The 572,177-nt window shown below is 45.2% G+C and overlaps 18 protein-coding genes, 2 long non-coding RNA genes, 1 other non-coding gene and 5 pseudogenes across 107 annotated transcripts in view; 11 read left to right on the plus strand and 15 right to left on the minus strand.

Annotated features, from left to right (window-relative positions):
• The first annotated feature begins 6,062 nt into the window (after nucleotides 1–6,062).
• LOC103789774 (uncharacterized) lies at nucleotides 6,063–23,929 on the plus strand. The gene is made up of 4 exons (XM_054250114.2): nucleotides 6,063–6,217; nucleotides 19,275–19,401; nucleotides 19,607–19,667; nucleotides 20,215–23,929. The coding sequence occupies exons 1-4, from the start codon at nucleotides 6,215–6,217 to the stop codon at nucleotides 23,132–23,134; spliced, it is 3,111 nt and encodes a 1,036-aa protein (XP_054106089.2). The 5' UTR covers nucleotides 6,063–6,214; the 3' UTR covers nucleotides 23,135–23,929.
• Nucleotides 23,930–24,947: 1,018 nt separating this feature from the next.
• LOC118150261 (uncharacterized) lies at nucleotides 24,948–61,613 on the plus strand. Of its 2 annotated transcripts, XR_004738310.3 has the most exons (5): nucleotides 24,948–27,228; nucleotides 28,019–28,151; nucleotides 30,137–30,241; nucleotides 42,119–59,695; nucleotides 61,397–61,613. It is a non-coding gene; the product is annotated as an uncharacterized LOC118150261 (long non-coding RNA). The 2 variants fall into 2 exon arrangements; XR_013531073.1 differs by lacking the exon at nucleotides 61,397–61,613 and having other exon boundaries at nucleotides 38,369–52,415.
• On the minus strand, nucleotides 37,721–45,939 carry LOC100413539 (uncharacterized). The gene is given in 10 exon segments (XM_008987331.6): nucleotides 37,721–38,531; nucleotides 38,533–38,728; nucleotides 38,730–38,999; nucleotides 39,001–39,207; nucleotides 39,209–39,479; nucleotides 39,618–39,881; nucleotides 39,884–39,987; nucleotides 41,530–41,590; nucleotides 42,113–42,248; nucleotides 45,779–45,939. Coding segments are annotated over 10 exon segments (1,575 nt in total). The 5' UTR covers nucleotides 45,782–45,939; the 3' UTR covers nucleotides 37,721–38,468.
• Nucleotides 48,431–62,707, minus strand: LOC103789776 (uncharacterized). 16 transcript variants are annotated; one of them, XR_013531067.1, is made up of 7 exons: nucleotides 62,540–62,707; nucleotides 61,585–61,771; nucleotides 55,210–55,345; nucleotides 54,945–55,005; nucleotides 51,646–52,454; nucleotides 48,965–49,063; nucleotides 48,431–48,841 (listed from the first exon to the last, which is right to left on the minus strand). XR_013531067.1 is itself a non-coding variant. In XM_078360661.1 (6 exons), coding segments are annotated over exons 2-6 (1,041 nt in total). In that variant the 5' UTR covers nucleotides 61,618–61,776; nucleotides 62,540–62,707; the 3' UTR covers nucleotides 48,431–49,061. The 16 variants fall into 16 exon arrangements, 8 of the variants coding, with proteins under 8 accessions (XP_078216787.1, XP_078216788.1, XP_035142397.1 ...); XR_013531068.1 differs by having other exon boundaries at nucleotides 61,585–61,776; XR_013531065.1 differs by having other exon boundaries at nucleotides 50,717–52,454; nucleotides 61,585–61,776.
• A 10,746-nt stretch (nucleotides 62,708–73,453) lies between these two features.
• ZNF136 (zinc finger protein 136) lies at nucleotides 73,454–101,765 on the plus strand. The gene is made up of 4 exons (XM_008987332.5): nucleotides 73,454–73,564; nucleotides 97,512–97,638; nucleotides 97,841–97,901; nucleotides 98,482–101,765. Exons 1-4 carry the CDS (start codon nucleotides 73,562–73,564, stop codon nucleotides 99,911–99,913), a joined length of 1,623 nt encoding a protein of 540 aa, XP_008985580.1. The 5' UTR covers nucleotides 73,454–73,561; the 3' UTR covers nucleotides 99,914–101,765.
• Nucleotides 101,766–109,292: 7,527 nt separating this feature from the next.
• LOC118150262 (interferon-induced transmembrane protein 3-like) lies at nucleotides 109,293–253,521 on the plus strand (annotated as a pseudogene). Its single transcript, XR_013531071.1, has 3 exons — nucleotides 109,293–109,446; nucleotides 139,160–139,270; nucleotides 252,953–253,521. The product of XR_013531071.1 is annotated as an interferon-induced transmembrane protein 3-like (transcript).
• On the minus strand, nucleotides 113,634–219,627 carry LOC103789779 (uncharacterized). Of its 11 annotated transcripts, none has more exons than XM_054250139.2 (7): nucleotides 219,433–219,627; nucleotides 195,105–195,215; nucleotides 190,194–190,235; nucleotides 166,145–166,271; nucleotides 165,883–165,940; nucleotides 135,879–135,942; nucleotides 113,634–114,972 (listed from the first exon to the last, which is right to left on the minus strand). In XM_054250139.2, the coding sequence occupies exons 1-6, from the start codon at nucleotides 219,523–219,525 to the stop codon at nucleotides 135,891–135,893; spliced, it is 483 nt and encodes a 160-aa protein (XP_054106114.1). In that variant the 5' UTR covers nucleotides 219,526–219,627; the 3' UTR covers nucleotides 113,634–114,972; nucleotides 135,879–135,890. The 11 variants fall into 11 exon arrangements, with proteins under 11 accessions (XP_054106114.1, XP_054106115.1, XP_054106113.1 ...); XM_054250140.2 differs by lacking the exon at nucleotides 113,634–114,972 and adding an exon at nucleotides 117,537–119,241; XM_054250138.2 differs by lacking the exons at nucleotides 113,634–114,972; nucleotides 135,879–135,942 and adding an exon at nucleotides 117,537–119,241.
• On the plus strand, nucleotides 172,789–187,578 carry LOC108589475 (large ribosomal subunit protein eL28 pseudogene; annotated as a pseudogene). Its single transcript, XR_013531259.1, has 2 exons — nucleotides 172,789–172,810; nucleotides 174,768–187,578. The product of XR_013531259.1 is annotated as a large ribosomal subunit protein eL28 pseudogene (transcript).
• LOC118150337 (U6 spliceosomal RNA) lies at nucleotides 187,574–187,679 on the minus strand. Its single transcript, XR_004738450.2, has one exon. It is a non-coding gene; the product is annotated as a U6 spliceosomal RNA (small nuclear RNA).
• Nucleotides 229,087–266,398, minus strand: LOC100415337 (uncharacterized). Of its 17 annotated transcripts, XM_078360626.1 has the most exons (9): nucleotides 266,306–266,398; nucleotides 256,956–257,057; nucleotides 255,122–255,152; nucleotides 254,167–254,335; nucleotides 253,893–254,019; nucleotides 252,268–252,328; nucleotides 248,557–250,393; nucleotides 229,908–230,585; nucleotides 229,087–229,414 (listed from the first exon to the last, which is right to left on the minus strand). In XM_078360626.1, the coding sequence occupies exons 4-8, from the start codon at nucleotides 254,203–254,205 to the stop codon at nucleotides 229,911–229,913; spliced, it is 2,739 nt and encodes a 912-aa protein (XP_078216752.1). In that variant the 5' UTR covers nucleotides 254,206–254,335; nucleotides 255,122–255,152; nucleotides 256,956–257,057; nucleotides 266,306–266,398; the 3' UTR covers nucleotides 229,087–229,414; nucleotides 229,908–229,910. The 17 variants fall into 17 exon arrangements, with proteins under 17 accessions (XP_078216752.1, XP_054106097.1, XP_078216755.1 ...); XM_054250122.2 differs by having other exon boundaries at nucleotides 229,087–231,573; XM_078360629.1 differs by lacking the exon at nucleotides 254,167–254,335 and having other exon boundaries at nucleotides 229,087–230,585.
• Nucleotides 266,399–271,511: 5,113 nt separating this feature from the next.
• Nucleotides 271,512–317,985, minus strand: LOC100415695 (uncharacterized). 8 transcript variants are annotated; one of them, XM_054250130.2, is made up of 8 exons: nucleotides 317,787–317,985; nucleotides 292,316–292,425; nucleotides 285,746–291,376; nucleotides 281,877–282,076; nucleotides 280,400–280,518; nucleotides 275,139–275,265; nucleotides 274,149–274,209; nucleotides 271,512–273,448 (listed from the first exon to the last, which is right to left on the minus strand). In XM_054250130.2, exons 5-8 carry the CDS (start codon nucleotides 280,484–280,486, stop codon nucleotides 271,828–271,830), a joined length of 1,896 nt encoding a protein of 631 aa, XP_054106105.1. In that variant the 5' UTR covers nucleotides 280,487–280,518; nucleotides 281,877–282,076; nucleotides 285,746–291,376; nucleotides 292,316–292,425; nucleotides 317,787–317,985; the 3' UTR covers nucleotides 271,512–271,827. The 8 variants fall into 8 exon arrangements, with proteins under 8 accessions (XP_054106105.1, XP_054106104.1, XP_054106103.1 ...); XM_054250129.2 differs by lacking the exon at nucleotides 281,877–282,076; XM_054250128.2 differs by lacking the exon at nucleotides 281,877–282,076 and having other exon boundaries at nucleotides 280,400–280,522.
• ZNF799 (zinc finger protein 799) lies at nucleotides 290,664–337,915 on the minus strand. 15 transcript variants are annotated; one of them, XM_078360646.1, is made up of 9 exons: nucleotides 331,701–337,915; nucleotides 308,978–309,104; nucleotides 307,656–307,716; nucleotides 306,533–306,936; nucleotides 303,425–303,563; nucleotides 303,204–303,297; nucleotides 294,643–294,762; nucleotides 292,316–292,425; nucleotides 290,664–291,376 (listed from the first exon to the last, which is right to left on the minus strand). In XM_078360646.1, exons 1-6 carry the CDS (start codon nucleotides 331,791–331,793, stop codon nucleotides 303,291–303,293), a joined length of 831 nt encoding a protein of 276 aa, XP_078216772.1. In that variant the 5' UTR covers nucleotides 331,794–337,915; the 3' UTR covers nucleotides 290,664–291,376; nucleotides 292,316–292,425; nucleotides 294,643–294,762; nucleotides 303,204–303,290. The 15 variants fall into 15 exon arrangements, with proteins under 15 accessions (XP_078216772.1, XP_078216774.1, XP_078216771.1 ...); XM_078360648.1 differs by lacking the exon at nucleotides 294,643–294,762 and adding an exon at nucleotides 304,248–304,391; XM_078360645.1 differs by lacking the exon at nucleotides 294,643–294,762.
• On the plus strand, nucleotides 296,284–297,768 carry LOC108589478 (GRAM domain-containing protein 2A-like; annotated as a pseudogene).
• On the minus strand, nucleotides 334,285–390,074 carry ZNF709 (zinc finger protein 709). Of its 8 annotated transcripts, none has more exons than XM_078360653.1 (5): nucleotides 389,870–390,074; nucleotides 371,296–371,417; nucleotides 340,806–340,932; nucleotides 340,543–340,600; nucleotides 334,285–339,542 (listed from the first exon to the last, which is right to left on the minus strand). In XM_078360653.1, the coding sequence occupies exons 3-5, from the start codon at nucleotides 340,837–340,839 to the stop codon at nucleotides 337,805–337,807; spliced, it is 1,830 nt and encodes a 609-aa protein (XP_078216779.1). In that variant the 5' UTR covers nucleotides 340,840–340,932; nucleotides 371,296–371,417; nucleotides 389,870–390,074; the 3' UTR covers nucleotides 334,285–337,804. The 8 variants fall into 8 exon arrangements, with proteins under 8 accessions (XP_078216779.1, XP_078216780.1, XP_035142425.1 ...); XM_078360654.1 differs by lacking the exons at nucleotides 371,296–371,417; nucleotides 389,870–390,074 and adding exons at nucleotides 343,357–343,421; nucleotides 358,796–358,938; XM_078360655.1 differs by lacking the exons at nucleotides 371,296–371,417; nucleotides 389,870–390,074 and adding an exon at nucleotides 358,796–358,938 and having other exon boundaries at nucleotides 334,394–334,636; nucleotides 338,131–339,542; nucleotides 340,806–340,941.
• Nucleotides 382,636–383,113, plus strand: LOC144580759 (peptidyl-prolyl cis-trans isomerase A pseudogene; annotated as a pseudogene).
• An 18,470-nt stretch (nucleotides 390,075–408,544) lies between the features above and the next one.
• On the minus strand, nucleotides 408,545–431,812 carry ZNF564 (zinc finger protein 564). The gene is made up of 4 exons (XM_008987354.6): nucleotides 431,660–431,812; nucleotides 412,252–412,378; nucleotides 411,985–412,045; nucleotides 408,545–410,713 (listed from the first exon to the last, which is right to left on the minus strand). The coding sequence occupies exons 1-4, from the start codon at nucleotides 431,660–431,662 to the stop codon at nucleotides 409,255–409,257; spliced, it is 1,650 nt and encodes a 549-aa protein (XP_008985602.3). The 5' UTR covers nucleotides 431,663–431,812; the 3' UTR covers nucleotides 408,545–409,254.
• A 12,920-nt stretch (nucleotides 431,813–444,732) lies between these two features.
• Nucleotides 444,733–485,349, minus strand: ZNF490 (zinc finger protein 490). 2 transcript variants are annotated; one of them, XM_035283918.3, is made up of 5 exons: nucleotides 485,120–485,349; nucleotides 483,687–483,731; nucleotides 451,166–451,292; nucleotides 450,905–450,965; nucleotides 444,733–449,743 (listed from the first exon to the last, which is right to left on the minus strand). In XM_035283918.3, the coding sequence occupies exons 1-5, from the start codon at nucleotides 485,234–485,236 to the stop codon at nucleotides 448,507–448,509; spliced, it is 1,587 nt and encodes a 528-aa protein (XP_035139809.3). In that variant the 5' UTR covers nucleotides 485,237–485,349; the 3' UTR covers nucleotides 444,733–448,506. The 2 variants fall into 2 exon arrangements, with proteins under 2 accessions (XP_035139809.3, XP_035139810.3); XM_035283919.3 differs by lacking the exon at nucleotides 483,687–483,731.
• A 143-nt stretch (nucleotides 485,350–485,492) lies between these two features.
• Nucleotides 485,493–506,652, plus strand: ZNF791 (zinc finger protein 791). 2 transcript variants are annotated; one of them, XM_017967598.4, is made up of 5 exons: nucleotides 485,493–485,639; nucleotides 492,372–492,516; nucleotides 499,321–499,447; nucleotides 499,996–500,056; nucleotides 502,612–506,652. In XM_017967598.4, the coding sequence occupies exons 2-5, from the start codon at nucleotides 492,469–492,471 to the stop codon at nucleotides 504,149–504,151; spliced, it is 1,776 nt and encodes a 591-aa protein (XP_017823087.1). In that variant the 5' UTR covers nucleotides 485,493–485,639; nucleotides 492,372–492,468; the 3' UTR covers nucleotides 504,152–506,652. The 2 variants fall into 2 exon arrangements, with proteins under 2 accessions (XP_017823087.1, XP_008985604.1); XM_008987356.5 differs by lacking the exon at nucleotides 492,372–492,516.
• An 11,436-nt stretch (nucleotides 506,653–518,088) lies between these two features.
• Nucleotides 518,089–518,689, minus strand: LOC144580850 (multifunctional methyltransferase subunit TRM112-like protein pseudogene; annotated as a pseudogene).
• A 2,572-nt stretch (nucleotides 518,690–521,261) lies between these two features.
• On the minus strand, nucleotides 521,262–541,051 carry MAN2B1 (mannosidase alpha class 2B member 1). 8 transcript variants are annotated; one of them, XM_002761771.5, is made up of 24 exons: nucleotides 540,876–541,051; nucleotides 539,909–540,011; nucleotides 539,557–539,730; nucleotides 539,044–539,237; nucleotides 537,611–537,743; nucleotides 537,229–537,374; nucleotides 534,694–534,810; nucleotides 532,402–532,484; nucleotides 532,198–532,318; nucleotides 532,037–532,115; nucleotides 531,742–531,851; nucleotides 531,249–531,356; nucleotides 530,856–530,972; nucleotides 530,109–530,294; nucleotides 527,367–527,464; nucleotides 527,150–527,267; nucleotides 524,495–524,613; nucleotides 524,302–524,403; nucleotides 524,051–524,138; nucleotides 523,846–523,926; nucleotides 522,882–523,109; nucleotides 522,165–522,320; nucleotides 521,960–522,062; nucleotides 521,262–521,482 (listed from the first exon to the last, which is right to left on the minus strand). In XM_002761771.5, the coding sequence occupies exons 1-24, from the start codon at nucleotides 541,035–541,037 to the stop codon at nucleotides 521,370–521,372; spliced, it is 3,039 nt and encodes a 1,012-aa protein (XP_002761817.3). In that variant the 5' UTR covers nucleotides 541,038–541,051; the 3' UTR covers nucleotides 521,262–521,369. The 8 variants fall into 8 exon arrangements, with proteins under 8 accessions (XP_002761817.3, XP_035141179.3, XP_008985606.3 ...); XM_035285288.3 differs by having other exon boundaries at nucleotides 521,942–522,062; XM_008987358.4 differs by having other exon boundaries at nucleotides 532,402–532,487.
• A 3,569-nt stretch (nucleotides 541,052–544,620) lies between these two features.
• Nucleotides 544,621–545,954, minus strand: WDR83OS (WD repeat domain 83 opposite strand). Of its 2 annotated transcripts, none has more exons than XM_008987360.5 (4): nucleotides 545,874–545,954; nucleotides 545,647–545,752; nucleotides 545,067–545,164; nucleotides 544,621–544,974 (listed from the first exon to the last, which is right to left on the minus strand). In XM_008987360.5, exons 1-4 carry the CDS (start codon nucleotides 545,921–545,923, stop codon nucleotides 544,908–544,910), a joined length of 321 nt encoding a protein of 106 aa, XP_008985608.3. In that variant the 5' UTR covers nucleotides 545,924–545,954; the 3' UTR covers nucleotides 544,621–544,907. The 2 variants fall into 2 exon arrangements, with proteins under 2 accessions (XP_008985608.3, XP_078216794.1); XM_078360668.1 differs by having other exon boundaries at nucleotides 544,834–544,974; nucleotides 545,037–545,164.
• Nucleotides 545,955–546,210: 256 nt separating this feature from the next.
• On the plus strand, nucleotides 546,211–551,776 carry WDR83 (WD repeat domain 83). The gene is made up of 9 exons (XM_002761772.4): nucleotides 546,211–546,380; nucleotides 546,464–546,584; nucleotides 546,667–546,772; nucleotides 547,056–547,104; nucleotides 547,188–547,314; nucleotides 549,098–549,165; nucleotides 549,253–549,361; nucleotides 549,446–549,560; nucleotides 551,469–551,776. Exons 1-9 carry the CDS (start codon nucleotides 546,278–546,280, stop codon nucleotides 551,616–551,618), a joined length of 948 nt encoding a protein of 315 aa, XP_002761818.1. The 5' UTR covers nucleotides 546,211–546,277; the 3' UTR covers nucleotides 551,619–551,776.
• Nucleotides 551,630–557,542, minus strand: DHPS (deoxyhypusine synthase). Of its 5 annotated transcripts, none has more exons than XM_078360667.1 (9): nucleotides 557,221–557,542; nucleotides 556,451–556,615; nucleotides 556,092–556,213; nucleotides 555,914–556,010; nucleotides 555,748–555,834; nucleotides 553,187–553,292; nucleotides 553,002–553,107; nucleotides 551,957–552,016; nucleotides 551,630–551,876 (listed from the first exon to the last, which is right to left on the minus strand). In XM_078360667.1, exons 1-9 carry the CDS (start codon nucleotides 557,425–557,427, stop codon nucleotides 551,630–551,632), a joined length of 1,197 nt encoding a protein of 398 aa, XP_078216793.1. In that variant the 5' UTR covers nucleotides 557,428–557,542. The 5 variants fall into 5 exon arrangements, with proteins under 5 accessions (XP_078216793.1, XP_003735540.3, XP_035141191.3 ...); XM_003735492.6 differs by having other exon boundaries at nucleotides 551,667–551,876; nucleotides 551,957–552,082; nucleotides 553,004–553,107; XM_035285300.3 differs by lacking the exon at nucleotides 557,221–557,542 and adding an exon at nucleotides 557,027–557,056 and having other exon boundaries at nucleotides 551,667–551,876; nucleotides 551,957–552,082; nucleotides 553,004–553,107.
• Nucleotides 557,491–563,270, plus strand: GNG14 (G protein subunit gamma 14). Its single transcript, XM_017967600.4, is given in 4 exon segments — nucleotides 557,491–557,600; nucleotides 562,832–562,919; nucleotides 562,922–563,074; nucleotides 563,077–563,270. Coding segments are annotated over 3 exon segments (309 nt in total). The 5' UTR covers nucleotides 557,491–557,600; the 3' UTR covers nucleotides 563,145–563,270.
• A 416-nt stretch (nucleotides 563,271–563,686) lies between these two features.
• Nucleotides 563,687–571,133, minus strand: FBXW9 (F-box and WD repeat domain containing 9). The gene is made up of 10 exons (XM_002761775.6): nucleotides 570,680–571,133; nucleotides 569,046–569,185; nucleotides 568,840–568,968; nucleotides 566,751–566,863; nucleotides 566,576–566,667; nucleotides 564,741–564,889; nucleotides 564,540–564,653; nucleotides 564,321–564,410; nucleotides 564,170–564,235; nucleotides 563,687–564,088 (listed from the first exon to the last, which is right to left on the minus strand). The coding sequence occupies exons 1-10, from the start codon at nucleotides 571,086–571,088 to the stop codon at nucleotides 564,014–564,016; spliced, it is 1,377 nt and encodes a 458-aa protein (XP_002761821.1). The 5' UTR covers nucleotides 571,089–571,133; the 3' UTR covers nucleotides 563,687–564,013.
• A 30-nt stretch (nucleotides 571,134–571,163) lies between these two features.
• LOC118150170 (uncharacterized) overlaps nucleotides 571,164–572,177 on the plus strand; it is a 1,172-nt gene continuing 158 nt past the window's right edge. The window contains exon 1 of the long non-coding RNA XR_004738111.2: nucleotides 571,164–571,274. This is a non-coding gene — a long non-coding RNA (uncharacterized LOC118150170). The remainder of the gene's footprint in view (nucleotides 571,275–572,177) is intronic.

Raw genomic sequence — 572,177 nt, forward strand, 5'->3', positions numbered from 1 at the left:
GATACTGGGTATCTCCATTTGTCAGACTGGTCTCGAACTCTCGACATCAGGTGATCTGCCCACCTCTGCCTCCCAAAGCGCTGGGATTACAGGCCTGAGCCGCCGTGCCAGGCCTAAGGGAGAGGGGCATTCTTGTGTGGATTGGGCAGGGATCCTGGGTGCGGGTGAGGTTAAAGCTTGGCGAAGGTGGGTTCATGCCTCGGATATGACTGTCTTGGAGGGGATGAGGGTGTGGCCAGGTTTTGGAGGCTGGCCAGGGTTTCTACGTATGTTGAATGGTCCCAGGGAGACTGGGACTACTCAGGGAGTTGGGTGGGGGGCAGGTTACAGAGAAGCTTTGAAAGCAGGAGGTGTGCAAAGCCCACGAAGAGGGACTAAGGGGGCAGGGAGGCTTAGTCAGTGGGCGGTGGGTGTGTGCCCTGTCAGCCTGACATCGTTCAAAGGATCAGAATCTAGTTATGAGGAGTTTATTTATTTATTTATTTATTTTTGAGACAGTTTCACCCTTGTTGCCCAGGCTGGAGTGCAATGGCATGATCTCGGCTCACCACAGCCTCTGCCTCTGGGTTCAAGTGATTCTCCCGCCCCAGCCTCCGAAGTAACTGGGATTACAGGCATGTACCACCACGCCTGGCTAATTATATATTTTTAGTAAAGATGGGGTTTCTCCATTTTGGTCAGGCTGGTCTCAAACTCCTGACCTCAGGTGATCTGCCTGCCTCTCAGCCTCCCAAAGTGATTGGATTACAAGCATGAGCCATTGTGCCAGGCTTGTGAGTTTATTAAATTGAAAAGCAGGGGGGGCTGGGCGCGGTGGCTCACGCCTGTAATCCCAGCACTTTGGGAGGCCGAGGTGGGTGGATTACAAGGTCAATAGATCGAGACCATCTTGGTCAACATGGTGAAACCCTGTCTCTACTAAAAATACAAAAAATTAGCTGGGCATGGTGGCGCGCGCCTGTAATCCCAGCTACTCAGGAGGCGGAGGTTGCGGTGAGCCAAGATCAAGCCATTGCACTCCAGCCTGGGTAACAAGAGCGAAACTCTGTCGCAAAGAAAAAAAAAAAAGAAAGAATTCAGGCCAAATCCATAAAGTGGAAGCAAGTTTATTAAGAAAAGTAAAGGAATACGGAATGGCTACTCCATAAACAGAGCAGCCGGAGAGGTGACTGTTTAAAAGAGCATGACACCTCCTCTATCCCTTGCTCCCTCTTTTGCACATGTGACCGTGGCTCCTCTTGCCTTCCATCATGAGGAGGAACTTCCTGAGGCTTCCACCAGAAAGAAGATTCCAACACCATGTTTCTTGTACAGCCTGTAGGACCATAAGCCACAACAACATTTTTTCTGTATGAATTCTGTGTTTCTGCCTTGGCTTACACACCTGTATGTGCAGTGACAAAGTCTGTGTGTCTCTCTGTGAGGGGTGCTGCGTATACATGTCCTGTGAATCTGGAAGGCTTGTATTTTCTGACCTGGTTGGACTCGTAGTACCTCTTTGTCTTGTGGGAATTGGGAACAAGCAGTTAGTTTTATTTTTCTGTTTGTGTTTTGTGGACCCCTGGAGCCTAAGGTGGGAGATGGTGCCTCCCCACTCCTCCGCGCCGCCCCCTCACTGCCAAACGAGGTGCACAGGGACGCAGTTAGTTTTTTACCATCAAGAATGAGAGTAGTTTTGCATTTTCACGCCTATCTTATAGTAGGTTTTTCTTTGTTCTTAGTGCATCTCTCTTTTTTTCTTTTTTTTTGAGACGGAGTTTCGCTCTTGTTACCCAGGCTGGAGTGCAATGGCGCGATCTCAGCTCACCGCAACCTCCGCCTCCTGGGTTCAAGCAATTCTTCTGCCTCAGCCTCCTGAGTAGCTGGCACTACAGGCGCGCACCACCATGCCCAGCTAATTTTTTGTATTTTTAGTAGAGATGGGGTTTCGCCTTGTTGACCAGGATGGTCTCGATCTCTTGACCTTGTGATCCACCCACCTTGGTCTCCCAAAGTGCTGGGATTACAGGCATGAGCCACCGCGCCTGGCCATCTCTTGTTATCTTATAGAATATTCTCTTGTATTTCTTGTTTGAGTGTTTTTATTCATGAGGTGATGTTGAGGTTTGTCATATGCCTTTTTTGCATCTATTAGGACATTCCTTTGGTTTTTGATGTTGAGTCTATTTATGGTGTATTGACTGAATTGAAGTTCAGAGATAAAAGTGACCTTGTTTTCCTGGATTAAATCCCACCTGATCATGACGTTTATATGTTGTCATATAGTGCTAAATTTTCTTTGCAAGTATGTTGCTGGAGCTTATGTCAGACTTTAAGAGAGTTTGTTTACTACAGTATTATATCTGGTATAGTGTATCTTGTGTATATACATACATGTATACACGACATATATATGTTATATATGTGCACACATATATGTGTATTGTATGTGATTTAGTTATGGTAGGTAATTGGTAAATATATATAGCCTGCACATTATATATAACTACCACATATAAATGGTATTATAGTATATAGGGTTGAACTATTATAGCATAAATTTATATCGTTTTCTCCTCCATAGCATAGTGCATTTTATTTCCATATCAGTATGCAGAATTATTCAAATACGTCAGTCTTATATTCTCATGGGAACAAAGGAGAATCTTACTCTCTTGATGCTACAGAAAGTGAGAAAGTGCCACCCAAAAATCTTCATAATCTTGGATTTAAGGAGAAGATTCTTTTTTTCTCTTTCTTTTTTTGAGACGGAGTTTCGCTCTTGTTACCCAGGCTGGAGTGCAATGGTGCGATCTCAGCTCACCGCAACCTCTGCCTCCTGGGTTCAGGCAATTCTCTTGTCTCAGCCTCCTGAGTAGCTGGGATTACAGGCACGCGCCACCATGCCCAGCTAATTTTTGTATTTTTAGTAGAGACCGTCCTTGTTGACCAGGATGGTCTCGATCTCTTGACCTCAATCCGCCCACCTCGGCCTCCCAAAGTGCTGGGATTATAGGCATGAGCCACCACGCCCGGCCCATTTTTGTACTTTTAATAGAGACGGGGTTTCACTATATTGGCCAGGCGGCCAAGCTTCTCTTATGGCTAGAATGATCTATTCCATAAGGGAATACCATCACACTGGGCCCACAATTGGACGATCCAAGTGGGCAGGGGATCCCCAGGTAGGATGGTTTCATTTCTTTTTTTAGAAACAGGGTCTTGCTCTGTGGCCCAGGATGGGGTGCAGTGGTCTGATCATTGCTCACTGCAGCCTCTTGAGTAGCTTGGGACCACAGGCACAGGCCACATTGCCAAGCTAATTTTTCTTCTTTCTTTTTTTTTTTTTTTTTTGAGATGGAGTTTCACTCTGTTGCCAGGGTGCAGTGGTGCAATCTCAGCTCACTGCAACCTCTGCCTCCTCGGTTCAAGTGATTCTCCTGCCTCAGTCCCCTGAGTAGTTGGGACTACAGGTGTGCACCACCAAGCCCAGCTAATTTTTGTATTTTTAGTAGAGATGGGGTTTCACCATGTTGACCAGGAGGGTCTTGATCTCTTGACCTGGTGATCAGCCCACCTTGGCCTCCCAAAATGCTGGAATTACAGGTATGAGCCACTGCGCCTGGCCTTTATTTTAGATGGAGTTTCGTTCTTGTTGCCCAGGCTGGAGTGCTGTGGTGGGAGCTTGGCTCACTGTAACCTCTGCCTCCCGGGTTCAAGTGATTCTCCTGCCTCAGCCTCCTGAGTAGCTGGGATTATAGGCATGTGCTACCGCACCTGACTAATCTTGTATTTTTAGTACAGGTGAGGTTTCTCCACATTGGTCAGGCTGGTCTTGAACTCCCCACCACAGGTGATCTGCTCTCCTTGGCCTCCCAAAGTGCTGAGATTACAGGGCTGAGTCGTCATGCCTGGCCTCTTTCTGTTTTTTATAGAGATAGGTTGTCACTCTTTTGCCCAGGCTGGTCTTGCTCTGGTCTGGCTGGTCTCCAACTTCAGCTTCAAGTGACCCTCTCCCCTTCCTTTGGTCAGGCTGTCTCCAACTCCCAGCTTCAAGCGATCTGCTCCCCTTGGCCTCCGAAATTTCTGGGATTATAGATATGAGCCATGGCAACCGGCCTCCCAGGTAGTTGTTGAATGATATTTGCAACCTCTAAGAGTTCTGCAGCAGCATATTCCTTGACAATGAGGGTCTCCTGCATCCTTTCACCTCATGTTGCAGAGGTTGCTGAGCTTTCCCCTTTTGTTTGCATAGTGGGACAAGCATGTCAATGATCCTCCTCCTCTTCATAGATTACTTCTTTGTCACCAGTCTTCGTCTTCATAAATTGCGAAGGAATCCAAGTTCTCACATCTCAATCGGGCTTACTTACAGTATCAGCTATCATAAGTCTGCATCAGCTCCACAGCTCCAGGATCCATCAAGGCTGCCTCATTTTTCCTCCCCACAGTCCTGTCCCAGAAATCCCCAGTTCTGCTCGCCAGGTGCCTTAGGCTGTACAGCTGCACTGCTGCTGGGCCCAGGCAGCAGCTATCTGTCCCTGCAGTCCCTCCCGCAACCCATTCCCAGCCCTGCCCTGCCCCAGTGGTATCTTTAGTGTTCCTGGCTGCTAGTGCCGCTGTCACCGCGATTTAGAAGTCTTTTCATGCAGTTAAATTATCTTAGCTTTTTCTCTTCCACTTTATACGTACACACAGGAGGAAGGCAGTGATTCTGCTGGTGTCTTATTCACACGGTGAGATTGAAGGTGTTTGTCTCATGGAAGTGATCAATGGGGAAGAGAAGCAGGCGGATAACCTGCTTCTGTAGGGGGCAGCAGAGCCGGAGGCCGGTCTGGAGCCTGCAAAGGGCAGGAAACGGAGGTCCCCTGTGTGCCTCTGAGCAGCTCCAGAAGTGGATTCTGAGAAGCTTCAGAGCCCTGGGAAACAGGAGATCCAAGTGCAGATGCACTTGGGGCGGTGGTCGAGATGGGGGGAAGGCGGGGCGTGTTCAGTCATTAATGCAGTTGGACCTCAGGAGCCTGGGTCCATTTGAGGGGCAGTGTTTTTGGTTTTGGCATTCATCGGGTCACTGGGGTCACGCTGTGATTTGTATATATGAAGAAAATCTATGAAGGTCAGTTTGACAGAATTGTCTGGAACATCACCTGGAGAAAGTTTATGAAATTGACAGTTTATTTAGGTCAGAAGGTTAAACTGACTCCAAGGCATAGTTTCTGGAAGGAAGGAGTGTTCCTGTACTGTGAGGAGAGTTGGTAGAGGTGTGAGGAAACTTTGTCCATGCCTCATCCCCTATTCCAGTCCCCTGGAGGACATCATCTATCCTTCCTGGTCTAATCGTGCCTGGCTTGGTCTCAGTTCCTCCCCTGCTCTGAGACAAACAGATCGCCCCATTGGACACTGAGTCTGGAATTCCCTGCATACACTTGTGACCTGATGCCCCACGAAGGAGCGAGAGAGCCCATTGAGTGAAGGAGAGGTCAGTGACCTTTCTAAAGTTCAGGGAAGAGGCCAGGCATGGTGGCTCACGCCTGTAATCCCAGCACTTTCGGAGGCCGAGGAAGGCGGATCACCTGAGGTCAGGAGTTCGAGACCACCCTGACTAACAGGGTGAAACCCTTTCTATACTAAAAATACAAAAACTAGCTGGGCTTGGTGGTAGGCGCCTGTAATCCCAGCTATCCAGGAGCCTGAGGCAGGAGAATCTCTTGAACGTGGGAGTCGGAGGTGGCAGAGAGCCAAGATCGCGCCATTGCACTCCAACCTGGGCTGCAAGAGCGAAACTCCGTCTCTAAATAAATACATAAATAAATAAAAATAAGGTTTTAGGAAAGTTTGACGGAAATGCAAGTATCCAAGGATCAGGGCACAGGGAGGGAGGTGGGCTTTAAAGATGAAGTGAATAGAATCTGCCCGGCTCTGCCGGTCCCGGTTATCCCGGGCTTCTGCTGTCACTCAGGGCTCAGCGGGCGAGGCGCCCGGGGCGCACGGTCCAATCAGGAGCGCTGGGGCGGGGCACGATCCAATCAGGAGCACTGGCGCGGGACCCTCCTGTTTTTCCAGGGAAGCGGACCGCCGCCCGCGTGTTCTACCGCTGTGTCAGCGACCGTTGGAACCCACTTTCCTGCTCTGAGAAGCTCCAGGTTTCTCCGCCAGAGTTCCTGTCGCTCTGTCACCTGCGCTGTGATCCTCTCTAGTCGCGGGAGCCTTGGAGAAGACAATTGGAATCCCAGACATGGTGAGTGTGTGGGGCCAGGCGTCCTGAGGCGGCGGCGAAGGGCTGGTTAGGACCGGCTTTAAAGGGCTGTGGAAGGACCCGGGCCTCCCCGCGGCGACCCCGGGGTCTGTGGGGCTGGGCCGGCAGCGGGGACCCGGGGCGTCCTGTCCTGTCCCTGCGCAGCGACTGCAGCCCCGGCCCGGGAGCCGTCTTTGAGCAGCTCCGCGCTCCCAGCCGCGCGTCTCCTTAGATTGTGCTGAGCCATGGGACGGATCATGGGGGGAATCCCGCCTCGAGTGTGGGGTTCTTGCGACAGAAAAATGGTGGTCTTTAGGGTCCCCAGTCGTCTTGCCTTCTCTTAAAAGGTTAAAAGGGGTTTTTTTTTTGTTTGTTTGTTTTTGGGAGACGGAGTCTCGCTCTGTCACCCAGGCTGGAGTGCAGTGGCAGGATCTCCGCTCACTGCAACCTCCGCCTCCTGAGTTCAAGCGATTCTCTTTTCGGCCTCCCGAGTAGCTGGGTTTACAGGCGCCCGCCACCACGCCGGCTATTTTTTTTATTTTTAATAGAGATGGGGTTTCACCGTGTTGCCCAGGCTGGTCTCGAACTCCTGACCTCGTGATCCGCCCACCTTGGCCTCCCACGGTGCTGGGGTTACAGGCGTGAGCCACCCTGCCCGGCCATTTTTCTGGGTTTTAAGTATTACTTTTGAGGTCCCTTTCGGCCACCCTTTTTCTTGATGTCTGTAGGATTTAGTCCTGGATGAAGGATTTGGTTCGTGGTCAATTAAAGGCTGAGGTTAATTGGTGCCCTCTGCAGATACACTTTTCCTTTCCATTTGAGAATGTGGAAGAGGAAGGGTTGTAGAGAGAGCAGACTTTGATGCTCTGGGTGAGATAGGGTTTTTTGTTTTGGTTTAGCTTTTGGAAGTTGGCGTTAATTGGCCTTAGGGTGTCTGCCCCCAGACCCAGGTGTTTCCTTTTGATCCAGCTTTGGGAAGTCAGCACAAATTGGCCTTAGATTTCCTGATCCCAGACCTTGGTGTTTTTCCTTGATTCAGCTTTATGAATTCAGCACAAATTGCCCTTAAGTTCCTTGCCTCCAGACCCTGTTCTCCTGCCTCAGTTCCCCTTTGGAAACGTTTTGGGGTGATGTGTCTTCAGGAGCCCTCTCCTATCTTTCCCTGGTATTGGGTTTTAGAACTCCCTAGAGCTACCCCAACATGCCCACACTTGCCTGTCTCTAGGAGGGTTTAGAGAGTATCACCCCTGGGGCCACTTCCCACAAGTTAGCCTGTGGTATGGGGATGGGGCCTCCAAAGGGAGCCACTGAATTTTCCGGGGTAAGAGATGACTGGTACACTCTTCATCTAGTTAGCCAACTCCTTTATTTATTTAGAGATGGAATCTCCCTCTGTCACCCAGGCTGGAGTACAGTGGCATGATCTTGGCTCATTGCAACCTCTGCCTCTGGGTTCAAGTGATTCTCCTGCCTCAGCTTCCCAAGTAGCTGGGACTACTGGCACGTGCCACCACACCCGGCTATTTTTTTGTATTTTTAGTAGAGACGGGGTGTCACCATGTTAGCCAGGCTGGTCTTGATCTCCTGACCTCGTGATCCACCTGCCTTGGCCTCTCAAAGTGCTGGGATTACAGGCGTGAGCCACCGTGCCCGGCCTAGTTAGCCAACTCCTTACCACGCTCACTTTTTTCTCCTCCAACTCCAGTTTCAAATGCTTTGAAACACGTGGCTGGTCAGCCAGTTGGATGGAGTCTTGAAGGAAAAGATAAATGATTCTGGTGCTCTGGATTTTCTCAGACTAGTGAATGAGAAATGCAGTTTCACAGGACAATGAAAGCCCACCCCAACATGGTGAAGCAAATCAAAATGTATGTGGGGTACATGGTGTGCTGGGGAACGACACAATACAGTGTTGATGAGAACCCTTCATTGTGAACAGGATGGCAGTGTGGTTTGGACTACTACAAGTGTCATACACCCACCAGTCTTATTTATTTATTTATTTATTTGAGATGGAGTCTTGCTTGGTTGTCCAGGCTGGAGTGCAATGCATGATCTCAGCTCACTGCAACCTCCATCTCCTGGCTTCAAGTGATTCTCCTGCCTCAGCCTCCTGAGTAGCTGGCGTCCGCCACTGCACCCACCACCGTGCCTGGCTAATTTTGTATTTTAGGAGAGATGGGGTTTTCACCATGTTGGTCAGGCTGTTCTGGAACTCCTAACCTCAAGTGATCCACCCACCTCGGCCTCCCAGAGTGCTGGGATTACAGGCATGAATCACCACACCTGGCCTATACCCACCAGTCTATACAAAAGAGTTTCATTGCCCTAAAAATCCCTGTGCTTCATGTAATCATCATCTCCCCTTCCTCTCTTCCACTAACCTGAGACGGAGTTTCGCTCTTGTTACCTAGGCTGGAGTGCAATGGTACGATCTCGGCTCACTGCAACCTCCGCCTTCTGGGTTCAAGCAATTCTCCTGCCTCAGCCTCCCGAGTAGCTGGGACTACAGGCGTGCACCACCATGCCCAGCTAATTTTTGTATTTTTAGTAGAGACGGGGTTTCACCTTGTTGACCAGGATGGTCTCGATCTCTTGACCTTGTGATCCGCCTGCCTTGGCCTCCCAAAGTACTGGGATTATAGGCGTGAGCCACTGCGGCCGGCTAATTTTTTTTTTAGACAGGGTTTCACCATGTTGGTCAGGCTGGTCTTGAACTCCCGACCTCAGGTGATCTGCCCGCCTTGGCCTCCAAAGTGCTTGGATTACAGGGGTGAGCCACCATACCCGGCTTTTTTTTAGACTCAGTCTCGCTCCAGTCCTCCAGGCAGAAGTGCAATACTGGTGCAATCTCGGCTCACTGCAGCCTCTGCCTCCCAGATCCAAACGATTCTTTTGCTTCGGCCTCCTGAGCAGCTGGGATTACAGGCACCGGCCACCACACCCGGCTAATTTTTATATTTTTAGTAGAGATGGGGTTTTCCTATGTTGGCCAGGCTGGTGTCAAACTCCTGACCTCAGGTGATCTGCCTGCCTCTGCCTCCCAAAGTGCTGGGACTACAGGCATGAGCCTGGCCCATTTTTTTGTATTTCTTGTAGAGAGAGGGTCTAACCATGTTGCTCAGGCTGGTCTTAAACTCCTGACCTCAAGTGATCCATCCACCTTGGGCTTCTAAAGTACTGGGATTGCAAGTATGAGCCACCATACCTGGCCTCATTGTTATTTTCATTTGTACTTCTCTATTGGCATGCTTATTTTTTGAATGATTGGTTGGTTTCTTGCTGAGTTTGAGTTCTTTGTATCTTTTGAGTACTTGTCCTCATGAGATAGGTGTTTTGCATCTGTTTTGACCAAGTCTGCAACCTGTCCTTTCATTCTCTTAACAGTGTCTTTCCAAAACAAAAAGTGTTTTGTTTGTATTTTGAGGCGGAGTATCACTCTGTTGCCCAGGCTGGAATGCAGTGGCATGATCTCAGCTTATGGCTACCTCCCCCTCCCAGATTCAGCTCTCCTGCCTCAGCCTTGTAATTGCCTTCACCTTCTTTCTTTCTTTCTCTCTCTCTCTCTCTCTCTCTTTTTTTTGAGACAGAGTTTCTCTCTTGTTATCCAGGCTGGAGTGCAGTGGCGCGATCTCGGCTCACCACAACCTCCGCCTCCTGGGTTCAGGCAATTCTGTCTCAGCCTCCTGAGTAGCTGGGATTACAGGCACGCGCCACCATGCCCAGCTAATTTTTTGTATTTTTAGTAGAGACGGGGTTTCACCATGTTGACCAGGATGGTCTCAATCTCTTGACCTCGTGATCCACCCGCCTCGGCCTCCCAAAGTGGTGGGATTACAGGCTTGAGCCACTGTGCCTGGCCTGCCTGCCTGCCTTCCTTCCTTCTTTCTTTCTTTTTTGAGGTGAGTCTCCCTCTGTTGTCAGGGTAGAGTACAGTGGTGTGATCTTGGCTCGCTGCAACCTCCACCTCCCAGGTTCAAGCGATTCTCCTGCCTCAGCCTTCCAAGTAGCTGGGACTACAGGAACGTTTCACCACACCTGGCTAATTTTTATATTTTAGTAGAGATGGGGTTTCACCATGTTGGTCAGGCTGGTCTCGAACTCCTGACCTCATTATCTGTAGGGGGGAGTGCCCAGCCAGAAGCCGAAAGCTCAGCCTGTTTCCATATAAATAATGAAGAAGAAACTTATTAGAAATAAAACCATAGTAGTTATTAGCTATTCATAGGTGATCTTAGTTATTCATAGGTCATTTAATTCTTTTACTAATGCCTCTCAGGTTGGAAGCCTGAACCTGGGGCGACATTGTGAAATGAATGACCCTAAGGCAAGACACTTTAAGCCCTCTGTCATGCCCGTGTAAGAGCTGCAGGAGGATGCCTCAGCTGTGCAGCAGCGCCAGTGCTGGGAAAGGGCCTGCTGCTTAGCCAGGTAGAGGAGTCGTCCAAGATGGTCTCCTTCCCCGTAGGAGTTAGGAGAAAACTCTGCCTCCTCCAAGCTCCTGTGGTAAGGCCTGACGGCTGTCAGGTAGGCCCGGAGACATCCGAGGGCTTGTCTATGTGATGCTGTGCTTCAGTGATCACGTTCCATGTCTACTCTCATGCTCCGATTCTGCACCTGGTTCCTTTTTTCTTAGAAGAGATGTCAGCAAAAGTAATATAAATCTTAATGTCTTTGTTCTTACTTAACAAGTATGGAAAAGTGCTGACGCATTATACTCCTTACCTCATCTCAGCTACTAGAAATCCCTGAGCCCCTACCTGTATGACATGTGATGTTCTTTACCCTATCACAGCCATGCCCTATCTACCCTGCCCCCAGCTTTGTGCTCAATAAAAGTCAGAGTGTCCAGGCACTTGGGGCCACCGAGGAACTCCGTGCTTTGGTTGACAGTGGACCCCCGGGCCCAAACTCTATTTTCTCTATCTCTGTGTCTTGGTGTCTTCTATTTCTACAATTTCTCATTTCCACACAAACAGAGTGGGGCTCACAGAACCCTGTAGGGCTGGACCCTACAGTGATCACCTGCCTTGGCCTCCTAAAATGCTGGGATTACAGGCGTGAGCCACCGTGCCTAGCCACAAAAAGCTTTTTTTTTAAATTTTTTTATTTTTGAGACAGAGTTTTGGTCTTGTTGCCCAGGTTGGAGGGCAGTGGCACAGTCTTAACTCACTGCAACCACTGCCTCCCAGGTTCAAGTGTTCTCCTGCCTCAGCCTCCCAAGTAGCTGGGACTACAGGCATGCGCCACCATGCCCAGCTAATTTTTGTATTTTTAGTAGAGACGGGGTTTCACCATATTGACCAGGATGGTCTCGATCTCTCGATCTCTTGACCTTGTGATCCACCCGCCTCGGCCTCCCAAAGTGCTGGGATTATAAGCATGAGCCACTGTGCCTGGTCAAAAGTTTTAATTTGAATGAAATTCAGTGTATCAGTTTTTTCCATTCACAAATTGATTTTTGTGTTTTATGTGAAACCTTATTGCCACATCCAAGGTCTTCTTGATTTTCACATGTATTTTGTTCTAGAATTTGTGAATTTTGCATTTTTCATTAGCGTAAATGATTCATTATGAGTTATTTTAATGAAAATTGTAACTTTTCTAATGCATTTCTTTGCATCTTTGTCTGTTTGTCATCTTTAGGAGAAAACAGTCTTTCACCATAAAGAATGAAAGTAGTTCTAGGCCCAGCACGGTGGCTGATGCCTGTAATCCCAGCACTTTGGGAGGCTGAGGCTGGCGAATTACAAGGTCAGGAGTTCAAGACAAGCCTGGTTAGTATGGTGAAACCGATCTCTACTGAAAATACAAATATTAGCTGGGCATGGTGGCGGGTGCCTGTAGTCACAGCTACTCCAGAGACTGAGGCAAGAGAATTGCTTGACCATGGGAGGCAGAGGTTGCAGTGAGCCGAAGATCATGGAGTTGTACTCCAGCATAGGTGACAGAGTGAGACTCCGACTCAAAAAAAAAAAAAAAGTAGTTCTGCATTTTTTAAATACATGCATTGTAATAGATTAAGGAGGTTCTTTTGTATATCTGTTTATTGAGTTTTTTTTTTATCATGAAGGTATGCTAAAGTTTGTCCCATGTTTTTCTGTACCTGCTATGATGTTCTTGTGGTTTTTTTGCTGTGGATTCTATGCTGCTTATTGCATGAATTGATTTTCCTTTTTTTTGAGATGGAGTTTCGCTTTTGTTACCCAGGCTGGAGTGCAATGGCGCGATCTTGGCTTACCGCAACCTCCGCCTCCTGGGTTCAGGCAATTCTCCTGCCTCAGCCTCCTGAGTAGCTGGGATTATGGGCATGCGCCACCATGCCCAGCTAATTTTTTGTATTTTTAGTAGAGACAGGGTTTCACCGTATTGACCAGGATGGTCTCGATCTCTTGACCTCATGATCCACCCGCCTCGGCCTCCCAAAGTGCTGGGATTACAGACTTGAGCCACTGCACCCGGCTTCTTTTTTTTTTTTTTTTTTGAGACAGTCTCACTCTATTGCCCAGATTGGAGTGCAATGGCAGGATCTTGGCTCACTACAACCTCCACCTCCCAGGTTCTAGCGATTCTCCTACCTCAGCCTCCCGAGTAGCTCCCAAGTTCTGATTACAGATATGCATCACCATGCTCAGCTAATTTTTGTATTTTTAGTAGAGATGGAGTTTTCACCACATTGGCCAGGCTTGTCTTGAACTCCTGACCTCAAGTGATCCGCATGCCTCGCCCTCCCAAAGTGCTGGGACTAGAGGCATGAGCCACCGCACCCAGCCAGCCGGCATAAATTGATTTTCACAGGTGAAAAACACCATTGCTTTCCAGGATTAAATACTTCATCATGGGGTGTAGATATTATCTTATGTTGGTGGATTCTCTTTGCACATATGTTGGTGAGGTGTTTCCTGTGGGAAAAAAACTGCTTTTTGAGACAGTGTTACTCTGCCCCCTAGGCTGGAGTGCAGTGTCGTGATCTCACCTCACTGCAACCTTCCCTTCCCAGGCTCAAGCGATCCTCCCACCTTAGCCTCCTGAGTAGCTGGGACTTCAGGCATGCCACTATGTCTGGGTAATTTTTGTGTTTTTTGGTAGAGATGGGGTTTCACTGTGTTACCCAGGCTGGTCTCAATCTCCTGGCCTTAAGTGCTGTGCCTGCCTCGGCCTTTCAAAGTGCTGAGATTACCGGCATAAGCCACCATGCCTGGCCTCCTTTCAGAATTTAAAGGAGATATTCATGTATATATTATATTAATACTATAGTTTTACATTATCTAGGATAGGATATAGCCCTGTGTGTGTGCATATAGACATATATCCACGCACACTTGCAGTATTTGTATATAGTTTATTGTTTAGTTATGGTAGGTAATTGGTAAATATATATAAATTGGACATGATACATGACTACCACATAAATAATAACATAGCATATATCATAATACTGTTATAGTGTAAATTTATATAGTTTTAACCTCCATAGTGTAGTGGGATTCATTTGTATGTCATCCTGCAGAATCATTCAAATAAACCAGTCTCATCCTTTCATCAGAACAAAGGAAAACCTCACCCTCTTGATACTACAGAATGTGCCACCTAAAAGTCTTCATGATCGTGGATTTAGGAAGAAGATTCTATGATATAACAAGAGAAGCAGTAGACACAAAGAAGTATATCATTTAGACTATGTCAAAATTTAAAAATTTGTCATTCAAAAGACACCATAAGGAAATACAAGACTATAACAAAATTTGGTAGTTCATGCCTGTAATTCTAACACTTTGGAAGCTGAGGTGGGGAGATTTTTTAAGCCCAGGAATTCACGTCAGGCCTGGGCAACATAGTAAGACCCTGTCTTTACAAAAAATAAAAAGCCAAGTGGAGTGTCATGCTCCTGTGGTCCCAAGGACTTGAAGAACTGGGGTAGAAGAATTGCTTGAGCACTCATTGAGGCTGCAGTGAGCTGTAATCACGCCATTGCACTCCAGCCTGGGTAACAGAGACTCTTGTCTCAAAATAAGTTCTTATATAGACCAAAAGCAAAGAAATTTAACAGGATTACAGCCTTTTGTATATAAGGCTAGTTTAGGAGGTACAACAATTTAATTCGTTGCAGGTTGGTTCTGTCTTTTTTTTTTTTTGGTAGAGCTTGACTTATTTTCTTTAAAAGTGGTTTTCATTTTTTCCCCTAATTTATTATTATTATTATTATTATTTTTTTTTTTTGAGACGGAGTTTCGCTGTTGTTACCCAGGCTGGAGTGCAATGGCGCAATCCCGGCTCACCACAACCTCTGCCTCCTGGGTTCAAGCAATTCTCCTGCCTCAGCCTCCCAAGTAGCTGGGACTACAGGCACGCGCCACCATGCCCAGCTAATTTTTGCATTTTTAGTAGAGACAGGGTTTCACCTTGTTGACCAGGATGGTCTCGATCTCTTGACCTCGTGATCCGCCTGCCTCAGCCTCCCAAAGTGCTGGGATTATAGGCGTGAGCTACTGCGCCCAGCCTTATAGTAAACAGCTTAATGTAATATGCCATTATAGTATAATAAATTTATATAGTTTTAGTCTCCAGTGTATAGTGGGTTTCTTCTTTTTTTTTTGAGTCTCTTTCTGTTGCCAGGCAGAAGTGCAGTGACACGATCTCAGCTCACTGCAACCTTCACCTCGCAGGTTCAAGCGAGTCTTCTGCCTCAGCCTCCCGAGTAGCTGGGACAATGGATGCACGCCACCACACCCAGCTAATTTTTGTTTGTTTGTGTTTTTGAGATGGAGTTTTGCTCTTGTTGCCCAGGTTGGAGTGCAATGTCATGATCTTGGCTCACCACAACCTCTGCCTCCTGGGTTCAAGTGATTCTCCTGCCTCAGCTTCCCGAGTAGCTGGGATTACAGGCATGCGCCACCATGTCCGGCTAATTTTATATTTTTAGTAGAGACAGGATTTCACCATATTGGTGAGGCTGCTCTCGAACTCCCAGGTGATCTGCCTACCTCAGCCTCCCAAGGTGCTGGGATTACAGCCGTGAGCCACTGTGCCCAGCCCAATTTTTGTATTTTTTTTTTTTTGAGGCCGAGTTTCGCGCTTATTTCCCAGGCTGGAGTACAATGGTGCTATCTCTGCTCACTGCAACCTCTGCCTTCTGGGTTCAAGCGATTCTCCTGCCTCAGCCTCCTGAGTAGCTGGGATTACAGGCACCCACCACCACACCCAGCTAGTTTAGTATTTTTAGTAGAGATGGGGTTTCACCATTTTGGCTAGGATGGTGTTGATCTCTTGATCTAGTGATCTGCCCGCCTCAGCCTCCCAAAGTGTTGGGATTACATGCGTGGGCCACTGCGCCCGGCCATTGAGTTTCAATTCTATGGAGGCCTGCAGAATTATTCAAATAACTATTCTCATTCTCCCATGGGAACAAAGGATAATCTTACCTTCTTGGTGCCACAGTGTGCCACTCAAAAATATTCATGATCATAGATTCAGGAAAGATTCTATGATGGGGCCACGCGCAGTGGCTCACACCTATAATCCCAGCACTTTGGGAGACCGAGGCGGGTGGATCATGAGGTCAAGAGATCGAGACCATCCTGGTCAACAAGGTGAAACCCCGTCTCTACTAAAAATACAAAACTTAGCTGGGCATGGTGGTGTGCACCTGTAGTCCCAGCTACTCGGGAGGCTGAGGCAGGAGAATTGCTTGAACTCAGGAGGCGGAGGTTGCGGTGAGCCGAGATCGTGCCATTGCACTCCAGCCTGGGTAACAAGAGCGAAACTCAGTCTCAAAAAAAAAAAGATTCTACAATGTGACAGTACAAGCACTAGGAACAAAGAAAAAGTATTTAATTTAAACTGCATTGAAATTTTAAACTTTTGTGTTTCAAAGGACACCACACTGGTAAGACATTTAAAAGCATATGGCCATGGCAGCCTGAATGCACCTGATCTTTTTTGATCTCAGTTCCTAACCAGGATTGGGTCTGGAACTTGCATGAGGTCAATACTGGGAATACCATGTGCTGTATGCTTTCTTTTTCTCTCTCTCTCTTTTTTTTTTTGTGTGTGGATGGGATGGAGTTTCACTCTGTCTCCCAGGCTGGAGTGCAGTGGCGTGATCTTGGCTCACTGCAACCTCCACCTCCTAGGTTCAAGTGATTCTCCTGCCTGAGGCTCCTGAATAGCTGGGACTACAGGTGTGCGCCATGACACCTGGCTAATTTTCGTATGTTTTAGTAGAGACGGGGTTTCATCATATTGGTCAGACTGGTCTTGAACTCATGACCTCGTTATCCGCCCTTCCTGGCCTCCCAAAGTGCTGGAATTACAGGCGTGAGCCACTGTGCCCAGCCCCACACCCCTCTCTTTTTTTGAGATGGAGTTTTGCTCATGTTGCCCAGGCTGGAGTGCAATCGTGTGATCTTGGCTCACCGCAACCTTCGCCTCCTGGGTTTAAGCGATTCTCCTGCCTTAGCTCCTGAGTAGCTGGGATTACAGGCACCTGACACCACACCCTGCTAATTTTGTATTTTTAGTAGAGACGGGGTTTCTGCATGTTGGTCAGGCTGGTCTCGAACTCCCGAACTCAGGTGATCTGCCCACCTCAGCCTCCCAAAGTGCTGGTATTACAGGCGTGAGCCACCCCATCCAGCTGCTGTACACTTTAAGAAAAGAAAAGAGGCTGAGTGTAGTGGCTTATACCTCTAATCCCAGCACTTTGGGAGGCTGAGGTGGGTGGATTGCTTGAGCTCAGGAGTTCAAGACTTGCCTGAAGAAAATGGTGAAATCTCATCTCTACCAAAAATACAAAAAATTGCCTAAGTTTGGTGGTGCACACCTTTGGTCTCAGCTGCTCTTGAGGCTGAGGTAGGAGGGTCATTTGAGCCTGGGAGGTGGAAAATGCAGAAACCGAGGTGACGCCACTCACCCCACCATGGGCAACAGAACGAGACACTGGCTCAAAAGAGGGAAGAGAAACTTGATGAATTATCATGGATTGAGGAAATGGAACTTGATTGGATATCAAGTTTTGGGGGGATTCTCCCTGAACTCCTTTAGAAGGATTTTTTTATGAAATTGGGCTCTGCAGGAGAAGGATAAAACCTAGTTAGGAAGAGGGTTCTGAGCAGCCTGACTCATATTTGATCAAGGAAGGAAGAAGTCTGTAAGACTCCTGCTGTTGGCTCTTTTTAGGGATGACAGTCCCTAAATATTTGGTTCCCTTGCTGAATTCCAAAACACCCACTTTCCCTCTCTAAAGGACGTCTTCAATTATGCATCGACCCTGACATTTGAAAGAGCTGTGGTATTTTATTTTTATTTTCCCATAGAGCCATACATGACTGTATTTAAATTTTTATTACATTAATAATGAATACTTTTCATGAGAGGGAAACACTCAGTAACCACCCAAAATTACATTGTAAAAAGTTCACCTAGGCTGGGCATGGTGTTCGTTTCAGGCTTATAATCCCAGCACTTTGGGAGGCTGAGGTGGGTGGATCACAAAATCACAAGGCCTAGCCAAGAGACCAGCCTGGCCAACATGGTGAAACCCCATCTCTACTAAAAATACAAAAATTAACCTGGCATGGTAGCGGGTGCTACTCAGGAGGCTGAGGCAGAATTGCTTGAACCTGGGAAGCAGAGGTTGTAGTGAGCTGTGATCACGCCATTGCACTCCAGCCTGGGCCACAGAGCGAGACTCTGACTCAAAAAAATAAGTACATCTTATATTTCCTGATGTTAAGCACCTTTTAATGTGCCTTCTGGTCATTTGGATGTATCTTGGAGAAATGTTATTGGAATACAGTGAGTCTTGCTCTCTTGCCCAGGCTGGAGTGCAGTGGGACGATCTTGGTTCACTGCAATCTCCACCTCCCAAGGGGCTGGGATTACAGGTGCCTACCACCACGCCCAGCTAATTTTTGTATTTTTAGTGGAGACAGGATTTCACCATGTTGCCCAGGCTGGTCTTGAGCTCCTGGCCTGAGTAATTTGCTCGCCCCAACCTCCAAAAGTGCTGGGATCACAGACATGAGCCACTAAGCCTGACCACAAAAAAGTTTTTACGTTTGATAAGTTTGTCTTTTTGTTAAGATTGGGCGCCCTGCCTAGGTACAATGCCTCACGCCTGTAATCTCAGCACTTTGGGAGGCTGAGGTGGGCAGATCACGAGGTCAGGAGTTTGAGACCAACCAGGCCAACATGGTGAAACCCCCATCTCTCTAAAAATACAAATATTAGCTGGGCCCTGGTGGTGGGCGCCTGTAAGCCCACCTACTTGGAAGGCCGAGGCAGGAGAGGCACTTGAACCGGGGAGGTGGAGGTTGCAGTAAGCTGAGACCATGCTACTGCATTCCATCATGGGCGACAGAGTGAGACTGTCTCAAAAAAAAAAAAAAAAAAATTGGGCACCCTGGGGTTTTTACCTTTCACCCTTGTTGACGTTCAACTTTGAGCAATTCAATGACAATGTAGCTTTACTACCTAAGCAGTAATTCCCAGAATCGTTTCTTCTCATAAGTTTTTTCATTTTTGTTTTTGTCTTTTTAGTTATTTATAACTGTCTTATCAGTTAGATTGACGGGCCCCCTCATAAAATCTACTTTTTTGGTTTGTTTCTGTCACTGGAATTAGAACAAAAATCTACTTTCTAGCTATCATCAAAGTTTAAACTTTTTCTTTGTGATGCAAGGAACAGACATTTTCAAGGAAACACAGCCTCAAGACTGCTTATGTTAACTTTTCTCTGCATGTGAATTCATAGGACTTTGTTGCAGCAGTGCTACAGACCCACACTACAAGTAGACATTAGGGGCAATGCAGACAGCACAACTTTCTATATGGATTCACCAGAAATTCGCACATTTTCCTATTCTGCTGTTGCTTTACCCCATGGTTAAGTTGTAGCATCAGAATTGCTTTATGGAAGAAAGTGAGTGTAGGCACAAAGTAAGGTCTGATGACTAAGTCATGAAATCTACAGCATCGTGAGAACCTCTAAGGAATAGGATATAGATGCCCAGTGCTATCAGTCTCACCCATCCTTCTCTGTACATGTGCGATGTTTCAGGACTCGGTGGCCTTTGAGGATGTGGCTGTGAACTTCACCTCAGAAGAGTGGGCTTTGCTGGATCCTTCCCAGAAGACTCTGTACCGAGAAGTGATGCAAGAAACCTTGAGGAACCTGGCCTCTGTAGGTAAGGGTGACAATATTAGTTCCCTCAGTGAATTAGAGAACAAATGTTTCTCTTTCATCCATGCTGTTGAGTAATTTGGAATATGGACAGGCAATACTTGGATGAATAAATGAGGCATGTTGCAGTGTATCATGAACATAGAATCAAATAATTATTTCATAATTTTATACTAATTCAGGCCTATGCATCTGTGTCTGTATTTCAGGAAAGAAATGGAAAGACCAGAACATTGAAAATGAGTACAAAAATTTCAGGAGCAACCTAAGGTAATCTGTATTCATAAGACTAAGCAGTGTCTCTAGAAAATTTTAGAATGGGAGGAAATACTAAAAAGAAGGAAACAGACAAAGAAGCTGAGTTCCAATGTATTGTTCATATTTTCTCTAAAAACCTGCATTTATTTGTGATATAGGCTGGACACCATGACACATGTCTATAATCAGCCCTTTGGGGGAGGTTCAGACCAGAGGATTGCTTGAGCCCAGGAATTTGAGGCTGCACTGAGCCATGATGACATCATTGGACTATAGCCTGGGAAACAGGGCAAGAGTCTCACTCAGAAACAAAATTAAACACAAAAGAGGTTTTGTATTTGTACAGTCATTTATGGAAATAGTATTAAGCCCCACATCAGTATTTTTTGATGATAGATATGACTGGGCCATTTTGTAGAGCATTCACGTTCAAACAATTCAGACAGGGTAGAAAGCCTACACTTTGCTGGACAATGTTAAAAATGCGAGTGTAATACTTGTGAATGAATGTAAAATCACTTATAAAGTAACTGATTAAATGTGCTTTTGATTTTCACAGAAGTCTTATGGAAGAGAGACTCTTTGAAAGTGAAGGTTATCAGCGTGGAGAAATTTTGACCCAGGTTCCAGATGACATGTTGAAGAAGAAAACTCCTGGAGTAGAATCATGTGAAAGGAATGTGTGTGAGGTTGGCATGGGTTGTTTATCCCTTCATAAGCACACCAGAGCTGACACTGGACACAAGCTGTATGAGTATCAGGAATATGGACAGAAGCCATATAAATGTGCATACTGTAAGAAAGCCTTCAGTCATCTCCCCCACTTTCACAAACATTTAATTGGTCACACTGGAGAAAAACCCTATAAATGTAAAGATTCTGGGAAGCCATTTAGTTTTCCCGTTTCTTTTCATGAACATAAAAGAGCTCAGTCTGGTAAAAACCCCTATGAATGTAAACAATCTGGAAAAACATTTGGATGTGCCTCAGAACAAATGCATGGAAGAACTCCCAGTGTAGAGAAACCTTATGAATGTAAGAAATGTGAAAAAGCATTTAATAACTTACCTTCTTTTCAAATACATGAAAGAATGTACAGAGGAGGGAAGCATCATGCATGTAAGGATTCTGGGAAGACATATCGTTTATTTGGTTTCTATCATAGACATAAAATGCCTTACACTGGTAGGAAATTTTATAGATGTAAGAAATGTGAGAAAGCCTTTATTAGTTTCTGTACCTTTCGATACCATCAAAGAACTCACACTAAACAGAAACCATATGCGTGGAAACAATGTGGGAAAGCTTATATTTCTTATACTTCTTTTCAATACCATCAATTGAGTCACACTGGAGCAAGACGCTATGAGTGTAAGCAGTGTGGCAAAGGCTTCAGTTTGCCCAGTTCCATTCGATACTATGAAATGTCTCACACTGGAGAGAAACCCTATGAACGTAAGCAACGTAGGAAAGCTTTCAGATGTGCCTCAAGCCTCCGAAGACATGAAAGGACTCACACTGGGGAGAAACCCTATGAATGTAAACAATGTGGTAAAGCTTATCATTATTGGAGTGGCCTTCGAATACATGAACTAACTCATACTGGGAAAAAGCCTTATGAATGTAAGGAATGTGGGAAATCATTCTACCGTTCTGGTTCCTTTCTAAATCATAAAAGGATCCACACTAGGGAGAAGCCTTATGAATGCAAGGAATGTGGGAAAGCATTTCATAATCCCATATCCTTTCAAAAACATGAAGGGAGTCACAGAAAAGAGAAGACTTATGAATGTAAGCAATGTGGGAAGGTATTTGGTTTTTCCAGTTCCCTTCAGAGACATGAAAAGACACACATATGTGAAAAACACGATGAACATAAACAACCTGGGAAAGGATTTTTTCATAGAAGCTCTCCTGGACACATGAAGATAGACACTGGAGAGACACTTCATAAATGTAAGATATGTGGAAAAGTCTTTCATTCTCGCAGTTCATTTCAAACACATGAAAGATCTCACAGTAGAGAAAAATGCTATAAATGCAAGCAGTGTGGGAAAGTCTTTGTTTATTTCAATCCCTTTCAACGTCATCAAAGGAATCACACTGGAGAGAAGCCCTATGAGTGTAAGCAGTGTGGGAAAGTCTATATTTCTTCTACTGCTTTTCAATATCATGAATTGAGTCACAGTGGAGCAAAACGCTATAAGTGTAAGCAATGTGGCAAAGGCTTTAATTTGCCAAGTTCCATTCGATACCATGAAATGACTCACACTGGAGAGAAACCCTATAAATGTAAACAATGTGGGAGAGCTTTCAGATCTCCCTCGCATCTTCAAACACATGGAAGGACTCACACTGGGGAGAAACCCTATAAATGTAAAAAGTGTGGTAAAGTCTATCGTTACTGGAGTGGTCTTCGAATACATGAACTAACTCATATTGGAGAAAAGCCTTATGAATTTAAGGACTGTGTGAAATCATTCTATAGTTCCAATTTCTTTCTGAATCATAAAAGGGTCCACACTAGAGTCAAGACATATGAATGCAAGGAATGTGGCAAAGCATTTGATAATCCCACATCTTTTCAAAAACATGAAGGGAGTCACAGGAAAGTGAAGACTTACGAATGTAAGGAATGTGGGAAGGTATTTGTTTTTTCCAGTTCCCTTAGAAGACATGAAAGGACACACATAGGTGAAAAACGCTATAAATATAAACAACGTGGGAAAGGAGTTTCTCATCCTAGAGGCTCTCCCAGGCACACGAATATGTATACTGGAGAGAGACCCTATAAATGTAAGATATGTGGGAAGGTCTTTCATTCTCCCCATTCACTTCAAACACATGAAAAATCGCACACTGGAGAGAAATGCTATAAACCCCATAAATGCAAGCAATGTGGGAAAGCCTTTATTTATTTCAGTGCCTTTCAACGTCATCAAAGGAGTCACTCTGGAAAGAAGCCCCATGAGTGTAAGCAATGTGGGAAAGCCTATGTTTCTCTTGCTTCTTTTCGATCTCATCAGTTGAATCACGCTGGAGCGAAACTCTATGAGTGTAAGCAGTGTGGCAAAGGCTTCAATTTGCCCAGTTCCATTCGATATCATGAAATGACTCATACTGGAGAGAAACCCTATGAGTGTAAGCAATGTGGGAGAGCTTTCAGATGTGCCTCCAGCCTCCGAATACATGGAAGGATTCATACTGGGGAGAAACCCTATGAATGTAAACAGTGTGGTAAAGTCTATCGTTATTGGAGTGGCCTTCGAATACATGAACTAACTCATATTGGAAAAAAGCCTTATGAATGTAAGGAATGTGGGAAATGGTTCTACAGTTCTGGTACCTTTCTAAGTCATAAAAGGATCCACGCTAGGGAGAAGCCTTATGAATGCAAGGAATGTGGGAAGGTATTCGGTTTTTCTAGTGCCCTTCGAAGACATGAAAGGACACACACTGGTGAAAAGCACTATGAATAAACAATGTGGGAAAGGATTTTTCATATCTTCCATGGAGGTTTGAATGCATGAAAAGACACACTACAGAGAAATCCTAAATATAAGTGGTGTATGAAATCATTTAGTAATTTATCTTCCTTTTACATGGAAAGATGCACACTGGAGAGAAGGCATATGAATGTAAGAATTGTTGGAAAGCCTTCACATCTGCCAAGAGCCTTCAGAATCATGGAAGGACACACTAAAGAGAAACCATGTCAATGCAAACTGTGGCGAAGCTTTCATTTGTTCCAGTTCTTGTCAGAGACATGAAGAGACACATTCCGTTAATATACATTCAATTATCCCAATCCCTTTGAAACAGAAAAAGAGTAGGGAAAGGACCTCTGAGATAATTGATTTCTGAGTTGAGAAGAGCTGCCTCTGAAGGGACAATTAAAGTGATGTATTTAGATGGTTTTTATGCAATTCACCAATAGCCAATCTTAATGAGATTTTATTAAACAGCACCTTGAAAAATGCACTGCAAAAAAAAATGGATTTCATAGGCACAGACAAGGAAGGTATCAGTCACATATTAGAGGAACCACACAGAGCAGTGTGTGGCCACCTGCTTCAGCCCATTTTTTATCATTTTGCTAACAAATAAGAGTATTCTCCAAATCCCTTGATTTTCCTTTTCTCAGAGTTGTAGTTCTCTAGAGATATTGCCAGATGCTTCACATTAAAGGTACATTTCCAGTTGGCGTTTTAAAATTTCGTGTATTAGAAATTGGTTACCAGAGAACTAATTAAAACTGTCATGGTTGGAAATACTCTGATGCTGAACTCCCTAATCTATACATTGAGTTAAGGTCTATACTCTGTTGCAAGCATTGTTCTTTTTTTTTTTTTTTTTTTTGAGGCAGTCTTGCTGTGTTGCCAGGCACCAGGCTGGAGTGCAGTGGTGCAATCTCGGCTTACTGCGACCTCTGCTTCCTGGGTTCAAGCAATTCTCCTGCCTCAGCCTCCTGAGTAGCTGGGAATACAGGCACATGCCACCACGCCCAGCTGATTTTTTGTATTTTGGTAGAGATGGGGTTTCACCATGTTGGTCAGGATGGTCTCGGTCTCTTGACCTTGTGATCGACCTGCCTTGGCCTCCCAGAGTGCTGGGATTACAGGTGTGAGCCACCCCACCCGGCCTGCAAGCATTGTTCTGCTTGCAATGACTGTTCTCAATTCATTCTGACAGTTAACTATACTGCCCTGAAAACCAACTAGTGCTGGGGACTTGTTTCTCTCCTGCATTTTGTAGTGACTGGTGTCACCCAGGACTTTCATGTGAGGAAAAGCACCTTGCTCTTATCTGGGAATTTTGAGTGATTTTTTTTTTTTTGTAATGCCTCAGTTTATTTTTATTTATGGTTGATTATATGTGATTAAGAACACTTGCTATTTATGTCTGAACCCACAAATCAGTTGCAACAGCACCAAGTTTTATGTAAGAGGTGTAGTAATTACAAATGTGAACCTAAGTTACATTCTCTTTACATGTCTCCCTTTCTATAGGTCTCTCTTTTGTTTTTTGAGACGGAGTTTTGCTCTTGTTACCCAGGCTGGAGTGCAATGGCGAGATCTCAGCTCACCGCAACCTCTGCCTCCTGGGTTCAGGCAATTCTCCCACCTCAGCCTCCTGAGTAGCTGAAATTACAGGCACGCGCCACCATGCCCAGCTTATTTTTTGTATTAGTAGAGATGGGGTTTCACCATGTTGACCAGGATGGTCTCAATCTCTTGACCTCATGATCCACCCGCCTCGGCCTCCCAAAGTGCTGGGATTACAGAGGTGAGCCACCGCACCCGGCCTAAACCTTTTACTTAAGGCATATGTCAGACCCTGGTCAAAGTAATACAAAAAAGGTATACACAAAAATTGTTTTAACTCCAAAAGGTGGAATGTAACTCTTGGAGAACTTCTCCAGTAAGTAAACTCAGGTGTTATACAGGAAGGAAAGAACTGTTGCCACTGGTAAATTGTTCATAGCTCTCACTTTCCTCATGGGTTTTTTTTTTTTTTTTTGAGACGGAGTCTCACTCTTGTCACCCAGGCTGGAGGGTATTAGCACGATCTCTGCTCGCTGCAACCTCCACCTCCTGGGTTCAAGCAATTCTCCTGCCTCAGCCTCCCAAGTAGCTGGGACTACAGCATGCGCCACCACACGTCATTAATTTTGTATTTTTAGTGGAGACGAGGTTTCACCATGTTTGCCAGGCTAGTCATGAACTTCTGACCTCAGGTGATCCACCTGCCTCTGCCTTCCAAAGTGCTAGGATTACAGGTGTGAGCCACCATGCCTGGCCAGGATATTAATTTTTAAAGTCTCCCTCTGTCACCAAGGTTGAAGTGCAGTGGTGCAATCATAGTTAACTGTAGCCTTGAACTCTTGGGCTCCTCCAGCCTCAGACTTCTTAGTAGCTGGGGACACAAGTACTTGCCACCACACTTGGCTAATTTTTGTCTTATTGGTAGAGACGAGGTTTTGCCATGTGGCCCAGACGAGTCTTGAACTCCTGTGCTCAAACAGTCCTTGTGCCCTGGCCTCCCAAAGCGCTGGGATTATAGTTGTGAGGCATTTTGCCCGGCCCTGCCTCAGCCTCTTAAGTAGATAGAAGTTATAGGCACAGGCCACCTCAGCCAGCTAATTTTTAAAACTATTTTAAAATTTTATTTTAGTAGCTTTTTTTAAAGACAGGGTCTTACTCTGTCACGTAGGCTGGAGTGCAGTGGCAGGATCATGGCTCATTGCAGCCTCAACCTCCCTGGGCTCAGGTGATCTGATCTCACCCTTCCAAGTGGCTGGGACTACAGGCATGTGACACCACACGCAGCTAATGTTTGTAAAGACAGGGTTTTGCCTTGTTGTCCAGGACAGTCTCGAGCTCTGTGTTGCTAGCACTCCTCCCACCTTGCCATCCTGCAGTCCTGGACCACAGGCTTCAGCCGTGGTACTTGGCCTCCCAGGTAGTTGTATCCACAGTCCCTCCCTGCAGGTAACACTGCAAATAACCTGTAGGTGGCAGCAGAGGCTGAGGGCAGTGATCACTTTTAGGCCAGTATGGAAGCCTCAGAGGGAGGGAAATGGAGCTCCCTTGGGTGCTTCCTGGGTGGCCCAACCTCTTCTGCAAGTGGCCTCCAGCTGCTCAAAGCTGCTCCAGAAGCAGTATGCAGAGGCCTGGAAAGCAGGAGACTCATGTGCAGATGCCCTTGAGGGGTGCTGTCCTTTCTGTGGTTGGACTTCTGGAGCCTGGGGCCATATCTGGGGATAGTGTTTTGATTTTTGACATGCACAGGGTCCCTGGCATCAGACAGTAATCTGTATATATGAAGGAAACCTGTGAAGGTCAGGTTTACAGACAATTGTTTGGGACCTCACCTGGAAAAACCGTTTATGAAGTTGTCTGTTTAGCTCAGAAGCTTAGACTGCTACCTGTTAAGAGTTTCTGGCTGGTGAATATGAAGGTCTGGAAGGAGGGGACTGGGGGTCTGGGAGAAGGCCTTGGCCACGTCTCATCCCTGGTCGCCACTTTCTGAAGGACACCTGCCTCTCCCTCCTGATCCAATCTTGCCTGGCCTGGTCTTGGTTCCCCTCTGGCTCTGAGGTGATGAGATTGCTCCACTGCACAGAATCTGTAATTCCCACCACACACTTGAAACCCAATGCAGAACAAAGGAGCAGGAACAGCCCTTTGAATGAGGAAGATGATCATAACCTGTCAAAAAATCAGGAGCAAATTTCACTAAAATGAAAATATCCAACGACCAAGTTGTAGGGAGGGAGCTCTGCAGGTCGGGTTACCCAGGGCTTCTATTGTCACTCCAGGGTGAGGGGATGGGGCCTGGACCCCTATCCAGTCAGGAAGGCTGGGGTGGGCCCTGCCAACTGTACATCCTGGGAAGGTGGGGATGCATTCCCTCTCTCACCTTGGTGACAGTGCCCACTGAGGTTGGGATCTGGTCTTTCCAGCTGTGAGAGGGACAGGGTCCCTCTACCACAACTGTTGCCTGCGCTGTGACCTTCACTAGTCACGGGAGCCCTAGAGAGGAAGTCGGGACACCTGAAAGCTGGGAAATGGTGAGTGTTCGGGGCCAGCGACCCGAGACCAGGGAGGGGCTGGTTGGAAATGGCCAGAACTGGCAGTGGTGGGACCCCAGGCTCCCTGCATGCAACGTCAGGGTTTGGGACCCAAGTTCTCCTGGTGCAGCTTGGCCCTCAGTCCCCTTGTCTGCAGGATGGAATTGGGCCAACAGCCGCGACCCCTGGCATCCTGTCCTATCCCTGCCTGGTGACTGTGGCCCCGGAGCCTTTTCTGGGCAGCTCTGTGCCCAGATTATACCAGGGTCACATGTGACATGAGAGTCCTGTCTTGTCTGGGGGCTTGTGTGGGAGGCGCTGCAGTCCTTGGGGTCCCCAGTACATTTCATTCCTGTTAAAAAACTGAGGAGCTTCTGGGTTGCTGAACACATGGCGATGCTGAGATGGTAGGGCACCCAGAGAGAGCAGGGAGGCTCTGTATCCCCCACCCCACATCTTTTTCTATGATTTTCATCATCTGGCTGTTCATCTATATCCTTTGTAATGTCCTTTATAATATATAGGTAAAAAAAATTAAACGGGGGCAGTTAAAAATTAAAGAGTTTGAGCATATGGTGATTTATGAATGAGAATCACCCAGTCATGGTTTGTGGTTTTCAGAAAAATTTAGAATTGCATTTTAGTTGTAGTTCGGTTCCTTAGAACCCAGGTGCACTAGAAGTACTTCAGTCCAGTTGCTGCTTTTAATTTCTTCAACACTGTCCGTGGGGAGAAGCAGTATGGATGTCAACAATGTGGTAAAGCCTTCCCCCATCCCATTTCCTTTCAGGTACACAAGAAAACTCACACAGGGGAGAGGCTGTATGAATGTAACATAGGTATGGAAAGTTTTCCATAGTACCAGATCCTTTCCTAGACATGAAAAGGAGTCAAACTGGCAAGAAGCCTTATGAATTATGAAGGTAAGAAATGTGGAAAAGCTTTCATTTATTTCATTTCCTTTGAATGTCATGAAAGAATTCACAGTGGAGAGAAACTATTGAGTGTTAAGCAATGTGGTAAAGCCTTCCTTTTTTTTTTTCTTCTCTTTTGAGACAGAGTCTTGCTCTGTCTCCCAGGCTGGAGTGCAGTGGAGTGATCTTGGCTTGCTGCAATCTTCATCTCCCAGGTTCAAGCAATTCTCCTGCCTCAGCCTCTGGAGTAACTGGGAGTACAGGCGCGCGCCACCACACCCAGCTAACTTTTGTATTTTTAGTAGAGATGGGGTTTCACCATGTTGGTCAGGCTGGTCTCGAACTCCTGACCTTGTGATCTGCCCAACTTGGCCTCCCAAAGTGCTGGGATTACAGTTGTGAGCCACCACACCTGGCTCAAGCCTGCCTTTTTCAGTTTGATTCAGTATCATGAAAGGACTCACTGGAGAGAAACGTTATGAATGTAAGAAATGTGAGAAAGCCTTCCGATCTACCTCACACCTTCAAATACATGGAAGGACCCACTAGACAAAAACGCTATGAATATAAGCAACACATAGATATTGCTGACTGGCAGGTTCTGGGTCCATGTGTCACATGACACTTTTGTTTTACATTTCTTATTGCCTGGTGTTGACTTGGTACTGAGATGGTAATAAAGAGATTCTCTAGGTTGGGTGTGGTGGCTCATGCCTGTAGTCCCAGCACTTTGCACTCCAGCCTGAACAACAAGAGTGAGTCTCCGTCTCAAAAAAAAAAAAAAAAAAAGGGAGATTCTAAATGTTTCTTTTACATTACTGATTTGAACTAGCCGGGCATGGTGGCGCATGCCTGTAATCCCAGCTACTCGGGAGACTAAGGCAGGAGAATCGCTTGAACCTGGGAGGGGGAGATTGTGTTGAGCCAGGATTGCCCATTGCACTCCAGCCTGGGCAACAAAAGTGAAACTCCATTTAAAAAAAAAAAAAAGAGAGAATAAAAATGAGTTTGATTTAGAATTCCAACTGAGGACTATAGAGCAATATCCATAACCTAGGAGCAGTTTTGTCTCACTGCTCCCACACAGTATTTTAGTTCAGCTCATGTACAGAGGGTGAGGATTCATTATGTGAAAAATCACATCTAAGTTTGGGTGCAAGAGTACATCTGGACATAGTTCAGAGAGGCAAAATCACTAACACCATCAGATATTATCTTATGTGTTGTGAAATTAGCTAATTCCTCAGACCAAACCCTGGGCACAGGCATCTGGGATTACTGGCATGCATCTGCCACCATGCCCAGCTAATGTTTTTTTTTTTTTTTTTTTTTTTTTTTGAGATGGAATCTCACTCTGTCATCAGGCTGTAGTACAGTGGTGCGATCCCAGTTCACTGCAACCTCTGACTCCCAGGTTCAAACAATTCTGCCTCAGTCTCCCGAGTAGCTGAGATTTCAGGGGTGCCACCTTGTAACCTCTGACTCCCAGGTTCAAATAATTCTCCTGCCTCAGCCTCCTGAGTAGCTGAGATTACAGGGGTGCCACCATGCCCCGCTAATTTTTTGTATTTTTAGTAGAGATGGGGTTTCACTGTTGTTCAGGATGGTCTTGATCTCCTGACTTCATGATCCACCCACCTTGGCCTCCCAAAGTGCTGAGATTACAGGTGCGAGCCACTGTGCCTTACCTCATGGTTCTTTATTTTAAATAATAACTTTATAATCTTGCTTAACTATACTTTTGAGTGTTACACTTTTCTTTCCTGATCTATGTCCAAAACAGAAGTCTCAATAACATGTAAAGATGCAGTGTATTAAGCAAAAGTGGAAGATATGAGGCTATTTCAGATAGATTCATATGCTGCAATCTTGCAGTGGTGTATGGTTAACATAGGAAAATTAGGCCATTGGGGTGACTTAGCTCAGGTTGTGCTAATGAAACGCCATGGGCTGAGTTTCTCAATCAGCAGACTTTTCTTTTTACATTTCTGCAGCATGAGCTATCTAAAATCTAGCTGCCGGGCAGTATGATTCCCAGTGAGCACCAAGTTCCTGACTGGGATATAGACACCTTGCTATACCCTCACGTGGAAGAAAGAGTGAGTGTTTTCTCCCTCTTCATTGGAAATCACTAATGTCATCGTGAGAGTCCAACCTTGTGACCTTATGTAACCCAAATTATTTCCTGAAGTGCTCATCTTCAAATGCCATCATGTTGCAGTATAGATTCAAAGTATGAATTTGGTGGGGGACTAAATTCAATACACAGTAAGGGCTACAAGAAAGAAGTTCCTAGAAGAGGCTCTGGGCCCATACATGCAGATAAGGCTGTATAGACTGCCAGATGGTGAGCATGTTCAACAGAGGTATAATTTTAGAGTGCCAGAGAGAAGTCACAGATAGCTATATACTAGCATTCAGGGGCCAGCCATAGTGGCTTATGCCTGTAATCCTAGTTTTCTGGGAGGCCGAGGCGGACAGATCACTTAAGGTCAGGAGTTTGACACCAGCCTGGCCAGTATGGTGAAACCCTGTCTCTACTAAAAATACAAAAAATTAGCCAGGCATGGTGGCACATGCCTTAGTCCCACCTACTCGGAAGGATGAGACATGAGCATCTCTTGAACCCAGGAGGTGGAGGTTGCAGTAAGCCAAGATTGCATCACTACATTCCAGCCTGGGCGACAAGAGTGACACTGTCTCAGAAAAAAAGCCAGGGGCGGTGGCTTACATCTGTAATCCCAGCATTTTGGGAAGCCAAGGTGGGCAGATGACCTGAGATCGGGAGTTCCAGACCAGCCTGACCAACATGGTGAAACCCTGTCTCTACTAAAAATACAAAAGTTAGCTGGGCGTGGTGGTAGGCGTCTCTAATCGCAGCTATTCGGGAGGCTGAAGGCAGGAGAATTGCTTGAACCCAGGAGGCGGAGACTGCAGTGAGCTGACATCGTGCCATTGCATTCCAGCCTTGGCAACAAGAGTGAAACTCCATCTAAAAAAAAAGTCAAAACCAACCAAACAAAAGCATGTAGAAAATAAACTGATACCAGGCACACTACATAGAAAATAATGAGAAAGGCTGGACATGGTAGCTCATGCCTATAATCCCAGCACTTTGGGAGGCCAAGGCGGGCAGATCACCTGAGACTGGGAGTTCGAGACCAGCCTGACCAACATGGGGAAACCCCATCCCTAATAAAAATACAAAATTAGTCGGGTGTGGTGGCATAGGCCTGTAATCCCAACTACTCGCTCGGGAGGCTGAGGCAGGAGAATTGCTTGAACCCAAGAGAAGCAATTGTGGTGAGAAGAGATTGTGTCACTTCATTCCAACCTGGCGACAGAGCAAGACTCTCAAAAAAAAAGAAAAAAATAGGGCCAGGTGCGGTGGCTCACACCTGTAATCCCAACACTTTAGGAGGCCAAGGCAGGTGGATCATGAGGTCAAGAGATGGAGACTATCCTGGTCAACATGGTGAAACCCTGTCTCTACTAAAAATACAAAAATTAGCTGGGCATGGTGGCACGCGCCTGTAGTCCCAGCTACTCAGGAGGCTGAGGCAGGAGAATTGCTTGAACCCAGGAGGCGGAGGTTGCGGTGAGCTGAGATCACGCCATTGCACTCCAGCCTAGGTAATGAGCGAAACTCCGTCTCAAGAAAAAAAAAAAAATAATAATAATAATGAAAATAGGGCTGTGAGAATGGAAACAATGCTTTTTAGCAACCACAATCTCAGTGGAAGCTATGAATTAGAAATTTTTTTAATTTCTTTTTTTTAATCATCTAGCCCAAAATGTCAAAATTAGAAATTCTTAAGGCTGGGCACAGTGGTTTGCTTCTGTAATCACAACACTTTGGGAGGCCCAGGAAGCTGGATTGCTTAAGCTCAGGAGTGTTTTTTGTTTTTTTTTTTGAGATGGAGTTTCACTGTTGTTACCCAGACTGGAGTTCAATGGCACAATCTCGGTTCATCGCAACCTCCGCCTCCTGGGTTCAAGCAATTCTCCCGCCTCAGCCTCCCGAGTAGCTGGGACTACAGGCACACACCACCATGCCCAGCTAAGTTTTGTATTTTTAGTAGAGACGGGGTTTCACCTTGTTGACCAGGATGGTCTCAATCTTTTGACCTTGTGATCCACCTGCCCTGGCCTCCCAAAGTGCTGGGATTATAGGCATGAGCCACCGCACCTGGCCAAGCTCAGGAGTTTGAGACCAGCCTGGGTAACATGGTGAAACCCTGTCTCTCTACAAAAAATACAAAAATTAGCTGGGTGTGGTGGGGTGCACCTGTAGTCCCAGTTACTTAGGAGGCCAAGGTGGGAGGATGGCTTAAGCCTAGAAGGCAAAGGTTGCAGTGAGCAGAGATCACACCACTGCTCTTCAGCCTGGGCAAATTAACCAGCCTGTCTCATTTAAAAAAAAAAAAAAGTTATTTTATGATTGGAACTATGTCTTCAACATCTTTCTTGCCACACACTTTAAAAAGCTATTCAGCGAACACTGGAGAAATGAGCATGCCAAAACTTGTCATGAGACAACATCTGAGTCTGAACACACCTAGAAACTTAAGCTTATTTACCTTATGAATGAACATACCATATATATCCTTTATTCAGACATGATACCCATGAAAAAAATGGTAAGGTGCTTTGAAAACTTATGCTGGAATGGAGGCAGTGGCTGACACCTGTAATCCCAGCACTTTGGGAGGCCAAGGTGGGCAGATCACTGGAGATCAGGAGTTGGAGACCAGCCTGGCTAAAATGGTGAATGAAACACCGTCTCTACTAAAAATACAAAACAATTAGTCATGGCGCTAGACGCCTGTAATCCCAGCTACTTGGGAGGCTGAGGCAGGAGAATCGATTGAACCTGGAAGGCGGAGTTTGCAATGAGCCTGGGCGACAAGAGTGAAACCCCTTCTAAAGAAAACATAAAAACTTATGGTGGGACAAAAGTCACAATCAAGGACTGAATTTGGGAAACTAGAACATATGCTCAGATAATTTTTTTTCCTTGAGACAGAGTCTCGTCCTCTTGCACAGGCTGGAGTGCAGTGGTGCAGTCTTGGCTCACTGCAACCTGTGCCTCCCAGATTCAAGTGATTCTCCTGTCTCAGCATCCTGAGTAGCTGGGACTACAGGTATGTGTCATCACACCTGACTAATTTTTGTATTTTTAGTAGAGACAGTGTTTTGCCATGTTGGACAGGCTGATCTCAAACTCCTGATCTCTGGTGATCTGCCTGCCTTGGCCTCCCAAAGTGCTGGGATTACAGGCACGAGCCACCACAACCAGCCTGGTCAGATAATTTCTGAGACAGTTTTATACCTTTTATGAGGATAGGTAACCTTGGCACCAGGGACCAGTTTCATGGAAGAAAATTTTTTCACAGAATGGGGCAGGAAGATGGTTTTTGGATGAAACTTCCAACTGAGATCATCAGGCATTAGATTCTCATAAGGAGTATGCAACCTAGATCCTTCACATGTGCAGTTCACAACAGGGCTCTCGCCCCTATGAAAATCTAATGCCGTTGCTGCTATGACAGGAGGCAGAGTTTAGGAAATAATGTTCACTCAGCTCGGCCTACCTCCTACCAGGCTACGGGCAGGTATCCGTCTGTAGCCTGAGGTTTGGGGACACATTACTTAGTGGACACGCAGGTAGTGTTCAGTGCAGAATGGATGGCTTGTTTGCTGTGTGAGAAAATCCTCCACATACTTGGTCACAAAGGCATCGTATTATGTGAATGCACAGGAAAAGCATTTTGAGATTTTCCACTTTAGTGTGTGGATGTTAATGCCACCCTCACCATAAGAGGAAGTTTTATTGACTTTGCTTTTATCAAAGAAAATGGCTCAAAGAACTTACCCAGAGTATTTTTTTTTTTTGAGATAGGGTCTTGCTCTGTTGCCCAGGCTAGAGTCCAATGCACAGTCTCAGCTCATTTCAACCTCCACTTGCTGGGTTGAAGTGATTCTCCTGCTTCAGACTCCCAAGTAGCTGGGATTACAGGCACATGCCACCATGCCTGGCTAATTTTTATACTTTTAGTAGAGACAGTTTCACCATGTTGGACAGGCTGGTCTTGAACTCTTGACCTCAAGTAATCCGTCTGCCTTGGCCTCTGAAAGTGCTGGGATTACAGGCATGAGCCACTGTGCCTGGCCCCTGGAATATTTTTTAACATAGGGTATAACCATTGGTGAAAATAAAGGTAAAATTTTTAAAAACAAAAAATAAAGGTAACACTTAAATTTGGACTCATTTAGATGGTATAAGTTTTCTACCTTGTTAAGACAACAATCAACTCTGTGAACCTTGATTGGATTTTCCAGATTCTGACAAGCATGTTGAAACACACCAAATGAAATAGGAATAATGGGTTAGAGAGTGTGCCCTTGAATTTCAAGTTGGGGTGCAGGGGGGAAGACAGTACCCTGAGGAGGTGACATTTGTACTGAGAACCAAAATGATGTATTAGTATAGGAAGTCAGAGGAGCGGATTCTGGGAAGATGGCAGAATACGAAGTATCAAACAGAAACTGTAGGAACCCCCTCCCCCCCCTTTTTTTTTAAGACAGAGTTTCGCTCTTGTTGTCCAGGCTGGAGTGCAGTGGTGTGATCTTGGCTCACCACAACCTTTGCCTCCTGGGTTCAAGCGATTCTCCTGCCTCAGCTTCCTGAGTAGTTGGGATTTCAGGCATGCACCACCATGCCCGGCTAATTTTGTATTTCTAGTAGAAACAGGGTTTCTCCATGCTCCGGCTGGTCTCAAACTCCCAACCTCAGGTGATCCGGCCACCTTGGCCTAAAGTGTTGGGATTACAGGCATGAGCCACTGAGCCCACCCAGGAAGCCATTTTTGTGTACTGAATTCCTCTACTGGGCCCTCAGAAACCAGACCAACCCCTATCATTAGGAAATTACATCTAGACAATTGTCATTGCCCCATACATTACAAAGAATGTTCAATAAACAATGGTTTGAGAAGTGAGCACAGTCCAATCTTTGGGTAAGCCAGGTAGAGATGTAAAAAAAAAACCAACAAACGAAAACTGTCCTTAGCAAACCAAGTTTTCTTTTTCTTTTTTTTGAGATGGAGTCTTGCTCCATCACCCAGTCTGGAGCGCAATGGCGCAGTCTTGGCTCACTGCAACTGCCATCTCCCAGGTTCAAGCAATTCTCCTGCCTCAGCCTCCTGAGTAGCTGGGATTAGAGGCATCCACCAGCACGCCTGGCCAATTTTTGTATTTTCAGTAGAGACAGGGTTTCACCATGTTGGCCAGGCTGGTCTCAAACTCCTGACCTCGTGATCTGCCCACCTCACATCCCAAAGTGCTGGGATTACAGTTGTGAGCCACAGCGCCCAGCCAGCAAATCAAGTTCTGTGGTCACATGATGTTTGAGGCAGTTCTGCATATCCTAAGAAGGTCTTATTGGAGTTGTTGTGTATCTCTGCCAAGAGATTACTGCACAGCAGAGGTCATTATTCCAACTCTGTGCCATTTAATTGTTCACCAGCTGCCACAGGTCTATCTGTGTACACCTGAGTTGCTTGAGTGATTTTCAAGAAACGAATTCAACTTTCATTGCAGCGTTGAATTTTTCTATATACCTTTTATTGATTATTTTGACCATTGGCTGACCAATATCATAAGTGAAAGATTTAAAAGGCCTAGAGGAGCCAGGCATGGTGGCTCATGCCTGTGATCCCAGCACTTTGGGAGGCCGAGGCAGACAGATCACCTGAGGCCAGGAGTTTGAGACTAGTCTGGACAACATGGTGAAACCCCAATTCTACTGAAAACACAAAAATTAACTGGGCATGGTGGTGCTCGCCTATAGTCCCAGCTACTTGGGAGGTTGAGACATGAGAATGGCTTAAACCCAGGAAGAGGAGGTTGCAGTGAGCGGAGATCGTGCTACTGCAATCCAGCCTAGGCAACAGAGCGAGACTCTGTATCTAAAAAAAGGCCTATAGGAAGGAAAGTAAATGTAAATAATGTGAAAAACAATATAACTTCACATTTGAAATATATAATTTTTAGAAATAAAACTTAGCGATGCTGCAAAATAAACTGAGGACTGTAATTGTATAAATTACAAGCTTCTGAGAAAAACCACATTTTCAACCTAAATACACTGATCTTAGAGGATTTTTCCTTTGCTTTTCGACCTTGTTTTATGAAAAAGTACAAAAATAAGACATGAATAGTCAAAAGAAGAATTTCAGCTGGGCATGATGGCTCACGCTTGTAATCCCAGCACTTTAGGAGGCCAAGGCAGGTGAATCATTTGAGGTCAGGAGTTCAAAACCAGCATGATCAACATGGTGAAACCCCTCTCTACTAAAAATATAAAAATTAGCCAGGCATGGTGGCAGGCACTTGTAATCCCAGCTACTTGGGAGGCTGGGGCAGGAGAATTGCTTGAACCCAGGAGGCAGAGGTTGCAGTGAGCCAAGATCAGACCACTGCACTCCACCCTGGGTGACACAGCAAGACTCCATCTCAAAAACCAAAAAGAATTTTCGTATCTCACAAATCAAGGTATTTTCCAAGTCATCACACATAGTTAAGGTTTGGCCAGTGATTTTTCTGTGTCTGCTGGGACCTGGAGTTTTACTCTAGGGAGACTCAAATAAGCATTTGTGAAGAGGAACACCCTTGGCACCTTAAAAGAAATGGATTGGCTGAGGCGGGTGGATCACGAGGTCAAGAGATCGAGACCAACATGGTGAAACCCCGTCTCTACTAAAAATACAAAAAATTAGCTGGGCATGGTGGCATGCGCCTGTAATCCCAGCTACTCGGGAGGCTGAGGCGGGAGAATTGCCTGAACCCAAGAGGCGGAGGTTGCAGTGAGCCAAGATCGCGCCATTGCACTCCAGCCTGGGTAACAAGAGCGAAACTCTGTCTCAAAAAAAAAAAAAAGAAGTGAATGTATATATTTTAACTGAGTTGTGTTATGGTAAACAATGTCTATACATTGTAGGGAATATATCAGGATTTAGAGAATAGCATGGCAAAAACCGGTCCAGAAGTCTGATGGTTGGCTTCCCTTCACCAGAAGGCTGAGTCTTCTGCCACTGAATAGACACGTCATACACCTGCAACGGGGGATGATGCTCCTCAGTGACCATGATGGATCAATACAAAAATAACTAATTCTTTAACCATGTCTTGAAATGTGACAGAAGAAAACATTTATTTATTTTTTTCTTTTTTTGAGACAGAGTTTCGCTCTTGTTACCCAGGCTGGAGTGCAATGGCGCAATCTCTGCTCACCGCAATCTCTGCCTCCTGGGTTCAAGCAATTCTCCTGCCTCAGCCTCCTGAGTAGCTGGGATTACAGGCACGCACCACCATGGCCAGCTAATTTTTTGTATTTTTAGTAGAAATGGGGTTTCACCATGTTGACCAGGATGGTCTCGATCTCTTGACCTCGTGATCCACCCGCCTCGGCCTCCCAAAGTGCTGGGATTACAGGCTTGAGCCACCGCGCCCGGCCCAATAAACAGATTTCTAAAATACATGAACAGAAGTCTTTGTTGCCAAGAAATCACATGGTGTTTTTATTTTTATTATTTATTTATTTTAGTTACATATATTCATACAAAATTAAAAATGAAGTGAGACATCACATTCAGTAGTGAATAATATGAAACACTTGAAATTTCCTGATAAGAGCAAGGTGGCTCTTCTCACACAAAAGCCCTTGGTGAGAACAGTCACTGTACAATGCAACAGAGGAGCAAGCTTCCATCTAAGTTGGTTTAATCAAGAACAGGGTCGCTACCTGTAGAAACAACAGTGCTTGCAATACAAAGTAGACCTTAAATTGTTTAACTCAGTCTATGGAACAGTTGAGCATTCGAGAGTATTTCCAGCCATAACAGATATATTAGTTCTCTGGTAAACATTTAAAAATTTCTGAAGAAATAGCAAAGTGGGCATGTATCTTCAATGTGGAGCACGTGGGGACATCTCTGGAGACCTACAACTCTGAGGAATCGAGACAAGTGATTTGGGGGATACTCTCCATTAACAATCAGGAAAATGGGCAGGAAGCAGGTAGCCACGTACCTCTCTCCCTGTGTGGTGCCTCTAATATATGACTGATACCTTCCTCTTCTGTGCCTTTGAAATCTCAAAGATTGGCTATAGGTGAATTGTATTACAAAACCATCCAAGTCCTGGATTTTATTGTCCTTTTGCAGGTCTCTCAACTCAAAAGGCAATTATCCAGAAGTTCTTTCACCACTCTCTCTTCTCATCTTTCAAAGGAAGTAGGACAACAGAAAGCTCCCATTTCTTCCACTAATAGGATTTCTCATACATTAATGGTATGAGTTCTTTCATGTTCTCGACATTAACTGGCACGAATAAAGGCTTTGCCACATTGCTTGCATTGATAGGGTTTCTTTCCAGTGTGAGTCCTTTCATGATATCGAATGTAATTGGAAAAAAAGGCCTTACCACATTGCTTACATTCATAGGGTTTCTCTCCAGTGTGAGTCCTTTCATGATATCGAATGGAACTGGAACAAGTGAAGGCTTTGCCACATACCTTACACTCATGGCTTATCTCCAGTGTGTGTCCTTTCATGTATATGCAAGGAAGAGAAATATCTGAATGCTTTTCTGCACTGCTTACATTCATGGGGCTTCTCCCCAGTGTGCATCATTTCATGTATACGCAAGGAAGAAAAATACTTGAATGCTTTTCCACATTCCTTACATTCATGGGGTTTCTCTCCACTGTGTGTCCTTTCATGCATTTGAAGTTGTGAGGCATATCGAAAGCCTTTCCCACACTGCTTAAAACCATAGGGTTTATCTTCAGTGTGTCTTTCCATGCCGTTGAAGGTCTGAGGTACTCCTGAAGGCTTTACCATGTTGCCTACATTCATAGGGTTTCTCTCCAGTGTGACTCCTTCCATGCTTTTGAAGGTGTGAGCCACATCTAAAGGCTTTTCCACACTGCTTACATTCATAGGGTTTCTCTCCAGTGTGAGTCATTTTATGATATTGAATGGAACTGAAAGAAATGAAGACTCCCACATTGCTTACACTCATAGGGTTTTTCTCCAGTGTGAGACCTTTTATGTCTACAAATTTCACAAGGAAAACTGAATGTGTTCCCACATTTCTTACATTCGTAGGCTTTCACTCCTATGTGAGTTCTTTCATGTATTTGAAGGGTAGAGCAACGAGTAAAGGCTTTACCACATTGTTTACACTCATATGGTTTCACACCACTGTGAATTCGTTCATGGATAAGGCATAAACTGAGAAAATAGAAGGCTTTCCCACAGTAATTGCATTTATTTATTTATTTATTTTTAAATTTTTTATTGCATTTTAGGTTTTGGGGTACATGTGCAGAACATGCAAGACAGTTGCATAGGTACACACATGGCAGTGTGTTTTGCTTCCTTTCTCCCCTTCACCCATAATTACATTTATAAGGTACATCTCCACTGTGCATTCCCCTGTGTCTTTGAATGCATGAATGGGAAATGAAGGTTTCTGCACATACTTTACCATCATAGGGTTTCTCTTTAGTGCAAGCTCTATCATGTGATTGAAAGGAGTCAAGATAACTGAAGACTTGCTTACATTGCTTATTTCTTTATGGATTCTCTTCATATTCCTGATACTGATACAACTTGTGTCCAGTGTCAGCTCTGATATGCCTATTAAGAGATGAATGACCCATGCCAACTTCTCTCCAGGAAGAGTTTTCTTGTTCAGCATGTCATCTGCAACCCGGTTGAAGCTTTCTCCACAGTGATTACTGTCTTTAGTTTCAAAGAGTTTCTCTTTAATAAGAAGACTTCAGTGAAAAATGAGAAGCATATTGTTAAGGGTTTGATTAAAAGTGATTTATAGGGCCAGGCATGGTGGCTCATGACTGTAATCCCAGCACTTTGGGATGCCGCCGAGGTGGGTGGATCACCTGAGGTCAGGAATTGGACCTCATGGCCAACATGGTGAAACCTCGTCTCTACTAAAAATACAAAAATTAGCTGGGCATGGTGGTAGGTGCTTATCCCAGCTACTCGGGAAGCTGAGGTGGGAGAATTGTTTGAACCCAGGAGGTGGAGGTTGAAGTAAGCCAAGATGGTGCCATTGCACTCTAGTCTGGGTGACAAGAGCGAAACTACATCTCAAAAAAAAAGTTTTTTTTACAGTGACTTATATTGGCTGGGTATAGTGGCTCATGCCTGTAATCCCAGCACTATTGGCTGGTTATAGTGGCTCACGCCTGCAATCCCAGCACTTTGGGAGGCTGAGGCAGCCAGATCACTTGAGGCCAGGAGTTTGAGATCACCCTGCCCAACATGGCGAAATCCTGTCTCTACTAAAAAGACAAAAATTGGCTTGGTGTTATGGTGTACACCTGTAATCCCTACTACTTGGGATGCTAGGGCACTAGAATACCTTGGACCTAGGCAATGGCAGTTGCAGTAAGTTGAAACTACACCACTCCACTCAAGCCTGGGTGACAAAGTGGGACTCTTTGTCTCAAAAAAGAAGGAAAAAAGTGATTTATATTCATTAACATGTATTACACTTGCATTTTTGACACTGCCCAGCAAAGTGTCAGCTTTCTGCTCTGAATTATTTGAATATTAATGGACCATATGCTGTACAAGATGGCCTGGGTATATATATTATTTAAAAATTAATATTTCTATGGGGCTTCTTAATCCTATTTTCAAGTGAACTATTTTACAAATACTAAACATGTGCGTCTTTTTTTTTGAGTTGAGGTCTCAACTCACCCTGTCGTCCAAATTGGAGTGTAGTGGTACCATCATGGCTCACTATAGCCTCAAATTCCTGGCCTCCAGCAATCCTTTGGCCTGAACACCCCTGAAGGACTGTGATTTCAGGCATGAGCAATAGTGCCCAGCCCAACCTATCTTACATTTAAATATATGTTTTTAGGTCAATATTCTATGAATATATAAATTTGATACTGGGCCTATTTCTGTTGCTTCTTTTTTTTTTTTGAGACAGTTTTGCTTGTTGCCCAGGCTAGAGTGCAGTGGTATGATTGATCTTGGCTCACCACAACCCCCGCCTCCCAGGTTCAAGTGATTCTCCTGCCTCAGTCTCTCCAGTAGCTGGGATAACAGGCATGTGCTACCACATCCAGCTAATTTTGTATTTTTAGTAGAGACAAGGTTTCTCCATGTTGGTCAGGCTGGTCTTGAACTCCTGAGCTCAGGTGATCTGCCCACTTTGGCCTTCCAAAGAGCTGGGATTACAGGCATGAGCCGCTGTGCCCAGCTCTTTTGCTTCTTTTTAATATTTTCTCACATTTTAAGATTTTCCAGAGACATTGCTTTGTCTTACAAGAGAAAATTACCTTATATTTCTCCTGGAATTTTTGTACATACCTTTGATGTCTTGGACTTTCCATGTTTTTCCTAAAACACAGACCCGGAAGAAACACAGATCCAGAATTAGTATGAATTTATTTATTTTTATTATTATTATTTTTGAAATGGAGTTTTGCTCTTGTTACCCAGGCCGGAGTGCAGTGGCACAATCTTGGCTCACCGCAACCTCCGCCTTCTGGGTTCAAGCAATTATTCTGCCTCAGCCTCCCGAGTAGCTGGGACTACAGGCGCACACCACCATGCCCAGCTAATTTTTGTATTTTTAGTAGATATGGGGTTTCCCCATGTTGACCAGGATGGTCTCGATATCTTGACTTTGTGATCCACCCGCCTCGGCCTCCCAAAGTGCTGGGATTATAGGCGTGAGCCACCGCACCTGGCCTTGAATTTATTTAAAAATCATTAGATTCTATATTCACGGTACATGGTAGCCCTGCCTGATTTATTAATCAAAGTATTTTCTGTCCATATTCCAAATCACTGAACAGCAGTGATGAGCTATAAATATTTGTTCTTTAATTCACTGGGAAGTAATATTGTCAACCTTACCTACAGAGGCCAGGTTCTTGAAGGTTTCCTTCATCACATCCCTGTAGAGATTCTTCTTTGAAGGATTCAGCAAAGCCCATTCCTCCTGGGTGAAGCTCACAGCTACATCCTCAAAGGCCACCGAATCCTGAAACATCTCACATATGTAAAGGAGGATGGGTAAGACTAATAGCCCTGGAGGCCTATACTTTCTTCGTAAGAAGTTCCTGTGATACTGTGGACTCCAAACATTTATCCCATGACTTTGTCATCACACCTCTTACTTTCTGTCTATACTTATGTCCTCCCACAAACCAAGTCCTTTTTTGTTAAGAGACAGGGTCTTGCTCAGGCCTTAGTGTACAGATATTGTCATGTATGACTGTAGCCTTGGACTCCTTGGCTTAAGTGATCCTTCTCCCCCAGCCTCCAGAGTAGCTGAGACTACAGGTGCTCACCACCATGTGTAGCTTCTTTTTTTCTTTTTTTAGTAGAGACAAGGTCTTCCTATGTTGCCGAGGTTGGTAATGAACTCCTGGGCTGAAGCAATCCTGCTGCCTTGGCCTCCCAAAATGCTAGGATTATAGGCATGAACAACCACATCCAGACACTCAACAAATGAATTTTTTTTTTTTTTGAGACGGAGGCTCGCTCTGCCACCAGGCTGGAGTACAGTGGCACAATCTTGGCTCACTGCAACCTCCAGCTTCCAGTTCAAGCGATTCTCTTGCTTCAGCCTCCCGAGCAGCTGGGACTACAGGCACATGCCACCACGCCCAGCTACTTTTTATATTTTTAGTAGAGACGGGGTTTCACCATGTTGGCCAGGATGGTCTCAATCTCTTGACCTCGTGATCCGCCCGCCTTGGCCTTCCAAAGTGCTGGGATTAAAAGGCATGAGCCACTGTGGCTGGGCCCTGAATTCTTATAATAGAAGTGAACTATGAGGTAAAGCAACAGCAGAATAGGAAAATGTGTTTTTCTGGTGAATCTAGTAAAAACCGCGTACCGCCTGGGCTGCCCCTACTGTCTCTTTATACTGTGGGTCTATAGCATCTCTCATGACAAAGTCCTACAAATTTTATGCAGAAAAATTAGCATTAGCAGTCCTGAGCCTGGGTATCCTTAAAAATACTGTTCACAAACTAACCATTGCTGGCATCTAGAAGGTAGATTTGGTTCTGATTCAAGCAGCAGAAACCAAAACAAAAGACCAAAAAAAAAAAGACTGGATTTTGCAAGGGGTTCCACCAACTGATCTGATAAGAATCACAACTAACTGAAACAGAAACCCATGAGCAGAAGCATTTATGGGAATGAGTACTGGAGTAGGAAAACCTAAATTGTAATTGATGAATTACTGAAGGCTGATTTCAGAGAAAATTTTGAACAAAAAAAAAAAAAACAACTCCAAGAGGCCCAGTCTTAAGACAAAAGGCAAATATTTATTAAAATTAAAAATGTGTGTGGGCCAGGCACAGTGGCTCATGCCTCTAATTCCAGCACTTTGGGAGTTCGAGGCAGGTGGATCACCTGAGGTCAGGAGTTTGAGACCAGCCTGACCAACATGGTGAAACTTGGTCTCTACTAAAAAATGCAAAAAAATTAGCTGGGTGTGGTGGTGTATGCCTGTAATCTCAGCTACTCAGGAGGCTGAGGCAAGAGAATCACTTGAACCTGGAAGGCAGAGGTTGCAGTGAGCCGAGATTGTGCCATTGCAGTCCAGCCTCGGCAATATAGAGCGAGACTCCGCCTCAAAAAAAATTAGCTGGGCGTGGTGGCGCATGCCTGTAGTCCTAGCTACTGAGGAGGCTGAGGCAGAAGAATTGCTTGAATCTGGGAGGCAGTTTGCAGTGAGCTGAGAATTCACCACTGCACCAGCCTGGAGACAGAGTGAGACTCCATCTCAAAAAAAAAAAAAAAAAAAAGGAAAAACCTAAAGATATTCTGAGATGGTATCTGTGCCTTGTGAAGATAAGAAAGGAACGGGTTTTTCACTGGAGTATCAAGTGGTTATTCTCTATTTTCCTCTTATGAAATGTTCAGAAATAGAACACAAATATTTTATTTTATTATTTATCTATTTACTTATTTTGAGATGGAGTCTCAGTCTGTTGCCCAGGCTGGAGTGCAGTGGCATGATCTCAGCTCACTGCACCCTGCTCCTCCCGGGTTTAAGTGATTCTCCTGCCTCAGCCTCCTGAGTAGCTGGGACTACAGGCGCATGCTACCATGCCTGTATTTTTACTAGAAATAGGGTTTCACCTTGTTAGCCAGGATGGTCTCGATCTCCTGACCTCGTGATCTGCCTGCCTCAGCCTCCCAAAGTGCTGGAATTACAGGTGTGAGCCACCGTGCCCAGCTAGAACACAAATATTTTTTAAAAAGTCATTCATGACCCTGTGAAAAGATGATAAACCACTAAAATAGTGCATCTATGTTAAAGAAAGGATGATGAAATATACTCTACAATAAAGAGTTGATACAGGAGGCTGAGGCAGGAGAATTGCTTGAACCCGGGAGGTGGAGGATGCAGTGAGTTGAGATCATGTCATTGCATTCCAGCCTGGGCAACGAGCGAAACTGCATCTCAAAAAAAAAAAAGAAAGTTGATAATACTGTGAGTTGGAGAAGGGGAGTTAATGTTTGGAGATGTGGGAAAGAAATTGAAAATATAAGATGTTACTGCAAACCGTTGAGGAGTTAGGGTGGGGTAACAGGTCGTGGAGGATTTGAGACCCTGCATCCCATAGATTAGGAAAATGCAGGAGGAAACCAGTCTCCATAGACAGAGTGAACAAATTTAAAGCAGCAACAATTAGACTTAAGTGGGTTTATCACCATAAGGAACTACCTAAGGACACCAAAATCCAACTCAGATTGAGGCAGGATAATAGGGTCTGGAAGCAGAAAATGTAAGGCCCATTCACACTTCAGCTATGAAAGGAAATACCTTCTCCACAGGGCATAAGTCAAGTAAATAAATGACTTTGTAACTTTACTTCATCCTCTCCTTTTATATAGGGCATACCCCGAGTAACCAAGGGAACCCCCAGGGGGTAAACTCACAAAAATTCTCTAACGGTGCCTTTGAGCCCCTGTGCTCAGGCCTGCTCGCACACTGTGGAGTATTAAATCCCTTCATTCCTTGCTTGCTTTGTGCGTTTTGTCCAATTCTTTGTTCAAGACACCAAAAACCTGGACATCCTCCACTGTTAACAAAATGCTTAAAGTTTTCTGGTAACAAACCACAAATCATGACTGGGTGTTGCTCATTCATGAATGCTGTTTGCTCAAACTCTTTGATTTTTAACAGGAAGAAAGAACGTACAGAGAACCCCACACACCGCAGCTCCTCCCACACGAACCCAGCGGAATTTTTCCATGACCCTCCGGTCCCAGCAGAATCTGGGGAGACGCGGAGCTGCCCAGAGAGGGCTTTGGGGCCCGGGCCCACAGTTGCCCGCGCAGAGAAAGGGCAGGACAAGACAGGACGCCCGGGGTCCCGGCTGCCAGCCCAGCCCCACCCTGCGGCCAAGGGGACGGAGGGTCGAGCTGCGCAGGGGAGTTTGTGTCCCAGATCCGCGAGGCTCAGCAAGGAGGCCTAGGTCCCGTCACTGCCGCTTCCGGTCGGTTCCACCAAGCCCCTCCCCCGTCTAGGGACTCTGGCCCCACACACACACTCACCATCTCCGGGCTTCTGGGTGTCCCGGGGTCCTCCTAGGGCTCCAGTGAATAGAGCAGGTCACAGTGCAGCAGGCAACAGAGCGACAGAAGTTGTTGCAGAGGGACCCGGGGCCTCTTGGAGCAGGAAATCTGGGATGCCGACAACAACCTGCATAGCAACTAAAGTAGAAGCCGGAATGGGCCTCCTCCTTCCAGATGGACAGTGGGCCGCGCCCCGCCCCATCAGAACTGAGTGACGGCAGAAGCCCTGGGTAACTGGTCCTGCAGAGCCGCACTGATCAGTTCTAGCCACAGCCTCTCTAAGGGACAACTTTCCCCGAGCCCTGGTCGTTGGATATTTTCTTTTCAGTCAAATTTGCTCCAGATTTTTGGACAGGGCACTCTCTTCTTCCTCACTCAATGGGCTGTCCATACTTCATCCTGTACAGGGTCCTAAGTGTGTGCAGGGAATTCCAGACTCAGTGTCCAATGGAGCGATCTGCCGGCCTCAGAGCAGGAAGGGGAACCCAGACCAGGCCAGGTACGACTGCACCAGGAGGGAGAAGCAGTTCTCCTTCCGGGTGCTGGGATTGGGGATGAGACACGGCCAAGGCTTTCTCACACATCTCACCCCACCTCACAGCGTGGAAGCGCTCCCTCCTTCCAGACCTTCATCTTCATCAGCAGTAAACTCTGACTTGGTGATTTTAAGCTTCTGACTTAAACTGTCAACTTCATGAGGTCCCAAACAGTTCTTTCCCTGAACCTGATCTTCACAGGTTTTCTTGATATGCAAATTACATGTCAAACCCAAAACACTGCTCCTGAAAACGGCCCCGGATTCCAGATGTACAATCACAGAAAGAACAACTCCTCAAGTGCACTTGCACGTGGGTCTCCTGCTTTCCAGGGCGCTGCAGCATCTCAGAAGCCACACTCCTGGATCTGCTCTGAGCAGCTGGAAGCCGCCTGCAGGGAAGGGCGGCTGTCCAGGAACCACCCAGGAGAGATCCACTTTCCTCGGCAGAATCCATACCCGCCTCCGCGTGCGGTCTCTGGCGTCGGTCTCTGCTGCCCCCTGCAGGTTATTCACCTGCTTCTCATATCATTCAACAATTCCAAGACATCCTCAATCCCACAGTGTGAATGACACGAGCAGAGGGCCAGGTGCGGTGGCTCGCCTGTAATCCCAGCACTTTGAGTGGCCGAGGTGGGTGGATCACCTGAGGTCGGGAGTTTGAGACCAGCCTGACCAGCATGGAGAAACCCCGTCTCTACCAAAAAAAAAAAAAAAAATTACAAAATTAGCCGGTTGTGGTGACACCTGCCTGTAATCCCAGCTACTCAGGAGGCTGAGGCAGGAGACTCACTTGACCCCGGGAGGTGGAGGTTGCAGTGAGCTGATATGCCACTGCACTCCAGCCTGGGCAACAAGAGTGAAACTCCATCTCAAAAAAACAACAAAAATAGCAAGCAGAGGGCTGGGTGCAGTGGCTGATGCCTGTAACCCTAGCACTTTGGGAAGCTGAGGTGGGCAGATCACAAAGGCCAGGAGTTTGAGACCAGCCTGGCTAACATGGTGAAACCTCATCTCTACTAAAGATATAAAAAATTAGGTCTCGTAGCCCGAGTCTGCAATCCCAGCTACTTGAGATCAGGAGGCAGAGGTTGCAGTGAGCCATTACACTCCACCCTGGGCAACATGGCAAGACTCTTGTCTCAAAAAAGAAAAAAGCTGGGCATGGGGGCTCACACCTGTAATCCCAGCATTTTGGGAGGCTGACGCAGGCAGATCACCAGAGGTTGGGAGTTCAAGACCAGCCTGACCAACATAGAGAAAGGCTGTCTCTACTAAAAATACAAAATTAGCCAGGCATGGTGGTACATGACTATAACCCCAGCTACTTGGGAGGCTGAGGCAAAAGAATCATTTGAACCCAGGAGGTGGAGGATGAGGTAAGCTGATATCCTGACATTGTACTCCAGCCTGGGCTACAAGAGCGAGAGTCTCAACAATAAATGCAAACATGAGCAGAGTCCCACTTCCAGTGTGCATTATACATAACGTCGGAAGCATCTAATTTTAACTGCATGAAAGTGAAACAGGAGTCCCCAGACGCCGTGGCTCATACCTGTAATCCTAGCACTTTGGGAGGCCAACACAGGTGGATCACCTGAGATCAGGAGTTCAAGACCAGCCTGGCCAACATGGTGAAACCCCATCTCTACCAAAAATACAAAAATTAGCCAGGCGTGGTAGTGCACACGTATAAGCCCAGCTGCTTGGGAGGCTGAGGCAGAAGAATCATTTTTAGTAGAGACAGAGGTTACAGTGAGCTGAGATCACGCCACTGTACTTCAGCCTGGGCAACAGAGATGGCACCATCTCAAAACAAAAAAACATGCAAATATTTAGTCATGTTTACTTATTTCTGGTTTCCAGCCTGACTTTATAACATTCCTGACTCTGGGACTCTGCAGCTCTTCAGAAATATGCTTTGAAGAAAAACAAAGTAGAGCACAGGGCTCACATGTCTGTTTTAAACTGTGAATCAAAACATGGCATAGCAGCTCTGTCAGAACTGCTTCCAGACTATTGTCCTCAGTCACAATCCTAAATCAAACTATCTAACAATTTTTTTTCTTCAGTCCACGAGTAATCTAAAAGAAACACATAGACAGAAGAATTTATTATCTTTCTACCAAGTCAACATCAGGCATTAAAAAAATGTAAAAGAAAGTGAAAAGCATCCTTCTCTGACTTATCATAGACCCAGAATCTGCTGGTCACCAACAGCTATCTTCATTTCACCTATTAGAGCCAACTTTTATTGGAGAGCTATCATAGAGGCATACTTTATAACAGAGTATATCATTTTGTGTTTTATGAATTTTAAAGTTTTTTTTTAACTTTTATTTGCATTTTCTTTTGCTGAATTTATTTGTCTCAAGGTTTATGCTTCTTGTAGGGTATGTTTTCTTCCATGCAGTCCTCTCCTTTTCTGCTTTTGGAACAATGTTTCTTTTCACTAAGCGTCATCTGGATATCGCAGGAGTCTGGATGGGTTCATCTGCCCATGAGTTCTGTAAGTCAAGTGATACATTAATGGGTGCTTTGATCCTCCTGGTTGTGCTCAATAACCAGGGAATCTACATCTATACCCTTAAATGCAGCATAACTCTTCATTTTTAAGCAAATTCCAGTACCTCTTCCGGGCCACTGATGCCGAGTCCAGCCCCAATGTTGGTTGTCTTGGGTACAGCTACCAACTCCACCTTCTAAGGTTGCAATGGTACATATAATTTCTGTAAAAGAAAATATTTCAGATACTTGGTGGCTTTTCATTTAGTCATACCTGTGATGGCCTGAGCACCTTCACAAGAGGCCTTACAGTGAACATGAGGGTTTCATCCTTCTAACATGCATGACTTTGTGGGATTTCCTGGGTCACAGTGAATACTGTTCATAGATAACTCAGGCCACACAAGAGGAAAGGTTTTCTTTGGTCTTTAAAGGGAACTGATTAAAGATTAAAAAAAAAAAAGTGGAAGCCAGGCAGAGCAGCTGGCACATGTAGTGACAGCTACTTGGCAGGGTGAGGTAGGACTGTGAGCCCAGGTATTTGAAGTTCTAGTGCACTAAGATGACACCTATGAATGCCACTGCACTCCAGCTGGGTCCACACAGCAAGACCAAATCTCTAAAAAAATAGATAAAATAAAAAAGAAAAATATTTGTGATTAGAAAAACGGTTTTCAGGCTGGGCACAGTAACTCATGCCTGTAATCCCAGCACTTTGGGAGGCCAAGGCAGGCAGATCACCCAGTTGGGAGTTTGAGACCAGCCTGGCCAACGTGGCAAAACCCTGTCTCTACTAAAAATATAAAATTAGCCGGGCACGGTAGCGCATGCCTGCAATCCCATCTACTTGGGAGGCTGAGGCAGGAGAATCACTTGAACCTGGTAGGCCAAGGTGGCGGTAAGCCGAGTTGTACCACTGAACTCCAGCCTGGCCAACAAGAGTGAAACTCCGTCTCAAAAAAAAAAAAAGGTTTCATTTAAGACATTCATGAAAGAAAAAAGTACTTTAAAAAGAGATTAGGCCTGGTGCAGTGGCTCAGGCTTGTAATCCCACCACTTTGGGAGGCTGAGGCAGGTGTATCACTTGAGGTCAGGAGTTCGAGACCAGGCCGGCCAACATGGTGAAATCCTGTCTCTACTAAAAAATATAAAAAAATAGCCTGGAGTGGTGGTGGGCACCTGTAATCCCAGCTACCTGGGAGGCTGAGGCAGAAGTGCTTGAAGCCAGGATGTGGAAGCTGCAGTGAGCCAAGATCACACCACCACATTTCAGCCTGGGCAACAGAGTGAGACTATCTCAAAAATACAAAAAATAAAAAAAGATTAGAGGCTGGGGATGGTGGCTCATGCCTGTAAACCAGCTACTTGGGAGGCTGAGGCAGGAGAATCACTGGAACCCAGGAGGCAGAGGTTGCTGTGAGCCAAGAATGTGCCACTGCACTCCACTCTCAGTGACAGACCGAGACTCCATCTCAAAAAAAAACCAAATAAATAAAAACTCATGAGAAAGAATGGTATAAAATATGTAGTGTACTCAATAGCCAACCATTTATTAATATCCTGTAATAGGGGATAGGATATTTTAGGGATATTTATGATTAGGAACTTAGCATTTTGTTTTGATTAAAGTCTTTCTGAGGCAGTGAGTCTGACAGTGGTACCTCAATTATCCCTTTAGTGAGTTTCTTAAAGTGAAACTCTTGCTGCTTAGGTATTGGGCTCTCAATAAGAGGGAACAGACTTTTCTGTATATATACACCTGCCACTTTGCTGGGCTAACCTGGTGGTTTTTTTGTTTTTTTTTTTTGAGGTGGAGTCTCACTCTGTCACCCAGGCTGGAGTACAGTGGCACAATCAGAGCTCACTGCAACCTTTACCTCCTGAGTTCAAGCAATTCTCCTGCCTCAGCCTCCCGAGTAGCTGGGACTACTGCTGCATGTCACCACATCCGGCTAATTTTTGTATTTCTTGGTAGAGATGGGGCTTCACCAGGCTGGTCTCGAACTCCTGACCATGTGATCTGCCTGCCTTGGCCTCTCAAAGTACTGGGATTACAGGAGTGAGCCATTGTGTCCAGCTAAATCTCCTATTTTTCTTTTTTTTAATGACAGAACTGTCTTAAGGTCTTACTGGAGGCATGACTTTTTTTTTTTTTTTTTTTTTTGAGACAGAGTCTCACTCTGTCTCCCAGGCTGTAGGGCAGTGGTGTGATCTCTGCTCACTGCAACCTTTTGTATCCCAGGTTCAAGTGCTTCTCTTGCCTCAGCCTCCTGAGTAGCTGGGATTACAGGTCTGTGCCACCACACCCAGCTAATTTTTTTGTATTTTTAGTAGAGATGGGGTTTCACCATGTTGGCCAGGCTGGTCTCAAATTCCTGACCTCGTGATCCACCCACCTCAGCCTCCCCAAATACTGAGATTATAGGCATGAGCTACTGTGCCTGTTTGCACTGTGTCTCTCTTAAGAGTTATTTCCAACTCTGTGTCCTAGGTCTCAGAGTGAGGTGTCAGCTAAACTGACCCCCAAAACTTTTTGTTCTTGGGTTACTGGCATTTATTTGTGATGCTGTCAGATGACAGTGACTGCAGAAGCTTCAGAATCATTTTCTGATGGTTCCTATTATTTGAGGGAAACACATTTTTGCCGTGATTGGATTCTGTGGCTTCAAGGAATCTTATGTGAATTAAGCGATCTTCTCGCCTCGGCCTTCCAAATTGCTGGAACTACAGGGTTTTTCTCCAGTGTGAGTCCTTTCATGCATTTTAAGACTCGAGGCACATCCAAAGCTTTTCCCACATTGCTTACATGCATAAGGTTTCTCTCCAGTATGTGTCCTTCCATGTGTTCGAAGGTGTGAGGCAGATCTGAAGGCTTTCCCACATTGCTTACATTCGTAGGGTTTCTCTCCAGTGTGAGTCCTTTCATGATATCGAACGGAATTGAAAGAAACAAAGGCTTTGCCACACTGTTTACATTCATACGGCTTCTCCCCAGTGTGAGTTATTTTATGTGCATGAAGGCATGTGGAACTATGGAATGCTTTCCCACATTCACCGCATTCATAGGGCTTCTCCCCAGTGTGTGTTCTTTCATGTATTCGAAGACTACCAGAATGACTAAAGGCTTTACCACATTGTTTACATTCATATGGTTTCTCTCCAGTGTGAGTTCGTTTGTGGATAAGATACAAACTGAGGCACATCAAGGCTTTCCCACAAAAGTTACATTTATAGGGTCCATCTCCACTGTGCATTATCCTGTGTCTTCGAATGCTTGAACGGGAAATAAAGCTTTTTCCACATTCCTCACAGTCATAAGGTTTCCCTCCAGTGTGAGCCCATTCGTGTGTTCGAAAGTAGGGGAGATCACTGAAGGCTTTCTTACAGTATGTACATTTATATGGCTTCTGTCCATATTCCTGATACTCATATGGCTTGTGTCCAGTGTCAGCTCTGAGGTGCCTTCTAAGGGATGCATGACCCATGCTGACTTCTCCACGTGATTTTACTCGAAGAGGAGTTTTCTTCTTCAGCATGTCATCTGGAACCTGGGTCAAAATTTCTCCAAGCTGATGACCTGTTTTACTTTCCAAGAGTCTCTCTCCCATAAGACCTCTGTGAACAGTGAGAAGTATATCATAATGGGTTTCTTTACCACTGATTTAATATTCATTAACAAGTTATTGCACTTGGACTTTTAAACACTGTCCAGCAATATGTAGGCTTTCTGGCTTTCTGCCCTGTCTGAATGTGAAGAGATCACATGCTCTACAAGATGGCCCAGCTATACCTGTTATCAAGAAAGATAATATTGATATAGGGCTTCTCACTCTGTCATCCAGGCTGGAGTGTAGTAGTGAGATCTCAGCTCACTGCAACCTCCATCTCCCAGTCTCAAGCCATCTGCCCAGCTAATTTTTCTTTCTTTAGTACAGTGGTGTGATCTTGGCTCACTGCAACCTCCACCCCCCAGTTCAGCCTCCCGAGTAGCTGGGATTACAGGCACATACTGCCATGCCTGCTTAAATTTTTTGTATTTTAGTAGAGACGGGGTTTCACCATGTTGGCCAGGATGGTCTCCATCTCCTGACCTTGTGATCCGCCCGCCTTGGCCTCCCAAAGTGCTGGGATTACATGCATAAGCCACCAAGCCCGATCTGCACTTGCATTTTTAACACTGTCCAGCAATGTGTAGGCTTTCTGCCCTGTCTGAACATGAACAGACCACATGCTCTACAAGATGGCCCAGCTATACCTGTTATCTAGAAAAATAATATTGATATGGGGCTTCTTAGTACATTTAAAAATTTTTTTGAGATAAGGTCTCACTCTGTCATCTAAGCTGGAGTGTGGTGGTGAGATCCCAGCTCACTGCAACCTCCATCTCCCAATCTTAAGCCATCCTGCCACTTTAGCCTCCCAATTAGCTGAGACTACAAGCGTACACTATTATGCCTGGCTAATTTTTTTTTTTAAGACTGAGTCTCGCTGATGCCAGGCTGAAGTGCAGTGCTGTGAACTCGACGCACTGCAACCTCCACCTCCCAGGTTCAAACAATTCTCCTGCCTTGGCCTCCTGAGTAGCTGGGACTACAGGTGCATGCCACCATGCCCAGCTAATTTTTCTACTTTTTAGTAGAGAAGGGTTTTAGCATGTTGGCCAGGCTAGTCTCAATCTCTTGACCTTGTGATCCCCCTGCCTCAGTCTCCCAAAGTGCTGGGATTACAGGCATGAGCCAGTTCGCCCAGCCTAATTTTTGTATTTTTTGCTAAGAGATGGGGTTTTGTCACATTTCCCTGGCTGGTCTGAAATGCCTAGACTTAAGCAATCCACCTGCCACTATTAAAGTGTTAGGATTACAGTATGCACCTGGGTGCCCGGCCAATGCTGTTTTCAAGTAAACTATTTTACAAGTACTAACCGTCTTTGTCAATTTTATTGCTTCTGAGTCAGGGTTTTGCCCTTCAACCCCAGCTAGATTGTAATGGTGCTGTCATGGCCAAGTGTAGCCTCAAACTCTTCAGCTCAAGCAATCCTCTGACCTGAACTTCCCAAAGGGCAGGATTATAGGCTTCAGCCATGATATTCAGCCTATAACACACTTAAATACACGTTTTTAAAAGAAAAATTTCTTCAAATAAATACAGTGGAAGTTGGCTTATTTCTTGTTTGCTTCTTTTTAATTTTTTGTCTTTTTTTCTGTGAGACAGAGTCTCACTCTGTTGCCTAGGCTGGAGTGCAGTGGTGCAATTTTGGCTCACTACAACCTCCACCTCCCAGATTCAAGTGATTCTCCTGTCTCAGCCTCCTGGGATTTCAGGCACGCACCACTACGCCTAGCTACTTTTTGTATTTTTAGTAGAGATAGGGTTTCACCATGTTGACCAGACTGATCTCGAACTCCTCATCTCATGATGCGTCTGCCTCGGCCTCGCAAAGTGCTGGGATTACAGGCATGAGCCATTGTGTCCAGCTCTTTTTAACATTTTCTTCCTTTTTTTTTTTTGAGATAGAGTTTTGCTCTTGTTGCCCAGGCTGGAGTGCAATGGCACGATCTCAGCTCACCGCAACCTCTGCCTCCCGGATTCAAGCGATTCTCCTGCCTCAGACTTCCAAGTAGCTGGGATTACAGGCATCCACCACCATTCCCAGCTAATTTTCTATTTTTTTTGAGATGGAGTCTCACTCTGTCACCAGGCTGGAGGGCAGTGGCATGATCTCAGCTCACTACAACCTCTGCCTCCCAGGTTCAAGTGATTCTCCTATCTCAGCCTCCTGAGTAGCTGGGACTACAGGTGCCCACCACCACACCCAGCTAATTTTTGTCTTGATCCCTTGACCTCCTGATCTGACCGCCTCACCCTCTCAAAGTGCTGGGATTACAGGCAAGAGCCACTGCACCTGGCCTAATTTTGTACTTTTTAGTAGAGACAGGTTTCCACATGTTGGTCAGGCTGGTCTCGAACTCCCAACCTCAGGTGCTCCGTCCACCTCAGCCTCCCAAAGTGCTGGGATTACAGGCATGAGCCACCACACCCGGCCCATTTTCTTCCATTCTGTGATTGTCTAGAGAGACACTGCTTTCTCTTGTGAGTGCAAATTACCTTAGGTTACTCCTGGGATTTTTGTACTCATCTTCAATTTTCTGATCTTTCCATTTTTTACCTAAAATACAGATGCAGAAAAATAGTCCTGAATTAGTAAAATTATGAAAAAATTACTAGAGTCTAGGTTCATGGTACACTGCAGCCTTGCTTCATTTATTCATATTTCTATTCCCTGTCCACCCTCCAAATCACCCAACAGTACTGACAAGCTGCAAATACTTGTTCTCTAATTCACTGAGGAAAGTAATGCTGTTACTCTTACCTACAGAAGCCAGGTTCCTGAACGTCTCCTGCATTACATCTCTGTAGAGATTCTTCTGGGAAGGATCCAGCAAGGCCCACTCATCCTGGGTGAAGTTCACATCTACATCCTCAAAGGCCACTGAATCCTGAAACATCTCACATAGGTAAAGAAACATGGGTGAGACTGACAGCACTGGGTTCCTATACTGTATTCCCACAAAATTCCCATGGTGCTGTGGACTCCAAACATTTATTCCACGATTTGATCTATCAGACTTTTTTTTTTTTTTTTTTTTTGAGACGGAGTCTTGCTCTGACGCCAGACTGGGGTGCAGTGATGCAATCTCCGCTCACTGCAACCTCCGTCTCCTGGGTTCAAGCTATTCTTCCACCTCAGCCTTCCAAGTAGCTGGGACCACAGGCACATGCCACCACACCTGGCTAATTTTTTTTTGTTTTGTTTTTTGTTTTTTTGAGACAGAGTTTCGCTCTTGTTACCCAGGCTGGAGTGCAATGGCGTGATCTCGGCTTAGCGCAACCTCCGCCTCCTGGGTTCAGGCAATTCTTCTGCCTCAGCCTCCTGAGCAGCTGGGATTACAGGCACACGCCACCATGCCCAGCTAATTTTTTGTATTTTTAATAGAGACGGGGTTTCACCACGTGGACCAGATGGTCTCGATCTCTTGACCTCGTGATCCACCCACCTTGGCCTCCCAAAGTGCTGGGATTACAGGCGTGAGCCACTGTGCCCAGACTGTATTTTGTATTTTTAATATTTGTATTTCACCATGTTGGCCAGGATGGTCTCGATCTCTTGACCTCATGATCCGCCCACCCTGGTGTCCCAAAGTGCTGGGATTACAGGCGTGAGCCACCGCACCCGGCCCCATCAGACTTTTTACTCTGTCAACACTCAGTCTTTTCCATAAAGAAATTTTTTTTGAGACAGTCTCGCTGTCACCCAGGCAGCGGCATGATCTTGGCTCACTGCAAACTCCGCCTGCCAGATTCAAGCAATTCTCATGCTTTAGCCTCCCGACTAGCTGGGATTACAGGTGCCCACCACCACACCCAGCTAATTTTTGTATTGAATAGAGACAGGGTTTTACCATGTTGGCCAGGCTGGGTGATTTGCCTGCCTCGGCCTCCCAAAGTACTGAAATAACAGGCATGAGTCACCATGCCTGGCTGAGGTCCTATCAATCTGACTGATAAGAGTCATAACTAACTAAAACAAAAAATCAAGAGCAGAAACCTTTCTTGGAAACTGTGCTTGGATAGAAAAGCCTGGATTATAATTGATGAATTGCTGAAGGTTGAATGGCAACAAGACTGAGAGGCAAAAACTCCAGTGTCCAGTCTCAACAAAAAGGTAAATATTTATCAAATACAAAAACTTTTATGTGAAATGGTATGAGAGAACTCCATCAAGAGAGAAAATGAACCCCATGTGCTCTGTCCAAAGGATTGTAAATGGCTTAGCCCCTATGGAATAGTATGAGGGTACCTGAAAAAAATTAATAAAATTATCATATATTTCAGCAACCCACTTTTGTGTGTGTGTGTCTCTCTCTCTCTTTTTTTTGAGATGGAGTCTCGCTCTGTTGCCTAGACTGGAGTGCAATGGCATGATCTTGGCTCACCATAACCTCTGCCTCCTGGGCTCAAGCAATTCTGCCTCACCCTCCTGAGTAGCTGAGATTACAGGCATGTGCCACCACACCTGGTTAATTTTTGTATTTTTAGTAGAGACGGTGTTTCACCAAGTTGGTCAGGCTAGTCTCAAACTCCTGACCTTGTGATCTGCCGGCCTCGGCCTCCCACAGTGCTGGAGTTACAGGCATGAACCACTGCACCCTTCGATCATGAATATTTTTGGGTGGCACATTCTGTAACAACAAGAGGGTGAGATTCTCCTTTGTTCCCAGAGGAGGACAAGACAGGTGTATTCGATTTATGCTGCAGGCTGATATAGAAATGAAACTCACTATGCTATGAAGGATAAAAATGTACAAATTTGGCCGGGCGCAGTGGCTCAAGCCTGTAATCCCAGCACTTTGGGAGGCTGAGGCGGGTGGATCACAAGGTCAAGAGATCAAGACCATCCCGGTCAACATGGTGAAACCCCGTCTCTACTAAAAATACAAAAAATTAGCTGGGCATGGTGGCACGTGCCTGTAATCCCAGCTGCTCAGGAGGCTGAGGCAGGAGAATTGCCTGAACCCAGGAGGCGGAGATTGCGGTGAGCCGAGATCGCGCCATTGCACTCCAACCTGGGTAACAAGAGCGAAACTCCGTCTCAAAAAAAAAAAAGTACAAATTTACACTATAACAGTATAATGCTATATAGTCTAATACCATTTATATATGGCAATTATATATCATATACAAGTTACATGTAATATTTACCAATTACCTACCATAACCAATGTACTGTATATAAATGCAGCATATGTACGTGTGTGTGTATATATACACACATGCACTGTATCTGGTACTAGACAATGCCTGACTATATTATACTACTATACATTAATATCTCTCCTTTAAATTTCAACAGAGAATACATTACCAAAATATTGGAAAAGAGAATGCTGTAATATATAAGTACATCATAACCCATGATGAAGTGACATTCAATTCAGGAAAGCAATGCTGCTTTTAACTCTGAAAATCCATTCATGCAATACAGCTTAATAGTATAGGATCAACAGGAAACAACACAAGAACATTCTAAAAGATGCAGAAAAAGCATATGACAAACCTTGACATCCCTTGATGAGCAAACACTCGGCCAGGCACAGTGCCTTACGCCTGTAATCCCAGCACTTTGGGAAGCCCAGGAGGATGAATCGCCTGAGGTCATGAGTTTGAGACCAGCCTGGGCAACATGGGGAAACCCCATCTCTACTAAAAATACAAAAATTAGCCAGGTGTGGTGGCGCGTGCCTGTAATCCCAGCTACTCGGGAGGCTGAGGCAGGAGAATCGCTTGAACCCAGGAGGTGGAAGTTGCAGGGAGCTGAGATTGCAGTATTGCACTCCAGCCTGAGTAACAAGAGTGAAACTCCGTCTCAAAAAAAAAAAAAATCCACTCAATACAAAGGAACTTCCTCAACCTACTATAGGTATGTATAAAAAATGCAGAACAACCCTCATTTGTGATGGTGAAGGACTAACTACTTTCTCCCAAAGATAAGACACAGACAAGGATGTCTGCTCTCGTGCCTTCTACTCAGCTTGAGAAGGGAGATGCTACTAGGCAACCAGGTCAGAAAATAAAAGCCTCCCAGATTTATAGTAAATATACATGCACCATGGGGTTGAGGCTGCAGGGAGCCAAGACTGCACCACTGCACTACAGCCTGGGTGACAAAATGAGATCCTGTCTCAAACAATATAAATAAAAACAAACAATAAAAATAAATAAATAAAAATAACAATAAAAGAACTTTCTGTTTTTGGCAAATACACTTAACATAATGAAAGACAGAGTTGGGCTCGGTGGCTCACACCTGTAATCCCAGCACTTCAGGAGGCCAAGGTGGGTGGATCACCTGAGATCAGGAGTTGGAAACCAGCCTGACCAACATAGTGAAATCCCGTCTCCACTAAAAATACAAAAAATTAGCTAGGCGTGATGGTGGGTGCCTGTAATCCCAACTAACTGGGAGGCTGAGGCAGGAGAATCGCTTGAACCCAAGAGGTGGAGGTTGCAGTGAGCTGAGATTGTACTCCTGCCTGGGTGACAGTACTCCCATCTCAAAAAAAAAAAAAAGAAAAGACAGGCTGTAGACTGGGACAGATATTTGCAAGATACCTATCTGATGGAGGACTGACACCCAAAAGATAGAAAGAACTCCCAAAACTCAATAAGAAAACAACCAACCAATCAAAAATAGCATGCCATTAGAGAAGAGCAAATGAAAACCACGATGTATCACTGAATTGTTGCGTGGTGGAGTGGCTAAAATCCAAAAAACACTGACATCACGAAATGCTGGTGAAAATGTGAAACCTATCTTGAGGTTTAATGCAGTGTGATTGTGGGGTTGAATCATCTGACTGGCAGTCGTAACACAGCCAGCTGGAACCTTCCAGTTTCTGAATATAGATTAATTTTCTTTTGTACCTATATTCTTTTGTAAAATATTGCAAATGCCCGAACAGAGCCAGGAAGGGCCCCTTTTCTCTTTTTTTTTCTAAAACTGGGTTTTGCCATGTTGGTCAGGCTGGTCTTGAACTCCCAACCTCAGGTGATCCGCCCACCTTGGCCTTCAAAGTGCTTGGATTACATGCATGAGCCACCATGCCCGGCCGGCCCCTTTTCTTGATCTTCATTATAGATTAACTTCTCTCTCTTACCTTTCTCACACAAAGACTTCATGGCTATCACGATGTCTTAAGCTGGAATGTCAAATGTGATACTGGCTCGCTGCAGCATCAGACTCCTGACTCCAGTGATCCTCCTGCCTCAGACTGCCTGCCTTGTGGCTGGAGCTACAGGTGGGTGCCACCACGCCTGTCTAATTTTTCTATTTTTCTTTTCTAGAGATGGGTTTTGTTGTATTACCAAGGCTAGTCTCCAACCTCTGGTCTCAAGCAATCCTCCTGCCTTAGCCTCACAAAGCTAGGATTACAGGTGTGGGACACCCCACTCAGATAAGAGTTTAACTTTTTTTTTTTTTTTGAGACTGAGTCTCACTCTTTCACCAGGCTGGAGTGCAGTGGCATGATCTTGGCTCACTGCAACCTCTGCCTCCCATGTTCAAGCGATTCTCCTGCCTTGGCCTCCCCAGTAGCTGGGACTATAGGCATGTAACACTATGCCCAGCTAATTTTTTTTTTTTTTTTTTTGAGACAGCGTTTCTCTCTTGCTGCCCAGGATGGAGTGCAATGGCGCAATCTCAGCTCACTGCAACCTCTGCCTCCCAGGTTCAAAAGATTTTCCTGCCTCAGCCTTCTGAGTAGCTGGGATTATAGGCATGCACCACCACACCCAACTAATGTTTTGTATTTTTAGTAGAGACGGGATTTCTCCATGTTGGTCAGGCTGGTCAAAAACTCCTAACTTCAGGTGATCCACCAGCACTGGCCTCCCAAACTGCTGGGATTACAGGTGTGAGCCACCACACCCTGCCACCCAGCCCTGCCCAGCTAATTTTTGTATTTTTAGTAGAGACGGGGTTTCACCATGTTGGCCAGGATGGTCTCGATCTCTTGACCTTGTGATCCACCTGCCTTGGCCTCCCAAAGTGCTGGGATTACAGGCGTGAGCCACCGTGCCCGGCCAAGAGTTTAACTTTTAACTCTGGAGTTCTAAGCCCATTTCCCTAGAATCTGTATTTTCCTGAATGGCAATTCTCAGATTTTTGCTCGAACAATCTCCTTATAATGGGAATCTGATCGTTTCAATTATTTAAGGTTGAAAAGTCCAAATAAGGCGACTACATCACTGTAACCAATATGGTATTTTTTTGATTTTTATTCTAATGCACCATATGAAAGCCTATCCTTCAACCTGTAAACTAAAAATAAAAACCTAAGCTCCCCACCCCACCTCAATCAAGTCAACTGACTGGCTCTTTACCAATGGGAGGCCCCCCAAAAACCTGAAAGTTCCCAGCTATGTCAGTAAGGGAGATCAGACACTCCACTTCTGGAGTTTAGATGCAGCAACTGACTCACATTCATGTTAAAATAGATATAACTGCAAAGAGGCTGAGCGTGGTGGCTCACTATTGTAATCCGAGCACTTTGGGAGGCCGAGGTGGGTGGATCATTTAAGGTCAGGAGTTTGAGACCAGCCTGGTCAACATGGTGAAACCTTGCCTCTATTAAAAATACAAAACAATTAGCCGGGCATGGTGGCGGGCGCCTGTAATCCTAGCTACTTGGGAGGCTGAGGCAGGAGAATTGCTTGAACCTGGGAGACGGAGTTTGCAGTGAGCCAAGATCGTGTGCACTCCAGCCTGGGCTACAGAGCAAGACTCCATCTCAAAAAAAGACCTGCAAAGAGACCCTTTGTGCCAATAAAATACTAAAAAGCAAATAAGACCTAAGGCCATGCAAGGGAAGGATTAAGTCACGCCTTAGAATTCATAAAATCTAGTGAAACAGATCGGTTTTTTGATGGGGATGGAATCACATGGCAAGTAATACATCCTCTTCGCTTATGCATTCCTTCCTGCCCCTTTCAAATTTTAGACACGACTTCACACTCTCAACCAACTGCCAGCTACAGAATTCCTGAACCACCGTGTCTTCTAAGCCCCGCTTCTATGTGTCCTGCCCTTTCCGCCTTCCAAGCACTGATTTATGATTTTCCCTGCAATTCCTATCTCGCTGAAATAAATAAAACCAAACTGCCATCGAACCTCCTGGGGACCACTTACTGGAGGCTTCAGAGGGTTGTTTCCCTTGGTCATGTTCTCTCATATTCGGCGTAGAATATAGTTCAAGTTATTTTGCAGGGAGTTTTGGTTTTTCCGTTATTAAACCACAAGCCATGACTGGGTGTTTCTCATTCAGGAATCGCTGTTTGCTCAAGTGAACTCTATATATATATATTTTTTCAAACTCCTGTTCTGAGAAGGAAAACTCTTTAATTTTCAAGAGGCCTCAGTTTAGGGGGTTTTTTATTTTTGGTTGTTATTGTTCTTTTTGTTTTGTTTGAGGCCAGGTCTCGCTCTGTCGCCCAGGCTGGAGTGCAGTGGTAGGACCTCGGCTCAAGGCGGTCTCAACCTCCTCCCTCAAGCGATCCTCCCACCTCAGCGCCCCCGGGACTGAGTAGCTGGGACTACAAGTGGGCGGCATCACCCCCACCTTTAATTTATTTTTTATAGAAACGGGGGTCTCGCCATGTTGCGCAGGCAGGTTTCGAATTTCTGAGCTGAAGCAAGCCCCCCGCCTCAACCTCCCAGCCGTCAGCCACTGTGCCTGGCCTTCGGTTTAGTTTTTAAGGAAAAAAGGCGGGACAGGGGACCCCACAGCCCACTGCTCCTCCCACACGAACCCCACACCCGAGGCGGGATTCCCCCCCCCATGACCCTCCCGTGGTACCCGCACAATCTGGGGAGACGCGGAGCTGCACAGAGAGGGCTCCCGGGCCGGGGCCGGGGTCGCGGTCGCAGCGCAGGGGCCGACTGGGTGCCCGGGGTCCCAGCTACCGGCCCAACCCCACCCTACGGCCGAAGGGACTGAGGGCCGAGCTGCACCAGGGGCACTCGGGTCTGCAGACCCGAGGCCGCCGCTGGGAGGCCCAGATCCCGCCAGGGCCGGTTCCGGCCGGTTCCACACAGCCCCTCCCCCGTCTTGAGACCCCCCCCCCCCCCGGTCCCGCACACTCACCATTTCACAGCTACCAGGTGTCCTGGCCTCCTCTCCACGGATCCCTCGAACAGTCCACTCACTTCGCAGGCGACCGAGCGACAGAAGCTATGGCGGAGGCACCTGGGCCCTCTCGGGGCCGGAAAGCCGAGATCCCGACCTCCCCTCGGTGCAAGACGCCCCGGAGTCAGGAGAGGGAACGCGGCCTCCCCTTCCCCGGATGGACAGTTGGCAGGACCCCGCCCCAGCGCCCCTGATTGGATGAGCCTCCAGTCACCGTCCCCTCGGTCCTGATTGACAGCGGAAGCCCTGGGTAACGGGGCCCTGCAGAACCTACCTGACCTGTTCTAAGCACGGATTATCTAAACGAGCTACTGCGTCTTGCTGTTTGGGTATTTGCATTTCAGCCAGACTTGCTCCGAATTGCTAGAGAGGGCACCGTTGTCTTCCTCACTCAATGGACTGTCCCTGCTCCTTTGTCCTGCACAGGGAATTCCAGACTTGGAATCCAGTGGAGGTGAAGGAAATTAAAATATTTTAAATTAAAATATATTTCTTTGACAGATTTTGAAATGGCTGTCGCTCGGTGGCAAACAAAAGTGGCCTGGCAAAGCTGTCTTTGAGAAGGAAAATTAGCATCTGCAGAGAAGCTTCATTGATGAAACCATCCCCTCTCCCCCTTTATTCCTCTCCCCCCCCCCGCCTTTTTTTTTTCTTGAGACAGAGTTTTGCTCTTGTGGCCCAGCTGGAGTGCAATGGCACAATCTTGGCTCACTGCAACCTCCACCTCCCAGGTTCAAGCGATTCTCCTGCCTCAGCCTCCTGAGTAGCTGGGATTACAGGCATGTACCACTAATTTGGTATTTTTAGTAGAGACAGTTTCTCCATGTTGGTCAGGCTGGTCCCGAACTCTCGACCTCAGGTGATCTGCCCACCCTGGCCTCCCAAAGTGCTGGGATTACAGGTGTGAGCCCACTGTGCCCAGCTCTTTCTTTCCCTTTATCCAATCTAGGAGAGATTGTGACCCAAACACAGGCAGGGTGCAGTGTTTCATGCCTGTAATCCTAGCATTTCAGGGGGCCTAGACTGGAGCATCGCTTAAAACAAAGAGTTGAAGACCAACCTGGTCAACACAAAGAGACCCCCATTTTTATTATTTAAAAATCTTAACTTCTATCAATTGTATGTTCCCATATAAAAGTCTTCCAAAGGGAGCCAAACGCAATGGCTCCTGCCTATAGTCCCAACGCTTTGGGACAGCAAGGTGGAGGATCACTTAAGGCCAGGAGTTCCAGACCAGCTTAAGCAATATAGGGAGACTGTCTCTACACAAAATTTAAGGTAGCCGGGGATAGTGGCCTGTATCTGTAGTTCTAGCTATTCTGAAGGCTGAGGCAGTAGGATGGCTTGAGCCCAGAAGGTCAAGGCTGCAGTAAGCCAAGATGGCACCACTGTCCTCTAACCTCAGCAACAGAGAAGACCTCTTCTTTTTTTTTTTTTTGAGACGGAGTTTCAAAATATATTGAGCCACCGCGCCCGGCCAGAAGACCTCCTCTTAAACAAATGGGTCGGGCGCGGTGGCTCATTCCTGTAATCCCAGCACTTTGGGAGGCTGAGGCGGGTGGATCACAAGGTCAAGAGATCGAGACCATCCTGGTCAACATGGTGAAACCCCGTCTCTACTAAAAATACAAAAAGATAGCGGGGCATGGTGGCACGTGCCTGTAATCGCAGCTACTCAGGAGGCTGAGGCAGGAGAATTGCCTGAACCCAGGAGGTGGAGGTTACCGTGAGCCGAGATCACGCCATTGCACTCCAGCCTGGGTAACAAGAGCGAAACTCCATCTCAAAAAAAAAAAAAAAAAAAAGAACGAAGGAAAAAACAGAAACAGAAAAATTTTCCAGTTAGCTGTTTTGAGGCATTTTCCAGAAAAAGTTGGGGAAGCTCTCTCTGATAGTGAGCCAGCCATACGCCCTCTGTGAGTGTGGATTTCTCAGGGTTGTGCTAAGAATTCCGGTATTTACAGCAGGCGATTGTCCAGTTATAACAGTATGTTTTTCTTCAATGAGCAGGGGACAAAATAAGGAGAATAGAAGTAACTAAAGTGGATGAGGTACTTACCTGAGCTATTGAAGTCCTGGAAGACTTTTTTTTTTTTTTTGAAACAGGGTCTCACTCTATTGCCCAGGCTGGAGTGCAATGGTGTGATCACAGTTCGTTGATTTTTAGCAGGGCATGCAAGTTATAACCTTCTTTCTGAGGTTGTAACTGTGGTTGTCTTGTGGCCGTTTTCTGCAGAATGTTTTGGTTTTGTCATTGTCAACCTAAGAGGAAGAACCTAAGGCAAAATTAATGTAAGCAGAGCGTTTATTTGGGCTAGGCTTGAGGAGTGACACTCTGGAGCACAGATTCAAGTTGCAATGAATATACACTTCAATTAGCAACACTTTCAGGTGAATTTATTTACTTATTTATTTACGATGGAGTCTTGCTCTGTCACCAGGCTGGAGTGCAGCGGTGTGATCTAGGCTTATTGCAACCTCTGCCTCCTGAGTTCAGACGATTCCCCTGCCTCAGCCTCCCAAGTAGCTGGGACTACATGAGCATGCCACCATGCCTGGCTAATTTTTTGTATTTTAATAGAGACAGAGTTTCACTCTGTTGGCCAGGATGGTCTTGATCTCCTGACTTCGTGATCCACCCTACTCGGCCTCTCAAAGTACTGGGATTATAGGCCTGAGCCACTGGGCCCAGACTCAGGTGAGATTTTTTTTTTTTTTTTTTTTTGAGACCCAGTCTTGCTCTGTCGCCAGGCTGGGGTGCACTGGCTCGATCTTGGCTCACTGCAGCCTTTGCCTCCCAGGTTCAAGCAATTCCTCTGCCTCAGCCTCCCGAGTAGCTGGGACCCCAGGCTCACACCACCACGCCAGGATAATTTTTTGCATTTTAGTAGAGACAGGGTTTCTCTGTGTGGCCAGGATGGTATCAGTCTCTTGACCTTGTGATCTGCCTGCCTTGGCCTCCCAAAGTGCTAGGATCACAGGCGTAAGCCACCTCGCCTAGCCTGCTCCCTCATTTTAATGTCTCTAGGGTCCTGATAATTAAAAGAACTTTCCTCAGACAAGAATTCTCTAATTATGCAAAGAGTCACTAGAATGAAAATCTGTGAAGGTCAGACTTAGAGCAAGATCCATCTGGGAAGTCTCCTAGAGAAAAGGTTTATTAATTTAACAGTAAATTTAGCTTAAACTAACTCAAGTTGAGAGATTCCTGTTAGTGAAAATGAAGGTCTTAAAGGAGAGAATAATTTCTAAACTGAGAAGGGGACAGAAGGCCATTTTGAACTCCCAGAAAAATCCTTAATTTTCTCTGCCTCATCATCTGGTACTGATCCATCCTGGGGTGCGGGGCTCCATTTCAGCAGTCATGGTTTGACTTCCAAACTTGGGAATATAATTTACCTTCTGACAGCGGGTTTTCCTTGTGAACTATTCATGAAGCAGGCTGGTTATCTGAACTACTTTAAATGTTTGCTTTACTTTTCTTTTGATTCCTTTATAAGATATTGCTGCTGGCTGGGCACTGTGGCTCATGCCTGTAATCCCAGCACTTTGAGAGGCCTAGGTGGGTGGATCATGAGGTCAGGAGTTTGAAACCAGACTGGCCAACATGGTGAAACCCCATCTCTCCTAAAAATATAAAAATTAGCCGGGTGTGGTGGTGCGCGCCTGTAATGCCAACTACTCAGGAAGCTGAGACAGGAGACTCGCCTGAACTCAGGAGGCAGAAGTTGCAGTGAGCTGAGATCGCACCATGCACTGCAGCCTGGGAGACAGAGACAGACCCTGTCTAAAAATATATATACATATATATCTGCCACATAATTCCAGTTTTTCCATGCCCTTAGTTTTATTCAGTTGTTGGTGTGTTATCTTCTTGAGTTAAAATGATTAGATTGAGAGGTAGGTATAAAAAATCTTTGAATTTATAATCTCATCCTGAATTTGTAATCTTTGATGAAATCAGGCCCTCTCTCCTGTTCTAGCGTTGGCCTGACCAGACCTCGAGGCAAACGACCTTCCCCCACTACCCCCCACTTCCCTCAATCCCCCATTTCCAGAAAGAAGGGCTCACTGAATACAGGAAGACACCAATGTCAGCTTTGGAAAGCCTGAAGCATGTTCTCCTGAAATGCCAATATCCCCAGGGTGGGGGCCAGGCTGCAGCTCGAGGAGGAAATACAGCTGTGGCTAGAACCTTTCTTTTTTTCTTTTTTTTTGAGACAGGGTATTACTCTGTCACACAGGCTGGAGTGCAGTGCCATGATCATAGCTCACTGTAGCCTCTACCTCCAAGGTTCAAGTAATCCTTCTTCCTCAACCTCCTAAATAGCTGGGACAATAGGCGCAGGGCCACCAGGCCTGGCTAATTTTTTTTTTTTTTTTCTTTTTAAGAGATGAAGTCTTAGTACGTTGCTCAAGCTGGTCTTGAAGTCCTGACCTCAAGAGGTCCTCCCAGGCCTCCCAAAGTCCTGGGATTATATAGGTGTGAGCCACGTGTCGGACCTAGAACCTTTCTTTCTTTCCTTCCTTCCTTCCTTCCTTCCTTCCTTTCTTTCTTTCTTTCTTTTTCTTTTTTTGAGAAAGAGTCTCACTCTCTCTCCCAGCTTGGAGTGAAGTGGTGTGATCTCGGCTCACTGCAACCTCTGCCTCCTGGGTTCAGGCAAGTCTCCTGCCTTAGCCTCCTAATAGCTGGGATTACAGGGGCGTACCACCACGCCCGGCTGATTTTTGTATTTTTAGTAGAGGCGGGGTTTCACCAGGTTGGTCAGTCTGGTCTCGAACTCGTGACCTCGTGATTCGCCCTCTCCGGCCTCCCCAAATGCTGGGATTACAGGAGTCAGCCACAGCACCCGGCCAGAACCTTTCATTCAAGCTCCACTCAGGCAGGTGTTAGAGTCTTCCAGTCACTCAGCCCCCCAGAAGGTGGGGCCCTTGGCACTTTCCAATCAGGAGCAGCGTGGCGTGGCTGTGCGAATTGTCCAATCAGACACCGCTCCGGGAGGAGGGCGCGAAGCTTCACAAAACTGCGAGGCCTTCCTTTCACCTGCCCACGCGGTGGGTGTCAGTCTATGTTGCCCGGAGAAACATCAGAGGTGGCTTCGCTGCAGCTTCTTTTCGGCTGTGACCTTCAATGAATAGGAGAGTTGTAGGGAGAACCACAGATATCTCAGAAGCCGGAAAATGGTGAGTGTTGTTGAGGGGGAATGCCGGAGACTGTGGAGGAAGGTGCTGGATGGAACCCACAGGAACTTGCCGTGGCGGACCCGGGCCTGTCCGGGGTTGACTCCAGGATGTGTGGACCGGAGTCCCCCTGGGGCAGCCACCGTGCACGACTTAGGATTCTCAGTGGGTAAACTGCACATGTACATACCCTGACACAGAGCACCTGATGACAGTCATCAACTGAATGTCAGGGAGCTGCAGAAGCAGAAGAAAAAAGGGGAAAGTTTGTATTTCATTAGTGGTTTTACATAAGTTTGTTAATGTTGAAATAATAGTTTGCTGCCTTCTTCATTTTCTCAAAGGAACGATTATTTGTCAGTTTTAAAATCCACTTAAACTGTCTTGAAATTTTTCTCTTCAACTTTATGGTAAACACAGGAGGAAAGCAGGGACTGCTGGATTCTCATTCAAACACTAGGATTGAGGGTGTTTGTCTTCTGAAACTGAACAATGTGGGTGAAAAACTTGCAGAGGGCAGCATAGCCTGAGGCCAGTGACCCACACTAAGACCAGTCTGGAGCCTGCAAAGGGAGAGAAAGGGAGCTCCCCTGGGTGCTTCCTGGGCAGCCTGCCCTCTCCTGCAGATAGGACCCAGCTGCTCAGAATAGCTCTAGGAGTGTGGATTCTGAGAAGCTGCAGAGCCCTGGAAAGCAGGAACTTCAAAGGCAAATGCAGGTGCAGATTTCTGTCCTTTTTGAAGTTGTACCTCTAGTTTCCCATGGCTGTTTTCCGCAAAACATTTTTATTTCTCTCTCTCTCTTTCTTTTTTTTGCAATGGAGTCTTGCTCTGTCACCCAGGCTGGTGTGCAGTGGCATGAATTTTGGCTCACTGCAACCTCCACCTCCAGGATTCAAGCGATACTTGTGCCTCAGCCTCCCCAGCAGCTGGGATTATAGGTGCCTGCCACCACACCTGGCTAATTTTGTATTTTTAGTAGAGACAGGGTTTCGCCATGTTGACCAGCTAGTTTCGAACTGCTGACCTCAAATGATCAGCCTGCCTTGGCCTCTCAAAGTGCTGGGATTACAGGTGTGAGCCACCTCATCCAGCCGATTTTTTCTATGTATAGAGTTGCTGTAGTCAGACTGTAATTTGTATATACGAAGAAAATATGTAAAGGTGATATTTAGAGACTTAGGTAGTGTTCAGGAGAAATGGTTTATGAGTTGGAGAGGTCTGTATTTCAACAGGCTTAAACTGGCTGCAGGTGAGAATGTTCTGCTGGTGTAAATTTTAAGGTATTGAAGGAGGGAGCACTCCCACATTGTGATGATGTGACAGGAGGGTGTGTCGAGCTCCCAGAGTTAAGTCTTTAGGTGTCCTGCCTCATCACCAGGGTATTCTAATGTACGCTGTGACTCCACTTTAGCAGTCACTGGCTCTCAAGCTTGGGAATACATTTTACCTTCTGAATTCACGTTTTCCTTTTTAAATGTTCTGAAGTACCCTGCTTATCTGAGCTAGTTCAAATTTTTGCTTTACTTCCCTTTTGATTTCTTTTTTTTTTTTGGCCTTTGTCTCAATGGATATAGTAGTATGAGCCCTTTTAATTTCTTTACCGAATATTATGGAAATATAACTTGTTTTTCTATGCATTTAATTATTTTATTCCCTGTTGGGGGATTTTTTATTTTCTTGGGTGCAAATGAGTAGATTGATTTGGGAGGCAAAAGTGGGAGGATCACTTGAGGCCAGGAGTTCAAGACACCCTGTCTCTACAAGAAATTAAAGAATTTGGATTAGATCCAAGATGGCCGACCACTAACAGCTCACGATTGTAGCTCCCAGTGAAAGCTCAGAGAACGAGACGACGCCACATCATTAGACGAATTTTCGTCACTCACCGATTAGCCGATTCCCAGTGGAGGAGCCCCACGGGTCGCCAGCGCGACTCTTGTGGCTGCCGCAGCGGTTTTGCCGGCGTCTCGGCGCAGCAGCTCTTCACGCAGAGCCAACGGGACTGCTTCCCCTACTGACCGGAGTTTGGAGCTCCAGGAAGTCAGAGCCCCTTGTTGCGGACTCAAGAGGGAAGCCAGGCCAGAGATTCCCGGGCAGAAGAGCACCATCAGTCTTATCGCTGCTATTTAGGCTGCCACAGTGGGTTGCTCGGATCCCAGCACTGGGAATCAATAAGTCGGACGTCGACTCAGAAAACTAATTAGAAAGGCGGTTCATTTACAATGAAGGGAAAAAAACAGCCTAAGAAGGCCGAGTATACTCAAAATCAGAACCCATCAGCAACGGAACAAGCCCTGATGGAAAAGGACTCATCAGCAACCGAACAAGCCCTGATGGAAGAGGACTCATCAGTAACGGAACAAGCCCTGATGGAAAAGGACTGTGTTCCATTATCTGAAGTAGGCTTTAAAAGGTGGATGATAAGAAACTTCTGGGAGTTAAAGGAACTTGTTCTAACCCAATGTAAAGAAACTAAGAACTTGGAAAAAAGATTAGATGAAATGTTGAAAAGAATAGACAATATAGATATAGAGAGGAATACAAATGAACTTATGGAGTTGAAAAATACAACACGAGAACTCAGTGAAATATGTACAAGCTTAAACAGCCGAATGGATCAAGCAGAAGAAAGGGTATCAGAGGTAGAAGACCAACTTAATGAAACAAAACGACAAGACAAGAATAGAGAAAAAAGGATAAAAAGGAATGAGCAAAGTCTCCAAGCAATATGGGACTATGTGAAAAGACCTAATATACGCTTGATTGGTGTACCTGAATGTGAGGGAGAGAATGAAGTCAAGCTGGAAAATACTCTCCAGGACATTATCCAGGAAAATTTTCCTAATTTAGCAAAGCAGGACACTATTCAACCCCAGGCAATACAGAGAACACCACAAAGATATTCCTCAAGAAGACCAACCCCAAGGCACATAATCATTAGATTCACCAAGATCGAAACGAAGGAGAAAATATTAAGGGCAGCCAGAGAGAAAGATCAAGTCACCCATAAAGGTAAGCCTATTAGGCTTACAGCAGATCTCTCAACGGAAACCCTACAAGCTAGAAGAGAGTGGGGGCCAATATTCAATATACTTAATCAACAGAACTTTCAGCCCAGAATTTCATATCCTGCCAATTTAAGCTTTACATTTGAAGGAAAAATAAAATCTTTTAGGAACAAGCAAGTACTCAGAGATTTTATTACCACCAGGCCTGCTTTACAAGAACTTCTAAAAGAAGCATTATACACAGAAAGGAACAACCAGTATGACCCTTTCTAAAAATACATCAAAAAGTAAAGAGCATTAACATAAAGAAGAATTTTTATCAATGAAAGGACAAAATAGCCAGTTAACAACAAATGGCAGCAACCCTAAATTTAAATTGACCAAATCTCCTAATCAAAAGATACAGACAAAATCTAACGGTATATCCAAAGATATACATAGACTGAAAATAAAGGGTTGGAAAAAAAAAAAACAAAAACGTACCAACCAAATGGAGAGCAAAAATAAATAAATAAGAAGCAGGAGTTGCAATTTTCACATTTGACAAAATAGATTTCAAAGCTACAAGGATACAAGGGTAAAAGGATTAATGTAATAATAAGAGATCTTAACACCCAGATACATAAGACCCATAATGAGATTTAGATTCAATGAGACAACAAATTGATAATGATACCCAGGACTGGAACTAAGATCCAGAACAAATAAACTCAATAGAGCTCTCCATGTTAAACACACAAAATATATATTATCCACAAAATCTAACGATATATCTGAAGATATACAAAGACTCAAAACAAGGGGATGGAAAAAAACTCACCAACCAAATGGAGAGCAAAAATAAATAAATAAAAAGCAGGAGTTGCAATTCTCACACTTAATAAAATAGATTTCAAAGCTACAAGGATGCAAGGGTAAAAGGATTAATGTAATAATAAGAGATCTTAACACCCAGATACATAAGACACATAATGAGATTTAGATTCAACGCGACAACAAATTGATAACGATATCCAGGACTTGAACTCAGAGCCAGAACAAATAAACACAATAGAGGTCCCCATTTTAAACACATAAAATATGCATTAACCACTTTAAACACTCAAAATATTGATCGGCCATTATTGAAACCCATTTTAGGAATGAAGTAATATTCCTTTTTCCCTCTTTTTCTTTTTTTCCCCTTCTTTTTCTCTTTTTCCCAAAAAAAAAAATTTGCTGGGCTTGGTGGCACGAAAGTTCACTTGAACCCAGGAGATGGAGGCTGCATTGAGCTATGATCATGCTATCGCACTTTAACCTAGGTGACAGTGCTAGACCCTGTCTTTTTTTTTTTTTTTTTTTTTTTTGAGACGGAGTTTCGCTGTTGTTACCCAGACTGGAGTGCAATGGCACGATCTCGGCTCACTGCAACCTCTGCCTTCCGGGTTCAAGCAATTCTCCTGCCTCAGCCTCCCGAATAGCTGGGACTACAGGCGCGCACCACCATGCCCAGCTAATTTTTGTATTTTTAGTAGAGACGGGGTTTCACCTTGTTGACCAGGATGGTCTCAATCTCTTGACCTCGTGATCCACTCGCCTCGGCCTCCCAAAGTGCTGGGATTACAGGTGTGAGCCACCGAGCCCGGCCAATAAATAAAATATTAAAAGTAAAAACATAGGCCGGTCGTGGTGGCTCACGCCTGTAATCCAAGCACTTTGGAGGCCAAAGCGGGAGGATCACCTGAGGTCAGGAGTTCAAGACTAGCCTGACCAACATGGTGAAACCTCGTCTTAAAAAAAAAAAAAAGTAAAAACTTTTCTTTTTTTTTTTTAAGAGAGAAAGGGGCCGGGCGCGGTGGCTCACGCCTATAATCCCAGCACTTTGGGAGGCCGAGGCGGGTGGATCACGAGGTCAAGAGATTGAGACCATCCTGGTCAACAAGGTGAAACCCCGTCTCTACTAAAAATACAAAAATTAGCAGGGCATGGTGGTGCGCGCCTGTAGTCCCAGCTACTCGGGAGGCTGAGGCAGGAGAATTGCTTGAACCCGGAAGGCAGAGGTTGCGGTGAGCCGACATCGTGCCATTGCACTCCAGTTTGGGTAACAAGAGCGAAACTCCGTCTCGAGAGAGAGAGAGAGAGAGAGAGAGAGAGAGAGAGAGAGAGAGAGAGAGAGAGAGAGATGAGAAAGCCTTGGGCATGCTTCCATATCCTTATCTTAAATTTCCGATCCCTGAGACTATCACACCCTTTCTTCTGTTCCAGTCCCGCCTGGAACTCCCTGCGCACACCTGTGACTCCTCATGCAAGAGGTAGATAAAAAAATGACCCATTGAGTACAGGAAGTGTCTCCTTTGGCAAACCCGGATTAAGTTCTGCTAAAATGCAAATATCTCCCATCTGTCCATCCCCCGCAAACCAAGTACAGTGAAGGGGACGAGGGGAAGAAGCCCGCCCTGTGTTTGAGGGCTGGGGCCGAGACCTGCTCATTCCGGCTCCACTCATCTGGGTATCACATCTCCTGTCATTCACATCTGTCAAGATGCAAGGGGCAGAGCTCGAAGCAGTACCCAATCAGGGGCGCCGGGGCGGAGCTCTGCGATCAGTCCAATCAGGCGCGCCGCCGGGGACGCAGCTGCAGACGTTCAACCTTCTCGCGGGATTTTCATTTCTCGCGTCCGCCGTACTTGGTTTCGCTTCGCCGGTCCCAGAGGCCCGGAGTGGCTCGGCTGCACCCTGTGTGGCGCTGTTCCCTGTGCCGGCCTTGGGATCCGGAGAGAGGAAGCCGGGACACCCAGGAGCCAGGAAATGGTGAGTGTGTCGGCTCCAGCGTCCCGAAATCGGGAGGAGAGGCTGATTGGACGACCGGAACTGGCTGTGGCGGGGCCCGGGCCTTCCCGCGGGTGACTCTGGGTCTGCATACCCGAGTCCCTCTGGCGCAGCTCAGCCCTCGGTCCCCTCGGCCTCAAGGATGGGGCGGGACTGGCAGCCGGGACCCCGGGGCTCCTGTTCTGCCCTGTGCCGCTACTGCGGCCCCGGCCGCGGAGCCCCAAGTCCCCAGATTGTATAGGGGGCCACGGGAGGGTCATGGGGTGGGGAAAATCCTGACTTGTACGTGGAAGGAGCTGTGGTCTGTGAGGTCCCAGTTTCTTTTCTTTCCCCAGAGGACACCTGTTTTTCCCCTGAGTTTTCTAAGTGTATGGGATGCAGGGTCTCAAAACCTCACCCCGTCCTGCAGCTTGCTGTTTCTAGGGCTTGCAGTAAATCCCCAATTTTCCGGTTCTCTTCTCGCTTTTCCAGACGCCAACCTCTCCCCTCCAGTTCACGACAAGATTAGCAACCGTTTCTCTTTTATTCTACATTTCAAACATTGTGGTTTCATTGTTTATTTTTTCAACAAAGCAATGGATGACTCTTCCATAAAGATTTGTTTTCTGTTCGTAGTCTTGATACTCCGCTTTAAAACAAACCTTTGTGCCTCTCCTTTGATCTTCCCTAGGCACGGACACCTCATCAGAAAGTCTTTGAGTTGAGGTTCCCCTTGGGAATCTTTATAGGGTGATATGCCTTCAGCGTGCCGTCCTATTTATTTTTTTCCTGGTTTTGCGTTTCAAAACTGCCTGGGGCTGACTCGAGCTGCCCACAGCTGCCAAATCTCTTGGAGGGTCCAGTGAATATTGGTTCTTGGGTGACTCCTCCCAGAGGACAGTTGAAATAGAAGGCTGGGGCAATATTCTGAGACTAGGGGAAATCTAGCACACGCTGCTTCTAAATAGCCAACCCCTGGGGGCACTCAGATTTTCCTACCTCAGCCCCAGTTTCCACTCTTTGGAGACACATTGATGGTCAGCCAATGAGATGCTGGTATTGAGGACTGAGAAGAGAAAGGTTTTCTTTTGTTCGTTGTTGTTGTTTTTTTGAGCCGGAGTTTCGCACTTGTTGCCCAAGCTGGAATGCAGTGGCACAATCTTGGCTCACTGCAACCTCCGCCTCCTGGGTTCAAGCGATTCTCCTGCCTCACTCAGCCTCCCATGTAGCTGGGACCACAGTTTCGCACTACCACTCCTAGCTAATTTTTATATTTTTAGTACGAGGTCTCACCATGTTGGCCAGGCTGGTCTGGAACTCCTGACCTCAAGTGATCCACCTGCCTTGGCCTCCCAAGTGCTAGGACTACAGGCATGAGGCATTGCACGTGGCCTCAAGAAAATAATTTTCATTTGAAAAATGTGGTTCCTTGTGAATGAACAGTCCCATAGAGACATTCAAATGATACAGCAATCACCTTCTAAATCGCTGGAGCTATGAATTCATCTTTTGAAACTGCTGTTGCCACAAGTAGGTATAATTAATTTACTAATGCATCACGGGACCCTGGAACCCACACCCTATAGCTTAACAGTGCATAGCCATGCACTAATCAGTGTTACTTCTGTAAATCAATGAGAATTCTTGGCAACTTTGTATCAGCCCACTCCCTGTCCCCCCTTTTCAGACACTTTGGGTCATATTTTATGCTTCAGCCTTGACTTTTTAGGTTGACAAGGGAAAAGATGGAAATGATTCCTGTCCTTTGGATTCTCTCAGCCTTGTGAAGGGAGAAAAACTCTCAGCAAGATGGTGGAAGAACCTGGAAAACAAAATGCACTTCGGGTACACAGTGGGGCATAATGCAGTGTCTCCTTAGCAGATGGTCACAGGGCACTTCCATGAGCATGATGAGGTTAGAGGGATGTCCCACCTGATAGATAGGATGACCACTGGAGTCAGATGGATGTCTGTATTCCAGGTCAGCACTGCTTCTCCCTGCCTGGGTTTGTTCCCTTAACAACAAGTTCAGCTTGAGTTTTTTCATTTAGTCCAAATTGCATTTTATCTGTAGAGCTTCATAGAGAAGACAATGTATTTCCCAAGAGGTGGATTTCAGGGAAAATGGAATGATTTAGTCTCATATTCCACATTTTAAAAATTGTTTTCTTTTTTTTTTTTTTTTGAGATGGAGTCTCACTCTGCTGCCAGGCTGGAGCGCAGTGTCCTGATCTTGGTTCACTGCAACCTCCGCCTCTTGAGTTCAAGCGATTCTCCTGCCTCAGACTCCTGAGTAGCGGGGACTACAGGGGCATGCCACCACACCCAACTAATTTTTGTTTTTTTTTGAGATGGAGTTTCACTCGTTGCCCAGGCTGTAATGCAATAGCACGATCTTGGCTCACTACAACTTCGCCTCCTGGGTTCAAGCGATTCTCCTGGCAAACAAGATTAGAAGGAAGATGAGGAGGAGGAAGGCAGGATGGAGGGTGCAAAATCAGACCTAGGTCAGAGCATGTTTTATTCTGAGGTTATTCTGTTCTTAGGAAGTGTTGCCTATTTGTTCAGGCTGAGAGTGGGTCAAAGATAAGGGTCTGGAGGAAGGAGAGAAATTTGAGGAATGTTTGGTTAACGAACGTTTTGTTCCTACTGATCAGTGAAGACAAAACTGTTCAGCTAATGTTTTATGAAGCAAAGAATGGGCATTTGTAGGCCTGATTCGATGGCTCACACCTGTAATCCCATCACTGTGGGAGCCTGAGGTGGGAGGTTAGCTTGAGCTCAGCAGTTTGTGACCAGCCTAGGCAATATTGCCAGACTTTGTCTCAAATAAAAGAATGGGCATTTGTAGTCACTATCTAGTTTTGTTATTTTAAAAAAAGAGCCTTAAAATAATGGGAAGGGTATCTTTGTGTGAGTCTGCTTCTGCAGAACAGAAAGGACTGAGTGGTTAACGGGGCAGTGATTGCTATGATTATATCTATTTAACTTGATTATAGGGCTTGAGTAAAACTCAACATGATGAACAGTTAGATTTTGCTTCCACAGAATTGGTTTAACTGTAGAATAAATTGGTTTTTTTTTTTTTTTTGAGACGGAGTTTCGCTCTTGTTACTCAGGCTGGAGTGCAATGGCGCGATCTCTGCTCACCGCAACCTCTGCCTCCTGGGTTCAGGCAATTCTCCTGCCTCAGCCTCCTGAATAGCTGGGACTACAGGCGCTCGCCACCATGCCCAGCTAATTTTTGTAATTTTAGTAGAGATGGAGTTTCATCTTGTTGACCAGGATGGTTTCCATCTCTTGACCTTGTGATCCACCCATCTCGGCCTCCCAAAGTGCTGGGATTATAGGAGTGAGCCACCGCGCCTGGCCACTGTAGAATAAATTGTATAAATTGGGAAAGTCTCTGAGGGGCAGACTTAGATGCTTTTGCCTCTTGGAGGAAGGCTTTATGAATGAGTTTATTTGGATCTGTGATAGAATAAAAATATATTGGGTCTTCCTCTCTAGTCCCTCACTTAGAGATCCTAATATCCTTATATTTTCATGAGTGATAAGAGTGTCTTTTTTTTTTTTTTGAGATGGAGTTACGCTCTTGTTGCCCAGGCTAGAGTACAATGTTATGATCTTGACTTACTGCAACCTCAGCCTCCTGGGTTCAAGCTGTTCTCCTGCCTGAGCCTCCTGAGTATCTGGGATTACAGGCATGCACCACCATGCCTGGCTAATTTTGTATGTTTAGTAGAGACAAGATTTTTCCATATTGGTCAGGCTGGTCCCGAACTCCTAACCTGAGGTGATCTGCCTACCTCGGCTTCCCAGTACAAGCTTGTACTCGGCTGGGAGTACAAGCGTAAGCCACCGTGCCTGGCCCAAGAGTGTCTTTTTTATTCCTAGCAAGCTTAGTTTAATTTATGCTATCAGGTGACTCAGGGTGAAGCTCCTAGATAACTTGTGGATGTACTGGTAACCAGAAAGAGCAAACACATCATTAGAGAGTTGGAACTGTAGGATACCCCCTGTCTTTTTGTTTCTTTGTTTTTGTTTCTGTTTTGTTTTGTTTTTGAGATAGAATCTTACTCTGTCACCCAGGCTGGGGTGCAGTGGCACGATCTTGGCTCGCTGCAATTTCCACCTCCCGGGTTCAAGGGATTCTCCTGCCTCAGCCTCCCAAGTAGCTGGGATTACAGGTGTGCACCACCACACTCAGCTGATTTTTTTGCATTTTTATTAGAGATGGGCTTTCACCATGTTGCCCAGGCTGGTCTCGAACTCCAGAGCTCAGGTGATCATCCACCTCGGCCTCCCAAAGTGCTGGGATTACAGGCATGAGCCACGCCCGGCCTAAGCCCCATTTTTTTGACAACCGTAAAGGGGGAGAGCCTGGATATTGAGTTTTGTTAATATGCAAATTATTTTATTTATTTGTTTTTTTGAGACTGAGTCTTGCTCTGTCACCAGGCTGCAGTGCATTGGCACGATCTCATCTTGCTCAAACCTCCACCTCCCAGGTTCAAGCGATTCTCCTGCCTCAGCCTCCTGAGTGGCTGGGATTACAGACAACTGCCACCATGAGTGGCTAATTTTTTTTGGTGTTTATAGTAGAGACGGGGTTTTACTCTTTGGCCAGGCTGGTCTTGAATTCCTTACCTCAGGTGATCCACTCGCCTCGGCGTCTCAAAGTGCTGGGATTACAGGGGTCATCCTTTATAACAAACTGGTAAACTTGTGTTTTGCTGAGTTCTGTGAGTAGTACTAGCAAATTATTGAAAGTGAGGAGGGTTTGTTGGATTTATATGTAGTTGGTTAGAATTAAGGGTGCCTTCCCTCCTCCCTATCAGGGCTTGTGACTGGCATCTTCAGTGGGGGTTGTGTTCTGGGGTGAGCCCTGGACTTGCAGGGTCTGGGCTAATGCCAGGTAATGTCAGAACTGAATTACTGGATCCTCTGCTGGTGTTGGAGAGTTAATTGATATTGAGCAGTCTCCAAATATTTGTTGTCAGAAAAAATGACATCACAGGTCAGAACCTTACATTGACTCCGGGTGAGTGATTGCTGGGGAGAATTGAGACCCAGGAAGAGGGAGCATTTCCACACTGACAAGAGGACAGTAGAGTGAGTAGTGCTCCTAGGATTATATTTTCTGGTTACTCAGCTATTCCTTACTCATCACCTAGGAGGAGCCACTCTGGGCTACATCTCCAAATTGAGAGTGTAATAAACTTTTGAATGTGGGTAAAGGTAAATAAAAAGCCTTAGGCATTTCTGGTTTCTCTCCCTGATTTCACCCTCCTTCTGTACCTAGAGGTGACCATAGTTCAGATCCTGATTTTTTTTTTTTTTTTTGAGACAGAGTCTCACTCTTGTTGCCCAGGCTGGAGTGCAATGGCGTGATCTTGGCTCACTGCAACCTCCGGCTCCCGGGTTCAAGCGATTCTCCTGTCTCAGTCTCCCGAATAGTTAGGATTATGGGCATGTGCCACCTCACCCAACTAATTTTGTATATTTAGTAGAGACTGGATTTCTCCATATTGGTCAGGCTGGTCTTGAACTCCCGACTTCAGGTGATCTGCTTGCCTCAGCCTCCCAAAGGGCTAGGATTACAGGCGTGAGCCAATCTTGGCTCACTGCAACCTCTGCCTCCTGGGTTCAAGCAATTCTCCTGTCTCAGCCACTTGAGTAGCTGGGACTACAGGCGTACACCAGCACACCAGCTAATTTTTGTGTTTTTTAGTAGAGACAGGGTTTCACCATATTGGTCAGGCTGGTCTCAAACTCCTAACCTTAGGTAATCCACCCACCTCAGCCTCCCAAAGTGCTAGGATTACATGCTTGAGCCATTGTGCCGGGCCCTGATTCTGATTTTTAAAAAATTATTATTTATATATTTATTTTTGAGACAAGGTCTGGCTCTATTGCTCAGGCTTGAGTGCAGTGCTACAGTCTTGGCTCACTGCAACCGCTACCTTTTTGGCTCAAGCCATCCTCTCACCTCAGCCTTCTGTGACTACAGATGCGCACCCCCATGCCTGGCTTATTTTTGTATTTTTTGTACAGATGAGGTTTTGCCATGTTGCCCAGGCTGTTTTCTGACTCCTGAGCCCAAGCAATCTGCCCACCTTGGCCTCCCAAAGTGTTGGGATTACAGGTGTGAGCCACGGTGTGCTGCATCTGTTATTCTTCATAGCTTTATTGTTGCTTTGTCAGAGTTTTGCCACTTTTGAGTTTTCAGTGAGTTGACATTAACATTAATATTATGCTGAAAAGGAGTTTTTGTGGTTTCTTTGCCTCAGTCTGTTGCATACATGCTGCTGCTGTCTGAGGCTGTGGGTCACCCAGTTTACTAACCATTCCACTGCTGGATTTGAGTTGTTAGTATTTTATCTGTTGCCATTGTAATTGTTATTTTTGTCTCCAAATGCTAATGCTTCATAAATTTCTTTTTTTTTTTTTTTTGAGGCAAGTCTTCCTGTATCGCCCAGACTGAAGTGTAGTGGCTCAATTACAACTCACTGCAACCTCGGCCTCCTGGGCCATCTCACCCTCCCAAGTAGCTGGCACACACCTGACTAATGGCTATATTTTTTATAGAGATGGGGTCTCATCATATTGCCCAGGCTGATCTTGAACACTTGGGCTCAGTACTGGTATTATAGGTGTGAGCCATCGTGTCCGGCCATCCTTCGTAAATTTTTTATACATTGGGAAAAAAATCCCTGGGATGTAGCCTATAGATAAATTCAAATTGACTTGGGAACGCCAATGGAATATATGGATTAACCATTTGACCATGTATGCATGTATATTTACTCCTTATAAATAGTTTTCCTTATTTTTCCTGTGTGGCCCTTCATCTTCTGTAAAATAATTTTCAGTCATCGTGTCATCTTAAAGTCATTTCTGTGTTTATTGCTTCATTTCTTTCTTCCCTTTTTTTTTTTTTTTTGGAGATAGAGTTTCGCTCTGTCACCAGGCTGGAGTGCAGTGGCACGATCTCGGCTCACTGCAATCTCCGCCTCCTGGGTTGAAACAATTCTCTTGCCTCAGCCTCCTGAGTAGCTGGGACTAAGGTGCATGCCACCATGCCCAGCTAAATTTTTGTATTTTTAGTAGAGACAGGGTTTCACCATGTTGGCCAGGATGGTCTTGATCTCTTGACCTCGTGATCTGCCTGACTCGGCCTCCCAAAGTGCTGGGATTACAGGCGTGAGTCACTGTGCCTGGCTCCTTTTTTCTTTTTTTAACATATTCTATATACTAATTCTTTTTCATTTCTAGGGATTGCTAATACTTTGTTTCAGGAAATGATTTATCTTTTCACTCCATTCTACATTTTGATGGACTCTTTAAAATTTTTTTTTTTGTTTGCTTTTCTGGCCGTCTCCTGCATGTACTATTATCAAGAGTGGGGAGGGGTACTCTTAATTTTAATTGAGTTGACTTTGTCTCTTCCTTTGAGGCCTACTTAATTTTCTTATAAAAGAACACTCTAGGGAGTGTATATTCAGAGCAGCTTGAATCTATGCTTCCAGGTTAAATAAAGAACACTCTTCCTACTGTGAGGTTGGAAAAAAAAAGATAACATATGAAAGTTTGCTACTTTTGGGGGTGAGCTTGTTGGCTCATGCCTGTAATCCTAGCACTTTGGGAGGCTGAGGTGGGTGGATTGCCTGAGTTTAGGAGTTCCAGACCAGCCTGGGCAACATGGTGAAACCCCATCTCTGGAAAAAAAAATAAAATTTGCTACTTTTATAAAATTTAAAAATTTTTTATTCTCGCTCTCTTTTTTTTGTTTATTTGTTTGTTTTGAGACAGAGTCCCACTCTGTCACCCAGGCTGGAGTGCAGTAGCATATTGGCTCACTACATTCTCTGCCTCCCAGGTTCAAGTGATTTTCCTGCCTCAACCTCCTGAGTAGCTGAGACTACAGGCATGCGACACCACGCCTAGTTAATTTTGTATTTGTATTATTTATTTATTTGAGACAGTCTCACTCTGTCATCTAGGCTGGAGTGCAGTGGCGCAGTCTCAGCTCACTGCAACCTCTGCCTCTTGGGTTCAAGTGATTCTTCTGCCTCAGCCTCCTAAGTAGCTGGAATCACAGGTGCATGCTGCCATGTCTGGCTAATTTTTAGTATTTTTAGTAGAGAGGCTTGTAGCAAACTCCTGACCTCAGGTGATTCGCCTGCTTCGACCTCCCAAAGGGCTGGGATTAGAGGCATGAGCCACCATATGTGACCTATTTTATTTATTTATTTTTAAGATGGAGTCTTGCACTACCACCCAGGCTGGCAGGCAGTGGCATGATTTTGGCTCACTGCAACCTCCACCTCCCAGATTCAAGCAATTCTTCTGCCTCAGCCTCCCGAGTAGCTGGGATTACAGGCATGCACCACCGCACCCAGCTAATTTTGTACTTTCAGTAGAGACTGGGTTGCTCCATGTTGGTTGGGCTGGTCTCGAACTTCCGACCTCAGGTGATCCTCCCACCTTAGCCTCCCAAAGTGTTGGGATTACAGGCATGAGACACCATGCCTAGCCTTTCAATGAGTATTAATCTCCTTTTTTTGTAACAGACCTAGTGAGTGCTGCATTATACAGAGCTAAACAAAAAAATTCTATCTGCCTGAAGCTGATATTCTAGGAGACAAGAAACAAGATATAAGTAAAATGTGCAATGTGTCAGATGGTACTTAGTCCTAAGGAGAGAGAGAGAGCTGGGGAGGAGTGGAGAGGCTTGGGCTGTGTTTGTCTCTGCAAGCACCTGTTTATGTCTCTGAGGTGTTACCTTTGAGGGTTTGTATGTCTGCCTCCGTGTGTTCACGTATGTGTGCAGTGACAAAACGTGAGTGATTTTGTATGTCTACTGGGGAGGCAGAGGCTATGTTTGTATGGCCTTTAAATTCTGGAATGCTTTTATTTCATTTTCTTGTCTGATTGCCCTGGTAGTGCCTCTTTTAGCGTGTTGAATAGCTGTGTCAAAAATAGACATTCTTGTATTTGATCTTAGGGGGAAACATTCAGTGTCACTATCAGTATGATGTTATAGTGGGGTTTTCATGGATACCTTATTTCAGGTTAAGGAAGTTCCCTTCCATTTCCAGTTTACTGAGTATTTTCATGGTGCAAGAGGTATTGAAAGGATATTGTACTTTGTCAAATGTTTTTGATACTGATTATATTAATGTGATTTTCAAATATGAAAACAGTGTTGCTCTTCTGGCTAAATCCATCTTGAATATCGGATATAGGTCTTTTTTTTTTGAGATGGAGTCTTGCTCTGTAGACCAGGCTGGAGTGCGGTGGCGTGCTCAGCTCACTACACCCTCTGCCTCCTGGGTCCTAGTTCAAGCAATTCTCTTGCCTTAGTCTCCCGAGTAGCTGGGATTACAGGTGCACATCACCATGCCCAGCTAATTTTTGTATTTTCAGTAGAGATGGGGTTTCACCATGTTGGTCAGGCTAGTCTTGAGCTCCTGATCTCATGATCCGCCCAACTTGGCCTCTCAAAGTGCTGGGATTACAGGCATGAGCCACTGTGTCCAGTCTTTTTAAAAATCTTTTTGATAAGCTGGGCACGGTGGCTCACGCCTGTAATCCCAGCACTTTGGGAGGCCGAGATGGGTGGATCGCGAGGTCAAGAGATCGAGACCATCCTGGTCAACATGGTGAAACCCTGTCTCTACTAAAAATACAAAAAATTAGCTGGGCATGGTGGTGCGTGCCTATAATCCCAGCTACTCAGGAGGCTGAGGCAGGAGAATTGCCTGAACACAGGAGGCAGAGGTTGCGGTGAGCCAAGATCGTGTCATTGCACTCCAGCCTGGGTAACAAGAGTGAAACTCCGGCTCAAAAAAAAAAAAAATCTTTTTGATAACAGTCATTCTAGCAGGTGTGAAGCAATGTCTCATTGAGGTTTTAGTTTGCATTTCCCTAATGATTAGGGATGTTAAACTTTTTTTTTCCATGAATGTCTTGGCCATTTGTATGTGTTCTTTGTAGAAATGTCTGTTTAGATCCTTTGCCCATTTAAAAAATTGGAGGCCAGGCCCAGTGGCTCATGCCTGTAATCCCAGCACTTTGGGAGGCTGAGGCAGGTGGATTGCTGGAGCTCCGGAGTTTGAGACCAGCCTGGGCAACATGGCAAATCTTCATCTCTACCAAAAAATTAGCCGAGCATGGTGGCGCATACCTGTGGTCCTGGCTACTCCCAGCTGAGGTGGGAGGCTGGCTTGAACCTGGGAGGCAGAGGTTTCAGTAAGCCAAGATTGTACCACTGCACTCCATCCTGGGTGACAGAGTAAGACCCAGTCTCAAAAATAAATAAATATATAATAAAAATTTAAAATTGGGTTATTTGTTTTCTTGCTGTTGAAGAGTTCTTTATATATTTTGGATTTTATCACTGTATCAGATACGTGGTTTGCAAGTATTTTCTCACACTCTGTGTTGCCTTTCCACTCCGTTGTTTCCTTTGCTTCGCTACAGCTTTTTAGTTTCACATCTATATTCACAATGATGCTTTCAAAAACAGCTACATGGGAACTTGTTTTGTTGTAACCCAGCGAGTCAGAAGGAACATGCCACGTTGTGAGTTCCGAATTAAGGGTCCTTTATTAACTGGCGACCGAGAGTCAGCTCACACTTGAAATCTCTTGGCCCTGAGGAAGGGGCTTGATTTCTTTTTATACCTTGCTTAAGAAAGGGGAGGGGGAGTCTAGCTGAAGTGGAATTTTATAGAAGCAGAACAAGCAAGTTAGGGGAGGAGGAGGATAACTGGGAGGCAGGAGACTCCCATGACTGTTGATTAACTTAGGAGGGTATACACAAGCGGTTTCCATGATTGCTGGTTACCAAGGGGGCATTTCGGTACTTTCCATATGATCAACAAGGGGATATTCACAATAGCAAGTGGGCTTGTCAAACAGGGTATGGTTACATCGGTTATGTGCTTCTGTGGTTCTAAGCACAACATGACCCAGCACTGGAACAGGATCCAGATATGCACTCAAAGGAGAAATGGCGGGAGGGGCGAGGTGGAGGTTAAGATGGAATCTGTCTGGCTCTCAGCAGAATGGAGTCTGTCCGGCTAACACAGGGTAGGTTAGCACATTTCCCACCTGTGTTTTTGGGGAGTCAAATTGTTGACTTCTCGGTTATAACAAGGGAGTTATAGTGGGTTCTGAAATATTTAAGTTTAACAGAAGCTATGCGCTGTTTTATGAAATTGAGGAACCAACTTAGTATACAAGGTCCAAAAATTAAACCTAACAGGAGAAAAAGGAGGGAGTAATAACCACTACCCTAGTTATTAAAGTAGTTAGCCATGGACTCTGGTTCAACATCTTTTGGTACCATGGGGTGTTATTTTTTTCCATTCTGTTGGCGTCTATCTAGATTCTCTTGAACCCTTTGAAGAGTGTCTTTTATGACTTTAGACTGGTTAGCATAAAAGCAACAGCTTTCTCCAAAGCAGCACATAAACCTCCTTGAGAGAGGAATAGTAAATCTAAGCTTCGGCGGTTTTGGAGAGTAACTTCAGCTAGGGATTCTACCTGGGTGTGTAGCATATTTATGGCTGACTGGAGATTTCTTAAATCAGCATCTACTTGTTGAGATAGGGACATTAGTTCAGTTTTTTCTCAGATCAGAGCAGCAGTGATAGTTGCTGACCCAGCTATGCTAAGGCCGGCAAGAAGGGGCACAAGGAGTGGGACAGCTTGGTGAGTCCTGGAATGCAGCTCAAGGGGAGCGATGAGATGTTGTCCTTTTGGTCCGCTGTATACATTGACCTGGGGAAGCACGTGCGCTGACACGCACAGGACAGGGCCAGGTTTAGTCCCATTGATGTAGCGGGTGAGGCCTGACGTGCAGGCCAGCCAAGTATTGTTGGGTGCCTGGTAGGAGACTGAGGGGTTTACGGAAGTAAGTACACTGGTTGCAGGTAGCCTGAAAGGGAGAAGCAGATAGGTTATACCTAGGGCTAATTAGGCAGGAGGCGTTTTCTGAAACGTCTTGTAGTATAAGAGAATGAGGGAGTGTATGACAAGAAAGAGGGCCATTGTTAAGCGTGGCTTCAACTCCCAGTCCAACATAATATGGGGTTTGGCCTTTAAGCATAACCAGCAGTCTCGGGCCAGTTTAGGCTGAGTATCATTAAGCAGAGCAGAGTTACAATCAATTAAACCCCATGAGATAGAGTCTTATGGAAAGAGTTGAGTACGATGTTGGTCCTCCAGAGTAAGTGGCCAAGGTCACACAAGTCTAGTATGGGCAGAAAAATTTATAAACTCGTTGGCAGTTAGTATTGGGGTGATTTTCTGGACAAAGGTAAAAACGAACTAAAGACTCTTCTGTTTTTGTTTCACATCTGACTGCGTGGGGCACCTCCTTGGGGCTGGATCCTGTGAACAGAGCACACAAATTGACAAGAGAAACCTTATTGGAGGCATCTTCCCTCCAATACTCCAGGTGGTATTTGCATATACATGTACACAGCTGGAGTAGGCAGGTGAAAGAAATGAGTAAGAAACACTAGCTGGAGGGCTTTATACAATTCAGTCATAACTTTAAGGGGCCCAGCCCTGGCTGGGAGACCCATGTCTCTTGTTGGGTTTGGCTGGCCTTTTTGATGCCGGAGTGGTGAATTTAAGTGGAATGCCGTCAACCTTCACGGCTGTTGGGGTGGTAAGGATGACAATGTATAAGGCCGGTTTCAGGCAGGTGTGAGTTCCTTTTTTCTGGAACTTTTTGACAAACACTAGGTCACCCAAACAGAAAGAGTGGTAGGGCCCAATCTGGTCAGGAACTGCATTGAGGTGTGCTCCCGGGACACGTGGCTGGATGATGTCTTGAACCTGTTGGAGAGACTGCAGGTACTGTAACAAGTTTGCTTGGGATATTTCTGCTAAATGGGTATCTTTTAACCTGGGTAGAATAGGTGGGGCCCTTCCATACATAATTTCAAAGGGAGAGAACCCTGCCTTGTAAGGGGTGCACCTGACTCTAAGGAGGGCTAAAGGAAGGGGGTCTATCCAATTTATACCGGTTTCTAAGATCAGTTTTGTAAGAGCATTTTTTTAAGGTACAATTCATGCATTCTACCTGTCCAGAGCTCTGGGGCTGATAGGCACGATGAAGCTTTCATTGAATGTTTAATGCCTTACTAACCAATTGAGCTATGGATGAGGTGAAGGCTGGCCCATTATCAGACCCTATAGTGAATGGCAGTCCAAATCGAGGGATGATTTCATTGAGTAAAAATTTAACTACTGTGGAGGCAGTTTCGTTTCTAGTGGCAAATGCCTCAGTCCATCCAGAGAAAGTGTCTACCATCACCAGGAGATACTTATACCCAGCCCGGCGTGTGGCTTTACTTCTGTAAAGTATATTTTCCCCCTTTCTCCCAGACTGCATCCCTGGGGACGGTGGCTCAGTTCAGGTCTCGGACCTTGCTTGGCATTTACCTGTGCCCAAGCTGTACATCGGGAGGCTTCTTGGTTAGTTACATCCTGAAGGTGAGGAATTTTAAAATGGCTTCTCAAAAGCTGGGCTAGTTTTATTCCCCCTAATGGAGATGACCAACCAAGGCTTCTCCTAGGGCACGGGGCAGGAAAATTCTGGAATCTGGGAGAATTTACCAACCATCCGAGTTTTTTACTGGCCTGAAGATATGATGTTTGTTTTTCTCCTTCTGAAGAGTATGCCGGGTGGTTGGGTGACTTAGGCTGTGGAAAGGACATGGCAGGTAGTAGGGTTAAAGGTGTAACTGGGAGCCGGGCTGCCTCTCGGGCAGCAGAATTTGCCTTTTTGTTTCCCAGGGCAACAGCCATGTTTTCCTTTTGGCACCCTTTGCAGTGGATAACAGCCACCTGTAGAGGGAGCCAAACGGCCTCGAGCAGGGTTAGAATTTTTTAGTGGCCCATGCTCTTGATAGACATGTACAGTGGCAAAAGCATACTGGCTGTCAGTGTAGATGTTGATGCGTTTATCCTTACCCCACCAGAGGGCCTGAGTGAGGGCAACCGACTCAGCTTTTGTGCTGAAGTTCCGGCTGGCAGGGCCTGGGCACAGAATGTCCGTTTCCGTGGTGATCGCCGCACCAGCCTTTCGCAGTCCTTGCTTAAGGAAGTTGCTACAGTTCGTGAATATGGTAGCTTCCGCCCTTTCCAACTGAACATCCTAGAGATCAGGCCGGCCAGTTTCTGTAGCCTCTAGCAGTTTCTGGCAGTCATGGACAGGTATGGTGTAGTCTGGATCAGGAAGTAGAGTAGCTGGATTTAAATACCTTGTGGGGGAGATAGTTAAACAAGGCTGATTTAACAGCAAACTTTGGGGCCGGGCGCGGTGGCTCAAGCCTGTAATCCCAGCACTTAGGGAGACCATCCTGGTCAACATGGTGAAACCCCGTCTCTACTAAAAATACAAAAAATTAGCTGGGCATGGTGGCGCGTGCCTGTAATCCCAGCTACTCAGGAGGCTGAGGCCGGAGAATTGCCTGAACCCAGGAGGCGGAGGTTGCGGTGAGCAGAGATCGCGCCATTGCACTCCAGCCTGGGTAACAAGAGTGAAACTCCATCTCAAAAAAAAAAAAAAAAAAAAAGCCCAGCAAACTTTGGTACTGCAATATGCGGGCATTTGACATTCATTTACCACAAGTGCTGCACAGCAATGTTTTAACAGCTTGGGGAGCCCTGAGGGTTAAGTTTTGGCCCAGGGTTAGTTTATCAGCCTCCTGGACCAGACTTGAGGTTGCTGTCACGGCTCATAGACCACTCGGAATGCTTGTGTTGAACTTCTTGGAGTGCGGCCACTAAGATTTTTGCCTGCCTTTTCAGCTGCCAGAGCAGCCTGTTTCTGTTTCTCATGGTCTTGATTGTCAAAAACTTTCTGAGCTATTTCTAGGAGTTGGGTTGTATTCATCCTGGCAAATCCCTCACGTTTTTGTAACTTTCTCCAGATATCAGGAGCTGCCTGGGCCACAAATGCAAAATAATTAGCATGGCTATTTTCAGGATCCACTGGATCAAATGGGGTGTAAATTCGATAGGCCTCCTGGAGGCGTTCCAAAACACTCCAGGTGACTCATTGGGCCCCTGGACAACTTGAGTTGTCTTAGACAGATTTATGGGTTTTCGAGTGGCTCTTTTAATACCCGCAGGGAAATCGTCCAAAGATTTAATAGCCTGTGGAAATCGTCCAAAGCTCTCTTCCCCACCGCCAAGGTATTTGGGTCCCAGTCACGCCCAGTAGAAGGAAAAAACTTCTAGGAGGTCTTGGGCTCCCTCCTCCAGCATACTGGAGGAACTAGGGAAAAAACTGTCTAGCCTCCCTTCAAATACGGTCTCTTTCCTCAGATGTAAAAAGGGTTAGGAGAAGCTGTTGGCAGTCATCTCAGGTGGGCCAATCAGTCTGGTGTATGGACTCAACCAGTGAGGTTAGGTGGTGTTTCTCAGAGAAAGGTGGGTTTTTGGACCTTGCTGTTGTACAGGTTAGAAGTAGGAAAAGGGACATAGACTGAAAACGAGACAGCACACTCACTACTTTGTGGGGGTGGTGCCTCCCTTAAGGGGAGGCCTGGGGAGAGTTTTCCTCCTCCTCCGAAGAGGGCAGAACAGGAGGAATAGAGGTAGCTGAGGGTCAGAACAGAGGAGAAGTCCGGCTCAGGAGGACCTTGGATGAAGGATTATAAACAGTGCAGGATCGTAGCCAAGGAGGAGGGTCCTGGACTAAGTCCAGCCATTGATCAATATAGGGAAATTGATCAGGGTGTCTGTGTGTTCCAGAAACAAGTGGAGGGACTTGCCAAACAGCCTGGACTGTCGGGGGATTCACGGATCCCATTGAGGGCCATTTGGCCGTTCCACTTCACAGAAACCCATCTGTGAGTTATAACTCAATAAACAAAACAAATTTAAACAGACAAAACTGATGATGAAAACCGAGACTGTTCTTCAGCAGACAAGACAAACAGGAGGGAAGTTAGGACCCAACAGACAAGACAGACAGCAAACACTGAGGTAGATATGATCATGGCTGTTTCAAGGACAAACAGGGAAGGTGGGGTCCTATACTGAGATCACTCAGATGCCTGCCTGGCTGCGCCCCTTGTGGGGACTTAGGTACCTTTTGGCATAAGCGTGTTGGTATAAACCCCCGACTTGGATTGGGCCTAGCCCGATGCTGTCTTTAAGCAATATTAGGTCACCACCGAACCGCAGGTTAGGGCCCACTTGGACTCCATAGCTTTCGTCATGGAGCCGCAAACTGGATCTTTAGACACAAGCCTCTGAGGTCCCCCCACACACCTGCATACACACCCGCACTCAGAGGTTATGACAGTTTTGCATAAACTTGTAAACCAGTCAGGATCCCAGAGAAACTTCCTTTCCATTGGTAATTTCTCACAGAACCGAGGACTTTGTCCTCTAGCATCCTGGAGTGTTGACAGAGCCCTGAGGGGCACCCTCGTCAGGGCCAGTGCCCCTCCCTGTTCCAAACCCAGTGTCAGGCCTAACTTACCTTTTTCCTCGGAGCAGGACTGAGGACTCGAAGGAATCATTGGGCTGGGCGTACTGGGAGTCGATCCGCTCTCCTCTGGAAAGTGGCAGCCTACAGGGCCCTGGAACGTCTCGGGGGTGCCCCCCTATAGTCTGCCTCTTAACTCCCGTCCATGCCCAGTGGTGGTAAATCTTGCTGGGGCCTCCAAATGTTTTAACCTAGCGAGTCAGAAGAAACGTGCCATGCTCTGAGTTCCAAATTAAGAGTCCTTTATTAGCTGACAACTGAGAGTCAGCTCATGCTCAAAATCTCTCAGCCCCGAGGAAGGGGCTTAATTTCTTTTCTTTTTTGTTTTTTTTTTGAGACGGAGTTTTGCTCTTGTTACCCAGGCTGGAGTGCAATGGCGCAATCTCTGCTCATCGCAACCTCCTCCTCCTGGGTTCAGGTAATTCTCCTGCCTCAGCCTCCCGAGTAGCTGGGATTACAGGCACGCACCACCATGCCCAGCTAATTTTTTGTATTTTTAGTAGAGACGGGGTTTCACCATGTTGACCAGGATGGTCTCGATCTCTTGACCTCGTGATCCACCCATCTCGGCCTCCCAAAGGGCTGGGATTACAGGCGTGAGCCACCGCGTCGGGCTTTTTTTTTTTTGAGATGGAGTTTTGCTGTTGTTACCCAGACTGGAGTGCAATGGCACGATCTTGGCTCACCGCAACCTCCACTTCCTGGGTTCAAGCAGTTCTGCCTGAGCCTCCCGAGAGTAGCTGGGACTACAGGCGTGCACCACCATGCCCAGCTAATTTTTGTATTTTTAGTAGAAACGGGGTTTCACTTTGTTGACCAGGATGGTGTCGATCTCTTGACTTCGTGATCCACCCACCTCGGCCTCCCAAATTGCTGGGATTATAGGCGTGAGCCACCATGCCTGGCCCTAAATCAAGCTTTTAACCTTTTCCCAAAGATTATCAGGAATCATACCTCTTGTCAAAGAAGGTATTAAAAAAAAAAGTCATCATAAATATGATAGCAAACCGTAAGTGACTATCGTGTATCAGTAAGAGTGCGCTAAAAAGAATTCTTTTTTTTTAAACAAAGTCTCACTCTGTAACCCAAACAAGAGTGCAGTGGCACAATCTTGGCTTACTGCCACCTCTGCCTCTTGGGGTGAAGCAATTCTCCTGCTTCAGCCTCTCTAATAGCTGGGATTACAGGCACTTATCACTATGCCTGGCTAATTTTTGTTTTGTTTTTGAGATGGAGTCTTACTCTGTCACTCAGGCTAGAGTGCAGTGGCATGATCTTGGCTCACTGCAACCTCTGCTGCCCGGGTTTAAGCGACACTTCTGCCTCAGCCTCCCGAGTAGCTGGGATTACAGGTGCCTGCCACTGTGGCTGGCTAATTTTTGTAGTTTTAGTAGAGACATCTGGTCTTGAACCAGTCTGGTCTTGAACTGCTGACCTCGTGATCCACCCGCCTTGGCCTCCCAAAGTGCTGGGATTACAGGATGAGCCACCGTACCTGACCAATTCTTGTATTTTTTATAGAGATGGAGCTTCTCCGTGTTGGCCTGGGTGGTCTCGAACTCTTGATCTCAGGCTTTCCACCAGCCTTGGCCTCCCAAAGTGCTGGGATTACAGGCATGGGCCACCATGCTCGGCCCAAAATAATTTCTTATAGGACTTAGGCTTCCTTTAGATTTATCAGTTGCTATTCAAAGAAGCAAGAAGCTTCTCTGGATTATATACTATGAAGAGGCAAGGTTAGTTCTGGCCTTGGTTATTGTGGTAGTTCTTACCCAAAAGTAAAAAAGATGGAGTGATGCTAAATTTATTACCTCTATGCTGAAATACATCCTGTGATGAATTAGACATGGCTTCCCATAAAGTACCTCAGTTGAAATATATGGCCTCTTCAGATTAAACTATTGATAATTTTTAAAGTCTTTCTTATTAGTCAAATTAGGCTAATACTTCTGGGAAAGTTGTCAGAATATAAACCTAGCAAGGGACAGAGACATTATCATTATTCTTATCAAGCCTGTCTTGCTCAGATAATATGCTCTTGATGCTCATTTTTCAATATGCCTCATATGCCAGAACTGTAGCCTCAGAACATCCAGAATTAAGCATAAATGATGCAGGCACTCAGGGCTCTGGATATAAGGACACAAAATGAATACATTCTTGAAATCCTGGTGCTTATATTTTTGTGAGAAAGGAGAAGGATTGAGAAAATGGTAAGACTGGTTTCTAAGAAGGAAATAAGCTCTTTGAAGGAAAGTAAATGATGGCATGAGGTGATGTGGGAGCTGAGGGTGTGTGTGTTCTGTTCTTTGTGGAGGGTAGGGACATCAGTGGGTGAAGAAACATCACTGTTGGTCATTTATATTTCCACCTCTGATACATCTTCAGCACCGTTTCAGGAACTGCTTAAGTGTGTATGTGGATAGTGTGTAGTAATATGGACAGCCTTGTCTTGTTGGGGCTGACGGTAATGATTCCCCATAAAGAGACAGGTATGGCTTATTGTCATTTTTGCATTGGTTAAAAGTTTTAGTTCGTGTAATATGTGATCTTGACTTTGGACATGGGTGTCTGGAACCAGGAGGAAGGCGCACCACTGCTGATGGTGTGTGCTAGAACTGTATCTGATCCCTGTTGAAACATCTTAATGTGTTCTGCTCCTCAAGCCACGGGGGTTGGAGCCTGAAGTCATATCCAGTTAGTGATGCCAGGATGGCATCCTACTTATTGTCCAATCGGGCGCTCTCTGGAGCTCTGTCCATCCCCAACCGTACCCCACCCTGTAGGAGCTTGTGGTGAATTTTCTTTTCTTGCGCAGGCTGCATTACCTTTCTCTTCTGTCTCCTGGCTCCACACCCCTGGCTCTGTGCTCTGCGGTGGCCATGGCAGCCAAAGGGAGGACCCAGGAGACCCCGGAAGCTGGGAAATGGCGAGTGTGGGAAATGGCAAGTGTGCAGGGGCCCAGGGTCCGATGTGGCCACAGGGGCTCATCCCTGCCGTCTGTATCTGAGTCTGTATCATCTGAGTTGCCCAAATGTGTTGGAAACGTGGTATCAAATCCACCCCTACCCCCCACCAGCCTGACTTTCCTTGGCCTGGCAACAAACTCCTAAACTGTAGGTATCGTTTCTGCAGTCCCAAGCACCAACCTCTGTTCTCGAATGCACAGTATTATTTAACCTTTTTTTTTTGAGATGAAATCTCACTCTCACCCAGGCTGGGTGCAATCTCAGCTCACTGCAACCTCTGCCTCCTGAGTTCAAGTGATTTTCCTCCTGAGTAGCTGGGACTACAGGCACCTCTACCACACCTGGCTAACTTTTTTTGTATTTTTAGTAGATACAGGGTCTCACCATGTTGGCCAAGCTGGTCTAGAACTCTTCACCTCAAGTCATCCACTTACCTTGGCTTCCTAAAGTGCTGGAATTACAGGCGTGAGCCACCACACCCAGCCAACTATTTGTCCTTCGTTCTACATTAGAGACAGATGTCATATTTTATCATTTTTGCACAAAGCAGTGGATGACTCTTTTATAAAGTTTTTTTTTTTTAAATGTTTGTGACCTTTTCACCTGAGAGGTAAGCAGAGAATAACCACCTTAAACTCCATTGTGAAAAACCTTTGTGTCTCTCCTCCTTTATCTTCCCTAAGTGTGAACTCTTATCAGAATGCCTTTGTGTTGAGGTTCCTCTTTGGAAACTTGGCAGGGTTGATTTTCCTCAGCTTACCCTCTCTTTTCCTGGTCCTGGGGTTCCAAACTGACTGGGGCTTCCCCAAGAAGCCCATAACTTCCATGTCTCTTGGAGGGTCTAGTGAGCATCAGCCCATGCAGCCCCTCAGGGGAGCCGCTGGATGCCTTTGGACTGGAAGTAGTGACATGGTATACCCTTCATCTGGAAAGCTCACCCCTTGGGACACTCAGCTTGTTTTTCCCAAGCCCCAGTTTCCATTCTCTGGAGATATGTTGGTGGTCATCTAATTGGATGGCGGTATTGAGGGGAAAGACAGAAAATGATTCTTGCCCTCTGGATTCTCCCAGAGTACTTGAAGGTAGAAAAATGACCCCCAAAATGAAGGAAACCCAGGTGATGCAAGAACTGGACAAGCAAAATGCACTTAGGCATGGACTGATGGCACAGTCCACAGTCTGGGAAAGGTCAGTGAGCAACACTTCAGTGACAAGGTGGGGTTGGGGAGATGTCCCATGAGATAGGATGACCTGACTGGGCAGTTAAGTCAGATTTGTCTGTGTTCCAGGTCAGCAGGGCCCTTCCCTGGTTTTGTTACCTTAGGAAGATTTGTTGACTTATTTCATCATGTAAAATGTATTTTACCATTACAGCTTGAAAGATAGGCTAAAATATTTCCAAAGAGATGAGATGTGGATCTCAGAAAAATTAATTTCTACCCTAATATTTGTTAAAAATTTGTATTTACATCTGGGTGCAGTGGCTCACACCTGTAATCTGAGCACTTTGGGAGGCCAAGGCAGGTGGATCATGAGGTCAGGAGATGGAGACCATCCTGGCCAACATGGTGAATCCCATCTCTACAAAAATACAAAAATTAGCTGGGTGTGGTGGCTACTCAGGAGGCTGAGGCACGAGAATTGCTTGAATCCAGGAGGTGGAGGTTGCAGTGAGCTCAGATCGCACTACTGCACTCCAGCCTGGTGACAGAGCGAGGCTCCGTCTCAAGAAAAAAAAATTTGTATGTACTTTGTTCCCCTCAGAGCATATATGCAGTAAGTTTCTCAGGTTTGTTCTTTTCTGTGATTTTATTTGTTGTTGTTGTTGAGATACGGTCTGGCTCTGTCACCCAGGCTGGACTTCAGTGGCATAATCACGGCTCACTGCAACCTCTACCTCCCTGAATCAAGCAGTCCTCCCATCTCAGCCTCCTGAGTAGCTGGGACCATAGGTGCAGGCCACCATGACTGGCTAATTTTTTGTAGAGATAGGGTTTCATCATGTTTCCCAGGCTGGTCTCAAACTCCTGAGCTCAAGCGATTCTCCCACCTTGGCCTCCCAAAGTGCTGGAATTATAGGTGTGAGCTACCACACCTGGCCTTTTTTATTTTTTAATTTCAAACAGAATCCTAGAATTCAGCCTGGAGAAGGCTACAGAGAAAAGAATCGCAGAGAAATAGGGAGGATCACTCTTCATTATGGCTTAAGATAACTGAATATGTATATATGTATGTATGTATGTATGTGTGTGTGTATGTATGTATGTGTGTATGTATTTTGAGAGAGGGTCTCCCTCTTTTGCCCAAGTTGGAATGCAATGGCACCATTATAGCTTGCTGCATTCTCATACTCCCGGGCTCAAGCAGTCCTCCCACCTCAGCCTCCTGAGTAGCTGGGACTACAGGCATGTGCCACCACTGCTGGCTAATTTTTAAAACTTTTTGTAGAGACGGAGGTTCTCCCTGTGTTGCCAAAACTGGTCTCGAACTCCTGGGCTCAAATAATCCTTCTATGTCAACCTCCCAATGTGATGGTGATGGAATTACAGATGTGAACTAGGTCACCCGGCCACTGAATACATTTTGAAGAGAAAGTACGGTAGATAAATTGGTGAATTCACTAATTTATTCACCAATTTAGTGAAGATTCACCAGGCTGGGTGGGGTGGCTCACACCTATAATCCCTATAATCCGTTTAATCCCAGCACTTTGAGAGGCCGAGGCAGACAGATCACTTGAGGTCAGGAGTTTGAGACCAGACTAGCCAACATGGTGAAACCCTGTCTCTACTAAAAATACAGAAATGAGCCGGGCGTGGTGGCGCGTGCGTACTTCCAGCTCCTCGAGAGGTTGAGGCGGGAGAATTGCTTGAACTGTGCCACTGCACTCTAGCCTGGGTGACAGAGCAAGACTCCATCTTAAAAAAAAAAAAAAAAAAAAGGCCAAGCACAGTGGCTCACACCTGTAATCCCAGCACTTTGGGAGGCTGAGGCTGGGGGATCACCTGAGGTCAGGAGTTCGAGACCAACTTGACCAACATGGAGAAACACTGTCTCTACTAAAAATACAAAATCAAGCAGGCATGGTGGCGCATGCCTATAATCCCAGCTTCTTGGGAGGCTAAGGCAGGAGAATTGCTTGAACCTGGGAGGCACAGGTTGTGGTGAGCCAAGATTGTGCCATTGCACGTTAGCCTGGGCAAGAAGAGCGAAACTCTTGTCTTAAAAAAAATTGCCATTAAGATGGTAAAAAATCCTTCATTAGTCTCCTTTAGTACTTAATTATATTTGATCTGCAGGATAGGTACGACTTGAGAGTATTTTCTCTTAGTGTAATAACAGAAGATGGGCTTAATTTTCCCAGTAACCAGTTGTGAAAACACATGTAAAATACTTCCTAGAGTGTTTTGGGGGGGCTCATCAGGTAGGTACCATGCGTTGCACTTATGACAAAATCCCAAAGTCTCAGATGGAAGGCAGGAGACCAGAAATTTTCATCTTTTTTCCATAAACAGTTTAGGCTCCAGGCTACTCTTATATAGATCATTGGGCTCCTTCTCCAAATCCTTTTCCCAGATAGTAGCAATGGCTGTGATACAGGACAGGTGTGCCCTAAAATTGGGGCTTATCCCAGGATGGTTTCTGGCTTTGCCCAGGGAAAAAGTCAAGGGCAGGCCGGTGGTGTTAAACAGCAGTCTTTTATTTAATAGTGCTGGTCTTTGTGGATCTGTGCTAACTCATAGGCGGTACACCCAGAGTCAGCAACATATGGGCTCTTGGCAACTGTATTTATACCCACTTTCAATTATATGTGAATTAAGGAGCAGGTTATTTTAAACTTTCTAGAGAAGGGGTGATAACTTTCAGCTCATTGCTATGGTATTTGTAAAGGGTCTTGGCCTTGGTGGGAGTGTTTTATGCTAATGAGCAGTGAGAGCTGCTGTAGATCACAGTCCTTGACATCTGCTGGTTTTGACCACTTTATTCACTTTACCCTTCCTCTGCCAGATCCTGCTTTAGCCAGTAGGGCTGTAATCAGAAAACAAGTCCTGCTGGTCTCCCACCTCACATGAACATTGTGAGGAGTGAGGAGCCTTTTTTTAAGGGTAAACATTCTCAAGAATGCTGATATAAACTCTTCTGCACACTAGGTGGTAGGACTTTGTTATGACAGGTTCTACAGGTCCACTGTATGGGCAGACATTAGATGTGACTCAAGCAGCACATATTACTCCTTGGAACCACCACCAAGAAAGATGATGAGACACTGCTATTGCTCTACCCGTTATTTCAGTGCTAGTACGAGAATTGCTGTGTGGAAGGGAGTATGGTGACCAAACAGTGGAGTAAACGTTGGAGACTCCCGAAGCATGTGAGCGTCTCATGAATTAAGTATAGATCCCCAGCCCTGTCAGTCTCACCCACTCTCCTCTCCACATATGTGGGATTTTCAGGACTTGGTGGCCTTTGAGGATATAGATGTGAACTTCACCCAGGAGGAGTGGGCTTTGCTGGATCCTTCCCAGAAGAATCTCTACAGAGATGTGATGTGGGAAACCATGAGGAATCTGGCCTCTATAGGTAAGGATGATATACTTCCATCACTTAGTCAATAGAGAGGAAGTGTTTCTTGTGCACTGAAGCTGTTCCGTGGTTTGCATCATGGAGGGAGAATAGGTAGGGGGCTAAAATATGCATAGTCACAGGGTAACGTGAACCTAGAATCTAATAATTTTTCTATAATTTTGTACTGATTCAGAATTTTTCTGGGTCTCTGTTTTAGGGAAAAAATGGAAGGACCAGAAAATTAAAGATCACTACAAACACCAAGGGAGAAATCTAAGGTAATTTATCCTCAGAGACAACAAATTCACTTGAACGTATCTTAGCATGTCATGAAATTTTAAAACCAGGTAAACACAACTGATAAGCCAAGCTTCAAATTTATTTTTTTTAGAATATTTTCCCCAAATACATATTCTTCAGAGTAAACAGATGTTTAGTTTTTGTAAAAACATGGCCGGGCGCAGTGGCTCACACCTGTAATCCCAGCACTTTGGGAGGCCGAGGCAGGTGGATCTTCAGGTCAGGAGTTCAAGACAAGCCTGGCCAACATAGTGAAACCCTGTCTCTACTAAAAATATAAAAAATTAGCCGGGCATGGTGGTGGGCGCCTATAATCCCAGCTACTCGGGAGGCTGTAGCAGGAGAATTGCTTGAACCTGGGAGGTGGACGTTGTAGTGAGCTGAGATTGTGCCATTGCACTCTAGCCCAGAGCATTGAATCCATTCATACTCAAACAAATCAAACTTGGCATCGAGTCTGCACTTTCCCTGCTAATGTTAAAAATGCAAGTTTAATAGCTGTTAATATAAAACAAATAACAAACAAATCCTTAGTACTTTCCTTCTCATTTTTCACAGACGTCATATGGTAGAAAGGCTCTATCAAAGTAGAGACGGTGGTCAGCATGGGGGGACCTTTAGCCAGTTTGCGAATCATAATCTGAGCAAGAACATTCCTAGAGTGAAACTCTGTGAAAGCATCGTATATGGAGAGGTCAGCATGGGTCACTCATCTCTTAATAGACACATCAGAGATCATAGTGGACGTGAACCAAAGGAGTATCAGGAATATGGAGAGAAGCCAGATATACGTAACCAGTGTTGGAAACCCTTGAATTCTCACCACGCCTTTCGAACACATGAGATAATTCACACTGGAGAGAAACTCTATGATTGTAAGGAATGTGGAAAAACCTTCTTTTCTCTCAAAAGAATTAGAAGACACATAATCACACACAGTGGCTATACACCATATAAATGTAAGGTGTGTGGGAAAGCTTTTGATTATCCCAGTAGATTTCGAACACATGAAAGAAGTCACACTGGAGAGAAACCCTATGAGTGTAAGGAATGTGGGAAAGCCTTCACTTGTATCACAAGCGTTCGAAGACACATGATAAAGCACACTGGAGATGGACCTTATAAATGTAAGGTGTGTGGGAAACCCTTTCATTCCCTGAGTTCATTTCAAGTACATGAAAGAATTCACACTGGAGAGAAGCCCTTTAAATGTAAGCAGTGTGGTAAGGCCTTCAGCTGTTCCCCAACCTTACGAATTCATGAAAGAACCCATACTGGAGAGAAACCTTATGAATGTAAGCAGTGTGGGAAGGCCTTCAGCTATCTCCCCTCCCTTCGACTACATGAAAGAATTCATACTGGCGAGAAACCCTTCGTATGTAAACAATGTGGTAAAGCCTTTAGATCTGCCAGTACCTTTCAAATACATGAAAGGACTCACACTGGGGAAAAACCTTATGAATGTAAGGAATGTGGGGAAGCCTTCAGTTGTATCCCAAGTATGCGAAGACACATGATAAAGCACACTGGGGAAGGAGCTTACAAATGTAAGGTATGTGGGAAACCCTTTCATTCTCTGAGTCCATTTCGAATACATGAAAGAACTCACACTGGAGAGAAACCTTATATATGTAAACATTGTGGTAAAGCTTTCGTTTCTTCCACATCAATTCGAATACATGAAAGAACTCATACTGGAGAGAAACCCTATGAGTGTAAGCAATGTGGGAAGGCCTTCAGTTATCTCAACTCCTTTCGAACACACGAAATGATTCACACTGGTGAGAAACCCTTTGAATGTAAGCGATGTGGTAAAGCCTTTAGATCTTCTAGTTCCTTTCGACTGCATGAAAGGACTCACACTGGACAGAAACCCTATCATTGTAAGGAATGTGGGAAAGCCTATTCTTGCCGTGCAAGCTTTCAGAGACACATATTAACACACGCTGAAGATGGACCACCTTATAAATCCATGTGGGAAAGCCTTTAATGTTCTGGACTCAATGTCAGATACATTAAAGCACTCACACTGAAGAGAAGCCCTGTGAATGTAAGTGATGTGGGAAAGCATGAAGTTCTGTTGGTGCCTTTTTTAATACATGAAAGAAATAATTCTGGAGAAAAGCCATATAAATGTGAGTAACATGGGAAAGCCTTCAGTCATTTTAGTTCCTTTCAAATACATGAAAGAACTCATCATGGAGAAAAACCAAACAAATCCTTTTTTGAAAGGAACCCATATTTGAGAGAAATCCTGTGTAAAGAGTGTGGGAAAGGTTTTGTAATCACACAATCCTGTGACACATGAATGCATAGTGGAGAGAACCCTGGTACATGTAAAGAGTGTGGGAGAGCCTTTAGTTATTTCACTTCCACTTGAAGCCAGGAAAGAACACATAGAAAAGAGAAAGCTCGAATATAAGCAGTGTCCGGACGTTTTTGGTCAGCCCACATGTTTTCAGCAACATGTAAGAATGTACCCTGGCTCGAAACACTATAAATGTGAAAAACACAAGGAAGGTTTTCCTTTATAATACACTTGTAAAGTCGTTTGAGGGCTCTGTGGCTTTGTGGGTTAAAGTACTTGTCTGGCAAACAGGAGATGCTGGGTGTCATTCCCCAGCAGGGCCTCACTAGTTGAGGTATTGAATTTGAATAGACTTTTAAACTCTGGCTGGGTGTGGTGGCTCACACCTGTAATCCCAGCACTTTGGGAGGCTGAGGCAGGAGGATCACTTGAGGTCAGGAATTTGAGACCAGTGTGCACAACATAGCAAGACCTCATCTCAAAAAAAAAAAGTCATTTGAAAACTTCTAATGTAGCAAAATCCTATAAATGTAAATACTTCAAAAAGCCTCATGCATAGCAGGTCATGTAGTCTCCAGAAAATATATAACCTGATGGAAATGGAGACGTTATATGTATATTTTGTTAGTTAGTGGCTCATATTTAAAATAGTCTCCGGACTCTGGTTTCAAATGTTTAATCTCACAAAGAAATGTTAAATTGATATAATGCTGTAAGTAATTTTAAAACAATAGTGCATGAATTTCATAGGTAGCATTGTTTTAGGTCAGTAAATAAAATATTTGTCTTTCCATTTTGAAGTGTGTTTAATCCAATGAAGAATTTAAATGTGTTTCTCATATTTGGGTATGTTAAATTGTGTATGGTTGCTTAATTGTTCTGATTGAGGACCACTGAAAAATAAGTCTTGATAAATGTTGGTATGAACCTACTTGCTTCATTTAGCAGGTTCTTATTCCCTTCCCACATTATATATATTCCATCATATTTATTAGAACAACTCCTTTTTTTTTTTTTTTTTTTCTTTTTGAAACAGGGTCTCTATTCTCTGTGGCCCAAGCTGGACTACAGTGGCATGATCTCGGCTCACTGCAACCTCTGTCTTGTGGGTTCAAGTGATTCTCCCACCTCGGCCTACCAAGTAGCTGAGGCTACAGGCATGTGCCACCACACCTGGCCTATTTTTTATATTTTTAGTAGAGATGGGTTTCACCATGTTGGCCAGGCTGATCTCAAACTCCTGACCTCAAGTGATCCACCCACCTCAGCCTCCTAAAGTGCTGGGATTACAGGTGTGAGTCACCACACCTGGCCCATTTTTTTTTCTTTTTAGCTCAAAGTATTTAATTTTCCTTGTTATTAAAGAGTTGGTATTAATTCTAAGTGTAAAGTATATTACAGACTGTAGTCTCATGTGAATTATTATTTTAACCTGTTGCTCTTTACTCCTTGTTATTTATTCTGGCTGCTCTTTGTATAATTGATTTTGGGATAAGGAGAGAGCTATGATGGGATAATAAAATCTAGAATGAGAGATGCCTTTCATTGATTGTGTCATGTCAGTCTGGGTAATGGGAACTAAACCTTCAGACTTTGTTTATTTCTTCTTTTCTTTCTCACTTTCCTTTTTTTTCTTTCTTTCTGAAATAGGGTCTCACTCTGTCACCCAGGCTGGAGTGCAGTGGCATGATTGTAGCTCACTGTAACCTCAAACTCCCAAGCTCAGGTGGTCTTCTGACCTCTGCCTCCCAAATGGCTGGAACTATAGGTATGTGCCACCAAGCCCAGCTAATGTTTTTGTTTTTTGTTTTTTAATTTTTTTTGTAGGATGGTATCTTGCTATGTTGCCCAGTCTGGTCTCAAACTCCTGGCCTCAAGTGACCCTCTAGCCTCAGCCTCTTACAGCACTGGGATTATAGGCATAAAGCCACTGTACCTGGCCCAGAATGTATTTCTTTTATGGTTACATGTAGACTGCATCAATGGCCTATATTTCTGGAAGGTTAGAATGCAGAAGTGAAGAAGACATTAGTCAGATTTTGGAGGCATCATATGGGGAGAAAGATTAATACAGGCTGTTTGGATTTGGTCTTCTAGACCTGTCCAAACAGCCCGTATTAATCTTTCTGATTATTTGCCCTGCCAATCAAGAGCATCCTTAGCTATGTGCAGTGGCTAACACCTGTAATTCCAGCACTTTGGGAGGCTGAGGCAGGCTGATCACCTGAGGTCAGGAGTCCGAGACCAGCCTGACCAATATGATGAAACCCTGTCTCTATTAAAAATATAAAAATTAGCTGGGCATGGTTGCGCATGCCTGTAGTCCCAGCTGAGGCAGGAAAATCGCTTGAGCCGGGTAGGTGAAGGTTGCAGTGAGCTAAGATTGCGTCACTGCACACCAGCCTGGGTGACAGAGTGCAGACCAAGACCCTGTCTCAAAAAAAAAAAAAAAAACAGTATCCTCTAAACCACCACCAGCTACTTCACCTCCATGTTCTCAAAGTTATAGATTTCCATAGATGTTCTTACAAGCTTCATATCAAAGATTCAGCTGCTATTTTGATATTCCTGAAAGCGCTAATATATCTGCCAAGTAATGAGTTTGTATGGTCATTTTTGGGAATAGTCTGATGATCTGACTTGGTTCCTGTAAGGTCCAGTCTGTACATAAACATTTCTGTCCATTGGGATAGTGGCTGTTAGGGATGTAAGTTGAGAGCGACAGTGGCACTATCCAAAAACCAAAACCAAAACCCTACATGGAGCTTGTTCCTCTGCTGCATTATGCAGAGATGGGTCTCACCCTGCCCTTTCATGTGAAAATAAGCACTGTGTTCATTACAGAAAGATTGTGGGTGTTTCCTGTTACTCACAGCTGAATGCAGTCCCTCAGTTTATTTTGAATTATGTTTGATTATATATGATTACAATGCACCTGTCTTCCTCAAACAAAAGTTCTTTACCTGTTTCTTAGAAATAATAACTGTACGAACAACTTGCATACTATCCAATGAGTTTTGTGTTTACTGATAATATATATTAAAATATCCCATTGCAGTCATGGATCAGATAAACTTTATGAGTTAGCTGTTTGTCCAACATTGTGAGTCAATATTACTGTGAGCCTGTAACTTCAGGCCTTCTTTTCCTCATACAGATTTTCATTTTCATGCTTGATTACAACTTTTATGATGACAGTAGTTTTTCGTACGCATAACACCATGCGTCACATCACGCTGCAAGTGATTTCTTTCCAGGGACTACCAGGAACGTACGTGTTGTCAAACGGGTAATAAATTGTAGTAATAAATATTACCACAAGCTGGGTGTAGCGGCTCACTCCTGTGATCCCAGCACTTTGGGAGGCTGATGCGGGCAGATCACTTGAGGCCAGGAGTTGGAGACCAGCCTGGACAACATAGCAAAACCCTGTCTCTACTAAAAATACAAAAATAAGCCTGGCTTGGTGGCATGCACACCACCTGTGGCTAATTTTTTTTTTTTTTTTTAGGAGTCTTGCTCTGTCGCCAGACTGGAGTGCAGTGGCACCATCTTGGCTCACATCTAGGTTACCTCTGCTTCCCAGTTCAAGTGATTCTCCTGCCTCAGCCTCCCAAGTGGCTGGGACTACAGGTGCACACCACTACACCCAGCTAATTTTTGTATTTTTAGTAGAGATGGGGTTTCATCACGGGGGCCAGGATGGTCTTCATCTCTTGACCTTGTGACCCACCCACCTTGGCATTCCAAAGTGCTGGGATTACAGGCGTGAGCCACTGTGCCCAGCTTTGGCTAATTTATTAAAGTTTTTGTAGAGTCAGGGTCTCCTTATGTTGCCCAGGCTGGTCTTCAACTTCTGGTGGGCTCAAGTGATCCTCCCTCAGCTTCCCAAAGTGCTTGGATTAGAGGCATGAGACGGAGTCTTACTCTGTCACCCAGGCTGGAGTGCAGCAGCACAATTTCGGTTTACTGTAATCTCCACCTCTGGGTTCCAGTGATTCTCCTGCCTCAGCCTCCCTAGCAGCTGGGACTATGGGTGCCCACCACCACACCCAGCTAATTTTTTTTTTTTAAGTAGAGATGGAGTTTCACCATATTGGCCAGGCTGGTCGAACTCCTGACCTTGTGATCCACTGGCCTTGGCCTCCAGAAGTGCTGGGATTACAGATGAGAGCCTCTGCACCCGGCCTCCTATTAACACTATCTTTCATTGTGAAAGATATCCAAAAATGACATTGCTCAGTCACAGTGTGTGTATGTTTTTCATATTGCTCATGATTGTCTAATGTTCTTTCTTTCCTCCCTGCTTTTCCTTCCCTTTTTACTTGAGATACAATTGACAATTAACTGCTTGTATTTAAAATATGAAATTGTATGTTTTGACATGTTTAACACCCATAAAACCATCACCTCAAGAAATGTTCTAATACCCCTTTGTGTTCCTTCCCTCACCTCCTGGCCCTCTCCGTGGTCACAACTGATCTGTTTTTTGGTTCCTAGCTTTGTATTACATATTTCAGAAAAGTCATATAAACAGAATCAGAATATGTAGCCTTTTGAATTTGGCTTTTATCACTTCCTATATATGACCTACAAGTGGTGTCTTCTTCAGGCCTGGACAGAGACCTTGAGCCCCGAATGGCTTCCGGGTCCTTGGATGACAGTCCTACATTGAGTCTCATAATCCCTTAGTGGTTTCTGGATCCTGCCCCTGGTCCATCAGATTCAACCGTCTAATCTTGGACACGGTTCCCAAATCCACAAATGATTCCCTGGGACGAGGACACCAGCCTCGGACCTTGCAGTCCCCACACCAGGGAACTGGACACCACCCTAGATCTTCAAGACCCTTTTCCATGTCTGTGAGTTACCCATGATGCACAAGGTCCTCTTTGGAGCTCGAATTCCATCCCACATTCTCAAACTGCTTTGATGTCCAAAGCTCCGTGTCTTGACATGTAAGCCCCTTCATTGTATCCATGGAAACTGACTCGCCTCCCTCAACCTCCTCCCACACGCTGACCTAGGCGTGCTCTTCATATACTGGAACCTGCAGGTGCTGGTCCAGAGCTGCTTGGCCACAGTGTGGTCTCCAGGTGGAGGTGGGGGTGGTGACAGCAGAGAACAGGTCCTGCGGGCATGGATGGGTATGGCTGAGTGGGGGCAAGGCCGAATTACCCTCTCCCCGTCTCCTGTCTTCTCATCGCTGCCCTTAACTGCACATTTCAAAAGTCATGGAATTCACAGGTTTTGCCCGAGCTCTCTAGAGGAAACCTGGTCTGGGCAGACTAGGAGAGAAGGAGCACCGAGGACGGCAGCCCCTAGAGCAACCCCGAGAATTGCGAGGAGGATAGGGCTGAGCAGAGTGGGGCGAGGAGTTCTATGAAGGAAGTGGCCTGACCCAAGGACACTTGTGGGGTGTAAGTGCACCTAAGAGCCTAGCGTGGAGGAAAGACTGAGCCAGGAAAGGGCGGGACTGAGCCAGGAAAGGGCGGGGCTGAGCTGGACTGGGCGGGGCTTAGGCCAGCCCTGGGCGGGGCTCGGAGCTTGAGGGGCGGACTGACCCGCAAAGGGGATGGCAGTCAGGCGGCGAGGCTGAGCCCAGGGGCAGTAAGGGGATGAGGACAGAGCTGTTTCGTAGGCTGACGGGTGCCTAAGCGAGAGAGCCAGGATGAGTGCCAAACCGAGAAGGGCCGGCCTTGGCGGAAAGGGCGGGGCCGAGCGGGCGTCTTAGCACTCACAGACCAGGCTCTACCAGGCCAACAGTGTCTGAAACTTACCTATATAGTAGTCTGGCGCCACCCTGATGCTTGATGCAGCTGGTGGAAGACAGGCTGAGTAAGAGATGGGAGTATGGGAGAGGACGTGGTCACACAGGTGAAGGTCTGGTGGACCTCCGTGGGTGAGGTATTGGCAAGTGGCTTAGGAGAGACCAGGAAGAATTCTCTGGCATCTGAGGGTGTAAGTTGGCAAGGGAACCAGAAGGGAATAGGAGTCAGAGAAAGAAAATGCATTAAGGGCGGGCGCGGTGGCTCACACCTGGGATTCCAGCAGCTTGGGAGATCGAGGCGGGCGGATTACCTGAGGTCGGGAGTTCAAGACCATCCTGGCCAACATAGTGAAATGCCATCTCTACTAAAAAGTAGAAAAATTAGCTGCGCATGGTGGCATGCGCTTGTAGTCCCATGTACTCGGGAGGCTGAGGTAGGAGAATCGCTTGAACCCAGGAGGTGGAGGTTGCCGTGAGCCGAGATCAGGCCACTGCACTCCAGTCTAGCGACAGAGTGAGACTCTGTCTCAAAAAAAGAAAAAGGAAAAGGATCAGGACGGGGAGAAGACAAGGAGGCCGAGGGAAGAACTAGATAATGACCTGGGAAAAGGAACCGCCTCAGTAGAGAGGGTTTCAGATAAGAGGAGTTGGTACAAGGTGCTTAGTCCACACTTCTCATCCTTAGGGGTGCACCTGGTGGACAAGTCGGATGGAAGTTGGGCTTAAAGTCCAGTAAGGGGATCAGGGTGGGAACCCGCTACAGCAGTGAAGGGATCACAGGCCAGCCGGGGCCACCTGACTGAAGACAAAGATATGTCTGGGGTGGGAGGATCTGAGTGAAAACTGGGATCAGGCTGGGTGGGGTGACCTGAGGAGGAACCAGGTAAAGACTTGGTAGCAGACCTGGAATTGGATAGGGGTCTGCCTCACTCACCCTGAGCTCTATGGAGCTGTCCTTCAGGCTGCTGCAGCCCTGGGACTGTTCCTTCAGCATAGCCGGCTACATGTTCCCACCGTGTGTGTGAGAGTGTCTGGGTGAGGGACTGCCCCCCATACCTGCCCCAATTTATAGGTAGTACACAGAGGAGATGGAAGAATGGACTGTAGGATGGAAGGCACAGGACGAAGGGCTGATCCCCCATCTGGAGAATGGGAGGGGGAAACGCATGCTGGAGGTCAGGCTGGAGGTCAGGGTTAGGCTCATGTAAATGCAGCTGTTAACTGGGTTGTAGTGTCCTACCACCCGCTCAGTACGGCCCACATTGCAGGTGGTCAGTGGTGCCCTGTAGGGGAAGTGGGTGGGATAAACACAGATGACTGGAATGAGAATAATAAACAGGAAAGAAGAAATCTAAGCACATTTCCCCATATCATTAAACCATTCTCCCAACCTCGGGAATAGATCATTTAAAAAAAAACGGTTAAGACTCATTCATCTGATGGAGAGTGTTTCTCTACTCTTTTAAAATGTGTAAATTAGGCCAGGCGGGGTCGCTCACACCTGCAATCCCAGCACTTGTAATGACCTACTCTGGGCTAGTATCACTGACTCCATCTTGGCTGTAAACTCCAACCTAGCTTCCTCCCCGCTACCACAGCCCCTTTGGGTGCATTGAAGCGTGCTGTTCTAATTTTCGTATATGTGCTGCCGAAGCGAGAACTGCGTACTGTTCTTAACACTTGTAAACTTGGCATACCCCCCCTGCTGTTGTAAGAAAAAAAGTTTCCCTTTGATCATTGTGTAGAAGGAGCCTGATCACCCCCCTTCTTGGTAATTATATGGAAAACACCTGTGCTCACAGCCCTTTCCTCTAACCTGCTTTTCTGCTTCTGTAAAATTCCGCTTCAGCTAGGTACCCCCTCCCCTACCTAAATCAAGGTATAAAAGATAATCAAGCCCCTTCCTCGGGGCCGAGAGAACTTTGAACATTGGCGGTCTCTCGGTTGCTGGCTAATAAAAGGACTCTTAATTTGGAACTTTGTGTGTGGCTCATTCCTTCTAACTCACTCGGTTACTACACACTTTAGGAGGCTGAGGCAGGCGAATCACCCGAGGTCGGGAATTCAAGACCAGCCTGACCAACATGGAGAAACCCCCGTGTCTACTAAAAATACAAAATTAGCCGGGCCTGGTGGCGCATGCCTGTAATCGCAGCTACTCAGGAGGCAGAGGCAGGAGAATTACTTGAACGTGGGAGGCAGAGGTTTTGGTTAGCCGAGATCGCGCCATTGCACTCCAGCCTGGACGAGAGTGAGACTCCATGTGAAAAAACAAAACAAAACAGAAAATGTTCTATAATTGGCTGTGGTGATGACTATGCGTTTGTATCTTTGAATATACTGTACTGAATTGTACACTTAAAAGGAGTGCATTGTGTAGTATTTGTATTTTATTTTGATGTAGCTTTTCAAATACACGACTTCAAATTTTTGATCTGATCTGTTAAGCATACTAAGAGTTTCCAGATACACCCTAAACTTACATCATTTTTTTATTGTTTATTCTTGAATCAGTGAAAATAAGAATTCAATTACCTTAGGTATATCAAGTCGTTTACATTTTAAAGTTCTCTTTAAATGTGTGTGAACACAATCTGTAACCTATCTAAAATAAATTTCCCTGTAGTGTGAAATGTGCACTTCAGAGTTTAGTTGAACACATCTTGGCTTGTGGTTATTTTGATAAGCATCCTTGCATCCATACTAGGGATGTGGGGTTCAAAGAGATTGTGTGTAAAAGGCTCTGGAGGCCAAGGTGTGGGGATTGGGGAAGGGATGGATGGCGGCCTCAATGCCGTTAGCTGTCAATATCTAAGTGGAGCTAGACTCTTATCACACGCGGTGACGTCACTTTTAAGTGTCTGGGTTTGTGAACGGGGCTTACAGTTCCACGAGTGCCCTCAAGACTCAGGCCAAGTCCCTGGCCCCTGGGAGTCAGACCCTCTTGTTCCAATCTGGACTTGTCTGGGTGGCCCTCCTGCTGTGGACTTGCTCCCTAAAGGATCGCTACATCTGGTAACTAAGGCTGGAATTCGCAGCGCAGACTTGTGTCCCCGCGTTCAGAAACAGCTGCGACAGGATGCCAGGGTCCATCGAGAGGGCTGGGAACAAGTTGAGCTTCAACGCAACTGTCCCTGGCTGACTCTGGTTTCTGCCTGGACTGAAACCCGGTTACCCCAGCGGCCTTTCGCAGCTCTGTCAATCCGGGTAACAGAGGAGGTGGGGCTTCATGAACTGTCCAATCAGAGGTGCCACCTGAAGGTGGGTGGGGCAACGCGTCACAAAAGGGGTGGGCGTCGTACGTCGTTAAGCACCGCGGTTGTCAGGTGCCTCGACTATCACGTACACCGATGGCTCCCGCTATGTACGCTGTGACCAGCGCTGGGACCAACGCTGCATAGAAGAGATGAGGGAGGACGGCCAGACACCTGGAAGCCGGAAAATGGTGAGTGTGTGGGGCCTGTGTCCCGAGACCTGAGGCGGGGCAGGTTGGAACCGGTTGTGGCGGGACCCGGGGCTCCCCTCGGCGACTCCGGGGTCTGGGACCCGGGTCCCTTTGGCACAGCTGGGCCCTCGGTGCCCTGGCCGCAGAGTGGGCCTGGGCCAGCATCCGGAACCCCGGCGTCCTGTCCCGTTCCCGCGCGACGCCTGCGGCCCCGACTCTGGGCCCGGCGCCCCCTCTAGGCAGCTCCGCGTCTGCAGCCCCGAGTCTCCCCAGATTGTGAGGGAGCCACAGGAGGGTCATGGGGAGGATTCCGACTCGTGTGTGGGGTTCGTGCTTGGGAAGAGCAGAGGGCTGTGTGGTCCTCAGTCCCTCCTTTCTCCATGAAGGTCACTCATCTTCCCCTGAGCTTTCCAAATGTATGGAAAGCCGGGTGTCAAATCCATGATCCTATCCCAGCCTACCTCTTCCTAGGGTAAATGGACATTTTAACAATATTGATTCTTGCAATCCATAAGCATGATGGTCCAAAGAAACATTACTGCCCAACCTTGAGCCTGCCAAGAGCACTAATTAAAGGCCCTGTTGGTTCCTCTTGGGGAACCTCCCTGTTCATACCCATTAAGCCCTTTACACAGAAGCTACAGAGCCCCAGAAAGCTGGGGATCCCATGTTGGGTGGAGGGGTTGCTTTCTGAGGTTGTAATTGTGGTTTTCTTGGGCATGTTTTTAGACATGAGGTTTGAGTTTTGCATTCGTTATGTTGCCGCATTTAGAATATAATTCCTACATATTGATAAAGTGTGTGAAGTTCAGGAGTGCTGTCTCCAGGACACAGGCTTAACGAATTTGGGAGGTTACTTTTGGGTCAGAGCCTTAAAGTGAATCCAGCTGAGAGTTTCTTCTGCCCTGAGAATTGAAGCCTGGGAGAGGAAGTGTTTTCACACTGCCAGGGGCCAATCAGGGTGTGCGGAGCTCCCAGAGCGCATTCCTGTGGCTACTCAGGTGTCTCTCTCTCCCCTTCATCACCAGGGACTGTTCCACTGTAGAAGTTACATGCCAAAGGGAGAGTACGGACCTCCAACATGTTAAGGTGTTTAACCTCTTGGATGTGGGTTTTCCTTGTGAATTGTGGGGAAGCAGCCTGCTTATCTGAGCCGATTAGAATGTTTGTTTCCTTTGGATTATTTTATCTGCTGAGTGTTGTGGCCCTTCAACTCTGGTTTCCCTTATCATTTTATAATTTTATTCCCTGTGTCAGTGTGTAAGATTTTACTTTATTATTATTTTGTTGTTGTTGTTAATGAATGAGAGGTTCTTATGTTGCTCAGGTTGGCCTTGAACTCATAGCCTCGCCTCCTCAAGCGCCAGCACAACTGGCCTGAGCCACCGCGGCTCCCGATTTTAGTTTCTTTCACTTTGAAAATGAAGGTTGTTAGATATGGTGGGAGTAAGGCAAGAAAATTCTGGGACTAAAAATGTATGTTTCTTGAGGCCAGAGAACCTAAAGAGACAAGAGTGGGTATATTTAAGTTTTCAGGTTCTTTTTTCATTTTTAGATCGGTTTTCATATGTGAATATCCATAGAGAACTTTGAAATTTAAAAAGGTCTACAGTTCCTAAGACAAGTGAACTCCTGATTCCACTGGTAAGAGGAAAACAATTGAATTCCTGTTTTAATTGATGTGAGGAAAACTAGTTTATATAATCTTTGAAACTCCTGATATGTTTAAGGGATTAGGACCAAATCCAAATCCATGATGCATTTTATTTAGCTGTTATTTTTGTATTTTTAGTAAAGATGGGGTTCACCATGTTGGCCAGGCTGGTTTTGCACTCCTGACCTCAAATGATCTACCCACCTTGGCCAACCTAAGTGCTGGGATTACAGGCATGAGCCTCTACACCTGGCCCAGAATCCCTATTTAATAATTGCTAACAATGTAAGCCCCATCCTTCCCTTTTTCCCTTGTGACCTACATCTGGACAAGCTGATGAGTCTAAGTGCTCCCTTGCCTGTCACAGGCAAGAGATTTAAACCACGTAACCACTTGCCTGTGCAGGGACCTTGTGCCTAACTGTTCCCACCACAGTGCACACCCTGGCCAGGCTCCTTTCTTTGCTCTCTCAGGCCACTTCAGTTGTGACTGATGGGCCTGCCCTGCTCTCCCCAAGATCTCAACAATGTGAGCAATAGGACTTTTTTTTTTTAGACTGAGTCTTGTTCTGTCACCCAGGCTGGAGTGTAGTGGCACCATCTCAGCTCACTGCAACTTCCACCTCCCAGGTTCAAGCAATTCTCTTGTCTCAGCCTCCCAAGTAGCTGGGATTACAGGCGCCGGCCACCACACCCAGCTACTTTTTGTATTTTTAGTAGAGATGGGTTTCACTGTATTGGTCAGGCTGGTCTCGAACTCCTGACCTCAGGTGATCTGCCTGCCTCAGCCTCACAAAGTGCTGGGATTACAGGCGTGAGCCAGCATGCCCAGCTGCAGAAAGCCTTTTACTACCCTCTGTGAGTGCCAGACCATCCTCTGTTTCATCAGAACTACATCTCTGAAGGTGACCACAATGATTTAGTGCCCTGAGCGTGTTGTCCAGACACTGATTGCAACCTGTGATTCCTTCTTCTCTTTTTTTTTTAATTAACTTTTTTTTTTTTTTTTTTGAGACAGAGTTTTGCTCTGTCACCCAGGCTGGAGTACAGTGGTATGATCATACTTCGCTGCAAACTTCGCCTCCCAGGTTTAAGCAGTCCTCCTGCCTCAGCCTCCCAAGTAGCTGGGATTACAGGTGTGTACCACCGCACCCGGCTTATTTTTGTGGATCTTCTTTTGCTCTGACTTGCTAACACACTGTCCTGCTTGAGGGCCAACATGCATGGTGAGCTGCTGCTGGCTGGAGAGCTGGTCCTCTTAGTGTGCTGCTCCGTGTTTTATGCTGAGCCCCATAAGTATTAGTTCTGTATTCAGCTGACTGAATCTGTCTTTTAAAAAATAATTATTTGGCATTTAAGAGCAGGAATATGCTATTGGAACCCTCCTTCAATTGATGCTGGATCTATCTGTGTGTTTAGAGTGAAGCCGTGCCTGATACTGGGTTGGCCTGGTGAGCAGGGTGCGGCGGGAGGGTGGACTGTACATTGTGTACAAGGGGAGCTCCTGAAACAGTGGTCATTTAGAGGGGAGATTGAGAGAAAGGGAGGAAAGGCAGCTGTTAGGTGGCACACTGAGTCCACACTGCCAAAAGCAGAGGGCTTACCAGGACCTCAAGGCCCTCTGCTGCTGCCGCTTCAGGTGCCTTTATCACAAGTATCCTGACCCTGGGGTGTAGACGGGTCCATGACACCCCAGTGGCATAGCAGAGGGGTTAGTTTAAACCCGACATAGGCTAGAGATTCTTAAACCCTATGAAGGAACCACTGCCATGGAGGAGGCCCCTAACTCTGGTGACACTGAACTGAGCTGCTCTGGAGGAAAAAAATTTGTAGCAGTCCCATTAGCGAAAATATCCTTTTTCCTTGAAGTATATCCACTGACCAAAAAGAAAGAAAGAAAAAAGCATGGAAGGAAGGGAGGGAGAGATCTCTTGGCCTCTTACACTCAGCCTGGGGAACCTAGTGTGACCTCATGTCTGTCTGTCTCTCCCTCCCTCCCTTTTTAACAATGCTAGTAACAAGAGGGTTTAAACTTCTATGATTTTTTGATTTACTCCATTAAAGTTACTGTTTTATCATACATATCTTTCGTGTTTGTGGTGGGATACTAAATATTAGGGTGGGCATCGGTTTGTTTGTTTGTTTTTAGACAGTCTTTCTCTGTCAATCAAACTGGAGCCCAGTGGCACCATCTCAGCTCACTGCAGCCTCCGCCTCTGGGGTTCAATCAATTCACTTGCCTCATCCTCCCAAGTAGCTGGGATTACAGGCACAGGCTACCACGCCTGGCTAATTTTTGTGTATTTACTAGAGACGGGGTTTCACCATGTTGGCCAGGTTGACCTCAAGTGATCTGCCCACCTTGGCCTCACAAAGTGCTGAGATTACAGGCGTGAGCCGCTGCCCAGCATCGGTGCTGAGAGACGTCATGTGCATAGGCTCGTATCTGAGATAAACAGTGTGTTCACAGAAGATGCATATGTGAATCATATCAAAACTGTGGCAATGATAACTGAATTCATAAGAATAAAATAGTTAATAGAAGCGTTTTAATAACAAAATTGTGTATATCCCCTTTTGTTGTTGTTGTTGTGTGTGTGTGTGTGTGTGTGTGTGTGTGTGTTTTGAGATGGAGTCTTGCTCTGTTGCCCGGGCTGGAGTGCAGTAATCTCACCTTACTGCAACCTCCGAGCCTCCTGGGTTCAAGCAATTCTCTTGCCTCAGCCTTTTGGGTAGCTGGGATTACAGGTGCACACCACCAAGCACAGCTAATTTTTGTAGGTTTAGTAGTAATGGGGTTTCTCCATTTTGGTCAGGCTGGTCTCGAACTCCTGGCCTCCAGTGATCTGCTCGCCTTGGCTTCCCAAAGTGCTGGGATTTTAGGCATGAGCCACTGTGCCTGGCCAAAATTGTATATAGTTCTAGTGTGAAGATATGTAATGCTCCTAGGACAATAGTAGTAGTTAGGGCATTTATTATAATAATATTAGTGTATTCTGCTATGAAAAGCAGGGTAGTAGATGTTGAAGGCCAAGACGTCAAATGGGGCTCAGTGAGTTTCCACTAGCATTGAAATGAATCCTGCTATGGCCAGGGGTCATGATGGTAAAACTAATTGTCCAAATTCTTGTGTGATAAGAGTTGATAAAGCCAATAATCCACTTACCAAGGAAACTGATAGTAGTCTAATGGCTAAGGCACCTTCTTATAGGATTGTCTGGGCTACTGCTGGGAGTGTGCCAATTAGTGCATATTTTGAATTGGATGCTCATCCAATTCAATGGGGTAGATTCAGGAGGTGGAGGTTGCAGTGAGCTGAGGTCGTGCCACTGCACTGCAGCCTGGGTGACACAGCAAGACTCCATCTCAAAAAAATAAAAAAAGGTAGATGGCTAAACTTGATGTGGCTAGAATAAATAATACTCTTATATTTATATTAAGAAATGAGGTTTAGGGAGAGGGATTCATATGCAGGGGTTAGGGCAAGGAAGACATGATGGTACAGAGGCGGATGGATGGCATTAGTGGTTGTAGTGGTTCTTTTTTCCTCCCTCCCTTCCCTTTCTCTCTTTCTCTTTCATTTTGACATGGAGTCTTGCTCTGTCACCCAGACTGGAGTGTGGTGGCATGATCACAGCTCACTGCAGGCTTGACCTCCTGGGTTCACGTGATACTCCCACCTCAGCCTCCTGAGTAGCTGGGACCATGGGCACCCACCACCACACTCAGCTATTTGTGTGTTTTCTAGAGGTAGAGTTTTGCCATGTTCCCAGCCTGGTCTTGAAGTCTTGGGCCCAGGCCATCTGCCTGCCTCGGCCTCCCAGAGTGCTGGGATTACAGGCATGAGACACGGTGCCCAGCCAACAACTGCATCTGTTAAAAAAAAATAAATAAATGCTGAAATAAGTCCACAACTTAACCCAGTTGGAAATCTAATATACATTAAAAGGATTTACAAAACAAAAATGTTATGGTCTGCTTGGCCTTGGGGCCTGTATAAGATATATTCTGAATTAAATTTGACAACTGCTGTAATGCATTAGCTGACAGCCCTTTGTGGGATTAATCAATACTAGGACTCAAATTATAGTCATACTGGGCATCCCACTAAATTTAAGCAAGATACCCCTGATAATCTTAGTAAGTTACTGAACATTAAGTGGAGCACACGTTAGATATTCCTCACTTTAACCAACAGAATAGTTTTTTTCATGCGTAAATTCTCAGTTCCTCATTGCCATAGCACCTATTGTCCTAAAATATTCCATAGTGAGCAGAGAAGGTCTGAACCCATGAAGCATAAATTGAAATGGTCTTTTTCTTTTTTTGAGACAGAGTTTCACTCTTGTCACCCAGGCTGGAGTGCAATGGCACGATCTCAGGTCACTGTAACCTCTGCCTCCCGGGTTCAAGCGCTTTTTGGGCCTCAGCCTCTCGAGTAACTCGGATTACAGGCATGTGCCACCATGCCTGGCTAATTTTTGTATTTTTAGTAGAGATGGGGTTTCACTATGTTGGCCAGGCAGGTGTTGAACTCCTGACCTCAGGTGATTCACCCACCTTGGCCTCTCAAAGTGCTGGGATTACAGGCGTGAGCCGTGAGCCACCGTGCCCAGTCTTAAATGGTCTTTTAAATTAAACTTATTGGTTTTTATATTTTGTAGAGCCAGAATCTCACTATGTTGCCCAGGCTACTAGTTGTCATCTTCTTTTTTTTATTTTTGAGACAGTGTCTCGTTCTGTGCTCCAGACTGGAGCGCAATGGAGCGATCATGGCTCACTCCTTGATCTCCCGGGCTCGTGTTCCTCCCGTCTCAGCCTCCCGAGTAGCTGGGACTACAAGAACGCACCGCCATGCCCAACTAATTTTATATTTTTTGTAGAGACAGGGTTTTGCCATGTTGCCCAGGCTGAAAAGCAAACATTTCTTTTCTTTTTTTAAAGTTACTTTTAATTTAGGTTTGAGGGTACACTGAAGGTTTGTTACGCTGGTGAACTTGCGTCACGAGGGCTTGTTGTACAGATGATTTCATCGCCCAGGCATTAAGCCCGGCATCCAATAGTTATGTTTCTGCCCCTCCTCCTCCCACCCGCCACCCTCAAGTAGACCCCAGAGTGTGTGTTTCCTTCCTTGCGAGTTCGCATCATTTAGCTCCCACTTGTGAGAACATGCAGTATTTGGTTTTCTGTTCCTGCATGAGTTTAAGGATATGGCCTCCAGCTCCATTTATGTTTCTGCAAAAGACATGATCTCATTCTTCTTTACAGCTGCACGTATTCCATGGCGTTTACACGCCTGTCGTTTTATGAGGTCTGACTTTGTTGTTCGGGCTTGTCTCGAACTTCTGGGCTCAAGGGATCCTCCCGCCTTGGCCTTCCAGACTGCTAAGAATGCAGGTGTGAGCCACTGTGCTTGGCCTGTTTTATTCTTTTTGATGTTATTACTAATGCAATTGTTTTCTTAAGTTCCTTTTCAGATGACTCATTGTCAGCGTATTGAAATGTAATTTTAAATGTTAATTTTGTATCCTGCAGCTTTGCTGAATTCATTTATGAGTTTGGTTTTTATGTACATAAATGTGTGTGTAATCTTTAGGATTTTCTACACATACGATTATGTCATCTGCAAACATAATTTTATTTCTTCATCTTCTAAATTTTGAGAGATTGACCAAAATCTTGGGCATTGATGTCACTCTCTGTCACCATGGTAGTGGGACTTGTTTGGCCTTGGTATGGAATTCACAAGTCACAATGTTAGGTCAGTCATATATTCCTTTTCTGTTATAACATTCTTGGCCTGTAATTGCAACACTTTGGGAGGCTGAGGCGAGCAAATCACTTGAGGTCAAGAGTTCAAGATCAGCCTGGCCAACATGGTGAAACCCCGTTTCTACTAAAAGAAAAAAAAAATGGCCGGGTGCGGTGGCTCAAGCCTGTAATCCCAGCACTTTGGGAGGCCGAGGTGGGTGGATCATGAAGTCAAGAGATTGAGACCATCCAGGTCAACATGATGAAACCCCGTCTCTACTAAATATACAAAAAATTATCTGGGCATAGTAGCGCGTGCCTGTAATGCCAGCTACTCAGGAGGCTGAGGCAGGAGAATTGCCTGAACCCTGGAGGCAGAGGTTGCAGTGAGCCGAGATCACGCCATTGTACTCCAGCCTGGGTAACAAGAGCGAAAACTCCGTGTCAAAAAAAGAAAAAAAAAAAATAATTAGCCAGGCATGGTGGCATGTGTCTGTAGTCCCAGCCACTCAGGAGGCTGAGGTAGGAGAATCACTTGAACCCAGGAGGTAGAGGCTGCAGTGAGCTGAAGTCGTGCCACTGAACTCCAGCCTGGGCAACAGTGAGACTCTGTCTCAAAAAATAAATAAATAAAATCTTCAGCGTATTTGTTTCTTTAGTGTCTAAAGAAACAGTGCTATCAATCACCCTTTTTTTTTTTTTTTGAGACGGGGTTTCGCTCTTGTTACCCAGGCTGGAGTGCAATGGCGCGATCTCGGCTCACCGCAACCTCCGCCTCCTGGGTTCAGGCAATTCTCCTGCCTCAGCCTCCTGAGTAGCTGGGATTACAGGCGCGCACCACCACGCCCAGCTAATTTTTTTTTGTATTTTTAGTAGAGACGGGGTTTCACCTTGTTGACCAGGATGGTCTCAATCTCTTGACCTTGTGATCCACCTGCCTTGGCCTCCCAAAGTGCTGAAATTATAGGCGTGAGCCACCGCACCCGGCCCAGTCACCCTTTTAATTAAGCTTTTTTTGTAGCAGCAAAAATCAGGGGAAAGATAGGTACACCATTACATTTGTTTAGCGCCATGCATAAGCCCCCGACATGGGCAAGGAGATCCAGAGCTGCATGATGGTGTGTTAAGTGGTTTTGTTGAATACGTCAGTTTCCATCCACCTTTTGGAGGGTGGCTTCTATCTATCTGAAAACTTGGGGGTCTGGTTGACCAGAAAATCTAGGATTTTCCCCAAATTACTGATTTAGTTTCTTTTTCATTTTTAGAGACAGTCTCTGTCACCCAGGCTGGAATGCAGTGGTATGATCTCTGCTCACTGCAACCTCCGCCTCCCAGGTTCGAGCCATTCTCCTGTCTTAGCCTCCAAGTTGCTGGGATTATAGGCGTGTGCCACTTCGCCCGGGTCTTTTTTGTATTTTTAGTAGAGTCAAGGTTTCACCATGTTGGCCAGGCTGGTCGACCTCCTGACCTTAGGTAATCACCCTGCCTCAGCCTCTCAAAGTGCTGGGATTACAGGCATGAGCGACTGCGCCCAGCCTGATTTAGTGTGAAATTCCATACAACTGGCACCCACTAAGCATGAACCCTCAGGAACCCCATCGCCCCTCAGTGGAACATAGTTCAGCTTTATCTATTTCAAGGTTGGTGCTCATTTCCAGTTGTTGGCCATTTTGTCACAGACCATCAAATGTGTCTACCCATAACTGAATATAACTCCAGCCACTTCAGACGCTGATCCCGATTTGAGAGTCAGGGTCTGAAGTGGCTGGAGTTATGTTGCTATAATCAGTTCACAGAGCTCCTGAAAAGGTCCAGTAGGAAACAGAGTCTTCTGTACAGCAGTTAGGTTAATTGGAAGGGTCGGTGTGTCGCTTTCAGCAAGTGCAGGAAAGTAAGCGGCAGTGACGTTTAGAATGTCACGGGTAACTTTCCACTCTGGGGTTTCAGGATAGCTCTCACTGGAAATATGACATTAGTGGAATTGTTTTCTGACTTTTAGGCATCCGCCCACAAATCCAAGAATTGCTTTTTTTTTGGCTAGAGCTTAAGCCTTAGCTAAAGCCATCCACAGATTATGGTCCCGAGGATTTTTCTGTGAGGAAAGGGAAAGAATTAGGATAGCTACTGGCTCGAATTGCAGGCTCTATAATATCATGTTTTCCTCCATGTTCTGGGTAAGAACTCTTAATGCCTGATGGTTACATTCATGAACAAACAAGATCAAAGGTTTAGTTTAATTTGGATGTCCTAAAGTTGGGGCTGTTGTAGGGCCAATTTCATTTGGTTCGTGACTGTCTTCCCACAGTACAGACTCCGGTGCAGAGTTCCTGGTGAGCTCACTCAGTGGTGAGGCCAGTACGGAGACACCTGGGACCCGGGATCTGCACTATCCTGTAAATCCAAAAAGAAAAATCTCAGTTGTCTGGTTGTGGCTGAAAAAAACTTGGAATAGTTTTTGTTTCAGGTGAGAGGAAAATTCCTTCAGCAGTCAAATCATGTCTAAATCATGGGCTTTTTCTCTTGGAAACTTTTCCCCTCAAAACCTTGTGACTTTTTTTTTTTTTTTAGAAGGAGTCTTGCTCTGTTGCCCAGGCTGGAGTGCAGTGGCACAATCTCGGCTTGCTGCAACCTTGTTTCTTCTTACAGTTTTTGTCTTGAAATCTATTTTGTCATATACTGTTCTTTTTTGGTTTCCATTAGTATAGAATATCTTTTCCATCCCTTTATTTTCAGTCTGTGTGTGTCTTTATAGGTGAAGTGTATTTCTTGTAGGCAGGAGATGCAATGGTTTCTTTTTTTAATTTAATTTTTTTTTAAGACAGGGTTTCACCATGTTGGCCAGGCTGATCTTGAACTCCTGACCTCAGGTGATCTGCACGCTTCCGCCTCCCAAAGTGCTGAGATTACAGGCGTGAGCCACCACACCCGGCCGGGTTTTGTTTTTTCATCCATTCAGCCAGTCCGTGTCCTCTGACTGGAGAGTTTAGTCCATTTACATTCATCATCATTATTGACAAATAAGGACTTACTTGTGCCATTTTGTTACTTGCTTTCTGGTTGTTTAGTGGTCTTCTCTTCCTCTTTTCTTTTCTTCCTCTAGTGAAGGTGATTTTCTCTGGTGATAAGACTTAGTGTCTATTTTTTTTGTATCCGTTTTTTTTTTTGGTTTAAGGTTACCATGAAGCTTGTAAATACTATCTTATAACCCATTATTTTGAACTGATAATTCCATTTGCATAAATAAGCAAAAAGAAAATTGAAACTCTACAACCCACTTTTTAACTTTTAGTTGTTTCTATTTATATCTTACTGTACTATGTCTTGAAAAATTATGTTTATTATTTTTGAGTGGTTCACTCAAAAATATTGAATGAAAAATGAAAAATGTTGAGTCTTTGTACTTGGGATAAGACTAGTTTATGGGCCGGGCGCGGTGGTTCACGCCTGTAATCCCAGCACTTTGGGAGGCCAAGGCGGGTGGATCACGAGGTCAAGAGATCGAGACCATCCTGGTCAACAAGGTGAAACCCCGTCTCTACTAAAAATACAAAAATTAGCTGGGCATGGTGGTGCATGCCTGTAATCCCAGCTACTCAGGAGGCTGAGGCAGGAGAATCGCTTGAACCAGGGAGTCAGAGGTTGCGGTGAGCTGAGATTGCGCCACTGCACTCCAGCCTGGCAACAAAGTGAGACTCCGTCTTAAAGAAAAAAAGTAGTTTACACACCACAGTTACAAATGTTATAATAATCCGTATTTTCCTCTTTACTGTTACTAGTGAATTTTGAACCTTCAGGTAGTTATTTATTGCTCATTAATGTCCTTTTCTTTCTTATTGAAGTTTCCCTTTAGCATATCTTGTAGGACTGGTCTGGTATTGATGAAATCCCTCAGCTTTTGTTTTTCTGGGAAAGCCTTTAATTTTCCTTCATGTTTGAAGGACATTTTCACTGGATATACTATTCTAGGGTAAAAGTATTTTCCTTCAGCACTTTAAATATGTATTGCCACTCTCTCCTGGCCTCCAGATTTCCCCTGAGAAGTCTGCGGTCAGATGTACTGGAGCTCCATTGTATGTTACTTGTCTCTCTCATCTTGCTGCTTTAGGATCCTCTTTATCCCTGAATGCCTTGAGGTCGTCTTTGGGTTAAGTCTGCTTGGTGTCCTACAACCTTCTTGTACTTGGATACTGATCTCTCTCTGGTTTGGGAAGTTCTCTATTATCACTTTGAATAAATTTTCTACTACCTTTTTTTTTTAACCTCCTCTTTAAGGCCAATAACTCTTAGATTTGTCCTTTTGAGGCTATCTTCTAGATCCTGTGGGTGTGTACGTTTCTTATTCTTTTTTCTTTAGTCTCCTGACTCTGTATTTCCAAAGAGCCTGTCTTCAAGCTCACTAATTCGTTCTTGTTTATCAGTTCTGCTGTTAGAGGAGTCTGCTGCATTCTTCAATAAGCCAGTGGCATTTTTCAGCTCCAGAATTTCTGCTTGATTTTTAATTATTTCAATCTCTATGTTAAATTTATCTGACAGAATTCTGAATTCCTTTTCTGTGTTATCTTGAATTTCTTTTAGTTTCCTCACAACATCTATTTTGAATTCTGTCTGAAAGGTCACATACCTGTTTCCCCAGGATTGGTCCCTGGTGCCTTATTTAGTTCATTTGGTGAGGTCATGTTTTCCTGGGTGGTGTTGATGCTCGTAGATGTTCTTTGGTGCCTGGGCATTGAAGGGTTGGGTATTTATTGTAGTCTTCGCTGTCCTGGCTTATTTGTAGCTGTCCTCCTTAGGGAAGGCTTTCCAGATATCTAAGCTATATCTGCTTTAGGGGGCACTCCAAACTCAGTAATGCTGTGGTTCCTGCACACGCATAAAAGCACTGCCTTGATGGTCTTGGACAAAATCTGGGAGAATTCTCTGGATTACCAGGTAGATACTATTGATCTCTTTATTTATCATCTCCCAAACATAGTTTTTTTCTCTCTCTCTGTTCTGAGTCACTCAAGGCTGAAGGTGGAATGACACCAGCACCCCTGTGGCCGCCATCATGATGACTGCACTGGGTCAGACCTGAAGCCAGCACTGGGTCTTGCCAAAGGCCTGCTATAACCACTCCTTGGCTACTGCCTATTTCAATCACCACCTCTGGGGCTCTACAATCAGATGGCAAAGCCAGCCAGGCCTGTGTCCTTCCTTTCAGGGTGGCAAGGTCCCTCAAGCCCCAGGTGAGTTCAGAAGTGCTGTCTGGTAGTCAGGGATTACAGTAAAAAAAAAAAAAACAAAAAAACCTTAGAAGGGGCCGGGCGCGGTGGCTCAAGCCTGTAATCCCAGCACTTTGGGAGGCCGAGGCGGGTGGATCATGAGGTCAAGAGATCGAGACCATCCTGATCAACATGGTGAAACCCCGTCTCTACTAAAAATACAAAAAATTAGCTGGGCATAGTGGCGCGTGCCTGTAATCCCAGCTACTCGGGAGGCTGAGGCAGGAGAATTGCCTGAACCCCGGAGGTGGAGGTTGTGGTGAGCCGAGATGGCGCCATTGCACTCCAGCCTGGGTAACAAGAGTGAAACTCCGTCTCTAAAAAAAACCAAAACCCTTAGAAGTCTACCTTGTATCCTATTGTATTGTGGCTTGGCTGAGCTGGCGCTCAAACCATACAAGTTCTTCCCTTGAAAGGCACAGGAACCTCCCCCCACCCTAAGCCACAAGGAGTTCTGTCAGAGTACTGCTGATGTTCCCTTAGGGCCAAATGTCTCTTAAGTCAGCTTGTCATGAATGCTGCCTCTTCAGGGAAGTGGGCTCCCCTGTAGCCCAGGACAGGTCCAGAAATGCCATCAGAGTCAAGTTCTAGAATCAGGGGCCCCAGGAGCTTGCTTGTTGCTCTGTCTCCCTGTGGCCATGCTGCTGCCTAAGGTGCAAGACAGAGTCTCCTTACTTTTCCCTCTGCTTTTCTCAAGCAGGAGTTTTGCTCTGTAGCCATTATAGCTGGTCATGTGCTGAGTCTCACCTGAAGCCAGCAAGTCTCAGAGGCCCACCCAAGGCCCTTGATGTAGTAGTACCTGGATATTGCTGCTGGTTATTAAGGGTCCAAGGGCTCTTCAGTTAACAGATGATGGATGCTGGCAGGACTGGGTCCTTTCCCTTCAAGGCAGCAGATTCCCTTCTGGCCCAAGGTGTGTCTAGAAATGTCTGGGAGCTAGGCCCTGTAACAGGAGCCTTCTGATTCTGACCAGTGCCATATCCTGCTATGGCTGGGCTGGTATCCAAGATGTAAGCCACAGCCCACCCTGATTCTGGGTCCTACCTCAAGTGGAAGTGCTCTCTTTTGGAGGGGACAGCTGTGCAGCCTGGGGTTGAGGGCGGGCTGATGCCATATGTCACTGCTCCTCCCTGCCCCCTGTCAGTTCACTGTCTCTGGGCCTAATTCAGCACTAGGACTAGCCTAAGAGTTGCAGTCCTTACGGCCTAGATGGCCTTTCAACTTGACTTAGAGAGTCAGAAGCTGCAGCCCTCAGCAATGAGGTTCAGACCACTGGGATCAGCAGTTCCCCTCTGGCTGAGGCTGGTTTAAATGCTCCCTCCGCGGGCAGGTATCAGCTGAAATTGGTCTGGTTTTCTTTCCTTTCTGCTCTAATAGGACAGCACTGAGTTGAGTGCCTCACAATTGCTGTGTTCTCCCTCCTACAGCACCTAGAGGTGCTCTCTGCATTGTGCCGCTGCCACTGAGGGTGGGAGAGGGGACTGTCGGCAATTCAGGACTGTGTTTTAAATCACTTCAGTGCCTCTTTCAGCGATATGAAGTTAAAACCAGGTACTATGTGAGTGCTTACCCGATTTTTGGTTTGTATGAAAGTGTTGGTTGTTTTTTTTCCTGTGTAGATAGTTGTTAATTTGGTGTCTTTGCAGGGGGATGATCGGGGAGCCTTCTATTCTGCCATCTTGCTCTGCTCTCTCTCTATAGTTTAAAATATCTGAGGTATGTTAGGCAAGGTCTCATCTTGTTCTTCAGAAAGCTGAACTGTTTTTGTCCATTATTGCTGTAGCGTTTTGAATGTGTATCACTACACACCTCAGAATGGTTAAACTCCAAAATACACCACCAAATGCTTCCAAAGATGCAGAACGAAGGAACATTCATTTCTGTGGTAATTCAAATGGCAGAGGTTGCAGTGAGCTGAGATTGCACCACTGCACTGCAGCCTGGGTGACAGAGCAAGACGCTGTCTCAAAAAAAAAATCACACAGTGATCTCATTTCACACAAACTAGATAGGCAAAAATACATTATTCCATGTGATTGACATCATTGGAATTATCTACACGTGCAAGAATGGTGGGAGGGTCAGTTCATATACTCCGTTGGGACTTCGTGGCAATCTTCAAGTTGCTCAGAATCTAACACAGCAAGTCTTCTCTAATGTATAGAGAATTTACTACGCATAGGCAGTTGGGGACTTAAAGTATGATGAAAGCAGCATTTTCCATCAGAACAAAACACAGCACCCAGGCATGGTGGTTCATGACTGTGATCCCAGAACTTTGGGAGGACGAGGCAGGCGGATCACCTGAGATCGGGAGTTTGAGACCAGGTGACCAACATGGAGAAACCCTGTCTCTACTAAAAAAAAAAAAAACAGAATTAGCTGGACATGGTGCATGCCCGTAATCCCAGCTACTCAGGAGGCTGAGGCAGGAGAATTGCTTGAACCCGGAAGGTGGAGGGTTGTGGTGGGCTGAGATGGTGCCAGTGCACTCCAGCTTGGGCGACAGAGCAAAACTCTGTCTCAAAACAAACAAACAAAAAACACGCACACAAAAACCAACTAGAAAGGTTGAGCAAATTGGGTAGCCCAAGCCTCAGACACCAGTATGTGTTGAAACAACTGGAGGAAAATACCAAGGAGACAAGTATCCATGATTTCCTTTCATAGAAAGTGCAAAAGAGGCAAACCGAAGCAAAACATTGTTTGGTGATAAAATAATGGCATAGCCATAAAGAATATCCACAAAATTATGGGCAGTGTTCACCTCTGGGGACAGGAGGACAACAAAGTCAAGGTGAAGTGGCACTGGAGACAGGACATACCCAAGGTCTGTTCATTCTGTGAGTGCCCACGCTACAAAATTGTATAATTTTGTAGTTAGGATTAAAGATAAAACATTCTATGCGTCCTATGTGTGTTAGATGGAGTTTCACTCTGTTGCCCAGGCCGGAATGTAGTGGTGTGGTCTTGGCTTACTGCAAAAGCTTGGCCTCCCAGGTTCAAGTGATTCTCCTGCCTCAGCCTCCCAAGTAGCTTGCATTAAGGGCATGTACCACCACACCTGGCTAACTTTGTATTTTTAGTAAAGATGGGGTTTGTCCATGTTGGTCAGGCTGGTCTTGAAATCATGACCTCAAGTGATCCGCCCGCCTCGGCCTCCCAAAGTGCTGGGATTACAGGCATGAGCCACTGCACCTGGCCAGTATGCTGTATTTCACTACAAAAATATAATTCAGCTGGGTGTGTTGGCTCATGCCAAGGCAGGATGTTCACTTGAGGCTGGGAGTTCAAGAACAATCTGGGCAACATAGTAAGACCCCTATCTCTACCAATAAAATAAAATGTCATTTTAAAATATAAATATGTAATTCTTTAAGCATGAAAAATCATCATTATTTTTTTTTGAGATGGAGTCTCATACTGTTGCCTGGGCTGGAGTGCACTGGTGCAATCTCGACTCACTATAACCTCTGCCTCCTGAGTGCAAGCCATTCTCCTATCTCAGACTCCTGAGTAGCTGGCTAATTTTTTGTATTTTTAGTAGAATTGGGTTTCACTGTGTTGGCCAGGCTGGTCTCGAACTCTTGATCTCATGATCCGCTCGCCTCAGCCTCCCAAAGTGCTGGAATTACAGGTGTGAGCCACCACGCCTGGCCAATAATTTTCAAATATTTTGCCATGTTTTCTAACTACCTCCCCAGTTCTTATTTCACTGCCTTAGTTCAGTGCAGATTTTTAAGTGTTTTAGACTGCACCTATTGCTATTCACCTTGATTTCAGCAAGCAATGACTAGTAAAAGAATGGAAACATACTCAATGTTTATTTAGAGAGAACTGGCTACGTAAACTTCCATCTTTGAAAAAATATATTGAAATATTTTAGGGGAGACAGGTTATCTCTGTTGCCCAAGCTGGAAGTATAGTAGCACATGGTTCACTGCAGCCTTGAACTCCTGGGTTCAAGTGATCCTCCCAAGTAGCTGAGACGACAGGCATGTGAGCCACCACAACTGGCTCAACTTCATCATCTTGGGAACCTTTCTAAGAATTAGGGGAGGCACCAGTGGATATGAAAAAAGCTGCAGGATTTATTTTCAAATGAACAAAAAAGCAAAGTCTGTAAACCATATTGCCTTTTATAGCGATAAAATAAAAATATGTAGTTTAAATTGCTTTTTATGTGAATGCTGAACAGACAAGAAAAAGTTATCTCTGGGAACCTGAGGCCACTAGACACAAATGCTAGAGGAGATGCTAAGAGCGAGCCTTCAGTAGACTACTTCTAAATCTCAGGCTTAGGTGTGTGTATGTGTAGAGACAAGATCTTGTCATGTTTCCTAGGCTGGTCTAGAACTCCTGGCCTCAAACGATCCTTTGGCCTTGGCCTCCCAAACAGATGAGTCACTGTGCCCAGCCTCAGGTTGAATTTTTGAATCCTGACATTCACTATAAACAATTATTAAAGAAAATTTGCATTAACTATATTTTAATAGCTCATAAATCAAATGACTTTTAACAGGAAACCAGTTCTCTGTTACAATCCTATAACACAGTTTTGTAAAGTGAGAAATACATTTTTACAAACCATAAAATATTGTTTTGCACATAAAGATGGGAGCAGTGGACACTGGGCACTGCTGGAGGGGGTAGGGGTGGTGGAGTGTGAGGGCTGAGGGACTGCCTGTTGGGTGCTGTGCTCACTGCCAGGATGACTGTGACACCCTCAGTGTCACAGTGTTCCCATGTGATAGAACTGTACATGTACCCCTTGAATCTAAACTAAAAGTTGAAATTATTAATAAATAGAAATGTATATTTTTGTGATATGATTCCTGATGTTCATGAGATGTGGGTTTGTGTATTCCATCCCAGGAATCGTTAAAAAATAAATGTTAACAAAAACATTTTTATCACTTGAGCTCAGTGGTTCAAGACCAGCCAGGGCAACAAAGTAAAACCCCATCTCTACAAAAAAATTAAAAATTAGCCAGGCATGGTGGCATGTGCCTGTCTGTAGTCCCAGCTACTTGGGAGGCTAAAGCAGGAGGATGGCTTAGGGCCTGGGAGGCAGAGATTGCAGTGAGGTGAGATTGTGCCACTGCACTCTAGCTTGGGCAGCAGAGTGAGATGTGTCTCAAAAAAAAAAAAAAAACGAAAAAAATAATTTTAAACATTTGGTTTGTAAGTACAATTACAAGTGATACTGCAGGTTGTACTGCCATCACATATCAACCTGCAGGGCATTTTGTTTGATATGGGCAGAATATTATGGCATTTGGACTGCATAACAGCATGAGGAGCTTCACTAATCCACTCCCCAGCGAAACATGTGAGTTACTTTAAAACAACCATTTAAAACCCCTGGAAGTCATCCTAAAGGCAAATGGCCAGTGAGGAAATCTATTCAAGAGAATCTGTGAAAATTCTGTAAGAAATGTGAGTTTGTGGTATTTAAACCCTTACTGTTCCCCAGTCCTGCAACCCCCCATCCTTACCTCAGTAGGGTGAACACTTCACTCCAGACTGTGTAGCCAATGACACAAGGTCCTCTGTTTCCCCAGTGTAAGAGTTAAAGAGGAAAGAGGCTGAGAGCGACGGCTCATGCCTGTAATCTTAGCACGTTGGGAGGCCGAGGTGGGCAGATTGCCTGAGCTCAGGAGTTCAAGACCAACCTGGGCAACACAGTAAAACACTATCTCTACTAAAATAAAAAAATTTAGCCAGGTATGGTGGTGGTGTGTACCTATAATCCCAGCTATTCAGGAGGCTGAGAAAGGAGAAGCACTTGAACCCGGGAGGCAGAGGTTGCAGTGAGCCGAGATTGCACCACTGCACTCCAGCCTGGGTGACAGAGTGAGACTCCGTTTAAAAAAAAAAAAAAAAAAAAAAAAAGGCAAGAAACACAAAACATGGCTTGACTGTCAAAGACAGGTTTATTTTACAAAAAAACCTGAGAGAGGCTTCTGGCCGATTTTTGGTCAGGAGTGCTTTCTCTTACAGACTAGGAGTATATATTGGTTTTAGGGTGAGGGGGCTTATTATGAGTTTGGAATGTTTCTGTGTTAGGGAGAAGTTTGTAGTGGGGTTGGAAAGTCTCTGGGCAGAGGGGAGGTTATCTTGGGTCTGACATCTTTCCAGCAGGAGAGGGGTTTTTCCGAGGCTGGCATGTCTCTGGTTGGGGAGGAGTTTGGAGTATTTCTGATTGGAGATGTTATTTGTGGTTTATGGTCATGCTGACTTAGCCCAATGGCTAACCCTCCTGTGAGGGTTAGGGGGCCCCCTTTGGATTTAGGCGGTTTTTGACTAAGGTGAATTTTTAAATGAAGTGGTTGTCTATGATAGCAGTGCTCCTGCTCTGTCAATCCAGACCCTATAGTTAAAGGACAAGGGGCAGCATGTTCTTTCTGGCTACTTCCTGATGTCAAGGGGACAGAGTTCTCTGGTTTTGGGTTGACTCTAGGAGCAATGCCATCTATAGATGTTTTTGGGTAGCGGTCTGTGAAATGGCCATGATCCTGTCAAGATTGATTTTTTAATCACTGAAAACAGTTAATTAGGCAGGGTAGAACAGTAGTCCCAGGCATATTACTAGGACAAGGCCGAGGAATGGGATGACCCATGCTATGATTTTGTTCCCAAACCAACAATCTCTTTGGGGTTGCTTTGGTACTCCCTTAGCTTTTTAGCACTTTTTAAAAAGTTTTTTAGCAGCGCTTTCTATTAGGCCGGATTGGCTGATTGATAGAGAAACAATATACCTTACCTAATGAGAGGCAGAGGCACAGGTTTGGAAAGGCCTGTGTTATTTTCTGTTAGTAACCATTATTTCTGCTATAAGGATAACAATTGAAGTGCTATGGTAATTGAGATTCTCTGTCTGCCACTTGATCCTGAGGGTGCTACTGCAAACAGTAGAGTGAATAAAGCAATTCCACAAGGGTGGTGTAGTAAGTAATTTCCATCCAGAAGTTTTAACATTTGGCTTAAAAGGAGATCGAAATGACAACAAGTATTTGCTGACAAAGGGATGAGACTGAGTAGAATATTTCTCACTGGGTTACTTAGTTTTTAGGATTTTTAGCTTAAGATTTTCTATTTATTTCCTCCTGTGAGGTTTAGGGGGCTTAGGGGCAGCACCAGCTTAAACATTCGTTTTCAGTTTATAGGACTTTTAGAAGGCACAGCATATTTTGGAAACTTGTAGCCAGAAAAATTAGAATTTAATTTGAACAGAAAATAGTAAAAATTAAAAAAAATTAGAATTTAAGAACAGGTATGCTATAGTTTTTGAAACATAATTTTCTCTCTCAAGTTTACTATTCTCATTAAAAGACAGACCTCTTGAACACCAAACTGGGAAGGAAAGGGTGATTTATGCAGCCGGGTGCAAGGTGGCATAGTTGCCTAACAGTCAAGCTTGAGCTCAGAAGACAAAGTCCCTGCCCTTTTAAAGGCTTACACCTCTAGAAGTTACAGGTGAAAGGGCCTTGGGCTTACCACTCTAATTTATATGTGAAAGGGTCTTGGGCCATGGAGTAGGTGTGGGGCATAGTGACTTAGGTGGCGGTTTGATCTTAAGTAAAAACAATGCTTTCCGGAAAGATTCCTCCACACCATGCCTGTGATCTACAGGAGGGCCATTAAGGTGGTGCCCAGTCTGCCAGTCTTTACTTCTCCTACTGAAATGCAATGTGGAAGTCAAGGGGGGGATGGTCTTAGATGCTTAAGGGTGATTAAGGATCTCCTACCTCACTAAGATTGATTTGCTTTATTATATTCTATTATACTTGGCTTATTTGCTATATAGGCCTTTTAAATTGGCTTTGATGAAACTTTGTTTCATAGAAGGAATCTGAGGTAACACCTTTTTAAAGCCCAGCCATGGATCTGTACCATCAAGTACTTATGAGCTGGATGAATTCCTCTTCTAAGGTTCCAAGATAACTTGGGGTTCCCAGCCTGTCAGAAAGTGTCATTCTTTGTTTACCACACATCGGAAACCCGTACCAGAACTGTGTACACAAAATCTGAGGCTAGCTTTTCAAGAACTTTATTGGCTCCGTGAGTCAATTTTTTTTTTTTTTTTTTTTTTGAGATGGAGTTTCGCTCTTGTTACCCAGGCTGGAGTGCAATGGCGTGATCTCGGCTCACCGCAACCTCCGCCTCCTGGGTTCAGGCAATTCTCCTGCCTCAGCCTCCTGAGTGGCTGGGATTACAGGCACGCGCCACTATGCCCAGCTAATTTTTTGTATTTTTAGTACAGACAGGGTTTCACCATGTTGACCAGGATGGTCTTGATCTCTTGACCTTGTGATTCACCCGCCTAGGCCTCCCAAAGTGCTGGGATTACAGGTGTGAGCCACTGCGCCTGGCTCTATGAGTCAAATTTGATTGCTTAAAGGCTAGCACACCGTTTCAGTTAAAGCCTTGGTAAAATAACCAGTTTTTCCAATTGTGTCCTGTTACAAAAGAAAACAGATTCTTATTGCACTTATGCAAATAACTATACTACCGTAACTTAAGAATACTTACAGATAGTTTCTAAATTCTGGAGTAAATCAGGTAGAGAGAAATAACTATGCTCCAAATTTTGTTCATGGGAGTATGACTAAATTGTTAAAAGCTATCAATAGCTCAAAAACTTCTTGGACTTTGAAAAGCAAAACAAATGATTAGCAATATTTTAAGCAATACATTAAAAAGATCACTCCAGGCTGGGTGCAGTGGCTCACTCCTGTAATCCCAGGACTTTGGGAGGCCGAGGTGGGTGGATCAACTGAGGTTCTGAGTTTTGAGACCAGCCCGGCCAATGCTGGCTACCAGCCCAACCCTGTTCGTGGGTGCCCTTAGTCCTGGCGGTGATGAGGGATTGAGAAAAGGAAATAAAGACAAAGACACAAGAGTAGAATTTTAGAGCATGGGTAACACAAGCATCCGGACTGCATTGACTCCAAGTTCTCATTTCCACAGGTTTTATTAGGTGCACACAGTTGTTAATTGAGAGGTGGGGGAGCAGGGAAGGTGATCAAGGGAGGCCTTGAGACTATAGTAGAAGGCTTTGAAACTAACGTGGGTCAAGATAGCCAGGGGGAGAGGTGTGGTCTGCAGTACTGAGTAGCAGATGTGTTTCTGAGGCAAACCTAGAACACTGAATTCTACCATCGGTTGCTATCAAGTTGTTGCATCAGAAGCACAGTGGATAAGGCACCTTATCCTCCAGGTCTGACCACACCCACTGCATCAAGGGGCTTTTTATCTCCCAAGCATTTCGGACACAGAGCAATCAAAATTACTCAATATTCTGAGAACCTAGGCAGAGTCTGTGGTGTTCCAATATCTCTGCCCTGCAAGGCTTTTCTTCCTCGCAAGCTCCCGTCTGCAAAGATCCTCCTGGATCCTGTGAGCAGAGGTCACCTCCCTTCTCAGAGATCTTACATGAGCCCTCTTTACAAGACCCTCATGCCACCTCCATGTTCAAAAGGCATTCATGGGACCAAAGCAGTATTTCCTGCTCTGCAGCCACCCCGTGGTGTTCCACAGTTTCACGGCGCTCTCAGATGGTCTTTACCTTAGGCCTCCTGTTGCTGCTTGATTTCTGCTTTACTGAATCAATAATTGATATGGCTTAGTTTGGGGTATAAACTTCAGTGTACAATAAGCATAGCAAGCTTATAATTTTTAACTAGAAATAGCATAGGTTTGCCCCTGGCCATCTTGACCCACAGGGTCTTGACCCCATCTCTACTAAAAATACAAAAATTAGCCAGGTATGGTGGCACATGCCTGTAACCCCAGCTACTTGGGAGGCTGAGACAGGAGAATTGCTTGAACTCAGGATGTGGAGGATGCAGTGAACAGAGATTGCACCACCACACTCCAGCCTGGGCTACAGAGCAAGACTCTGTCTCAAAAGAAAAAGAAAAAAAAATCACTCCAGTCTCCTATAGTTTAGCTCATGCAGTTAATTCCTGTTCTGATTGATATTAACATTTTAGCTTTTTAAGACTTCTGAACATTTTCCTCTATTCTGATGTCATCATTTTCAAAGTTATCAGAAACCTGCATTCAAGAGCACCTGTCAGAGCTGTATAGCTGATTATAAAACTACCTTTTTAAAGAGGACCAAAACAAGACAACAATTGTTTGTGGATGACAAAAAGTTTTAGGACAGGCCAGGTGTGGTGGCTCACACCTGTAATCCCAGCACTTTAGGAGGGCTGAGGTGGGCAGATCACTTGAGGTCAGGAGTTTGAGACCAGCCTGGCCATTACAGTGATATCCCATCTCCACTAAAAATACAAAAATTAGCTGGGCATGCTGGCAGGTGCCTGTAATCCAAGCTACTCTGGAGGCTGAGGCAGGAGAATCACTTGAACCCAGGAAGTAGAGGTTGCAGTGAGCTGAGATTGCACCACTGTACTCCCGCCTGGGTGATAAGAGCAAAAATCCTTTAAAAAAACAAAAAAGTTTTAGGATAACCATAAAGACACAATTGAGAAGGATATCTGTTCCTCTGTGGCACATAATATTTTGAACCTAACAATTATAATTATTATACACTAAGATATATGAGAATTATAGGAATCTCCCATAACTTTGGAACACATACATATTTACACAACTATAGCCCAAAGAAAGCCAAACACCATTTTGTACTTAACAATGCTTCCTGTATGATTTTATACCAAATAAGCCAAATTTTACCTTTATATTAGTGTACTATTAATATTAAACTCCATTTTTAATAAAACCATGTAGATGCATTTACCCAATTTTAATGTTTGACCAAAAGGTAAGATTTTTATAGACACTTTTAATCCTTTACAATTTTCATTAAAAAGCAGCTTAGTGCTTTAAGAGAAACCCATTGTGCTTTTTTTTGAGACAGCATTTCGCTCTTGTTGCCCAGGCTAGAGTGCAATGGCACAATCTCTGCTTACTGCAACCTCCACCTCCTGGGTTCAAGCGATTCTCCTGCCTCAGCCTCCCAAGTAGATGGGATTATAGGCATGCACTACCACACCTAATTTTGTATTTTTAGTAGAGACGGGGTTTCTCCATGCTAGTCAGGCAGGTCTCAAACTCCTGACCTCATGTGATACACTCACCTCAGCCTCCCAAACTGGTGGGATTACAGGTGTGAACCACTGCACCCTGTGCTTTTATTTTTTATTTTTGTGCTTTTTTGTGTGTGCTTTTATTTTAATGCTCAATTTACAGAAAAACTGGATAACACCCTTCAACTTTAGCCAATATGTTTACACACAGAATTTCCTTTACAATTAACCTTCCAAAACTTGCTTAAACCTTCAAAGCAATTCTGTAACCTTTTAATATAGGTATAAATCCACATTCTTATGCCTCCTTATAATCTATTTACCAAAAGTATATTTTACTTTCCTTAAACAGTTTGCACATAAGCTGTTTCTTCAGTAGTTTCAAATACATGTTACACTGTTAACTTTTGTTGAAAACCTTGGACCTAGACAGAAGTACAGATAAGGTCTGGCTTATTCCAGCATTTAACTCTATGTATCCTAAGTTTTATCTAACTGTAAAGCAGGCAAAGAGTACTGACATTTTATAAAGTAGTAAGGAGGCCTAATCACTTTTAAATTGTACATTTCTTGCACTAAATTCCCTTTTATAAAATTTTCATGACTTTCACAGACAATCTCTGACATGCCTCAACTTTCTGACTTGATGTAAACATTCCTCTCTAAGCAACCAGTTAATTTACTTTAGGACAAAAGTTTACCATATAAAAATTTTTAAATATATATTATCTTTTCTTTATTATCAAAGATAACAGTCCTTTCCCAAAACAAACTGCCTTCATGCCTGTGGACTAGACTGCCTAAGGCCACAAGATTAGAAGTCAGGATACTAAATAGCTTAGATACAACTATTTTCATTAATCCAATATTAATCTTTATTAAAAAAATTACACAAGCAAAGATTTTGTTTGAGCTGAGTTATAGTTTTGTTTTGAGATCTTATAGTATTTGGCAGAGGTAGGAATAAAATTACTTGATTAATAAATGCAAACAAAAATGTATGCTGTCAACTCTTAAAACACTTCTCACTTTACTGTATCAGTAAGTTGTAAAGATTAACATCACGTGAACTGAAAGGTCCCACAGCTTTTACTTTTCCCATAAAAATATTTAAGTGCTTATTATTTTTTTGGCCGATTAGAGCTCCTTTAATAGACATTGCACACATAACACATATAGAGCCACACAGACAATCACAAGATTAAGTAGTTATAAGATTTTTTCCTACTAATTTCTCAATTGGATTATTGGCCTTTGGGTGGGGCTCTTTAAGAACAGGGCTAGGAAAAGAGTTTCCAGGGCCTAATAAACAAGAAGACAAAGATTTTGAGAGGTATGTATTCACCTTTAATTCCAGGGGTTCCATAAGGAAAACAGATTTTTCCCAAAACAGGATCTGTGGAAAACCTTTTCTGTTTTCCCAGGTCACCAGACATCATTCTTAGGGTCTTTCATACATGCACCAAGAGTGGCAAGACAGAGTGGAGAAAAGTAATTCTTACCAGTTAACTGGGAAGAAACCTTTTCCAGGACACCAGGAAAGCAAGATTTATGAAGAGAAGCCTTTGAATATACACACAGCTTGGGGGAGGGAGAGACCTGGGGAGGTTTTTCATTAAGAAAGATTTTATGAGAGGTGCAAGCTTGACACAGGGAGGGTTGGGATTTAAGGCGAAGCAGGAATGGCGAGAAACCAATCAAACACTAAAGTGAAGAAGGAAGTGGCTTTTTATTTTGCTGGGAGCTGGGGGGAGGCTATAGCCTCATTTACCGAGCTCCCCAAGAAGCAGCTTCTCTCCCCTTTTATAGGCTTACAATGCTAAAGGGGAAACTGAAGTGAAACTATGTCATTGTGTGTTTGTTGGATGTCCAACCTTACAATCTTTTGGCTTTACTGATTTGCTAATTCATATGCAGTGTGAATGGGGACCAGCGGGGGAGGGGGCTTACAGAGACAAGACAAAGGCAGTAAACTATTAGTTGGCAAAGGTGTTTCCAGGAGTGAGCCTGGGCTGTGCAGACATGGAGGCGTGACCCAGTGCCGGGCTCCAGCTGGTAGGGATAACATTCATTTGCAACTCTTTCAAGGCTTACAGATAGCAGAGATGCTGGGAACCGAAAAGGGAGTCATCTTCCCAAATCTTTGGTATTTTTTTTTTTTTCACCCTCCTTCCCATCTGGAGGGGAGGGGAAGGAGGAGGTGGAGACCAGGAAACAGGAGGTGAGGGGGTCTCCCCTCTAAGTCTGAATATAGAGAACCTCTTGCCATTTGCTATTCCTGGTTATAAAGTTGTTAAGGTTCCTGAGAATATGCAATTTAAAGGTGTCATTTTGAGGCTATGAGCTGTCATTATCTAATGTGTATTGGGGCCCTGGCCATATTACAATAAAAGACTAAATGCTTAAGCCAGGTTTGGCAAGGTTGTGAAGAAGACAGCAAAGTGGACAGGGCATAGGAATGTGGGATTGTTTGGCACCCATGTGGACTGGTGAGAAGAATCTGAGGGTGTCTGTTTTAGTTCTAGGCATCCCCAGACAAAAGACAGAGAGGTGGAGTCCTCTTTCTAAATAGGACAGTCAAGCTCAGAAGAAACTGGGTGTCCCCAAGATTTCCTTTAGCTTAGTCCCAGTGATCCTCTAAGGACCAAGACTGCAGACCTGACTTTTCCTGGGTACCATGAGAAAGACAGGGGAAGGCAGATCTTACTAGTAGGCTGAATTAGTGTCCAACGTTGGCTGTTCTGGTTGGAATCGGCAAAGGGCCTCTCGGACTGCAGCCGCACAGGGAAGAGAGAGAGAGAAATGGGAGAATAAGGGCAAAGTGAACTGAGAGAAAAGACAGGGCAACTGGCCAGAGACCCTCAGGATGAGCTGCCGTTGCCCACTGCTTCCTAGTTGCAAGAGCGCCTGTGCCCCCAGCATCCGTCCTGAGTTTTGGCACAAAATGTAAGAGTTAGCAAAAGAGGAAAGAAACATGAAACACCTTGACAATCAAAGACAGGTTTATTTTAGAAAAAAATCTGAGGGGCTTCTGGTTGATTTTGGACAGGAGCACTTTCTCTTGCAGACTAAGAATGTATATTGGTTTTAGAGGGGGGGGGATTACAAGCTTGGAATGTTTTGGTGTGGGGGAGAAGTTTATGCTGGGGTTGGAATGTCTCTGGGCAAGTGGCAGGGGGCGGGTTATCTCAGGGCTAGCATCTTCCTGGGTGGAGGGGGTTATCTTGGGGCTAGCATGTCTCTTGTTGGGGAGGACTCTGGAATGTTTCTGGTTGGAGATGTTATTTTGTGGTTTATGGTCATGTTGACCTTAGCCATTAGGCTGATGCCCTTTGGATTTAGGCGGTTTTTTATTAAGGTGAATTATAAAATGGGTGTTTGTACACGATAGCAGTGCTCCTGCTCTGTCACCCAGCTTCTAGTCAGGTTTTTTCCTAGGAAGGGCAAGACTTTGGCTTTTCTCATCTTACCTCCACCTACCCATTACTGAAGTTACATCCTGTGTAGTACGTTAGAAAAGTGGGGACCTGGTTTTTGTACTCAGCTCCTACTGACCGGAGGTTCTACTGTGAGCATGGGGTGCTCAGACTACTAGGACACTGACCAACCTCACCTCAGCTCGTGAGGTGGTGGATCCATGCCAGGAGACAGGCCAAGACGACATCAGGCTCTTGTCCCTCCCTGCCTCTGAACACTCAGTTCCCAAATAGAAGATTACTCAGAAAGCAGCTTGCCAATGTTTCTACCCAAGCTTTAGAGCCCTGTCAGATTCTGCCTTCAGGTGGAAGAGAAGCAAGCTGTTGAACACATAGCTCCTAACCTCTTGCCAAACAGCACCCCATTCTCAATGCAGTGGAAATGGAGGTGAAATTCACAGGAGATTCATGGATTTAATGAAGATACAGCCTGCACTGTAGGCCAGCTAATTTGTGGAGAAAACTAGGGGAAAACACTGTTAGGAGAAGTCCATTAAGAGTCTAAACAAACACCTATTAAACACTGATCTCAGATAGTACTCTCAGAAAGAAGAGAACACATTTGGATTAATTTATAGGGCAAATTTGACCCTGGACTTTTTTGAGAACAGTAGAGCCATCAACCAGCAATTAGTGCAGTTTAACATCTGAGTGCTGTCCAAGAGAGGAACAGGATGGCTGCACGCAGAAACAAAGCTGAGCCACTTCTCCTCCCCAAGAGCATTCAGAGGCTTAAAGTTATGAGAAAGAAACTGACAGAGCTGGAGCATCTCTATGGTGGACGCTATAGTGGAAAAACAGCTGATCTAAAAATTCACCTTCATCACCGCCTAAATCCAAACAGCATCAGCCTAATAGCTAAGCTCAGCATGACCATAAACCAAAAATAACATCTCTGACCAAAAACATTCCAGACTCTTCCCCAGTCAGAGACATGCTAGTGCCAAGAGAGCTCTGCTCTGGCTGGGAAGATGCTAGCCCCAAGATAACCCTCATTCCTCCCAGAGATATTCCAACCCTGCCATCAAGTTTTCCCCACAGGTAAACATTCCAAGCTTGTAAGAAGCCCCCCCACCCTAAAACCAACATATATTCTTAGTCTATAAGAAAAATCACTCCTGGCCAAAATTGGCCAGAAGCCCCTCTCAGGTTATTTCTAAAATAAACCTCTCTTTAACACTAGGTATGCTTCTTTTCTCTCACAGAAATAGACTTCACCAAAACAGTCCCATCAGTCACTAAAAAAATAAAGCAAATAATAATAACAAGGCCTTGTAGAAACTGAACATACTCTGAGAGGATTCAGTATGTTATCAAAAATGTCCATTTTGCAACAAGTACAGCCCATGCATCAGGAAAAAGAAAAGCTGACAACAGAAACTGCCTGTGAGAAAAGATAGCAGATTTAATAGAAAAATGCGGCCGGGTGCAGTGGCTCAACCCTGTAATCCCAGCACTTTGGGAGGCCGAGGCAGGTGGATCACGAGGTCAAGAGATGGAGACCATCCTGGTCAACATGGCGAAACCCCATCTTTACTAAAAATACAAAAAATTAGCTGGGCATAGTGGCACGTGCCTGTAATCCCAGCTACTCACAGGAGGCTGAGGCAGGAGAATTGCCTGAACCCAGGAGGCGGAGGTTGCGGTGAGACGAGATCATGCCATTACACTCCAGCCTGGGTAACGAGTGAAAGTCCGTCTCAAAAAAAAAAAAAAAAAAAAAAATACTTCAATGTGTACATTATAAATGTGTTCACAGACTCAAAGGCATTCAGATTTGGCATCTAGCCGAAGGTTTCTCCACACCAACTATCTTATTTTCACAATCTTTCTACAATGACTTCTGTAAAAAATGACAAACCCATTGTTAGTGGTTCATTAATTAAACACTTAATAGGTTTTGAACGTACATTGCTACCAATATCATGGAAAGTGCAGGTTTTCTGCCATGTATGAATTGTTTGAAAGTAAATGCATTGATTACTCTGCAACAGGACTCCCCCATAGCTATTATAAAAATAGTAACATCCATATATAAAGTTTCTTAGTTCTGTTTCCAAATTAACTATTTTACAAATATTTCAACATCTATGTTACATTAAGTATATATTTTTGTTGAAAATTTTGTTTGAAAAATTGATAACACGCTAAGATTCCCCTCAAGGGACCTTTTTTTCCTCTTGAGAGTGCAAATCACCTTAGATTTCTCCTGGGGTTTTAGTATTGATCTTTAAGATCTTTAATGTTCTGGTTCTCCCATTTGTTTCCTAAAATGTAGACCCAGAAAAATCATTATCATTTAGAAAGTACGGAAAACTTACTGGATTGTAGGTTCATTGTACACTGCACCTACGCCTGAGCAATTCATGAAAATACTTCCTTTCTACATTCCAAATTTTGGAACAGCACTGATGGCCAAGAAACACTTGTTCTCTAATTGACTAAAAGAAAAACATATCCTCACTTACAGAATTCAAGTGCTGATGGCTTCCCATATCACATCTCTGTACAGATTCTTCAGGGAAAAACCCAGCAAAGCCCACTCCTCCTGGATGAAGTTCCAGCCACATCTTCAAAAACCACCAAGCCGTGACACATCCCAGATATGTGCAGAGGAGGACAGGTGAGACTGACCTCACTGGGGATCTAGACTCAATTCATGAGACTTCACATTGAAGCAGTGTCATCGTCTGGGGTAAATACCTGTAAAAGTCGTTGTCTTGTGGCCAGAGAAAACTAGGATCTGGAGACACCAAGAGTGAGGTTCCAAGCAGAAGTTTAATAGGCGAAAGAAAGAGATGAGCTCTCTCTGCTGCAGAGAGAGGCATCCCAGAAAAATGGGTTGCTGCTTTTGCAGTGAAATACAGAGTTTTATAGATGAACTTGAGGAGGCAGTGTCTGATTTACATAGGGCACAAAAGATTGGTCAGACCAGGTGTACCATTTGCATACCATGTGAGAATCTGGCCACCCCCACCCTAATCTTTTATTATGCAGATGGATTATCCACCTGGCTGGTGCCATGTTGCCTGTTCCTTTACTGTAAACATGGTGACAAAGAAAAGGGAAGATGAAGCTTCCAGGATGAACATGTATGACCCCCAGGTAGCCCTTTTCTGTTGGCACAGCTTTTGGCATTCATCTGTGCAAGATCCCAGCTCGCTTATCTGTGTTTGCAGCCTGATTTTTCAGGCTGCTCTCTGTTAGAAATGATTTGGGGGCTGCTTTTTGTTAAAAGGGAAGCCTTGCCAAGGACTCCTTTACCCTCACTATCTGCCTAAATAATTTCTTTCTAACTCTTGTATCAGCATGATTCTGTGGTCTCCAAACATTTAATCTACAGCTTGGTCAAACTTTCATTCTCTTGTCTATAATAACTTCCACACACAATTCTATGCTGCTAGGTGACCCCCAAATTTTTCTTTGTAGAACTGAACTCTAGTATCTGTCATAAAGTCCTACTACCGCCGGGCGCGGTGGCTCACGCCTGTAATCCCAGCACTTTGGGAGGCCAAGGCAGGTGGATCACGAGGTCAAGAGATCGAGACCATCCTGGTCAACATGGTGAAACCCCGTCTCTACTAAAAATACAAAAAATTAGCTGGGCATGGTGGCGCGTGCCTGTAATCCCAGCTACTCAGGGGGCTGAGGCAGGAGAATTGCCTGAACCCAGGAGGTGGAGGTTGCGGTGAGCCGAGATCACGAAGATCGTGCCATTGCACTCCAGCCTGGGTAACAAGAGTGAGACTGTCTCAAAAAAAAAAAAAGTCCTACTCCCTGGTGTGCAGAAGAGAGTTTTAATATTAGTGGTCCTGAGACTGCTTATCCTCTGAAATGGCTGTTCACAAAGCTTGACATTTACTAACCTATTAGGAATAATGAAATCAGTCAACTGTCAAAGTCTTCTAACCAACGCAGTGATGGCCTGTCTAATGCACATAAAGAATTTTCGAAATGTAATATTCCAGACAGCACAGTGTTGGCAGAGATCAAAGGAAAGGAGAATGTCTTCAATGGGCCAGCAATTTTACATTGTGCAAAACTGATTAATTTCAGAGGAGACATTGCACAATGAGCAGCAGAATCAAGAGCACCTTATTTTTATTTTTTTTTTGAGACGGAGTTTAGCTGGGACCACCATGCCTAGCTAATTTGTGTATTTTTAGTAGAGACGGGGTTTTACCTTGTTGACCAGGATGGTCTCGATCTCTTGACCTTGTGATCCACCCGCCTCAGCCTCCCAAAGTGCTGGGATTATACGTGTGAGCCACTGCGCCCGGCCCAAGAGCACCTTATTACATAGGACAGGGACAAACTTATATAATTAGGAAAATTTATCACCTCTACTTGATGGGCAAATCAATTTACTATAGACTTAATATAAAACATAAAACCAGAACGCTTTTTTTTTTTTGAGACATAGTCTTGCTCTTTTGCCAGGCTGGAGTGCAATGGCACGATCTAGGCTCACTGCAACCTCCATCTCCCGGGTTCCAAATGACTCTCCTGCCCCAGCCTCCTGAGAGCTGGGATTATAGGCACCCACCACCACACCTAGCTAATAGTAGAGATGGGGTTTCACCAAGTTGGCCAGGATGGTCTTGAAATCCTGACCTTGTGATCTGCCCATCTCAGACTCCCAAAGTGCTGGGATTTACTCTAATAAAAATGCAAACCATTAGCCAGGTGTGGTGGCACATGCCTGTAATCCCAGCTACTCAGGAGGCTGACAATTGCTTTAATCCAAGAGGCAGAAGTTGCAGTGAGCCGAAGTCATGCCACTGCACTCCAGTCTCAGCCTGGGAATAGAATGAGACTCTGTCTCAAAATAAATAAAAGAATAATAAAGAATAAAAGAGTAAGCAATGAAAAGAACATAGTGATAAATTTAAATGTATTCAAATTAGGAAGGTAAACAACAAAGAACAAAGTAGGAGAAAAATACCTGCAGTACATGCAATATAAAAGGATTAATTTGTAGAGTAAAAATGAACACGATTAAAACATAGGAAAATAAACATTTAACTGAAAATGAAAGACAATGTATGAAAAAAGGTCCATTTCCTTGGTAATGAGGAAACAGCCAAATAAAATGTCAACTAGATGACATTTCTCATTGATTAAAAGTACCAAAATTAGTCAATTCGAGAATCCTAAGTGGTGATGACCACAGAAAATAAATAAATATGCATGAAGGAAGGAGGGGTGTTAATAGATACACTGCAGTGCCGTTTCATGTAATTTGAACTTTACCATAATCTGCAGCCCAGTAATTTTTCTCTAATGTCCAGGTAGTTTATTGTGCATTTGTGCTTAAAGACTATTGGAACAGGCTGAGCAAGGTGGCTCACATCTGTAATCCCAGCACTTTGGGAGGCCAAGGCAGGCGGATCACAAGTTTGAAACCAGCCTGACCAATATGGTGAAACCCTGTCTCTACTAAAGTATGGTGGCACGCGCCTGTAGTCCCAGCTACTCAGGAGGCTGAGGCAGGAGAATCTCTTGAACCTGGGAGGTGGAGGTTGCCGTGAGCTGAGATCACACCACTGTACTCCAGCCTGGGTGACACAGCAAAACTCCATCTCGAGGGAAAAAAACCATTGGAGCAGTATTTTTCCTAAGAGCAAAAAATAACCCTGAAGAAGCCCAAGCACCCTAAGAAGTATTGGAATAGATGAGTGAGGTGGAGGGCACATAGCATTAGACACTAGCAGGTATGTGCTGAGGCAAGGAAACCAGCAATAAGCCCTTTCATTTTAATGAAATAAGGCCCATCTCTCTAGATATCGATTTATTATTGTATTTATTATTCATGTATTTGGAGATGAGGTCTGGCACACCTGGCCTCAAGTGATCCTCCTGTTCCTTTCCAAAGCACCCTGCCATTATTTTGGAAGATGCCCAGAGAATTACATTCGTAACAAGTCCTGCCTTCAAAATAAACTTTTTCAAAACCCTAATTGAGATTTTACCAGAGCCACACCTCTTTGGGTAAAGAATTCCAAGCCCCTGTTTTTGCCTCAACTAAGCAGAGGTGAGGGAGAAATACGAAAGTCCCACACAGGGACACAGGCTTCCTACAAATCGCAGGTCCATGAAATGCGTCCCATAGTCAAACACCTGACCACCACATCAACAGCAGCAGATCATATACCATAATAATGGGAAAACAATGCCTAGACCTTTTACTTAAAGATGTCTAAGGGTACAGAAATAAGTTGGGATAACACTGGTGACGTGGACAGATGTCTACAAACACGTAATGTACAGAGTCTGAGTCATGAAGAAACAAAATCGGAACAGGTCTTCAGTTCTAGGAGACTGACGAAGAAACAAAACAAAAACAATAAAAACCAAAGGCCAGAGTTTTCCTGCGAAAATCACCTAAACATTTAAAATGTTAATATCGATCTTCCCGAAACTTTGAAAAAACGGAACACTCCAAACTCATTTTATGAGACCCAAATTACACAGACACTGAAGAAAAGTCACAAGAATGAAAGCTGCAGACAAGTGTCCTTCGTGAATATGCACCCAAAAATCCTTGAATACTAGCAAACCATATTCAGCAGCATATTAAAGATTACGCACCATGACCAAGTGAGATTTATCCCTAAAATGCAAAGACGGTTCAACAGGTAAAAATGCTCAACACACCACAGTCATCTCAATGTAATGTAGAAAAAACGTCTGACAGAATACAAAACCAATTCATGACAAAACACAGAATGTGGGCTAGAGAGAAACTACTCAATACAAGCCATATTTAAAAACTCCACAGAAACATTAAGATCAGTGGAGAAATACAAAAACTTCTGCACTAAGATCAGGAACAAACCAGGAACCTGCTTTTCATCACTTGTCTCAATGCACTCTTGGAAGTCATAGACAACGATTAAGCAAGAAAAAAATGCATCCAAACTGGAAAGGAAGAAGGAAAATTACCTCTGTTCACAGATGAAACAGTAAGTAGTAAATCCTAAAGACTGCACATGCACACACGCAGAGAACACCCCAAAATATTGGAACTAGTAACTTCCACAAAGTTGCAGGATACCAAATCAACATGAAACAATTTCAGCTGGGTGTGGTGGCATTAACCTGTAGTCCAAGCTGCTTTGCAGGCTGTCGGGAGGATTGCTTGAGCCCAGGAGTTCAAGGCTGTAGCATACTATGAGTGCTCCTGTGAACAGCCAATGTACTCCAGACTGGGCAAGAGTGGGACGCCATCCCTTAAAGAAAAATCAGTCTCATTTATACACACTAACAATATATAATCTGAGAAGGAAATTAAGAAACAATACCGGGCCGGGCGCGGTGGCTCAAGCCTGTAATCCCAGCACTTTGGGAGGCCGAGGCGGGTGGATCACAAGATTAGGAGATCGAGACCATCCTGGTCAACATGGTGAAACCCCGTCTCTACTAAAAATACAAAAAATTAGCTGGGCATGGTGGCGTGTGCCTGTAGTCCCAGCTACTCAGGAGGTGGAGGTTGCGGTGAGCCGAGATGGCGCCATTGCACTCCAGCCTGGGTAACAAGAGTGAAACTCCGTCTCAAAAAAAAAAAAAAAAGAATACCATGAACAATAATAAAGGTGGCAGAAGACCTGTACACTGAAAACAATAAAATGTTGCTGAAAGAAATTAAAGAAGATATAAATGAATAGAAAGACATTTAAGATTTAATATTAAGATATCAATACTACTAAAGATGTTCTATAAATTCAATGCAGCTCCTATCAAAATACCAACGACCTTTTTTCTGGAGACAGAGTCTTGCTCTGTCTCCCAGGCTGGAGTGCAGTGGCACGATCTCAGCTCACTGCAACCTCTGCCTCCCGGGTTCAAGTGATTCTTCTGCCTCAGCCTCCTGAGTAGCTGGGACTACACGCCATTGTGCTGAGTTAATTTTTGTATTTTTAGTAGAGATGAGGTTTCACCACATTTGCCAGAGTGGTCTCAAATGCCTGATTTTAGGTGATCCACCTGCCTCGGCCTGCGAAAGTGCTGGGATTACAGGTGTGAGCCACCACATATGGCACCAATGAATTAAAAAAAAAAAATAGAAATGCCCATCCTAAAATTCATAGGGAATCTCTAGGAACCCCAAATAGCCAAAATGATTGACAAAGAAGAACAAGCCAGGTGCGGTGGTGCACTCCTATAATCCCAGCACTTTAGCAGGCTGAGGCAGGCGGATCACTTGAGATCAGGAGTTTGAGACCAGCCTGGCCAACATGGTGAAACTCTGTCTCTACTAAAAGTATTTTTAAAAATTATGGTGGCTCATGCCTGTAATCCCAGCACTTTGGGAGGCTGAGGTGGGCAGATCATAGGAGTTCGAGACTAGCCTGACCAATGTGTGTGGGTAGCACCCCCCATGGAAGGAGAACTGTCCAGACCCCAGGCACAATTAATGCCTGAAGAATAGCCTAGTTTACAGTTTTATTACTCAGCTATTTCCTTTATATAATCCTTTATATATACTCATAATAGTGTATAGAATTAGTGCCTGAAGTACAACTTACTGCTTATATATATCTAGCTTAATCATACTTAATATTTATATCTAACATACTCAGTCCCATATAATCTCTATATAATCATATAGGTATTGTAGTTGGAGCTGTACTGACACATTTAGTGCTGATTTATAGAATCCTTCTATATAACCATATAGTAGTTTGCAGTAGGAGGAATGCCTAGAGAAGTCACAGAACAGAAGCAGTACATGGGAAAACAGCCAAACCAGGACAAGAACCAAAGACCCAGGCAGTGGCGTCCCTGCCTGAAAGGGAAGGTCATATGCTGTATGGCAGGCTTGGAGCAAGAGCCTCTCCTCCTGATAAAGGAGTTGTAGTACTTTGCATCCAGTTCCTGTGGAAAGCAGCCTCAGGCCTGAGATCTTGGAAATAGCCGAGGGAGAAGAACCCCTGTGGTGTGACCAGTCACGGCGGCTGTACACCGTCAGTCTTTTCTCACTTCTGTGCTAGCTCAAATCATCTTCCCATAAATATCTTAAGAGCACAAGTCTGTCAGCTCCCACTGCATTGGCTTACAGTATCCTTCTATTAGAAATCCTTTGAAGTCTCCAGCCCCCAGGTAAGAAGTGTTGCGCACGACACCTGTTGCACACAGCCCATCTCCTTGTCTCAGTAACCTAATGGGGGTGGACCCCTTTTCTGTACACGACCCTCTACTACTGTGCATGGCCCACCTCTCTGCCCAAGTGACATAATGGGTGGCCCCCTCACTTGTGACTCACGTGATTATGTATGCCCTATTACCAAAACTATAAATGATGACCTCACTTACGACCCTGCCCCCCGCCTGTACCTAATAAATACAGACGCTTGTGTGCGTTTGGGGTCTCACCGATCTCTGCTGATAGGTGGCATGGCCCACTGAGTCCAGCTCCTCTTCACCAGCTCTTCAGTGTCCTGTCTCTTTACTTCTTGGATCCTGCACTTCAGCACAGCCTAAGGGACACCCCACGACCCTGTGGAGCCCTACAAATGAGGAGAAACCCCATCTCTACTAAAAAGAGAAAATTAGCTGGGCAAGGTGGCACATGCCTGTAATCCCAGCTACTCAGGAGGCTGAGGCAGGAGAACTGCTTGAACTTGGGAAGCGGAGGTTGTGGTGAGCTGAGATCATGCCATTGCACTCCAACCTGAGCAACAAGAGCAAGACTCTGTCTCAAACAAACAAACAAACAAACAAAAAAATAGCTGGGTGTGTTGGCATGTGCCTGTAGTCCCAGGTTCTCAGGAGGCCGAGGCAGGAGAATTGAACCCAGGAGGTGGGGGTTGCAGTGAGCAGAGATCATACCACTGCACTCCAGCCTAGCTGACAGAGCAAGACTCCATCTCGAAAAGAACAAATTAGGAAGTCTCACTCTTCTTTTTCAAACTTAAATATACAATAGATAAAACACTGTGGGCCAGGCACAGTGGCTCACACCTGTAATCCCAGCACTTTGGGAGGCAGAGGTGGGCAGATCACCTGAGATCAGGAGTTTGAGATCAGCCTGGTCAACACAGTGAAACCCCATCTCTACTAAAAATACAAAAATTAGCCGGGCATGATGGCACGTGTCCATAATCCCAGCTACTTGGGAGGCTGAGGCAGGAGAATCACTTGAACTTGGGAGGTGGAGGTTGCAGTGAGCCAACAAGACCCGGCCATTGCACTCCACTCATTAAACAAGAGCAAAACTCCATCTCAAACAAACAACACCACTGTAGTTCTGGCACAAGGATAGGCATATACATCAGTGAAACAGATAATCCAGAAAGATATCCTCATGTATATGATTAAATGATTTTCAGCAAGGTATCAGGATCATGCAGTGGGAAAAGGAAGTTACTGCAAAAGAATGGTGCTGGGAAAACAATCTTGCCATGTAGAAGTGTGAAGCTGGATCCTTACCTCACACCACACACAAAAATGAAAACAAAATGAGTCAAGGACTTAAATTACTCTTAGAAGAATACATAGAGGGGGGAATTTCATGAAATTGAATTTGGCGATGATTTCTTAGGTATGACACAAGCTCAGTCAACAAAAGAAAAAATAGACAAATTCAACTTCATCAAAGTTAAAAACTTCTGTCCCTCACGATATTATGAACAGTGAAAAGGCAAGCCACAGAATTGCAGAAAATGTTTGCAAATCACATAACTGCCAGGGTATTAATATCCAGAATGTACAAAGGAAAAACACTGGACAAAGTTCAACATCGCCACAATGAAAACACTCAATAAACTAGGAATAGAAAGGAACTTCCTCAACCTGTTATAAAGCATCTATTAAAAACCCACAGCTAACATCATGGACCTAAGAACACCCTGATTTTCAGCATTGGCTCATCTCTAGGATCAGTTAGGTAGAAAGTGAAGGTGGAACCAAAGTCTGAAGCAGCCTTGCTAAGTGTTAAAGGAATGCTGGCCGGGCGTGGTGGCTCACGCCTGTAATCCCAGCACTTTGGGAGGCCGAGGCAGGTGGATCACGAGGTCAAGAGATCAAGACCATCCTGGCCAACACGGTGAAACCTCATCTCTACTAAAAATACAAAAATTAGCTGGGTGTGGTGGTGTGTGCCTGTAGTCCCAGCTACTTGGGAGGCTGAAGCAGGAAAATTGCTTGAACCTGGGAGGCAGAGGTTGCAGTGAGCTGAGATGGCGCCACTGCACTCCAGCCTGGTGACTGGCAATACAGTGAGACTTTGTCTCAAAAAAAAAAATAAATAAAATAAAGGGATGCTGCAGGATAGAGCCATCCACAAAAACTGGAAGGTGTGAGGTTTTTCTTGTTTCTGCTTCTTTAGCTCCTGGCATGCAAGGAAATCGCTGTCAAAACACAGGCTAAACACAAACTAAAGGAACAGAAACGTCAAGGGCTATGCATAACAAGTAATACAATCTCTGCAAAGCTATTTTGGAAAAGTCAACAAACAAAAGTAGCAAACATTGAGGAGGGAGAAACTGATTTCTAGAGTTACCCCTTATGCTATTCAAATGTCCATGTTTCAACAACAACAAAGTTTATGAGGAATACAGAGAAACAAAAACAAAGCTCATTAATGGAAACAAATCATTTGAGATAAACCATTTCTAAAACCCTAGACATTAGACTTACTAGACAAAGACTTTAAATCAACTAATCAACTTTGTTTTTTTTTTTTTGAAATGAAGTCTCACTCTGTTGCCCAGGCTGGAGTGCAATGGCGCAATCCCAGCTCACTGCAACCTCTGCTTCCTGGGTTCAAACAATCCTCCTGACTCAGCCTCCCCAGTAGATGGGATTACGGGCGCCCACCACCACACCCAGCTAATTATTTTTAGTAGAGAAGGGGTTTCACCATGTTGATCAGGCTGGTCTCAAAATCCTTACCTCAGATGACCCACCTGCCTCGGCCTCAAAAGTACAAGTGTGAGCCACTGCATCTGGCCAAATCAATTGTCATATATCCTTAACAGGTATGCAGCTATAACGGAGCGTCAAAATACATGAGGCAAAAACTTAGACAGGCAAAGAAAAGTAAGGAAATTCTCCTTTATAGTGGGACACAGCAACGTACTTCTATTGGTAATTGACAAATCAAGTGGAAAGAAAATCATTAATAGTATAGGTTTGCTTGTTTGGTTTTCTTTTTTTTGCCTTTTCAATACCAGAGATAACTTTTTTTCTTTTTCTTTTTTCTTTTTGAGATGGAATCCTGCTCTGTTGCCAGGCTGGAGTGCAGTGGCACCATCTTGGCTCATTGCAACCTCTGCCTCCTGGGTTCAAGCGATTCTCCTGCCTCAGCCCCCCAAGTAGCTGGGACTAGGCCCAGCTAATTTTTATATTTTTAGTAGAGATGAGGTTTCACCATGTTGGCCAGGATGGTCTCAATTTTTCTTGACCTCTTGCTCTGCCCGCCTCGGCCTCCCAAAGTGCTGGGATTACAGGCCTGAGCTACTGCACCCAGCTTTTTTTTTCTTTTTTGAGATGAAGTCTTGCTCTGTCACCCAGGCTGTAGTGAAGTGGCATGATCTCTGCTCACCTCAATCTCCACCTCCCAGGTTCAAGCAATTCTCCTGCCTCAGCCTCCCAAGTAGCTGGGTACCACCACACCCAGCTAATTTATTTTTATTTTTAGTAGAGACAGGGTTTCACCATGTTGGCCAGGCTGGTCTTGAAATCCTGATCTCAGGTGATCCACCTGCCTCAGCCTCCCAGAGTGCTGGGATTACAGGCGTGAGCCACCGCACCTGGCCCCAAAGGGTATTTAACAGTATAGTTTTAACTCAACAGCATCATCAGTCAACTGGATTTAAGAGGTATTTACAGGATATTGCAACCAGCAAGAGCAAAGTACAAATCCTTCCCAAGATTGCATGGAATATTCACCAAGTTAGGCCACATTTTGAGCCGTACAACACACCTTAACAAATATAGAAGACTGAGGTGGGAGGATTGCTTCAGCCCAGGAGGTTGAAGCTTTGGTGAGCTGTGACTGCACAACTGCAGGCCAGCCAGAGACAGAGTAAGACCCTGTCTCTCAAATAGACAAAACCAACAAAACAGAATAAGTCTAAAATCAATCTAATCTAACCTTCTCCTTTAGGAAACCAGAGAAACAAGAGCAAGATAAATCTATATCAAACACAGGAAAATAACAATTTCAGAAAATATCGATGAAATTGAAAATGGAAAATTAACAATATTGGCCAGGTGTGGTGGCTCACGCCTGTAATCCCAGCACTTTGGGAGGCTGAGGCGGGCAGATCATGAGGTCAGGAGACCGAGACCATCCCAGTCAACACAGTGAAACCCCGTCTCTACTTAAAATACAAAAATTAGCTGGGTGTGGTGGCGTGTGCCTGTAATCCCAGCCACTTAGGAGGTTGAGGCACAAGAATTGGTTGAACTCAGAAAGCAGAGGTTACAGTGAGCCGAGATCATGCCACTGCACTCCAGCCTGACAGGGCGAGACTCCATTTAAAAAAAAAAGAAAAGAAAAGAAAATCAGTATCAAAAGCTGGTTCTGTGAAAATATCAATAAAATTTCTAAACCTATAGCCAGGGTAAGAAAAAAGGAGAGAATACCAAAAAAATTACTGACCGGAAATGAAAGGTATTGATCACTATTAATTCTGTGGACATTAAAAAAACCATAAAGGATGCAATTTCATCAGAGAACACAATCCAGGGGGGAAAAGAACAAAAAACCATAAAAGATTATTATAAACAATTCTGTGCCCCTACTAGTTTGATAACTTAGATGAAATGGACCAATCCTTTGAGAGACAATCTACCAAAACACAAGGAGAGAGAAACAATATGAATAGGTATGTATGTGTTAAAGCAAGTGAATCAGCCAGTAACGGACCAAAAAAGCACAGACAAGGACCAAGATGGTCTTACTGGTCAGTTCTGCGGAACATGTAAGGAATAGCTGACACAGGTTCACTACAGTCTTCCTAGAAAATACGTGCAGAGTAAACACTTCCTAATACATGCTATCAGGTCAACAGCATACCAAAACTAGATGGCTACATTACAAAGGCGGAAAACTACAGGCCAGTAATGCTTAGGATCATAGATACTGAAAGTTTTCAACAGGTATTCACAAATCTAAACATGCATAAAAAGAATTATATGCCATAGTCTAGTGGGAATCATTTCCGTTATACAAGGCTAATTCAAAATTCACAAAACGGCTGGGTTCAGTGGCTCATGCCTATAATCCCATCATTTGGGAAGGCTGAAGTGCGTGGATTGCTTGAGCCCAACTGTTTGAGACCAGCCTGGGCAACATGGCGAAACCCTGTCTTCCCTGCAAATAAAAAAATTAACCAGGTATGATGCCCATAAGTCCCAGCTACTAGGAAGGTTGACGTGGGAGGACTGTATGAGCCCAGAAGGCAGAGGGTGCGGTGAGCCGAGATTGCACTATCACACTCCAGCCTGGGCAACAGAGCAAGACCCTGTCTCAAAAAACAGAAAACCCTCAAACCCCACAAAGTACCAAAGTTCAAAAATCAATTAATGTAATACTTCATATCAATAAATTAAACAACAAAAATCATGTGATCATATCAATAGTTGCAGAAAATCAGGCTAGAAAAAGGCGGGTGGCAGAGAGGACACTGAGACTGAGAAGGTTGAAAACAGTCTTTGCAGATGACATGATTCTCTGTTGAAAATCCCATAGAACCAACAAAAAACTCTGAGAACTATTAAGAGACTATACAAGGTTGTAGAATGTGAGGTTAATATTCAAAAGTCAATCATTTTCCTGTATATCAGCAAGAACGATGAGATTTAAATTACAAACACAACACCACTTATACAGCACCAGGAAAAATACCTACATAAAAATCTGACAAAGATCTATGCAACAAAAACTGCACATTTCTAATGACAGAATTCAGTAAGATCTATGTAAATGGAGCAATATCCAATTTCGATCATGGTTAGAAAGCCTCAATATATGTCTGTTCTTCTCACTTTGAATTGGACTCAACACAATCCCAATAAAAATCCTAACAAGTTGGCCGGGTGCGGTGGCTCACACCTATAATCCCAGCACTTTGGGAGGCTGAGGCGGGTGGATCACGAGGTCAAGAGATCAAGACCATCTTGGGTCAACATGGTGAAACCCTGTCTCTACTAAAAATACAAAAATTAGCTGGGCATGGTGGCGTGTGCCTGTAGTCCCAGCTACTCGGGAGGCCGAGGCAGGAGAATTGCTTGAACCCAGGAGGCGGAGGTTGCGATGAGCCGAGATCACGCCATTGCACTCCAGCCTGGGTAACAAGAGTGAAACTCCATCTCAAAAAAAAAAAAAAACCTAACAAGTTGATTCTAAAGGTTATAGGGAAAAATGAAAGACCCACAATGTTCAAAATAGTACTGAAGAATAAATTCGCAGGACTGACACTATCTGACTTAACTACCTCACTTACTACAAAGCTACAGTCATCAAGACAGTGTGATGCAGGGGAAAGACTAGAAAAATAGATCACAGAACAGAAAACCCGGAAATACACCTACACAAATACAGTCAACTGCTTTTTGACTATATTTGTGTAAGGAAATTCAATGAAAAAAGTATATATAATCTTTTCAGCACATGTTGTTAGAACACCTGGACAGTTATTTCCATATGCAAATAAATGAATTAGACACAGACCTTTCAGCTTTCATGAAGTTAACTCAAAATGGATTACGAGCCTAGATATAAAATGCAACGTTTAGAATTCCCAGGCAATAACATAGGAAAAAATCTAGATGACCTTGGGCTTAGCAATGAGGTTTTAGATGCAATACCAAAAAGCATGACCCGTGAATGACAAAACTGGTAAGTGGCACTGTATTGAAATAAGTTTCCTGTTTTTTGAAAAGGGAATGGAAACATACGGCCTGGTGTGGTGGCTCATGCCTGTAATCACAGCACTGTGGGAGGCCAAGGCGGGAGGATCACTGGAGCCCTGAAGTTCAAGACTGGCCTAGGCAACACAGTGAAACCCCATCTCTACAAAAATTTTAAAATTAGACAACGGTGGTGCTGCACCCCTGTAGTCCCAACTACTTGGGAGGCTGAGGCAGGAGGGTCCGAGGGAGAGAGAATGAGAATATGAAAACACAAGGCATAAACTGGGACAAAACACACATCTGTTTTAGTGCTGGGGGATTCATGGCACATGCATTTGTCAAAACCCATACGACTGTACAACACAAAGTGAACCCGAAGTATGGGTTTTAGTTAATAATGTATTGTGTTATTTTTCATTATAAAATGTAATATAAAATGATTATAAATTGTAAATAATGATTATAAAATGATAAATATAAAATTATAAATGTAATATAAAATGTAATATACACCTAAGCAGGAATCATTTCGATTGGCTGATCATCCCTGTGTCTGCAAGGAACAGAAACTAGGGTTGGGGGAAGAAAAGCTTAATGTCCCAAGGGGTTAGCTTTTTAGATAAAGGGGATACCAGGACATATTCCCAGCCCTAGGGCATCCAGATGCCCCCTGGGAGGCACCACCCCCACATCTTGTCCTCTGGGAGTGACTTAGGGGCTGATATTTACTAGACCTTGCAAGGCATCTTGGCATTCCTGGGTCAACCCCAGGAAGTTCTGAAACCCAGGAACAGGAAAGGATAGGAGGGTGAAGACAGATCACCCCATAAAATTTCCAAAAGGGAGCCTCAATCCAAAGACATTCTGGCAAGGTGTCTATGCCTATGGAAGATAAAAGGAGGAGAGGCACAGAGATTTTTTGCAGCAGTTTCATGCACTTACTGTTTTCTTCATGTTAAATGTCCACAAACAGAAAAATATTTTAAAAACAGCCATCTATTGCTCTGTGAAAAAATTACAAAGTACTGCATCTGTTTGAAATGTACAATAAGAGACAAATAGTTGATAATATTTTGAATTGAAGGAAAGTTGGCACTTGGGAATGTTGGGAAAGAATTAGAAATGCAAGAATTCATACAAACCATGGAAGGGTGAAGGTCGGCAAACAGAATTGTGGATTTGACCCTACGTCCCACACATTTGGAAAATCAGTTCTGCTGGGGAGTGTTAAAATCAGTAAGAGGCCACCGGCGTGGTGGCTCACGCCTGTAATACCAGCACTTTGGGTGGCCGAGGTGGGCAGATCATGAGGTCAGGAGATCAGGACCATCCTAACATGGTGAAGCCCCATCTCTAAAAAATACAAAAATTAGCCAGGCGTAGTGGCACATGCCTGTAGTCTCAGCTACTCGGGAGGCTGAGGCAGGAGAATCACTTGAATCTGGGAGGCAGAGGTTGCAGTGAGCTGAGATCGCACCATTGCACTCCAGCCTGGGTGACAGAGTGAGAGACTGTCTCAAAAAAAAAAAAAAAAAAAAAAAAAAAAAAAAAATACGGGGGTGGGGAGTTGGGGAGAGATAGCATGGGGAGAAATGCCAGATATAGGTGATGGGGAGGAAGGCAGCACATCACACTGCCATGTGTTTACCTATGCAACAGTCTTGCATGTTCTTCACATGTACCCCAAAACCTAAAATGCAATAAAAAAAATTCTACACATAAATACCTAACATAAACTTTATCTCATGAACAAAATGATGTAAAATATTATATAGAATTACCTTCAGGCTATATGTTTTATTTATGAAACATAAATAAACTTTTAGACTTGGGTCAAAAAAATATATAAAACTACAAAATAAGTAAGAGGCAATTAGACTGGTGTGGCTGTAGTGCCCTGATTTCCTACCATGGACACCAAAATCTAACACAAATGCATCTTGTAAATTACCAATTTATAAGAAAATGAAATTTAGCCTCCTACTACATAACCAGAACATTTCCACCTGGATAGACCTGTCAGAAAAAGGAAAAACTGAAAGAAAATTGTTTTTAAAGAGTGGCCTAAGATGGCTGCAGGTTGGACATACAGATAATAGAAACCAGGCCCATGAGCCAAAGTTGAACTCTCAGCCGGCAGGTCAAATAACTCACTGACCTATACTGATTACAACCCTTGCCTATCAGATGAAGTACAAAGGTAGGCTAGGCCCAGTCATCCCTCTCTAAACCCTAAGATGCCTGTGTACTGATTGCTTTATCTTATGTATAAGGTCACTGCCCGACTCTCCCATTTTCTGTGTAACACAAGGTATTAATACTTAACGTAGCCCACTCCGAGAATAGCCCACGTAGGGCACATTCTCGGTTTGTGCTGGGTCTGCATTCCAGGCTATCTTCCTTAAACGTGACTCAGAATAAAACGCCTGTTTTTTAACCTTTGGTTGACAGACCAAACAAGGCGACTCATTACCAAATATTTAATATGCCCTCCTTCCTCATGGGACTCCAGAGAACAAGCCATTGTTGGGTTATTCATGAATCGCTGTTGGTTAAATAAATTATTAAATATTTAACAGTGCTTCAGTTTAATTTTAACAGGTGAAAGGGGGGATTGGGAACCCCCCAGACCGCAGCTCCTCCCAGGAGAACCTCACCCACGAGTCTGAATCCTCGCCATGACCCTTCCGTGGCCCCTGCACAACGTGGGGAGATGCGCGGCTGTGGCACTGCGCTGCCGAGAGGGCTCCGGACCAGGGCCGCAGTCGCCGCACAGGGACTGGACAGGATGCCCAGGGTCCCGGCTGCCGGCCCAGCCCCACCCTGTGGCTGAGGGGACTGAGGGTCGAGCTGTGCCATGGAGACTCAGATCTGCAGACCCCGGAATGGCTGCTGGGAGGTCCCAACCAGCCCCTCCTCCCACCGGGCCTTGCACACTCACCATTTCCCGACTCCCAGGTATACCAGGTCTTCCCTTGGCTCTGGGGGTCAGTGCTGGTCACCACCGGACAGAAGCTGTGGTGGAGCCACCTCGGCCTCTGGAACGCTGATTTCAGTGGATGGAGGAACAAGAGCCCCCTTGACTTGGGGAGCTTGGCCTCACCCTCCTGGCGGAACGCCTGATTGGATGATTTCCATGACCCCGCCCAGCACCCCTAGTTTAGCGATCAGGCCCCACCCCCTAAGCCCTGGGTGTCAGAAGCCACAGAAAACGCACAAATGCGAAGCTAGATTGACAGGTTCTAGCAACAGCCCTCCCAGCAACCCAGGCCAGGCTTCCTCCTGGAGCATAAACGGGACCTGGGGACATTTGCATTCAAGCAAAACTTGACTCCGGGCTTTTCCCAGTGGGTACTGGCATCTTCCTATACTCACTGGGCCCTGTTTCTTCCTCCTGGACAGGGGTTCACAAGTGTGAGCAGGGAATTCCACACTCCGTGTCCAATGGAGCAATACCCTTGCTGGAAGCTTCTGGCTGGAACAGGAGGGAGGGCCCGGATGTCTTCCAAGGATCGGGAATTTGGGATAGGCTGCTGGTGGCATGGCCAAGGCCTCCTCACACCTTATCTCACTCTACCCATTTTCAGGGAAGAAAATAAAAACATGCCAAGAAGGGAACAAAAATTAAGTGCATGGAAAAAAGATTTATATTACAGCAATATCGTGTAAAGAAATCAAAAGGGGCTGGGTGCGATGGCTCATGCCTATAATCTCAGCACTTTGGGAGGTCAAGGTAGGCGGATCACCTGAGGTCAGGAGTTTGAGACCGGTCTGGCCAACATGGTGAAACCTCATCTCTACTAAAAATACAAAAACTAGCTGGGTATGGCGGCACGTCCCTGTAATGCCAGCTACTCGGGAGGTCGAGGCAGGAGAATCACTTGAACTCAGGATGCGGAGGTTGCGATGAGCCAAGATCGAGCCACTGCACTCCAGCCTGGGCAGCAAAGTGAGACTTTGTCTAAAAATGAATAAATAAAAGTAATAAAAAGGAAACAACAGCAAACACTTGAACTAGCTCAGGTAACCAGCCTCCTTCACAAGGAAAAGCTGCATGCAGAAAATGAATCATATTCCCAACCTTAAGAGCCAGGTTCTGACTGCAGTAATGCAGCCCCAAAGGGGATCAATCCATGAGTTCCTATCCCCTCCTCACAGTGTGGAAATGCTCCCTCCTTCAGGAACTTAATTTTCATCAGCAGGAAACTCTCACCCGGAATCAGCTTAAGGTACTAATCTAAATAAACTGTCAAAATCATAAACCCTTTCTCCAGAAGACAACCCAAACAAGTCTTTCTGTAAACCTGACCTTCACAGACTTTTTTTTTTTTTTTAGAGGGAATCTGACTCTGTTACCCAGGCTGGAGTGCAGTGGTGTGTGGAGGCCAAGGCACGTAGATCACCTGAGGTCAGGAGTTCAAGACAAGCCTGGCCAATGGTGAAACCCCATCTCTACTAAAAATACAAAAATTAGCTGGGCATGGTGGCAGGCACTTGTAATCCCAGCCACTCTGGAGGCTGAGACAGGAGACTCGCTTGAACCCAGGAGGTGGAGGCTGCAGTGAGCCGAGATCACACCACTGCACTCCAGCCTAGGTAACACAGCGAGACTCCATCTCAATCAATAAATCAATCAATGGAAAGCAGGGACTCAAGACAAATATGCCAATTTTAAGGCAGCATTATTCAAAGAAGTCCAAAGAGTTTTGTGGAAACAACCCAAGTGCTCAACACATGGATGGATAAACAAAGTGTGGTGTATCCATATACCACACTCTGGAGTATCATTCAGGCACAAAACCAATGAATTACTGGAACATGCTAACATATGGATGAACCTTGAAAACATGCTAAATGAAGTAAGTCAGACACATAAGGACAAATACTGTATGCTTCCACTTACATGAGGCACCTAAAATCGGCAAATTCACAGAGCAAGAAAGGAAAATAAATATTACCAAAGGATGGGGGAATGTGGGGAATGGTTGTTTAATGGGTACAATTTTCTTTGGAATAATGAAAAAATTCTGGAGCTAGCTCGCTATGATGGTTCTAAAGAACTTTTAATGTGGCCAGGCCTGGTGGCTCACGCCTGTAATCCCAGCACTTTGGAAGGCTGAGGTGGGCAGATCACAAAGTCAAGAGATCGAGACCATCCTGGCCAACATGGTGAAACCCGGTCTCTACTACTAAAAATACAAAAGTTAGCTGGGCATGGTGGTGTATGCCTGCAGTGCCAGCTACTAGGGAGGCTGATGCAGGAGAATCGCTTGAACCCAGGAGGCAGAGGCTGCAGTGAACCGAGATCATGCCACTGCACTCCAGCCTGGCAACAAAGTGAAACTCCATCTCAAAAAAAAAACGTTAATGTATTTAATGCTACTGAATGGCATATGGCATACTTAAAATGGTAAATGTTTTATTACTCTATTTAACCTTAAAAAAATTAAAAACTGGCCAGGCATGGTGGCTCATGCCTGTAATCCCAGCACTTTCAGAGGCCAAGGCAGGAATATCCCTTGAGCCCAAGGAACCAACCTGGGCAATATAGTGAGACCTTGTCTCTACAAAAAAAATTAGCTGGGCATGGTAGTACACACTATGCAGTCCCAGCTATTCAGGAGGATCATTTGCTTGGGCGGTGGCAGTTTTAGGGAGCCAAGATACCACCACCATTTAATTCCAGCCTGGGTGACAGGGACAGATCCTGTCTGAAAGAGAGAAAATTAATAATGAAGACACAATTTGAGCACTAGAGAGGAAAAGGACAACGCCGGTATAAAATAACCACTGGATTGAATAACCAGACATTTCAGGAAGAAAAGATAAGTGAAACTGAAGACCTAGCAATAGAAATGACGTAATTTCAAATACATGCACCTAACATACTGTCAAAATATGTCATGCAAGGACACACAACTGCAAGGTGAGACAGACAAATTCACAATTACCTGAAGACTTTAACACTTCTCAGTAATTCAAAGATCCACAGGTGTAGATTCAGTAAACATTTTTTTATTTTAAAATACTTGACAAAGATTGTATATATTCGTGACGTACAATGTTATGTTTGATGTACATATACATTCTGTAATGGTTACCACAGTCAAATGAAGTATAAACATTGATGACCACCCATGCTATATATTCAATCTCCAGAACTTGTTCACCTTACAACTTGGTTTTTAACCTTTGACCAACATTTCTCCACCTTCCCTGCCCTCTGGCCTCTAGTAACCACCGTTCCTCCCTTTGCCTCTGAGTTTGAGTTTTTAAGATTCCACGATTAAGTGCGATCATGCAGTATTTTCCTATGTCTGCCTTATCTTATAGTGTCCACCAGGTTTATTCATGTTGTAACATATCAGGATTCCCTTCTTTTTTCTGGCTAATACTCCATTGTTTAAATACACATCACATTTCTTTATTCATCCACTGATGGATGCTAAGTTTGTTTCCGTATGTTGACTACTGTAAATAATACTGAAATACTGATTACTGCCTTTGTGCATATACACATATACCCAGGAATGACACTGTTGGATCATATGGTAGTTCTTCTCAATTTTTTTGAGGAACCTCTATATTGTTTTTCACAAGGAGGTACCAATGTCCACTTCTGCAGCAGTGTACAAAGCTTCCTTTTTCTCCATCCTCTCACCAACACTAATCTCTCAATACCCATCCTTCCATGTATGAGGTAACATGTAACTGTGGTTTTGATTTGAATTTCTCTAATGCTTAGTGATACTAAGTCTCTTTTCATATGCCTTCAGGCCATCTGTATGTCTTTGAAAAAAATGACCAGGGTTTTTAAAATTTACTTTTTCTTATTTTTACCCCTTACAGACATCAGTCTATTTTTCTTAACTGTTTAGTTTTTTTGAGATGGGGGTTCTCATTATGTTGCCAGGTTGGTGTTGAACTCCTGGATTCAAACAATCTTCCGGACACACTTCTGAGTACTGGGACTACATTGGGCAACACTATGCCCAGCTTATAATTTATTTTTTTATTTATTTAGACATGAATTCTCCTTATGTTGCCCAGGTTCGTCCCCAAATTCCTGGCCTCCAGAAATCCTCCCAAGTACCTGGAATTATAGGCATGAGCCACGGCACCTGGCCTCCTAAACTTTCTTATAAGAGCATTCCAACTTGTAACAAACAGACTTTAGAAGATACCCAACTTTGCTGGTATCTTCCCAGGCTGATCCTCACATTTGGCTATGATAAACCTTTATCAAATTATTTCGGACTCAGCAGACTTAATTTTGGTCAACAATTTAACTGAGGTACTTTATAGATAACAGTGTCCATTATACCGTAGGAAATACTTCCGTGTTTAGACAATGAGAAAAGCAGACGCTGTTCCAGTGACAGCTGCTCCCCAACTCAGCAGAAGGCCAAGTCCTACCCTGCGGAAAACTGTAACATACCGTATCACACAAAGCCACCAGGCGACCAGATGGATCAAAATGGAATTCTGTGACCTGAAAGACACAGACTCCAAACCCTAAGAGTGACTAGAAATCTCTTCTAATATGACTTATGCTTCTTATGAATTAGGGTTAGCACCCTAATTCTGCCTCCTAGATAAGAACGATTAGAATTTCCAAGGATGGAAGTGAGTTCACCTCACAGCATCCAACACAAACAGCTCACTTTGTTGAACAGCAATTAAGTCACCTAAAAGACAGAGAAACCCTCTGAGTCCTCTTGAGCAGCCTCTTACTGACGACCCTCAGTCACTTATGCTTTGTGTTCATCCTTATTGCAGTAACTCTTTACGTGCCATTCTTTGACTGTGTGACTCTAGTGGTCTTTGGCAAGATGGCTCAAAACATGCTTTGTTTTTGTGCTATTATAAATGCGAAATTAGTTTCATAAGAAAAATTATGCCCATGTAAGAATTAAAAAATAAAAATTTCCTTTAAATTTTCTTTAACAGTTTTTTAAAGAAAAAAAGTACTTGGCAGGGCACGGTGGCTCATGCCTGTAATCCCAGCACTTTGGGAGGCCAAGGCAGGCGGATCACCTAAGGTCGGGAGTTCAAGACCAGCCCGACCAACATGGAAAAACACCACCTCTACTAAAAACACAAAAAATTAGCCGGGCATGGTAGTGCATGCCTATAATCTCAGCTACTTGGGAAACTGAGGCACGAGATTGCTTGAACCCAGGAGGTGAAGGTTGTGGTGAGCCAAGATTGTGTCACTGCACTCCAGATAGGCACAAGAGCAAAACTTTGTCTCAAACAAAAAAACAAAAAAAAAGCTTAAATGCAAATGGTAATACTGACTCATTATTAAGGATGTGTAATCCCCTGACAAAAATTACAAAGTTGACCTGAAAATGCATAATTGCAGTGGAATATTTTAATATATATTCTCATGTAATGGAAAATATTAATATTAGTATACAAGTTGTTTTAAAAGTTAAAAAAATATTTCAAAGAAACACCTGCAGAAGCTGTTTGATAAAATGCATTGCTTTTTAATCACGTACACACATAAATGAGAATGTGTACACAATCATATTCGACTGTAACTGGAAATTCTCCCATTCTGCCTTACATAAGACACTTGTTCTCACATAGACTGTGTCAGAGCAGTTACTGCACAATGTAACAGAGGAACAAGTCCCCATGTGGTTCTATGTGACTGTGTCACTGTAGCTGTCACAGGGAAATCAGGAACACAGTTTTTACCAGTATTAACAGAGTTAGGTGTTTACAAAGCAAATTAGACCTTATTTGAATATAATCTAGAGATTAGAGGAGTCAGAACAACAGAAAATACCCTCAACCATGACAGTTTGAATTAGCTGCCTGGTGGGCTGTGTTATGCTGATATGGGAATGCTGCTAACTAAACTTTCTAGAATCCATTCTCTTTTTGTTTCCATGTTAGGATTCACCAACAGCCTAATGACATGAAAGGTGGAAGGCAGAACTTATGACTGCAAGGGGACTGCATGGACACTGGCTTCCGGCCTGTTTTCCTGATACTTTGCCCTGACAATCAAGAGTTTCTTTAAAATACCACTGTCTACATGACATCTATTTTCTCAGGGGGTAGGGTTCCACAGATGTCTCCATATTCTTCACATCAAAGATCCATTTGCAGTTTGAATTTTCCTGCAAGCCTTCATTTGTCCCTACACGTCTGTCCTTCTCCATGTAGATGGGTCCAAAACCTGACTAGTGCCTTCTTCAGTTCTGCCTTCCAACTTTCATGTCGGTTAGGCTATTGCTGAATTCCAACATGGAATCCAAAAGGGAATAGATTCTAGAAAATTTAGTTAATGTCACCCATAATGACATAACAGAGGGACATCTCCAACCTAGATTTTATTGTCCTATCACAGATCTCACTTCTTTTTTTTTTTGAGATGGAGTCTTGCTCTGTCACCAGGCTGGAGGGCAGTGGCGCAATCTTGGCTCACTGCAACCTCCGCCTTCTGGGTTCAAGCGATTCTTCCGCCTCAGCCTCCTGAGTAGCTGAGACCACAGGTGCATGCCACCAGGCCGGGCTAATTTTTCTATTTTTAGTAGAGATGGGGTTTCACCATATTGACCAGGATAGCCTCGATCTCTTGACCTTGTGATCCTCCCACCTCAGACTCCCAAAGTGTTGGGATTACAGGCATGAGCCACCGCACCTGGCCAGATCTTACTTCTTAATTCAAAGTCTGTCATCCATATCTTAGCCAGAAAAAGAACAAACTATGGAAATAATGTATATAAGACTATATTATATGATAACCTTGGCCCACTATTCACTAGCAAGGGAAGTAAAATAAGGTTCTTCTAACCAGAAAGAATAAAGGTTTTCTCCTAAGGTATAACATATATAAAGGATAAGGGAACATCAATACCTGCCATAGGATGCCAGTAGAAAACTCCCAATACCAAACTGTCATTGTTCAATGGCCCCTTCCTTAGTTACACAACTTTATTATTATTTTTTTTTTTGAGACTGAGTTTCGCTCTTGTTGCCCGGGCTGGAGTGCAATGGCGCATTCTCGGCTCACCACAACCTCCGCCTCCTGGGTTCAGACGATTCTCCTGTCTCAGACTCCCAAGTAGCCCGGCTAATTTTTTTGTGCCACCATGCCCGGCTAATTTTTTTGTATTTAGTAGAGACGGGGTTTCACCATGTTGGCCAGGATGGTCTCGATCTCTTGACCTCATGATCCACCCGCCTCGGCCTCCCAAAGTGCTGGGATTACAGGCGAGAGCCACTGTGCCCAGCCGTTACACAACTATTAAGACAAGGCCAGGCATGGTGGCTCATGCCTGTAATCCCAGCACTTTGGGAGGCTAAGGTGGGCAGATCACACGAGGTCAGGACTTTGAGACCAGCTTGATGGACATGGAGAAACCCCGTCTCTACTAAAAATTAGCTGGGCGTGGTGGCATCCTCCTGTAATCTCAGCTACTCAGGAGGCTGAGGCAGGAGAATTGCTTGAACCTGGAAGGCAGAGGTTGCAGTGAGCTGAGATTGCGCCACTGCACTCCAGCCTGAGCAATGAGCAAAACTCCATCTCAAAAAAAAAATTAAGAGGAAAAATTTTATTAAGTGACTTAAGCAAAACACACTACCAATTACAGTTCTAGGCTATTTCTTAAGGAGTATTTGCAGAATAATCCCACCTCAGTGTTCATTTATGAAAATAAGTAGGAACCCACAGTTCAGAGATCCACTTTAAGAATGTGGCACTAAGCCAGGTATGGCAGCACACACCTGTAGCCTCAGCTACTCAGGAGGCTGAGGTGGGCAGATCTCATGAGCCTACAAGTTCAAGGCCAGCCTGGGCAACATGGCGAGACCCATCATCTCAAAAAAAAAAAAAAAAAAAAACCAACCTGGCCCAGTGTGGTGGCTCATGCCTATAAATCTCAGCACTTTGTGGGGCTGAGGTGGGAGGATTACTTGAGGTCAGGGGAACTGGCCATCAGCCTGGGCAACACAATGCTACCTGTCTCTACAAACATACACATACATATACACACATATAAAAATATATTAAAAACTAGGAAGAAAACAAAAGGACATGGCACGGATAAAGACAGTACATTTGTAGTATTTTTTTTCATGGCATGAATCTTCTAGAGCATTACCTGCATTAATCTGTATCAGGCTCTCCTGTATCACTTACATTCATGCAACTACCCTCCAGTATAAACTTTCATATGACTTTGAAAAGCATTAAAATGGAAAAACTTTTGATATTTTACATTTATAGAGATTCTATTCAGTGTGCACTTTCCTCATGTGGTATTGTAAGGATGTGCGCCAAATGAAGGCATTGCCACAATCCTCACATTTATAAGGTTTCTCTCCAGTGTGTATCCTGACGTGCACTCGAAAGCCTGTACGAAAACTGAAGAATTTTCCGCATTCTTTACATTCATAGGGTTTCTCTCCAGTATGAATTCTTTCATGTATGTGAATATAACTGGAATTACTGAAGGCTTTACCACACTGTTTACATTCATAGGGTTTCTCTCCAGTGTGGGTTCTTTCATGTGTTCTCAAACCTAGAAGAGAAACGTACATTTTCCCACATTCTTTACATTCATACTGTTTCGTTGCTGTGTGTATCCCTTCATGTCTTTTGGCAGAACTGCAACAATAAAAGGCTTTCCCACATTCCTTACATTTGTAGGGTTTCTCTCCAGTATGAATCCTTTTATGTCTTTGAGCTGAGTAGTAATATCTGAATGCTTTTCCACATTTTTGACATTCAAAGGGTTTATCTCCAGTGTGGATACTTTCATGTGCTTTAAAACCTAAACGAGACATGTAAGTTTTCCCACACAGTTTACATTCATAGTGTTTCTGTGCAGTGTGATTCCTTTCATGTTTCTGAGCAGTATAGTGGTAACTGAAGGCCTTCCCACATTCCCTACATTTGTAGGGTTTCTCTCTAGTGTGAGTCTTTTCATGCCTTTTAGCAGAGTTGTGATACACAAACACTTTTCCACATTTTTGACATTCATAGGGTTTTTCTCCAGTGTGAGTTCTTTCATGTGCTTGAAAACCTACAGAAGATATGTAGGTTTTTCCACATTGTTTACATTCATAGCGTTTCTGTACAGTGTGATTCCTTTCATGTGCTCGAGCAGAATGGCGGTAAATGAAGGGTTTCCCACATTCCTTACATTTGTAGGGTTTCTCTCCAGTATGAGCCTTTTCATGTCTTTGAGCAGACTGATAATATCTGAATGCCTTTCCGCATTCTTTACATTTATAGGGTTTATCTCCAGTGTGAGTCCTTCCATGTATTTGGAAAGAACGTTGACAACTGAAAGCTTTCCCACAGGCCTTACATTTGTAGCTTATCCCTGCACTGTGTGTTCTTTTATGTTTTTTAAAAGACTGCAGATAACTGAAGGGTTTCCCACATTCCTTACATTTATAGGGCTTCTCTCCGTATTCCTGACACTTATACAGTTTGTATCTTATGTAAGATCTAATGTGCCTGTTAAGGGATGAATGATGGCTCAAGACTTTTCCACATACACTGCTTTCCCATAGCTTTCCTCCAGAAAGTGTTTTCTTGTTCAGACTGAGATTTGGAATCTGGCTGAAACTTTCTCCACCATGACTACCTTCTTTACTTTCAAAGAGTCTCTCTACCATATGACTTCTGTAAAAAATGAGCAGCACATTAATAGTTCATTTATTAAATATTTTCTATTAATTGATACTAGAGTGACTTTTTTTTTTCCACTTTCAGGGGAAGTGTAGAATTTTTGTCCTGTCTAAACTGCTTGAGAAGTGAATGTATTGAATGCTGTGGCTCTGCAAGAGGGCTCAAACATAGCTATTATGAAAACACTGATATTCACATATGGGTGTCTTAATAATGTTTCCAAGTGAACTATTTTTCAAACACTGAACATCTACGTCACATTTTGGAAAGCACTTTGGGTTTGTGCGTGTGTGTATTCTGAAATGGAGTTTCGCTCTTGTTGCCCAGGCTGGAGTGCAATGGCACAATCTGGCTCACCAAAACCTCCACCTCCCGGGTTCAAGCGATCCTCCTGCCTCACCCTCCTGAGTAGGTGGGATAACAGGCATGCACCACCACGCCCAGCTAATTTTGTATTTTTAGTAGAGACGGGGTTTCTCCATGTTGGTCAGGCTGGTCTCCAACTCCTGACCTCAGGTGATCCACCCGCCTCAGCCTCCCAAAGTGCTGGGATTATAAGTGTGAGCCACTGAACCTGGCTGGGTTAATATTTTCTAAGAACAGATACATTTGAGGCTCAGCTTATTCATTTTGTTTCCTTATTTATCAAATTTAATAGCATACTAAGATTTTCTCCTAGAATACTGCTTTCTTTTGTGACTGTGACTCACCTGAGACTTTTCCCCTGGTTTTTGTATTCCTCGTCAATGTTCCATTCTTTTTGTTTTCCTGAAATGCAGAACCAGAAAAATTATCATAAATTATTAGAAATTACAGAAAAATTATTAGATTCTAGGTCTATGTGTGACCGTGTCTGATTTATTTACAAAAGTACTGCCTTTTCACATTCCACATCTTGGAAAAGCATTGATACCTAAAAAAAAGGGATTCTCTAATTCATTCAAGAACATGATGGAATTATTTCATTTTTACCTATAGAGGCCAGGTTCCTGAAGGTTTCCCACATCACATCTCTGTAGAGTTTTTTCTGTGAAGGATCCAGCAAAGCCCACTCCTCCTGGGTGAAGTTCACAGCCACATCCTCAAAGGTCACTGGGTCCTAAAACATTCCACATATGTGTAAAGGAGAATCGGTGAGACTGACAGCACTGGGCAACTATACTCAAGTCATAAGATGTTCACGATAATTCTGTGATCTCCAGAGATTTAATCTATGAATTTGTTATCAGAACTCTCTTTGGCCACACTCTCTCAGAAATTAATCAGCATTATGAACACATGAAAATTATTTCTACACTTTCACCATAGAAAGATCACTGAGTGATCACCTCAATCATACTGCTTTCCATTGGCAGGATCCAGAGTAAGCTGGAAAAGGGAAGCACTGTATGAAAAAATTCCATTTTAAAACCATCAATTTTTTATGAGAAAAACTCATCTTTCTTCTTTTACATCACATCGCTCAACATTCCATGAGACAAAGGGTCAAATCTGGGTAATATGTGAATGAATACAAGTACACTGAAGAACAAGAAGCTTCTTCTACCATTCCCATCACTCAACATGAGAATAAGAGGCATATGGAAATCAAACTTGTAACAATATTCAGCTGACCATACTGTCTTGAGATACTCCAGAATATTCAAGGTAGTCAAATCCAGCCAGTTCAATCAAAATATTTCTTTTGGAGAACTTGGCTGGGCATCATGGCTCACGCCTGTAAACCTAGCACTTAGGGAGGGCGAGGCAGGCAGACTGCCTGAGCTCAGGAGTTTGAGACCAGCCTGGGCAACATGGTGAAACCTCATCTCAGTGGCTGCTGCCTGTAATCCCAGCACTTTGGGAGGCCAAGGTGGATGGATCACCTGAGATCAGGAGTTCGAGACCAGCCTGGCTAACATGGTGAAACCCTGTCTCTACTAAAAACACAAAATTAGCTGGGTGTGGTGATGCATGCCTGAAACACTCAGGAGGCTGAGGCAGGAGAATCACGTGAACCTGGGAGACGGAGGCTGCAGTGAGCCGAGATCGCACCATTGCACTTCAGCCTGAGCGACAGAATGAGACTCCATCTCCCCTCAAAAAAAAAAAACCATCAAAAACTTAGGTGGGTGTAGTGGTGTGAATCTATAATCCCAGCTACCCAGGAAGCTGAAGCACAAAAATCGCTTGAGCCTGGGAGGCAGAGGTTGCAGTGAGCTGAGATTACACCACTTCACTCCACCCTGGAGAAGTATTTATTTTCACTTACTTGTGTTAACATTTATCAGAGACTTAATTCTTTCTGTCCCATTTCATGGAGGCATTAAGTTGCTGGGAAGTTAGAGCTCAGGCATGAGGAAAAAAGCTTGACTTTAGATCACAAAATCTCTATGCTTCTGAGCCTCAGGGGTACATCCCACCAATTTTTAGCAAGTACATGCACACATCCTGAGATGGCAAAATGCCAAAAGAGCTCTTTCCAGCAGAACCATTACAATTAACCTTGGGCTTTGCTGACCTTGACAAACAGGTTAGGATTTGCAATTTACAAGAAAGTGCATTACAGTCCACAATGATATGATGAATTTATCCATGATTATAAAATGTATAAAAGATTCTCAGCAGGTTTCCTCCGAAAGAATATAAAATGCCCTTTCTCCAATTTAAGAAGGAAGTGATTCCCCAGCCACTCTAGACAAAAGGGATGATTTAAATTGAACGTCTTTTTAGAAACTGTACAAGCAAGGAGAAAGTAGAGTGAAAGTTCTGAAAGAAAAAATCTGTATCAGGCAAAATCATCCTTCAAATGAATGTGTAATACTTTGAGACAAAAACTGAGGGACTCACTTGGTCACCAGTACACCCACTTTGCAAGAAATGCTAAATTCATCAGAAAGAAGTTAAATGACAAAGAAAGTTCTGCAATAGGGAAGGCATAAGTGGAAGTAAAATATAATCATTTTCTCATTCTCGGTTAATGTGACAGATAACAGGTTGTTCACAGTAATAATAGCTACAGCACATTCAGTAAGTACAGCTTATGGATTAGTGAAATGAGTAACAGCACTGTTGTAAGGGAGGGGAATTGGGAATACTCTATTATGAGTTACTCGGGCAACCAGTGAAGTGGTCTAAGATTGCTAGCAAGAGGGCTTGAGATAATTGTATACTGCAAACTCAAGGGCAATCATTAAAATAGTTTTAAAAAAAGTATAATTGATATGTTAAGGGGAAAAAAATGAAATCAGGAAAACAGTCAAAGACAAAGTCACAAAGAAAATTCAAAATTATCTACAAGAAAACCACCTAATTATATGTTGTCTACAAGAAACTGTTTCTTTGGTTTTTTTTTTTTTTTTTTTTTTAAGAGATGGAGTCTCACTCTGTCACCCAGGCTGGAGTACACTGGCATGATCTCGGCTCACTGCAACCTCTTCATCTCAGGTTTACGTGATCTCCTGCCTCTCAAGTAGCTAGGACTATGGGTGTGTGCCACCACACCCAGCTAATTTTTATATTTTTTGGTAGAGATGAGGTTTCACTATACGCTGGCCAGGTGGTCTCAAACTTCTGACCACAGGTGATCTGCTCACCTTGGCCTCCCAAAGTGCTGGGATTAACAGGCAAGAGCCACTGTGCCTGGCCAAGAAACACATTTTAAATATAAAGACACAGATGATTAAAAGTAAAGTAATAGAAAATGGCATACCATGCTAACACTAATCGAAGAAAACCTAGCAAAACTTTATTAATTTCAAACAAAGTGGACTTCTGAGCAAGGAACATTTACAAACATAATGTAGGGTATTCTGCAATGATGAAGTGTTTGATTCCCCCTTTTTTTTTTTTTTTTTTTTGAGATGGAGTCTTGCTCTGTGTTGCCCAGGATGCAATGCAGTGGTGCATTCTTGGCTCACTGCAACCGCTGCCTCCCAGGTTCAAGCAATTCTCCTGCCTCAGACTCCTGAGTAGCTGGGATTACAGGCATGTGCCACCATACCTGGCTAATTTGTATTGTTAGTAGAGACAAGATTTCATCATGTTGGCCAGGCTGGTCTGGAACTCCTGACCTCAGGTGATCCACCCGCCTCAGCCTCCCAAAGTGCTGAAATTACAGGCACAAGCCAACCTGGCCAAGGGGTTGATTCTCTAAGAGGACATAGAGAATCTATGTGTAAACTTTAGCGTATATGTGTATAACAAAAGAACTTCAAAATACACAAGGCAAAATCTGATAGGACTACAAGGAGAAATACATGAATCCATGACTATGGTTGAGATTCCAACACCCTTCTATCAGTAATTAAGAGATCCAGTAGGCAGAAAAAACAGGAAGCACAAGCCAAGAGCAGTGGCTCACTCCTGTAATCCCAGAACTCTGGGAGGCCGAGGTAAGGGGAATTGCTTAAAGCCAGGAGTTTGAGACTAGCATGGCCAACATGGTAAAACCCTGTCTCTATTTAAATTACAAAATTTAGCCAGGTGTAGTGGCACATGCCTGTAATCCCAGCTACTCAGGAAGCTGATGCAGAATCGCTTGAACCCAGGAGGCAGAGGTTGCAGTGAGCCCAGATGGCAGCACCGCACTCCAGCCTGGGCAACACAGTGAGACTGTCTCAAAAAAAAAAAAAGAAAAAGAAAAAACAGGAAGGACACAGGTGAATTGAGTAGCACCAAACAACAGATTTCACTGAAATCCATGGAATACTTCATCCAACTACAGCAGTATACACATAATTCTCAAGTTCACAAAGAACAGTCACCAAGATAAGACAGACTACACTGTGGGACATAAAATACACCTTATCCAGAAGGTCACAGCAGATTAAAAAAAAAGCTCCTTAACAAACGTGAAAGAAAAATTATATAAAATATGCTCTCAGACTACAATGACATTAATCTAAAAATCAGTAACAAAAAAACAGTTGAAAAACCTCAAAATACTTGCAGATTAAACCACACACTTCTGAATGACCCACGGATGAAAGCAGTTTCAAGGGCAATTAAAAACTAGTTTTTTTCTTTGTAAAAAATATTTCCTTTTGTGTTAAAAAGCAGCCCTCAAAATCTCATAATAACTATTTTATCTAATGAATGAATGGCTGGGCATAGTGGCTCATGCCTGTAATCACAGCACTTTGGGAGGCCAAGGTGGGCAGACTGCCTGAGGTCAGGAGTTTGAGACCAGTCTGGCCAACACGGTGAAACGCTGTTTCTACTAAAACTACAAAAAAATTAGCCTGGTATGGTGTCATGTGCCTGTAATCTCAGCTACTTGGGAGGCTGAGGCAGGGGAATTGCTTGAACCAGGGAGGTGGAGGTTGCAGTGAGCCGAGATTGTGCCACTGCACTCCAGCCTAGGCGACAGAGCAAGACTCCATCTCAAAAATAAATAAATAGGCCAGGCGCAGTGGCTCACGCCTGTAATCCCAGCACTTTGGGAGGCTGAGGCGGGTGGATCACGAGGTCAAGAGATGGAGACCATCCTGATCAACATGGTGAAACCCCATCTCTATTAAAAATACAAAAAATTAGCTGGGCATGATGGCGCGTGCCTGTAATCCCAGCTACTCAGGAGGCTGAGGGGGAAGAATTGCCTGAACCCAGGAGGCAGAGGTCACAGTGAGCCAAGATCGCGCCATTGCACTCCAGCCTGGGTAACAAGGGTGAAACTCCGTCTCAAAATAAATAAATAATAAATGAATGCAAACACAGCTTATTAAACTTTGTAGGGACTGGACACGGTGGCCATGCCTGTAATCCCAGCACTTTGGGAGGATGAGGTGGGTGAATCCCTTGAGGTCAGGAGTTCGAGACCAGACTGGGCAACATGGCAAAATCTCATCTCTACTAAAAAAAACAAAAAATTAGGCATGCTGGCACATGCCTGTAATCCTAGCTAGTTGGGAGGCTGAAGGATGAGATTCGCTTGAAACTGTGAGGCAGAGGTTGCAGTGAGCCAAGATCACGCCACTGCATTCCAGCCTGGGCAACAGACTAAGACTCTGTCTCAAACACACACACAGACACACACACACACACACACACACTCCTTTGTGGGATACAGCAAAAGGAGTACATAGAGAACAAGTTATGCTATTGAACATATACAGCAGAAAGGAAGAAAAATATATAATCAATTATCTAAGCATGTGCCTTAGGAAATTAGAAAAGGCAAATTAAAACCACAGTAAGCAAAAAAAAATTTTTAAGTGAAACTGTAAGCAATCAATACAAAAAAATCAAACAAAAGCCAGCTCTTTGAAAAGATGAATGAAATTGATAAAATGTGGATAAATTTGATAAAAATCAACCAAGCTAACTGAGGAAAACATAGAGGACAGAAATTACTAACATCACAAATGAAAGGGAGGATAATGAAAATGAGAAAGCATTTGGAAAAGTACAACATCCATTTATGGTAGCAAACTAGGAACAGAGGGAAACTACTTCTTGAGAAAGAACATCTACAAGAAACCTACAGCTGACATCATACTTAATAGTGAAAAACAGGATGCTTTCCAAGTAAGATGAAGAATAAGGCAAGGGAGTCCCTTCACTCAGCATTTCTATTCAACATGGTACTGGCATACAGTGTGGGGTTGTGTCAGAAGCCTGGGGACAACTTACGACCATCTGGCTACCTACAAGGGTCACAAGAAGGGGTTGCTAAAGCCTGTTACATAGGAAAGGAGTCTGACGGCATTAACTGCATGGCAATTTTGAGTACAGTCTAGAAGCCTCTGTGGTAGAAATACCCATTCAAGGTGGGCGAACCGGCAAGTCACAGCATAATGGATTTAATTAAAATTTGCACACAAGGATTATGTTGCCTCCAGAGCATCAAAACAATCTAAAAGATACTGTGATGGTGAAAAAGTCAATAGCTATTCCTTAGCCTGGCCAACAAGGTAAAACCTCGTCTCTACTAAAAATACAAAAAAATTAGCCAGGCGTGGTGGCGCATGCCTGTAATCCCAGCTACTCGGGAGGCTGAGGCAATGAGAATCCCTGGAATCTGGGAGGCAGAGATTGTGGTGAGCTGAGATGCACCACTCACTCCAGCCTGGGTGACAGTGAGACCCCGTCTCAAAAAAAAAAAAAAAAAAAGGAATTTCTTCGCTATGTCAGGGAGGATGTGGTCCTCTGCTTACCACATAATTTTCAGGAATTTAGCCAAGAATGAAAGAGGTGTCAGTGCCTCTTTCATTCTAGATGGGGTAATGGCCTTTCCACTTTTTGTAAGCTCTTTTGTTTCAATATTCATATACCCTGAATGAATGTCAAATGACTGTCCCCAGAGAGCAATGACTTTTTTTTTTATGAGACGGAGTCTTGCTCTGTCACCCAAGCTGGAGTATAGTGGCACAATCTTGGTTCACTGCAATCTCCACCTCCCAGGTTCAAGCGATTCTTGTGCCTCAGCTTCCCCAGTAGCTAAGATTACAGGCGCCCACCACCACATTGGGCTAATTTTTGTATTTTTTTTAAAGTAGAGACGGGTTTCGCCATGTTGGCCAGGCTAGTCTCGACTTCCTGACCTCAAGTGATCTTCCTGCCTCAGCCTCCCCAGGGTGCTGGGATTACAGGCATGAGCCACAGCACCTGGCCAGCAATGACTTTAATATAATGCCATGCCTGTGCTCCTGGAGGAAGGTAGATAAAATTTAGATCTTGCTGGCAAAGACTACAAAGCAAGGCTACTGAGGTTCCCTGAAAAGTAACCAGGTAAAGGTGGACCAAATCCCTTCACAGGTGAAGGCAAACCACAGCTAAGAGTCTGTTGAAACAGACACTGAAGGCCAGGCACCGCTGCTCATGCCTGTGATCCCAGCACTTTGGGAGGTTGAGAGGGGTAGATCACCTGAGGTCAGGAATTTGAAACCAGCCTGGCCAACATGGTGGAACTCTGTCTTTACTTTAAAAAATACAAAAATTAGCTGGGCATAGTGGTGGATGTCTGTAATCCCAGCTACTTGAAAGGCTAAGGCAGAAGAATCGCTCAAATCCACCTGGTGGAGGTTTCAGTGAGCCAAGATCACACCACTGCACTCCAGCCTGGGTGACAGAGGAAGACTCTACCTCAAAAAAAAAAAAAAAAAAAAAAAAAAGAACAGGCCAGCAGTGGCTCATGTCCGTAATCCCAGCACTTTAGGAGGCTGAGGCAGGAGGACTGCTTGAGCCCAGGAGTTCAAGACCAGCCTGGGCAACATAGTGAAATACCATCATCTCTGAAAAAAAAAAATTAGCTGAGCATGGTGGTGCAGCTGTGGTCCCAGCTTCTCAGGAGACTGATGCAAGAGGACTTCTTGAGTCCAGGTGTTGGAGGCGGCAGTGAGTTATGATCGCATCACTGGATTCCAGCCTGGGCAACAGAGATGTTGTCAAAACAAACAAACAACAGCAAAAAAGGCAGCACTGGGGATAATTGCCCCTTTACTACAACCATTCTGCATAATGATTTTCTAAAATGGTTGTCAATCCTTTAAGTCCCACCAGTTCAATTACACTGAGTCATATTAACTCATTTAATTGGGAGTAAGTTCCATGGGATCCCATTTTGTCAATCTAATTTGTAAGTGCTAAAGATCTAATTTACATTTATGGCCAGGTACAGTGGCTCATGCCTGTAATCCCAGAACATTGGTCACTGTGGGACTTTTTAAGGGATGGGGTGTTACCCTGTCACCCAGGCTGGAGAGCAGTGGCACAGTCACAGCTCACTGCAGCCTCAACCCCCACGCTCAAACTACCCTCCCACCTCAGCCTCCCAAGTAGCCAGGATTACAGGTGTGTGCCACCATGCCCACCTAATTTTTGTATTTTTTGTAGACACCAGGTCCCAACATGTTGCCTAAGCTAGTCTTCAACTCCTAGGCTCAAGCAATCCACCTACCTTGGCCTCCCAAGGTGCTGGGATTACAAGCATGAGCCACTGCACCTAGTCCTACGGGATATTTTAAGACAATCTGTTCTATAATAAAACCAAGAGTGACTTAGCCAAGACAATAGTTGGATGGCTAAGGAGAGGGACAGGGATTTCCGCTCTATTTATTTTATGTTCAGTAACCCCTCTCTGATTATCAGCATACCTTCATTAAATTTGGTGTCACTATAACATGAGCCTTGTATTCATCCCATGAAGGTTTACCAACTGATGCAGATGTTAAAATTCAGAACCTCCACTGTAGAGGCCAAAAGCCAAGGAGAGCCCTTTTATTTTTGTCATGCAAATTCCTTTAATACATTTCCAACTGGGTCAAACTGTGAACTTCTATTTCATCAGTGTTTTTTTCTTTTGTTTCTTCCCTTCCGTTTGGTTACTGTATACTTTGGGAGAGGGTGTGTCCTCTCTAACTTGGTACTAATACTTTTTCTACCACCAGGGTGAAGGGCCTCCCCTATGGCAATGCTTGCTCTAGAAGGTTTAAGAACCCCAGGTTTGAACTAACTTCTTTGCTATGCCACAGCTATGCCATGGGCGTTATCCTCCACTAAATCCAAGGTCAAGATCTCTGTTGTGGTATAAAGGCAAACAAAGCAGCAGCAATAGCACTTAAGGGTCTTGGGGAAGCTTCTGCTGTTAGAGTGTGGACTCAGCCCATCATCTAAGTCTGCTGTTCCCCCCTCCTCTTCCCTCCCTCTCTTCTTTTTAAAGGACTGCTTTTCCAGGAGCAGCCACATAATGACCAACCTCTGGCCCAGTGTACACAGTTCCCCCTCCACTCCCACTCTTTACATTTGGGGCAACCCGGACATCAGTCACACTTCACTATAAATACACAGGTAGGGCTCTTTCTGTCTCAGGCTGGTGCTACAAGAGAAGCCACCGCCAAGTCTGCGAACCTGCAATGGATGGTCGTGCGGAAATGCTCCTGTTTCCTGATCAAGAGGAATAAAGCAGACCTACAGCACCGAACCCAGTAACTTGAAGGCCCACAACTTCCACTACAAGGGGCTGATTCACCGAAAGACTGTGAGCATGGAGCCGGTAGCCAACACCAAAGGTGTAGTGTAGTGGTCACCAAGCAGAGATCGGGCCAGCAGAAGCCTGCCACCTCCTACATGCAGACCATCATCAACAAGAATGCTGGCATCATGCTCGGCAGCATCAGACACATGATCCACAAGAATAAGTGCCGCCCCAAGCTGCGTATGGCAGCTATTGCAGGGCCAGTGCCATCATGTGCAGCCAAAAGCCTGCGATGGTGAAGAGGAGGCAGACCCGCCCCCACCAAGAGCTCCTGAGCCCCCTGCCCTCAAAGCAAGAGTCAGCTGGCTCTCTCACCTCCCCCCGTCCCTGCCAAAAAAAAAAACCACAGGTAGGTCCTGCCCAGGATGTAAACCCAGGACCACTTTAAGGAGGGCCCTACTCCCAAACTCCAGCTCCCAAATTCCAAGGAATTATCAAACTGTCAACTAAGGTCAGCTTAATCTAGAACCAGACTTGGTAAGGCACAACAATGGAAGAAACAGAGAGCAGCACAGCACAAAGCATAGCTCCCAGTAAGCAGCAGCTCAAACTATAATTGAGCCAACAGAGCAGGTTAGCAATTAGTAACAAGATATATCCGTGAGTGGTGGTCAGTGTCCAAACACCTTGTTCACAGCACCAACTGCTAGTCACCTAGAGAGCCGTGGCTGCAATGATGACACTGATGACACACACATGGACAGGGGATGAAAAGGCTTATTACTCCCATGATTGAGTCTCTAGGGAGAACAGGGCAGGCCTCTCAAGCAGGTGGGAAATGGCTTAAAAGAGCAAGGAAAGGAACTTGCCCAGTGGTTGGAAATGAGACTGGGTGCAAGTTCCTCTGCATGGGCAGCTGGTTATGTGGTTTGAATCTCCTGCCCATGACAGAGGAAGTATGCCCAGGCCTTCTCAGCTTGTCCAGATATGGGGCATAAAGGGAAGAGGATGAAGTGGTCAGTTGTGAAACATTAAAAATGTGGAGTCCAACCACTAATTATAACAACAATGGTGAATAGGGCCAGGCATGGTGGCTCTCTGGTGGCACATGTCTGCAATCTCAATGCTTTGGGAGGCCAAAGTGGAGGATCACTCTAGCCCAGGAGTTCAAGACCAGCCTAAGTAAAACAGCCAGACCCCATCTCTATATAAAGAATCAAGTAGGTGGGTGTGGTGGCATGCAATTGTAGTCCTAGCTACTCAGGAGGCTGAGATGGGAGAATCACTTGAGCCCAGGAGTTCAGGTTACAGAGAGCTATGATTGCACTACTGCACTCTAGCCTGGGTGACAGAGCAAGACGCTGTCCTCTGTCTCTAACAACAACGACGACGATGACGATAATGCATTTGCCAACAGCGAATAGGAAAAACACGCATTTGCAATTGTTTGTTTTTATATAAAGAAACACAGATGCACAAGTCATTATCGAAACTGGTTATCTGGGGGTGGCTGGAGCGAGAGCACTAGCGTAAACCAGGATAATCTGGCAGTAAGTTTTCTCAACCTACACTTTCTTTTAGACTTTTTAAAAACCTCTGTATTATAAATGATTGAAAAAATTATTTAAACCATACTTTACTATTAGCCATTATTTTTAATTAACTTATTTCTAAAATTTATTGAATTTTAACTTTTTTAAACATAGGAAACCATTCTAAGATTTCATCCTTTAAATAATGGGTATAAAAATGTAAAGCAAGAAAAAAAATATCTAACTAAATGACAAATTGCATCATATTTTGTCTTTCTACTATATTTCACAGAGGACAGTGCTTTCAGGGATGCGTAGCCTATTTAATGCATGATGGAATTAAACCTAATTTTCTAAAAGTAAAAAAGCCTCAAATATTACATAAGCTTTGAGTAGTTTCCCTCATATTAAAATAGGAATGCAACTGAATTTTTGTCAATTAAAATAAAAATTTATTTTTCTTAGGAAGAGTAGAGCCTTTTAAATGCCATGTTCTCTAGGGATATGCACACACAAAACTGACTTAAAAATGAAAAATGCACCCGAGAACTTCATTGCACTCACCTCGTTTCTTGAGATTCTTTTGCACAAAAAGAACACAAAATTCTGTTTGGTTCCAGAACTGTCTTGCCTTACATCGTATTTCATTATCAACTTTCATTTTCAAAGTTGAAGAAACTAAAATCCTTCACACTCACATGTTGTATAAAACTACAAAATGCTAAGGGAAACTACAGCTGAAGCACCAAAATAAACAGATAAAGGAATCCAAAGGAAAGAAACACAAATATTCTACACAGCTAAGCAGCCTGCTTCCCCACAATTCAGAACTGGAAAACCCACCTGCAGTAGGTCAGACACCTTAACAAGCTTGGGGTTCAGACTCTCACCATTAAGGTACCTACAATAGTTCAGTCCCAGATTCGGTTTAAGGATCTGACCCAGATGAACTCTCAAATTCGTCAATCTTAGATCCAGGAGACAGAAGTCCTCACTTCTGAATGCAGCAACAGTGGGGATGCAAAACTGAAGGCTGGGAGTGGTGGCTCATGCCTGTAATCCCAGCACCTGGGAGGCCATGATGGGATTCCTTGAGGCCTAGCGTTTGAGACCAGCTAGGGCAATATATCAAGACCCTGTCTTTACAAAAAAAAAAAATTAGCTGAGCATGGAAGCATGTGCCCGTAGTCCTAGCTACCTGGAAAGCTAAGGCAGGTGGATCACTTGAGCCCAGGAGGTTGAGGCTGCAGTGAGCCAAGACTGTGCCACTGCACCCCAGCCTGGGTGACAGAGAAAGACCCTGTCTCAAAACAACAACTACCACCACTCAAATCCAATGTCTAAAAGCAGACCCAAGAAAACTACAATTACAACCTCAGAAAGTATGCTGTTCCCCTCCCCACCACGTACATGTGGATCCCCAGGTTTTCAATGCTCAGTTTCTGTCAGTACTAAAAGGGTCTTTCCTTGATAGGTATTACATAGGACACCTGCTCTCCTTGATAGGCGTACGTAGGACACCTGCAGGGGAGATGCCCTAAGAAGAATCACCTGGGTCTTAATTACTTCCCTTGTCAGAGTCAAAGGGCTTGAGTCCCTTGCCTCAAGCCTCTGCTCAAGTCATGCGGCTTTAGAACACTTCTGATATTTTAAACGAGAAAAACCTAGCGTTTGAGGAATTCAGCAAAATCACTCAAACCAAGTATTTATGTATAAAGTATGAAAGCAAACTGTAAAACACCATCTAATTCTACCACAAAACCCACAAATATCTATTCCTTTAGGAAAATGAAGATGTCAAGTTAATTTGAAATAATTTAATCATTAGTCAAACTATTAATCATTTAACATGGTAAACTATAATCATTAGTCAAACTAATAATAGAAACTAATTAATAGAAATAAATTTTTTTTGAGATGGAGTCTCACTCTGTCACCCAGATTGGAGTGTAGTGGCACTATCTTGGCTCACTGTAACCTCCACCTACTGGGCTCAAGTGATCCTCCCACCTCAGCCTCCCAAGTAGCTGGGACCACAGGCACATGCCACTACACCTGACTAATTTTTTGGTAGAGACAGGGTTCAGCCATGTTGCCCAGGCTGGTCTGGAACTCCTGAGCTCAGGCGATTCACCCGCCCTGGCCTCCCAAAGTGCTGGGATTACAGGCATAAGCCACTAGGCCCAGCCAGAAGTAGTTTTCCAAACAATCGTATTTTAACACATCTGGGAATTGTTTAAGTCTAAGCCCTGGTATTCCTTTTCAAATCAACCAAAATAAAAAAATGAGCCTCAGAAACTTAGAAGAAAAAGGGGTTAAAATAATACTTAGTCTAGGCACAGTGGCTCACGGCTGTAATCCTAACATTTTGGGAGGATCATTTGAGCTAAGGAGTTTGAGACCAGCCTGGAAAACATAGACCCCGCTCTACAAAAAATTAGCTGGGTTTGCTTTAAGAAACAACACACACACACACACAGAATAAAAAAAAAAAATTAGCTGGGTTTGCTTTAAGAAACAACACACACACACACACACACACAAAATAAAAAAAAAAAATTAGCTGGGTGTGGTGGTCCCAGCTACTCCGGAGGCTGAAGTGGGAGAATCGCTTGAGCTGAGAGGTCGAGGCTGCAGTGAGCCTTCATCTCCCCACTGCATTCAAGCCTCAGTGACAAAGTGGGACTCTGTCTCAAAAAAAAAAAAAAGTAATACTAGCTTTTTTTTTTTCCTTCAGAAATTCACCTTTATTGCCTTTTTGGAAATATTTTGTACCATCTTTCAAGCTCTAGTGAAAAATAAAAAGCAGAATGTAATGCTGTCTTCTCCCCCCCCCCAGAAATTCACCTTTCTTGCCTTTTTGGAAATATTTTGTACCATCTTTCACACTCTAGTGATTGAACACGTCTTACATTTACTTAAATACTGACACACAAGTGAATCGACGTTCCAAGGTGACAAAGCCAGGGAGGCTCAGTGCTGATCTGTAACTAAGCTCAAGGACAGATCACCCAGAAAAATTTCCAAAGAGGATCCTCAACATGTAAAATGTCTGTGCCAAGGAGAGATTCTAGGAGGTGAGGCACACCCACTCCATACAACTAACTTCCAGGCTGCAATGTCTGCTTTCGTCTCTCGTAAAATACCCACAAACAACAACAAAATTAAATCTAAAAGACTACTCCTTGGCTCTGTGGCAAATAACTTTTTAAAATACTGCAAGTCGGCCGGGCGCGGTGGCTCACACCTGTAATCCCAGCACTTTGGGAGGCCGAGGCGGGTGGATCATGAGGTCAAGATATCGAGACCATCGTGGTCAACAAGGTGAAACCCCGTCTCTACTAAAAATACAAAAACAGCTGGGCATGGTGGCACGTGCCTGTAATCCCAGCTACTCAGGAAGCTGAGGCAGGAGAATTGCCTGAACCCAGGAGGCGGAGGTTGCGGTGAGCCGAGATTGCGCCATTGCACTCCAGCCTGGGTAACAAGAGCGAAACTCCGTCTCAAAAATAATAATAATAAAATACTGCAAGTCTTCCCTAAAGGTCATCTATAGGGTCTTAGAAACTGCGACTTTACAGTATCACAAAACCTATTTATTTCCTCATCAACGCTGTAAGGAACATTCTAGAACCTGGGATAGGTCGTTTCGCTCAAGTTGCGCGAACCCCACACCCGAGGTGTGTATTCTATCCATGATCCTCCCACGGCCCCCGCACAATCTGGGGGAGACGCGGGGCTGCCTGGAGAGAGCTCCGGGGCTGGGACCGAAGTTGCCGCGCAGGGACTGAACACGAAGCACCGGACCCCGACGGCCGACCTATTCCCACCCTGCGGCCGAGGGGACCAAGGGCCGAGCTTGCACCTTGGGAGACTCGAGTTCCAGACCTCGGAGTCGCCCCGGCGGAGGCCCGGGTCCTCCACAGCCGGTTCCAGCCGGTTCTGGCCAGTTTCAGGCAGCCTCTCCCCTCGCGTGTTGGAGCCGTGACCGACACACTCACCATTTCCTGGACTTCAGGGTGTCCTAGCATCCTCCTTACGGCCGTCCTGGCCAGAGCAGGGCAAATTGCGACACACTCTGCGCAGAGGCGGAGCCACCTCATGGCTTTCAGAGTAGCCGAGAGCGACAAGACCGCTGAAGGTGAGACTGCGAAAACAACCCAAGTGCACGGGCTTCTGCGCGTCGCCCCAAGTGACGCCCTGCAGCACGCCTGATTGGACAGTTGCCACGGCCCTGCCCTCAGAACTCCTGATTGGATAGTTCCCTAGGCCCCCTCCCCTGGAGGGGGGGCACAGTGCAGAAAGGAGAAATAAGGCAAGTGCCTGACAGGAGCCAGAGTGGCAGGTTCTTCGCCATTGCCCTTGCCAGCTTGGGCATCCTCCCTGATCCATTCTACTCTATCAGTAAGTTAAATGAGTCAAAGATCCTCAAACCTATTGTTTAAATAAGAAACTAGTAGCATGTGGCCTCGCCAGAGGACACTGGCATTTAAGAAGAACTTGCTCCTGGCTTTCTAGAACTGGCCCTGGTGTCTCCCGGTACTAATGGGCCTTTCTTTTTTCTTCCTCTTGGAGAAAAGGGAATTCCATTCTCATTGACCAAAGGAACTGTCCTCATGTCTCAGAGCAGGAGGGGTGCCTAGGCCAGACCACACTGGAACATGGGGGAGGGTTTGATGTCCTGCAGGGGTCAGGAATTTGGAAAGAAAGGCTGTTGGTGGCATGGCTAAAGTTTCCTCACACCTTATCCCTCAGTCTACTCATTTTCTTTGTTTTTGTTTTTTTGAAAAGGAGTCTTGCTCTGTTGCCCTGGCTAGAGTTCAGTGGCACAATCTTGGCTCACTGCAACCTCCACCTCCTCGGTTCAAGTGATTCTCCTGCCTCAGCCTCCCGAGTAGCTGAGATTACAGGTACCCACCACCACACCCAGCTAAGTTTTGTATTTTAGTAGAGACGGAGTTTCACCTTGATGGTCAGGCTGATCTCAAACTCCTGACCTCAAATGATCCACCCACCTCGGCTTCCCAAAGTGCTGGGATTACAGGTGTGAGCCACCATGCCCGGCCTGTCTACTCATTTTCAGCCAAAAAATTAAAACATGCCAACAAGGGAATATAGTTATTAAATATATGGGAAAAAGGGGGAGTTCTATGGCAGCAATATTCTATAAAGGAATAAAAAGGGAAGAAAAGGAAACATCTTAATTGGTTCATTTAAGCAGTCTACTGCACTACCATTTACAAGGAAAACTCCAAGTGACAAACATATTCCCAAGCTTGAGAGTTAGACTCTGTTGAAATGGAGCCCAAGAGTCTATCAGTCCCTGGTGATGAGGCAGAGAAACCTAAGGATTTAACTCTGGGAGCTCAACATGCCCTCCTGTGTCCACCTCATGTGGGAACAACCTCTCCTTCAAGATATTTATTTATTTATTTATTTATTTATTTTGAGATGGAGTCTCGCTCTGTCACCAGGCTGGAGTGCAGTGGCACGATCTCAGCTCACTGCAAACTCCGTCTCCTGGGTTCAAGCGATTCTCCTGCCTCAGCCTCCCAAGTAGCTGGGACTACAGGTGCGTGCCACCACACCCAGCTAATTTTTGTATTTTTAGTAGAGATGGGGTTTCACCATGTTGGCCAGGATGGTCTTGATCTCTTGACCTAATGATCCCCCTGCCTTAGCCTCCCAAAGTGTTGGAATTACAGGCATGAGCCACTGTGCTCAGCCTTTTTAAAAACATTTTTGAGACAGAGTCTTCCTCTGTCACCCAGGCTGGAGTAGAGTGATATGATCTGGGTTCACTGCAACCTCCACCTCCCAGGTTTAAGAATTCTCCTACCTCAGCCTCCCAAGAAGCTGGGATTACAGGTGAGCACCACCATGCCTGGGTAATTTTTGTACTTTTAGTAGAGATGGGGTTTCTCCATGTTGGCCAGGCTGGTCTCAAAACTCCTGACCTCAGGTTATCCACCTGCCTCGGCCTCCCAAAGTGCTGGGATTACAGGCACCTTTGGTGTTCTTAAACACACACACACACAACAAAGCTCCTTCCCCTCAGTCACAAAGATACCCTCCTACATCTGATACTTTATATTTGTACTTTTCACCATTTTAGTATATGTTAATTTTCACATATGATATGAGATAAACATCTCAGTTCATCTTTCTGCAGGTTAATATCCAATTGTCCCAGCACCATGTTGAAATTGACTATAAATTAAGGAGATTATTTCTGGTCTATTTGTTCTATTGGGCTATGTCTAACATTATACCAGTAAATCTGGCTAATCTACTACCTGCCCTGGTGATGGAGAGCCCCACTCCATTCCACATGATTGCCTTGCAGGTCCAGAAATGGTTTCAGAGCCAGGAAAAAATCTCTTTCTTATTATTACTTAATTTACACTGTTATTTATTTATTTTGAGACAGGGTCTTGCTCTGTCACCCAGGCTGGAGTGCAGAGGTGCAATCACAGCACACTCTAGCTTCAAACTCCTGGGTTCAAGTTATCCTCCCACCTCAGCTTCCCAAGTAGCTGGGACTACAAGCACATGTCAGTATGCCTGGCTAATTTTTTTTTTTTTTTTTTCTGAGACAGGGTTTCATTCTGTCTACAGGCATGCACCACTACACCCAACTAATTTTTAATTTTTTCTATAAACACAGGGTCTCCCTGTGTTCCTGAGACTAGTCTCAAATTCCTGGACTCAAGTGATCCTCCTGCTTTGGCCTCACAAAATGTGGGGATTACAGGCTTAAGTCACCATGCCTGGACCCCTGGCTATGAGAATCTGGGAAGCACTCCAGCCAGAAGTAAATATTTTATCCATACCTGGATACTCCAAAACCATTGCGCTCTGGATACACTGTCTGCCCAGCAAGGACAGTGAGTAACCACTGATGGAAAATACTACTTTTGCCAGGCACAGTGGCTCACACCTGTAATCCCAGCACTTTGGGAGGCCAAGGCGGGTGGATCATGAGGTCAAGAGATCAAGACCATCCTGGTCAACATGGTGAAACCCCATCTCTACTAAAAATACAAAAAATTAGCTGGGCATGGTGGCGCGTGCCTGTAATCCCAGCTACTCGGGAGGCTGAGGCAGGAGAATTGCCTGAACCCAGGAGGCAGAGGTTGCAGTGAGCTGAGATCGCGCCATTGCACTCCAGCCTGGGTAACAAGAGCGAAACTCCGTCTCAAAAAAAAAAAAAAGAAAAGAAAATACTATTTTTATGTGCACGACATGAGAAAACTAGTGTCTAATTTACACATTTTAAAAGAGAAGAGAAGGCCAGGCGTGGCGGCTCACACCTGTCATCCCAGCACTTTGGGAGGCTGAGGCGGGTGGATCATGAGGTCAGGAGATCAAGACCATCCTGACTAACATGGTGAAAACTCATCTCTATTAAAAATACAAAAAATTAGCCAGGCGTGGTGGCCTGCACCTGTAGTCCTAGCAAGTTGGGAGGCTGAGGCAGGAGAATTGCTTGAACCCAGGAGGCAGAGGTTGCAGTGAGCCGAGATTGTGCCATGGCACTCCAATCTGGGCAACAGAGCAAGACTCTGTCTGAAAAAAAGAAAAGAAAAGAGAAACACTCTCTGTCAGATGAACGAATCTCAACCATTTTTTGGGGGGAATAATCTAGTCCCATGTTTGGGGAATTGTCTAATGAAGTAAGGGGAAATGTGCTTACATTTGTTCTTTCCTATTTATTATTCTCATTCTAATACTGTGTTCATCCCCACCCTGTTCACCTACATGATATTGTTGACCCACCTGGAACGTGGGCCAGACTGAGCTGGTGGTAGGACACTACAACCCAGTTAACAGCTGTGTTTATATCATGCTGGCCCCAGAACCCCAGCCAGACCTCCACCATGCATTTCACCCTCCCATTCTTTAGATGGGGGAATCAGCGTTTTATCCTGTGCCTTCCATCCTACAGTCCATTTTTCCACCTCCTCTGTGTCATACAGGCATGGGGGGGCAGCCCCTCACCTGGACACCCTCACACACAGGGTGGGAACGTGTAGCCAACTGTGCTAAAGGAACAGTCCCAGGGCCGCAGCCGCCTGAAGGACAGCTCTATAGAGCTCAGGGTGAGTGAGGCAGAGCCCTATCCAAGCCCAGGTCTTGCTACCAAGTCTTTACCTGGTTCCTCCTCAGGTCACCCCACCCAGCCTGATCCCAGTTTTCACTCAGATCCTCCCACCCCCAGGCACATATCCTTGTCTTCGCTCAGGTGGCCCCGGCTAGCCTGTGATCCCTCCCCACTGCAGTACCAGGTTCCCACCCTGATCCCCTTATTGGTCCTTGAGCCCATCTTCTGTCTCAGTTGCCTACCAGATGCACCCCCCAGGATGCGGAGGGTGGACTAAGAGCCTTGTACCAGCCCCTGTAAGCTGAGCCGGCTTACCTGGTGGTTCTTTTCTCTAGGTTATTATCTATTTCTTGCCCAAGTCCTGCTCAGGAACCTTGTCCAATCCAGGTCACCAGGTTAGGTCCTTGTCTTCTCAGTGTCCTGATCCTTTTCTTGGTCTAACTCCAGTTCCTTCCTGGTCCCTTGCCACACCTTGATCCTCAGGCATCTCAGGACTTCATTTTTAAAAAAAATTTTGAGGGTCTCCCTCTGTTGCTCAGGCTGTGATGACGGCTCACTGCAGCCTTTGACCTCTGGCCTCAGTGATCCTCCCACCTCAGCCTCCTGCATAGCTGGGACCACAGACACATGTCACCATGCCTGGCTTTTTTTTTTTTTTTGAGATGGAGTCTCGCTTTATAGCCTAGGCTGGAATGCAGTGGTGTGATCTTGGCTCACTGCAACCTCTGCCTCCTGGGTCCTGGTTCAAGTAATTCTGCCTCAGCCTACCAGGTAGCTGGGATTATAGGCATATGCTATGATGCCTGGCAAACTTTTGTATTTTTAGTAGTGATGGGGTTTTACCATGTTGGCCAGGCTGGTCTTGAACTCCAGACCTTGTGATCTGCCCACCTCGGCCTCCCAACGTGCTGGGATTACAGGTGTGAGCCACTGCACCTGGCCTATTTTTTAATATTAATTTTTGTAGAGAATTAATTTTGTAAAAAATTTAATATAATTTTTTAATATTAATTTTTGTAGGGTCTCCCTATGTTGCCCAGGCTGGTCTTGAACTCCTGGCCTCAAGCAATCCTTCAGCCTCAGCCTCCCAGAGTGCTTGGATTACAGGCATGAACCTGGCCCGCTCCCACTTGAGGACTTTAACTCATTTCCCAGTTTACCTCAAGCTCCTCTCCAACTCACTCCCTCCCATGGACCACCACACCTATCATCCTCCTTAGTCACATCGTCTCCCAGGCTCTCATCTCTTAACACAGTCATTCCCCAGGTTCACTGGAGGATTATCTAGGTACATCTAACCCAATGCTGAACTGCCAGGGCCTGGGCTATAGGTGTAAGGGACTGGATCAGCCCCTTCCCCTCCCCCAAGACCTGCCCTTCTCCACTCAGCCCTGCCTTGTCCCCTTTCTGTGGTTCTCAGGGCTGAGCAAAGAAGCAACAACCTCTGTCCCACCTCACAGGTTCAAGTGAGTCCCCTGCTTCAGACTCCTGAGTAGCTGTGATTACAGGCACATGCCACCATGCCCGGCTAACTTTTTGTATTTAGTAAAGATGGGGTTTCACCATGTGGCCAGATGGTCTCAACCTCCTGACCTTGTGATCCGCCCGCCTTAACCTCCCAAAGTGCTGGGATTACAGGCATGAGCCACCATACTCATTAAGTCATTATTCTTAATACGGGTCCAGAGACTTTTACTGGATCACCACACATAAAAATCAGAAAGCTTCTGGGATTATCCCTTAGTAGGATAACAGTTGAATATACTATTGCAGAGTCACACAATGCATAGTATAGCTGCTAAGAACAAGGGTAGTGTATGTGTATGAAACTTTAAGTGGAAATAGCAAGTTGCATGGTAACATGTTGATACGGTTTGGACTTGTGTTCCCACCCAATTTCATGTCCAAATTGTAATCCCCACTGTTGGAGGAGTGGCCAGGTAGGAAGTGATTGGATCCTGTGGGTGGACTTCCCCCTTGCTGTTCTCGTGATAGTGTGTGAGTTCTCATGAGATCTGGTTGTTTAAAAGTATGCAGCACCTCCCCCATCTCTCTCTTCCTCCTGCTCCAGCCATGTATAATGTATAATGCCTCCTTCCTCTTTGCCTTCCGCCATGATTGTACATTTCCTAAGGACGCCCCAGCTGTACTTCCTGCACAGCTTGCAGAACTGTGAGCCAATTAAACCTCTTTTCTTTATAAGTTATCCAGTCTCAGGTAGTTCTGAGAGCAGATTTTGACAGTTAGGGTGGGTCCTTGGTAAATCTCACTTAAACAAACAGCCTGAAAAATCAGGCTGCAGGGACAGATAAGAAAACTTGCACAAACCTCTGGCCCACTAAGATAAAGGAACAAGGCCCAACACAGAAATGCCTTTGACATGCCTGCAGCCACTCTGATAAGGAAGCAAGACCCAGCATAAAAACACCTTTGTCCTTCATGTAACCAGCGGGCTTCCAGGAAATAGTCTTTTCTCTTTTTGTGGGCATAAACACAGGAGGCTCTGGTAGGTTCCACTGCACACTTTGCTTTCCTTTTCTGAACATGCTTTGGACTGTGAGCCAAGTCACTATGAATCATCACCTCTCAGCCTCCGAGTGGTCCCAGGCCAAGGTCCCAGGCCAAACTTTCACTTCAGCTCCCAACTAGTCTTGGGCCCCAAGGTCCTTGGGCCAAGCTGAGTAGTGCTTTCTCAAAGACAAGTAAGCACATTCCTCCCCTTCCCAAGCCATGAAAACCCCACATTTCAGCCTCAGAGTGGGCAATGCATTCAGTACCCACTCTCTACTGTGGAAAGCTTTCTTCTTTCACTTATGAAACTTTTGCTCCAACCTTACCCTTTGTGTCCACATCCCTTTTTTTAAAAAAACAAAAATATGGAACGCTTCACGAATTTGCATGTCATCCTTGCCCAGTGGCCATGCTAAACTTCTCTGTGTCGTTCTACTTTTTTTTTTTTTTTGAGACGGAGTTTCACTCTTGTTACCCAGGCTCGAGTGCAATGGCATGATCTCGGCTCACCACAACCTCCGTCTCCTGGGTTCAAGCAATTCTCCTGCCTCAGTCTCCCAAGTAGCTGGGACTACAAGTGTGTGCCACCATGCCCAGCTAATTTTTGTATTTTTAGTAGAGACGGGGTTTCACCATGTTGACCAGGATGGTCTTGATCTCTTGACCTCATGATCCACCTGTCTTGGCCTCCCAAAGTGCTGGGATTATAAGTGTGAGCCACTGTGCCCGGCCTCATTCCAATTTTAGTATATGTGCTCCCAAAGCTAGCACTGTGTCCACATCCCTTAATCTTCTTAGATGTGAGACAAAGAACTCAGGATACTAATACAGGAGGGGGACAGGCAAGTGCTGGGAAAAGAAGGGCATGGTCCCTGGTGAGAGCCCTACCCCCGGGCCCGTGCCCATGGACCTAGGTGAGGACAGGCTTTTTTGTTTTCATGCCCAAATGCTGCATTTCCCAAGACCACCCTGGCCTGCCACAACCCCACCCTGTGCCTATAAAAACCTTGGGACACCAGCCAGGCACAGTGGCTCATGTCTGTAATCCCAACACTTCAGGAGGCCGAGGCAGGCAGATCACCCGAGGTCAGGAGTTTGTGACCAGTCTGGCCAACATGGTGAAGCCCTGTCTCTACTAAAAATACAAAACTTAGCTGAGGCAGAATCACTTGAAGTGGGAGGCGGAAGTTGCAGTGAGCTGAGATCGCACCACTGCACTCCAGCCTGGGAAACAGAGCAAGACTCTGTCTCAAAACAAACAAACAAAAACCCAAAACCCTAGCAGGCATGCAATGCACACAGGCACCTGGATGTCAAGAGGAACATAGAGGTGGAAGAAGACACAAGTGGCTGGACGTCAAGGGGAACACACTAGCGGAAGAACATACCAACTGACACCAGCAGATGCCAGCGGAACAACACAGAGTTTGGCCAGGATGGAGGAGAGAAAAAGAGCCCGGCCACTGGGTGGCCTGACTCTAGGGAAAAGCCACCTTCCCACCCCATCTCCCTTCTGGTTCCCTGATCTGCTGAGAGCTACTTCCACTTAATAAAACCTCGCACTCAATCGCCAAGCCCACATGTGATCCAATTATTCTGGTATACCAAGGCAAGAAATCCCGGGATACAGAAAGCCCTCCTGTCCTTGTGATAAGGCAAGGGGTGTAATTGAGCTGACTAACACACAAGCTGCCTACAGACGGCTGAACTGAAGGAGCTGTAACACATGCCCTTCACCCCTAGACGCTGCTCTGGGGTCGGAGCCCTGCAAGCTGCCTGTCTGCAAACTCCCCCAGAGGTTTGAGCAGTGGGGCACTGAAGAAGTGAGCCACTCCCCCTGTCACATGCTCCTTGAGGGGGATAAAGGAACTTTACCCATTTCAACTGGGGGCTTGTCCAGCATCTTGGAAGGTGAGTGTAAGGAAATGCAGAACTGTCTGCCTCTCTTCCAAAACCCTGCCACCTCTCTCTCTTTCCTGCAGGCAAGAAGCTGTTTCCCTTCCTGGAGTTTTAAAACTCTGCTCTAACCAGCCAGTTAAAACCCCCAGACTTCATCTCTTTTCTGTCTCTCAAGGTTTGAAATGGCTCTTATCTCTTCATTTCTAATGTTAAGTGTTTTGCTACAGGCTGCAGCAATGTTACTCTGTAAAATGAGTGTTTGGCTCAGCTGCCAAGGATGCAAATCAGACTAACTGTTCCTAGAGGCGCCATCTGTGCCTCACCCCAACAGCTGCAGATACACACTGCTCAGGGTACCTCTCCTCATCCTTTTCTCTCCCAGCTCAGGCACCTGTACATGCCTGCAGCAGGTAAAAGCTAAGCTCAACATCCATGAAGGGGTAAGGGGGAGCGGCGCCATGGCCACTGCTCCCTCTACCTCTGCCTCCACCATCTGGGACATGGGGAATGGGAGAAAAACTGGTGGTACCTGGGACCACACAGGGCACTTCTTGCCCACCATGCCAACAGAACGTTTCTCCCCAGGCCACGGAATTCAACCTGGTCTGAACAAGGGGAAAAAAAATATAAGGATTAGAGGGACCCCTTGCACTGAGCAAGGGGTTCTTCCCCCAGGATGGGTCACCCCCTTTTGCCCCTTAAACTATTTTTCTCTTTTTCCTTTTCTTTTTTAAAATTTTTTTACTTTGTTTTTGAGACAGAATCTCACTCCGTCGCCAGGCTAGAGTGCAGTGGAGCGATCTCAGCTCACTGCAAACTCTGCCTCCTGGGTTCAAGTGATTCTCCTGCCTCAGTCTCCTGGTAGCTGGGACTATAGATGTGCACCATCACACCTAGCTAATTTTTGTATTTTTAGTAGACAAGGGGTTTCACCATATTGGCCAGGATGGTCTCAATCTCTTGACCTTGTGATCCGCCCCCCCTTGGCATCCCAGAGGAACGACCACTGCCGGCTGATAACTGTAAATTTGGCAGGGCACATAGGAGACTCTCAACAGATACAGACAGCCTCTGAAGTACCTTTTCAGTCCCAAACTCGATTCTGAGCTTCAGGCTGAGACCCTAGAAAGAAAAACCAGGTCAGAGGGATCCAAAGCCAGGCAACAGGCACAATGTAAACGGGAAGGACTGATTCCTGCTGAACAAACACCCCAAACCCATGGAAGGGGGCCATGCTTCATGGCATAAACAGGCCAAGGGAACTCAAAGGTTACCTACAGCAGGAAAAATGAAGGCATAGGCAAGGGCGGTTAATTCCTATTTTCCATGTTTTCTATGCTTCATGGGTACATACTGCATCAGTACTGATGGCCAGCACCTGCCAAGGTCACTGGGACTCAGGGATAAGAAGTGGAAGGGAAGGGAGGATGCTGTCTTTCTCTCCATACGCTGAGTATTCACTGAAAGAAAGAAGGGAATGAGGGACGCCTCTATTCCCTGTCTTTTAGAATGAGCAACCAGCTCTCTTCACCACCCCCAGCTTATACTCCTCTGGAGTGTATCCTGAACCACTGGGCCTGCTTTGACCCTCTGAATCTGGGAGGAAAATGCCCCATAGTCCTCTGTACAAAGGTTTGGCCAAATTATGAAGGATTGGCCGGGCCTCAGGAAGGAACCATTCATTTCAATACCATCCAGCTGTTGGAACTTTTCTGTAGATGTGAGAACAGATGATCTGAGGCCCCATATGTGCAGGCTTTCTATACCTTGCAAGGCAATCCAGATCTTTGCCCACAGTGCAGGATTGATCCAGCCTTCCTATTCGCCATCTCAGGGAAGGCTACAAGAGTAAAGCCCAGGGAATTAAAGACATGAGTCCTAGAGGCACCCCTAGCAGAGAAGCCAGCTCCCTCAACCCCTGCTCCTCCGGGTCTACCCGGACCTCCCTATCCAGCTCCAGCCTCTCACTTGCCGCCTCCTAGAAATCCTCGCTGTAAACAAGCCCCAGTCTCACTCTTGTCCCTCCAACAGATGCCCAGTTAATTTGGGCCCAGTAAGGTCCCCTTCTCCTTATAGGACTTAAAGCAAAGCAAAGGGGATCTTGGCAAGTTTTCAGATGACCCTGATAGATATAGAGGCTTTCCAGAACTTCACTCAGATATTTGAACTCTCCTGGAAAGATATGTTACTTTTGAATCAGACCCTGATGGACACTGAGAAGCAGGCCACTCTGCAAGCAGCAGAGAGATTTGGGGATGAGCCTTGTATCATATATAGCATCAGTGAAGAGGGTGAATATTATCCAACTAGAAGAGAAGCAGTACCAGTATATGACCCCAGTAGGGAAGGGGGAAAACCCCCTCCCACCCCATCTCCCTTCTGGTTCTCCCATCTGCTGAGAGCTACTTTCACTCAATAAAACCTTACACTTGGCCGGGAGTGGTGGCTCATGCCTGTAATGGAAGACTGGAAAAGGAGACACTTTTAGGTGTGCATAATGGAGGACTTTCATGGGACTAAGACCACGCCTCTCAACTGTACTATGTTGTACATGATCGACCAGGGATTTGATGAAAATCCCACTGCCTTCCTGGAAAGGCTGAGAGAGGCCTTGGTAAAGCACACCTCCCTAGCTCCTGATTCAGTCACGGGACAACTAATCCTAAAGGATAAATTTATTACTCAGGCAGCTCCTGACATCAAGAGGAAGTTACAAACACAGGCTCCGGGACCAGATAGTACATTAGGGGACCTCCTGAAAGTGGCCACCTCAGTTTTTTACAATAGAGAAAAGAGGTAAAAGCTCTAATAGCCACTGTGCAAGCACACAAACCCCAGAATTCCCAGGGTCCACCTGTTAACTCCTAAACATATGGCAAGAATAGTTATCTGTCTTCTAAAATTTAACTGCTCCCATACAAGGTTCAATTGCTTTCACCAGGCTGAAACAGCTCGGGGTACAATGTTGTTGTTAGTATATTTCACTTCTTATCTCTGTAATCTTTGGCACTAAATTCTTTCCTTGTAAAATACACACGTTTAACCCATGCATACTAAACCTTATAAAACTTGTTTTATTTTCCTCTCATGCTTAGAAGCCATCAAACTCCAAACAGGCAACTGGAGTCTCGGATGAATGGCTCCCCTTTGCTAAGAACCCTTAGATAGACCTCTGGAAGGAATCTGACGCTATTATCCCCAAAACAACGCCCCCTGTCAGCAGGAAGTAGCCTAAGACTGACTGTTATCCATATACTAATGGGAGTTATATGTACCTCTTCACAGGGGGAAATGATACTGGAGAGGGACAGGGAAGTGCTGGGAAGGGAAGGGTGGAACCCTGTGCTGGTCCCTAATGAGGGCTCAACCCCTGGGTCTGTCCCCATGGACCTGGGTAAGGACAGGCCTTTCTGTTTTTGTACCCAAATGCTGCATTTCCCAAGACCACCATGGCCTGCCACACCCCCATCCTGTGCCTATAAAAACTCTGAGACCCTAGTGGGCATGCACACAAGCAGCTAGACATCAAGAGGAACACACAGGTGGAAGAAGACACAAACGGCTGGACATCGAGAAGAACACACTGGGGGAGAAGCACACCAACAGGCACTGGCAGATACCAACAGACCATCCACTGGTGGAATGACGCAGTTAGCCTGGGGCAGTAGGAGGAAAGCCCGGCCACTGGGCGGCCTGACTCTAGGGGAAAACCACCTTCGCACCCCAACTCCTTTCTGGTTCCCCCATCTGCTGAGAGCTACTTTCACTCAATAAAACCTTACACTTGGCCGGGCGTGGTGGCTCATGCCTGTAATCCCAGCACTTTGGGAGGCGGAGGCAGAGGCGGCAGATTGCCTGGAGTTCACGACCAGCCTGGGCAACACGGTGAAACCCTATCTCTAGTAAAAATACAAAAAAAAAAAAAAAAAAAAAAATTAGCCGGGTGTGGCTGTGTGTGCCTGTAGTCCCAGCTGCTGGGGAGGCTGAGGCAGAAGAATTGCTTGAACCCAGGAGGCGGAGCTTGCAGTGAGCCAAGGTCCTGCCACTGCACTCTGGCCTGAGTGACGGAGTGAGACTCTGTCTCAAAAAACAAACAAACAAGAAAAAAAAAAAACCTTTACACTCATTCTCCAAGCCCACATGTGGTCTGATTCTTCTGGTACACCAAGGCAAGAAAGCCCAGGATACAGAAAGCCCTTTGTCCTTGCGATAAGGCGGGGGTCTAATTGAACTAACACAAGCCACCTACAGACAGCTAAACTGAAAGAGCTGTAACACATGCCCACCAGGGCTTCAGCTGTAAACACTCCCCCCTAGATGCTGCCTTGGGGTTGGAGCCCCACAACCTGCCCAGTCTCTTGCAGGCTCCTCTTCCTGCGGCCCTCAGAGGTAGACAGCCTCTGGTCCCGAGCCTTCTTCGGTTATACTTTGCCACTCACCCTGGAACCAGGTGGTGTCTTCCAGACCCAGGCCTTCAAATAACCTTCATATGCTAATGACTCAAAATTCTACCCAGATCTTTCTCTCAAGCTCCAGAATCCCAGGTCCAACAGCTATTGAACACCTCCCTTTGTCTGAAATATATCATGGCTAAACACAAAACATAACCCTTCTCTTCCCTCCAATCATCTCCCCTGAGACTTCCTCCTCTGAGTGAGAGGCAGCGCCCAGGATCTCTGAACGATAGGACCCATCCTTCACTCTCCTCTCTCCTTCACTCCATCAGAAACTCTAGAAGAGCTACCTCTGCCTGTGTAACTCCTACTTAGGCTTCAGGATTCAATTGGAGCATCAGCCCCCCAGAGAAACCTCCCATAGACTCTCAGACTAAAGTAGGAACCCCCTCCACCAGCATATGCTCTCAGACCTACACACCCTTCTCTATTACACTGAAGAATCAAAATAGACTCTTCATGTTTGCTTCTAGACTCCACTAAATAATGGGAATGGTGGGGCCTTTCCATACTCTCCCTCCCAGCTCCAAAAAGTTTGTCTTATCTTGACTTTAGGTATACAACCACGTCTGTTATCACCTCAACACTCTGTGGTCTGTGGACCAGCAGCATGGATGACATCTGGGAGTGATTTAGAAATGCCAGCTCTGGCAGGAGGTGGTGGCTCACATCGGTAATCCCAGCACTTTTGGAGGCCAAAGTGGGAGGATGGCTTCAGCCAGGAGTTCAAGACCAACATGGCAAAACCCTGCCTCTACAAAAAAACAAAAAATGCCAGGTGTGGCGGTACCTGTTTATGGTTCCAGCTACTCTAGAGGCTGACATGGGAGGATTGCTTGAGACTGGGAGGTCAAGGCTGCAGTGAACTGAGATGACAACACCGTACTCCAGCCTGGACAACAGAGCAAGACCCTACTGAAGAAAGAAGATAGGCCAGGAATAGGGGCTTACACCTGTAATCTCAGCACTTTGGGAGGTCAAAGTGCGTGTATCACCTAAGGTCAGGCGTTCGAGACCGGTCAGGCATTTGAGACCAGCCTGGCCAACATGGTGAAACCCTGTCTCCACTAAAATACAAAAATTAGCAGCTGGGCATGATGGCTCATGCCTGTAATCCCAACACTTTTGGAGGCCAAGGCAGGTGAATCACGTGAGGTTAGGAGTTCAAGACCAGCCTAATATGGAGAAACCCCGCCTCTATTAAAGGCGTAAGCCACCATGCCTGGCCTCAACTGAGCATCTCAGGTGGGAAAGACCCAGGTAGGCTGCAGCAAAGGGCGGGGGCTAGAACTGGAAAAGAAGTGAGATATCCCCAAAAAGATGAAGTGGCCAAGGGCAAGGTCTTCTCCTCAGCCCTGGTACAGCCTGGCTTACTGCTTCTCATTATGGGAAAGACCACTTATAAGAACTGCCCAGAAGGAGAGCCCCTCAGCGTGGCAACCAAGTGCTCGAACCTAAGGTACACACAGTGGGACCAAGAGGCTCAGAAGGGAACTGAAGCGAGCATGCGCACAGACAAGCAGCAAAGGGAGCGTACCTGCAAATCAGGCTGTACTGGCCAGAGACAGCTGGACAGGAGGAGGAAAGGGTTTCCCACCTCCGCCGAGATCCAGGCCAGTCTGCAGTTCACAGGGTGGATATCCATTACCTGCCACACAAGGCCAATGGGAAAGTCACAACAAATACCAAAACGTCATGCTTCAAAGGCCCCCTACATGACAATTTTATAACCATATGAAATTAAACCTACTTGCCCATTAGAAATACACTACAAGGCGGTTGCAGTGGCTCCCGTCTGTAATCCCAGCACCATGGGAGGCCAAAGTGCAAGGATCGGCTGAGGCCAGGAATTGGAAACCTGGGCAAGATGTCAAAATCCCGCTTTTACACAAAAAATTTTTTTTAATTTTTTAATGCCTGCATCTGGGTGCCCGCCCTTAGTCCCAGCAATGTGGGAAAATTGCTTGAGCCCAAGAATTTGAGGCTGCAATGAGCTATGATCACACCACTGCACTCCAGCCTGGGTGACAAAGTAGTATTATCATAGCTCTGGCAAAACATAGCAGCAAATTGACTCCTTCACCAGTTTGTTTGTTTATTTATTTATTTTTTTTGAGCCAGAGTCTCGCTCTGTTGCTTAGGCTGGAGTGCAGCCGTGTGATCTTGGCTCACTGCAACCTCAGCCTCACAGGTTCAAGCAATTCTAAGGCCTCAGCCTCCGGAGTAGCTGGAACTAACTATAGGTGCGTGCCACCATGCCTGGCTACTTCTTTGTTTTTTTACTGGAGGCGGGGTTTCACTGTGTTAGCCAGGATGGTCTCCATCTCCTGACCTCGTGATTCGTGCGCCTCGGCCTTCCAAAATGCTGAGATTACAGGCATGAGCCACCACTCCCGGTCCCTTCACCAGTTTTAATAGATTTCCAGTTTTGTCTTCAGTTTCCTGAGCAAACAATGGTACCATCTCCAATGACATTTGCTTCTTCCATCCCTTCATATTGATGTTTTGTGACATTAAATAACAGACTACTGTAATGATAGATGACTGGGGTAAACAGACATACTTGCTTTTTGTTAGCTTATGTTCCTTTTTCCGATGGGTAAAAAACTTTTGACTCAAAAAAAAAAAACTTTTTAAATAACAAAAAGAGGCAGGGCACAGTGGCTCATGCCTGTGACCCAGCACTTTGGGAGGCTGAGGTCGATCACTTGAAGTCAGGAGTTTGAGACCAGCCTGACCAACATGGTGAAAGCCCATCTCTACTACAAATACAGAAATTACCCGGGTGTGGTGGCCCATGCCAATAATCCCAGCTCGGGAGGCTGAGGCAGGAGAATGCTTGAGCCCCGGAGGTGAAAGTTGCAGTGGGCAGAAATCTGGAGGTAGGAGAATTGCTTGAGGCGGAGGTTGCAGTGAGCTATCACACCACTGCACCATTCCAGCCTGGACAACAGAGTGAGAAGCCATCTCAAAAAAAAAGAAACAAACAAATATGCTTCAATAAACTCAAAGATTCAAGACACTACAAAATAGAAAGAAAAAAATTTATCAACTGATTAAAAAAAAAGACTACCTATTTAACTCATAAACTTTTGTGTATAGAAACTTTACAAAATAATTTCACCTTTGTTTTTTGTTCCTGAATGTAAGAAGTGGGAAACCATAGTCCAGAGCCACTGATAAAGACAACAGTTATTTTTTTAAAAAGAGATGAGGTCAGGCTGGGCGTGGTGGCTCACGCCTGTAATCCCAGCACTTTGGGAGGCTGAGGCAGGTGGATCACGAGGTCAAGAGATCAAGACCATACTGGTCAACATGGTGAAACCCCGTCTCTATTAAAAGTACAAAAAATTAGCTGGGCATGGTGGTGCGTGCCTGTAATCCCTACTCAGGAGGCTGAGGCAGGAGAATTGCCTGAACCCAGGAGGCGGAGGTTGCGGTGAGCCGAGATCGCGCCATTGCACTCCAGCCTGGGTAACAAGAACGAAACTCCGTCTCAAAAAAAAAAAAAATGAGGTCAGGCTAGGCACAGTGGCTCACACCACTAATTCCAGGACTTCCACTAATTCCGCCTCCAGGTGGAGGCGGGCGGATCACGAGGTCAGGAGTTCGAGACCAGCCTGGTCAACCTGGTAAAACCCTATCTCTACTAAAAAGTACAAAAATTAGCCAGGGGTGGTGGTGCACTCCTGTAATCCCAGCTATTCAGGAGGCTGAAGCAGGAGAATCACTTGAACCCAGGAGGCGGAAGTTCTGGTGAGCCAAGATTATGCCACTGCGCTCCAGCCTAAGCGACAGAGTGAGACTCTGTTTCAAAAAAAAAGACAAGTTTCACTGTTGCCCAGGCTAGTCTTGAACTCCTGGCCTCAAGCAATCCTCCCACCTCAGCCTCCAAAGTGCTGGAATTACAGATGTGTGCCACCACACCTGGCTAATAGTTATAAACTAACATTTCTTTGATAATGTGAATTTTCTGGAGCACTATACATGAGTTAATTTGGATTGGATTTTCCCAAATTACTACATCTTAGGATTTCTCTTCAGTGAACAATGGGATGAGGAGACTTCAATCCACCAAAGTTGTGTTTTTGTGTGTGTGTGTGTGTATATATATATATATATATATATATGTATATATATTCCTTGTAAATACATATAAATTTCTGAGGATGGCACTAATGCCATGTGCAACATCTATTTGTATCTAAGTATCACCACCTCCGGAGGTGATACTTAGGTCATCTCATCAGAAAACACGCATACTTGTCCACAAATAGATGCTGCACATGGCATTAGTGCCATCCTCAGAAATTTATATATATTTGCAAGAAATATACTTTTAAGTCAATGGTATATTATCATAGATACAGGATATGCTTACTCCATAATCAGCAAATTCGCTCCTTCACCAGTTTTAATAATTTCCAGTTGTTTTGTCCTCAGTTTCCTGAGCAGACAATGCTATCATCTCCAACCACATTATTTCTTTCTTCCATCCCATTCTTCCTATTTTTCATTGTTTAGTGACGTTAATTGACTACTGTAATGATAAATGACTAGGGTAAAATATATTTGTTTTTTACTCTTTTTATTTTTTTTATTTTCTACCCTTTTTTTTTTTACCAAATAGAATCTTTGTTAGGTTCCATTCCTCCTTTCAATGGGAAGCCTCTCCCACACTTAACCATGCAGTGCTATAAACATACCTTAACCAAGAATCCTATATCCAGCAAAGCACATGTTCAACGTTCAATACAGAAGACAAAACACATATTTTCCCCATTGTGTATATATGTATGCACACATACACACATACATATATGAGAGAGAGAGAGAATTTGTTCTTACCTTACCAGCCCTACAAAAAAGATCAAAGGAAGTTGTTTTTTAAATTTATTTTTATTATTCTTTTTGAGACAGGGTGTTACTCTGTTGCCCAGACTGGGGTGCAGTGGTTCGATCTTGGCTTACTGCAATCTCTACCTCCTCAGCTCAAGTGATCCTCCCACCTCAGCCTCCCGAGTAGTAACTGGAACTACAGGCACATACTACCAGGCCCAGCAAACTTTTTTGATTTTTTGTAGAGATGAAGTGTCACTATATTGCCCAGGCTGGTCTCCAACTCCTGGGCTCAAGTGATCTGCCCACCTTGCCTCCTGAAGTGCTGGGATTACAGGCATGAGCCACTGTGCCCAGCCCCAAAAGTTCTACTCTGACATCAAATGATGCCAAAATCTATAGGAAAAAACAGAGACCAACATTAAAGAATCATTATATAAGAAGAGACAAACTGAACATGTATTTCTTTACCTTTCTTATCCTTATGGATTTAAAAGGAACTGTAAAATAATGAAGAACTGATGGATTATTGGGCCCACAACATATAATAATATAACACGTGTATTATATTTGCAAATAACACCATAAAAAGTGGGCTAACCAAATGAGTACCAATGGCAATGTAATAATTATAAAAATCTATTTATGGATGTGGAATCCTAAAAATTGTTACACATGTAACAAAATACCCCCAAAAGGCAAAAATATAATGGAGTTATAGAGAATAAGTATGTTTGTACATCACTGTAATTTCTCCATAGATCACTGGAGAACTGATCCTGATTGTGATGAGTTATCATTTACAAGATAAACACTCAAGTAGCCACCACAAAATCTCAGAACTATAATGAAAAATAAATCATCCTATATTGCAAAGGCATATTGTGTTAAATCAGAATTTACTGTCCTTCCTTAATGGAACATTTACTTCACATCCATTCCGTAAAAGTATGGAGACAACCTCATTCTCCCCACTCAGAAATTCCCATGTTATGTTTTATCACATATTTCCTTCTCTTTCTACTAGTAGTAGAATCAAGTACAACATTGATTCTACTATTAAAATCAGAAAATTCTTTTATGTGCATGTGATGATCTCTTTCTTTTTTGAGACCAAATCTTGCTCTGCTGCCCAAGCTGGAGTGCTGTGGAACGATCTCAGCTCACTGCAATCTCCACCTCCTGGGTTCAAGTGATTTTCCTGCCTCAGCCTCCCAAGTAGCTAGTACTAGAGGCTCATGGCACCAGGCTCAGCTAATCTTTGTATTTTTAGCAGAGATGAGGTTTCACCATGCTGGCCAGGCTGGTCTTGAATTCCTGACCTCAGGTGATCCATTTGCCTCGGCCTCCCAAATTGCTTGGATTATAGGCATGAGCCACCACACCAGGCCATGATCTCTTTCTAATTGTTGAACCGCTAGCCAGGTACAGAATTACAGGTCAATCATCCCTTATTTTGCCTTATTCTTTCTCAGTTTTCCAGAGTTTGGAGGATATTTTCCACTTTATTCTTATTTGTGCTGCTTAATTTCTTCTTACATTTTGGAAGATTTGGTCATAAACTGTTTAGTGGCTCATGTTTATGAATGTTTCACTTATGTTTATGAATGTTGTGCAGAGGAAATTAAAATTGCCATACAGTTTTCAACAGTGGTTGTACCATTCTACATTCCCACCAATAGTGTACAAGGGTCTCAATTATTCCATGTCCCTGCCAGCTGTGTAAAGAACTACGGCATCAAGAACTTGAAGAGGACCAGGCATAGTAGTTCACACCTCTAATCCCAGCACTTTAGGAGGCTGAGGTGGGGGGATCACTTGAACCCAGTTCAAGAACAGCCTGAGAAACATAGTGGGATCTGATATCTACAAAAATAAGAAAACAAAAATAATAAAGCCAGATGTGGTGACACATACCTGTAAACCCAGCTACTAGGGAGACTGAGGTGGAAGGACCACTTAAGCCCAGACGGCAGTGAGCTATGATCATGCCGCTGCACTCCAGCCACAATGAAAGAGTACGACCCAATCTCAATAAAACAAAACAAAACAAAACAAAAAGCTTGAGGAACATGAGAGAACTGGCATTGGCTAAAGGAAATGCACCAAGGAAACAACAGCATTTCTAGAAGAGTTCATGAAACTTGAGAAAGAAAAGTTCCCTTCCAGAGCAAGTCTTCCATTGTGATGAATCAGGCATGTTCTGGAAGAGGATGCCCAATTGTGCCTTCATCCCTATAAGTCTCAAAAATGCTCTGGGGTTCAGGGCCTGGGAAGATCACTTTACTCTGGTGCTATGTGGCAATGTAGCTGGTCAGAAGATCAAGCCAGGCTTCAAGCACTGAGCAAACAATCCCTGGGTTATTTAGAAATAAAGCAAAACTGGCTGGGAACAGTGGCTCATGCCTATAATCCCAGCACTTTGGGAGGCTGAGGCAGGGGAATCACCTGAGGTCAGGAGTTCGAGACCAGCCTGGCTAACATGGTGAAACCCTGTCTTTACTAAAAACACAAAAATTAGCCAGGCATGGTGGCAGGTGCCTGTAATCTCAGCTACTGGGGAGGCTGAGGCAGAAGAATCACTTGAACCTGTAAGGTGTAGGTTGCAGTGAGCCAAGGTCATACCACTGCACTCCAGCTTGAGTGACAAAGCAAGACTCCGGCTCAAAAAACAAAAACAAAAAAAAAAAAAAAAAAGAAAAGAAAGAAAAAAAGAAAAACTTGCCTGCCTGTGTTCTCACAAGAACACACAAAGCCTTGGTTCTACCAATTCATCATTCCTTATGTGAAGGAATAACACAAAGAGAAAGGGTCCCCTCAAGGTCCTCTACATAACTGACAATGCCCTGATCTCTAATCTCTTTTTTATGCTGATGAAAAAGTGTAAGTGATGTTTGTGCCTTCTAACAGTGTATCACTGCTACAGCCACTTGATCAAGGTATCATCAAGCACATTAAGGCAATTTACACCTACCTCAACTTTTTTTTTCTTTTTGAGATGGAGTCTCACTCTGTCACCCAACCTGGAGTGCAGTGGCATGATCTTGGCTCACTGCAACCTCTGCCTCCTGGGTTCAAGTGATTCTCCTGCCTCAGCCTCCCAAGTAGCTGGGACTACATGTGCATGACACCAGGCTCAGCTAATTTTTATATTTTTAGTAGAGATAGGGTTTCACCATGTTGACCAGGCTGGTCTTGAACTCTTGACCTCAAGTGATCCGTCTGCCTCAGCCTCCTAAAGTGCTCGGACTACAGGTGTGAGCCACCATATCCAGCCCCACCTCAACTTTTACACAATTTATGCTGCCTTGATGCTAACCCTGACTATACCACAGGGTATTTATTTATTTATACTGCAAAGGGTATAGATGCCCTACAGCCCAGGATACCCAAAGCATATTGGAAGACATTAGTGAGGCAGTAAGTGATTTCAGGGGTTTCTCCAAGACTGATACAGCAGTCAGGAGTATCTTAAATGTTGCAAAGAAAGTTGGTGGAAAAGGCTATCTCCAACAGCAGGAATAAAGACAACACTGAGGAACACAAAAGAGGTCAGAGAAACCCTTACTAATAAGGAAACTGAAGACATACTGAAATCCTCTACAAGTGATGATGAATGACGGTGATATAAAAAATTAAGAAGAGGCAGTGAGATTGATTAGGACACATGAAAAATTTGCAGCTGATTTTGGGGCATCTATAGCCTCTGCAAGGTGCAAGTGTTAAAGACTATCAACCTCAACTAAGACCCTTTGACTGAAAAAAGCTTCTGTATCATATGAGGAAAAAATATGCAATAAACACTGTAAGGTTTTTTTAAGGATTCAAAGAAAAAGAACTAGGCCGGGCGCAGTGGCTCACACCTGTAATCCTAGCACTTTGGGAGGCCAAGGTGCATGGATTGCCAGAGGTCAGGAGTTCAAGACCAGCCTGGCCATCATGGTGAAACCCCATCTAAGAAGAAAGCAGAAAGAAAGAAGAAAAGAAGGAAGGAAAGAAAGAAGAGAAAGAGAACTAGCTTCCTAAAACAGTGTTTCTAACTAAATATCTGCAACTACGAAGACATACCCTTCAACACAAAGATCTTCAGCCCTCAAGCTGAACAGATCCCAACATTAGTATTAATCTGCAGAGTCAACATCTTCAATCAGAATCTGTGTCTTCCAACATAGACAAAGGTCTTGATGTCCTGTCAAGATTCAAGTTATTCTGGGGTCTCACCGTTTATCTGATGCCACACATCTAGTCACCTCTACACATCACATTAGGAACCATAAAGCAATCATCATTGTCATAACCATCATAATACTTGGGTTATCAAGAGAGAAGAACCGGAATTGTGGTTGGTGTTAACATAGTCTTTCAGAAATTGTAACATTATATGTGATATATACTATGTGGATAGGCTTGCAATAGTTGGGTGTGTAATGAACACATATAGTGACTTTTTTTTCTTATTGTGACTCCCTAAACAATACAACTATGTACACAGCTTTTACAATGCATGAGATGTTTTAATTAATCTAGACATGACATAGAATATACAGGAGGAAGTGGGTAGGTACAAGCAAATATTCTATTTTATAAAAGAGCTGGCATCGTGGATTTAGGTATACTCAGGGTGTATTGGAATCAATCTTCTTGCATATATCAGGGAGTAACTATTCGAAAGAAATGGAAACTTCTTAAGGCTTTACCAAGTTTACATGCGTAGGATTTATTTCTTGCAAGTATCTGAAATGTGATAATGAATGCTTTTCAACATTCCATATATTTATAAAATATCCTTCCAGTGAGTCCTTTTATGTCTATTAAAGGAACTGAGAGAACTGAAGGCTTTCCCACATTCCTTACATTCATAGGGCTTCTCTCCAGTGTGAATTCTTTCATGTTCTCGACAGAAACTGGAACGACTGAAGGCTTTACCACAGTGTTTACACTCATAGGGTCTTTCTCCAGTGTGAATCCTTTCATGTCTTACAAGGAAGGAGGGCCAAAAGAACGCTTTCCTGCATTGCTTACATTCATATGGCTTCTCTGCTGTGTGAGTCCTCTCATGAGTTTTTAAGTAACTGAAACGAGTGAAGGCTTTCCCACAAGTTGGACACTCATAAGATTTTTCTTCACTGTGAGTCCTTTCATGGTGACGAAAGTATTTAAAAGAACTAAATGCTTTCCCACATTCCTTACATTCATAAGGCTCCTCTCCACTGTGTGTTGATTCATGACTTTGAAAAGAAAAGAAATCACCAAAAGCCTTTCCACATTTACATTTATAGGGTGGGTCTCCAGTGTGTGTTGTTTCATGTTTTCGAAGGGAACTGGAAATACGGAAAGCTTTTCCACATTGCTTACATTCATAGGGTTTCTCTCCAGTGTGAGTCCTTTCATGTCTTTGAAATACACTGGGAGAATCAAAGGCTTTCCCACATACTGTGCATTTATGAGGGCCATCTCCAGTGTGTGCCATCATATGTCTTCGAAAGCTTGAGCGATGAGATAACAATTTCCCACATTGCTTACATTCATAGGGTTTCTCTAGAGTGTGAGTTCCTTCATGAATTCGTACTGAACCAGGAAAATCAAAGCCTTTCCCACATATCTTACATTTATGAGGTCCATCTCCACTGTGCACTATCATGTGTCTTTGAAAGCTTCCGAGATGACAAAATGCTTTCCCACACTGTTTACACATATAGGGTTTCTCTCCAGTGTGAATTCTTTCATGTACTCGAAGGGAACTGGAAACACTGAAGGCTTTCCCACACTGTTTACATTTGTAGGGTTTCTCTCCAGTGTGAATTCTTTCATGTCTTAGATATGAACTATAATCAGGGAAGGCTTTAGAACACTGCTTACATTCATACGGTTTCTCTCCAGTATGTATTTTTTCATGTCTTAGATAGGAACTATAAGCAGGAAAGGCTTTAGAACACTGCTTACATTCATACGGTTTCTCTCCAGTGTGAGTTCTTTCATGCATACGTAATAAACTGGGCCAAAAAAAGGCTTTCCCACACAATTCACATTTATAAGGTCCATCTCCACCTTGCACTACCATATGTCTTCGAAGATTTCCAGGAGAACTGAAGGTTTTTCCACATTCCTTACAATCATAGAGTTTCTCTCCAGTATGAGGCCTTTCACGTGTTCGAAAGGAGTGGTCCTGCTTATGTGTATATGGCTTCTCTGCATATTTGTGACATTCACGGTGTTTGTGTCCAGTGGCAACTCTGATGTAGCAATTCAGGGATGAATGACCCATTATGACTTCTCCATTCACACTGCTTTCGCATGCATCTACTCTGGCAGGAGTGTTCTTGTTTACAATACTATTTCGAATCTGGCTTAAGGTTTCTCCACACTGACTACCATCTTTACTTTTACCAAATCTCTCTACCACATCACATCTGTAAAAAATGAAAAGTACATTACTAAAGGTTTATTATTGACTTTATATTTATCAACAGGTATTAGATTCACATTTTTAATGTTATCATGCAAGCTACAGGCTTCATACCCTGCTTGAATGTGAACGGACTGAATGCTGTGCGAGATAATTCAACCCCAGCTATTTTCAAGACAGTGATATGCATAAGGAGATTCTTTTTTTTTTCTTTCTTTTTTTTTTTTTTGGAGCTCCCACACTGTTGTGGGAGGGGATCCCAGAGAGGGAAATCCCAAGGAGATTCTTAAATTCTTTTTTTTAAGACAGGATCTTGTTCTGTCCCTTAGGCTATAGTACACTGGTGCCATCACAGATCACTGCAGCCTTGAACTCCCAGGCTCAAGTGTTCCTCCTGTCTCAGCCTCGTAAAGTGCTGGGATTGCAGGCATGAACCACCACACCCAGTCTCATATGGGAAATCTTAATATTGTTTCCATGGGAATTATTTTGCAAACACTGAATGGCTACGTCACATTTAATATATTTATGTCCCATTTAATAATATATTTTTAGAGAAATGTTTCTAAGAATAAATAAATTTAAGCTGGGCTTGTTCATCATCTTTGTTGTTTTTAAAAGTTCTTGTCATTCTCAGAAACATTACAGGGACATCACCTGTCTCTTATAAGTTACAAATTACCTTAGATTTCTCCTGAGATTTTGGTACCAATCATCAGTGTTCTGGTTTTCCCATTTCATTCCTAAAAGAGAGAGCCAGAAAAATCACTATAAATTATTACAAAATGATACAAAAATGGTTAAGATTTTATGTATACTTCAATCATGCACGATTCATTCATTGAACTATAGTTGACTCCTGAACAACACAGGTTTGAACTGCACAAGTCCATTTGTATATAAATGTTCTTCAGTCTCTGCTACCCCTGTGACAGCAAGACCAACCCCTCTTCCTACTTAGCCTACTCAATGTGAAAATAAGGATGAAAACCTTCATGATGATCCCCTTTTATGCACACTAAATATAGTTTTTCTTCCTTAAGATTTTATTAACATTTACTTTAACTTACTTTATTCTGAGAATACAGTATGCAATACATACGACATATATGTGCTCATCAGTTGTTTATGTGACTGTTAAGGCTGCCAGTCAAAAGTAGGTTAAGCTGTGGCAGACAAAAGGTTATATGAGGGCATACAACTGGTTGGGGGCTGGCACCTCTTAACCCTGTGTTGTTCAAGGGCGAGCTTTATCTTTTTTCTGTATTTCAAATAACTGAACAGCACTGATGACCACAAAACAAATGTCTCTAATTGACTAAATGAAGACATGGTATCATCCATACCTATACAGTTCAGGTTCCTAATGGTTTCCTGCATCACATCTCTGTAAAGATTCTTCTGTGTTGGACCCAGCAAAGCCCACTCCTCATGGGTGAAGTTCACAGCCACATCCTCAAAGGCCACTGAGTCCTGAAACATCCCATACGTCCAGAAAAGGAAGGTTGAAACTCACAGTACTGAGAACCTAGTCTCACTTCATCAGCTTCACATGATGCTGTAGTTTCCAAGCATTTATTTAATGACATCATAAATCTATTCTCATTCTCTGTCTACACTCACTGTCTGATGCTGGAATTGTATTTGCTAAAGTAACAGTTGAATAGGAACATGTCTCTTGTTGGCGAATTATGCAAGTGAGTCTTAATGCCTGGATTACTCCTAATGTCTATTTCTACAGTGGGTCTGTAGTTCTTGTCATAACAAAGTTCTACCACCTATTGTGCAAAAGAAAGTTACAATTAGCAGACTTGAGACTGCATATCCTTACAACTGCTTGTTCATGATGTTGACCCTTTAATGGTGTGTAGACAATGTATTTAGGGGAGGGCTCCATGAGTGTAACTAATAACAGAGCTGGAGTGTGCCTAAACTGTTTATGTAAAAATTATGGTATTTGCTTAACTCCTAACTTCCCTCTGAGAGTTTGGAATTGTATGACATGCTCAGCAGAGGAAGCATACCTAATTAGCTACTGCTAGGTTTGAATGTTTTCCCCTCCAAAATGCATGTTGAAACTGAATCCCCGTTGTGGTAGTAATGAAAGGTAGTAGTTTAAGAAATGAGTGGGTCTTGAGGGTTTGAAACACATAGATGGGTTAATCCACTCATGAATGGGTTGAATAAATGAACCCACTTAATGAATAAACGGGTTATACAGGTGAGGTTCTGATGTCCTTATGAGAAGAAAAAAATACTTGAGGCAGACACTCAGCCCCCTCATCGTGTGATGCCCTGTGCCACCCAGGGACTCTACAGTCTCCATCAGCAAGAAGGTTCCCACCAGATGCCCACTTTGACCTTACTTGGTCTTCTGAGCTTCCAGAACCGCAAGAAATAAATACCATTGCTTACAGATTATCCCAGTTCTGGTATCCTGTTATAAGTAACAATAAAACAGTCTTATAGACTAAGACAGACACAAAGAAACACTCTAGACACTGGGTTCCTAATGAGCTACTCTGGTAGATGATATTTCATAAGATTTTATTATTGTTGTTTTGTTTTTTTCAATTTCTTACTTGGGAGATTTAGTCTATCCTATGTGATTCACAGAGAGAATATTTGGAAGGTGGCAACTGGTTCCCTGTAGATCAAATGTAGTTCAGTATGACAAAAGACTAACAAAAGAGATTTCACCAACCAAATAGAAAAATTTTAAACTTTTTATTGGGTAATGTCAAAGTAGAAGGAAAGAGGACAGACTGAACATGTTCTTAGACAGAATTCGGTGTCAGCTTTAATGAGTATCAATTATATTCCATAAATCTCAACAGCAGACAGTTAATAGCAACATTACATAACCAATTTTCATAGAAGTCATAAATGTCTCACAGAACCTATTTTCTTCTCTGAAGAAAAAGTAATAATAAAAGAAGCATAAATATCTAAAAATGCTTAAAAAAAACCTCATCAAGAAAGTAGACAGTTTTACAAAAACAGAGGATTTAAAACTATAATATTCCACATCCCATACTATTAAACAAAGAGAAAAATAAATATAAACAGGAAAGTGAAACATGATAGAAAAGCCTTCTACTGTTTTTTCTTTGGCCCAATCCCTGCCCACCTCATTGCCAGTCTTGAAGACTGAGAGTCCCCAATGTAGAACTCTGGTCACTACAGAGAGTACAGATCACATCTTATTTCCAAATTACTGCCTTTGTATTTTTGAATCAGTATGGGGACTCTCCAAAGGTCTGAAACAAGGCTCTCTTTTGTATTTCATTTACAATCCAATCAGAGTCAAACTAGGCAGGAACTACTTTAAAATGCTGCAAAATACACAAAGAGCATGCAACCACCTGGGATAACACAAGACGGCTAAGACATACATTAGAAGACCAGGTGTGGTGACTCACACCTGTAATCCCAGTACTTTGGGAAGCCAAGGGGGATAGGATTACTTAAGTGCAGGGAATTCAAGACCAGCCTGGGCAACAGAGGGAGACCTCATCTCTAAAAAAACATAAAATTAGCTAGGTATAGTGGCGCATGCCTGTAGTCCCAGCTACTCAGGAGGCTTAAGTAGAGGGATTGCTTGAGTCCAGGAGGTTGACGCTGCCAAGGTCATGCCACTGCACTCCAGTCTGAGTGAAACAGTGACACTGTCTCAAGGGGGGAAAAACATATATTAATTAGACCATCTAGGTCCCAGGAGAAAACACTAAAGTCTAATTTTTCTTTACAAATAAGCATATTCAAAAGCACCCAGATATACTGGGGAACAGAGAAAGCCCCATGCAGGCACAGGAAACAACATATTTTCATAAAAGATAGGTGGGGACCCTCTTTTTCAGCTCCAGCTAACATCCAGATTTAGCTAAACAGAAAGAGAAAACTAAAGTTGTAAATGCTCTGGCTAAGTGCTCAAAGAATGTCCCAGCAGACAGCCACCCACAACGAGTGGAAGAGGTTGTTTCATCTACTTTTAGCTTCTAACATTCAGGAAATATCTGTCAGAACACTGGATGAACATAAGCTAAGGAACAAAGACTTCAGTGTCTGCACCCAGTAGGAAATACAGTCTCTGCAAACATACTTTGAAAATGTTACTAAAAAAATGAATATGTGCAGTGGCTCAAGTTTGTAATCCCAGAACTTTGGGAGGCTGAGGCAGGAGGATCATCTGAGGCCAGGAGTTTGAGACCAGCCTGGGCAACATAGTGAGACTCTGTCTCTATTTAAAAAAAGAAAAAGAAATGAATAATTTCAGCCTTCAAGCAAGAATACCAAACAATGAAGGGGAAAGAATCTGATTTCCAGAGTTACCCAATTATAACATTCAAATGTCTCCTTTTCAATACCACACACACAAAAAAAAAAAAGATAAATAAAACAGACAAATATGAAAATATGGTTCATTCATGGAAACAATCTGAGATAAATCATCTCTGAAAAATCTCAGACATTGTATTTACTGAAAAAAACCTGTGAAGCAACTGTCTTAAATATATTCACCTTGGTAAAGGCAATGATAAACAAAGAACTAAGAGAAAACCGGAAAATCAATGTAGGAATAAAATAATACCAAAAAATATTAAAAACTGAGCCATATAGAAATTTTGCAGCTGCAAGATACAACAACTTAAATAAAAACATCACTGAAGGTACTCAACAGATGTGAGCAACCAGTGAAAAAAATAGCTAAAATGAAGATAAAATAATTGAAATTACCTGGTCTGAGGAAAAAAAAAAAAAAAAAGGAAGAATGAAATGGAAAGAATGTGTGACTGGTATACCTGCCTTGCCAGTAACGCTAAAAGAAGTTCAGCCGGGTGTAGTGGCTCATGCCTGTAAACCCAGCACTTTGGGGGATCAAGGAGGGTGGATCACCTGAGGTTGGGAGTTTGAGACTAGCCTGACCAACATGGAGAAACCCCATCCCTACTAAAAATACAAAATTAGCCAGGCGTGATGGCGAATGCCTGTAATCCTAGCTACTTGGGAGGCTGAGGCAGAAGAATAGCTTGAACCCAGGGGATGGAGGTTGCGGTGAGCTGAGATCAGCCATTGCGCTCCAGACTGGGCAAAAAGAGGGTAACTCTGTCTTTAAAAAAAAAAAGTTCATCAGAGAGAAAAAAATTATATGGGTTAGAAATTCAGATCGTGTGTGTGTGTGTGTGTGTGTGTGTGTACACACACATATGAAGAGTATTAGGAAAGAATTAAATGAAGGCACAAAAAATTCTTTACTCTTCTTATAGCTATCTGATCTAATAGATATAGGTTTGTCCAAAATAATAATATCAAATCAGCTGGGTATGGTGGTGCACATCTGTAACCCCAGCTACTCAGGAGGCTGAGGCAGAAGAATTGCTTGAACTCAGGAGGTGAAGGTCGCAGTGAGCCAAGATCATACCATTGTACTCCAGCCTGGGCAATAGAACGAGACTCTTGTCTCAAAAAATAATAATAATATCAATGATGTATTTGGTGGTTTATAGCTCCCAGCTGAACTAATGAATGACAGTAATGTTATATGTGATGGGAGGAAGAACAATCGTTATACTTTGGAACTACTATACCAGCCCTATTCCCGAAGCCACTATAGTGTTATTTGAAATTGAAGGTCCATTAGTTGCAAATGCTATACCATAAACTCTGGGGAATTCACTAATAGAATCTAAGAAAAAGTAGGCAAACTATGTAGATATAATACATAAAATAAAATCATATAGAATGCTCAGCTAAAAGGAAAAGGGGCAGAAAAAGAGAAGTTAAAAAAAACCAGACAAGAACAACAAATAGAAAACAGTAATATACATGTATATATGAATCCAATTATGCCAACTGGTACTTACATGTGTATTCTCTACATTCGCCAGTAAAAAAGACAGGGACTGGCAGAGTGAAATAAAAAAACAAGAACCAAAACTGTATTTTAAGAAAAGGATTTTAAACAGAAAGACACAGATACATTAAATATACAGGTATGGAGAAATACAGGCCATTCTAGCCCTAATCAAAAGAAATTTGAAAGAGCTTTGTAATATTCAGACAAATCAGGTTTTAGATTTTTAAAAATTACAAGTGATAGAGATTTCATAATGATAAAGAAGTCAATCGTATACGACATAACCATAACATCTATGCCCATAAAACAGAGATCAAAATATATAATGCAAAAACTTATAAAACCACAAGGCAAATACACAAATCTAGAATTATAATTGGGGGAAAACAACTCACCTCAATAATTGGCAGATCAGTTCTGCAGAAAATCACTAATGATCTAGCTGAACTCAACAGCACTATCAATCAACTGGATTTAATTGTAACATATTTATAGCATCGTTTATTCAATAACAGCATACATACTCTTCTCAGGCCCAATGAAATATTCACTAAGATGAACAATATTCTCAGCCATAAAACACATTTTAGCAAATTTAAAAAAATATAATAGAAACTTGGCTGGGTGCGGTGGCTCATGCCTGTAATCCCAGCACTTTGGGATGCTAAGACAGGCAGATCACCTGAGGTCAGGAGTTCGAGACCAGCCTGGCCAACATGGCAAAACCCCATCTCTACTAAAAGTACAAAAATCAGCTGGGTGAGGTGTCGGTCACTTGTAATCCCAGCTACTCAGGAGACTGAGGCAGGTGAATTGCTTGAGCCTGGGAGGCGGAGGTTGCAGTGACCTGAGATCCCAAGAGTGCACTCCAGCCTGGGCGACAAGAGCAAGACTCCAAACAAACAAACAAAAAATTGAAACTCTATAAAGTATGCAATCAAATCATATTAAAATTCATGTAAAAATTAATAACAGAAGCATAGTTGAAAAACCTCGACAAAGTGGAGATTGAAGCCACAAACTTCTCAACTACACAAACTTCAAAGAGAATTGTCAAGCAAAATGTAAATACTGCAATGTTGATGAAAAAGAATACATCTTAGCAAAATCTTTGGAATACAGTAAAGGCAGTGCTTTGAGGGAAATTTAAAGAATTGAATGCATTCCCTAGAAAGTAAAGGTTTAAAATTGATACCCTAACCTTCCATTTTAGGAGACTAGAGAAAAATGGCAAGATTCATATAAATCAGAGGAAAGGAATAATGGGAAGAGATATTAACAAAATAGCTATGTAGAAATCAATAGAAAACAACAACAAGCCAACAGATGGTTCTTTGGAAAGATCATTAAAATTCATAAGCCCATAGCCAAGTTAACTCAGAAAAAAGAGGAGGCATCACTACTAATCCCATGGACAGTAAAAGAACCATAAACGACTATTAGGAACAACTAAGTGCCCAGATATTTGATAAAATTATATGGAATGGGACAATTATTTGAAAGACAGCATTTACCAAAACTCACAAAGGGAGAACTAAGTAATATGAATAGGCCTGTATCTATTGAAGATATTAATAAATAATAAATGTCCCAGAAAAAAAAAAGTCAACAGGTCAGCATGATTTCACTGCTGAATTCTGGCAAGCATTTATGGAAGAAATGAAACCAATTCTCTACAATCTCTTCCAGAAAATAGAAGCAGAGGAAACACACTCTATTCCATGCTATAAGGCCAACATTGCCCTAATACCAAAACTAGACAGACATTACAGACGTATCTCCACCATGTGAGGAGGTAAGAAGACTACCATCTGCAAACCAGGTAGCAGGTCCTTACCAGAGGCCTCATCTGCTTGATATTGGACTTCTAGAATCTACACCTTTGAGAAATAAATGTTTGTTGTCTAGGGCACACAGTTTATGGCAATCTGGTATAGCAATCCGAAGTGACTAAGACAGGTAGACTCTTACTCTACCACACCTCAGGCTTTGAAGTCTACAGCAATCAGGTCACTAGTCTCATATATAGGCATTAAGCCGCAGGATAAAGAAATGATAACCTACGGGTCACATTTGGCAGGCTTCCAAATCAACCCACTTAGAGAAGTCTTCTTCTTCTTCTTCCTCTGTTTTTTTTGAAACGGAGTCTTGCTCTGTTGCCCAGGCTGGAGTGCAATGGCGCAATCTCTGCTAAATGCAACCTCTGCCTCCCAGGTTCAAGTGATTCTCCTGCCTCAGCCTCCAGAGCAGCTGGGATTATAGGCGCCTGCCACCATGACTGACTAATTTTTGTATTTTTTAGTAGAGACAGGGTTTCACCATGTTGGTCAGGCTGGTCTCGAACTCCTGACCGCATGGATCCACCTACCTTGGCCTCCCAAAGTGCTAGGATTACAGGCATGAGCCACTGCGCCCACCAAGAAGTCTTCCAATCCATGGTTTACATCCTGTCTGTGAGTAAAAGATCTTATCATGAGTCCCTCAAATCTTACTGTGAGTTCTTCAAACTGTTGGTATGATTAACATGTGACCTACTTACATCAAAAAAGACACTGATTTATTTCTGAATCATGTTTTGCTGATTGTCTTCCACTTAGAACATTTTAGCCTGTCAGCTGTCATCTATAGGCAATGCTTATAACGTCTATATTGTACCCTTCAAGGAAAAGGACAATTCTGGTATGAGTAGTCCCTCCAGCTTCTCCTAAACTTTCTTATAAAGTTATCCAACTTGTAAGCAATTTTGGAACATACCTAAATTTGTTGGTGTGTCTTCCGAAGTTGATCATTGAATTTGGCTTATAATAAAACTTTATCAAATTATATCTGCCTCAATGGCCTTATTTTTGATAAACAAAAGTATCCCACAAAAGGCACAATATAACCATCCACAACAAAATCCCTGGAGATATACCAGAGCAGAGATAAAGTTTATAGTCAGTTTCAAGAGACAGACCTAAAGATTAAATTAGAAGAACATATAACACCTGTGAAAGATAAAAACTAGCATACTTTTGAAGTTACAAAAAAATACTTTTTTTCTTATTTAACAGTAGAGTCTTCTTGTATAAGAAAAAAAGGAGCTTCCAAAGGAGAATTCTGGCAAACTGAACTCTAATTATATTAAGAAGAGGCAAGTATAGTGACTCACGTCTATAACACCAGTACTGAGGAAGGCCAAGGCAAGAGGATCTCATGAGGCCAGGAATTTGAGATCAGCTGGGCAACATGGCAGACCCTCTCTCTACACAAAATTTAAAAATTAGCCAAGTGTGGTGGCACATGCCTACAGTCCAAGCTACTTGGGAGCCCAGGAGTTTGAGGCTGCAGTGTGCAGTGATTGTGCCCCTGCAATCCAGCCTGGGTGACACAACCAGACATTATCTAAAAAAAAAATTTTTAATTTAGGAAGAGATCATTTAAATAGAATAAATTTAAAAGATAAACCACTATCCAAAAGGAAATATTACCAATCCCTCCATGTAAAAAAGGATTCATGTATAAGGTATGCCTAAAACAAAAAGAAAGCAAACATATGCATTTACTATGCAAATGAATTAAATGCCTGAGAATTATTTCACAGAAGATGAAAGTCCACAAAGGAAATATGCTCAAGATGAATGCTAATCCAGTAAAAACACAGTATGTCATCACATGGAGATAACTAAAAGATAAATGTTAAAAGGTATAAACAAACATGCATACATGGTCAGACAGTTTCGTTTTTTTTTTTTTTGAGACAGAGTCTCGCTCTTGTTGCCCAGGCTGGAGTACAATGGCATGATCTTGACTCGTTGCAATCTCTGCCTCCCCAGTTCAAGCAATTCTCCTGCCTCAGCCTCAAGAGTAGCTGGGATTACAGGTGCCTGCTACCACACCCAGATAATTTTTAGTAGAGACAGGGTTTCACCATGTTGGCCAGGCTGGTCTCGAACTCCTGAAGTCAGGTAATCCACCAACCTCGGCTTCCCAAAGCACTGGGATTACAGGCATGAGCCACAGTACCTGGCCTGGTCAGATAGTTAATCCATACATGCTATTATGATTTTCTAGTAAACTAAAGTTTGTCTATAATCTGTTGGTCTATAATGTTCCCCTCATATGTTAAAAAATTCATCAACTGTTAGCATGTAGACACAAAACAAAAAAAAAGCATTGTCAACAAGATCAAAAAACGAATTTAAAAGTCAAGTCCTATGAGCACTGCAATGTGAGTAAGCTGCAGGACTCATAGTCTCAGATATCAGCATGTGTCAAACAGACTGAGGCAAATAAACAAAACAAAAACCTTTTCAGCACAATTTTTGTGTTTCCCCCACTGTTCATCCTTTCTTGATGTCTTTGAATCAAATCAATATTCCCTAGTGTTCCAATATAGTTACTAATTATATTTAGATTTCAGTTATGTCTTTTTGCATTATATGTTAACAGGTTGCTCTGAAGAACTAGTTCTCATACTTTATGCGCATGAGACTAATCTGAAAGGCTTGTTAAAAAACAGATTGGAGGGGCTGGTTGCAGTGGCTTACATCTGTAATTCCAGCACTTTGGGAGGCTGAGGCAGGTGGATCACCTGAGGTCAGGAGTTCAAGACCAGCCTGGCCAACATGGTGTATTTTTAGTCTCTACTAAAAATACAAAAATTAGCCAGGTGTGGTGGCGGGTGCCTGCAGTCCCAGCTACTCAGGAGGCTGAGTTAGGAGGACTGCTTGAACCTGGGAGGCAGAGGTTACAGTGAGCCAAGAACATGCCACTGTACTCCAGCCTGGGCAGCAGAGTGAGACTCTATCTCAAAAAAAAAAAAAAAAAAAAAAAAATCCAAGTGAAGTCTCCTACCAAAATAAAAAATAAAATAAAAACAAGATCATTGGGCCCCGTTCCAAGAATTACTAATTCAGTAGTCTAGGATAGCACCCTAAAACACACATTCCTTTTATATGTAATATATAATAGAAATTATATATATATATATTCATGGGGTACAAGTACAATTTTACTACACTGATATACATCTTGTAAAGTCAGGCTTTTCAGTGTATCCATCCCTGGAGCAACCCACATTATCCACCAAATAACCTCCTTCATCCCCGTGAGTCTCCATATATATATATATATATATATATATATATATATATACGCATTCTTTTTTTTTTTTGAGACGGAGTTTCGCTCTTGTTACCCAGGCTGGAGTGCAATGGCGCCATCTCGGCTCACCGCAACCTCCACTTCCTGGGTTCAGGCAATTCTCCTGCCTCAGCCTCCTGAGTAGCTGGGATTACAGGCACGCACCACCACACCCAGCTAATTTTTTTTTGTATTTTTAGTAGAGACGGGGTTTCACCATGTTGACCAGGATGGTCTCGATCTCTCGACCTCATGATTCACCCTCCTCAGCCTCCCAAAGTGCTGGGATTACAGGCGTGAGTCACCGCGCCCGGCCTATATACACATTCTTGAACTCCCACTTATAAATGACAACAGTCAGTATTTGTCTTTCGGTGTCAGTTGTTTCACTTGAGATTATGGCCTCCCATTCCATCCATATTGTTGCAAAAGACACAATTTCATCCTTTTTAATGTCTGAATAATATTCAATTGGGTGAATATACCACATATATACCACATTTTCATTATTCAATCTTCTGTTATTTTGCATGTTTGCTATTGTGAATAATCTGCAATAAACACATGAGTGCAGAAAACTTTTTGATATAATGATTTCCACTCCTTTGGGTAGACACCCTGTAGTAGGATTGCCTTTTCAGCAATATATGGATGATATATTAATGGCAATATTAACTAACTGGAAACTGAAGAGGTAAAACTATGCTTCTGGATGAATACATGCTGAACCTATAACGAGTAACAATGACAAATTCAGATTTATAGTTCTGACCCATGGTGTCTTTTATCTGACATTACTTCTGACAACAAATATGTAGCATTTGCTGAACACGAGACAATTCTCCAACAAAAACTGGAGTTCAATAATTCAGTGCTGACATCACCTAACATTTGCACAGACCCCACAAATTGAGGGTTCAGTTCTATAACAGGAACCCCATTGCAGATGCCAAATGCAAGTCCTAGGGACCACCCTTTTAACCAAAGTGTATAAAACCAACAACTCTATTGTGAGATTTAATAATTTGCTACAAGTTGAAGAATTCAGTTAAACAAGTTGCTTAAGGCTATCAGTTTGTTATAAAGGATACGTCGAGAATAACTAAATGGAAGAGATGTATGTCAGCCTTCAAAGACATTTTAATTTGTGCAATTTCTACTCAATTCACTGAAGACAAAACCAACCAGCTGATAACGTTCAATTTTACACAAGCTCTGTAATAAGCATGTTTTAAGAAGCTGGGCACAGTGGCTTACCCATTATATCCCAGAACTTTGGGAGGCCGAGGTAGGCAGATCACGAGATCAGAAGTTCAAGACCAGCCTGGCCAACATGATGAAACCCCACATCTACTAAAAATACAAAAATTAGCCAAGCATGCTTGCATGTGCCTGTAATCCCAGCTACTCAGGAGGCTAAGGCAGGAGAATTGCTTAAACCTGGGAGGCGGAAGTTGCAGGGAGGCAGAGGTTGCAGTGGGCCAAGATCGCGCCATTATACTCTAGCCTGGGCGACACAGTGAGCCTCCATGACTCCATCTCAAAAAAAAAAAAAGATTTAAGAAATCACCTCAAATTGCCTGCCCCCCACCATCTTTCTGTTCTGGACAAGTAGCCCAGTGCAAAGAAACATCCTTCGCTGACATCAATTCTGGCTCCCATCTTTTTTTTTTTGAGACGGAGCTTCACTCTTGTTGCCCAGGCTGGAGCACAATGGCACGATCTGGGCTCACAGCAACCTCCGCCTCCCAGGCTCAAGCGATTCTCTTGCCTCAGCCTCCTGAGTAGCTGGGATTACAGGCGTCTGCCACCACATCAGGCTAATTTTTTGTATTTTTAGTAGAGCTGGGGTTTCACCATGTTAGCCAGGATGGTCTCGATCTCCTGACTTTGTGATCCGCCCGCCTTGTCCTCCCAAAGTGCTAGGATTATGGGTGTGAGCCACCTCCTTCAGCTGGGTTTTCCAGTTTTTAGATATAGTTTTCTAGCTTCATAGTTGGAGAGAGTCCAGAAGGCAGAAATCATTTGTCTTGTCCCCTGAATAACACTATCTAATTGGTTGATAAGCCAGGTTTCACCAAGGAATGGAAATTAGCCTTGGGGAGGAAAATGTCCCAGGGGTTAGCTTTTTACACGAATGATAAACCAGAAGATTCCTCCCACGCCAGGGCATCCACCTGGTCCTTTGGGAGGCCCCACCCCAACACCTTAGGCTGTCCTCTTCGAAGAGTAACCCAAGGGCTGATATTCGCTAGGCCCTCCATGAGACTGGCAGCTGCCAGCATCTTAGGGTAGCCCCAGAAAATTCTGTAACACAGGGCCTGGAAAAGATACAGAGTGGGCTGAGGTTACATCACCCTGTAAAGGACATTCTGATAAGGCATCTGTGCCTAGGGGAGATAAAAGAGGCACAAAGGTTCGGGTTTTTTTTACAGCAGAGCGTCAGGTGGTTATTCTCTTCTTCCTCACATGTGAAATGTTAAGGAAAACAAAATAAATCGTTTTTAAAAAAAGCCATTCGTTGCTATCTGAAAACAAACGACAAAGTACTGTGTCTATTTTAAATATCATCTTAGGGACAAAGGGTTCATAATGTTACTGTGAACTGAGGAGTGAAGTAAGCATATGGAAGGCTCTGGAAACCAAAAGATTTACTGTCAGCCCTAAGAGGAGTTAAGATGAAGAGACAGGGTGGTAGATTTGAGACCCTGATGCCCAAATCTTTGTAAGACTAATGATCACCCTTGGAAAGAAAGAAGGGACTGAGGACCACAAGGACCACAGCTCCTCCCACACACAAACCCCACACACGAGTCTGGATTCTGCCTCCTGTCGTCACCGTGCAGCCTCCTCACCGGGTTCACAGGAACTGCGAGCCAGGCTGGAGGCGAGATTGCAGCTGATATTAACTAGGTGCCCGACTCAGCCCCGCCGCCTCCCGGGGCCGCCTCCCGGGGCCGCCTCCCTGAGAGTCAGGTCACAGCAGACGCCGGCTTCCCCACTGTGCCTGGGGATAAGATCTCTGAGAGCTGCTCAAGAGTCGCCTGAGTTCTTTCTCAGAGCCTGAATTCCAGCGGAAAGGCTGGCGCCAACCAGGCTGAAGACCCCACGAATGAGCCCACCCAGCGGGAGAATGCAGTTCTTCACCTCCTATCCCAGGATGCGCCCCTCACTTTCCCACCAACCAGCGACCCCACGCCCCAGCCACCCCCATCCAGACTCCTAAACACCCCACCCCCAAAAACCTCTCAGGGAGGCGAATCTAGGGTGTCCTCTCCTATTAAACTGTTTCTGCTGCAGCTCTCGGCGTCTGGGTGCAGTGACTCGGGCCGCGAACCTGTGCCGGTTCCGCCAGGGAATCTGGGGAGACGCGGGGCTGCTGGCGGGGAGCCGCCCAGAGAGGGGGTCGGGGCTCGGGCCGCAGTCACCGCTCACGGACCGGACAGGACGCTCGGGGTCCCGGCTGCCGGTCCAGCCCCACCCTGTGGCCGAACGGTCCGAGGACCAAGATGCGCGCGGGAACTCAGGTTCCAGACCCCAAAGACGCTGCGGGGAGGCCCGGGTCCCGCCACAGCCGGTTCCGACCGGTTCCGACCAGCCCTCCGCCCAGCCTCAGGACGCCGGGCCCCGCACACTCACCATTTCCCGGCTTTGCGATGTCCCGGGTCCTCCCAACTCCTCCCGCTGCCAGGGTAGGTCCCAGCGCGACAGAAGCCTCCACAGATCCCCCATGGCGTCTCTCAGCTACAGAAGCCGAAACAGAGGTCACCAGGGTGAAGAGGCCACTGGCTGCTGGAACGTCACACCCTTCACCCGGCCGCGCGCCTGATTGACAGGTCTCAGGAACCCCCCCCCGCGACTCTGATTGGATAATGTTCCAGATCCCGCCTCCTGGGCACTGAGTGACAGAATAAGCGATCTCACAGGGATGAGTGCAGCCGGATGAACAGGTTCCAGACCCCGCCCCTAGCAGGGCGGGCTTCCTCCCTGAGCAGTGACCCACCAGTCCCGGGGAACGTTTGCCTTAAAGCGGAATTTCCTAACTATAGTAACAATTGTGTGCAACGAATCCTAGACTCACTGTCCAGTGGAGCCATCCCCTGGCCTCAAAGCAGGAGGGCAGCTGGGGAAGGGTGGGGGGAGGGGGGCTGATGTCCTTCGGGGATTAGGAATTGGGATGAGGCTGTCGCCTGCAAAACCAAGCCTTTCTCCCACTATAAGCGCTGGACTGGTTCTTCTTGCGCGCTACACAAATAAAAACCACGGCATTGCAGTTTGAAAAAAATTAAAAAGTTTAATAAAACACTAGACCTGCTACAATATGTGGGAGACGGAGTTACTACTCAAATCATTCTCATCCAAGCTCCGTAGGTAGGTTTTTCAAAAGCAGTTTGGAGGAAAGGGTGGGGGTGGCCAGGCTTGCTACTAACTGGTTGGGGTGGGAATGAAATTATAGCGGGTGGAATCTGTCCTCTTGGCGAGGCGCGGTGGCTCACCCCTGTAATCCCAGTACTTCGGGAGGCCGAGGCAGAAGGATCGCTTGAGGCCAGTAGTTCAAGACCAGTCTGGGCATAGAGTGAAACGCTGTCTTTATATTTAAAAAAGAAAAAGGAAAGAAAAAAAAGCTGCCCTACTGTGCCGAATCACTTCCGGGTGGGGCCACAGGAGCGGAGTTGGCAGGTGCAGGTGGTGTCAGATGTGCAAAAGAACCTGAAAATGTATCTCAAAAGGCCAATCTACGATAGTGGTGTTTTCTGCAGAAACGGCTAGCAATCTATGTCTACACTTTAGCAGAATTCCGATTCCTTCTGATGGCCATTCATTCGTTTTTCAAAGGCAGTTGAGTTTTGGGAAAGGCTTATAATCATTCAGCCTATCATCCAAAATTAGCTGGGCCTAAAGGCCCAGGATTAAGGGAAAGATATGCCCGGGGGCTGGGTGAAGGGGAGGTGTTAGCTCAGGTCTCTTTTACTGTCATAATTTTCTCACCGATATAATTTTTGCAGATGATTTCAAGGCTTATTTTTCAATCTACTCATTTTCATCCCAGAAGATAAAAGCACATCAACAACGAAAAAAAATTGTTAAATGTGTGAAAAAAGTGGAATTATAGGCTAGGTGCAGCGGCTCATGCCTGTAATCCCAGCATTTTGGGAGGCCGAGGCGGGTAGAATACCTGAGGTCTGGAGTTCGAGACCAGCCTGGCCAACATGGTGAAACCCCATCTCTACTAAAAATACAAGAAATTAGCCAGATGTGGTGGCAGGCCCCTGTAATCCCAGCTACTTGGGAGGCTGAGGCAGGAGAATCGCTTGAACCCGGGGAGGTGCAGGTTGCAGTGAACTAAGAGCATGCCACTGTACTTCAGCTGGGCAACATAAGCAAAACTCCTTCTTAAAAAAAAAAAAAAAAACAAAACCTGGAATTATAGGGCAGCATGTTTTTTGGCTTTTTGGTTTTTGGCTTTTTTTTGAGACTGAGTTTCACTCTGTCACCCAGGTTGAATTGTAGTGGTGCAATCTCAGCTTACTGCAACCTGCACCTCCCAGGTTCAAGCAATTCTCCTGCCTCAGCCTCCCAAGTAGCTGGGACTACAGACGCACACCACCATGCCTGACGAATTTTTGTATTTTTAGTAGAGATGGGGTTTCACCATGTTGGCCAGGCTGGTCTCAAACTCCTGACCTCAGGTTATCCTCTCACCTTCGCCTCCAGGGGGATTACAAGTGTGAGCCACTGCGCCTGGCCTGGCAGCATGTAGTCGATTAAAATAATCGAAGAGAAGAAAAGAAAAAATATCATCTAGTTAGGAAGTAACCTGTTTTCGCCACACTTCAGCAGGAAACCCCCTTTTAGGAAGTTAAACAGATTCCCACACTTGGGAGCCAGATTCTGACTCCTGAAATAGAGCCCCAGAGTGGATCTGCACCTGGTGATGAGGGAGAGACACTGAAGGCTTTAACTCTGGGAGCTCAGCCTGCCCTCCTGTACCCTCTGCACAGTGTAGAAACACTCCTTCCTTCAAGACTTCAAATGTTAATTACTTAAAAGCTCCAATCAGAAGCAGAAACATTAGACACTGAATTGAAAGACATGAGTGTTGCCCGGGCACGGTGGCTCACACCTGTAATCCCAGCACTTTGGGAGGCCTAGGTGGGAGATCACAAGGTCAGGAGATGGAGACCATCCTGGCCAACTTGGTGAAACCCCATCTCTACTAAAATACAAAAAATTAGCTGGGCGTGGTGGTGGGTGCTTGTAGTCCCCAGCTACTCAGGAGACCAAGGCAGGAGAATCGCTTGAACCCAGGAGGTAGAGGTTGCAGTGAGCTGAGATTATGCCATTGTATTCCTGCCTGGTGAAAGAGCGAGACTCCATCTCAAAAAAAATAAATAACAAACAAACAAAACAAAAACCATGAAGCTTTCCCCATACTTCTTTGAAGCAAAAGTAGGAGACCTAAAACCATCATGAACTGGAAGCTGGAACTCATGGCTAAAAAAGAAAGGAGTCAAATATCAGGTGTCATTCGATTACATAAAATTTTTATGCATTTGGTAGTGTTTCCAGACAGGAAAAATGGAAAATAAGTTTGGAAAATTAGAAAAGAAAAGATATCTGATTAATGAATAAATGATACTCTTGCCTTCAAAGATCACACACGCACACACAAACACACAAAGGGAGAGAGAGAAAGAGAGATCTCCTATTATCACAGGCCACTGTTCTTTCCCAGGAGGATAAACTACTTCTCTGTAAGATACTCCTCACATGAACTTCTTCTGAAATAATATTATATTTATTTGTTCTAAGACAGGTGTAAAAAGAGGTTGCAGGGCCGGGCTCAGTGGCTCATGCCTGTAATCCCTGCACTTTGAAAGGCCAAGGAGGGTGGATCATGAGGTCAAGAGATCGAGACCATCCTAGTCAACATAGTGAAACCCTGTCTCTATTAAAAATACAAAAGTTAGCTGGGCATGGTGGTATGTGGCTGTAGTCCCAGCTACTCGGGAGGCTGAGGCAGGAGAATCTCTTGAACTAGGGAGGCAGAGGTTGCACTGAGCTGAGACTGTACCACTACACTCCAGCCTGGCGACAGAGTGAGACTGTCTCAAAAAAAAAAAAAAAAAAGAGGTTGCAGTGGGTGAAACTAATTGCTGTCAGGGTTATATATGGATTTCGTATATTTTTACCAATTGCAACAATTCAGTAGTTGATAACTGTGTTGATTAAATTCTTACAAAAGCTTTTAGACAAAAATAAATATTCATATTACCATGATGAAAAATAATTGAAATAAAGTTAATAAAAAGTAATTCCTCTGAGAAATTAACATTGTAAGGTAAGCTAGAAACCTACAGTACATGGCTTGAGGTGAGCCCTGAGAAAATACATTTTTGTGGGGAAGCTCACTCCTGAAAATATACATGCACCAGAACACTGGCAAGTAGCAGTTTAAACATAATATAGAAAAATGGAAAACAGCCACGTACAGTGGCTCACAGCAGTAATCCCAGCACTTTGGGAGGCCGAGGTGGGCGGATCACAAGGTCAGGAGTTTGAGACCAGCCTGACTAACATGGTGAAACACCATCTCTATTAAACATACAAAAATTAGCTGGGCATGGTGGCACATGCCTATAATCTCAGCTACTCAGGAGGCTGAGGCAGAACTGCTTGAACCTGGGAGGTGGAGGTTGCAGTGAGCCAAGATCTCACCACTGCACTCCAGCCTGGGCAACAAAGCGAGACTCTGTCTCAAAAGCAAAACAAAGCAAAAAACCCATATAATAACTAAACCTACTTGCCAATTAGAAGTACACATCAATGAACCAAAAGAGTACAAAATACAAGAAAAACTTTTATTAACTGATTTTATGAAAAAACACTACCTGTTCAACTCATGAACCTTTATGTAAAGAAAAGTTAGAGAATTCTCTTACCTCAGTGTGCTTTTTTCCTGAAGTAAGATATATGAATCCATAGTCTAGATCCACTTTAGGCATGAGGCACTAATAAAGACAATAAGGCCGGGCACAGTGGCTCACACCTGTAATCCCAGCACTTTGGGAGGCCGAGGCAGGTGGATCATGAGGTCAGGAGTTCAAGACCAGACTGGCAAACGTGGTGAAACCCCGTCTCTACAAAAAAATACAAAAATTAGCTGGGCATGTTGGCTAGTGCCTATAATCCCAGCTACTTGGGAGGCTGAGGTAGGAGAATTGCTTGAACTGGGACCCTGGAGGCAGAGGTTGCAATGAGCTGAGATCGCACCACTGCACTCCAGCCTGGGCTACAGAGCAAGACTCCATCTCCAAAAAAAAAAGAAAGAAAAGAAAAGAAAAAGACAATAAATAGAGTGATATATTTTATAACATTTATTTTCTGGTTTAAAATTTCTAGCGTATTTTCCATGAATGAATTTGAATCACATTTTGCTAATTACTCACCTTTATAGCATTTCTAGCCAGTGGGGGTGGGGATGAGGGAGCTTCAATCTATCAAAATTGTGTGTATGGCAATGGAAGAGACACTTAGATCATTTTATCAGGAAACATTCATACTTGTATGCAGGTAGATGATGTACATGAAATTAGTCCCATTCCTCGGAAACATTGATATATTTGTAAGATGTAATTTTACTTTGTAATGATATGGCATATGTCATCTATGTGTATATAGTGTATGTTTACTCCTCAAGACGTGTATGTAGTATATGTTTACTCCATACATAAAGACGTGTATGGCCGGGCGCGGTGGCTCACGCCTGGAATCCCAGCACTTTGGGAGGCCGAGGCAGGTGGATCACGAGGTCAAGAGATCGAGACCATCCTGGTCAACATGGTGAAACCCCGTCTCTACTAAAAATATAAAACATTAGCTGGGCATGGTGGCGCGTGCCTGTAATCCCAGCTACTCAGGAGGCTGAGGCAGGAGAATTGCCTGAACCCAGGAGACGGAGGTTGCGGCGAGCCGAGATCGCGCCATTGCACTCAGCTTAGGTAGCAAGAGAGAAACTCCGTCTCAAAACAAACAAACAAACAAAAAGACGTGTATATAGTATATGTTTACTCCATACATCATGATGTGTATATAGTATATGTTTACTACATAAGCAGCAAATTGACTCCTTCCCAAGTTTTAATAGTTTTCTAATAGTTTAAATTATTTTGTCGTTAGTTTCCCAAGTAAACATGGCTACGGTCTTCAATCACAATATTTGTTTCTTCCATCCTATTCTTTATATTGTTTTGTTTTGGTTTTGGTTTCAGTTTTGAGATAGGATCTTGCTCTGTCACCCAGGCTGGAATGCACTGGCCCAATCATAGCTCACTACAACCTCATACTCCTGGTCTCCAGCGATCCTCCCACCTGAGCCTCCCAAATAGCTGGGACTTATAGGTGCACGCCATCATGCTCAGCTCATTTCATTTTGTCTTTCTTTCTGTTTTTGGTAGGGGCTGGCTCTAGGTATGTTGCCCAGGCTGTTCTCCAACTAGTGGCCTCAAGAGATCTTCCCACCTCGACTTTCCAAAATGCTGGAATTACAGGCATGAGCCACCACACTGGTTTCTTCATTGTTTTTTTGACATTAAGTTATACAGACTACCATAATGATAAAGTAATTGAAGGGAAATCGACTTTTTTTTTTTTTGACAAGGTCTTCCTGTATTACCCAGGCTGCAGTGCAGTGGCATGATCATGGCCCACTCCAACCTCTGCCTCCTAGGCTCAAGTGTTCCTCCCACCTCAGCTTCCTGAGTAGCTGGACTACAGGCACACACCATAATGCCAAGCTAAATTGTGTTTTTGTTTATCTTTTTTGTAGAGACAAGTTTTTGCCATGTTGCCTAGGCTGGAATACCTGCTTTTACTTAGGTAACTGTCCTTCTTTCAGAGGAAGCCTCTCACACACCAATATCTCATCCTGCTGTGCTCTAAAACATACTTTAACCAAGAATCCTATATGCAGCAAAGCTCATGTTCAAAATGAAAGGCAAAAGGAAGACTTTTCCAGGTTTAGAAGTATACATATTGAGGCTAGGCATGGTGTTGCATGCCTGTAATCCCAGCTACTCTCGAGGTTTAGGTAGAAGGACTGCTTGAGCCCAGGAGGCTGAGGTTGCAATGAGCTATGATTGCCCCACTACACTTCTGACTGGACAACAGAGAGAGATTCTGTCTCAAAAAAATATATACATATTGAGACAGTTGGTTTCTAGCACACCAGCCCTACAAGAAAAATTAAAGAAAGTTCTTAAGTCTGAAACCAAAGGATGTCAAAATCCACAAGAAAAAACAGAAACCACCATTAAAGGTCATTATATAAGTATAAAAACCAGACTGAATGTGTATTTCTTCTCTGTTCTTCATTATTGATTTATAAGGTATCTGTAAAATTATAAACGATTGGTGAATTGTTGGGCCTACAACATATAACAATGTAACGTGTGTATTATATGTATAAACACCACCATAAAAACTGAACTGACTAAAGAACTACCAATGGCAAAGTAATAATTATAAGAATGGGATGGGTGCACTGGGTCATGCCTTTAATCCCAGCACTTTGGGAGGCTGAGGCGGGTGGATCACGAGTTCAGGAGTTCAAGCCCAGACTGTCTAACGTGGTGAAACCCTGTCTCTACTAAAAATACAAAAATTAGCCAGGCATGGTGGCGCACACCTGTAATCCCAGCTACTCAGGAGGCTGGAACAGTGTGTTAACCTACGTGTTGGCCTAATCAACTCATTCTTAATTGAAAAATTATCCAGACTGACTCCATATTAACTTCTTCACTTTTAGTTATTCCCCCCCCCAAACCCCTGCATTAAGTATATAGCTATCGTGTGTAGCTGGGGCTGGATGACACCAGGCACATCAGAAATGCATTCCTCTACCGTTGCTAAGTACCCAGAGTACCCATATCTATAAGTTGTATATCTTTTGTGACAACTTAAGCCCCTGCATCTGGTACTGTTTACTTCTTATGTACTAGTTTATCTTTTAACTTTTTGCTTGCTGTGCTTCTGTGAGAAAATTGCTTCAGCTAAAATACCCCTCCCCTTTTCAAACTAGGGTATAAGAAACCACCTCTTTCTTCAGAGCAGAGAGAATTTTGGGTATTAGCCATCTCTTGGTCACCAGCAAAAATGTAACTCAATCTCAGAGTTTGGCGCATTCCTTGACTCACTCGGGTATTACATTTGGAGGCCTCAGTGTGATTTTTCAGTGCCAGCCGGCGCAGTCCAGACTCACTCAGGATTCCCCTGGATGAATAGCAGCCTATAAGGGTAGGCGCCCCCTGAGACGTTCCAGGGCCCCATAGCCCACCGCCATCAGGAGGGGAACGGATCGACTGCCGGTGTGCCCACCAAATTCAGCCTCTGAGTCCTCTGTCTCTGGTCCCGGGAAGGTAAGACAGATCTGATTCTGCCTGTTTCTGGGAGGGAATCAACCCTGACGGGGGTCCTCCCTCATAACTCTGTCAACACTCCAGGACACTGGAAGACAGAGCTCAGGTTTTTGTCAGTAAACTTCTACTTCAGAATCATTAAACGAACTCTGAGTGCTTGTGTGCGTGCATGTGTCAGTGAGTGGGGACCTGCCTCCGAGGATCCAATTTGTGGCTCCATGGCGAAAGCTACAGAGTCTGAGTGGGCCCCCACCTGTGTTTCCATGGCGACCTCATAAGGCTTATGACAGTATCAGCCTAGCTTGATCTGAGTCAGGGGTTTATACTGACATTAGAATGCTATGAGGCTCCTAAATCTCTGTAAGGGGAGCGGCCAGGAGGGCATCTGATGAATCCTAACACGGGACTCTGTCTGTTTGTTGAAACTGTCATAACGGTTTCTATGTCCCAGTGACTATTCTGCTTGGTGTCTGTTTAAGTTTGTATGTCTTGTTGTTGTTATTGCCCGAGACCGCTGGGCAAGGACTTCTTTAAGATCCTTAGCACAGATTTTCTTTCTTTTTTTTTTTTTTGAGACGGAGTCTTGCTCTGTTGCCAGGCTGGAGCACAGTGGCGCAGTCTCAGCTCACTGCAACCTCTGCCTCCTGGGTTCAAGTGATTCTTCTGCCTCAGCCTCCCAAGTAGCTGAGACAAGAGGTGCGTGCCAAACGCCCCACTAATTTTTGTATTTTTAGTAGAGACGGGGTTTCACCATGTTGGCCAGGATAGTCTTGATCTCTTGATCTCATGATCCACCTGCCTCAGCCTCCCAAAGTACTGGGACTACAGGCGTGAGCCACCACGCCCAGCCCTTAGCACAGATTTTCTATCTGAGGAGGTCAAATCCCTCATTTGCAGGTTGGGCTGGCCATCCCAGTCCTGTCTCTTCTGTCAAAAACAGGTCAGGTGTTGCTATGGGGAAAATTATGCAAAGCACCCACCACTTTGGGAGTTAAGGCACCACAAGGATTGTTGGCGCCTGGATTGTCACACCCCATGCCCTAATGACTGGCTAACTCTCTCCTACTTCTCAGAGCAGTAGTGGATTCAAAATAGCCATGCTGTAGATCTCCTCGCTCACCTTTTCTGTCACCCTACAACTTTCCCAGTGCCCCTGAATAGGGCACTATATAGGGAGACCTATGCCCATAATGCTCTAATTTTTGTGCACACCTACTCTTCTCCCACGTGCGTAATTTCTACTTTTCCAGGGGATTCAGGTGGCCCTCTTCCTCCTCGTCGCCCCATCCTTTACCCTGGACATCTTGTTTTCCTGTCTTGGCAAGTCCAGCGTCTTCAAGACTTGGCTTTGTTATCCTTCCTAAAACCCTTAAAAGAAAAGGCCGAATTTGAACTCTCTGCCTTTAAGATGTGGCGACATCTGAGTTTGGTTCAAAAACCTCCCCGGTGGCTCCAGTCTTGTGCCATTCACAACCCCACCTCTAAGGTCCTGCTGAGTAAAACCCCCTCCCTGCCTCTGCTTGAGTAAAATCTACTGCTCCAGTGGCACCTTCTGCTTCTCCTGCACTGCCTTCCTCTGAGGAATAGGAAAGTTATCTGCACCCACTGCCCCCCCCATACAATCCTCCTGCTCCCTTGAGAGGCCACAACCCCACATCTCAGGCTGCCCTCTGGGAGGAGTGACCCAGGGCCTGATATTCACTAGACCCTCCAAGAGACTTGACCTCTGTGAGCATCTTGGGTCAGCCCTAGTCAGTTCTGAAACCCAGAACCAGGAAAAGATAAGAGGGTGGGCTGAGGTCACACCACCCTGTAACATTTCCAAAGGGAAACCTCAACCCAAATACATTCTCAGAAGGTGTCTACCTAGGGAAGATGAAATGAAAGACAGATTTTATTTCACCGCAGAGTGTCAGGAGGTTATTGTCTGATTTCTTCACATGTGAAATGTTCGTGAGCACAAACAATACTTTTAAAAAGAGCCATACATTGTTAACTGAAAACAAAACGGCAAACCACTGCCTCTGTTTGAAATATTGCCCTGGGGGGACAGAGTTCATAAAATTGCTGTGAATTCAGGAAAGTCAGCTTGGGGAAAAGGAATTTGCTGCCAGCCCTAGGAGGAATTAGGATGAGGGAACAGGGTGGTGGATTTGAGACCTTGCTGCCCACATCTTCGGAAGACTCAGACGGGAAACGGTCGCCTTTGAAAAGAAAGAGGGACTGAGGACCACAGAGACCACAGCTCCTCCCACACACAAACCCCACACACGAGTCTGGATTCTGCCTGGTGACCCTCCTGTCGTCACCGTGCAGCCTCCTCACCGGGTTCACAGGAACTGCAAGCCAGGCTGGAGGCGAGGTTGCAGTTGATATTAATCAGGTGCCCTCAGCCCCGCAGCCTCACGGGGCGGCCTCCCTGGGAGTCAGGTCACGGCAGACGCCGGCTTCCCCACTGTGCCAGGGGATAAGATCTCTGAGAGCTGCTCAAGAGTCGCCTGAGTTCTTTCTCAGATCCTGAATTCCAGCGGAAAGCTTGGCGCCAAGCAGGCTGAAGACCCCACAAGGGAGACCACTCGGCAGGAGAACGCGGTTCTTCACTTCCCGACCCAGGATTCGCCCCTCACTTCCCCACCATTCGGCGACCCCACACCCCAGCCGCCCCCGTCCGGACCCCTAAACACCCCATCCCCAAACCTCTCAGGAGGGCAGATCTGGGGTGTCCTCTCTCCCCCTGTTAAACTGTTTCTGCCGCAGCTCTTGGCGTCTGGGCGCTGTGACTCGGGCCGTGAATCCGTGTGAGTTACAGCCACACAATCTGGGGAGACGCGGGGGTGCTGGCGCGGAGCTGCTCAGAGAGGGCCGGGGTTGCCTCGCAGGGGGACGCAGGTCTGCAGACCCGGCAGTCGCCTGCGGGGAGGCCGGGGTCCCGTCACAGCCGGTTCCGGCCAACCCCTCCCCCAAGCCTGGGGACTCTTGGCCCCGCACCCTCACTTCCAGGCTTCCACAGCGTCCGGAGCCCTCTCTCAGCCTCCCACAGCCAGATCCCTGCGGGACAAAGGCTGCTGTAGAACTAACAGGGCGGATCTCAGCCAGAACCGGGAACTGGAGTGCAGGGATGTGGCTTCCTCCTTGCGCTGTGACCTGACCCTTCCCAGGGGACTTTGTATTGAAGCTGCATTTCCCTTCTGGACGCAATGGTCCCTTTCTGCTTCTTCCTCCTGGACAGGGACTCACAAATGCGTGGAGGGAATTCCAGACCCCTTGTCCAGTGCAGCCATCCCTCGGTGTCAAAGCAGGAGGGGAGCTCAGGCCACGCAGGCCACACTGCAGCAGGAGGGAGTGTGGAGTCCTAATCAGGGAGGAGAAGTCGGGCTGACAGGAGCAGGGAAAGCAAAAAGAGAAAGCAGATAAGCTACAAGTCTGCCTTTCCTTATGGTCCAGGACACACAGTCTGCTTGTGCAAATGACTCACAATCTTCCTCGCCCAGCTATCACCAGACACCTCTGGGCTGATAGGAAATTGCAAATTAGCACAAACAATACTTTTTTAAAAAGCCATACATTGTTAACTGAAAACAAAATGTCAAACTCCTGCTTCTGTAGTTTGCAGCCTTGGCATTAGCAGAACTGCACAAGCCCTCGTCAGCTCACAGCAAAAGCACCATCTATAAAATCCCCAGCACACGTCTGCTCCCTGGCAGTCAGCTCTCCTCTCGCTCACTTGCCTGTTGCATCCTTGCAAAATATTTTTCTACTTTCTACTAATAAAAGCATTTTCTACTTTCACTAATAAACCTGTCTTTCTTTACCTACAACTGTTTGGTAAATTGTTTTTACTGTCCATGCGACCCTGACCCCAGATATTCACCACCAGTGACAGGGAGGGCCAATGTCCTCCAGGCAGCAGACATGTGGGACGAGGCTGCTGGCAACAGAGCCAGGTCTTTCTCCCACCTTGTCTCTCAATTTGCCAATTTTCAGCTCTGAAAGTAAAAACACACCAACCACAAAATAAAATTGTTAAATGCACAGAAAAACTGGAATTATATGGCAGCAATTTCTTATAAAGAATTAAAAAAGAGGCTGGGGACAGTGGCTAACACCTGTAATCCCAGCACTTTGGGAGGCCAAGGCAAGTGAACCCTTAGGTCAGGAGTTCTAAACCAGTCTGTCCAACATGGTGAAACCCTGTCTCTACCCAAAATACAAAAATTAGCCAGTTGTGGTGGCGTGCAGCGGTAATCCCAGCTACTCAGGAGGCTGAGGCAGGAGAATGACTTGAACTTGGTGGAGGCAGAGGTTGCAGTGAGCTGAGATTGTGCCACTGCACTCCAGCCTGGGCAACAGAGAGAAACTCCATCTAAAAAAAAAAAAAAAACAGGAAAAAATACATGAATTAGGTCAGATAAGTAGCCTGCAGCATTTATATTTCACAAGCAAATCCCCATCTAGGAGGATAAACATATTCCCAAGCTTGAGAGTATAAATGGAAAAGTGACTGAGGCAGATCTCAAATGAATTGAGGTTTCTTTTTACTAGGCTGAGGATGTGTCACGAAAAGAGAAACACAAGTCCCAGTCACAGTAGATCTGCATCCTGTGGTTTTTCCAAAGAGGGTTTGGGGTCTTAAATATTTAGAGAGGCAAGAGAGGGCAGGAAGGGAAAGAGGGCAGGGAAAAAAAAGGTGGAGGTAGGCAATGGGTCACATTCTTCTGAGGCTCTGATTAGTGCTCTGTGCATCTACACTGTACATGTGGAAAGAAAGAGAGGGAGGAGGAGTCATGCATTCATCACATGCTCACATTTACATTTTAAGTAAGATTAAAATCAGCATGTGAAATTACAGCTATCGCTGGGCACGGTGGCTCAACCTGTAATCCCAGCACTTTGGGAGGCCAAGGCAGGCAGATTATGAGGTCAGGAGTTCGAGACCAGCCTGATCAACGTGGTAAAACCCCATCTCTACTAAAAATATAAAAATTAGCTGGGTGTGGTGGTGCACACCTGTAATCCCAGCTGTAATCTCCAGCTGAGGCAGGAGAATCACTTGAACCCAGGAGGCAGAGGGTGCAGTGAGCCAAGATTGTGCCACTGCACTCCATCTTGGGCGACAGAGCAAGACTCCATCTCAAAAAAAAAAAGAAAGAAAAAAAAAGAAATTGCAGCTATTTGCTTGGGAACAAGAAAGGAAGTTTCTGTATGATTCATTTCCCAATCTTAACTCTCCCTCTGGCACAGTGAGGTTTGGGTCCTGAGATTTTGTTTTCCTTTTACAGAAAGCCAGACTCTGACTACTGTAATGAAGGCCCTGAGTGGATCAGAACCTGCTGATGAGACAGGGACACTTAAAGGTTTAATACTGGAACTCACTATGCCCTCCTGTTTTCTCTCCAGGGTGTAAAAACACTCTCTGCTTCAAGATCTTCATTTCCACCAGCAGGAAACTCACCTAAAGTCAGTTTACAGTACTGACCTACATAAACTGCCAAATTCATCAACACTTTCTTCACGAGGCAATCCAATGGGTCTTTGTCAAAGTCTGATCTTTATAGGTTTCCCTCATATGCACAAATTACAATCTAACTCTAATCAACACACCTGAGCATGCTGAGGCCTCCAGTATTTTTACAAAAGATGATCAGAGTAAAATATTCTGCCTACAGGCCAGGCGTGGTGGGTCACACCTGTAATCCCAGCACTTTGGAAGGCCTAGGCGGATGGATCACCTGAGGTTGGGAGTACAAGACCAGCCTGACTAACATGGAGAAACCCTGTCTGTACTAAAAATACAAAATTAGCCTGGCATGGTGGTACATGCTTATAATCCCAGCTACTCGGGAGGTTGAGGCCGGAGAATTGCTTCAACTCGGGAGGCAGGGGCTGCAGTGAGAAGATCACGTCATTGCACTCCAGCCTGGGCAGCAAGAGCAAAACTCCATCTCAAAAAAAAAAAAATCTGTCTATATTCGCAATAAGCAGGTAGTGTAACAGGTTATGGAGGACAGAAAAAAATAAAAATGGATGTGGAACTATCACAATCTTATGCTAGAAGATGGTGGTTTCTTTTTCTTTTTTCTCTTTTCTTTTTTGAGACAGGGTCTCATTCCCACACCTGGGCTGGAGTGCAGTGGTATGATCTTAGCTCACTGCAGCCTTGACCTCTGGAGCTCAGGCAATCCTCCTCCCACTTCAGCCTCCCAAGTAGCTGGGAGTACGGGTGCCCACCACCACACTCAGCTAATTTTTTACATTTTTTTATAGAGCCGGGGTTTGGTCATGTTACTCAGGCTGGTCACGAACACCTGTGCGTTAAACTCTTCAATCAAATGACAAGACATCTTACTTTTAATTTGAAAACATGAGGATTGCCCCATATTTTTATAAAGTAAAAGTACCAGGTATAAAAGCATTATGAAGTGGAAGCTGGAACCCAGGGCTAAAAAGAAAGGAGCCAAACATTGGACGTCATTAGATGAAGCAAAATCTTTAATCAACTTGTAAAAACTGTATCATTTTCTGCCATGACAAGTGGGCATGTTAGGAAAATAAGCAAAAAAAAAATGATGTCTGAGTATAACTAATGAAGAAATAAAACTATTTCCTTAGGAAACTACACACACACACACGCACACACACGCGCGCACGCACATACACGCACGCACACGCACACACGCACGCACGCGCACACGCACGCACACGCACACACACACGCGCGCGCACACGCATGCACGCACACACGAACACAAGTCTAAAATTACAGGACATCTTTCCATCCCAGAAAAACAAACCACTGCTCTGTAAGATGCTCCACTCCTCACTCCACATTAACTGCTCCTGGAATAATGTCACATTTTGTTGTTTGCAGACAGGCATTAAAAGAGGCTGCAGTGAGTCAAACTAAGTGGGTGTCAGAGGTTCACTTACAGACTTTGTATATTTTTACAAACTGTAGCAATCAAGTTGTCGAGTATTGTGTTGATTTAAATACATATAAAAACTTTGAGACAAAAATAGATGTTCACATCACCATGATGAAAAAAAGTCAGTAATGGTGATTCCTCCATGAAACTAGAAAAGAAATCCAGTGATTAAACTTAGCAGTTCCAAAGGTATCATTGCCCTGAGGACAGTGATCCCTTTTTGGCACCAGGGACTGGTTTCATGAAAGACAAGTTTCCCACAGACTGCGGGGGAGGGATATGGTTTGGGGATGATTCAAGTGCATTAAATTTATTGTGCACTTTATTTCTTTTCTTTTCTTTTTTTGAGATGGAGCCTCACTCTGTTGCCCAGGCTGGAGTGCAGTGACACCACCTTGGCTCACTGCAACCTCCGCCTCCTGGGCTCAAGTGATTCACCTGCCTCAGCCTCCTGAGTAGCTGGGTTTACAGGCATGCACCACCATGCCTGGCTAATTTTTGTATTTTTATTAGAGATGGGGTTTCACAATGTTTGCCAGGCTGGTCTTGAACTCCTGACCTCAAGTGATCCACCTGCCTCAGACTTCAAAAGTGCTGGGATCACAGGCATGAGCCACCACGCTGGGCTGTGCATTTTATTTATATTATTATTATTATTATTATTTTGACATGGAGTCTCGCTCTGTCACCCAGACTGGAGTGCAGTGGCATGATCTCAGCTCACTGCAACCTTCGCCCCCCTGGGTTCAAGCAATTCTCCTGCCTTAGCCTCCTGTGTAGCTGAAATTACAGGTGCCAGCGACCATGCCTAGCTGATTTTTGAATTTTTAGTAGAGACGGGGTTTTACCATGTTGGTCAGGCTGGTCTCGAACTTCTGACCTCAGGTGGTCTGCCACACTTGGCCTCCCAAAGTGCTGGGATTACAGGCGTGAGCCACCGCACCCAGCCTTATTTCTATTATTATTACATTGTAATATATAATGAAATAATTATACAATTCACCATAATGTAGAATCAGTGAGAGCCCTCAGTTTATTTTCCTACAACTAGATGGTCCTATATGGGGGTGATGGGAGACAGTGACAGATCATCAGGCATTCGATTCTCATAAGGAGCATACAACCTAGATCCCTTACATGTGCAGTTCACAACAGGGTTCCTGCTCCCATGAGAATCGAATGCTACTGCGATCTGACAGGAGGCAGAGTTCAAGCAGTAATGTGAGTCGTCCAGTTCCTAACAGGTCATGGACCTGTTACCAATCCGTCGCCCAGAGGTTGGGCATCCCTGCCCTAGGCGACATCTTGAAGATCTATTTGAAGTACATTTCTTTTCTTTTTTTTTTGAGACAGAGTCTTGCTCTGTCACCCAGGCTGGAATGTAGTGGCGCCATCTCAGCTCATTGCAACCTCTGCTTCCTGGGTTCAAGAGATTCTCCTGCCTCAGCCTCCCAGTACCTGGAATTACAGGCACGCACCACCATGCTTGGCTAATTTTTTGTATTTTGATCACTTGAGGTCATCCTCCTGGGTAGCTGGGATTATAAGTGCCCATCACGATGCCCAGGTAATTTTTATATTTTTAGTGGAGACAGGGTTTTGCTATGTTGGTCAGGTTGGTCTTTAACTCCTGAGCTCAGGTGATCTACCTGCCTCGGCCTCCCAAAGTGCTGGAATTACAGTGCTGAGACTACAGGCGTGAGACACCATGCCCAGGCTGAAACACATTTCAATGCAAGTTATTCCCCTGAATAAAGCATCAGCTCTTATCAAGACCTAAAGTGATCGAATGCTTGCCAAAAGCTACCATCAACCCTGTTTTGTTTCATTCAAACTCTCTGTGGCCTGTGACAGAGCTGGCCACTCTCCCATCTTGAAATACCTTCTCCTGGAGGATTCCAGGAAAGGACACCCAATCCATTCTACTCCTAAGTCACTGACCTGCCCAGTCTCTTGCAGGCTGCTCCTCCTGCTAACCTCAGAGGTGGACAGCCACTGGTCTCCTCCTGAGATTTGTCTTCTGCTATACTTTTCCCCTTACCCTGAAACAAGTTGGTCTCTGCTGGACCCAGAGCTTCAAATAGCATCTATATAATAATGTTCTCAAAATTTCATTTAGATCTTTCTCTCAAGCTCCAGATCCAATACCCTGGTCAACCCTTCTCTTGTGTTGCTCAAAGTGCCATGAGTGATTACATAACATGACCCTTCATTTCCCCTCCAGTCATCTCCCCTGGCCCTGCTCCTCTGAGTGAGGGGCAGCACCCAGAGGCTCTGAAAATAAGACTCATCCTTGACTCTCTTCTCTCCTTCACACCATCAGAAATCCTATGGGAGCTACACCTTCCTGTGTAACTCCTCAACCTTCAGGATTTTTTTTTTTTAGATGGAGTCTTTCTCTGTCACCCAGGCTGTAATGCAGTGGCCTGATCTCAGCTCACTGGAACCTCCACCTCCAAATCCAAGTGATTCTCCTGTCTCAGTCTCCCATGTAGCTGGGATTACAGGCCTGTGCCACCAAGCCTGGCTAATTTTTGTATTTTTAGTAGAGATAGGGTTTCACCATGTTGGCCAGGCTCATCTGGTCTGGAATTCCTGACCTTAAGTGATCTGCCCACCTCAGCTTCCCAAAGTGCTGGAATTATAGGCGTGAGCCACTGTGCCCAGCCACCTTCAGGTTGTTTGTTTGTTGAAACAGAGTCTTGCTCTGTTGCCCAGGCTTGAGTGCAGTGGCATGATCTTGGCTCACTGCAACTTCTACCTCTGGGGTTCAGTCGATTTTCCTGCCTCAGCCTCCGGGGTAGGTGGAATTATAAGCGCCCACCACGATGCCCAGCTAATTTTCGTATTTTTAGTGGAGAAGGGGTTTCGTCATGTTGGTCAGGCTGGTCTCTAACTGCTGAGCTTAGCCTCAGCAGTTAGATCTGCCCTCCTCAGCCTCCCAAAGTGCTGGAATTACAGGTGTGAGCCACTGTGCCAGCCACCTTCAGGTTTTCAATTTGAGAATTAGTCCCAGTGGGAAAGCCTCCTCTAACCTCTCAGACTAGTGTGAGAACCCCCTCTACCATCATATTTTAGAGCCACACACTCTTCTCTACTGCACTGAAGATGATCACCCCTGATCATTTATGTGCAGAACTGCTAAATAGTGTGATTGACAGGGCCTTTCCCTACGCTGGAATCTGGCTCCAAAAACACAGCTTGGGTTCATAACTAGACTTCTCAAAACACAACCTTTGGTCGATACCCACTAACATTACCCAAACCCAGGCCAGTATGACCTCTCTTCAAACTACAACTATGGCTTTTAAGCTGGTCTCCCAGCTCTCCTCTACCATCTATTCTCTGCCCACCAGCAGGAGTAGACTTCTTCAAACAAAAACCAAACATCACTTCCCTGCTCAAAGTCGTATAAAAGTCCATAACCTAGCCCACAAGGCCCCATGGGATCTGTCTCCTGCCTGCCTATCTAACCACGTCTTTTATTACCTCAGCACTCTAACTGTGGTCCATGGACCAATATAATGACACATGGGAGTGAGTTAGAAATGCAGACTCTCAGCCGGGTGTGGTGGCTCAATGCCTGTAATCCCAGCACTTGGGAGGCTGAGGTGGTGGATCGCGAGGTCAAGAAGTCAAGACCATCCTGGGCAACATGGTGAAACCCCAACTCTACTGAAAATACAAAAATTAGCTGGGCATGATGGCATGTGCCTGTAGTCCCAGGTATTCGGGAGGCTGAAGCAGGAGAATTGCTTGAACCCAGGAGGCAGAAGTTGCAGTGAGCTGAGATCGCGCCACTACACTCCAGCCTGGTGACAAAGCAAGACTCTGTCTCAAAAAAAGAAAAAAAGAAAAGCAGGCCAGGTGCGGTGGCTCACACCTATAATCCCAGCACTTTGGGAGACCGAGGCGGGTGGATCACGAGGTCAAGAGATCAAGACCATCCTGGTCAACGAGGTGAAACCGAGTCTCTACTAAAAATACAAAAATTAGCTGGGCATGGTGGTGTGCACCTATAATCCCAGCTACTTGGGAGGGTGAGGCAAGAGAATTGCTTGAACCCAGAAGGCGGAGGTTGCAGTGAGCCAAGATCATGCCATTGCACTCCAGTCTGGGTAACAACAGCGAAACTCCATCTCAAAAAAAAAAAAAAAAAGAAAAAAGAAATGCGGACTCTGACACTCCATCCCTAACCTACTGAACCAGAAGCTGAATTTGAACATCCATAGTTCCCTGTGAAATTTCAGAAGTCTTACAATTTTCCTTCTTAACTTAACCCAGCCATAAGGATATTTGCATATTCCTCACCACTGGGGTATTTGAATCAACAGAACATCTCAGGTGCGGGCACCAAGGGGCTGGGGCTGCAACTGGGAGAGGAGACAAGTGAGACATCCTCAAGAAGATGATGTGGCAAGGGTGAGGCTGCCTTCCCAGGGCTGCTATGGCCTGGCCCACTGCTCTTGAAGTGCAGGAATGGCCACTCGTGGGAACTGATCAGGAGGATGCATGCGTGGTCAGCAATACACTGAGGCTGCAGCGCTTGCACAGTGCAACCAATGTACTCAACCTGGGATTCAAGGAAGCATGTGCACCAGCAGGCAGCCAAAGTACACAGGTCCTCCTGGTTGATCAGCCCATACTGCTCAGGGTGGGGCTGAAAGTGTGGAGAAGAAGGGTTTTCTTTGCTCCAAGAGGCCAGTGGTAAAGTCACAACAAATATCAAAATGTCATGTTTCAGAAGCTCTTTAGTTATACAGCAATTTTAAACCATTTAAGAATTAAACATATTTCTGGACACAGTGGCTTACACTTGCAACCCCAGCACTTTCAGAGGCTTAGGTTGGAGAATTGCTTGGGGCCAGGAGCTAGAGACCAGCCTGGGCAACATAGTGAGACTCCCATCTCTAAAAAAAATTAGCAAGATGTGGCAGAGTGTTCCCTCTAGTTCCAGTTACTTGGGAGGCAGAGATAGGAGGATGCCCTGAGCCCAGGTTCAAGGTTTCAGTGAGCTATGATCATGCCACTGCACTCTACTCTGGTGACAAAATGAGCCCCTATCTCTAAACAGAAAAATTTAAAAAGAGACGATTAAACCTACTTGTATATTAGAAATATACTTCAAGCAACTCAAGAATCCAAGAGAAAAAAAAAAAGAATCCAAGATAATACAAAATGTAAAGAAAAATTTTATTAACTGATTTTATTAAACACTATTCAACTTATAAAGCTTTATGTGAAGAAAACTTGCAAAAATATCTCACATCAATTTTTGTATAAAAGTAAGAATAGGAATTTGTAGTGTAGACTCATGTTAAGAATGAGGCACTGGTACTGATAATAGAGTTATATATTTTCTTTCTCTCTTTCTTTTTTTTTTTTTGAGACAGAGTCTCACTCTGTTGCCCAGGCTAGAGTGCACTGGCGCCATCTTGGCTCACTGCAACCTTTGCCTCCCAGGTTCAAGAGATTCTCCTGCCTCAGCCTCCCAGTATTTTTGTATTTTTAGTAGAGACGGTTTTTCATCATCTTGGCCAGGCTGGTCTCAATCTCTTGACCTCATGATCCACCCACCTTAGCCTCCCAAAGTGCTGGGATTAAGGTGTGAGCCACCTCACCTGGCCAGGAAACTCCTAAACTTGTCTGTAGATAGATGCTGCACATGGAATTAGTCCTAGTCCTTGGAAAGTTATGTGATTTTTAATTCAATAGTGTATGTTATTGTGAACACAGTATATGTTTCCTTCCTAAGCAGGAAACTGAATCCATTAACAGTGTTCATAGTTTTTAGGTTTTTTTTTTTTTTTTTTAGACAGGGTCTCATTCTGTCACCCAGGCTAGAGTGCAGTGGTGCGATCTTGGCTCACTGCAGCGTCAACTTCCCAGACACAAGCAATCCTCCCACCTCAGCCTCCTGAGTAGTTAGGACTATAGGGACATGCTACCAGGCCTGGCTAATTTTTTGTAGAGATGAGGTTTAGCCATGTTGCCCAGGTTGGTCTTGAACTACTGGGCTCAAGCAACCCATCCACCTCAGCCTCCCAAAGTGCTGGGATTACAGGCATGAGCCACCACTCGTGGCCAACAGTGTTAATAGTTTTCCAGTTGTTTTGTCTTTAGTTTCCCAGACAATTAATGCTATCATGGTCAAGCATCATATTTGCTTCCTCCATCCCTTTCAACATATTGATCATTGCTTTTTTTGGCATTAAGTAATAGAGACTACTGTAACAATTGATTGGAGTGAAATTGACATATTTGCTTTTGTTAGGTTCTGTTCCCTCTTTCACTGGGAAGCCTCTCACCCAGTTCCTCATCATGCTCTGTATGTGTTTTACACCTTAACCAGAATCTACCAATGTTCACATTCAAAATGAAAGACAAAACAAATACTTTCCTAGGCTTAAAAATATGAACATTGAGAGAATTTTTCCTGGACATTAGCCCTACAAGACCAAGGTGGCCAGGTGTGGTGGCTCACGTCTGTAATCTCAGCACTTTGGGAGGCCGAGGCTGGTGGATCACCAGACGTCAGGAGCTCAAGACAAGCCTGGCCAGCATGGTGAAACCCCATCTCCACTAAAAACACAAAAAATTAACCGGGCATGGTGGTACGTGCCTATAGTCCCAGCTACTTGGGAGGCTGAGGCAAGAGAATTGCTTGAACCCGGGAGGCAGAGGTTGCAGTGAGCTGAGATCGCATCACTGCACTCCAGCCTGGGTGACAGAGCAAGACTCTGTCTCAAAAAAAAGAAAGAAAGAAATATTGTCAATTCAATATCCAACTTCACCACATCCTCACTCTACTTTTCACAAAACAGTAGCAAAATGCACCAAGATCTGCACCACTGTATATGAAGGACCGTCTTTTCTCCACTGTGCAATAACATCATCCTCAATTCCTTTTATATTATATTGTATTGTATTATATTATATAAAAATTGGCCAGGCACAGTGGCTCATGCCTGTAATCCCAGCAATTTGGGAGGCTGAGGCGGATGGATCACCTGAGGTTGGGAGTTCAAGACCAGCCTGGCCAACATAGTGAAACCTTGTCTCTATCAAAAATACAAAAAAATTAGCTGGGCCTGGTGGCACTTCCTGTAATCCCAGCTACTCCACAGACTGAGGCAGGAGAATTGCTTGAACCAGGAAGGTTTTTTTTTTTTTTTTTTTTGAGACAGAGTCTCACTCTCGTTGACCAGGTTGGAGTGCAGTAGTGCAAGCTTGGCTCACTGAAACCTCCGTCTTCCTGATTCAAGTGATTCTCCTGCCTCAACCTGCAGAGTAGCTGGTATTACAGGCAAGTGCCAACACACCCGGCTAATTTTTTTGTATTTTTAGTAGAGACGGGGTTTCACCATGTTGGCCAGGCTGGTCTAGAACTCCTAACCTGAGGTGATCCACCCACCTCGATCTTCCAAAGTGCTGGGATTATAGGTATGAGCCAGCATGCCTGGCCTAATTTTATTTTTAGAGACAGGATCTTGCTCTGTCACCCAGGCTGGAGTGCAGTGGCACAATCATAGCTCACTGCAGCCTCAAACTGCTGGGCTCAGGCAATCCTCCTGACACAGCCTCTCAAACAGCTTGGAATACAGGTGCACAGCATGCCCAGCTAATTTCTTCTTCTCTTTTTTTTTTTTTTTTTTTTTGGCAAGACAAGGTCTCATTATATTGTCCAGGCTGGTCTCAAACTCGAGGCTCAAGTGATCCTCCTGCCTCAGCCTCCCAAGTGGTCAGGACTACAGGCAAGCTCCACCCCATGCCTGGTAATTTATGTGTGTGTAAGATGACATCTCTCTATTTTGTCCAGGTTGGTCTCCAACTCCTTAGAACAAAAACCAGTTGTGTGCTTCTAACATATAATGATTGGACAGGGGTAAGATAAACACTCCTATTCCCACGGGGAGCAACAGAGACGAGGAAGAGTGAGGGTTCCCAAGCAAGTCCAAAACTCGAGAGGAAAACTTCATGAGTTTTTTTTTTTTTGGAGACAGAGTTTCACTCTTGTTGCCCAGGCTAGAGTGCGATGGTGAGATTTCGGCTCACAGCAACCTCCGCCTCCCAGGTTCAACTGATTCTCCTGCCTCAGCCTCCTAAGTAGCTGGGATTACAGGCGTGCGCCATCATGCCCTGCTAATTTTGTATTTTTAGTAGAGACGCAGTTTCTCCATGTTGGTTAGGAGAAAGCAATCCTCCTGCCTTTGCCTCCCAAAGCACTGCGATTACAGGTGTGAGCCACCTTGTCCTTGCCCTATCCTCAGTTCTGAGAGCTCATCAATATTTCCTTTACTGTCTATCTATTTACCAACATCTTATACATTACTTTTTATATTCCAGACTAAGAGGGAAGCTTTCTCTATGCATGTCCTCTTCCTTGAGCCTTTACCAGTATCAAAAGACAAAATTGTAACAAATTCAGGTGCTGAGATTTAGTGTCTGCTGGGGGCCTGTTGCCTGGATCATAGACAGTTGCACTGATGTCTTCACAAGGCAGTGAGTGAAACAAGCTCAGGGAACTCTCATTATGAAACCAGTCTCATTCTTAGAGCTCCACTCTCAAGATCTAACCTAATCCTTATTATATCACAAAGAACCCATTCCCTAATCCTGTCACTATAGAGAAGCAGATTAAAACAAAGGTATTCTATGGAAACACATTTATTTCATAACAAGTGGTTTTTTTGTTGTTGTTGGCTTGAGTTTTATAAAGATCTTCAATACACTCTCTTACCATATATGATTTGGAAATAGTTTCTTCCACTCTATCAGTTGTCTGTTTACTCTGCTAATGTTGCTTTTGGATGCCAAAAGTCTTTAAATTCCACAACATCCAATTTATTTTTTCTCTTGTGGGTCATGCCTTCGGTGCCATATGCAGGAAGTAACTGCAAAATCTGATGTCATCAAGCTTTTGCCCTGTATTTTCATCTAAGAGTTTCTAGATGTAGGACTCCATTTTAAGTTCACTTTTGTATATAGCATTAAAAAAAGGTAAAACTTCATTGTGTTGCATATGGATATGCATTTCCACCCAGCACCATTCTCTGCAAAAACTATTCAATCCCTCAATTCATGCTTGTTGCACACCTGTCAAAAATTATTGGATTCTCTATCCAAATGCACGTTTCTGTGCTATTTTTGTTGCATTGGTCTATTTCTGTGTCATTATGCTAGTACCAAACTGTTTATATTAGTATAGATTTGCAGTAAGTTTTGAAATCAGAAAGTGTAAGTCCATCAACTTTATCATTGTTTTACAAGACTTCTTTCTTTTCAGAGTTCCTTGTGATGTCATATGTTAAAAAAAAAAAAAAAGAAGTTATGTGAAATAATGGATCCTAAAAAGCAACTGAGTGGTCAAAGCTATCCCTAAAAAGCTACCAGGGAGCAAAAAGTGTGATCTCTCAGTGAGAAAATACAAATCTTAGATGTTTTTGAAAAGTGGCATATCACTTTGGAAAGTGAGCCATAAGGCAAGAACATCTACCACTAAAGCAGAAAGCCAAAATTTCTAGAAATGTCAGAGCTGTCCCTGTATGGGAAAAAAAAAACGTTTCCTCTGGCTCATGACAAAATATGTATAAAGACTGAGAAAGTCTTAGTGTGTGGCTAGAGGTTACCTCAAAGAACCACACCCCTGTTGACGGCAAAAGGATATGTGAAAAGACAGCCTCCATAAGCACCACTGTGAGAGACTGTTAAGAGCTACAGAAAGGCCGGGCGTGGTGGCTCAAGCCTGTAATCCCAGCACTTTGGGAGGCCGAGGCGGGTGGATCACGAGGTCAAAAGATCGAGACCATCCTGGTCAACATGATGAAACCCCGTCTCTACTAAAAATACAAAAAATTAGCGGGGCATGGTGGTGCGTGCCTGTAATCCCAGCTACTCAGGAGGCTGAGGCAGGAGAATTGCCTGAACCCAGGATGTGGAGGTTGCGGTGAGCCGAGATGGCGCCATTGCACTCCAGCCTGGCTAACAAGAGCGAAACTCCATCTCAAAAAAAAAAAAAAAAAGAGCTACAGGAAGGAGTTTTGGGCCAGCAAGGTCTGGCTTAGCTAGCTACACAATACATTAGAGCTTCAAGAACTTGAAGAACATAAGAGAACTGGCCTTGGCTGATGCAAAGGAAACATCAGCATTCCTAGAAAAGCTCATGAAACTCATAAAAAAAGAAAGGCTAATTCCAGAGCAAGTCCTCGATTGTAATGAATCAGGCATGTTCTGGACGAGGATGCCCAATAGTGCCTTCATCACAAGAGTACAAAGAAAGCCTTGGGGTTGATGGCTTGGAAAGATCACCTTACTCTGGTGCTATGTGGCAATTCAGGAGGTCATAAGATCAAACAAAGTCTCATCTACTAAGTAAACAATTCCTGGATCCTTTAAAACAAAAGTAAAACTTGCCTGCCCATGTCCTGACAAAAACACATGAAGACTTGGTTCTACCATTGCTTCCTCCCTGATGTGAATTAATACCTTGAAAAGAAGGGGCTGGGCTGGGTGAGGTAGCTCATGCCTGTAATCCTAGCACTTTGGGAGGCGAGGGCGGGCGGACTGCCTGAGCTCAGGAGTTCAAGACCAGCCTGAGCAACAGGGTGAAACCCCGTCTCTACTAAAATACAAAAAATTAGCTGGGCATGGCAGTGTGTGCCTTTAGGCCCAGCTACTCAGGAGGCTGAGGCAGGAGAATCGCTTGAACCCAGGAGGCAGAGGTTGCAGTGAGCCAAAATCGCAGCACTGCACTGCAGCCTGGGCAACAGAGTGAGACTCTGTCTCTAAAAAAAAAAAAAAAAGAAAGAAAGAAAAGAAAGGGTTGCCCTCCTCATAATTGAGAATGCTCCTGACATTTCTCATCTCTCTTATGCCGATAAAATTGGGGAAGTGATGTTCCTGTCTCCTAAAACCACATCACTGCTGTAACCACTTGATCAGGACATCACCAAGTACATATGGCATCTTATATTCACTGGACTTTTGGAAGGATTTATGCTGTCTTGATGCTAACCCTCACCGGATCACACAGGATTTATGGAAGCACTTCACAACTGCAGACACAATTGTGCTTATTGCAGAGGCTGTAGATGCCCTACAGCTCAAGACAGCCAAAGTGTATTGGAAGCCATTACGGAGTGAGGAAGTCAGTGAGTTCAGACACTTCCCCACTATTGATGTGGTGGTCAGAATATCTTAAGTGTTGTAAGGGAAGTTGGTGAGGAAGGCTACCTCTATCATGACTGAAGACAATGTTGAGGAGCAAAGGAGAAACCCATACTAACAAGGAAATAGAAGATATGCTGAAATCCTCTACAGATAATGATGACAATGCAGATTTAGAAGAGGCAGTGTCATAAGTGATGGCTCATGCCTGTAATCTCAGCATTCTGGGAGGCCGAGGTGGGTGGGTCACTTTAAGTCAGGAGTTCAAGACCAGCCTGGCAAACATGGCGAAACCCCATCTCTACTAAAAATACAAAAATTAGCTGGGCATCGTGGCTGGCACCTATAATCCCAACTACTCAGGTGGCTGAGGCAGGAGGATCACTTGAAACCAGGAGGTAGAGGTTGCAGTGAGCTGAGATTGCACCACTGCACTCCAGCCTGGGCAACAGAGAGACTCTATCGGAAAAAAAGAAGAAGCAGTGCTATAGATTTTGATACTTAAAAAATCTGAAGGCTGGGTATGGTGGCTCATGCCTATAATTCCAGAAATTTGGGAGGCCAAGGCAGGCAGATCTCTTGATTCTAGGAGTTCAAGACCAGCCTGGGAAACATGGTGGAAACTTGTCTCTACAAAAAACACAAAAATTAGTCAGGCACGGTGATGTGTGTCTGTAATCCCAGTTACTTGGGAGACTAAGGTGGGAAGATCACTTGAGCCCAGGAAGTTGAGGTTGCAGTGAAACATGATTTGGCTACTGCCCTCCAGTTGTGGTGACCCATGCACTCTAGGTAACAGAGTGAGAGCCTGTCAGAAGAAAGAAAGAAAGAAAGAGAGAAAGAGAGAGAGAGAAAAAAAGAAAGAAAGAAGAAAAGAAGGAAAGAACTAAGGAAAGAAAGAGGAAGGAAGGAAATTGAAGCAGTTTTAGGGCACCTACAGCTTCTGCTGCAAGGTGCAAGTGTTAAAGACTATCATCCTCAATTAAGGTTCTTCCATGGAAGAAAGCCTCCATGTCACCCCAGTGACACTGTAAAGGTTTTTTTTTTTTTTTCATGATTAAAACAAAAGAACTAGGCTTGGTGTAGTGGCTCACACCTGTAATCCCAGCACTTTGGGAGGCCGAGGCGAGTGGATCATAAGGTCAGGTGTTCAAGACCAGCCTGGCCAACATGGTGAAACACCATCTCTACTAAAAATACAAAAATTAGCTGGGCATGGTGGCATATGCCTGTAATCCCAGCTTGGGATTTTTGTATATTTTGTATATTTTGTAGAGACAGACTTGGGAGGCTGAGGCAGGAGAAGGGCTTGAACCTCGGAGACAGAGGTTACAGTGAGCCAAGATTGCACCACTGCACTCCAGCCTAGGCAACAGAACGAGACCCTATCTCAAAAAATAAAAGAAAAATAGAAAAAGAACTAGCTTTCTACAACAGTTTCTAATTAAATATCTGCAAATATGAAGACAGACCCTTCAATGCTTAAAGATCTTCAGTCCTCAAACTGAACAGATTCTGACATTAGTATTTAGATTGCTCCCAAAAGTTAGTATCTGCAGTCAGAATCTGGTTCTTCCAATAGAGACGATCATGTTGACATCCTGTCAAGATTCGAGTTAGCCTGAGGTCTCACTGCTTATCTACGGTGTCACCCATCTAGTTGCCTCAACACATCACATTAGGCACCCTACTGCAATCATCATTATACTTTTGTTATCAAGTAAGAAGCACCAGGACTTGGGTGAATGTTAACACACTTTCAGGTCATTAAACAAAAGCAATCTATGAGTGTCGAAAATAAGGATTTATAATGCTCGAAGGACATGTATTATGTACAGGTGTCTGTGACAGTTGGGTCTGTACTGAGTATGTATAGGGTCTTTTTCATATTATTCACTAAATAATTGTTTATTGTTTTAAACAATAAAACAACTACTTCCATAGCTTCTATGACTCATGATATATTTTAACTAATCTATGGATGATTTAGAGTATACAGGAGGATGTGGGTAGGTTACATGCAAATATGTCATTTTTATTTTTTTTTAAATTTTTATTACTTTTTTGAGACAGGATCTCATTCTGTTGCCCATGCCAGAGTGCAGGGATGTGATTTTGATTCATGCAACCTCAACTTCCCAGGCTCAAGTGATCCTCCCACCTCAGCCACCCTAGTAGCTGGGATTACAGGTGTGTGCCACCACACCTGGCTAATTTTTGTATATTTTGTAGAGACAGGGTTTCACGATGTTACCCAGTCTGGCCTCTAACTCCTGGGCTCAAGTGATCCACCTTCCTTGGCCTCTTAAAGTGCTAGGACTACAGATGTGAGCCACTGTGCCTAACCCAAATATGTTTCTTTTCTTTTTTCTTTTTTTGACATGGAGTCTCGTTCTGTTGCCCAGACTGGAGTGCAATGGCGCAATCTCAGCTCACTGCAACCTCCGCCTACAGAGTTCAAGTGTTGCTCCTGCCTTAGCCTCCTGAGTAGCTGGGATTACAGGCATGCGCCACCATGTCTGGCTAAGTTTTGTATTTTTAGTAGAGGAGAGATTTCACCATGTTAGTTAGGCTGGTCTCAAACTCCTGACCTCGTGATCTGCCCAGCTCGGACTCCCAAAGTGCTGGGATTACAGGTGTGCACCATCACACCCAGCCATCTTTTTTCTGTTTTGTTTTGTTTTTTGAGATGGAGTTTTGCTCTTGTTGCCTAGGCTGGAGTGCAATGGTGCAATCTCCGCTCAACGTAACCTCTGCCTCCTGGATTCAAGGGATTCTCATGTCTCAGCCTCCCGAGTAGCTGGGATTACAGGCGCACATGCCACTACACCTGGCTAATTTTTGTATTTTTAGTAGAGATGGGGTTTCATCTTACTGGTCAGGCTGGTCTCAAACTCCTGACCTCAGGTGATCTACCGGCCTCGGCCTCCCAAAGTGCTGGGATTACAGGTGCAAGCTACTGGGCCTATGTTGACAAAGACATTAAAAAAACTGACTGCTTTCCCACATTCCTTACATTCATACAGCTTCTCTCCAGTGTGAGTTGTTTCATAATTTTGAAAGGAATACAAATTATGACAGGCTTTCTCACATTTACATTTATAGGGTTTCTGTCCGGTGTAAGGTTTTCATGTTGTCAAAGGGAACTGGAAATACAGAAGGCTTCATCATTGTTTAGATTCATATTGTTTCTCTCCACTGTGAGACTTTTCATGTCTTTGACATACACTGGGGTAATCAAAGGCTTTCCCACATACCTTGCATTTATGAGGTCCATCTCCAGTGTGCATTATCATGTGTCTTCGAAAGCTTGAGCTATGAGATAACGCTTTCCCACACTGCTTACATTCATAGGGTTTCTCTCCAGTGTGAGACTTTTCATGTCTTTGACATACACTGGGGTAATCAAAGGCTTTCCCACATACCTTGCATTTATGAGGTCCATCTCCAGTGTGCATTATCATGTGTCTTCGAAAGCTTGAGCTATGAGATAACGCTTTCCCACACTGCTTACATTCATAGGGCTTCTCTCCAGTGTGAGACTTTTCATGTCTTTGACATACACTGGGGTAATCAAAGGCTTTCCCACATACCTTGCATTTATGAGGTCCATCTCCAGTGTGCATTATCATGTGTCTTCGAAAGCTTGAGCTATGAGATAACGCTTTCCCACACTGCTTACATTCATAGGGCTTCTCTCCACTGTGAGACTTTTCATGTCTTTGACATACACTGGGGTAATCAAAGGCTTTCCCACATACCTTGCATTTATGAGGTCCATCTCCAGTGTGCATTATCATGTGTCTTCGAAAGCTCGAGCTATGAGATAACGCTTTCCCACACTGCTTACATTCATAGGGTTTCTCTCCACTGTGAGACTTTTCATGTCTTTGACATACACTGGGGTAATCAAAGGCTTTCCCACATACCTTGCATTTATGAGGTCCATCTCCAGTGTGCATTATCATGTGTCTTCGAAAGCTCGAGCTATGAGATAACGCTTTCCCACACTGCTTACATTCATAGGGTTTCTCTCCACTGTGAGACTTTTCATGTCTTTGACATACACTGGGGTAAGCAAAGGCTTTCCCACATACCTTGCATTTATGAGGTCCATCTCCAGTGTGCATTATCATGTGTCTTCGAAAGCTTGAGCTATGAGATAATGCTTTCCCACACTGCTTACATTCATAGGGTTTCTCTCCAGTGTGAGTTCGTTCATGATACTGAACTAAACTGGGACAATCAAAGCCTTTCCCACAGATCTTACATTTATGAGGTCGATCTCCAGTGTGCCTTTTCATGTGTATTTGAAAACTTCCAAGGTGATGAAATGCTTTCCCGCATTGCTTAGACTCATAGGGTTTCTCTGCACTGTGTGTAGTTTCATGTCGTCGAAGGGAACTAGAAACACTGAAGGCTTTCTCACATTGTTTACATGTATAGGGTTTCTCTCCAGTGTGAGTCTTTTTGTGTCTTAGATAGGTACTGTAATCAGGGAAGGCTTTGGAACACTGCTTACATTCATATGCTTTCTCTCCTGTGTGTATTCTCTCATGTCTTAGATAGGAACTGTAAAAAGGAAAGGCTTTAGAACAGTGCTTACATTCATACGGTTTCTCTCCAGTGTGAGTTCTTTCATGCATACGTAATAAGCTGGGCCAATAAAAAGCTTTTCCACACAACTTACATTTATAAGGTCTATTCCCACCTTGCAGTACCATGTGTCTTCGAAGGTTTCTACGAGAACTGAAGGTTTTTCCACATTCCTTACACTCAAAGCATCTCTTTCCAGTGAGAGGCCTTCCATGTGACTGAAAGGAGTGATGATAACTAAAGGTTTTCCCACATTGTTTATGTGTATGTGGCTTCTCTCCATATTCCTGATACACATGTGGTTTGTGTCCAGCATCAACTCTGATCTGGCTATTAAGGAATAAATGACCCACAATGACTTCTTCACACTCGGTGTTTTGACACGGATCTCCTCCAGGATGAATGCTGTTGTTCACAATACTATCTTGAATCTGGCTAAATATTTCTCCACATTGACTATTGTCTTTACTTTCACTGAGTCTCTCTGCCATACGACATCTGTAAAAAATGAGAAGTATGTTACTAAACGGTTGTTTCTAAATGATTTTATGCATATTAATAGGTATCTATTTTTTAAAATTAATTAATAGGGTTTTTTTTGAGACAGAGTCTTGCTCTGTTGCCAGGCGCCAGGCTGGAGTGCAGTGGTGCAATCTTGGCTCACTGCAACCTCCGCCTCCTGGGTTCAAGCAATTCTTCTGCCTCAGCCTCTCGAGTAGCTGGGATCACATGTGCATGCCACCATGCCCAGCTAATTTTCGTATTTTTAGTAGAGACAGGGTTTCACCATGTTGGCCAGGATGATCTCGATCTCTTAACCTTGGGATCTGCCCGCCTCAGCCTCCCAAAGTGCTGGGATTACAGGTGTGAGCCACCATGCCAGGGCCGTACCTTTTTTTTTTCTGGGAAGGAGTCTTGTTCTGTCACCCAGGCTGGAGTGCAGTGGCACAATCTCAGCTCACTGCAACCTCCCAGGTTCAAGCAATTCTCCTGCCTAAACCTCCCAAGTAGCTGGGATTAGAGGCACATACTACCACTCAGCTAATTGTTGTATTTTTAGTAGAGATGGGATTTCACCATGTTGGCCAGGCTGGTCTCAAACTCCTGACCTCATGATCCACCCACCTCAGCCTCCCAAAGTGCTGAGATTATAGGTGTGAGCCACTGCGCCTGGACAGATATACCTATTTAACACTACCATGCAAAGTATAGGCTTCATGCCCTGTTTAAACATGAATGAACTGAATGCTATATGACAACTCAACACCAGCTGTGTTTTTTGCTTTTTTTTTTTCCTTTATTTTTAATTAATTATTTTTTGAAACAGGATCTAGTTGGAGTACAGTAGCAGGATGATGGTTCATGCAACCGTGACCTCCTGAACTCAAGAGATCTACCCACTTCAGACTCATGAATAGCTGGAACTATAGGAGTGCACCAACACACTTGGCTAATTTTTTAAATTGAGACAGAGTAAGGCCATGTTGCCCAGGCTGGTCTTGAACGCTTGGCCTCAAGCGATCCTCCCACCTTGGCCTCCCAAAGTGCTGGGATTATAGACATGTGCCACCCAACCAAGCCTACCAGCTGTTTTCAAGACAATAATATTCATATGTCAATTCTTTTTTTTTTTTTTTTGAGATGGAGTCTCGCTCTGTGTCCAGGCTGGAGTACAGTCGCGCAATCTCACCTAACTGCAACCTCCGCCACCTCATGCAATTCTCTTACTTAGGCCTCCAGAGCAGCTGGGGTTATAGGTGCACACCACCATGCCCAGCTAACTTTTGTATTTTTGTAAATACAGGGTTTTGCTATGTTGGTCAGGCTGGTCTCAAACTCCTGACCCCAAGGCCTACCTCGGCTTCCCAAAATATTGGGATTATAGGCATGAGCCACCCTGCCCAGTTTCATATGTAAATTCTTAGAATATGTTTTAGGAAAAAATTTTTTAAGAATAAATAAATGTGGGCTGTGACTCACACCTGTAATCCCAGCATTTGGGTAGGCCAATGCAGGCAGATTGCTTGAGCCCAGGAATAAAAGGCCAGCCTGGGAAACATGGCAAAACCCTGTCTCTACAAAAAATGCAAAAATTAACCAGGTGTGGCGGAATGGACCTGTAGTCCCAGCTACTCGGGAGGCTCTGGTGGGAGGATTGCTTGAACCTGGGAGGTCAAGGCTGCAGTGAGCCAAACTCATGCCACTGCACTCCAGCCTGGGCAACATAGCAAGGCCCTGTCTCAAAAAAAAAAAAAAAGGTAATTTAAAAAATTAAAAAATAAATTTAAGCTGGGCTTGTTCATTGTGTTTGTTTTATTCCCATTCTGAAACTCACTTCAGAAACATAACTTTCTCCTGTGAGTGCGAATTACCTTAGATTTTTCTTGGGATTTTTGTACTGATCTTCAATATTCTGGTCTTCTGATATCATTTCTAAAAGGTAGACCCAGAAAATCACTATAAATTATTAGAAAAGTATATACAACAGTTAAGATTTTATATATACTGCAATCATAGTATTTTATATATACTGCAATTTAGTCACCAAACTACAATTGATTCTGTACAGTCTGCAGTTGGAGGTGGAGTCTTGCTCTGTCATCAGGCTGGAGTGCAGTGGCATAATCTCGGCTCATGGCAACCTCCAGCCTCCCAGGTTCAAGCGATTCTCCTGCCTCAGCCTCCTGAGTAGCTGGGATTATAGGTGTGCACCAACACACCCAGCTAATTTTTGTATTTTTAGTAGAGACGGGTTTTATCATGTTGGTCAGACTGTTCTAGAACTCCTGATCTTGTGATCCACCTACCCCAGCCTCTCAAAGTACTGGGATTACAGGCATGAGCCACTGTACCTGGCCTTACAGTTGACTCTTGAGCAACACAGGTTTAAACTGCACAGCTCTACCTATATGTGAATTTTCTTTAGTCTCTGCTAACCCTGAGATACCAGAATCAATTCTTCCTCTTACTTAGCCTTCTCAATGTAAAGATGAGAAAAAAACCTTTATGATCATCTACCTCCACTTAATGAATAGTAAATATTTCTTTTCTGCCCAGCTACCTGACCACGGCCAGTCTTCCCTGGACACCATGAACCACACGGTCCAAACCTTCTTCACTCCCGCCAGCACCAGCGTCCCCCGGACTATGAGATGCTGAAGGAGGAACATGAGGTGGCTGCGCTGGGGGCGCCCCACAACCCTGCGCCCCCGACATCCACCGTGATCCACATCCGAAGCGAGACCTCCGTGCCCGACCACGTCGTCTGGTCCCTGTTCAACACCCTCTTCATAAACTCCTGCTGCCTGGGCTTAATAGCGTTCGCCTACTCCGTGAAGTCTAGGGACAGGAAGATGGTTGGCGACCTGACCGGGGCCCAGGCCTACGCCTCCACTGCCAAGTGCCTGAACATCTGGGCCCTGATCTTGGGCATCCTCATGACCATTCTGCTGATCATCATCCCAATACTGATTCTACAAGCCTATCAGTAGATCAGAGGAATCATCCCGGCCAGGGGCTCTGCCCGGGACCTGTCTCCCACGTACTCCCGCTTCCATTCCTCGCCCTGCCCCCAGCCGATCCTGTATCAGCCTTTTTCCCTCACACAGTTTTCCACAGTTGTGTTCAATAAAGTGCACATGTTCCTGGTTTAAAATATATATATATATATTTCTTTTCTTTATGATTTTATCAATATTTTCTTTCTCTAGCTCACTTTATTGTGAGAATATAGTATGCAATACATATTACTTAGAACATATGGATTAATCAACTGTTTATGTCACCAGTAAGGCTGCTGATCAACAGCTGCTTAAGCTACAGTGGACAAAAAGTTAGATGAGGATGTACAACTTCTTTGGGGGCTGTCACTTCTGAATTCTGTGTTGTTCAAGAGTCCATCATTTGCCCTTTCCACATTTAAAATCATTGAACAGCACTGATAACCGTGAAACAAATGTCTCTAGTTGATTAAGTGAAGACATGATTTTATCCTTACTTATACAATCCAGGTTTCTGATGGTTTCTTGCATCACATCTCTGTAGAGTTTCTTTTGTGATGGACCCAGCAAAGCCCATTCCTCCTGGGTAAAGTTCACAGCCACATCCTCAAGGGCCACTGTGTCCTGAAACATCCCACACATAAAGAAGAGAAAGGTTGAGTGACAGTACTGAAAAATCTATACTCAATTCATAAACTTCATATGATGCTGTGCTTTCCAAGCATTTATTCAATGACATAGCAAACTGTCTCATATTCTGTCTATACTCACTTTCTCCCACACAGCCATTTTGATGCTAGAGTTCAACATGTTTGCTAAAGTTACAGTTGAACAGGAACAGGTCTCTTGTTGGTGAGTTAAATGAGTCTTATTGCCTGGATCATCCTAATGTCTATTTCTGTAGTGGGTTGTAGTTCTTGTCATGACAAAGTCCTATTACCTATTGTTCAGAACAGAGTTACTATTAGCAGTCCTGAAACTACATGTCCTTCCAAAATCTTATTCTGAAAGTTGGACCTTTTATGGTGTCTAGGAACTGGATTTAAGGAGTGCCCTACCAACCTAACTAATAACAGGGCTTGGTTGTATCTACACTGTTTATGCAAAAAGTATATTATTTTCTTAGCTCCTATGTTCTGAGAGTTTGGAATCTTACAAACTCAACAGAGGGAGCATATGTGATCAGCCACTGCTAAGTTTGAATGTTGGTCCCCTCCAAAACACATGTTGAAAGTTAATCAACAAAGTGGGAGTAATAAAAGGTGGAGATTGGAAAGGTGATTAACTCTTGAAGGTTCAGACCTCATGAATAGATTAATCTATTCATGGATCAATGACTTAATAAATAAATAAGTTATCTCAGGAAGGGGACTGGTGTCCTTATGAGAAGATGGAAGAAACCCGAGTTAGGCAGTTCAGCCCTTGCCATGTAATGCTTTGTGCCATCTAAGAACTCTGCAGAGTCCCCACCAGCAAGAAGGTTCTCACCAGTTGCCCACCCTTACCCTTGGACTTCCCAGCCTCCAGAAAAGTAAAAAACAAATATTGTCCCTTATAAATCATCCAAGTTCAGATATTCTTAAGCAACAAAAAACAGACTAAGCCAGCCACCAAAAAACACTATAGGCACTGGTCTCCGATGAGAGGCCCTAGTAAATAAAATTTCATGTGATTTTTGCAACTCATTAGTTGGAGGATTCAGCACAACCTCTGGGATTATACTCACAGAAAATCTGGAAGCTGGTAACTGGTTTCCTCTAGACAAACGTAGTTAAGCATGACAAAAGAATAATAAAAGATATTTTACCATCCCAGTGGAAAACTTTTGAACATTTTATTGGGTAATGTCAAAGGAGAAGGAAAGAAGGACAATGAGAGAATGTATTCTTAGAAAAGAACTCAACTCAATGCTATCTCTCATGAATATTTATAATATTCCTTTAATAACTAAAACAGATCTTTTAGAAGTCAACTAAAATTACATTACCAGCTGGGCACCATGGCTCATGCCTGTAATCACAGCACTTTGAGAGGCCAGGGCAGATGGACCATTTCAGCCCAGGAGTTTGAGACCAGTCTGGGCACATGGCAAAACCCCATCTCTATAAAAAATGCAAAAAAAATTAGCTGGACATGGTGGTGTGTGAGTAGTCCCAGCTAATGGGGAGGCTGAGGTGGGAGGATCATCTGAGCCCAAGAACTGAAGACCATAGTGAACCATTATTGAGCCACTACATTCCAGCATGGGTGACACAGTGAGACTGTCTCAAATAAATAAATAAATGAATAAAATTACACTACCAAATCTAATAGAAGTCACAAATGTCTAAAAATGCTAAAAACCCTCTCACCAACAAAGTGACAGCTTTACAAAAATAGATAAAGGATTTTGAAACTATAATATGCAGCATCCCACACTAGTAACAAAGAGATAAATTAAAGTGAAAAATGGTAGGAAAGCCTTGTGGAGCTTTTATTTGTCCTTGGCTCAATCACTCTCCACCTTCATGCCAGTCTTAAAGACAGCAGCCTGAGATCCCAGTGTGGAACCCTAGTCACTAATTCTAGAGAAATCAGATCAGATGTTATTCACAAAATATTGCCTTTGTATTTTCCAATCATTCTGGGGATGATTTGAAGGTGTGAAACAAGGCTCTCTTTTCTGTTTCATCTATCATGGTATCTAGTTAGGGTCAAACATAAGAAATGCTGATGGGCTAAATGCAGTGGCTCACGCCTGTAATCCCAGGTGGATCACAAGGTCAAGAAATCAAGACCATCCTGGCCAACATGGTAAAACCCCATCTCTACTAAAAATACAAAAATTAGCTGGGCGTGGTGGTGCTTGCCTGTAGTCCCAGTGACTCAGGAGGCTGAGGCAGGAGAATTGCTTGAACCCAGGAGGTGGAGGTTACAGTGAGCGGAGATTGCACCACTGCACTCCAGCCTGGTACCTGATGACAGAGTAAGACTGTCTCCAAAAAAACAAAAAAAAGAAAGAAAGAAATGCTGATGAAAGGGCCGGGCATGGTGGCTCACGCCTACAATTCCAGCACTTTGGGAGGCCAAAGTGGGTGGATCACCTGAGGTCAGGAGTTGAAGACCAGCCCGCCCAACATGGCAAAACCCCATCTCTACTAAAAATACAAAAAATTAGTCAGGTGTGGTGGTTGGGTGTCCATAATCCCAGCTACTCAGGCTGAGGCAAGAGAATTGCTTGAACCTGGGAGGTGAAGGTTGCAGTGAGCCAAGATCGCGCCACTGCACTCCAGCCTGGGCAAGAAGAGCAAAACTCCATCTCAAAAAAGAAAAAAGAAATGCTGATGAAAAATGGTGCAAAATACACAAACAGCCTGCAACTATGCAACTACCTGGGACAACAGATTATAATTAAGATATACATTAAGGTCGGGTGCAGTGGCTCACATCTGTAATCCCAGCACTTTGGATCACAAGGTCAGGGGTTCAAGACCAGCCTGGCCAACAGAGTGAAACCCTGTCTTTACTAAAAATACAAAAATTAGCCAGGCATGGCGGCACATGCCTGTAGTCCCACTTACTCAGGAGGCTGAGGCAGGAGAATCACTTGAACCTGGGAGGCGGAGGTTGAGATGAGCCAAGATCATGCCACCGTACTCCAGCCTGGGCAACAGAGCAAGACTCTGTCTCAAAAAGAAAAAAGACATACATTAGACCATCTAAATCCAAAAGGAAAAAACTGGAGAGGATCACTTGAGGTCAGGAGTTCAAGACTAGCCTGGTCAACCTGGTGAAAGCCCATCTCTACTAAAAATACAAAAATTAGCTGGGTGTGGGGGTGCACACCTATAGTCCCAGATACTCAGGAGGCTGAGGCAGGAGAATCATTTCAATCCAGGAGGTGGAGGTTACAGTGAGCCAAGATTATGCCACTGCACTCTGGCCTGGGCAACAGAGTGAGACTCCATCTCAAAAAAAAAAAAAAAAAAAAAAAAAGAGAGAAAGAGAAAATCAGCTGAAATAAAGATAAAACAATTGAATCTACCCATTTGGAGAAGGGGAGAAATGTCGGGGATGAGATGGAGAAAATGTATGAGTGGTGTACCTGCCTTGCCAGTAATATTAATATTAAAAGAAGTTTATCAGAAAAAAGAGAAACGATATGGGTTAGAAATTCACATCACATTAAATGAAGACACAAAAAATGATCTGCTTTTCTAACACCTACCTGATCTAATAGATGCAGGGGTGCTCAAAATAATAATATCAACAATGATGCTGGGCGCAGTGGCTCAAGCCTGTAATCCCAGCACTTTGGGAGGCTGAGGCGGGTGGATCACGAGGTCAAGAGATCCAGACCATCCTGGTCAACATGGTGAAACCCCGTCTCTATTAAAAATACAAAAAATTAGCTGGGCACAGTGGCACGTGCCTGTAATTCCAGCTACTCAGGAAGCTGAGGCAGGAGAATTGCCTGAACCCAGCAGACGGAGGTTGCGATGAGCCGAGATCGCGCCATTGCACTCCAGCCTGGGTAACAAGAGCGAAACTCCGTCCAAAATAATAATAATATCAACAATGAGGCCAGGCACAGTGGCTCACGCCTGTAATCCTAGCACTTTGAAAGGCCGAGGCAGGCGATCCCCTGAGGTCATGAATTCGAGACCAGCCTGGCCAACAGGGTGAAACCCCATCTCTACTAAAAATACAAAAAAATTATCTGGGTGTGGTGGCAAATGCCTATAATCCCAGCTACTCAGAGGCTGAGACAGGATAATCTCTTGAACCAAGGAGGCAGAGGTTGCAGTGAGCCAAGTTTGTGCCACTGTACTCCAGCATGGGCAACAAAGCAAGATTCCCTCTCAAAAAAAAAAAAAAATCAACATATTGGGTGTTATAGATCCCAATTGTGCAAATGAAGGATGGTGATGATTTATGGAATGAAAGGAAGAAGTTTCAAACAGTTTATTATACCAGCACTAACCCTGAAGCCAGTACAGTGTTTTTTGAAACTGTAAGTCCATTAGTTGTGAATGGTATAATACATACCCTATGGAATTCACTAAAAAACCTAAAAATCAAGTAGACATACTATACTAATAGAATAAAGAAAATCACATTCCACTCAACTAACATAAAAGAAAAAGAGAGGTAGTTAAAAAAACATGCAAGTGCAACAAATAGAAAACAGTAATATTATACATATACATATTAATCCAATTATATCAATTACCACATTAAGTGTGTATTATCTATATTTGCCAGTAAAAAAGATGAGCACTGGTAGAGTAGAATATAAATACAAGGCCTGGCTGGACGTAGTGGCTAATGCCTGTAATCCCAGCACTTTTGAGAGGCCAAGGCAAGCGGATCACCTGAGGTTGGCAGTTTGCAACCAGCCTGACCAATATGGAGAAACCCCGTCTCTACTAAAAATACAAAATTAGCCAGGCATGGTGGCGGATGCCTGTAATCCCCACTACTTGGGAGGCTGAAGCAGGAGAATCACTTAAACACAGGAGGCAGAGGTTGCAGTGAGCTGAGATTGTGCCATTGCACTCCAGCCTGGGCAACAAGAGCGAAACTCTGTCTCAAAAAATAAATAAATAAAAATGCAAGGCCTAGTAATGTGTACATAAAAACCATTTTAAACAGAAAGACACAGTTACATTAAATAGAGAAATATATGCCATTCTAGCTCTAATCAAAAGAAATATGAAACAGCTCTATAACATTCAGAAAAATTGAGTTGTAGATTAAGGAAAATTAGAAGGCATAGGGATTTCATAATGACAAAGTCAATCCTATAAGAAGGCATCATAATCCTTAATATTTATGCCCATAAAATAGAGGATCAAAATACATAAAGCAAAAACTTAAAAAACCACAAGGCAAAATACACACATCTACAATTATGGTTGGAGGAAAACAACTCATCTCTATCAATAATTCACAGATCAGTTTGTCAGAAAATCACTAATGATACAGCTGAAATCAGTAGCATTACTATAGCACTATGAATCAACTGGATTTAATTGATCCATGTTGACAGAATCCTTCATTTAACACCAGCAGGGTATATATTCTTCTCAAACCCACATGAAATATTCACCAAGATGCACAAAATTCTGAGCCATAAAACACACTAGAACAAATGTTTCAAAATAGAAATTCTAGGCCAGGCATGGCAGCTCACACCTGTAATTCTACCACATTGGGAGGCCAAAGTGGAAGGATTCCTTGAGGCCAGCCTGAGTAGCATAGTGAGACCTTGTCTCCACAAAAGTTTAAACCAGGATTGGTGGCATGCACCTATAGTCCCAGCTAATCTGAAAGCTGAGGCAAGAAGATTGCTTGAGCCTAGGAATTGAGCTATGATCACGGCACTCCACACTAGGTCTGTGTGACAGGCCAAGACCCTGTCTCTTAAAAAAAACAAAACAGCCAGATGCAGTGGCTCATGCCTGCAATCCCAGCACTTTGGGAGGCCCAGGAGGGCAGATCACTTGAGGTTGGGAGTTCGAGGCCTGCCTTATCAACATGCAGAAACCCCATCTCTACTAAAAATACAAAATTAGCTGGGTGTGGTGGCGTATGCCTGTAATCCCAGCTACTCAAGAGGCTGAGGCAGGAGAATCACTTGAACCTGAGAGGTGGAGGTTGCAGTGAGCCAAGATTGCACCTTTGTACTCCAGCCTGGGCAACAAGAGCAAAACTCCATCTCAAAAAAAAAAGAAAAAAAGAAAAGAAATTATATAAAGTATGTAATCAAATTATAAACTAATAACATAAACATAGGTGAAAAGCCTCAAAAAAGTGAAAATTTAAGCCACAAACTTCTCAGCTACACAGATGACAGAGAAAATTGTCACACAAAATGCAATATTATGGTATTGATGAAAAAGAATAAGCAAAATCTCTGGAACGCAGCAAAGGCAGTGCTTTGAGGGAAACTTAAAGAATTGAATGCATTTCCTGGAAAGCAACATTCTAAACTCAGTGCTCTAACCTTCCAACTTAGGAAACTAGAGAAAGAATGGCAAGATTAATGTAAATCAAGCAGAGGAAAATAACAATGGGAAGAGATAGCAATGAAATAGCAATCAAGAAATCAATAGAAAATATCAACAAACCAACAGATGATTCTCTGAAAAGATCAGTAAAATTGATAAGCTCACAGGGAAAAGTTAACACAGAAGTTAACAGAAAAAAGAAAGGCCATCACTACTAACCCTTGTGGACATTAAAAGAACCATGAAAGAATATTAGGAAGAACTGAATGCCCACATATTTGATAAATTACATGGGTTGGACCAATTCCTTAAAAACACAGTCTATCAACCTGGGATGCAAGTGGGGGTGCAGGGGGGGCTCCCAATCCGGTTCCATCCAGTTCTCCCACTGCCCCCGCTGTGGGTCTCAGCAGCTCAGGCGGTGGGAGGAGTGGCAGCTGCCAGGCAGCCCAGAAGGCTCTCGGTGTGCAGTGGCCTGCAGGCACCCCGCACGCGCCCTCCCCATCGCCAGGGTACCCGTGAGGTAGGTCAGCTCCCTCGAAGGATGAAGAGCCCAAGACGCGCCCTCCCCACCGCCAGGGTGCCCGTGAGGTAGGTCAGCTCCCTCGAAGGAGGAAGAGCCCAAGACGAGATCGGTGCCATTGTCAGCTAAACCTCCTGCAAAAGTGGAAGCGAAGCCGAAAAAGGCAGCAGTGAAGGATAAATCTTCAGATAAAAAAGGGTAAACAAAAGGGAAAAGGGGGGCAAAGGGAAAACAGGCCAAAGTGGCTAACCAAGAAAATAAAGATTTACCTGCAGATCATGGGGAAACGAAAACTGAAGAGAGTCCAGCCTCTGATGAAGCAGGAGAGAAAGAAGCCAAGTCTGATTAATATCATAGACCATATTTCATCAGTGGTCCTGTCTCCCTTCTTGTACAATCCTGAGGAATATTTTTTATCAACTATTATGTAAATGCTAGTTTTTTAGTACCTCTGGAAACATTTTTGAGAAGGAGGGAATCCCACCTTACCCATTTTTTAAGTGTAAATGTTTTTTGTTTTTTGTTTTTTTGAGATGGAGTCTCGCTCTGTTGCTCAGGCTGGAGTGCAGTGGCTCGATCTCGGCTCATTGCACCTTCCACCTCCCGGGTTCAAGTGATTCTCCTGCCTCAGCCTCCCAAGCAGCTGGGACTATAGGCACCCACCATCACACCCAGCTAATTTTTTGTATTTTTAGTAGAGACAGGGTTTCACCATGTCAGCCAGGATGGTCTTGATATCCTGACCTCATGATCCACCCACCTTGACCTCTCAAAGTGCTGGGATTACAGGCGTGAGCCACCGTGCCCGATTGTAAATGCTTTTTTTTTTAAGAGGTGAAATCATTTGCTGGTTGTTTATTTTTGGTACAACCAGAAAACAGTGTGGGATATTCAATTATGGGAGGCTCTGACTGTCTCAGGTGACAGCTTAACATTCCATGGACGGGGGGTTAATTTTTACAGCCTATAATACAAAGCACATTAAATGGCAAAATGGAGTCAGTCCTGCATTTAATGTCTTGAACATTTGAAATTACTTCTATTCCCATGTTTTTTAGAATTGTTTCCTAAAGAAAATCACTCTTTGATCATGGCTCTCCCTGTCAGAATTGTGTGCACTCTGTAACATCTTGGATTGCAGTAGTCCCGTTTTCCTAATACCTTTGTTACTGTGCTGTGAAAGAGTAAACACGTAGTACACATTTGAATATGTAGTATACATGCTATTCAGTTGTGAATTGCTGGGATGTATGTAACAGCTTATCAACAAGTGAACATACTGGTATTTGATAGCCTCTTAAGGAAAATTTGCTTTCAAATTTTAAGCTGAAAAGTCACTGGAATAACTTCAAAAAAGAATTTCAATACATGGCTTTTTGATTTTCATTCCGTATGTTAAGAATTGTGCACAAATTGAAATGTCTGTACTGATCTTCAACCAAAAAAATCTCAACTATGAAAGGATTTTTTAAAAAAGACACAGTCTACCAAAACTCACAAAAGTAACAAAAAGTAATATGAATAGGCCTACATCTCTTGAAGAAATTGAATCAATAAATCATATATAACCCAAGAAAAAGGCCAGGATGTTTTCACTGGTGATTTATGGCAAACACTTATGGAAGAAATGATATCAATTCTCTATAATGTCTGCCAGAAAATAGAAGCAGAGGTAATACTTTTTTTTTTTTTTAGACAGTTTTGCTCTTGTTGCCCAGGCTGGAGTCCAATGGCACAATCTAGGCTCACTTGCAACCTCTGCCTTCAGGATTCAAGCGATTCTTCTGCCTCAGCCTCCCCCATAGCTGGGATTACAGACATGCGCCACCACGCCCAGTTAATTTTTTGTATTTTTAGTAGAGACGGGGTTTCACCATGTTGACCAGGATGGTCTACATCTCTTGACCTCGTGATCCACCCGCATCAGCCTCCCAAAGTGCTGGGATTAGAGGCTTGAGCAACCGCGCCTGGCCAATACTTTCTAATTGATGTTACAAGGACAGCTGGGCGCCTGGGCTCACATCTGTAATCCCAGCACTTTGGGAGGCTGAGGGGGGCAGATCAGGAAGTCAGGAGATTGAAACCATCTGGCCAACATGGTGAAATTCCATCTCTACTAAAAATACAAAAATTGGCCAGATGTCGTGGCTCACGCCTGTAGTCCCAGCTACTCAGGAGGCTGAAGCAGGAGAATCCCTTGAACCCAGAAGGTGGAGGTTGCAGTGAGCCAGGATTGTGCCACTGCACTCCAGCCTGGAGACAGAGGGATACACCATCTCTAAATAAATAAATAAGGTAAACATTGCCCTAGTACCAAAACTAGACAGACATTACCAACATATCTCCACCACGTGAGGATATAAGGGGACGACTGCCGTCTTTAAATGTGGAAGTGGGCCCTTACCAGAAATCTTACCTGCTTGAGCTCAGATTCCCAGCCTCTACATCTTTGATAAATGAAAGAATGTTGTTTAAGGCATGCAGTTGATGGCAATCTGGTAAAGCAATCCTAAGTAATTAAGACAGGTGGGCTCTTTCTCTACACACATCAAGGCTTTGAAGTCTACAGTAATCAGGAGAGTATGGTGTTAGCGAAGTGATGGGTACAAAGTCCAATTGAAAACAGCAAATTCTGGAACAAAAGCATCTATTTAAGATATGAGAAACTATGGCACAGTGGGTATTGCCAGGCAGTGATACAAATGACAGCCACTTCAACACAAAGAACAGGAACAAATTGTTATCTCCAGGAAAATAATCAATCTTCTGTCCAACACCTCCACATACAATAATCAACTAATTACAGACCTGCCTGTTTTCATGAATTTTTATTCACCCTATGTTACCTCAGCTTCCATTTTGAATATGGTTTTACATTTCTCCTACCAGAAAAAGTATTTTAAGAGCCTTGACACAGTATTCATTTTTCTGTAGTCATCATGAAAGAAAGCTTTTTCCCATTTATTTTCCCTGGTAGCATTTTCTCGGCTCAGCCCTGAAATTCCATTTGAGATCATTCAATTAAAAAAAAAAAAACAGATCTGGGAAACTTACGGCACGACTGAAAAAGTAAACAAGCATTTTTTAAAGGCACATAGGCCTAAATGTATACTCTTTGTTTTCTGAAATCCAACTCTTTTTTGTCCCTTTAGAAACATCTTATCTTCTCTATCAATCTCTAATGACAGAATGCATTTTACAGTTAAGAAAAAACTGAACAGAAAGGAATGAACAAATCTTTTCCAGGCTAACAACCCCAGGGAGGGGCAGTGCTGACTGGAACACAGACAAGTTCATTCAAGGGTCAGGTCAGGTCCTCCTGTCACCTGGCACATCCCTCACCCCATGCTGCTCATTGCAGTGCTCAGTGACCACTCCCCACCCCCAAGCACTGGACAATGCACTGTGTGCTTTCAGGCTCTTGAACCATCTCACTGTGGTACGTTATCCTTGACCTTTCGCATAGTTTTTCTCCCTTCACCAGTCTAACAGAATTCAAAGGATGAGAATCATTTCTATTTCACCCCCTCAATACTAGCACCTGAGTGGCTGACCAGTCATGTCTCCAAGCAATGAAAACTGGGCTGAGAAAACTGAGTGTCCTAGGGCTTAACTTTTTAGAAGAGAATACCAGGGGAATCATCCTACTTCAGGGCATCCAGCTCTTCCCCTGGGAGGCCCCACCCCCACACCTCAGGCTGTCCTCTGGGAAGAGTGACCCAGGGGCTGATATTCACTACACCCTCCAAGACAAGGCTGCTGTATTCACTTGGTGCCAGCCACAGGCAGTTATCAAAGCCAGCACCAGGAAAAGATAGTGTGGGCTCAGGACTCATCACTGGGTGGTTTCCAAAGGGGAAATTCAACCCAAACACATTCTGATAAGGTGCCTTTGCCTAGGAAAAATAAAAGGAGAAGCAGCACAGACTTTTGTTGATGTTGTTGTTCGTTTTTACAGCAGAGTGGTTAAACTACCTGACAGGTGGCTATTCTCTACATTCTCACATATGAAATATTCACAAACAAAACTGGTATCTTCTAAAAAAGAGTCATACATTGCTACCTGGGGAAAAAAATAAAAGCTAAAATACAGCCTGGGAGATAAAGAGTTCATTATGTGGCTGTGAACTGAGGAGAGTGCGGAGTCTTAATTAGGGAAAAGGAGTCAGGCTAAGGGGAACAGGGGAAAGCAGAAAGATAAAGCAAATACGCTGTAAAACTGCCTATCTTCATGTCCAGAGAATTTAAACAAAAGAGAATGCCGGTAAGTTACAGATCTAACTTTTTTTTTTTTTTTCAGACAGGGTCTTGCTCGGTCGCCCAGACTGGAGTGCAGTGGTAGTGGTGTGACCTCAGGTCACTGCAACCTCTACCTCTTGCGTTCAAGCGATTCTCCTGTAGGTGGGATTACAGACATGCACCACCACACCTGGCTAATTTTTGTATTTTTTAGTAGAGATGGGGTTTCACCACGTTGGCCAGGCTGGTCTTAAACTCCTATACATGTCTTTCTTTCTGGCCTAAGACATAGGGCCCAACACATGGCCTTCTTGCCCAGATAAAGTACTTAATTCACAGACTTCCTGCTCACCATCAAACGCCTTAATTTATCAAACACCTGGGCTGACAGAGGAATGCAAGTTAAGCTCCCTGCTGCCTTGGCACCATCCATCAGCCCAAGTTCCATTCTATAAAATCGCCCGCAAGCCCCCACTTCTCTCCCTTTGCCTCCCTTGAGACAGATTTTCCTACTTGTGCTAATAAATCTGCCTTTCTCTAGTTACAACTGTCTTGGCAAAAATTCTTTTACCCCAGCGTTACCGGCCCAGATAGTAGCCATTCCCCAGTGACAGAGAGGAAGTCAGCTTTATGAAATGCAGGGCCAACTCTGGAAGTCTAGGGATTTACTGCCAGCCCCAGGAGTTAGGGTGAGGGGACAAGGTAAGGCATTAGCCACCTGGCTTCCCAAACCTTTGAAGACAGAGGAAAACTGGTCCCATTTGGGAAGAACACAGAGACTGAGGATCCCACAGATCACAGCGCCTCCCACCCAAGAACCCCACACACGAGTGGGGATTCCCCCATGACCCTCCCGGGACCTCCCCACAATCTGGGGGAGAAACGGGGCTGTGGGAGCGGAGCTGCCCAGAGAGGGCTCCGAGGTCGGGACCGCAGTCGCCGCGCAGGGACGGGACAGGACGCCTGGGGTCCCAGCTGCCAGTCCAGCCTCACCCTGCGGCCGAGGGGATGGACCGAACACCGAGCTGCGCCAGGGGGGCCCAGGTCCCAGACCCCGGAGCTGACGGCTGGGGAGGCCCGGGTTCCGCCACGGCCGGTTCTGGACGGTTCCAACCAGCCCTTCCCCGTTTCGGGACGCTTGGCCCCGCAGACGCACCATTTCCCGGCTTCCGGGACGTTCCAGAGTCCTCCCTCTGCCTCCCGCTGCCAGTGCGGGTCCCAGTGTGACAGAGGTTGCCACAGACGTTTCAGGGCGTCCGTCAACGGCGCAGGCGGGAGATGAGCGAAGGGGCGTGGAGAAGACGCTGCGGGCTCTTTGAACCTCGCACTCTCCTCCGGCAGCACGCCTGATTGACAGTTCCCATGACCCGCCCTATGGCTCTGATTGGATAGGGCTCCAGGTCCTGCCTCTTGGGCATTGAGTAACAGAAGAAGCTATCACAGTGCAGAGTAGAGCGGGATGAACGGGTTCCAGATACAGCCCTTGGCAAGGCAGGCTTCCTCCCTGCGGTGTGACCTGATCCCTCCCAGGGAACATTTGCATGTATGCAGAATCCCCTGCCCATACTCATCGGGCCCTTATTGCTTTTCCTCCTGGAGAAGGAGTCATGTGTGTGCAGGGAATCCCAGACCCACGATCGAGTGGAGCCACTGCCCTGGCGTCAGAGCAGAGGGAAGCCCAGGCCACAGAGCCACACTGCAGCAGGAGGAAGCCTGATGTCCACTGGGCGTCAGGATTTAGGGTTAAGACTCTTGGTGGTAAGGTCAAACCTTCCTCTCACCTTGCATCTCAATCTACTCATTTTCAGCCACGGAAATAAAAACAAGTGAACGGTATTAAATATCCAGTGTGTGGAAGAACTGAAATCACACAGCAGCAATAAATGAATGAATGAATCAAACCAGAAAAAAAAAAAAAAAAAGCAAAACCTCGAACTAGTTCAGATAAAGCAGCCTGCTGCACTCATACTTCACAAGCAAACGTCCCATTCAGGAGGCTAAACATATTCCCAAACTTGGCAGCCCACCTCTTAACTGTTGAAATGGAACCCCAGAGTGGATAAAAACCTGGTGATTAAACTGGGACACTAAAGGATTTGACCCTGGGAGCTCGACATACTTCCCTGTGCCCTCTGCAGAGTGTGGAAATGCCCCCTCCTTCAAGACCTGCATTTTCAACAGCAGTAAAGTTTCATGTAAAGTTAGTTTAAGGGCCGGGCACGGTGGCTTATGCCTGTAATCCCAGCACTTTGGGAGGCTGAGGCAGGTGAATCACCTGAGGTAAGGTGTTCAAGACCAGCCTGGCCAACATGGTGAAAATTAGCTGGGTATGGTGGTGGGCACCTGTAATCCCAGCTACTCGGGAGGCTGAGGCAGGAGAATCACTTGAACCTGGGAGGAGGAGGTTGTGGTGAGCCGAGATGGTGCCACTGCACTCCGGCCTGGGTGACAGAGTGAGACTTGGTTTCAAAAAAAAATAAAAAGTTAGTTTAAGGTACCGACCTACATAAACTGTCAAATTCATAAACTCTTTACCCAGATTTTCCTAATACATAAATGCTAACATCTGATTCTAAGCACAGCTTCAAACTACGTTCAGACCGGCACAGGCTGTGGAGGAAGCACCAAAGAGGAGGCTTCATTTCCCTTCCTTTGCAGCCTTCAGAATGGGCTCAGTGCGAAGTCACTGGCTCCAGCTCTGCTGCCCACTCCAGGTGGCTGGGGCTCATAAAACAATACCCCAAAACGAAGACCTTGGAAGAAGCCTCAGATGCAAAAGCTTTTTCTCTGAAGTGGGCAGAGGAAAAACTTAGCCCTATTCTTTTTCAAGGCTAGCCATAGAAACTAGAATCTCTCTTCTCCAGGTTATAGAATCCAGAACTCTTTTCCCCTAAATCCAGGCATAAAACCTAAATGTATTACTCTTTTCATTGTCCTTTCTGTGTAAAAACTGGCCATGAGCAAATTAACTGCCAACCTTGTTTGATTGTAGGTCAGGGATGTCCCTGGGACTTCCCTGGGCCACACTGGAGAAAGAATTGTCTTAGACCACATATAAAATACTCTAACACTAACAATAGCTGATGAGCTAAAAAAAAAAATCACACACACAAAAAATCCCTAATGTTTTAAGAAAGTTTATGAATTTATGTTGGGCTGCATTCAAAGCTGTCCTGGACAGTAGGTTGGACAAGCTTGCTGTAAGTCATAGACCTCCCATTTCAGAGTGGGTCCTGCCTTATACCCAGAAGAAAGGAATGCATGCTCAGAAAGGCCAAGAACAATCTAGCCAGGCCCTGTTGGGTTTCCCCATTCAGTCTGTTAGCATGGGATCATAATCTTTTGGTCTAATCACATTTCTACATGGCTGTCCATACGTTGTTAAACCTAAGCATAAAATAGAACCATTTCCAGGCCAGGCATGGTGGCTCATGCCTGTAATCCCAGCAATTTGGGAGGCCAAGGCGGGCAGATCACCTGAGGTCAGGAGTTCGAGACCAGCCTGGCCAAATGGTGAAACCCTATCTCTACTAAAAATACAAACCTTAGCTGGATGTGGTGGTGCACACCTGTAATCCCAGCTACTCAGGAGACTGAGGCAGGAGAATCACCTGGACCCAAGAGGCAGAGGTTGCATGAGCTGAGATCATACCACTGTACTCAAGCCTGGGCGACAGAGCAAGATTCTGTCTCAAAAAAAAAAAAAAAAAAAAAAAAAAATGAACGATTTCCTCTGTATCTCTGGGTCTTCATTCTGAAGTTTCCCAGATATACACGTTAAATAAAATTTGTATGCTTTTCTTCCAGTTAGTCTCCATTCTCTCCAATTAATTCAGCAAAACATCAGAGGGCCAAAGGGAATGTTCCCCCTGGTTGCTGCAAGAGTCTTCAAGTGCTTCTCACCATCACTGATGAGTTAAATGAGACAAAGTCCCTCAATTCCACTGTTTGAATAAAACACTGGCAGAGTCCTGGGTTTCTTCCTGTGCTTATATGTAGAGGAAAAAATTCTAAGATATTTAATAGGGATTTGGAAACTGGTAAATAGACTGGGCATGGTGCCTTGTGCCTGTAATTTCAGCACTTTAGGAGGCAGGAGGATTGCTTGAGCCCAGGAATTGGAGACCAGCCTAGACAACATGGGGAGACCCAGTCTCCTCGAAAACAAAACAAAAACCAACTGATAAATAATTATTTCTTTGAGAAACAAACATGCTAACAAACTATTATTTTTGCATTAACAAACTTGTTACGTAAAATAACTAATCAAACTGTCTTCCCAGATAGACTGTGATGTCTACGGTGAGTACCACATCCATTTTATTTGCTTCTGTTCTCCTTAACAGTCTATTGAAGCCTTGAAAGTTCCAGAAAATTGGACAGACACGGTGGCTCACGCCTACAATCCCAGCACTTTGGGAGGTCAAGGCAGGTGTATCACGAGGTCAGGAGATCAAGACCATGCTGGTCAACCTGGTGAAACCCCATCTCTACTAAAAATACAAAAATCAGCTGGGTGTGGTGGTGGGTGCCTATAGTCCCAGCTACTCAGGAGGCTGAGGCAGGAGAATCACTTGAACCCAGGAGGTGGAGGTTGCAATGAGCCGAGATCACACCGTTACACTCCAGGCTGGGCAACACCAAGACAGAATCTTGCTTTATCGACCAGGCTTGAGTGCAATGGTAAGACTCTGTCTCAAAAAAAAAAAAAGAAAAGAAAAGAAAACATCACATTCCAGAAAAAAATTGGGATGGTAAACTGTGGTTAACTGTGGCCATTTCAACAGTCAGCATAGGACCAGCTACCTTTCTCCCCACTACCTCTGTTGCAGAGAGCCATGCACATGTATTTTCCTCTAATTTGGCATTGGGGTCTCTCAGGAGTGTGGCTACAAACTCTAGTGCTGCCATCATGGGGCTCTCAGACATCTGGTTGTGATGTTTACAATGTTCCTTTCATGGCAATTCATTCTGGTGAAGGGACTAATGTTTAAATGTCAGCCAGGCATGGTGGCTCATGCCTGTAATCTTAGCACTTTGGGAGGCCGAGGTAGGCAGATCACAAGGTCAGGAGTTCGAGACCACCCTGGCCAATATGGTGAAACCCCATCTCTACTAAAAATACAAAACAATAATAAATTAGCTGGCTGTGGTGGCACATGCCTGTAAACCCAGCTACTAAGGAGGCTGAGGTAGGAGAGTTGCTTGAACCCACGAGGTGAAGGCTGCAGTGAGCCGAGATTGTGCCACTGCACTCCAGCCTAGGTGACAGAGTGAGACTCCATCTCAAAAAAAAAAAAAGAAAAGAAAAAAGTCAATGAACGACCAGGTGTCCCTCACAGGAAACTTGGTTCATCCAACACAGATAGTCATCCTGATATCCTGTCAAGATTCAAGTGAGCCTGATGTCTCACTGCTTATCTAGAGTGCCAGCCATCTAGTCACCTCAATGAATCACATTAGGCACCACACTATAACATCATCATCATACTTGGGTTATCAAGCAAGAAGGGCCGGGATTTTAACTGTTAACACATGATTTCAGGTCATTACATAAAAGCAATTTATGATTGTTGAAAAAAAGAAACTGAGGCTGGGTGTGGTGGCTCACACCTGTAACCCCAGCACTTTGGGAGGCTGAGGTGGGCAGATCACCTGAGGTCAGGAGTTCAAGACCAGCATGACCAATATGATGAAACCCTGTCTCTACTAAAAAAAAAAAAATGAGCCAGGCATAGTGGCATGGCATGCACCTATAATCCCAGCTACTTGGGAGGCTGAGACAGGAGAATCACTTGAACTTGGGAAGTGGAGGTTGCAGTGAGCTGAGATGGTGCCATTGCACTCCAGCCTGGGCAACAAGAGCGAGACTCTGCTTCAAAAAAAATAAATAAATAAAGGGCCAGGCACAGTGGCTCACGCCTGTAATCCCAGCACTTTGGAAGGCCCAGGACGGCGGATCACGAGTTCAGGAGTTTGAGACCAGCCTGGCCAACATAGTGAAACCATGTCTCTCTCAAAAATACAAAAAATTAGCTGGGCATTGTGGTGGGCAGGTGTAATCCCAGCTACTTGGGAGGCTGAGGCAGAAAAATCACTTGAACCCAGGAGGTGGAGGTTGCAATGAGCCAAGATCACACCACTGCACTCTAGCCTGGGCAACAGTGTGAGACTCCATCTCAAAAAAAAAAAAAAAAAAAAGAAAAAGAAAAAGAAACTGTAGCATTGTAGGTGACATGTACTATGTAGGCAGGCCTGCAAAGGTTGGGTCTGTTCTCAACATTATAGGATTATTTTTGTATCATGATTCTTTAAAAAATACAATAAAATGACTATTTGCATAGCTTTTACAACACATGAGGTATTTAGTAATCTTTTTATTTTTACTTTGACAAAAACTTTGGGTTGGTGAAAAGCAATGTAGGCATGATTTACAGGATGCAGGAGGATGCAGACAGGTTACATGCAAAAGTGATTTTATAGAAGGGACACAGCATCTGTGGATTTAGGTGTGCTTAGGGGGTCTGGAACCAATACCCTGCATATGGCTGGGTGATAACCATCTTCAAAAGAAACATCTTAAGGCTTTACCATGTGTTTACATTCATGAGGCTTATTCCTATGTGATTTCTTTCATGTTTCTGAAATGAAATAAAATTAATGAATGCTTTCCCACACTTAGAGAGTATCTCTCCAGTGAGTCCTTTTATGTCTCTGCAAGAAACGGAGAGAACTCAGCGCCTTCCCACATTCCTTACATGCATGCATCTTCTCTCCAGTGTGAGTCCTTTCATGTCCTCGAAGGAAACGTGAACGCGTGAAGGCTTTACCACATCGTTTACACTCATAAGCTTTCTTTCCAGTATGAATTCTTTCATGTCGCAGAAGACAAGTGAGCCAAGAGAATGCTTTCCCACATTCCTTACATTCATACGGCTTCTCTCCAGTGTGAATCCTTTCATGGACTTTTAAGTTACCAAAATGACTGAAGGCTTTCCTACATGTTTTACACTCATAAGGTTTTTCAGCTGTGTGGATCCTTTTATGCTGAGAAAGGTATGTGGAACAACTGAAAGCTTTCCCACATTCCTGACACTCATATGGCTTCTCTCCAGTGTGAGTTGATTCGTGATTTTGAAAGGAATAGAAATTAATAAAGGCTTTCCCACATTTGCATTTATAGGGTTTCTCTCCAGTGTGAGTTGCTTCATGTCTTCGAAGGGAACTGGAAATACGGAAGGCTTTTCCACATTGCTTACATTCATAGGGTTTCTCACCAGTGTGAGTCCTTTCATGTCTTTGAAATACGCTGACATAAACAAAGGTTTTCCCACATACCTTGCATTTATGAGGTCCATCTCCAGTGTGCATTAGCATATGACTTCGAAAGCTTGAGCGATGAGATAATGCTTTCCCACACTGCTTGCATTCATAGGGTTTCTCTCCAGTGTGAGTTCTTTCATGACTTTGCAGTGAACTAGGACAATCAAAGCCTTTCCCACATACCTTACATTTATGGGGTCCATCTCCAGTGTGCATTATCATGTGTCTTTGAAAGCTTCCCAGATGATGAAATGCCTTCCCACATTGCTTACATACATAGGGTTTCTCTCCAGTGTGAGTTCTTTCATGTATTCGAAGGGAACTGGAAACACTGAAGGCTCTTCCACATTGTTTACATTTATAGGGTTTTTCTCCAGTGTGAGTTCTTTTGTGTCTTATAAAGGAACTGGAATCAGGGAAGGCTTTGGAACACTGCTTACATTCATATGGTTTCTCCCCAGTATGTGTTCTTTCATGTCTTAGAAAGGAACTGTAAATAGGGAAGGCTTTTGAACACTGCTTACATTCATATGGTTTCTCTCCAGTGTGAGTTCTTTCATGTATATGAAATAAACTAGGCCAAAAAAAGGCTTTTCCACACAACTTACATTTATAAGGTCCACCTCCACGTTGCACTATTATGTGTCTTCGAAGGTTTCCCAAAGAACTGAAGGTTTTCCCACATTCCTTACAATCATAGCGTTTCTTTTCAGTGTGAGATCTTTCTTGTGTTTGAAAGGAGTGGTGATAATTGAAGGCTGTCCCACATTGTTTATATGTATGTGGCTTCTCTCCATATTCCTGACACTCACCTGGTTTGTGTCCAGCATCAAATGTGATGCAATTAAGGAATGAACAATCCATGTTGACTTCTCCATGCACATTGCTTTCACACAGATCTACTCCAGGAGTTTTTTCATCCACAATACTATCTGAAATCCAGTTACTTTCACGGAATCTCTCTACAATATGACATCTGTAAAACATGAGAAGTATATTAATAAAGGTTTACTTATAAATTTTATATTTATTAATAGGCTTTGTATTTACATTTTTACATCATCATGCAATCTGTAGGCTTCAGGCACTGCTCGAACGTGAATGGACTGAACGTTGTACAAGATAACTCGACCCCAGCTGTTTTCTTGACAATGATAAACACATAGAATTTTTAATACTGTTTCTAAGGGAACGATTTTTGCAAACACTGAATAGCTATGTCACATTTAAGTATATGTTTCTGGGCCAGGTGCGGTGGCTCACACCTGTAATCCTAGCACTTTGGGAGGCCAAGGCAGGTGGATCACGAGGTCAGGAGTTCGAGACCAGCCTGGCCAATATGGCAAAACTCTGTCTCTACTAAAAATTCAATTAGCCAGGCATGGTGATAGGTGCCTGTAGTCTCAGCTGCTTGGGAGGTTGAGGCAGGAGACTCGCTTGAATCCAGGAGGAGGAGGTTGCAGTGAGCCAAGATCATGCCACTGCACTCCAGCCTGGGAGACAGAACAAGATGCTGTCTCAAAAAAAAAACAACAACATATATGTTTCTGGAGAAAATTTTCTAGGAATAAATACATTTATATTGGGCTTGTTCATTTTCTTTGCCTATTTGTAAAACTTCTGTCGTCCTAAGAATTGCTCCACCGATATGTCTTTCTCTTGTGAGTACAAATTACCTTAGGCTTCTCCTGGGATTTTTGTGCTGATCTTCAGTGTTTGTGTCTTCCCATTTCATTCCTAAAAGGTGAACACAGAAAAAACACTGTAGATTATTATAAAATTCTAAAAACACTATAAGATGTTAGGTATAGGCTGGGTGCGGTGGCTCACACCTGTAATCCCAGCACTTTGGGAGGCCGAAGCGGGTGAATCATGAGGTCAGGAGTTCAAGACCAGCCTGGCCAAGATGGTGAAACCCCATCTCTACTAAAGATAGAAAAATTAGCTAGGCATGGTGGTGGGCGCCTGTAATCCCAGCTACTGTCAAGGCTGAGGCAGAGAATTGCTTGAACCCTGGTGGTGGAGGTTGCAGTGAGCTGAGATCACACCACTGCACTCCAGCCTGGGGAACAGAGCAAGACTCCGTCTCAAAAAAAGAAAAGATTTTATGTACAATGGAATCATGCATGATTCATTCACTGAATTATACTTGACTCTTGAACAACATAGGTTTGAACCACAGAAGTTCACTTATATATAAATTTTCTTTAGTCTGTGCTACCCCTGGGAGACCAAGACCAACCCCTCCTCTTACTCAGCCTACTCAATGAGAAGGCAATGAGGATGAAAGCCCATATTTATGATGATCCATTTCAATTTAATGTACAGTAAATATAGTTTCTCCTCTTTGTGATTTTCTTATTGACATTTATTTCTCTAGCTTACTTTATTGTGAGAATACAGTATGGAATACATGTAACAGACAATATATCTGTTAATCAATTGTTTTCGTGACCAATTAGGCTACCAGTCAACTGAAGGTTAAGTTATGGTGAACAAAAAGTTATTGAATATATATAACTGGTTGGGGACCCCACCCCCCTTAACCCTGGGTTGTTGAAGGGTCAACCATATCCCCTTTCCATAATTCAAATCATTCAACAGCATTGATGACCAAGTAAAAAATGTCTCTAATTGACTAAGTGAAGACATAATGTCATCTTTACCTATGTAGTCCAGGTTCCTAATGGTTTCCCACATCACATCTCTGTACAGACTCTTCTGTGATGGACCCAGCAATGCCCACTCTTCCTGAGTGAAGTTCACAGCCACATCCTCAAAGGCTACTGAATCCTGAAACATCCCACATGTACAGAGGAGAAAGGTTGAGACTTATAGTACTAAAAATTTACACCCACTTCATAAACTTTTCATGATGCTATTGTTTCTAAGCAGTGATTCAATGACATGGTCAATCCACTCTTATTCTCTCTCTACACTCACTTTCTTCCACACAGCAATTCTGATGCTAGAACTGAATGTTTGGTATAAGTAATAGTCAAGCAGGAACAGGTCTCTTTTTGATGACTTAAATGAGTGAATTTTCTTGCCAGGATCATCCCTAATGTCTACTTCATAGTGGGTCTGTAATTCTTGTGACAAAGTCCTACTACTTACTGGGCAAGATTAGAAGTCCTGAGATTGTATATAATTTACAAACACTGGTTAACAAAGTTGGATCTTTCATGTACCCTAGGTGCTGGATTTATAGAGGGTCTCCACCAACATAACTAATAATAGGTGCTGAGTGTGCTGTTTATGGAAAAAGTATAGTATTTGATTAACACTTATCTTCTCTTGGGGAGCTTGGAATTTTGTTACATGCTCAGCAGTGGGAGCACAGCTGATCAGCCAATGCTAGGTTTGAATGTTTGTCCCCACCAAAATGCATGCTGACACTTAACTCCCAATGTGGCAGTAATGAAGCTTGAAGAGGTTATTGGGTCTTGAGGATTTGGATCTCAAGAAAATCAAGATTAATCCATTCTTGAATTAATGGTTTAAAGAATAAATAAACTCCTAGTGATAGAAGCTGGGCTTATGTCCCTATGAGAAGAGAAAGAGACCTGAGCTAGACACTCAGCTCTCTGATCAAGTGATGCTGCGTGCCACACAGGGACTCCACCGAGTCTCTGCCAGCAAAGAGGTTCTCACCAGATGTCAGCTTTGACCTTGGACTTCCCAGCCTCCAGAACTACAAAATATATATATTGTTTCATTTAAAATTATCTAGCTTCAGGTATTCTGTTATAAGCAACAAAAAACCATAGACACGAGGAAACACTCTGGGCACTGAGTCTCTAATGAATGACACTGATAAATAACTTTTCAAAAGGCTGCTGCAACATGTTACTTGGGGGATTCAACCCATCCTATGTGATTACACTAAGACAGGACATTAAGAAGCTGGCAACAGATTTCCTTTAAATCAAATGTGGCAAAGCAAGACGAAAGACTAATAAAATATACTTCATCATCCCAATGGAAGACTTTTGAACTTTTTATTAGGTAATGTCAAGGGAGAACAAAGGGGACAGGTTGCACATGTTTTTAGAAAGAACCCAACATCAGGCCGGGCATGTTGGCTCACGCCTGTAATCCCAACACCTTGAGAGGCTGAGGTGGCCAGATTATCTGAGGTCAGGAGTTCGAGACCAGCCTGACCAACATGGAGAAACCCCGTCTCTACTAAAAATATAAAAGTAGCCAGGCGTGGTGGCACATGACTATAATCCCAGCTACTCAGGAGGCTGAGGTAGGAGAATTGCTTGAACCCAGAAAGAGGAGGTTGTAGTGAGCCAAGATCGTGCCATTGCACCCCAGCCTGGGCAACAAGAGCAAAACTCTGTCTTAAAATATCTATATCTATATAAAATATAAATAAATAAAAGAACTCAATGTCACCTCTCATGAATATCTATAATAGTCCCTAAATAGCTAAATCAGACTTTTGCTTAGTAGTCAACAAAAAGTCTATCACCAAATCTAATAGAAGTCACAAATGTATAAAAATGCTAAAAAAAAAACTTCTCATCAACAAAGTGACAGCTTTATAAGAACAGATAAATAATTTTAAAACTATAATATTCAGCTCCCATACTATTAACAGAGAGACAAACAGATTTAAAAATGAAAGTGAAAAATGGTACCAAAGCCTTGTGGAGTTTTCATTTATCCTTGGCCCAATCCCTCCCCACCTCAGTGTCAATTTTTCTTTTTTTTTTTGAGATGAAGTTTTGCTCTTGTTGCCCAGGCCGGAGTGCAATGGCACAATCTATACCTTTCGGGTTCAAGCAATTCTCCTGCCTCAGCCTCCTGAGTAGCTGGGATTACAGTCATCCGTCACCACGCTCTGCTAATTTTGTATTTTTAGTAGAGGCAGGGTTTCTCCATGTTGGTCAGACTGGTCTCGAACTCCTGACCTCAGGTGATCCACCTGCCTTGGCCTCCCAAAGTGCTGGGACTACCGGCATGAGCCACTGCAGTGTCAGTCTTGAACACAGCAGCCTGAGATCCCAGTATGAAACCCTGGTCAATGATTCTACAGACAGCAGATCAGATCTTATTTGCAAATTATTGCCTTTGTATTTTCCAGTTAGTATGGGGACTATCTGAAGGTCTGACACAAGACTTTTTTTTTTCCCTGAGACAAGTTCTCGCTCTGTTGCCTGGGCCGGAGTACAATGGTGTGATCTCGGCTCACTGCAACCTCTGACTCCCAGGTTCCAACAATTCTCCTGCCTCAGCCTCCTGAGTAGCTGGGATTACAAGCACCCACCACCACGTCCAGCTAATTTTTGTATTTTTAGTAGAGACGGGTTTTCACCATCTTGGCCAGACTGGTCTTGAACTCCTGACCTCGTGATCTGCCCACCTCAGCCTCACAAAGTGCTGGGATTACTGGTGCGAGCCACTGTACCTGGCCCTAAGACTCTTTATTTTATTTCCTCTGTGATGGAAATCAGGGACAAACGTGTCAGGAACATCTTGATACACAAAAAGACTGCAAAATACACAAAGAGATTGCAATCACTCAGGAAACAGATTATGATTAAGATCTGAGACCATCTAAGTCCCAGGGCAAAAATCTGGAAAGAAATTTTCCTTCAGACACTAGGGTATTCAAAGGTACCCAGGTATGCTGGGGAATTGAAAAAGTCACAGGAAGTAACATTTTCATAGAAGACCTAGGGAAACACTAAATTTCAGCACTGGCTGATGTCTGGGTTTAGTAAAATAGAACATAAAGGCTAAAAAGCAGAGTTTTAAATAGCCTCGCTAAGCATTCAAGGAATGACCCACCACAGAGCCATGCACAGAGACCCGAAGTGGTCGTCAGGTTTTTGTGTGTTTCATCTTGTTTACTTTTAGCTTTGAACATTCAGGAAATCTCTGTCAGAACACAGGATGAACACAAGTTAAAGAACAGAGACTTCGGTGTGATTAGGGAATATAGTCTCTATAAACACATTTTGAAAATGTTACTAAAGGCCAGGCGTGGTGGCTCACACCTGTAATCCCAGAACTCTGGGAGGCCAAGGCAGGCGGCTCACTTGAGGTCAGGAGTTTGAGACCAGCCTGGCTAACATGGTGAAACCCCATCTCTACTAAAACTATAAAAATTAGCCAGGCATGGTGATGCATGCGTGTAGTACCAGCTACTTGGGAGTCTGAGGCAGGAGAGTGGCTTGAACCTGGGAGGTGGAGGTTGCAGTGAGCAGAGATCACACCATTGCACTCCAGCCTGGGTGACAGAGCAAGACTCTGAAGAAAGAAATGTTACTAAAAAATGAGTAACTACAGCTCACAACAAACAAGAATAGCAACCAGTGAATGGGAAAGAATCAGACCGCTAGAGTTACCCCATTACAACATTCGAATGTCTTCCTTTGAATACAAACAAAATTAAGAAGAACACAGAGGAACATGAAAATATAGTTTATTGGTGGAAAAATTTAACTCAGATAAACCATCTCCATGAAATCTCAGATAATGAACTTACTGAATTAAAAACTTGAAGCAACTGTCTTAAATACATTGAATGAACTAAAGGCAATGATGAACACAGAACTAAAAGAAAACCAGAAATAGAGAAAATGATACCATAAAAAATTAGCAACTGAACCATACAGAATTTCTGCAGCTGTAAGGTAGAACTAAAGTAAGTATTCAACAGATGTGAGCAACCAAAGAAAAACTCAGCTAAAATGAACACAAAACAGAAACTGGATAGAATTGTTAAGTCCATAGTCAAGTCAGAAAAAAAGAGGGACTGGGTTATCACTAACAATCTCAAGGACATTAAATACACCATATAGCAATAGTGGGAACAGCTGAATGTCTACGTATTTGATAAATGACATGAAATGGACTAACTCCTTGAAAGACACAGTCTACCAAAACTCACAAAAAGAGAAGTGAATAACGAATATGCCTATATCTACTGAAGCAATTGAATCAATAAATAATAAATGTCCCGGGGGAGGGGGTGGGAACAGTCCAGGATGATTTCACTGGTGAATTCTGGCAAACACTTATAAAAGAAATGACACAGATTCTTTACAGTCTCTTCTGCAAAACAGAAGCAGAGGGAACACTTTCTAATCTATGTTATAAGGCAAACACTGCCCTGATATTATATTGCTCTATAAGAGACAACTCTGATATGAGGAGCCCCCCTCCCTTCTCCTAAACTTTTCTCTGAAGGTATCATTTTGCAACAGACTTTGGAACATACCCAAATTTGTTGGTGGGTCTTAGCTAGTCCATCCTCAAATTAGACTTCCAATAAACTTTTATCAAATGATTTCCACCAAAACAGAAGTATCCCATGAAATGCACAATGAAAACATCTACCACCAAATCCCTGGAGAACCACCAGAGCAGGAATAGGGTTTATAGCCAGTCCCCAGAGACAGACCTCAAGATTAAATGAGAAAAAACCCAACACCTATGAAAGATAAAACTAGTATTTTAAACAGTTACAGGCAAAGGTCTTCTTCAGATTTAACAAGATGAGAGTTTTCTTAAGTAAGAAAACAAAGGCTGGGCACAGTGGCTCACACTTATAATCAATCCCAGCTCTTTGGGAGGCCAAGGGAAGAGGATCTCTTGAGTTCAGTAGTTCAAGACCAGCCTGGGCAACATGGTGAAACCTCATCACTACAAAAATACAAAAATTAGCCCAGGTGTGGTGGTGCATGCCTGTAGTCCCAGCTACCTGGGAGGCTAATCAACTGAGCCCAGAGAAGTAGAGGCTGCAGAGAGCCTGGATGACACCACTACACTCTAACCTTGGGCAACACAGTGAGACCCTGTCTCCTGTCAACCTCCCCCAAAAAAAAGAAAAGAGGAAAAAAGAAAGTTGGTCCCAAATAAGGAGTCTTCCAAATTCAGCTCTATTAAAATTAAGCATAGTGACTCACACCTTTAATTCCAGCATTTTGAGAGGTTGAGGCAGGAGGATCCCTTGAGGCCAGGAGTTTGGGGCTACAGTGAGCTGTGATGGCACCATTGCACTCCAGCCTGGGGCAACAGAGCAAGATTCTAGCTTAAAAACAAAAAAGAAAGAAAGAAAAAGAAAAGAAAAAAGAAAGAGTCCATCAAACTGTAGAATGAAATAAAAGGATAAACCAGGCTAGGTGTGGTGGTTCACATCTGTAATACCAGCACTTTGGGAGGCCAAGGCGGACTGATCATGAAGTCAGGAGTTTGAGACCAGCCTGGCCAACATGGTGAAACACTGTCTCTACTAAAAATACAAAAATTAGCTGGGAATGATGGCTTGCTCTTGTAGTGCCAGCTACAGAGGCTGAGGCAGGAGAATCTCTTGAACCCAGGAGGCAGAGTTTGGGCAACAGAGCAAGACTCTGCCTCGGAAAAAAAAAAAAAAAGAAAGATAAACCATTATCTGGAAGGAAATATTAGCAATTCCTCCATGTGAAAACTGGTTAGTATGTACAGTATGCTTAAAAACAAAAAAAAAAAAAAATGAGAGAAGCAAGACAATGATATCCAAATAAATTAAACCTGAGAAGAGACTGAAAATTATTTCATGAAGATGAAAGACCGCAAAGAGAAAATGCTCAACACCAATGCTAATCAGCAAAAACCAATGGAGACATATAAAACATAATTTTTTTTTTTTTTGAGATAGACTCTTGGTCTGTCGCCAGGCTGGAGTGCAGTGGTGTGATCTCGGCTCACTGCAACCTCTGCCTCCCAGGTTCAAGCGTTTCTCCTGCCTCAGCCTCCTGAGTAGCTGGAACTACAGGCACCTGCCATCAAGCCAAGCTAATTTTTGTATTTTTACTAGAGACGGGTTTTCACCATGTTGGCCAGGATGGTCTCAATCTCTTGACCTCATGATCCAACTGCCCTGGCCTACCAAAGTGCTGGGATTACAGGCATGAGCCATCGTGCCCCCCGCCCAGAATTTCTAATTCAGTAGGACTGGAGTAGAACCCTGAAATATGCATTCATTTTTAAATTTTGTTGTTGTTTGTACATATTCACGGGGTACAACCGTAATGTTGCCACAGTGATATAGTGCATTGTGGTGAATGAAGTCAGAGCCTTCAGTGCATCCATCACTGCAGCAAGGCACATGTACCCACGAAGCAACCGCCCATCATCTACCATCCTCCACCCTCTTGAAGTCTCCAGTGACCATCATTCCACACTCTGATTCCACGTGTACACATTATTTACACTTTAAAGTGAGCATATGTGGTATTTGTCTTTCTGCGTCTGAATCATTTTGCTTAAGATAACTGCTTCCCATTCCTTCCATGTTATCATCACAAAGGACATGATTTCATTCTTTTTTTATGGCTGAATAGTATCCACTAAGCATACATACCACATTTTATTTATCCAATCCTCCACTTAGGTCGATTCCATACCTTTGCTATTGTGAATAGTGCTATAATATGCAGATGAGTGCAGGTATCTTTTTGATGTTCTGATTTCTTTTCCTTTGGATAGATATCCAGTAGCAAGATTGGCTTTTCAGCATAATATTGATGGTATATTAATGGTAATATTAACTAACTGAAAACAGAAAAGAGGCAAAACTATGCTTCTGGATCAATACACGCTGAACCTATGAGTAACGAAATACAAACTCTATGTCAGTTATGTTTCTAACCTGTAGTGTTACCTCACACAACTTTTTTTTTCTTTCTCTTTTATTTTTTATAAAGAAGGATTTTCACCATGTTGGCCAGGCTGGTCTCGAACTCCTGACCTGGTGATCGCCTGCCTCGGCCTCCCAAAGTGCTGGGATTACAGGAGTGAGCCACCACGCCCAGCCACCTCGCACAACTTTTGACAACAAACATAGCATTTGCCGAACACAAATTCTCCAACAAAAATTGGTGTCCACCCAACATCAGTACAGACCCCACAAGTTGAGGGTTGAGTATCACAACCCATCAGCCTCCAGGCAGATGTTAGGGGCAAGCCCCACAGACCATCTTTTAATCAAATGTGTATAAAATCAATGACACCTTCCTCAGGGTCAATATTGTGCTAAGCCAACCCACAGAACTCAGCAAGACCCTCTGCTTAAGGTTATCAGTTTGTTATAAAGGATATCTTAAGAATAGCAAAAAAGAGAGGAACACAGCAAAGAAAGGGGAGAGGTTAGCACAGAATTTGGCATTAATCCATCAAGCATACGTTATAGGAACAGAGCAGTTATCCACTGTCCTAAATTCCCCACCCTAAAAAGAAACTAAAGTTTTGGTAAATCTTTATAATTCAATCAAATAACTACCACATTTTCTGTTAATATGTGTTCACTTTTTCTGTAGCCATAAAGTATGATCAAACATTTTTCCTTGGTCATACTTTCACTGCTAGGCCCTGAAATTCCATTTGAAATAAGCAGAGAAACTTACCAGACAGGCTCTGGGGGAAAAAAAGTAAATGAAGGGTGTTTTTTTTTTTTTTTTTTACAAAAAATGGAGGCTGAGGCGGCACATCACTTGAGGTCAGGAGTTTGAGACCAGCCTGGCCAACAGGGTGAAACCCCATCTCTACTAAAAATACAAAACAATTATCCAGGCATGGTGGTATAGGCCTGTAATCCCAGCTACTTGGGAGGCTGAGATGGGAGGGTCGTTTGAACCTGGGAGGTAGAGGCTGCAGTGAGCCAAGATCATGCCACTGCATTCCAGCCTGGGTGACAGAGCGAGCCTCCGTCTCAAAAAAAGGAAGAGATGACTATATACATGATCTGTTTTCTGAAATTTAACTGTTTCTGGCCTCTGTGGAAATACTTTATTTTCTCTATCAATCTCTAATGATAGGATACATCCTATTGTTAATAAAATGTTGAAGTTCAAATGAGGGAATACCTCTTTTCAGTGTGAAAACCTCAGGGATGGGCAGTGCTGACTGGAACACAAGTCTAACTCAAGTGTTAGTCAGGTGGTCCTATCTCCTAGGACCTTTGTCACCCCCATGCTGCTCAGTAAAGTGCTCAGGGACCACCACCCCAGGAGATATTGCATTGTGTGCTTTTCTGGCTATTGCACAACCTGACCTGAATGGGAGGTTCTTGTATAACCAGATCTCATGGGTTCTCCAGTGCTTAGATACTGTTTTCTTTCTTCACTAGTCTGAGAGTCAGGAAGGAAGAAATCATTTCTGCCTTCTCCCCCAAATACGACCATTCATTTGGCTGACCAGCCTGTGTCCCTAGGGAATGGAAACTGGGGTTGGGGAGGAAAAGGTGATTGTCCCAAGGGTTAGCTTTTTATAGAAATGATATCCCATCCCTCCCAGGGCATCCAGCTGTTCTCTGTGAGGCACTACCCCAACACCTCAGGCTGTTCACTGGGAGAAAGGAACCAGAGGCTGATATTCACTAGACCCTCCCAGAGACAGGACAGCTGTGTGTATCTTGGGTCAACCTCAGGCAGTTCTGAAACAGAACCAGGAAAAGACAGAGGGTGGGCTGAGGACATAACCCTGTAAAGTTTCCAAAGGGGACTCTCAACCCAAAGATGTTGAGAAGGTATCTGTACCCAGGGGAAAGAAATGGAGAGACACAAAGGTTTTTTTGCAGTGGAGTGTCACATTATTCTCTGCTTCCTCACATGTGAAATGTTGAGAAACACAAATCTTTTAAGAAGCCCAGCCGGGCTCGGTGGCTCAACCTGTAATCCCAGCACTTTGGGAGGCTGAGGTAGGTGGATAACCTAAAGTCAGGAGTTCAACACCAGCCTGGCCAACACAGTGAAACCCCGTCTCTACTAAAAATACAAAAAATTAGCTGGCACGGTGGAGGGCACCTGTCATCCCAGCTACTCAGGAGGCTGAGGCAGGAAAATCGCTGAACCTAGGAGGCAGAGGATGCAGTAAGCCGAGATCGCACCACTGCACTCCAGCCTAGGCAACAAGAGCGAAACTCTGCCTCAAAAAAAGAAGAAGGCCGGGCATGGTGGCTCATGCCTGTAATCCAAGCACTTTAGAGGCTAAGGTGGGTGGATCACCTGAGGTCAGGAGTTCAAGACCAGCGTGACCAACATGGTGAAACCCTGTCTTTGTAAAAAAAAAAATAATAATAATTTTAAAAAAAGAAAGGAGGAAGAAGAGGGAGAAGGAAGAAGCAGAAGCAGAATAAGCAGAAGCAGCAGCCACACATTGCTCTCTGAAAACAAAATGAAAATTAAAATACTGGGACTCTGAAATTTAGCACGGGTGGGTGGGGGAGGTAGGAATTCATGATGTTGCTGTGAATTGAGGAAAGAAAGTTAGCCTGGAGAAAGATCTGGAAACCAAGGGATTTACTATCTGCCCTAGAAGTTAGGATGAGGAACTAGGTGGTGGATTTGAGGCCCTACTGCCCTCATCTCTGAAAAACTCGAGGAAGAATCAGTCACCCAAGGAAGAAAATAAGGGATTGGCGACCCCACAGACAACAGCTCCCCCCATGCATGAACCCCATGAAAGAGTCTGGATTCTGCCTGGTGGCCTCCCACCCTCACCGGGTTCACAGGAACTGTGAGCCAGGCTGGAGGCGAGGTTGCAGTTGGTATTAACCAGGTGCCCTCAGCCCCGCCGCCTCACGGGCCCACCTCCCTGAGAGTCAGGTCAAGCAGACGCTGACAGCCAGCTTCCCCACTGTGCCTGGGGATAAGATCTCGGAGAGCTGCTCAAGAGTCGCCAGAGTTCTTTCTCAGATCTTGAATTCCAACGGAAAGGCTGGCGCCAAGCAGGCTGAAGACCCCAGGAGGAAGCCCACTCAGCAGGAGAACGCAGTTTCTTCCCCTCCCGTCCCAGGATTCGCCCCTCATTTCCCCACCAACCAGCGACCCCACATCCCAGCCGCCCCTGTCCAGACCCCAGAGCCCTCAGGGAGGCGGATCTAGGGTGTCCTCTACTATTAAACTGATTCTGCTGCAGCTCTTGGTGTCTCGGTGCAATGACTCGGGCCGCGAACCTGTGCCGGTTACAGCCGCACAATTTGGGGAGACGCGGGGCTGCGGGCGCGGAGCTGCCGAGAGGATGCCGGGGCAGGGGCCGGGGCCGGGGCCACAGTCACCGCGCAGGGACGCGACAGAACGCCCGGGGTCCCGGTTGCCCGCCTAGCCCCACCCCCACCCTGCAGCCGAGGGAACCGAGGCCTGAGCTGCGCCAGGGAAACTCGGGGCCGGAGACCCTGGAGTCGCCGCGGGGACGCCCGGGTCCCTCCACAGCTGGTTCTGGCCGGTTCCAACCAGCCCTTCATTCTGCCTCAGGACGCCGGGCCCCGCACACTCACCATTTCCCGGGTTCTCCCCAAGGCTACCGCTGCCAGTATAGGACTCAGTGTGACAGAACCGGTCACTGACCGGCCAGAGCGTCTCTTAGCAACAAAGCAGGGAGCCGGAGCTCAGAGGAGAACGCTCCACCCTCCTCCCGGCAACGCGCCTGATTGACAATCCCCACAAACTCGTCCCCAACCATGATTGGGCAGAGCTCCAAGTTCCGCCCCACCTGGGGACTGATTGACAGAAGAAGCGTTCTTACACAGCCGATTGGAGCCGTTCCAGATGGAGCCGTTCCAGATGGAGCCGTTCCAGATACAGCCCTTGATAGGGTGCGCTTCCTCCCTTCGCTATGACCTGACCCCTCCCAGTGGACATCTGCATTTAAGCGGAATTTTCTGCCTGTACTCAATGGGCTCTTCCTGCTCTTTTTTCCTTGACGGGGACTCACAAGCGTGTGCAGGAATTCCAGACTCACTGCCCAGTGGAGCCGTCCCCTGGCCTCAGAACAGAAGGGGAGCCCAGGCCACACAAACCACTCTGAAGCAGGAGGGAAGGCCTGGTATCTTCTGGGGATCAGGAATTTGGGATGAAGTCTCCGGCTGCATGGCCAAGCCTTTAACCCACCTTATCTCTCATTCTCAAATCAGAAAATAAAAACCCATCAACAATGAAATAAAATTAAGTGCATAGAAAACCTGGAATTATATGGCAGCAATCTTCTATAATGTAATCAAAAGAGGGGAAAAGAAAAAAACCTAAATTAGGTCGGGTGCGCTGACTCATGCCTATAATCCTAGCACTTTGGGAGGCCGAGGCGGGTGGATCACGAGGTCAAGAGATCGAGACCATGCTGGTCAACGAGGTGAAACCCCGTCTTTATTAAAAATACACAAATTAGCTGGGCATGGTGGCACGTGCCTGTAGTCCCAGCTACTCAGGAGGCTGAGGCAGGAGAATTGCTTGAACCCAGAAGGCGGAGGTTGTGGTGAGCTGAGATCGTGCCATTGCACTCCAGTCTGGGTAACAACAGCGAAACTCCGTCTCAAAAAAAAATTTAAAAAAAGAAAAATAAATAAATAAATAAAAGAAAAAAACTTAAATTAGTTCAGAGAAGTTTCAGCCACAGTTCAGCAGGAAACCCCCTTTCAGAAGGTTAAACATATTCCCAAGTTTAGGGGCCAGATTCTAACTCCTGAAATTGAGTCCCAGAGTATGTAACCAGCAGCTTAGCAGCTGAGTCTCAAACCACATTTTAAATCTTTTTCTTCTTCTTCCCTTTTCCTCTCATCTTAAAATACAGCCTCAGAATGTGCTGTGAACCTCCACTCCCTTTCCTTTCCCATACTATACTGCCATGTGTTATGCATATTGATTTTTATGTTTTTGGAGACGGAGTCTCGCTTTGTCACCCAGGCTGGAGTGCAGTGGCACAATCTCAGCTCACTGCAACCTCCACCTCCTGGGTTCAAGCGATTCTCCTGCCTCAGCCTCCCGAGTAGCTAGGACTACAGGAACCCGCCACCACGACCAGCTAACTTTTTGTATTCTATTAGAGTTGGGGTTTTCACTGTGTTGCCCAGGCTGGTCTCGAACTCCTGAGCTCAGGCCTTGGCCTCCCAAAGTGCTAGGATTACAGGCATGAGCCACCACACCCAGCCTATGCACACTTATTTACCTAAATACTTATTAAGCACACACTATCTCTCTTATTTGGTCATATATTTCCTTAGAAGCTTCAGGGGTTGGATCCTGGTAGCGACCAGACACCTCTGGAATTCTCTCTCCAACAAAAGATTAATTCAAAGACGGAACCCACACCCAGCTGAAGATTGACTATGAGATTGTCTGCGACTAATTTATAACCTGGCAGGATCCACAATGGAGTAGTCGCTTCACCAAATGGGACAATAATTCAAGAGGGTCAACCAGAGCAAGTCATGCCACTGGGTACCTCCTAGCCCCCCTCACCTCTTCTGCATTCCAAACCTTTCCTATAAAAACCCCTGTATCGGCCGGGTGCGGTGGCTCAAGCCTATAATCCCAGCACTTTGGGAGGCCGAGGCGGGTGGATCACGAGGTCAAGAGATCGAGACCATCCTGGTCAACGTGGTGAAACCCCGTCTCTACTAAAAATACAAAAAAGTAGCTGGGCATGGTGGCACGCACCTGTAATCCCAGCTACTCAGGAGGCTGAGGCAGGAGAATTGCCTGAACCCAGGAGGCGGAGGTTGCGATGAGGCGAGATTGCGCCATTGCACTTCAGCCTGGGTAACAAGAGCAAAACTCCACCTCAAAAAAAAAAAAAACCTGTATCTCCTCCACAAATTGAACAGTGGGGTTGCTTTCAGCTCTTCCCTGCTAGGACAGATAATATAGAAATCTCACTCCTTCTTATCACAAGTTGTTATTATTTTGACTTCTTTACCCAAGTGGTGAGCAGTCAGACCCTTTTGCCAGTTACAAGTGGGATCAGCACCTGGTGATGAAGCAGGGGCACTGAAGGATTTAAAGAGGAGGAAACTCAGCTTGCCCTCCTGTGTCCTCTGCACAGTGTGGACATGCTCTCTCATTCAAGACTTTAAATATTAATGATTAAATGCTCCAATCAAAAGCCAAGGCTTTTGAAAATATAAAGGTTTCCCATATTTGTATGAAATACAAGTGTCACCAATAAACTGAGTTCTTTTTCTAGTTTGTATGCACAATGAAAGAATAACTAAAGAAATGAAAAAAAAGCAAGCAGGATTTATTTTCTGGCCAGAGAAGGAGATGGGGTCAGAATCTCTTGCTCCCAAGACACTTCCTCCTCCTAGAGCTGCGGGAAGCTGGGGAATTTTAAGAAGCTAGGTATGGGACGGGAAGGTTTGTAGTATGGGCAGAAAGGAATTTCACATGTGCAAGCACAAATCATAAACATGTCTCTTTATACCACACATGTTCAAAAAGCCACCATGATTTTCTTCTATGGGTGCAGATTTTTGTATTACAATAAGCTGTTGATGCTCTAAAGGAGCAGTTCCCAACCTTTTTTCAAGGCACGATCTTGGCTCACTGCAATCTCTGCCTCCCAGGTTGACGTGATTCTCCCAGCTCAGCCTCCCGAGTAGCTGGGATTACAGATGCCTGCCACCACACCTGGCTAATTTTTGTATTTTTGGTAGAGACTGGGTTTCACCATATTGGCCAGGCCAGTCTCAAACTCCTGACCTCAAGCAATATGCCCACCTTGGCCTCCCAAAGTACTGGGATCACAGGTGTAAACCACCGTGCCCGGCCACATCTTTGTTTTTCAACCTTCACTATGCTATTAAAGTCAGAAAATTATTTCCTGTGCAGGTCATGATCTTTTGCATCCATTTCTTGAACTTGCAGCCCAGGTTCAGAATTACAAGTCAATCTTCTCTAATTTTGCATTGTATTTTCTCAATTTCCTATATTTCAAAGAGTCTATATCTGGAGGAAAGTGGGAGGAATTAGGTGAACTGACTTTATATTTTTCTTTATATGAATGGCCCATTTCACTTAGCACAATATCTGCAAGGTTCACCCATGCTGTAGCATATGTCACATTTTCCTTCCTTGAAGACTGACCAATATTCCATTGTACGCATATAATAGTACCATCTGTCAATAAACATGAGGGTTGCTTTCACAGTTTATCTGTTGGCAACTTATGCTCCTATATATATGGGTTTACTTTCTTCAAGGTACTTTCCTTCAAAAGTATTTCTTCACATGACCCAGCCCATTTGTCACCCTTGGAAAAAAATTTAAGACCCTTCTGCCTGCCAACAACCCTCTCTGACAAGAGCCCACCAGGCTTCACGGAAGGACAGAAAGAAGGTGCCTTATGCCCACCTGGCACATAAAAGCCTTCTTACCTGAGACCCTTCTTTCAATAATTTAGGGTAGATTCCCAGAAAGCAGAAATGTGGATCATATGTTATTTCAATTTTGGATTTCTTGATGATCTATCCTACAGTTTTCAAGTGGTTGTACTATTTTGCATTCCCACAGTGTACAAAGGCCCCAATTATTTCACATCATTGTTAGAATTTATTTTGTTGTTCTTAGAAGCACTCTAGAGTGTGTGAATGTGGGTTTTTTTTGTTGTGAGATGGAGTCTTGCAGTGGTGCGATCTTGGCTCACCACAACCTCAGTCTAGCCAAAATTGTTGAAAGAAGGGTGCCAGGTCCAAGCATTCTCCTGCCTCAGCCTCTGGAGTAGCTGGGACTACAGGCGTGTGCTACCATGCCCAGCTAACTTTTTTGTATTTTTTTTTTTTTAGTAGAGTCAGGGTTTCGCCATGTTAGCCAGGATGGTCTCGATCTCCTGACCTCGTGGTCCGCCCACCCTGGCCTCCCAAAGTGCTGGGATTACAGGTGTGAGCCACCACACCTGGCTTGTTTGTTTTTTGAGACAGAGTCTCACTCTGTCGCCAGGCTGGAGTGCAGTGGTGCGATCTCAGCTCACTGCAACCTCTGTGTTCCAGGTTCAAGAGATTGTTCTACCTCAGCCTCCTGAGTAGCTGGGGCTACAGGCAGACAACTTCACACCCAGCTAATTTTGCATTTTTGTAGAGATGGGGTTTCACCAAGTTGGCCAGGATGGTCTTGATCTCTTGACCTCGTGATTCTCCCACCCTGGCCTCCCAAAGTGGGAGATTACAAGCATGAGGCACCGTGCCCATCCGTCATTGTGGTTTTCATTTGCATGTCCCTCATGATGAGTGATGCTAAAGATCTTCATGTAACTATTGTCTATTTATATATGCTCATTGGAGTGAGTCCTTGACCTATTTTTTAACAGGGTTATGTTTTACACAGCTTGAGCTACTAAAACAAAATACTAATATACATACTAATCTATACCCTCATTGAAAGGTCATAGCAAACTTGTTACAAATTATTGGACTTAAATTGCAAAGGCATATTTCTGTGCTGTTTATTTTGTTGCACTGGTCTACTTCTGTGTCATTATGCTAGTACCAAACATTTTATTAGCATAGATTTGCAGTACGTTTTGAAATCCAGAAGTTAGAGCCTACTAATCTTGTTCTTGTTTTTTTGTTTGCTTGTTCTGTTTTATTTTTGAGACAGAGTCTCACTCTGTTGCCCAGGCTGGAGTGCAATGGCATGATCTCAGCTCACTGCAAACTCTGCCTCCCAAGTTCAGGCAATTCTCCTGCCTCAGCCTCCTGAGTAGCTGGGATTACAGGCGTGCACCACCACGCCCAGCTAATTTTTGTATTTTTAGTAGAGCGTAGAGATGGGGTTTCACCATGTTGGTGAGGCTGGTCTCAAACTCCTGACCTCGTGGTCCACCCACCTCAGCCTTCTAAAGTGCTGGGATTACAGGTGTGAGCCACCGCACCCAGCAATGTGGGGATTCTTAATGTTGCTTCCATGGAAACTATTATGCAAACACTTGAATAGCTAAGAAACAAGTATATACCTTTGGCGAAAATGTTCTAAATTAAATAAATTTAAGCTGGGCTTGTTCATTTTCTTTGCTTCTTTGTACAATTTCCTATCATTTGAAGAATGACTCCAGAGACATATCTTTCTTCTGTGGCAGCAAATTACATTTCTCTTGGGACTTTCGTATTGATCTTCAATGATCTGGTCTTCCCATTTCACTCCTAAAAGATAGACCCAGAAAACTTTTTTACAAAATTATGGAAAAACTGTAAGATATTATAGTGCAATCATGCACAATTCATTCATCAAACTACAGTGGGCTCTTGAAAAATAGTTTTGAACTGCTCAAGTCCATTTATATACAAATTTTCCTCAGTTTCTGCTATAACTGAGATAGCAAAACCAATCTCTCCTCTTACTCAGCCTCCTCAATGTGAAGACAACAAGGATGAAAACCTTTATAAGCATCTACTTCCACTTAACAAATAGTAACTATAGTTTCTCTTCCTTATGATTTTCATATCACCATTTTCTTTTTTTTTTTTTTTGAGACAGAGTTTTGCTCTGTCACCCAGGCTGGAGTGCAGTGGTGAAATTTCGGCTCACTGCAACCTCCACCTCCCAGGTTAAAGAAATTCTCGGTCCTCAGCCTCCCAAGCAGCTGAGATTACAGGCATGTGCCACCACACCCGGCTAATTTTTTTTGTATTTTTAGTAGAGATAGGGTTTCGCTGTGTTGGCCAGGCTGGTCTTGAACTCCTGGCCTCAAGTGATCCACCCACCTCAGACTCCCAAAGCGCGGGATTATAGGTGTGAGCCACCACACCCAGCCCATATTGCCATTTTCTTTCTTTAGCTTATGTTATTGTGAGAATATAGTATAGAACAAATATGACACACAATATATATATTAACACACAATATATATATCAACTGCTATGTGACCAATCAGGGTGCCAGTGAACATTAGTTAAGCTGTGGTAGGAAAAAGGTTGCATCAGGATGTGCAATTCCTTGGGAGGATGGCACCCCTAAACCCTGTGTTATTCCATGGTCAATCATACTCCCTTCCCATATTGCAAATCTCTGAACAGCATTGCAGATCAAGAAACAAATGTCTCTAATTGACTAAGTGGAGATATGACATCATCCTTACTTACACAGTCCAGGTTCCTGATGGTTTCCTGCATCACATCTTTGTAGAGATTCTTCCGGCAAGGACCCAGCAAAGTCCACTCTTCCCAGTCACATCCTCAAAGGCAACTGAGTCCTGAAACATCCCACATATGTAGATGAGGAAAGATGAGTTTAACAGGACTGAGAATCTATACTTAATTCTTAAATTTCCTGGGTGCGTGGTTTCCAAGCATTTATTCAATGACATGGTAAATCCACTTTCATTCTCTGTCTACACTCACTGTCTCCCACATAGCAATTCTTATGCTGAAATTGAATGTGTTTCCTAATGCAACAGCTGAATTGGAACAGGTCTCCTGTTGGTGAGTGAAGTGAGTATTATTACATGGACCTTAATGTTTATTTCTCCAGTGGATCTGCAGTTCTTATTACGACAAAGTCTTACTACTTAGTGTGCAAAAGAGAGTTAACATTAGTAGTCCTGAGACTACATATACTTACAAATGCTTGTTTACAATGTTGGACCTTTCATGGTGTCTAGGCACTCGATTTAGGGAGGGTCCCCACCAATGTGACTAGTAACAGGGGCTGAGTGTACCTAAACTATTTATGAAAAAAAAAATAAGGCATTTACTTAGCTCCTATAGTCCTCTGGAGTTGGAATTTTGTTTCATGCTCAGCAGAGGGAGTGCACCTACTTGATCAGCCACTGCTAAGTTTGAATGTCTGTCCCCTCCAAAACATGTTGAATGTTAATCTCCAATGTGAAAGTAATCAAAGGTGGGGCTTTAAAAGGTGATTGAGTACTGAGGGTTTGGAGCTCGTAAATAAATTAATCCATAATGGCTGAATAAATAAATGGCTTATTTCAGGAATGGCACAGTTGCCATCATGAGAGGAAGAAAAGATCTGAGCTACACACTTAATCCCCTCACCATGTGATATCTGTGCTACCTAGGGAGTCTGCAGAGTCCCCACCAGCAAGAGGTTCTCACCAGATTCCCAGTCTTGACCTGGGACAGTCTCCAGAACTGTATAAACTAAGTTTGATTTCTTATCAATTACCCAGGTTCGCTTATTCTGTTAAAAGCAGCAAAAACAAGAGAAAAACAGCCATGAGGAAACACTCTGGGCACTGAGTCTCTAATGAACAATGCTGGTGAATTACATTTCATATTCTTCGTTGCAACTTGTGATCGGGGGATCTGGCCCAGCATATGTGTGCTTACAGTAAGAGAGAATATTCGGAAGCTGGCAACTGGTTTCCACTAGATCAAACGTAGTGAAGTTTGACAAAAGACTAATAAAATATACTTTACAATCCCAAGGAAAAAATCTTAAACTTATTATTGGGTAATGTCAAAAGAGAAGGAAACAAAGGGCAGACTGTGCATGTTCTTAGAAATAACTCAGTCATCTCTTATGAATATGTATAATATTCCTTAAATTCCTAAAACAGTCCTTTAGTAGTCAACAAAGATGACATTACCAAATCTAACTGAAGTCAAAAATGTCTAAAAATGGGCCAGGCGCGGTGGCTCAAGCCTGTAATCCCAGCACTTTGGGAGGCTGAGACGGGTGAATCATGAGGTCGAGAGATTGAGACCATCCTGGTCAACATGGTGAAACCCCGTCTCTACTAAAAATACAAAAAATTAGCTGAGCACAGTGGTGCGTGCCTGTAATCCCAGCTACTCGGGAGGCTGAGGCAGGAGAATTGCCTGAACCCAGGAGGCGGAGGTTGTGGTGAGCCGATATCGCGCCATTGCACTCCAGCCTGGGTAACAAGAGCGAAACTCCGTCTCAAAAAAAAAAAAAATGTCTAAAAATGCTTAAAACTTCATTAAGAAAGTGACAGCATTATAAGAACAGATAAAGAATTTTGAAATTATAATATTCAGCACCCCATAATATTAAGAGAGATAAATAAAAATGCAAGTAAAAATGGCAGGAAAGCCTTGTGGAGTTTCTGTTTGTTTGTCCTAGGCCCAATCCCTCCCCACCTCCGTACCAGTCTTAAAGTCAGCACCTGGAGATCCCTGTATAAAACCCTAGTTACTCAAGTATCACCTCTGTATTTTCAAATTGGTATGGGGACTTTCCAAAGGTCTGAAACAAGCCTCTCTGTTCTACATCTACAATAACTCAGTCAGGGTCAAATTTGGCAAGAACTACTTTAAAATGTTGCAAAATAGGCCAGGCGTGGTGGCTCACACCTGTAATCCCAGCACTTTGGGAGGCTGAGACGGGCAGATCATGAGGTCAGGAGATCGAGACCATCCTGGCTAAAACAGTGAAACCTCATCTCTTCTAAAATTACAAAAAATTAGCTGGGCATGGCGGTGCACACCTGTAGTCTTAGCTACTTGGGAGGCTGAGTTGGAAGGATCACTTGAGCCTAGGAGGATGAGGCTGCACTGAGCCATGTTTGAGCCACTGTACTTCATCCTGGGTAACAGAGTGAGATCCTCTATCCAAAAAACAAACAAACAAACAAACAAAAAAACAGGCAACAAATATTAGTCTCATATTTTCCAAAACAGATAAAAACTATGAACCTAGAGATGTGAAAAGCTCAACAAACCACAGCCGCAATATATGTCAACAAATCCACACCAAGACACAGCATCAAATTGCTGAAAACCAGGTATAATAAAGAATTACTTGAAGAAATTGGGGGAAAGACACCTTAACAACAGACAACCAAATGTAACATTGATTACATACTTATTATCAGAAACAATGGAAACTGGAAGACAATGGAGCAATATCCTTAAAGAACTAAAACAAGTATATCAATGAAGAATCCCTATGTTGAGCAAATAACATCTTTCCAAATGAATGGAAAATAGTCATAATTAATGTGTTTGCAATCAGCATATTGGCTTATTTAAAAAGGTCTGGATCGGTTTGGTGGCTCACACCTGTAATCTCAGTACTCTGAGAGGCCGAGGTGGGTGGATCACGAGGTCAAGAGATCGAAACCATCTGGTCAACATGGTGAAACCCCATCTCTACTAAAAATACAAAAATTACCAGGCGGGCACCTGTAATCCCAGCTATTCCAGAGGCTGAGGCAGAAGAATTACTCCAACCCAAGAGGCAGAGGTTGTAGTGAGCCAAGATCACACTACTGCACTCCAGCCTGGGCAACAGACTGAGACTCCATCTCGGGGGAAAAAAAAAAAAAAAAGGTCCAGCAAGGTGTGGTGGCTCGGGCCTATAATCTCAGCACTTTGGGAGAACAAGGCCAGAGGAATGCATGAGTCCAGGAGTTCAAGACCAGGCTGAGTGACACAGCAAGACTCCATCTTTACAAAAAATTAAAAAATTAGCTGGCATGGTAGCAGCATGTATCTGCACAGATGACTGAACCTGTAAAAAAAAACAGGCCAGGCACGGTGGTGGCTCACGCCTATAATCCTAGCACTTTGGGAGGCTGAGGTGGGCAGATCACCTAAGGTCAGGAGTTTGAGACCAGCCTGACCAACATGGAGCAACCCCATCTCTACTAAAAATACAAAATTAGCCAGGCGTGATTGTGCATACCTGTAATCCTAGTTACTCAGGAAGCTAAGGTGGGAGAATCGCCTGAACCTGGGAGCCAGAGGTTGCAGTGAACCAAGATTGCAGCACTGTACTCCAGGCTGGACAAGAGCAAAACAAGAAAAAAGAAAGAGGGCCGGACACAGTGGCTCCCGTCTCTAATTCCAGCACTTTGGGAGGTTGAGGTGGGTGGATCATGAGGTCAAGAGATCGAGACCATCCTGGTCAACATGGTGAAACCCCATCTCTACTAAAAATACAAAAATTAGCTGGGCATGGTGGCGCATGCCTGTAGTCTCCTCAGTCTTGGGAGGCTGAGGCAGGAGAATTGCTTGAACCCAGGAGGCGGAGGTTGTGGTGAGCCGAGATTGCGTCATTGTGCTCCAGCCTGAGTAACAAGAGTGAAGCTTTGTCTCAAAAAAAAAAAGAAAGGGCTGGCGCCACGATGACCGCTCTGAGCCGGAGAGAGGCTGCAGAGGCGGGCAGCAACCAACAAATGCACGGAAAGACTTCTCTGAACAGTCCTGTGTCCTGCAAAAAGAAACCAGACAGAGTTCAGGAGCCCCCACACTGCAGAGAAGGGCCCTAGTCTCCGATCTCTGCCCCAAGCTTCTGGCTCAAGGCCAGGGAAGAATTGGCACTGAGGACACATGGGCAGGACTGGGGTTCCTTGTTCCTGAAATGGAATGTCTCCTTTGCAGTCTGCACTGCCCAGAAGGCTTGAAGGGTGAAGAGATAAAGAAGTGTGGCCGAGAAGGGATACCACTGAATAAATACAACCAGCAATACCACAAGCCGTTTAAGGATGTTCCCTTGGAGGAAGTGGTTCTCAAAGTGTGCTCCTGTGCCCTCCGGAGGGACCTCCTTCTTCAGGGCCGGCTCTACATCTCCCCCAACTGGCTCTGCTTCCACACCAGTCTCTTTGGCAAGGATATCAAGTATATCTTTGTGTCACTGCTGTCCCGGGACAGTGTATATGAGCTGCTCAGGAGAGTCTGCACCCACCTATAGCCTTCCAGCAAGAAGAGTCTAAGTGTAAGAGAATTTCCAGAGGAACCTGAGTCTCTGGAAGTCCTCATCCCTGAGATGAAGTGTAGAAAGGTATGCCCTTCCTCCAGGTCCCTGTCTCTCCCAGACAACATGCTTCGTACTCCTCCAGCATCTGTGGACTCCACAGACAGTTTCTTCCCCTCCAGGATGCCTCCAGGGCCTGAAAAGTCAAGAGCCCAAGTAGCCTCTGAAAATGGCAGGAGGTGGGCATGGTCCATGCCGGGCTGGGGTCCTGCCTGCCCTAAGAAGATGCCGAACTGCTCTCCCACTGCAGAGAATGCTGTCTGTGAGGAAGATGAGCTGGAGGAGGAGACTGGGAGCACTGGGGAGCTGAGGCTCTGGGATTACCAGCTCCTGAAGGTCTTCTTTGTGCTGATCTGCATCCTGGTTGTGTCCTCATCTTATCTGGCGTTCCGTATTTCACAGCTAGAGCAGCAGTTATGCTCCTTGAGTTGGGACAGCCCAGTCCCTGGGCATAGGTAACAGCCACTTGGCCTTTGTCCCCATTCCTTCTCCAAGAAGAAAGAATTTGCTGGGTGCTGAGTCTCTACCAAAGATCTCTGTGGTTTATGCTGCTGCTGTGCTAAGACTGCGTATGAAGGAAAATATTCTAGATCCCCCTTCCTCCTCCCAGCTCTTCTCTTCCCTCTGAGAGATCTGAAGTACCTGTTTACAAAGTAACTGGCTTCTACGATTTTGGACTCAAACAAAAAGCCAGATTTTTTGGAACCAGCTGAGGAATTCTGTACACGAAGCTTCAGCAACCACTTAAAACGAGAAAGAAAAAAAAAATTAGCTGGCTCCTTGGAAACAGTTCTGGCACACAGGCAAAACGCTGGAGGCAACCTCAAGGGACAGAGGCCATGCTTTCATATGTGGAATGTGGCTCCGTCACACAGGTCACTCCTGTGGTGGGGTCAGAGGCCAGAACACAAACCACCTGTGTGGACTCTGGTCTCCCCCAACACTGTGCTCCCACGGGGCTTCTCTGCAGGCAGCTTGGCATCTGTCAGGCTTGGGCTGGGGACTGCTGAGAAGCTGTGGATGAAGAGGGGGGCCAGAGATGATTCCAGCCAGAGATGAATTTCCATGCTCTAGGCCGGGGCTCTGTGCTGGCCCCTCATGAGGTGGCTGGCTGCACAACGGGGAGATGCTGCGTGGCAGGGGCTGTGAAGAACAGAGGTACCTGACTTCCATGTCCTCAGCTGTCACTTTCTGGTGACACAGATCACTGTGGTCATAGACCTGGTAGTGGGTCTTGCCCTTGTGTGTTCAAACATTTCTAAGGTGTCCCAAGCCCTGGAAATAGGGAATGGGGAGGGTGGAGGCTTGGATCTGAGGTCTTGCTATCTACTCCCTGCATGCTCGGATCTCAGGTTGGTGTTGGGCCATCACAGGGCAGAGGTCACTTGTGTCACCCCGTAGTCATTGGACTGCAGACCATGGAGGAGAGTCCTCCACTCCATGAGGCCTATTCTCCATTAAGGTAGATGTATCCACTGTGGGCCTGGTACAGTGCAGAAGCCAGGCCAGGGAGTCTATCTCATACCTCTGGGGACAGGAAAGGTAGGGGATGAGGAGGTTGGATGCGGTGGTAATCCTGCCTTAGGGAGTCTTCCTCCTCTTTCAGGGCCTTCTCTATTCTAAAAAGCTTCTCTGTGCCCTACAACTCTGCCCTGATCTCCCTGGGACTCCCATCTGCTAAGATAGTGGCTTTGGGGGTTCTGAAAGGGTCTTAGAAGGCCAGAAGTATCAGGGAAAGTTGCTGGTGATGGGGTGGGTGGCGTCAGCCACTGTTTTCCCCTCTTCAGACACTGAGAGGTTAATCAGGGAACGAAATCCAGGTGGAAACTATTGTGGAGCAGACGATTGTCTGTCCCATTTATGACAAACCCAAATGAGGACTGGAGGGACTCCCAGTAAGTGGTCTTTTCATGCTCTCCCATTCCCAGTTTTTAGGATGAAACTTAGAGCCTGGCCTTTTGTGTTGCTTGCACCAAATCTGTATGTCTCAGGGGAAACTCACTGTTCCATGAACGGCCATCCTTTTTATTTGGAAAAAGCCCTTTTCACCCTTTCATCAGTCTTTTTTGGGGAAATAACCTTTCTTACCTCAGTACTTCTCTCTGGTTCTTGCTGAAAGGCAGGGAGAACAAATCCATTCTCCGAGCCTTGCTGGGTTGTCAGAGGCCGTGAGAGGTGCCAATTATAGGTGGATGTGCCAAGATGCAGGTGAACTTGGTCTCCAGCTATACCCAGGCTCAGAAAGGGCAAGAGCCATGCTGCAGGGTAGGTGACTTTGGAGGTGCACTTGGGGCCCAGGGCTTTGGGTGGTGTGGGCGTGCCTGTCCCTCCAGATGGCCCTCTGTTTCTCCCTATTGTCCCCATCTGGCCTTCTGGTGCTGCTGTGCCTTCTGCTGTACACATTTATAAACAATGTGTATTTTATATAGACCTGCTTGCATTGGCTGATGCTCCTTTAATTCCCTGAGTTTGGTTCAGCCACTCTTGGGTTATTTTTGCTATGGCCTTAGCCTTTAAAAATATTTTAAAATAGGCCCGACGCGGTGGCTCAAGCCTGTAATCCCAGCACTTTGGGAGGCTGAGGCGGGTGGATCACGAGGTCAAGAGATCAAGACCATCCTGGTTAACATGGTGAAACCCTGTCTCTACTAAAAATACAAAAAATTAGCTGGGCATGGTGGCGCGTACCTGTAATCTCAGCTACTCAGGAGGCTGAGGCAGGAGAATTGCCTGAACCCAGGAGGCGGAGGTTGCGGTGAGCCGAGATGGCGCCATTGCACTCCAGCCTGGGTAACAAGAGCGAAACTCCATCTCAAAAAAAAAAAAAAATTAATATGGAAAAAACTTGAAATCAGTAAACTAATAGCTAAACGATTCTCAACAAAACCCCCAAAAAAAGTTGAAAGACTTAACAAAGCCAAATCAAGACAATGTGTCATTGGCATAAAGATAGACAAATACACTAATGGAACAGCATAAAAGTTCCAGAAGTATACCTACATATATGTGGTCCAGTGGTTTAAGATGAAGGTTGAATATAACATGGTAGAGTCACACTATGAATTGTGAAGCTGCCACAAACAAAATGTAAATGTATGTGCATGGAATATTAAATGCAAACAGAAAATTTCATGGTAACACGTATAGTATGAGCCCATCCTGTGCTCATTCTAGTTGGAACCAGCACCAAAGGGGATCTTATGGAAACACAGTTCCAGTGGCTATACTTGGCAGTTTCAAGGGTAACACTACCCTCTAGGCAATATCTTCAAGATCTATTTGGAATACACATTCTCATGAATACTCTAATGAAACAGCTCTTATCAAGGCCTGTGGTGGACAAATGCTTGGCAAATTCTACAGTCCACCAGCATTCCTCATTTTATTCAAACTCTCAGCTACCTGTGACACAGATGACCACTCTCCTATCTTGAAATACCTTCTCCTGGAGGTCTCTAGAAGAGGACATCCACCTCTTTCTCCTACCTCACTGGCTTTCCTAGTCTCTTGCAGGCTCCTCCTCCTGTTACCATCAGAGGAGGAGAGTGCCTCCTCTTCTCTTGAACCCTTCTCTTTCTAATTTACCCCTCACCCTAAAACCAGAAGACCTCTTCTGTATCCAGAACTCCAAATAGCCTAATTATGCTAAAGACTTTCAAAGATACATCCAGATCTTTCTTCAAAGCGTCAGAAACTCCAGGGTCCAATGGTCTACTCAACACTTCCCTTTGATTGTCTCAAATGTATCAGGGCCAAACAGAAACCAACCCTTCACTTCCCCTTCAATCATCTTCCCTGAGCCTTCCTCTTCTGAGGTGAACCACCCACCTCGGCCTCCCAAAGTGCTGGGAATACAGATGTGAGCCACCATATCCGGCCTGTTCATTATTTTTTTGATATTAAGTTATATAGACTGCTGTACTGATAAATGATTGGGATGAAACAGATTTGTTTTTAGTTAGGTTATGGTCCTCCTTTCAGTGGGAAGCCTCTCACATGCCAGTTCCTCAACATGCTGCGCTCAAAAACATATTTGAATCAAAAATTCTACATTTGGAAAGCTTGGAAAATAAAGCTTTTTCATGTTTAAAAACATATACATTGGCCAGGCGTGGTGGCTCACACCCAGCACTTTGGGAGGCCGAGGCAGGCAGATCATTGGAGGTCAGGGGTTTGAGACCAGCCTGGCTAACATAGTGAAACTGTTCCTACTAAAAATAAAAAAAAAATTAGCCAGGTGTGGTGGCAATCATAGCTACTTGGGAGGCTGAGGCAGAAGAATCACTTGAACCCAGGAGGCAGACATTGCAGTGAGCTGTGATCGTGCCATTGCACTCCAGCTTAGACAACAAGAGTGAAACTCCATCTTAAAAAAAAAAAGAAAAAAGTACATATTGAGACAGTCTGTTCCTAGCACACTAAACCTACAAGAAAGAGTAAAGTTCTTATATCTGAAACCAAAGGATGTCAAAATAAACAGGAAAAAAAAAACAGAGAGCTCCATTAAAGATCATAAAATAAGTATAATGGTAAGATGGAATGTGTGTTTCTTTTTTTTTTTTGAGATGGAGTCTCACTCTATTGCCCAGGCTGGAATGCAGTGGCACAATCTTGGCTGACTGCAACCTCTGCTTCCTGGGTTCAAGAGATTCTCCCACCTCAGCCTCCCCAGTAGCTAGAACTACAAGTATCCACCACCATGCCCAGCTACTTTTGTATTTTTAGTAGAGATGGGATTTTGCATCTCTACTTAATTAGCCAGGCCTGGTGGCAGGCACCTGTAATCCCAGCTACCAAAAAGAAATGCAAGCATCAAGCGATCCTCCCACCTTGGCCATTCAAAGTGCTGCCATAACAGGCATGAGCCACCATGCACAGCCCACTCTCATTTTTTGAGGCTCCACCCCCATAATCTAACCTAATCCTTATCATATCTTAAAAAAACCATTGCCTAATACTGCCACATCAGGGAAATGGAAAAATAATTTTATAAGGACACAAACATTAATTCCATAACAAGTGATTTATTAGTAGCTAACTTTTTATAGTTCTCTAAATAATCTGCATGTTAACCCCTTATCAGATATGTAACTTGGAAATAGTTTCTCCCACTCTATGGGTTACCCATTTACTCTGCTAATATTGCCTTTTGATGCATAAGTTCCACAAAGTCCGCATTATTTTTTCCCTTACAGATCATGCTTTTGATGCCAAATCTAGGAAATCATTGCAAAATTCACTGTCATACAGCTTTTACCATGTATTTTCACCTAATAGTTACAGATCTAAGATGTACACTTAGGTATTTCATTCATTTGAACTTTCATACATGTTAGGTGAGGGTACAAGTTCATCCTGTTGCATGTGGACGTGCATTTCCCAACAGCATCATTCTATGGAAACACTAAGCTATCCCCCATTGAATAGTCAAAGCAGACTTTTCAAAAATTGTTAAGACTTTATATAAATTAGACTTTATTAGACTGTCTGTGCTGTCTATCTTGTTGCCTTGTCTGTTTCTGTGTTATTGCACTAGTACCAAACTGTTTTTATTAGTATGGATTTGTAATAAGTTTTGAAATCCAGAAGCATGAGTCCACCAACTTTGTTCTGGCTTTTAAAGACTGTTTTGTTGATTTAGAGTCTCTTGAGATGTCATATATAGAAAATTTTTTAAATGTTCAAAAATGGCTGCTAAGAAGGAATCAAATGGTCAAAGCTATCCCCCAAAAGGCTACCAGGGAACAAAAAGTGCTTTCTCAATCAGAAAATACAAATCTAAGATGTTTTGAGAAGTGGCATGTCACCTTGGAAAGTTCATAAGGTCAGTAAGAAGGAACCAAGATCTTCAGTCACACCGAACCAATAGAAAATGAATGAATGAATGAATGAATGAATGAATGGAACCAAGAAACCACACAGTAAAGCAGAGAGAAGCTGAAGTTCCTGAAAGTGTTAGAGCTGCCCCTATGATGGCAAAAATGGTCCTTCTAGTTCATGATAAATTAAGTATGAAGACTATGAAAGCATTAACTGTGTGGCTAGAGGACACACCAAAGAACCACATCCCTGTTGATGGTAACATCATACTTGAAAAAACACTTAGTCTCTATGATCACCACTGTGAGAGGGCTGAGGAGAGCAAGAGGAAGGAGTCTGAAGCCAGTAAGGTCTGGCTAAACACACTGCAGCCCAAGAACTTGAAGACCACAGGAAAGAGTTGTCATTGGCTGATGCCAGGGAAACCACAGCATTCCTAGAAGAGCTCATAAAACAAAAAAGAAAGACTACCTTCCAGAGCAAATCTTCTACTGTCATGAATCAGACATATTCGAGATGTCCAAAGGCACCTTCATCCGTGAGTGCAAGTACTGGCGTTCAAGGCCTGGAAAGACCACAAAGACCACCTTATTCTGGTGCTGTCAGGCAATACATCAGTTCACAAGAATAACCCAGGCTCCATCTACTGGGCAATCAGTAGGTTCTTTAGGACAAAAGCAAAACTTGCTCACCTGTATCCTGGCAAGAAAATAAGGTGACTTTCTTTTACCAATGTTTCACTCCTGATGTGACGGAATAACTCAATGAGACTTCCACTCAAGGTCTTCCTCAGAATTGACAATACTCCAGGCTCTCCATTCTCTGTTTTGCCTAAAAAAAAATGCAAGTGGCTCGGTATGGTGGCTTGCGCCTGTAATCCCAGCACTTTGGGAGGCTGGGTGGCTTACACCTATAATCCCAGCACTTTGGGAGGCCAAGAAGGGTGGATCAAGATGTCAGGAGTTCAAGACCAGCCTGGCCAAGATAGTGAAACCCTGTCTCTACTAAAAATACAAAAATTAACTGGGCATGGTGGTGGGTACCTGCAATCCCAACTATTTGAGAGGCTGAAGCAGAGAATTGCTTGAACCCAGGAGACAGGTGTTGCAGTGAGCCAATATTGCGCCACTACACTCTAGCCTGGGTGACAGAGTGAGACTCCATCTCAAAAAAAAAAAACGCAAGTGATATTTCTGCCTCCTAAAACTACATCGCTGCTGCGTCACTAGATCAAGGCATCATCAAGTACATTAAAGTGACTTATATCCACCTGACCTTGGGTGAATTCATGGGGTCTTGATACTAACTTTTGAATGAGCTTTGCAATGGGAAGGCTTAGATGCCCTAAAGCCCAGGACAGCCAATGTATGTTACAAGCCATCATGGAATAAAGGAGTCTTCAGGGACTTCCTCACTATTGATGCAGTCATTAAGAATATTTGAAATGTTGCGAAAAAAAGTTGGTGAGGAGCGCTGTCTGAAATGACACACAAAAGAGCAAAGAGAAACCCTTACCAACTAGGAACTTCAAAGTCTGCTGAATCCACTACAGATGATGATCAGAAAATTTAGAAGACAGAGTCACTGATTTGGACACTTGAAAGGTTTGCCAGTTTTTCAGTAGACAAAGGTGAAAAAGAGGTATGATCCTCAAAGATCCTACAATGAAACAAAGCTTTCATTTCACCTGAGAAATAACAACATGCCTATAAACACTGCAAGATTTTTTGTGATGAAGCAAAGGAAAAGAAGAACTAGCTTCCTATAACTAAGCATCTGCAAATAAGATGAAACATTCAATAGTTACAGATCTTCAGCCCTCAAGTCAAACAGATCCTAACATTAGTATTATGTAGCCTCATTAAATGAGTCCACATCTATAATTGCAACTTGGTTCTTCCAACATAGATGATAGTCCTGATGGTCTGTCAAGATTCAAGTTAACCTAATGTCTCACTACTTACCCACAGTGCCATACATTTAGTCACCTCAATACATCAAAACATTGGGCACCACAGAATAATCATCATTATAATCATTATACTTGGGTTATCAAGAGAGAAGACCCAGAATTTTAGTGAGTGTTAACACATTAAACAAAAGCAGTATGTGAGGGCTGAAAGAAAGAAACTTTAATAGTCTGGCTGACACATACTATGTCGACAGGCTCACAATTACTGCATCTGTACTGAAAGTACATAGACTCTTTTCCTTATCATGATTCCCTAAACAATACAATAGAACAACTATTTGCATAGCTTTTACAATGCATGAGGTATTTTAAGTAATCTAGACATGATTGAGAGTATACAAAGAGGATGTCGGTACATTACATACAAATATGTCATTTTATAAAAGGGACTTGAAATGGCTTACAGAGTGCTGGAACCAAAACCCAGCATGTATCAAAGGATAACTGTATTCGAAAGAAACTGAAACTACTTAAGGCTTTACCAAAGTGCTAACATTCACAGGGTTTATCTCCAATGTGTTTCTTCCAAGTTTCTGAAATGAAATAAATAAATGGCTTTCCCACATTCCATACATTTACAGAGTACCTTTCCAGTGAGTTTTTTTATGTCTATGCAAGGAATTGAGAGAAGCAAATGCTTTCCCACATTCCTTACATTCATACGGGTTCTCTCCAGTGTGAGTTTTTTCATGTCCTTGAAGGAAACGAGAATGAGTGAAGGCTTTACCACATTGTTTACATTCATAGGATTTCTCTCTCATGTGAATTCTTTCATGACGTAGAAAGCAAGTGAGCCAAGAGAATGCTTTCCCACATTCCTTACATTCATACGGCTTCTCTCCAGAGTGAATTCTTTCATGGACTTTTAAGTTACCAAAATGACTGAAGGCTTTCCTACATGTTTGACACTCATAAGGTTTCTCTCCTGTGTGAGTCCTTTTATGTTGAGTAAGGTACTGGAAACAACTGAAAGCTTTCCCACATTCTTTACACTCATATGGCTTCTCTCCAGCATGAGTTGTTTTGTGATTTTGAAAGGAATAGAAATCAATAAAGCCTTTCCCACATTTGCATTTATAGGGTTTCTCTCCAGTATGAGTTGTTTCATGTCTTCGAAGGGAACTGGAAATACGGTAGGCTTTGCCACATTGTTTACATTTATAGGGTTTCTCTGCAGTGTGAGTCCTTTCATGTCTTAGAAATACACTGGGATAAACAAAGGCTTTCCCACATACCTTGCATTTATGAGGTCCATCTCCAGTGTGCATTGTCATGTGTCTTCGAAAGCTTGAGCTATGAGATAATGCTTTCCCACACTGCTTGCATTCATAGAGCTTCTGTCCAGTGTGAGTTCTTTCATGACTTTGCAGTGAACTGGGACAATCAAAACCTTTCCCACATACCTTACATTTATGAGGTCCATCTCTAGTGTGTGTTATCATGTGTCTTTGAAAGCTTCCCAGATGATGAAATGCCTTCCCACATTGCTTACATGCATAGGGTTTCTCTCCAGTGTGAGTTGTTTCGTGTCTTCGAAGGGAAGTGGAAGCACTAAAGGCTTTCCCACATTGTTTACATGTGTAGGGTTTTTCTCCAGTGTGAGTTCTTTCATGTCTTAGACAAGAACTGTAATCAGGGAAGGCTTTAAAACACTGCTTACATTCATATGGTTTCTCCCCAGTATGTGTTCTTTCATGTCTTAGATAGGAACTGTAAAAAGAAAAGGCTTTAGAACACTGCTTACATTCATACGGTTTCTCTCCAGTGTGCGTTCTTTCATGCACATGTAATAAACTGGGCCAGAAAAAGGCTTTCCCACACAACTTACATTTATGAGGTCCATCTCCACGCTGCACTGCCATGTGTCTTTGAAGGTTTCCCAGAGAACTGAAGGATTTCCCACATTCTTTACAATCATATGGCTTCTTTCCAGTGTGAGGACTTTCAGGTGTTTGAAACGAGTTGTGGTAACTGAAGGCTTTCCCGTATTGTTTATGTGTATCTGGCTTCTCACCACATTCATAATAATCATGTGGTTTGTGCCCAGCATCAACTCTGATGTAGCAATTAAGGGATGAATGACCCATGACGATTTCTTCACACATACTGCTTTGACATGGATCTACTCCAGGAAGAGTGTTCTTGTTCACAATACTATCTTGAATCTGGCTAGATGTTTCGCCACATTGGCGTCCATCTTTACTTTCACCAAATCTCTCTAACATATAACATCTGTAAAAAATGGGAAATATGTCACTAAAGGTTTATAAATCATTTTATAGGTATTAATAGGTATTGGATGTATATTTTTAACATTGCCATGTAAACTGCAGGCTTTGTGTCCTGCTTCAACGTGAATGGATGGAATGTTGTACAAGATAGCTCGACCCCAGGTGTTCTCAAAACAATGATATTCATATGTGGATTCCTAATACTGTTGCCATGGGAACTATTTTACAAACACTGAACAGCTATGGAACATTTAAGTATATATTTTTGGAGAAAATTTTCTAAGGATAAATAAATTTAAGCTAGGCTTGTTCATTTTCTTTGCTTGTTTTTAAAATTTCATGTCACCAGGCATGGTGGCTCATGCCTATAATCCCAGCACTTTAGGAGGCCACGGCAAGTGGATCATGAGGTCAGAAGATCAAGACCATCCTAGCCAACATAATGAAACCCCATCTCTATAAAAATACAATAAACTAGCCAAGCATTGGCACACGTCTGTAGTTCTAGCTACTTGGGAGGCTTAGGCAGGAGAATCGTTTGAACTCGGGAGGCAGAGGTTACAGTGAGCTGAGATCACACCACTGCACTCCAGCCTGGTGACAGAGAGAGACGCTGTCTCAAAAATAAAATAAAATTAAATAAAATAAAATTAAATTAAATTTCATGTCATTTTCAGAACAGCTCCAGGGACCTATCTTTCTCCTGTGAGTATAAATTACCTTAGATTTTTCCTGAGATATGTGTACTGATCTTCAATGTTCTGGTCTTTCCATTTCATTCCTAAAAGGCAGACCCAGAAAAATCATTATAAATTTTTACAAAATTATAGACAAACAGTAAGATTTTGATGTACACTGCAATCATGCAAAATGCATTCACTTAAGTACAGTTGACTCTTGAAAAACAGAAGTTTGAACTGCACAAGTCCATTTATACATACATGAATGTTCTTCAGTCTCTGCTACCCAAGACAGTGAGACCAACCACTCTTCTTACTCAGCCTACTCAATGTAAAGACAATGATGAAAATCTTTCGGCTGGGCGCAGTGGCTCAAGCCTGTAATCCCAGCACTTTGGGAGGCCGAGGCGGGTAGATCACAAGGTCAACAGATCAAGACCATCCTGGTCAACATGGTGAAACCCCGTCTCTACTAAAAATACAAAAAAATTAGCTGGGCATGGTGGCGCGTGCCTGTAATCCCAGCTACTCAGGAGGCCGAGGCAGGAGAATTGCCTGAACCCAGGAGCCGGAGGTTGCGGTGAGCCGAGATCGCATCATTGCACTCCAGCCTGGGTAACAAGAGCGAAACTCCATCTCAAAAAAAAAAAAAAGAAAATCTTTCTGATGATGCCCTTCCACTTAATAAACAGTAAATATAGTTTCTCTTCCTTATGATTATCTTACTAACATTTTTTGTTTCTTGCTTACTTTACTGTGAGAATATAGGATGTGATAATATGACATAAAATATATGTATTAATCACTGCTTATGTGATAGATAATGCTGCCTGTCAACAGTAGGCTAAGACGTTGTGGACAAAAAGTTTTTTGTTTTCTGGTTTGTTTTTGAGACAGAGTCTCACTCTGTTGCCCAGGCTGGAGTGCAGTGGTGCGATCTCAGCTTACTGCAACTTCCGCATCTCAGGTTCAAGAGATTCTCCTGCCTCAGCCTCCTGAGCAGCTGAGATTACAGGCACATGTCACCATGTAAAAATACAAAATACAAGGTAATTTTTGTATTTTTAGTAGAGAAGGGGTTTCACCATGTTGGTCAGGCTAGTCTTGAACTCCTGACTTCAGGTGATCCACCCACCTCAGCCTCCCAAAGTGCTGGTTATAGAGGTGTAAGCCACTGTACCCGGCCCGAAAAAAAGTTATATGAAGATGTACAACTGCAATGGGAACTGGCACCCCTAAATCTGTCTCTTTTTTCCAGGGCCAACCATATCCCCTTTCCATCTTCCAAATATTTGAACAGCATGAATGACTAAGAAATAGATGTCTCCAATTAATTAAGTGGAAATGCGATGTCATCCTTACCTACACAATCCAGGTTCCTGATGGTTTCTTGCATCACATCTTTGTAGAGATTCTTCTGACAAGGACCCAGCAAAGCCCATTCTTCTCGGGTGAAGTTCACAGCCACATCCTCTAAAGCCACTGAGGCCTGAGCCATCCCACATGTACAGAGGAGGAAGGGTGAAAATCACAATACTGATAATCTATACTCACTTCATAAACTTCACATGATGCTGTGGTTTCCAACCATTTTATTCAAGGACATGGTAAACCACTCTTATTCTCTGTCTACACTCACTTTCTCCCATACATTAACTCTGAAGCTAGAATGAAACATGTTTAGTAAATTAACAGTTGAATAGAAACATGCCACTTCGTGGTGAACTAAGTGAGTGAATCACGTAGCCTGGATCACCCCTAATGTCTATTCCACAGTGGGTTTGCAGTCCTTGGCATGATAAAGTCCTACTACTTATTGTGCAACAGAGAGTTACCATTAGCAGTCCTGAGACTGCATATCCTTACAAATGCTTGATCACAAAGTTGGGCCTTTCATGGTGTCTAGACAATGTATTTAGGGGAGGGCCCCATGAGCATAACAAAAGTGGAGTGTGCCTAAACTGTTTATGCAAAAATATATATATTATTTCCTTAACTACCATCTTCCTTCTGAGAGTTTAGAATTTTGTTACATACTCAGCAGAGGGAGTGCACCTGATCAGCCTCTGCTAGGTTTGAATGGTTGTCCCTTCCAAAATGCACACTGAATGTTAATCTCCAAAGTGGGAGTTGGGAAAAAAAAAAGGTGGGGCTTTAAGAGGTGATTTAGTCCTGAGGGTTTGGACCTCATGAATAGATTAATCCATAAAGGGTGAATAAATGAGCTATTTAAGGAGTAGGACTCATGTCCTTCTAGAGAAAGAGATCTGAGCTAGACACTCCACTCCCTCACCATGTGATACTCTATGTCACCTAGGGACTTAGAGTCCCCACCAGCAAGAAGGTTCTCACCAGATGCCCAGCCTTAATCCTGGACTTCTCAGCCTCTAGAAATATAAAAACTAAATACTGTTTCTTATAAATTACCCAGGTTCAGTAATTCTGTTATGAATAACAAGAAACAGGCTAAGACAGCTGCAAAGAAACACTCTGGGCATTGGGTCTATAATGACTGGGTAGATAAAATTTCATGACTTGTTGCAACTTGTTATTTGGGGGATTCAGCCCATCCTACCTCTAACAGAGAATATTTGGAAGCTGGCAACTAGTTTTCCCTAAATCAAATGTAGTGAAGTATGACAAAAGACTAATAAAAGATATTTCACCATCCCAATGAAAAAAATTTAGGCTGGGCGCGGTGGCTCAAGCCTGTAATCCCAGCACTTTGGGAGGCCGAGGCAGGTGGATCACGAGGTCAAGAGATCAAGACCATCCTGGTCAACAGGTGAAACCCCGTCTCTACTAAAAATACAAAAAATTAACTGGGCATGGTGGCGCGTGCCTGTAATCCCAGCTACTCAGGAGGCTGAGGCGGGAGAATTGCCTGAACCCAGGAGGCGGAGGTTGCGGTGAGCCGAGATCGCACCATTACACTCCAGCCTGGGTAACAAGAGCGAAACTCCGTCTCAAAAAAAAAAAAAGAAAGAAAAAAATTTAAACATTTTTTTGAGTAATGCCAAAAGAGAAGGAACAAATGGGAAATACTGCACATGTTCTTAGAAAGAAGTCAGTGTCATCTCTCATGAATATTTATACTTCCTAAATAACTAAAACAGATCTTTTAGTAGTCAACAAAAATTACATTACCAAATCTAATAGAATTCACAATATCTAAAAAAATGCTAAAAACCTTCTCACCAAGAAAGTGTAGACAGAAAAGGATTTTGAAAGTGTAATATTGGCACCCCATACCATTAACAGAAAGATAAACATATATACAAAGAAAAATGAAAACTGGTAGAAAAGTCTTGTGGAATTTTTATTCGTTCTTGGCCCAATCCCTCCCCCATCAATGCCAGTCTTCAGCACAGCAGCCCGAGTTCCCTGTATAGAACCCTGGACGCTGATTCTAGAGACAGCAGATCAGATCTTATTTGAAAATTATTGCCTTTGCATTTTCCGATCTGTATAAGGACTATCCAATGGTCTGAAACAAGGCTCGCTTTTCTTGTTTTTTTGTTTCTTTTTTTTTTTTTTTTTTTTTGAGACGTAGTCTCAACTCTGTCACCCAGACTGGAGTGCAGTCGCGTGACCTTTGCTTACTACAACCTCCACCTCCTGGGTTCAAGCAATTCTCCTGCCTCAGCCTCCCAAGTAGCTGGAAGTACAGGTGTGCTCTACCATATCCGGGCAATTTTTGTATTTTTACTAGAGACGTGGTTTCACCATGTTGGCCACGCTGGTCTCAAACTCCTGACCTCAAGTAATCTTCCTTAGCCTCCCAAAATGCTAGGATTTTGGTGAGCCACCACGCCCAGCCAAGGCTCTCTATTCTATTCTAGCTATAATATAACACAATCAGGGTCAAACTTGGCAAGAACTGCATGAAAAAGTTGCAAAATACACAAAAAGCCTCCAGCCAACTAGAAGAACAGACTATGATTAAGACATACAGTAGAGGCCGGGCACAGTGGCTCAAGCCTGTATCCCAGCACTTTGGGAGGCCGAGGCGGGTGGATCACGAGGTGAAGAAATCGAGACCATCCTGGTCAACATGGTGAAACCCCGTCTCTACTAAAAATACAAAAAATTAGCCGGGCATGGTGGCGTGTGCCTGTAATCCCAGCTACTCGGGAGGCTGAGGCAGAATAGCCTGAACCCAGGAGGCGGAGGTTGCGGTGAGCCGAGATCGCGCCATTGCACTCCAGCCTGGGTAACAAGAGTGAAACTCCGTCTCAAAAAAAAAAAAAAATGACATACAGTAGATCAACTAAGTCGTGGGGAAAAAGAGCTGAAGAGAAAATTTCCTCCAGATACTAGAGTACTCAAAACCACGCAGGTATTCTGGAGAATTGAGAAAACCATGCATGCACAGTAAAGAATACATTTTCACAAAAGATACCTGAGAAAAAACCCTCATTTTCAGTTCTGGCCGAACTGTAGGTTTAGTTAAGCAGAACATAAAGGCTAAAGTAGAGTATTAAACAGCCTGGCTTAGTGTTCAAGGAACGCCCCAGGACAGAGCCATCCACAAAGACTAGAGGTCAGGCTTTTGTGTGCTTTATCTCTTTTTACTAGCTTCTAACATTCAGGAAATCTCTGTCAGAACAGTGGATGAATACACACTAAAGAACAAAGATGTTGGACAGTGTGGTGGTTCACACCTGTAATCCCAGGACTTTGGGAGGCTGAGGCAGATGGATTACGAGGTCAGGACTTCAAGACCAGCCTGGCCAAGATGGTGAAATCCCATTTCTACTAAAAATACAAAAAATTACCTGGGCGTGGTGGTGTGTACCTGTAGTCCCAGCTACTTGGGAGGATGAGGCAGAGAACTGCTTGAACCTGGGAGGCAGAGGTTGCAGTGAGCCAAGATCGCGCCACTGCACTTCAGCCTGGGCAAGCCAGACTCTGTATCAAAAAAAAAAAAGAAAATATGTCAATGAAGGCACAAAAATTATTTCCTTTTCTTATTCCTATTGGGTATCATAAAGGTTTGTTCAAAAAATGACATCAACAATGTACTGAGTGGTTATAGTTTATAATAGGGCAAATGGATGACAGTGATGTTAAACTGGGCAGGAAGGAGGAATTCTGAACACTGTGCTATACTAGCATTACCCTGTTAGCCAGTACAGTGTCATTTAAAACTGAAGGTTCATTTGTTGTGAATGGTTTACTCCAAATGTTACAGAATTCAATAATAAAATTTAAGAAACAACAGCCTATCACAGTGGCTCATGTAATGCCAAGGATTAAGACAGAGATGTAAGACAGAAGGATTGCTTAAGCTCAAGAGTTTGAGTCCACACTCAGCAACACAATGAGACTCTGTACAAAAAGTGGAAAAAAAAAGGCCAGGTGCAGTGACTCACACCTGTAACCCCAGCACTTTGAGAGGCCGAGGTGGGAGGATCACAAGGTCAAGAGATCAAGACCATCCTGGCCAACATGGTAAAACCCCATCTCTACTAAAAATATAAAAATTAGCTGGGTGGCACGAGCCTGTAGTCCCAGCTACTCAGGAGGCTGAGGCAGGATAATTGCTTGAACGCAGGAGGCAGAGGTTGCAGTGAGTGGAGATTTCACCACCGCACTCCAGCCTGGAGACAGAGCAAGGCTCTGTCTTTAAAAAAAAAAAAAAAACTACCCTGGTGTGGTGGCCTGCACCTGTAGTCCCAGCTACTCAGAAGAGCAAGTACGGAGTATCTCTTGAGCCCAAGAGTTGGACGTTACAGTTAGCTATGATTGCTCCACTGCACTCTAGTATAGGTGATAGAGCAAGACCTTGTACAAAGAAAAGAAAAGAAAAGAAAGGAGGGAGGGAGGGACCCCAGCTACTCTGGAAGCTGAAACAGAAGAATTGCTTGAACCTGGGGGTGGAGGTTGCAGTGAGCCAACACCATGCCACTGCACTCCAGCCTGAGCAACAGAGCGAGACTCTGTCTCAAAAAAAAGAGGGGGGCAGGGGAGGGGAGGAGAGGGGAGAGAGAGAAATAAGCAGACTTCCCATACTATTAGAAGAAAACGAAATCATATCGAATGCTCAGTTAAAATAAAATGAGGTGGAAAAAGAAAGGAAGTCTAAAAAAACCCGGCAAGTATAACACATATAAAACAATTATATATGTACATATTGAATCCAAGTACATCAACAACCACTTTAAATGTATATTATATGAATATACAAGAAGATAGATACTCACAGAGTAGAACAAAAGAAAACAAGACCTGGCCAGGCACAGTGGCTCACACCTGTAAACCCAGCACTTTGGGAGGCGGAGACAGGCAGATTACAAAGTCAGGAGTTTGAGACCAGCCTGATCAACATAGTGATACCCCAACTCTACTCAAAATACAAAAGCTAGCCAACTGTGGTGGCACGTGCCTGTAATCCCAGCTTCTCAAGAGGCTGAGGCAGGAGAATTGCTTGAACTGATAGGCAGAGATTGTAGTGAGCCAAAATTGTGCCATTGCACTCTTCGGCCTGGGTGACAGAGTGAGACTCCATCTCAAAAAAAAAAAAAAAAACCAAGACCCTCCACTGTGCGTAAAAAACTATTTTTTTACTCTCAAGAAAACTATTTTAAGTAGAAAGACACAGGTACATTAAATATAAACGTATGAAAAAATATATGCCATTCTAGCCCTAATCAAAAGACATATGGGGCCAGGCACGGTGGCTCACATCTGTAATCCCAGTACTTTGGGAAGCTGAGGTGAGCAGATCATCTGAGGTCAGGAGTTCAAGACCAGCCTGGCCAACATGGTGAAACCCCATCTCTATTAAAAATACAAAAAAACCCAGCTTGGCCAACAAAGCAAAACCCTGTCTCTATTAAAAATACAAAAATTAAGCCAGGCACAGTTGCTCATGCCTGTAATCCCAGCACTTTGGGAGGCCAAGGCAGGTGGATCACCTGAGGTCAGGAGTTCGAGACCAGCCTGGCCAACATGGTGAAACCCCCTCTATAAAATTAAAAAAAAAAAAAAAATACAAAAATTAGCTGGGCATGGTGTCACGCACCTGTAATCTGAGCTACTCTGGAGGCTGAGCTGAGGCAGAAGAATTGCTTGAACCCAGGAAGCTGAGGTTGCAGTGAGCCAATATCGTGCCACTGTATTCCAGCCTAAGCAACAGAGCAAGACTGTCTCAAAAAAAAAATAGTGGGCATTAGCCTCAAGCCATGGTCAAAGCTACTCACCCTTCTATGCTTTACATGGATATTTAAAAACAAAATACTCATGTTTGATGAATCCAGGAAAATCACTCAAATTCAGTGTTTATGTTTATGGGTGGGAAGGAAATCGTAAGGCACCTACATTCTATATAGCTCAATAGGAAAAGCACAAATATCTATCCATTTCAGACAATGAATGCCATTTAATTACTACTTCTATGATAGTAAGCCATATAGTAAAAAAAAATTTTATTTTATTTCTTTAGCTGTTAGAAAGTCCTGTCCCACAGAATTGAGTACTAATCTGCCAAACCCACATAACAGGAACAGAACAGACTTCTCCATTGTTCCAAAATCTCCACCCTAAAAAGAGGAGGAACTGAACTTTTGTTAAATCTTTTAAATTAAATCAATGTACCTACTACACTTTGTTGTAAAAATGTATTCTTTTTTTTTTTTTTTTTGCAGCTATAATGAAAGAGGGTTTTTCCCAATATTTTTCCTTGGTAGTAGTTATACTACTAAACCCTGAAATTCCATATGAAATCATCCAAAAAACAAACACACCAGAGAAACATACAACACAAGCTCTGGGGCAAAAATAAATAAAGGTTTTTAAAATATGGAATAGAAGATTACATATACCATTTATATTCTGAAATCCAACTCTTTCTAGAATTACATATACAATTTATTTTCTGAAGTTCAATTCTGGGAATACTTTGTCTTCACTAACAATCTTTTTTGAGACGAAGTCTCACTGTTACCAGGTTGCAGTGCAATGGCCTGATCTCAGCTCACTGCAACCTCCACCTTCCAGGTTCAAGTGATTCTCCTGCCTCAGCCTCCCAAGTTGCTGGGACTACAGGTACGTGCCACCACACCCAGCTAATTTTTGTATTTTTTTTTTTTAGTAGAGACGGAGTTTCACCATGTTGGCCAGGATGGTCTCATCTCTTGACCTGGTAATCCGCCCACCTCGGCCTCCCAAAGTGCTGGGATTATAGTTCACTAACAATCTCTAATCACAGGATGCATTTTACAGTTAATCAAAAATTTAGGCTGAAAAGAGTAAACATATCTTTTCAAGGTAACAAACACAGGAATGAGCAGTGCTGACTGGAACACATCAAAGTCTAATGTAAGTATCAGGACAGGTCATCCTATCACCTGGGACATCCCCTAACCCTATTTTGATCACCATGCTCCCAGGAGACACTGTCTTGTGTGCTTTCCAGGCTCTTGCACTACCTCAAGGAGCAGGTTTTCCAGTCCTTAGATTTAACTTTCTCTCTTTTGAGAGAGTCTAGAAGGCAGAAATCCTTTTTTTCCGTGGAATACAACCATGAAATTGGCTGATCAATGTGTCCCCAAGGAATGGAAACTAGGGTTGGGAAAGAAAAGGTGAGTGTCCCAGGGGTTAGCTTTTTATGGGAATGATACACCAGAAGATTCCTTCTACCCCAGGGGATCCAGTTGCTCCCCAGGAAGCCCCATGCCCCCTATCTCAGGCTGTCCTCTGGGAGGAGTGACCCAGGGGCTCATATTCACTAGACCCTCCTAGAGGCTGTGGGCATCCATTTTTTTTGCGACTGGTCTGCCTCTGTTGCCCAGACTGGGATGCAGAGGCACAATCATGGCTCACTACAGCTTCAAACTCCCTGGCTCAAGCCATCATCCCACCACAGCCTCGGGAGCAGCTGCGACTACAAGTCCAGCTAATTTTATTATCATTTATCTAGAGGCAAGGTCTTGCCACGTTGCCCAGGCTGGTCTGGAACTACTGGGATCAAGCAATGCCCCTGCCTCAGCCTCCCAAAGAGCTGGAATTACAGGAATGACCCACGGTGTTCAGGAACCCAGAACAGTTCTTTTAAGAAAAAGGCATACATTGCTAGCTGAAAACAAGACGACAAACTAGTGAAATATCGCCTGGGGGCCAAAGACTTCATAAAGTTGCTCTGAATTAGGGAGACAGACTGGGGAAGGCTCTGGAAACCAAGAGATCTGCTGCCAGCCCTAAGATCAGTTAGACTGAGGGGACAGGGTGGTAGATTTCAGACCCTGCTGCCCACATCTCTGCAAGACTCAGAGGAGAAACGGTCGCCTTTGGAAAGAAAGAAGGGACTGAGGACCACAGAGACCACAGCTCCTCCCACACACAAACCCCACACTCGAGTCTGGATTCCGCCTGGTGACCCTACGGTCGTCACCGTGCAGCCTCCTCACCGGGTTCACAGAACTGCGAGCCAGGCTGGAGGCGAGATTGCAGCTGATTAAATTAATCAGGTGCCCTCAGCCCCGCCGCCTCACGGGGCGGCCTCCCTGGGAGTCAGGTCACGCAGACGCCGGCTTCCCCACTGTGCCCGGGGATAAGATCTCTGAGAGCTGCTCAAGAGTCGCCTGAGTTCTTTCTCAGAGCCTGAATCCAGCGGAAAGGCTGGCGCCAAGCAGGCTGAAGACCCCACAAGGGAGACCATTCAGCAGGAGAACGCGGTTCTTCACCTCCGGTCCCAGAATTTGCCCCTCACTTCCCCACCAATCAGCGACCCCACACCCCAGCCGCCCCTGTGCAGATCACAAACCCCTCAGGGAGGAGGATATGGGGTGTCCTCCCCTCTCCCCCTATTAAACTGTTCCTGCGCCAGCCCTGGGCGTCTCCGTGCAGCGACTCGGGCCGCGAACCCGTGCGGGTTACAGCCGCACAATCTGAGGAGACTCGGGGCTGCGGGCGCGGAGCTGCGCAGGGAGGGCGCCGGCGCACGGGCCGCAGTCTCCGCGCAGGGACCAGACGGAACGCCCGGAGTCCTGGCTGCCGGTCCAGCCCCACCCTGAGGCCTAGAAGACAGAGGGCCGAGCTGCACCAGAGGGACCTGGGTCCGCAGACCCCGAAGTCGCCCGCGGGGAGGCCCGGGTCCCGCCACAGCCGGTTCCGGCCGGTTCCACCTAGCCCCTCCCCCGCCTCGGGACGCCGGCCCCGGCACACGCACCATTTCCCGACTTCCGCGGTGTCCCAGGTCCTCCCAACGGCTCCCGCTGCCAATACCGGCTCCAGGGCGACAAAGGCTGCCACAGACTTTCCAGGTCGTCTCTCAGCGACGGAGACCGGAGCCTACCGCAGGTGGGTGGAGAACACGCCGCGGGCTTTTTCAACCACACACCCTCCTCTAGGCAGCGCGCTTGATTGACAGCTCCCACGACCCCGCTCCATGGTCCTGATTGGATAGAGCGTCAGGTCACGCCCCCCTGCGGACTGATTGACAGATGAAGCGATCTTGCACAGCTGAGTGGAGCCGGATGAACAAGTTCCTGACACAGTCGCTGGCAGAGTGGTCTTCCTTCCTGCACTGTGACCTGAACCCTCCCAGGGGGATATTTTCGCTTAAGCGGAATTTCCTGCCGGTACTCAATAAGACTTCCTCCTTCTTCCTCCTGGATACGGACTGACAAACCAATTATACTCTTATAGTGATTTTTCAATGTACAATTAAATTATATTTTTACTATAGTCACTCTGTTGTGCTAGCAAATACTAGGTCTCATTCTTTTTTTTTTTTTTTTTGAGACAGAGTATCGCTTTGTCGCCCAGGCTAGAGTGTAGTGGCGTGATCTCGGCTCACTGCAACCTCCACCTCCCGGGTTCAAGCTATTCTCCTGCCTCAGCCGCCCAAGTAGCTGAGACTACAGGCGCGTGCCACCATGTCCCGCTAATTTTTTGTATTTTTAGTAGAGACGGGGTTTCACTATATTAGCCAGGATGGTATCGAGTTCCTGACCTCGTGATCCACCCGCCTCGGCCTCCCAAAATGCTGGGATTACAGGCGTGAGCCACCATGCCTGGCCTCTATTTTTTATACCTATTAACCATCCTCATTTCCCCACTAACTACTCCCCGCTACTACTTTTCCCAGCCTCTGGTAACCATCCTTCTACACTTTTTGTTTGTTTGAAACAGGTCTTGCTCTGTTGCCCAGGCTGGAGTGCAGTGGGGCCCTCATGACTCACTGCAACCTCTACCTCCCAAACTCAAGCAATCCTCTCGCCTCAGCCTCCCAAGTAGCTGCGAGTACAAGTATGAACCATCACGCTTGGCTAATTTTATTTTATCTTTTTGTAGAAATAAAGTCTCACTATGTTGCCCAGGCTGATTTCAAACTGCTGGGCTCAAGGGATCCTCCTGCCTTAGCCTCCCAAAGTGTTGATATTATAGGCATGAGCCATTACACCCAGGTCAGGTCCTTCTACTCTCTATCTCTTTAAGTTCAATTATTTTAATTCTTACCTGCCACAAATAAGTGAGAATAGGCCGGGCACGGTGGCTCACACCTGTAATCCCAGCTCTTTGGGAGGCTGATGCAGGTGGATCACCTGAGGTCAGGAGTTTGAGACCAGCCTGGCCAAGATGGTAAAACCTTGTCTCTACTAAAAATAGAAAAAAATAGCCGGGTGTGGTGGTGAGCACTTATAATTCCAGTTACTCAGGAGCCTGAGGCAGGAGAATCGCTTGAACCCAGGAGGTGAAGGTTGCAGTGAGCTGAGATCCTGCCATTGCACTCCAGCCGGGTTAACAAGAGCAAACTCCATCTCAAAAAAATAATGTGAGAATATACAAAGTTTGTGTTTCTGTGCCTGGCTTATGTCACTTAAAATAATGACTTGCAGTTCCATCCATGTTGTTGCAAATGACAGGATCTCATTTTTTATGGCTGAATAGTATTCCATTGTTTTCTTTATCCATTCATCTATCAATGGACACAGGTTGCTTCCAAATCTTGGCTGTTGTGAATAGTGCCACAATAAACATGGAAATACAGATATATCTACAATATGCTGCTTTCCTTTCTTTTGGAAAGCAGTGAGATTGCTGGATCATATGGTAGCTCTATTTTTATTTTTTTTGAAGAACCTCCAAACTGTTATCCATAGTGGTTGTACTTTACATCCCCACCAACAGTGTATGAGAGGGCTCCCTCTTCTCCACATCCTTGCCAGCATTTGCTATTGCCTGTCTTTGGATAAAAGCCATTTTTACTCAGGTAAGATGATATATCATTGTAGTTTTGATTTGCATTTCTTTGATGATCAAAGATGTTGAGCATTTTTTCATATACCTCTTTGCCATTGTATATCCTTTTTTCTGCTGTATCAGTTGTAATGTCTCCTTTTTCATCTCTAATTGTATTTATTTTGTCCTTTCTGGTTTTTTTCTTAGTCTTCCTCAAGGTTTGTCAATTTTGTCTTTTCAAAAACCAACCTTTTGATTCATTGATCTTTTGTACTGTGTTCTTCATTTCCTTTTTCTTTCTTTCTTTCTTTTTTTTTTTTTGAGATGGAGTCTTGCTCTGTTGCCCAGGCTGGAGTGCAGTGGCATGATCTCAACTCACTGCAACCTCTGCCTCCCAGGTTGAAGCAATTCTCCTGCTCACCTTCCCAAGTAGCTGGGACTAGAAAAACATGCCACCATACCCAGCTAATTTTCGTAATTTTAGTAGAGACAGAATTTCACCATATTGGGCAGGCTGGTCTTGAACTCTTGACCTCAGGTGATCCACCTTCCTTGGCATCCCAAAGTGCTGGAATTACAGGCATGAGTCATTGTGACTGGCCTGAAGGTTTTCTTCTTTTTTGATGTGGATGCTTACATCTATAAACTTCCCTCTTAGTACTGCTTTTGCTGTATTTCATAGGTTTTGGCATGTTGCATTTTCATTATCATTTGTTTCAAGAAACTTTTCAATTTCCTTCTTAATTTCTTTATTGACCCACTGGTCATTCAGGAGCATATTGTTTAATTTCCATATTTTTGTATGGTTTCCAGAATTCCTCTTGTCATTGATTTCTAGTTTGTTCCATTTATTCTCTAAAACCATTGATATTATTTCAATATTTTGGAGTGTTTTTAACATTTTTTTTTGACCTAACATATGGTCTATCCTTGAGAATGATTCGTGTGCTCAGGAAAAGTATGTTCATTCTGTAACTGTTGGATAAAATGTTCTGTAAATATCTATTAGGTCCATTTGATCTATAGCGTACATTAAATCCCATTTAATCTTTCTTTTCTCCAATTTTTCAGTATACATTGAAATGATCTTTGTTGATTTACTGTCTGGAAGATCTGTCCAGTGTTGAAAAATGGGGTGTTAAAATCTCCAATTATTGTATTGGTCTCTCTCTCTCGAGACAGAGTTTCACTCTTCTTGCCCAGGCTGGAGTACAATGGTGTGATCTTGGCTCACTGCAGCCTCCACCTCCCAGATTCAAGCGATTCTCCTGCCTCAGCATACCAAGTAGCTGGGATTACAGGTGCCCATCACCACACCCAGCTAATTTTTTGTATTTTTAGTAGAGATGGGGTTTCACTGTGTTGGCCAGGCTGGTCTCAAACTCCTGGATTCAGGTGATCTGCCTGCCTCAGCCTCCCAAAGTGCTGGGATTACAGGTGTGAGCCACTGCACCCGGTGCTCTCTCTCTCTTTTTCTAATAATACACGTTTTCTACATCTGAGTGCTCCAATGTTGGGTGCATATATGTTCACAATTGTTATATCATCTTACTGAGTTGATCTCTTTATAATTGCAGTGACCTTCTTTGACTTTTCTTACAGTTTTTGTCTTGAAATATGTTTTGTTTGGTATAAGTATTGCTATGCCTCCTCTTTAATGCTTTCCACTGGCGTGGAATGTCATTTTCTATTCCTTTATTTTCAGTCTATGGGTTTCTTTATAGGTGAAGTGTGTTTCTTGTAGGCAACCGATCATTAGGTCTTGTTTTTTTAATCAATTTAGTCATTCTGTGATTTTTTTATTGGATGGTTTAGCTCATTTACATTCAGTGTTATTATTGGTGAGAGCTTACTCCTGCTATTTTGTTATTTGTTTTCTGGTTCTTTTGTCATCTTATCTCTCTTCTTTCCTTCTATCCTGTCTTCCTTTCAGTGAAGGTGACTTTTTCTGGTGGTATAATTTAACTTCTTACTTTTCATTTTTTGTGTATCTGTTGTATGTTTTTTGATTTGAGGTTACTATAAGGTTTGTAAATACTCTCTTATAACCCATCATTTTATGCTGATAACAACTTAATGCTGTTTGCATAAACAAAAAAGACAAAGAAAAAGAAATCTAAAAAAACTCTACACCTAACATCATCCTCCTGCTTTTTAACTTTGTTTCTATTTATATACCATGTTTGTACTGTTTTGAAAAGTTGTTGTAATTATTATTTTTTATTGGTTCATCATTTAATCTTTCTACTTAAGAATAATTTACCCACCACAGTTAGTGTTACAATATTCTTCTTTCTGTGTATGTGTATTTACTGATACCATGAGTAAGTGAACTAATACCAGTGAGTTTTGTATCTTCAGATGATTTCTTATTGTACATCCTTTTCTTTCTGATTGCAGTACTTCCTTTAGTATTTCTTGTAGAACAGGACTGGTGTTGATGAAATCCCTTAGCTTTTGTTTGTCTGGGAAGTCTTTATTTCTCCTTCATGTTTGAAGGATATTTTCACTGAATATGCTATTCAAGAGTAAAAGGTTATTTTTCTTTCAGCACTTTAAATATGTCATGCTACCCTCCTGGTTTGTAACGTTTCTACTGAAAAGTCTTCTGCCGTATGTATTGGAGCTCCATTGCTTGTTGTTTCTTTTCTCTTGCCGCTTTTAGAATCCCATCTTTATCCTTGACCTTTGGTGGTTTGAATACTAAAAGCCTTGAGGTAGTCTTCTTTGGGTTAAATCTGCTTGGTGTTCTACAACCTTCTTGTGGTTGGATACTGATATCTTTCTCTAGGTTTGGGAAGTTGTCTGTTATTATCCCTTTGAATGAACTTTATACTCCTATCTCTTCTCTACCACCTTTTTAAAGCCAGTAACTTAGATTTGACCTTTTGAGGCTATGTTCTAGATACTGTAGGCATGCTTCAATGTCTTTTATTCTTTTCCTTTTGTCTCCTCTATTTTCAAGTAGTCTGTCTTCAAGCTCCCTAATTATTTCTTCTGCTTGATAAATTCTGCTATTAAGAGACTCTGATTCTTCAATATGTCAATTTCATTGTGAACTCCAGAAGTTCTGCTTGACTTTTTTTTCTTCTTCTTTTTTTGAGATGGAGTCTCACTTTGTCACCCAGGATAGAGTGCAGTGGCAGGATCTCAGCTCACCACAACCTCCACCTCCCAGGTTCAAGCAATTCCCATGCCTCAGCCTCCCGAACAGTTGGGGTTACAGACATGCACCACTATACCTGGCTAATTTTTGAATTTTAGTAGAGATGAGGTTTCACTATGTTGACCAGGCTGATCTGGAACTCCTGATCTCAAGTGATCTGCACACCTCAGCCTCCCAAAGTGCTGGGATTACAGGCATGAGCTGCACCCAGCCTTGATTCTTGTTAATTATTTCAATCTCTTCATTATATTTATCTGATGGAATTCTGAATTCCTTCTCTCTGTTACCTTGAATTTCTGTGAGTTTCCTCAAACAGCTATTTTGCATTCTCTGCCTGAAAGGTCACAAATCCACAAATCTCTTTCTCCAGGATTGGTCTCTGGTGGTTTATTTAGTTCATTTGGTGAGGTCATGTTTTCCTGGATGCTTGTGGACATTCATCCACATTTCAGCATTGAAGAGTTAGGTATTTATTGTAGTCTTCTCAGTCTGGGCTTGTTTGTACCCATCCTTCTTAGGAAAGCTTTTTGGCTATTTGAAAGGACTTAGGTCTTTTGATCTAAGGGATCTGTGCCTCAGGGGGCACCCAAGCCCAGTAACACTATGGTCCTTGCAGATTCTTAGAGGTACGACCTTGATTATCTTGGTTAAAATACAGAAGAATTATCTGGACTACCAGGCGGAGATGATTGTTCTCTTCTCTTTACATTGTGTCTCTTTCTTGCTCTGTTCTGAGCCACCTGGAGCTGGGGCTAGGGTAACACAAGCACCCTGGTGGCCACCAAGACTGGGACTGTGCTGGGTCAGACCTGAAGTAAGCACAGCACTGGGTCTTACCCAAGGCCCACTGTAACCACTACCTGGATACCACCTGTGTTTGATCAAGACCTTGAGGTTCTACAACCATTGGGTGGCAATACCAGCCAGGCTTGTTTCCTTCTCTTTAGGGTGGCAAGTTTCCCCAGGCCTTGTATGGGTCAAGAGGTGCTATCCAGGAGCCAGTGACTGGAGAAAAATCTCAGAAGTCTACCTGGTGTTCTAATTGTACTGTGGCTGAGCTGGCACTCAAAGTGTGAGATGCAGTCCTCCCCACTCTTCTCTCCCCTTTCAACAGGCAGAGAAGCCTCACCCCATGGCCACCACCATCACAGGCCCATGGGGAGTACTGCCAGTCTACTGTCAATGTTCTTTTAGAGACCAAGGGCTCTTTAGTCAGCTTGCGGTGCAGCTGCCTGGCCTGGGGCTCACCCTTCAGCTTCACTCTGGCTCAGGGAAGGTCCAGAAATGCCATCCAAGATCCAAGGCCTGGAATCAGGGATCCCAGAGCCCATTTGGTGCCTGCCCCACTGTGGACAAGCTGGTACCAAACATGCTAAAGTCCCTTTTACTTTTCCCTCCACTTTTCTCAAGCAGGAGTCTCTCTGCATAGCCACCATAGCTGAGAATGTGCTGGGTCTCACCCAAGGCCCATGGTGTACTACCATGGTATTGCTCCTGATTATTCAGGGGCCAGAAACTCCTCAGTCAGCAGGTGATGGGTCCTTTCAGGACTGGGTCCCCTCCTTCCAAGGCAGTGGGTTTTCTTCTGGCCCAGGGTGTGCTTAGAAATGTCATCCAGGAGCTAGGGCCTACAAAGGGGACTATGACTGTTGCCCTATCCTACTGTGGCTGAGCTGGTATACAAAGTGCAAGATAAAGTTCTCTTTACTCTTCCCTCTCCTCTCCTCAAGCTGAAGGAAGGGGTCTCTTTTGGAGCTGTGAGCTATGCTGCCTGGCGTTGGGAGAGGGGTAGCACCAGCACTCCCTTAGCTGCCCTGATGTCTAACTGATGTCTTAGTAGGTTGCATGCCCCCACCAAGTCCAACCTACTAACTGATGTCTTAGTAGGTTGCATGCCCCCACCAAGTCCACTGGCTCTGAGCCCAGCTCAGCACTAGGATTTGCCTCAGAGTTGCAGTCTGTATGGCCTAGACTGTCTTTCATGTTTATTTAGGATCCCAGAGCACATCAGCTCACTGTGGTGAAACTCATTGGAACTCAAGTTCCAGCCACTGGGATGGGACTTGAGCTGATTTAAATGCTCCCTCTGTGGGTGGGCATCAGCTGAATTCACCCTGGTTTTGCTTTCTACTGTGACAGGGCAGCACTGAGTTCAAAGCAATGTCTCACAATTGCTGCTCTCTCCCTCTCTCAAACACACAGATTCTGTCTCTGTGCCATATGGCCACTGCCCCATGGGCCTCCTATTCAGTTTCAATGATCTATATATTTATTCTTTCGCCCATACCACACTGTTTTTTTGTTTTTTTTGAGATGGAGTCTTGCTCTGTCACCTAGGCTGGCATGTAGTGGCACAATCTCAGGTCCCTGCTGCAACCTCTGCCTCCGGGGTTCAAACGATTCTCCTGCCTCAGCCTCCCGAGTAGCTGGGACTACAGGCACCTGCCACCATGCCTGGCTAATTTTTGTATTTTTAGTAGAGACACAGTTTCATCATATTGGGCAGGCTGGTCTCAAACTCCTGACTTTGTGATCTGCCTGCTTCAGCCTCCCGAAGTGCTGGGATTACAGGTATGAGCCACTGCACATGGTCATTGTTTTTATTACTGTGTTTCTGTAGTTAATGTTATGGTCAGATAGTGTCAATCCTCTGACCGCTTGCCTCTACAATATTGTGTTGACTATTCTGGGTTTTACCATATCAACTTAGAATCAATGTACTGATATGTACAAAATTATTAACTATGGATTAGAGACAACTGTCATCTTATCAATATCAAATCTTACTATCCATGACTATAAATATCCCTCCACTTATTTGAATCTTTTTTTTTGGGGGGAGACAGGCTCTCACTCACTCTGTCACCCAAGCTGGAATGCACTGGTGTGATCATGACTCAATGCAGCCTTGAATTCCTTGGCTCAAGCAATCCTCCCACCTCAGCCTTCTGAGTACCTGAGACTACAGGTGTGCACCACCAGGTCTGGCTAACCTTAAAAAATTTTGGTAGAGGCCGGGCGCGGTGGCTCACGTCTGTAATCCCAGCACTTTGGGAGGCTGAGGCGGGTGGATCATGAGGTCAAGAGATTGAGACCATCCTGGTCAACATGGTGAAACCCCGTCTCTACTAAAAATACAAAAATTAGCTGGGCATGGTGGCGCGCGCCTGTTGTCCCAGCTACTCGGGAGGCTGAGGCAGGAGAACTGCTTGAACCCAGAAGGCCGAGGTTGCGGTGAGCCGAAATTGAGCCATTGCACTCCAGTCTGGGTAACAAGAGCGAAACTCCGTCTCAAAAAAAAAAAAAAATTTTTTTTTGGTAGAGATGGGATCCCACTACATTGCCCAGGCTGGTATCCAACTCCTGGGCTCAAGTGATTCTCTCACTTCAGCCTCCCAAAGTGTTGGGATTACAGGTATGAGCCATTGTGTCCGGCTCTACTTATTTGGGCCTTATTTGATATTTTTCATCAGACTTTTGTAGCTTTCCTCATATAATCATGTACATAACCTGTTAGATTTATATCAAAGTATTTTTCCCCGCTGCCCCCCGTATCCTTGGTGCTCTTACAAATGGTATTTTATTTTATTTTTTTTTTTTTGAGACAGAGTTTTGCTCTTGTTATCCAGGCTGGAGTGCACTGGCACAATCTTGGCTCACCGCAACCTCCGCCTCCTGGGTTCAGGCAATTCTCCTGCCTCAGCCTCCTGAGTAGCTGGGATTACAGGCACATGCCAGCATGCCCAGCTAATTTTTTGTATTTTTAGTAGAGACGGGGTTTGACCATGTTGACCAGGATGGTCTCAATCTCTTGACCTCGTGATCCACCCGCCTCGGCCTCCCAAAGTGCTGGGATTACAGGCTTGAGCCACCACTCCCGGCGGTATTGTATTTTTGTACAATGCCATGGGGCCAGAGACTCCTCAGAGTTTTCAAATTCCAATTGTGCATTGCTGGTATATAGGAAAACAATGGTTGTTTCCAAATTTCTCTGTTATCTTGATATTCCTCTGATTGTTTATTAGTTGCACGAGTATTTCCTTTTCTTTTTAAATTTTTTTTTGGTCAATTCTTCGGGATTTTCTTCTCTTTTCTTTTCTTTTTTTTTGAGATGGATTTTGCTCTTGTTGCCCAGGCTAGAGTGCAATGACACAATCTTGGCTCTCCCCAACCTCTGCCTCCTGGGTTCAAGTGATTCACCTGCCTCAGCATCCCAAATAGCTGGGATTACAGGCATGGACCACCACGCCTGGCTAATTTTGCATTTTTAGTGGAGACAGGGTTTGTCCATGTTGGTCAGGCTGGTCTCAAACTCCCGACCTCAGGTGAACCATTCGCTTCAGCCTCCCAAAGTGCTGGAATTACAGGTGTGAGCCACCCTGCCCAGCCAATTCTTTGCGATTTTCCACATAGAAATAGTGTCATCTGCAGACAAGTACAGTTTTATTTCTTCCCTCCTGGTCTCAATACCTTCTATTTACTTTTCCTGTTTTATTCCATTAGTGAGGACATCTAGGATGAAGATGAATAGCAGTGGTGAGAGGAGGCATCCTTACCTTGTTCCTGATTTTAGTGGGAAAGCATCTAGATATCAAAATGAAGTATAATTTACCTTTAGCTTCTTTTTAGAGGTTATCAAGTGGGAGAAATTTGCTTCTATCTGCTATTAGGTTTGTGGACCTGAACATGCCACCTAATCATTGCTTTTCTCTTTCCGTAAAAAAAAAAAAAATCAGGTTGGTTGGTTCTGACTGATCACCTGTATTACGGACCATCTGTGTGATTATGGGGAAAAGTTCAGGACACCAGCAACCTACATTGGATGGGACCACCTCTGACTCCAGTATTGCCACTCAGGTCATTTTGTCTAAGACCCTGGTTGGAACCAACAGCCTTATGATCTCAAGATTATCCCTCTGCTACGCTGGTAAGCAGCAGTACTACAGAAAACAACTTAGGCCCCCTGGCTACTTGTTTTGCTTTGAGAGAACAGTTGAGTTACATCCTCTCATCCTTTGGAAAGGATGAATGCGCCTTCGTTTCTTTCCTCATCAGTGCCTGACCATGGGGTACCAAGGATGTGCATTTTGATACCTTTGGGGGTCCAAGAGAATATACATGGAACAAGAGAAGCAAGAGGATAGGAAACCAGCAAGGGCACTACCCTTACCAATGCAACAACTCTTCTTAAGCAACTGAGGTGTCATGCTTAATTATCCCGAAGGTGGAGGTCTCTCTCCTTTCTGCAGAGTTCACAAAGAACCATCTCTGGGTCTCACCTGGTGGTGTACAATCATGAACAACATCTCCTGGGCTACTCAAAGCATCCAGTGATGGAGACCAAGCTAGATGGAGTGACCACAGAGCTCTAGCCTGACCCTTGGTAATCAGGACTGAAGTGTTGACTGCTTAAGGTGCTAGGTTGTCACTGCTTTTACAGGTAGGTGACGCAGACTCTGCCTGCCAAAAGTAGGCCAAATCTGAGGACAAGTATGCTGGTGGTGCATAGTCAATTAACAATTGTGGTTTATGGGGTGAGAATGTTTTTGGATGGGAAGAGATGACAACACCTAATAAAGACCAAAAAGTGCTGTGCAGGCCAAAGTGCAGACCAACCGCAAGTGGTGGTTCTGTTCCAAACGGCCTTCCCTGTATCATGCGACCAATTAGTTAACCAAAAGCAGCTAAAGCAGAGAAGATAGCCTCAGTTATGGTTGGTCTGTCCTCTTTGTGATACCAGTTGTTCCAATAGCCTCCCACTCACCCCACTGGTGAGAGGGGAATTAGGGCCCTAGGGCTATTTAGATAGCCCAACACATGATATCCATCACTGGACAAAGCCAATTGACAGCAGTTTATTAGTCATACATATTCACAGCCCAGATGTGGAGGATACCATGAATCATGCAGATCCACAAAGAAAATGCATTTGGGAGCAGAGGGCCCAAACATGGCTGTGGGAAACAGGCTTTGTAGTATCAAAAGGGTAAGGTGCTCCTTGGTTACCCTGAGAGGATGTGATTCGCTTCTTTGAATAATGTGTGGGTTGGCAGGGATCTGAAACCCCTTATACAAGAGACAAAGACTATATAACTATGCTTTAATAGTATAAAACTATATTATATAGTATAGTGTAATAGTAATTATATATTTTAGTTATATATAACATATACCAGTTATGTATAATAACTACAATTATATAACATTTTGCAATATATTACATACTATATACACAAATATATCTAAAAATATGTATGTAAACACACTATAGCTTATACTAGATAATGCTGTACTATATAGTAGAAAATGGTCCACAAATATCTCTTCTGAATATAGCTGCAAAGGCCCAACAAAATGCCAGCAAATTGAATCTAGCAATATATAAAAAGACCTATTTAACATGACCAAGTTGGACTGAACTCAGAAAAGCAATGTTGGTTTCACATATAAATATGTACTAATATACCATATTAACAGAATAAGGGCTCTATTATCATACGATCATCCCAAAAGGTGCAGAAAATGACTATTTTTTTTAGACAGGGTCTTGTTCTGTCACCCAGGCTGAATTACAGTAGTATAATCATAGCTCACTGCAACCTTGAACTCCTGAGCTCAAGTGATCCTCCCACCTCAGCCTCCCAAGTAGCTAGGGCTACAGGCATGCACCACAACACTCAGCTAATTTTTTTTGAGAAGGAGTCTCACTCTGTTGCCAGGCTAGAGTACAGTAGCATGATCTGCTTATGGTAACCTCCAACTCCCTGGTTCAAGCAATTCTCCTGCCTCAGCCTCTGGAGTAGCTGGTATTATAGGCATGCACCACCACGCCCAGCTAATTTTTTTGTATTTTTAGTAGAGATAGGGTTTCCCCATGTTGGCCAGGATGGTGTTGATCTCCTGACCTCATGATCCACCCACCTAGGCCTCCCAAAATGCTGATATTACAGGCATGAACCACCGTACCCAGCCCACTCAGCTAATCTTTAAATTTTTTTATAGAGATGAGGTCTTGCTATATTGCCCAGGCTGATCTGAAACTCCTGGCCTCATTACAGATCCTCCTGCCTCAGCCTCCCAAGGTGTTGGAATTATAGGCATGGCTCATGTCTGGCTAGATAATGAATATGACAAAGGTCAACACCACTTTACAATGAAAACACTCAATAGAGTACAAATAGGAAGGAACTTTCTCAACCTGCTATAAGGCAGCTCTGAGAAACTCATAGCTAAAATCATACTTGATGGTGAAAGATTGAATGCTTTTTATCTTAGATCAGGAACAAAACAAGAGTGTTTGCTTTCATCACTTCTATTTAACATGTTAAAGAAGGTGCTACCAGGGCAATTAGGTAAGATAATGAAATGAAAGCACTTCAGATATTAAAGGGCATACATACATAACTCCCCAGGCAGACATACAAGATCACCAGACTTTATCACCGCACATACAGGTGGACAAACCCAGACACAGACACACAAACTTACAAACCCTCAGTGATTAAAGACCCAGAGACACCATCAGCCCAAGCCCTCTGCAATGTTCCCCAGCTTCCTTTCCCTCCTTAGAACTAACCACCATCTGACACATCATGTAATTTTGTTTGTATCTCATTTCTTGTCTCCTAGAATTTCAACTTCAAGGGAACACTATTAGCTTAGGTTTGCTCACTATGTAACCTACAAAAGGACTTGTTACATACAAGAGTTTAATACACATTGAATTACTGGAGCTCTCTGACACACACACACACACACACACACACACACACACCCCTCATTTAGGGCTACATCCACTTGATCTTAAGAGTGAATTGTTCTCACCTCCATCCCATGTGGCAGAAAAAGTATATAAGCACTGTAAAACAAATTTTAAAATAAGTTTTAAAATATAAATATTGTGTAAGTATATAATTATATAAACCTTGCAATGTTCTTCTAAGTTTAAAGTTCTTGGCTGGGCATGGTGGCTCATGCTACCTGTAATCCCAGAATTTTAGGAGGCTGAGGCAGATGTATCACTTGAGCTCAAGAGTTTAAGACCAGCCTGGGCAACATGGCAAAAGCCCATCTCTATGAAAAAAAGAACAACAACAACAAAAAAGTCAGGTGTGCTGGAGTGCACCTGTAGTCCCAGCTACTTGGAAGGCTGAAGTGGGAGGATTGCTTGATCCCAGGAGGTGGAGGTTGCAACTAAGCCGAGATTGCACTACTGTACTCCAGCCTGGGTGACAGAGCAAGACCCTGTCTCAACAACAACAACAAAAACTTTTTGGGTAGTGTCCAGTACAGGTGGCACACATTAGGACATCAAAACCCAGAGAGTCCACGATTCTGAGTTGCATGAGTTTGGGTAAGACCCTGTGCTCTGTGTTTAACTTTCTTCATTTGAAAGATGGGAGAAGTGATTGGCTGGGCAATCAAATGAGATACTCATCATTATGAAATCACAGTGCTAAGTGCTAACGTAAGTTATCACTGAAAAAATGGACAGAGATTTTGTTTTCTTCGGTCAAATTTGGTAAGACACAAATATTTACTTTTTCTCCCTCGTCCCAAACATATGAATACCAAATTGAGATCTGGGGGCTTTCTGGATCATTGAAACAAAAAGATTCAAACTACTCCTCTTATAAGAAGGCATTAAATTTTTCCTTATATGATGACACCAGATATTCTTCCTTTCCACTACATCAGGCTGTTAAGCAAAATTATTCCCTGTCTGCAACTCACCTCCATTATTCCTTGAAAACTGCCATCAGATCCACACATCTTTTGGGTGGTGCATATTGGGTCTCTCAATCTGTACAACAGCAAAATGATCATGCCAAATATCCAAGGCAATTTAAGAATCCTTAAATGACATTAAACAGACATGTAAACATCACCAACACCTGTGGCCCAAATCAATAGGAAATCTCAAATCCAAAATACTCATGTCCAAACTCATGATCACACTTCACATGTCTCAAAATTTTTATCAATTATAAAAATAAAGATGAACCGTATCTCTGCCTTTGTTTATGGGGAATCCTTACTGCTCATCCCAGGGATGTAGGACTGTATTGTTCCCCAGTATACATCAAACCTGAGCAGTTCCTGAGTGTTTAAGATAAGTTAGATAATGGAAACAAATGATCACTGACAACATTCTCACTCATGGAGGTCCCTACCTTCCAAAGCTAAGGTATCAAACCAACACAACCATAGCTTCTCTATTAATCTCACAAGCTGGTTGTTATTTCATTTCCTTCAAAGATCTTTTTTTTTTTTTTTTTCTGAGATGGAGTCTGTCTCACTTTGTCACCCAGGCTGGAGTGCAATGGCACAATCTTGGCTCACTGCAATCCCTGCTTCCCGGGATCAAGCAATTCTCCTGCCTAAGCCTCCCGAGTAGTTGGGATTACAGGCACCCACCACCGTGCCCAGCTAATTTTTGTATTTTTAGTTGAGACAGGGTTTCGCATGTTGGTCAGGCTGGTCTCAACCTCCTGACCTCAAGTGATCTGCCCACCTCAGCTTTCCAAAGTGCTGGGATTACAGGCGTGAACCACTGCGCCCAGCCCTTCCTTCAGAGATCTTAATTGCATCTTAAAAACCAAATCCTTACCTTTTGTTACCGTCTCTCTTTTCCCATAATTATAAGCATCAGGAAGGCAAGAACTTGTTTCATGTTTCTGTACCCAAAGCCTAGAATGTCTTTATCATTTTTGCTGAACTGTGTATGTTTTGAAACTACAATGCCAGGTCTATGAGAGCTGTTAAAAAAAATTGGCATGAAGAGCAAGATGGCTTGATTTAACAGTGATTCTGTCTTTGTACCTTGCTAGATTTGTGGTCTCTGAAAACTTATCTACACTTACAGGACTCTGTTAGTACACAAAGGAGGAAAAGAAAGTATTATATAGTTTGCTAAAGACTAAGTGAACTTACATATTTTAACTGAGATATTTCGTTGAAAACATTCACCAATACACCATAAGAAATATTTCTATGCTTAGATAATAAAGGTTAAGACCAGTTCCACAGGACTAGGATCTGACCTCACACTCAGGTAAAGCCAAGTCTTATCCTGTTGAAAGGAAAAATGTCACACTTCCTTCATCAGACAAAGCTACTGAGCAACCATGATGGATCAAAACAAAAACAAGGACATTCTGTAACCATGACTCTAAAAATGATAAAAGAGAACAGAGTTGAAGCCATTAAAATGACCAAAATTGCCCTCTATTCACTAATCTCAGTGAGTGGTTTCCTAGGAATTCGGTTTAGCTCTACTTCATTCTTCCTGCCTCTAGATAAGAATTACGAGTACCAGTGATACAATTCAGTTCATCTCACAGCATGCAACACACAGAAGTCTCAGTTTGGGGATTAGCAATCAAGTCACCTAACAAAAATCCAAATCCAAAAATAAGTCCTTTTAAGCACCCTCTTTTTTTTTTGAGATGGAGTCTTGCTCTGTCACCCGGGCTGGAGTGCAGTGATGTGACCTTGGCTCATGGCAACCTCTGCCTCCCGAGTTTAAGCAATTCTCTAGCTCAGCCTTCTGAGTAGCTAGGATGATAGGAGCACACTACCACGCCCAGCTAATTTTTGTACTTTTAGTAGAGACAGGGTTTTACCATGTTGGTCAGGCTGGTCTGAAACTCCTGACCTCATGATCTGCCCACTTAGGCCTCCTGAAGCACTGGGATTACAGGTATGAGCCACCACGCCCGGCCATCACTCCTCTCCTGACAACAGGTGTGATCCTGGTGATCTTTGGAAAAAAGGCACTGAAACCACCATGATTTAAGCCTTTGGTATTACTAATGCATGAGAAATTGGTTTTGTGGGAAAAAGTAATAACTATATTAAGAATAAAAAATTAAAAATTCCTAGCCAGGGGCAGTGGCTCACACCTATAATCCCAGCACTTTGGGAGGCCGAGGCAGGTGGATCACAAGGTCAAGAGATCAACACCATCCTGGCCAACATGGTGAAACCCCATCTCTACTAAAAATATAAAAATTAGCTGGATATGGAGGCACATGCCTGTAGTCCCAGCTACTTGGGAGGCTGAGGCAGGAGAATCACTTGAACCCGGGAGGCAGAGGTTGCAGTGAGCTGAGATTGCACCATTGCACTCTAGCCTGGTGACAGAGTGAGACTCTTGTCTCAAAAAAATTGTTTTAATTCCTAAGGATGCACTGGTACAGTGGTGAAAAATAAAAAATAAATTCCTAAGGAAAATACTTGACCTTATATGCACATAATATTGACTCAGAATATATGAGGATTAACTCAATAAACTTAAAAACTTAATCTGAAAATCTATAATTGCAATGGAATATTTAATATATACTTGCACAAGAGACAATTGATAGCATACAAGTTATTTTAAAACAGTTAATAAAATATTTCTAAGAAATATCTACGAAAGCTTTTGTTCAATAAAAACAGACATAGTTTTTAATCACATACAATGAAACAAAACTGAAAGTATAATGAGATTACATTCACCTGTAATAAAACACCGACAGTTAGGAAGGTGCTTATTCTTACGCTGCAGGACTGGGTAAGTGCATTCATGTGCAGTGCAGTAGAGGAACAAACACCCATGCAGTTCTTTTTGAATTCACCACTGTAGTTGTCTTGGTGGAATCAGAAACATATAGTCACTGGTACTGTAAACAAAACATGGTGTTTATTACATATACCTTTGATAAATTCAACCTAGAGATGAGGTGAGTCAGAGCATCAGAGAATATTCCCAACCTTAAGAGTCTAAATAGTTGCCTGGTGGACACATTAGAGTTTCTAGGAAAATCCAAACTGCAGTGCATATCTGAGAAATTTTGGAGGCATTCTGTGGAAAACCAAGTCTTTGAAAATATGGCAGTTGGGGCCAGGCACAGTGGCTCACACCTGTAATCTCAGCCTTTTAGGAGGCGAAGGTGGACGGATCACGAGGTCAGGAGTTTGAGACCAGCCAGGCCAACATGGTGAAACCCTGTATCTACTAAAAATACAAAAAAATTTAGCTGGGCATGGTGGCAGGCGCCTAGAATCCCAGCTACTTGGGAGGAGACAGGACAACTGCTTGAACCTGGGAGGCAGAGGTTGCAGTGAGGCAAGATTGTGTCACTGCACCCCAGCCTGGGCAACAGAGCAAGACTCCATCTCAGAAAAAAAAGAAAGAAAATACAGCAGTTGGCTGGGCGTGGTGGCTCATGCCTGTAATCCAAGCACTTTGGAGGCCAAGGTGGGCGGATCACCTGAGGTTGGGAGTTCAAGACCAGCCTGACCAACACGGTGAAACCCCATCTTTAAAAAAATAAAAATAAAAAAATAGGTGGGGCACAGTGACTCACGCCTGTAATCCCAGCACTTTGGAAGGCCAAGGTGGGTGGATCACGAGGTCCAGATATCAAGACCATCCTGGTCAACATGGTGAAACCCCGTCTCTACTAAAAATACAAAAAATTAGCTTGGCATGGTGGCACGTGCCTGTAATCCCACCTACTCAGGAGGCTGAGTCGGGAGAATTGCCTGAACCCAGGAGGCGGAGGTTGCAGTGAGCCGAGATTGCGCCATTGCACTACAGCCTGGTTAACAAGAGCGAAACTCCGTCTCAAAAAAATAAGAAGAAAAAAATTAAAAAGAAAAAAGAAAATATGGCAGTCAAGCAGTTAGCGGTGGTTCTAAGAATACTCTCAATCAGCAGGGCAAAGGATCGGGAAAATGTGGTGGAAACAGGTGTCCCTGAAGCTCCCATGCATCCATCTGTCTCCACATACAGTGGCTATAAAACCTGACTAATGCTTTCTTCACTTCTGCCTTCCATATCTCCTGCAAGTAGGCTATTAGTGAATTATATATGGAGCCATAAAAGGAAATAGAAAACATAGGTCAAAACATTACTCATGTTAACACAATCCAGGACAGCCATTTCCAGCTATAGAACCATATATATATGGTCCTGTCTCAGGTCTCTCTTATTATTGCAAAGTCTATTATCCAAATCACAGCCAGAAGGAATTACAAATAGCAAAGAACAGTAGATGAAAATAATAATTCCAATGAGAGAGTCTACTATATGATAAATTTTGCATACTCAAAAATTTATTATGATTATTTCTTATCATGAAAAAATAGAAAAAAGGATACTCTGCCCTCCTCTAAAAATGCTTCTTTTGGTCAGGAAGAAAGATGAAATACATATAATGATATCTAGTACCTGCCACATAAGGCCAGTAGGAAATGCTAAAGATTATCAAATTGTTATTTTTTGATGGCCCCTTACAGCACAACTAAAAAATATATATAAAAATCAAGGCCGGGTGCGGTGGCTCACGCCTGTAATCCCAGCACTTTGGGAGGCCGAAGCGGGTGGATCACGAGGTCGAGAGATCTAGACCATCCTGGTCAACATGGTGAAACCCCATCTCTACGAAAAATACAAAAAATTAGCTTGGCACGGTGGCACGTGCCTGTAATCCCAGCTACTCAGGAGGCTGAGGCAGGAGAATTGCCTGAACCCAGGAGGTGGAGGTTGCGGTGAGCCAAGATCGTGCCATTGCACTCCAGCCTGGGTAACAAGAGCGAAACTCCGTCTCAAAAAATAAAATAAAATAAAATAAAAATCAATACTACTAGCTTATTACAAATACATTTCAATTCACTCATGAATCTAACAGACTTCAATATGGGAAGACAAAATTTCAGTAACTTATTTAATGAAAAAATACTATCAATACAACTGTTTAAGAGCTTACAGAATTATCTCATCTCAATATTCTTTTGTGAAAGTAATAAATAGAAATCCATAGTTCAGAGATCCACTCAGAATAACTGATAATACATTTATAAGTTTTATACCATTTCTGTCGTGTGAATTTTCTAGAACAATATACATGAATTAATTTGCATCAGGCTTTCCCATATTATCTACATTTACATAGTACCTCCCTATTGGGAGTTTCAATACAAATCTGAAGTTTCACACATAAGGGAGTATTCACATGAGCATTTGTTAAAATTCAAAACATTGTTATTTCTCATTTTTATAGGATTTCTATCCAGTCTGCATTCTCACATATAAGTACATGGGTCAAACTGAAGGCTTTCTCACAATGCCTATATTCAAGAAGTTGCTTTCCAGTAAGAGTTTGTTCACGGTTTCCAAGTAAACTGAAACAAATAAAGGTTTTCCACATCCTTTACATTTATAGGGTTTTCCACATTCTTTACATTTTTAAGGTTATAAATTCTTTACGTTTACAGGGCATATGAAAATTCCTTACATTTCACATGCCTTCTCATGGTCCTCAAATAGTCATATGACCATTGAAGGCTTTTCCATACTGCCTACATTCACAGGGTTTTCTGTCCAGTATGAATGCTTCCCCATATTCACACCTAGAGAATTGAAGATATTCCCATGTCTTACATTTATTCATAGGGTTTCTCTGAAATATGAATAATTTCATGTCTTCAAAAGGAAATGGGGGCCGGGGGTGGTGGCTCATATCTTAATCCCAACACTTTGGGAAGACGAGGTGGGTGGATCGTCTGAGGTCAGGAGTTTGAGACCAGCCTGGCCAATGTGGCAAAACCCCATCTCTACTAAAAATACAAAAATCAGCTGGGCATGGTGGTTCACACCTGTAGTCCCAGCTACTCAGGAGGCTGAAGCAGGAGAATTGCCTGAACCCAGGAGGCAGAGGTTGCAGTAAGCTGAGATCACACTACTGCACTCCATCCAGGGCACCAGAGTGAGACTTCATCTCAACAACAACAAAAAAGGAAATGGGACAACTGAAAACTTTGCCGCATTGCTTACATACATAGGCTTACTCTCCGGTATGAACTCTTTCATGTACTCGAAAGGAACGGGAACACTTGAAGGCTTTACCACATTGTTGACATGCATAGGGTTTCTCACCAGTGTGAGTTCGTTCATGGATTCTAAAGGAACGCGAGCAACTGAAGGCTTTATCACACTGTTTACATTCATAAGGTTTCACTCCAGTGTGTGTCCTTTCATGCATTCGAACAGAACTAGAACAACTGAAGGCCTTACCACATTGTTTACACTCATAAGGTTTCTCTCCAGTGTGAGTCCTTTCATGTATTCGAATGGAACTGGAACAACTAAACGCCTTACCACACTGTTTACATTCATAGGGTTTCTCTCCAGTGTGAGTCCTTTCATGCATTCTAAAGGAACTGGAACAACTGAAGGCTTTACCGCACTGTTTACATTCATAGGGTTTCTCTCCAGTGTGAGTCCTTTCATGCATCCGAAAGGAACTGGAAAAACTAAAGGCTTTACCACACTGTTTACATTCATAGGGTTTCTCTCCAGTGTGAATTCTTTCATGCATGCGAAAAGAACTGGAACAACTGAAGGCTTTCCCACATTGCTTACATTCATAGGGTTTCTCTCCAGTGTGAGTCCTTTCATGTATTCGAACAGAACTGGAACAACTGAAGGCTTTACCACATTGTTTACATTCATGGGGTTTCTCTCCAGTGTGAGTCCTTTCATGCATTCTAAAGGAACTGGAACAACTGAAGGCTTTACCACACTGTTTACATTCATAGGGTTTCTCTCCAGTGTGAGTTCGTTCATGGATTTGAAAGGAACTAGGACAATCAAAGGCTTTCCCACATTCCTTACATTTATAAGGTCCATTTCCAGTGTGCATTATCATATGTCTTCGATAGCTTGGAAGAGAAATGAATGCTTTCCCACATTCTTTACAATCATAGGGTTTCTCTCCTGTATGAATTCTTTCATGTTTTCGAAAGGAACTAGGAAAACTGAAGGCTTTGCCACATTTTTTACATTTATAGGGTTTTTCTCCAGTGTGAATCCTTTCATGACTTCGAAAGGATGTGGGACAACTAAGAGCTTTACCACATTGCTTACATTGATAGGGTTTTTCCCCAGTGTGAGTCCTTTCATGTATTTGAAAAGTTTGGTAATATCTGAAAGCTTTTCCACATTGTTTACATTCATAGGGTTTCTCTCCAGAGTGAGTTCTTTCATGGTTTCTAAATGAACTGGGATGACTGAAAGTTTTCCCACATTCTTTACACTTATAGGGTTTCTCTCCTGTGTGCATTCTCATGTGTCCTCGAAAGGTTGTATGATAAATGAAGGCTTTCCCACATTCCTTACATTCATAAGGTTTTTCTCCAGTATGAGTTCTCTCATGTATTTGAAAGGAACTGGGCCAACTGAAAGCCTTGCCACACTGTTTACATTTATAGGGTTTCTCTCCAGTGTGAGTTCTTTCATGTATTCGAAATGAACTTCGAAAGCTGAATCTTTTCCCACATTCCTTACATTCATATGATTTCTCTCCATATTTTTGATACTCGTATGATCTATGTTCACTGTGAGATCTCATGTGCCTATTAAGAGATGAATGACACATATAGTCTTTTCCACACACACTGCATTCATATGGTTTTACTCTAGTAAAGGTTTTCCTGTTTGTTTTAGGATTTGGAGTCTGACTGATGGCTTCTCCAAGCTGATTACCTTCTTTCCTTTCACAGAGCCTCTCTACCGTATGACTTCTATAAAAAAATAAGCACACAATTAGGGTCTTTTTAAAAATAATAATTTTATAATCATGATTTCACGATCATTAATAGGTAGTAGAATTATACTTTTGCCATTTTCAGGGGAGTGTATGTAATTAATGCTCAGGAAGAGTACTTGACCAGAACTATTATCAAAACAGTAAAACTCATAATACAGAGTTATTTTTTTTTGAGACAAAGTCTAGCTCTGTTGCCCAGGCTGGAATGCAGTGGTACAATCTTGGCTCAATGAAACCTCCGTTCCTGGGTTCAAGCAATTTTTCTGCCTCAGCCTCATGAGTAGCTGAGATTACAGGTACCCACCACCATACCTGGCTAATTTTTAGGTTTTTAGTACAGAAGGGGTTTTGCCATGTTGGCCAGACTGTTCTTGAACTCCTGACCTCAGGTAATCCGCCCATCTCAGCCTCCCAAAGTGCTGAGATTACAGGCGTGACCCACCATGCCTAGCCAAAATTCATAATATATAGTTTCTTAATATTGTTTCCAGGTGAAGTATTTTCAAATACTGAACATCTGTGCCATTTTTAAGAGAACTTTCTTGGCAAAAATTTTCTAAAAATAAATAAATATAAAATGGGGCTTATTTCTTTCAATTACTCTTTTTTTTTTTTTGAGACAGAGTCTGGCTCTGTCGCCCAGGCTAGAGTGCAGTGGTGTGATCTCAGCTCACTACAACCTCTGCCTTCCAGGTTCAAGTGATTCTCCTACCCCAGTCTCCTGAGTAGCTGGGTTTACAGGCACCTATCATGGCGCCTGGCTGATTTTTGTATTTTTAGTAGAGACAGGGTTTCACCATCTTGGCCAGGCTGGTCTCGAACTCCTGACCTTGTGATCCATCCACCTTGGCCTCCCAAAGTGTTGGCATTACAGGCATGAGCCACCGGGCCCGGCTCAATTACTCATTTTTAAAACTTAATGACATGCTAAGATTCTCTCATGGAACAGTTTTTCTTTTGTAAGTACAACTCACCTTAGCTTTCTCCCCTGGTTTCTGTGATCTTCAATGTTCTTGTCCTCCCAGTTTTCCCCTAAAATGCAGGCCCAGAAAAAATCATTAAAACTATTAGAAATTAAATAAAAATTATTAGATTCTAAATCTATGATGAGCTGTTATCCTATATGATTTATTTACTAACGTATTCCCTTTCAACATTCTAAATCTTGGAACCTTGTTGATGAGCAAGAAACACTTGTTCTCTACTTGACTAAGTGAGGGAATAATTTCATTCTTACCTATAGAGGCCAAGTTAACAAAGGTTTCTTGCATCACATCTCTGTAGAGTTTCTTCTGAGAGGGACCCAGCAAAGCCCACTCCTCCTGGGTGAAGTTCACAGCCACATCCTCAAAGACCACTGAGTCCTGAAACATCTCACATGTATAGAGGAGGATGGGTGAGACTGACAGCACTGGGGATATATATACTCAATTTATAAAAAATCCATATTTAATTCCCTTTTCTCCATTTGTCCTGTAACTTTGTCATCAGAACTCAAATCTCTGTCCATGCTTACTTCTTCATAAATTTAACACTGCCATGAATACTTGGAAATTATTTCTACATTTTTACTGTGATTATTTCAAGTTTTATGCTCTCCAATGACAGGATACATAGCACCTTGGAGAAATGCTATTCAACAAAGCAAATATTTCCAGTTTAAAACCAACAATTCCTTGTAGGAAAAATACTTTTTATCTCCTGCCTTATTATGTACCATATCACTCAGCATCCCATGAAACATAGGGTAAAATCTGTATGAGATTTTAAAGAATAAGTATATGTTGAAGAATTGTATATTTTTTCTTCTATCCCCACTACTACACTGAGAAGCCAGAGCGCATGCACAACTTGTAACAACATCCTGCTGGCCATGCTGTCCTGAAGTACTGCAGACCATTAAATTAGTCAGATCCAACTGGTTGAGTGAAAATATTCTTTTAGTGAAATATTAATTTTAACTTGTGTAATATTTATCATGTACCCAGTATTTCTTTTTTCTCCCTGTCCCATGTTAGATGTTAGAGCACAGGCAGGAGGAAGAAGGCATGCCAACTTAGATCTTCATGAATATTAAATCTTAAAAAAATCTCTATACTCGGCCAGGCGCGGTGGCTCACGCCTGTAATCCCAGCACTTTGGGAGGCCGAGGCGGGTGGATCACGAGGTCAAGAGATCGAGACCATCCTGGTCAACATGGTGAAGCCCCGTCTCGACTAAAAATATAAAAAATTAGCTGGGCATGGTGGCACGTGCCTGTAATCCCAGCTACTCAGGAGGCTGAGGCAGGAGAATTGCCTGAACCCAGGAGGCGGAGGCTGCGGTGAGCCGAGATTGCGCCATTGCACTCCAGCCTGGGTAAGAAGAGCGAAACTCCGTCCCAAAAAAATAAAAAATAAAAAATCTCTATACTCATGGGATGCAACCACTGCTAGCACACATAGGATGGAGATGATAAGATGCTAGAACAGCTCTTTCCCTCGGAAACCTAACAGTGTAAGCTGAGACTTGCTGATGATGAGTAACAGGTTAACAGTTGGCAATCTGCAAGGGAGTTCACTGAAGTCCACAATGGTTTCATACTGAATTTGCTCATGATTACAAAATTCAAAGGGTTCAGCAGTGCTGTCCTCCAAAAGGATATGAAATTCCCTTTCTCCAATTTCAGGAAGAAGTGATTCTCAAACAGCTACTCTAGAGACCAGTCATCCTTCCAACTTCTCTCATTTTAAGCTCCCATGAGGGGTACAGTAGCATGAGATCCTGACACCAAAGCCCAGAAATCCCTCAGTGGCATAATTCCCCTAAATCTTGGCCTGTGAAAAAGATAATTAACCCACTGATGTCCACATGTAGGGGACAGAAAAAATGCTCCCAAAGAGCAATTCTGATACTAGAATTTACCTATTAGGTAAAGTAACAGAATATCCATACCTTTCTTGTTGGTGGGTCAAGGGAGTGAAATGAGCTTATCAGGTGAGCCCTAATTGCTCCTTGCTGTGTTTCTGCAGCATTTGTTCAAAGAAATTCCTACTACGTCGTGTGCAGAAGATAAGTAGTCTTACTTTACTAATGTTAACCTGAGACTACTTATCCTTAAATGCCTAAGGGTATATACCCAATTCATAAAAAGTTCACATATGATTCTGTGGTCTCCAAACATTTGTTGTCCTTCACCAGTAACTGGGAAGTGAGAATTTTGGAGGGACTCCACCAACCTAAGCGATAAGAGTGGCTTAGTGTGCCTAAATGGTTATGGAATCAACAGAGTACATACTGAACTGCTTTTTTCTTTCTTAGAGTCTGGACTTTTTCACATGCTAGGCAGAGGCTGTCAACTTGATCAGCCCCCGAAAGGCACTCTGAGCACTAGGTCTCTAAGGAGCTTCCCTAGCAGACAATATATCCTATCGCAACTTGTTGTTTGGGAAATTGAGCCCATTCCATATGATTACATGAGGAAAGAACATTTAAAGGCTTGCATCTGCTTTCCTCCACACCAACTATGACTAAATAAGACTAATGAAGGATACTTAATAATCCTAATAAAAAAATGTTATTGGGTAATGTAAAAACAGAATGAAATAATGTAAAAGTTGGTACATGCTCTTAGAACAAACTCAGTGTCGCCAAGATGTCACTGTTCCCAAATGTCATCTTTTTAAAATTCTACAAATCCCTAAAACAGCCTTATTAGGAGTCAAGAAAAACTGCTTTTCAAAACCTAAAAGGAATAATAAATGTCAAACAATGGGTAAAGTCTTTTGAAGAATAACAAAAATACTTGCCTAGTATGTATCAAGGATTTTCAAACTATAATACTCCAAACAGCAAGATACTAGCAGAGAGATAACTAGAACAAGGGAGGGGAAAAGAGTCTTCAATTAACTGACATTTATAAGGAAAATTGATTGATAGATCAAGCATTGTAGGGTAGTAGAGGAGATCACTAACACTTTAATACATGTAGAAGGGACAAACTGTTATCTAACTGGAAAAATGCATTGCATCAGCTCTATTCCATAGACAATAATCAATTTATATAGATTTAAATGTGAAGAATATAATTAAAACTCTCTTAAAAGTCACAGGTAATTTTTTTAAGACGGGGTCCTGCTCTGTTGCACAGGCTGGAGTGCAGTGGTGTGATCTCAGCTCACTGCAACCTCCGCCTCTTGGGTTCAAGCAACTCTCTTCCCTCAGCCTCCTGAGTAGCTGGGACTACAGGCGCGCGCCACTATGCCCGGCTAATTTTTTGTATTTTTAGTAGAGAGGAGCTTTCACCATGTTAGCCAGGATGGTCTCAATCTTCTGACCTAATTATCTGCCCACCTCAGCCTCCCAAAGTGCTGGGACTGCAGGCGTGAGCCACCATGCCTGGCTGCAAATTTTTTTTAATGCAAAAATAGGGAGAATTTTCTCATATAAGAGTAAGCCATGAAGGATGAGACTGAAAAGTTCAAATATACTAAAATCAAGAAAGTTAAAGAGACCATAAAGCGAGAGAAGTATCTGGCATACAAGCAATATAAATGAATCAGTATGCTGAGGAAAAATAAATGAACAGTCAGCCATCGTGGCTCACACCTGTAGTCCCTGCTACTCAAGAGGCTAAGGCAGGAGGATTATGTGAACCCAGGAGTTAGACGATGCAATGAGCTCTCATTGCACCACTGCACGTCAGCCTGGGTAACAGAGTGAGACACTGTCAATAAGTAAATAAAATAGCCAAATAAATAAAAAGTGAACACATGATTTAAAAATGGGAAAATAATGAGAACATATTTAACAGAGGATAACACATCATATATGAGAAAAGGTCTGGCTGGGCACAGTGGCTCACGCTTGTAATCCCAGAACTCTGGGAGGCCGGAGTGGGCAAATCACTTGAGGTGAGAAGTTTGAGATCAGCCTGGCCAAGATGGCAAACCCTGTCTCTACAAAAATTAGCCAGGTGTGGTGGCACGGGCCTGTAATCCCAGCTACTCAGGTGGCCGAGACACGAGAACTGCTTGAGCCTGGGAGATGGAGGTCGCAGTGAGCCAAGATCATGCCACTACATTCCAGCCCTGGGTGACAGAGTGAGACTCTGTCTCAAAAAAAAAAAAAAAAAAAAAAACAGGAAAAGGTCCATCTCTCTCCTTGATATAGCCAAATGAAATATATCAAATAAATTGATCCAATTTCTTACATATTAGAAGGACAAAAATCAGTCAATTGGACACTCCCAAGTATCGGTGACCACTGCTAATAAAGAAATAGTTACATGCGAATGGAAGGTGAATTGATATACTCCACTGCTATTTCCTGTAAATTTGAACTTGACCATAATCTACAGCACAGTGATTTTTCTCCAACATCCAGAAAAGTTATCGTATATTTGTACTTAGAGACAGATACCAAAATGAAAGGATAGGTATTTTTCACAAGAGTAAAAAATCAACTTGAAAAAAGCCCAACCACCACCATCATTGGACTGGATAAAATTGGATTTCTTCAGCCTCAGTCACTATCGTGTGAAACTCAGAGGCAAAGGAACCACTCAAAAACCTTTTCATAGTTTAAAAGCATGAAACATTTCAGAAGGTATCAGTTATATGATATTCTTTAAGCAAGAAAAATGTAAATAGTCATGAATGAAAATATATCTTTTTGCGAAAAAACCTTTTCATTGTTAATTCCATTAATATTCATTTATTCAGAGTTCAAATAAGGCTCAACTAAAAGAATATCACATAGTGAAAAAGAATAAAAGATAAAGGTATAAAGAATTATCAAATAATCAAGACTGTGGCCATCTATGAAGCAGAATGGAGATAAGCCAGAGGAAACCATCAAGAGACTAATGACTGACCGAGGCTCACCTATCAATTTATATTTTAAAATCATTTATTGAGGTAATGATTGACATAAAAAGCTGTACATATTTAATGTATACAACTTAATGAGTTTGGGGTAAGTATACACCTGTGAAACCATCAGTATCATAAAAACATAGACATATCCATCACAAAGGTTTCTTTCCCCTTCATTATTATTACTATTTGTGTGTCTCACTATGCATTAAGAATACAACATAATATCTATTTTAGAAATTTTAGGGCCAGGCACAGTGGCTCACATCCCAGCACTTTGGGAAGCCAAGGTGAGAGGATCACTTGATACCAGGAGTTCATGACCAGCATAGGCAACATAGTGAGACCACATCTCTAGAAAAAAATGTAAAAATCTTAGCTGGGTGTGGTGGCATTCACCTGTAGTCCCAGCTCCTCAAGAGGCTGGGACAGGAGGATTGCTTGAGCCTAGGAGTTTGAGGCTGCAGTGAACCATGATTGCACTACTGCACTCCAGCCTGGGTAACAGAGCAAGATCCAACTTCAAAATGAATAAAATTGTAAAAAAAATTTAAAGAAATGTTTAACTATAAAATAGTTGTGTTATGAGCTATAGGTACTATGCCATGTAGTATATCTTCAAAGCTCATATATCTGTATAACTGCAGCTTTGTACCCTTGAACTTCACCTCCCCATTTCCCCCTTCCCCTGAAAATTACCGTTCTACTCTCTGCTTCTATGAGTTTATTTCAGATTACATATGTAAGTGAGATCACAGATTATATGCCTTTCTGTTTGGCTTATTTCACTAAGCATAATGTCCCCACGTCTATCCATGGTGCTGTTAACGATAAGATTTCCTTTTTTTTTGAGACAGAGTCTTGCTCTGTAGCCCAGGCTGGAGTGCAGTGGCACCATCTTGGCTCACTGCAACCTCCACCTCCCGGGTTCAAGCAATTCTCCTGCCTCAGCCTCCTGAGTAGCTGGGACTACAGGCATGCCACCACCACACCCAACTAATTTTTGTATTTTTAGTAGAGACAGTTTTACCATGTGGGACAGACTGATCTTGAACTCCTGACCTTGTGACCTATCTGCCTTGGCCTCCCAAAGTGCTAGAATTACACGCATTAGCCACCACGCCTGGACCAGGATTTCCTTTTTTAAAGGCTAAATCACATTTTATTTTATGTATTCATCATACTGTATCCATTCATCTTTTGACAGATATTTACGTTGTTTACATATCTTGGCTGTTGTGAACAATGTTGCAATGAACATGGGAGTGCACATATCTCTTCAAGATCTTGATTTAATTCCTTTAGCTAAATATGGAGAAGCAGACTGCGGGATCATATGGCAGTTCTTTTTCTAATTTTTTTGATAAACTTCCATGCTATTATCCATAATGGCTGTATCGATTTAAATTTAAACTTCTACCAACAGTATACCAAGGTTTCCTTTTCTCCAAATCCTCACCAACACCTGTAAGACTATATGTCTTAGCAGAAACCTTGGATGTCAACAGAGTGGGGCAATACAATTCAAATTGTTAGGCTAATTAGCAACATAGAAACATACAAAAGTATAAAATTCATGGGTAAAGGCAAAAGTATAGTCAAATCAAGAATATTCTAATACATAATGGTGGTACAAACATCACTTTAAACTCTAGTATGAAAGCTAAAAAATGAAAGTATTTAAAGTGACTACAGCTACCGTAACTTGTAAAATGGACCCTGAATATTAAAAAGACATAAATCCTGGCCAGGTGCAGGGGCTCACACCTGTAGTCTACACCTGTAATCCCACTACACCTGTAATCCCAGCACTATGGGAAGCCGAGGCAGGCAGATCACCTGAGGTCAGGAGTTCAAGACCAATGTGGTGAAACCCTGTTTCTACTAAAAATGCAAAAATTAGCCAGGTGTAGTGGCAGGTGCCTGTAGTCTCAGCTACTTGGGAGGCTGAGGCAGGAGAATCGTTTGAACTAGGGACTCAGAGGTTGCCATGAGCCAAGATCATACCACTGCACTCTAGCCTGGGCAACTGAGTGAAACTCTGTCTTAAAAAAAAAAAAAAGAGAGAGAGAACGATCCAAGATGGCTGATCGCTAACATCTCAGGATTGCAGCTCCCAGTGAAAGCGCAGAGAATGAGAGGACACCACACTTTCAGACAAATTTTGGTCGCTCACGGAGCAGAAGATTCCAAGTGGAGGAGCCGCACGGGTCGCCAGCGCGACTCTTGTGGCCGGCACAGCGGTTTTGCCGGCACCTTGATGCAGCAGCTCTTGGTGCAGAGTAAACGGGACTGGTTCCCCTTCTGACCGAGGTCTGGAGCTCTGGGAAGGCAGAGTCGCCTATTACAGACTCAAGAAGGAAGCCAGACTGGAGATTCATGGGCAGAAAAGCACCATCAGTCTTAACGCCGCTGTTTTGGCCGTCGCAGTGGGTTGCTCATATTTAGGCCCTGGGAATTAACAACTTGGACATCCACCCAGAGACCTAATCTGAAAGTTGGTAATTACAAAGACAACAGGTGGATAAATTTACAATGATGGGAAGAAGCCAGCGTAAAAAGGCTGAGAATACTCAAAATCAGAATGCCTCTCCCTCTGCAGAGGATCACAGTTCCTCATCAACAAGGGAACAAGGCTTGATGGAGAATGAGCGCATCCCATTAACAGAATCAGGCTTCAGAAGATGGATAATGAGAAACTTCTGTGAGTTAAAAGAACACATTGTAGCCCAATATAAAGAAACTAAGAACTTTGAAAAAAGGTTTGACGAAATCCCAATGAGAATAGACAACTTAGAGAGGAATATAAGTGAATTAATGGAACTGAAGAATACAATATGGGAACTCTGAGAAGTATGCACAGGTTTAAACACTCGAATTGATCAAGCAGAAGAAAGGATATCAGAGGTGGAAGTCCAACTTAATGAAATAAAACAAGACAAGATTAGAGAAAAAAGGATGAAAAGGAATGAGCAAAGTCTCCAAGAAATGTGGGACTACGTGAAAAGACCAAATTTACGTTTGATAGGTGTACCTGAATGCGATGGAGAGAATGAATCCAAGCTGGAAAATATTCTTCAGGATATTATTCAGGAAAATTTTCCTAACCTAGCAAAGCAGGACAATATTCAACCCCAGGTAATACAGAGAACACCACAAAGATATTCCTCAAGAAGAGCAATCCCAAGGCATATAATCGTTAGATTCGCCAGGGTTGAAACAAAAGAAAAAATACTAAGGACAGCCAGAGAGAAAGGTCAGGTTACCCACAAAGGGAAGCCTATCAGACTTACAGCAGATCTCTCAGCAGAAACTCTACAAGCCAGAAGAGAGTGGGGGCCGATATTCAACATCCTTAAAGAACAGAACTTTCAGCCCAGAATTTCATATCCAGCCAAACTAAGCTTCACAACTGAAGGAAAAATAAAATCTTTGATGAACAATCAAGTACTCAGAGATTTTATTACCACCAGGTCTGCTTTACAAGAGCTTCTGAAAGAAGCATTACACATAGAAAGAAACAACCAGTATTAGCCTTTCTAAAAATATACCAAAAAGTAAAGAGCATCAACATAAAGAAGAATTTACATCAACGAATGGATAAAACAGCCAGTTAACATCAAATGGCAGTAATCCTAAATTTAAATCAACTAAATCCCCCAATCAAAAGATACAGCCAAAACCCAACGGTATGATACATCCAGACTCATTTCACATGCAAGGATACACAAAGACTCAAAACAAAGGGATGGAGAAAGATTTACCAACCAAATGGAGAGCAAAAATAAATAAATAAATAAAAAGCAGGAGTTGCCATTCTCGTATCTGATAAAATAGATTTTAAAGCAACAAAGATAATAGTGGTAAAAGGATCAATGCAACAACAAGAGCAAACGATCCTAACACCCAGATACGAGACTTAGATTCAATGAGACAGAAAATTAATAAGGATATCAAGGACTCAAACTCAGATCTGGAACAAGTAAACTTAATAAATATTTATAGAGCTCTCCACTTCAAATACACAAAATATACATTCTTGTCAATACCACATCACACCTACTCATAGGTTTAAATGAAATACTGATTGGCCATTATTAATACCCATTTTTTTTAGAATAAAGCAACATTTCCATTCTCTCTCCCTCTTTTTCTCCCTCTTTCTTCCTCTCCTTCACTCCTTCTTTTTCTTTCCTTCTCTCAAAAAAAGAAGAAAAGGAATTAACTTGTAGACCTCTAGATCCAGGTCGGCAATGTCTCTCTCATTGCCTGATTTCCTTCCTTCCCTTCTGTCCCTGCCTCCCTCCCTCCCTTCCTTCCTCCCTCCCTCCCTTCCTCCTTTCCTCCCTTCCTGCCTTCCTCCCTTCCTCCCTTACTACAAAAAAAATAAAAATAAAAATAAAAAAAATAAAGAATCTACGCATCTACATTAGGAAAGAAAGAAAATATGAGCAAATTAAATCCAAAGCAAGCACAAACAGAAGAAATAATAAAAAGAGAAATTAAACAAAATCAAAGATGTTTCTTTGAAAAGATCAATCAATATATTTGATAAATGTATGGTCAAGCTAACAGAAAAAGAGACAGAGAACAGAAATTACTAATACCACAAATGTAAGTGGGAAAAATAAAAATGAAAAAGCTACTGGCAAAATCCAACATGCATTTATGATAAGAAACAGGACAGAGAGACTTTCCTCTTTTTGAGAAGCAGTATTTCTTTTTTCTTTTTTTTCTTGGCCAACTTTCTCATTTGTTCTCTAGAGAAGCGGTATTTTTAAGAAACCTGCAGCTAATACCATATTTAATAACGAGAAACTAGATGCTTTCCTGGTAAGATGAGGAACTGGGTAAAGATGTCCTTACCACTCCTACTCAACAGATTATACTCTAAGTGTAACTAATGATGGAAGAGAAGGGCAGGGGAGGGGAAGCGGGGCAGGGAAGGGGAGGGGAGAAGAAAAGGTATACAGATTGGCAAGGAAGAAATATCACTGCCTTTGTCACATAAGACATGACTGTCTAAACAGAAAATCTCAAAGAATCCACAACAAACTCCTCAAACTAGGGGAAAAGAAAGCATAGCAAGGATGAAGGATATAATCTTAATATACAAAAGTTAATTGCTTTCTTACAGACTCACAGTATAGTATAGAGTCAATCAGTCATCTGATTTTCAACAAAGGACCAATGGCAATTCAATGAAAAAAAATAGCCTTTTTCAACAAACTGTTGGAAAAACCGAACATCCACAAGCAAAACACAATGAAAAAACATGAATCTAAAAACAGATGCTATACCTTAAACAAAAACTGGCTCAAAATGGATCATAAATCTAAATGTAAAATGTAGGCCAGGAGCAGTGGCTCATGCCTGTAATCCCACACTCTGGGAGGCCATGGCAGGAGGACAGCTTGAAGCCAGGAGTTTGAGACCAGCCTGGGCAACTAAATGAGACCCCATCTCTACCAAAGATATAAAAATTAGCCAGGCATGGTGGCACACGCTTGTAGTCCCAACTACTCAGAAGGCTGAAGATGGAGAACTGCTTGAGCCCAGGAAGCTGAGGCTGCAGTGAGCCAAGATGGTACCACTGCACTCCAGCCTGAGCAACAGAGCAAGACTTTGTCTCAAAAAAAAAAAAAAAAAAAAAGTAAAATTATAGGATACCTAAAACATAACGAAGAAAATGTAGGTGATCCTGGGTTTGGTGATAAATTTTTAGATATAAGCAAAATCCATAAAAAATAAATCAATAAGTTTGACTTATGTAATGTAACATATGACGTTACATTAATGACAGTCTTGTCTGAGGACACAGTTCATATTCTGCCTCCAAAGACTATGTGCAACAGCAAGGCTATTGAGGTTCCCTTGGGAAACCAGGTAAAGGTGTATAATCAGCCTTTAGAGGTAAAACTGCAAACTACAACTAAGTGGCTGTTGAAATAAGCACTAAACAGAACAGATGTATACAAATCTGTGAGAGTATTTACCGTTGGATGGTGTCAGTAATTTCTATGCTGGGTATTGGTATAGGGGCTTGATGGTTGGGACCACAGCATTAAGGTTGTAATCCACTGTGGGTTGCCATTCATTCTTTCCAAGTTTAAGAAAGACCAAACTCGACTGCTAAAATGAGAAGCACTGAGAATAATCACTTCCTCACTAAATAGGTTTTATATAATACTTTTCAATCCTTCAAGGTCCTGTTAGCCACAATAACTAATTTAACTGGGGAGTAAGTTTCATAGGGTCTCATTCTGTTAAGCCAATTGGTCAAGCCAAAGATTTAATTTAAATGTCATTTATGACTCACTGGTTTAGAGTTTACCTGTTCACTATGGGTTATTTTAGGACACTGGGTGCTATGATCATGGGGAATTTAGGTAAAGTTATGATGGCTAAGATGAGGCCTACTTATTTGTCCTCTAGTTTATATTCAGTACTCCCTTACAATTATCAGGGGACACCCTGCTTAAATTTTAGTGAGTCTCCCGGGTATAACCATAATTTGAGCCTTAGTATTGATTAATCCTATAGTGTGTCACTTAATACATTATACAAGATGTTAAAATTAATACCGAGCTTATGATTTAGAGCCTCATTTATCTTTTTTGTTGTCTAAATTCCTTTACTTTATTTGGAATTTCCAACTGGGTCAAATTGTGGACCTCTTTTTCAGCATTTCTTTTGTTCCCTTCCTTCTTAACATGTTTTTTTGTTTTTGTCCCCAGATATATTTTGACAACAAAATCCTCTCTAGAGGGGAGGGGGGTTCTTTTCCCTCCAGAGAGCCACCAATCACTATTAGCAGGCTTAGGGGACTGTTGTCCCTCATGGTTGCTTTATAGAGTTTAAGGAGCTGGACCTTAAGCAGGCTTTGAATGAACCCTATGCGATGCTGCAGAGAAACCACGTAAGTTGTACCCTACAGTCCTGAGGGTAAGCGTCCTTGCTGCAATAGAAGAAGCGGCAGCAACAGCAGCAGCACTTAAGGGTCCTTGTGAGCCCTGTGCTGTTAGGAGTGTGGACTTGGCCCACCGTCTAACAAAGGCCTTTCCTCACTCTCTTTTCTTTATCTCTTTTTAAAAAATGACTGCTCTGGGGCCAGGCACGGTGGCTCACAACCGTAATCCCAGCACTTTGGGAGGCTGAGGCGGGTGGATCACGAGGTCAAGAGATCATCCTGGCCAACATGGTGAAAACCCATCTTTACTAAAAATACAAAAATTAGCTGGTCGTGGTGGTGTGCGCCTGTAGTCCCAGCTACTCAGGAGGCTGAAGCAGGAAAATTGCTTAAACCTGGGAGGTAGAGGTTGCAGTGAGCCGAAATTGCACTGCTGCACTCCAGCCTGCCGGCCTGCTGGCTGACAACAGTGCAAGACTCTGTCTCAAAAAAAAAAAAAAAAAAAAGATTGCTCTGGCAGGTGGTCGTTCCCATGAGTACCTTGTATATCACGTCAGCAGCAGTCACAGCTTCACTCTAAAACACACAGGTAAGTCCAGGCCAAGACACACTACCCAGGACCACTTTAAGGAGTATCTCAATCTCATATTCCTCTTCCTAAAAGCCAAGGAATTATCAAAACTGCCAACTCCAGCTGGCTAAACATAGAACCCAAACTTGGCAGGGCTCAATATGCAACGCAGAGTAGCACAACTCAAAGTACTAGCTTCCCAGAAAGCAGCAACTCAAAGTGCATGCTGGCCATCAGGCAGCAGAGCAGTTAGCAATTCAGTGCAAGAGAAGACAGTCTCATGAGGTGACTGTCAACGGTATATATCCAAGGGATTATAAATCATTCTACTATAAGGGTACATGCACACGAATGTTCACTGCAGCACAGTTTACAATAGCAAAGACCTGGAACCAATCCAAATGCCCATCGATGATAGACTGGACAGGGAAAATGTGACTGTCAATGTCTTAACACTATGCTCGTACCAATTACTATGTTGTTCCAATGTTGACACTAATAACAGCGTGGAGAACAGACACCAAAAGCGTACGGAAAGACTTACTACTGTGATCATTGAGGTCTTGGGGAAAGCAGGGCAGGCTGCTCAAGCAGGTGTGACATAGCTTCAGAGAGCAAAGAAAGCCTCCTGTCCTGGATTTTTATTGTACTTTGTGGGTGGGGCTACAAGAGAGTTCCTGCTCACCGGCAGGAGCTTCTGTGGTTTGAATTTCCTGCTCCCAGACTTTTTCAGCTTGTCCAGGTGTGCAGCACAAGAAGAGGGAAAGGTGAGGCTTATGATCTCCACAGACAAAATCAAACCACGTGGAGTCCAACTACTCATTACAGAACCAACATGAGTATGAAAAACATGCATTTGTAATTGCTTCTTTTTATAAAAGGAAACACTGACAGGATGCTTAGGAAATAATGAAAAGCCAGGCATGGTAGTTTATACCTATAATACCAGCACTTTGACAGGCTGAGGAAGGAGGATTGCCTGAGCCCAGGAGTTCAAGACTAGCCTAGGTAACATAGTAAGACCCCCCCCATCTCTACAAAAAATTAAACAATTATCTTGGAGTAGCAGCACACAGGTGTAGTCCCAGCTACTCAAGAGGCTGAGGTGGGAAGATCCGTTGAGTCCAGGAGGTTGACCCTGCAATGAGCTATGATCCTACCACTGCACTCCAGCCTTGGCAACAAAGCAAGATCCCATCTCAAAAAAAAAAAAAAAATGTTCAAAAGTGGGTATTTGGGGGTGGCTGAAGCAAGTGCCCTGGCCTGGAGGAGACCAGGATATGCTGGCAGTGAGTCTTTTCAAGTTAGACTTAACCATCGTGATTTTTTTTTTTAACTTCCAAAGCCAGGATTTCTTTCAAATAAACAGCTAAACTTAAATAGCCATATTTTACTACTTAATAATCTTCATTTTAAATCAACTTACTTTTGCTTTTTAAAATTTGATTTAAAATTTTCTATGTAGCCGGGCACGGTAACTCACGCCTGTAGTCCCAGCCCTTTGGGAGGCCAAGGTGGGCAGATCACGAGATCAGGAGTTCAAGATCAGTCTGGCCAACATGGTAAAACCCCATCTCTACTAAAAATACAAAAAATTAGCCAGGCATGGTAGCAGGCGCCTGTAATCTCAGCTACTTCAGAGGCTAAGGCATGAGAATTAGTTGAACCCAGGAAGTGGAGGTTGTAGTGAAACAAGATCACGTCATTGCACTCCAGCCTGGGTGACAAAGTAAGCCTCTTGTCAAAAAAAACGAAGTTCAATTCCATTTTCCTTTTAGTTCCAATGGAAATTCATTTGCGATAGGAATAGTATGGACTTTTAGGGTCTTTTTTTGTTTTTTTGAGACAGAATCTCAAACTGTTGCCCAGGATGAAGCCCAGTGACTCAATTTTGGCTGACTGCAACCTCTGTCTCCCAGGCTCAAGGGATCCTCCTATCTCAGCTTCCTGAGTAGCCGGGACTACACCAGCTAAAATTGCCACACCCAGCTAATTTTTTTTTTTTTTATAGAGACAGGGTTTCCCCATATTGCCCATGCTGGTCTCAAACTCCTGGGGTCAAGCAGTCCATCAGCCTTAGCCTCCCAAAGTCATGGGATTACAGGAATGAGTCACAATGCCTGGCCTCTTTTAAATTTCAAAGTACTCTATGACATGCATATACAAAAACTGATCTAAAAATGAAAAATGTATCTGAGAATGTAAACTCCCCATCTCTTACCTTGAGCTTTTCTTGCCTAAAAGAAATGAATATTCTGTTTGGTTCCAGAATTTTCTTTGTTTTTTTTTTCTTTTTTTTTTGAGATGGAGTCTTGCTCTGTCACCCAGGCTGGAGTTCAGTGCACAGTCTTGATTCACTGCAACCTCCTCATCCCAGGTTCAAGCAATTCTCCTGCCTCAGGCTCCCAAGTAGCTGGGATTACAGGCGCCCACCACCACGCCTGGTTAATTTTTGTATTTTTAGTAGAGACAGGGTTTCACCAAGTTAGCCAGGCTGGTCTCGAACTCCTGACCTCAAGTGATCCCCGTCTCGGCCTCCAAAAGTGCTGAGATTACAGGCGTGAGCTACCATGCCCAGCCCGGTTTCAGAATTTTCTTGCCTTAGTTGCATCATATCTTTCAATCGATTTACATTTTCAGACCCAAGAAACAAAATCTTACACACTCACATATGAAATAACATTAAAAAATGTTAACAGAAACTAGAATTCAGCTGTGGTAGTAGTCAGCAAATAAAGGAATCCAAAGGGGGGAAAAGAAAAATACCAGTCTGGACAACATAGTGAGGATCTACAAAAAATTTACAAATTAGCCAGGTGTGACAGTGCATACCTGTAGTTCTAGGTACTTGGGAAACTGAGGTGGGAGGATTGTTTGAGCCAAGAGAGAGGTGTTTGAGGTTATGGTTAGCTATGATCACACCACTGCACTCCAGTCTGGGTGACGGAGCAAAACCCTGACTTAAAAAAAAAAAAAAAAAAAAAAGGAAGAAAGGATGAAGAGAAAAGAAAACCACACCTGTAATCCCAACACTTTGTGAGGCCAAGGTGGGAGGACTGTTTGAGGCCAGCAGTTTGAAACCAGTCTGGTCAACATAGTGAGAACCCATGTGTAAAACAGACACACACACACACATACACACTTCCTCTCTCTCTCTCTCTCCCTCTCTCAAATCAGCTCACAGCCTGCTTCTCCACAATTCAGAAGGAAAACCCACACTCAGAAGGCTAAACACACACACAAGCTTGGAGCCCACATTCTTGCTGTTGGGCAACAAGCTTTAGAGTGAGACAGTCCCTGGTGACAGAGGGCAGGGGCACCTGGGCAGACAAAGGAATGAACTCTGGGAACTCCACACACTCCCTCGCCCCTTGTGACAGGAAAATCATCCCTTCAATTCTCATAAGTGAAGAAACTCAACTGGATTGAGATTAGGGTTCTGACCCAAATGAACTCCCAATTCATTAATCCTGTATCCAGGAGACAGATCTCCTGGCCTTTATAGACTTCCTCACTATAGAAAAATTACACTGAGTGTACCTACACAACAGATGCAAAACTCAAACCTAATGTCTGAAAACAGGCCCAAGAAAACCACAATTACACCCTCAGGAAAGGGCATCACTCTGTTCAGCCAATCCCCCAAGGTGCATTCCGATGGTCATCTTCCCAGTGCTCAGCAGCTTCTCTCAGCACAAAGGGCTCCTTACACAATAGGTGTGAGTAGGTAGGACACCTGCAGGGGAGGCTCCCTAGGAAGAAACAATTGGACCTTCGATTACATGTACCTTTGGCAGACTCAAGGGATGGCCTTAGCTTGGAGTCACTGACCTCAGTCCTCTTTGCTCTCCAGTCAAGTGACCTGGACCACTACTGATACTTAAATGAGACAAACCCAGTGTTTGAAGAAATCAAAGGGGAGGCTGAGGCAGGTGGATGACTTGGGCCTAGAATGGAATTCCATTTGAAATCACTCAAAAGGAAAGAACAGACCTGAGGAAGTTGCTACACATGCTCTGAAGAAAAAAAGAAACAAGAATTTGTAATAAATACAATATAATACTGGGATATTTTATTATTTATTTTTTCTTTTTTCGAGACAAGGTATGAGAACTTGCTCAGGCTGGAGTGCAGTGGCACCATCAAGGCTCACAGCGGCCTCAACCTCCCAGGCTCAAGCAATCCTACCACCTCAGCCTCCCAAGTAGCTGGGACTACAGGTGCAGGCCGTCACATCCAGCTAATTTCTTTATTTCTAGCAGAGATGAGGTCTCTCTATGTCACCTAGGCCCATCTTGAACTCCTATGCTCAAGTCATCTTCCTGACTCAGCCTCCCGAAGTGCTGGGATTACAGGCGTGAGCCACCGCTCCCAGCTGGATATTTTATTATTTTCTGAAAACCATCTCTTTCTTGCCTCTTTGGAAATATTTTACATCCTCTCTCAAGGTCTCTTTCATTTTATTTTGTTATTTTTTTTAATTTTTATTTTTATTATTTTTTTTTAATTTTTTTTTTTTTGAGACAGAGTTTCGCTGTTACCCAGGCTGAAGTGCAATGGCGCGATCTCGGCTCACTGCAACCTCCGCCTTCTGGGTTCAGGCAATTCTCCCGCCTCAGCCTCCTGAGTAGCTGGGACTACAGGCACGCGCCACCATGCCCAGCTAATTTTTTGTATTTTTAGTAGAGATGGGGTTTCACCTATGTTGACCAGGATGGTCTCGATCTCCTGACCTTGTGATCCACCCGCCTCGGCCTCCCAAAGTGCTGGGATTACAGGCGTGAGCCACCGCGCCCGGCCTATTTTTATTTTTTTGAGACGAGTCTCACTCTCTTGCCCAGAGCAGAGTACAGTGGTGCAATCTCAGCTCAACTGCAACCTCTGCCTCCCGGGTTCAAGCGATTCTCCTTCCTCAGTCTCCTCAAGAGCCAGAATTACAGGCACGCGCCACCTTGCCCGGCTAAGTTTTTGTATTTTTAAGAGAGACGGGGTTTCGCCATGTTGGCTGGGCTGTAGGTCTCCTAATTACTTACATTTTACATTTTTTGAGAATCAATTAAGTGAGTAAATCTTTTCAAGGTGACAAACCCAGGGAGGGGAAGTGCTGAGCTGGAAAGGACAGATCTCCCAAAAAAGTTTCCAAAAAAGAGACTCAACCCAAAGGAGTTCCCATAAGACGTCAGGTCCCATAGAGATAACTGGGAAGAGAGGCACAAGAAGTTTACACCAGGCAGCTTCAGGTCCTTCTCTGTTTTTCTCTCATGTAAATATCCAAAAGCATAAATTAAATCTTTTAAAAAGAACCATCCATTTCTCTGTACAAAAGGATAATTAAAATACTACGTCTGGTTGAAATGCCCCCTTGGAAGTCGAACAGTTGATAAACGACGTTGTGAAGTGGAGAGAAGACACTGGCATTTGAGAGGGATCTAGAAATTTAGGGATTTAGTCTCAGCCCTTGGAAGAGCCTGGCTGTGGAGGGTCGTGGATTTGAGATCCGGCTTCCCATACACCTGGAAACCTTGAGAAACGAGTCCTCCCTTGGGAATAAAAGAGGTACTGCTCCTCCCACGCACGAACTCCACGCCCGAGGCGGGATTCCCCCCATGACCCTCCCATGGCCCCCGCACAATCTGGGGAGACGCAGGGCTGCGGGCGCGGAGCTGCCCAGAGAGGGCTCCGGGCTGGGGACAGGACGCCCGGGGTCCCGGCTGCCGGCCCAGCCCCACCCCGAGGCCGAGGAGACCGAGGGCCGAGCTGCGCCAGGGGAACTCGGATCCACAGACCCGGGAGACAACAGCGGGGAGGCCCGGGTCTCACCACAGCCAGATCTGGCCGGTTCCAACCAAACCCTTTCCCCCATCGCAAGATGCCCAGCTCCGCACACTCACCATTCCCCAGCCTCTGGGATGTCCTGGTGTCCTGTCTACCTGTCCCGCGGCCAGCACAGGTCACACCTCCACCTGAGGCCCTTTTCGGGTGAGGAGACCTCAAAGCAGAGCGCAGCGGCTGGTAGCGACGTCGCCGTTTGCACAGCGTCGCCTCCGCCGGCCTTCCCGGCAGCGCCCCCGATTGGACATTGCACGCTTGGACCCGCCTTTTTTGCCTGAGTGACAGCTGGCCGGAAAGTCGCGTCTCTAAGCACCCGGCATTGCTCCGGGTCAGGAATCTGCCCCGCTGCCGCCAATATTTGCATCTAAGAAGAATTTGTCAAAGTACCTGGGGTCCGGCACTGGTGCCTCCCGAAGCTACTTCTGAGCGCGGAGACACAAGCGTGCACGGCGCAGGAAATTCCAGACTCAGTTTCCAGATAAAGAGAGGTTCTTTGTCCACAGTAAAAAGGGCGCCTGAGCCATGCCAGTCGGGAGCTGGAGGGTCAGATGCTCCCACACTTAGCATAAGGCTGCGAGGCCATTCATGGACTTCTGACTATTGTTTACAAATACTGACATTTAGAGTGACCTCACCATAACTAACAGAGTCTGACTACGTTTTAATCTTTGACAACTGACAAGTTGAGGCCATCATCTATCCCTTCCCTCCCCTCACACTTTGCTTTAGTGGGAAGTTCGGACCCCAAAGCCCTAGTCAAGAGAAGTTCTTTTTTTTTTTTTTACTTTTTTGGTAGAGATGGGCAGTTGGGGTGGGGGGTCTCATAGGTTGCACAGGCTGGTCTCCAATTCCTGGGCTCAAGCGATCCTCCTTGGCTTCCCAAAGTGTTGGGATTACAGGCATGAACCACCGTGCCCAGTGAGGAATTCTTTTCAGTTCAACCTAAAACTGTGTGTTCAGTAAAACTGTGAGGTACACACTTCACAATGGAAGGATATTTTGGACCAGTTTTTGACTGTGTCCCTAGAGAACTTTTGTGGGTCCTTTATGTTGGTTTCGTTTGTGGTTTTTGTTTTTGAGACAGGACCCCTCTTTGTCCCTCAGCCTGGAATGCAGTGGTGCCATCAGAGCTCACTGCAGCCTCGACCTTCTGGGCTCAAGCAATCCTCCCACCTCAGCCACCTGAGTAGCTGGAACCTCAGGCACGTGCCACCATGCTTGACTAATTTCTTTCTTTTTATTTTGATTTTGTAGAAACAGGGTCTCACTATTTTGCCCAGGCTGATCTCAAAGTCCTGGGCTCAAGCAATCTGGTAGTGTTAGTCTCCCAAAGTGTTAGGATTACCGGTGTGAGCCACTGCGCCCAGCCCCTAATTAATTCCTATTTTCACTGAGATTAATAGGAGTTAATTGAAGATAATTAATTATATTTTCACTGGGATTATTAAAGAAAACACAAAAGGTTATGTAAATTTGGGAGGTATCAGGAAACTCAATATACTTAAGATACTGGACCAAAACTACTAATGGGCTGCGCATGATGGCTCACACCTGTAGTTCCAGCACTTTAGGAAACTGAGGTGGGAAGGCTGTTTGAGCCCAGGAGTTCAAGACCAGACTGGGCAACAGAGTGAGACCCCCTGCCCCATCTCTACAAAAAATTTTAATTAGCAGGGCATGGTGGTACACACCTGCAGTCCCAGCTATTAGGGAGGCTGAGGCCAGAGGATCGTTTGAACCCAGGAGGTCAAGGCTACAGTGAACTGTGATCTTGCACTCCAGCCTGGGTGACAAAGTGAGACCCTGTCAGAAGGAAGGTAGGAAGGAAGAAAGGAAGGAGGGAGGGAGGAGGGAAGGAGGGAGAAAAGGAGGGGAGAGGAAGGGAGAAGGGAGGGGGAAAAAAGGAAACCCCTGTAGCCTTTAGCTGTCACTGTCCTATCTTCCCATCTTCCTCCTCCAAGCCTCCATCCTAAGCAAACGCTAATTGACTTTCCAGTTGCTATATAGCTTTCCCATTCTAGACTTGGAATGGAATCATATACTATGTGTTCTTTGTGATTAACTTCATTCACTTAGCAAAACTGCTTCAAGGGACATTGACATTGAAATTTGTATCAATACTTCATTTGTTGTTTATAGTGAAACAATATTTCATTGTATGGATACTGCAAATTTTGTTTATCCATTCAACCATTAATAGGCATTTGGTTTGTTTGTACCTTTTGGCTGTAAATAATAAGGTTGCTATAAACATCCATGTACAAGTTTTTCTGTAGACATACGATTTCATTTCTCTTGGGAATACACTTAGGAGTGGAATTGATGGGTTACATGGTAATTCTATTTTTAATCCTTGAAGAGCTGCCAGACTCTTCTCCTCTCCTTTGGGTAATTCTATTGAAGCAGGAGTGAGAGAAACAGACCTCTCAGACACCGAACTAGAAAAGGAAGGGGTTTTATTATTATGGCCCGAGAGCAAGGCTTTCTGTTTTGTCCAAACTGCCAAGCTCCCCTAACAAAAAGCAGCTCTGCCTTTATATAGGCTTACACTCTAGATACGACACGTGAAAGGATCTTAGGTTTACAGCCTTAGAAATTACAAGTGAAAGGGTCTTGGGTTTACAGTTTTAGGAATTACATGTGAAAGGGTCTTGGGTTTACAGTTTTAGGAATTACATGCGAAAGATTTCTGGTCTCTGGATGGAGGAGTAGAGTAGGGGTTTGATCTTGTTTTAGTAAAAACAGTGTCTTCCAGAGACATTCCCCCATACCAGCCTGCTATCTTATAGGAAGGTGATTTAGGAGGCGCCAGTTGGCCAGCCTTTTCTCTTCTACTGAAATGCAGTGTGGAAGTAAAGGGGGAGGTGATCCTAGATGCCTGGGTGTCCTTCCTCACTATTACACATATATTGGTGTGCTAAATAGCATCATACATATTTCTCAGGCTCTGTTCATTTTTCTACTTTTTTTTTTTTTAAAGATGGGGTCTTGTTATGTTACCCAGGCTGGACTCAAACTCCTGGGCTCAAGTGATCCTCCAGCTTCAGCCTCCCGAATAAGTGGGACTACAAGTGTGCACTAGCATGCCCAGCTTAAAGAAATAATTTCTTAGCCAACATGGTGGCTGACACATGTAATCCCAGCACTTTGGGAGGCTGAAGCAGGCAGATAACGAGGCCAGGAGTTTGAAACCAGCCTGTCCAACATGGCAAAACCCCGTCTCTACTAAGAATACAAAAATTAGCCAGGCATGGTGGTGCATGCCTTTAATCCTAGCTACTCAGGAGACTGGGACAGGAGACTTGCTTGAACCTGGGAAGCAAAGATTGCAGTGAGCTGAGATTGGGCCACTGTATTCCAGCTTGAGGGACAGATAATAATAATAATAATAATAGTAATTTCTTAAATCAGTGTTTGGCATTTTGGATATGACACCTGCAGATCCCTTCCCCCTCCCCCAAAAAATCTTTTTTTTTTTAATTGGAGTTTTCCTCTTGTTGCCCAGGCTAGAGTAAAATGGCAGTCTCAGCTCACTGCAACCTCCCCATCCTGAGTTCAAGCAATTCTCCTGTCTCAGCCTCCTGAGTAGCTGGAATTACAGGCACACACCACCACATTCCACTAATATTTCTATTTTTAGTAGAGATGGGGTTTCACCATGTTGGCCAGGCTGATCTCGAACTCCTGACCTCGGGTGATCCGCCCACCTCAGCCTCCCAAAGTGCTGGGATTACAGGTATGAGCCACTGTGCCGGCCAATTTTTACTTCTTTCTTCACTTTCCTGAGAGTGCCTTTGGCTTAAACTTTTCATGTTCTTTTGAGTTGAAGTTAATTTCTTTGAAAAAATATTAAGAGCCATTTGTTTTTTATGGCTCGTTGTAGGAAGAGATGGCCAGGGGCAGACCTGTGTTACTTACAGTTAAATGATTACAAGCTTGCTTTGCTTTTTATACACTGAGATTTGTACCACGGATCAAATATTGAATTTAAAAAATCTCCAAACTATGGTGTAGTAAAAGCAGAGATCAAGCGGTAACGGTGGCCTATGGGAAAGATCATCTGGGAGCATTATAACCGCAGAACGCTGCATGCGGTTGCACAGCTGGAAAAACTGCTTTGGTCACACCTCTCTTCCCAACATAGAGTGCGTGAGGGTTTCACAAACAAGGCTTATGTAAAAACTCTGGGAAGGAATGCAACCTCTGCTCACAAGATTCGGGAGGGTCTTTGCAGACAGGAGCTTATGAAGCCAGCTGGAAAGCCTTGTGGGTCAGAGATAACTGGAACGCCACAGGCTCTGCCTATGTTCTCAGAATATGGAGCAATTCTGATTGCTCTGTGTCCACCATGCTCGGGAGATAAAATCCCCTTGATGCATTGCGTGTGCTCAGAGCATATGGCGCCTTATCCACTATGCCTTTTTTGTCAATGCACCTAGATAGACAATGGGTGGTAAAAACTCAGTGTCCTTAGCCTTTCTTAGAAGAACCACATTTGCTATTAAATGCTGCAGATACATACTCTTCCCCCAGCTATCTTCCTTCTCAACCCCACTCCCCACAGCCTGCAAGATTAACAAGATAATGCACCCAATAAAAGCACGTGGAGCCCAGCGTTCAAGGCCAACGCAGATCATTCACCCAAGAGTGCCAGGGTGTTGAACCCCCGGACCCATGCTGTGAACTTCTACTCTTGTGTCTTTGTCTTTATTCTCTTTTCTCACTCCCTTGTCACCTCCGAGACATGGGGCACCCATATACAGGGTTGGGCTGGTTCCCAACAGCTTGTTTCTCTCCTTGCAAAATCTTCATGCCAGGATAATGGAGATGGGGTGGGGATGACAGGAAGCATCTTTCTGAGTCATAATTGATTTTTTAGGAGCCAAATTTTCTGTAGAGGAAAGACGGCACCCTGGGGTCCTCCCTCCTGGTCTCTCCTGGAATGTTATAGCCACCTCATGAACCGAGGCCTGGGCAAATGGTGTCCTAGTATTTTCAGCAGGCCACACCCAAGGAAGTGCCTCTGTTCCTCAAGTAGAGTCTGAGTGAAAGAAGGGTACCCCTACTTTTTTTTTTTTCCTTTTTTGAGACAGTCTCACTCTGTCACCCAGGCTGGAGTGCCGTGGCACAATCTCAGCTCACTGCAACCTCTGCCTCCCAGATTCAAGCAATTCTCCTGTCTCCACCTCCGGAGCAGCTAGGACTACAGGTGCATGACACCATGACTGGCAAGTTTTTGTTTTTTAGTAGAGACAGGGGTTTCATCATGTTGACCAGGCTGGTCTCGAACTCCTGACCTCCAGTGATCTGCCCGCCTCAACTTCCCAAAGTGCTGGGATTATAGGCATAAGCCACTGCGCCTGGCCTACTCCCCATTTTTTTAGTACACTTACTTGGCACTCAGCCCTAGCACAAGGTACCTGGAGGAAGAAATTGAAAAGCTGATGTCAGCTTGGTGAGGTGGCTCACACTGTAATTTCAGCACTTTGGGAGGCTGAGGCAGGAAGATCACCTGAACCCAGGAGTTAGAGACCAGCCACGGCAACAAAGCAAGACCCTGTTGCTACAAATATAAAAATAAAATTAGCCAGGTGTAGTGGCACACTCCTGTGGTCCCAGCTACTTGGGAGGCTGAAGTGGGAGGATCACCTGAGTCTGGGAAGTTAAGGCAGCAGGGATTCGTAATCACACCATAGCACTCCAGCCTGCGTAATAGAAGGAGACCCCAAGTCAGAAAAAAAAAAAAAAAGGAAAGAAAGAAATGTTGATATCTTGTGATTTCCTATAAGAAACTCCTGACTGGCTGGGCACGTTGGCTTATGCCTGTAATCCCAGCATTGTGGGAAGATCACTTGAAGTGAGAAGATCAAGACCAGCCTGGCCAACATGGTGAAACTGCGTCTCTACTAAAAATACAAAAATTAGCCAGGCATGGATGCACATGGCTGTAATCCCAGCTACTGAGGAGGCTGAGGGAGCAGAATCACTTGAACTGCGAGGCAGAGGTTGCAGTCAGCTGAGATGGTGCTACTGCACTCCAGCCTGGGCAACAGAACAAGATTCAGTCTCAAAACACAACAAAAAATTCCTCTGACTAGCAGATGTGAGTACTGCGGGCCCTGTGTTCCTGGTAGCAGTCTGGAGTGCAGCCTCCACCTCACTGAATTGAGAGAAACTCGGGAGAGAAACTGAGGAGTCTTTGTTCAAATACTACAGCCTCTTACTTTCCTTACTAACTATAGATTTTCCTCAATAGCTAGTCTTCATTTGTTCTTTGTTTTTAGAACAATTTTCAGAGGTTTTCAGTTGTTGGATTTTTTTTTTTTTTTTAAGATGGAGTTTCGCTGTTGTTACCCAGACTGGAGTACAATGGCACGATCTTGGCTCACCACAACCTCTGCCTTCTGAGTTCAAGCAATTCTCTTGCCTCAGCCCCCCGAGTAGCTGGGACTATAGGCACGCACCACCATGCCCAGCTAATTTTTGTATTTTTAGTAGATACGGGGTTTCACCTTGTTGACCAGGATGGTCTCGCTCGCTTGACCTCGTGATCCACCCGCCTTGGCCTCCCAAAGTGCTGGGATTATAGGTGTGAGCCACCGCGCCCGGCCGGATTTTTTTTTAATTAAAAAAAAAATCTTTGTAGCAAGAGGGGTCTAGCTATGTTGCACAGGCTGGTCTCGAACTCCTGGCCTCAAGTGATCTTCCTACCCCAGCTTCCCAAAGTGCTGGGATTACAGACATGAGCCACACCTGGCCATGCTTATTTTTAAAAATAAATTTTACCAATTTTTTTTTTTTTTTTTTGAGACCGAGTTTCGCTCCTGTTACTCAGACTGGAGTACAATGGCGCGATCTCGGCTCACTGTAACCTCCGCCTCCTGGGTTCAGGCAATTCTCCTGCCTCAGCCTCCTGAGTAGCTGGGATTACAGGCATGCGCCACCGTGCCCAGCTAATTTTTGTATTTTTAGTAGAGATGGGGTTTCACCTTGTTGACCAGGATGGTCTCGATCTCTTGACCTCGTGATCCACTCGCCTCAGCCTCCCAAAGTGCTGGGATTACAGGCGTGAGCCACCGCACCAGGCCCAATTTTACCAATTTTATAGAGACAGGTTCAGTAGAGATTCTTATGCCATCCTAGCACATTTAATATCCACCCATGTCAGAAAATGTTCCCAAGTTTGAAATAAAATAGAAATGCAAGCCCTACTCTCTCTTTCATTTTATATATAAACAAAATTAAGACTTTTTTTTTGAGATGGAGTCTCACTCTATTGTGGTGCAGTGGAGCAATCTTGACTCACTCCAACCTCCGCCTCCCAGGTTCAAGTGATTCTCCTGCCTCAGCCTCCCAAGTAGCTGGGACTACAGGTGCGTGCCACCACGCCTAGCTAATTTTTAGTAGGGATGGAGTTTTGCCACATTGGCTAGGCTGGTCTTGAACACCTGACCTTAAGTGATCCGCCCACCTGAGCCTCCCAAAGTGCTGGGATTACAGGCGGGCGCTGAACCACCATGGTTGGCCTTGTACTTTTTCTATGTTTAAATACAAAAAATACCACTATGTTACAATTGTCTACAACACTCAGTGTAATAACATGCTGTCCAAGTTTGTAGCCTAGGAGCAACAGATTACCCCATATAGTGTGCAGTAGGCTGTACCATCTCAGTTTGTGTAAGTTTACTCTACGATGTTTGCACAATGATGAAATCACCTACTGATACATTTCTTAGAGCTTATTCCTATTGCAAAACGATACATGACTATACTGTCATGTAAAGTCAATAAAGCTTATGTTAGGTGATAAGGAATAAAAGAAGAAAGAATGCAATGATTACCCCAGGCATGTTGCATATCAGAGATTCAGTGCAGGTTTCCATTACATTTAGGTTTCCCAATTCAGTGGCAGTGGTTCACACTGTAAATATTTTTCTTTTCTTTTCCTTTTTTTTGGGGGTGGAGGGGGACCAGTTCTGAGTCTGTTACCCAGGCTGGAGTGCAGTGGCGCAATCATGGCTCACCGCAGCCTCGACCTCCCAGGCTCAGGCAATCCTCCCACCTCAGCCTCCAGAGTAACTAGGACTATAGGTGTGTGTCACTGTGCCTGGCTAATTTTTGTATTTTTGGTAGAGACAGGGTTTCATTTTGTTGCTCTGGCTGGTCTTGAACTCCTGGGCTCAAGCAGTCCTCCTGCCTTGGCCTCCCAAAGTGCTGGCCTACAACTGTAAATGATGGTCTACACAGCCAGGCCCTGTGGCTCCTATCTGTAATTTCAGCAACTAGGGAAGCTGAGGCAGGAAGGTTTCTTGAGGTTAGGAGTTCAACACCAGTCTAGGCAATGCAGCAAGAAAAAAGGTGTTTTTTTTTTTTGTTTTTTGTTTTTTTTTAAGACAGAGTCCCACTCTGTTGCCCAGGCTGGATTGTAGGGGCACAATCTTGGCTTACTGCAACCTCTGACTCCCAGGTGCAACCTCTGAATCCCAGGTTCAAAATTCTCTTGCGGCAGCCTCCTGAGCAGCTGGGATTACAGGCGCCCACCAACATGCCTGGCTAATTTTTTTGTATATTTAGTAGAGACGGGGTTTCGCCATATTGGCCAGGCTGGTCTTGAACTCCTGACCTCAGGTGATCCACCCACCTTGGCCTCCCAAAGTACTGGGATTACATGTGTAAGCTACCACGCCCTGCCAAAAAAATTTTTAAAAAGCCACTTAACCAAGTGTAGTGGCGTATACCTCTAGTCCCAGCTATTTGGGAGGGCTGAGGCAGGAGGATCACTTGAGTACAGGAATTCAAGGCTTCAGTGAGGTATAATGGCACCACTGCACTTTAACCTGGGTGACAGAACAAGATCTTAACTCTTAAAACAAAAAATTATGGCCTACATAGAAGAGCAAACACACAGCACTTCAAGCCTGCTGGGCCCCCCTCACTAATTCACTTCTTATAGTTGTGGTAAAAGGTGTGTCTTTTGGACCTTCCCAGGGCTGGCATGTGGGTTTTAAATGGCAAATCCACTCTAACATCCCAATACCCCTAAGTCTTTGCATCCCTTCTTCTACCGTAAATGAAGCAGCTTCGGCATTTTAGGTTCATTTATTGTTGGCCACCTTTTGTCCATGTTTCAACCAACCAACCAACCAAGCAGACTCTTAGAACCCTTTACAAATCCATAAGCTACAATATTAAATGCAGAATGTCTGCTTACTAGCTGGGTGCAATGGCTCGTGCTTATCATTCCAGCACTGAGGATTATAGGGAGACAGACTGAGGTGGGCAAATTGCTTGAGGCTAGGAGTTTGAGACCAGGCTGGACAACATAGCTAGAACCCATCTCTACAGAAAATAAAAATTAAAAAATTAGCCAGGTGTGGTGGTGTACACCTGTAGTCCCAGCTACTCCAGAGGCTGAGCAGGGAGGATCTCTTGAGCTCAGGAGTTACAGGCTGCAGTGGGCTCTGATGACATCACTGCTCTCATGCCTGGGTGACAGAGTGAGAATCTATCTCAGGGAGAAAAAGAAAAGAATCTCTGTTTAGTGGACCAATATTCGTAAATTTGGCCTGGTCCAACCTCCTGTTTCTTCCACCATTATCACACAACTTTAATATCTATTCCCTGTCTGTAAAAATTTTAAAAATCAAGTAATTCTTCTTCCTTTTTTTTTTTTTTTTTTTTGAGACTCCCTCTGTTGCCCAGGCTGGAATGCAGTAGCACAATCTTGGCTCAATGCAACCTCTACTTTCTGGGTTCAAGCGATTCTCTTGCCTCAGCCTCCCCCAATAGCTGGGACTACAGGTGCACACCATCATGCCCAGCTAAGTTTTTGGTACTTTTTAGTAGAGATGAGGTTTCACCATGTCGACCAGGCTGGTCTTGAACTCTTGACCTCACAAGCCTTGCTGGGATTACAGGTCTGAGCCACTGTGCTCAGCCAAAATCAAGTAATTCTTTTTAACTATAGTATATTTCCCTATGGGTCACACTTTCTACCTGTCCTTTTGGGTCCTGTTGGGACGTGAGTCTAGTTATGGGTCTAGAAGGAAAGTGGGGTGCTCAGTGTGGGTCTTTTCCAGGCTCTAGAATTCTAAAAATTCTTTTTTCGTAAATGACCCAGTCCAGAGTACTCTGTTATACCAACACAAAACAGACTAAGACAGGCCTAAAAGGCATATCCTAACTTCACATTGGGTTCTAAGAAAAGCCTGTTAGGGACTGGCACGGTGGCTCACACCTCTAATCCCAGCACTTTGGGAGGCTGAGGCAGGTGGATCATGAGGTCAGGAGTTCAAGACCTAGTCTGGCCAACACAGTGAAACCCCATCTCTACTAAAAATACAAAAGAATCAGTTGGTATGGTGGTGTGTGCCTGTAATCCCAGCTACTTGGGAGGCTGAGGCAGGAGAACTGCATGAACCTGTGAGGCGAAGGTTGTGGTAAGCCAAGATCTCACCATTGCCCCCCTCTAGTCCAAGCAACAGTGCGATACTCCATCTAAAAAAAAAAAAAGAAAGTAAGAAAAGAAAAGCCTGTTGAGGCATGAGTCCTTCCTTCTCAGCTCTTTTCTTCCTGAGAAGTATTCCAAAGTGGTGAAAAAAGTAGAAACGTGCTGCACACCTAAAAATCAAGATTTGTAAACCAGGAGCATTTAAGTTGTCAAGTTGTTGTTGTTTTGTTGTTGTTGTTTTTGTTGTTTGCAGGGACAGGGTCTCACTCTGTCGCCCAGGGTGGAGTACAGTGGTGTGATCATAGCTCACTGTAACCTTGAATTCCTGGGCTTAAGCAATCCTCCTGCCTTAGCCTCCAAGTAGCTGGGATTATAAGCATGTACCATCATGCCAAACTAATTTTTTAAACTTTTTGTAGAGACAGGCGTCCCAAGATGTTACCCCGGCTGTTCTTAAACTCTTGGCCTCAAATGCTCCTCCTGCCTCAGCTTCCCAAAATTCTGGGATTACAGGTGTGAGCCACCACGCCCAGCCAGGAGCATTTAAGTTTTCACTTGACACATGAAAGCCTAATTGTTTCTTTTCTTTTTTTAAGAGACAGGGTCTCAATATATTGCCCAGACTAGAGTACAGTGGCTATTCACAGGCACAATCCCACTGCTGATCAGCATGGGAGTTTTCATGTTCCATTACAACCTGGGTGGGTTCACTCCTCCTTAGGCAACCTGGTGGTCCCCTGTTCCAGGGAGGTCACTATGGTGATGCCAAACTTGGTGCAGACACCCCATCGGCACAGCACGCCAAGCCCAGAATTCCTAGGCTCAAGTGAGCCTCCTACCTTACCCTTCAAGTAATTGGAATTTCATATTGTTTTTAACATACACACATACTACTTTATGCTTCTATTACTTTACATAAATGTATATGATAGCACAATAATCAAGACAGGATACTTTATCACCCCAAAAGAAAACTTTTGTAGTATCCAATTGTACTAAACTCCTCCGCTTTTAACCACTATTCTCTTTTACAACCTTAAACCTTTGCCTTTTTCAGAATGTCATATAAATGGAACACCAAGTAGTCCTATTAGTCTGGTTTTTAAAATTTGATGACTTATTTGTAAACATTTATACAGCACCTGCAGTGTTCTGAGTTTTCTATTTTTGACAGTGCCCAAAATTTTGATAGGTGGTGGCACACATTCCAGCTTCAAAACTGAGTGATTCCAGGGCCAGGCGCGGTGGCTCACACCTGTAATCCCAGCACTTTGGGAGACCAAGGCGGGTGGATCATGAGGTCAGGAGTTCAAAACCAGTTCGACCAACATGGTGAAACCCCATCTCTACTAAAAATGCAAAAATTAGCCAGGTGTTGGGGGGTATATAGCTGTAGTCCCAGCTACTCAGGAGGCTGAGGCACAAGAATCGCTTGAACCTGGGAGACGGAGGTTGTAGTGAGCTGAGATCACACCACTGCACTCCAGCCTGGGTAACAGAGTAAGACTCCGTCTAAAAAAAAAAAAATACAAAAATTAGCTGGGCGCAGTGGTGGGTGCCTGCAGTCCCAGCTACTCAGGGAGGCTGAGGCAGAAGAATCGCTTGCAGTGAGCCAAGACCCAGGCTGCACTCCAGCCTGGGAGAGAGAGTGAGACTGGGACTCCATCTCAAAAAAAAAAAAAAATTAAAAAAAAAAGAGACAGAGATTCCATTAGCATTGAGGGCTATAGGAATTTAAGCAAGACTGTGCTCCCTGAACTTCAAATTTTTCATTCATAAGTTAGAACAGACGCTTCCGTGGGGCTAGTCAAAAGAAATAGAAATGACTGGCCAGGGGTGGTGGCTCATGCCTGTAATCCCAGCACTTTGGGAGGCCGAGGCGAGTGGATCAAGAGGTCAAGAGATCCGGCCATTATTGATACCCATTTTAGGAATGAAGTAATATTTTTTTCCCTCTTTTTCTCTTTTTCCCTCTTTTTTTTTCTCTTTTTCCCTCTTTTTCTCTTTCTTCAAAAAAAAAAGAGGTCAAGAGATCGAGACCATCCTGGCCAACATGGTGAAATCCCATCTCTACTAAAAATACAGTTAGCTGGGCATGGTGGCACACACCTGTAGTCCCAGCTACTTGGGAGGCTGAGGCAGGAGAATCACTTGAACCCGGGAGGTGGAAGTCGTAGTGAGCCGAGATCACTCCACTGCACTCCATCCTGGAAAATAGAGTGAGACTCCATCTCGAAAAAAAAAGAAAAAAAGAATTACTAATGATTATGCACATTAATTTTCAATGACATATAGTGATACACATATGTCATTGAAATATCGGACAAAATTAGGTATTAATTGCTCTCTAGTAAAACACAAAGCTGTTACTTTTTTTTTTCATCTTTCCTAACATATGCTGGAGGTCTACCATATGGAAATGATACCTATAGTTTCATGAGCTTTTGGGTCTTTGTGGATGATTAAAACAAGATCACCCAGTTACTTCTCTTGTAAAAAAAGGATAAAAGATTGAAGTTGTCAAATATGTGTGTGTTTTTTTTTTGTAGAGACAGAGTCTCACTCGGTCAACCAGCCTGGAGTGCAGTGGTGCAATTTTGGCTCACCGCAACCTCTGCCTCCCAGGTTCAAGCAATTCTCCTGCCTCAGGCTGCCAAGTAGCTGGGACTACAGGCACATGCCACCATGACCGGTTAATTTATTTTGTATTTTAGGAGAGATGGGGTTTCATAGTGTTGCCCAGGCTGGTCTCGAACTCCTGAGCTCAGGCAATCCACCCACCTCCGCCTCCCAAAGTGCTAGAATTATAGGTGTGAGCCACCCTGCCTGGCTGTATGCCTTATTTTTAACTAAATTGGGATGAAAATAAAAATGATACTCTCTGCCTGTAGCTTGCCACAACTCTAACTTGGATAATTGCCCTCTAAATATCCATAGTTCTTTTCAATGTGTCAACTGGGAAATCACTGTGGATTTGGATAGATATCACTCTGTTCATCGGTTTGTACTATGCAGATGACTGTTACCCTTCTCCAAACTGAGAAGAACTCCATGGTTTTCTGATTACAATTTATGTCATTCAGTCTCCAGTAAATGCAAAATTATAATGTCCAATAGGTGAGATGAATGGAATAGAATTGAAATCCCAGAAATAAACTCATATATATATTCAAACAACTTTCAAAAATGGTGCCAAGAATATGCAAAGACTATTATTTTCATAAATGGGTGCTGAGACAACTGGATAGCCAAATGTGAAAGAATGAAGCTGGACCCTTACATCACCCAACATATGGTAATTCACCAAAATAGATCACAGATCAAAACACAGGAGGTGAAATTATAATAATCTCAGGAAAAAAGGTGGTAAACATTGATAATCTTGGATCTGGCAAAGATTTCCTACATATTTGCAAGGCCAGGCGCAGTGGATCAAGCCTGTAATCCCAGCACTTTGGGAAGCCAAGAGAGATGGATCGCCTGTGGTCAGGAGATTGAGACCAGTCTGGCCAACATGGAAAAACCCCATCTCTACAAAAAATTAGCTGGGCATGGTGGCACATGCCTGTAATCTCAGCTACTCTGGAGGCTGAGGCAGGAGAGTTGCTTGAATTCGGGAGGCAGAGGTTGCAGTGAGCCAAGATCATGCCACTTCATTCCAGCCTGGGTGACAAAGTAAGACTCCATCCCCCCACCAAAAAAAAAGAATTCTTACATATGCAGCCAAGTGTGGTGGCTATGCCTGTAATTCCAGTATTCTGGGAGGCCAAAGTAGAAGGACTACTGGAGTCCAAGAGTTTGAGGCCAGCCTGGGCCACATAGTGAGACCCTGTCTCTATGCAAAATAAAAGAAAAAAAATTCTTACATATGATAGCAAAAGCAAAAATTGGTATTTGTGTGTGTACAAATACACACACACACACACACACACACACACAAATAATTTGGGCCTCATAAAAATAAATAACCTTTGTGCTTCATAGGACCCCATCAATAGTGAAAATGCCCACTATAACACTTGTTCAAGGTTGCTGGGAATATAAAATGTGGTAGCCAGTACAGGAACAATGTGTCAGTTACCCAAAAAAATTAAAAACAGTTACCACATGGTCTAACAGTTCCACTTCTGGGTATGTATATACCCCAAAAAACTTGAAGAAGGGTCTTGAACAGATATTTGTATGCCCATGTTCACAGGAGAATTATTTACAATAGCCTCAAGGCCATCAACAGTAAAAGTTAAAATGGATATGGGAAGTGTCTGTGTTTGTAGACAAGGACCACAGTTCTTTAAGTTTTCCTTTCTTTTTTTAAACATTGCCTGGTCTCTCGAAGAAGGTCACTACATAATGATAAACAAGTCAATTCAGCAAGAACATATAAAAATTGTAAATATATATGCACCCAACACCAGAGCACCCAGATATAGGAGTAGGGAATGCTTCCAAACTCAGTCTATAAGACCACTATTATCCTGATACCAAAACCAGACAAAGACACATCAAAAAAAGAAAACTATAGACCTCTATCATTGATGAATGTTGATGCAAAAATCCTTGACAAAATGTTAGCAAACCGGATTCAACAACACATTAAAAAAATAATGCATCATGACCAAGTGGGATTCATCCCAGAGGTGCAAGAATGGTTCAACATATGCAAATCAATTAATGTGATACATCATATCAATAGAACGAAGGACAAAAACCATAGGATCATTTCAATGGATGTTCCAAAAGCATTTAATGAAATTCAACATCTCTTCATGATAAAAACCCTAAAAAACTGAGTATATAAGGAACATATTTCAACATAATAAAACCCACATAGGAAAGCCCCATAGCTAGTATTATACTGGATGGGGAAAGCTAAAAGCCTTTCCTCTAAGATTGGGAACACATCAAGCATGCCCACTTTCACCACTGTTATTCAACATAGTACTGGAAGTCCTAGCTGGAGCAATCAGACAAAAGAAAGAAAGAAAGCGCATCCAAAGTGGAAGGAAGAAGGCAATTTATCCTTACTTACAAATGATATAATACTATATCTGGAATAAACTAAAGACTCCACCAAAAAAACTATTAGAACTGATACCCAGTTTAGTAAAGTTGCAGGACACAAAATCAATATACAAAAATCAATGACATTTAATAGCTACAAATAAAATTAAATGCCTAGGAATTAACCAAAGTGAAACGTATCTACAACGAAAACCATAAGACATTGATACAAGAAATTGAAGAGGACACAAACACACACACACAAAATGAAAAGATACTTGTATCCACACACTGGAAGAATCAATAGTGTTAAAATGTGCATACTACCCAAAGAAGTCTAGAGACTTAATGCAATCTCAATCAAAATACCAATGACACTCTTCACAGAAATAGAAAAAAACATCCTAAGATGTATATGAAACCAAAAAAGACCCAGAATAGCCAAAGCTATCCTAAGCAAAAAGAACAAAGCTGGAAGAGTCACATTACCTGACTTTAAATTATACTAGAGTTACAGTAACCATAATGGCATGGTACTGGCATAAAAACAGACACATAGATCAGTGGAACAGAATAGAGAACCCAGAGATAAATCCATACATCTATAGTGAACTGATTTTTGACAAAGGTGCCAAGAATATACATTGGAAAAACGGCAGTCTCTTCAATAAATTGTGCTGGGAAAACTGGATATCCATATGCAAAATAATGAAACACACCCGTCTCTCACCATATACAAAAATCAAATCAAAATCAGTTAAACATTCAAATCTAAAACTTTAAAATATAGGGAAATTCTCCAGAACATTGGGTGAGCAAAGATTTCTTGAGTAGTAACCTACAAGCACAGGCAACCAAAGCAAAAACAGATAAATGGGGTCACATTAAACTTGAAAATCTTCTGGCCAGGTGCGGTGACTCACACCTGTAATCCCAGCACTTTGGGAGGCTGAGGTGGATGGATCATGCGGTCAGGAGATCGAGGTTATCTGGCCATGGTGAAACCCAGTCTCTACTAAAATACAAAAAATTAGCCAGGCGTGGTGGCATGCACCTGTAGTCCCAGCTACTTAGGAGGCTGAGGCAGGGGAATAGCTTGAATCCAGGACACAGAGGTTGCAGTGAGCCAAGATGTGCCACTGCACTCCAGCCTGGCAAAAGAGCAAGACTCCATCTCAAAAAAAAAAAAAAAAAAAAGAGCTTCTGTACAACAAAGTGAAAAGACAAGCTACAGAATAGGAGAAAATATTTGCAGACTACACAACTGACAAGGCATTAATAACCAGAATATAGGCCAAGCGCAGTGGCTCATGCCTATAATCCCAACACTTTGGGAGTCCAAGGTGGGCGGAATGCCTGAGGTCAAAAGTTCGGGACCAGCCTGACCAACATGAGAAAACCCCATCTCTACTAAAAATATATAATTAGCTGGGCATCGTGGCGAATGCCTGTAATCCCAGCTACTCAGGAGGCTGAGGCAGGAGAATCGTTTGAACCTGGAAGGTGGAGGTTGCAGTGAGCCAAAATTGCACAATTGCACTCCAGCCTGGGCAACAGTAGTGAAACTCCATCTAAACAAACAAACAAAAAAAAGCAGAATATATAAGGACCCCCAAAAAGTCTATAGGAAAAAAAATCTAATAATCGGATTAAAAATAGGCAAAAGATCTGAAAAGACATTTCTCTAAAGAAGGCATGCAAATGGAAAACAGGTACACAAAAAGGCCAGCAACATTGATCATCAGAGAAATGCAAATCAAAACTATTATACAATGAGATATCATCTCACTCCTGTTAAAACGGCCTTTATCCAAAAGTCAGGCAATAAGAAATGCCGCAGAGATGTGGAGAAGCGGTGACCTTCGTACACTGTTGGTGGGTTCTCCACTATGGAGAACGGTTTGGAGGTTCCACAAAAAATAAAATAAAATAAAAATAGAGCTGCCATTTCATACAGCAATCCCACTTTTAGGTAAGTACTCCCACTTTTAGGTAAATACCCAAAAAAAAGGAAATCAGTATGTTGAAGAGATATCTGAGATATCTGCACTCTTATGTTTATTGCAGCATTATTCACAATCGCCAAGATTTGGAAACAACCTCAGCGTCCCTCAACAGATGAATAGATTAAAAAAAAAAAGTTCCAAATACACAATGGAGTACTAGTCAGCCATAAAAAAAGAATGAGATCCTGTCATTTGCAACAATTTGGATGGAATTAGAGGTCATTCTATTAAGTGAAATAAGCCAGACACAGGCAAACTTCACATAAAAATTAAAACAATTGGCCGGGCGCGGCGGCTCACGCCTGTAATCCCAGCACTTTAGGCAGGCCGAGGCGGGTGGATCACGAGGTCAAGAGCTCAGGGCTAGTTCTCACCAACTAGTACCCACATGCACACAGTTTTTGGCATCCACATGCACACATACTGATATAAGATGCTAGAAAGAGATCTTTCCTGCAGAACCACCACAAAGAACCCTGGGCCTTGCTGACTTTGAAAATCAAGTTAACAACTGCAATCTGCATAGGAATTCACTGATATCTATATTGCTTTGAAGGTGAATTTTCCCATGATTAAATACTTGTAGGGTTTGGCAGTACCTCTCTGGACAAAAACGTAAAACTCCCCTTTTCTGGTTTTTGGAAGAAATTATTCTCAACCAGCCACTCCCCAGTAGGAGGAGGTTGTCCACCCACTTCTCTCTTTTCCAAGCTCTCATGTGAGGCACAGGAGCATGACAGCCTAACCCTTGAGAATGAGAATACCTCAGCCCTGTAATTCCCCTAAATGTGGTCTCTGAAAAAGATTACTAACTCTCTGGTATTTGTGTGCAGGGGACACAGTATTTCACAAACCAATTCTGATGCTAGAATTAGCCATTTGGTAAAGCAATAGTACAATAGGAACTCTAGTCTTGGTGAGCCCAGGCAGTAAAGTGAGCTGCTTGCATCATCCTGTACCTCTGTAGAGTGGATCTATACTGTTGCTCATAATAAACTCCCACTACCTTGTGTGAAAAAGAGACTTAACACTGGTAGGCCTGACACTGCTTATCCTTAGAATTGCCTACTCACAAAATTCATGCTTTGCTGCTATCCAGGAAGTGAGAATTTGGGAGGGACACCCAGCAACCTAAGTGGTAAGACTGGCTCAGTGTGCCTAAACTGTTTATGCAATCAATGTGTATATGCTTAACTCCTGTTTTTCCTCTGAAAGTCTGAACTTCTGTTACATGCCAGGCAGAGTGTCACTATATGATCAGTCCTTAAGAAACACTCTGAAGTCAGCAGGTACGGGGGAACGCTAAAAAGAAAAAAAAGACTGAAGTCAGGCATGGTGGTTCATGCCTGTAATCCCAGCACTTTGGGAGGCCAAGGTGGGCAGATTGCCTGAGGTCAGGAGTTCGAGACCAGGCTGGCCAACATGGTGAAACCCATCTCTACTAAAAATACAAAAATTATCTCAGTGTGGTGGCGTATGTCTATAATCCCAGCAACTCGGGAGACTGAGGCAGGAGAATTGTTTGAACTTGGGAGGTAGAGGCTGCAGTGAGCCAAGATCTCACCACTGCACTCCAGCCTGGGCAACAGAGTAAGACTCTGTCTCCAAAAAAAAAAAAAAAAAAAAAAAAGCAGAGTATCCAAACCATGAGTAACACAAAATAGAGACCACATATGAAAAATATCCATATCCTTGGTAGTGAGGAAGTGGCCAAATAAAATTCAGGAAGATCCCATTTCGCACGAATTAGAAGGATAATAGTTACTCAGTTGGCCACTCCAAACTGTCGTTTGAATACAGTGAATAAAAAATTATGGACAAATAAAACAAGGGTCAATTCATACACTCCATTGTTACTTCCTATCAATTTGAATTTGACTGTAAGTCCAGCAATTTTTTTCTCCAGTGTATAGAGAATTTATTGTGCATTTGCAATTTGCTGGAGATACAAATATGATAGGAATGGTATTTTCTGCAAGAATAAAAAGTCAGTCAGGCACAGCAGCTCATGTGTGTAATCCTAGCACTTTGGAAGGCTGAGGCAGGAGGATTGCTTGAGGCCAGGTTTGAGACTGGCCTGGGCAACATAGCAAGACTCCATCTCTTAAAAAATAAGTGAAGAATATGAAAATGAAAAACTCCAGGCCAGGCATGGTGACTCACACCTATAATCCACACACTTTGGGAGATGGAGGCAGGCAAGTCACCTGAGATCAGGAGTTTGAGGCCAGCATAGCCAACATGGTGAAACTCTGTCTCAACAAAAAATGCAAAAATTAGCCAGACATAGTGGCACACACCTGTGGTCTCAGCTACTCGGAAGGCTGAGGCATGAGAATCACTTGAATTCAGGAGTTGGAGGTTGCACTGAGCAGTGAGCCAAGACCGCACCACTGCACTCCAGCCTGGGTGACAGAGCAAGACTCTCAAAAAAAGAAATGAAAAGAAAAACTCCAAGCAACAAAAACATTGGCATGGACTAGTAAATCAGAAATCAGGCTAGGCATGGTGGCTTACGTGGCGGGCGGATCATTTGAGGTCAGGAGTTCAAGACCAGCCTGGCCAACATGGTGAAACCTGATCTCTACTAAAAATATAAAAACTAGATGGGCGTGGTCATGGATGTTGGCAATCCCAGCTACTCAGGAGGCTGAGGCAGGAGAATTGCTTGAACCTGGGAGGCAGAGGTTGCCGTGAGCCAAGATCACACCACTGCACTCCAGCCTGAGTGACAGATATTCCTGGCTACTCGGGAGGCTGAGGCAGGAGAATCGCTTGAACCTGAGAGGTGGAGGTTGCAGTGAGCCGAGATCATGCCAGCCTGGGAGACAGAGTGAGATGCCATCTCAAAAAAAAAAAAAAAAAAAATCAGATGGCTTCTAGCCTCAGACACTAGCACATGTAAAACGTACTGGGAGAGTATAACGACTAATAAACCTTTAAATGTAATTTCATTATTACTCCATTCCTGAAAGTTCGAAGGAGGCAAAACTACAAGATACTACATAGTGAGAAAAAAAAGATTGCAAAAGTATGTGGAATGACCCAAAGATTTAGGGCAGTGAGATGAGTCAGTGAGAACATCATGCAACTCAGGACTCTGAAAGCCTGTCTATGCCCATTTATTAATATAAATGATGATTCCAAGCATGTTTATAGTTATTGTTATTAAATCTTACCACAAAATATTTTTTACTATCTTTTCTGAATATACTTTATAAAACGTTAAAGAGGCCTGTAATGCCAGCACTTTGTGAGGATGAGGCAGGAAGACTGCTTAAGGTCAGGAATTCAAGACCAGCCTAGGCAAAATGGTGAAACCCCATCTCTACTAAAAATACAAAAAATTAGCCAGGTGTGGTGGCGCATTCCTATAGTCCGAGCTACCTGAGAGGCTGAGGTAGGAGGATCACCTGAGCCCAGGAAGTTGAGGCTGTGGTGAGCCATGATTGCACCACTGCACTCCAGCCTGGGGGACCAGGATGAGACTCTGTCTGAAAATAATAATAACAACAACATTCATCAGTTCTCATCATCATTAGATGTAATTATTGGTTTGTAATCATAAAAAATACACTACACTAAGGCAAGATGTTAAAAATAGGGGAAACTATGAACTGGGAGTAAGGAGTATATGAGAATGCTCAGTACCATCTGCTCAAATTTTTGGTATACATACATCCCTTCCAAAATTCATGTTGAAATTCTAACTCCCAGTGGGACAGTATTAGGAAATAGCATCTCTGGAAATTAATTAGGATTAGCTAAGATAATGTGAGTAGAGCCTTCAGAAATGGGATTAGTACCTCTGTAAAAAGAAACTGGAGCATCTACTTCCTGTCTCTGCTCTACCATATTAGAAGACAATGAGAAGATGGTTATCTACAAACCAGGAAGTGGGCCCTTATCAGACACCAGATATTCTGGCACCCTGGACTTCCCAGCAACTAGAATTGTGAGGAATAAATGTTTGTTGTTTGAGACACACAATGTACGGTAATTTGCTATAGCAGCCCAAAGTGACTAAGACAGTACGGAACTTTCTTTAACATACGTTAACAAATATCAAGGCTTGGAAACCTAGAGTAATCAGGACATCATGGTAGTAGCAGAGAAATGGACTGATAGGCTAATGAAATATAGCAAATTCTGAAACCAGGGCATCTATTTAAAGGTCCATGAGCCTATGACAGAGCAGGTATTGCCAAGCAGGGATAGAAATTATGGCCACTTTAACATACAAGGCAGTGACAAATGGTTATCTCCAGATCTCCAGGAGAATGATTCTCATCATCTTCATATAAAATAATTAATACAGTTTTTCTATACTACTGTATATATTAATAACATAATCTTTTTTTCTCGGCTCACTGCAACCTCTGCCTCCAGGTTCAAGCAATTCCCCTGCCTCAGCCTCCTGAGTAGCTGGTACTACAGGTAGACACCACCATGCCCAGCTAGTTTTTTGTATTTTAGTAGAGACAGGATTTCACCGTGTTAGCCAGGATGGTCTCAATCTCCTGACCTTGTGATCTACCCATCTTGGCCTACCAAAGTGCTGGGATTACAGGTGTGAGCCACCATATCCAGCGCATAACATAATTTTATGTTACCTTAGCATCCATTTTGTATATGGCTTTAACTTTCTCATACCAGAAGCAGGGCTCAGTCACCCTTGATATAGTTTCCACCTCTGTACCTCCTCCCATTTCCTCAATGTGGTCAATCAGATATCTGTCTTATACAGCTACCTCCTGGTGAGCATATTCTTTATGGATGTTCAGACACATCCATACTTGACTCACCAGACACAACCTACTTGACTCACCCCACTGTCTCCCACACCCGACATGGCCTGCAGACAGAATGCAGTGACCAGCTCTCAACTACAGTGTAACCCTGTGGAACTTGTGCCTACTCATTCTAAACCCACCCACTCTAACTCCCCAAGGAATACTTGCTTGGGTAACACCTTGGACCTCCATAATGCTAGGCCACAGGCTCCTTTTTCTCTGTTGCTTACTACCCACTGGTTGAACATTTGTGTCCAGAGCAGTTCCCTTCTTCCTGCTGACCTTCGAGGCATGCTGTCCTCCTCTCAGGGATCTCTAAGTAGACTGCTTCTGTTATTGATTATGTTTTGTTTAGTTGCCTCTTCTGGGTCTCACCTGACCAACGCACCCCAAGTGAACTTCTTTCCCAGTCAGCGTTTTCCAAGACAGTGACTGTATTGTAAAGATGAACTAGATAAGGGCCAGGCACAGTGGCTCATGCCTGTAATCCCAACACTTTAGGAGGCCAAGGCAGGCAGATCACTCGAGGTGAGGAGTTCAAGACCATAGTGGCCAACATGGTGAAACCACCTCTCTACTAAAAATACAAAATACAAAAATTAGCTGAGCGTGGTGGCACACACCTATAGTCCCAGCTACTCAGGAGGCTGAGGCAGAAGAATTGCTTGAACCCAGGAGGCGGAGGTTGCAGTGAGCTGAGATCACTTCACTGCACTCCGACCTGGCAACAGAGCAAGACTCAAAAAAAAAAAAAAGATAAACTAGACACTAGACAGACAAGAACTACAAGGGCATCTGCTAGTAGAAACAAGTTTCCTGTAAGAAGGACAGCTGGACACTGGTCTGACATGTAGACACTAGGCCTTCTGTCAGGGTAAAGATGCATCCCTTGAAAATCCCCTGCAGCCCTGCCAGGGCAGGGCTAGAGTTTATAGCCAGCAGCCTCCAGAGAGACCACAGGCCAAATTAGGAAAAAACTACAACACCTGTGAAAGACAAAATGCAAAAACTTTCAGAAGTTACAGGCAAATTTTTTTTCTGACTTCACGGTAGGGAGAATTTTCTTATATAAGAAGATAAGGCTGGAGGCAGTGGCTCACACCTGTAATCCCAGCACTTTGGGAGACAGAGGTGGGCAGATCACTTGAGGTCAGGAGTTTGAGACCAGTCTGGCCAACACAGAAAAACCCCACCTCTATTAAAAGTACAAAAATTAGCTGGATGTGGTGGTGCATCCTCATAAACCAGCTTCTCAGAAGGCTGAGGCAGGAGAATCACTTGAACCCAGGAGGGATAGGTTGCAGTGAGCCAACATCGCATCACTGCACTCTAACCTGTGCAACAGAGGGAGACTCAGTCACTTAAAAAAAAAAAAAGGAAAATGAAGAAGGTCCTAATGGAAAAGAAAGGTGAACTCAAATCTATCATAATTAATGATACAAATACATAAAATAAATATTATATATAAGATTAAAATTATTATAATTAAAATGTGGAATGGAGTGATAACATGCACCACAATCTGGGAGAAAATATTTATAATCCCTACAAATGAAGAAGAATTAGTGTGCAAAGAGTGTTGTTTAAAAAAAAAGGGTAGCTTTGCAGACACTGCTGCTGCCACCACTGGGAGCCCCTTACCACCAGCCATGGTCAACCCCACCACATCCTTCAACGTTGCCATCAATGGCGAGCTTTTGGGTCATGTCTCCTTCAAGCTGTTTGCAGACAAGTTTCCAAAGATAGCAGAAAAGTTTTGTGTTCTGAGCACTGGAGAGAAAGGATTTGGTTATAAGGGTTCCTCCCTTCACAGAACTTTTCCAGGGTTTACATGTCAGGGTAGTGACTTCATACTCCATAATGGCACTGGTGGCAAGTCCATCTATGGGGAGAAATTTGATGACGAGAACTTCATCCTGAAGCATGCAGGTCCTGGCATCTTGTCCATGGCAAATGCTGGACCCAACACAAACGGTTTCCAGGTTTTCATCTGCACTGCCAAGACTGCGTGGTTGGACGGCAAGCATGAGGTCTGTGGCCAGGTGAAAGAGGCATGAGTACTGTGGACGCCATGGAGCGCTCTGGGTCCAGGAATGACGAGACCAGCAAGAAGATCACCATTGCTGACTGTGGACAACTCGAATAAGTTTGACTTACTCTTTATCTTAACCAGCAAACCATTCCTTCTGTAGCTCAGGAGAGCACTCTCCATACCATTTGCTTGCAGTATCCTACAATCTTTGTGCTGTTGCTACAGTTCCCTTTGGGTTCCACGCTTTCCTTATTCCCTTCCATGCCTAGCTGAATTGTAGAGTTAAGTTTATGATTATGAAATAAAACTTAAATAACAAAAAAGGTAAAGAAATAGTACAGCAAACATAGAAATGAATTAAATATAAAAAATGCCTGAAAACTATTTCAGAGAAGATAAAAGACCACATCAGAAAAATGTTTGACATCAGTGGTATCCAGTAAAAAGCAGTATGTAATTACACAGAGATTGTGTTTAACAGTAGAGGAGCACAAACAAGTTCGATAATTCCAAGCACTGGCAAATTGCAAGGAACAAACACACATGCATCAGTGGTCAGATGCTTAATCAATATACTCCATCAGTATTTCCTAGTAAATATGAATTTATCCATAATATTCAAGTCAGTAATTTTTTCTCAATGTGTAAAAAAATTTATAATTTAGCCCTTGGAGACAGAACAAGAATGACATGGTCACCAGGATCAATAAACTTGAAACATTAGTCCACAAGCAATAGAATGAAGACTCAGACAGCAATGTATGTGCAACAGACTGAGGCAAAGAAACCAAAAAAAGCCTTTCAGCCTAACATTAATTGTAATAGTAATACCAATATTAACTTGCTGAAAACTCAAAATAGCCAAAACTCTGCTTTGCAGTAAATAGATGGTAAATTTATAAAGAATAACAAAAACAAAAAAATTACCATCATGGTCACCTCTGGGTGCAGAAGGGAGGTGAGATGAGGGTAACATACCAGTGCTGCCAAAGGCCTATTTACCTGAGTGGTGAGTTCTTGTGTGTTTATATTATTATTTAAACTAAGCGTAAATATTTTATTTCCAGAATTCTCTTTGCTTCTTAGACTCAATCCAACCAGATTCTCAACCAAGACAATAACACTCTTACACTCAAATAATGGAATAAAATTCCTGAATGCTTCAGCAAACTATAATTATACGACATCAAGATTCTGTAAAGAAAATGAACGCAAAGCCGCTCTGCCTGAGCGGCTCGGAACTCCAAGAAATACACCTGATTGGGAAATGCCTTGCCCCAATAAAGACTTTAACTCGAAGGTCAATCTCTTGCTGGCTCCCCACATGCTGGTTGAGCTTGCACATTCCTTACAGCTTCCACTTTCCTTTAGGCCTGACAGGCATGCTGCCCTCTTTTGGGGGCACGATCTCTTACTTCGCCTCCTGCTTCACCCACATTACACATGGAAACCAACATTCAGAAAGCTGGACACATTTCCAAGCTTGGTCCCACTCCCATGAAGCTGTAGTCAGATGTGGCTCACTTCTACAAACTCAAAGAGGAAAACTTGAGCAGCTGGCAAGTTGAATTCTGGGTGCTCCACATACTCTATTCTCCCCTCATCATAGTGTGGAAATCATTTTCTCCCCCAGGATCTCAACTCTCATCAGTGACCAAACATTCCCCAAGTATCAGTTAAGGTTGTGACTTGTGATGCCTTTTTTCTAACACTATTTCTAATACCAAATATGCAGTGTTTACTGAACACCAAACTATTCTCCAAAAGCTGAGTGTCAACAATTCGGTTCTGACACCACTCAAAGTTAGCACAGACCCAGCACGTTTCAGGCTCAGTCCTACAACATGGTCCCCAGTTCACAGGCCAGTCTCAAGCGCCCAGGGCCATCCACACTCCTGAACAACTGTCTATGCACCTGTGTATAAGGCCAGACAGAGACTATCCCAATTCCCATTCTTTGCCTCAGGAACAATTGGCTGAATAGCTTTGTCTTGACTAAACTGATGAGCTTACACAAAATACCTGTGAACCCACACTTTTAAGTTTCTTTCCTTCTTCCAGGTCCCTGAACTTCTACCACCTGCAGTAGCCTGAACAAGAACCCAACCCCACCTTTATGACCCCTCCTAAGAACAGACTGATCTCAGGAAAAAATATTCTCTAATCTAGCATCTGATTTTGCCCCCCTCCATCCTGCCCTCTCACTCCCACTTTATTACTAATCTAGCTTGCTCCTCCCTATGAAAGAAAACCCTACTCTACCTAAGCTTTGAGATGCTTGCAAATATTATACTTGGTGCTTTCCTCCTACTGCTACAATACTGCATTCAAGTAAAGTCACTTCTTACCTAAATCTGGATTTGTTTTATTTGAGGGCGTCTAGGAACAGCCCCAGGGCAATAATAATCACACCCACAGAAAGGGCATCAGATCCCACTCCCAACCCATCTGCCTATGGATCCCCTAGGAAATCTGCAGCACAGCCCTGCCAGGAAGAACTAAATGGGCCTTCAGTGACCTCCCTTTAGAGGCTCAAGATTGGCCTTAGCTTGGAGTCACTGGCCTAAGGCCTCTGCTCCCCATCAAAGGGTAGTCATTTATTCTTTTTCTCTATTCGACAAGTTTTTATTGGGTTATCTATCCTGTACCAGGTACCAGTCTAGGTATTGGGGAACAAAGACTAATAAGCTCCCTGCAATCAAGGAACTTATGATCATATGATAACATAAAACAAGCAAACATTTTTAAACGTCAACCATGTTAGTCAATCTATTGCAAGGGGATCTTGACCTGGAAGACAGTAATTGTGGGAAACAGTAATAGCTGACACCCAGTGCTCTAATTCAATCTTCGCAGCAACCCTATGAGGTAGGTATAATTATCTTGTAAGTGAGGAAACTGAGGTATGGAGAGGCAACGTCACAGAGTCAGTCAGTGGTGCGGCTTGGATTCAAACCAGAGCAGCCTGATTTCAGAGCCTGTGCTTAGCCATTTCTCTCTACCTACAGGGTGAGAAGCAGAGTATGGAAAAAGGGAAGCCACCCTCCTCCAGGCAGAGTCAGAGTAGAGGAAGCTTACCTCTTACTAGGTGGCTCTGCCCCCAAAAGGGTTAATTCCTTCCCCTGCATCTGCTTTCTATGATAATAAGAAGTCTCTTGCTTTACAAACAGGCGCAACTCACAAGAGTAGGAGAAAGGACCAGAGCTCTGCAGAGGCAAGCTCTGATTGTCACAGTGAGGACCAGCCCATGGCAATACGGGAAGGCATTCAGGTCTTCCCTAGTGTTCTCCTTAGCTGTAAGTGGTAATGGAGTGGTGGTCTGAGTCAAAAAATTCTGGTATCAAATCCTGGATTTGCCACTTATTAGCTCTGGGACTGTGAGCTACCGATTAATTCTTTCTAAAACATAGTCTTCCCATCTGTACTGTGAGCAGACTGAATTACATCCACGCATTCTTCACTCTATGTCGTAGATTCCTTTTCCCTCCTCTGTGACTCTTCTGTCCTTCATTTCTATCAGGTGCTACGTTCTTAAGTCTTGTATCAGAAACTGGTTCAGACGGTAAGGTTGGCAGGCAAGCATTTTCATCACAGAGATCAAGAAAGTGGTAAATGGCTGTGTCTTCATTAGTTAGGAAGCAATCTGGCTACCTCTATCTTTTCCCTTGTAAACCTTTTGACATAAACCTCTTAGATTATCCTGGGATTTTAAAATTAATATCCTGGGATTTTCTAGTTGCTTCCTTTCTGGCAAGTCTGATCTGGCTGGTCTGTAAACAACGCAGCGGTAGGAGTGGGCCGGAGGGCTGGGATGGTGCTGAGGGCCTGATGCCCTCTAGCGGCCAGGTGCAGGGGTGACTGCAGCATCCCTGTGAGGAAGGTTGCAGAGGGATTCTGGTGCCAAGTCAGGAACTAGACCAGTGGTTCTCAGTGTGGTCCTTGGACCAGCAACAGCAGCACCTGGATGGTTTGCTAGAAATGAAATTCTCAGGCACACTTGAAACTCTAAGTCAGAAGCTCTAGAATGATGGTGGGTGGGAGCCTGGGGGGAAGCCTGAGTTTTGTCAAGCCCTCCAGGGGATTCTAATGGACCCTGAAGCTTGAGAACCACAGCCCTCTAAAGTCATTCCCTGAGACTCCCTGTTCTCCTGCCTGTAAACCAAGAAGGGATATGCACAGAACGGCTGTGGAGCTGACCAGGAGAGATGTGCTGAAGGCTGTGTCAGGTATTTGCTTATTTTATTTTTGGAAACAGGGTCTCACTCTTTTAACCAGGCTAGAGTGCAGTGGCGCAATCCTAGCTCACTGAGCTCAATCTCCCAGGCTCAGGTGATCCTCCCACCTCAGCCTCCAGAGTAGCTGGGATCACAGGTGCTTGCCCCCACATCCAGCTAATTTTTATATTTTTAGTAGAGATGGGGTCTTGCTATGTTGCTCACTCTGGTCTCAAACTCTAGGGGGCTCATGTGATCCTCTGGCACTGGCCTCCCTAAGTGTGGGATTACAGGTGTGAGCCAATGCGCATGTCTGGCCCACTTACTTTTAAAGGAGAAAATACCCAGTGTTCAAAAAACCTGGCAAAATCACTCAAACTCACTGTTACGTCTATAGGAGGAAAAGAAATTGAAAAGCATTTGTATTTTACAGCTCAACAACAAAAGCGTTAAGTATCCCTTTCCGACGATAAACATGACATTTAATTATTACTTCCATGACAAATCATTTAGTTAACAACCATATTTGGACACCTTCTTGGTGTTGCCAAATCCTATCCCATAGATTTTAGCATTAATCTCCAAATTCCAGAAAATAGGAAACAGAACAAAGTTACCCAATGTAACAAATTCTCCACCCTGCAAAGGAGAGGAATTGATGCTTTGGTGAATCTTTGTAATTCACAAATTTACCACACTTATTTATGGAAATGTATTCATTTTAATGTAGGCATAATAGGAGGTTTTTCCCTAATTCTATTCCTTTGTAGCATTCCCAAGGGTAAGTCCTGGAATTCCATTTGAAATTACCCAAAAGAAAAGAACAGACTTGAGAAACATACACTTTCTTCTGGGAAAGGAATAAAGGTCATTAAGTAAGAATTATTAACAAGTGAAACATGAGATAATCTTTTTTCTGAAATTCTCTTTCTTGCCTCTTTGTAAATATTTTATCTTTTTTCTCTCTCTCTCTTTCTCTGTCACCCAGGTTGGAGTGCAGTGGCGCAATCTCAGTTCACTGCAACCTCCGCCTCCTGGGTTCAAGCGATTCTCCTGCCTCAGCCTCCTGAGTAGCTGGGACTACAGGTGTGCACCACCACACCTGGCTAATTTTTTGTATTTTTAGTAGAGACAGGGTTTCACTGTGTTAGCCAGCCAGGATGGTCTGGATCTTCTGATTTTGTGATCCGCCCACTTGGGCATCCTAAAGTGCTGGGATTACAGGCTTAAGCCACCGCACCCCCGACATTTTATCTTTTCTATTAAGCTTTACTGATAACATACATTTTACATTTAATGAAAAGTGGGATAAATGAACAAACATTTTCAAAGTGACAAACCGATGGAGAGGCAGTGCTGACCCAGAACACAGGCATGTCTGACTCAAGGGTTAGGTCAGGTCATCCTGTCACATAGGACAACCCCTCATCCTCAGTGAGGTGCTCAGTGACCACCATCCCAAGAAAAGGCAATGCACTGTACATCCCCGTGTACTCAAAGTGCATTTTGCTTTTCTGTTTTCTTGCACTGCCATGCGTGGATGGGTTTTCTCTTGTCTTTCAGTATAGTTTTTCTCCCTTCAGTAGTCTGAGAGAATCCAGAAGGCAAGAATCAATACCCTCAATACCAGCATCTGATTGGCTGGTCCCCCACCCGCCCATCCACAAAGGAACAGAAACTGGGGTTGGGGAAGAAAAGCTGAGTGCCCCAGGGGTTGGCTATTTATTTGAGGGGGATACCAGAAGACTCCTTCCAGCCCAGGGCATCTAGCTGCTTCCCTGCGAGGCCCCAACCCCATCTCTGAGAAGATAACGCAGAAGTTCATAATTCACTAGATCCTCAAAGAGACGTGGCAGCTGAGGGCATCTTGGGTCAACCCTAGGCAGTTCGGAAATCCAGGACCAAGGGAAAGACAGAGGGTGGGAAGACGACACATCACCCAGTAAAGTTTCCAAAAAGGAACCTCACCCAAAGACATTCTGATAAGGTGTCTGTGCCTGGGGAAGATGAAAGGAGAGGCACCAAAGGGTTTTTACGGTAGAGTGTCAGGTGGTTACTCTCTGCTTTCCTCTCAGAGGAAAAGTCCACGAAGAGAAAACAAATCTCTTAAAAAGAGTCATACATTGCTTTGCAGGGAAAAACTAATAAACAATTCTAACACTGTATTTGTTGAAAATGTAGAATGACGGACAAAAAGCTGATAAAGTGGTAAATTGGAGAGGGAAAGCTAGCCTTTGGAAATGCAGCAAGGAGTTTACTCCTCGTCCCTGTAGGAGACAGGGTGGTGTCTTTGGGACCCTGCTTCCCATACATTTAGAAGACTTGGAGGGAAACCAGTACCCCAGGGAAAGATGAGGGAATGAGGATCCCACGGACCACAGCTCCTCCCACACGAGCCCTACACTGAGGCGGGATTCCTCCCATGACCCTCTTGTGACCCCCCCGCACAATCTGGAGAGATGAGGGGCTGTGGGTGCGGGGCTGGGGCCGCAGTGACCACGCAGGGACGCAACAGGATGCCCGGGGTCCCGGTAGCCAGCCCAGACCCACCCTGGGGGCAAGGGGACCAAGGAACGAGCTGCGCCAAGTGGGACTCAAGTCCCAGACCCCAGAGTCGCCGCAGGAAGGCCCAGGTACCTCCACAGCTGGATCCGGCCGGTTCTAACCAGACCCTCCTCCAAGTCTAGGAACTCCAGGCCCCGCACATGCACCATTTCCCCACTTCCAGGTGTCCTGGCTTCCTTATTACGGCTCCTTTGGTCAGAGAAGGTCACAGCGCGACAGAGGATGCAGCGGTGCCACAGGTGGCGTCCTCGGCAGAAATGGCTTGTCCTATCGACTTGTTGACCATTGTCCAGGTATCCTGGCAGCGCTCCTGATTGGAATGTTCAGAGCACGCCCCAGTGTCGCTGATTGGACAGATTCAGGCTCCGCCCCCTGCATCACAGAAGAAAATATCTAATAGGTGGTTGCAGGGAGTCAGATTGATAGGCTGTAGCCACAGCCAATAGCAGGCCCAGCTTCCTCCTGGCAACCAAACCAGGCTCCGCTGGAGGCACCAACACAATTGTCCACTGGCTTTCCAGAGCTACTCCTGGCCTCTTCCTGTACCCAGTAGGCCCTTTCTGCCTCTTCTAGGTCACAGATATGCACAGGGAATTCCAGACTCAGTGTCCAATGGAGAGATCTCCTTCCCTCAGAGAAAGAGGGAAGCTGAGTCCACACCAGCCCACACTGGAACAGGAGGGAGGGCCTGATGTCCTCCAGGGATCAGGAATTTGAGATGGGGCAGTTGGTGCCATGACCAAGCCTTCCTCTCACCTCCTCTCTCAGTCTACTCATTTTCAGCCCAGAAAATAAAAACATGTCAACGTGGGAATAAAATTAATAAAGGTATGAAAACATTATTAAATGTATAGTTATATGGCAGCATTATTCCATAAGGGAATCCAAAGGAAAGGAAACATTTGAACTAGCTCAGGCAAGCAGCCTTCTACACCCACAGTTCACAAGGACAACCTGCATTCAGGTTTCACATATTCTTAATCTTGGGAGTCAGACTCTGACTACTGACATGGATCCCAGAGTTGTTCAGACCCTCCTGATGAGGGAGGGAAACCTAAGGACTTATCTCCGGGAGCTCAACATGCCTTCATGTACCCTCCACACAGTATGGAAAAGCTGCCTCCTTCAAGACCTTCATTTGCACCTGCAGGAAACTCTCCCCTGGAGTCAGATTAAGGTTCTAACCTACACAAACTATCAAATACATAAACTCTTTCTCCAGGAGACAACCAAATGAGTCTTTATCTGACCCTGACCATCCTAGATTTACTTCATATATACAAATTACAGTTGGACTGCAGTGACCCTATGTGTGCCACAACAAACACACTACCCAGAAAATGGTCCCAAGCCAACTTGAGTTATGGCCTGAGAAAGGATAGAACCCCCTAAACATAGCTTCACACGAGTCTTTTGCTTTCCCAGACTCTGCTTCTCAGAATGTGTACTCCTGCAGCTGTTCTGAGCAAGGGAGGCCACCTACAGATAGAGCAGCTGCCCAGGAAGCCACATGGGGAGCTCCATTTCCCTCCCTTTGCAGGCTCCAGCCTGGCCTCACCTTGGAGTCACTGGCTGCAGGCGCTGGTGACCACTGCAGGTTTTCACCAGCATTGATCAGCTAAATGAGACAAAGACTCTCAATCATACTGTTTGAAAAAGAAACCAGCAGAGCCCCAGGGTTTCTCTTGTGTTTATACATAAAGCTGAGGGAAAAAGTCCTGAAATATTGAATATGCATTAAAACACTGGAGTGGCCATAATGGTTCATGCCTGGAATCCAAGAACGTTTGGAGGCTTACTGGATTGAGCCCAGCAGCTCAACACCAGCCTGGGCAGCACAGGGAGATTCCCCCCATCATCTCTAGAAAAGAACCTAAACTTAGCAGTACATGATGATGTACACCTATGGCTACTCGGGAGGCTCAGGCAAGAGGATTATTTGAGCCTAAGACATTAACATTGCAGTGACTCCAGCATGGCAACAGAACAAGACTCTGTCTCTAAAAAAAACCTTAAATGAATAAAAATATTTTTAAATTGGCAAGTAGGTATTCCTTTGAGGAAAAAAGGAATATTGCTTGAACCTGGGAGGGAGAGGTTGCAGTGAGCTGACATCGCGTCACTGCAATCCAACCTGGGGAACAGAGTGAGACTCCGTCTTAAGAAAAAAAAAAAATAGGTACACATTTTTACCTATTATATGAATTTTCCATACCTAAGAAGGTCTTTCCCACCTTTTCTGGATACTATATGCTGCTTAATTTCTTCCCATATTCTTAAAGATTTGTTTCTGGGTGAAAAATGTCTATTTGCTTAAATTATCAGATATATGTGACTGTGAATCGTGTGCAGATGAAATGAAAATTATCCCTCCTCAATAAAGGGAGGTGGTTATCATAGGCCCTGGGTCTGGGAGTGGAGTCCAGGTCTACAGTGCAGCGGGGAGGAGACAGGGGAGTCAATCCTGGGGATCAAATCTAAACGCCTACTAAGATCCAAATAGACTCTGTAGGAACAGGTCCCTCATGGATAGAAAAACAAAAAAAAGGCCTGGCACAGTGGCTCACGTCTGTAATCCCAGCACTCTGGGAGGCCGAGGTAGGTGGATTGCCTGAGGTCAGGAGCTACAGATCAGCCTGACCAATATGGTGAAACCCCCTCTCTACTAAAATTACAAAAATTAGCCAGGCGTGGTGGTGTGCACCTGTACTCCCAGCTACTTGAGAGGCTGAGACAGGAGAATTGCTGAGACAGGAGGTATGGTTGCAGTGAGCCGAGATCCAGCCACTGCACTCCAGCATAGGCAACAGAGCGAGACTCTGTCTCAAAAACAAAAAACAAAAAAACACAAAAGCAAAAAAAGACAGTGCTCAGAACAAGTAGGAAAGAGACCTAGAGGCCAGGCACAGTGGCTCACGCCTGTAATCCCAGCACTTTGGGAGGCTGAGATCAGGAGTTCAAGACAAACCTGGCAAACATGGCGAGACCCGTCTCTACTAAAAATACAAAAATTAGCTAGGTGTGGTGGTGTGCATCTGTAATCCCAGTTACTCAAGAGGCTAAAGCACAAGAATTGCTTGAACTTGGGAGGCACAGGTTACAGTGGGCCGAGATCATGCCAGTGCACTCCAGCCCGGGTGACAGAGACTCCAGCTTAAAAAAAAGAGAGAGAGAGAGAAAGCCCTAGAATATCTTGGTATGCTGAAGGTCCCACAAGGTCTATGCGGTCCTGTAGCCTTTTCCCCCATTTTTGTGGTAAACATACATAACATAAACTTCACCATCATAATTTTAAGGGTACAGTTCAGTGCCTTTAAGAACATTCATACGTGGCTCAAGCCTGTAATCCCAGCACTTTGGGAGGCCGAGGCGGGTGGATCACGAGGTCAAGAGATCGAGACCATCCTGGTCAATATGGTGAAACCCTGTCTCTACTAAAAATACAAAAAATTAGCTGGGCATGGTGGCACGTGCCTGTAATCCCAGCTACTCAGGAGGCTGAGGCAGGAGAATTGCCTGAACCCAGGAGGCGGAGGTTGCGGTGAGCCGAGATCGCGCCATTGCACTCCAGCCTGGGTAACAACAGTGAAACTCCGTCTCAAGAAAAAAAAAAAAAAAGAACATTCATACTAGTGTGCAACCATCACCACCATCCATCTCTAGAACCTTTTTTATCTTGCAAAATTCTAACTCTATTGCCCATTAAATAAGTATGCATTATCCAATTTCCCTAACCTTTGGTAAATGATATTGTACTTTTTCTATCAATATGTTGGGGTTGAGGGGGGTGGCGCTCTGACGGCAGTCACGGTGCAGAGACGGGATAGGACGTCCGGGATTCCGACTCCAGGCCCACACCCACCCTGCAGCGAAGGGGGCAGAGGGGACCGAGGAGGCTAGAGCCAAGCTGTGCCAGTGGGACTCTGGTCCCAGACCCCCCTGAGTCACCACAGGAAGGCCCAGTTCCCTCCACAGCTGGATCTAGCTGGTTCCAACAAGCCCCTCCTCCAAATCTAGGGACTCCAGGCACTGCACATGCACCATTTCCCAGCAACTGCATGTTGTGGCTTCCTCATTACAGCTCCTTTGGTCAGATCAGGTCACAGAGCAACAGAGGCTGCAGTGACACCTGTGGCGTCCTGGGCAGGAAGGACCTGCCCTCCCCCCCACTTGTTGACCATTGCCCAGGAATCCTAGTGGCAAACCTGACTGGACAGCTCTGAGCACACCCTGGCATCTCTCATTGGACAGATTCGGGCTCTGCCCCCTGCATCACAGAAGTCATCTAATAGGTGGCTGCAGGAAGCCAGATGGATGGCAGGCCCAGCTTCCTCCTGGCAACCAAACCAGGCTCTGTTGGAGGCACCAACACAATTGTCCACTGGCTTTCGAGAGCTACCCCTGGCCTCTTCTGTATTCAGTAGGCCCTTTCTGCCTCTTCCAGGTCACAAATGTGCACAGGGAATTCCAGACTCAGTGTCCAATGGAGAGATCTCCTTTCCTCAAAGCAAGAAGGAAGCCGAGTCAAAACCAGGCCACACTGGATGGTGAGGGAGGGCCTGATGTCCTCCAGGGATCAAGAATTTGAGATGGGGCAGTTGGTGCCATGACCAAGCCTTCTTCTCACCTTCTCTCTCAGTCCATTCATTTTCAGCCAGAAAAAAAAAAACATGCCAACGTGGGAATAAAATTAATAAAGGTCTGGAAAAATTATTAAATGCTTAGTTATATGGCAGCATTATTCCATAAAGGAATCAAAAGGAAAGCAAACATTTGAACCAGCTCAGGCAAGCAGCCTTCTACACCCACAGTTCACAAGGACAACCTACATTCAGGTTTCACATATTCTTAATCTTGGGAGTGAGACTCTGACTACTGACATGGATCCCAGAGTTGTTCAGACCCTCCTGATGAGGGAGGGAAACCTAAGGACTTAACTCCGGGAGCTCAACATGCCCTCATGTACCCTCCACACAGTGTGGAAAAGCTGCCTCCTTCAAGACCTTCATTTGCACCTGCAGGAAACTCTCCCCTGGAGTCAGATTAAGGTTCTAACCTACACAAACTATCAAATACATAGACTCTTTCTCCAGGAGACAACCAAATGAGTCTTTATCTGACCCTGACCATCCTAGATTTACTTCATATATACAAATTACAGTTGGACTGCAGTGACCCGATGCGTGCCACAACAAACACACTGCCCAGAAAATGGTCCCAAGCCAACTTGAGTTATGGCCTGGGAAAGGACAGGACCCCCCGAGGCATGCCTTCACACGAGTCTTTTGCTTTCTGTGGCTTTGCTTCTCAGAATCTGCACTCCTGGGGCTCTTCTGAGCAACTGGAGGCCACCTGCACAGACAGCAGGCTTCCCAGAAAGCCAAATGGGGAGCTCCATTTCCCTCCCTTTGCAGGCTACAGACTGGCCTCAGCTTGGTCACTGGCTGCAGGCGCTGCAGGTTAATAACTGCAGGTTATTTACCTGCTTCTAACCAGCACTGATCAGCTAAATGAGACAGACTCTCAATCATACTGTTTGAAAAAGAAACCAGCAGAGCCCCAGGATTCCTCCTGCATTTATATGTAAAGCAGAGGAAGAAAATTCTAAAACATTTCACATGGGTTAAAACATCGAAGTGAGAGTAATGTCTTCTGCCTGTAATTCCAGTCCTTTGGGAGGCTGCAGTGGGAAGATTACTTAAGCCCAAGAGTTCAACATCAGCCTGGGCAGCAGAGAAAGACCCACCCCCATCTCTAGAAAAAAGTTAAAAAACTTAGTGGTGTATGGTGATGCACACCTATCGTCCCAGCTACTTGGGAAGCTGAGGCAAGAGGATCACTAAACCTAAGAAGTTAACGCTGCAGTGAGCCAAGATTGTGCCACTGTACCCCAGCCTGGGCAACAGAATGAGACTGTCTCTAAAAGAATTGAAAGAAATAAAAACATTTTAAAACTGGCAAATAAGTAAGTATTCCCTTGAGAAAACAAAGATGCTAGGCAGCTATTATTTTCACACTAACACTTATGAAAAGAGCTAATCAAATGTGAGCTCTTCCCTTTTCCCTCTGCTTCAGTGACTGCTGACCTTCACAGTACATGGTTGTCATCAGGTGCTCTGTGGCTGGGGATGTACATGTCCAGTTTATCCATTTGAATCTCTCTCAACCCCACCCCAACACCACTGACCCACCCAATCATTTCTGTAGCTAAACCTTAAGCATTATATAAATACCTATCCCTTTCAAAGAGGCCTCAGGTTGAAAACACCGGTAGCTCTCTCAGATCCCTCCCTCCCCCCACCATTAAATTATTTGCATCTGTCTTCCAGGATAGACTGATATCTTGGGTAGGAACCTCATTCATGGTATTTGCTTCTGTTCCCCCAAACCTGTGTCACCACCTGCTCATTAAGGACACAGACTATTTTAAGCTGACCATCAACCTGCTATAAATGTTGGAGGTCTCACCACAACCCTAGAAAATCCACACCCCAGGCTGGGCACAGTGGCTTACGACTGTAATCGCAGCACACTGGGAGGCTGAGGTGGGTGGATCACAAGGTCAGGAGTTGGAGACCAGCCTGGCCAGCATGATGAAACCCCATCTCTAATAACAATCCCAGCACTTTGGGAGGCAGAGGTGGGAGGATCACTTGAGCCCAAGAGTTTGGGACTAGCCTGAGCAACACAGTAAGGCCTTGTCTCTATTTTAAAAAAAAAAGGCCGGGCATGGTGGTGAATGGCCATGGTCCCAGCTATTCAGGAGGCTGAAGTGGGAAAACTGCTTGAGCCACAGAAGATGAAGCTGCAGTGAGCTATGACTGTGCCACTGCATTCCAGCCTGGGTGACAAAGTAAAATCCTGTCTCTGTAATAACCTAACTTGGGTTAGCCTAACTGACTCCATCTTAGCTGCAAAACCTGACAAGCTCTCTCTAGTCCCTGCTGCGGCCCCTCAGGTGCATTACTGGGTCATGCTACACTCAAAGCTTTGAACTGTTAAGAGTGGTTCACACTGTTCACGGTATCTGTAACCACTGTAACCGCATCCTGTTTGGCAAGTCTATCTGTTACTGTGAATACCTTCCTTGGTGATTAATTCTATGGCAAGTTCCCCCTGCTACCCCGCCTTGATGATTGTATGGAAATACTCTTAGTAACCAGAAATTATGGAAACCTCCTGCGTCCTGGCTACCAGCCTCCTCCTACTAACTTGAATGTTCTGCTTCTGTATATTCAGCTAGACTCCACCTCCCCTACCTAAATCAAGGTATAAAGGAAAATCAAGCCCCTTCCTTGGGGCCAAAAAAGTTTAAGGGTAAGCTAACTCTTGGTCGCTAGCTAATTAATAAAAAACTCTTAATTTAAAACTCAAAGCGTGGCGGGTTTCCTTCTAACTCTCTTGGTTATTACACTCAAAAACAAACAAACAAAAACAATCAAGTCTCCTCCACACATTCTGTAATAGTGTAGAGGCAAGATTCTCCTCATTCATTCATCGGCCTGGAAACTTCCACGTTTTTATCACATATTTAACACCCAACATCAACTCTGCTATTAACATTGGGCATTCCTTTGTAGTGACCTCTTTTTAGTTCTCCATTGCTTTTTATTTTGTTTGTTTGTTTTTTGAGATGGGGTCTCACTCTGTCACCTAGGCTGGAGTACAGTGGCATGATCGCAGCCCACTGTAACCTCTGCCTCCCAGATTCAAGTGATTCTCTTGCCTCAGCCCCCAAAGTAGCTGGGATTACTTGCATGCACCACCACACCCGGCTAATTTTTCTATTTTTAGTGCAGATGGGGTTTCACTATGTTGGCTAGGCTGGTCTTAAACTCCAGATCTTAAGTGATCTACCTGCCTCGGCCTCCCAAAGTGCTGGGATTACAGACATGAGCCACCACACCAGGCCTAGCTCTCCATTTCTTGAACAACACCTATACCCCAGGTACAGAACTAATGGTCAATAGTTGGCCCAGCGTGGTGACTCACACCTGTAATCCCAGGACTTTCAGAGGTCTGGACGGGCAAATCTTGAGGTCAAGAGATGGAGACCATTCTGGCCAACATGGTGAAACTCCATCTCTACTAAAAATACATAAATTAGCCTGGCATGTTGGTGTATGCCTGTAATCTCAGCTACTTGGGAGGCTGAGGCAGGAGAATCGCTTGAATCCGAGGCCAAGGATGCAGTGAGCTGAGATCACACCACTGCACTCCAGCCTGGGCGACAGAGTGATACTCTGTTGTTAAAAAAAAAAAAAGTTACACATTTTAAACTATTATGTGAATTTGTCATATCTAAGATCTTTCCACTTTTTCTGGACACTATATGCTGCTTAATTTCTTCCCATATTCTTAAAGATTTGTTTCTGAGCAAAAAATGTCTATTTGCTTAAATTATCAGATATATGATTGTGAATCATGTGCAGAGGAAATGAAAATTATCCCTCCTCAATAAAGGGAGGTGGTTATCATAGGCCCTGGGTCTGGGAGTGGAGTCCAGGTCTACAGTGCAGCAGGGAGGAGACAGGGGATTCAATCCTGGGGATCAAATCTAAATGCCTACTCAGATCCAAATAGACTCTGTAGAGTCCCTCGTGGATAGAAAAATGAAATAAGGCCAGGTGTGGTGGCTCACATCTGTAATTCCAGCACTTTGGAAGGCCAAGGCTGGTGGATTGTCTGAGGTCAGAAGTTTGAGACAGCCTGACCAATAGGGTCAAACCCCGTCTCTACTAAAATTACAAAAATTTGCCGGGCGTGGAGGCATGCACCAATAAACCCAGCTACTCGAGAGACTGAGACAGGAGGAACTGCTTGAATCCAGGAGGCAGAGGTTGCAGTGAGCCAAGATCACATGACACTGCACTCCACCATAGGTGACAGAGTGAGACTTCGCCTCGAAAAAAGAAAAACACATCCTGGCCAACATGGTGAAACCCCGTATCTACTAAAAATACAAAAAATAGCCGGGCATGGTGGCACGTGCCTGTGGTCCCAGCTACTCAGTAGGCTGAGGCGGAAGAATCGCTTAAACCCAGGAGGTAGAGGTTGCAGTGAGCCGAGATTGCGCCACTGCACTCCAGCCTGGCGACAGAGCAAGACTCCATCTCAAAAAAGAAAGAAAGAAAGAAAGAAAGAAAGAAAACAAAAACAAAACAAACAAACAAAAAACAGTGCTCAGAAGGAGACCAAGAGGCCAGGCACAGGCGGGCAGATCACTTGAGATCAGGAGTTCAAGACCAGCCTGGCCAAACGAGGGAACCGTGTCTCTACTAAAATACAAAAATTACCTGAGTGTGGTGGTGCACACCTCTAATCCCAGCTACTCAAGAGGCTGACGCACGAGAATCGCTTGAACCTGAGAGGCAGAGGTCGCAGTGAGCCAAGATCGTGCCACCGCACTCCAGCCTGGGTGACAGAGAAAGGTTCCAGCTCAAAAAAAAAAAAAAAAAGAGAGAGAGACCTCAAGTATCTTAGTATGCTGAAGGTCCCACAAAGTATGTGGAGTACTGTAGCCCTTTTTCCCATTTTTGTGGTAAACATATATACCATAAAATTCACCATCATAATTTTAAGTGTACAGTTGAGTGCCATTAAGGACATTCACGCTAGTGTGCAACCATCACCACCATTCATCTCTAGAACCCTTTTTATCTGGCAAAATTGAAACTCTATGCCCATTAAATATGTATTCCAATTTCCCTAACCTTTGGCAAATGATATTGTACTTTTCCTATCAATATGACGGGGTGGTGGGGGAGGTTGCGCGGCTCTGGCCGCAGTCACTGAGCAGGGCTGGAATAGGACGCCTGGGGTTCCGGCTCCCGGCCCAGGCCGAGGGGGCCAACGGCAGAGCTGTGTCAGTGGGACTCGGGTCTCAGACCCCGGAGTCGCCACAGGGAGGCCCGAGTCCCTCCATAGCTAGATCTGGCCACTTCCAACAAGCCCCTCCTCCAAGTCTAGGGACTCCAGACCCTCACACGCACCATTTCGCGGCTTCCAGGTGTCCTGGCTTCCTTATTACGGCTCCTTTGGTCAGAGCAGGTCACAGCGCGACAGCGGATGCCAGCGGTGCCACCGCTGGCATCCTCTGCAGAAAGGACTTGGCCTACAGACTTGTTGACCGTTGCCCAGCTTTCCTGGCGGCGCACCTGACTGGAATGTTCAGAGCACGCCCCAGTGTCGCTGATTGGACAGATTCAGGCTCCGCCACCTAAGTCATAGAGGAAAACATGTAACAGGTGGTTGCAAGGAGTCAGATTGTTAGGCTGTAGGCACAGCCAATAGCAGGCCCAGCTTCCTCCTGGCAACCAAACCAGGCTCTGCTGGATTCATCCAGACAATTGCCCACTGGCTTTCCAGAGCTACCCCTGGCCTCCTCCTGTGCCCAGTAGGCCCTTTCTGCCCCTACAGGTCTCAGATACGCACAGGGAACTCGAGACTCGGTGTCAAATAAAGAGAAATCACTTTACCTCAGAGCAAGAGGGAAGCTGAGTCCAAACCAGGCCACACTGGAACAGGAGGGAGGGCCTGATGTCCTCCAGGGATCAGGAATTTGGGATGGCACAGTTGGTGCAATGGCCAAGCCTTCTTCTCACCTTCTCTCTCAGTCTACTCATTTTCAGCCCAGAAAATAAAAACATGTCAACGTGGGAATAAAATAAATAAAGGTCTGGAAAAATGATTAAATGCATAGTTACATGGCAGTATTATTCCATAAGGGAATCCAAAGGAAAGCAAACATTTGAACTAGCTCAGGCAAGCAGCCTTCTAAACTCACAGTTCACAAGGAGGTTTCACATAATCTTGGGAGTCAGACTCTGACTACTGACATGGATGCCCAGAGTCGTTCAGACCCCCTAATGAGGTAGGGAAACCTAAGGACTTAACTCTGGAAGCCAAATATGCCCTCATGTACCCTCCACACAGTGTGGAAAAGCTGCCTCCTTCAAGGCCTTCATTTGCACCTGCAGGAAACTCTCACCTGGAATCAGATTAAGGTTCTAACCTAAACTATCAAGTACATAAACTCTTTCTCCAGGAGACAACCAAATGAGTCTTTATCTGACCCTAGCCATCCTAGATTTACTTCATATATACAAATTACAGTTGGACTGCAGTGACCCGATGCGTGCCAAAACAAACACACTGCCCAGAAAATGGTCCCAAGCCAACTTGAGTTATGGCCTGGGAAAGGACAGAACCCCCGAAGCATGCCTTCACACGAGTCTTTTGCTTTCTGTGGCTTTGCTTCTCAGAATCTGCACTTCTGGAGCTCTTCTGAGCAACTGGAGGCCATCTACAGAGACAGCAGGCTTCCCAGAAAGCCAAATGGGGAGCTCCATTTCCCTCCCTTTGCAGGCTACAGACTGGCCTCAGCTTGGTCACTGGCTGCAGGCGCTGCTGCCCACTGCAGGTTATTCACCTGCTTCTAACAAGCACTGATCAGCTAAATAAGACAAAGACTCTCAATCCTACTGTTTGAAAAAGCAACCAGCTGAGTCCCAGGTTTCCTCCCGCATTTATATGTAAAGCAGAGGAAGAAAGTCCTAAAAGATTTATATAGATTAAAACACTGGAGTGGGCATAATGGCTCATGCCCATAATCCCAGCATTTTGGGAGGCTGCAGTGGGAGGATTGCTTGAGCCCAGTTCAAAACCAGCCTGGGCAGCAGAGGGAGACCCACCCCCATCTCTAGAAAAAAATTTAAAAACGTAGTGGTGTATGGTGATGCACACCTATCGTCCCAGCTACTCGGGAGGCTGAGGCAAGAGGATCACTGAGCCTCAGAGTTCAAGACTGCAGTGAGCCAAGATTGTGCCACTGTACTCCAGCCTGGGCAACAGAATGAGACTGTCTCTAAAAGAATTGAAAGAAATAAAAACATTTTAAAACTGGCAAATAAGTAAGTATTCCCTTGAGAAAACAAAGATGCTAGCCAGCTATTATTTTCACACTAACACTTATGAAAAGAGCTAATCAAATGTGAGCTCTTCCCTTTTCCCTCTGCTTCAGTGACTGCTGACCTTCGCAGTACATGGTTGTCATCAGGTGCTCTGTGGCTGGGGATGTACATGTCCAGTTTATCCATTTGAATCTCTCTCAACCCCACCCCAACACCACTGACCCACCCAATCATTTCTGTAGCTAAACCTTAAGCATTATATAAATACCTATCCCTTTCAAAGAGGCCTCAGGTTGAAAACACCGGTAGCTCTCTCAGATCCCTCCCTCCCCCCCGATTAAATTATTTGCATCTGTCTTCCAGGATAGACTGTGATATCTTGGGTAGGAACCTCATTCATGGTATTCGCTTCTGTTCCCCCAAACCTGTGTCACCACCTGCTCATTAAGGACAGAGACTATTTTAAGCTGACCATCAACCTGCTATAAATGTTGGAGGTCTCACCACAACCCTAGAAAATCCACACCCCAGGCTGGGCAAGGTAGCTCCCGCCAGTAATCCCAGCACTTTGGGAGGCCGAGGTGGGCGGATCACGAGGTCAAGAGATTGAGACCATCCTGGCCATGATGAAACCCCATCTCTACTAAAAATACAAAAATTAGCCGGGTGTGGTGGCACGCTCCTGTAGTCCCAGCTACTCAGGAGGCTGAGGCGGAAGAATCGCTTGAACCCAGTAGGTGGAGGTTGCAGTGAGCCAAGATTGTGCCACTGCACTCCAGCCTGGTGACAGAGCAAGACTCCATCTCAAAAAAAAAAAAAACCGTAGCCAGGCATGGTGGTGTGCAACTGTAATCCCAGCTACTCGGGAGGCTGAGGCAGGAGAATCACTTGAACCCGGGAGGCAGAGGTTGCAGTGAGCCAAGATCACACCACTGCACTCTAGCCCGGGTGACAGAATGAGACTCCATCTCAAAAAAAAAAAGAAAAAAAGAAAAATCCACACCACAGGGAGAGTATATAGATTTTTTTTTTTGAGACAGAGTTTCGCTCCTGTTGCCTAGGCTGGAGTGCAATGGCTCGATCTCAGCTCACTGCAACCTCTGCCTCCCAGGTTCAAGTGATTCTCCTGTGTCAGCCTCCCAAATAGCTGGAACTACGGGCACGCGTCACCATGCCCAGCTAATTTTTATATTTTTAGTAGAGACGGGGTTTCACCATGTTGGTCAGGCTGGTCTCGAACCCCTGACCGGGTGATCTGCCCACCTTGGCCTCCCGAAGTGCTGGGATTACAGGCGTGAGCCACCGCACCCAGCCAGAGTATATATAGATATTAATGTGCCCTCACTACAAGGAGCTCCACTGACACCCTTTCTAGAAAATGGCTCAAACCAGTTTTCTAGGGGACTATATGCAACTGATAGACATAAAGATAAGATGTTCAATTTGCTTTTATTCACATGATTTCCCTTTTTTGTTTTTGAGACAAGTCTTGGTCTGTCACCCATGCAGGCATGCAGTGGCTTAATCTTGGCTCACTACAACCTCCACCTTGTGGGCTCAAGCAATCCTCCCACTTCAGCCTCCTGAGTAGCTGGACTACAGGTGTGCACCAACATGCCTGGCTAATATTTAAATTTTTTGTAGAGATGAGGTCTCACTATATTGCCCAGGCTGGCCTCAAACTCCTGGACAAAAGCAAGTCTCCTGACTCGGCCTCCCAAGTGCTGGGATTACAGGTGTGAGCCACTGTGCCTGGCAGACTTAACTTTTCATAGGTTGTTAAGAAAGTGATTAACCCTGTGAACCATGGTTGGATTTCACTGATTCCCAAACGTTGTAGTGAATTCTTATAATTTTATGTTGCCTTGATATCCACCTTAAAGGTAAGTTTAACTTTCTCTCTCTTTTTTAAGTTTAATTTTCTCATACCAGAAGCAGGGTTTATTCATTGTTAACAATTTCCAGTTCTCCACCTCCTCCCATTCCTCAATGTCATGAATCCATGTATCTGTCTTAGACAACTGATTCCCACTGACCACCTCGCTATAGGACAGCTAGATACAATGTTCTTACTGACCCCCACACTTTGTATGAACTGTGCAGATGTGCTACAGTGACCACCTCTTTGTCACAGTGTGACCTCCTTGAAATTGTACCTGCTTGCTTTAAACCCATTGGTTAAAATTCCCTGGGGGAAACTTTCACCAATGCCCTGAACCCTAATACAGGTTCTGACCCCTGGTTCATCTATTTCTCCCTCTGTCTCCATGTGGGCCCTCACCTCTGCATGTGTGGCCTCCATATATCCAGTGTATACTCCAGGACCTCTAAGCAATAAAATCCTTATTTCCATCTTATGTCTCTCATCATCACTGAAAGGGTGTTATCCATTTTAAAGATCCTAAATCAGGACCATTGGTACAGTAGGCAGGATAGAGTGATTCTCATGATCAGTGTGTCTTTCACCTGCTGTAGCTTATTACCATCAAATCATCTGGGCAACCACACTGGCGAGGCAGCAGTGTTTGCTGTAATAAATGAAATAGAGACTAAAAGACAATATGAAAGATTGATAAAATGAAGAGTTTAAAAAGATAAAATCAACAAAGCTCTAGCCTGACTCACTAGATAAAAATACCACATTCAAATAAAATCAGAGGTGAAAAAAAGGAGTCAGCCGGGTGTGATGGCTCACGCCTGTAATCCCAGCAATTTGAAAGGCCAAGGAGGGAGGATCATGAGTTAGAGACAAGCCCGGCCAACATCGTGAAACCCCATCTCTACTAAAAATACTAAAAATTAGCTGGGCATGGTGGTTCATGCCTGTAATCCCAGCTACTAGGGAGGCTGAGACAGGAGAATCACTTGAACCCTGGAGGCAGAGGTTGCAGTGAGCCAAGATCACACCACTGTACTCCAGCCTGAGCAACAGAACAAGACCACATCTAAAAAAACAAAAAAATAAAAATAAAGAAAAACAAACAAACAGTGCTTTCCAGGAAATCTGCTACTAAACTATAGTTTAGGAGATACTTCTTTTCATTGCCATTTTTGTTTTTTGAGACACGGAGTCAATCTGTCAGGCAGGCTGGAGTGCAGTGACACAATCACAGCTCACTGCAACCTCAGCTTCCCGGCCTTAACAGATCCTCCCACTCAGCCTACCAAGTAGCTGGAACTACAGGTGTGCACCACCATGCCCGGCTAATTTTTGTATCTTTTATAGAGATGGGGTTTTGCCATGTTGCCCAGGCTGGTCTTGAACTCTGGAGCTCAAGCAATCCACCCACTTTAGCCTCCCAAAGGGCTGAAATTACAGGCCTGATCCACTGTGCCCAGCCAGGTACTTCTTAAAACAGAGGAAAAAGACATGAAATGGAAACATCTTCTCCATCTCTTCACTCTTGTTGCTGAACATCCAGAGGACTTCTCTTCTATGTTACGAGCACTGATGATACCACTGTCCAGCAGTGTTGACACATGGTGTCTGCCTTATGAACTTACAGCTATCAGCATCTTACAGAATACTACACTAATTGTGATAAGTTATGACTCAGATGATAAAGCCGTAACTAAAAAACAAAAAGAAAAAATATAATGAAAAAGAAGTTATCCTAATTTATAGACATGTTAGGTGAAAAGAATTTACTGACCTTCAATTAAAAACTGTCTCTCCACGCCCAGCTAATTTTTTGTATTTTTAGTAGAGACGGGGTTTCACCATATTTACCAGGATGGTCTCAATCTCTTGACCTTGTGATCCACCCGCGTTGGCCTCCCAAAGTGCTGGGATTACAGGCATGAGCCACTGCACCCAGCCCTTTCTTTCTTTTTTGACATGTGGGTCTCACTCTGTCACCTCCACTAGAGTACAGTGGTGTGATCTCAGCTCATTGTAACCTCTGCCTCTTGGGTTCAAGTGATTCTCTTGCCTCAACCTCCCAAGTAGCTGGGATTACAGGCATGTGCCACCACATCCAGATAATTGTTCAATTTTTAGTGGAGATAGGGTTTTGCTATGTTGGCCAGGCTGGTCTTGAACTCCTGGCCTTAAGTGATCTAACTGCCTCGGCCTTCCAAAGTGCTGGGATTATAGGCATGAGCCACCACACCAGGCCTAGCTCACCATTTCTTGAACAACAGCTGTACCCCAGGTACATAATTAGCGGTCAATAGTTGACCCAGCATGGTGGCTCACATCTGTAATCCCAGCATTTTCAGAGGCCGAGGTGGGAGGACCTTGAGGTCAAGAGATCAAGACCATCCTGGTCAACATGATGAAACTCCATCTCTTCTAAAAATACAAAAAATAGCTGGGCATGATGGCAAGCACATGTAGTTCCAGCTACTCAGGAGGCTGAGGCAGGAGAATCGCTTGAACCTGGAGGCTGAGGTTGCAGTGAGCTGAGATGCCACCACTGCACTCCAGCCTGGATGACATAGTCAGACTTTGTCTCAAGAAAAAAAAAGTTACACATTTTTACCTATTATATGAATTTTCCATACCTAAGAAGGTCTTTCCACCTTTTCTGGACACTACATGCTGCTTATTAGTTTCTTCCCATATTCTTAAAGATTTGTTTCCGAGCAAAAAAATGTCTATTTGCTTAAATTATCAGATATATGTGACTGTGAATCCTGTGCAGAGGAAATGAAAATTATCCCTCCTCAATAAAGGGAGGTGGTTATCATAGGCCCTGGGTCTGGGAGTGGAGTCCAGGTCTACAGTGCAGCAGGGAGGAGACAGGGGAGTCAATCCTGGGGATCAAATCTAAACGCCTACTAAGATCCAAATAGACTCTGTAGGCACAGGTCCCTCGTGGATAAGAAAATGAAAAAAGGTCAGGAACAGTGGCTCATGCCTATAATCCCAGCACTTTGGGAGGCTGAGGCGGGTGGATCGCCTGAAATCAGGAGTTCAAGACCAGACTGACCAATAAGGTGTAACCCTGTCTCTACTAAAAATGCAAAAATTACCCAGGTGTGGTGGCATGAGCCTTTACGCCCAGCTGCTCGAGAGGCTGAGACAGGAGAATTGCTTGAACCCAGAAGGCAGAGGTTGCAGTGAGTCAAGATCACGCCACTGCACTCCAGCCTAGGTGACAGAGGAAGATTTCTCAAAAAAAAAGAAAAGAAAAGAAAGGAAGGAAGGAAGGAAGGAAGGAGGGAGGGAGGGAGGGAGGGAGGGAGGGAAGGAAGGAAGGAAGGAAAGAAGGAAGGAAGGAAGGAAGGAAGGAAGGAAGGAAGGAAGGAGGGAGGGAGGGAGGGAGGGAGGGAAGGAAGGAAGGAAAGAAGGAAGGAAGGAAGGAAGGAAGGAAGGAAGGAAGGAAGGAAAGAAGGAAGGAAGGAAGGAAGGAAGGAAAGAAAGAAAGAAAGACTTCTCAAAAAAAAAAAAAAGAAAGAAAGAAAGAAAAAAAACAGTACTCAGAACAAGTAGGAACGAAACCGAAAGGCCAGGGCTGGGTGTGGTGGCTCACACCTGTTATCCCAGCACTTTGGGAGGCCAAGGCAGGCGGATCACGAGGTCAATAGATTGAGACCATCCTGACAAACATGGTGAAACCCTGACTCTACTAAAAAATACAAAAATTAGCTGGGTGTGATGGCACACGCCTATAGTCCCAGCTACTCAGGAGGCTGAGGCAGGAGAATTGCCTGAACCCAGGAGGCAGTTTACAGTGAGCCAAGATTGTGCCACTGCACTCCAGCCTGGTGCCTGGCAAGAGTAAGACACTGTCTGAAAAAAGAAAAAAAGAAACCTAGAGGCTAGGCGCAGTGGTTCATGCCTGTAACCCCCCAACTTTGGAAGGCCGAGGCAGGTGGATCACTTGAGATCAGGAGTTCAATACCAGCCTGGCCAACATGGCGAAACCCCATCTCTACTAAAATACAAAAATCAGCTGGGTGTACTGGTGCATACCTGTAATCCCAGCTACTCAAGAGGCTAAAAAGCACAAGAATCGCTTGAACCTGGGAGGTACCGGCTGCAGTGAGCCAAGATCGTGCCACTGCACTCCAGCCTGGGCGACAGCAAGACTCCATCTAACATAAATAAATATTCATATTAGTGTGCAACCATCACCACCATCCATCTCTAGAACCTTTATCTTGCAAAACTGAAACTATGCCTATTAAACAACTATCCATTACCCAATTTCCCTAACTCTTGGCAAATGATATTGTACTTTTCTATCAATATGACTACTCTAGATACCTGATGTAAGTAGAATCATAGAGTATTGTCTTCATATGAATGGCCCATTTCACTTACCATGTCAAGGCTCCTCTTGCAGCACATATGAAAATTTCCTTCCTTTGTAAGGTTCAGTAATATTCTATCATATGTATAAACTTCTTTTTGTTTATTCACCTGTTGACGAAGACCTGAATCGCTTCCAGTTTACCTGTTGTGAATGATGCTATGTACACAGGTGCACGAAACCTATTTGAGACTTTGCTTTCACTCTGTTTATATTCCCAAAAATGGCAATTGCTGATCATGTTATTTCTGTTATCTGGGGATCTGCCATGCTGTTCTCAGCAGGGTTGTGCCATTTTACATTCCCACTGATAGTGCACAATGTTCTCAAACATTCCACTTCCTTGCCAGCATTTGTTTTTCATCTTTAAGAGTACTTATCCTAGTGAGTATGAGACGGTATGTACATCTTGAGTTTGATTTGCATTTCCCTAGTGACTAATGCTGTTGAGCATTGTTATATGCTTATTGGCCATCTGGATATCTTCTTTGGAGAAACATCTAAGTCCTTTCCTTGATTTTAAAATTGGATTGTGAGATTGGGTTGCTAAAACAAAATACCATAAATTGGAAAACTCGATTAATCAACAAACATTTATTTCTCATGGTTTGAGAAGCTGGGAAGTCCAATACCAAGGCACTGGCAGAGTCCATGTCTGGTAAGGGCCTGCTTCCTAGTTCAAAGATAGGTATCTTCTCACCGTACCCTCTCATGGTGGAGGGCAAAGCCAGCTCTCTAGGGACACATATTAGGAAACTTACAAAGCCTCCATCTTCATATCATCTAATCCTAACCACCAACCACCACAGACAGGGCCTCCAAATACCATCACATTAGGCGGGGGTAAGTTTTTAATATATGAATCTGAGGGACATACAGTCAGCCAAAACATTCCACCTCTGGCCCCCAAAATCCATGTTGACACATGTAAAATATATTTATCTCACCCCAAAGACCTCAGAAGTCTCAGCTAATTCCAGCATGAACTCTAATGTTTGAACTCAAACTCCAGAGTGTCATGTCCATAACACGTAACTCAGATATGGGTGACATTCAATTCATGCTGAAGCAAAATTCTTCTTCAGCTCCAAACCTGTGAAATCAAACTAGTTGTGTATTTCCAAAATACAATGAGACAGGCATAGGATAGACATTCCTATTCCAAAAGTGAGAAACAGGACAGGAGAAAGGGGTGGGCTCCCAAACAAGTCCAAAACCCAAAAAGCAAACTGAAGACTTTCCACACTCTTTATACTTGCATGATTTTCCTCCTTTATGCATTTTCTCATGTATTCGAAGGTTGTGCGATAAATGAAAGCTTTCCCATATCCCTTACATAAGGTTTATCTCCATTATGAGCTCTTTCATGTCTTTGAAAGGAACTGGAATAACTGAATGTTTTTCCACACTGCTTACATTCATAGGGTTTTTCTCCAGTATGAGTTCTTTCATGTATTCGAATGGAACTGGCATAATTGAAGGCTTTCCCACATTCTTTACATTCATAGGGTTTTTCTCCAGTATGAGTTCTTTCATGTGTTCTGACAGAACTAGGACAGTCAAAGGCTTTACCACATACCTGACATTTATAAGGTCCATCTCCAGTGTGCAGTATCATATGTTTTCTAATCCTTTTAAGGGAAATAAAGGCTTTCCCACATACCTGACATTCATAGGGTTTCTCTCCAGTGTGAGTTCTTTCGTGTATTTGAAATGAACTGGGACAGTCAAAGGCTCTACCGCATATTTGACATTTATAAGGTCCATCTCCAGTGTGCTTTATCATGTGTCTTCGAACGCTTGGGAGAGAAATGAAGGCTTTCCCACATTCCTTACATTCATAAGGCTTCTCTCCAGTGTGAGTCCTTTCATGTGTTCGAACATTACTGGAAGAACTGAAGGTTTTACCACATTTATTACATTCATATGGTTTCTCCCCAGTATGAGTTCTTTCATGTTTTCTAACATAACTGGGAAATATAAAGGCTCTCCCACACACTTTACATTTATAAGGTCCATCCCCAGTGTGCCTAATCATATGACTTTGAAAATTTGTGAAAGAAATGAAGGCCTTCCCACATTGTTTACATTCATGGGGTTTCTCTCCCGTATGAGTTCTTTCATGTATTCGAAACAAACTGGGGCGGTCAAAGGCTTTTCCACATTCCTGACATTTATAAGGTCCATCTCCAGTGTGCCTAATCATGTGTCTTTGAAAACTTGCGAAAGAAATGAAAGCTTTCCCACATTCCTGACATTCATACGGTTTCTCTCCAGTATGCGTTCTTTCATGTATTTGAAATAAACTAGGGCGGTCAAAGGCTTTCCCACATTCTTGACATTTATATGGTCCATCTCCAGTGTGCTTAATCATGTGTCTTCGAACACTTGGGAGAGAAATGAAGGCTTTCCCACATTCTGGACATGCATAAGGTTTCTCACCAGTGTGAGTTCTTTCATGTCTTCGAAAGGATTGACAAGAACTAAAGGCTTTCCCACACTGCTGACATTTATATGGTTTCTCTCCATACTCCTGATACTCATATGGTTTGTGTCCAGCATGAGACCTGATGTGCCTACTAAGGGACGAATGATGCATGAAGACTTTCCCACACAAACTACATTCACATGGTGTTACTATAGTAGGAATTTTCTTGTTCAGATTAAGATTAAGAATCTGACTGAAGGCTTCTCCACATTGATCGTGTTCTTTACTTTCACTGAGTCCCACTTCCACATGATTGCTGGAAAAAATAGAAAGCACGATTTACTGGTTTATTTGCAACTTTATATTTATTAATAGGTATTCAACTTACATTTTTACCATAATCAGGGAAAGGGTAAGGTTTTTAGTCCTGTGTGGTTTGAAAGTGAATGAATGGAATGCTCTGCAAGAGAGCATGACAGTAGCTATTATCAAAAAAGTGATATTTATATATACAGTTTTGGGGTTTTTTTTGAGATGTAGACTCACTCTGTTGCCTAGGCTGAAGTGCAGTGGCACAATCTCAGCTCACTGCAACCTCTGCATCCCGGGCTCAAGTAATTCTCCTGTCTCTGCCTCCCAGGTAGCTGGGATTACAGGCACTTGCCACTACACCCAGCTAATTTTTTGTATTTTTAGTAGAGATGGGGTTTCACCATGTTGGCCAGGCTGTTCTTGAACTCCTGACCTTGTGATCCACCTGACTCGGCCTCCCAAAGCACTGGGATCACAGGCATGAGCTACTGTGCCCAGCCCTAATTTTTTTTTTTTTTTTTTGTTTGAGACAGAGTCTTGCTTTGTCACCAGGCTGGAGCGCAGCTGAGATAGTGGCGCTATCTTAGCTCACTGCAACCTCTGCCTCCCAGGTTCAAGCAATTCTCCTGCCTCAGCCTCCCAAGTATCTGGGATTACAGGTGCACACCACCATGCCCAGCTAATTTTTGACTTTTTTAGTAGAGACGGGGTTTCACCATGTTGGTCAGGATGGTCTCAATCTCTTGACCTCATGATCCACCCGCCTCAGCCTCCCAAAGTGCTGAGATTACAGGTGTGAGCCACCATGCCCAGCCAATTTTTGTATTTTTAGTAGAGACAGGGTTTCACCATATTGGCCAGTCTGGTCTCGAACTCCTGACCTTGTGATCTGCCCACCTTGGCCTCCCAAAGTGCTGGGATTACAGGCGTGAGCCACTGTGCCCAGCCAATTTTTGTATTTTTAGTAGAGACAGGGTTTCACCATATTGGCCAGTCTGGTCTCGAACTCCTGACCTTGTGATCTGCCCACCTTGGCCTCCCAAAGTGCTGGGATTACAGGCATGAGCCACCACAGCCAGCCCAGTTTCTTAACACTATTTCCAAGTGAATGATTTTGCAACACTGAACATCTATGTCACACTTTTTCTTTTTTTTTTGTTGAAAAAGTTGTGTGAATAAATTTGAAGCTGAGGCTTATTGGTCTGTTTCCTTATTTTTTAAATTTCACGACATACCAAGAAGGGGATATTGCTTTCTCTTATCAGTGCAAATTACCTTAAAATTCTCCCCTGATTTTTGTACCAATCTTCAATGCTCTGGTCTTCCCATTTTTTCCCTAAAATATAGTCAGAAAAAAATCCTTATGAACTTATAGAAATTACAAAAATACGACTAAATTCTAACTTCATGACGAGGTGCAAACAGTTCTGATTTATTTGCCCAAGTATTCCCTTTTCCACATCTAATATAATGAAACAGCGTTAAAGAGCAAGAAATACTTCTTCTCTAATTGACTAAGAGAAAGAATGATATCATCCTTACCTACACAAGCCAGATTTCTAAAGGTTTCCCGCATCACATCTCTGTAGAGTTTCTTCTGGGAGGGATCCAGCAAAGCCCACTCCTCAAGTGTGAAGTTCACAGCCACATCTTCAGAGGCCACTGAGTCCTAAAACATCCCAAATATGCAATGCAGGAGGAAGGGTGAGATGACAGTACAGGGATGTAATCAATTCATCAAAGTTCACAAATGGCTGAGTGTAGTAGCTCATGCCTATAATCCCAGCACTCTGGGAGGCTAAGGCAGGCAGATCACCTGAGGTCAGGAGTTTGAGACCTGGCCAACATGGTGAAACCCAGTCTCTATTAAAAATATAAGTTAGCTGGATATGGTGGCAAATGCCTGTAATCCCAGCTACTCAGGCGTCTGAGGCAGGGGAATTGCTTGAACACAGGAGGTGAACATTGTGGTGAACTGAGCTCACGCCACTGCACTTCAGCCTGGGTGACAGAGACCCCATCTCAAACAAAAACACCAACAAACAAAAAGTTCACAAGTTATGTGGCCATCTCCAAACATTTATTTTATGATAGATTGTGGGAAGAAAGTTGCCCAGGTGCCATGGCAAGAGACTGAAGGCACAATCTGTCCAGGCATAACAGATTTCCTGATTACTTAGTTATAGCAATGATATATTTACCGATTACTTATAGAAATGACACCAAGTAGATATCAGATTCAATCACATAATTATATGTGATTATATGTGATTACATCATTATTACGTCATTATTCACTATTAATCTTTGCTTTAGTGTAGGAACATTTTAGTCTTATAGTATAGACATAATCGAGGGAAATGTAATTCGGAACTGAAGGGACATTGTGAGAAGTGATCAGGAGGTGAGAGTAAATGCCTTGTGGTAATGCCAGCACCTGGGAAGGCACCTGCTACTTAGCTGGCAAGTATTGCCAAGCATCTGGGGAGGCACCCATTATGCAGCACATTGTGAGGGGGAGTTTCCCTCTCACTAGGGAGTTCAGAGAAAACTCTGCTCTGTCGGGTCTTGAGGAAGGTCTGACACTAGGCAGCCTGGCCAACAGACATCCAGGGGTTTAAACACCTCTCTATGGTGCTGTGCTCAATGGTCACCATCCTTGTCCACTTTCATGTTCCACGTTCCCACAAGATGCTCCCTTGTAAACTCTTAGAAGCTGTGAGAAGAATAGAGGTATTCTAAAAGCCTTTGCTCTCTCTGATAAGTGCATAAAGATACTGATGTAAGTGCCTCCCCTCCTTGCAGTGGCTACTTGAGAGGGACCCTCTGTACTGTACCCATGTGACCCCCTGAGCTGTACCCACATGCCCCCCGCCGTATTTTAAGAATGTGATTTGCTTGACCCCTACCAATCACGTCAGATGAGTCACTCTCCTGACCCTGCCTCCCTGCCTTGCATACAATAAACATCAGCCAGTCCAGGCATTGGGGGCCACTGCTGGAATCTGCCCCTTTTTGGTAGCAGTGGTCCCCTGAGCCCAGCTCAATTCTTCTCTTATCTCTGTGTCCTTGATTCTTTCTTTTCTACGATCTATCATCTCTGCACACAAAAGAACACCCACTACACCCTGCGGGGCTGGATCCTGCAATAAATAAACATGGTCGTCAGAATTCTCTCTATCCACATTCACTTTCTCATGAACTTAATAGCCACATGAAAACACACAACTGATCTCTACATTTTTACTGTGGTCACTACAAGTTTTATTGGTCTCTAATGGCAGGATGCAGTTCACCTTAGAGAAACAAATAAAACGCCATACAAAGAAAACAAATTTTAGGATCATCATTCCTTCTGAGAAAAACTTGCATTTCCTTTCATATCTCATATCAATCAGCATTCCATGAAACACAGGGTAGGCCGAGTATGGTTGCTCATGCCTGTAATCCCAACACTTTGGGGTGACAAGCTGAGGTCAGGAGATCAAGACCAGCCTGCACAACATGGTGAAACCCTGTCTCTACTAAAAATACAAAAAATTTGCCGGACGTGGTGGTGGGCGCCTATAATCCCAGCTACTCAGGAGGCTGAGGCAGGAGAATGGCTTGAACCAGGGAGGTGGAGGTTGCAGTGAGCCGAGATTGTGCCACTCTACTCCAGCCTGGGTGAAAAGAGTGAAACTCCGTCTCAAAAAAAAAATGAAAGAAAAGAAAAAAGAGGCCAGGAGCGGTGGCTCAAGCCTGTAATCCCAGCACTTTGGGAGGCCGAGGCGGGTGGATCACGAGGTCAAGAGATCGAGACCATCCTGGTCAACATGGTGAAACCCTGTCTCTACTAAAAATACAAAAAATTAGCTGGGCATGGTGGCGCGTGCCTGTAATCCCAGCTACTCAGGAGGCAGAGGCAGAAGAATTGCCTGAACCCAGGAGGTGGAGGTTGCAGTGAGCTGAGATTATGTCATTGCACTCCAGCCTGGGTAACGAGAGCGAAACTCCGTGTCAAAAAAAAAAAAAAAATAGGAAAGAAAAAAGAACCACAGGGTAAAACCTGAAAAAGGTTTCCAGGAATAAATAAATAAACACTGAAGAAGTGGGACCATTTTATTCTGTTCCCTTCAATAAACATGAGAGAAGGCCCGTGGAAATCCACTTTCTGACAAATCCAGCTGACCATACTTTCCTGAAGGATTCTAGGCCATTAGACGTAGACAGGTCAAGTTGGTCGAATCAAATTATTCCTCTGCAGAAGCATTCATTTTAACCTGCATGTATAATATTACAGACTCAGCACTTTCTTTTACTCTGACCCACTTCACTAGGCTAGGAAGCTACTGGGAAGACAGAAATCAGGTATGAGGAAGAAGGTATGGCAACTTAGGCTGTGCCCCCCACCCAGCAAAACCGCCACAGTCAAGAGTGTCAGGGCAGTTCCACCTGTTTTTAGCTCATATATGCATACATACTAAGGAGACAAAATGGCGGAAGAGCTTTTTCTGGCAGATACATAACAAAGTACCCTATGCCTTGCTTAACTTGAGGAACAGGTGGAATATAATTCTACCACAAAAGCAAAGTGGCAATGCATGCTGCAACATGGATGTGACTTGAGAAACCTATAAAGAAGCCAGTTATGGCTGGGCGTGGTGGCTCACGCCTGTAATCCCAGCACTTTGGAAGGCCGAGGCAGGTGGATCACAAGGTCGGGAGTTCGAGACCAATCTGGCCAATATGGTGAAACCTTGTCTATACTAAAAATACAATAATTAGGCGTGGTGGTGGATGCCTGTAGTCCCAGCTACTTGGGAGGCTGAGGCAGGAGAATTGCCTGAACCCGGGAGGCGGAGGTTGCAGTGAGCCAAGATCACACCACTGCACTCCAGCCTGGTGCCTGGCGACGGAGTGAGACTCTGTCTCAAAAAAAAAAAAAAAAAAATTAAATTACATTAAATTGAGCATTCCCATGACACCTTTTTAGAATAGGTAACACCTCTCAGAACTCGAGAACACTTAAGTTAGTATCACCAGTTCATTACAAAGAATACAAGGCAGGAACTACCAAATGGAAGACATGCGTAGGGCAGAATATGGGCTAGGGGGGAGCAGAGCTTTTCTGCCTTTGCAGGTTAAACACTCTCTAAGCACCAACTTGGAAGCACTGTGAACCCGTTCATTTAGGAGTTTTATGGAGGTTTCACTACTCAGGAATTACTGATTAAATCACTGGCTGCTGGTGAATAGCTAATTCTCCAGCTCCTCTCTCTCCCATGGAGGTTTAGAGGTTGGGGCTGAAAGTTCCAAGCCTCTGATCAAGGATTGGTGATTCTGAGGACTTAACCCCCAGCCTGAAGCTGTCTAAGAGCTCCCCAAGAATCATTTTAGTAGAACAAAAGACCCTCCTCTCACCCTTATCTGACAGGAAATTCAAAAGAACATAGAAGAGGCCAGGCACGGTGGCTCACACCTGTAATCACAGAACCTTGGGAGGCCAAGGCAGGTGGATCATTTGAGGTCAGGTGTTTAAGACCAGCCTGGCCAACATGGTAAAACTGTGTCTCTACTAAAAATACAAAAACTAGCTGGGCATGGTGATGTGCACCTGTTATCTCAGTTACCTGGGAAGCTGAGGCAAAAGAATCGCTTGAATCTGGGACCAGATGCTACAGTGAACCTGGCCCATCCACATGATTAAGTATTGTTCATTGACAAAAAGAAATAAGATAGCAAACTATAAGACACAGAGAAAACTTAAGGATGGCTGTGGTGGGTCACACCTGTAATCCCAGCATTTTGGGAAGCCAAGGTGGGTGGATCTCCTGAAGTCAGAAGTTTGAGACCAGCCTGGCCAACATGGTGAAAACCCATCTCTACTAAAAATACAAAAATTAACTGGCTAAGCACAGTGACTTACGCCTGTAGAGCGAGGTGGGTGGATCACGAGGTCAGGAGATCAAGACCATCCTGGTCAACATGGTGAAACCCTATCTCCTTTAAAAACACAAAAATTAGCTGGGTGTGGTGGTTCCCCGCCTATTGTTCCCACTACTTTGGAGGCTGAGGCAGGAGAATCCCTAGAACCCAGGAGGCAGAGGCTGCAGTAAGCCGAGATTGCGCCACGGTACTCTAGCCTGGTGACAGAGTGAAACTCCACCTCAAAAAAAAAAAAAAAAAAAAAAAATTAGCCAGGCATGGTGGCAGGCACCTGTAATCCCAGCTACTTAGGAGGCTGAGGCAGGAGAAGCACTTGAAGGAAGGAGGCAGAGGTTACAGTGGGCTGAGATAGCACCACTGCACTCCAGCCTGAGCAAGAGTGAGACTCCGTTCAAAATTAAAAAAACAAAAGTACAGGTCGGGTGCAGTGGCTCACACCTGTAATCCCAGCACTTTGGGAGGCCAAGGCGGGTGGATCAGGAGGTCAAGAGATTGAGACCATCCTGGTCAACATGGTGAAACTCCATCTCTACTAAAAAATACAAAAAATTAGCTGGGCACAGTGGCACTTGCCTGTAATCCCAGCTACTCAGGAGGCTGAGGCAGGAGAATTGCCTGAACCCATGAGGCAGAAGTTGTGGTGAGCTGAGATCGCGCCATTGCACTCCAGCCTGGGTAACAAGCGAAACCCCGTCTCAAAAACAAACAAACAAACAAACAAAAAGTACATTACTAAGCAATAGAATCCAATCTAAAAAGGCCATATACAATGTGTTACCAACTATAAGATATTCTGCAAAAGACAAAACTATGGGACATTAGAAAGTCTTTGGTTGTAAGAGATTTCAGGATGGAAAGGAGGGACGAATGAATATATGGACTATAGGTGATTTTTAGGATAGTGAAACTACCCTAACAGAAATAACGACACTTGTCATTACCAGGCACAGTAGCTCACACCTGTAATCCCAACACTTGGGACGCCGAGGTGGGTGGATCACAAGGTCAGGAGTTCAAGACCAGGCTGACCAATATGGCAAAACCCCCATCTCTACTAAAAATACAAAAATTAGCTGGCAGAGTGGTGCATGCCTGTAATCCCAGCTACTCAGGAGACTGAAGGAGGAGAATGGCTTGAACCCGGGAGGCGGAGTTGTGGTGAGCCAAGATCGCGCAATTGCACTCCAGCCTGGGTAACAAGAGTGAAAATCCGCCGCAAAAACAAAAAAAATCATCAAAGTCCAATAAAAACATAATACAGTTAACTCTAATGTAAAATGTGAACATTAATGCAACAATATTGGTTCCTCAATTGTAACAAATGTACCACAGTAATACGCTATGTAAAAAATAAGGCAAACTGTAAAGAGGGGTGATCATTAAGTAACACTCTACTTAATGATCAATTTTTCTATAAGCTTAAAACTGTTCTCTCTTAAAAAAAAAAAAAAAAGGTCGGGCACGGTGGCTCACACCTGTAATCCCAGCACTTTGGGAGACCACGGCAGGTGGATCATGAGGTCAAGAGATCGAGACCATCCTGGTCAACATGGTGAAACCCCACCTCTATTTAAAAAAAAAAAAACACTGTTCTGAAAAAAATCTGTTACAAAAAGTTAAAAAGAAGACAGACTCATGACAATCCGCCCCTCACTGGACCATGTTATTTTTTCTTTCTTTCAGACAGGGTCTCCTTTTGCCACCCAGATTGGAGTGCAGTGGTGTGATCACAGCTCACTGCAGCCTCGACCTCCCAGGCTCAAGTGATTCTTCCACCTCAGCCTCCCAAGGAGCTGGGACTACAGGTGCATGCCACCATGCCTGGCACATTTTCATATTTTTTATAAAGACAGGGCTTTGTCATGTTGCCCAGGCTGGTCTCAAACTCTTGGGCTTAGGCAATCCGCATACCTTGGCCTCCCAAAGTGCTGACATGGCAGGCATGAGCCTCCATGCCCAGCCCATATCATCTTTCATGCAACTGATTTGAAATTATTTTAGTAAGCCATCAGGGTGATGAATAAGGTCTTTAGCCTGAGACTGCGAAGGGAGGAGAAGGTTCCAGTCCAGCACTGTATACTCTGAGAAGTGAAATTAAGACCGCGGTTACTGTCTGGAACATAAACATATATCAGTATCCTTGTATGGCGGACTTCGTATAAGACATGTGTTGGCCGGGAGTGGTGGCCTGTAATCCCAGCACTTTGGGAGGCCAAGGCAGGCAGATCACCGGAGGTCAGGAGTTCGAGACCAGCCTGACCAACATGGTGAAACCTTGTCTCTACCAGATACAAAATTAGCCAGGTGCAGCAGCACATGCCTGCAATCCCAGCTACTTGGGAGGCTAAGGCAGGAAAATCACTTGAACCCAGGAGGCAGAGATTGCAGTGAGCTGAGATCGCACTGTTGCACTCCAGCCTAGGCAACGAGTGAAATTCTGTCTCAAAAAAAAAAAAGACATGTATTACCTTGATTTCTATTTTGGGTATCTCAATATCTATTTTGGGTACATAAGAGATACACCAGATGCTGTGGCTCATGCCTGTAATCACAGCTCTTAGGGAGACAGAGTGGGGAGGATACCTTGAGCCCAGGAGTTTGAGACCTGCCTGGGCAATACGGCGATACCCCGTTCTCCACAAAAAGGAAAAAAAAAAAGAAACACTCAGATATTTTACCACAAACAGGAAAGTCTCACACAAACACTGAAGAGTCTGTAAAGTGGCTAGGCGTGGTGGCTCACACCTGTAATTCCAGCACTTTGGGAGGCCAAGATGGGCAGATCACAAGGTCAAGAAATCGAGACCATCCTGACCAACATGTAAAACCTTATCTTTACTAAAAATACAAAAATTAGCTGGGTGCGGTGGTACGCGCCTGTAATCCCAGCTAATCAGGAGGCTGAGGCAGGAGAATTGCTTGAACCCGTGAAGTAGAGGTTGCAGTGAGCTGTGATGGAGACACTGCACTCCAGCCTGGCAACAAAGTGTCTCAAAAAACGGTCTGTAAACTGATGTGTCATCGAGCCCATTTTTGGCTGGTGTTAAGGTGACTGCTTGATGTTTGGTCAGACAGGCTAACCCCTGGATCTGCTTATCACAGACTTCCCAATTAAGGGATGAAAAGCAGCAATCCTTCATTGGCTCCCCCAGGTACACATGTGGTAATGTCATCCATGCCAACTCCCTACTGTTATTCAGTTAGTTACTCTAATGCTGCTTTTCAATCCTCTAATTTATAGTGGGCCATAGTAACGAATTTAACTGGGGATACAGCTCCAGGAAATTCTGTCTTGCCAAGCCACTTTGTAAGACTCAGCAACTTTATTTTTATCATTTTAGAGTAACCCTGCTCAGTATAGGGTATCTTAGGACAATGGGTGCTCTGACCATGGTTAATTGAAACAAGGCAGTAATTCTGATGGTTAAGACAAGGCACATCTGCTTATCCTCTATTATATATTCATTACTCAGATTACAGGGTTCACCTGGCTTAAGTTTAGTGGGATCACCAGGTATAAGTTTAATATGTGCTTTATGTTGATTAACAGTATGAAGAATTGTTAATTTGCACATTACAGCAGGTATTAATTTAGAACCTACCTTGTGGGCCAGGTGTGGTAGTTCCCAGCACTTTGGGAAGCTGGGGCAAGCAGACCACTTGAGGTCAGGAGTTCGAGACCAGCCTGGCCAACATGGTGAAACCTCATCTCTACTAAAAATACAAAAATTATCCAGACCCAGCTACTGACGAGGCTGAGACAGGAGGATTGCTTGAACCTGGGAGATAGAGGTTGCAGTGAGCCGAGATCAAGCCACTGGACTCCAGCCTGGGCACACAGCAAGACTCCGTCTCAAAACAAACAAACAAAAAACAGAACCTACGTTCTTGAGGAAGGGAGGCACAGTACCATGCAGTTCCTTTTATCTTTTTTGCTGTGTATTTGGATTTCCAATTGGGTAAAACTGTCAACCTGTTTCAGTACTTTTTTCCCTTTGTTTCCTCCATTGGTGGTTGGTTTTGCCTGTCTCTAGATATATATATCAGGAACGGGGAAAGGGACTGTCCTGTCTACCCTAGTATTTCCACATTTTCCTCCCCACCCCCCAACTCCCGCCCCCAGCCTTACATCTGTATCCTCAAGATCAGGGGCCTCCTCCAGGGCAGAAATGGTTTTACAAGGTTTAAAGGACTCCAGGATTGGCTTCAGTTTGAACTACTCCCTCTCCTGTGCAATAGGGTGTATGTGGATGTTGTCCCCTATAATACCAAAAGAGTGAATATCCTTGTGGTGACAGAAGAACAGGCAGTGGCAGCAGCAGCACTTAGGAGTCCTGGTGGCCCTCTGATATTACAGTATGAACTCAGTCAGGATTCTTGGGGTGACAGAGCCACAGGCAGTAGCAGCAGCAGTACTTAGGGGTCCTGTAGCCCTGTAGATACTACAGTATGGATTAGCCAGGATCCTTGTGGTGACAGTGGCACAAGCAGTGGCAGCCGCACTTAGGGGTCCTGTGGCCCTCTGATATCACAGTATGGACTCAGCCAGGATCCTTGTGGTGACAGTGGCACAAGCAGTGGCAGCCGCACTTAGGGGTCCTGTGGCCCTCTGATATCACAGTATGGACTCAGCCAGGATCCTTGTGGTGACAGAGGCACAGGCAGCAGCACTTAGGGGTCCTGTAGCCCTCTGATATTACAGTATGAACTCAGCCTACCATCTAACAGCTGCCTTTCCCCTTCTCTTCTTTTTCTTCTTTTAAAATGACTCCTCTCCCATGTGCAGTGGTTCACACCTATAATCCCAACACTTTGGGAGGCCAAGCAGGAGGACTGCATGAGCCCAGAAGTTTCAGGTTACAGTGAGCTATGATGGTGCCACTGCACTGCAGCCTGGGCAACAGAGTGAGGCCTGGTTTCCAAAAATAATTTTTTAATTAAAATAATAACTATTCTTTCAGATAGAGTCTTCCCCTCAGCACCTTATAGAAAGGACCAGAATACAATAGTACATATAGCTTCATTCTAAAAGACACAGGTCCAGATCAAGACACACAACCCAGGACCAAGGAGGGTTCTAATCCCATACTCCCTTTCTAAATGTCAAGGAATTATCAAACTAACAACTCGGGCTGATTATAGACCCAGACTTGCTGGGTCTCAACAACACAAGTACAGAGCAGGACAGTTCAAAGCAGGAGTTCCCCAGGAAGCCGCAGCTCAAAGTGCATGCCCAGTATCAGGCAGCAGAGCAGAGGAGCAAGCAAAGGCAGACCCCTCTACACGGTGGTTAATGTCCAGACATCTTGTTCATAGCACGAATTGCAGAGATGTGGTTCTGATGTTGACACTGATGATGGACTGTCTCACGCAGGCTGAAAGGGCATAAAAAAGCTTATTACTCTCATGTGATTGAGGTCTCTGGGGAGAACAGGGAAAGGCCATCAAGCAGGTGTGATATGGCTTGAGAGAGAAAGGGAAGCTGCCTGGCCAGGGTATTTATTATGTTGGGGTTAGGGCTGGATGAGAGTTCCATGGACAGACACCAGAAGACGGAACCCCAGGCTTCCCCGAAAGCTGGTCCCCGCGTGGGCCCAAGGGGAGAAGGGGAGGGTGAGGTTTTAGCACTTGGCAGACAAACATTAGGCACTGGAGTCTGACTACTCACTACTGTAAGAAAGGCAGGAAAGAAAAATAAACATTCCCAGTTGCTTGTTTTTATGTCGACAGTGACAGGATGCACAAAAACTGGTTATCTGGGGGTGGCTGGAGCAAGAGGACTCGAGTAGACCAGGATATGCTGGCAGGGAGTCATTTAAAACTGAAACTGTCAAGTGTACACTTCACACCAGAAGGGTATTTCTTTCAGATGAGTCTTTACACGTGTCCCTGGAGCACTCTGAAATATGTAAGAACATGATACCTCTAAGGCAACTGCTTTTTTTGTTTTTTTTTTAGGAGACAGGACTAGCTCTGTCGCCCAAGCAACATTGATTGAGCTATGATTATGCAGTGGTGCAATCATAAATCACTGCAGATTAGAACACCTCGGCTCAAGTGGATCCTCCCACCTCAGCCTCTAGAGTAGCTGGGACTATAGGTGCAAGCCACAACGCCCAGTTATTTACTTATTTGTGTATTTGTTTTGTAGAGACAGGGTCTTGCCATGTTGCCCAGGCTAGTCTTGAACTCATGGGCTCAAGAGATTTCCTGCCTTGGCCTCCCAAGTGTTGGATTACAGGAGTGAGCCATCACATCCAGCCTTGAAGTCTTATTCTCACTGGCAAATATAAGAAAAACTGTAACAGTTTATACAGATTTGAAATGAGCCTGGAAACTCCTAATACTTTTAACAGATGGTTTTTAGTATATTCAGAGATACATGTAATCAAGATTACAGTCAATTTTCACCACCTCAAAAATAAGGCCATGTACCTTCTACCTGTCAATCTCCTATCCTCCCATTCTTCCTCCACCAATCCCCAGCCCTTGATAACCAGCAATCTTTTCGGTCTCTGTAGATTTTCCATTATGAATTTTCATATAATCAGAATCATGTCATGTGGTATACTGATTTTTTTTTTTTTTTTTTTAAGACAGAGTCTAAGCCAGGCGCAGTGGCTCATGCCTGTAATCCCAGCACTTTGGAAGGCCAAGGCAGGTGGATCAACTGAGGTCAGGAGTTTGAGACCAGCCTGACCACTGTGGTCAAACCCTGTCTCTATGGGGGAGAAAAAAGAGACAGAGTCTCTTTCTGTCACCCAGGAAGTGCAGTGGCGCGATCTCAGCTCACTGCAACATCCACCTCCCGGGTTCAAGCGATTCTCCTGCCTCAGCCTCCCGAGTAGCTAGGACTACAGGCACTTGCCACCACGCCCAATTATTGTATTTTTAGTATAGACAAGGTTTCACCATATTGGCCAGATTGGTCTCGAACTCCCGACCTTGTGATCCACCTGCCTCGGGCTTCCAAAGTGCTGGGATTACAGGCGTGAGCCACCACGCCCAGCCATAACTGGCTTCTTTATAGGTTTCTCAAGTCACATTCATGTTGCAGCATGCATTGCCACTTTGCTTTTGTGGTAGAATTATATTCTGCTGTATGGATATTATACATTTTGTTTATTATCCAATGATGTATTACAGTCAGCCCTCCATACTCAGGGTTTCTGGATCCTCAGATTCAACCAACCTCTGATCATATACTATGTAGTTAGGTCTATGATGATTAGGTACATACCAAACATGTATAAACTTTTCTTCTTCTCATTATTCCCTAAACAACACAATATAACTAGTTACCTAGCATTTATGTTGTATTAGATATTATAAGTGAGCTAAAGATGATTTAAAGTACACGGAAGAAAATGTTTTCTTAATATCCATTTTCGGTTGTTCTGTAACAAAGTACAGAAATGAAATAACAGATTTTGGCCAGTGGCTCACACCTGTAATCCCAACACTTTGGGAGGCTAAGGTGGGTAGATCACCTGAGGTCAGGAGATCAAGACCAGCCTGAGCAACATGGTAAAACCCTGTCACTACTAAAAATACAAAATGAGCAGGGTGTGGTAGCACACACCTATAATCCCAGCTACTTGGGAGGCTGACGCAGGAGAATCACTCGAATCCAGAAGGCAGAGGCTGCAGTGAGCTGAGATTGGGCCACTGCACTCCAGCCTGGGCAACAAGAGTGAAACTCCATCTCCAAAAAAAAAAAGTAACAGATTTTGGCAGGTTCAGTTTCCTTCCTGCCAGTTTGCTTAATTCACTTATTACTTATAAGTGTGTCTGGGGGGGGGGGGATCTCTTGGATTTTCTACATGTAAGATCATATAATCTGTGAACAGGAAAAAATTTTCTTCTTCCTGTCCAAGTTTGATGTCTTTTCTTTTTCTAGTCTACTTGCTCTGGCTAGAACAGCCAGTACTATGTTGAATAGTAGTGGTGAAAGTTAACTAAGTCTCAACAGATTTTTTAAAATAGCATAAAAAATAATCGTAAGTTAAAATATAAAATGATTGTATAATACACATTTAACATATGAATATACATTTTACACTGTTAAAATATAAATATAAAATAATATTAGCTGGGTGCAGTGGCTCACACCTGTAATCCTAACACTTTAGGAGGCAAAGACAAGAGGAATGCTTGATGCCCAGGAGTTCAAGACCAGACCGGGCAACATAGTGAGATCCTGTCTCTATAAAAAAAAAATAAATCTGGCCAGGTGTGGTGGCTCATGCCTGTAATTCCAGCACTTTGAGAGGCTGAAGCAGGTGGATCACAACCAGCCTGGCCAACAAAGTGAAATCCCATCTCTACTAAAAATTCAAGTTAGCCAGGTATGGTGGTGGGCACCTGCAGTCCCAGCTATTCGGGAGGCTAAGGCAGGAGAATTACGTGAACCCGGAGGCAGAGGTGTGGTGAGTGGAGATTGCACCATTGCGCTCCAGCCTGGGCAACAGAGTAAGACTCCATCTGGAAAAAAAAAAACTGAAATAGAACTCAGATATCTAAAAACAGCAAAGACTTTGTACAGTACACTGTCAGTGTTATAGCCTGAATCTGTGTGTCCTTCCCAAAATTCATATTCTGAACTTCGAACTCCTAATGTCATTGTATTAGGAGGTGGCATCTTTGGGAGGTAATGGAGGTTAGAGATCATGAGGGTGGCGCCCTCATAAACGGAATTAGCACCCTTAGAAGAAATGATAAGAAACAGCTTGCTTCCTCGATACAATGACAGATGATAATCTGAAAACTACAAAGCAGGCCCTTACATCCACCAGTACCTTGAACTTGGACTTCCCAGCCTCCAGCACTGTGAAAAATAAATTTATGTTAAGTCACCCAGCCCACGGCAGTGTATTACAGCATCCCCAGGTGACTAAGACAGTCTGGCACTTTCTCAACCATACATTAAGTATATGAAATAATTAGGACATTAAGGCAGTAGCAGACAGACCAAAGAAATACAGCAAATTCTGAAACCAGGGCATCTATGTAAGGTATGTGAACCTATGACAGAGCAGGTATGGTCAGTCAGGGACAGAAACGATGGACAGTTAACAACAGAGGCAGGGATAAATGGTTATCTCCAGGAGAATAATTCATGTTCTGCCCATCATCCACACATAATGTTATGATTTCAGTGTAGAGCTGTCTATTGTAGTGAATTCTTACCATTTTATGTTACCTCAGAAGCCACTTTGAATATGGCTTTAACTTTTTCATACCAGAAGCAGGGCTTAGTCACTCTTAATAGTTTCCATTTCTACCCCTCCTCCATTTCCTCCATGTGGTCACTCCAGTTATCTGCCTTACACAGCTGTCCCCCAGTGACCACCTCCCCATCAGACAGCTAGATACAAACTGCTAGGAATCATCCAACTGACCCCACGCAAGGAATGCGCAGATAGGCTGCAGGACCACCTCCGGCCAGCATGTGACTCCAAGGAATTGCCATCTGCTCACTCTAAACTCACCAATTACAACTCCCGCAGGAGTCTCCAATAAAGGTGTCTGTCCACAAATTCCTCTCTCTTGCTCCCCTGGTGAGGTGTGTATGTCAGGTCCTAACCAGTCACCCTCTTCCTGTTGGCCTATAAGGAGAACTATCCTTTTTCTCTGGGGTCTATGACCCACCAGCCTGCTTCACCCAGAGTTCACAAGGAAACCCACATTTGGAAGGCTGAAGAAGCCTGAGGACCATTCTGTGAAGAAGTGGCCCACTCCTAAGAAACGAGTGAGGGAGACATTCTGGGAGCACCACACATCCTACTCTCCTCTTCTTATGATGTGCAATCATGGTCTCAATTCTCACCAGTGACCACATGTTTACCTGGAGTCAGTTTAAGGTGCTGACCCCTGGTGTTTTTTCTGTGACACCAAATGTGCAAACACCGACCAGTTCTCCAACACTAGTGAGGTACCTAAGAATTCAGTTCTGATGCCTCTCAGAATTAACAGAGACTCTACAATATCAGGGCTCAGTCTCACCACATGCCAGTTCACATGCCAGTCACAAGTCACAGGGCCACCCACACTTCTGAAAAACTGTACAAATCTTGAGCTCCCATAATCTCCTCCTTGGGTTCAATAATTTGCTAAAACTATCGAAAGAACTCAACAAAACATTTTACTTAAGTATAACTCTGGAACAGGCAAATAAGAGGTGTAAGTGGCAAGGAAAGGGGAGTGGATAGGAAATGCTCCCCTTCTTGGGGTGCACCACCCTCCCAGCACATCAATGTCCTCATCCACCTGAAAGTACTCTCTGAATGTCTTTGCTCAAAAATTTTTACACAACTCAATCTCCAGCCTCTGCTCTTTCCTGAGGTGGGGGGCTGGAGCTTAAAGTGACAATCTTCTAGTCACAGGTTTGGTGCTTCTGGTCACCAGTCTCCACTCTGAAAGTATCCAAGAGTTCCAGAGTCACCTCATTAGCTTGAAACTCAACTATGTGTCCAGGCGCGGTGGCTCACGCCTGGAATCCCAGCACTTTGGGAGGCCGAGGCGGGTGGATCACAAGGTCAAGAGATCAAGACCATCCTGGTCAACATGGTGAAACCCCATCTCTACTAAAAATACAAAAAATTAGCTGGGCATGGGGGCACATGCCTGTAATCCCAGCTACTCAGGAGGCTGAGGCAGGAGAATTGCCTGAACCCAGGAGGCGGAGGTTGTGGTGAGCTGAGATCGCGCCATTGCACTCCGGCCTGGGTAACAAGAGCGAAACTCTGTCTCAAAAAAAAAAAAAAAGAAACTCAACTCTGAAAGGGGGTTGTTGCAAATAACAAAACACACTCCACCTATCACTTGGGAAATTCCAAGCGTTTTAGGATACCTGTCTCAGGAACTGCAGACAACACAAAACATATTTATTATACCACAGAACAAATACACTCTTAAATTAATAAACCTTTCCTCTAGTAGAAAGAAACCAAAGGTGTCTTTCATTAAGTCTGACCCTCACAGACATCTGCACAAATCACACTCTGGCTAAACCAACTCGGTGGATACAAACCCAAACTGACGACAATGTGAAATTTTACCCAAACTCTGTAATCCCGCAGGATACCTATGATTAAAGCACTCTCCACCACCACCACCCTTGGTGTTCTAGAGAAGCAGGCTACTGGGGGGAAAAAAAGAAACACCCTTCCCATTCCTAATTAAGATGTCCCTTATTTTACCTACAAGAAAGCCAGACAGACTCTCCAAATTCCCATTGTTTACTTCACAAACAATTGGCTGGACAGTTTTGTCTTCGCTGATCAGTCAAAACAAAATATCTGTAAATCAAACTTTTGGTTAAGTTTCTCTCCCTTTGACCCACGCTAAACAGCCTAAGGAAGCACCCACCCAACCCCTCCTTTATGACCCACCCTAAGAACAGGCTAACCTCAGGATAAAACGTTCTCTAATTCAGGATCCGATTTTGCACTTTCCACTCTGCCCTTCCCCCTGCCCCCACCTATTCCAAATCTTATTTGTTCCTCCCTATGAATGAAAAACTGTTTTAGGCGGAGAGGAGGGGAGACAGTCCTGCTCTGTCATCCAGGCTAGAGTACAGTGACACAATCACAGCTTACTAGAGACTTGACCTCCTGGGCTCAAGGGATCCTCCCATCTCGGCCTCCGCTGGGATTACAGGTTTGCACCACCATCCCCAGCTAATTTCTTTTTAGTTTTGTAGGGAGGAGGTCTTACTATGCTGTCCAGGTTAGTCTCAAACTCCTGACTTCAAGCAATCCTCCTATTTTAGCCTCCCAAAGTGCTGGGATTACAGGTGTAAGCCACGACTTCCCACCAGAAAAGGCTTTTTCTGTCTAACGTCTGGGATGCTTGCAGATCTTACATCTGCTGATTTCCCCCTTTTTGTTATAGTCCTTTCAAATAAAGTCACTTCTTACCTAATTCCAGATTTCTTGTATTTGAGGATGTCTAGAAACAGCTCTCTCAAATCATGGGAGCCCATGGTTTTTTGTTACTATCTGAACAATAACAATTACAACCTCAGACGTAACATCACCTTCCCAACCACACCTACGTGTGGATTCCCAGCTTCCCAGTGGTCTGTCGATTCTCTCAGTATAAAGGACTCCTCCCCTGGTTGGAGTGATCAGGCTGGGGCACCTGCAACTTCTACCCAGGAAGAACCAACTGGGACTTCAATCAACTCCCTTTGCAGGCTCTTAGCTTGGAGTCCCTCTGAGACACACTTTGCCTCAGACCTCTGCTTCCCCAGACAAGGCTATTCATTTACTTTTTTTTTTTTTTTTAGATCAAGTTTTGCTCTCATTGCCCAGGCTGGAGTGCAATGGCACGATCTCCGCTCACCACAACCTCCGACTCCCAGGTTCAAGTGATTCTCCTGCCTCACTATCCCAAGTAGCTAGGTTTACAGGCATGCACCACCACACCTGGCTAATTTTATATTTTTAGTAGAGACAGGGTTTCTCCAAGTTGGTCAGGCTGGTCTCCAACTCCCAACCTCAGGTGATCCGCCCGCCTCAGCCTCCCACAGTGTTGGGATTACAGGCATGAGCCACCGTGTGTGGATTCACTTATTTTTAGACAAGAAAATATCCTATTTAAAGACTCCATCAAAATCACTCAAACTCACGGCTTATATATATAGGTGGAAAGGAAACTGCAAAACATTTGTATGCTATAGTGCAAACATGAAAAGCACAAGTATTTATCCCTTTCAGACAATAAACATGTCACGTAATTATTGCTTCCATGACAATTTACTAATATATAATTCACCAATATTTAATATTTCAAAGTCCCATTCTGGCAGGATTTAGCATTAATCACCAACGTCCAGATGAAAGGATACATAACAGTTATGCATTACTACAAAATCTCTACCCTGCAAAGGAGAAGTTATTTTAGAGAATCTCTGTATTTCACCAATTTATCTACCACACTTTCTTGTGAAAATGTATTCGTTTCTCTCTAGCCATAATGGAAGACTGAATTTCCCTATTTCTCTGAGATTCTCATCCCCAGCAGCATTCTAAAGGCTAAGACCTGGAATTAATCTGAAATCACCCAAAGGAAGAAAACAGACCTCAGAAACCTACCACACGTTATGGGAAAGAAAATAGATAAATAAGACTTTTTAACAAATCGAATGTAAGACTAGATTATTGTTTTCCCTCAAATCTACTTTCTGCCCCTTTGTAAACATTTTAACTTGTTTTTCAAGTGCTAATGATAAAATACATTGTACATGTATTGAAAAAAGGATCAAATAAGCGAATAAATCTTTTCAAGGGTTTACAAACCCAGGAAGAGGCAGTGCTGACCTGGAATACAGACATTTATCTGAATCCAGTGTCAGGTGAGCTCACCCTATCACCTAGGACATCTCCCCAGCCCCATCCTGGCTGAGTGCTCAGTGACAGCCCTCCTTAAAGACAGTGAATTGTGCCCTGCTTTCTGCCCCTAGTGTATTTTAGTTTTCAGGTTCTTGCACCATTTCAATGGGGTGAGTTTTCCTTCTCCTTTGGGATAGTCTTTCTCCCTTCACTAGACTAAAACAATCCGGAGGTCAGGAATCGTTCGTGTCTTTTCCTCTCAATAACAGCCTAAGATTGGCTAACCATCAATGGGTCCCTAAGGAATGAAAACTGGGGTTAGGGAAGAAAAGCTGTGTCCCAAAGGGTAAACATTTCAGCTGAAAGGGATACCGGGAGACTCCTCCCACCTCAGCGTATCCAGCTCTCCCTTAAGAAGCCCCACCCCTACACTTCAGGCTGTCCTCTGGGAGGAGTGACCCAGGGGCTGATAATCACTAGATCCTCCAAAAGTGGCAGCTGTGGGCATCCTGGGTCAGGCCCATGCAGTTCTGAAACTCAGGACCAGGAAAAGATAGAGGGTCACATCACCAAGTAAAGTTTCCAAAGGGGAAATTCCACCCAAAGACATTCTGATTAGGCTTCGGGGCTTAGCAAAGATAAAAGGAGGGGAAGCACAAAATTTTTTTATCGCAGAGTATCAGGTTTTTATGCTCTGATCCCCTCTCAAGTTAAAAGTCCACAAACAAGAGGCCGGGCATGGTGGCTCATGCCTGTAATCCGAGTACTTTGGGAGGCCGAGGTGGACAGATCACGTGAGGCCGGGAGTTTTGAGACCAGCCTGGCCAACATGGTGAAACCCTGTCTCTACTAAAAACACAAAAATTAGCCAGGCATGGTGGCGCATGCCCGTTATCCCAGCTACTCCGGAGGCTGAGGAAGGAGAATTGCTTGAACCCGGGAGGCGGAGGTTGCAGTGAGTCGAGATCTTTCCACTGCACTCCAGCCTGGCGACAAAGATGCTGTCTCAAAAAAAAAAAGTCCACAAACAGAAAACAAATCCTTTCAAAAGAGGATGGTGAAAAAAGCTATGAACAACCAAAATACTGTGCCTAAAATACACAACAAAAAAACAGTTGATAAATGTTGTGATATGAAGAGGGGAAGTCACCTTTGGGAATGCGGGGAAGGAACCTGAAACTTAGGGATTTACTCCCAGCCATAGAAAAACCGAGGCTAAGAAACGGGAGTCGTAGGTTTGAGACTCTTTTTCCAGTACATTTGGAAGACTCGGAGGGATATCGGTCCCCCGGGAAAAAAAAAAAAAAAGGATGGACTGGGAACACCACAGCACACAGCTCCTCCCACGCACGAACCACACAGGCGAGGTGGGATTCCCCTGCGATCCTCTCGTGTCTCCGAACAATCTGGGGAGAGGCGGGGCTGCGGGCGCGGAGCTGTCCAGAGAGGGCTCCGAGGTTGGGGCCGCAGTCGCCGCGCAGGGCCTGGACAGGACGCCCGGGATACCGGCTACGACCCAGCCCCACCCAGCGGCAGAGGGGACAGAGGGCCTAGCTGCGCCAGAGGAACTCCGGTCCCAGACCCTGGAGTTGCCGCAGGGAGGCCCGGGTGCCTCCACAGCCGGTTCCGGCCGGTTCCAACTAGCCCCTCCCCCCGTCTCCAGACGCCCGGCCCAGCACACGCACCATTTCCCGGCTTCCAAGGTTTCCCGGGGTCCTGCCTACGGCTCTCTCCAGCCTGTGCAGGTCCCAGCGCGGCAGAGGCTGCGGTGGGGCCACCCGGGCCACTGGAGAAGGGGAGAACGGAACCCAAGCGCCGCGAACCCGAGACAGGAAGACAACGCGGAGTTGTTGAACGTTGCCCCCGTCCCCCTTGCAGAGTTCCTGATTGGATGGTTTGCAGGTCCCCGCCTCAGCGCCCCTGATTGGATGATGTTCTAAGCCATGCCCCCTCCGCACTGAGTGACAGGAGGAGCAATGCTGTATGTGGCTGAGTAAAACCAGATTGACAGGGTCTTGGCTACTGGCCTTCGCAGGCCCGACTTCCACCCTCAGTAACCTTCGGTGCGGGGGAGGATATTTGCATTTAAGCAAAAAGTGTTCCAGGCTCTGCAGAGCGGATACTGGCGTTTTTCTGCATTTAGGGTGCCTTTCTTGCTTCTTCCTCACAGACACCGAGTCAGTCACAAGTGTGCACAAGGAATGACAGACTCCGTGTCCAGTGGAGCCATTCCCTGGCCTCAGAGCAGGAGACGCACCCAGGCCATAGTGGAAACAGAAGGGAGGAGAGGGCTTGATATCCTCCAGGGGTCAGGTTTTGGGATGACGCTACTGCCAGCATTACTAAGGCTTTATCATACCATGTGTACCCAGTCTACTCATTTTCAGGTGAGAACATTAAAATGCCAACAAAGAAATGAAATTATTAAATGCATAGGAAAACTGGAGTTTTTATGACAGCAATCATCTGTAAAGAAATCAAGAGAAGGCCGGGCGCGGTGGCTCACGCCTGGAATCCCGGCACTTTGGGAGGCTGAGGCGGGTGGATCACGAGGTCAAGAGATCGAGACCATCCTGGTCAACATGGTGAAACCCCGTCTCTACTAAAAAAAAAAAATACAAAAAATTAGCTGGGCATGGTGGCGCATGCCTGTAATCCCAGCTACTCAGGAAGCTGAGGCAGGAGAATTGTCTGAACCCAGGAGGCGGAGGTTGCGGTGAGCCAAGATCACGCCATTGCACTCCAGCCTGGGTAACAAGAGCAAAACTCCATCTCAAAAAAAAAAAAAAAAAAAAAAAAAAATCAAGAGAAGTAAAGCAAACATTTGAACTAGCTCAGACAAGCAGCCTGCTTCACCCGCAGTTCACAAGGAAAACCCACAATCATAAGGTCCAAAATATTCCCAAACGCCTGTAATCCCAGCTCTTTGGGAGGCCAAGGTGGGTGGATTGCTTAAGGTCAGGAGTTCAAGACCAACCTGGCCAACCTGGTGAAACCCCGTCTCTACTAAAATAGAAAAATTAGCCGGGGTGGTGCGGGGAGGGTGCCTGTACTCCCAGCAACTCGGGAGGCTGAGGCAGGAGAATCGCTTGAACCCGGGAGGCGGAGGTTGCGGTGAACCGAGATCACAGCGCTGCACTCCAGCCTGGGTGACAGAGCGAGACCCAGGAAAAAAAGGAAAAAAAAAAAAATTCCCAAGCTTGGAAGCCAGGCTTTAACTGCAGAAATGGAATCCCAGAGTGGATCAGAAGCTGGTGATGAGACAGAGACACTTAAGAATTCAACTCTGGGAGCTCAAGGTGCCCTCCAGTCCCCTCCTGACAGTGTGGAAAAACACTCTTTCCTTCAAAACCTTCATTTATTTGTACCAGTAGGAAACTCTCACCTGGAGTCATTGTAAGATTGTGACCTAAATAAACGTCATGTTGCTAAACCTTTTCTCCAGGGGACAACGCAAACAACTCTGAGCCCGACCTTCACAGATTTCCTTCATGTATGCAGATTACAGCCTGACCCCAGCGACCCCATGAATGCCAAAACCAAAACACTACCCAGAAAATGGTCCCAGACGCCAGGCGCCAGAGGTGCAACCTCAAAAAAGACAGAACCCTCCGCCCCCACCCAACCACAACTGCACATGGGTCTCCTGCTTTTCACAGTTCTGCAGCTTCTCAGAATCCACATTCCTGACCAGGTTCGGTGGCTCATGCCTGCAATCCTAGCACTTTGGGAGGCTGAGGCGGGGCGGGGGGGGCGGGGGGGTGGGGGGGGGCGGGGGGGTGGGGGGGGGCGGGGGGGCGCGGTGGTCACGAGGTCAGGTGTTCGGGACCATTCTGGCTAACAGGAGGAAAACCCCTCTATACTAAAAATACAAAAACTTAGCCGGGCGCTGAGGCAGAAGAAATACTGGAACCCAGAAGGCAGAGGTTGCAGTGAGCCAAGATCGAGTCACTGCACTCCACCCTGGGCGACAAGGAGTTTTTGAGACTCTGTCTCAAAAACAAAAAAAAATAAAATCAGTAAAAATTAAAATTAAATAATATTTAAAAAAAAAAAAAAAAAAGGATCTTGGCCGGGCGTGGTGGCTCACGCCTGTAATCCAAACACTTTGGAGGCCAAGGTGGGCGGATCACCTGAGGTCGGGATTTCAAGACCAGCCTGACCAACATGGTGAAACCTGTCTTTATTTAAAAAAAAAAAAAAGAATCTGCACTCCTTCTGGAGTGGTTCTGATCTGGAGGCCACCTGCAAGGAAGGGCAGCCTGCTCAAGAAGCACCCTTTCCCTCCCTTTGCAAGCTCCAGACTGGCCTCAGGCTCTGCTGCCTACTGCAGGTTAAATAAGACAAAAACACCTTCAATCCCATTTGTTTGTTTGTTTGTTTGAGAAACCAGCAGAGATCCTGCTTTCCTTCTGTGGTGATGTTTAAACTGAAAGACAAAAAAATTCTAAAATACTTTATATGGATTTTAAAATAAATCCATGGCCAGTGGCTCATGTCTGTAATCCCAGCACTTTGGGATAATGAGGTCAGGAGTTTGAGACCAGCCTGACCAACATGGAGAAACCCCGTCTCTACTAATAATACAAAAATTAGCCAGGCATGGTGGCACATGCCTGTAATCCCAGCTACTCAGGAGGCTGAGGCAGGAGAATCACTTGAACCTGGAAGGCAGAGGTTGCAGTGAGCCGAGATCATGCCACTGTACTCCAGCCTGGATGACAGAGTGAGACTCTGTCTCACACACACACAATCAATCAATCAATAAAATAAAACTGGCAAGTAATTATTCCTTTGAGAAAACAAAGATATCAGCCATGATATTATAATTTATACATTGGCTTCCATCCATGGTTCCTGACTCATAACTCCCATAGTCCTTGTCACAGTAAGCAGAATCTCTCTGAACTTCTCCTGCCCGCCTTTCACCCGCTTACTGCAGAACTCTAATCTGATTGTGGGCCATGAGACTCTCATTCCAAAGAGGGTCCTGTCCATACCCTGGGGATAGAAATGCTACACAGAGGCCAAAAATAATCTGGACAGGGGCTGGACACAGTGGTTCACACCTGTACTCCCAGCACTTTGGGAGGCTGAAGAGGATCACTTGAGCTCAAGAATTCAAGAACAGCCTGGGAAAGATGGCAAGACACCATCTCTATTAAAAATGAATGAAAAGAAAAAAAAATGTCTTAAGATGGAGTCTTGCTCTGTCGGTCAGGCTGGAGTGCAGTGGCGAGATGTCAAGCTGCTCAATGCAACTTCCGATTCCTGGGGTTCAAGCGATTCTCCAGCCTCAGCCTCCTGAGCAGCTCAGATTACGAGCTTGCATCACCACGCCCAGCTAATTTTTGTATTTTTAGTAGAGACGGCGTTTCACCATATTGGCCAGGCTGATCTTGAACTCCTGACCTCAAGGGATGCACCCACCTTGGCCTCCCAAGGTGACTGGATTACAGGCAAGAGCCATCATGATCAGCCTAAAAATTTTTTTTCCTTTTTTTAAATTTAAGACAGAGCGAGACCCTCTGTATTTGTATCTTTGTATACTAAAAATACAAAAAATTAGCCAGATGTGGTGGCATGCGCCTGTAATCCCAGCTACTCAGGAGGCTGAGGCAAGAGAATCACTTGAACCCAGGAGGTAGAGGTTGCAGTGAGCCGAGATCATACCATTACACTCTAGCCTGGGCAACAAGAGCAAAATTCCATCTCAAAAAAAAAAAAACAAAGAAAAGAAGAGGAGACACCAGGCTGGGTGCAGTGGCACAGCACATGTAGTAGTCCCAGCTACATGGGAGCCTGAGGCTGCAGGATCCGTTGAGCCCAAGAGTTTGAGGTTGCTATGAGCTGACTGTGCCACAGCACTCCAGCCTGCATAACTGAGCGAAACCCTGTCTCAATAATAATAGGCTGGGTGTGGTGGCTCACCCTTGTAATCCCAGCACTTTGGGAGGCCTTGGTGGGCGGATCACCTGAGGTCAGAAGTTTGAGACCAGTCTGGACAAAATGGCGAAGCCCCATCTCTACTAAAAATACAAATATTAGCCGGACATGGTGGCTGGTGCCTGTAATCCCAGCTACAGGCTGAGGCAGGAGGCTGAGGCAGAAGAATTGCTTGAAGCAGGCGGCAGAGGTTGCAGTGAGCCAAGATCGTGCTACTGCACTCCATCCTGGGCAACAGAGCAAGACTCTGCCTCAAATAATAACAATAATAAATACTTTGTTTTTTGAGACGGAGTCTTGCTCTGTTACCAGGCTGTAGTGCAGCAGCGCAATCTCAGCTCACTGCAACCTCTGCTTCCCGGGTTCAAGCGATTCCCCTGCCTCAGCCTCCCAAGTAGCTGGGACTACAGGCGCGTGCCACCACATCCAGCTAGTTTTATGTGTTTCTTTAGTAGAGACGGGGTTTCACCATGTTAGCCAGGATGGTCTCAATCTCCTGACCCGCCTTGGCCTCCCAAAGTGCTGGGATTATAGGCATAATCCACCATGCCTGGCAATTATAAATAATTTTGTTTCGTTCTTAAAAAAAATTTTTTTTTTATAACATACCAGAGATCAGCTGGGTGTGGTGGCTCACGCCTGTAACCCTAGCACTTTGGGAGGCCAAGGTGGGCGGATCACCTGAGGTCAGAAGTTTGAGACCAGCCTGGCCGACATGGTGAAACCCCATCTCTAAAAAAAAAAAAAAAAAAAAAAAAGACACCAGAGACCTATCTTTCTCTCTCTCTTTCTCTCACCCACATGGCCTCTCCCCACCTCCAGGACACAGCCAGAAAGTAGCCATCTTTGAGCCAGGAAGAAAGCCCTCACCAAGAACAGAATCTGCTGTCATTTTGACCTTGGACTTCCTGGTGTCAAGAATCGTGAGAAATAAATGTCTGCTGTTTAAGCCACCTAGTCTATTGTATTTTGTTATAGTGGCTCAAGCAGAGCAAAAGACAGAAATGGCAAGGAAGTTAAACCCATCCCACTAGAGGTTTGTCAAGGAGGGGACAGAGTGTTGGGGTTAAGCTTTGGAGTTGGAAAGAACTGAGTTCACACCTAGGCTGGGAAGCTTGGACGAGTCCCTTGAGTTCTCTGAACTTCAGCAGCCCCTTCTGTAAAACAAAGATAATAAAGCTGTTGTGAATGCACCTTGAAACTGCAAGACACAGGTCTAAGCACCAGGTAGGCCCTCAATAAACAGAGTAGTGCTATTCTTGTTATCAATTATTAATGTTTTTCTAGTTGTTCATGCTAATGATACAGTGGGACAGGCAGAACTGGGGCTTCAAGGCTTCAGGTGCCAGGCTGAGGAGGTTGGACTTGTGTTCGAGAGCACTAGGGAGCCATGGGAGGTGTGTGAGCAGGGGAGACAAGGGAAATAAATGTCTCTTTGGAGCTAGGAACTGAAGTTTGGGAGACCAATGAGAAAACTTTGACATGTACCCAGGTAAGTGTCTAGACAGCATGCATATGAGTTAGTGGGTTAAGTGGGCAAAGCTGGATCCTAGTGCCTGCCCTGTACCCCACTTTTTTTTTTTTTTTTGAGACTGAGTTTCTCTCTTGTCACCCAGGCTGGAGTGCAATAATACAATCACCGCTCACCGCAATCTCCGCCTTCCAGGTTCAAGCGATTCTCCTGCCTCAGCCTCCTGAGTAGCTGGGATTCCAGGTATGCGCCACCACGCCTGGCTAATTTTTTGTATTTTTAGTAGAGACGGGGTTTCACTATGTCGATCTCGAACTCCTGACCTCGTGTTCCACCTGCCTAAGCCTCCCAAAGTGCTAGGATTACAGGCATGAGACACCACAGCTCACCACTGCTTTGGTTTTAAGATAGTAGGGACACCCTTTATTAGGGGCCTGTGAACCCCAAGCATGGAAATAAAAAAAAAATCCTGAGTTCGTTTAAAGGAAATTCTAGGCATCTAGTGAAGCCCTAAGAAGCCAATAAGTAACTTTGTTAAATAAGAAGGTAATGGACCTAAAACAATACCTCAGGAAGTTAGAGGCCCAGAAGTGTTTCCTTTCCCTGTATAAACTAAGGATAACATCTTAACATATGCTCCTGAGTTGTCTTTCAGAGGCTTGGAACCCCACTGAGGACCCCCACTGAGCAGGTCCATTCACCAGCGAAGACTCTTACATAAGGAGAAAGTGAAGACGAAACTTGACCTTTGTTCTGTTTCTTCCTTAGGGGCTTAAAAAAAGTTGGGCTGGGCACAGTGGCTCACGCCTGTAATCCCAGCACTTTGGGAGGCCGAGGCGGGTGGATCACGAGGTCAAAAGATCGAGACCATCCTGGTCAACATCGTGAAACCCCGTCTCTACTAAAAATACAAAAAAAATTAGCTGGGCACGGTGGTGCGTGCCTGTAATCCCAGCTACTCAGGAGGCTGAGGCAGGAGAATTGCCTGAACCCAGGAGGCGGAGGCTGCGGTGAGCCGAGATCGCGCCATTGCACTCCAGCCTGGGTAACAAGAGCGAAACTCCGTCTCAAAAACAAAACAAAACAAAAGAAAAACCTGTAACCAATTAGTTTTCTATTGACACCATTTTTCTTTTCTTTCTTTTTTTTTTTTTTTTTGAGACGAGGTTTCACCATGTTGGTCAGGCTGGTCTTGAACTCCTGACCTCAGGCGATCCACCCGCCTCGGCTTCCCAAAGTGCTGGGATTACAGGCGTGAGCCACCCTGCTTGACCATTTTCCCTTCCTTCCTTCCCTCCTTCCCTCCTTCCCTTCCTTCCTTCCCTTCCTTCCCTCCTTCCCTTCCTTCCCTCCCTCCCTCCTTCCCTCCCTCCCTCCCTCCCTTCCTTCCTTCCCTCTTTCTTTCTTTTTTTGAGTTAGAGTCTCACTCTGTCCCCAGGCTGGAATGCAATGGTACTATCTTGGCTCACTGCCTCCTGGGTTCAAATGATTCTCTTGCCTCAGCCTCACAAGCAGCTGGGACTACAGGTGCACGCCACCACGCTCGGCTTTTTTGTAGTTTTAGTAGAGACAGGGTTTCACAGTGCTAGCCAGAATGGTCTTGATCTCCTGACCTCATGATCCACCCGCCTTGGCCTCCCAAAACGCTGGGATTACAAGCATGAGCCACCTCGCCCTGCCCTTTTTAAAAAAAAAATCTTAATGCCCTAATTTTTCTAAGAGACAAAGTCTAGCTATGCTGCCTAGGCTGGACTTGAAATCTTGGCCTCAAGTGATCCTTTCACCTAGGCCTCCCAAATTGCTGGCATTACAGGCATGAGCCCCTGCACCTAGCTTAAATTTTTTTTTTTTCATGAGATGGAGATTAACTCTTGTTGCTCAGGCTGGAGTATGATGGCGCGATCTCAACTCACTGCAACCTCCACCTCCTGGGTTCAAGGGATTCTTCTGCCTCAGCCTCTCAAATAGCTGGGATTACAGGGTGAGCCACTGCACCCGGCCTAGCTTAAATTTTTAAACTAAGCTTCTCTCTTCCTTAACCAATTACAAATGTGATCTTTGAATCTACCTATGACCTATGAGCTCCCCCTTCAAGATACCCCATCCTTTTAAGCTTATACCACTGTGAAACCTCCATGTATTGATTTATGATTTTGTCTGCAGCTCTGCTTTCCTGAAATTTACCCTGCCTTTTCTGTGTCTGTGTGTGTGTGTGTGTGTGTGTGTGTGTGGTATGTATGTTTCCTGCTGTCTTTACAATACTTTTTTTTTTTTTCAGTCTTAAGGTTATACCTGAATACAATACTCTTGCCATTAAAAACTCTAACCTGTGGCCAGGTGTGGTGGCTCACACCTGTAATCCTAGAACTTTGGGAGGCTGAGGTGAGCAGATCACCTGAGGTCCAGAGTTCAAGACCAGCCTGGCCAACATGGCGAAACCCCTGTGTCTACTAAAAATACAAAAGTTAGCTGGATGTGGTGGCACAAGTCTGTAATCCCAGCTACTCGGGAGGCTGAGGCAGGAGAATCACTTGAACCCAGAAGGCAGAGGTTGCAGTGAGCTGAGATCATGCCATTGTACTCCAGCCTGTATGACAGAGCAAGACAGAGGAAAAAAAAAAACAAAAAAAAACTCTTACCTCCAAGCTATTGGGAGTTAGAGTCTTAAGCATGAGCCAGGCTGGGCATGGTGATTCACGTCTGTAATTCCAGCAATTTAGGAGCTTGAGGCCGGTGGATCCCTTGAGCTCAAAAGTTCAAGACCAGCTTGGGCAACATGGGGAAACCCCGTCTCTACTTAAAATACAAAAATTGGCCAGGTGTGGTGTCATGTGCCTGTGGTCCCAGCTACTCAGGAGGTCAAGGTGGGAGGATCACATGAGCCTGGGAGGCAGAGATTGAAGTAAGCCGAGATCTTACCACTGCACTAAAGCGTGGGGAACAGTGAGTCCCTGTCCCTTAAAAAATTAAGTGGGTTCTTCCTGGATCTTATCCATTAAAAAAAAAGAAGAAAGTTTAAAAAAATAAGTAGGCTTTTTTTTTTTTTTTGGTATTTTTTTCGTGTTTTTAATTTTTTTTTTTTTTTAAGATGGGGTTTCATCATGTTGGTCAGGCTGGTCTTGAACTCCCAACCACAGGTGATCCACCCGCCTTGGCCTCCAAAGTGCTTGAATTACAGGTGTGAGCCACCACGCCCAGCCTTTTTTTCAGTTTTTTTTTTTTTTTTTTTTTTTTTAAACAGGGTGTCATTCTGTCACCCAGGCTGGGGTGCAGTGGTGCAATCACAGAAATGAGGTCTAGCAACTGGGTGTGGTGGCTCACACCTGTAATCCCAGCACTTTGGGAGGCCAAGGCAGGGGGAGTTGAGGTCAGGAGTTGGAGACCAGCCTAGCCAACCTGGCGAAACCCTATCTCTACTAAAAATACAAAAATTAGCCAGGCATGGTGGCACACGCCTATAATCCCAGCTACTCAGGAGGCTGAGGCAGGAGAATTGATTGAACCAGGGAGGTAGAGGTTGCAGTGGGCCGACCTCCTGTCATTGCTTTCACAGGAATGGTTCCCACAAGAGTGGGTTATTAAAGAGTCCGTCTTCCAGCTAGGTACGGTGGCTCACGCCTATAATCCCAGCACTTTGGGAGGCATCACCTGAGGTTGGGAGTTCGAACCAGCATGAGCAACATGGAAAAACTCTGTCTCTACTAAAACTACAAAAATTAGCCAGGCGTGGTGGCGCATGCCTGTAATCCTAGCTACTTGGGAGGCTGAGACAGGAGAATCGCTTGGAGGTTGTGGTGAGCCGAGATCGAGCCCTTGCACTCGAGCCTGGGCAACAAGAGCAAAACTCCATCTCAGAAAAAAAAAGAAAAGAAAAAGAGTCTGTCTTCCCTGATGTCCTCTTACTTGCTGTCTCCCATGTGATCTCTGCACATGCTGCTTCTCTTCTACTTTCCGCCACAAGTGTAAATAGGTGAAACCCTCACCAGACACAGTTGTCCACTCTTGGACTTTTCGGTCACCAGAATTGCGAGTCAAATAACCTTTGTTCTTAATAAATTACCTCAGGTGTTCTACCACAGCAATGCCAAATGGACTAAGAAAAAAAAAAAAAACAGGCCAGGTATGGTGGCTGACGCCTGCAATCCCAGCACTCTGGGAAGCCAAGGCAGGCAGATCACTTAAGGGCAGGAGACCAGCCTGGTCAACATGGCAAAACCCCATCTCTACTAAAAATACAAAAAAAAAAAAAAAAAAAATTAGCCAGGTGTCCTGGTGCACACCTGTGGTCCCAGCTACTACAGAGGCTGAGGCAGGAGAATTGCATGAACCCAGGAAGTGGCAGGTTGCGATGAGCTGAGATCGCACCACTGCATTCCAGCCTGGGGGAGAGCGAGACTCAAAAAAAAAAAAAAAAAAAAAGAAGAACATATTCCACGGTACCACAGATATCTATTTATTTGTTCTTTTTTAAATTTCTTTTAGCAATGTCTTGCAGTTTTCAGTTTATATGTTTTGCCTTTTTGGTTAACACTATTTTGAAGTATTTTGTTCTTTGCTATGCTATTTTAAATGTTATTGTTTCATAATTTCCTTTTCTTTTCCTTTTCGTTTTGAGACAGAGTTTCACTCTTCTTGTGCAGGCTGGAGTGCAATGGCACAATCTTGACTCACTGCCACCTCCGCTCCCAAGGTACAAGTGATTCTCCTGCCTCAGCCTCCCAAGTAGCTGGGATTATAGGTGCATACCACCACGCCCAGCTAATTTTTTGTATTTTTAGTAGAGATGGGGTTTCACCATGTTGGCCAGGTATGTCTCGAATGCCAGACCTCAGGTGATCTGCCCGCCTCCGCCTCCCAAAGTGCTGAGATTACAGGCATGAGCCACTGCACCCGGCCCATAATTTCCTTTTCTGATTGGCCACTGTTAAACAAAAATTTTTAACAATGTTCTGATTGGCCATTATTAAACAATGGGAGGCTGTTGTTTTGGTCTGAGCTCCTATACTAGGCCCAAAAGGCAAGATCAAACCGAAATGGAATCACTTATGCTAAATGCTGCATGTTCAAAATTGTTTTAAGGGAGCAGATAGATCCCAAACAAACCAATTTTTGCTGAAAACAGGAGATTCTATTCGATGTGAGCCATGTAATAAGGTGTGAGCCACCGCACCCAGCCTGAACAATATTCTACTAACCAGAGAGCACAAAGTCATTCATGAGGGATCGACCCTATGACTTAAAACACCTCCCACCAGGCCTAAAACCACTACACTGGACCAAATTTCAATGAACTAAGGAGAAGACAAACCACATGGAAACCATAGCAGGAGTTTCCTGCATGACAATAGATGCTTTACCTAGTTTAGGGACACTGGGATTTATTCATGTTTGAACTAACACCTTTGTTGGGCTACAGAAATGCTGCAGGGTGGCCGGGTACAAGGGCTTACGCCTGTAATCCCAGCACTTTAGGAGGCTGAGGCATGTGGATCACAAGAAGAGTTTGAGACCAGCTTGACCAACATGGAGAAACCCCGTTTCTACTAAAAATACAAAAAATTAGCCAGGTGTGGTGGCACATGCCTGTAATCCCAGCTACTCAGGAGGCTGAGGCAGAAGAATCGCTTGAAGCAGAGAGGTGGAGGTTGCGGTGAGCTGAGGTCATGTCATTGCACTCCAGCCTGGGCAACAAGAGTGAAACTCCATCTCAAAAAAAACAAAACAAAACAGAAATGTCACGGAGTTGTCCCTTACAACCCAGAGAGAGGATCAGGGTCTGTGTTGAGATGGAGACATGGGTGGCGGCAGCAGCAGAGGTACTTACAGGTCCAGCTGAGTGTGAACTTCAGGACACCATCTAATGGTAGCTTCCCTACCTTCTTTATTTATTTTTTGGAGATAGGATCTTGCTCCATTGCCCAGGCTGAAAAGCAGTGGAGCAATCTTAGCTCACTGCAACCTCTGACTCCCAAGTTCAAATGATTCTCCTGTTTTAGCCTCCTGAGTAGCTGGAGTTAAAGATGTGCACCATCACATACAGGCTAATTTTTGTATTTTTCATAAAGGGTTTCACCAATTGGCCAGGTTGGTCTCGAACTCCTAACCTCAGGTAATCCACTTGCCTCGGCCTTCCGAAGTGCTGAGATTACAGGCGTGAACCACCACACCCAGCCTTCTCATTTTTCTTTTTTTTGAGATGGAGTTTCGCTCTTGCTGCCCAGGCTGGAGTACAATGGCACCATCCCAGCTCACTGCAACCTCTGCCTACTGGGTTCAAGTGATTCTTGTGCTTCAGCCTCCCAAGTAGCTAGGGTTACAGGCATGCACCACCATGCCCAGCTAATTTTGTATTTTTAGTAGAGATGGGCTTTCACCATGTTGGTCAGGTTGGTCTCGAACTCCTGACCTTAAGTGATCCACCTGCCTTGGCCTTCCAAAATGCTGGGATTACAGGTGTGAGCCACACCCCCAGCTTTCTTTCTCATTTTCAAATGATTGCTCTTTCAGGAATGACCACCACTGGGGGTTCCCAATATGCACAAGATAAAAGTCTCACCACCAGACCTGTAAGACAAGGCCAACACCTAGCATCAGTTCCAGCTTCATTCTCCATAGAAAGGCAAAGTGAAAATGCCTAGCCCTAGACCACTTTAAAGAGGGCCCAAATCCCATACTACTGCTCCTAAATGCCAGACTTTTATAGAAACTGCCAGCTTTGGTTGGCTAAGTCTGGGACCGAAGTTTGTTAGGTCTCAACAATGGAACAGAGCAGCAAGCAGCAACAGCTCAAAGAGCATGCTGCTCACCACGTAGCAGAGCAGGTTAGCACCTGACAGCAAGGGAAGGCTGACCATGGCATGGTGACCAACATCTAGACATCCAGATAGTGCCAACTGTTGCGGTTGCCTGGAAAGGCGTGGTTCGGATGTTGACACTGATGGCTATGTGGTGCACATACACACCGAGAACATGAAAAGGCTTACTGCAAAAATGAGGTCTCAAGGAGAACATGCCAGGGCTCTGCAGCAAGTGAAGATGGCATTCCTATCCCTTGTAAGTACTGATGCAAAAATCTTGAAATAAATGCCAGTGAACCATATAAAGCAACATATTCAAAAGATGATGCAACATAACCAAGTAAGATTTATCCCTGGAATGTAAGGGTGGTTCACAATATGGAAATGGATCCATGGGATACACCACATTAGCAAATGATGGAAAAACGAGTCTTGATTGATGCAGAAAAGCTTCTGACATAATTCAACACCCATTTATGATAAAAACCCACAATAACCTAGGAATAGACTGCTACAAGAACTATGTGAAAAAGTCAACAAAACCTTTGGGGATGTAACACCGTTTTTAATATCTAATATCAGAAGCAAGGATGTTTGCTCTCATCAGCTCCATTTGATGTTAAGGGTGATGCTCCCTGGGAAATCAGGGAAGAAAATACAAGCAATCTGGCCGGGCACAGTGGCTCACCTGTAATCCCAGGACTTTGGGAGGCTGAAGCGGGCGGATCACAGGAGACTGAGAACATCCTGGCCACCATGGTAAAACCCCATGGCTACTAAAAATACAAAAATTAGCTGAGTGTGGTGGCGCATGCCTGTAATCCAGCTACTCGGGAGGAGGCAGTAAAAATCTCTTGAACCCAGGAGGCAGAGATTGCAGTGAGCCAAGATTGAGCCATTGCACTCCAGCCTGGTGACAGAGCAAGACTCCATCTCAAAAAAATAATAACAATAATAAAAATAATAGTAAGGCCAGGCACAGTGGCTCACACCTGTAATCCCAGCACTTTGGGAGGCCAAAACAGGTGGGTCACCTGAGGTCAGGAGTTTGAGACCAGACTGACCAACATGGAGAAACCCCATCTCTACCAAAAACACAAAAATTAGCCAGGTGTGGTGGTGGGCACCTGTAATCTCAGCTACTCAGGAAGCTGAGGCATGAGAAATGCTTGCACGCAGGAGGCAGAGGTTGCAGTGAGCTGAGATCATGCCACTGCGCTCCAGCCTGGGTAACAAGAGAAAGACTGCCTCAAAAAAAAAAAAATACACGAAGCATTCCATATTTGAAAATATATATACACACATATCCCTATAGATAAATATACAAAAATCCCACTTTGTCACTGTCCATACAGGGAGAGAGAGACACAAATGCACAAACCCATAGATGTAACAGCCCAAACACTAAAAGATGCTTCCAGAGACAGACCGACCCCAGGTGTTCTGATCTGTCTCCAGGTTTCTCTGGCTCCTCGGGAGTAACTACCACAGTGCATTACAGATTCTCGCTTGCTTTCTTGTCTTCCGGAATGCCAGCATCGAGGGAACAGGGATATCAGCACAGAGATATTAACACAGCACAGCTTTGTTGGCTATTAGAGGGCATTACATAGAGGAAAATACTGAATATCAGGACGCAGACACAGACACAAATGGGTTTTACACAAACCTCATCATAGACTCATATACTTGTCCTTCAAAAAATGAAATGTTCTCATTTTCATTCCACTAAGAGATACCCATTAGTGCCCCCCAGACCTATCATAAGAGATGGCTCCTTGAGCCCATTCTGATAGTGAAGGAATTTCAAACTTCCTGAGCTCCCACAGTACAAAAGCACAACATGGCAGCTGACTCCCACATCTCTACAAAAGCACAACATGGCAGCCCAAGAATGTGAAAAAGAGGGACCTGAAATGGGTTGAGTAATAATGTTCCAACCCCTCAAACTACCATAAATGTTCCTGGTGAGAGAAGCAAAGGTGTGTATCTCATGGCTCAGCCACCAGATCTTCCACCGCAGCTCTACAGTAGCCGTCACTTCCACTGAGGCCTCATCTGCCAGCAAACCTTGCTCCAGTCAGCCTCTGGACTCTTGTATCTTGGTTTTGGATGCTGCCATGTGACCCATCACCCATCCCTGCTGCTGAGGGAGGGTAGAGACCAGAGGCCTAGGGAGTTCCACAGGTCTCCAAGCGACAGATCACTTCTAGGACCCAGGGAGACCATAAGTTGTTACAAGTGTGGATGGTGACCTGGTTTCCCTCAATGCTGCCACTTCCCTTCTAGAACACACTGACTTGCTCTCTAAGAAAAAGGGGGACTGACCCCAACAAGGGTCAGACCCCACACCTCTCATGCCTGTGCAATTCAGAGACGGGAGAAAACTTCAGTAGCTCCAGGAAGCAATTTACTGGGAGTTGAGTTCATCTTGCCTTGTGATGTGAAGCAAGGCAGTTCCATGGCCTGTGAACCCTGACACCAGCACTTCCCACACACAAGAGTTGGAGCACTGCAGGGTGGGTCCTTTTCCAAAAAGAGCCAGGTGCTAGTCTTAGTAGGAGGCTATGAAACCAGTCCTGGAGCAGCATGCATGTGGCATGCACTGAGGTGAGAAGGCCAGAGCATCATCAGTGCATATGCCACTGAATTATCTCAGGGTAGAATGTGCCAGAAAACAGGGTAAGCAACTTAGGGGAGGTAAGAATTTTGTGTGTCCTACAGCTAAGACATGGCAGAGTATGTCTTTGTGACTCCACCAGCAGTTTTGAGATTATTCTGACTGTGGTGGTTGGTACAGGGCTGGAAATTATAGGACAGTGGATGCTGTGTGGTCAAGGGGCATGTGTCCCATGACACAAGTTCTGCTTCTGCAGCCCTCTCATCTCAGAGCCGTCTGGGGTTGCCACAGAGAAATTTGGATATGAATGTTTAAATGTGTCTCCCAGCAAATATCCAAAGTGTAGGTTTGAGATGGGAAGCAAAGCTGGAGATGACCTCAAACAGTCCTGGAATAATGCAATGCCGATCATGTCTGTGAATTAGGATGTCCACAGGCAGATCTCACTTGGGGAGGATAACGGGATGCACCTTTGTTTTAGAAGCACAGCATTCCCACAGTCTGACCCGAGGACACTGATGAAAACTTAAAGGCAGATTCTGGGAGTCTTATCATTTCTATCCAGTCGCATGTGAGCCAAGGGCAGGCGCTGCCCTAGAGGGTTTTTCCTAACTTCAGACTTGGTGCCACAAAAGGCCTGCTGGGGCCCAAGTCCTTCTTCCCCATTCCTTTAATTCTTCCTAAGAAGGATCTCAACAATGGTTGCATATGTAATTGAAGATGTTCCCATACTGCTTACATTTAAGAAGGCTACAGCCAGGCATGGTAGCTCACGCCTGTAATCTCAGCAGTTTGGCAGGCTGAGGTGGGTGGATCATTTGAGGTCAGAAGACAGAGACCAGCCTGACCAACACCGTGAAACCCTTTCTCTATCAAAAATACAAAATTAGGGCCGGGCGCAGTGGCTCACACCTGTAATCCCAGCACTTTGGGAGGCCGAGGTGGGTGGATCACAAGGTCAAGAGATCGAGACCATCCTGGTCAATATGGTGAAACCCCGTCTCTACTAAAAACAAAAAAATTAGCTGGGCACGGTGGCGCGTGCCTGTAATCCCAGCTACTCGGGAGGCTGAGGCAGGAGAATTGCCTGAACCCAGGAGGCGGAGGTTGCGGTGAGCCGAGATAGCGCCATTGCACTCCAGCCTGGGTAACAAGAGCGAAACTCCCATCTCAAAAAAAAAACAAAATTAGCTGGGCATGATGGCACATGTCTTTAAACCCAGCTACCCGGGAGGCTGAGGCAGAATTGCTTGAACCTGGGCAGTGGAGGTTGTGGTGAGCAGAGATCATGCCGCTGCACTCTAGCCTAGGCAACAAGAGTGAAACTCCATCTCAAAAAACAAAACAAAAACCTGGGATGAAGAATTTCTCACATTTTTTATAGTTTCTCTCCAGTATATATTCTCAGGTGTCTTCAAAAGATTATGTGAAGTGAAAGCTTTCTCACACCCCTTACACTCTTAGGGTTTCTGTCCATGGAGTCCATTGATATATTTGTAATCCTACAGGAGAGTGGAAGTTCCTCCCACTTTTGTAAAATATTTCATTGCCACATGAGTCATGTCTTCAAAGTAAATCAGGACAACCGAAGGCTTCATCACAGTGTTTACGTTCCTGGACTTTCTCTCAGGCCTAAGTACTCTCATACATTCACAAGTAACTAATACAACCGACTGCATTACAACATTGCTTACATTCTTAGGGCTTCCCTCTAGCATGAGTCCTTTCATGCACGTGCAAAGACTTTGAATAACTGAAGGCTTTACCACATTGTCTACACTGAAAGGGTCTTTCTCCGGTATGAATTCTTTTGTGTACTTTCAGGGAATTTAAACAGGTGAAAGCTTTGCCACACTGCTTACACTCACATGGTTTCACCCCAGTGTGACTTCTTTCGTGCCTGCGAAGGTGACTGAAGTAAATGAAGACTCGACCACACTGTTTGCATTCATAGGGTTTCTCTCTAGTATGGGTTCTTTCATGAATTCGAAAGTGAGTGGAATAAAGAAAGGCTTTACCACATTCTTTACATTCATAAGTTTTCTCTCCAGTGTGAACTCTTTCATGCAATTGAAGGTAACTTGAAGAATTGAAGGCTTTACCACACTGTTTACATTCGTAGGGTTTTTCTCCAAAATGAGTTCTTTCATGCACTTCACAGGAACTAGAAGACTTGAAAGCTTCCCCACATTTCTTACATGTATAAGGTTGAACTCCGGTGTGGGTTTTCACATGTTTTCGAAGGCTTGAGTGAGAAAAGAAGGCTCTTCCACATTCCCTACATACAAAGGGTTTCTCTCCGGTATGAGTTTTCTCATGACTTCGTAAGTACGTGGGACAACTGAAGGCTTTCCCACATTGCTTACATTCATAAGGTTTCTCTCCAGTGTGAGTCCTTTCATGGGTTAGAAAAGGCTGGTAATATATAAAGGCTTTTCCACACTGCTTACATTTGTAGGGTTTCTCTCCAGTGTGATTTTTTTCATGGCGCCGAAGAGCAGTAAGATATCTGAACGCCTTCCCACACTCCTTACATTCGTAGGGTGTCTCTCCAGTATGAATTCTTATGTGGTTTCGGAAGGAAAAGAGAAATGCAAAGGCTTTCCCACATTCCTTACATTCATAGGGTTTCTCTCCAGTGTGAATTCTTTCATGGGTTCGAATACTGGAGCTGCGAGTGAAGGTTTTCCCACATTCTTTACATTTATGTGGCTTCTCTCCAAATTCGTGATACTCATTTGGTTTCTGTTCATTGTGAGACTTCATGTGCCTATTGAGGGAGACCTGATGCATGAAGACTTCCCCACACACACCACAGTCACACGGTTTTAATCCAGTAGGAGTGTCCAGGTTAATATCCAGATCAGGAATCTGGCTAGTGCTTTTTCCACACTCACGATCTTTATTTTCACAGAGTGTTTCAACCATAGGACCTCTGTAAAAAATGAGTATCATTTTTTTATTAGTAGTTTTGTATTAATGATGTTATATTTATTACCAAGTACCAGAATTACATTTTTAATATTTTCAGAGACACTGTATGTTATTTGCCCTGTCTAAACTGATTGAAAGCTAATACACTGAATACTCTAGAACAGGCTGTGATCATAGCTATTATCAAAATAGCCAGGATTTTTTTTTTTTTTTTTGAAATGAAATTTTGCTCTTGTTGCTCAGGCTGGAGTGCAATGATGTGATGTTGGCTCACTGTAACCTCCACCTCCCAGGTTCAAGCGATTCTCCTGCCTCAGCCTCCTAAGTAGCTGGGCATGTGCCACCATGTCCAGCTAATTTTGTATTTTTTTTTAGTAAGGATAGGGTTACTCCATGTTGGTCAGGCTAGTCTTGAACTCCTGACCTCAGATAATCTGCCTGCCTTAGCCTCCCAAAATATTGGGATTACAGGTGTGAGCCACCATCCTCGACCAGGATTTTTTTTTTTTTTTTTTTTGAGGCAGAGTCTCACTCTGTCACCAAGCGCCAGGCTGGAGTACAGTGGCACAATCTCGGCTCACTGCAACCTCTGCATCCTGGGTTGAAGCAATTCTCCTGCCTCAGCCTCCTGAGTAGCTGGGACTACAGGAGCATGCCACCACACCCAGCTAATTTTTGTATTTTTAGTAGAGATGAGGTTTCACCATGTTGGCCAGGATGGTGTTGATCTCCTGACCTCGTGATCCGCCTGCCTCAGCCTCCCAAAGTGCTGAGATTACAGGGGTGAGCCACCGTATCCAGCCCCAGCCAGGATTTTTTAATACTGTTTCATAGTGATTTATCTTCATACCCTGAACATCTATGACTTTTTTTTTTTTTTTTTTTTTGGGTAGAGACAGATTCTCACTATGTTGACCAGGCTGGTCTTGAATTCCTGGCCTCAAGCAATTCTCCACCCTTCACCTCCCAATGGCTGGGATTAGAGACATTAGCCACCCAGCCCAGCCCATGACAGTTTCCATGAAACATTTTTAGTAAAAATTTTCTAAGAACGAATAAACTTGCAGCTGTGCTTATTGTTTTGCTTGCTTGGCTTTTGAAATTTATGAAATACTAAGATTCCCTCATGGGCTATATAATTACTCTGGTGAATGCAACTCACCTTAGATTTCTTCCCTGGTTTTTGGGGTCATCTTCAATATCCTGGTCTTTCCATTTTTCCCCTAAAATACAGACCCAGAAAACTCACTCTAAATTATTAGAAATTACAGAAAATTGTAACACTCTAAGGTCCGTAATTAGCTATGACCTTATCGTCGGGTTTACCGACCTGAGTATTCCCTTCCCACATTTTAAATCTTGGAAAACAGTTGTGCAAGAAACACTTGTTCTAAATTAAGTCAAGAAATGATGTCGCCCTTACCTATACAGGCCAGGTTCTTGAAGGTTGCCCGCATCACATCTCTGTAGATATTCCTCTGGCCAGGATCCAGCAAAGCCCACTCCTCCAGGGTGAAGTTCACAGCCACATCCTCAAGGGAGATGGAGTCCTAAAACATCCCACATGTGTGTAGAGGAGGATGGGTGAGAATGGCAGTAGTGAGGATCCATACTCAGAATTCCTGAGAAATTCCATATAATCCTGTGGTCTCAGTTCAGTGGCATGACTTGGTTGTCAGAACTCTGACTCTTACCACACTCACTTCCTCATAAATTTGACACTATCATGAACACACAGAAATTGTTTCTATATTTTAACTGTGATCACATGAAGCCTGTTATTTAAATGCAGATCCAAGACCACCTTGGAGATGTGGGAGAAATGCTATACAAATGAAACAAATTTGAAGACCATCAATTCCTTGTGAAAAAAACTCTTTCATTTTCTACCTTATTACACACCATATCACTCAGCATTTCATGAAACTTGGGGTCAAATCTGGATGAGATTTTAATAAACCAATACACCTTTTAGACTATAAGCTGCACATCTCCCATTGAGGATAAAAAAGTATAAGCTTTCTCTTTTCTTTTTTTTTTCTGAGACAGTCTCACTCTGTTGTCCAGGCTGTAGTGCAGTGGCGCAATCTCTGTTCACTGCAACTTCTGCCTCCTGGATCCAAGTGATTCTCCTCCCTCAGCCTCCTGAGTAGCTGGGATTACAGGGGCAAGCCGCTATTCCCAACTAATTTTTGTATTTTTAGTAAAGATGGGGTTTCACCATATTGGTCAGGCTGGTCTTGAGCTCCTGACCTCATGATCTGCCCACCTCAGTTTCCCAAAGTGCTGGGATTACAGGCATGAGCCACCAAGCCCAGCCAGCTTTTTCTTTTTCTCCAAGAACATGAGAGATCAGGGCCAGGTGCAGTGGTGCACACCTGTAATCCCAGCACTTTGGGAGGCCAAGGTGGGTGGATCATGAGGTCAGGAGATCAAGACCATCCTGGCCAACATGATGAAACCCCATCTCTACTAAAAATGTAAAAATTGGCTGGGCATGGTGGCATGCATCTGTATTCCCAGTTACTCAGGAGGCTGAGGCAGAAGAATTGCTTGAACCTGGGAAGCGGAGGTTGCAGTGAGCTGAGATCACGCCACTGCACTCCAGCCTGGCAACAGAGCAAGACTCTGTCTCAAAAAAAAAAAATTAAAAAGGGTGAACATGAGAGATCAGGAAGTCTGTGGAAAGCCAGATGACTGAATGAAAATATTCCTTTGAACAAGTATTAATTTCCACATTTTTGTGTAATATTTATCATAGGTTCAGTTTTTCCTTTCTCTATTTCATTTCGTGGGTCTAGGAGGTTACTGGAAAGAAAGCATAGCAACTTGAACCTCTACAAAACCCCTAAACTCATGAAAGGGTTTATTACTCACATGCTCAAGATCTCAGGGAAAGCTGCATAGGCGCTCGAGCACTTGTGAAATGGCTTGAGAGAGCAAGAAAAGGAGCCTGGCTGGGGATCTGTTCTGACATTCGGGAGTGGGCTAGCGTGAGAGTTCAAGCAAATAGGCAGAGGCTGATGCGAACTGGCTGTCTTGCCAGCACCAAATGAGGGTGACCCAGGCTTTCCTCCTACCACATCTGTATATGGGATACACAGTGGAAACTGAGGAATGAGGTCTTAAAGCTGTGAGCATCAAAGCCCAGGTGCAGTGGCTCACATCTGTCATCCCAGCACTTCGGGAGGCTAAGGCAGGTGGATCACTTGAGGTCAGGAGTTCAAGCACTCAACCTCCAGCCCTTTTTCTCTCCCCTGAGTTTAGGGGCTAGTGCTGTTGAAAGATCAAGGCTGGGTGTCTTTCTGGACATCAATCCCCACCCTGAAGTTAGGTAGCAGTTCCAGTAGTCATTTCTTTACAACAAAAGAGGCTCCTATTACCCTTATCACTCATGAAATTCCAAGAGATTTAGGAACTCTGTACCAGGAACCACACACAAAGACCACATGTCTTTCTTATCACAGCACAGAACATCATGGCTCAGGGACACAGGCTCACCAGAAGACAGATGATTCATAGAATTATATCATGTTTCCACTCCAGCCACTGGTTAAAGTGTGTCATTCAGGTTTTTTGTTTTTGTTTTTTTTTTAATTTGAGACGGAGTTTCGCTCTTGTTACCCAGGCTGGAGTGCAATGGCACGATCTCGGCTCACCGCAACCTCTGCCCCCTGGGTTCAGGCAATTCTCCTGCCTCAGCCTCCTGAGTAGCTGGGATTACAGGCACGCGCCACCATGCCCAGCTAATTTTTTGTATTTTTAGCAGAGACGGGGTTTCACCATGTTGACCAGGATGGTCTCGATCCCTTGACCTCGTGATCCACCCACCTCGGCCTCCCAAGTGCTGGGATTAGAGGCTTGAGCCACCGTGCCCGGCCCAGGTTTCAGTTTTTTGTTGTTGTTGTTTTGAGACCCGGTCTCCCTCTGTCACCCAAGCTGGAGTGCACTGACACAATCTTGACTCACTGCAACCTCCGCTTTCAGAGTTCAAGGAATTCTGCTTCAGCCATCCAAGTAGCTGGGATTACAGATACACCACTAGCCCAGCTAATTTTGTATTTTTAGTATAGATAGGATTTCTCCATGTTGGCCAGGCTGGTCTTGAACTCCTGACCTCAAGTAATCCACCCATCTTGGCCTCCCAAAGTGCTAGGATTACAGGCATGAGTCAATTCATCTGGTCTGGGTTTTTGTTTTAAAACAGTAGAGTAGGGCTGGACGTAGTGGCCCTGTAATCCCAGCACTTTGGGAGGCCGAGGCAGTGGATCACTTGAGGTAAGGAGTTTGAGACCAGCCTGGCCAACACAGTGAAACCCTGTCTTTACTAAAATACAAAAATTAGCTGGGTGTGGTGGTGCATGCCTGTAATTCCAGCTACTTGGGAGGCTGAGGGAGAAGAATCACTTAAATCGAAGAGGCAGAGGTTACAGTGAGCCGAGATGGCACTACTGCACTTCAGTCTGGGTGACAGAGTAAGACTCCCATCTCAAAAAAATAAAATAAAATAATGTAAATAAAATACAACAGTAGAATACAATGAAAGAATGTTCCACTGTTTCTTTCTGCATGTTTCACAACTGAAGAAATCTCTAGAGAACCCCAAAAATGACAGAACACAGAAAACCAGGAACATCAAGTGCAATTTTATCTTCTGACACCTACAGCTACTGAGAATAGTATACAGCGTAAAATCAATAGCATAAACCTAAATCCTCGCATTTAAAGCCTGTTTGCCTCAGTTCCTTTTCAACACAATGCCCACATTTCAACAAAAAAATTACAAGATATAATAAAAGACTTAGATGGTTTGGCTGGGCACAGTGGCTCATGCCTGTAACCCCAGCACTTTGGGAGGCCGAGTCTGGCAGATCACCTGAAGCCAGGACATAGAGACCATCCTGGCTAACATGGTGAAATCCCGTTTCTACTAAAAGTACAAAAAATTAGCCAAGTATGTTGGCACATGTCTGTAACCCCAGCTACTCGGGAGGCTGATGCGGGAGAATCACTTGAACCCAGGAGGCAGAAGTTGCAGAGAGCCAAGATTGCACCACTGCACTCCAGTCTGAGTAAAAGAGCAAGACACCATCTCAAAAAAAAAAAAAAAGACTGAGAAGGTTTGAAGAGAGAGTGCAGCCACCAGAACCAGACTGAGATATAAAAGAGACGTTGAAATTGTCACACCAGAAATTTATTTACATTTTTTTAATTTTTTGAGATGGAGTCTTACTCTGTTGCCTAGGCTGGATTACGGTGATACAATCTCAGCTCACTGTTGCTGTCACAGTGGGGAAAAAAAAAAAAAAAGAGTATCTAATACACGTTGTCTACAAGAAATCCAACTGTTTTAACTATTGTTTTTTAGAGACAGGGTCATGCTCTGTCACCCAGGCTGGAGTGCAGTTGTGGGATGATAGATGACTAAAACCTCAAATTCCGGGGCTCAAAGGACTCTCTTACCTTAGCCTCTGAGTAGCTGGGACTACAGGTGCACACTACCAGCCCTGGATAATTTTGTTGTTTTTTTTTTATAGTGATGGGGTCTCACTATGTTGCCCAGACTTGTCTCAAACTCCTGGTCTCAAGCAATCCTACTGCCTCAGCTTCCCAAAGTGCTGGGATTACAGGTGTGAGCCACCATGCCTAGGCCAATAAACCCACTTTAAATATGTCACAAATATATATTAAAAATAAAGGAACAGAAAAAGAGATATTATGCTAACCCTATTTTTTTTTTCTTGAAACGGAGTTTCGCTTTGTCACCCAGGCTGGAGTGCAATGGCAAGATCTCAGCTCACTGCAACCTCTGCCTCCAGGGTTTGAGCGATTCCTTCTGCTTCGGCCTCCTGAGTAGCTGGAATTACAGGTGCATACCATCATATCTGGCTAATTTTTGTATTTTTAGTAGAGACAGGGTTTCACCACGTTGGCCAGGATGGTCTCTATCTCTTGACCTCGTGATCCACCTGCGTCAGCCTCCCAAAGTGCCGGGATTACAGGCATGAGACACCACACCTGGCCAACACTATTTTTTTAAAAACTGGCACAGCCAGCTGGGTGTGGTGGCTCACACCTGTAATCCCTGCCGAGGTGGGATGACCTGAGGTCAAGAGTTTGAGGTCAGCCTGGCCAATATGATGAAACCCCATCTCTACTAAAGATTCAAAAAATTAGCCTGGCATGGTGGCATGTGCCTATAATCCCAGCTACTCAGGAGGCTGAGGCAGGATAATTGCTTGAACCTGGGAGGCAGAGGTTGCAGTGAGCCGAGATGGCACCACTGTACTTCCAGCCTGGGCAACAAGAGCAACACTCTATCTCAAAAAAAAAAAAAAAAAAGCTGTCACAGCCTTATTAATTTCAGAAAAAGCTGACTTCATAGCATGAAAATACAGTGATAGAATGGCATTACATACTGATAAAGGGGTCAATTCACCAAGACAAGTCAATCCTTACTGTGTACATACATAACCACAGAGTGGCAAAATGCATGAGGTGAAAACTAATGCAACCGCAGAAATACATGAATGCACTGGTACAGCTGTGTACTTCAATAACCACCACTACTAATTTAAAGATCCAGCAGGCAGAAAATCAGGAAGGACATAGTTAAATTGAACAGCACCATCAAAGAAGTGGACTTAACTGAAAACCAGAATACTTCATTCAGTAACAGCAGAATACACATTCTTTTCAAATTCATGTGGAATATTCTGGTATTCAAGATATCTTACATTCTGGTAAATAAAATACTTCCTAGCAAATTTAAAAGACAAGAAATATGGCCAGATACGGTGGCTAATGCCTGTAATTCCAGCACTTTGAGAGGCCAAGGCAGGCAGATTACCTGAGGTTGGGAGTTCAAGACCAGCCTGACCAACATAGAGAAACCCCATCTCTATAAAAAAAAAAAAAAAAGACAAGAATACAAAACATGTTCTCAGATCCAGAATCGCTAACAGAAAGCTTACAAACCCATAAACACTTGGAGATTAAATACTGAACTTCTTTTCTTTTTTTTTTGAGACAGAGTTTCGCTCTTGTTACCCAGGCTGGAGTGCAATGGCGCGATCTCGGCTCACTGCAACCTCCGCCTCCTGGGTTCAGGCAATTCTCCTGCCTCAGCCTCCCCAGTAGGGGAGCACGCACCACCATGCCCAGCTAATTTTTTTTTTTTTTTTTTTGAGATGGAGTTTCGCTCTTGTTACCCAGGCTGGAGTGCAATGGCGCAATCTCGGCTCACCGCAATCTCCGCCTCCTGGGTTCAGGCAATTCTCCTGCCTCAGCCTCCCGAGCAGCTGGGATTACAGGCACACACCACCGTGCCCAGCTAATTTTTTGTAATTTTAGTAGAGATGGGGTTTCACCATGTTGACCAAGATGGTCTCGATCTGTTGACTTCGTGATCCACCCGCCTCGGCCTCCCAAAGTGCTGGGATTACAGGCTTGAGCCACCATGCCCGGCCTGAACTTCTAAATAATGCATGGATGAGAAAAGTCTCAAGAGATACTAAAAATTCCTTTGAATTAAATAAAAACAGACTTATCAAAACATGTCAAATGTAGCAAAAGGAGTACTTAGCCTGAAATTTATACTACTCAGTACATATACCACTAACGAATAATCTGTAATCAATAATCTCAGTGTCTACCTAACACAATTAAAAATGGAAGAGCAAAATAAACAATAGAATAAATGAATGCATTTGTTAGAAATCAACAGAGAAAGGCCCGTAATGGCTCATGCCTGTAATCTCAGCACCTTAGGAGGCTGAGGCAGGTGGATCACCTGAGGTCAGGAGTTTGAGACCAGCTTGGCCAACATGGTAAAAACCCCATCTCTACTAAAGATACAAAAAAAAAAAAATTAGCTGGGCATGGTGGCGGGCACCTGTAATCCCAGCTACTCAGGAGGCTGAGGCAGGAGAACTGCTTAAACCCAGAATGCGGGGGTTGCAGTGAGCCAAGATGCACTATTGCACTGGGCGACAGGGTGAGATTCCTTTCAAAAAAATAAATAGAGGCCGGGCATGGTGGCTCACCCCTGTAATTCCAACACTTTGGGAGGTCGAGGTAGGCGGATCACAAGGTCAGGAGTTTCAGACCAGCCTGACCAACATGGTGAAACCCTGTCTCTACTAAAAATACAAAAATTAGCAGGGCATGGTAGCATGCACCTGTAGTCCCAGCTACTCAGGAGGCTGAGACAGGAGAATTGCTTGAACCCTGGAGGCGGAGGTTGCAGTGAGCCGAGATCATGCCACTGTACTCCAACCTGGGAGACAGCGAGACTTCATCTCAAAAGAAAATAAATAAGTAAATACATAGAAAAAAGTAAACAACCAAAAGGTGGTAAGGTGAAAATATCAATACAACTGACAAATGTCTCCTCAAGCTAACAAAGAGCAAAAATAGAAAGATTATTAATATGATGAGTCAGTAGGGGAAAATGAAAAAGCATTTTACAAAATTGAACAACTATTTATGATAGCAAACTAAGAATACAGGGAAGAATTTCTTCTTCTTTCTCTTTTTTTTTTTTTTGAGACTGGTCTAGCTGCGTGGCCCAGGCTGGAGTATATTGGCTATTCAGAGGTGCTGTCATGGTGCTACAGCCTCAAATGGTAGGCTCCAGCAATCTCCTTGCCTTGGCCTCCCAAGCAGCAAAGACTACAGGTGCATGCCACTGCACTGGGCAAGAACTTCTTGAGAAACTACATACAAGAAACCTGCAGTTAACATCATACTTACAGTGAAAAACTAGACGTTTTCCCAGTAACATGAGGAAGAAGGTAAGAATGACCCTTCTCACACTCTCACCATTTCCCCCCCACTTTTTTTTTTTTTTTGAGATGGAGTCTCAAAAGTTTTGTTGACTTTTCTCTATTTATTTTATTTATTTATTTTCTTTTGAGACAAAGTCTCACTCTGTTGTCCAGGCTGGAGTGCAGTGGCGCCATCTCAGCTCACTGCAATCTCCGCCTTTGGGGTTCAAGAAATTGTCCGGCTTCCTCCTCCTGAGTAGCTGGGATTACAGGCATGCCCCACCATGCTCTGCTAATTTGTGTATTTTTAGTAGAGATTGAGTTTCACCATGTTGGCCAGACTGGTCTTGGAACTCCTGAACTCACTGATCCCTCTACCTTGGCCTCCCAAAGTGCTCGACTTGCAGGTGTAAGCCGTTGTGCCTGGCCCTTCTCACCATTTCTATTCAACATTGTACAACAGTGACACCAACACAAGAAAAATATATAAAAGATATACCAACTGGGAAGGAAGAACTAAAACTGTTTTTCTGCATATGACATGATTGTGTATATAGAGAATTTCAAAAATCCACAACAAAGAAAACTCCTGGAATCAATAAGAGCAAGGTTGAAGGACACAAGCTTAACACACAAAGGCAAACTGCTTTCCTGTACAGCCACACAAATATAGTCAACTGATCTTTGATAAAGAATCAATGACAGCTGGCTCAGGTGGCTCACGCGTGTGATCCCAGCACTCTGGGAGGCCAAGGTGGGTGGATCACGAGGTCAAGAGATCAAGACCATCCGGCCAACATGGTGAAATCCCATCTCTACTAAAAATACAAGACTTAGCTGGGCATGGTGGCATGCCCCTGTAGTCCACCAACTCAGGAGGCTGAGGCAGGAGAATTGCTTGAACCCAGAAGGCGGAGATTGCGGTGAGCCGAGATCGTGCCACTGCACTCCAGCCTGGTGAAAGAGTGAGACTCGGTCTCAAAACAAACAAAAAAACTCAGTAACAGGAAGACAATCCAACCAAAACTGGGCAAAAGATATGAACATACACATCACCAGAGAAGAGTTAGAGAAGGTAAACAAGCGTATGGAAACATGCTCAACATCATATAGCATTAGGGAATCAATAAAACGAATATAAATAAGATAAATAAAACTAAGATATTACCACACTCACTAAAGGGCTAAATTTCAAAACACTGAAAACACCAAATGATGGTGAAGACAGGGAACAATGCGATCATCATTTGCTGTTGGCAGTGGAAAATGGCACTCCTACTTTGAAAGGCAGACAGTTACAAAACAAAACATACTCTGAAACTGTAATCTAGCCGTCATGCTCCTAGTATTTACTTAAATGAGCTGAAAACTTATGTTCATGCCAAACCTGCACATGAATGCTTATTGCTTTATTCAAAATTTGCAAACCTTAGAGTGAACCAAGATCTCTCTCAATAGACATATGGATAAATCATCTGGTTCACCCAGAGAATGATAAAAAGAAATCAGGCATCAAGCCGTAAAAAGACATGAAGGCCGGGTATGGTGGCTCTGACCTGTAGTATCAGCTACTCAGGGCACTGAGGCAGGAGAATCACTTGAGTCCAGGAGTTCAAGACCAGCATGGGTGATCCGAAAAGACTCCATCTCAATTTAAAAAAAAAAAAAAAAAAGACATGGAAGAATCTTGACTTGAAAATACATTATTGAAATTATATTATAAACTACAATATAAACTTGAAAATAGATTATTAGGCCAGGCATGGTGGCTTGTAATCCCCAGCACTTTGGGAGGCCAAGGCGAGCAGATCACCTGAGGTCGAGAGTTGAAGACCAGCCTGACCAACATGAAGAAACCCCATCTCTACTAAAAATAGAAAAATTAGGTGGGCGTGGTGGCACACGCCTATAGTCCCAGCTATTTGGGAAGCTGAGGCAGGAGAATTGCTTGAACCCAGAAGGCAGAGGTTGCAGTCAGCTGGGATCGCACCACTGTACTCCAGCCTAGCAACAGAGTGAGACTGTCTTAAAAAAAAAAAAGAAAAGAAAAAAATATATATTTCTTTTAATATAAATATATTAGTGAAAGAAGCTAATCTAAATTGCTATATACTGTATAGTTTCAAAGATGACATTCAGAAAAATACAAAATTGTGACAGAGTAAAAAGACTTCTGATTGTCAAGAATTGGGGAGAAGAGGGAGGGATTAATGAATAGGGGAAGAATGAGATATTCAGGTGAGGGAAAGCATCCTAGATGATGCAGTCATGATGAACAGCAGTTAATTTGCCAAAACCCATAGATTGTGAACAGAGTCAGCCCTAATGTAAAGTGTGGACTTTGATTGTTAACAGAGTCAGCCCTAATGTAAAGTGTGAATTTTGAGGCATCAATACTGGTAGGTCAATTAGATGGATTCAAGTAATACAAAACATAAAAAGGACAGACCACATGGAGGCGGAGCGGTCAAGTGGAAACACTATACTTTCCCATCAATTTTTCTATAAGTCTAAAAATAAAGTCTACAAAAATAAAGTCTATTTGAAAAAGAAAAATAGATGAAGACAGACAATTCGCTCCATGACTGGTTGATGAATGAAACTTGTAACCTTTCACTCAATTCATGAATTTTATTTTAGTAGGCCTTTCCGGTGCTTTCTGAGCCAGAGACTGGTAAAGGCAATGAAACTTCCATAGAATGCCTTGTTCAAAAGCCCATCACTCTAAAGAAGTGAAATAAGAGACTTGATTAGTATCAGCAGTGTCTAGAACTCTGGCATGCATAAGGAGTATCCACGTGGAGCCTTGGATTGTGGGGTTACCCTAGGTAGAGGTGTGTATTATTTTGACTTATATGGCTACCTGTGAGGTTAAAAAAAAGATTCCCAGAGTTTTGTGGGGTTTTTTTTTCTTCCTTTGAGAAGAATTCTCGCTCTGTTGCCCAGGCTGGAGTGCAGTGGTGCGATCTCAGCTCACTGCAACCTCTGCCTTCCGGGTTCAAGCAATTCTCCTGCCTCGGTTTCCTGAACAGCTGGGACTACAGATGTGAGCCACCACACCTGGCTAATTTTTTTGCATTTTTGGTAGAGATGGGGTTTCACCATGTTGGCCAGGCTGGTCTCAAACTCCTGATCTCAAATGATCCACCTGCCTAAGCCTCCCAAAGTGCTGGGATTACAGGCATGAGCCACCACACCTGGCCTCTAAAAAATAAAAAAAAAAATTTAAAAGTGAAGGGAATCATCAGGTAAGTCACTGTTGAAAAGGGACTTACCAAAACTGATAGCTGAGTATTTACCAGTGCTGATTAGATGGAGCCAGTTACTGCCAGAATGTTGGAGACTGGGTGTGGGGCACAACCACATCGTCAAGGTTGCAGTAACCCACCACGAGACACCATTTATTCTTCCAGGTTTAAGAACAGGACAAATTGGGCTATTAAGACAAGAAGCACCGGGAATAACAGCTCTTCACTAAATAGGTCTTGTACAATGGGTTTCAATCCTTGAAGACTCTGTTTAATTGACATTTGGCCATATTAAGGACTTTAACTGGGGAGTAGGGGTGGTAAGATCCCTGGGATTCTTTTTTTTTAATTTTTTTTTCTTTTTTTTTTTTAATATAAAGATGGGGTTTCACTGTGTTGATCAGGCTGGTCTTGAACTCCCGACCTCCCGACCTCAGGTGATCCGCCCACCTTGGCCTCCAAAGTGCTTGGATTACAGGCGGGAGCCACCACGCCCAGCCTGGGGTTCTATTTTGTTAAGGCAATTTGTAACCGCCAAAGAGTTAATTTAAATTATGGTGGCTCACACCTATAATCCTAGTGCTTTGGGAGGCTGAGGTGGGCAGATCACTTGAAGTCAGGACTTCAAGACCAGCCTGGCCAACATGGTGAAACCCCACCTCTATTAAAAAATACAAAAAATTAGCCAGGCATGGTAGCAGCCACCGGTAATCCCGGCTACTCAGGAGGTTCATGCAGGACAAATCGCTTGAACTTGGAAGGCAGAGGCTGCAGTGAGCTGATTATGACACCACTGCACTCCCGCCAGGCGACCGACTGAGAGTCTGTCTCAGCACTCCCGCCTGGGCAACAGAGCAAGACTCCATCTCAAAATAAATAAATAAATAAATTATAGGGTATACCTTGCTTACATTTAGTGGGATCCTCAGATATAATTGATTCCTAGGATTGATTAATCCCATCAAGGGTTGTCAGTTAGTGCATTACAGAGATGTTAAAATTAATTCAGGCTGGGCGCAGTGGCTCACACCTTGTAATCCCAACACTTTGGGAGGCCGAGGTGGGTGGATCACGAGGTCAGGAGTTCAAGACCAGCCTGGTCAATATGGTGAAACCCTGTCTCTACTAAAAATACAAAAATTAGTCGGGTGCGGTAGTGCACACCTGTACTCCCAGCTAAACGGGAGGCTGAGGCAGAAGAATCACTTGAACCTGGGAGGTGGAGGTTACGATGAGTCGAGATTGCACCACTGCACTCCACGTGGGCAACAGAGTGAGACTCTTCTCTAAATAAATAAATAAACAAATAAATAATTCAGAACCAGGCTGAGCCTTGTGGTTTATGCCTATAATCCCAGCACCTTGGGAGGCCAAGGAAGGATTATTGCTGGAGCACAGGAGGGTGAAACCAGAAATATATATATATATAGATATATAATTTTTAAAACAATAAAATTCAGAACCAATGTCAGAGAGGCCTAAAAGCCATGAATGTGCAATGTCCTTTTTTTTTTTTTTAGTTGCATAGTTCTTTTACTATGTTTTGGATTTCCAATTAGGTCAAAACGTAGAAAAATGCTTCATTTTTCTTTTTTTTTTGTAGGGAAAGGGAGGAGCAGGTGAGCGGGTGAGAGGAAGGAAGGAAGGAAGGAAGGAAGGAAGGAAGGAAGCTTCGTTTTTCTTTTGTTCCCTTCTTCTTTCATCCTTCTCTGTTTTGTTTCTGTGGTCACTTGATATACTTCCAGGAAGAAAGGTTATCTTCCTACCTTAATATTTATTAATATATATTTTTTTCCTCCAGAGAACCTCAAATCGTAATCATCAGGGTTATGGGCTTCACCCATGACACTGCTGGCAATAGAAGGTTTCAGGGCTGAGTGGGGTGACTCTCATCTGTAATTCCAGCACTTTCGGAGGCCGATGCAGGCTTGGTTTCAGGAGTTTAAGACCAGCCTGGCCAGCAGTCCCACCTCCACTAATAATACAAAAATTAGCCGGGTCTGGTGACAGGCGCCAGTAATCCCAGCTACTCAGGAGGCTGAGGCAGGAAGAACTGCTCAAACCCGGGAGGCAGAGGTTGCCATGAGCTGAGATCATGCCACTGCACTCCAGCCTGCGCAACAGAGCAAGATTGTGTCAAGGAAAAAAAAAAAAAGGAAAAAGAAAAAAAGGTGGTTTGGGCCACCACAGCAGCTCACACCTATAATCCCAGTACTTTAGAAGGCTGAGGCAAGTGAATCACTTGAGGCCAGGAGTTCGAGAACAGCCTGGTCATCTAAAGGTAATATCATCTCTATTAAAAATAATAAAACAGGCCGGGTGTGGTGGCACATGCCTGTAATCCCAGCTACTCGGGAGGCTGAGGCATGAGTGTTGCTTCAACCTGAGAGGTAGGGGTTGCAGTGAGCCGAGATGGCATCACTGCATTCCAGACTGGGCACAGAGCAAGAATCTGTCTACAAAAAAAAAAAAAAAAAAAAAAAAAAACGCCCGGGCGCGGTGGCTCACGCCAGTAATTCTAGCACTTTGGGAGGCCAAGGAAGGTGGATTGCCTGAGCTCAGGAGTTAAAGACCAGCCTGGGGCACACTGTAAAACCCTGTCTCTACTAAAAATACAAAAAATTAGCCTGGTGTGGCAGCATGCGCCTGTAATGCCAGCTACTCGGGAAGCTGAGACAGGAGCATTGCTTGAACCTGGGAGGTGGAGGCTGCAGTGAGCCTAGATCATGCCATTGCACTCCAGCCTGGGCAACAGAACCAGACTCCGTCTCAAAAAAGAAAAAGTGATTTGATCAAGGAATCCAAAGGAAAGAAACGCAAATGTTCTAATCTGTTTAGATAAGAAATTGCCTCTCCACCGTTAATATGGAAAACCCACAATCAAACGGTAAATACATTCACAAAGGCCAGGCATGATCACACCAAGGCAAGAGAATCCTGACGCCAGGCATTTGAGACTAGCATGAGCAACACAGCAAGATCTTGCGTCTACACAGTAAAAATTTAAAATTAGCCAGTAGTGGCAGGTGCCTGTAGTCCCAGCTACTCAGGAGGCTGAGGCGGGAGGATCACTTGAGTCCCAGTGTTTGAGGATGCAGTAAGGCTTGATGGCACCACTGCACTTAAGCCTGGGCGACACAGCGAGACCCTGTCTCAAAAACAAATTCCCAAACTTGAGAGCGGCAACCCAGACAGTGGGTCCGTGCCTGGTGATGACAGCAGGGGCATCTGGGCAGCCACAGGAACGAACTCTAGGAGCTCCACGCTCGCCCTCCTCTCCCTTGGCGGCAAAATAAAATGCTCCCTCCTCCAGGCTTCAATTCTCACAGGCGGATTCACCTTAGCGTTCTGACCAAATGGGTTCTCAAACGCACAAACCCCACACCCGAGTGGAGATTCCCCCTCATGACTTTCCCGTGGCCCCCCGCACAATCTTGGGAGACGCGAGGCTGCGGGCTCGCAACTGCTCGGAAAGGGCTCCGGGGCTGGGGCCGCAACCGCAGGGGCGGGACAGGACGCCTGAGGTCCCAGCTGCCGGCCCAGCCCTAACCTGCTGGGAGACCCTCGCGTGTCCTGGCCAGAGCTGCGCCACGGGGACTCGGGTCCAGCCACAGCCGGTTCCGACAAGCCCCCTCCTCAGGTCTCGGGACTTCCGGCCCCGAACACTCACCATTTCTCGGCTTAAGGAGGCTCCAGGAGTCCTCCCTATGGATCTCTCACTACCTGTAGGTCCCAGGACGACAAAGGGTATGCAACACCTCAGAGTCTTCCGCGGAGGATGAGACGCAACCCGAGTGAACCGCTACAACGAGGATGTTCACACGCCCAAGCAGCGCTAGGGTCCACGCCCCTTTCCAGCAGAGATGCTGATCGGACAGTTTGTGGGGCCCCGCCCCTTCACCGCAGGGTGACAGTCATGCCGGAGAGCATGTCGTTGAGCCAAGCTCCGTAGTTAGAGTGGGTTTTCCCTGCGGGGATATTTCCATGCGAACCCAACTTTGTTCTTTGCCCTAGGTCCATTTTTAAGTGGCCTATTCAGTAGTGTTAAGTGTAGTTACATTGTGAAACCAATCTCTAGAAATGATTTCCTCTTGCAAATTTGAGACTTTTAATGATTGAATGACATCCCATTTACCGCTCACCCCCAGCCCCTCCCACCCACTATTCTACACTATTCTACTTTTTGATTGTATGAAGTTCACTGTGGGTACCTCATACCAGTGGAATTATTCTGTATTTGTCTTTTACTGACTGTTTTATTTCACTTAGCATAATATCCTCAATCTTCATCACGTTGTTGCCCAAAGTGCTGGGATTACAGGCGTGAGCCACGTGGACAAAAGTCAATTGTCCAGTACTGCCAAGGAGAGCAACAGATGTAATACCCTGCATTTTGCCAGCTAAAACTATCTCTTTCTCAGACTAAAAGCTGTTCAGGCCTTATGTTAGCTTCTTGAGCCGCACAGACTCCATCTTAGCTTCTTCACATTAGCTATTTTCCCACCATTCAGTATGTAACTCTAGTATGTAGCTGGGGCAGGCTGACACCGGGCACCTCCAGGAATGCATTTGTTCGTAAGAGGCCGGGTTAAGTGGTACCAGCAGAGCCTGGGAATGCAGGTGCTGTCCAGCGCCCAGAGCCCCATTATCTACAAGTTGTATGTCTTTCAGGACAACTTTACCCCTCACACTTGGCACTGTTTTATTTCTCCTGTACTAGTTTACCTTTTAATTTTTTGCTTACTCTGCTTTTGTGAAAAAGTTGCTTCAGCTAGGTTCCCCCTCCCCTTCAAAACGAGAGTATAAAAGACCACCTAACTTTTTCTTAGGGGCCGAGAGAATTTTGGGCGTTAGCCACCTCTGGGTCGCAGGCATAATAAAGGACTCATAATTCAATCTCGGAGTGTGGTGCATTCCTTGACTCGCAAGGGTACAACAAAGGGTTCGCTCATACATCCGCTTTGCATTTTGGTTGAGATAGGTTTCAAGTTGGTTTTAAGACTGTTCTGCCTGTGTGTACTCGCCCCTTGTTTGTCCGAAATCTGTCTCCACTGTCCCTTTTGATACCACATAAACTTGAAAATGGGAGGGATTGGGCACATTCCCACTAAGAATCCTCTGGGAAGGAAAAAGAATTTTTTTTTAAGAAGCTCAATGGTTAACCAACTCCTATCCTTAAGCTGGGCGCGGTGGCTCACACCTGTAATCCCAGCACTTTGGGAGGCCAAGGTGAGCAGATTACCTGAGGAGAGGAGTTCTCGACCAGGCTAGGCACCACAGTGAAACTCCGTCTCTACAAAAACACACACAAAATTAGCCAGGTGTAGTGACATGTGCCTGTAGTCCCAGCTACTCAGGAGGCTGAGGCAGGAGAATTGCTTGAACCCAGATGGCAGAGATTGCAATGAATATTTTGGCTCACGGCCAAAATACTGCAGTCTGGGTGACAGAGTGAGACTCTGTCTCAAAACAAAAGAAAAAAAAAAAAGGCAGCTTAATTAAAAGCTAACATCCAGTTGGGCTCGGTGGCTCAGGCCTGTAATCCCAGCACTTTGGGAGGCTGAGGCGGGCATATCACCTGAGGTTGTGAGTTCAAGACCAGCCTGACCAACATGGAGAAACACCCCTACCCCGAGCAAAAATACAAAATTAGCCAGGTGTGGTGGCAGGTGCCTGTAATCTCAGCTACTCAGGAGCCTGAGGCAGGAGAATCACTTGAATCTGGGAGGTTTCAGTGAGCTGAGATTGGGACACTGCACTCCAGCCTGGGTTACAAAGCAAAACTCTGTCCCCACCCCCTACAAAAAAAAGGCCAGCTACAGTGTCTAACACCTGTAATCCCAGCACTTTCGGAGGCTGAGGCGGGTGTATCCCGAGGTCAGGAGTTTGAGACCAGCCTGACCAACACGGTGAAACCCCATCTTTAAAAACAAACAAAAAAAAAGCTAACATCCAATATGTGTGTGTTGGGGGGTATCTAAAAGAACTTCATGTCTTTTTTTGTTTCTTTCTCTCCTAAGACATTGTCTTTTAGAGCAAAAGTATCTTTCTTCTCAGTTGACTGAATTCTGTTTTCTTCATTAATAGCTATTGCAACAGAAGCTACTAAGGTTTTTTGTTTTTTTTTTTTTTGAGACGGAGTTTTGCTCTTGTTACCCAGGCTGGAGTGCAATGGCGTGATCTCGGCTCGCCCCAACCTCCGCCTCCTGGGTTCAGGCAATTCTCCTGCCTCAGCCTCCTGAGTAGCTGGGATTACAGGCACGTGCCACCATGCCCAGCTAATTTTTTGTATTTTTAGTAGAGACAGGGTTTCACCATGTTGACCAGGATGGTCTCGATCTCTTGACCTTGTGATCCACCCACCTCGGCCTCCCAGAGTGCTGGGATTACAGGCGTGAGCCACCGCGCCCGGCTGCTACTCAGGTTTTTAAGAAAAAATACAGTTTAGACACTGAGAAATGTCTTTGGAAAAAAAATTAAGTGCACTGTAAAAGCATCACATGGTCTAGCCTTATAATAATTCTCCCTTTTTAAAAATCTAGGATTCTTCCGGGCATGGTGGCTCACACCTGTAATCCCAGAATTTTGGGAGGCCTAGGTGGGTGGATAACAAGGTCAGGAGTTGGAGACCAGCCTGGCCAACATGATGAAACCCCATCTCTACTAAAAATACAAAAAGTAGCCGGGAATGGTGGCGGGCACCTGCGATCCCAGCTATTCGGAAGGCTGAGGCAGGAGAATTGCTTGAACCTGGGAGGAAGAGGTTGCAGTGAGACAAGATCATGCCACTGCACTCCAGCCTGGACAACAAAGCAAGACTCCATCTCAGAAACAAACAAAAAAAACCTAGGATTCAGTATGGTTCCTTATAGAATCCTATGATAGATTTCTATAATTTTATGTTTCATCTAGCATCCGTCTTTTTTCTTTTTTTTTTTTTTGATACAGAGTCTCACTGGAGTGCAGTGGTGTGATCTTGGCTCACTGCAACCTCTGCCTTCTGGGTTCAAGCGATTCTCCTGCCTCAGCCTCCTAAGTAACAGGCATGCGCGACCATGCCCAGCTAATTTTAATTTTTGTATTTTTAGTAGAGACGGGGACTACAGGCACACACCAACAGGCCTGGGTAATTTTTTTGTATTTTAGTAGAGACAGGGTTTCACCATGTTGGCCAGGATCCATCTCTTTACCTCGTGATCCACCCAAAGTGCTGGGATTACAGGCGTTAGCCACTGGCCAGCATCCATCTTTAATCTCCCTCTAGCACCGCCAGACTTTTTCTCTCTGTACCTCGAAATGTAAATTTTGCTATCTGATTTTTCACCTAAGAGTAGTTTCCTTCAATATGCAGACTCACAGCTATTTAGCTGACAACTGCCAGGGTAATAAACCAGGTTATCAAGAGTTTGCAGGTCTAAAATAGGGAGAAAAAAAAAAGGATGTCTTATGAACCTATAAAATGCACTTCTAGCTGGCAGTGGCTCACTCCTGTAATCCCAGCACTTTGGGAGGCTGTGGCGAGCAGATCATGAGGTCAGGAGATCAAGACCATCCTGGCAAACACGGTGAAACCCCATCTCTAAAAAAATTAGCTGGGCGTGGTGGCACATGACTGTAGTCCCAGTTACTCAGGAGGCTGAAGCAGGAGAATCCCTTGAACCTGGAGGCAGAGGTTGAAGTGAGCCAAGATCACACCGCTGCACTCCAGCCTGGGCAACAGAGCAAGACACCATCTCAAAAAGAAAAAAAGGACTTCTTCTGGCTGGGCACTGTGGCTCATGCCTGTAAGCCCAGCTCTTAGGGAGGCAGAGGCAGAAGGATAGCTTGAGCCCAGGAGTTCAAGACCTGCCTGGGTGATATAGTGAGACCTTGGTCTCCACGAAAAAGAAAAAAACAAAAAGACCAAAAAAAAAAAAAAGAGTACTTATATGGCATGCCTAATAGGTCTGTGTATTTATGTGTTGTATTCACAGTGTTTCACAACTGAAAAAATAAAAAGAGCTCTAATTAATTGGCTTAAAAAATAAAAGCACTTAAATACTTTCACAGAAAAAAAGAAGAGTAGTAAAAAGAAGAGTAGTTAAATACTTTTTCAAGTTTACGTGACTTAACTACAAGCTTTAATAAATAATCTAGCTTTAAGGTTACTGGCAAAGTAATATTAAAAATGTCTTGGCCGGGCGCGGTGGCTCACCCCTCTAATCCCAGCACTTTGGGAGGCCAAGGTGGGCGGGTCACAAGGTCAGGAGATCGAGACCAGCCTGACCAACATGGTGAAATCCCGTCTCTACTAAAAATACAAAAAAATTTTGCCAAGCATGGTGGTGTGCGCCTGTAATCCCAGGTACTTAGGAGGCTGAGACAGGAGAATAACTTGAACTCAGGAGGCAGAGGTTGCAGTGAGCCAAGATCACACCACTGCACTCTAGCCTGCGTGACAGAGCAAGACTCTGTCTCAAAAAAAAAAAAAAAAAAGAAGGAAATGTCTTAAGAATTGCCAGCATACATTTTTCTTCGCATTTACTGACCAAACAATTTCATACTTCTCCCTGCCAAACACAATAAGGTGTCAACATTTGGCATGGAGACTACAAAACTATGAACTCAGCCCAAAACAGAATGATCTTTGCTTGTGTACTTTTTAATAAATAAAACATTAATATTCATAGCTACATCTTAAATTATTTAGTAAAATACCACAACTTCTAATCTTGTGGCTTTAGGCAGTCTATATAAAATAAAGGAGGTTTGTTATTATCATCTTTGCTTCAAAGTTAAACTATAAACTAAGTTAACGAACAAGGACAGTTTGGAGGTTAGAAGCAAGATGGAGTCAGTTAGGTCAGATCGTTTTCATTGTCTCAGTTATTTTGCAATGCTTTTTTCATAACTTTAAATGGTGACCATCGCAGTTTTCATAAATAATCTAGGTAAACAATTAAATAATTAGGTAAGTGTAATGGAATAAATACTCATAAACAACTTGTCATTATTTATTTATTTAGTTATTTATTTTTGAGACAGAGTCTCAGTCTGTTGCCCAGTCAGGAGTGCAATGATGTGGCTCACTGCAACCTCTGCCTCCCAGGTTCAAGCAATTCTCGTGCCTCAGAATCTCAAGCAGTTGGAACTACAGGCATGCACCACCATATCTGGCTGGTTTTGGATTGTTATTAGAGATGATGTTTCACCGTGTTGGCCAGGCTGGTCTCCAGCTCCTGACCTCAAGTGATCCGCACACCTCAGCCTCCCAAAATGCTAGGATTACAGGCATAAGCCACCACACCTGGCCCAAACTTGTCACAATTTAGAATCTAAACTTATATTAAATAACAGATATTTCATTTAGTATTTTCCAATAAAAATATATTGTAGAAACATTCTTTTTTAAAAAGTTGTGTCCTTTTTAAAGGGTAAATAATTTTTGTCTAATTCAAAGCTTATTTAAAGGTTATATATAAAACAAGGTAAAAGGAACATGGAAATAAAAGAGATATAAAGAGAGGTGGAGCTGAGATTTCACCACTGCACTCCACCCTGGGCAACAGAGTGAGACTCTGTTTAAAAAAAAAAAAAAAAGCTGGGAGCCGTGGCTCACACCTGTAATCCCAGCACTTTGGTAGGCCAAGGTGGGCAGATCACGAGGTCAGGAGTTCAAGACCAGCCTGACCAACATGGTGAAACCCCTTCTCTACTAAAAATACAAAAATTAGCCAGTCATGGTGGTGCTTGCCTGTAATCCCAGCTACTCAGGAGGCTGAGGCAGGAAAATCACTTGAACAAAGGCAGAGGTTGTGTGAGCCAAGATGGCACCGCTGCACTCCAGCCTGGTGAGACTTCATCTCAAACAAAAGAAAACAAGACATGAAGAAAATTATAAAAATAAATAGGTATTTTTGGTTCAAAAAAGGCTTAAAGAAAAGATATTTTATATAAAAAAGGGCCTTGTATGATAAATTCTTGTCCTAAAGTAAAATGACTAGTTTTTTTTAAAAAGAAGGATATTTAGGACAAGTCAGGAAGTCAAAGCATATCACAGATTGTCTGTGGAAGTCATGAACAAATTTATGAAAGGGAATATATGCAAGTAATGTACAATTTAAAGGTGATAAGGCCTGCCTCCTGAATGCTTCATAAAATGCCATTATGACTCTTAACTGTACAACTTGCCTGCTTTACAGCTAGGGAAGACCTGGGGCACATGAAGTGACATGCTGGAATGAGGCAGGCCTTATCTGCACTTCTGTCTAGGTTCTAGAATCCCTACCTGGTACATAATTAAAATCACTTACCAGGTTTTTCACCAAAAGTAAAAGTTGCTAAGAGTCAACACTGTAACATGTTGACTCTATGGAGACTATTGGAAAAAGCAGTTTTACATGCAAGGTGTGTAAGGAAAATAGAGTATACTTTTGGTAAAAAGATTGGAAGAAGGCATGGAATGTGAGTTTTTTGCCTAAATTAAAAGGTTAAAGGATTAAGTTGGATAAAATAAAGCTGAAGGTTTAACCAAGTTGTAGGTTGATTGTAAAATAAATTCTGTGTGTAAATATATTGGCCAATGTTAAAGGGATATTATCCAGTTTTTCTGTAAATTCAACATTGAAAGCACAACAGGTTTCTCTTAGAGTGCTAACCTATGCTTTAACAACCATTTCGAAGGCTTATAAAAGATCTATAAAAATTGCCAAACATGCCGGGCGCGGTGGCTCAAGCCTGTAATCCCAGCACTTTGGGAGGCCAAGGCGGGTGGATCACGAGGTCAAGAGATCGAGACCATCCTGGTCAACATGGTGAAACCCCGTCTCTAGTAAAAATACAAAAAAAATTAGCTGGGCATGGTGGCGCACGCCTGTAATCCCAGCTACTCGGGAGGCTGAGGCAGGAGAATTGCCTGAACCCAGGAGGCAGAGGTTGCGGTGAGCCGAGATCCCGCCATTGCACTCCAGCCTGGGTAACAAGAGCGAAACTCCGTCTCAAAAAAAAAAAAATTGCCAAACATTAAAATTGGGTAAACACGTCTATAAGCTTTTATCAAGAATTGGGTTCGCCATTAATAGTACACTAACGTAAGGGTGAAATTTGGCTTATTTGATACAAAAATCACACAGCAAGTTATAAAATGGGATTTGGCTTTCTTTGGATTATATCTGTATAAATATGTTATTGGCATATGTTCCAAAATTATGGAAAACTCCTATAATTCTGATGTATCTTAGTGTACATTATCAGTAATAATTATATTTATGTTAAATTATTGCGTGCCTCAGAGGTAACAGATTTCCTTGTCAATTGTGTCTTTAACTATGGCTACCCTAAAACTTTGTCATCCATAAGCAATTGTTCTCTTGTTTTGGTCCTCTTTAACAGGTGGTTTTATAATCAGCTATAACAGGTGTTCCTGAATGCAAGTTTTTGATAACTTTGGAGATTGTGACATCAGAATAGACAAAAAATGTTCAGTCTTGGAGAGCTAAAATGTTCATTAATATCAAGCAGGACAGGAATTAACTGCATTAACTGAATTAGAAGATTGAAGTGATATTTTTCAGTTTTGCTTAAAACATTGCTGATCCTTTGTTTTATTTTTCAAAGTCAATAAAACTTTTCTTTTGAGCTATTCACAGCTTTTCACAATTAAGTATACACCTATGAACCAAATTTGGAACATATTTGTTTCTCTCTACCTGATTTCTCCAGAGTTTGGAAACCGTTTGTGAGTATTCTTAATTTATGGCAATATGGTTATTTGCAGAAGTACAATAAGAATCTGTTTTCTTTTGTAACAGGACACAATTGAAAAAAACTGGTTATTTTACCAAGGCTTTAACTGGAATGGTGTGCTTTCCTTTAAGGAATTAAAGTTGATTATGGAAGCCAATAAAGCCATTGGAAAGCTGGCCTCAGATTTTGTGTATAGTCCCTGGACAGGGTTTCTGATCTGTGGTAAGTAAAGAATATCACTTTCTGACAGGCCAGGAGTCCCAAGTTATCTTGGAACCTTAAGAGGAGAGGAATTCACTCAACTCATAGTTATCTGATGGCACAAATCCATGGCTGGGCTCAGCTTTAAAAAGTCTTACCTCAACCAGCTGCGGTGGCTAACATCTGTAATCCCAGGACTTTGGGAGGCTTAGGTGGGCAGATCACAAGGTTAGGAGTTCAAGACCAGCCTGACCAACATGGTGAAACCCTGTCTCTATTAAAAATACAAAAATTAGACAGGCGTGGTGGTGCACACCTGTAATCCCAGCTACTCAGGAGGCTGAGGCAGGAGAATCACTTGAACCCAGGAGGAAGAGGTTGCAGTAAGCCAAGACTGTGCCACTGCACTCCAGCCTGGGTGAAAGAGCACGACTCCAAGGCCGGATGCGGTGGCTCAAGCCTGTAATCCCAGCACTTTGGGAGGCCGAGGTGGGTGGATCACGAGGTCCGGAGATGGAGACCATCCTGGTCAACAGGGTGAAACCCGGTCTCTACTAAAAATATTTTTTAAAAATTAGCTGGGCATGGTGGCACATGCCTGTAATCCCAGCTACTCGGGAAGCTGAGGCAGGAGAATTGCCTGAACCCAGGAGGCGGAGGTTGCGGTGAGCCGAGATCACGCCATTGCACTCCAGACTGGGTAATAAGGGCAAAACTCTGTCTCAAAAAAAAAAAAGAAAGAAAGAGCACGACTCCATCTCAAAATAAATAAATAAAGTCTTGCCAGGCACAGTGGCTCAGGGCCTGTAATCCTAGCACTTTGGGAGGCTGAGGCGGGCAGATCACGAGGTTAGAGTTCAAGACCAGCCTGACCAACATGGTGAAATCCTATCTCTACTAAAAATAAAAAATTAGCCAGGTGTGGTGGCGTGCACCTGTAATCCCAGCTACTCTAGAGGCTGAGGCACGAGAATCGCTTGAACCTGGGAGCCAGAGGTTGCAGTGAGACAAGATTGCACTACTGCACTCCAACCTAGGCAACAGAGTGAGACTCAGTCTCAAAGAAAATAAAATACAAAACAAAATAAAGTCTCATCTCAGACTCCCTCTACGGGACAAAGTTCCATCCAAGCCAATTTTTTAAAAGGTCTATGTGAAAAATAATTATTCTTGCTGCACTTTATACAAATAATCTGGCCAAGTATAATAAAGCAAACCAAATGTACCATGATTTGTCTTTTAGTAAACACGAGAAACTAGAGAGAGCAAAATTATGTTTCAAAAACTATAGTATACCTGTTACTAGATTCTAGTCTTGCCTAATGTTTTTCAATTTTCATTATTTTCTATAATTTGGATTGAATTTCTATAATTTGGATTGAATTCTAATTTTTCTGGCTAAAATTCTCCAAAATAATATTTTCAAATTTTTCCTTTTTCTTTTCCCTTTTCCTCATTGTTCCTAATTGGCAATCACTGAAACCTAAGCTGTGCTTTCATAAAGCCCTGTGAACTGAAGACTGACCAATTTCAACTTCAGAATTAAACAGCAGCAACCTATTTATATGTGTTGCTGTTATATGTTGTTCCAAAACATCCCTTGAGCTCATACTATGTCTCAGCAGCCACTGCTTTTAAGCCTCTGAAACAGAGAGTGCTACCAGGAAGAAATCGACCTCTTCCACTCCAGCACTGCATTTGGTACCTTATATGACCCCCTCTCAGCAGGAAGTACTCAGAAAGATTATAACGTCCCATCTTCCTGTGAGTCTCATGATAAATAAATATACAAGCATGATATAAATCATGTATAAATTCACAGTAGGGATGTGGCAGCCTAGATCTTACTAACAGAGGCCTCCATAACAACTGTCTCAGCACTGACTGAGTGGTTAAGTTACATATTAAAAGTTGAGAGAGGCAGTGCTCATATACAAAGGCTGGAAGGTAACGAAAGCCCACCAAGAGTTTTACCTAAGCCTTTCCTGGGCCTTAAAGCATGACAAGATAATGAAAGAATTCTTAACAGGACCTGTTCAGGATGAAACAAGTTTCATTTGGGGTCTGAAGAAACTCCCCAGGCCTCCACAAACAAGTTTATTGGGATCTAAAGGAACTCCCCAAACCTCCATGATTTAGGAGATAAGATAAGGGTCATCATCCTAGCACCTGCACCCATTTAGATTCGCAAATTCACTGAGGTTTCAGAGGAAGGTCTTCAGGACTCAGATCTTAGTTATAGATTAGAAGAAGTTAATCAGTCATATCTTTAGATGAATGCACACTTACACATAGACATATAGCTTAAAAGGTGTATAAGCTCTGGAAAACTGGAATTTGAGGTGGTCTGGCAGTATTTTCCAGGCCTTCTCCCTGTAACTGGTTACAGAAATAAAAACTCTCTCCTTTCCCAGTTCATCTGCATCTCATTATTGGGCCATGAAAATAAGCAGCCCCACCTTCAGTTCGGCCAGGGAACACCCTCCTTTGGGAAACTGAGCTGAATGGATCGCTTGAGCCCAGGAGTTCTAGACCAGCCTGGCCAACATGACAAAACTCATCTCTCCAAAAAATACAAAAATTAGCCAGGTGTGGTGGTGCATGACTGTAGCCCCAGCTACCTGTAGGCTGAAGTAGGGGGACTGTTTGAGCCTGGAAAGTGGAGGTTGCAGTGAGCCAAGGCTCACAACATTCCAGTCAGGGAGACAGAGTACACCCTGTCTCAAAAAATAAAATAGAATTGGGGTCGCACTCTGTCACCCAGGCTGGACTACAGTGTTGCAATCACAGCTCACTGCAGCCACAAACTCCCAGGCTCCAGCAATCCTCACCACAGCCACCAAGCAGCTGGGACTACAGGTGTGGGACAACAACCCCCGGATAATTTTCTTTAATAAGATATAGGGCTGCAGTATATTGCCCAAGCTGGTCTTGAACTCCAGGCCTCAAACAATCCTGCCACTGTGCTTGGTCCTATTTTATTATTTTTTATATGTCTATACAATTGTCACAATACCAATTTTTGAAAATAATACTATGTCCCCATTCCTGGCACTATTTTTGAAACTCAGTTGACCATATACGTATGGGCTTATTTCTTGAATTTCAATTCTATGACATTGATCTCCTATGTCTGAATTAACTCATGTATTTGACATGAAAATTTTGCTGCTACTAGAGACTGGGTAACATAAAGTGTATATGAGAAAACATCTGGCTGGTGTGGTGGCTCCCACCTGTATTCTTAGCACTTTGGAAGGCCGAGGCGTGCAGATCACCTGAGGTTAGGAGTTTGAGACCAGCGTGGCCAACATGGTGAAACACCATCCCTACCATCTCTGCCAAAAAATAAAAAAATTAGCTTGGCGTGGTGGCATGCACCTGTAGTCCCAACTACGTGGGAAGTTGAGGCAGGCGAATCACTTAAACTCAGTAGACAGAGGTTGCAGTGAGCCGAGATCTTGCTGCTGCTCTCCAGCCTGGGCGACATAGCAGGACTCTGTCTCAAAAAAAGAAAACCACTGAGGTCTTCCTAGAGAGTAATGGTCATCTGCACAGTGCAGACCATCATGCATTTTTTTCTTTTTTTGTCGAGACAGGGTCTCACTATGGTTACCCAGGCTGGAGTGCAGTGGTGTGACCCCGGCTCACTGCAGCTGTGACTTCCCAGGCTCAGATTATTCTTTTGCCTCAGCCTCCTGAGTAGCTGGGCGGGCCCAAAGGTGTGCGCCACCATGCCTGACTAGTTTTTTGTATTTTTAGTAAAGACAAGATTTCGCCATGTTGGCCAGGCTGGTCTCGAACACCCGGGTTCATGCAATCCACCTGCCTCAGCCTCCCAGAGTGCTGGGATTACAGGCGGGAGCCACTGCGCCTGGCCCTGTCATGGGTTTTTCTTATGTGCAGAGTACTTTTTCAAATCCACAGTGATTTCCCAGTTGACATACCAACAAGAACTATGGATTTTTAGAGAATATCCAAGTTATAATTGAGTCAAACTGCAGACAGAGGGTATCATTTTGAGCACCGCCCCCCAGTTTGGTGGAAAAGAAAGTTGTGATATTGTGAAATATATATTTTGGGTTTTGTCAAGGGTTCCTGGCTCACAGTTGCTAAAAATCTTGTAATTTCCTAAGTGACCAGAGGAATCAGAGTATCTTTTGTTAGAAAATTTGGCCTGCCTGTAATCCCACCACTTTGGAAGGCTGAGGCAGGCAGACTGCTTGAGCACAGGAGTTCAAGGCCAGCCTGGGTAACACAGTGAGACCCCATCTCTACAAAAAATACAAAAATTAGCCAGGCATAGGGGTGTGTGCCTACAGTGTCAGCTACTGGAGAGGCTGAGGTGAGAGGATCTCCTGAGCTCAGGGAGGTCAAGACTGCAGTGAGATGTGACGACACTACTGTACTCCAGCCTGGGTGAGAGAGTAAGACCCTGTCTCAAAAAAAAAAAAAAAAAAAGGGCTGGGCGCTGTGGCTCACATCTGTAATCCAGTACTTTGGGAGGCCATGGCCATGGTAGGTAGATGGCTTGAGCTCAGGTGTTTGAGACCAGTCTAGGCAACATGGCAAAATCCCATCTCTACTAAAAATAAAAATAAAAAAATAGCTAGAGAGAACGATCCAAGATGGCCGATCGCTAACATCCCGGGATTGGAGCTCTCAGGGAAGGCGCGGAGAACTAGAGGACGCCACACTTTCAGACAAAGTCTGGTTGCTCACGGAGCAGAAGATCCCCCAGTGGTGGAAACACACGAGTCGCCAGCGCGACTCTCGTGGTCGGCGCAGCGGTTCCGCCGGCACCTCGACACAGCAGCGCTCGGCGCAGAGTAAACGGGACCGGTTCCCCTTCTGACCGAGGTTTGGAGCCCCGGGAAGGCAGAGTCGCCTACTGCGGAAACAAGAAGGAAGCCCGACAGGAGAATCCTGGGCAGAAAAGCACCATCAGTTTTAACGCCGCTGCTCTGGCCCTGGGAACTAACAACCTGGACGTCCACTCAAGAGACCTAATCTGAAAGTTGGTAATTTCAAAGACGACAGGAGGATAAATTTACAATGACGGGAAGAAACCAGCGCAAAAAAGCTGAGAATACTCAAAGTCAGAACGCCTCTCCCTCTAAAGATGATCACAGTTCCACATCAACAATGGAACAAGGCCTGATGGAGAACGAGCGCCTCCTGATGACAGAATCACTCTTCAAGGAATGGATAATAACAAACTTCGGTGAGTTAAAAGAACATGTTGTAGCCCAACGTAAAGAAACTAGGAACTTTGAAAAAAGGTTTGATGAAATCCTATTGAGAATAGACAACTTAGAGAGGAGTATGAGTGAATTAATGGAACTGAAGAATACAATACAGGAACTCCGAGAAGTATGAACAGGTTTAAACACTCGAATTGTTCAAGAAGAAGAAGGGATATCAGAGGTCAAAGTCCAACTTAATGAAATAAAACGTGAAGAAAAGATTAGAGAAAAAAGGATAAAAAGGAATGAGCAAAGTCTCCAAGAAATGTGGGACTATGTGAAAAGACCAAATTTACGTTTGATAGGTGTACCTGAATGCAACGGAGAGAATGAATCCAAGCTGGAAAATACCCTTCAGGATATTATTCAGGAAAATTTTCCTAAACTAGCAAAGCAGGTCAACATTCAACCCCAGGTAATACAGAGAACACCACAAAGATATTCCTCAAGAAGAGCAACCCCAAGGCACATAATCATTAGATTCACCAGGGTTGAAACGAAGGAGAGGATACTAAGGGCAGCCAGAGAGAAAGGTCAGATTACCCACAAAGGCAAACCTATCAGACTTACAGCAGATCTCTCGGCAGAAACTCTACAGGCCAGAAGAGAGTGGGGGCCAATATTCAACATCCTCAAAGAACAGAACCTTCAGCCCAGAATTTCATATCCAGCCAAACTAAGCTTCACAACTGAAGGAAAAATAAAATCTTTTATGAACAAGCAAGAACTCAGAGATTTTATTACCACCAGGCCTGCTTTACAAGAGCTTCTGAAAGAAGCATTACACACAGAAAGGAACAACCAGTATTAGCCTTTCTAAAAATACACCAAAAAGTAAAGAGCACCAACATAAAGAAGAATTTACACCAACGAATGGATAAAACAGCCAGTCAACATCAAATGGCAGTAACCCTAAATTTAAATTGACTGAATTCCCAATCCAAAGACACAGCCAAAACCCAACGGCATGTTACATCCAGACCTGTTTCACATGCAAGGATACACAAAGACTCAAAACAAAGGGATGGAGAAAGATTTACCAATCAAATGGAGAGCAAAAATAAATAATAAATAAATAAAAAGCAGGAGTAGCAATTCTTGTATCGGATAAAATAGATTTTAAAGCAACAAAGATATAGTAGTAAAAGGATCAATGCAACAACAAGAGCTAACGATCCTAACACCCAGATACATAGAGACTTAGACTCAATGAGACAGAAAATTAATAAGGATATCAAGGACTCGAACTCAGATCCGGAACAAGTAAACTTAATAAATATTTATAGAGCTCTCCACTTCAAATACACAAAATATACATTCTTGTCAATACCACATCACACCCACGCATTAGTTTAAATGAAACATTGATTGGCCATTATTAATACCCAATTTTTTTCAAAATAAAGCAATATTTCCATTTACTCTCCCTCTTTCTCTTCCTCTTTCTTCCTCTCCTTTATTTATTTTATTTATTTTTTCTTTCCTTCTCTAAAAAAAAAAAAAAAAAAAAAAAAAAATAGATGTGGTGGCGTGCACCTGTAGTCCCAGCTACTCAGGATCCTGAGGTGGGAGAACTGCTTGAACCCTGGGATGAAGGCTGCAGTGACACAAGATGGTGCCACTGCACTCCAGTCTGGGTGACAGAGTGAAGGAGACCCTCTCTCGAAGAAAAAATGGCCTTTTGTCTTCAGTTCTTAAAAGCTGGAGAAGAGTTCCAGAGTGAAAGATGAAGGAATGTCTTCAGTTATTCATGACCATTCCCTCTACCACGCTAAGTTTACGTTAGTAAGGAGATGCTCCGACAAACCACAGGATGGGAGGCTAGTTGCCAGGGAAACCAACTGTGTGATCGGAGCCTTGAAACTCTCAGCTGTGTCCCCACCTCCAGGGAGGGAAGAGAAACAAAGTTGAGTTAATCACCGATAGTGAATGACGCAATTAATCATGTCGCCATAATAAAGCCCCCATAAACACCCAAAAACAGGGCTCAGAGAGCCTTTTGGTTGGTAAATAAGAACATAACCATGTGCCCAGAGGTATCTCTTCATCTGGCTGTTCATTTGTATTATTTAAAATATCCTTTGTAGGGCTAGGCACAGTGGCTCACGCCTGTAATCCCAGCACTTTGGGAGGCCAAGCAGGGTGGATCAGTTGAGATCAGGAGTTCAAGACCAGCCTGACCAACATGGTGAAACCCCATCTCTACTAAAAATACAAAAATTGTCCAGGCGCAGTGGCTCACACCTGTAATCCCAGCAATTTGGGAGGCCTGGGTGGGTGGATCACGAGATCAAGAGATTGAAACCATCCTGGCCAACATGTTGAAATCCCGCCTCTACTAAAAATACAAAAAATAGCCACACGTGGTGGTGCGCACCTATAGTCCCAGCTTCTCAGGAGACCAAGGCAGGAGAATCTCTTGAACCCGGGAGTGGAGGTTGCAGTGAACCAAGATCACACCACTGCACTCCAACCTGGGAAATAGAGCAAGACTCTGGCTCAAAGAAAAAAAATTAGCCGAGCGTGATGGTCAGCACCTGCAATCCCAGCTACTTGGCATACTGAGGCAGGAGAATCGCTTGAACCCGGGAGGTGAAGGTTGCAGTGAGCCAAGATTGTGCCATTGCACTCCAGCCTGGGCAACAAGAACAAAACTCCATCTCAAAATAATTAATTAATTAATTTAAAAATAAATTTAATGAAACAAAATATTCTTTGTAGGCTGGGCACAGTGGTTCACACCTGTAATCCCTGGACTTTGGGAGGCAAGGCAGGTAGATCTCGTGAGGTCAGGAGTTCAAGACCAGCCTAGCCAACATGGTGAAACCTTTTTTTTTTTTTTTTGAGATGCAGTTTCACTCTGTCGCCCAGACTGGAGTACAAGTGGCATGATCTCGGCTCACTGCAACCTCCGCCTTCCAGGTCCAGGCAATTCTCCTGCCTCAGCATCCCAAGTACCTGGGATTACAGATGTGCACTACCATGCCTGGCTAAAAAAATGTTTTTTAAAAAAAATTAACCAAGCATGGTGGCACACACCTGTAGTCTCAGCTACTAGGGGGGCTGAGGCAGGAGGACTGCTTGAGCCTGTGAGGTCAAGTCTGCACTGAGCGGTGATCTTCCCACTGCACTCCAGCCTGGGTGACAGAACATAATAATACAATATAATAATAGTAATAGTAATAATGGGACCTCTCAGTATTGAAGTCCAAATGTGTGTCACCACATATACTGAGTGCTGTCAAAAACTGACAACTCAGGCCAGGTGTGGTGGCTCACACCTGTAATCCCTGCACTTTGGGAGGCTGAGGTGGGAGGATTGCTCGAAGCCAGGAGTTTGAGACAAGCCTGGGCAACACAGTGAGAACCCTGTCTCCAAAAACAAAACAAAACAAAAAAGTAACAGGAACAGTATAGCATCTGCAGACAGAGAAGTAGCAGCAAATCAGTGGAGGCCAGGATGGAGATTTCCATAGCCACCAGGACCGTCCCCATTTGGGAAGGATGAAAAACACCAGCATGCTGAACTTAAGGATTGGCCTCATTGAAAATGTCACACAAGCTCCTGGCCAGAAAAGCCACACTGAAGCTCTCATGAACCAAGGAACCCAGCATTCACGAAATAGTCAATAACCAAACTGTGGTTTTATGTGATGACATTTTCAGGCTCATATTATGTATCCATATGCGTGAAGGCTGTAGTCATTCCCCATGAAATTCCTCCCACCTCAGCCTCCCAAAGTGTTGGGATTAGAGACTTACTTAGATCAGGGAATAGATAGCAATGATGGAATTGGGTACCCCTGATACCAACCAGTGCCTTATCCCTCTCTTGTATGGTAACCTTGAAGGTCAGAACTGCAGTGATCATTTTGGCCAAACTACGCAAACAAGTAAACATAACTCCAAATATGTGGTTTTTATGTTTTGTTTTTTTTTTTTTGAGACAGGGTCTGGCTCTGTTACCCAGCTGGAGTGCAGTGGCACCATCACAGGTCACTGCAGCCTCAACATCCCAGGTTGAAGCCATCCTCCCGCCTCAGCCTCCCGAGGAGCTGGGACTATAGGCACATGCCATCATGCCCAGCTAATTTTATTTATTTATTTACTTACTTACTTATTTTTGGGACAGAGTCTTACTCTGCTGCCCAGGCTGGAGTACAATGGTGTGATCTCGGCTCACTGCAACTTCTGCCTCCCAGATTCAAGTGATTCTCGTGCCTCAGACACCCAAGCAGCTGGGATTACAGGCACACCCACCAGGCCCAGCTAATTTTAAATATACTTTTAATAGAGATGAGGTTTCACCATGTTGGCCAGGTTGGTTTGAACTCTTGACCTCAAGTGATCTGCTCACCTCACCTCCCAAAGTGCTGAGATTACAGGCATGAACCTCTGTGCCTAACCAATTTTTTGTAGAGACAGTCTCACTACGTTGCCCACACTGATCTTGAACTCCTAGACTCAAGCGCTCCTTCCACCTCAGTCTCCCAAAGTGCCAGGATTATAGGCATGAGCCACTGCACCCAGCCCAAATGTAATATTCCAAAGGATGCAAGTGGATGTAATGGGATGGCCAATGAAGGTAAGGGACAATGAAGTTACAGGGTGAGGGCAATTGGCCTTAACTATGGGAGTGTCTTGATGCTTCGCAAAGACCCCAAGAACCCCCCACAAAGAGGCCACAGAAGCACAGGCCCAAAAAGTCATTATAAACCAGGAAGGTTGCCACACTGACAAGTAGCCATCTCACTTACAGTTTGAGTCTTGATGTTTTGCCCATGGTGTACACTGTTCTGCATCTGATTAGAAAGGGGAGGATGCATTTTGTGAGTTTCAGCAATTTAGAACCAAACGTTACATTTGACAACTGTGGATGCAGTGCTTCCCCTGCATCTACCTGTACACACAAAGCTACAAGAAGGGTGGGTCAGGAGAGTTTTCAAGATTACACTGTCTCCTCTATAGGGGGGAAAATGAAACATGTTTCTACTTTAAAACAATTTTTAGAGACAATCTCTCTCTCCCAGGCTGGAATGCAGTGGCACAATCTTGGCTAACTGTAACCTCAAACTCTTGGCATTAAGTGACCCTCCTGCCTCAGCCTCTGAAGTAGCTAGGACTACAGGTGAACATCACGCCCAGCTAATTAAAAAAATTTTTTTTAATGGGGTCTTGCTATGTTGCCCAGGCTGGTCTTGGACTCTTGGCCTTTCAAAGCTCTGTAGGCACACTCTAGAAAACTTAATTGAGATAAATTTCCTTCCACTTTACAGCAACACAGATGGAACTAGAGGTTGTCATCCTAAGTGCAATGAGGCAGAAACAGAAAGTCAAAAACTGCATCTTCTCACATATAAGTGGGAGCTAAACAATAGGTAAACGTGGACAAACAGAGTGGAATAATAGACATTGAAGATGCCAATAGGTTGGAGAGAGATGCGAAGAGGGATGAAATATTACCTACTGGGTACAATATGAACTATTTCGGTGATGGGTGTACCAAAAGTCAGACTTCACCCCTATGAAATAAATCCAGGTAACACAAGTGCATTTGTAATCGTAAATCTACAAAAATAAAAATAAAAATGGAAAGCAATAAAAACGTGCTTAAACTAAAAAAGAAGAAAAAATTCCTTCCAGAGTAAAATGCAGTTTACTGAACAGATCTCATAGTTGTGGTGGGTCTGAAAAGAGTCCCTGTGCCCAGGTTAGGGTTGCAATTTCCCACCAGAGCCAAGTGCTCCGGTGTCCTATGGTTTCTTTTTTCTTTCTTTCCTTTCCTTTTTTTTTTCCCCCTTGAGATGGTTTCTGGCTATGTCGCCCAGACTGAACTCAAACTCCTGTAGTCAAGTGATCCTCCCACCTCAGCCCACCCACCGTCCTCCTGACCCCCACACTCGAGCCACCCCAAGTAGCTCCGCCTCGGCCCATCCACCTTCCCCCAATCCCTGCTCCCAGCAGCTGAGACTACAGGTATGTACTCCCACGCCCTAGCTTGGGGTTACTTTTCTACAGTGCCAAATGTGTGAAGGTAGGAAAAAGAAAGGTGGAAACATCCACGCTGTTACGGTCAAGGATTAAAATGCAGCCACACTTTTTATTACACATGATGGGGTAACTGTCCGTTTATAAATAAGGGTCACTATTTCATAAGAGGCCTTACAACATTATGCCAAGCCCCTAGTACCTGGAGCACATCAGACCCTTCTGTTCCTGTGCGGCCTTGAGTAGACGACCACTTGCTCTGGGCTTGCTCCTCGAGGGGTCGCTCCATCTGGAAACCGAGACTGGAATTCCTGCGCATCCCTGTCCCCGCATCCAGAAACACTGTAGGAAGGCTTCCGTGTCCGACCCGAGATCCGGAACAATTTCTGCTTCAACACAATTGTCCACGGAGGGCACTAGTTCCGTCCCACTGGCGGAAGCGGGGTCTGCCTAGCTACGAGACCTGCCGCCTAGCTGTCATTTGGACAAAAGAAGGCGGGGCTGTATTGATTGCCCAATCAGAGGCGCCACTGGAAAGAAGGGTACCGCTTCGCTGCGCAAATGCGTGTTACGTCACTATGCGATCGGATTGTGCTCAGTTTAGGGTCTCCTGGCCCGTTGATGCGTCAGGTTGCCATTTACCTGCATCTGATGCGCTGTACCCTGTGATGGCAGCGTGAGCCGTAGGGACGACACCGGGACACCCCTGAGGCCGGAAAATGGTGAGTGTGCAGGGCCGGATTGGTTGGAACCAGCTGTTGTCGTGGGAACCGGCCATTGTCCTGGGACCCTGGCCTCCCCGTGGTCACCTCCTGCCGGCCGCAGTGTGGGCTGGGCTGGCAGCCGGGACTCCAACCGTCCTGTCCTGTCCCTGCGCGGCAACTTTGGTCCCAGCCCTGGAGCCCTCTCTGGGCAGCTCTGCGCCCGAAGCCCCGAGTCTTTCCCACATTGTGCAGCAACCACGGGAGGGTCATGGGAGAGTCCCGCCTTGTGTGGGGGGTTTGTGTGGGAGGAGCTGCAGACTGTGGGGTCCCCAGTCCCTACTTTCTTCCCAAAGGCGATTTCCCCGAGTCTTCCAAAGATGTTGGAAGCAGAGCCTCAAATCCACCACCCTGTCCCCCAGCCTAGCTCCTCCTACGGCGGCTCATAAATCCCTGGATTTCCAGCTCTCTCCCCGCATTCCCAAACGCCCACTTCCCCCTCCAATGGAAAACATCATCACCAACTCTTTGTCCTGCGTGGTGCATTTCAAACACACGCAGTATTTTAAAAATCTTTTTTCCGATGGATGCCACTTTTAAAAGATTTATTTCTTGTTTGTGGATATTTTACGTGAGAGAAAAATCAGGAAAATTATTCACTTGGAACTACTCTGCATAAAATGCTGTGTCTCTCATCCTGGCATCTTTCCAGGGCACAGATATCCTATGGGAACTCCTTTGGGTTGAGATTCCTTTTTGTAAACATTCTTGGGTGATCTCTCCTTTCAGCAGAGTTTCAGATTGGCACTGTCCCGCCTTAGGTTTATCACCTTGAAAAGATATATTCACTTGAATGTAATTTTTCCCATAAATATAAAATATATGGTATCAGAAGAACTTGAGAGACAGTATAAAATATTTCCAAAGAGACAAAAAAGAAGTCAATCTAAAAAAAAGTCCCATTATTATGTGTTAAAAATTATTTGTTCTTTGCCTGAGCACATGGAATATGTTTCTGAGGTCTGTTCTTTTAGTTCGATGATTTTCTTTTCTTTTTTTTTTTTTTGTGAGACGGAGTCTTACTCTGTTGCCCAGACTGGAGTGCAGTGTCTCAATCTCAGCTCACTGCAACCTCTGCCTCCCAGGTTTAAGCAATTCTCCTGCCTCAGACTCCTGAATAGCTGGGATTACAGGTGCCCACCACCATGCGCAGCTAATTTTTGTATTTTTGGTTTCGCCATGTTGGCCAGGCTGGTCTCGAACTCCTGACTTCAGGTGATCCACCTGCCTTGGCCTTCCATAGTGCTGGGATTACAGGCATGAGCCACTGTGCCTGGCCAGTTTGATGATTGCAAATGGTATTCCAGGACTTAAACTTGCAACACCTAGAAGCATTCAGATATGAGTAATACTTCAGCAAACTGTTCCTGCCATGGAAATAATTAAGTGACATTATCATTTTCTTTCTTCTTTTTTTTTTTTTTTAAAAGGGTCTGGCTATGTTGCTCAAGCTGGTCTTGAACGCCTGGGCTCAAGCAATCCTCCAGCCTCAACATTCCAAAGTGCTAAGATTACAGGCATGAGCCACTATGCCTGGCCCAATATTATCATTTTCTGAAAGCAGTAGTGGGTTTTCTTATTGTTAGCAAAAGTACCTTAAAATTTTCTTACTTCCTTTATACATAAACACTGGGTTTGAGTTATTCTGCTAGATTTTTTTTTTTTTTAGACTAAGTCTCACCTGTTGCCCAGGCTGGAGTGCAGTGGTGCAATTTTGGCTCATTGCAACCTCTGCCTCCTGGATTCAGGTGATTCTCCTGCCTCAGCCTCCTGAGAAGCTGGGATTACAGGCATGTGCCACCGTGCCTGGCTAATTTTTTTCTATTTTTATCATCATGTTGGAAAATGGAAACCTGGGGAAGCTAATGTTTCTTTGCTACCAAAGGAGAGGAGGAGGTGTAGAGCCCTCATAGTTCCTTGCTAATCAGGTGCTCCTATCCTCCATTACCAGACACCGACCCACTCTAGGTGTTACATTTTTCAAGCTGGCAGAGTCTAGGTCCAAGCTTGGGAATATATTTAACTTTTGTTTTTGTTTTTTTTTTTTTTGAGACAGAGTTTTGCTTTTATTGCCCAGGCTGGATTGCAATGGCATCATCTCGGCTCACCAACCTCTGGCTCCCGTGTTCAAGTGATTCTGAGTAGCTGGGATTACAGGCATGTGCCACCACGCCCAGCTAATTTTGTATTTTTAGTAAAGACTTTCTCCATTTTGGTCAGGCTGATCCTGAACTCCTGACCTCGGGTGATCCACTTACCTTGGCCTCCCAAAGTACTGGGATTACAGGCGTGAGCAACTGGGCCTGGCCTTTTTTTTTTTTTTTTTTTTTTAATACAGGGTCTCACTCTGTTGCCCAAGCTGGTCTGGAACTCCTGGACTCAGGCCATCCTCCCACCTCAGTTTCCCATGTTTAACTTTTTTTTGAGAGGGTCCCACTCCTTTTCGCCCAGGCTGGAGTGCAGTGGTGTGTGATCTCGGCTCACTGCAGCCTTTACCTCCTGGACTCAGGTGATCCTCCTGCCTCCTCAGAATAGCTGGGACTACATGTATGTGCCACCATGCCCAGTTAATTTTCATATTTTCTGTAGAGATGGGGGTTCGCCATGTTGCTCAGGCTGGTCTTAAACTCCTGAGCTCAAGCAGTTCGCTCAACTTGGCTTCCCACTGTGCCTGGCCTCCCACAACTTCTTGACATCCAAAGATATTGTTGCTATCTTACAGTTTTATATTTTCCAGAATGTAATACACTTGGAGTTATTCAGGATGTAGCCCTCTCAGATTGGCATCCTTCACTGAGCAATGTACTTTGAAAGTCCTTCTGTTTCTTCATGGCTTGATACCTGATTTCTCTTACCGTGGAACAGTATTTCATCATAAGATTGTACCACAGATTGTTTATCCATAAACCCGTTGCAGGATGTCTTGGTTAAGTCCTAAAATTGGCAGTTATGAAATTTCCCATAAATATTCATGAGCAGGTTTTTGTGTAAACAGTAGTTTTCAACTCATGTGAGTAAATAGCAAGGAATGTGATAAGAGAATGTGGTCCTCTGGTAAGAGAACGTTTTGTTTTGTGAGAAACTGCCTATCTTCCAAAGTGGACCTACCATTTCCCATTCCCAGGAATCAGGATTCCCGTTGCCTGCATCTTTGCTCTCCATTGCTGCTCTCTGTATTTTGAACGTTGTCCGTTCTAATAAGTGCAAGTGACACCTCTCCAGTTTTATTTGCAGTTCCCTAATTACATATAATGTGGACCATCTCTTCATATGTATATTTGTCATCTGTATATCTTTCATTGGTGAGGTGTGTGTTTAGGTCCCTTGCCCATTTTTCATTGGGTCGTTTGTCTTATTATTGTTGAGATTTAAGAGTTATTTGGAGACAGGCGTGGTGGCACACACTTGTCATCCCAGCTACTCCAGAGGCTACAGCAGGAGGATTGCTTGCAGTGTGGAGTGCAAGCCCAGCATGGGCAACATAATGGATCCTGTTTCAAAAAAAAAGAGGAGGCCAGGCATGGCAGTTCATGTGAGGCCACCCAGACTGCCAGGCAGTGGGGCTGAGGAGTGGTGGGCTGAGGCCAGGGCTGGAGCTGCCACGGGATTGGAAAAGAACAAAATTAGCCCAGTGTGGTGGTAGTCCCAGCTACTTGGGAGGCTGAGGCAGGAGAATCGCTTAAACCCAGGAGGTGGAGGTTGAAATGAGCTGAGACTGAGCCACTGAATTCCATCTGATCAAAAAAAAAAAAAAAAAAAAAAAAAAAAAAGGAAGTTGGGCACAGTGGCTCAAGTCTGTAATCCCAACACTTTGGGAGGCCAAGGCACGCGGATCACCTGAGGTCAGGAGTTTGAGACCAGCCTGACCAATATGGAGAAACCCCCACCTCTGCTTAAAATGCAAAATTAGCTAGGCATGGTGGCACATGCCTATAACCCCAGCTACTCGGGAGGCTGAGGCAGGAGAATCACTTGAACCTGGGAGGCAGAGGTTGCAGTGAGCCAAGATCGCACCATTGCACTCCAGCCTGGACAACAAGAGCGAAACTCTATCTCAAAAAAAAAAAGGAAAAAAGAAAAAACGGGGAGATCTTTACTTTGATACTAGTCCTTAATCAGATAAGTGCTTTTGGGAAGATTTTCAAGAATCTGTCTGTGCCTTTTATTTTTATTCTTTTCACACTTGCTTTCATAGAGTTCGAAGTTTTCATTTTAATGAAGTGAAACTTATTTTTTCCTTTCATAAATTGTGCTTTTGGTGGTTTATCTAAAAATTCATCACCAAAGCCAAGTGGATAGTTTTGCATTTTAAATTTACATCTGTAATTGATTTCGGCTTAATTTTTGTGAAAGGTGTAAGATCCATGTATACATTTTTTGTGGGTATGTGAGTTTAGTATAAATTTCACTTAGGCACTGTTTTTGTTGCAATCCACAAATTTTAATAAGTTCTATTTTCATTTAATTGAAATTTAATCTTTTTGTTTTCTTGAGACAGAGTCTCACTGTGTCACCCAGGCTGGAGTGCAGTGATGCAGTCTTGGCTCACTGCATCCTCTACCTCCTGGGTTCAAGCAGAAGCTCTCCTGCCTCAGCCTCCCAAGTAGCTGAGATTACTGACAAATGCCACAACTGCCTGGCTAATTTTTGCTTTTTTTTTTTTTTTTTTTTGAGTCAGAGGTTCACTCTTGTTGCCCAGGCTAGAGTGCAATGGCATGATCTCGGCTCACTGCAACCTCCACCTCCTGGAATCAAGCAATTCTCCTGCCTCAGCCTCTTGAGTAGCTGGGACTATGGGCATGCACCACCACGCCTGGCTAATTTTGTGTTTTTAGTAGAGACAGGGTTTCGCCATTTTGGCCAGGCTGGTCTTGAGCTCCTGACCTCAGGTAATATGCCCACCTCAGCCTCCCAAAGTGCTGGGATTACAGGCGTGAGCCACTGCACCCAGCCCAAATTTAATTTTTCTTGAAACTTTTTTGATTTGTGTTTAGAACTGTGTTGGGTTTTATTTCCAAATAATTGATGGTTTTCTAACGGTTCTTCTGTTACTGATTTCTAGATTAATGCCATGGTGGCCTGAGAGCATATTTTATATAATGTATATTCTTTCAAAACCATGTTTTGTCCACAACATGGTTTATCTCTGTGAACGTTCCACATGAACTTGAGAAGAACGTATGTTGTTCTGTTGGGTGAAGCATTCCATGGATTTTAATTAAACCCAATTGTTGCCTTTCAACTAAACTATGTCCTTTCTATCTGCTGGAACTCTTTTTTTTAAGACAGGGTATCACTCTGTCACCCAGGCTGGAATGGAGTGGTACAATCTCAGCCCACTGCAACTGCCATCTCAGCCTCCTGAATAGCTGGAACTACAGGTACATGTCACATGCAGGGCTAAATTTTGACTTTTTTTTTCTTTTGAGATGAAGTTTTGCTCATGTTGCCCAGGCTGGAGTGTAATAGCTCAATCTCAGTTCACTCCAGCAACCTCTGCCTCCTGGATTCAAGCAGTTCTCCTGCCTCAGCCTCCCGAGTTGGATTACAGGCACCCACTACCGCGCCCAGCTAATTTTTTGTATTTTTAGTAGACAGGGTTTCACCATGTTGGTCAGGCTGGTCTTAAACTCCTGACCTCAGGTGATCCACTCGCCTTGGCCTCCCAAAGTGCTGGGATTACAGGCATGAGCCACCGCGCCCAGTCTAAATTTTGCTTCTTTTGTAGGGATGGGGTTTCACCATGTTGCCCAGGCTGCTCAAGCAGTCTACCCACCTTGACTTCCAAAGTGCTAGGATCACAGACATGAGCCACTGTGCCCAGACCCTGACTCTCTTTTTTTATTTTTTTTGAGAGGAGTCTCGCTCTGTGGCCCAGACTGGAGTGCAGTGGCATGGTCTTGGCTCATTGCAACCTCCACCTCCTGTGTTCAAGTGATTCTCCTGCCTCAGACTCCCAAGTAGCTGGTATTTTAAGTGCCCACCACCACACCTGGCTAATTTTTGTATTTTTAGTAGCAATGAGGTTTTACCGTGTTGGCCTGGCTGGTCTCAAACTCCTGACCTCATGATCTGCCTGCCTCAACCTCCCAAAGTGCTGGGATTACAGGCATAAGCCACCACGCCCAGCCCATTTTTTGACTGCTGATAACCTAAAAGCCTCATCCTTCCTTGTTTCCCTTATGCCCCACTTCTGCACAAAGAGACAAGCCTGTGTTCTCCCTTATTTGGCAGAGCCAGAGTCATTTCACACAAGCCTCTACTTTTAGTGTGTGAGCTCTCATCCTAGCTCACCCCCCCAACCTCAATTAAAAACTCAGGCCAGGCTGGATGTGGTGGCTCACACCTATAATCCCAGCACTTTAGGAGGCCAAGGTGGGTGGATCACAAGGTCAGGAGTTGGAGAGCAGCCTGGCCAACATGGCGATACCCTGTCTCTACTAAAAGTACAAAAATTAGCGTGGTGCGGTGGTGGGCACCTGTAATCCCAGCTACTAGAGAGGCTAAAGCAGGAGAATTGCTTGAACCAGGAGGCAGAGATTGCAGTGAGCCAAGATCATGCCCCTGCACTCCAGTCAGGATGACAGAGCAAAACTCCATCTCAAAAAAAAAAACAAAACCCTGGCCAGCTCCTTTCTTTGATCTCTCAAGATGGTTCATACTTATCAGAGAAGCCTACTTTGCCCTCCACAGAGACTTCAATTATGAAACTATTAATAAGCCCTTTCATACCGTATTGGGACGTCTGCGGTGTCAGCAGCATCGGTTTTGATGTCTGAACCAACCTTCCATGGGGATGCACCTGCCTTTGCAGGTGACCCCAACAGTTAGAGAAAAGGTAAGATGGCTTTTTCCTGTTATGGGCCCAGTGGCTCACAACTATAATTCCAGCACTTCAGGAGGCAGAGAGGGGAGGAATGCTTGAGCCCAGGAGTTCAAGAACAGCCTGAGCCCCAGGAAGAGACCCTGCCTCTACAAAAAATACAAAAATGAGCCAGTGTGGTGGCATGTGACTATAGTCCTAGCTACTTGGGAAGATGAGGCAGAGTATTGCTTGACGTCCAAGCTGCAGTGAGCTGTGATTTTGCCGTTGCACTCCAGCCTGGGCAAGAGAGCAAGATCCTGTCTCAAAAAAGATAAGATGGTATATATATTGTACCACACTTTACTTAATTGTTCTATGGATACATTTTTGAGATATTTTCATATCAGTTCATTACACTCTTTAAAAGTTACCTATGATGGTGGCCTTATGTAACTAATTTTTTCTAATTAAACACGTTTCCAATTTTTATGGCCAGAACTCTGACTTAAAGCAAATTGCCATATAACAGGTCAAACAAACATGTACAAATTGTTTATCATGGAAGAGAATAATAAAATAATAAGAGAAAAGAATAGTAAGACACTTTGTGGCATATTTTAATAACAATACGAACATCCTTGGGAATATCAAGACTCAGAAATAGGCACTGGGGAGCTCCTTAGGGTCTCCTAATGTTGACCTGCCTGGCTCAACTCCATCTCACCCTGTAGATGACCCCTGTGCTGATTCTTCAGTTATTCTTTATACCTTAACCATCTATTCTTTTTTTTTTTTTTTGAGATGGAGTTTTGTTCTTGTCCCCCAGGCTGGAGTGTCGTGGTGCAACCTCAGCTCACTGCAATCTCCACCTCCCAGGTTCAAGTGATTCTCCTGCCTCAGCCTCCAGAGTAGTTGGGATTACAGGTGCACACCACCATGCCCGGCTAATCTTTTGTATTTTTAGTAGAGACGAGGTTTCACCGTGTTGGCCAGGCTGGTCTCAAACTCCTGACCTCAGGTGATCCACCCATCTTGGCTTCCCAAAGTGCTAGGATTACAGGTATGAGCCACCACGTCTGGCCAACTATTTATTCTTTTTTACAAATATTGTTTTTAAAAAATTTTTGCCTTTTCACCCTTGAGTTCATACAGGTGGTTTTAAAAAAAATTGCTTCCTTTGAACATTTAATTAGTAGTAATGGAACTACCCTTGAAGGATTTTTTGGAGCCTAGGCAACACCGTGAGACCCATCTTTACAAAAAATTAAAAAATTAGCCAGGCATGGTGATGCAAGCCTGTAGTCCCAGCTACTCAGGAGACCGAGGTGGGAGGATCACTTGGGCCTGGGAAGTCGAGGATGCTGTGAGCTATGACTGCACCACTGTACTCTGCTCTGGGCAACAGCGAGACCCTTTCTCAAAAATAAAGGCTAGGCACAGTGGCTCACACCGGTAATCCCAGCACTTTGGGAGGCCAAGGTGGGCGGATCACCTGAGGCTAGGAGTTCAAGACCAGCCTAGCCAAGATGGCGAAACCCTATCTCTACTAAAATACAAAAAATTAGCCAGGCATGGTGGTACACACTTGTAATCCCAGTTACTCAGGAGGCTGAAACAGGAGAATTGCTTGCCCGGGAGTTGGAGGCTTCAGTGAACCGAAATCATGCCACTGCACTCCAGCCTGGGCAACAAGAGCAAAACTCCCAACTTTAAATAAATAAATAAGTGAATAAATAAATTTCTGGTGATTTCTTGACCTCATTTTTCACATGCTGGTATCTGAGGCTGCAGGCTCTCCATTTTTTTTAATTGTACTTTAAGCTCCGGGGTACGTGTGCAGACCTTGCAGGATTGTTGCATAGGTATACATGTGCCATGGTGGTTTGCTGTCTCCATCCCCCTGTCACCTACATCAGGCATTTCTCCAATGTTAGCCCTCCCCAACCTCTCCACCCTCTGCTGTCCATCCCCTACACCCCCACCCCCCAACAGACCCCAGTGTGTGATGTTCCCCTCCCTGTGCCCATGTGTTCTCATTGTTCAATACCCATCTATGAGTGAGAACATATGGTGTTTGGTTTTCTGTTCTTGTGTCAGTTTGCTTAGAATGATGGTTTCCAGATTCATCCATGTCCCTACAAAGGACATGAACTCATCCATTTTTATGGCTGCATAGTATTCCATGGTGTACATGTGCCACATTTTCTTTGTCCAATCTATCATTGATGGGCATTTGGGCTGGTTCCAGGTCTTTGCTATTGTAAACAGTGTCATAATAAACACATATGTGCACATGTCTTTATAATAGAACAATTTATAATCCTTTGGGCATATACCCAGTAACGGTATTGCTGGGTCAAATGGAATTTCTATTTCTAGATCCTTGAGGAATCACCATACTGTCTTCCACAATGGTTGAACTAATTTATACACTCCCACCAACAGTATAAAAGTGTTCCTATTTCTCCACATCCTCTTCAGCATCTGTTGTCTCCAGATTTTTTAATGATTGCCATTTTAACTGGCATGAGATGGTATCTCAATGTGGTTTTGATTTGCATTTCTCTAATGACCAGCGATGAGCATTTTTTCATATGTTTTTGACCTCATAAATGTCTTCTTTTGGAAGTGTCTGTGTATATCCTTCGCCCACTTTTGAGTGGGTGTTTGTTTGTTCCTTGTAAATCTGCTTTAGTTCTTTATAGATTCTGGATATTAGCCCTTTGTCAGATGCGTAGATTGCAAAAATTTTTTCCCATTCTGTTGGATGCTGGTTCACTCTAATGATTGTTTCTTTTGCTGTGCAGAAACTCTTAAGCTTTTTTTTTTGTTTTTTTTGTTTTTGTTTTTTTTTAAATAGAGTCTCACTCTGTCACGAGGCTGGAATGCAGTCCGTTCACTGCAACCTCCGCCTCCCCAGTTCAAATGATTCCCCTGCCTCAGCCTCCCAAGTAGCTGGGACTGCAGGCGCGCACCACCATGCCCGGCTTATTTTTTGTATTTTAGTAGAGACAGAGTTTCACCATGTTGGCCAGGATGGTCTCGATCTCCTGACCTCGTGATCCACCCAGCTCGGCCTACCAAAGTGCTGGGATTACAGGCATGAGCCACTGCATCTGGCCCAGGCTGTTCATTCTAAGGTTGCGGGGTTTAGGCTTTTTCACAGTTTTGTTTTTGTTTGTGTTTGCTTTGTAGAAAATAATGCTCTTTTTTTTTTGTTTCAGTCTCCAAGTGCAAATGCGTAATAAATTCTCTGGTAGTTGGATAAAAATTACTGGATCATGGTAAAGTTTAAATTTATAAACTTAAAAAAAGTGGTGGAGTGTATTAGTAGGTCCTTGATTTGTACGTAATTGTCCTCTGTAGTTATCAACACTAGAGTTTTCTTAATCGACTAGTTTTGTCTTCCTACTCAGCATGAAGTGGGAACTATTTGACATTTATTTCCTAATTATCAAGGAGATGAACCTTTTTTTCTTTTTTCTTTTTTTTTATTAAAAGGCTATACAAGAAATATTTATTTTTTTTGGCTGGAGTGCAGTGGCATAGTTATGGCTCACTGCAGCCTTGACTTCATGGGCTCAAGCAATTCTCCCACCTTACCCTCCCAAGTAGCTGAGACCAGAGGCATGTACCACCATACCTGGCCAATTTTTGTATTTTTTGTAGATGCAGGGTTTCACCAAGTTGCCCAGGCTGGTCTCGAACTCCTGGGCTCAAACAGTCCACCCACCTCAGCCTCCCAAAGTGCTGGAATTATAGGCATGAGCCATCATACCTGGCAAAATATTTATTTTCTGTTAAATGTAAATGTAGATAGACCTTACTGAGAACACCCAGGCATGCATATGGACTTGTCACGACGGAGAGTTCCCTGGAGCCAGATTCCTTCCTGCTCAGACCCTAGTCCTAATGACTTAAGAAAACCCCTTCTAAACTGTGAAGAAAATTCCTCTGTGTGAATCTTTCCATGTATAGTGCACATGAGTGCACGGAAATGAGAGAACCTGGGAGAACAATCCCTAGAGTATCTGTCTGGGAAACACTTCCTTCTGAAACTGGAGAAAAACTCTCTGTTCTTTTTTTTATTTTTATTTTTTGAGATGGAGTCTCGCTCTGTAGTCCAGGCTAGAGTGCAGTGGCACTATCTCAGCTCACTGCAACCTCCATCTTCCCAGGTTCAAGCAATTCTCCTGCCTCAGCCTCTTAAGTACCTGAGACTACAGGTGCCTGCCACCACATTGGCTAATTTTTGTATTTTTAGTAGAGACAGGGTTTCACCATGTTGGCCAGGCTGGTCTCAAACTCCTGACCGCAGGTGATCTGCCCACTTCAGCCTCCCAGAGTGCTGTGATTACAGCCATGAGCTGCCGCACCCAGCTGAGATTTTATGTTCTTTTGTAGGTATGAAATTATCTGTCATGTAATTTTATAATCATAGGCAAATTCACCATCAGACCATTGTGGCCATCAATGAAGTTCCCTGCAAATTGATACTCTCAGCCTATTCAAGGTCAGCAAAGCCCAGATTCCATGCTTATGGATCTTCCAGAAAGTGCTCCTCTGACATTTTATCTCAATTTGTATGTTTGTGTAATAAAAATTGTTGGAAGCAGTTCTGAGGCTCATGGGGGTAAGGATTTTGTGAAAGTCTAAGTTGGTGCCCTCTTCCTGTGCCTGAGCTCTGTCTTCCCAGTAACTTCCTAGCCTCACGAAATGGGACAGAAAGTAAACGGAAAAACTGCACCTGTGATAAATATTACACACATCGGGCCGGGTGCGGTGGCTCAAGCCTGTAATCCCAGCACTTTGGGAGGCCGAGGCGGGTGGATCACGAGGTCAAGAGATCGAGACCATCCTGGTCAACATGGTGAAACCCCGTCTCTAGTAAAGATATAAAAAATTAGCTGGGCATGGTGGTGCGTGCCTGTAATCCCAGCACTTTGGGAGGCCGAGGTGGTGGATCACGAGGTCAAGAGATCGAGACCATCCTGGTCAACCTGGTGAAACCCCGTCTCTACTAAAGATACAAAAAATTAGCTGGGCATAGTGGTGCATGCCTGTAATCCCAGCTACTCAGGAGGCTGAGGCAGGAGAATTGCCTGATCCCAGGAGGCAGAGGTTGCGGTGAGCCGAGATCGTGCCATTGCACTCCAGCCTGGGTAACAAGAGTGAAACTCCGTCTCAAAAAAAAAAAATTACACACATAGCCAGGCTTGGTGGCTCATGCCTGTAATCCCAACACGTAGGGATATGTATATATCAAAAACAAGTTGAAATTAATACATCTCTAAAAGAGTATTTCCATTCAGCCAGCAGAATCTTGAGTGCTTCTAAATGGCCTCAAATACCTCAGGACAATATGGGCAGCTAGACCTTTTTACAAGTTGGGTTTCCACAAGCCTCCTGGCCTCTCATGTATAACAAAGGGGATAGAAGATTCTCAGTGTGTATTTACTTACTAAAACCTTCACCTCATGTAATCCTGCATCTTAAGCAATGCTGAATGATTCGGGTAATAAGAAATTAGGCTATGGGCTGGGTATGGTGATTCTTACCTGTAATCACAACACTTTGGGAGGCCCAGGCGGGAGGAACGCTTGAGGCTGAGAGTTCAAGATCAACCCGGACAACATAACAAAACCCTATCTCTAACAAAAAAAATTTTTTGATTAGCTGGGTGTGGTGGTGCACATATGTAGTCCTAACTACTTGTGAATCTGAGGCAGGAGGATCTTTTGGGGGCCCAGGGGTTTGAGGCTATAGTGAGTTATGATTGCTGCACTTGAGCCTGGGTGACAGAGCGAGACCCTGGTCTTAGAAAACAACAAACAAACAAACAAGAAATAAGAGTTGATCTCATAAAGAATTGAAGATCTTACCTGTAATCCAGCACTTGGAGAGACCAAGTCTGGTGAATCGCTTGAGCTGAGGAGTTTGAGACCAGCCCGGGCAACATGGCAAAACCCATCTCTACAAAAAATAAACACAAAATGCTTAGCCAAGTGTAGTGGTGTGTCCCTATAGTCCCAGCTACCCAGGAGGCTGAGGTTGGAGGATTGCTTAAGCCTGGGAGGTCTAGGCTCCAGTGAGCTGTGATTGTACCACTGCACTCCAAGCCTAGGCAGCAGAGCAAAACCATCTATGCCTCAAAAAGAAAGAATCAAAAAGGCCAGGTACGATGGCTCATACCTGTAATCCTAACACTTTGGGAAGCCAAGATGGGTGGATCACTTGATGTCAGGAGTTCGAGAGCAGCCTGGCCAACATGGCAAAACCCCATCTCTACTAAAAATACAAAAATTAGGCTGAGCGTGATGGCTTACACCTGTAATCCCAGCATTTTGGGAGGCCTAGGCAGGCAGATCACAAGGTCAAGAGATCAAGACCATCCTTGTCAACATGGTGAAACTCCGTCTCTACTAAAAATATAAAAATTAGCCAGGCATGGTGGTGCATGCCTGTAGTCTCAGCTACTCGGGAGGCTGGGTCAGGAGAATCACTTGAACCCGGGAAGCAGAGGCTGCAGTGAGCCAAGATCGCACCACTGCAGTCCAGCCTGGTGACAGAGTGAGACTGCATCTCAAAAAAAAAAAAAAAAAAAAATTAGCTGGGTGTGGTGTCAGGTGTTTGTATGGTATTTCTTTCATTTTTCTTTACAAGTCGAACTAGACAGTACCATTGGAGAGCAGTAAGACTTACAGTGATCACAGTAAAGATGTAAGTTACATGTTCAGGGTGCTGCTAAATTTCTAGCAACTGAGTCATACACTAAATGTTTAGAGACCATCCTTGTCAGTCTCACCCATTCTCCTCTACATATATTGGCTGTTTCAGGACTCAGTGGCTTTTGAGGATGTATCCGTGAACTTCAGCCAGGAGGAGTGGGCCCTGCTGGCTCCTTCACAAAAGAAACTCTACAGAGATGTGATGCAGGAAACATTCAAGAACCTGGCCTCCATAGGTAAGGATGACATCATTTTTTCCTTTTTTTTTTTTTTTTTCTCTTGAGATGGAGTCTTGCTCTGTTCCCCAGGCTGGCGTGCAGTGGTGCAACCTCTGCCACCCGGGTTCAAGAGATTCTTCTGCCTCAGCCTCCCAAGTAGCTGGGATTACAGGCACCTGCCACCACGCCCAGCTAATTTTTGAATTTTTAGTACAGACCGGGTTTCACTATGTTGGCCAGGCTGGTCTCACTCCTGACCTCAGGTGATCCACCTGCCTTGGCCTCACAAAGTGCTGGAATTATAGGCATGAGCCACCACACCCAGCTGACATCATTTTTCATATAGTCAATTAGAGAACTAGCATTTCTTGCTCATTATCACTATTCCGGGATTTGGAATCCCTTTTCAAAAGGGAATACTTCAGTAAATAAACCAGGCATAGTTACAGCTCTTTTTTTTTTTTCCAACCCACTCAGGGAGATACAGCTCATTTTGATCCTAGAATCTAATAATATTTGTATGATTTTTAATAATTTATTATGATTATTCTGGATCTATACTTTAGGGAAAAAATGGGAAAACCAGAACGTTGAAGATCAGCACAAAAACCAGGGGAAAAATCTAAGGTGAGTTGCACTCACAAGAGATAGCAGTGTTCCTTGAAAGAATCTTAAAAATGTCAGGACACTTTTAAAACAATAAATAAACTCAGCTCCAAATGTATTTATTTATTTATTTTTGTTATTATTATTATTTTCTTGAGAGCGAGTTTTGCTCTGTTACTCAGGCTGGAGTGCAGTGGTGTGATCTCAGCTCACTGCAGCCTCCACCTCCAAGGTTCAAGTGATTCTCCTGCTGCAGCCTCCTGAGTAGCTGGGATTACAGGCAGGCGCCACCACCCCCAGCTGATTTTTATATTTTTAGTAGAGACAGCGTTTTGCCATGTTGGCCAAGCTGACCTCAAACTCCTGACCTCAGATGATCCACCTGCCTCAGCCTCCCACAGTGCTGGAATTACAGGTGTAAGCCACCGAGTCCCAGATTTATTTATTGTCAGAAAATGTTTAACAAAATTGTTTTCTCAAGTGACACAGGTGTCCACTGATTGAGAAATACTGTACTTGGCCAGGCGCGGTGGCTCACGCCTATAATCCTAGCACTTTGGGAAGCCAAGGCAGGTGGATCACGAGGTCAAGAGATCGAGACCATCCTGGTCAACGAGGTAAAACCTGTCTCTACTAAAAATACAAAAATTAGCTGGGCATGGTGGTGCGTGCCTGTAGTCCCAGCTACTCGGGAGGCTGAGGCAGGAGAATTGCTTGAACCCAGAAGGTGGAAGTTGTGGTGAGCCAAGATCATGACATTGCACTCCAGTCCGGGTAACAACAGCGAAACTCTGTCTAAAAAAAAAAAAATGTACTTGGGCTGGGCACTGTGGCTCATGCTTCTAATCCCAGCACTTTGGGAGGCTGAGGCGAGTGGATCACCAGAGGTCAGGAGTTTGAGACCAGCCTGGCCAACATAGTGAAACCCTGTCTCTACTAAAAATACAAAAATTAGCTGGGCATGGTGGCACACACCTATAATCCTAGTTACTTAGGAGGCTAAAGCAGGAGAATCACTTGAACCTGGGTGGCAGAGGATGCAATGAGCCAAGACTGCACCATTGCACTGTAGCCTGCGCAACAGAGCGAGACTCCATTTCAAAAAAAAAAAGAAAGAAAGAAAGAAAAATATTGTCCTTGGAAACAGTTTTTGTTTGTTCATTTATTTTGTGAGACAGAGTCTCACTCTGTCACCTAGCTGGAGTGCAGTGGTATGATCTCATCTCACTATAACCTTTACACTCTGGGTTCAAGCAATTCTCCTGCCTCAGCCTCCCGCGTAGCTGGGGTTATAGGTGCACACAACTACACCAGGCTAATTTTTGTATTTTTTGGTAGAGACGGGGTTTCACTGTGTTGGCCAGCCTGGTCTCAAACTCCTGGGCCCAAGTGATCCACCCCCCTGAGCCTCCCAAAGTGCTGGGATTATAGGCATGAACTACCATGTCCAGCCTTGGAAACAGTATTTTAAAGCCTCATATATAACTTTAGGAAGCCAATGTAGGCAGATCATTTGAGCTCAAGAGTTTGAAACCAGCCTGGGCAACAAGACAAAACCCTATCTCTACAAGAAATAGAAGAATCAATTGGTCATGGTGGTGCACACCTGTAGTCCCAGCTACGTGGGAGGCTGAGGTGGGAGGATGGATTGAGCCCAGGAGATCAAGCCTGCAGTGAGCCATGATTCCATCACTGTACTCCAGTCTGGGTGACAGAGCAAGACTGTCTTAAAACAAAACAAAAACCATACATCAATATTATTGTTTTGATAATAGCTATCAGTGACACAAGCCCTCTTGGAGAACATTGAGTATATTCATTTTCAAACACTTCACCTGGGCATGGTGGCTTATGCCTGTAATCCCAGCACTTGGGGAGGCAGAGGCAGGTGGATCACCTGAGGTCAGGAGTTCAAGACCAGCCTGCCCAACATGGTGAAACCCCCATCTCTACTAAAAAAAATACAAAAATTAGCTGGGTATGGTGGCAGGCGCCTGCAATTCCACCTACTCAGGAGGCTGAGGCAAGAGAATCACTTGAACCTAGGAGGCGGAGGTTGCAGTGAGCCAAGATCATGCCACTGCACTCCAGCTTGGATGACAGAGCAAGATCCTGTCTCAAAAAAACAAAACAATAAAAACCCAATTCAGACAGGGCAGAAAACTGTTTCCCTGAAAATGATAAAAATTTAGTTCTGTTGCCAGGAGTGGTGGCTCATGCCTATAATCCCAGTACTTGGGGAGGCCAAGGAGGGTGGATCACCTGAGGTCAGGAGTTCAAGAGCAGCCTGACCAACGTGGTTAAACCCCATCTGTACTAAAAATACAAAATTAGCTGGGTATTGTGGCACATGCCTATAATCCCAGCCACTTGGGAGGCTGAGACAAGAGAAGCACTTGAACCCCAAAGGTGGAGGTTGCAGTAAGTTGAGATCACACCATTTCACTCCAGCCTGGGCAACAAGAGCAAAACGTTGTCTAAAAAAAAAAAAAAAAAAAAATTAGTTCTACTACCTGATAATAAATGTAAAATCATTAATACTCAACCAGTATTACTGTGCTTCTAATTTTTTACAGAAGCCATACGGTAGAGAGACTCTGTGAAAGTAAAGAAGGTAGTCAATGTGGAGAAACCTCCAGTCCCAGTCTCAGTGTGACCAAGAAGACTGCCAGAGTAAAATTAGATGAATGTACTGTCTGTGGAAAAGTCTTCATGCGGCGTTCATCCCTCACTAGACACATGAGGTCTCACACTGGATATGAGCTTATTGATAAGCCATATAAATGTACGGAATGTGGGAAAGCCTTTAGTTATCTCAAATCCTTTCAGAGACATGAAAGGAGTCACACTGGAGAAAAACCCTATAAATGTAAACAATGTGGAAAAACCTTCATATATCATCAACCCTTTCAAACACATGAACGGACTCACATTGGAGAAAAACCCTATGAATGTAAGCAATGTGGGAAAGCTCTTAGCTGTCCCAGTTCACTTCGAATTCATGAAAGGATTCACACAGGAGAAAAGCCCTATGAATGTAAAAAATGTGGGAAAGCCTTCAGTTGTCCCAGTTCTATTCGAATACATGAAAGAACTCACACTGGAGAGAAACCCTATGCATGTAAGGAATGTGGGAAAGCCTTCATTTCCCACACAAGTGTTCTAACACACATGATAACACACAACGGAGATAGACCTTATAAATGCAAGGAATGTGGGAAGGCATTCATTTTCCCCAGTTTTTTACGAGTACATGAAAGAATTCACACTGGAGAAAAACCCTATAAATGTAAACAATGTGGTAAAGCCTTCAGATGTTCCACTTCCATTCAAATTCATGAAAGAACTCATACTGGAGAGAAGCCCTATAAATGTAAAGAATGTGGGAAATCTTTCAGTGCACGCCCAGCCTTTCGAGTACACCTCAGAGTCCATACTGGTGAGAAACCCTATAAGTGTAAAGAATGTGGGAAAGCCTTTAGTAGGACCAGTTACTTTCGAATACATGAAAGGACTCACACAGGAGAAAAACCCTATGAATGTAAAAAATGTGGGAAAACCTTCAATTATCCTCTAGATTTGCAAATCCATGAGAGGAATCACACTGGAGAAAAACCCTATGAGTGTAAGGAATGTGCAAAAGCCTTCATTTCTCTCGAAAACTTTCGAAGACACATGATCACACACACTGGAGATGGACCTTATAAATGTAGAGACTGTGGGAAGGCATTCATTTTTCCTAGTGCGTTACGAACACATGAAAGGACTCACACTGGAGAGAAACCCTTTGAATGTAAACAATGCGGAAAAGCCTTTAGTTGTTCCAGTTACATTCAGATCCATGAACGAACTCACACTGGGGAGAAACCTTATGAATGTAAGGAATGCGGGAAGGCCTTTATTTATCCCACAAGCTTTCAAGGACACATGAGAATGCACACTGGAGAGAAACCCTATCAATGTAAAGACTGTGGGAAGGCCTTTAGTCTTCACAGTTCCTTTCAAAGGCATGAAAGAATTCACAGTTGTGAGAAACCTCTTGAATGTAAGCAATGTGGTAAAGCCTTCAGTTTATCCACGTCCTTGCAAAAACATATGAGAATGCACACCCGATAGAAACTCTATATAGGTGAGAAATAGGGGAAAGTTTTCAGTTCTCAGATACTTTCAAAGTTATGAAAATTCCCAGTGAAGAGAGAAATCCTATACATGTAAGTAATATAGAAAGCAAGATACAGGATAATTAATGTACAGTCAGGTACCACATAATTGTGTTTCAGTCAGCCATGGTCCATATATAAGTTGGTGGCCCCTTAAGATTATATAACAGCTAAAACATTTCTATCACCTGCAATTTAGTATCGGTAGTAACACCACAGCACAGCACATTAAGTGTTTATGGCGATGCTTGTGTAAACCTGTTGCACTTCCAGTTGTATAAAAGTACAGCAGCTGGGCATGGTGGCTCACACCTGTAATCCCAACACTGGGAGACTAAGGCAGTAGGATTACTTGATGCTGGGAGTTTGTGACTAGCCTGGTCAACATAGACCCCCGTCTCTACAAACAATAAAAAACATTTTCTAGGTGTGGTAGCACACCCTGTATTTCCAGCTATGTGGAAGGCTGGGGCAGGAGAATTGCCTGAGCCCAGGAGTTTGAGGCTATAGTGGAACAAGATCACGGGACGGCAGTTCAGCATGGGTGACAGAGTGAGACTCTGTATCCAAAAAAAAAAAAAAATTGGCTAGTTGCAGTGGCTCATACCTGTAATCCCAGCACTCCAGGAGGCTGAGGTGGGAGGATCACTTGAGGTCAGGAGTTCAAGACCAGCCTGGTCAAATGATGCAACCTTGTCTCCATTAGAAATATGAAAATTAGCTGGGCGTAGTGGTGCCCATGTAGTCCCAGCTACTTGGGAGGCTGAGGCAGGAGAGAATCGCTTGAGCCCTCGAGGTGGAGGTTGCAGTGAGCCAAGATCTGCTACTGCACTCTAGCCTGGGCAACACAGTGAGACTCTATCTCAAAAAAGAATTACACAGCACATACCATTATGTGCAATATATACTTGATAATAAATGGCTATATTACTGGTCTATATATCTACAATATTGTTTTAGAATGTATTCCTATTTTTTTAACAGTTAACTGTAAGACAGTCTCAGGCAGGTCCTTAAGGAGATATTCCAGATAAAAAAGGGATTTTTATGATAGGAGATGACAGCTGCATGTGTGTGAGTGCCCTGAACGTCTTCCGGCAGGACAAAATGTGGAGGTGGAAGACAGTGATACTGACGATCCTCACCCTGTGTAGTCCTAGACTAATGTGTGTTTGTGTCTTAGTCTTTAATAAATTAATAGAAAAAAACTTACAGAATATGGACATAAATATTTTTGTACAGCTGTACGATGTGTTTTGAGCTAAATTATTACAAAGTCAAAGTTTTTTTTTAAAGTTTATAAAGAAAATAATGTGCAGTAAGTTAAGGTTTATTATTGAGGAAAGGTGTTTTTATGAATGTAGTGCGGTCTAAGTGTACGATGTTTATAAATTCTGCAGTCGTGTACAGTAACACCCCAGAACCTCACACTCACTCACCACTCACACAGCGAGAGCAGCCTCCAGTCCTGCAAGCTGTGTTCGTGGTAAGCATTCTGTGCAGGTGCAACTTTGTCTTTTATACTGCATTTTTACTTTGTGTATTTTATATGTTTAGACTCCTACTTAACATTTTGTTACAATTTCCCACAGTGTTCAGTACAATAATATGCTTTATAGGTTTATAGCCTAGCAGCAATAGGCTGTACCACGTAATCCAGATGCGTTGTAGCTGTACCATCTAGATCTGTGTAAATTCACTTTGCGATGTTTGTACCGTGAGGAAATCACCTAACAACACATTTCCTGGAACATGATTAAGCAATTTCTGACTATATAATGCTCCAGAAAATTCACACCATGAAAGACGTGTTGTAAAAGTTAAGGCCAGGCATGGTGGCTCACACCTGTAATCCCAACACTTTGGGAGACCGAGATGGGCAAATCTCCTGAGGTCAGGAGTTTGAGACCAGCCTGGCCAACATGGTGAAATCCCGTCTCTACTAAAAATATAAAAATTAGCTGGGTGTGGTGGCATGCGCCTGTAATCCCATCTACTTGGGAGGCTGAGGCAGGAGAATCATCTGAACCTGGGAGGCGGAGGCTGCAGTGAGCTGAGATTGCCCCACTGCAGTCCAGCCTGGGCAACAGAGCAAGACTCCATCCCACACACCAAAAAAAAGTTCAAAGTATTTTTTATCAGTGGCTCATTCTTCAGGTACATGTCTGGACTATGTATGAATTGTGACTTATTTTGCAAGAAATCTTGGAAGCAAGATAATTCTGTAAGAACTCTTTAAGCAGTAGTCAAAAGTTTAAAAGGTTGTGTTTTCTCATTAAATCAATTAGTAAAACTTTTCTATTTCTCTTGTCTTGATTTATGGGTAAACTGAAGTGTTTTTTTTTTCTTGTACTTAAAGACCAGTGTTAGTAGAAGTGTATTTTTAATATACAATTTGTTTTAATTTGTATATTGTTTTTCAGTTGTTTTCTGAATAAAGAGACTATTGAATACTGATACATTGTTAATTGTAGGATTTTCCTACGGGCCTCATGTGGAAGATGGTATGTATATTACCCATTATATATTTATTTTACCTTTCTTTCTTTTGTGAAAAACTTTTTAAATTTCTTGGCCAGATATGGTGGCTCACTCCTTTGCAATCCCAGCACTTTGGGAAGGTAGTTTGAGACCAGATATGATGGTCTTGGCCAGATGCAGTGGCTCACTCCTTTGTAATTTCAGCACTTGAGGTCAGGAGTTCAAAACCAGCCTCACCAACATGGTGAAACCCTGTCTCTACTAAAAATACAAAAATTAGCTGGGCATGTTGGAGGGCATCTATAATCTCAGCTTCTCACGAAGCCAAGGCAGGAGAATTGCTTGAACCTAGGAGGCAGAGGTTGCAGTGAGCTGAGATCATGCCACTGCACTCCAGCCTGGGCAAAAGAATGAGACTCTGTATCAAAAAAATAAATCAAAACATAATAAGTTACTATCAGCTAGAATGCCCTTACTCCATTTTCCTTTTTTAAAAACATCTGGCATAAGTTGGTAAGTATGTGAAGTTTGTCATACAGTCTTATGTGAATTATTATTTTCACCTTTTGTTCTTTGTAATTCTGTCTGGGATTTGGATAGTAGAGTTTGAATTCAGAAGGGACATCTGTGATAGGATAATAAAATCTAGAGCTGGACATGGCTCTCCTGCTGCCTGTCAACACAGGTAAATTTCCTAGAATCTGTTCCCTTTATAGGTCCATGTTCAGATTCACTAATCGCCTCGCTTGCAGATTTGCCAGGCAGAAGTGAAGAAGACATAAGTCAGGTATTGGAACCCTACCATGCAGGGAGACAGCGCTTCCTGCTTATTCTCCCGGTTATTTTCTCTGCTAATCAAAAGTATGATGAAAACACACTCAGCTACTTGACTTCCATTCTCAAGAGATGTGTTGGTTTCCACAGTTTTCTCCACATCAAAGATACATCTACATTTTGGATTATCCTTCTAGCCTTAGTGTGTGCCCCAGGCATTTAATTCAGACTATCGTGGTTGGCAATGTTCGCTGAGGTTCAGTCTTCCCTTTATGAGGTTTCATTTTTATGGTTCTTAGTCTGTTAATGCCATTAGGGACTATGCATCGAATGCATAGTCCCTAATGGCATTAATGGAACAGCTACAGTGAGACAGTCAGAAGAAACTACATGGGAGTTTGTTCCCCTACTGTGTTACAAAGTGACTACTCTTCCCCCATCCTTCCTCATATTGGACAAATAGTGGGTGTTTCCGACTACTGCTAAATGTTCTCCCTCAGTATATTTTCTTTTTATTTATTTTTGAGACGGAGTTTCGCTCTTGTTACCCAGGCTGGAGTGCAATGGCGCGATCTCGGCTCACTGCAACCTCTGCCTCCTGGGTTCAGGCAATTCTCCTGCCTCAGCCTCCCGAGTAGCTGGGATTACAGGCACGCGCCACCATGCCCAGCTAATTTTTTGTATTTTGAGTAGAGATGGGGTTTCACCAGGTTGACCAGGATGGTCTCGATCTCTTGACCTCGTGATCCACCCGCCTCGGCCTCCCAAAGTGCTGGGATTACACGTGTGAGCCACCACGCCCAACCTATATTTTCATTTATGTTTGGTTGTATGCACCTAAAAATAATGCAGTTTTTTGTGAAGCAAGAGCTTCTTAGATATTTCTTAGAAATATTGTTAACTGTTTCCAAACAACACGTATACTAGCATATATTATCATTGGCTGGGTGCAGTGGTTCACTGCTATAATCCCAACAATTTGGGAGGCCGAGGCAGGAGGATTGCTTGAGGCCTGGAGTTGGAGACCAGCCTGGGCAACATAGCAAGACCCCATCTCTCTTTTTTTTTTTTTTTTTGAGATGGAGTTTCACTCTTGTTGCCCAGGCTGGAGTGCAGTGGCATGATCTCAGCTCACTGCAACCTCCACCTCCCGGGTTCAAGCAATTCTCCTGTCTGAGCCTCCTGAGTAGCTGGGATTACAGGCATGAACCACCATGCCCGGCCAACCCTGTCTCTATTAAATCAAAAATACATAATTATGCTGTCTTTTCTGCTTCCAGAAAGGCTGTATTAAAATATCTCATTACAGGTATGAATATTCAGATCAACTTTGTCATTTTATCAAGATATGTTCTGACTCAGTATTAGCATGTGCATTAAAATTCTGGTATTTTTCCCTGAGACATTTTTTATTCTTATACTTACACATTGTGTCATAAAACGAAATTCTCTTCATGATAACAGTGGCATTTTCAGTGCCCTATTGCCATCAATCAACAGGGTCACACCTGTATTCAAAATTAATTACGGTAATACAGTAGTCCGCTCTGGGCCAGTTTTGCTTTCTGTGGTTTTAGTCATGGTCAAACACAGTCCAAGACACTTAATGGAAATTTCCGGAAATAAGCATTTCGTACATTTTATTTATTTGTTTATTTTGAGATAGAATCTCACTCTGTCATCTAGGCTGGAGTGCAATGGCACTATCTCAGCTCACTGAAACCTCTGCCTTTCGGGTTCTCTCTGAGAGAGAATTCTCTGTCAGCCTCCTGAGTAGCTGGGATTACAGGTGCCTGCCAGCACGCTCAGCTAATTTTTGTATTTTTAGTAGAGACAGGGTTTCACCATGTTGGTCAGGCTGGTCTTGAACTCCTGACCTCAGATGATCCACCCACCTCAGCCTCCCAAAGTGTTGGGATTCTCCCCATCTTACACATGAAAAAACCTAAGCACAGAGAGCACAGGGTCTTTCCCAAACTCATATAACTCAGAATCATGGAATCACAAAGTTTTGAAGTTCTAGTGTGTTGCACACCTGTCAAACTTTTTTTTTTTTTTGAGATCAGGTGTTGCTCTGTCACCCAGGCTAGATTGCAGTGGTGCAATCACAGCTCACTGCTGCCTTGACTTCCAGGGAGTGATCCTGCCTCACCCTCCCAACTAGCTGGGACTACAGGTGCATGCCTGCATAAGCAGACTTAGAAAATTTGAATGAGGCCATGCTGGTGCCTTATGCCTGTCATCTCAACAGATTGGGAGGCCAAGGTGGGAGGATGGTTTCTGCCCAGGAGTTTCACATGACAGTGAGCTGTGATTGCACCACTGCACAGCAAGCTGGGTGACAGCGAGACTCAGTCCTTTAAAAAAAGCAAAAGCAAGAGACATGAGAGAGAAGGAAGGAAGTGAGGGAAAGAGAAAAAAGAAAAACAGAACGGAGACCCCATCTCTACAAAATTTTAAAAATTAGCTGGGTGTGGTGGCGCACACCTGTGATACCAGCTACTCCGGGAGCTGAGGTGGGAGGAAGGCTTGAACGCAAGAGTTCAAGGCTACAGTGAGCCACGATCGTGTCACTGCACTCAAGCCTGGGTGACAGAGTTCATGTAAGCCACACTCCAGAACAGGCAAGAATGCTATGCGTGTCATAGCCTATAATTTGTACCATGACATTAAGGTTGTATTGATCTAGAGCAGAATTGATGAGTACTTGTTCTTACACTAGGGACAATAAAGTATGTGGAGCCTTAAATAAGGAAAAAGGATTCAGGCTGGCTGGAGCCGGGAAGCAAAAAGAGAAGGCAGATAATCTGTAAGTCTGCCTTTTTTTTTTTTTTTTTAAATGGAGTCTTGCTCTGTTGCCCAGGCTGGAGTGCAGTGGTGCAATCTCAGCTCACTGCAACCTCCACCTCCTGGGTTCAAGCAATTCTCCTGCCTCAGCCTCCCGAGTAGCTGAGACTACAGGCCTGTGCCACCATGCCTGGCTAATTTTTGTATTTTTAGTAGAAACGGGATTTCACCTTGCAGGCCAGGCTAGTCTCAAACTCCTCACCTCATAATCTGCTCACCTCAGCCTCTCAAAGTGCTGGGATTACAGGTGTGAGCCACAGTGCCCAGCCAAGTCTGCCTTTCTTTATGCTCCAGGACGTACAGCCCTTCTGCACAAATAACACAATATTCCTGTGCCCAGCAACCACCAAATCCTTCGCTGATACAAAAAAAAAAAAAAAGCAAGTTGGCTGGGTGCAGTGGCTCACATTTGTAATCCCAGTACTTTGGGGGAACAAGGCAGCCGGATCACTAGAGGCCAGAAGTTCCAGACCAGCCTGGACAATATGGCGAAACCCTGTCTCTACTAAAAATACAAAAATTAGCTGGGGATGCTTGTAATCACAGCTACTTGGGAGGCTGAGGAATGAGACTCGCTTGAATCCGGGAGGCTGAGGTTGCAGTGAACTGAGCTCACACCACTGCACTCCAGCCTAGGTGACAGCAAGATTCTGTCAAAAAAGGAAGGGAAGGGTAGAGGAAGGAAGGAAGGGGAGGGGAGGGGAGGGGAGGAAAGGAGAGGGGAGGGGAGGGGAGGGGAGGGGAGGGGAGGAAAGGGAGGAGGGAAGGAAGGGAAGGGGAGGGGAGGGGAGGGGGAGGAGAGGGAAAGGGAGAGGAGGAGGGAAGGAAGGGAAGGGGAGGGGGGAGAAGGGAGGGAGGGGAGGGGAGAGGGAGGGGGAGGGAGGATGCAAGTTAGCTCCCTGCAACCTTGGCATTTTCAGTACTGCACAAAGCCCTGTTCAGCACACAGCACAGCACCATTCTGTGAAATCCGCAGCAAGCCTTTGTCTCCCTGCAGTCACCTTCTCTCTGGCTGTGCTGCATGTTGCAACCCTGCAATGTGTTTTCATACTTTTTCTTTTTTGAGACAGAGTCTCACTCTATCGCCTAGGCTGGAGTGCAGTGACACGATCTTGGCTCACTGCACTCTCCGCCACCCGGGTTCAAGCAATTCTCCTGCCTCAGCCTCCCGAGTAGCTGGAACTACAGGAGCACACCACCACGTCTAATTTTTTTTTTTTTTAGAAGAGGTGGGATTTCACCATGTTGGCCAGGCTGGTCTCGAACTCCTGACCTCAGGTGATCTGCCCAACTCAGCCTCCCAAAGTGCTGGGATTACAGGCATGAGCCACCACGCCCGGCCTTTTCATACTTTTAATAAGTCTGCCTTTTTAAACCTACAATTATCTTGGTAAATTCCTCTTACCCCACACCACCAGCCTCAGTTGCCATTGACCTCTGACAAAGTAGAAATTGGGAAACCTTCCCAGGACTGGGGTTCATCAGAAATCAACATGGCAGCTGGGCGCAGTGGCTCAAGCCTGTAATCCCAGCACTTTGGGAGGCCAAGGCGGGTGGATCACGACGTCAAGAGATCGAGACCATCCTGGTCAACATGGTGAAACCTCATCTCTACTAAAAATACAAAAAATTAGCTGGGCATGGTGGCACGTGCCTGTAATCCCAGCTACTCAGGAGGCTGAGGCAGGAGAATTGCCTGAACCCAGGAGGCGGAGGTTGCGGTGAGCTGAGATTGCACCATTGCACTCCAGCCTGGGGAACGAGCGAAACTCCATCTCAAAAAAAAAAAAAAAAAAAGAAATCAACATGGCAAAAAGCAAAATTAAAGAAAATGGAAAATAAATAAATAAATAAAAGAAATCAACATGGCAGATGAGCATCCAAAACTGGAGTCACTTTGTCTCCACAGTGACATTTTCAGGAGTCACCGCCAGGTGGCTTCAATACCACAACCCATGCAGAACCATGGCCTGGCCCAGTTGCCCATCACGAGTCTCTGTGGCTAGGCTATGCCTGTCCCTAGTACCAAAGGATGACTTAGATTTAAAGGAGTGTATTTAGTGATCAGGCCCCATGTGGGACTAAGGGAGAACCCAGGGCAACCTCTAAAGGACTCGTTGGCCAGTCCAGGACAGAGGCCACCTTTGGTAGGGGTCTTGGATGTGTTTTCAGGAGGCACATAGATGATTAGGCCCAAGGAGCCATCCTTAGGGTTCCCTGTCTGGCCGGGTCCAATCTCTACCATCAGAGGATACTTAGAACAATTTTGGTGACAGCCTGGTGTGGTGGCTCATGCCTGTCATCCCAGCACTTGAGACATCAAGGTAGGGGACCACTTCAGGCCAAGAGTTGGAGGTTCCAGTGTGCCATTATCTCACCACTGCACTCCTGGCTGACAGAGTAGAGTGCAATCTTATCTTTTTTTTTTTTTTTTTGAGACAGAGTCTCACTCTGTTGCCCAGGCTGAAGTGCAGTGGCATGATCTTGGCTCACAACCTTCACCTCCCAGGTTCAAGTGATTCTTCTGCCTCAGCCTCCCAAGTTGCTGGGTTTACAGGCACCTGCCACCATGCCCGGCTAATTTTTTATATTTTTAGTAGAGATAGGGTTTCACCATATTGGCCAGGCTGATCTCAAATTCCTGACCAGAAGTGATCCACCTGCCTCAGACTCCCAAAGTGCTGGGATTGCAGATGTGAGCCACCCCGCCCAGCCAACCTAGTCTCTTAAAAAGAAAAAAGATAAAAAGAAGAAATTGTTTTTGAAGGCCCACAGGGGTATTTACTCAGATTACATTAATCTGCCAGAGCATTTTAATTAGAAACTCCTTGTTCCATCCCTACCCTTTCCCTTCCCTCTGCCAGACCTATCCTGCCCCGCACCATCCTGGCCTCCTCCACATTTCATCCCCACTTTTCCCCTCTTTCCCTACTTTGTCTCCTCTTGCCGACTCCATCACTTCTTGCCCCCTCGAGGCCCGCTGAAATAGAATTGTTTCCTGCAGGTGAATCAGATGCACCTGAACCAGATTGCGGCCAGGTGCAAGTCGCCCTTCTCTGGACCTCCCTGCTCAGCCTGCATGATCCTTCCCAAGTGTATTGCTCCATTCTTGCACTGCTCTAAAGAACCACCTGTAGTGGAGTGTGGTAATCCCAGCTACTCAGGAAGCCAAAGCAAGAGTATTACTTGAACTCGCGAGGCAGAGGTTGCAGTGAACCAAGATCATGCCACTGCATTCCAGCCTGGGCATCAAGTGTGAGACTCCGTCTCAAAAAAATAAAAATTAAAATAATAATGAATTGCCGGGCGCCGTGGCTCAAGCCTGTAATCCCAGCACTTTGGGAGGCCGAGGCAGTGGATCACGAGGTCAAGAGATCGAGACCATCCTGGTCAACATGGTGAAACCCCGTCTCTACTCAAAATACAAAAAATTAGCTGGGCATGGTGGCGCGTGCCTGTAATCCCAGCTACTCAGGAGGCTGAGGCAGGAGAATTGCCTGAACCCAGGAGGCGGAGGTTGCAGTGAGCCGAGATCGCGCCATTGCACTCCAGCCTGGGTAACAAGAGCGAAACTCCGTCTCAAAATAAATAAATAAATAAAATAAAGAATCACCTGAGACTGGTTAATTTATGAATAAAAGGTTTAAGGGGAGAACAATCCAAGATGGCTGATCGCTAACTTCTCGGGATTGCAGCTCCCAGTGAAAGCGCAGAGAACGAGAGGACGCCACACTTTCAGACAAATTTTGGTCGCTCACGGAGCAGAAGATTCCAAGTGGAGGAGCCAAACGGGTCGCCAGCGCAACTGTTGTGGCCGGCACAGCGGTTTTGCTGGCACCTCGGTGCGGCAGCTCTTGGTGCAGAGTAAACGGGACTGGTTCCCCTTGTGACAGAGGTTTGGAGCTCTGGGAAGGCAGAGTCGCCTATTACAGACTCAAGAAGGAAGCCAGACTGGAGATTCCCGGGCAGAAAAGCACCATCAGTTTTAATGCCGCCAGGTTGCTCATATTTCGGCCCTGGGAATTAACAACTTGGACGTCCACTCAGAGACCTAATTTGAAAGTTGGTAATTACAAAGACGACAGGTGGATAATTTACAATGATGGGAAGAAACCAGCGTAAAAAGGCTGAGAATACTCAAAATCAGAATGCCTCTCTGCAGAGGATCACAGTTCCTCATCAACAAGGGAACAAGGCTTGATGGAGAATGAGCACATCCCATTAACAGAATCAGGCTTCAGAAGATGGATAATAAGAAACTTCTGTGAGTTAAAAGAACATGTTGTAGCCCAGTGTAAAGAAACTAAGAACTTTGAAAAAAGGTTTGACGAAATCCTAATGAGAACAGACAACTTAGAGAGGAATATAAGTGAATTAATGGAACTGAAGAATACAATACAGGAACGCCGAGAAGTATGCACAGGTTTAAACACTCGAATTGATCAAGCAGAAGAAAGGATATCAGAGGTCGAAGTCCAACTTAATGAAATAAAACGAGAAGACAAGATTAGAGAAAAAAGGATAAAAAGGAATGAGCAAAGTCTCCAAGAAATGTGGGACTATGTGAAAAGACCAAATTTACATTTGATAGGTGTACCTGAATGCGATGGAGAGAATGAATCCAAGCTGGAAAATATTCTTCAGGAAAATTTTCCTAACCTAGCAAAGCAGGACAATATTCAACCCCAGGTAATACAGAGAACACCACAAAGATATTCCTCAAGAAGAGCAACCCCAAGGCACATAATCGTTAGATTCACCAGGGTTGAAACGAAGGAGAAAATACTAAGGGCAGCCAGAGAGAAAGGTCAGGTTACCCACAAATGGAAGCCTATCAGACTTACAGCAGATCTCTCAGCAGAAACTCTATAAGCCAGGAGAGAGTGGGGGCCGATATTCAACATCCTTAAAGAACAGAACTTTCAGCCCAGAATTTCATATCCAGCCAAACTAAGCTTCACAACTGAAGGAAAAATAAAATCTTTGATGAACAAGCAAGTACTCAGAGATTTTATTACCACCAGGCCTGCTTTACAAGAGCTTCTGAAAGAAGCATTACACATAGAAACAACCAGTATTAGCCTTTCTAAAAATATACCAAAAAGCAGAGCATCAACATAAAACGAATGGATAAAACAGCCAGTTAACATCAAATGGCAGTAATCCTAAATTTAAATCTACTAAATCCCCCAATCAAAAGATACAGCCAAAACCCAACAGTATGCTACAGCCAGACCCACTTCACATGCAAGGATACACAAAGACTCAAAACAAAGGGATGGAGAAAGATTTACCAACCAAATGGAGAGCAAAAGTAAATAAATAAATAAAAAGCAGGAGTTGCAATTCTCGTATCTGATAAAATAGATTTTAAAGCAACAAAGATATAGTGGTAAAAGGATCAATGCAACAAGAGCAAACGATCCTAACACCCAGATACATAGACTTAGACTCAATGAGACAGAAAACTAATAAGGATATCCAAGACTCAAACTCAGATCCAGAACAAGTAAACTTAATATTTATAGAGCTCTCCACTTTAAATATACAAAATATACATTCTTGTCAATACCATATCACACCTACTCATAGGTTTAAATGAAATATTGATTGGCCATTAATACCCATTTTTTTTAGAATAAAGCAACATATCTGTTCTCTATCCCTCTTCTTCTTCCTCTTTCTTCCTCTCCTTCACTCTTTTTTTTTTTCTTTCCTTGTCTCAAAAAAAGAAAAAAAGATATCAACTTGTAGACCTCTAGATCCAGGTCGGCAATGTCTCTCTCATTGCCTGATTTCCTTCCTTCCCTTCTCTCCCTCCCTCCCTCCCTCCCTCCCTTTCTTCCTCCCTCCCTCCCTTCTCTCCCTTTCTTCCTCCCTCCCTCCCTTCCTCCCTTCCTCCCTAAATAAATAAATAAATAAATAAAATAAGGTTTAATTGACTCACAGTTCCATAGGCTGTACTTGAAGCAAGGCTGGGAGGCCTCAGGAAATTTATATCAAGGTGAAAGGCGACTGGTGATCGAGCAAGTCCTCACTTAAGGCAGGAGGGATCAGGAGAGAGCTAAAAGCGGGAAGTGACGCACATTTTTAAATCATCAGATCTCGTGAGAACTCACTGTGGGAGAACAGCAAGGGGGAAAACTGCCCCCATGACCTAATCACCTCCCACCAGGTCCCAACCTCAACATTAGAATTAAAATTCAGGACAGGCACAGGTGGCTCACGCCTACAATCCCAGCACTTTGGGAGGCCGAGGCGGGTGGATCACGAGGTCAAGAGATCGAGACCATCCTGGTCAATAAGGTGAAACCCCGTCTCTACTAAAAATACAAAAATTAGCTGGGCATGGTGGTGTGCGCCTATAGTCCCAGCTACTCAGGAGGCTGAGGCAGGAGAATTGCTTGAACCCAGAAGGCGGAGGTTGCGCTGAGCCGAGATCGTGCCATTGCACTCCAGCCTGGGTAACAACAGTGAAACTCCATCTAAAAAAAAAAAAAGAGGGAGAGTTGGAAAAGATTTCAGGGTGCTCTCTCAGCCACGGTGCCCCACGTGAGTCCGGCAGCCTCCCTGGCTGTGATCCTGTCCTCAGGAGGGAGATCCTGGTCACCTGTGACTGCTCAAGGAGGTCCTCAGAAGCGACCCTCCACTCACTGGTCGACCTGCAGAATTCTCAGAAATTGCTCACCCTCAGGAGAACTTGTCTACAGACAGTGCCTGGAGAGAAGATCCTGCCATTGCCGCCGGCCTCCAGGAACTGAACTGGACTGGATTCTGAGCACCATGGCAGAATCTTATCCCACATATGCAGCAGGTGAGCCCCATGAAGAATATAAAAAGGACCACCACCAGGTGACCGCCCGATCACCGGTGAGACCCCACCAGACCTGGACCCCTCAGCAGAGGCCACCTTGTCGGGGTCTCACTCTAACCCATACCTCAGCCCCCCAAGATATCAGAGGCTGCCTTGGTGGGCCCAGGGCACTCCACAGAACTCCCTGAATGACCAGGGCTGATCCTGGCCTCCACGGGCTGACTCAGAAAATGTGAACACAGGGCACAGTAGCTCACGCAAGTCATCCCAAAATTTTGGGAGGCCGAGACGGGGGATCAGTTGAACCAGCGGTTCAAGATCAGCCTTGGCAATATAGCAAGACCCCATCTCAAAAGACAATAAATAAGTTGTTACTATTTATTTATTTATTTATTTATTTATTTTTATTTATTTTTGAGACAGTCTCACTCTGTTGCCCAGGCTGGAGTGCAGTGGTGCGATCTCGACTCACTGCAACCTCCGCCTCCCAGGTTCAAGCCATTCTCCTGCCTCAACCTCCTGAGTAGCTGGAATTACAGGTGCCTGCCACCATGCTCTGCTTTTTTTGTTTGTTTGTTTTGAACCTTTAATTAGAAAAAAAAAAAAACAGCCAGGTACCATGGCTCATGCCTGTAATCCCAGCACTTTGGGAGGCTAATGTGGGCAGATCACCTGAGGTTGGGAGTTCGAGATCAGCCTGACCAAGATGGAGAACCCCTGTCTTTAGTAAAAATTCAAAAAGTTAGCCGGGTGTGGTGGCGCATGGCTGTAATCCCAGCTACTCTGGAGGCTCAGGCAGGAGAATCGCCTGAACCTGAGATCTGGAGGTTGTGGTGAGCTGAGATCCTGCGATTACACTCCAGCCTGAGCAACAAGAGTGAAACTCCATCTCAAAAAATTAAAAAAGAAAAGAAAAAAATGGATACTATCGAGCTCAGGAACACTGGTGTGTCATTGGGTCAAGGGTTGGGGATACATATGGCAGAATTCAGAAATGGTATACATCAACAAAAACACCCACAATCATTACAAGAAAAACTGGCTCCTGGCACGATCAATTCTTGGTCTCCTCTTCACTCAGCGGCATGCTGGGGATCCCACAGATGATGGGGAACATACATGCAGACTCCGGGTACTGCAAGGTGCCCTCCATTCCTTCCACCTCCAGCAGCAGGTGGTGCGTGGTCCTCAGAAACTCTTCATTCTCTTCATACCCCTAAACCAGCCCTTTGGGCACCTGAATCAGGTGCAAGTTGTTGGTTGCCTCCAGGAACACCGCCCACTCCACCTTAAGTATCATAAGCGCCACGAATTGGGGGTTGAACTCCACAGGGCAAATGTGGGCCTTGCTGGCCTGGAGGTGCAAGGGGAAGCCACAGGGCCCACCCCCCACACATGCGAACTCAGCAGACTGTGGGTGAGCAGTTTCATGTCGCCGAACGAACTCTCACCAGGTCAGAACTGGAAGCCTTTTTAAATTATTTTTAACATGATAATCGGACTGGATTTTTTTTTTTTTTTTTTTTTTTTGGTCTAGAGATGGGTTTCACCATGTTGGCCAGGCTTGTCTTGAACTCCTGACCTCAAGTGATCCACCCGCCTCGGCCTCCCAAAGTTCTGGGATTACAGGCATGAGCCACCATGCCTGGCTACCGTTTCTAATAAAAGAAAACTTTTGTCCAAGTGTATTCTTCAAAAAGGACCCTTGCACAGCCACGCCAGGAAGCCTTCTTCAGGTATCCATAGCCAACCTGCAGGAGATCTTGGAAACTTGTTCAACAGACAATTATAACTGGGCCCACAAAGGATCACAGGAGTACTTAACTTCCTCCAGCCTCTAGGGCCAGCTAGGGCTGCCCCCAGCTGCATAGGGGGCCTTAGAAGTGTTTTCAGGGCTCAACCAACTACTGGGCCCAATCTGGTGGTGGGCAGAACCATGCCAGGACCACGCCCAGCTGATTTTTGTATTTTTAGTACAGATGGGGTTTCACTATGTTGGCCAGGCTGGTCTTGAACTCCTGACCTCATGATCTGCCTGCCACGGTCTCCCAAGGTGCTAGGGTTACAGGTGTGAGACATCACACCCAGCCTCCCAAAATTGTTCTGTCTCCTTTCAGGAAGAGGGATTGGACCTGGCCAACCAGGGAGGTCTGGAGAGGGTGGCCTGTTTGCCCACAGCCCCATGGGGGCTCCTCTGTAGGAGGCTCTGTGTGCAAAGGTTTCTGTGTCCCAGCCAGTGGTAGGGACTGGTCACAGCCAAAGGAGGAGGCCAGCAGAGGGACCACAGGTGGGCTGCCTTCCTGCAGAGGCCTCTGATTGTGGGAGGTGTCTCCAGGAAATATTTGTAAGTCCTTGAGGATGGGGTGGGGATAAGGAAACAGCCTAGACCAGCTAGGAACCCTAGGGCAGAGCACCCCAGGCCTAGTTTCAGTCATATGTGAGGCCTAGTTCCTGGATGTGCCCTTGAAAATTTGGCCGGGCACTCCATCTTGTTGCTGAAGATTAAAAAAAAGAAAAAGAAAAATTTGTCCAGGTGTGGTGGCTCACACCTGTAATCCCAGCACTTTGAGAGGCCAAGGCGGGTAGATCAGGAAGTCAGGAGTTCAAGACTAGCCTGGCCAACATGGTGAAACCCTGTCTCTATTAAAGATTAAAAAATTAGCCAGGTGTGGTGGCAGGTGCCTGTAATCCTAGCTACTCAGAAGTCTGAGGCAGGAGAATCACTTGAACCCAGGAGGTGGAGGTTGCAGTGAGCCAAAATTGTACCAGGGAACTCCAGCCTGGGTCACAGAGCAAGACTCCATCTCAAAAAAAAAAAAGAAAACTGGGGGGAGGTCACATGTTAAAACAGGAACCCATGTGGGATCAGGGCTGAGCCTAAAGAGCACTCCACAGTCCTTCTTACCTAGTCCAGGCCAGTCACTACCATAGGAGGGGACTTACAAACATTTTTGGTGGGGGTGATAACTCCAAAATCAGGTACAATATGGTAGATGGGTGCAGGGAGCTCTTTTCAGGCCTCATAAGCTGGCCCAGCCCTCCATCAAAAAGCAAACTTGGGCAAAAAAAAAAAAAATACATCTGGTGACCATGCCTCAGGTGGGACCACAGCAGAGTATCCCCTGCCACCCCACCCTGGAATCCCCAGGTGGCCCATGCAAACTGGCCCATTGGAGGGATTCTCAAAGGAAACATTAGGAGGCCAACATGATATCACCCTCCCTGGGCTTCCCTGTCCACCCTGGCCCAGTCCTTGTCATTGGAGGGGACCTAAGAAACATTTGCAGTTGGTGCTTGCAAATTGGACCCTAGAAATTTGAAAACTTTTTTTTTTTTTTTTTTTAAGAGACAGGGTCTTGCTTTGTCGCCCAGGCTGGAGTACAGTGGAGCCATCATAGTTCACTGCAGCCTCAAACTCCTGGGCTCAAGCAATCCTCCCGCTTCAGCCTCCCGAATAGCGGGGAACAAGTGCACGTCATCTGACCTGGATGATTTTTTAATTTTTAATTTTTTTTTCAAGAGATAAGATCCAGGCCAGGCACAGTGGCTCATACTTACAATCCCAGCACTTTGGAAGGCCAGGGCGGCAGATCACTTGAGGTCAGAAGTTTGGGACCAGCATGGCCAATATGGTGAAACCCGTCTCTACTAAAAATACAAAAATGAGCCAGGCGTGGATGCAGGCACCTGTAGTCCCAGCTATTTGGGAGGCTGAGGCAGGAGAATCACTTGAACCTGGGAGGTGGAGGTTGCAGTGAGCCAAGATCGAGACACTGCAATCCCGCGTGGGCAAGAGAGTGAGACTCAGTCCCAAACAAACAAACCGATAAGATCTGGCTCAGGCTGGAATGCAGCAGTGCTGTCACTCAGCCTTGACCTCCTGGGCTCAAGCAATTCTCTCAAGTAGTTGGGCATACAGGTACCTGTCACCACATCCAGCTATTTTTTTTTTAATTTTTTGTAAAGACAGGGCCTCATTTTTGTGGCCCATGATAGTCTAGAACTCCTGGGCTCAAGCAGTCCTCCTGCTTCAGCCTCCAGCGTTGCTGGGATTACAGAAGCAAGCCACCACACCTGGCTCATAAATTCTCTCCCCCTCCAACAAGAAAACAACAAACAAAAAATGCCCACACCCAGTCACAGAGCGACCTGAGTCTTAGTAGTGGCATTTTAATGGCAGCAACCCCAAGAGGAAAGTGAAAGTCCGCTCTGCCCTCAGACCAGGGGGCTTAGGCTTGGAGGGCCCATCGCAGAAGACCTAACCATCCACCTCCTTCCATTGAACTGAGGCCAGGAAAGTGCGGATTTCCATGGGCTGCAGTGTGATGTTGGCCGGGTCCAGCTGGTAGGGAGTTTGGTTGGGTGCAGGACCTGGAGAGGTGCAGGGGGGAGGAGTGAGGGGGTGCAGATTTCCTCTGACTCACCCCACTGTGTTTCCACCCCTGGGCCTGGACACAGCCGTACATTCCCAAATTTGTCTCCAGGGCTTCACTCCCAGACTCTTAAACTGCTTCCCCAGCCCTGAGGTCCACCCAGGTCCAATGCCTGGCCACTGTCCTCATACCCTCAATCTGACCCCAGGGGTGATGGACCCTTCCCAGAACTAGACATAGATGGAGATTTTCTTCTTGTTCTTGGGACTAAACGCCACTCACAAACCTCAAGACCCATTCCTGGTTTGTGACATCCATTTCAGATTCTTTAAGCCCCTAACCTGGATCTGGACTCCGCCCATACCCATAGGACTTTTTTGGGTCCTGGCCAACAATCTCATGCCTCACACACTGCCCCTGCCTGCAGGCCCCAGGCAGGACCCCACCCCTTCCTTACCCCTGACCCGGGCCCCACCCGTGTTTGTTGTCCACTTGAGCCTAGAGGCTGCCTCCCGGAGCTGGTTGGCCACCAGTGTGGTCTCCTGCAGGCGGGTGATGGTGAAGGTGGAGAACAGGTCCTGCAGGCGGGGATGGGCACAGATGAGTTGGGGCAAAGCCAGGTTTCCCTTCTCTCCTTTCTTGCCTCTCTCAGATCTCCTTCTCAATTCTGCCCTTCTCACCCTCAAGTTTAAGGTTACGGGGGCGCTCAGGTTACGTCCAGAATCCTCTCCCACAGCAAACTGGTGCTCCAGGCGCAGCAGCAGCATCTCAGGGCCCCAACTGGCCAGTGTGAGCAGGTGCACCGAGGGTGGCAGCTCGCTGCGCAGCCCAGAGAACTATGGGGAGAGGGCGGGGCCAAGTTAGAGAGGGGCGGGGCTGTATGGAGAAGGGCGGAGCGGAGCCAGGTTCAGGAGGCAGCTCTGGGTTGTGGGGGCGGGGTTTCACCGGGAAGGGGCGGGGTTCAGCCAAGGGGAGCGGCCAGGGCCGTGACGGGGAGGGCTGAGCCAATGAGAGGATGGGTCGGTCCCAAGCTGGTGTCAGGTTCGAGTCCCGACAAGGCAGAAGTGATCTGACCTGAAACTTTGGGCGTTAGGGCCGGGCGAGGCGGCACAGAGCCTGGGGGAGGTAAAAGGGCGGGGCTAAAATGAGAGGGGCAGAGCAGGAGGTGAAGAGGTGGTTTAGGGGCATGAACTAGGGCTGTACCTTTACACAGTCCGGGAGGGTTGGGGCTGGGCCGGCACTGAGCGGGGACTGCCCAAGGGATGGGGCTGGCCCGAGGGTTTGGGGCCAATTAATGACCAATTGGGTCCCCAATGAACCTAGGAAAACCCGCACCCAAACCTGGCTCCCTGGAAGACTTCGTTCCGGTCCTCTCTGCCCACCCCGCTGCCCCTCACCTGAGTGCGCGGAGCAGCACCGAGATTGTAGGGGGCGCCGCCACCGGCGGCCAGCACCACCTGCGGGGCCAGGACCTCCTGCTCCGCCAAGAGCCGGTGCCCGGCGGCAGCAGCCTGGGCAGTGTCCAACAGCACTAGGTGGCGCCCTCGCACCCATGACCCCAACCCGTTCTCCATCAGTGGCTCCGATACTCCACGTCCATCGTCCTTCAGCAGTCTTCGGTGCACCTGGGGGGAGAGTGGCCAGGAGGGCGTGAGAGTCGTGGGTCTGTGGGTGTCCTTGGGCCAGAAACTGGGTAGGGGTGTGCGGGAACGTCAAGAAAAATTAAAGGGTGGGAGGAACGGATGAAGATGAAGGCGAGGGTATGGTAGGGCAATCCCAGCAAAGGCAGAATCCAAGTAGGCATGGGAACCAGGCCGGAGGGATGTGAGTGCCTAACAGGGAGGCCTGGATATGGCCCCCCAGAGCCTGGAGGGGTCCTGGGTAGGGAATGGAGAAAAGTGAAGAGGAAAAGTTGCACATAGAAATGGAGTCCTTCACCCGGTGCGGTGGTCACGTCTGTAATCCCAGCACTTTAGGAGGTCGAGATAGGTGGATCACCTGAGGTCAAGAGTTCGAGACCAGCCTGGCCAATATGGCAAAACCCCATCTCTACTAAAGATACAAAAATTAGCCAGGTGTGGTGGCAGGTGCCTGTAATCCCAGCTACTCAGGAGGCTGAGGCACAAGAATCACTTGAACCTGGGAGGCAGAGGTTGCAGTGAGCCAAGCTCATGCCACTACACTCCAGCCTGGACAACAGGGCAACAGAGTGAGACTTTGTCTCAAAACGAAAATAAAGAAATGGAATCCTCAGCTTAGTGGGGACCAAAAGCAGATAACTGGGCCAGAAACAGCCTTCAAGAACGAGCAGGGGGCCAGGGTGGGAGGACCCTGGCTTGGATGAGGCTCTGACCCACTCACCATGAGCTCCAGTGAGCCATCTCTCAGGCTGCTGCCCCCCTGGGAGCGATCAGTCAGCACAGTCAGCTGCATGTTCCCATCCTGGGGGTTGAAGGGTGAGAGTGGAGGGCAGTCAGTCCCAATCCCAGGCAGCCTTGAGATGCTACAGGTGAGGGGTGATTCCCTTTCCATCGAGGTGGGGCAGTGCAGGGTGGGGGAGGGGTACCGTGATGTAAATCCGGGTGTTGACAGGATAGTAGTTTCCTGCCGTGGGCTCCGTCTGGTTCAGTTTCCAGGTGGGCCGATAATCTCGCCTGGGGTGGGGGTGAGCTGGTCAGACTTGGGGTCTGGCTCCTCTACCCTCACTCTCCCTTTGTCCCCTGTCTCCCAACACTCATGTAATCAGCAAATTCCCCCACCACCCCTGGGCCCCAGCACACCACAGACCACCCCCTCAGTGTTCTCAGTCACCCCTACCTCCTCTCCAGGATCTCCCGGCCATTGCTATCCGTGTAGAAGCGTCCCTTTGTCTCCAGTGGTGTGTCAAAACAGCTGATGACCTCCTTCCCCCAGGTGTCACTGTATCCAATAGGATGGCTAGGTTGTGAGCCCTGCATAAACCCCACTCTACCTTTGCTCCCATGCCCCACTTCCAGCCTGTGCCACTCACCCCACAGGTATTGGCCCCACCGACCACTCCAGTTCCAGGTGCTGCTGTCCTGGGTATAGGCGAATTACCTGGGAGCACCAGGCTGAGAACTTCTGGTGCACCTCCTGCACCAAGGCTGTCTGCGGGCATGCAGGGGTGAGGTGGGTGTCAGCCTGTGCCTGAGCAGAGGTGAGTCCTACAGATGTCTCTCCACCCTGGCCATAAACCCCATAAAGGCCTACATCAAGGTCAAGGTCAACTTTCAGTCACTGCCACATAATTCTTTTGGGGTGGGGAGGGGGATGGAGTTTCACTCTTGTCACCCAAGACGGAGTGCAAGGGCACAATCTTGGCTCATTGCAACATCCGCCTCCTGGGTTTAAGCAATTCTCCTGCCGCAGCCTCCTGAGTAGCTGGGATTACAGGCACCCACCATCACGCCTGGTTAATTTTTGTATTTTTAGTAGAGATGGGTTTTCTGCGTGTTGGCCAGGCTGGTCTTGAACTCCTGACCTCAGGTGATCCACCTGCCTCAGCCTCCCAAAGTGCTGGGATTACAGGCATGAGCCACCGGGTGTCTGGCTGGCCTTTTTTTTTTTTTCTTTTTTTCTTTTCTTAGAGACAGGGCGTCACTATGTAGGCACCTGATCAGTAAATGCTCCCAACTTGTCTTGAACTCCTGAGCTCAAGCAGTCCTCCTGACTCAGTCTCCCAAGGTGAGGAGACTCTCATACAACCAGTCATGATTACAGGCATGAGCCACTGCATCTGGCTTGAGCCTGGCATAAATGCCTGCTATTCACCATGGCCCCATCTCTTCTCCTTAGTATACTATTCTAGCTTGGCACATGGCTACCTGGATAAAGACTGTATTGTCCAGTCTTCCCTGAGGCTACCAGTAGCTGAGTGACCACAGTTTGCCCCATGGAAAGTTATCCAAATGGTGTCAACAATATTCCTTGCCCCTTGCCCTCTGCTACTGGGTCAAACACAGATGTGGTGCCTGGAGCTTTAGCAGCCATCTTGGACCATGAAGTAGAAACTGAATATTGGAGAAGGCAGAGCAACAAGGTAGAAGAGGGAGTACTGGGTGATTACGGAACCACCCACCTTCCCTGGACTAACAGTCAGACTTTTCATCAGAAGGAAAAAAATTTAAAGAATAAAAAAAATTTTTAAAAAAGGAAAAAATATTTTTTTTTTCCTTCTTGTGGAGAATGGGGTCTTACTATATTGCCCAGGCAGGTCTCAGGCTCCTGGGCTCAAGTTATCCTCCCGCCTCTGTCTCCCTAAGAGCTGGATTACAGGTGCGAGCCACCATGCCTGGCAAGAAAGAATCTTCTTCTTTTTTTTTAATTTGAGACAGAGTCTCGCTCTGTAGCCAGGCTGGAGTGCAGTGGTGCACTCTCAGCTCACTGCAACCTCTGCCTTTCAGGTCCCAGTTCAAGCAATTCTCCTGCCTTAGCCGCCGGAGTAGCTGGGATTACAGGCACACGCCACCATGCACAGCTAATTTTTGTATTTTTAGTAGAGAGGGGATTTGACCATGTTGGTCAGGCTGGTCTTGAACCCCCAAACCTCGTGATCTGCCCACCTCGGCCTCCCATAAGTGCTGGGATTACAGGAGTCAGCCACCACGCCTGGCGGAAGAAAATAATCTTCTATCTTGTTCTAGCCACAGTTAATTTGGGTAACTCTGTTACAACAGGCAAAACTATATCCTAATACAGTGAGTGATGCAGATATGCAGACATCCATCTCAAAGGGACTCACAGGAAATGTGAGGCCCTTGAAGGTGGACAAATGTGAGTTGTGCCATCTATGAAAGTCAAACATCAGGCCAGGCACAGTAGCTCACTCAGTGTGTAATCCCAGCACTTTGGGAGGCCAAGGCAGGTGGATCACGAGGTCAAGAGATTGAGACCATCCTGGCCAACATGATGAAACCCTGTCTCTACTAAACTACAAAAAATATATATATATATTAGCTGGGTGTGGTGGTGTGCACACCCAGCTAATATTTTTTTTTGTAGTTTAGCTGTAGTCCCAACTACTTGCGAGGCTGAGGCAGGAGAATTGCGGGATCCCAGGAGGCAGAGGTTGTAGTGAGCCAAGATCGTGCCACTGCACTCCAGCTTGGCGCCTGGCAACAGAGCAAGATTCTGTCTAAAAAAAAAAAAAAAAAATCAAACATCAATGAAAGTCCCTGGGAAACCACTGTTCCCAGCCAGATGCACCCACAGGCATTCACTCTAAGTGAGACAAGCCCAAACCCAATCAATCCAAGGGTGGACTCTCAAATGTCCACTCCAGATATAAGCTCCTCTTACTACAGACTGGTGAATTCTTCAAGCAGTGATATTTGGCTCTCCTGATTCATGGGCCAAGTAGTAAGGCCCACCCCCAATTTCCAAAACCTAACATGTAAATGTCCACAGCAGATGTGAAAGCCTTTGTATAAGGGGAGACTGTCATATAACCAGCAACGAGTATCAACTCTACGGCAGGACCCTCAAAATATTCCCCCTACTGATCTGTGGGTCTTACTTAGCCCACTGATCTGATCTGAAAGAGATGTAAATCCTCCCCCACCCTCATTTCACACATGCCACCACCCTCTTGGGCTTCATAATCCCCCTATTCCTAACTGCCCACTCCTTATTCCTAGTCCCAGACCTTCACCAGGCGGATCTGAGCCCAGCGGCTCACAGGCAGTGGTTCCTGTTGGTTGGGTCTGAAGATGTAGGCGCCTGAGGCCTGGACACTTTCGTTGTCACCTATACTGGCATTGTACCTGGGGCCAGGGCAGGTGAGAGTCAGGTAAGGGGCCACAATGCCATGCCAAGCACCACCACCCACCACCCCACCCTCAGGCCTGGTGATCTTCTCTTACCAGAAGAAGGCCTGGCGAACAGGTAGCCGGAGTTGCTGATTCTTGTTCATAATCTCCATCAACAGCCCTGTGTCAGGATCAAACGTTGCCTGGATGTGCTGGGCAGAAAAGGGTCCACAGATGGGTTTTCTTGTCTGTGTGTCTGTATACGCAGGTGTGTGTGTGTGCATGTGGATGTGTTTTTTGTTTTTTGTTTTTTGAGACTGAGTCTCACTCTGTCATCCAGGCTGGAGTGCAGTGGTATGATCTAGGCTCACTGCAACCTCCAACCTCCCGGGTTCCAGCAATTCTCGTGCCTTAGCCTAGGATCACAGGGGTAAGCCACCATGACCGGCCAGATTTGTTTTTGTTGTTGCTGTTGCTGTTGTTGTTTTGAGACTGAGTCTCATCCTATTGCCCAGACTGGAGTGCAGTGGCATGATCTCAGCTCATTGCAACCTCCACCTCCCAGGTTCAAGCAATTCTCGTGCCTCAGCCTCCCTAGTAGCCAGGATTACAGGCAGCTGCCCCCACGCTGGGGTAATTTTTGTATTTTTAGTAGAGAGAGGGTTTCACCATCTTAGCCAGGCTGGTCTTGAACTCCTGACCTCCGGTGACCTGCCTGCCTCAGCCTCCCAAAGTACTGGGTTTACAGGCGCCAGCCACAGTGCCCAGCCTAACCTTATTTTCAATCTCACCACTTCTCACCACCTCCATGGCCTTCCAGAGCTAGTGCAGTCAACCCCTTCCAGGTCCCTGTACTTCCACAATGGCTCCCTACAATCTGTTCCCCACAACAGCCAGAGCACACCTGTGACACCTAAGTCCCATCAAAGCCCTCCTCTGCTGCAGATCAGGGCCAACTTGGGCATCTGATGTGCAAACCACAATGCCAGAACTCACAAGACTTTTAGTGGCCTGTGGGAATGCTTTAACTTCTTTTCTTTCATTTTAATAAAAATATTAAAAAGATGTTTTCTTCCTTTTTTTTTTGAGATGGAGTCTCACTCTGTTGCCCAGGTTGGAGTACAGCGACATGATCTTGGCTCACTGCAACCCCTGCCTCCCGGGTTCAAATGATTCTCCTGCTTCAGCCTCCCAAGTAGCTAGGATTACAGGTGCCTGCCATCGCACCCAGCTAGTTTTTGTATTTTTAATAGAGACAGGGTTTCACCATGTTGGCCAGGCTGGTCTCAAACTCCTGACCTCGTGATCCACCCACCTCAGCCTCCCATAGTGCTGTGATTATAGGAGTGAGCCACTGCTCCTGGCTCCAGATGTCTTCTTCCTAACATGAACAGTCCTACTGCAGAACTTTTGTTGTTTTGTTTTTTTTTTTGAAACAGTCTCGCACTGTTGCCTGGGCTAGAATGCAGTAGTGTGATCTCAACTTACTGCAACCTCCACCTCCCAGGTTCAGGCAATCCTCCTGTCTCAGCCTCCCGAGTAGTTGGGATTACAGGTGCCCGCCATCATGCCTGGCTAATTTTTTTGTATTTTTAGTAGAGATGGGGTTTCACTATGTTCACCAGGCTGGTCTTGAACTCCTGACCTTGTGATCTGCCCACCTTGGCCTCCCAAAGTGCTTGAACTCCTGACCTCGTGAGCCACCGCACCCGGACAGAATTTATGTTTATGTTATGTTATGTTATGTTATGTTATGTTATGTTATGTTATGTTTTGAGACAGGGTCTCACTTTGTCACCCTGGCTGGCACAGTGGAACAAGCTTGACTCACTGCAACCTCTGCCTCCTGGGCTCAAGCGATCCTCCTGCCTCAGTCCCCAAGGAGCTGGGATTACAGACATATACCAACATGCCCGGCTAATTTTTTTGTATTTTTTGTAAAGATGGGATTCCAGCATGTTGCCCAGGATGGTCTCAATCTCCAGAGCTCAGTAGGTCCACCCACCTCAGCCTCCCGTGGTGCTAGAAATACAGATATGAGCCAACACACCTGGCCTATTTTATTATTATTATTTTCAGAGAGGATTTTGCTCTGTTGCCAGGCTGGAGTACAGTGGCACAATCATAGCTCATTGCAACTTCAAACTCCCTAGCTCAAACAAACCTCCTATCTGGGCCTCCCAGATAGCTGGGACTATGGGTAAATGCCAAGACGCCTGGCTAATGTTTCTATTTTTAATAGAGATGAGGTCCAGCTATGTTGCCCAAGCTGATCCCATACTCCTGGGCTCAAGTAATCCTTCCTCCAAGGCCTCCCAAAGATCTAGGATTAGAGACATGAGCAACAGCACCTGGCAAAAGCCGAAGTCTTCCTGTGGGTCCTCATGGCCCCCAAGGTCTGACCTGTCACCTGTTCACCCTGCTTCAGCCACACTGCATTCCTTGTGGCTCCTGGAATACTCTCCTGCCTGAGGGCTTTGTGCCTGTTATTCTCTGCCCACCTGGATCTCTCTTCCCCCAAATAACCACATGGCTCCCTCCCTCAGGTCAATTCTTAAATGTCACCTTCATCAGGAACCCCTTCCCTGACACATCCCCACCAAAATTGCAAACCACCGCCTGCCACCAGTTCTGACATACCTGTCAAGTGTCACCCAGGATCACACTGGGTCCTCATAATTGTCCCAGGAAAGGACACTGAGGCTCAGACAAAGGTCACTTGCACAAGGACATACGAGGGGAGTGGTGACAGGAGATCATGAACCTAGGGACCTGCTGACCCAGAGTCCATACAGCTCACCACGACACTTCAAATTTGTCACAGGAGCAGGAAAAGAGATTGAAATGGGGTCTCACCTCATTTTCGATGGTTAAAGGATGGGACCAGGATCTCCTGAGGATGGGCCGGGGTGCGCGGGCCCGGGGCTTCCAGCTAGGCACCTGGGCTACTGAATAGGTGCTGAAGCCCAGGGCAGGCAGTGAGGCTGAGAACAGCAGCTCCGGAGGGTGCGCCTGTCTGTCTGAGCTGGGAAATATCACCATCTTGGATAGAGAAGGAGGGAAACTGAGTCAAGAGTACCTACCCATGGAAAGCCATACATGCATGGAGACAACAAACTCAAGGAAGGCAAAGAGTTCTGAGGTGGGGAAAAGAAATCGGGGTGTGTGTGGTGGGAGGGACAGTCAGATTCCAAAGAAATAATTGCAGAGAATATTCACGAAGTGGAAAATCTCCACTGGAAGGGTGGAGAGACTATGGAGTCAGAGAAGTGAAGGAGGAAGTAGGGGAAGAAACCTTTGAGGCAGGTTCTTGGAGAAGAGGTTCGGGGGAGGACGTGTTCTGGAATGAAGGAGATGTCCATAAACAGCAATAAATTTTCCTGGGGGATCTGGGTATTAAAATGAGGGGCCACTCACAGGAGGCAGATGTTCCCAAGCGGGGACTGATATTAAGGGGCAGAGGGAGAAGATACAAGAGGTGGAAAGAGGGGAAGAGATATTGATGGGTGGGAAACATTCATGGAGGCAGGCAGTCTCATGGGGGAGATGGGGAAATGCTCATTGGGGTAAGGGTTCAAGTGGGGGACCATTCATTGAGCTCACATCGCTGGGCACAGTCCTGCCATTGGGGTCCTTCACAACGAAAACGCCTTCGCTGACCGGCAGCCGTACCATCCAATTCACCTTCCGCCCCAGGGGGTTATAAATGGTGACCAGGAACTGGGGAGAGAGGGTCAGAGAGGGTATGGGTCACAGCAGGCCTTCTCCAAACCCATCCACTTCACATAGAAACACCCCTGGGTGGTCCTGGTGTGGTCACGGCCCTTCAGGCCAAGCCCCCTCGAGGTGCGTTGGTCTCTGTCCTGACCCAGCTTCACCGCAGCCCCCGTAATCTCACTCAGTCCTCCAAACAATTTTCTTTTTCCAAAACAAATTTTTCAGCCACCCCTTCTACAGCCCATCTGCCCGATGCCCACCCCTCCCGTCCCGACTCACTCGAGCCGCCGTCTGGCTGAGCGGGCAGATGCTGATGTTTAGCTGTCGGCAGAACGTGAAGTGTTCCTTGAAGCCTCTGAGCCGCGCCAGCGCGTTGCTCAGGAGAACCTGCGGGAGAGCGGAAAGGGACCGGTGGGTTGTGGACTCCTGGCCTGACTCCTCCTCTCCTCTCCCAGGCCCCGCCCCGTTCCGGTTTCTGTCCCGACTCCCTCTAGATCCACCGCACAAGCCCTTCTGGCCCAACCCTGATGCCCTTGACCACGCCCCATATCTGTCTCCGCCTCTTCTCGCCCACGCCCCGCCTCCTTTTCCCCTCCAAGGCCGTCTCGTTCCTCTGTCCCCGCCTCCACAAGCTCCGCCCCCACGAGCCCTTGTAGCCGCGCCCCACGGCTCTCAGCCACGCCTCATACCTGCCTCTGTCCCTTCTTTCCCAGGCCCTGGTCCCGCCCCTTCCTGTCTCCGCCCCTTGTCTCCCACGTTTCGTCCCGCGCACCTCGCAGGGCCCCCAGCCTGCAGCAAGCTGGCGCGCGTAGTCGTCGGCCACGTGCTGGCGGGAGGTGCCGCTGACGGCGTCATGATGCTGGAGGACAGCCATCGCCTCATCTGCTGATAGACAATGAGTTCGGCGGGGTACTGCGGGACTCGGCTCAGACCCCAAGGGGAAGCAAAAGGTCTGGTGCTGGTGGGCAGGGTTCTTAGAGGCTTTAAGAAGGAACTCGAGGGGGGCGACCTAGAGGTGGTTTCCAGCTTCAGCCCCAACTCCTTCCCCTCTTGGGCCGGACACGTACTGAGGGGTGCACTCTCTCCTGAGCCATAGGGTCCCACGTTGGCCGCCGGGCCCACCAGCGCCTCCAGCTGGTTGCACACCTGGAGGCAGAGGGGTATGTTGGAGCACCCAGCCTGTCGGGCCTCGGGGCTGCATTCCCCCTCTAGCCTGGCTCCCACCCACCTGCAAGAAGTTGTAGCTGAGGCGCTCGTAGCGTTTGAGGGCTGGCCGACTGGAAAAGTAGCCGGTCCAGAACTGGTGTGGACCATCCGCGTAAGGGAAGAAGTCGTCATGTTTCACTGACCTACAGCAGCAGGGGCATTGAGGGCAGGGTCATGACCCACGGGGCATGCCAACCCCCCCAAGCTCCCCAGTTTCCCCAAATACCAGGTGAGGTTGGCCTTGTTCAGCTCCCAGAGGTAACAAGCGGGGGTGGAGTAGAGAACATGGACACTGCTTCCTTTTGCTTGCTGCTGGGGGAGGCAACGAAGTGAGCCCTCGGGAGTCCGCACCTTCTCGGGGGCCCACATTTCCACCATGTGCACATTCATGCATCCCGTAGGTTCAGATTCGAAAGCCAGAAGTCAGGTGTGAAAAGGAATTTTGGCCGAAGTCAAACATGACCACTAGCCTTTTTAAAAAGGATTTCAGAGCTGCAAGAATAAACCTGAAGTTTTACTAAACTTTTACAATAATTGCAACTTTATTATTAAAAACGTTTGTGGAAAAACTAAGTGTGACATTATAGGGCAGGAATAATCATTTTGCAGCACCGTCAGACTGTTACCAGAAAACAATTTTTATAATGAATGTAGGTGCATTTTCAGCTGAGCGAGGTAGAGGAACAAGATGACCTATGTAAGGAAAACGATGTTTGTTTGCACGTGCTATGTCCCCAGTGTACACAATAGATGCTTAATAAACTTTTTTATTTATTTTTTTGAGACTGAGTCTCACTCTGTTACCTGGGCTGGAATGCACTGGCTCAATCTCAGCTCAGTGCAACCTCCACCTCCCAGGTTCCAGCAATTCTCCTGCCTCAGTCTCCGGAGTAGCTAGGATTACAGATGAGTGCTGCCACGCCCAGCTAATTTTTTGTATTTTTAGTAGAGACAAGGTTTTGCCATGTTGGCCAGGTTGGTCTTAAACTTCTGTCCTAGCCGGGTGTGGTGGCTCACGCCTGTAATCCCAGCACTTTGGGAGGGTGAAGTGGGCGGATCACGAGATCAGGGGTTTGAGACCAGCCTGATCAACATGGTGAAACCCGGTCTCTACTTAAAAATATAGTAATTAGCTGGGCGTGGTGGTGCACACCTGTAATCCCAGCTACTTGGCAGGCTGAGGGAGAATGTTTGAACCCGGGAGGCGGAGGTTGTAGTGAGCCAAGATCGCGCCATTACACTCCAGCCTGGGCAACAAGAGCAAAACTCCATCTCAAAAAAAAAAGTGGAAGAGGACCACTTGGGAGGCTGTGGCAGGAGGGCTGCTTGAGGCCAGGAGTTCAAGGCCACCCTGGGGAACACAGTGAGACCCCCCCCCCCGCATCTCCACACAAAAAAATAAAATAAAATAAAGCAAAATACTGGATGCGGTTGTGCTCACCTGTATTCCCAGCTATTTGGGAGTCTGAGGTGGCAGGATCGCTTGAGTCCAGGAGTTCAAGCCTGCAGTGATCTATATTCACACCACTGCACGCCAGCCTGGACAGCAGAGTGAGACCTCATCTCAAAAAAAAAAAAAAAAAAAAAGTGGGCTGAGCACAGTGGCTCACACCTGTAATCCCAGCACTTTGGGAGGCTGAGGTGGGTGGATGACTTGACATCCGGAGTTCGAGACCAGCCTGGCCAACATGGTGAAACCTCATCTCTGCTAAAAATACAAAAACTTAGCTGAGTGTGGTGGACGCCTGTAATCCCAGCTTCTCAGGAGGCTAAGGCAGGAGAATCACATGAACCTGGGAGACAGAGGTTGCAGTGAACCAAGATTGCACCACTGTACTCCAGCGTGGTGACAGAGCAAGACTCTGTCCAAAAATAAAAATAAAGCAAAAATAAATGTGGGCCGAGTGTGGTGGCTCATGCCTGTAATCCCAGCACTTTGGGAGCTCAAGGCGGGCAGATCACAAGGTCAGGAGTTCAAGATCAGCCCGGCCAACATAGAGAAACCCCATCTCTACTTAAAAACAAAAATCAGCCAGGTATGGGGGCAGGCGCCTGTAATCCCACCTACTTGGAAGGCTGACGCAGGAGAACTGCTTGAACCCAAGAGGCAGAGGTTGCAGTGAGCCGAGATTGCACCATTGGATTCCAGCCTGGGCAAGTTTGAGACTCTGTCTCAAAAATAAATAAATAAATGTGGAAAGGGAGGCAGAAGAGGTGAGAATGAGAGAAACGGCTGGGATTACAGAAACAGGGTCAGAGAGATGCTATGTGGCTGGCTTTGAAGATGGAGCCAAGAAGAGACTTTGAATGTGGGCAGCCTCTAGATGTTGGAAAAAGCCAGGAAATTAGACAATGTATTTCTGTTGTTTTGAGCTGCTAAGTGTGTGGTCATTTGTTATAGAATGCCCACAATATAACAACAGAAATCAAAGACAGCACTCAGAGCTATGCACATGACCAAGGCCCCCAGATGCAGGCGCACATGTGCACAAGGGTAGCACAGGGTAGGCACACTGACCTGGGCATTTACCAGCCGGATGAGCTTGTCCAGGTTCTTGAACCACATGTTGGCGTTCTCATATTGGAAATCGGAGCCCATGGTCATCACAATGTGGTTGGTGAGGTAATACCGGCTCTGCAGGCCAGAGGGGAGTCCTCAGGCCACAGGATCCTGGGCTATTCCTGTGTATAGCTGTGTCTTGGTGTATATGGGGTCAAGGATTGGGTGCACATACAGGCATGGGTAGGGGCATGGCACACAGGAGGATGGGGACACAGATCAAAGTAGCCACCAGTTGTTGAGCAGTTCTTTTGGACCCACTACATAGAAGAGGGCATCCAGGCATCATGCCATGCTATCATCTCTTCTAATGTGGAATGCACACAAATCCAGGAGGGGACATAGTGATGCTGAAGAGAATAGCATCTTCCTCCAAAGGACATGAGAACATGATTACAGGGGTTCACACCTGTAATCTCAGCTACTCAGGAGGCTGAGGCAGGAGGATCACTTGAGTCCAGGAGTTCAAGACAAACCTGGGCCACATAGTAAGACCCTATCTCAAGAAAAAAATTTGTAGGCTGGGTGCAGTGGCTCACGCACTTTGGGAGGCTGAGGCAGGCGGATCACCTGAGGTTAGGAGTTGGAGATCAGCCTAACCAACATAATGAGACCCCGTCTCTACTAAAAACACAAAATCAGTCGTGTGTGGTGGCACACTCCTGTAATCCCAGCTACTCGGGAGGCTGAGGCAGGAGAGTTGCTTGAACCCAGGAGGCGGAGGTTGCAGTGAGCCAAGATCGTGCCTTTGCACTCCAGCCTGGGCAACATAAGTGAAACTCCATCTCAAGAAAAAAATATTTTTTTAATCTAAAACAATATATATATATATATATATTTTTTTTTTTTTTTTTGAGACGGAGTTTTCCTCTTATTACCCAGCCTGGAGTGCAATGGCGTGATCTCGGCTCACCGCAACCTCCGCCTCCTGGGTTCAGGCAATTCTCCTGCCTCAGCCTCCTGAGTAGCTGGAATTACAGGCACATGCCATCACACCTGGCTAATTTTTGTATTTTTAGTAGAGATGGGGTCTCATCATGTTGGCCGGGATGGTCTCAAACTCCTGACTTCAGGTGATCCACTCACCTTGGCCTCCCAAAGTGCTGGGATTATAGGTGTCAGCCACCGTGCCTGGCCATCAATTTTTAGAGAAAGGAAAAAAATATTTTCTTTAAGGAGAATGTGTAACATCAGGCATGGTAGCTCACACCTATAATCCTAGCACTTTGGGAGGCCAAGGCAGGAGGATCACTTGAGCTCAGGAGTTTGAGACCAGCCTGGGCCACATGGTGAGACCTTGTCTCCGTGAAAAAATAATGTTTTACATTATAAAAATGTTAAAAATAGCCAGGCACCATGGCCCACGCTTGTAATCCCAACACTTTGGGAGGCCAAGGCGGGTGGATCACCTGAGGTCAGGAGCATGGCCAACAGGGCAAAAACCTGTCTCTACTAAAAACACAAAAATTAACAGGGCATGGTGGCGGGCGCCTATAATCCCAGCTACTAGGAAGCTGAGGCGGGAGAACTGCTTGAACCCGGGAGGTGGAGGTTGCAGTGAGCCAAAATCACACCTCTGCATTCCATCCTGGGAGACAGAGTGAGACTCTGTCTCAATCAATCAATCAATCAAATGTTAAAAATAGAGGCCGGGTGCTGTGGCCCACGCTTATAATCCCAGCACTTTGGGAGGCTGAGGTGGGTGGATCACTTGAGCTCAGGCATTTGAGACCAGCCTGGGCAACAGGGTGAAACCTTGTCTCTACTAAAAATAAAAAAATTTACCGGGCGTGTTGGTACATGCCTGAAGTTCTAGCTACTCAGGAGGCTGAGGTGGGAGAATCACTTGAACTCGGGGGATGGAGTGAGCCGAGATAATGCCACTGCTCTCCAACCTGGGTGACAGAGCAAGACGCTGTCTCAAAAAAAAAAAAATTAATTAAAAATAAAGAGGCACAGTGGCTCATACCTGTAATCCCAGCACTTTGGGAGACCAAGGTGGGCGGATCACTTGAGGTCAGGAGTTCAAGATCAGACTGGCCAATATAGCGAGACCCTGTCTCTACTAACAGTACAAAAATCAGTGTGGACACCCATCAATATGGTGCCCTCCCAGGAGCGGGGAACCACCAGGTCGCCTAAGAAGGGTTGAACCAGCCCAGGTCGGAAATAGAACAGGTCAAAACTCCTGTGCTGGTCAGTAGTAAGATTGTGCCTGTGAATAGCCACTGCACTCCAGCCTGGGCAACATAGCGAGACCCCATCTCTTAAAAAAAAAAAAAATACAAAAAGCTGTATGTGGTTGCTTGAACCCAGGAGGCAGAGGTTGCAGTAAGCTGAGATCCCACCACTGCACTCCAGCCTGGGTGACAGAATGAGACTGTCTCAAAAAAAATTAAAAATAAAGAGAAGGTCTTAGGGAATGCCTGTCCCACGGAAAGGGCTCGGTGCATTGTATACACAGGACACGAAGGTTCTGCACACCAGGGTTACCTGGGCAGTGGCCACATTTAGGAAGTAATCGACCAGCTCCTTGACGTTATACTCCGGGCTTTGGGGGTCCTCCACCACTGGCGGGTCGACACACAGCACATCCCAGCACAGATTCCTTGGTGGGTTGTAGCCATTGGGAAGCACGCCTGCAGGCCATACCAGGTTCAAGGGGTGGCTCAGCACCCACACTTGCTCTGGTTTCAAAGCCTGCCATGTCCCACCCAGGACGGGCTTCAGAATTTGCATCCCAGTGGAAAAGGAAATGCAGGGCCTTTGTTTCCAGACTATAGAAGTTCCAGGACAGTGGCGGCAGAGCATGACATCAAGCCCCTTCTGAGTGTGCGGCCTCATGGCTGGCCCTGCCCTCACCAAGCCCCCTCACCAGTGAAGAGGTCTGCAGTCGGGGGCTTCAGGCTGGCACTGCCCCTCCACACCTGCTCCATCTCCAGCTTCTGCATCCGCGCCCACTTATCTTGATAATCAAGGCGCCCGAAGAAGAAGCCATCAAAGCCCATCTGGGGATGGGGCAGGAAAAGGCAGTGTGAATTAGTGCCCAGCGCCCCCCCACCAAACTCCTCTCTGCTTGGGAGGGGCCAGTCAGAGCACAGGTTAAAAAGCAGCACTAGGGGCCAGGCACAGTGTCTCATGCCTGTAATCCCAGCACTTTGGGAGGCCGAAGCAGGCAGATCACAAGGTCAGGAGTTCCAGTTCAACCTGGTCAACATGGTGAAACCCTGTCTCTGCTAAAAATACAAAAAGTTAGCTGGGTGTAGTATTGGGCGCTTGTAGTCCCAGCTACTAAGGAGGCTGAGGCAGGAGAATTGCTTGAACCCAGGAAATGGAGGTTGCAGTGAGCAGAGATCGAGCCACCGCACTCCAGCCTGGGCAACATAGTGAGACTCCATCTCAAAAGAAAATGTAAAAAAGCAGTGCTTGCCTGGTGTGGTGGCTCTTGTTTGTGATTCCAGCCTTCTGGGAGGCCAAGGCAGAAGGATCACTTAAGCCCAGGAGTTTTTGAGACCAGCCTGCACAACGTAGCAAGACTGTCTCTACAAAATATTTAAAAATTAGCCAGGAGTGGTGGTGCACTCTTGTAGTCTCATCTACTAGGGAGGCTGAAATGGGAGGATGGCGTAAACCTGGGAGATTGAGGCTGTAGTGAGCTAGGAGTGTGCCACTGTACTCTGGCCTGGATGACAGAGCAAGACCCTGTCTCAAAAAAAAAGAAAAAGAAAAAAACCAAACAACAAACAACAACAACAACAAAACACATAGGGCTGAAATAGAGAGGCCTCCAGCTTATTTCCAAGCTTGGGGAAGTTTCAGAACTCACCACCCTGGGCTAGCAGGGAGAGGGTGGGTCCAACAGCAGAACCCAGGTTCACCTCCCCAGCGCTGTCAAGCTCAGAGCAGGCCTGACTCCAAGAGTGAGGTCCCCACTTCCACAGCCTGAGGATGGATGGGGTCTGAGCACAGGTAATGAAGCTGTTTTTAAAGCAGGCTAGACATCCACCTACCGCCCAGTTTAGGGAGGAGCCAAGATCCTCGATTATGGGTGGGGCCAGAACACGAAGGGGGCGGATTAGGGGAGGGGGCAGAGCCAGCCGGAGCTGGGTCAGCCTGGGGCTGGACATAGCCGGCTAAGGCCAGAGCTGGAAAATCACTGGACTTAATGCTCACCCAATAAGCAGGGCTTCAACAGGCCTGGTCCTGATCCCCGTGAGATTGCAGGGAGAGGGCGGGGCTTGAGAGGGCGAGGGAGGAGCCAGACTGAGTGAAGGGGTGGGCCCAAGAGCATTCGGGAGTCGTACGCACCTGCGCAAACAGCGAGGCCTGCTCCCGAGAGTGGCCGAAGGGGTCAATGTGCCAGGCCACACGGGGTCGCCCGTCATTGCCAAATGTGTCCTCCAGAAAGCGCAGCCCAAGTGTCATCTGGTCCACGATGGCGCCGTAGTGGGTGGCTGCCTCATCGTTCATCACCCAGCCACCGTTGGCAAACTCCAGGCGCCCTGTGCCAGGACAGGCAAGGTCACGGTCAGTTGTCAGAGCCAGAAGTGGGACCAGGGTGGGTGATACTGGGAATGTCTGCTGTGTACTCAGGCCTGGCGGGAGGAAAAGGGGTCGCTCCCAGGCCATAGTTCCCAGATATGGGAAAAAGGCCCCCTGCATGGCAAGCTTCCCAGAGGATGCACTACAGCTGGGGCCTTGTGGGATGCATAGGCGTCTCCAAATGGAGAATCCAGGCAGACGGAGCGACATGCATGATGCAGAAGCAAAAGCAGAAGCTGGGCTGGGCTTCCTCTTTTCAATTCCTTGGGGCAGACTCACCCTGGCGCACCAGGTCTCGGACGACTTCCTGTGTGGCATTTGTCTGCTGGTGCCACCAACGGGAAAAGAAGGCAATCTCCACGTAAATGAAGCGACGGGTGGGCTCCTCCAGTAAGGCAGAGATGACTGAGTCTAGTATGTACTGCACACCGGCGTGCTGGATGTCATTCTTGACTGTGGATAACAGGGATAAGGCTCTTGGGGTACAGCAGAGCCAAGGGCATTATTCCTAGACACAGGAGCCCGAGCCCTGCATATCAGGGTGACACTGCCCCCGCCTTAATGTCCAGGTCCCAGAAGGGATTTGAGGGGTCATGGGGATCCCAGAGACCAGTCCCCATACTCTACTCACTTCCATAAAAGTACTGGTCCACGGTTTTGAGCCAGCCCACGTCATCATGTGTGTGAGGCACCAAATGCACGTTCAGCATGTTCGGCCGCACTGTGGGGCATGTCTGCACAGAGACCCCAAACACACATACCCTGTCAATAATGTCAGGGGCTGCAAAGTAAGTCTTGATCTAGAGGTGAGTGACTCAGAAAGGATTGATCTCGCCTACGTCCAGAGGAGGCCAGGCGCTCCCAGGGTGGACACAAACATACATAGTTGAGCTCACAGATCCAACTCCTACTTGGCACAACTCCACAGGGCAGCTCTCATTCACACTCTGGGAAAATAATAATAGAAGTAGCTGGGCCGGGAGTGCTGGCTCATGCCTGTAATCCCAGCACTTTGGGAGGCCGACGCGGGCGGATCACCTGAGGTCAGGAGTTCGAGACCAGCCTGGCCAACATGGCGAAACCCCATCTCCAAAAAAAAAAGGAAAGTAGCTGATGTTTGTTCAGCATTTGCAAACAGCAGATGGCCACCCTGGGAGGCGGGGTGATGTTATCCCCAGTTTTCAGATGAAGACACTGAGGCTCAGAGGATAGGTGACTTGCCCAATGTCACACAGTCAGAAAGTGAAAGAGCTAGCCTGGAATTTCAGGCAGGCTCTAGAGTCCCAGCTCTCAGCACCTCCCCCCACACATACACTGCTCGCCTCCTGCCACCTCCTGCCCCTCCAATCCCACAGTTAAGTGCAGGCAAAGTCCAGGCAAGCATCCCGGAGACACGGAGGCAGGTACAATCAGACACAGTCCCATACTCAGATCCTCACAGCCAGACCTCGCAATGACACAAACCACGCACTCAGACCACACTATCATATCATCAACCATGCACTAGACACCCACAGGACAGACCCACCCACACCTCTAGGCTGTATTCGGGGCTTCACTCTGACTCCTGTACGTTTCCGCCCGGAGGCCCTGCTCACCTCGTATCCCCCGGCCCGGACACCGGGCGCCGCCAGCCACAACAAAAGGAAAAAGCAGAGAGGCAGGAATTGTGGCCCAAGGACGCGAGAGAAGGTCCAGGGCCCCGCTGCGTCCGGGCAGTCGCGAGCGCAGACCTCCGAAGCCCGCGCGTAGGTGCCCATGGCTCAGCAGCTTCTTCCTGGGGGTTCCCGGGCCCTGGAAAGGCAGGGCAAACGCCCCGCCCCCAGACCTGGCCCGGCCAATCCGCGGGGACGGGGGTGGGACCAGGGCGCGGCCGGGCGGCGCCAGGGACAGTGGCCATAACCCTGGGCAATCCCGGGGGTCGTTAGGAAGGTAGGAAATGCCACCCTCAGGGCACTGGTTTGGCTAAAGGTGACTCTGACGTCTCACGGGCTATGAAGAGTCTTGAAGTGTCTTTTTTTTTTTTTTTTTTGGGTGGTCGGAGTTTCACTCTTGTTACCCAGGCTGGAGTGCAATGGCGCCATCTCGGCTCACCACAACCTCCGCCTCCTGGGTTCAGGCAATTCTCCTGCCTCAGCCTCCTGAGTAGCTGGGATTACAGGCACGCGCCACCATGCCCAGCTAATTTTTTGTATTTTTAGTAGAGACGGGGTTTCACCATGTTGACCAGGATCGTCTCGATCTCTTGACCTCGTGATCCACCCGCCTCGGCCTGGCGGGATTACAGTTGTAGTGTCTTTTAATGCCGGTAGGAGCAGAAGGGCTTTAGGGGGCCAGGAGTTCCCAGCGGGTGGAGTGTGTCCTTGGGAACCTAGGATGTCCCATCGACCTTCAGCCCCTAGGGTCCTGGAAGGACCTAGCTTGCCTTAGAGGAGGATTTGACGAGAGTCCTATCCTTTGGGGATAGGACTTTGGGTAAATACCCTTGGAGTGCTGGGGATGGGAGGCATTCAGCCTGGTTGAGAAGGATCCCCATGTGTTCCCGAGAGGAAAGACGGTCTGACAAGTGGTGAAGGACCCCGAGTCTTTCATGCCTTTCCCAGTTCCTACCAGCTCATTCTCTGATAAGAAAACAAAACCCAGGCCAGGCGCCCTGGCTCAAGCCTGCAATCTCAGCACTTTAGGAGGTACAGGCTGGTGGATCTCTTGGGCCCGGGAGTATGAAACCAGCCTGGGCAACATGGGGAAAACCCGTCTCTACAAGAAATACAAAAAGTAGCCAAGAGAGGTGTCGTGCACTTGTGGTCCTGTTAACCTGCTGATGTAGTGAAGCCTCAGGTTCTTAGTGCTACAAAGAATTAGACATGACAGGCCTAAATTGCAAAGTTTATTAAGCACAGTAAGACACTCTTGGAGAGGGGAGAGCAGACTGACTTCTGCGAAATGAGGTAAGCACCAGTTTGGTGTATTTTGGTGTTTCTGTTGTTGTTTTTGAGACGGTGTCTCACTGTCACCCAGGCTGAGTGGTTCTATCTCACTGCAACCTCTGCCACCCAGGGTCAAACGATTCTCCTGCCTCCGCCTTCCAAGTGGCTGAAATTACAGACATGCGTCACTGCACCCAGCTAATTTTTGGATTTAAAAAAAAATTTTTTTTAAATAAAGATGGGGTTTCACCATATTGGTCAGGCTGGTCTTGAACTCCCAACCTCAGGTGATCCACCGCCTTGGCCTCCAAAGTGCTTGGATTACAGGCGTGAGCCACCACGCCCGGCCAATTTTTGGATTTTTAATAAAGAGGAAGTTTCACCACATTGGTCACAGTGGTCTCAAACTCCTGACCTCAAGTAATCTGCCCACCTTGGCCTCCCAAACTGCTGGGATTACAGATGTGAGCCACTGAACCTGCCTGGGTTTTTTTGTTTGTTTTTCTGTTTTTTGTTTTTTTGATACCGAGTCTCACTCTGTCACCCAGGCTGGAGTGGGATGGTGTGATCTCGGCTTACTGCAACCTCTGCCTTCTGGGTTCAAGTGATTCTCCTGCCTCAGCCTCCCAAGTACCTGGAATTGCAGGCGTGCACCATCATATCTGGCTCATTTTTGTATTTTTAATAGAGATGGGATTTTACCATGTTGGCCAGACTGGTCTCCAACTCCTGACCTCAAGTGATCCACCCACCTGGGCCTCCCAAAATGGTGGGATTACAGACGAGAGCCACTGTGCCCGGCCCCTGGGGTTCTTTTAGATGTTTTTTTCTTTCCCGGGCTGCCTAATCTCTAGCAAGTATGTGCCTTTTGATGGGTGAGTTAATTTCTTGGTTGCTTCCATCCCACAATTTTAAGTATATGCATGATATGTAGCCCTTATGCATGAGCTTTAATGACCTAATTGCCATATGCGGTCATTTTTAGGATATATTTTCTCTCTAGTGTGCATGCCCATCTTTTAGGAGCTGCCTCTTGCTGGTTCGTTCTGAATTTAGCCAGCCATGAGGTCTCCTTACTTGTCACTTTTATTTTGGGTCAACTTCTGCTTCTTATCTTGCTTCTTGCTTACCTGCCTCTTTATCCTGCTTCTGCTCCTACTCATTTCTTCTTTTTTCTTTTATTTATCTTTTTTTTTTTTTTTTTTGAGACGGAGTTTCACTCTTGTTACCCAGACTGGAGTGCAATGGTGCAATCTCGGGTCACCGCAACCTCCGCCTCCTGGGTTCAGGCAATTCTCCCGCCTCAGCCTCCTGAGTAGCTGGGATTACAGGCACCCGCCACCATGCCCAGCTAATTTTTTGTATTTTTAGTAGAGACAGGGTTTCACCACGTTGATCAGGATGGTCTCGATCTCTTGACCTCGTGATCCACCCGCCTCGGCCTCCCAAAGTGCTGGGATTACAGGCTTGAGCCACTGCACCCGGCCTCATTTCTCCTTTTATCCAACCTTCAATTTCCTCTGCTATTCTCCTGCTTCAGTTCTAGCTACTTAGGAGGTTGACCACCAGGAAGCCAAGGCTGCAGTAAGATCATGCCCACTGCATGTGGGTGACAGAATGAGACTGTGTCTCAAAACAAAACAAAACCAAAACACCAGTGCTTTGGGAGGCAGTGGATCACTTGAGGTCAGGAGTTCAAGACCAGCCTGACTAACACCATGAAACCCTGCCTCTAGTAAAAATACAAAAATTAGCTGGGCATAGTGGCACAGGCCTATAATCCCAGCTACTTAGGAGGCTGAAGCACAAGAATCGTTGAACAAGGGAGGCAGAGTTTGCAGTCAGCTGAGATACAGATCATGCCATTGCACTCCAGCCTGGGCAACAAGATCGAAACTGTCTCAAAAAACAAACATTAGCTGGACGTGGTAGCACATGCCTATGATCCCAGTTACATGAAAAGCTGAGGTGGGAGGACTAAGCCCAGGAGTTTGAGGCTGCAATGAGCAGAGATTGGGCCGCTGCACTCAACCTGCATGACAGACAAGGCCCTGTGTTTTTTGTTTTTGGGGTTTTTTTTTTCGAGATGGAGTCTGGCTCTGTCACCAGGCTGGAGTGCCTCCCAAAGTGCTGGGATTACAGATGTGAGCTACTGCGCCTGGCTTTTCTTTTTTTTAAAGGGGAAAAAAAAGGAAACCAAAGCCCAGATTATCTAGGTCAGCAGGGCCACCTGGTGAGTTGCCAGAGGGCAGAAGTCCCTGTCTTGTCCCTAGCACCTGACTTAAGACAAATGTTTATGAAGTAAGCAAGAACAGCCAGAAGCCTCCAGACTGGCCCCACACCAGGCCTATGGAGCTAGAGCCCTTCCCCTCAATTAGGAGGAACACCCTAATGAACAGAAGAAAGAGGCTGACAGCCAGAGTGAAAAACTTTATTTTTAACATTTTTCAACGAGAAAGCAAATGGATACCCCCAGAAACATGGATAGCATATCCCCCAGCAGTGGGCAGGGGAAGGAAGGCAGGAGGGGTAGGCCTAGGGTGTTCCCTAGGAAAGGGCCAGATTCCCTCCATCCAGCTGGGGGCACTGAGACTGCCTCATTCAGGGAAGTCCAGGACGGCAGCTGAGGGCAGCAGGTTGAGCAGCCAAAGGCCAGGCCTAGTGGGTAGACAGGGTCCAAAATGTGACCCTTCTAGTCTGGTATCACCACGGGGGCGTCATGGGCTGAGGATTCTGCAGATAGGACATCACCACGGCAGAGATGGAGAGCCTGAGACAGGAGAGAGGTGTCAGTCCAGGATGGGCAGATGGGTCCCCCCACCCCTTACTCACGAGTTCCTCATCCTCTGGGCCAAGTCTCACATGAAGCTACTCATCATTTGCTTCGTGTCCTCTGAGCTCCGAGAGTTGGCAAAGCTGATGAAGGAGCAGTAGACGGCGACCCAAGCACACCACTTCAGCTGGGGAAAAACAGGTAGGTGGGCAGGTTAGGTCAGTGAAAGGTACACCAATGAATCCCCGGAAGCCACCTTTCCAGACAACAGTTCGTGCCCACTGATTCCATCTGATGCAGCTGGGACCTTACCCATCGGGAGTTCTCAGTCCCACCAGCACATGACATACTCCAGATACGTGGTTTCCAGTCCTACTGCCCGGGCCAAGAGAGACTCTAACGTACCACATGCTTAAGACCCTGCCCTTTTTCCACGAGTCCCCTCCAAGTTGCTTCAAAGCCTGGCCCCACCTGCAGACCAATCTGCCACATCCCTACCCTGACCCAAAAACTGGGGCTTTTCTGGCCCAGCGTTACCCCAGCCCCACTCCCGGCCGATCTCAGGTCCCGCCCCAGCAGCGCCGGCCCGACGCCCCTCTTCAGTCCAAACCCGCCCCCGGGCCTCGTTTTCAGGTCCAACTACACCCGTGGAAGCTCAACCCCGCCCACCTTAAGCATGAGGCCGCACATGCTGAAGATCATGCCCAGCAGGTTCATGTAGTCCGGCGTCGGGTCGTCCAAGGCCGGGTTACACTCGCTCGGCGGGGGCTTGTACCTGCGACAGGCTCGAAGGTCAGGGGCGCTCAGGCCCCGCCCACGGGATGGACAGGCGCTTCCCAGGGCCCGGATCCACACCCACCGCCCGAACCCGGTGGCCAAGACGCTGGTGTCCTCACCTCAGTACTTTGTTTGGCCTCCGTGGGTCCGACATATTGTTAGTGGACATAGCTAGTCGAAAGCCCGGTCACGCCTCTTCCGCTGCGGGAATTGCAGTTTCCGCCGTGCAAGCGGAGGGCAGATTTTAGAGTAACACCCAAAGCCCTTGCATTTCCGTTCCTCAGGACGGAGGCTTGGACTCCCCCTACCCAGAGAAATCTTCCTTGCAAAGGGGAAATTGGGAAAATAACCTGAAAGCGGACTTGAATAGCTCTAACCCGAGCCAAAACGATAAACCCGGAAGTGAGAAACAGGAAGTAGGTCAGGGAGGACAATAATAGGGTTACACCCAAGCGTGGGTTTCCAAGGCGCGGAATCTTCCGTGCACACCGATTTAAAGCGCCGAGGAAGGGGCCCTGGGACCATGGCTTTCCCTGAGCCAAAGCCGCGGCCACCGGAGCTGCCGCAGAAACGGTTGAAGACTCTGGACTGCGGGCAAGGGGCAGTGCGAGCCGTACGATTTAACGGTGAGCGCCTTTGTCTTCATTTCGGGTCCTCCTCCCGCCTCCTGAGGTCGGCGGCCCAGTAACCCCCGCCTGGTGTTCCCCAGTGGATGGCAATTACTGCCTGACGTGCGGCAGCGACAAGACCCTGAAACTGTGGAACCCACTTCGGGGAACGCTGCTGCGGACGTACAGCGGCCACGGCTACGAGGTGCTGGATGCGGCCGGGTGAGCCGGGTGCCAGGCCGAGATGGGAGCGCTGAGGCTGGGATCAGAGTTCGATGTTGATATCCCTCCTTCTGTCCTCCAGCTCCTTTGACAACAGCAGTCTCTGCTCCGGCGGCGGAGACAAGGCGGTGGTCCTGTGGGATGTGGCATCGGGGCAGGTCGTGCGCAAATTCCGGGGCCACGCAGGGGTGAGTGAAAGCCTAGAGACCCTCACTGGAGCGGAGGGAACCCGTATTAGCGCATAGGTGGTAACAAGGACACCCTCCATTATACCATAAGGATCCCTTCCCCAGATGGCGATTCCCCGCTCCGCATGCCAGGCTAGGCAGTCACCAACCCCTGTCCTCGAAGTTCCCCCAAAACCTTTCACCTCCCCTTCTCCTCGCCTTTGCTTTAACTGACACTGGGAACCCTACCTTTATCCCAATCCTCCAAAGTCCAGCCTCCTCTGAGTGGCAATAACTTTCTTAGAAGGTGAACACGGTGCAGTTTAATGAAGAGGCCACAGTTATCCTGTCCGGTGAGTCTGAGGCCTCGGCAGGGGGGCCCAGGGTGCTGCCCTCCCAGTCCAAACCTGACCTCACCATCATGCTGGCCTCACAGGCTCTATTGATTCCAGTATCCGCTGTTGGGACTGCCGCTCACGGAGGCCTGAGCCAGTGCAGACGCTGGATGAGGCCAGAGATGGCGTGTCCAGTGTGAAGGTGTCAGACCACGAGATCCTGGCAGGGTGAGTGGAGCCATGACCTGGTCTCACCCCAGGTGCCACTGGGAATCATAGCTGCCCCCATGCTCAGATTAAAACCTACTGCCACCTGGCGCAGTAGCACACAGCTGTAGTCCCAGCTACTCTAGAGGCTCAGGTGGAAGGGATCCCTTGAGCTCAGGAGTTTCAGGCACCACTGCACTCCACCTTGGGTAACAGACTGAGACTCCATCAAAAAAAAGTAATAATCAGGCTGGATGCGGTGGCTCAAGCCTGTAATCCCAGCACTTTGGGAGGCTGAGGTGGGTGGATCACCTGAGGTCAGGAGTTTGAGACCAGCCTGTCCAACATGGTGAAACCCCATCTCTACTAAAAATACAAAAATTAGCTGGGCATGGTGGTGGGAGCCAATATTCCCAGCTACTCTGGAGGCTGAGGCAGAAGAATCGCCTGAACCCAGGTGTTGGAGGTTGCAGTGAGCCAAGATTGGCTCCAACCTAGGCAACAGAGCAAGACTCTCTCTCGAAAAAAAATATATATATATATAAAATAATTTTTTAAAAATAAAAATAATCATAAGAAAGAAAAAATACCTTTTCTATTCATTAAGTAGAAGTGGAGAGTTCATAAAGATCTTCACTTTGAGAAAGTGGAGGAGGGCCGGGAGCGGTGGCTCACGCCTGTAATCCCAGCATTTTGGGAGGCTGACGTAGGCGAATCACGAGGTCAGGAGACCGAGACCATCCTGGCCATGGTGAAAACCTGTCTCTACTAAAATACAAAAAATTAGCCAGGCATAGTGGCTCATGCCTGTAGTCCCAGCTACTCAGGAGGCTGAGGCAAGAGAATCACTTGAACCCTGGAGACAGAGGTTGCAGTGGTGAGCCGAGATCATGCCACTGCACTCCAGCCTGGCGACAGAGCAAGACTCCATCTCAAAAAATATAAAATTAAAAAAAAATGCCGGGTGCGGTGGCACATGCCTATAGTCCCAGATATTCAGGAGGCTGAGGCTGGAGGATTGCTTGAGTCCAGGAGTTCTGGGCTGTAGTATGCTATGCCGATCGGGTGCCCACACTAAGTTCAGCATCAATATGGTGACCTCCCGGGAGCGGGGGACCACCAGATTGCCTAAGGAGGGGTGAACCGGCCTAGGTCGGAAACGGAGCAAAACTCCCGTGCTGATCAGTAGTGGGACCGCGCCTGTGAATAGCCACTGCACTCCAGCCTGGGCAACATAGCCCAGACCAGAAGTTGCCTTGGAGGGCAGGCACGTGAAGCATTTTCAAGGTGGAAAGAGGAACTGGGCAACATCTCTTTTTTAAAAAAATAAAATAAAATAAAAATAAAAACTAAGAGAAGGAAGAGGAGGAATTGGTCTTGCTTTCTCAGGGCTGAAAGAGGCAGAAGAAATCCACATATAAGTGGACTCTGTGTTCAAACCAGCATTGTTCATGGGTCTACTGTACTTTGAAAAGTGCTCCCTCTGGTGTCTGTGAAGGTGCATAGAGACCAGAGCAGTCCAGATGCTGGTGTTGGGTAGTGGGGAAAGTGGTGGGACTTAGTACTGAGGAGGAAGAGCTGGAGAATGCAGGAAAAGAGGGAATCAGAAGGACTCCATGAGTTTGGAAAGGGGATGGGTCGTGGAGTTAGGCCCTGATTAGCCTTGGGCCTGAGTCTCAAGGCCAGAACTTCAGAATCCACCTCTGTGCCCTGGATGAGCAGGCACATGGGCTGAGAACGCACAGGGCTGCCTGGAGCTATGGCGCCTAGTCAAGGCTCCTGCTGGACCTACCCTTTCCTGCAGCTCTGTGGATGGCCGCGTGAGACGCTATGACCTGAGGAAGGGGCAGCTCTTCTCGGACTACGTGGGCAGTGAGTGGCCGGGGATGTGGGGCAGGCAGGGAAGATGGGGGAACCAGCTAGGGGCACTCCAGCCTCACTACCTGCCCCTCCCCCAAGGCCCCATCACCTGCACCTGCTTCAGCCGGGACGGGCAGTGCACCCTCGTGTCCAGCCTGGACTCCACATTGCGGCTTCTGGACAAAGACACAGGGGAACTGCTAGGCGAGTGAGTCCTTGTGGTCATGGGGTCCCCTCCCTCCTCTCCCACCCCTGGAAAGGACCAATTCCCCCCCATCCTGTCTGCCCTTAGGTACAAGGGCCATAAGAACCAGGAGTACAAGCTGGACTGCTGCCTGAGTGAGCGAGACACACATGTGGTCAGCTGCTCTGAGGACGGGAAGGTGTTCTTCTGGGACCTGGTGGAGGTGAGGTGCCCCCCAGTCCCACCTCATACCTGGGTGCCTGCCCCATCCCAGCCCTATCTTTACCTCAGTCACTCCAGGACCTGAAAGCTAGGATCTTTTTTCTTTATTTGAGATGGAGTCTCACTCTGTTTCCCAGGCTGGAATAGGGCAATCTAAGCTCACTGCAACCTCTGCCCTCTGGAGTTCAGGTGATTCTTGTGTCTCAGCCTCCCGAGTAGCTGGGATTACAGGTGCCCTCCACCCACACCTGGCTAATTTTTTTTTATTTTTAGTAGGGACAGGGTTTCACCATGTTGGCCAGGCTGGTGTCAAACTCCTGACCTCAAGTGATCCACCACCTCAGCCTCCCAAAGTGCTAGGATTACAGGCCTGAGCCACTGCACCCAGCCTGAGCTAGGATCTTGAAGAAGTGAGATGATGAGGCGCAAAGGGCATTCCAGACAAAGGGAACAGCATATGCTAAGGTGTAGAGGTGTGGCCTACACATGCATCAGTCAAGAAACAAAGGCTTTAGGGTGGCAGCAGCTGCAGAAAGATCCAGGTCAGGCTGGGCCACAGATGCCAGGCCAAGCTACTGGCACTGACCCCTGGCCAAAGGAGAGCCGACACCCATGTCTAATCCTGGGTGAGACAGGCCTGTAGTCATTCAAGAAACTGGAGCTACATCTGAGCATCCTTGTGCATGGTTTCAAGCCCTGAGCCCCATCCTTGACATGTTCCAGCCTGGTGTGGAGTCAGGCCAGAAACAGACCATCCCGGTGTAGCAGGGTCAGGGTTTGGGGGATCACAGTGAAGGAGACATCAGCCATGGGCTTGGCCAGGGGAACTAAGGCCTGTAAGAGGATAGAGGGAACTGGGGGGCCCTGGAGACTTAAGGGACAAGCTCTTGCTTTAGGAACTAAGATAGCTAGAACGTTCCACCTATTTCTTGTGGGCCCAATAGACCAGAAGTTGCCTTGGAGGGCAGCCACGTGAAGCATTTTCAAGGTGGAAAGAGGAACAGTGGCTTGCTTGAGTAACTATTTACATCATGCTGTAACTAAAGGGTATCAGGGGAAATGGGCATTATTGGGGCTGCCAAGTGGGCAGGATGAAGCCCAGCTGGTGGCAGGGAACAGGGAAACTGTGAACAAGGCATGCTCCAAGCAGGGTGGTTGCAGAAAATCGCAGTGCCTGGACACAGTCTAGAAGCAGAGCCAAGAGGACCGACTGATAAAGGAACGTCAGGTGCAAGGAAAAGACTCCCAAGGCCAAGCACGGTGGCTCAAACCTGTAAACCCAGCACTTTAGGAGGCTAAGGTGGGAGGATCACTTGAGGCTAGAAGGAGTTCAAGACCGGCCTGAGCAACATGGCAAGACCTCATCTGTAATTTATTTTATTTTTTTTGAGACAAAGTCTCGCTCTGTCGCCCAGGCTGGAGTGCAGTGGCCCAATCTCAGCTTACTGCAACCTCCAGCTCCCAGATTCAAGTGATTCTCCTGCCTTAGCCTCCTGAGTAGCTGGGACTACAGGTGCCCGCCACCATGCCTGGCTAATTTTTGTATTTTTAGTTGAGACGGGGTTTCACCATATTGACCAAGCTGGTCTCGAACTCCTCACCTTGCAATCTGCCCACCTTGGCCTCCCAAAGTGGTGGGATTACAGGCATGAGCCACCACACCCGGCCTGTTTTTAAAAGTTAAACAAAAAAACGAGACTCCCAAGACATGTGGCCTGGGAGGACAGAGCTACTGAGGGGCTCAGTCTAGGGTAGATTCATTTTGCAGTGGCCAGGAGGCAATTAGAGGCAGGTGGCTGAAGGTCAGGGGAGGTGACAGAGCTCCAGGAAGGACTGGAGTGCCCAGGGACCTCAGGAACCAGGGCACAGCCTAGCCACAGATAACCACTCCCCACCCCTTGCTCCACAGGGTGCCCTGGCTCTGGCTCTGCCTGTGGGTCCCGGCGTGGTGCAGTCACTGGCCTACCACCCCACGGAGCCCTGCCTGCTGACCGCCATGGGGGGCAGCATCCAATGCTGGCGGGAGGAGGCCTATGAGGCAGAGGATGGAGCAGGCTGAAGCCAGAGGACCTACCACCAGGACCAAGAACAGGCACAGACACAGAAGGACTGCGGAGACCATTTTATTCTAGAGATGCAGCTGACCAAGGAGTAGGGGAGGGGCTGGGTCTGTAAATTAATAAATAGAGGGGGGGTAAGGCCTTCCTGGGACTGCAACTGCTCAGTCCTCGTTCTTCTCCGGCATGAAGGCATCCGCCTTCTGGGCAAAGGTTTCAGCCACGAGCAGGGGGAAGACCAGGGAGGCGTCGGCATAGACCTGTAGGGAGGGACTGGGTAAGCCATGGGACCCACAGCCATAGTCCCGGAGAACCTGTACCCTGTCCAGTCCTCCCATACCTTGACAGGCTGTGCATCCATCCGGATCTTGCCCCAGGAGACAGCCTCGTCTGGTCGGGCGCCCGAGTCAGAGCCATCAAACTCCTGGGCCGTGTTGATGTAGACAGCGTAATTGGCTCCATTCCGCTGTGGGGAGGGGATAGGGAGGGTATGCCCAGTCAGCCAGTCACAGGAGACAGACACAGAAGGGGACACTATAGCCAAGCAGGCTGAGGTGTGCATCCTAGATGAAGGAAACCCTTGGCAGCCCCTCGCTCCCAGACAGGGCTCATGGCAATGCTTGGGGTCATAGAGCTGCTGGGCAACAATGGCCATGTGTCCCAGAGGTGTCAACTCTTATCTTCAGAAGCCCTGCAAACCCAGCCACCTCCTGCCTCCACGGGCCCGACCCTGGTCCCTGCATGGTCACCACGGTCCTGGACTGCAGTTCTCACTCGCCTGCCACCATCTGTTCCCCATGTGGCTATCAGAGGGAGCATGGGAACCCCACTTCCCTCAGTGCAAAGGCCAAAGCCCTTGCCTCAGTCTCCAAGGCCCAGCAGGCTCCCCAGACACCTCCCCGCATCACCTCCTGGCCCTCACCACTCCATTCCCCCCTCACCAGTCTCCCACCTGTTCCTGGATTACTTCAGGCACTCCAGAGCCTTTCCACTGGCTATTCCCTCTGCTGAGAACTTTACAATCCAGAACCCAATCCTAGCATAGCAGCAGAAACTCCTGGCATGGTAAATAACCATGTGGCTCCTGGGAGGAGCTTCCCCAAACCTCTGCTCCCAGCTCACACTTCCAGAAGCCTCCTTCCAACACCCCTTATTGGACAGCACCCCTTTCTCTTCTCATCCCATCATCTAGTCTTCTCTGTAACGACGACTGACACCTGATAAGGATGTCACTGGGATGTCCACTGTTTTGCTGTCTCCCCCACTAGAACATCAGTCCCGGGGAGCAGGGATCCTGGCCTGTCTATTCATCCTGTCTCCCCAGCGCATAGCATAGGCCTAGCACACAGCACGTCTTCACGGTGGGCCGGAGCGCCACCCCACTCACCATGAGGTTGGCGTTGGCAATGTGGTGCTTGACCACACCCCCGCCCAGAATGATCATCCCAGTGCACTTGGCAAAGATGGCCTGCGTATTGATGAGCCTCAGATCTAGAGGAAGAGGGCCGAAGTCAGGCCTTGGGCTCAGCCGGCCTTCCTTCCCCTCCCCTCTGTGGCCCCAGCACCTCACCCTCAACGATGTCCAGGACCAGGCCCGGGTTCTTGTAAGAATGGAAGAAGATCATGTCGCCCAGTGAGCCGTCTGTAAGTGCTGGACTAAACACAGGGATGTGGTTCTGCGGGAAATGATAGGACAGTGGCTGCAGCTCAAAGCCTCGTCCCCATGCCAGCTGCGTCACTTCCCTCCTATCTGATTGTGGGTGGGGTGCTTCATTTCTCTAGGACTGTCACCTCAATTGCAAGATAAGTGTAACAGTAACACCTCTCATAGATGAGGCCTATATGAGAAAACTGACAGACAACACTTAGGATAGTGCCTGGCACATAAAGAACCAGCCTATTCTTAGCTTGCTGGGCTGTTTCTTTTTTTTTTCTGAGATGGAGTTTCACTTTTTTTTTTTAAATAGAGACAGGGTTTCTCCATGTTAGTCAGGCTGGTCTCGAACTCCCAACCTCAGGTGATCCTCCCACCTCAGCCTTCCAAAGTGCTGGGATTACAGGTGTGAGCCACCGCACCTGGCCAAGTTTCATTTGTTGCCCAGGCTGGAATACAATGGCGAAATCTCAACTCACTGTAACCTCCGCCTCCAGGGTTCAAGTGATTCTCATACCTCAGCCTTCCAAGTAGCTGGATTACATGCCACCATACCCAGCTAATTTTGTATTTTTTTTTTTTTTTTTTAGTAGAGATGGGATTTTGCCATGTTGGCTAGGCTGGTCTTGAATTCCTGACCTCAGGTGATTTGCCCACCTCAGCCTCCCAAAGTGCTGGGATTACAGGTCTGAGCCCCTGTGCCTGGCCCTCTCTTTTTTTTTTTTTTTTTTTTTTTTGAGACGGAGTTTCACTCTTGTTACCCAGACTGGAGTGCAATGGCACAATCTCGGCTCACCGCAACCTCCGCCTCCTGGGTTCAGGCAATTCTCCTGCCTCAGCCTCCCAAGTAGCTGGGATTACAGGCACGCGCCACCATGCCCAGCTAATTTTTTGTATTTTTAGTAGAGTTTCACCATGTTGACCAGGACGGTCTCGATTTTCTTGACCTCATGATCCACCCGCCTCAGTCTCCCAAAGTGCTGGAATTACAGGCTTGAGCCACCGCGCCCGGCCTGGCCCTCTCTTTTTTAAAGAGCCATCCTGGGCAACATGGTAAGACCCCATCTCTACAAAAAAAAATTAGCCAGGCATGGTGGCATGCACCTGTAGTCCCAGCTACTTAGCAGGCTGGGACAGGACAATCGCTTGAGCCCAGAAGCTCACTGCAGTGAGTCATTATTGTGCCAGTGCACTCCAGCCTGGGCAACAGAGTGAGACTCTGTCTCAAAAAAAGAATAGGTAGGCTGGGCGTGGTGGCTCACACCTATAATCCCAGCACATTAGGAGGCCAAGGCCAGCAGATCACCTGAGGTCAGGAATTCAAGACCAGCCTGGCCAAGATGGTGAAACCATCTGTACAAAAATACAAAAATCAGCCAGGCATGATAGCGGGTGCCTGTAGTTCCAGCTACTCGGGAGGCTGAGGTGAGAGAATCACTTGAACCCAGGAGGCAGAGGTTGCAGTGAGCTGAGATCCTACCACTGCACTCCAGCCTGGGCAACAGAGCAAGACTATATCTCAAAAAAAAAAAAAAGTAGCTTTCTTTTTTTTTTTTTTCAGGTTCTGAAGATCTAATTAAAGGGAGTGGGTAGCTCTTATTTTATAGCCTCTGGGAGTGTTGGACCCTGAGCCAGGCCCCAGGGGAGTTGCTAAGTGCTGCCACTACTGTTCCAGAGATAGTCTGGGAGGAGGATAAGGAGGCTGAGGCCCCACTAGTTATCTGGGTGACTTCAGACAAAATTACCTAGCCAGGCCAGGAATGGTGGGCCATGGCTATAATCCCAGCACTTTAGGAGGCCAAGTGGGAGGACTGCTTGAGGCCAGGAGTTCAAGACCAGCCTGGGCAACATAGGAAGACCCCCATCTCTAAAAAAAAACTTAAAAATTAATTATTTTTTTTTTGAGACGGAGTTTCGCTCTTGTTGCCCAGGCTGGAGTGCAATGGCTCGATCTCGGCTCACCGCAACCTCCGCCTCCTGGGTTCAAACAATTCTCCTGCCTCAGCCTCCCGAGCAGCTGGGACTACAGGCATGTGCCACCATGCCCAGCTAATTTTTTTTTTTTTGTATTTTTAGTAGAGACGGGGTTTCACCATGTTGACCAGGATGGTCTCGATCTCTTGACCTCGTGATCCACCCGCTTCGGCCTCCCAAAGTGCTGAGATTATAGGCGTGAGCCACTGCGCCCGGCCAAAAATTAGTATTTTGGGGCACAGTGGCATATGCTTGTGGTCCCAGCTACTCAAGAGGCTGAGTGGGAGGACTGCTTGAGTCCAGGCACTGCAGCCTGGATGACAGAGCAAGAGCCTGTCTCAAAAAAAAAAAAAAAAAATTACCACCCCTATCTGTGTTGGAGTCTCCTCATCGAAGAGTGAGGATGCTAAGAATAACAGTAGTGACTCCCCAGGTGGCTGGAAAGATAAGGTAAGTTAACACAGGCCAAAGTCTGGCTACTTTGCCCCTGCCTATATCCTCACCTTCTGGGCCCAGTAATACACGGACTCTGGGTTGTTGATCTCCTTGCCCAGGCGGGCGATCATCTTTGAAGGCGTCCACTTTACACCCTAGGAAAGGACATGAGCTTCAGCCCACGCCTCCCCTGACTACTGCTGGACTGGCCCCTCCCAGTCACCCTGGCCCCACCTCTATGTTCTGCTCCAGCACCATCTGGTCCAGAATGGGCATCAGCCAGTCCTCAAACTTGCAGTAATTATTATTGGGCACCAGCAGGTTTCCGATCCTGAGGACAGGAAGCAGGTGGGCATCAGGCCCCAGGATCCGTGGTCCAGCTCCCCTGCCCACCACCACTCAGGAGTCCCACCTGTTGATCCCATTCTCCCGGAGCTCCTTCCCTCTGAGGCTAAACTCGCCCAAGTAGGTGGGGGCCAGGCACTTGATGAGGTCTTCCTCCACTCCGCCAGCTGTAGTCACCAATACATCCACCTGCAGCCACAAGGCAGTGAAGTTGGCCCAAGAAGGAAGACCCTGCCCTCATTCTGGGCAGGACTTCTAAGCTCGTCCTCGTCCAGTTACTCTTAAAAGAGAGCTCTGCTACAAAACAAAACTTGATTCTATTCCTCTGCTTAAAACGGACCCCTATCTCCCATCTCACTTAAACGATTAATAACTGCATCGCCCATTGACCCAGAGGCCAAGGCCACGGCCCCACCAGGTCCCCACCATGTTGTGCTGCACAAGGTAGCGAATGGTCTCACGGATGCCTGAACTGATGAGGTTGGATGTATATCCCAGGAAAATGGTGCAGCCAGTAAGTGGGCGGCGGCTCTGGGTCAGGTCTGCGTGTTGGTCTTCATCCTGTGACAGCGGTTCCAGCTTCTTCTCAATCTGGGGGTAAGAGCCAAGTCGAGTTAAGCACTGGTCCTAAATTCCAGCCCCAGGACTCCAGGTGGGCTCCAGAAACATTCCACCCCAGGTCCTGCCCATTCAGGGATACAGGACCAGTACTACCAGGAACCAAGGAACACCCCCTGTGCAAACAAACCCTGCCCCTTCCCAGACCAGATCTCAGGACACGCATTCGGGATTTGTCCCCACCCTTTTAAGAACAAGAGGGCTCTCCTTTTCAGATCCCGTCCCTTCCCCGGTGGCAAAAGCAAATCTAAGTTCAAGCCCCGGGGCGCGGAGACTTAGGCTCCTCCTCCCATGTGCCCCCTTAACCTGTTTTGCCCCAGGCTCCGCTCATTCCAGAAAGCTTTAGACCTAGAACCCGGCCGCCCACCAAGAAACCGTTCCTGCCTCCTCAGGCTGTCCTAGGATGTAACTACTAGAGTGCAAAGTCCCCTTCCCAGGACAAAATTCCCGTCCAGTATAGGTCCCGCCTTCTTCGAACTGCTGGGCCGCTCAAATACAAGCCCGCCCCCTTCGAGTACCGCCCTGGTTCTACAAGCCACGCCTCTCCGCGGCCCTGGAAGTCCCGCCCCCGTCCTCACCATGGCATTGACTTGCTGTACAGCGCGCCCGAAGTTGGTTGCTTGGAAGCCGGTGGTGCCGAAGGCCTCCAGCAGTGCGCGGTAATCCACGCCGCGGTTGAAGTCGTAGCCCCGGACCTGGGCGCTTTCGGGCGGCAACGTCGAGCTGTGCTTTAGCACAGCGGCCAGCGCCGCCGCGGGCGCCTCCCCTTCTGAGGAACCTTCCATGCACCTGCAACCGGCTCTCGAGTCACAGATGCCCCTAGGCCGGAGTTACGGCTGTCCAGAAACGCGTTTACCCCGACAGGCACGTCTCCACAAGATCACAGGAAGCCAGGAAAGCGCCTTGGAAGACCGGAAGTTGTTCGATCACGTGACCTTCTTTAGCCCTCCGAACCCAGGTAGCTGCCATCTTTATGCACGTATTCCGTAATACGGAAGCCGCGAGGAGCCTTTATTCCTTTTCACGAGTTCTTGACTTCGTATAAATGAAGATTCTTTTTTTGTTTTCATTTTTTTTATTTCAATTTTTTTTTCTTTTGAGATAGAGTTACGTTCTTGTCTCACAGGCTGGAATGCAGTGGTGCAGTCTCGGCCCACTGCAACCTCCGACTCCCCCGCAGCCTCCGGAGTAGCTGGGACTACAGATGTGCATCACCGTGCCCAGCTACTTTTTTTTTTTCTTTTTGAGACGGAGTCACCCTCTGTCGCCAGCTTCGAGTGCAGTGGCGCGATCTCGGCCCACTGCAACCTCTGCCTCCCGGTTTCAAGCGATTCTCCTGCCTCAGCCTCCCGAATAGCTAGAACTACAAGCACGCGCCACCATGCCCGGCTAATTTTTGTTTTTTTATTAGAGACGGGGTTTCACCATGTTGGCCAGGATGGTCTCCATCTCTTGACCTCATGATCCGCCCGCCTTGGCCTCTCAAAGTGCTGGGATTACAAGCGTGAGCCACCGCGCCCAACAGTGCCCAGCTAATTTTTGTATGGGAATCTATTCTTTTTTTCTCTCTTTTTCCTTTCATTTTCTTTTTCTTTTTTTTTTAACTTAACATTCTTGGAGTTTAGAGGATCGCTTCTTAAGCGTCGCCCATGGACAGGATTTCAGTCACCAGGCGGAGTGAAACACGGTTTCAGCTTTCCTCAGCCTCTCTTGTCTAATGGAATAGTGAGCCTGGTTCGTGCCCTTGCAGGTTTCCAAAGCTTTCACATGCTGCATAACGCTCTGTTCTTCCTTCCCCTATGGCTGCAGCTGTCACCTCCTCTGGGAAGTCTTCCCTGAACTTCCACTGGGTCAGTAGCCTCTTCTGGGACCCACAGCTGACATCTTTCCCTCCAGCAAGACTGTGAGACCCTCGGTATCTCAAAGCACCCTCCTAACAGTGCATACAGTCGAGAGAATTATTCACTTACTCTACAGTTCGTGTAGTATGTTCTATACGGTGGGCCCTGTGCTGGACACTGAGGAATTAGTGGTGAAAGAGACCAAGATGTGGACCCTACTGGAGCCCACAGTCTGATTGGGAAGATGGAATGTTAACTATGTTGAGTGCAATCAGGAGTTTTTTTTTTTTTTGAGATGGAATCTCACTCTGTCACCCAGGCTGGAGTGCAGTGGCTCAGTCTTGACTCACTGCAGCCTCTGCCTCCTGGGTTCAAGTGATTCTCCTGCCTCACCCTACTGGGAAGCTGGGATTACAGGAACCCGCCACCATGCCAGCTAAGTTTTGTATTTTTAATAGAGATGGGGCTTCACCATGTTGGTCAGGCTGGTCTTGAATTCTTTACCTCATGATCCCCCTGCCTCGGCTTCCCAAAGTGCTAGGATTACAGACGTGAGTCACTGTGCCCAGCTTTTTTTCCTTCTTTTTGAGATGAAGTTTTTTTTTTTTTTTGAGACGGAGTTTCAGTCTTGTTACCCAGGCTGGAGTGCAATGGCACGATCTCGGCTCGCCGCAACCTCCACCTCCTGGGTTCAGGCAATTCTCCTGCCTCAGCCTCCTGAGTAGCTGGGATTACAGGCACGCGCCACCATGCCCAGCTAATTTTTTGTATTTTTAATAGAGACAAGGTTTCACCACGTTGACCAGGATGGTCTTGATCTCTTGATCCACCCACCTCGGCCTCCCAAAGTGCTGGGATTACAGGCGTGAGCCACAGCGCCCGGCCCTGAGACGAAGTTTTACTCTTGTTGCCCAGGCTGGAGTGGAGTGCAATGGAGTCAACTTGGCTCACGGCAACCTTCACCTACTGGGTTCAAGTGATTCTCCTGCCTCAGGTGATCTGCCTCCCAAGTAGTTGGGATTACAGGCATGTGCCACCACACCCAGCTAATTTTGTATTTTTAGTAGAGATGGGGTTTCTCCATGTTGGTCAGGCTGGTCTCTAACTCCTGACCTCAGGTCATCTGCCCACCTCAGCCTCCCAAAGTGCTAGTTGAATGGATGGATGACGGATGCCAAGGAGGTGAGATCTGAGCCAAAGCCAGAAGGCTGAGAAAGTCCCTGTATGCGAAGATGAAGGGAGGCCATCCCCTGTACCTGGGAAGACAGAACAACAGAAGCCCTGAGGCTGGAATGGGCCTACCTTGTTGGAGGAGCCAGACATCCTCCTTGACATCCTCACTTGGATCTCAGTTACCCCCTCAGTTCCCTCTCCACCAATCCCTGATCATTCTGCATCTTTTTTTTTTTTCGAGACAGAGTTTCACTCTTGTTACCCAGGCTGGAGTGCAATGGCACAATCTCGGCTCACCGCAATCTCCACCTCCTGGGTTCAGGCAATTCTCCTGCCTTAGCCTCCTGAGTAGCTGGGATTACAGGCACGCACCACCATGCCCAGCTAATTTTTTGTATTTTTAGTAGAGATGGGGTTTCACCATATTGACCAGGATGGTCTCGATCTCTTGACCTCATGATCCACCCGCCTCAGCCTCCCAAAGTGCTGGGATTACAGGCTTGAGCCACCGCGCCTGGCCTCATTCTGCATCTTAGCAAATGGCCCCACCCTCCACTCATCCACTATACTAAAAAACAGGGAATGGGGCCCATGTGGTGGCTCACACCTGTAATGCAAGTACTTTGGGAGGCTGAGGTGGGCAGATCACCTGAGGTCAGGAGTTAGAGACCAGCCTGGCCAATATGGCAAAACCCTGTCTCTACTAAAAAATGCAAAAATTAGCTGGGGTGGTGGTGAGCACCTGCAATCCCAGCTACTCAGGAGGCTAAGGCAGGAGAATCACTTCAAACCTGCAGGCGGAGGTTGTAGTGAGCCAAGATCACCCCACTGCACCCAGCCTGGGCAACAAAGCGAGGCTCCATCTCAAAACTAAATAAATAAGCTGGGCGTGGTAGATCACACCTGTAATCCCAGTACTTTGGGAGGCCAAGATGGGTGAATCACCTGAGGTCGGGAGTTCAAGACCAGCTCAACCAACATGGAGAAAATCTGTCTCTACTAAAAATACAAAATTAGCTGGGCATGATGGTTCATGCCTGTAATCCCAGCTACTCAGGAGGCTGAGGCAGGAGAATCGCTGGAACCCAGGAGGTGAAGGTTGTGGTGAGCTGAGACCATGCCACTGCACTCCAGCCTGGGCAACAAGAGCGAAACTCTGTCTTAAAGAAATAATAATAAAATTGGAAAGTGGAGCTTGCTGTCTCCCCTTTTCTCACACCACACATACATCCTTCTCAGCATGTCTGCCACCTTCTACCTATAAAGTACATCCGAAATCCAGGCATTTTCTTTAACCCCATAGCCTACAAGCTGGCTTTGGTCTCCTCCAATCCATCTCCCACCTAACAGGAAGATCAGAGAGTTTTTTTTTATTTTTTTATTTGAATGCAGAGTCTCACTGTCACCAGGGCTGGAGCACAGTTGGCGGATTCCGCATCACTGCAGTTTTGACCTCCTGGGGTCAAGTGATCCTCTCACTGCAGCCTCCTCAGTAGCTGGGACCACAGGCATGTGCCACAGCTCTTTAAACATAAATGAATAAATCAAACACATTGTTGTTAAAACCTCCTGATGGTAGCTTCCCTGGGAGTAAATTCCAAGCTTTTCACAGTGGTCTTAAAGAGCACCTCTCAACCTCCTGTCTCTCGCCATGCTGGCCCTCCCTCCCTCTCCCCTCTCCAGTACATGGACCTCTTTTCCTGGAAAAGCTGTTCCTGGAACCCACCAAGCTTTTCTGTCCAAGGAGTCGTGTACTTGCTGCTCCCTCTGCCTAGAACTCCCCATGTTTCAGTTCCTTCTTCTCCTTTGGGCCTAAGTTCAAATGTTCCCTCTCTGAGAGGCCTGCCTGACCACTCCTCTCCCCTTTACTTTGATTTTACTCTTCTTTCATACTCTTTCAGATGTATGAGTACATTGTTTTCTGTTGTCCATCCCTGCCTGACTAGAATGGCAAGTCCGTGATGGCTGGGTTTTGTCTTGTATCATTGCTCATTTTGTTTTTTGCACAGCGTGCTGGGCACATCTTAGAATCTCAGCGGGGGAGGGGCTCAGAGGCTCACACCTATAATCCCTTTGGGAGGCCAAGGGAAGAGGATCGTTTGAGGCTGGGAGTTCAAGACCAGGCTGGACAACATAGAACCATCTCTATGAAAAGTTAAAAACATAAATTAGCAGGGCATGGTGGCTCACACCTATAATTCTACCTAATCAGGAGGCTGAGGTGAGAGGATCACTTAAGCCCAGGAGTTTGAGGTTACAATGAGCTATGATTGTACCATTGCACTCCAGCCTGGGTGATAGAGCAAGAACCTGGGTTTAAAGAAAGAGGCCAGACATGGTCGCTCATGCCTGTAATCCCAGCACTTTGGGAGTCTGAGGTGGGTAGATCACGAGGTCAGGCAATCGAGGCCATCCTGGCTAACATGGTGAAGCCATCTAAAAATACAAAAATATTAGTTGGATGTTATGGCACATGCCTCTAGTCCCAGCTACTAAGGAGGCTGAGGCAGGAGAATTGCTTGAACTCGGGAGGCGGAAGTTGTGGTGAGCCGAGTTGCGCCACTGCACTCCAGCCTGGGTGACAGAGCAAGACTGTCAAAAAAAAGAATGAAGGCATTGGATTTCTGGGCCTGGGCAGTGGTGAGAGGAGGAGGGGCAGGGTTGCATGTCAGGGGCGGCAGAGGCTACCAAAGCAGATTTGTTAGGGACAGTCAGCAGGAGATCCCGCAGCTTAGGGGGAGGCCAGGGCCTCCTCACTCCCCCAACCAAGGCACCTAGCCCACAGGGACACAGGTGACACGTGACACCAGGGCAGCCACAGGGCTTCCTGGGGCACGGACCCCCTCAGCCGAGGCAGCTGCTGCTGCTGTGGCTGGTGATATTTTACTCTATGAAAGTCCTGGCTTCAAAGTCTCTGCAGGGGTAGCAGAGGGAGAAAGGGGGTCGGAGAGGCCAGGCCGGGTAGGGGAGGGAGCCAGAGCGGGCAGCTACCAGAGGACCCGGCAGCCAGACGTGGCTTCGGAGCCCTTAGCCAAGGTGTGTGGGCCTGACAGGTCCAGGAACAGCCACCCTCATCCCGCAGTCCCCAAGGGATACAGGAGGTGTGGGAACCTCAGGCTCCCTCTAGGGGGCTGAGATTGGGCCTGCTGCCCACAGCCCTGCCCACTTTCCCCAGATGTCCAGCAAGGTGGCCATCAGCAGTGACACTGGACAGGCCCGCCGGGCAGTGGAGCAGCTGCAGATGGAGGCAGGCATCAACCGAGTGAGGTGAGGGTCGGGGCTGGTGCAGGAGGTGGGAAGACGTGGGAACACATGGGCCAGCGCATAGGTGCATGCCCAGGTCTGGCTGACTGGGTTGGTCTGCAGGTGTCCAAGGCAGCTGCCGATCTGCTGCAGTTCTGCATGGAGCAGGCCAAGAGTGCCCTTTCCTTGTGGGCATCCCAGCCACTACCAACCCCTTCAAGGAGAAGCCCTGTGCTATCCTATGAACCCAGGACAACGTCCCCCCTGTGGCCTGAGCAGACCAGGGGGCCTCAATAAACATGAAGTGAATAATTCTCAGGGCATGGCTGGGCCGGGCTGAGATGGCAGACCAGAGGGACTTTGGGCTTGCAGGGGCCAGGCGCACACCTGGCCCAGCCTCCTCCCTGGCCTGCCCCCAGGGTCACAGTCACAGCAGCACACACACACACCCTGGAGCCCCAGTGGAGAGCACATTGTCCCTCTTGCCCTCCCCAGCACCCATGGGAGCCTGAGCAGGTGCCCTCTCCCACCATGCAAACAAATGTCAAGGATTTGAGTCCTAATCTACACGTCATATGTCGCACACACAGAAGTGACATCATAGACACAGGTGCTCACAGTCTTCAGGACTCTGCCTCTTCAAACAAATGCACAGCAGCAGCTGGCAGGCACCCCCTAGCCCAGCCTTGTAATCTCTCCCAGTCACTCCCACACAGGCCTGCAGCCCCCCAAGCCCCAAGCAGGCTCAGGCCAAGCCCCGGCGGGCAAACCACACTCATACTGCAGGTCCAAGCACCAACACGTCAGGTTTATTTCTCTTTCACTCTCACCTGAGAGCGGTACATCCAAATCATAACAAAACCAGGCCCCCCCTTCCCACAAAAAAAACCAGGGCCCTAGGGTAGGGAGCAGCCCCCTGGGTGGGCCTGAATCCCAACTTCAACCCCGTATGCATAGGGCCCAGACCAGAACCTTCACCCGAATGTGGCCAGGACTCCTTGTGCCCTAGGCCCTGTGGGGGAGACAGGCAGCACCAATGTTGGGGATGGTCCCCCAAGAACAGAGGCCGAGGCCCAGCCACCAGCCGGCAGTATCCACATCCATGTCCACCTGCTCAGGCCTGCAGCCTCCAGACCTCTAGCGACAGGCCCCCAGAGGCAGCCACCACCAGGTTGCCCTCAGCACAGACCTGGGAGGGGACAGGGACATGAGGAGTCAGGGACAGTGGCATTCTGGCCAGCTGGGCAGGGCACGTGGGGCAGGACCTTACCTTGGTGAACCCATTGTCGTGCCTTCGGGTGCAGATGGTCCTTGGTGGGTCTGTGGGCACGTGCACCTGGTGAGGGGCAACGGGCCAAGGTCAAGAGGGGTGCCCCTGGCTGATGGAGGTGGGGAGGGCAGGGGCTGGGCAGGAGCCTCACCCGGAGGGTCTTGTCAGTGGATGCAGTATACAAGGCTCCCAGTGAGTACTGGATCCCAGTGATGTGAGACCTGTGGCCCACGTTGAAGGACTGCGGGAGGAGGTCAGGCGACACTCAGGTGGGCCTCTCCCTACTGCACCCCCCAACACCACCGGGGGCCCAGGGGTAGGAAGGAGGCCTGAAGGGGAGGGATGGACAGGGGCAGGAGCCCCAGCAGACCCGGACATGCTGGAAGCAGCCGTTGCGGTTGGCGAAGACGTGCAGCAGGCCCTCGTTGTCACCAGTCCAGAGCTGCATATCCTGGTGGGACATGCAGAGCAGGTAGGAGTCCAGCTGTGAGAGGGACAAGGGACATGGCAGCTCAGGCCAGACTGGGCCTGTGACCATCCCCATCCCTCCAGGCCCCTGGAGAGGGCCCACCTGCAGCCGCTGCAGGACTCTGTTGGCTCGGCGGTCAACCACCACCAGGGTGCGGTCCTCGCTGCCTGAGATGATGTGCTGGTCATCTGCCAGCAGGGCCAACACAGGGCTAGAGTGTAGTCGCTGGCTCTTCAACAGGGCTGGGCCGGCTTCATGGGCAATGGGCCAGGGAGGAGGGAAATCAGAGCCCCTCAAAGGTCCCCCCAGCCCAGGGGAGCATCCTGGGTCTCCATTCTGTCTGGCAAAACCCTTGATCTGCTCATTCCCCCACTCCACAGAGTGACCCATCTCTCCTTTCCTGCCTCAGCTAAATCCAGGCCTCTGCCCATCCCTGTCCCCATCCCATAGCCCTCCTCCAGTCTCAGCTACTGTTCTCAGCACGGAGCTGACCAAGGTGGTCTCAGTCTTGCATCTGCCCTCAGGTTGGCCTGAAACACACCTCTACCCCACAGCCCTGCTCCAGCTCTGCCTGGACAAGGTACACGGGCCCTTCAATTAAACAAAATAAGAATGAATATAGGCCAGGCACAGTGGCTCACACCTGTAATCTCAGTACTTTGGGAGGCTGATATGGGCAGATCACCTGAGCCCAGGAGTTCAAGACCAGCCTGGGCAATGTGGCAAGACCCCGTCTCTATTTTAGAAAAAAAGAAAAATGGCCAGGCGCAGTGGCTCACACCTGTAATCCCTGCACTTCGGGAGGCAGAGGTGGGTGGATGTGAGGCCAGGAGTTCAAGACCAGCCTGGCCAACATAATGAAACCTCATCTCTACTAAAAATACAAAAATTAGCTGGGCATGGTAGTAGGCACCTGTAATCCCAGCTACTTGGGAGGCTGAGGCAGGAGAATTACTTGAACCCCGGAGGCAGAAGCTGCAATGAGCCGAGTTCATGCCACTGCACTCCAGCCTGGGCAACAGGCTAGAGTAAGACTCCATCTCAAAAAAAAAAAAAAGAAAGAAAAGCAAATGAATAAACAAACAACAGAAAACACTTATGTTCCAGGCAGTGTTCCTTCTAGGTGTTTATGTAAATGAATATATTTATATTTTTTTAATTAAATCTTTTTTTGAGATGGATTCTCACTCTGTCGCCCAGGCTGGAGTGCAGTGGTGCGATCTCGGCTCACTGCAACCTCCGCCTCCTGGGTTCAAGCAATTCTCTGCCTCAGCCTCCCAAGTAGCTGGGATTAAAGGCGCCTGCCACCACATCCGGCTAATTTTTGTATTTTTAGTATAGACAGGGTTTCACCATCTTGTCCAGACTGGTCTTGAACTCCTATCTTGTGATCCACCCACCTCGGCCTCACAAAGTGCTGGGATTACAGACGTGAGCCACCGCGCCTGGCCTATTTTTAATTTTTATTTAGAGATGGAGGTCTCACTGTATTGCCCAGTTTGAATTCAAATTCATGGGCTCAAGCAATCCTCCTGCCTCAGCCTCCAGAGTAGCTGGGACTACAGGTAGGTACCACCACGCCCGGCATAGAAAACTTAGTTCATCCACCACTGTTCAACGTCTTCCCCCATTAACGCCAAGGGGCTGGCAGTGGTGCTATTACTGGATTTCACAGATGGAGAAACAGGTTCAAGTTTGTCTGGGGGTCACATAGCTAGGAAGTGGGAGAGCCAGGATTCTAACCCGCCCCCGGGGCTGCCCAGGCTCCCTTTGCACCCACTGCCTAAATTGTCTGTATTGCATCAGCACAGCATGGCCACTCTCTGAGTGGTGAGTATTTGGTTATGTGACTGTCGTCCCAGCCAGGCTGTGAGGCCCAAGTGTCTCCTTCCCAAGCATGACATCTCCCAACCTGGGCCGTAGGACTCCTGGCCCACCTCTGGGGTCGTAGATGGTCACCTTCTTGTCATAGGTGCCGGTCACCAGGATGTCAGGCAGGTAGGAGAGGCACAGCACGGCTGAGTTAGCCCTGGGAATACACAGACCACAGGGCTTGGGCAGTGGCAGGCAGGGTCCTACCCCCCCAGGTCCCCTGCCCAGGCCCCCTCACACTTTATCTCGCCAAACTGCTGCCCATCTGCTGCCATGTCCCAGAGCTTCACTGTGCTGTCCCAGGAGCCGGAGCACACACAATGGTCCTGTGCCGCCAGCGACCACACCCAGCCCTGTGGAAGGGAGCAACAGTCACATACTTGCCACAGCCCATGGGGGTCCCAGACTAGAATCTTTCTGTTTTTGCAGGTAAGGCTCAGAGAGGTCGAGTGACTCACCCAAAGCCACAGAGCTCATCCTCCCCAGTGCCCACTGGGATAGATCCTGCAGTAAGTACAACACCCAACTCTGGCCCCAGGTGATCATCCCCATTGCACAGATGACAAAATCAGGGGTCAGAGGAAGGAAGGAGACAACCAACACAAGAACACAGAGCAAGTTCAAACTGAGTTGAGATTAGTTTGTGTCTGTGGGTCAGCCTGACTTCAGAGTCCAGGACAAGTACACCCGCCCCAGAATCTGTTTTTCTTTTCTTTTCTTTTTTTTGGAGATGGAGTTTCACTCTTGTCACCCAGGCTGGAGTGCAATGGCACAATCTCAGCTCATTGCAACCTCTGCCTTTGGGTTAAAGCAATTCTTATAGCTCAGCCTCCCTAGTAGCTGAGATTACAGGCATGTGCCACCACACCTGGCTAATTTTTGTACTATTAGTAGAGACAGGGTTTCACCATGTTGGCCAGGCTGATCTCAAACTACTGACCTCAGGTGATCCACCCACCTCAGCCTCCCAAAGTGCTGGATTACAGTCGTGAGCCACCGCGCCCAGCCCCAGAAACTCTTTTTTTGAGATGAGCTCTTGCTCTGTCACCCAGGCTTGAGTGCGGTGGTGCAATCACGGCACTGCAGCCTCCACCTCCCAGGCTCAAGTGATCCTTGTACCACAGCTTCCCAAGTAGCTGGGACTCCAGGTGCATACCATCACGCTCAGCTAATTTTTTGTAGAGTCAGGGTCTCCCCCTGTTGCCCAGGCTGGTCTCTAGCTCCTGGGTTCAAGCAATCCTCCTGCCCCAGCCTCCCAAAGTGTCAGGATTACAGGCATGAACCCCTGTACCCGGGCCCAGTAACATTTCTAAGTTCTGCAGAGACTCAGCACCAGTAGTGGTTTGAAGCCACATGACAAGTGATTAAGAGTATGGCCTCTACTTTGTGACCTGGCAAACCATATCACCTCCCCTCAGTTCATTCATCAGCAAAATGGGCAGAAAACATCTCCTGCCTCAGGAGCTAATACGCACAGAGTGCTGGATGCTGACTTACTGCTCACAGATCCTGCTGAGGAGGGCACTATTATGTATCTCATTTTACAAAAGGGGAATCTGGGCCCCAGAGAGGTTAAGTTTCTCACTCAGGGTCACACAGCCAGGAAGTAGCACAGTGGGACCCAGCAGCCTGGTCCCAAGCCCAAGATCTCAGCCACCAGCCTGACCACCTTAGTGACTGGTGAGGCTGAGGTAGAAGAATCACTTGATCCTGGGAGGCAGAGGTTGCAGTGAGCTGAGATCATGCCACTGCAGTCCAGCCTGGGTGACAGAAAGAGACCCCATCTCAAAAAAAAAAAAAAAGAAAAGAAAAAGGCCAGGTACAATGGCTCACACCTGTAAGCCCAGCACTTTGGGAGGCCAAGGCAGGCGGATCACAAGGTCAGGAGTTTGAGACCAGCCTGGTCAATATGGTGAAACCCTGTTTCTACTAAAAATACAAAAATTAGCTGGGCATGGTGGCACGCGTCTATAGTCCCAGCTACTCAGGAGGCTGAGGCAGAAGAATCGCTTGAACCTGGGTGGTGGAGGTTGCAGTGAGCTGAGATTGTGCCACTGCACTCCAGACTATCTCAAAAAAAAAAAAAAAAAAAAAAGCCTGAGTTTAATGCATGTCCACATTAATGCATGTATCTCCTTCATCCTCATCCTAATCACCCACTGGATGGAAGTAGAAACTGAGGCACAGAGAAGTCACACATCTCACCCAAAGTCACACCAAGGATTAAGAATCAGATTCAGATTGATGTGGTCCTGCACCTAAACCTGGGGCCTTAACCAAGATGCCCTACTCAGGACCTCACACCTCCTATCCCTACCTGACCTCTCACCTCGTGCGTACTAAATCGATCGGTGCCCAAGGTCTTGACCAGAACCTGGCTGGGCTCCATCCCCAGCTGCCGCAGGTCCCACAAGTTGACGTTGCGATCTCGGGAGCCCGACAGACAGAGTGCCCCACCCTGGGAAGGGAGCAAGGTGATGCTGTCAGGGCCACCCTGGCCCACCCCTACCTGGCCTCCCACAGACCCCGTCTCACCTGGAGCAGCAGCACTGAGTCAATGGATGAAATGTGCCCGTTGGCCAGGCAGAAGTGCTCAGCCCAGCGCCCATCCTCCGCCCAGCGGGACAGGTGCTGCTCCAGCTCAGTGCAGGCTGCTGGCCAGTCAAAGTTCTTCCCTGTGGGTTACCACGAGTAGGGTCCCCGGTGGGGAGGGACCCGAGCACCCACACCAGCTGGCCACACCCAATCCTGGCTTCCAGGGAGCCCGCCCTACACCAGACTTGGACAGAACCCCATGGGGATCCCTTCTGTCACCCCAAGCAGGTGTAGGCTCTGGCCTTGGAACCACCTGCCTGCCTGCTCATTTTCCAGGCAGGTCTAGGACTCCTCCTCATTCCAGTTTCCAGAAATTGGGAACTGGGGTCTCAGAAGTACCTCTCCAGGCCCCATCCCCCAACCCAAACTCAGAGGACAGCAGTCTCAGCATGTTGAGTTCTGACCTCACCCCCTCAATCCTCAGACTTGGCATAGAAGCTGGGGCCTCATGACAAACCCTTCCTGCCTCAGCCATCTGAACTAGACCAAGGAGGCTGTTTCTCGAACAGTATCTGGAAACTGGGGAGCCTTGTCAAGATGCAAAACGCAAGCCCCAGATGCAGAGATTCAGTGGTATGGACGGGATCCAAGCATTTGTGTTTATTCAGCTTTTTGGGAGAGTCTGACCTGGGGGGCTGGATGGCAACGCCTTGAGAATCACTGATCGCAGAGTGATTCTGATTCCTCTCTAAGGTTGGGTGTTTGATTGCCCTACTTAGATGCCGAATCAAAGCTTCCAGGTTAAGGGTATCAACACCCAACCTGTAATACATCTTGGCTTACAGGTGTTTGATTACCTTAACTCAGAAGCAGAACCAAGGCTTCCAGGTTAAAGATTTCAGCACCCCACCTATAATACATCTTGGCTTAAGGGCCTGAGGATCCAGCTGTGTCAGGAGCAACACTACCTCAGGAGGAACGATATCAATTCAGTTCCCAACTGTCCTTCCCCAGGAACCAATCAACTCAGGGCCAAGAGGAGTGACTGACAAGCCCTGCCTAAGATGCCAGGGTAGACCCAGGGCTTGAGGTCTGGTGTCAGGGATCCTAACCCCAAATCCTAACCTGGTTCAAGGGTTTACAGGGGCTGGGCCTTGAGCCACTGTCTCATCCCTAACTGGGTCAAGGCTCTAGGGCTCAGGAGTTTTGACATCAACAGGTGCTGCCTTAGCTTCTACGCTGGACTCAGAACCTGAGGATCCTTGGGCTCACTTTGAGCCCCAGCACAAACTCCAGAGCCTAAGACTTCAAGTCCCTGTGTCAATCCCCTGTCAAGGGTCAGAGACTCAGTACCACAAGACCCCAAGACTGAGGATATTTGAATCCTGAGTTCAGGGACCTCAGCCCCAGGGTAGGGGTTTACATAGCCTCAGGATCCCAAGTGCCTGACTGCCTCGTGGTCCACTCAGAGGTCCTCAAGTGCTTCAGCACCACCAGTAACTGCCTCAGCCTCCAGACTGAGCCACGGCAGCCATGAAGCCTGCTCCAGAGACTGTGTCCAGAACACCCCATGTACCTCTTCCCCGCCCCAAGCCTGACCTGGGCGGGCGCCCCCGGCCCCTGGGTGCACGCACCTTCCACCACTGGGTAGGGCGCGCGTACACGGCGTTGCGCGCGTAGCCTCCAGGTGACATGGTCAAGCACGAGGTTACGCAGAGCGTGGCACACGCGTGACAGGACGTGGAGCACGAGGCGGGCGTCCAGGTAGGAGCAGATCTCAAGCAGCAGCTCCGGGGGAAGGCTCAGAAGGCCCGGCTCACTTACGGTCGAAACCTTGGACGCGGCTCGAGGCTCCGAAGCGCTCGGGGATGAGGCGGGCGTGGACAGCTGCGAGGGGCGCGGGGTCGCCAGCTCGGATTTTGGCGGACTGAGCACGCGGGCCACGTAGGCCTCGGCCTGCGCGTCGGGGTCTGTCTCTGACTCGGGATCCGAGTCATCGTCCCAGCCACGGGAATCGTCGCACGGCCCTAAGGGAAGCTCCATGGCGACCCGGTGAGCGCTGCCGGCCTCGCGTCTTGTCTCCTAGGCAGCGTGAGGGCACTTCCGGCGCTGTCTGATGACGTTTAGGAGTCCACTGGAAGCGAGCGGACGGGGAGCGGCTTCAAAGGAAACATCTGCCAGCTTGCGGGGTCTCCTACGACTGCGTCGGGCTTAGGCTGGAAAATGCAGGTTCCTGTTTCTGCACTTTTTGAACTCTAGCTAAAAACGAAGCTCAAGCCAGGCGGGGTGGCGCGTGCCTGTAGTTCCAGCTACTCAGGAGGGTATGGGGGTAGGATCGCTTGAGTCCAGGAGTTCGAGGGTGCAGTGAGCCATTATCGCTCCACTGTAGTCCAGCCTGCACAACATAGTGAGACCCTATCTCTTTAAGAGACATAAAGTAAACGCTGCTCAATTGAAAGCATCTGTTACATGTGACACTGAGCTCAAAAACGCAAAGCCCCCTTTCCGAGATTAAAGGGTAGCGATTAGAACTCTTGTCTCTTTTCTCAGAGCCAGAAATATGCAGTTACACTGCGGAGGCCTCAGTGAAAGTACCTTTTTATTTATTGAGAAAGGAACTGGGGTGTCAGAACTACCTCTCTAGGCTCCATTCCCCAACCCAAACTTGGATACTGCAGTGTAGTCCTCCAAGTGGAGTGCTCGGCTCATTGCAACCTTTGCCCCTTGGGCCCAAGTGATCCTTCGCCTAGACACCCCAAGTAGCTGGTACTGCAGGAGCGAACCACCACACCCAGCGTTATTTATTTATTTGTTTGTTTACTTATTTTTTGAGATGGTGTCTCGCTCAGGCTCTGTCATCAGGCTGCAGTGCAGTGGCGTGATCTCGGCTTACTGCAATCTCCGTCTCCCGGGTTCAAGCGATTCTCCTACCTTAGCCTCTCGAGTAGCTGGACTATAGGTGTACCACCATTCCTGGCTAATTTTTTGTATTTTAGTAGAGACGGGGTTTCACCATGTTGGCCAGGATGGTCTGGATCTCCTGACCTCGTGATCCGCCCACCTCGGCCTCCCAAAGTGCTAGACTTAGAGGCGTGAGCCACCGCATCCAGCCTAATTTTTGTATTCTTTTTT

Source organism: Callithrix jacchus, chromosome 22, assembly GCF_049354715.1.
Source record: "Callithrix jacchus isolate 240 chromosome 22, calJac240_pri, whole genome shotgun sequence".
NCBI lineage: Eukaryota > Metazoa > Chordata > Mammalia > Primates > Cebidae > Callithrix > Callithrix jacchus.

Bases quoted from the DNA above. Each gene is read 5' to 3' on its own strand.
- LOC103789774 (XM_054250114.2), top strand. The intron at 19,402-19,606 runs GTAAGGGTGACA...TCTGTATTTCAG, and splicing joins GAGGAACCTGGCCTCTGTAG to GAAAGAAATGGAAAGACCAG. The intron at 19,668-20,214 runs GTAATCTGTATT...TGATTTTCACAG, and splicing joins AATTTCAGGAGCAACCTAAG to AAGTCTTATGGAAGAGAGAC.
- LOC103789776 (XM_035286506.3), bottom strand. From the start codon at position 61,617: ATGACCAAGGGAAACAACCCTCTGAAGCCTCCA. The intron at 55,346-61,584 runs GTAAGTGGTCCC...TACCTATGTGAG, and splicing joins ACAACCCTCTGAAGCCTCCA to ATGTTTCAGGATTCAGTGGC. The intron at 52,455-54,944 runs GTAATTTGCACT...CACTGTTCACAG, and splicing joins AATCCCAGGAGTAACCTAAG to AGGTCTTATGGGAGAGAGAC.
- ZNF136 (XM_008987332.5), top strand. The intron at 97,639-97,840 runs GTAAGGATGATA...TCTCTGTTTTAG, and splicing joins GAGGAATCTGGCCTCTATAG to GGAAAAAATGGAAGGACCAG. The intron at 97,902-98,481 runs GTAATTTATCCT...CATTTTTCACAG, and splicing joins CACCAAGGGAGAAATCTAAG to ACGTCATATGGTAGAAAGGC.
- LOC103789779 (XM_035286513.3), bottom strand. From the start codon at position 219,525: ATGGGGGATCTGTGGAGGCTTCTGTCGCGCTGGGACCTACCCTGGCAG. The intron at 205,556-206,158 runs GTATGGATGATA...TCTCTCTTTTAG, and splicing joins TAGGAACCTGAACTGTATAG to GAATGAAATGGGAAAACCAG. The intron at 204,817-205,494 runs GTAATTTGTAAC...CATTTTTTACAG, and splicing joins AATCTCAGGAGAAATCTAAG to ATGTGATGTGGTAGAGAGAT.
- LOC100415337 (XM_078360626.1), bottom strand. From the start codon at position 254,205: ATGTTGAACTCTAGCATCAAAATGGCTGTGTGGGAGAAA. The intron at 254,020-254,166 runs GTGAGTATAGAC...GGGATGTTTCAG, and splicing joins AAATGGCTGTGTGGGAGAAA to GACACAGTGGCCCTTGAGGA. The intron at 250,394-252,267 runs GTAATTCGCACT...CATTTTTTACAG, and splicing joins AATCCCAAGAAAAATCTAAG to ATGTCGTATGGCAGAGAGAC.
- LOC100415695 (XM_054250128.2), bottom strand. The intron at 275,266-280,399 runs GTGTGAGTCACT...GGGATGTTTCAG, and splicing joins TCAAAATGCTGGAATTAAAG to GATTCAGTAGCCTTTGAGGA. The intron at 274,210-275,138 runs GTAAAGATGACA...TTCACCTTTTAG, and splicing joins TAGGAACCTGGACTACATAG to GAATGAAATGGGAAGACACA.
- ZNF799 (XM_078360641.1), bottom strand. From the start codon at position 331,793: ATGATCATTTTGCTGTTGTACAGATTGAGAGACCCAATATGCACCACC. The intron at 309,105-331,700 runs GTGAGTTGCAGA...GGGATGGCTCAG, and splicing joins GTTTTCAAGGAATAATGGAG to GCCTCAGTGGCTTTAGAGGA. The intron at 306,937-307,655 runs GTAATTTATACT...CATTTTTTACAG, and splicing joins TATCTCAGGAAAAATCTAAG to ATGTTATATGTTAGAGAGAT.
- ZNF709 (XM_054250126.2), bottom strand. The intron at 340,601-340,805 runs GTAAGAATGAAA...CCTGCATTTTAG, and splicing joins TGTTAACTTGGCCTCTATAG to GGGAAAACTGGGAGGACAAG. The intron at 339,543-340,542 runs GTGAGTTGTACT...ATTTTTTTATAG, and splicing joins AACCAGGGGAGAAAGCTAAG to AAGTCATACGGTAGAGAGGC.
- ZNF564 (XM_008987354.6), bottom strand. The intron at 412,046-412,251 runs GTAAGGATGATA...ACTATATTTTAG, and splicing joins TAGAAATCTGGCTTGTGTAG to GGAAAAAATGGGAAGACCAG. The intron at 410,714-411,984 runs GTAATTTGCACT...TATTTTTTCCAG, and splicing joins AATCAGGGGAGAATTTTAAG to CAATCATGTGGAAGTGGGAC.
- ZNF490 (XM_035283918.3), bottom strand. From the start codon at position 485,236: ATGCGCAGGAATTCCAGTCTCGGTTTCCAGATGGAGCGACCCCTCGAG. The intron at 483,732-485,119 runs GTACTAGGGGCT...CTTTCTAATCAG, and splicing joins AAGGGTCTGATGTGCTCCAG to ATGCAGAACAGTGTACACCA. The intron at 451,293-483,686 runs GTAAGTGAGATG...GGGATGTTTTAG, and splicing joins AAAACATCAAGACTCAAACT to GACTCCATCTCCCTTGAGGA.
- ZNF791 (XM_017967598.4), top strand. From the start codon at position 492,469: ATGGGGATGCACCTGCCTTTGCAGGTGACCCCAACAGTTAGAGAAAAG. The intron at 492,517-499,320 runs GTAAGATGGCTT...TGGCTGTTTCAG, and splicing joins CCCCAACAGTTAGAGAAAAG to GACTCAGTGGCTTTTGAGGA. The intron at 499,448-499,995 runs GTAAGGATGACA...TCTATACTTTAG, and splicing joins CAAGAACCTGGCCTCCATAG to GGAAAAAATGGGAAAACCAG.
- MAN2B1 (XM_035285287.3), bottom strand. From the start codon at position 541,037: ATGGGCACCTACGCGCGGGCTTCGGAGGTCTGCGCTCGCGACTGCCCG. The intron at 534,811-537,228 runs GTAACCCTGGTG...TCTGGCCTGCAG, and splicing joins TAAATGTGGCCACTGCCCAG to AGCCGGTATTACCTCACCAA. The intron at 527,268-527,366 runs GTAAGAGAAGAT...CCCTGGCCCCAG, and splicing joins GTTCGCCAGGCCTTCTTCTG to GTACAATGCCAGTATAGGTG.
- WDR83OS (XM_008987360.5), bottom strand. From the start codon at position 545,923: ATGTCCACTAACAATATGTCGGACCCACGGAGGCCAAACAAAGTACTG. The intron at 545,753-545,873 runs GTGAGGACACCA...AGCCTGTCGCAG, and splicing joins AGGCCAAACAAAGTACTGAG to GTACAAGCCCCCGCCGAGCG. The intron at 545,165-545,646 runs GTGGGCGGGGTT...GTTTTTCCCCAG, and splicing joins TGTGCGGCCTCATGCTTAAG to CTGAAGTGGTGTGCTTGGGT.
- WDR83 (XM_002761772.4), top strand. From the start codon at position 546,278: ATGGCTTTCCCTGAGCCAAAGCCGCGGCCACCGGAGCTGCCGCAGAAA. The intron at 547,105-547,187 runs GTGAGTCTGAGG...CTGGCCTCACAG, and splicing joins GGCCACAGTTATCCTGTCCG to GCTCTATTGATTCCAGTATC. The intron at 549,166-549,252 runs GTGAGTGGCCGG...CCCTCCCCCAAG, and splicing joins CTTCTCGGACTACGTGGGCA to GCCCCATCACCTGCACCTGC.
- DHPS (XM_078360667.1), bottom strand. From the start codon at position 557,427: ATGGAAGGTTCCTCAGAAGGGGAGGCGCCCGCGGCGGCGCTGGCCGCT. The intron at 556,616-557,220 runs GTGAGGACGGGG...TCTTACCCCCAG, and splicing joins TACAGCAAGTCAATGCCATG to ATTGAGAAGAAGCTGGAACC. The intron at 555,835-555,913 runs GTGGGGCCAGGG...GTCCTTTCCTAG, and splicing joins TGCTGGAGCAGAACATAGAG to GGTGTAAAGTGGACGCCTTC.
- FBXW9 (XM_002761775.6), bottom strand. From the start codon at position 571,088: ATGGAGCTTCCCTTAGGGCCGTGCGACGATTCCCGTGGCTGGGACGAT. The intron at 568,969-569,045 runs GTGAGACGGGGT...CTCCCTTCCCAG, and splicing joins ACTCAGTGCTGCTGCTCCAG to GGTGGGGCACTCTGTCTGTC. The intron at 566,668-566,750 runs GTGTGAGGGGGC...GTGTATTCCCAG, and splicing joins CAGCAGTTTGGCGAGATAAA to GGCTAACTCAGCCGTGCTGT.